This window comes from Gouania willdenowi, chromosome 7, assembly GCF_900634775.1.
Source record: "Gouania willdenowi chromosome 7, fGouWil2.1, whole genome shotgun sequence".
Lineage (NCBI taxonomy): Eukaryota > Metazoa > Chordata > Actinopteri > Blenniiformes > Gobiesocidae > Gouania > Gouania willdenowi.
Window position 1 is genome coordinate 2,052,002 of NC_041050.1, and position 450,000 is coordinate 2,502,001.

General features: G+C 37.4%; 3 protein-coding genes and 1 pseudogene across 7 annotated transcripts; 2 read left to right on the forward strand and 2 right to left on the reverse strand.

Moving 5' to 3' along the window:
- Nucleotides 1–3,585: 3,585 nt before the first annotated feature.
- On the forward strand, nt 3,586–11,090 carry slc48a1a (solute carrier family 48 member 1a). Of its 3 annotated transcripts, none has more exons than XM_028452475.1 (4): nt 3,586–3,978; nt 4,080–4,198; nt 6,363–6,530; nt 8,803–11,090. In XM_028452475.1, exons 1-4 carry the CDS (start codon nt 3,971–3,973, stop codon nt 8,937–8,939), a joined length of 432 nt encoding a protein of 143 aa, XP_028308276.1. In that variant the 5' UTR covers nt 3,586–3,970; the 3' UTR covers nt 8,940–11,090. The 3 variants fall into 3 exon arrangements, with proteins under 3 accessions (XP_028308276.1, XP_028308277.1, XP_028308275.1); XM_028452476.1 differs by having other exon boundaries at nt 3,589–3,978; nt 4,083–4,198; XM_028452474.1 differs by having other exon boundaries at nt 3,596–4,198.
- Nucleotides 11,091–15,966: 4,876 nt separating this feature from the next.
- Nucleotides 15,967–21,968, reverse strand: tmdd1 (transmembrane and death domain 1). 2 transcript variants are annotated; one of them, XM_028453839.1, is made up of 4 exons: nt 21,676–21,968; nt 20,425–20,547; nt 19,004–19,144; nt 15,967–16,137 (listed from the first exon to the last, which is right to left on the reverse strand). In XM_028453839.1, the coding sequence occupies exons 1-4, from the start codon at nt 21,929–21,931 to the stop codon at nt 16,109–16,111; spliced, it is 549 nt and encodes a 182-aa protein (XP_028309640.1). In that variant the 5' UTR covers nt 21,932–21,968; the 3' UTR covers nt 15,967–16,108. The 2 variants fall into 2 exon arrangements, with proteins under 2 accessions (XP_028309640.1, XP_028309639.1); XM_028453838.1 differs by lacking the exon at nt 15,967–16,137 and having other exon boundaries at nt 18,737–19,144.
- A 16,086-nt stretch (nt 21,969–38,054) lies between these two features.
- On the reverse strand, nt 38,055–38,172 carry LOC114467722 (uncharacterized; annotated as a pseudogene).
- A 136,047-nt stretch (nt 38,173–174,219) lies between these two features.
- plxna2 (plexin A2) lies at nt 174,220–434,034 on the forward strand. 2 transcript variants are annotated; one of them, XM_028452432.1, is made up of 32 exons: nt 174,220–174,678; nt 211,178–212,488; nt 224,380–224,562; nt 295,765–295,899; nt 328,996–329,096; nt 339,084–339,207; nt 342,709–342,862; nt 345,254–345,350; nt 348,045–348,159; nt 350,229–350,429; nt 351,556–351,652; nt 353,423–353,622; nt 363,695–363,846; nt 369,460–369,577; nt 373,342–373,478; nt 375,994–376,161; nt 377,763–377,856; nt 386,845–387,084; nt 387,258–387,401; nt 388,417–388,651; nt 390,357–390,499; nt 391,685–391,953; nt 405,525–405,591; nt 405,780–405,926; nt 408,634–408,793; nt 411,518–411,621; nt 420,137–420,236; nt 425,513–425,703; nt 425,788–425,957; nt 426,982–427,194; nt 427,356–427,506; nt 432,353–434,034. In XM_028452432.1, exons 2-32 carry the CDS (start codon nt 211,289–211,291, stop codon nt 432,446–432,448), a joined length of 5,706 nt encoding a protein of 1,901 aa, XP_028308233.1. In that variant the 5' UTR covers nt 174,220–174,678; nt 211,178–211,288; the 3' UTR covers nt 432,449–434,034. The 2 variants fall into 2 exon arrangements, with proteins under 2 accessions (XP_028308233.1, XP_028308234.1); XM_028452433.1 differs by lacking the exon at nt 174,220–174,678 and adding an exon at nt 187,085–187,216.
- Nucleotides 434,035–450,000: the final 15,966 nt, after the last annotated feature.

Genomic DNA, 450,000 nt, shown 5'->3' on the forward strand with positions numbered 1-450,000 from the left:
GTATTTGGAGCGATTTTGTGTTTTTGTTTTGAACGCCAAGCAAAATTAGAGCTTGTCTGGTCTAATTTATGTTTTATTAAACAATTTAAAGTTATAAGTTGTTGATGATGACGTTGTTGTTGGACTATATAGAAAACATGGGCTTTTCAATGATAAAGGCTAAGCTAGCCAATCCAAAACTAGCATGCTAGCTATTTGTTTACAATCAAATTCGTGCCCCATAATACATTTTTCAGCAACTTACAATCATATTTTATTTCTGTATTTTGATGTCATGAAATCTGTTTATCACACAGGAAGTTGCACCCATGACCAGGAAGTAGTGGCTCCAAGAATAAATCACATTTTTTAACAGGAAAACATCACAAATCTGTAAAGTCCATCCCATAATAATGGGATCGAAGTGGGCGTGGCTTTAATAAGAAGCTTCAAATGACTTTAGGAGGAAAATCCTCATTAATAATATGTTTTTTTTGTTGAAAACTCCGTTTGCTGTTAGGAAAATAAATGCTGCCCCCTGCTGGAAGCCACAAAACACTGGGAAAATAAAAATAAAAAATCAAATGTATTTATGACTATGAGGTACACATTTATGTATATTTGTGTTGTCATTTTGTGTTTTTGGAGACGTTTGGTGTATTTTCTGTTGTCTTTTAGGATAGTTTCTGTCATTTGTTCTCATTTTATGTATTTTGACGTCATTTTTGTTGTTCTTTTAAACATTTTATTGTGATTCTGTATGTTTTTGATGTCATTTCACACATTTTTGTTGTCCTTTTGTGTGTTTTTGGAGTAATTTTTGTGCATTTTTGTTGTCGTCTTGTATATTTTATTGTAATTATGCAGATTTTTGCTGTCCTTTTGTGTATTTTTTCATTGTGCATATTTTCTGCTATTATTAAAGTCTTTTTTGTGTGTCTTTTTCTGTATTTATCTGTTTCTATTTGGGTCCTTCAGGAATGGGAGTGGGATTTCCTGCAACACATCTACTACGCCCATGGAATGTAATTGGCCAACACACGCACACACACACACACACACACACACACACACACACACACTTCCTTTCCCGTGTCCAGAGACACTTCTATTGGTTTGACCTTTTGGTCTAAACAGAATAACTCAACACTTATTTTGACTTCTTAGAACAGACAAAGGCACCTGGCTACCCCCCAGGGTCACATGTGGCCCTCAGTCAAATTATTTGTGTCCTCCAAAGCAACATAATACATAAAATTACTCCCAAAAACACACAAATTGGCAGCAAAATCCACAAAGTAAACAAAAACTTCCCAAAATACACAAAACGACTAGTAAAACATAAAATGACAACAAAGAAAGACACAACAACCTCTTAAACAAACAAAATGACGACAAAAAACACACAAAACAACAACACGTTACAGATTACCCCTAGAGACACACAAACTGTCAACAAAATTACAAAAAATGATGACAAAAAGACAGAAAGTGACCCCAAAAAAGCACAAATTGACAACAAAAATGTAGAAAATGACAGAAAAATACACAAAATTAAAACAAAAACAAATAAACTGAGAAACCATCAAAACCAAAAAGACAAAAAATGACCAATCCCCTTTTACCCCCGTGTTAATGCTCTGATTGGATATTATTCTACATGCTGACATAAATGTTGATCATGTGGCCCTTGCTGTGATAGTTTCCCATCTATGCCATAGAATAAAAATAGCCTGATTACATCATTTTGAACAATATTAGCCTGTTTTCTGTTGTTTTTTTGATTACAACATGCCAGATTTAACTTTTTTGTGCAAAATATTGAAAGAAAAGTGAGTTAACGATTTTAATTTTATATATTTTCCCACCAAATGCCCAAATGTTTCCATCCTATAATGATAATATCTATATGTATATATTACCTCCTGTCAGTGTCCGTGGTTCTGCTTCTCAATCCCAGCCTCTGCCTCTCTCATGTGTCCCGAGATGATTCCTGGGAGTTATGGGGAGTGATTTCTGGACTCAGTTTCCTGTATCTCTACCATTGGTCATGAAGCCAGTGCTGCAGGGCACACACAGCACACACACACACACTATACACCACATTAATAGCTCTACAGACTCTGTGTGTGTGAAGCTTCATTATTAACCCATAAAATATGTTTGTCTAATTATCTGCACGTTCAATGCAGAAAAACCTTCCTGTGGGAGATAAATCATCACTTTATGTCTCTACTGTAGAGTCACAGCTAATGTTTTACACTCAATACGTCCTTTGTGTGTGTGTGTGTGTAACTGTTGAGTGTTTGTTGCTGATGAATATCTCATCTTAATCTCATGACTAAAAAGAGTACACAGTCTTTCTGTTCAGGTTTAACACAACAAACCCAGGGAATAAATGAAAATACCCTCCACACTGTAAACACAGAGATAATCAGCTACTCAAACATGAATGTTTATGAGCAGTCAGCGTTTATTCTCACAACAGGGGCCAGAAATATGTGACCAAAGGGCCACATTATTAATATTCATGTTTAGATGAATGACCAATCTGAGCATTAACACACATCTTGCCTTCTATATATTTTTGCTGTGTTTTTTTTTTTGGAGTCATTTCATGTATTTTTGATGTCATTTTGTCTATTTTGTTCATTTTAAACATTTTATTGTGTCTCTGTATGTTTTTGGTGTGATTTCTCACATTTTTGTGATCTTTTTGGGTATTTTTCACTGTCCTTTTGTGTTTTTGGTCATTTTTGTCTCGTTTTATTGTTCTTGTATATTTTTTTGTAATTGTGTCCATTTTTGTTGTTCTTTTGTGATATTTTTGTTGCCATTTTTGATATTTTCTGTCACTGTCTTACTGATTTGTATTTTGGACGTCATTTTATGTATTTTTGATGTTATTTTGTCAGTTTTTGTTGTTCTTCTAAATATTTTTTTGTGGTTTTGTATGTTTTTGGCGTCATTTCACACATTATGTGTTTTTCAGTCATTATTGTGTATTTTTATTGTCACCTTGTCTATTTTATTATAATAATGCAGATCTTTGTTGTCCTTTTGTGTATTTTTTTTTTTACTTCTGTAGTGATTTTGTGCATTTTTGGAGTTACTTTGTAGATGTTTTAATACAGTTATTAAAAATAGTTATAAACAAAATTCTCAAATAAATCTGTTTTTAATTACATAAACCTACAAATAAATTACATTTTCAGAATATTCAAAAATTCAAAATTCAAAATAGAATGATGGCTTCCTCAATAACAGAATTTGACGCTCAAACTTGAGTTATTCTGAAATTGTATAATGGATTTTTGCTCGATTTTGTAGTTTTATATGATTTTAGATTTTAACAATTGAAAAAATGTTGCACTTTGTGCTTTTGTGTATTTTTATATAATCTTGTTTGTGTTTTTGGAGTCGTCTTGTGCATTTTTAATTTTAATTTTGTATGTATTTCTTGTCATTTTGGGGGTTCTTTTATTTTCTTTTTAATGTGTTTCTTGCAGTTTGCTATTTTTTCCACTAGGGGCGCTGTGTCGACTGGAGTGTGGTTGTTTTTCCAAAGATGTTCTAAATAGGAAGATGACCGCTTCAATAACACAATTTAACGCTCAAACTTGAGTTATTTTGGGGTTTTGTAATACATTTTTGGTTGTTTGTAGTTTTATATAATTTGAGATTTTAAAGATGGAAGAAAAACTTCGCCCAAATGTGAGTTTTTGACTTAAAACGTAAGGTTAGAAATACGGTTGAAGTGGCCATCTTGTCTGATACACGATCTTTGTGCAGCATTCGTGATAAACATCTTGTTTTCTTTGGGAGGAAAACCTTCAAATAATCTGCGTTGGTTTTATAAATTACGGCGGATTTGCCGCAGTTGTCGTTTTAACATTACATTTAACTGTTTTTACACCAACAGAAGGTGTTTTTACTTTGTTAAAAGGATTGTTATTGATTCGCCTGGTGTTTTTATGGACATTCTTACATAATGAGGCGGTAAGCTAAAGCTTTAGCGTTAGCCTGCACAGACTGTCAGGTTTTTATTGAATAAACACTCATTTTTTTTAGTCTTGTGTGTTTTTTAAAATGGGATTCAGTAGGATTTATGTTCACATCGGCTATGCCAGTGTTGGAGCAGTTTTCGGGTTCTCAGCTTTACTGGTTTGGAACCTGGCCTTCATACAACCATGGACGGCGGCTATGGGAGGCCTTTCAGGTAAAAACACACTTAAATATATACTTTAATACACAATTATATCTTCTAAAGTCCTCAGAGAACAAACATCATGAATATTTAATCCAAATCTGACCTGTGTACCAAAGTATGCGTTTTTAAACCAAATACTCGTCATTTATCTCATATTTTAGCTTTAAATTAACAATAACTTCACCAATAAATGTCAGAGAGTCTAACACAGGAATTCTTTTAAATACATTGTTGTGATTCTGTATGTTTTTAGTGTCATTTCACATATTTTTGTTTTCATTTTTGTGTATTTTTGTTGTCTTGTATATTTGATTGTAATTACGTAGATTGTCTATTTTTGTTGTTATTTGAAACCTGTTATTGTGATTCTATATGTTTTTGTTGTGTCTATATGTTTGTTTTAGTTTTTTTTAATGTAATTTTTGTTGTTGTCGTGTACATTTTAGAAAGTGGCTATAGATACGTTAAACTTAGGGTTAGGATTTAAATAGAAGGGTTAGCGGGGTAGCTAAAAATAAATAATAGCTAAAATAAAACTGACGGAACTTTTAGGTCACGTGGTGCACCTATCACATGACCTGAACTGGCCAATAAGGGGCGTTTGCGTATGCATAGAGTAGCAGTCATGGCCTACATTTTATTATCTCCCAACACGAAGTGGAAGGGTTAAAGTTAGGGATGTAACGATTCCCTTAACTCCCGATACGATTCGATTCACGATACTGGGTTCACGATACGATTCTCTCACGATTTATTTTACAAAATGGGACTGTAGACAAATGATTACTGAAAAATATTCCTTTCTTTTTTTTGGGAAAAAACCTACAAAAAACTATACTTTTTTCCTTTTATTTTTCATTGTCAAAAGAATCCCTTGATAAACTATTCAAAACAATGCAATTTAACTAAAAATTAATCTTGAATGAAATAAATAAAAGAATAATACAAATGAAGAAGAAGCCTATTAATTTAAATTCTGGTTCTATAGTAAACAATGCAAAACTGCAGAATAGTGTGAACCGTGATACCTATTAATTGATTTTTAACTGCCTTAAGATTAATCGTTACATCCCTAGTTAAAGTGGACAGCTTTTCTCAGAAACTGTTTAAAATAGGATAAGTTAATTCTGTGTGTGGCTTCAGGGTATCAATACCTTAACGGAGTTTGAAACTCACATATTTCCGCCAGCAGATGGCGCTATAACCAGGGTCAGCGCGTTTTGGCCTTTAACTCCCACACCGTATGTTGCATATTCAAAAATGTCATATCCACAAATTCCCTGGATAGCACTGAATCAGCTGAGCTAGGCCACGCCCATTTCCTTTTTGAGTTTTATTGAAGCAGAATCGCGGAAAAAATTTCCAGGTCCTCCTTGAGGTTTTGTCCAATCAGCATGAAACGTGGCACGTAAAGTCTTCAGCTGGACCTCATCCGAAGTTGAGGAAAGAATTTTGTTCAGTCAAAATATGCGCAAATTATTAACGAGTAAAGTTTTCTAGCTAGCTATAAAATGTTGCATATCTTGGTCAAAATAAACAACAACACCAAATCTGAGATCCTTGATTGTCATGTGACTGTGGGGGTTTGAGAAACCCAATTTAAAAATTTCATGGGAACTGAAGCTTGGTAGTTTTGGGAAATATTCCAAAATATAAACTTTTTATGGTAATTATTTATTGGAATTAATCACAAACTTTAAATAATCATATTATCCAAACACAAATATTAGCATCTAATGAAATTTATGTAATAATACAAAAAAAAAAAAAAAAAAAACTAAAATCGTTTGCAAAATGTCTTCAATCTTCAAAGTTAAAAACGCTACATGGGAATTCATGTGATATTTTCAAAGATTGGTGGTTGTTAAATACAGTAGGGTGGGTCCATAACATATTTACAGTAGATATCTAACCCTCTAAAACATTATTTCTGCATGTTCCAGCATTATTTACTGCTCACATTTATAGTTATAGAGTTGATCATGTTTGGTATAAGTAATAAATACTCTCACACACTGGAGAGACAACAAAGACCTGTTTCTGCTTTAAAACTGTGGTGCTCGGCCCTTCTCGTGGTCAGCCAATGAGAGTCATGGGACTCACTAGATCACGGGGTTAATTAGCATTGGTTTATGCCTAAACTGTGTGTGTGTTAATGTGTGTGTGTCGTCAGGTGTGCTGGCCTTCTGGACTCTGGTGACCCACATCATGTACCTCCAGGACTACTGGCGTACGTGGCTCAAAGGTCTGAAGTTCTTCATGGCGGTGGGCGTGTTCTTCTCAGGCGTGGCTGTGACCGCCTTCATCACCTTCCTCACTCTGGCCATCACTCAGAAACAGAGTAAGTCTTCCTCACACACTCATCCTCCTGTGTCCTTATAAAGCAGGGGTGTTAAAAACTCATTTAGGGGCCAAATATGGACCAGTTTGATCATAAATGGCTGCAGATTTTAACAATCATTCAACAATATCTCAGCAAGAAGTGACAGATCCTTAAAGTTCCATATCATGCTATTTTTCACCATCATCTCCATTTGTTCTAAGAACCAAAAAAACATAATATTTGAGGTTTATTTTCCCAAACTCGCCTGTTTTCCAGAGTTTTATCCTCTGAAAAGTCACTTTCTGACCAACTCTACACAAACAGGCTGATTAACGTCCTACTTATGCATATTCATAAGTGGGCGTGTCTATAGACGGGCCACTGACTTCCTCCTCCCCACACGGTGACGTAGGGCCAGAGGACGGCCCGCCCTCCTCCCACCCACTCCGTAGCTGAGCTCATGCTGCTTTATAAACATGAGACAGAGCGTGGGGGCGGGGCGTTCACCGGTACATACATAGACTGTAGAAAATACATACATAGCACTGTGTGAAGGACGCTGAAATGCTCACCTTAGTGGGCGTGTCTGTTTAGATGTCAATCATGGCAGAGAGCTTCCTGGAGGCGTGGCTTCTCCAGCTCAGTGCCACGTCAAATTCCTCATCAAATTGTAGCGAGGTGTTTGTGTTCACCCTGTAGTACGAAAGGAGCAAATCACCCTCTGACTAATGATTGATGGAATCAATAAAAAAACACTTTGATCATGTGTATGAAGTCATAATAACACTTTATCATGTTTAAAGCACAGTTAATTTAGCTTAACACGGGCCCTTTAAATGTCCTTAGATTTTGGACCAAATTGTATTTAATTTGGGGAGATTTTATGGATTAATTTGAGAAAAATTGCAGGATTTTGGAAATTTTTGAAAAATTATTTCAACAACAATAATTACAACTGTATTTTTTGGTAATTTACACAATGATTCATATTTTCTCTGTCATTTTTACTTTCTACCACAGGCTGAATTGGATGCTCTAAAGGGCCGGATTTGGCCCCCGGGCCTTGAGTTGGACACGTTCCCTAAAGGGACAATAATTACGCCCTTTAAGGCGTCAACAATATCCAAGCAATAAGTGACAGATGTCTCTTTAAAATTTCATTGATTTTTGTGACCAATAATGTGAAATAATTTCAGGAAAATTGAGTTCTTTGAACTGTGATAAGAGTGTGGGAAAAAATGCGATATTGTGGAATTTCATTGCTTTTGTGTATTTAGATATTTGAGATATCTACAACTGATTTATTTGGTAATTTGGACAATTATTTGTTTTTTTTTTTTGTCTTTTTAACTTTATCCTGCGTGCTGAATTTGATGATCTAAAGCAGACATGGGCAACTGGCGGTTTGGGGGCCACATTCGGCCCTCGATCTGATTTTATGCAGCCCCCGAAGTAATTGTACAAAATGATAGAAAAATACACAAAACAAAAGCAAGAAGACATTAAAAAACACAAAGAATTACATCATAAATACAGTAAAAGACAAGAGAAAAACACAGGAAATACGACAAAAAAAACAACAACAATAATACACAAAATATAGAAAATTACAGAAAAACAAATTTTAACAAAAAGACAACAACAGAAATACACAAAATTCACTCCAAAAAAAACATATAGCAACAACACAAATACACAATATGACTGCAAAAAACATATATTTTACAGGACAAATACACAAAATGCCTCAACGAGCAAGACAACAACAAACATCCACAGAATAAGAGAAAAACACACAAAATGAGAATAAAAACTTTGTTGTTTCCTGTATTAATGCTCAGATCACTCATTATTCTAAATGCTAACATGAATGGTAAATGGACTTGATTTTATATAGAGCTTTATCACCACTGAAACAGTCTCAAAGCGCTTTACATATCAGCTCATTCACCCAATCACTCTCACATTCACACACCAGTGGGACAGGACTGACATGCAAGGCGCTAGTCGACCACTGGGAGCAACTTAGGGTTCAGTGTCTTGCCCAAGGACACTTCGACACATAGTCAGGTACTGGGATCGAACCCCCAACCTCTCGATCAGAAGACGACCCACTACCACCTGAGCCACGGTCGCCCTGAATGTTGATCATGTGACCCTCTGATCAAACAAACACATTTTTGTGGCCCTGCTGTGATAATATTTGCCGACCTCTGATCTAAAGGGCCTGATTTGGCCCACGGGCCTTAAGTTTGACACCTGTGATAAATTCTCTCTCTCTCTCTCTCAGCGCTGACGGACCCCAGGAGCCTCTACCTGTCGTGTGTGTGGAGTTTCCTCAGCCTTAAATGGTCCTTCCTGTTGTCTTTCTACTCGTTCAGATACCGGCAGGAATTCGCTGACATCAGCATCCTCAGTGATTTCTAACGCGTCAGCGTTCATGGACACGTTGGAGACCGTGAAGGTGTTTCACTCAGACTAAAGTCGTCTCTCACCACATGGACTTTCCCTCGTTGCCCTTAGTTACCGAGCTTTGTAAACTGCGATCTCCTTTTTATGAAAACAAACGAAATCATGTTTCACACAGAAAATCCATCTTTTCTCTCTCTCTCTCTCTCTCTCTCTCTCTCTCTCTCTCTTTTTGTTTATTTAAAATTACTCTCCATTGTCACGTTTTAGAACAATATCACATATTTACACACTTTTTTTTTAAACGGAAAACTTGCGAAGTCTGGAAAATTTTAAGAAAAATGGACAAAAATGTGTCCAATTATACGTGTAATCCAGGGGTTTTCACCTGAAATGTTTAGTAATTATTAAAAAAAGTTATTACCGATTAAAATTAATATTTTAAAAATATTTCCATTATTATTGTTTTTCAAATTAAAATCTTAAACAACTATTTTCTGTACTTTTACTTTTTCAAATATGAATCAGTATAAAGAGTAAAATAAATAAATAAAATACAATATAAAGAGTAAAATAAATAAATAATATACAGTATAGAAATATCTGAGCTGGAGCATTTTATCACTAATGGTCAGAACTTTGTGCTAATGAAAACGGGGTCACGATCCAAAAAAGGGGTTTGGAACCAGCGGTGTAACGTATGGACTAGTGACCGTGTCATCCTGTGATCTGAAGTATGTTTTAATGTGTTGCGATACAAAGACAGCTTTATCTGATGGTGTATTAACTCAGCTGGTGATCAGTTTATCTGGTGACACGTCACAGTAGAAGCTTCTCTAATCACATGACATGCATGAGATTTCATGTAAAACGTGAGGGTCGTTCTCTGGTTAATTTTTTGGGACCAAATCACACATTTTCAACACACAAAACAACAACAACAATACATAAAATGACTCCAAAAACACAGAAAACAACAACCAAAACGCACAAAACAACAGAAAAATGCAACAAAACCGACCAAAATATACCAAAACGTTTCCTTCAAAAAGACACTAAAAGAAAAGAAAATTTGCACAAAAAGACTCCAGAATCACACAAAATAACAAAAACACACAAATTGAGGAATAAATACAATAAAAAAGAAGATTTTTCCTGTGAACCGAGTAGCTAACGTAGCTATAGCGACGTAATCTCAGCGTAACTGTGTTATTTATTTATTTTTGGTAAATCATCTGAAGCATACAGTGTAAAATGTAACATTAATGAACCATATTTAGCATGTTTGCTAACATTTTAACGGCAGTAAAGTCATTTAAATACGACATTTGGGACATTTTGAGATATTTTGAGACATTATTTAATCTTCTGTGACCTGCAGCTTTTTCATTGTGAGAAAAAACCACAAAGATCAACGTGATTCTTTTTTCTTTTTATCTTTTTAAATAATTGGGGGATTAATTTGTGTTTTATGTCTCTGATGTGGAAGAAACGATCCTCAATGTGTTTCTTAGAGCTTTGGTCTAATGTTTGTGTGCAGTAAGTAAGTTTGTTACTATGACAACCTGAAACCAAACTGTCCACGGCTAGGAAGCTAAAATGCTAATGCTATTTTTTAAATTTAGACTTGATTAAACGTGATGAATTGCTTGATTATAATGTGATTACAATCACATTCAAAGCTTCTAGTTAGTGTGGAATAATGCACACTACCTCTTTTATCCTCCAGAGGGAGACAAACTTTCTTTCTTTCCAATATTCTGACATTCCTCTCGTAGAGAAAACAGATTTTGAAGAAGAAAATGCACTTTATGGAGTCGATGCCCTTGTTTTTGCACAAAGAGTCTGAGGAAATGTTTTCTGTCTTGTGTGCGTGTGTGTGTGTGTGTGTTGAGCAAACAGGCTTTGTGTTAGTTTTGTATGTGTTTGGGTTGTGGCTCAGTGTGACCCTCATCACTAAGGTCCTGTACTACAAAGATGGATTCCCTCTCATCGCGTAAACTTCCTGGATTAATTCTGGGATTGAGAAAGTCCAGGATGAATTAATCCAGTGTGGTAGTCCAGGTTCTACACATGTTACACTTGTGTTCCTATGACAGAACAATGAGTGAATGAATAAACCACATCATGTATGATTCAGACTTATTAAAGGACTCATTATGTTATCAAGCAGACGTGTCGTCTCTTCTTTGTTGGTGATTTAGGGAAAATAAATATGACGAAAAAATCTCACCCAAAAAAAAACACAAAATGACAAAAGTACATGAAATGACAAAAACACAGAAAACAAATCCATACATAAGAAACCACAACATACAGTATATATACACAAAACAACACATATACACAAAATAACAAATACACAAAACAACATATACACAAAATAACATATATATACACAAAACAACACATATACACAAAATAACAAATACACAAAACAACACATATACACAAAATAACAAATACACAAAACAACATATATACACAAAATAACAAATACACAAAACAACACATATATATACACAAAACAACATATACACAAAACAACAAATACACAAAATAAATACACAAAACAACATATACACAAAATAACAAATACACAAAACAACATAAATACACAAAACAAAAAATATGGATATTATTCAGATGAATAAATAAATGTGATTATCACAGATTCATAGAACAATAGACCATCATTTTACTGACTTTATGGATGGACCCCAAAAATCTCCCCTTTATCCCTCTTATAGATGGTCCTGTCTCCACATGACTGTTCTTCAATGTTCATGTCTGTGTTCAACCACCTTCAGCTATAGTGGGGGTCCCTGCTCTCTGGAACCTTTATTTTGGGGGTGGTGGCCTGAACATGTTGAGAACCACTGCTTTAAACCACATATTTTACTGTATAAAATTGTGTGTAAATGTGTGATGTTTTCCAAAACCTGCACATGATGCTATATTCAGTGTCATAATATAATGTCTGCTTGATTTAAAATGTATTTTTCCGTCTAAAGTTTTTATTAAAGCATTAAATAGTTTGTTCCTAACTTTTTCAAACTTAATTTTTCCATATTAGCGTTGCCTGGTGATTAAAGCTCATAAAACATCAAAGCTCATCACATTGTGAGTGTGTTCTCACCTCTGGAGTGTTTTAACTGCACATCTGTACAGTTGGATTGTTTCTCAGAGATTGAAACTATGTTGACTGTCACATTAAAACAGCGTTAGTCTGTCAGAGAGATGATCTATGATGTCAGCACGCTGCTTTATAGCCTCCATTTACAGCTACTGCTAAAGTACACACACTACAGTACATGCTAATATTCTGCACAGCTATTAAATGTGAGCTGTTAGTGCTGCTCTTTCTCAGTAGAGTTTATACTTTGTTCATTTAAAACACACTCATTCTGATGTAGTTTAAAGTAAAGCTTGGTAAGAAGACAGAAGTGTCGTCTTTAAAATAGACAGAGTAGGAAATAGTCATCGTTCATATTTCAACATTTAAAAAAGACCATGCATTAATATTTCTAACATATAATTATCACCATATGATCATGAATTAATTATAAAAGTAAAAACAAACAAAATCTGCAGTTAAGATGATTTTTTTTCAATTAAAATTTAAAATTTTCTCAGATAGGAAATAATGATTGTTTGTATTTCAATACTTAAAAACTGTAAAAAATTCTATAAAAGACTATTTATTATATTTTTAACATATGATTATGACCATGAGTTAATTATAAAAGTAAAAATTAACAAAATATACTGTTAATATTTTTTTGTCAATTTAAATTTTACATTATGTATTGTATCAGATAGGAAATATTAATCTGACTCAAAATTAAAGTTTGTTAAAAATTCTATGAAAGACTATTTATTAATATTTCTAACATATTGTTTATGGACGCGGGTTAATTACAAAAGTTAAAAACACTTAAAATCTGGAGTTAAGATCATTTTTTCCAATTTAAAATTAAAAATTTATTCTAAATTCAAATGTTAAATAGTCTTTGATTTGCACTTTTTACTTTACAATAACTAAAAAAAAAACAAAAAAAAAAACAAAAAAAAACAAACAATTACCATTTAGTTAAACTCAAAATCAACCATATCTTTGTGTCTCTTTGTGGCCCCAAAGTAAACGTACAATCTGACTCTTAAGAACACACAAAATGAAAGACAAGTAGACAAAATTACTCATAAAACACACAAAAAAGGAATACACATGCACACAATGATATAAAAATATACAAAACAACAACACAGGACACCCAAAAACACATAAAATGACAACAAAAATCCACAAAATTTCTCCAAAAAACACAAAACACTTCAACAAAAAAACAAATCTATCATTTTTTTTCCAATTAAAATCTACATTTTTAAAATTTTAAATTTGTCTAAGTGTGCGTGCCCCCCAAACTAAACACACAATATGACTCCTAAAACCCCCCAAAAATACTCATAAAACACAAAAAAGGAATAAACGTGCACAGAACGACAGAAAAATATACAAAACAACAACAACCACAGAGGATGTCAAAAACACATGAAATTACAACAGAAACATAGATAAAACCCTTCTTTGTTGTTTCCTGTATTAATGCTCTGATTGGTCATTATTCTAATGCTGACATGAATGTTGATCATGTGACCCTCAGATCAGATAATCACATGTTTGTGGCTTTGTTGTGATAAAAGTTTACAACTTACTGTATGTAGATTTATAATGAAATAATCTCATTAATCTATTCCCAAACTATCTACCTACATTATATCAAGCATTTATTTGATTTATGAGCCTTTATTTGTTGTTAGAAATCAGCCACTTTAAGTCAGGTTATTATATATTATATATATTTTATTAGTGGGTTCTGAAGTACATGTAATGAGCGCATGTGACCACAGGAGGGCACTGTAGCTGTTTCCACAGAAGGAGAAAACGCTTCTATTGTCTGATCAGCAATAAAAACTAAAAAACTTGCCAGGATTGAATTTCCCAGAGGAAAACCATGAAAGACAAAGTTGTGAGAGCAGATTTAAAAAGTTTCACTTTGAAAGTGATGCTGTTTCCTGTCTGTGATACATATATATTCTACTTCCTGTGATCCATAAATATTCTACTTCCTGTGATCTATATATATTCTACTTCCTGTGATCTATATATATTCTACTTCCTGTGATCCATATATATTCTACTTCCTGTGATCTATATATATTCTACTTCCTGTGATCTATATATATTGAGCACAGGGAGAGTGATGGTAGGGTGGGGACTGCAGCACCTCCTGCAGATGAATAAAGATTTTAAAAGGTAGAGCCTTTAGTGACACTGAGCACACCCCAGAGAGAGTCCCAGTCCAGATTCTTTGTTGTGTGTGTGTGTGTGTGTGTGTGTGTGTGTGTGTGTGTGTGTGTGTGTGTGTGTGTGGCTCGTGGGGCCAAGTTTTGTGCGGCCGAAGAATAAACAAAACGACAACAAAATACTCAAAATGATAGAAAATACACCAAAGGACGAGTAAAATATACAAAACGACCCTAGAAACATAAAACATTAGAACAGAAATACACAAAACTACGAAAATACACACAAAACAACTTTCACAAAACAACTAAAACACACAAAATGGAACAAAAAAAAAAAAATTAGTCAAAATTACTATCAAAGTATCAAGGACAACAACAGAAATGCACAAAATGACAGAAGAATACACACAAAGACACAAAACTTACATAACAATGAAAATGACAGGAAATGACAAAAACAAAAATGTACTAAATGACAGTTTGATATCGTCCACATTTCTGAGCTTTGCCAGATATTTTACGCCCCTTTGCAACCCTATTTACATATCCATAACTAAATTATTTTTTAATTTACACAATGATGAATGGTTTCTCAGTTATTTGGACGTTTAAAAGGGCCAATTTTGGCCCCCGGACCCTGAGTTTTACACATGTGGCCTCAGGTCTATCTTTGGTTAATTAAAGATAAATAAATTGTTAATTATTCTGACTTCATGTGACAACCTTAAGTAGGTGGAGTTGTTTTGTGTGTGTCCCTCCCATACATTGGTCTGATTGATCATTGGTCTCAGGTGTGAGGGGGCGGAGCTACATCTATAGATCAGGTGACTTCTCCAGACTGCAGCCACTTGTTGCTTTTTGTGTCTTTATAGGTTGTGTTTGTTATTTATTTGTTATGTTCAATACATGTTGTTTACTAGCGTTGATCCTTTTGTATTTATCGTGAACTTGATCCAGTTGTTACAACAGACAAAGAAATATATGCAACTGAGGTCATTTCAAGGTCATTTATACCAAAAGAATCAGAAATCTTCATAAATATAAACACACCACCTGTTTTTTGTGGTGATTATGTATATATATATATTTCTTCTTGTATTTAATAAACACATGATCTGATCAGTTTGTCTCAGTTGTCATTGATTAGTAGATAAAAATGACTTGGAATGAAGCTACATTTCTCTTTTTCAGTATAGTGAAACTCTTTTTAAATGTAGAATAACTTGTAGCTTAGCATGCTACATTTCTCTGCTTCAGTGTAAACTAGAGTAGCTCATGGTGGTTTTCTATGTCTAGACCTAAACTCTTCAGAAAACAACTAATTGAGAACAATGTTTGATTGGTAACATTTGCCACTGACGGCGAAATAGGTGAAATGGCCACGCCCCTTTTTAAGCAAAGTACTACCAACCGCTATTACTATATCTCCAGAACTGTTGGACCTAGAAGTGAAGAAAATGTGAGCAATATCCACATTATGGGGGGGTATGGTAATCCTATCCTGCTTCAGTGTAGCGAAACTCCTTTTTAACATAGAATAACTTGTAGCTTAGCTTGCTAGCTACCTAGCTTACGACAGCACTAGGTATTGCTATCAGCGTAATACCAGTACAACCTTTGGTCTTCGTCTACTGGCACAACATCAAAGAGTCAGAATGTTAATTAGCTTTAATGTTAACGTTTACCATCTTATAAACACATAAACAAACATGGCCGCCCAGCAGAATGGCCTCAACAATAGAAGTAAGCACTGATGAGTATTAACGATGTCCCGGCAAGAAAAATTCCCCCAAATCCGACGAGCATTCCGACAAAAATGAGCAAAGCTCCGTCCAGAGGGCCCTTCTCGTACGGTGGGGCCGGAACCCACTGCACGATCAGATCCAGCTCACGCCAGTCCAGGTTCCTGACTGACACACACACACACACACACACACACACACACACACACACACACACACACACACACAGACACACACACACACACACACACACACACACACACACGGAGAGTTTTCATTACAGTTATAAGTATTTTAAGTGCCATAAAACACAGTGACTGTACTATATTATATATATATATATGTGCATTCATTTGTTGTTCTTTTGAAAATAGACTCGGTTCATCTTCTGTTGTGCAATTCTTCTTCACAATGTGTTTGGTGAAGCAACACTGCACCCAGCAGGTCATGTATGGCACTGCAGCAAGATAAAGCATAAAGCTGATTTTATCATAAATTTACAACATTAATCTAAAAGTGGCGATTTTTAATAACACGGTTCAGCCTCACAGAGTTAAAGTAAGAAGAAATCAGGGCGGAGCTTCTTTCTTCTTGTAAATATGACTTTACATTTGAGAACATGAATGTTGACCCGTATTCAGGAAGGTTAACTCCTCCTACACCGTTTGTCTGATTTTGACAAATATTCTATCATAAAAGTTCATAAAGTTCCCGAGATTACTTTTATAATTTGAACTTTTTGACTTATTGCATTTTTTAATTCCCATTCATTTCTATTAGAAATTTCAAGCCCTTTATTTCTGGCCGTTCTTCAATCCATTTCAACTAATTTTCAGCTAATGCTAGGTTAGTGCTAATGGTAGGCTAATGCTAATGCCTAGCATTAACATTAACATAATGTTAATGCTAGGTATGAACTAGATATTAACATTATGTTAATACTAATGCTAGGCTAATGCTAATGCTAGGTTAATGCTAATGCTCGGCTAATGCTAAGGTTTGTCTGATGCTAATGCTAGATAAATGCTAATGCCTAGCATTAACATTAACATAATGTTAATGCTAGGTATCAACTAGGTATTAACATTATGTTAATACAAATGCTAGCCTAATGCTAATGCTAGGTTAATGCTAATGCTCGGCTAATGCTAAGGTTTGTCTGATGCTAATGCTAGATAAATGCTATTGAAGGTTAGTGCTAATGCTAGGCTAATGCATGGTTAGTGTTAATGCTAGGCTAATGTTAACATTGGGTTAATGCTAACACTAGGTTAATTTTAATGCGAGGCTAATGTTATTGCTAGGTTAGTGTTAATGCTAGACTAATGCTAAGGTTAGGCTAATGCTAATACTAGGTAAGGGCTAATGAAGGTTAGTGCTAATGCTAGGCTAATGCTATCACTAAGCTAATGCTAGGTTTATGTTAATGCTAGGCTAATGCTAGGTTAGTGTTGATGCTAGGCTAATGCTAATGTTTGGTAAGTGCAAATGAAGGTTAGTGCTAATGCTAATGTTAGGCTAACGTTAATGCTAGGTTAATGCTAACACTACGCTAATGTTAATGCTAGGATAATGTTAACGCTGAGCTAATGCTAATACTAGGTTAATGCTAAAATAAGCTAATACTAATGCTAATATAAATGTATGCTAATGCTAGCTAATATTAACTATTGCTAAGCTAATGCAGTGCATCTTCACTTTTCTTCAGGAAATGCAAATATTCTAGTTGTACATGTTACACAGATAGTGGTTGGCGTGAATCTCCAAACAGTTTATAAATTTAGATTTATTTTTTTCTTTTGCCCCCCATGGCAAGAATCTCAGACTCCGCCTATGCTTCACACTCGTCTCCGAGGACCAACTGCAGCGTTGTCGTCGTGTTTTAACTTGGTCGAAGCCCTCGTGAGACGGAGACAATGGACAGGTGATAATTACATTTTTGAGTCTCCAACCGTCCTGGGAAATATTCTCATATGCTGAGAGAGTTGGCGTTGGAGAGGTAATGAGTTGGAATCTCGCCCAGGGCCAGCGAATCTAATCCGGCATCTCATCTAAACACTTAATAGATTCAGGGTTCAGTGACTCGTCATTCACACGATCTCTGGAGAAATGGGGGAAAAATGTCCTCTTGACATCAAACGTTGGCATTATCTGAGCTTTAAACAGTGGCCACACATTCCTCACCTCTGGCCCACATTAGCAATTTTTATTTTGTGACACATTAAAAAGGCAATTTCCAAACTAAAGAAGCCTCGGCCCACTTAGGAACCATAAAACTCTCGCCCTAAAGTAGGCAGAAAATATCAGCGCCAATAAAGTCACTCAGGCTTTATCATCAGTTTCATGTTTTTATGACTATTTTAATAAGTAATTTCAAATTAAATAATGGAAGCTTTTTTTTTTTAGTAATTTTGTTGTTCCTTTGTGCATTTTGTGTACTTTACTTGTCATTTTATGTATTTTTGCGCATTTCTGTTTGTTTTTGCATATTTTTGTTGTCTGCCCATTTTTTTTCTGTCATTTTGTACATTTCTGTTGCCCGTTTGTGTGTTTTTGGAGTCATTTTTTCATTTTTACTTGTCCTTATGTGTATTGTTTCATCTTTTTGTGCATTTTAAGTGTATTTTTGTTTACTTTCGGCATTTTATTTTGTCTTTTTATGTATTTTTGTTGTCATTCTGCTTTTCTCATTTTGACATTATTTCTGTTGTCCTTTTGTGTGTTTAATTGTCCTAATGTGTATTGCTTTGTATTTTTGTGCATTTGCGTTCTGTTTTATTAAGTCTTTTTGTGTTTTTTGGGTTCATTTTGTACATTTTTGTTGTTCCTTTGTGTATTTTTTGTCTTTATGTTGTCAGTTTGCGCATTTTTGTTGACATCAGTTTCCCGTTCATATAACTATTTTATAAGAAAATTTCTAATGACAAAAGTTAATAATTGAGGCTTTTTTTTTAACGTTATTTCAAATGCCATCTCAAAGGCCGTCTGCAGTACCGCCAGGGTCCACACGAGGGCCACAACCAGCACAACCTTTTCTTTTCTTGATCCTTCGACTCTTGTTGTTGTTTAGTTTAATCGACGGAGCCTTCAAAGAGTCGACGTATTTGACGTAATCTTCGACGTAGCGTTTCAGGTTCAGCGCCTTCTGCTGGTTGATGTTTTTCCCCAATTCTGTGAAGAACAAGAAGAACAGAGTCTGTGACCTGCAAGAGTTCTCTAAAGATTACATTTTATTACACATCACAGACGCAGTTTGACAAGAAAATTTACTCAAACTTAACAAAATTACGTCGAAAAAAAACAAACAAACAAAAAAAACAGACAAAATTACTCGAAAGAGTTACTACAAAAATACACAGAATGACACAAATTTACAAAACGACAACAAAAACAAACAAGAAGACTCCAAAAACACATGAAGTGATGACAAAAATACAGCAACTTACTCCAAAAACACGCAAAACAACAGCATTATTACAAAGAACTACTTGGAAAAAACCTCACGTTATTGAAAACACATTGAACGACAACAAAAAAACACTTTTTTTTCCCCTCGAAAATTTAGAAAACCACAAAACCACACAAACAGAAACACTGAAAAACTAAAGCAAAACGAGATGTGAAAATACAAAATGACTGAAAAAATAGCAAAACAACAACAAAAACACACGGAATGACACAAATTTACAAAACAACAACATAAATACACAAAATTACCAAAAAATATACGAAAACACAATAAACGACATCAAAAAAACCAAAAATTAGCTTGATAAACCACACTAAATGACTCAAATATGTGCAAAACAACAACAAAAATACACAAAATTACTCAGGGTACACAAATAAATAAATACATACAGAGACAGAAAAATATGCAAAACGACAACAAAAACAGAAAAGACTCCGAAAACACATAAAACAAAAATGTACAAAAATACAACAGAAGCACACAAGGCCTTTGTTGTTTCTTGTGTTAATGCTCTCATTGGTCATTATTCTAATGCTGACATAAATGTTGATCATGTGACCCTGTGTCTGCAGTGATGTCACCAGTCTAACCCTCCAGCCTGTTGTGTGAAGCCCCGCCCCTTCCTCTCCTCTCTAGTTTCCCTCTAACGCTAACGATGGAGCAGATGGTTTGTTAGATCATTTACACCTCCTTTCCTTCTCCGTCTCTTTCCATCCAACGTGGAGCCGTGCACGAGGCACCGGACGGCGACACATGGCGGCGTGAGAAATGCCACTTTTCATCTTCCAATTAAAAACAAATCCCAAAGTAATGAGGTGGTGATTATTCACTGTTGTTGTTGTTAGAGGACTGAAATAAACCAGTGGTTTGATCCACTTCCTGTTAGTCATGTGACCTGCTGTGATGACTGACAACTAATTAACGTGTTACACAAAGATACTTTCATGGATATTGAAATAAAAACATTGTAATTTCTCACCAATGGCGACGTCCGTTCTTCCGATGTGATACAAGGCTCGGGAAAGCCTGTCGTAGTAGATCTTTACTCCGTTCTTAAGCAGCCAGTTTGTCAGGTCGTCACGGCAACGCTTCTTCTTCCTGTCTGATAAACATCAAACGCATGTGAGCTGCTCTGTGATTGGACGATTGGATTCAGACGGACCTCGAGCTGGAGTTCATGAGTGTCGTCGTTCTTCTGTGTAAATGTTTCTCATGCTTTCATCACTTTGGTTTCTTTATCACGTAAACACCTACAGTAGGATTGAAAACACATTTTTCTTGTCGTTCTGCGTATTTTTCTGTCATTTCCTGTCGTTTTATGGTTTATTTTGATGTTGTGTGTTTTTATTATGTTTCTGTGTCTTTTTCTCACTGGTTGAATTCATGAGAAGCAGACGAGCCTTGGGCTGGATTTCAGGGACATCGTGTCACTAGTGTCGTCTAAAGGTTCTTTTTTTCAAGTATGACCCTGAAAAAAATATTTGTGAATTTTGGTTCGACATTTGTGCATTTTTTTGTTTTGTTTTTGTTTTGTGTTCATTCTGTGTGGTTTTTTTTTTTTTTTTACATTTATAGTTTTCATTTGGTGTACAGTATTTTTGTGTTCGTTCTGTATATTTTTCTGTCATTTTGTACATTTTCATTGTTCTTATGTGTATTGTATGTCTTTTTTTGTTGTCCTGTGTGTTTTTGGAGCCATTTTGTCTTTTTTTACTTGTCCTTATGTGTATTATTTCATATTTTGTGTATTTTTGTTACTGTTTTGCATTTTATTCTGTCTTTTTGTGTATTTTTGTTGTAATTTTGTGAATTTTTGTCATCCTGTTGTATATTGTTTTTGTCATTTTGTGTATTTTTTTAGTTATTTTGTCATTTTTACTCATCCTTATGTGTATTATTTTATCTTTTTGTGCACTTTTGTCTATTTTTGCTATCGTTCTGAATTTCATTCTGTCTTTTTGGCCTTTTTGTGTGATTTGTTTGAGTCATTTTGTACATCTTGTTGTTCTTATGTGTAGTTTTTGCCTTTTTGTTGTCAATTTGTGCATTTTTTATTTTGTTTTGTGTGATTTAAGAGTCATTTTGTGAATTTATTTTGTTGTTTTGTGTGTTTTAGGAGGTATTTTGTGTATTATTCTGTCATTCTTAGTGGTTTTTGGGTTGTTAGTTGTCAGTTGTCCATGTCTGACTTAAATGAATAAAGTGAATCTCTTTATTATAATGAACTGACCAGTAGCAGATGAGACGTCTCTCTTGGTTCTGTAAACTTTCACATCCAGTGTATTCTTCTCTGCTGAGAGTCGCTCCAGACGTTTAAAGATGTCCTCCTCAGGCTGAGAAAGAGCTGAGAGGAGCTTCTCACACTCTGTAGACGTCAATAACTCCACTAAACGCTCCAGCTGATGGACGCCGATGTCCTCTGACACTGTGTCCTGTGTGGTCACTATATGCAGCTGCAGGGACACCAGAAGCATCCACAGCCTCATCCTGCAGCCCTTGTGTCTCACACAGTACAAACTATAACTGAAACTTCAACCTATAAAATGTAATATCAGTTATGAATCGCCATGGAAACGGCTAAAACCGTTAAACAGTTATGGAACAGTATTTGCGTAAAGACACACTTTTTATTTTATTTTTTATTTACAATGAATCCATTTGATATTTAATAGCAAACTAGTCTTATGTTATGTTATAAAACAGTTATAATCAATAATCAATAACTTAATTGGACAAAGAGACAGTATTAATAGCAACAGTTAAACTTTTTTCTAGACATTATCAGTCCACTGTTCAGGTGTTAATAACCATTAATAACCAACTGTCACTTAGGAAATGTTTGTGTGTTGCCATGACAACAGGTTCTTCTCCATCTTCCAGTTGTGGACCTTAAAAAGAAATGATTAAATCAACAAATCAAATCATAGTCGCTTAATACTGTTGACTAATAAAAATGTGCTTATAGAACTGTTGAATAATAATCCCTTAATTATGCTATGCTATGCTATGCTATGCTATAATATTTTATGCTATGCTATGCTATGCTATGCTATAATATTTCATGCAATGTTATGCTATGTTATAATAATTTATGTTATGCTATATTATAATATTTTATACTATGCTATGCTATGCTATAATATTTCATGCTATGCTATGCTATGCTATGCTATGCTATGCTATGCTATGCTATGCTATGCTATAATATTTTATGTGTATTTATAGTTTATGTGTATATTTATTTTAAAGTGAATGTTGCAGAGTTTTGGCCACTGAAAACTACATGAGGGACCACATTAGGTCCACCTACCTTAGGTTGGAGACTGTTTGAAAGTAAATGTAACACATGCTATGTTAATGGACCGTGTCACAGAAGCAGCAGGATGTGAATGTAGTCGTCGTTACACAGTCGTCGTGTTTGCATTGTTTAGGTATCAGTCGTACACACAGGGTGTTAAACATGTGGTACGCAGAACGCTGACGGCACTGTGTGTGTGAGCCTTTATCTCAAAACTCTCCCCCCTCCGTCTGCTTTGAACTGCTCTGTGTGTGTGTGTGTGTGTGTGTGTGTGTGTTGCTCGCAGCGAAAGCACTTAAACGTTTGACTGTGTTAAGTAACTAAAACACATTTCAGACGCCACTGGGGAGGAAAAAAACAAAACAAAAATCACATTGAAAACCCAGTGAGTGCACGACAGGAAACACATTTATATTCCAGTGAGCGAAGCCTCATCGCCGCCAGCAAAAAATATGTTGGTTGTGTTATGATTGTTTGTGAATTTTAAATCGTGCTCGTCCCCAACCACCAATGGCTCGGTCCAGATGTGGCGTGGAACCGATGACCTTTAGAAGATTTTCAATGGTGGAAGGCAGAGATATAAAAAATGTGTTCTTTGTGTTTGGCGATGCTGGGAGGAAACACATGTTTAATGGTGTTATTATTATTGTGTGGGCTGCAGTGTTTTAAATTGTTAATAAGCCTCATTTGCCAACAGTGAAGGTTGTTTGTGTTGTGTTGTCAGCTTTCTATGTTGGATATTAATGATAAAGCATCACAAGTACAGTTTGAGACTTTTGCCAAGAGGGGCAAAAGAAAAAATAGAATTAAATATATACACATCTCAAGATTTTTTTTCAGCATTTTTTTGTCAATTTTTGCATTTTTAGTGTCATTTTCTGTATTTTTGTTGTTGTTTTTGGTATTTTCCTGTCATTTTGTGTAATTTTGTTAACAGTTTGTGTTTCTTTGGAGCTATTATCTCATGTGTTGTTGTTTTGTGTGTTTAAGAAGTGTTTGTTGTGTCTATTTTTGTTGTCATTTTGTGTATTTTTGGAATTTTTTGTGTGGCTTGTGCAATTAATTTTGGGAGATTTGCTTTGGGGGGGGCTGCAAAAATTAGACTGAGGGCCACATGTGGCCCCCGGGCCTCCAGTTGCCCATGTTTGATACAGACTGTCTGGAGATTCACACCAACCACTGTGTGTAACATATTATACAATAAATATGATTAGTAACATAATTGATAATGTTGACTACAAAAATGTGCGTTGACATGTTGTTTATTGATGTAAATTATTGATAAAATCAGCTTTCTGCTTCATTTTTGCTGCAGTAACATTTATATTGTGAAGACGAATTGTGCAACAGAAGAAGAACCAACCTAAAGTCTCCAAAGTTTGGGAACATTTCACTGAAAACTTCCACTACACACCTGAGCTAGAACAACAAATTAACTCATATATATATATCTTGTACAATCACTATGTTTTATGACACTTACAATATTTGTATAGTATGTACATTATATTAAGAATTGTATTTTTTTTAATGAATTTGGGAAAACTTTTGACCACTGGGTTAAACTCTGTGTATGGAGTGGAAAAAAAATAAAAAATGACCCCAAAGACGAACAACAAACACCTTTTTATTTCAGATTGTCACACAAAGAGTTATTATTATAATGAAGATGTCGTGGAGTCACATCCCCATGTCTCGTACTCTTCATTCCACTGAAATCTGATTAGGAAACACACACAGACTCCGGTGGAATGAAGGATATCACACATGGGATCATCTGTCTGCGTCTGAAATCCATCGTAAAACCAATCAACTCCTGATTCATAATAATAATAATAATAATACATTTTATTTGAAAGCACTTTTCTAGAAACTCAAAGACACTTTACAGGTTAAAGCAACAACAGGGATGAAAACAAATAAATAAAAATCTGAAAAAAATAAAGAACATCAGTAAAAAATAAAAAATAAAATAAATAAAATAAATAAAATGCATCAGTTCTGAATTAAAACCACAACTGTTCACTTCTCTGTGAGGTGGAAAACTGAAACAAATCCAAGGAATTTGCCTCCGATAGAGCACAAGCAAGACCAGGCCTGCCTTGCTCAGAGGCTGCAGGCAGGCGTTCAGGCAGGTCGTCACACGTCGGTCTGAGTTCAACCAGTATTTGGTGATCAAATCCAGAAAAATCACAGAACTTCTAATCAAATCACTACAGTCGTCTTCTTCTCCACTCACCTCCGGGTCCGTTTACGCAGCACAAAAAGTCTGAAAAATGTCCCCACAGCGTGCGAGGACCTGACCAATGATCTGTTCTCGGCGTTCTGAGCTTTTTTCTCCACCTGCCTCAGGTACGAAGCTTTTTAGAGGGCAGCGTCCAGCCAATAGGAGCCAAGCAGCAGCGTGGGACCGCCCACTTCTACGCTAGCACGGAACGGCCACACCCTGCCATGCCATGTGGTGAGGGGTCGAATATAGAAATATCACCAACAACATGTCAGCTTCCATGTTCAGCCAATCAGAGCTCTGGGCTCATTGTTTTTGTGTTTTGACTAAAATGTGACTTTGTTTTAATACAAATGTATGTATATTTCAGGACTCTCTACTTGCTTCATATGATTACTACTAACTGGCAGATGTCTATATTTAGATGTGACAACATGTTTGTTAGCCCTGGCGAAGACCAAACATGTTCACTTTTGTATCATTTGGTCATTAATAAAGGCTTTTTAGAAAATCTTTCCTCATTTTCATTTATTACATTTTGAAGTGCCTGGTTCCACCCCCTTTCCTTTGTTCTATTTCAGTTATATATTCTATAGTTTCAGTCGACTAAAGCAGTGGTTCTCAACCTGTTCAGCCCACGACCCGCCAAAATAAAGGTCCCATAGAGCGGGGACCCCCACTGTAGCTGAAGGTGGTTGAACACAGACATGAACATTGAAGAACAGCCATGTGGAGACAGGACCATCTATAAGGGGGAATAAAGGGGAGAGATTTTTGGGGTCCATCCATAAAGTCAGTAAAATGATGGTCCATTGTTCTATGAATCTGTGATAACCACATTTATTTATTCATCTGAATAATATCCACTGTTATCCAGGAACGTTTATTATTATTATTATAGTCATCTTAAAGATGGAAATACTGGTTTTATTAAACATAAAATGGTTCAAAGTGACCAAAAATGGTGAAAAAGGTGGAGAAATGAGATTTTAAAAACCACAGAAATTGGTTAAAAGTTGCATATTAGAATATGGTAAAGAAAGACAGAAAAAGTGATAAAAAAAGGGTTCAAAGTGTCAATATTGGAACAATTAGTTTAAACTGGCAAATAATGGGCATGAAAAATCATGAATGTGGTTAAATTGGCAAAAAATAATCATGAAATATGGTGAAAAGAGGTTCAAAGTGACAATAATGGGTCAAAATATGTGACAATAGGTGGAAAAGTGGTGGAAAGGGTTTATAAGTGCTGAACATGTGTGAACAGTGGGACAAAACTAGAGAAAATGCATTGAAATTTGATGCAGAAATGGCAGAAATGGGAGTAATGTAGCAAAAATACATTAAAAGGAGCAAAAATTTGGCAAGAAAAAGTGATGAAAATAAGTTAAAATGTAGTAAGTTTGGTGTAGATGCAGAAAAATGGTAAAAATAAGCAAAAATTGGCTCAAATTGTTCCAAAAATATTCTTAGTTTCTTGAAAGTATCTGGTGACCCCCTCCCAGTGTCTCGCAATCACAAATGGGGTCCTAACGTCAATGTTGAGAACCCCTGGACTAAAGACAGCAGGAGCACAGTCAGCTTCTGACTTCCTATTGGTTCACTGTCATGTCCCGCCTTCCACGTAACAAAAGTAGAACAAGTCGTTCTGATTATTATGGTTTAGTTTTTATTAGTTTATATCATTTGAAATAGTTTTCTCTTACATGTATTTATTCTGTATTAGTCACAGTCTCGTTATCGTCACTTTAAAAAATCTAGTTGTTTTCTTTTTTTACAAGAGGCTGAAACTGGAGCGTCGTCCCTTTTTTCTAAAGGATCAAGATGTTGAAAGGCATTCCATGGCCTCACAATGGCAGGTGGAGGTGGGTGGATGGTGGGGGATGGGGGGACACATTCCTGAGCTGCACGTAGATGTTCCTCCTGAGAGCTCCTCACTTCCAGCTCCATCTTCTTTAGCTGTGATTTCATCGACAGGGACACCAATATGTGTGAGTTATGAGCTGCTGGGGCTAATCTTTGGACCAGTGGAAGGTGACAGCTGAGAAATGAGCCTGGAAGAAAGGGGCGGGGCTTAGTGTGTGTCTCACTAAGTACACACCACAGGTTCTCTTTTTATATTTTATATATTGGAGATGACTCTCAGTTTAGAAAGTTCACAGGAACAAACGTTCAAAGCTGGATTCCACAATATATTTCAGTTTTACCACCTCATGGTTCCTGGAGGGCTGCAAGTTGGAAATTAAGGTGACCAAAAAGGGTTCAAAGTGTCAATATTGGTTTAAAAGTGTCAGAACTGGGGGGGGGGGGGGGGGGGGGGGAGTAAGTAGAAACAATTAGTTTAGTTTAAACTGGCAAATAATGACAAATGGTGAATGTGGTTATTGAGACATTGGCAAAAATAATCATAAAATATTGTGAAAAGAGATTAAAAGTGAGAATAATGGGTCAACATATGTGACATTAGGTGGAAAAGTGGTAGAAGGGGTTTATAAGTGCTGAACATGTCCTGAAAGTGGAAAAAATGTGTAGAAAAAGCATTGAAATGTGATGTAGAAGTGTCAGAAATGGGAGAAATGTTGCAAAAATGCATTAAAAGGAGCAAAAATATGGCAAGAAATGTGACGTTAGGTGGAAAAGTGGTGGAGAGGGTTTATAAGTGCTGAAAACGTCTTGATGTCATAGTTTGAGGAAAATTGAAGCTTTTTGCTTGGTTGCTAGCCCCGCTCCTGTTCTAATCACACCACTTACGTCTCCTCCGCTAGCAGACACCACTGGTACGAGGCTCACTGGATGTAGCCAGCGTAGCAATCTGAGGCTTGAGATCCAGAGTCCTCTCATCTAACGACCTATAACTGTTTGATTTGCCTAAATCTAAGATTGACTGGTGGTCGTAAACTATTTTACAGTAACTACGCTGCAGGTTCAATGTGAAATGGTCAGAACTGACTGAGTTATCTGCTAATATTTATCTGTTGCTAACGCAGGCCTCTGCAGCCGACCTCCAAACTTCTATAAGATTTAAGGTCTTCTGCTGTGTATGCACTTGGTGAAATCCAGGTATTGACGATATCAGGATACATAATAGACAGAAGACTCTCCAGGTCGTCATTGATCCAAGACGAGGGAGCGACTCTGCACCACCAATAAACCGTATTTTTTCCAAATATCGTGACCAAGTCCTTGCCTACAGTATGTGCCTTTGCATCTATAACGTATTTTGAGGAGCTTTTCTGTGATTTATCCATCACAGAGTAAACCTCTGTGGTCCTCCAACATGTAGTGTCAACATCTGCTTACCTCCAACATGGCCGCGCATTCGTGGTTACTGCCCAGGAAGTGACGTCAGTGAAAACCTTCTATAGGAGTTTTTCTGTTTGGATTGTTTAGCTTCATATTTTTGATTGTCTCAGTTTCTACTATTTAATAACTTCTCTGTTTGTCTGTCTGAAGATTCCTGTTGGTGGTCGAGTCACATGTGATTTATAGATAAATAAATCACATAAAAGAGTTTATTCCTCTGAGATGACTTCACTGTAGTCATGGTTACACATGAACAAACAGAGTTAGGGCGGTGCTGACACGTTGAATGAGAAGGTGGTGTTTTTTCCTTGGTGATGCGCCTGAAGGCATCACCGTGGCTCTGTTGGAACACGTCACTGAGAGGAATGTGACTTCCAGTGTTCAGGTTTAGAACGTGTCTCTGGGAACCAAACAGACAAAAAACCTCAAGATTATCAGATTTAATCTTTAGTTTTTAGACGTAATTTGTTAAAAACAGATTTAATGGTTCATGTTTGGGGTCAAAAATTCACACATGGCTCCATCTGAAACAGAAGTTTGTGCTTTTCACTCATACTTGTGTTAAAAGTACAATTATTTCAGCCCAAATGAACAAACTAAACAAAAATAAATTACATTTGCAGCAAGAAAACAGCTACAAAAACGTTTTTCAAATTTTCACATTAGAAAACTTAAATTATTTAATTCCATGCTCTATCAAAGATCACATCTAATATTTTTGTTTTAGTCGAGTAACTTTCTTTAACAATGGTTTGACTAACAAATGAAATTAAAAAAATTCACACATTATTTCATCTAAAACAAAAGTTTGTGCATTTCACTCATACTTTTGTTCATTTTGTGTCAAAAGCATAATTTTTTTCACCTCAAACAAACAAAGTAAACAAAATAAATTACATTTACAGCAAAAAACTGTAAAAAGAAATGTCAAATTTTCATGTTGGAAAACTTACAATGTGAGGATTTTTAAGGTCAATATTTCACTGACTTTTAATTGCAAACTCTGTCAAAGATCAGATATAATGTCTACGTTTGAGTTGAGGAGCTACCTTTCTTTAGATATGGTTCAACCAACAAATGAAATAAAAAAGTCGATGTTATATATTTCCTGTTTTAAAGCCTGGAGCAGCTTATGTTCTGTAACATTATATATTCTCATATATATGCATTGTAAACAACATCCCTCATAAATATACAGTATGCTGTGATGATGCATGACGTGCACGTTCCATAAACACAGTGTCCGTCTCTCTGCAGCTCCTGTTTATTCATGTATGAAAAATGAACACTTGTGTCATCAGTCACCTTCACTGTGTGTTTCTGCTTCTGTTCATTCATTCCTCGGAGAAAAAAGCCGTAAATAATGAAACAAAGGAGCTTTATCAAACTTAAAATGACTCTCAGGTGTTTGATATTCATGGCAGTTTGAATAACTTTGTTTGACGCTGTGGATTTGCACCCACACACACTAATGCACGTTAATGCTAAAGCAAATTGACAATGAAGAGTGGCGTCATTTTGCAGCATAAATATTTCATTCTCCATTTGGATGCAGATCTGAGACGTCACGCACAGAATAGGAATGGAGACCCTGAAGGGGAGCGAAATAACAACGCTGTGGGAGATCCTGTGGTGCAACGTGAACCAATCAGAACAAACCCCACAAATAAACTGTTGACTTTTTCTTTTGTATATTTTCTCATTTAATTATCCTTTTGTGTGTTTTTTAGTTCATATTGAGATTTGTTACAGTTCATGGAGTCATTTTCTGTGTTTTTGTTTTGTGTGTTTTTTGGTAGCATTTGTGTTTTTGAAGTCATTTTGTCATCCTTTTATTATACTTTTGTGTGTTTTTGAGTTAAAATGGTAAATTTGTTGTTTAGTTTTCTATTTTTTGTGTGTTTAGAGTCATTTTGTGTTTCGCTACCGTTCTGAGAGTCATTTTCTGTGTTTTTGTTTTGTGTGTTTTTGTTTCTGTTTTTCAATTCAATTTGTGTATTCCTGTTACACACTTGTCTTTTGTGTGTTTCAGATTCATTTTGTCGGCGTTTTTTGTGTTTTTTCGTACCGTTTTGTGTGTTTTTTTGTTTGTGTTTAGTATCATTATGTGTTGTGCAGGAAAATAGACTAAATGAATTCAAAAGTACACAAAATGTCTAAAAACACCAAATAAACCCACACAAACAAAGACAAAAACCTTTCTTCTTTCCTGTATTCATGCTCAAAGTGGCCCTCACATCAGACAATCACATTTTTGTGGCCCCTGCTGTGATAGCCATGGCCCATCACTTCTGTAAAGGATCTTTTAACAAAGCAGTAAAAATAGTTTGTGCAGCAGAAGCAGCAGCAGCCCAGTGAGCGTGTTAAAGCAGGATGATGTGTCACACTATCCTGTGTTTACGCACTTCTCTCACTGACATGCAGCGTGCAGTCATCAGAGGAGGGGCCACTTATTAAAGTGACAACATTTCACATTATGTGACTATGGTTGAAGCTCGGTTCAGTCCAGGTTTAGTGGAGGCCCGTCCTGCAGCGCCACAAACCCGTTCCGTGAATGAGAGGCGTTGGTTACGTGTTGCTTTCAATGAAATCTGGTTCCCAAACATTCCCATCGTAGCGTCTCTGCAGCTTTGTGAGCCAACGAGTCTCAGCTTGTTCCTGTGAGCCTCGACGGCTTCTATTGAAACAGGGACATTCCAGCTGCTGCAGCAGCACATTCATCCTGTTTGGTTCCAATGAGAGTTCATGTGTTTAGTGGGAGGTGATGGGCGGGGTCGGGGCAGGTGTGGCACTCAGGGGTCACCACTCATCCACTGACAAAGCTGAGACAGACACAGGGAAACACCCTTTGATTAGCCAGTCCATTAGTTAGCCCGCTAGCACAAAGGAGCCGCCATGGAGCCGTGGGGTCAGATGACACCCTGTTACTGGAGTCGCTCCCCAACGCTCTAAGGAGAGGCTTTAATATCAAAAATAATCTGAGACAATGAGACATTTGGTGCCATGTGTTGATTTCAGACGTGAGGAAACGCCCAAACTCTCAATAAAGGTTGATCAACTTTCACATATTTATTCATTATTACACTAAACAAAAATATAAACGCAACTTTTTGTTTTTGCTCCCATTTTTCATGAGCTGAACTCAAAGATCTAAAACATTTTCTATAAACACTAAAGACCTGTTTCTCTCAAATATTGTTGTGTGTTAGTGAGCAGAGATAATCCATCCCACCTCACAGGTGTGACATATCAACATGCTGATTATTGCACAGGTGTGCCTCAGGGTGGCCACAATAAAAGGCCACTCTGAAATGTGCAGTGGGGGGCAGAAAACCAGTCAGTATCTGGTGTGACCACCAGTTGCCTCACCAGTGCAACACATCTCCTTAGCATAGAGTTGATCGGGTTGTTGATTATGGCCTGTGGAATGTTGGTCTCCTCTTCTTCAATGGCTGTGTGAAGTTGCTGGATATGAACAGGAAGTGGAACACGCTGTGGTATACACCGATCCAGAACGTCCCAAACATGCTCAATGGGTCACATGTCTGGTGAGTATACTGGCCATTCAACAACTGGGATGTTTTCAGCTTCCAGGAATTGTGTCTGGATTCTTGCAACACGGGGCTGTGCATTATCATGCTGCAACACGGGGCTGTGCATTATCATGCTGCTACCTAGGGCTGTGCATTATCATGCTGCAACACGGGGCTGTGCATTATCATGCTGCAACACGGGGCTGTGCATTATCATGCTGCAACATGAGGTGATGAATGCCACAACAATGGGCTTCAGGATCTGGTCACGGTATCTCTGTGCATTCAAAATGCCATCTATAAAATGCACCTGTGCTGGTTGTCCATAACATACCATAACCCCATCGCCACCATTGGTCACTCCATCCACAATGATGACATCAGCAAACCGCTCACCCACACCACGCCACACACGCTGTCTGCCATCTGCCCTGAACAGTGAAAACCGTGATTCATCCGTGAAGAGAACACCTCTCCAACGTGGCAGACACCATCCAATGTGACCATTTAACCAGTCAAGTCGGTTACGACGATGAACTGCCGTCAGGTCGAGACCCTGATGAGGACGACGAGCATGCAGATGAACTTCCCTGAGACGCTTTCTGACAGTTTGTGCACTGATTCTTTGGTAATGCAAAGCGATTGTTGCAGCAGCTGTCCTGGTGGCTGGTCTCAGACCATCATGGAGGTGGAGGTCCTGGGCTGGTGTGGTTACACGTGGTCTGTGGTTGTGAGGCCGGTTGGATGTACTGCTAAATTCTCTGAAACGCTGTTAGATACGATTTATGGTAGAGATGAACATTCAATTCATGGGCAACAGCTCTGATGAACATTCCTGCAGTCAGCATGCTAATTACTACAGAACTAACGACATCTGTGGCATTGTGCTGTGATTAAACTGAACATTTTTAGAGTGGCCTTTTATTGTGCTGCAATACGGGGCGACCGTGGCTCAGGTGGTAGTGGGTCGTCTTCTGATCGAGAGGTTGGGGGTTCGATCCCAGTACCTGACTATGTGTCGAAGTGTCCTTGGGCAAGACACTGAACCCTAAGTTGCTCCCAGTGGTCGACTAGCGCCTTGCATGGCAGTCCTGTCCCACTAGTGTGTGAATGTGAGAGTGATTGGGTGAATGAGCTGATGTGTAAAGCACTTTGAGACTGTTTCAGTGGTGATAAAGCTCTATATAAAATCAAGTCCATTTACCATTTACCATTGTGGCCAGCCTGAGGCACACCTGTGTAATAATCAGCATGTTGATATGCCACACCTGTGAGGTGGGACGGATAGTCTTTGCTCACTAACACAGATTCAGACACATTTGTGAACATTATTTGAGAGAAATAGATCTTTAGTGTTTATAGAAAATGTTTTAGATCTTTGAGTTCAGCTCATGAAAAACAGGAGCAAAAATAAAAAGTTGTGTTTTTATTTTATTGTAGAAAGTCAGAACACACTTATGGGAACAGGAAGCCTCTCTTATCAACATTGTCAGGAAAGTTTCCTGCATTGCATTGTGGGATGTGGAGTCTCGTAGACCAGGGATGTCAAACCTATTTCAGTTCAGGGGCCAAATACGGACAACTTTGATCTCAAGTGGGCCACAAACTGGAGGTAGAAAAACAACATTCTGTCCCTATAAATACATGTAAAGTAATGGAAGGTACAGACAATATCCAATCATTACATTTCCTTGACTTTGTGACCAATTGTTTTAAATCAAATTTGGGAAAAAATTGTGGAATAATTTTAATGAAAATGGCAGGATTTTGGAAAAGATAAAGATTTGTTTTTCAACATTTTGTGATTAAAAATGACTGCCACCATGTGATAAGTCTACGACAGGGGTTCTCAACCTTGGGGTTGCAAGACACTGGGAGGGGGTGGCCAGATGCCTTCAAGAGACTGAAAATATTTTCTGAAAACTTTGAGCCAATTTTTACAATTTTTCTGCAACTGCACCAAACGTGCCACATTTTAACCTATTTTTAATGTATTTTTGCTACATTTCTCCCATTTCTGACACTTCTCCATCAAATGTCAAAGCCTTTTCTGCACATTTTTTCCACTTTCAAGACATTTTCACCACTTTTCCACCTAATGTCACATATGTTGACCCATTATTGTCACTTTTTACCATATTTAATGATATTTTTTTGCCAATTTAACCACATTCACCATTTGTAATGTCCATTACCCTCCCACCACTGTTCTAATGTGCAACTATTGGACAATTTCTGTGGTTTTTAAAATCCCATTTTTCCACCATTTTTGTTTGATAGTCTGAGAGACGACTCCTGCATCGTTTTATGCTGAGAAATAAATTCACATTCTACTGTTTTGCTCCTTTTGTTTATCTGAATACGACCTCACGGGGAGCTCAGTGAACTTCCATATTTATTTGGAGGCAAAGGTTGGACAACTAAATTATGTATCAGCCTCTAAAGCGCTTCAATCCTCCTCTTCATCGGTGAAGCTCTAAAAATGAAGCGAGGGCAGATGTAAAACAGGCCAATTGTGTCCATTTATGCAGTTAAAGTGCAGCAAACAGCTGCTATTATACAAGTGCATCAAAACAGTGATAAATATTCATCCCGTGGCCTTTTTTCTTTATTCAATTGTTAAAGAGCTCTGAATTAATGGGAAGTTATCTGCTCGGCTCTAAGAACGCTGAGGTTCGCTGACATTTGGGTGAGTTTATTCTGCGCTGGATTCTGCATCGATAAGTAAGCTGTTAAAGGTCTGAAGCTCAGCCACTTTGGCATTTGGAGGCTACGCTCACTATATTTGTGGCTACGCACAATCTCCACCTTCTGCTTTTCTGTCAGGAGGAATTTTCCAGCCTCTGTGGAATGTTGACAGGACGGAGCATGTTTCATGTGCTCACAAGTGTGCGCACGGCCCGACTCACGGGAAAAAAACAAGTTGTGTATCACAAGCAAAGCAATAGTTGTACCATTATTCACATCTAAATAGTATCCACTGTCATCGAGGAAGTGTAGTATTATTTGCGATATAGTATATAGTCATTTTAAAGATGTAAATCCTTGTTTAAATCAGAAATAAAACTGGTTAAAAGTGACCAAAAAATGGTGGAAAAATGTGGTGAAATGGGATTTTAAAAACAACAGAAATTAGTTGAAAGTTGCAAATTAGAGGGAAAAACAGACAGAAAAAGTGGTAAAAAGGGTTAAAAGTGTCAATATTGGAAAAATTTGTTGGAACATTTAGTTTAAACTGGCAAATAATTAGCATGACAAATTGTGAATATGGTTAAATTGGCAAAAATAATCATGAAATATGGTGAAAAAAGGTTTTAGCTTTTAATGTGTAAACCACTCACTCACTCACGTCTTTTCTCTGTCATATTTTCTTCTATCAATGCTCTTGTTTTTATGCTGTAAAGTGTCTTTGAGTGTCTCAAAAAGTGCTTTTAAATAAAATGCATAATTATTTTAAAAGGGACAATAATGGGTCATTATATGTGACATTAGGTGGAAAGGGTTTATAAGTGCTGAACATGAGCAGAAAAGGCATTAAAATGTGACTGAGAAGTGGCAGAAATGGGAGTAATGTAGATTAAAAGGATGACAATAGGTTAAAATATGTGCTGATAATGTTTGGAAGTGCAAAAATGTGTAGATAACACATGAAAAGAAAAATAGTTTATAATATGGCAAGTTTGTTGTAGTTGCAGAAAAAGTGTAAAAATAAGCAGAAATGGGCTCAAATTGTTGGAAAAATGTTTTTAGTCTCTTGAAGGTATTTGGTGGGATTTTAAAAACCACAGAAATTAGTTAAAAGTTGCGAGTGGATAAAGTTTTAATATTGGCATAAATGGGTGGTAACAGTAGGGGGGTTTCTACAGGAATGTGAGCCCCCCCCCATCACTGACACTGGGTAACCTGAGCCTCTCGTCGTCTCCTCTGATCAAACCACGTTAAACTCACTGGATCAGAAACATGAAGCCTTTGTTCAACCTGCTTTGAAATAGAAGGTTATTCAGTTTTCCCGCCTCCAGGGTGGACGACAGTTGGAGGCGTGTGGGTGTGGACCCTCCCTCTGTGTGGACCCTCCCTCTGTGTGGACCCTCCCTCTGTGTGGACCCTCCCTCTGTGTGGACCCTCCCATTATCTGCCCTCATTATTACAGATGGTTATTTATTGACATTTATGTACAGATTCAACCCACAGAAAAGAGAAACAACAACACGCTACAGTCTATAAAGTTATTTAAAAAGTTTTGTTCCCATTTAGACGCTTTCCAGATTAATTAATTTATTTATCATTTTGTTTGTTTCTGTATTATCTTTTGTTTTTATATCAATGTATATATACATTTAACTGGATTGTATTCTAATGAGCTGTAGATTTCATGTAATCTAAAGTGCATTATAAATAAAAATGTATAATTAAAATTACTATATAATTTATGTATTTGTTTATCTATTCTGATTTATTTATTTTTTATTAACCATTTCGTTTTTAATTACATGTACATTTTATTTAATGTTGTGCATTAAAAATCCACAACACAAACGCAAAACACAGTTAAAAATATCACAACAAATTAGCTAAAAAAAAAAAAAAAAATGACAAATAGCAAAACACTTCTACAAATGAACAAATATGGGAACACTTTTACACTTCTATTTGTACAAGTGTTTTGCTATCTGTACTTTTTTTTGTGTAGTTAATTATGTAAAAAAAAAAAAAATGTAATTGTACATTTGCTGATATTTGTAAATGTGTTTTGCATTTCTCAACAAAGCTGCTGACGAAACATCAGCTCATCTTTTACTATTTCACACAAAACACCTTTATCATGTCCCACTGCAGTGTTCTTGTGCTCCATCTAGTGTTAGTGAATAAAAAGAAAAAACTAACTAAAGCTGTGACTAACTGATATTCAACACATGTAATAATGTCTATTTTTTACCTCAAAATGTCAGGAAAATATATAAATGTATATGCAACGTGATGAAAAATTCTATAACAATTAAAAAAAAAAAAAAAAAAAAATCCTGCTCAGCAAATCAACTTAAAAGAAAAGTCAATATATAGTAAATTAATACACATTTTCATTTCTCTTCCAGGATGACTGGAAGAAGCTGGATTACAACTAAATCAGATTATCTCATCGTGCAGCGTCTGCAGCCACTTCTTTATTCACCGTTTATTTCCAATTTCAAAATAAAATCCAATGCGTTTGCAGTTTTGTGGCAGAGAGACTCTGACGGAATGTGATTTGTGTAAATATTGAACGTTACACATTATTTTATACTGAGTTTTTTTTTCTTCATCTTGTGAGAGAGGACGGACACACACACACACACACACACACACACGGTATTATTATATCTCAAACTGAGTTGGCGTTATTGCACTTTTCTGTGTCTTGGGAAATCATTGTGTGGTGGGCTCAGTAAATGATTATTGAGAGCTAATAGTGTATGATGTTTAATATAAAGAAAGGACAGACTAATAGTGTGTGATGTTTAATATAAAGAAAGGACAGACTAATAGTGTGTGATGTTTAATATAAAGAAAGGACAGACTAATAGTGTGTGATGTTTAATATAAAGAAAGGACAGACTAATAGTGTGTGATGTTTAATATAAAGAAAGGACAGACACAATCACTCACTGACCCCCAGGGAATTAATTAAGTGTGAGGCTGAATCTTTATTACCACCTGCACGGCTTTGTGTTGTGTTATTACTGCGTCCTATTCCCACGCTCTGCTCTTGTGTGTGTGTGTGTGTATGTGTGTGTGTGTGAACTGCTCACTGCAGTGTTTACTGAAGCCAATACATCCAACAAATATTGACCTGTGAAAAGTAGCAGGAGCAGCTTTAGCTCGTGTTGGACTCACGCCTCCAGCTCATACACGTTGGGTCTCTGCAACAATCCATCATATAGTCAACATATACGACACTAGGTGGAAAAGTGGTGGAAAGGGTTAATAATAATAATAATAATGCATCAGTTTTATATAGCGCTTTATCATAGACACTCAGTCGCATTACAGAATTAAGGCATTATTCTTTCACTCCACACATAGTGGTGGTAAACTACTATTGTAGCCACAGCTGCCCTGGGGCAGACTGACGGAAGCGAGGCTGCCATAGTGCGCCATCGGCCCCTCCGACCACCACCAACACTCACTCACACACTACATTCATACTAGGCAATGTAGGTGAAGTGCCTTGCCCAAGGGCACAATGACAGATACCACTGGGTGACTGTCCCCCACTGTGGCCCCTAGAATTCTCAGTGGTCTCCCATCCAACTACTAACCAGGCCCAGACCTGCTTAGCTTCCGAGATCTAACGGGATCAGGCAATGACAGGCTGGTATGGCCAGGGTTAATATGTGATGTAATGTCTAGAACAGTGATTCTCAACTGGTGGGTCGGGACCCAAAAGTGGGTGCAAGAAATTATTTAGATTTTTGAAAAACTAAATTTGGTTGGTTGAATTCTAAAAAAAAAAAAAAAAGTGGGTTGCATATTGATGACCGTGGCAATATATGGTCCCAGGGTGAGACAAGTTGAGAACCAGTGGTTTAGAAAGTGAAATAAAGTGCAGAAAAGAAATGTGATGTACTGTAGAAGTGTCAGAAATGGGAGAAATGTAACAAAAATGTATCAAAAGGAGGAAAAATATGGTGATGAAAATAGTTTATGATATGACAAGTTTGGTGTAGTTGCAGAAAAAGGGTAAAAATAAGCAAAAATTGGCTCAAATTGTTTCTTGAAGGCATTTCATGGGATTTAAAAAAAATTGGTTGAAAGTTGCAGGTTATAGTGGACAAAAACAGATGGAAAAAGTGGTAAAAATGGTTCAATATTGGAACAATTAGTTTAAACTGGCAAATAATAGGCATGACAAATAGTGAATGTAGATAAATTGGCAATAATAATCATGAAATATGGTCATAAGAGGTTAAAAGTGACAATAATGTGTCAACATATGTGACATTAGGTGGAAAAAGTGGTGGAAAGGGTTTATATGTGATTAAAATGTGTTGAAAGTGGAAAAATGTGCAGATAATGCATTCATTCATTCATTCATCTTCAAACCTGCTATTTGCTGTTTATCAGGGTCGCGGGGGTCCGGTACCAATTTCTGGCTCTCATTGGGCGGTGGGCGGAGGTACACCCTGGACAGGGCTCCAGTCCATCACAGGGCGACAAAAAGAAAAAGTGATGAAAATAAGTTCAAATGTGATGAGTTTGGTGTAGTTGCAGAAAAATGGTAAAAAAAATAAGCAAAAATGAGCTCAAATTGTTAAAAGAAATATTCTTAGATTTGATGCTTTAAAGCAGTGTTTCTAAAATAGGGGTACGTGTACCCCTAGGAGTACACGATGGCACTACAGGGGGTACGTGAGAGAAAGAGAGAAAGTGTCAGTCTTAGCAGGCGTGAAATGACCGAGAATTATAAAAACTATAGAAATAAATCTATTCAGGAGCCACTAAATCAGTGGTTTTCAACCTTGGGGTCACGACCCCATGTGAAGTTACCTGAAATTTCAAATTAAAATGATGTAATTATTATTTTTATTTTTGTATTTCACTTTGTGAATCCTGTTCAACTAAAATGCAGTAATAAATAAATAAATGAATAAATAAAATAAAATAATTCTGAGCTCAAAAAAATGTCTTTGAGGTCGTCCAGAAATTCTTGATATGATAATGGGGGCATGATCCAAAAAAGGTTGTTTATTTCCACTTATTTACTAAAGTAGATTCATTAAAATGTGGTTTATCACTCATTCATTCCATTATTATGATCTATAGATGTTTTTAAATAGTTTTCTAAGCAAAATGTTGTAGTTGGACAAAGGAGGGACTTGAGCCTAAAACGTATGAGAACCACTGCCAGATTTGGCCAGATTTGGCCCCCAGGCCTCGAGTTTGACACACGTGTCTTAGTGTCTGAACAAAACTTCCTGCTTTAGATTGTTCTGATTAGAACAGTTTACAGCGTCTGAATGACGTGCGTTAATCAGATTAAATCATTTAAACCTGATCGTTCTGAGAAACACTGGCTGTTTCTTCCTCTGGTGACCTTTGACCCAGCCGAGGACACGCCCCTCTGTGTCATCCTCCAGAGCCGGAGGTGTGTGTGCGCTGAACGCTGGACGCCACTGGAGCGTTTGATGATGAAGTTGGAAGGTCAGGTGGAATTGATTGTCCCCTCAGCATTTATCTCCAGGCTAGAGCACGTTTGTTTTGGAAGCATTGGATTATTTCTGAGGCTCTTCTCCCTCGTGTGTCCCCCTTTGTTCTCCCCCGAGGGGTCTACTCTAACCCTGTGGTGGGCGGGGCCTGTTCGGACCTCTCAGGCTGCTCATTAGAAGTCTGGAACCAGGCGAGTTTCACTTCATTTAGCTCAATTAGTTCATGAGATGGAAAAGTCCCCCCCACAATCATTTCCTCTTATGATTCGTTAGTTTGTTAATCATCCATTTAGCTAATAGCTAACAGCTAATAGCCAATAAGAAGCAACGTCATTGGTGGATGCATTCAGACGTGTATCTGTGAGTTTGATGGAGAATGTTTCATTAAAGTCTCCAACGTGACCTGTAGCAGTGATCAGTGTGTGACTCACATGTAGAGTGGAGCCCCGCCCTCTGCAGGGTGTGCCCCGCCCGCGACCGTGTACAGCAGTAGGAGGAAACTGGTGGTCCAAGGGCCACGTGTGGCCCTCAGTATAATTTTGTTTGGCCCCCAAAGTAAACGCACAAAATGACTCCAACAATATAAAACTTTAAAGAAAAATACACAAAATGATCCGAATTAGTCCAAAAACATACAAATATAATCCAAAACCTCCACAAAATTACAGAAAAAAATACAAAACAACAACAAAGACACAAAACAGAATCTACACAAATACATAAAACGATAACAAGAATACACAAAGTTACTCCAAAAAGCAAAAAAACAAAACAAAACAAAAAACAACAAAAACTTACAAAATAAAAAAGAATGATACAAAATGGAGAAATATACAAAATTAATCCAAAAGCATACAATGTTATAAAAAATATACAAAATGAGAACAAAATTACGCCAAATTACATACACACACCAAAATACACATAATGACTACACAAACATACAAAGCAACAACAAAGATACACAAAATGAGTCCAAAACCCCCACAAAATGACAGAAAAACCACAAAACAACAATCAAAACACAAAAAACCTACAAAAACATATAAAACAATAACAAGAATACACAAAATTACTCCAAAAAGCAAAAACAACAAAAACTTACAAAATAAAAAAGAATGATACAAAATGGAGAAATATACAAAATTAATCCAAAAGCATACAATGTTATAAAAAATATACAAAATGAGGACAAAATTATGCCAAATTACATCAAAAACACACAAAACGTCACCAAAATACACATAATGACTACACAAACATATAAAGCAACAACAAAAATACACTAAATTACTCCAAAAACACAAAATGACAACAAAGACGCACAAAAACAAAATAAAACGATAACAATACACAAATAAAAGATAATTATACAAAATGACTCAAAAACTAAACAATATTGTAGAAAAATACACAAAAAAACAACAACAAAAACACACAAAATGAGAACAAAATTACACCAAGGGGTGAAGCTACAAATCGAGATGACCTCTTATCGGGTTAACTTCCAGGATTTAATCAGTGTTGATGCTGGACAACGAACCTCGCTGGCGCTTAATCGCTATGGCAACTAATGCTGAACGACTAACCTGCTCGCATTTTTCAAATGACTACTATTAATGCTTGATGAATCGGGCTGTAATTTGACATGGATGTTCTATGAGCAGATGTCAAGAACCTCTAGGAGACCTTTTTGAAAGGGTGAGGATGGGGGCCCGCCCTCTTTTCTGGTAATTTCTACATTTATCGGAACATAGTCATGGGATATATCGTTTCAAAGACAATTCAACGTAGATTACCATTTTACGCCACGCACACAATTTAATTTGTTTGACTCTGTGAATTTCGCTAAATTATCTGGAATGTGCTATTCGGTGCGGAGACGTTTCGCGGGTCCGACCGTAGTTCATCAGCACTTGTTATTGATCTGCAGCTTCTCATTCACACTAATAAAGATCCTAATCTTTGGGTTCAGGATTATTTTAAATCTAACGCCTCCCAAACTTGCTGTATTACAGTTTACAGTCTATAACCTTCTGCGTGGGGGTGTCGGTATTATCTATTTAAGATTTTATCTTCCTTTAAATCAATTATATTTATCTTGATAACAGATTAAATTGTTTTGCCATCTCTGTGCAAACAGGGATATGCTAATGCTAATGCTAATGCTAAGCGTGTGGAGACGCCCACCTTGACCCATTCCTAATTATTATTCATGTTGACAAACTTTCATCTGTGAGTGAGATGAGCATCAGCATTAGCATCAGCAGTGGCCACATGAATTTATTCATCCAGTTGTTCCCCCGAGAGCCACCGACAGTTATGAAAACATTCCTGCAAAATCATAATAGCAGCAGCATTAGCATTCCAGGCAGCGTGCTGCTATAGCTACCTGCATGAGGATTATAACCAGCACTCACTGTTTCACACGTCACATGGTGTACGGAGGGAAGGTGAGCGAGAGTTCACTGTTTGCGTTTCCCTCAGGACGTGTGTGGAGGAGAGACGCTTAGCGGCAACACGTCCTCATCCAGAGTGGCTCCAATAAAACCTCCATGATGGGAGGAGGTCAGCTGACTACTGTCTGTGTGTCTGTCTGTCTGTCTGTCTGTGTGTCTGTCTGTCTGTCTGTGTCTGTCTGTCTGTCTGTCTGTCTGTCTGTCTGTGTGTCTGTCTGTCTGTCTGTCTGTGTGTCTGTCTGTCTGTCTGTGTCTGTCTGTCTGTCTGTCTGTGTCTGTCTGTCTGTCTGTCTGTCGGTGTCTGTCTGTCTGTGTGTCTGTCTGTCTGTCTGTCAGGGGAAAACAGCTGAATAGTTAAAAACACACGATCCCTGAGGACGTCTGTGTTTCTCACTTATTAATAGAAAAATGCCACCATGACACGTAGGATATATTTACTCACAGAGGAGATGCACCTGAATGCAGCATCAATTTTAAACTTTAATTATGTGTTGGTGCAGAGGTTATTATGTTACATATGGCTACAGGACTTTGTTTCCTATATATACAGTATATTAGTGCCTCATTAAAATAAAAACAAATCTGGGCACAACGAGATCAAAGACGTGATATTTCAAAATCAAAGCTGTAATTTTATGACATTAAAGCTGTAATATTTCTAGAACAAAGTTGCAGTTTTATGACAATAAAGTTCTAGTTTTTTTTTAGTATCAAGTTGTATCTAAATAAAATCATAATTGTATGAGTTTAAAGTCGTAATATTTCTAGAATAAAGTTGTAGTTTTATGAGAATTGACTTGTATTTAAATGAAATCGTAATTTTATTAGATTAAAGTCATAATCTTAATATCTAAATAAAATTGTAATTTTATGAGTTTAAAGTCACAACATTTCCAGAACAAAGTTTTATGAGAATAAAGTCGTAATATTTTGAGAATAAAGATGTAATCTTTTTTCTAATTTATAAAATTAAAGTCACAGTATTTCTAGATTAAAGCTGTCAGATAAATTACTTTTTGGAGCCACATGAAAGGTGGAAATAGCAGCGTCTGACCATCACAAACAAGGACACACTTCTTGTGGTTTTTACAGGAGCTGTCCATGGTGCTGAAAAACATATATATATATATATATATATATATATATATATATATATATATACTATAATGTCATTTATTTAGAATAATGAACAATCTGATCATAATACAGGAAAGAACAACAAGCATTTTGCCATTTTTTGTTGCAGTTTTGTGTATTTTTTTTTTTAGTAATTTTGAGTATTTTTATTGTCATTCTCAGCCTTTATCACAAAGCAGATTGAATATATCAAAGTTTTGTCATTTTGTGTATTTTTTGGACATTTTGAGTATTATTGTTCTTCCTTTGTTTGTTTTAAGTCATTTTGTGTATTTATTTGTTGTCATTCTGGGTCTATACTATATGATGGAGAGATATTCTACTACTGTTGTGCAGCAGCTATAATTCATAAACTCTAATGTAAAAGGAGGATGGATAGAAAAAAATGAATTAAATGACTTAGTTACCGTGACAAAGGAAATATTTGATCTTGGAGTGACTTTGAAACATTTGTTATTTTTCTTTCTCCAGCTACCAATCAGCCCCCCCCCCCCCCCCCCCCCCCCCCCCCCCCCCCCCCCACCCCCCCCCCCCCCCCCCCCCCCCCCACCCTATAGATAGACCTAAGACTTTAATCCGGGCCCAGTGACAGACTCATCCCTGGTCAATAGGGTAAAGAGACGCTCACGCTCGTGTCCGAAGGCTTCCAACGCACATGCTCAGAATGTTAAACTGTGGCTCACCTCAGGTGAAGGGTAACCAAGGTGGGATCGAAGCCCCAACAATCAGGATGCAGCTGATAATGGCACATTTCACTTACCAAAATAAGAGCTCACTCGTTATGACAGTTTTTCTTTTGAATTTTTAGAATTTTAATTTCTGAACTCCTGATATTTATTACCATCATACATTCATTCTGAGTTTAAAGACAGAATTCTGTGAAAAAAGTAAGAATTCTGACTTTAATCTGCTGTGGTATCTGTGTGTAGTGCTGTGGTATCTGTGTGTAGTGCTGTGGTATCTGTGTGTAGTGCTGTGGTATCTGTGTGTAGTGCTGTGGTATCTGTGTGTAGTGCTGTGGTATCTGTGTGTAGTGCTGTGGTATCTGTATGTAGTGCTGTGGTATCTGTATGTAGTGCTGTGGTATCTGTGTGTAGTGCTGTGGTATCTGTGTGTAGTGCTGTGGTATCTGTATGTAGTGCTGTGGTATCTGTATGTAGTGCTGTGGTATCTGTGTGTAGTGCTGTGGTATCTGTATGTAGTGCTGTGGTATCTGTATGTAGTGCTGTGGTATCTGTGTGTAGTGCTGTGGTATCTGTGTGTAGTGCTGTGGTATCTGTGTGTAGTGCTGTGGTATCTGTATGTAGTGCTGTGGTATCTGTGTGTAGTGCTGTGGTATCTGTATGTAGTGCTGTGGTATCTGTATCTAGTGCTGTGGTATCTGTATCTAGTGCTGTGGTATCTGTATCTAGTGCTGTGGTATCTGTATCTAGTGCTGTGGTATCTGTGTGTAGTGCTGTGGTATCTGTGTGTAGTGCTGTGGTATCTGTGTGTAGTGCTGTGGTATCTGTATCTAGTGCTGTGGTATCTGTGTGTAGTGCTGTGGTATCTGTATCTAGTGCTGTGGTATCTGTGTGTAGTGCTGTGGTATCTGTGTGTAGTGCTGTGGTATCTGTATCTAGTGCTGTGGTATCTGTGTGTAGTGCTGTGGTATCTGTGTGTAGTGCTGTGGTATCTGTGTGTAGTGCTGTGGTATCTGTGTGTAGTGCTGTGGTATCTGTGTGTAGTGCTGTGGTATCTGTATCTAGTGCTGTGGTATCTGTGTGTAGTGCTGTGGTATCTGTATGTAGTGCTGTGGTATCTGTATGTAGTGCTGTGGTATCTGTGTGTAGTGCTGTGGTATCTGTGTGTAGTGCTGTGGTATCTGTATCTAGTGCTGTGGTATCTGTGTGTAGTGCTGTGGTATCTGTGTGTAGTGCTGTGGTATCTGTGTGTAGTGCTGTGGTATCTGTGTGTAGTGCTGTGGTATCTGTATCTAGTGCTGTGGTATCTGTGTGTAGTGCTGTGGTATCTGTGTGTAGTGCTGTGGTATCTGCTGTCACCATCCACAGCTTTAAACAGGCGTGTGTGAGAGGATCTGATCTGTCTTTGTTAGAACTTTAACACCTGCCCGTGGTGAAGACTGATCACCTCCATCTACACAGGTTCCTCCAACCGTTCCTTTGCACTTTGTAATTGTCACAAGTGTCACATCAGCGCTTTGTGCCGTGCATATATAGTGATTCCCAGCTTCACTAATGATGTTGGAAGATAGAAAAGAAGGAGATGGATGATGCTCTGGTAAACGTACTCACTTTACCTTTCACTTTAATCTGCATTTACTCTCATAAACTATGAAAAAATACATCATTAGCCACAATAATTAGCCGACAATTACTCCAGGAAAAATACATAAAATGACTCAAAATACATACAAAATTAAAGAAAAATACAGAAAAGCAAATGTGTGTAGTTAAAAACTCTTTGTTCTTTCCTGTAATAATGCTCATTATTCTAAATGCTGACATGAATGTTGATCATGTGACCCTCCAATCAAAGAAAACATTTTTTTCGGCCCCGCTGTGATAATAGTTGCGTACCTCTGCTGTATGGGGACATTTTTAAGTGAACACGGCCTCAGTGAATAACGTGTGTTTAGTGACGTCTGTAAATGGTATTTTCAGGTTTTTTAGAGAACACGACGTTTCTCATCATTTATTCTCGACGCATCGACTCAGTCTTTGTCGACAAATGAACTGTAAGAACAAAGTTTCCAGATTGTCCCTGAGTCTTTTTCTTAAGCTCCGACGGGTTTTTCTGAGGCTGTGCTGTGAATACTGAGAACACACACACACACACACACACACACACACGCTCGTCTCACTGTTCAAACACAAAGCGACGTCCCATTGATTCCTGGTTAACGTTATCAGGATGTCAATAGTCATTATTGCTTACCATGTCTTGATTATCCTCTGAGCTGTAGAATCAATTAGTCATAATTCAATCCCACTGTGCAGGTCAGAGTTCACCTTTAAGATGATTCACTGTAAAGCTTCCTCGTACATTACATCCCAGTGTGAACAGAATGAAAAGGACCTCATTTACTAAATAAAGTCACGCTTTTACCTGTTTCTCCGCGGGGGGGGGGGGGGGGGGGGGGGGAGGTCACACAATGCTAATCACAAGGCTAATAGTGTTGGATACAGTCGTAGCAGAACCACAGCGACCAATACAAATGAGCTGAGCTCAGGCTAAAGGTGCTGATTATTCTGTTTCCTACTGTTTCACACACATTTTACACAGTTTACAGCAATAAAACACCTCAGGGTTTTCACTCCATCAGAATCTATTTTCTATCCTGATAATTACACGATGACGAATAAAAGGAGACACAAACTGTGTAACGTACGCTGTAATGATCACACAGCAGACCTCATTTCTACAGCAGCTTGTGTTTTTATCCTTGGCTGAATTTGATGGAAACCTGTAATATTATGTGGAGTGTTCATGCCAGAGATAATATGAAGTGACGCTGCAGGAAGAAGGTGTTATTTTTACTTTGTATTTATGAAATGCAAAAATAAAAACACATAATTTACTCATTAACGGAATAATCGCTAATTAAAAGAAGTGCTAATCATCAATCATGCTTTATTCATAAAAGGAAACAGTTTTATTTATGCTGCACAATTTAATGAACACATTCAGAATATTGATTACATACGCAACCACTTCATTATTACTGACTCTAGACAAACTGGAGGCTCGTTCTGTGCGAATGCACAAATTCACAGCAAATGAAAAAATGACAACAAAAATACACAAAAAAAGCAGCAAAAACAAAATCACAGAAGCACAAAAACAGCAAAATACACAAAATGACTCTAGAAACACAAACAGAATAACAGAAAAAAGATACAAACGTACACTAAATGTCTCCTAAACCCAACAAATACTAAAAAAAAACACACAAAACATACAGAATAACAGAAAAATATACAAAATGGCAACAAAAATAAAGAAAATTACTTAAAAACAGCACAAATATTCAACATAATAGAAAAAAAACACAAAACAAGAACAAAAATAAACAAAATGACTCCAGAAAGCTTAAAAAACTACAGAAAAATACACAAAAAGAAAATACATTTAATAAAGTGAATAACCAATAAATCAAAAATTGTTTGCTCCAAAATTATACCTAAAAAGTTTAAATTCCTGCTGTAAACTCTTAGAATTGTGACATTTGAAAAACAGATTATGTCTCTATCGATTTAGCTGTTTTAAAGTACTAGGATGGGGCAGAAGAAGCCACTGTGGGGCCCCTGAGTGGCCCCTGATTGGCCCCTGAGTGGCCCCTGAGTGGCCCTTATTCACCTCAACACAATAATGTTGTAGATCCAAAATAGCAGCAGTTTTAACTATTAGTAGTTACTCGTACAATGTGTATTAAATGGTGTAGAAAAGGTTTTTCTTATTTTCTAAAGCTAACATACAGTCCTCTATATCCTCCATTATATTAGCATGCTATATTTATGCTAGCATGCTATATTTACGCTATAGCTGACTCCACTGCATCGTTGGGAGGGAGGAGCCTCAGTCTCAGACCTCCACGTCTGTGGATCACAGTAACTAATTAGATTTCACGGTGTGCTGTTGGAGATGCATTTATCTTTCCCAGTCCATCGCGTGTCCCTGAGCAGCTGGAGGAAAGGAAAGAACGAGACGCCAGCGTACGGACGGTCAGAGCGACGTGCCTCCCATATTAACCGTTCAGAGGTGCATCCCTCCAGGCTGGCTGTGTAAACACTGCTCACCGTCTCTGAATCATGAGACTTTTTCACTCTCTCTCCATTGCAAGACGTTTATCTCAACTTTTTAAAACCTTACTTTGGTGTCCATTAAAAACAGGGAAACGGGACGTAACACGTTCGACGCAAACACCAGATTTTTTTTTACATCTTATAAGATGATCATGTGCTCTGTTCAGAGTGAATTTATCCTGATAATCTGCTCTGAATGGGTCAGGGCAGACAATCATAATTATTGAACTTCTTCATTATTTACAACCAAAACTCCTTAATCCTGGATTTCTAAACTTCATATAAAGAGCCAAGAGAAGCTGCAAATTTACACTGTCTTCTCAAAACACTTTGGATTACAATATGATCAAAGGTGATTATGGATTTATGACCAAATGAAGCAAAAAAAAAAAAAAAGAAAAAAAAAAACTAACAAAAAACTACATACTGCAGCTTTAATATAAATGAAGTAGGAAGGATTAGAAGCAAACCCAACTCCCTGATTGGTTGGAATGTTTTTCAAAGCCAATTGCAAGCCTGCATTAGCTTTATTAGCATGTACAGCTTACTTAGCTTCACTAGTAAAGTGTACTTGTGCACTAGTAAACCAATATTAAGGACAGCGTGAAATCACCGCTAATTTAGCCACAAATGTCACTAAACTTTCAGAACACAAAAACCAAAATAGTAAATATTTACAAACTTTTACACCTTTAATAAATCAGCAGCACAGCAGAAAATAAAAATAGAACATGTGCTTATATTTTATTTGTCAAAACAGCCAAAAAAAAACCAAAATTCGCAAAGTTTTTCCATATTTCCAGCCGAGGCCTGCCTTGTCTTTCATAAACCTAGAGCAGCAGCTCATCTTAGCTTTGAGCTGAGTCTTAATAATGTCTATGTCAGAACTTTAACTTCTCTCTGTCGCTGAGTCCTCCTCATGATGGTTCTCCTCCTGTGTCCTGTCTGTTTCTCCTGCATTAGCATCATCGCTACAGGTGCTGCTACTCGCTATGCTAACTGCTACTAGCTACGCTAACTGCTGCTCTTTTCCGTGATTTCCACAAAAACAACATTTACCTCAGGCTTAGCTTCACTTATTGGTTTAAAAAAGCTTTTTTTAGCCATTTTCTACCGTTTTTTTGCGCAAAATCACACTTCAGATGTAGCGTGGGGGCGTGGCCTGACTTTCCTCTCTCTTCCTTACTCGCGCTCAGTTTTTACATTCAGTTGTGTTGTTCAATGACATTTCCACTCAATCAAAGACACAGCTGTCCATTTAAGCCAAAGGAATGCTGGAAAAAAATAATGAAGAAAATGAGGTGCTATCAAACGCTGTAAGTGTCCGGCCCAAATAAAGTTCTGTTTGTGTGTTCTTTCCATCTCATTGTGTGTACATTACATCTTCTTCTGTCTCAGAGTCAAAGCTTCATCACTGCTGTCAGGCAAAGATGTGGATAAAAAGCAATAAATAAAAGCATCCGTACATCAAAGTTAATAAAGGCCAAAGTCCATTAAAGGGAAAAGAGAAGAAAGTCCTGACCCACTTCCTGTCCGATTATCGTCTAACATCAGGGCCACGGACCAACGCTGCCAACCCATTTCCATCCTGTTCTATGGATCCATCAAACACGCCGCGGTTAGCGCTTCAAACACTTTTTTATGGCTTTGAAAGGAAATGATGAAGAAATGAAAATGCGCTCCACAGGGGTCGTTGAAGGGGCCAATTTCCATCCCGTCCGTGTCTATTTCCTGTGTAGAGAGGAATAACACGCTGCTCTGATGTGGGACGCAGTGACTGGGCTCACTGGGAGGATGGAGGAGATTGCAGGAGTATTAAATTATAGGAGGAGGATGACTTTAGAAAGAGGAAAAGAAAGCTCTTTATTTGGTTTCCACCCCTGGGGTTTGTAATCATAGCCACGGCGAGGCCTTGGATTTCCTCATTAGCATATTCATAAACTCAGTTATTTGTTCACATTTGTCCTTGATAAGCATTTTAAAGTGAATGTAGCACAACATGCACATGTGACGAGACGTTAGCGCACATTATTATTACAGAAAACTCAACGTTTAAACATCTCATTCAAGCTCTACATAGACAATTATCTAATGTCGTACAAGCTCCAAAGTTAACGCACAAAACCTCTTCAACAGTCACACAAAGTGACGACAAAATGTACAAAAGTACAGAACAATACATCACACTTAATGACTGCCAATACACACAATAGACAACAAATAATTCACAAAACGACTCTAAAAAAAACCTTTAAAAATTACAGAGAAATTTACGACTCAAAACGACAACAAAGGAAAAAAAAAAAAACTAAAACAAAACGCACAAAGATTTTTTAAAACAATTCTAAAATAAAACAAAACAAAAGCAAAATGACAAAAACGTCCAAAACTACAGAAAAATACAACAAACATAATTACAGAATGATGATAGAAATATACAAAATGACATCAAAAACAACAATTTTCCAAAAGGACTCTAAAAACTGTAAAATATAAAAGAATGAAAAAAAAAAACGACAATAACCTAAGAAAAAAAATGACTCAAAAAAACACACATAACGACAACAAAGTTAAAAATTATTATAAAATCAAACAAAACAAAAACACAAAATTACCATAAAAAATATATCCACATAATGACAGAAATACACAAAATTACTCCCAAGACAGAAAATGTTCTTCCAAACGACCTGTGAGCCCCTCCCTCCTGCTAAGCAGGGGCGGGGCCAGGTGGAAGCCCCTCCTACTTTTGAGTGCGTACACCTGATTCTCAATGACAGTAACCTGTCACTGTGGGTGAACTGGGAACAATGGCAGAAGTTTAGCAGCTACAGAGGAAATATGGACTGAACTTTAATGTGAAAAACTGTTTTTATGTTTGATGAACATCTCATGGTAAGAACCTCGAAATATAACCACGCGTTTATAGAAACTTGGAAATGGTTTAAAAGGCAACTCAGAAGTACAAGGAATATTTATAGAGTTTGATACTTGTTAAATTTAAAGATTAAAACTATATTTGGTTAATGTGAAATAAAAATAAATACAATAAGTCAAGATAAAATGGTTAAAAATAGTTGGTTAAACAGTAGTTTAGAATCATTTACATTGCTGTAGAATACTGGGGTTAAAGTATAATAATTAGTTAACTTTTTTGTTAAAAATGCATGGTTACAAAGTGTGATCATTATAAATACGTGATTTTTTTTTGTAGAGATACTATACACACATGTTAAATACTGTTAAAATGCAAGTAAAATTCCCAATAATTTGAAAACCTTGTTTGGAAAACTGTACGATAAAATGTAATACTTATAATAATAAGTAATAGCTAGGTTAAAAGGTTGATATTAGTAGAGAGAAGGTCAAGAACAGTATAAAATTAAAATGGACTTGACAGAAAATGACAAAAGAAATTCACAGGAGGACTAAAAAAAAAAAAACAGAAAAATGCAAAACACAAAGCAACAAGAAAAATGCATGAAAACAAAAACAAACAAAAAACCCTGCACGTAATGAAGAAAAATATACAAAATATATAGAAAAACAAAATACATAATGACTCAAAGAAACATAAAAAAAAAATACAACAAAAATGTACTTCAATGACAATAAAAAGCACCGAACCACCTGAAAAACTCACAAAGCTTTTGTTGTTTCCTGTGTTAATGCTCTGATTGGTCATTATTCTAATGCTGACGTGAATGTTGATCATGTGACCCTCAGATCAGACACAATCACATGTCGTGGCCCTTGTTGTGATAGAAGTCACTCGTCTGTGATCTTCTCTGTGACCCACAGGATGAACGTTAAGATGTATTTCATTATTACATCAAAGGCCAAATCTCGCGGTGGCATTAGTTTTTAATAAAGAAAGGATTTCCTCAGACGTCTGCACCTCTGCCTCTCTACGGTGGCGTTAGGATGTCAAGGTCGGATCAAAGGTAAATCCCTTTCACCGCTACGTGCTAAGCTAAGCTAAGGAGCTAATCATTGTGTTGGAAGGCTGCAGTCACTGTTCCAGTAGAAATGTAATGTTTGGATGGTAAATAAATGAATTAATCCCGTCTATTGTCCTTGAGATTTATTCATCCTGCGTCTTCACAGGATTGTAGAAGTTAATTAGGATCAGAGTGAAGGATGGAGCTACTTTAGATGATTCTACGGTGAATAGTCCTTGACGTGATGACTGTGAACCCAACAACACCCTGAAAAAGAAAGAAAAGATGCTGTTTTTCAATAGAAAAACTACTCATTTATATGAAATGATTCATTAGAGCAGATTTAATGGTATAAAAGTGTCATTTTTATGACAAATAACAGCAGCTCTGTGATCAGAGAAGATTCATTCATTATTTATTAATGTCCCTTATTCTAATCCAGGGGTTCTCAACCTTGGGAGGGGGTCAGCAGAGGTATTCAGGAAACTCAGAATATTTTTTTGAATATGAGCCAATTCTTGCCATATTTTTGCTCCTTTTAAATTCTGACACTTTATTACATTTCAATGCTTTTTTGCACATTTTTTTTTGCACGTTCAACACATGTTCAGCACTTATAAACCCTTTCCACCACTTTTCCACCTCATGTCACACATGTTGACCCATTATTGTCACTTTTAACCTCTTTTCACCATATTTCAATATTATTTTTTTTGCCAATTTATCCACATTCACGATTTGTCACACCCATTATTTGTCAGTTTAAATTAATTGTTCCAACATTAACACATTGAACCCTTTTTCTTTAAACCACTTTTTCAGTCAGTTTTTGCCCACTCTAATTTAAACTAATTTCAGTGGTTTTTAAAATCCCATTTCGCCACCTTTTACACCCTTTTTCAACCCATTTTATTAGTGATTAAAACAAGGATTTCCATCTTTAAGATGACAATAATAATAAACTTCCTGGATAACAGTGGATATTTTTTTTTTTGACTTTATGGATGGGCACCCCACAAAAACCAAGTACTTTAATTTATAGGCCGTGTTATTGTAATCACTCATATTATCAAACCTGCAGGAATAACATGCTTTAATTTAAACTTGTTAATTTATTATTACATGTTTCAAGCTGATGTGACCTTTTAAAATGATTACTAGCCTAGAGCTCAAACCACTGCACCAACGCTAACACAGTTAGCTCGCGATGTAGCATCAGGAGTGGTTTGAATGTTACAGCTTTAAAGGACACTTTAATAATACTTAGTGAGTAGCATTAGCTAGTGTCATTATTGTTGTGTCTTTTTAGTCATTTTGCATATTTTTGTTATTTTTTTCTTTTTAATAGTTTTGTGTATACTTGGGGGTTTGGAGTGATTGTGCGTATTCTCTTGTCATTTTGTGTGTTTTTGTTGTCGTCTTGTGTGGTAATATTTTTGTGTGTTTTTGGAGCAATGTCAGTATTTCTGGGGTCATCTGTGTATTTTTGGAGACATTTTTGATTTGAAGTCATTCCGTGGGTTTTTGAAGTGATTGTGTGTATTTTATGTGCTTATGGAGTGCGTCCTGTTTTTATTTATGTGTTTGTGGGTTTTTGTTGAGTTTTTTGTGTATTTTTTGAGTTATTTTGTGTGGTTTTGTTGTCTTGTGTACTTTTAGAATGATTTTGTGTATTATTTTGTCCCTTTTTGGGATCATTGTCTGTGTTTCTGGAGTAATGTAGTGTGCTTTTGTTGTCATTTTGTGTATTTATGGGGTCGTCTGTGTGTTTTTTGGAATCATTTTGTGTGTTTTTGGTGTGGTTGTGTGTATTCTTGTTGTCATTTTGTGTCTTCATGGACTCATTTGTGTGTTTGTTATTGTGTGTATTTATTTAGTCACTGTGTGTTTTTGGAGTTAAGTTGTGTGTTTTTATTGTCATTTTGTGTATTTATGGGGTCGTCTGTGTGTTTTTGGAGATGTTTTGTGTATTTTTTGTTCTCATGCATGCTTTTTAGAATGAGTTGGAGTCATTTTGTTCGTTTTTGCAGTGATTGTGTGTTTTGTTGTCATTTTGTGTATTTATGGAGTCATTTTGTGGTGTATTTCTGTTGTTATTTTGTCGATTTGTTTTGGGTGCCTCTCAAAGCCAGAGAGAGGACTTCACGTGTACACGGACCAACAGTTGGACCAACAGTTGTCCTGGTCTGGTTTAGATACGAGCACCATACTCACAGTACTTCATGTTTCAGTTCCTTTATTAAATCTCCATTTCTCTCCATTACAAATCTCTGATTGGTCCACGGAGGCTAATGTTCATGCGATACATAATATTTCCGTGCACTCCCACAGTCACAGCAGTGATTGAAACAGAGCCTTACAGTAATGACAGATCCAACCTTTAATATTAATAAAAGCTGCTATAATTGCTCATGCCATTAGTGGATGGAGTGCAGATACACATTGTTATTACTCAGTGGAACAGCTCATTAATACATGTTTCTCGCACACCTCCCTCTCACTTTGGGAGGACAAGGCTCGGCTGGTGATGCGGTGTGAGGCGGAAAATGAAAGATGAGTGTGTGTTTCCTGTTATTCAGTATTTAAATCAGAGACACACCTCCCTGGACGTTAAAAACACGCCCCCAGCACAGCGAAGGGAACATTAGACCAGAGAACATCATGAGTAGTGAAGTTCTTTATATTTAAAGGTCAAACAGCTGAGAGGGAAGAGCAGAAGTTCCACAGTTTCTCTCTCTTTGTGTCTGTAACCTTTAACTGACAGAGTCAGTGTGACCTGTGCCAGTTTCAAATGTTTCCATCCTCAACACAAGAGTCAGTGGAGCACAAATATGATATAAAACAAACACTTTAGAGTACATGTAACTGTACTTGTGTTTACTAGTTTACACTTTACTAGTGCTGCAAAGTACAGTACATGTAACTGTACTTGTGTTTACTAGTTTACACTTTACTAGTGCTGCAAAGTACAGTACATGTAACTGTACTTATGTTTACTAGTTTACACTTTACTAGTGCTGCAAAGTACAGTACATGTAACTGTACTTATGTTTACTAGTTTACACTTTACTAGTGCTGCAAAGTACAGTACATGTAACTGTACTTATGTTTACTAGTTTACACTTTACTAGTGCTGCAAAGTACAGTACATGTAACTGTACTTGTGTTTACTAGTTTACACTTTACTAGTGCTGCAAAGTACAGTACATGTAACTGTACTTATGTTTACTAGTTTACACTTTACTAGTGCTGCAAAGTACAGTACATGTAACTGTACTTATGTTTACTAGTTTACACTTTACTAGTGCTGCAAAGTACAGTACATGTAACTGTACTTATGTTTACTAGTTTACACTTTACTAGTGCTGCAAAGTACAGTACATGTAACTGTACTTATGTTTACTAGTTTACACTTTACTAGTGCTGCAAAGTACAGTACATGTAACTGTACTTATGTTTACTAGTTTACTAGTAGATAAAGACCAAGTCAAAAACCTTGGTGTTCTGATTGACTCAGATCTGACATTCAGCATCAGATCAAATCTATCACAAAAACATCTTCTACCACCTAAAGAACATCTCCAGAGTGAAAGGTTTAATGACTCAGAAAGATCAGGAGAAACTGGTCCATGCTTTTATCTCCAGCAGACTGGACTATTGTAATGGTCTTCATCAAACATCTACAGCTGGTTCAGAACGCTGCAGCTCAGGTCTGAACCAGAACAAAGAGGTCAGAACACATTAGTCCAGTTTTAAAGTCTTTACACTGGCTCCCAGTCAGCCTCAGAGGAGACTGTAAAGTTCTGCTGCTGTTTATACATGTGTGAATGGGTTTGGTCCAGAATACATCAGTGAGATGATAGTCAGGTATGAACCCAGCAGGTCTCTCAGATCTATGGACACAGGTCAGATAGTGGAGCCCAGAGCTCACAGTAACCATGGTGATGCTGCTTTTAGTTGTTATGCTGCAAAGAAGTGGAACAAACTGCAGCAGAGCTGAAGTCAGTATCACATGTGAACATTTTTAAATCAAAGTTAAAGGAACTTTTTTTCTCTACTGCATATGATTGAGAGAGAGATTTATGGTCATGTTGTCATGATGATTTTACTGATGATTTTAATTGATTTTACTGGTGATTTTAATTGTTCGTATTGATTTTAAACAATTGAATGTTTTATCATGTAAAGCACATTGAGTTGCCTTGTGTATGAAATGCGCTATACAAATAAATTTGCCTTGCCTTTACACTTTACTAGCGCTGCAAAATAGAGTACATGTAACTGTACTTATGTTTACTAGTAAACACTTTACTAGTGCTGCAAAGTACTAGTTGTTGTTGTTTTTAGATGTTTTGTAACATTTTGTTTTATTTTTTTACGTCTTTATGTACTCATTTTATTAGTTTATTTGTGGTTTTTACTTTTTGGTGTTTTTTTCTAGACATTTTCTGAATTTTTGTTCAAATGTTTTGAGTCTTTGTGACTTTTTTATTTTGTGAGGTTTTTTTTCCCCAGTTTTTGTTTATTTCGTGTGTGTTTTTTGCAGTTTTTGTGTCTTTCTAGTTGTAGTTTTGAGTTTCTTTGTCGTTTTGGAAGTTGTTGTAGTTTAGGGGTTTTTTGTAGACCTATTTCTGAGTAGTTGTTGTCATTTTATGTGTGTTTTTGTTATAAATCCCCGTAATATTTCTGTGTTATCAGAGTCAGTACATTCTGACTAAACTGAAATGTGTCCATGTAGCTGTATCATCTGTGATCCTTCTGGTTTTGACAGCATGTGGCGTCTAGTCCACGAATAAGTGGTGAATTGTATTTGAGACACAAACAGGAGCAGTAGAGGAGGTTTATCACCACCGTGTGAATGGAAAGCAGTTTGTGGTGCTTTTCATTCTCCCTCCTGAGCTCACATATCAGCACTTCTTAAAGGTGACGGTGAAGTGGAGGAGTAATTTTCACTTGTGTTTATTGAGCTTCCTGGGGTCGCTCTGACACTCCAGACGTATTTGCTAGTTAAGCTACGTGTGACCGTAAAAGTCACCGAAACCATGAATTCACTGATAGCTCTGTGTCAGGGTTACAGCTTCTTCTGTCATGTAATAGCTTCACACTCTGGGACTGGAATCATCCAAACATATGCAATAAAATGAAAAATAAGATCAACGCATAATAACGGATGTAAAGTATGATCCACACCAGAGAAATCATCAAAACAAAGAACTGCACCAGCTTCAGTCTAACTTCTTCACCCTTTAGTAACCTCCACCCAGGCATCTCTGTCACTGCTTCCCTCTCATATCCCATAATGTAACATTCCTACAATATATAGCTCTGTTTACAGTTTGGAACCTTTAGAGCCTCCACAGTTATTCATCTACCACCACCTTATTACTGTTATCTGCAATAAGGCAACAATTCCACAGCCATTCTCCAGCATCTAAGTAGACCAGCTGGGAATATGTTTGAGGAGAATGATGTGACTGGGACCCATCACCATCACTCCTTCCCAAATTACTGCCATGCTATAGCGCTCCAGTATAATTACTGTATATGAAATATGCCGCGCAATATCCCGCTCTAAACGAAGGGAGCCTTAAATTGGCCCCTGAAGGAAATCGGAGTTGCACAAATTGTGAAAGTATTTGATGAGCTGATCCAAGTTTTTAAATCAATCTTTTTCCTGCAGTTTTGTTTCCCTCGGTAACAACATTTCTTACATTTCTACCACCGACCCAAGTTTTAATGTAATATATGTTCAAAATTACATCAAAAGTATAAGCAAGTTCTTGTTTTTTTACGTTAACTTCATAGCACGTTTTTCCAGTTTTTCATCCAGAAGTACGGAATCTGATTAGGGACAATTTTGATGGAGAAAATTATTTTTGGTAAAATTAAGAATAAAGTCAAAATTTTACCCAGTGAGCAGCCACAGTGAACATATTTACATGTTTATTTTCAAATGTAACATCGCTCACATCTGTATCGGTTCGTGGGGCTCTGCATTAAACTTTGTGTTACTGAATGTACTTTGTTTGTATTTATAGAACAATAAGTTTTGGCTTTCCCGATCTGACATACGTATCAATAAAAGTAATTTCCTGTCAAAGCCAGAAGTCCCAGAACGTTCTCCTGTGATGTCAGAATAACTAGAAATATCTTAATTCTGTGGCTAAAGTAACATCTGTTGGTGTTTTCACTTGTAGACACTAGTGTTTATGTATGGAAGCAGATTAGGGCCAATTTTGATCAAGAATAAAGTCGAAATGTCGAGATTAAAATTGAAATTGTGATAATAAAGTTGAAATATGATGTTGAGATTAAAATCGAAAATAAAATTAACTCAAAATACAAGATTGTTGTAAAAGTCGAAGGTTTGCTAATAAAGTCAAATCTACGGAAGCTGACGAGGGCCAATTCACCATATATGACAACAAACGGCAGATTGTGGATGTGTATCTATCAATGCGGCAAACTATTCTTCAAAGTATACTTTTTTAGCTCATAAACACGGCGTTGGAATGTCTTTACGGACTTTGAAGAGATATTGAGAAAAACTGAATCTGTTCAGAAGGAAAAAGCAGTGAATAAACAACTACAGTTGTTGGGAGAGAGCGTTGAGTTCAGTGAGTGTGTCTTTGGTTGAATATATAAGTCGGGTTGTACAGCTAATACTAGTGTTGTAGTCGTCGAGAAGGTCTCGTCTCGGACTCAGAAGCATGTTGACTCGGTCTAGTCTCGCACTCAGGCTGCCTGGACTAGGGACCAGCGCTAATTCCTGCTATTTTTAAAGTTTTTTATAATTTGACACACACACACAAGCAGGAGAGAGAGGCGGAGCTAAACATGTCCGCTAACTTGCTGGTTGTGATATTTGGTTTCACGAACCACAAAGAATACATTTATAAAAGCGCAGCAAAGAGGAAACACTCTGTGGTGTGTATGTGACCAGACATGTTATTTTTTGGCAGAAATACTTTTAAACACTTGCTGTACATTCAGCTGACACAAAAACCTTGTTTTCAAATATGTAGAATAATTGTGAATTCATCAGTGGCAGTTTTAATATTTTAGTTAATTTTTTTGCAGGCACCTCTTTTGTCCGTCAAATGTATTAAAAAGAAACTAAAACTAAAGAGAGAATGTTATATAACTGTCGAACCTTGTCATAATTTTATTTATTCATATATTTTTTTTAAATTAAAAAAAATGTTTATGGTCTTGGTCTTGACTCGGTCTCGGCTCCCGAAAGACTTGGTCTTGTCTTGGTCTCGGTGCATTCTGGTCTCGGGTAAGTCTTGGTCTTGAACACAACACAAGTTAATACACAATATGACAACAATAGTGACCACTTTAACGCCAATTCTCCAAAGTAGACATATCTACGCTAGTGTTGTAGAACTCGAGACCGGTCTTGGTCTTGGTCTTGAGTCCAGATTTGAAAGTTCTTGGTCGTGTCTCGGACTTGAAAGCATCTTTACTCGTTCTCCGAGTGCCCGAAAGTGGGAGTTTTTTTGTCAAGACTGGTGAAGACCAGCATTGATTTCTGCTATTCTTCAACTTTGCTAATGTGATAATGAGAAGAACTTCTAAACAATAAATATCTTTGATTCATGTGTTATCTTTTCTTTTGTCTGTCAAATGTATTTTAAATAAGCTAAAACTAAAGAGAGAACGTTCTTCAACTGTTCAACATTGTCATGGTTTTTTAAATGTATTTTTATTGCCTTGGTCTCAGATAATGTCTTGATGGTCTGGAGCACAACACTGATCTACCCTCACAACAACAGAAACAACATTAAAAAACTAGCTAACTCATCTAAAATGGTGAAGTGAAGTTCAACCCTTCGCACTGGGCCGGGTCCGGGGGGGGGGGGGGGGGTAAACTGGGTTGTTCCCACTCCAGCAGGACCAGCTGGAGCAGGGCACCTCCTATGGGAGTGGAGGACTCATTACATCACACGATTATTCATAGCAAACTGCTAATGAATTCCCCATTCTCATCACATCCAATTAGAAAGAAATGGATTCTGTGAAGGGAAACAATGAGATAAAGAAGGAGAAATAATGGGAAATAGGTGAAAATGAGGAGTTGAGAGATATTTAGGATGATTGTGATGAGTTCAACGTTCCCTCTCTAGATGCTCACGCAGGTTTTTCAATTAATGCACGTAATTGATGTTTCCTTGAAAAAAAAAAATGGAGATAAAAAGTCAAATTTGGTGCGAGAGCAAATGATTCAAACATTTTAGTGGTTTAATGAATGTTGTGGTGTGAGGACTAATGAAAGCGTCAAACAACAAGGGTTGTTTGACAATGATAAGCTAGCTATTTAAGTAACAGCAGCTATGCTAACAGAACAGCAGTGGGGTCTGGATGTGTAGTGGGTCAAACACAAGGAGAGACATCCCTCATTAGTCTGTGTGTGGATAGGACTGGACCCCCGGGACCCCCGGGACTGGGACAGGCTCAGGTGCTGGGACGTCCACAGGGACCAACAAACTCTACAATAACGCAATCTGAATAATTAGGGTAGAATTGTAACACAAATAATGATCCCTGAAGTCTCGACGTGGCTAATTCGGTCGGTCCGCGGGGAGTTCATGTCCATGTGGATGTTTTTTTTTCTACTTAAGCCAACATTTAAGCCTCCATTAAGGATTCTGTTCATTATTACAAAGCCTTCTTTGCTCTTCAGTCACGTCAGTGTTTCTAATTTGTGATTTTATTCAGGTCAATAATGTCTGAACTAAGGGGGGAAATCTCAATTTCCAAGCTGGGTCTTGGATGGCCACTGTTCTGCAGGTTTTAGACGTATCATCAAGCAGGTTTGTAGATGAGCCTCTCAGCTGTGTGAGAGGAGTGAACCCCTCTTAAACCCGTTGTTACCCGGGTTTGACCCTCCCTGATGTAGTGTTCAGCAGGTCACAGGAACAAGGTCCTTACTTAGTGCTGGCTGGATTCTTCCTGCGTACATCGCTTTCCTCCAGCAGTTGTTGTTTCCCAAAGCATCACTTCCTAACTAATACATTTGCAACAGTATTAAAACTCTGTATTAATAAGGTGCAAAGAAAAGAAACTCTCATCGTTCGCCACCCCCCATTGCACAAAACAATTTAGTTATTAATTGTAAAACAAAGGTAAAACAGTGACCTTTTCTTTTAAAAAAAAAAATGAAATTGGAATATTCTTCTTTAAATCTCATAAAAATAACTAATGATCAAAAATCATTTTAAAACAATAATACGGCGCAAAGAAAATTTTTTTTATAAAAAAAAACTTTATTGCTGAATCCACCCCCCACCCAGTCATGACTCCCAAAACACACACGACTACAAAAACACACAAACATAAGAGAAACATATATTTACAAAATCAAAAATACAGAAAAATAACTTTAAAAATACATTTAAATACACAGAATGACCACAAAATCATACAAAATTACAGAAAGAATAAAAATATACAAAACGCAATTTAAAATGTCAGAAAAATATACAAAATTTATTTTTGCGGAAACACTTGCTCGTGCCACACCAAAAAAAAAAAAACAAAAACAAAAAACAAACAAACTCCAAAACACACAGAAAAAAACAAAACAAAAAACAGACAAACAAACTAACTTCAAAATACTCAAAAGAAACAGGATTTAAAATCCCGGACAAGCCCCTAACATGCAGGTCCAAACTCACAACTCTAAAAAGAAAATCTCAAAAAAAAAAAAAAACATCCAAAAAAACACACAAAAAAAAGACAAACTCACTCCAAAACAGTCAAAAGAAACAGGATTTAAAATCCCGGACAAGCCCCTAACATGCAGGTCCAAGCTCACAACTCTAACAAACAAAAACCAAAAAAACACTCAAAATAAACTCTAAAAACAAACAAACTCCAAAACAGTCAAAAGATATAGGATTTTAAATCCCGGACAAGCCCCCAAAATGTTACTTTGGTGCAATAGTAAACAGCTGGCCACACCTAATGGAAACTTAAAGGTAGTGCTAACAACACGTAGCTCTAAACTATTCCCAACAGAAGTCACTTTTATCTCCGTCAGAACCAAGTCTGAGTCTTTTCTACGTTTGATTGGTCTGCAGCAGATACATCAACCTGATTTATTAGCTCTTGGACAAAGCTAATGATTGAAATATTTCTACTTTGTAATCAGGAGGTAATTAAAATGTGTTAATGAGTTTTGTGATGCTAATTGAGAGCTGCTGTTTACAGCACGGCTAGCTAGCGCAGCTTCCTACGGCCCATCGCTCCTGAACATCCCATAAATCAGCGTGTCCTGTCAGAGACACTGATAATTACCACAACGATCAGACACTGAAACATTTCTCCAGCATCCTCAAATGTTTTCCTCACTCATCATTTTTAGTCGTGGCTGTCGACTTTTTTTCTCATTCGTGCAGATTAGCGAGTCTGGACGTGACGGAGTGGAGAAAAAAAGCAGAAGAGGAGGAAACTGATTGTTAATTGAAAAATTAGAAAGTCAATTTGAGGCTGGAGATCTAATTAAAATGGATTTGAATGGAGATCTTGTTGTGGACTTGATGGCACTCTCCAGTCAGTAATAATCTCCTCCAGCTTTCTGATGCTGTTTTGTTTCTGAAACACAATCAGCTCCTGGAGCTCACACACAATATCTAACAGATTGATTTGGATTCAATCACACTCGCCTTCCCTGTGCGAGAAAGGAAAATAACTCATTACGTGAAGAGGAAGTCTACAAACACAGACGTACTCACCCCGGGGAGGCTGAAAAAGCATTTTTTAAATTAGCTCTAAAACACACAGGTGGGAATCAAACGTCTAATATAAAGACACGAGGCGTTGATGGAGGAATGAAGATGTCACTCAGGATGAAACGTCTTCAGTTACGCTGTCACACTCACAAACATCTCCACTCACAATATGTCGTTGTTCTTCATGGGAAGGCAAGAGGGAATAATGTTTAATTATGGATAGCTGAGCCCAGGGCTTTACCTGCTGATGTATCGACGTGTGAAGGCCTGGAAACAGCGTGTGTGGCTCCTACAGGAGCTTCATGACAAACAGCGTGAAATATGACCATTCTGCTGGAAAACAGACATTTCTGTATGTACATATGTGAGAGGATTGTGTAGGAACTGCTCTGATAGTATAGAACATAGCTGTACGAAATGTCCAAAACACACAAAAATAACAAAAATACAAAAGATTATACTTTAAAAACATACAAAATGCCCAAATTCTAACAAAAATACACAAAACAACATTAAAATATGCACAATGAAAATAAAAAAATACGCAAAATAACTCCCTCCAAGAAAAACATACAAAACTATGGAAAAATAGACAAAATTACCAATAAAATAAAAACCAAAAATTGAAATAATTGCAAAAAACACATAAAATGGGAGAAAAAAAAAATACACAAAATGACTCCAAAAACACACAAAACGATAACAAAAAATACACAAAAGGATAAACAATACACAATCCTTTAAGAAATATTATCCATAATACAACATTAAAATACACAATTATTTTAAGAATACAAAAAACAAAAAACAAATGAAAACACACAAAATGACATTAGAAATATCAGAAAAAAACAGAAAATAAAATTTGAATACTTAAAATAACTCAAAACGAGAAATAACACAGAATAACATTTGACATGACAACAAAAGCACAAAACGAGAGGTAAAAATGCACAAAATGTCTCCAGAAACACACAAAACAAAAACTAAAATGCACAAAAAGATAACAAATACACAAAATGATTTAAGAATATCAGAAAATACTAAAAATTAAAATGAAAATACACAAAATGACTCCAAAAAAATACAAAAACTACGGGAAAATACACAAAATGACCAATAAAATGAAACAGAAAACGATTTGCAATGACATCAAAAGCGCATAAAATCGGAGAAAAACACACAAAATGTCTCCCAAAACACATAAAACGACAAAAAAAAAAAAAAAAAAAAAAAAAAAATACACAAAACAACAACAAAAAAAAAACATACAAAAATACAATACACAAAATGAGAACCATAATGCATTAAAAAAAGATTGCAAAAATACACCAAATTATTTAAAAAACACATATGGGAACAAAACTATACAAAAATGACTGGAAAATACACAAAACGATCACAAAGAGACTTCAGTGCACGAATTGAATATGTTTATAATATATATAATATATATAATTTACAATGTGCTTATAAAAAGGAATATGTGAGCTAAAGAGAAGCCTTAGACTCATTATGAGTTAAACAGGGATTGTCTGATTCAGTGCGTTAGCTGCTAATTTTAATAGTAAATAAATGCCTAAAATGTGCTCCATATGCCCCTCCCCCTCTGTTTCTGCTCTGTGTGGATGGTCCAGTTGAGTCAACGTGATGGTTGTAGTCTGGATCAGATGTGACTCTTTAATGGACCTCTTATGTTGATGAACTTTTTATAGTCCTTTAAGAAGCCATTAAGCAGTGCACGGTAATAAGAAATGAACAATAGTTTAACCAGCGTCCAAGATTATTCAAGCACTTCATTTAGGGAATGTTTTCAGTTCATTTGGAAATGTTTGGCAGGAAAAGGAGAGAGGAAGGAAATATGACTGGAAATGGACTGGGGTAGATTTGTTTTAATGGGAATTATTCTCTCATCCTGAATGAGAACATGCTCCTAAAAAACTCAAAATGACTCAGGAACTACTCAAGGAAACAACAAAAAGTCACAAAATGACTTCAAAAACATCCATAATTATAGAAAAAAAACACAAAACGGCATCAAAAATGTCTGAAAAATATACAAAACAAAAATACAGAAAAATAATCCAAAAAAACATTTAAAAACTATGAAAAAATAGACAAAATGACCAACAAAATAAAATATAAAAAACCAAAAGACACAATATATCAGAAAAATATACAAAATGAAAATACTCAAAAACCCCCAAAAAACCATACACAAACTATGGAAAAATAGCCAAAATGACGACCTAACTAAAATCATGAAATGAGAAGAAAAAAAATACACAATCACTGCAGAAACACACAAAATGACAAAACAAATACACAAAATGATTTAAAGAAGATCAGAAAATATACAAAATGAGAATAACTGACATCACAAAAGTCACAAAATGACTCCAAAAAAATACGAAGAAAAACAACAACAACAACAACAACAACAACAACAACAACAACAACAACAACAACAACAACAACAACAACAACAACAACAACAACACAACAACAACAACAACAACAACAACAACACAGACTAAAGCTGTTGTTGTTTCCTATGGTAACACTCAGGTTGGTCGTATTCTAAACCTTGATGTGAATATTGATCATGTGACCTTTGGATTGTGGTATTTGTGTTTGTAATAAAAGTTTGAGTATAAATGAGGGAAAGTGAAAGTGGACGTATTGTAAACGCCTCTGTGCTGTAGCGTTGGTGTGGGCTGAAGGTCACGTTGGTGACCTTTGAGCACGGGCACCCTCACTATGAACATTTATAGAGGAGGAGCAGTGAGGAAGAGGAGGAGTGAGGAGGAGGAGCAGTGAGGAAGAGGAGGAGTGAGGAGGAGGAGCAGTGAGGAAGAGGAGTGAGGAGGAGGAGGAGCAGTGAGGAAGAGGAGGAGTGAGGAGGAGGAGCAGTGAGGAAGAGGAGTGAGGAGGAGGAGCAGTGAGGAAGAGGAGGAGTGAAGAGGAGGAGTGAGGAGGGTGGCGGTGCAGTGGTCTCTGGTCCCTGCGGCGCCGTGTGACTCGTCCTGTAGAGACGAGGACGCACTAGTCACTAGTCACTCCCATCTGGTGCACTGGGATCAGGGAGGACTGAGACCAAGACCTGGAGGGAGGGGGGGGGGGGTCACATGTCCCTCTGCATCAGCATGTGCACGGCTTTGATCGTCATGACAACAGGGATCAGCCATTATCTCTGATTTATGGAAATGAAACACAAACTTCAGTTTTCTAACCAAATCCTGTGCCGTTCATCCAAATGACACAAAATAACTGAATGAATGCAGAATATTGGCATTGTGTTTCCTGTCACAGCTTTACTCACAGATGGCTGCACTTATTGTTGGAGGACAGAGCTTTTCTGCTCACTCAGCATTTACCAAATAAATGAATAAAAAGAATGCAAACATTTGTTAGGAGCTATTACTTCTCCTTTCTCTAATCAGTCCATCTTTTCTTGTTTATTTTTGTCATTTTGTGTGTATTTCACTCTCATTTTGTGTGTCTTTCATAATTTTGTGGTTTTTCTGATGTTGTTTGGTATATTTTTCTTTTGTTTTGTGCATTTGTGGAGTCGATGTGTGTATTTTGCTGTCATTTTGTGTGGTGTTCAGCGTGAGTTACCATGGTGATTTAGCTCGGTAAGAATTTAGCCCAGTACAGCACAAAATCCAGCTTCGTAGTACAGCCCCCAAATGATTCCATAAAGACACAAAATAACTAGTTTCAACTGGAAAATACACAAATAAATATTTTCATCCTCACATGGAAAGAAAATATGAAACATAAACATATTACCAGGTTAATGAGGATAGAAAAAGCCTTTTGTTTCTTATGTGGATGAAGTTATAAATGAAGCCAAATGTTTTGAAAGAATCTTATGTGTGATTATTGTGTGCTTTTATTCCCACTGTATGTGAAATATGAAATATAATAATGATCATTGTGTGTGTGATATTATGATTAACAGGTGAATCAGTGAGGCTTCGCTCCAATGACTCCTCATATCATATATTATAGCTAACATCATAGGACATAATTACTCACCTCATAGGATGAGTCCGTGCCCTTCACACAAGAATCCCTCAGAAATCATCATCATCATGTAATTATTACTATTATCATCTCATCACCAAAGGAAGAGTGTGGATTAGACACAGAGATAAAACCAAGTGTGACAGGACATCAGCGTATCATTCATATTAAAGTTCAATATTTATCACTAAGGATCCTCTGATACGCCTGAAAATATCATCATTATCTAGTAATGGACACTTTAATTCATCACATGGAAGGACTTTATCTGCACGCAGAGCAAAAAATACACAAAGATGACATAGAAATACCAAAGTACACAAAAACAACCTCACAAACACACACCATGACTGGAAAATATGTAAACAATGGAACATAACTCCAAAACGACAGCAAAAATACAGTAAACAATCCATAAACAAACAAAGTGACAGAAAAATACACAAATTGATATAAAAATGAGCCCAAAAACACAGAATAAAAGAAAAATACCAAATGGAAAAACAAAAATTACTCTAAAAAAACCAAAATTCCAACAAAAATGAATCCAAAACCACATAAAATACAAATGAGAGGAAATATAGCTTCATAGTTCAGGCTCGCCGCCCTTGAAGTTGTTTTGTGTATTTTGTTGCTGTTTTGTCAGTTTTTGTAGTTATGTTGTTTATTGATGTTGTTTTGTGTTTTTTCATCATTTTATTTGTTTTTTTTGTGTGATTTTTATCTATTTTGTGTTTTTTTTAAGTCGTTCTGAGTATTTTGTCATTTAGCATTTTACGTGTATTTGTTGTCCTCTTTTGTGTTTTTTTGTCAAGTTGTTTATTTTTTTGTCATAATTTATTTTTTGTGTGATTTTAATTTATTTTAGGTTTTTTTTAAATTGTTAAGTGTATTTTTGTAGTTGTTCTGCATTTTTTTTTTTGTCATTTTGCATTTTGTGTTTCTGTTATTTTGTGTAATTGTGTAGTTGTTTTGTGTCTTTTGTTGCTGTTTGTTTTTGTAGTGATTTTGTGCATTTTTGAAAGTACTTTTTAGTCATTTTGGGTATTTATAGTCATTTTGAGAGTCATCTTGTACCGGTTGTTGTTTTGTGTATTTTGTTGCTGTTTTGTTTTCTTTTGATGTCATTTCGTATGATTTTGTAGTAATTATATATTTGTTTTGTAGTCATGTTTGCTGTCATTTTAAGTGTTTTTGTGTGATTTTATTTTATTTTGTGTATTTTTGTTGTCGTTCTGAGCATTTTTGTGTCATTTTGCATTTGTTGCATTTGTAGTTGTTTTGTTTTGTTGCTGTTTTTGTGTTTATTGTTGTCATTTTTGTTGTCATGTTGTTTAATTGTGTTGTTTTGTGTGTTTTTAATAATCATTTTGTTTGTTTTTCTGGTCATGTTGTGTAATATCCTTTCATTTTATTCTTCAATTGTCATTTTGTGCATTTTTGGAGTCATTTTATTGTATAATTGTTATTTTCTGTGTTTTTAGAGCCCTTTTTTTGGTGTCAGATTGTGTTTTTCTTTGTTCCTAAGATAAAACTTTTATTATTTGATTGATATTCTTTGAGATTTAAGGGAATATCTACCTCGTCAACATTCTTATCTTCTTTATATCCTGGTTTTAGTAAAAAAATAACAAAAAAAAAAAAAAAACTGCTGTTTTATTTCAGCTTTAAAGTTTTCATCGTACAAATGTGAGACTTTAAGAATCCAATCATTTTTGTTGGTTCGTGTCACTTTCACACTCACACCTACTGCTTTAAACTTTACAAACTGACATTATCACGTGTTTTTTACTTTGATAAACTCTGACAGTTTTTTATCGTTTCGTTGCACAAATGCATGCGTGACCATTTCTTACTGGTAACTATAAGTGATGACTGTGGTTATTTGAGATTAGTTTTATCAAAGTGAAGGAATGAAATCAAATAAAAACAGGGTCACACATCAATGGAAGGATGAGTGGAATCATGGATGGAATGGTTTTCCCTCGTGTCTCAGACCAAGAATGGAGGGAAAAGCCGTCAGCTTTGGTCAAAATGAAACTTGTCATTTTTAGCCTAAAGCGGCGCCGAGCGCATCAAAGCCAAAGATGTAGGTCTGTGTGGAAGTGTGTGTGACAGAGGGAGGTCAGTCACTTTAATAAAACAGGACAGTTTGGTTAAAGAAAGGGGGAAAAACACGCTGAACAATCATAAAAAAAATCACAGGAGACGAAGGTTATTGATGCTCTTTTTCACTAGAAATGTCATTGTTTATTTATTGAATGATTTCATTACTAATCTTTTCTTTTTATACGACGATGACGAACTAAAGGAGATGATTTGTGATAAAAAAAGGGGGAAATATTTGTTTTTGTCAACAAGACGAAATAAGTAAAAAAACAAAAATACACAAAACTACAAAAAAAAAAAAAAATCAGAAAAATGATTAAAAAATACACAAAATCACTCCAAAACATACCAAATCATAGTAAAATGTCCAAAAGAAAAACACAACAATTAAAAAAAACATCTAAAATGCATACATTTCTTTTTTTCCAGCGGTGAGTATTCGTGCATATCCGTAAGTGTTTGGAATTTGGAGATAAAAACGTTAATTTGATTTTTTTTGTCATAAATTCAGTGAAACGAGTGTTACTTCGGTCAATAATATGAAGTTAAAATGGTTAAAATGGGTTAAATATGAGAGTTACTGGTAGTTGTAAAGTTAGCGTATGAAAACTAAAAATATGGAATTAAAGCTACATTTAAAAGTAGAAATCAGCTCCAGTCTCAGTGTGAGGGTGACTTACTCTGACATCAGTGAAAAAGCAGAAATCTGAAAAAGGGACAGTTTTAGACAAAGGAGGAGACGAGACGATGATGCTGCACTATTTGGTCTCATCGTCTGTGTTTTATTTTAGTCCCAATTTTGTGTTTTTTTAGTCTTTTTGTGTACTTTTGTTGTCATTTTCTGTAATTTTGTATATTTTTCTGAGTAATTTTGTGTTACTGTAGTTTTGTTAATTTTTGTAGCATGTTTGTGTGTTTTCTGTCATTTTCTCTTGTCCTTCACTGTATTTTCCTGCAATGTTGTTATTCTTTGTGTTTTTAATGTATTATTGCTCTTGTTTTGTGTATTTTTCTGGAATTTTGTACATTACTTTGGGGGCCGCATAAAATTAGAGAAACACTGCTCAGACCGATACAGTCACATGTTTGTTGCTCTAATATTACCTGTTGGCCCCTTTAGGCAAAGAGGGGGGGGGGGGGGGGGGTGATGATGTGAATGTTTAGTGACAGCTTCATCCTCCATGAAATACACACACACACACACACACACACACTCAGCAGTAAACAGTAAACATTACCTGTTCGTGTGTGTGTGTGTGTGTGTGTGTGTGTGTGCCTGCGGACAAAACACACTAATGTGTGTTTTCCAGACTGTGAAAAAACCGAATCAGTAAAATGATGTTTTTATTTATTCACTTTCAACAGGACAAACGTACGTGACTCATTTAATTTTCTCCTCTTTTAAATCTGTATTATTAAAACTACAAAGACTAAAAACAGACAGAAGCTGTCCTATGAATCTAGATTACAACTCCCGAGGTTAAACGCGTTGATTCCAGCTTGGCTACGTGCGCGCTCTAGTGACAGAGGAGGGTATTACAGCGTCAGACCAATCACAATCACTGAGAAACATCACAATTGACTAATATTTATTTAAAAATATGAATAATTAAAATCCATAATTCAGACCAAAAAAACACTGTTGCTGCAGTAAAGGCAGGTAGTAATTAATGCAGGAATTAATGAGTGTTAATGATTAAATTAGTGAGATTATAAACAGACACTCTGATCAGTTTCACTTTTATCTTGTCCGTGTCTCTGATGCTGCGTTCATACAGATCAGCCTACATCATAAGGTTGAATATGTTTATATTTATATTATCTACAGGACTGAGGCTCTGCATCACCACAGAATACATTAATTAATTAAGTAATTAATTAATTAATTAATTAATGTATCGGTCTGAAGGCACCAGATACGCAGGCTTTATCAGCTGATTTATTGTATTTGGCAAATGAAAACTGTTCTTGTAGGAGTTCTTATTATTTTTCTTTCACAACTCCTTTGTTCTAAAACTCCTCCTAGATTATTAATGCAGCATGAATGACACGTATGTCATCTCATAGGGACAATGTCAAGGATGTGTAGTTGACCTTTTTTGGATCAAAAATATCAAAGCCAAGGTCGTGTCGACAAAGTGGGACCTTCACGCTGTCAGGACGACAAAACTCAGCCAAAATATAAAAAAAAAAAATACAAATATATATATATATATATATATATATATACTTTTTCCTTAAAACTTGGCCACTGGTACCATTGAACAACATTTCCTTTCAATGTGTGACGTTGACCTTCATTCAAGGTCATATTTAAGGTCAAGGTCAGTCTTCTGTTTTTCCTGCATTATTACTTTCAATTTCATTAGTAAACAGAACAAAACTTGTCAACAAATCCAGATATAGGTTGTCATTTTTGTCAGTTTTTTAGAATTTTAATTGCCAAATACGTATTTGCTTTGCAAGTACAGGTCTTGCCTAGTTTTACTTATTTTACTTTATCACTCCATCAGACAAAAATCTCTATATTTCCTATAGAATGTCATCAGTAAATGAAAGGATAAATATTCTCTCTCCTGTCAGTGTCAAATCAGATCAACACAGAGATGTGTTCACAATGATCCTCCATTTATTGGACAGCTCGTTTTCTAAGAGAACTGATTGGTCAGGAGGCGGGGCTTTAGTACTCTCTCAGATCTTATCCAGAACAAAACCTGGTCCCGACCAGGTTAGCCGTTCAGCCTAAGTTACCATGGTGATTTAGCTCCGTAAGATGTTGGCCAGCTTCGTAGTCCAGCACACACTGATTAAATCCTGGAAGTTAGCGCGATTAGAAGTAATCTAGTTTTGTAGTACAGGCCTTTCTAGCTAAATCCAAATCATTGGATTATAACACTGCAGTATTATGGGAATATAGTTGGCAAACCCAACAATTTTGACTAATTTAATCTTTAAAAAAAATGAGCCAAAGCTTATTTTGTTGTCATTTAATATTGTTGTTCTTTTTGTCATTGCATGTGTTTTTATTTTGTATGTTTTGTTTGTAAACATTTTATGTATTTTTGTTGTCGTTTTGTGTGTTTATCCGAATCATTTATTGTCTCTTTGTGCTTTTCTTAGATTTTTGTTTTGGCTTTTTGTTGTTTGTAGTCATTTTATGAATGTTTGCTGTCCCTGTGTTTTTTTTTTAGTCACTTTGTGTTTTTTTCTGTCATATTTTGTTTTTTTGTTGTCTTCTTGTGTTGTTTTTTTTGTCTTTTTGATCATTTTTGTTCATTTGTCTATAGTTTTTTTTTTCTCATCATTTTGTCTATTTTTGTTTACGGTCTGTATTTTTTGTATTTTATTGTCTAATTTTGCTGTCTTTTTGTCTATATTTGTGGTCTTATTCAGAAGGTGTTATTTTGTATATTGTGTGTTATTTTGTATATTGTTTGTTTGTTTTTGCATGTTTTGAAGTCATTTGTGTTTTTTTAGTTTATATCTTGTCATTTTAGAATCTTTTAATGAAAAATGTTTGTCCTAATTTGTGTTTTCGGAGACATTTTATTTATTTTTCTGTCATTTTGAGTGTTTTTTGGAGTCACTTTGTGCGTCTACTTTGGGGGCTGCACATATTTAGTCTGAGATCCACATGTGGCCCCTGGGGCTCCTGGGGCCACATGGACGAATGAATGACGACGTCCATGGCTTTAAATCTTATTTTCCAAATATTTGCTCAGCACACACGTGTAGTTGTGTGTCCTTGTCTACACACTGTGGTCGTTCTCTTAGGTTTACCAGGAGGAGGAGGAGCCACGGTGTCAGACTTAGGCTCCTCCTCCTCCCCTGCAGGCCTGGCACATGTGTGACACATAATTAATTCATTAATAATGTGAACAGATGTTTCTGGTCCAGTCTGGGCTGATGCCAGGTTTTACTGCCCGTAACCCATTAATGCTCAGTGACACACACACACACACACACACACACACACACACACACACACACACACACACACACACACACACACACACACACACACACACACATCATTTTATGAAACATGTGATGCACTAACAAGGCAACAGTAGCTCACGTCAAACACTTTTCTACAGGATCTTTACTTTAAATTTCTTAATTTGTGACCAATTTGTATTTAATTTAGGGACGTTTTGCGGAATTATTTGAGGAAAAACTTAGTTATTTAAATAATTGGAGATTAAATCATCATGCATTTGGAGGGACTGAGATATCTACAACTGAATTATATGGTGATTTTTCACAATGATTAATACTTTCTCTGTCATTTTTATTTTCTCCCACGGGCTGAATTAGATGCTCCAATTGGCCGGATTTGGCCCCCGGGCCTTAGGTTTGACACGTGTGCACTACAACATAACTTTTATCACAGCTGATGCCACAAAAATGTGATTGTTTGATTTGAGCGTCACATTATCAATATTAATGTCAGGAAATATGTGTTTGATGGGGTTTGTGGTTTTTAAAAGCACTTTGTATGAAAAGCACTATGATTATGAATGTGTATGTTTATTTTGTTTTTAATTCATTTTATTTTGTGTATATTCTCTCATCTTGGTACATTTTTGTTTGTCCTTTTGAATGTTTTTAGGTTTTTTACTTGTATTCTTTTTGCATGTTTATCGTGTCATTTTCTGCATATTTGTTATTTTGTGTATTTTCGTTTTACCTTTGTTTATTATTGTTGCCTTGTGTTTCTATAATTAGTGTTTTTTGTCGTCATTTTGTATATTTTCATTTTACTTTTGTGTATTATATTGTTACCCTTTTCTCTAATATTCTCTGTGTTTTTGGAGTAATTTTGTGTATTCTTTTTTTTAACTTTTGTGTATTATCTTGTCCTTGTGTATTTTTCTACAATTTGTATATTTTTGTTCTTTTGTCTATTTCTGCTTTCAGTTTGTGTATTCTCAATGTGAGGGTATTTGTTGTTTCTTTCACACAAATGAAACCTTTGAGCATCTTTTTCACCTGCTGGTGTCGTCTCACCTGATTGGTTTGTAGCTCTTGTTTTTTTGTCACATCTGTGGATGTTCTCTCCATCATCTCCGAGGGTAACCGTGATGTAGTGGGGGTGGGAGGGTGTGAGGAGGGGCTTTTGTTGGAATGAAAAGAGGAAACAAAGAGGTTTCACAGACTAATTAATCCACCTCGGCGGCGGTTTCCCACTGCTATCCATTAAAGGTTTTATTCAACAAGTCAGTCTCAGTCTGGCCTCCATTGTTGGAATTGATCCATAATATTAACATGATTTTAAATTGATCACTGGAACGCTGTGAAGGGAAGAGCATGTGGTGAGGAATAATGACGACAAAATCTCTGCAAACCAACTCCAGGAATCGCCTCCATTTTTACAAATTGTTCCAAATCAATTGTGTTTTTTTTTTTAGCTTTAGCTTCTGACGGTAATTTTTAGGACCCATTACATGTAAAGTGGCTTGTTCAGGAACCTAAGAACCGCCACACTTTTTAAATGTGTTTTTACAGTCATTTTGGTGTCATTTTGTTCTTTTTTGGTTTTTTGAGTCTTTTGTATGACTGTAATTTTGTGTAATTTTGTAGTCATTTCTGTGTATTTTTGCTCTTTTTGTGTATTTTTCTTTCTTATTATGTGTTCTCATAGTCATTTTTGTTTAATTCTGTTGTCATTTTAGTTTTTGGAGACATTTTTGGAGTAATTTTGTGTATTTTTTTGTTGTTTTTGTGTATTTTTGTTGTCAATTTGTTTTTTGGAGTCATTTTTGACATTTTGTCTTTTTTAAAGTAACTTTTCCAGTCATTTCTGTGTATTTTTGTTGTTTTTTGTGTATTTTTATGTTATGTTTTTATAGTCATTTTTGTGTAATTCTGTTGTCGTTTTAGGAGTAATTTTTGTGTATTTTGTGTATTCATTTTGTGTTTTGCACCACATAAATTGGGGCCCTAACGATTCAATTTTGAGCATTTGAGTTGAGGTTTTGCGTTTTTTAGGTACATTTTTTTTTTTTGTTTGAGTAAATTTCATTTTTGTGTGTGTTTGTTGTTTTTTGTTGTTTTTTTGTGCATTTTCCTTTACTTTTGTGTATGTTTTTCCAGTTATTTTTGTGTGATTCTGTTGCCGTGGAACGGGTCCATAATATAATATTAGCATGATTTTAAATTGATCACTGGAATGCTGGGAAGGGAAGAGCATGTGGTGAGGAATAATGACGACAAAAGCTCTGGAAACCAACTCCAGGAATCGCCTCCATTTTTTACAAATTGTTCCAAATCAATTGTGGTTTTTTCCATCAACTCGGAGCAGCTTGACAGCGTTTTTAGGAGAAAGATTCCCACTGCGTGCATGTGTTGCTGCTGGGACTTATCAGGACCTTCCACATTAAGTGAAGCTCCCTGTGGCCAATGGAGTGATGGGAACCGTCTGTTATGAAATTAAAAAGGACTTCTCCAGCCGTCCCCTGACATCCTGCGCCGTGCCGCGTCTGAAAAACACGCTCTAATATCAGGATTTACTGTGGAATATTTCTCAGTGTAATATTTTACACTCACTTTATCAGAGACGATTACCATAAAAAGGTAATTAGCCAATCACAGAGCAGCAGTTTCATGTATCCGGGCAGACATTTCACAAACATGAAAGGAAACACTTCACGGCCTAAAATGTATTTATTTATTCTTTTAAAAATTTTTTTGTTTGAAACACTGCTTTTAATCATTTTTGGAGTCATTCCATGTAATATATTTTTGTAGTTTTATGTATTTTTCGTCATTTTTGTACATTTTTTCTGTTTATGTGGATTTTTAGAAGCATTTTTGTGAATTTTTATTGTTGCTTTGGTTATTTTGAGTTATTTTTGTATATTTTTCTGTGTTTGTGTATTTTTAGAGGCATTTTTGTGTATTTTTGTTATGGCTTTATTTTTTAGTCATTTTTGTGTATTTTTCTGCTGACATCCCTCACTGCGACGTGTCTCTGCAACATCTGAAATGATGCTCTAATATGTAGAGATGTAACGATTCACTCAACTCCCGATTCGATTCGATTCACGATACTGGGTTCACGATGCGATTCTCTCACGATTTATTTTACAAAATGGGACTGTAGACAAATGATTACTGAAAAATATTCCTTTATTTTTTTTGGGGAAAAAACTTTAAAAAACTGTACTATTTTCCTTTTATTTTTTAATTGTCAAAAGAATCCCTTGATAAACTATTCAAAACAATGCAATTTAACTAAAAATAAATCTTGAATGAAATAAATAAAGGAATAATACAAATGAAGAAGAAGCTTTAAATTCTGGTTCTATAATAAACAATGCAAAACTGCATAATAGTTCTTTTTCTTTTTAAAAGTGCAACTGAAAATGTATTTTGTGCCTTAATAATTGGACTTTAAAAAAAAAAGTAATTTTACTGATTTACGTCAGATATTTGTTTGAACCAGCAGAGGGCGCTGGTAACCCAGCATGCAGCTAATCTAGCAGTGAAGAAGAGATGCTATGCTAGCAGACAGAGCTAATAGAAAAACGTGACTTTTACAGATATTCACGTAATATTACAGATATTCTTTCGGTGCTAAAGGGGCAATGAATCATTTATTAACATGTAACATTAACATATAAGAGTAGAAGGAAGCCAGAAAGAAAATAGTAGCAGATTCCGCCCGCCGGTACACTGCTGGACAAGAGAAGGGATAAATATATAGCGCCCTCTGCTGTTTAAAAAAAGTACTGCGATTCAATTTTCAAAGTATTGATGTCAATCGTGATACTTATGAATCAATTTTTAACTGCCTTACAATTAATCGTTACATACGTACTATCATGTGATTTCAGGGTTTACTGTGGAACACATCTCAATGTAATATTTTACATTCACTTTATTAGATACGACGATTAAACAGCTCGTTACCATAAAAAGGCAATTAGCCAATCACAGAGCAGCAGTTTAATGTAACCGGGCAGACATTTGTCAAATATTTACAGCAGCAAAAAGTTATTGATGAGATGAAACACTTTAGGCTCTATATGATGCACTGAACACTGAAAAACAATGCCAAAAAGGGGCGGGGTGATGGTTTCCAACGTAATACGGACTTTGTGATAGGTCAGAAAGCTGCCAGCTCCAATCAGCAGCATGCCTGCTACCATAATTCCAATCATGTAGATGTCCTCCATGTCTTCCACGGAAAGAATCCACAGACACACAACTCGTGGGAAAACCTTTGTTCCCCTCAACACTGCCTCCTTTTATTCAACCTCTTTCTTCTGACTCTTCTGTTATAAAAACTAGTTCTTTATTAGCTTTCTTTCTGGATGTTTGTACACGTGATCTTTGAATTAAAGGTGACTAAATCAGGCAGTGTTTTACGTAAATGAAAAATGTGACTTTTGAGGACACGTTGTCCTTCAAACACCTTCTACATCACATCCTCCAGTTTTTCAACCTCTCAAACGTCAGAAACTCTGTTTTTTTAGCAGCAGCTGGTGACACGTGGGCCAAAGTCGACTCCTCCAGCTTCACCACTACAGGCCTCATTAAAGCTAATCTACCTCAAAGTGACTGATGGGAAACTGGCTGCTTTTCTCCACCATGAGGAGCAGAGTGTGAACACAGACGGGTTAAATTGCGTTGGACACGATTTTAAATGCAAAGGTTCCCATGGCTCACCTGGTGTGAAGCTGAATGAGGAAAATGTTTGAAAAGTAAAACCTGGCATGTTTGTTTTCTCCTCCTACAATGACTTTGTCATCAATGGCTCATGTTTGCTTTTGTCATTAGCTTTAGCATTAGCTTTAGCATTAGCTTTAGCATTAGCTTTAGCATACTGACGAGGATGTTTGGACCTTTACTTTCAGGAACCTGATGGCTATGGTCGCCACATGAATCAGGCCCCTAAGAAGTACATTTTGACCATTTTTGTAGTCGTTTTGCATTTTTTAGGTAATTTCCTGAGTAATTTTCTGTAATTTTGTGTGTTTTTTGAGTTTCTGTATTTTATGTTTTGGAGTCTTTTTTGTTGTTTTTTCTGTATTTTCCTTTCTTGTTGTGTTTTACAGTCAATTTTGTCCAATTCTGTTGTTTAGTTTTTTGTTTTGTTCTTTGTTGTGTATTTTTACAGACATTTTTGTGTATATTTGTTGTTTTTTTCTATATTTTTCTTTCTTTTAATGTGTTTTACAGTCAATTTTGTCCAATTATGTTGTTATTTAGTTTTTTTGCAGTCGTGTATGTATTTTGTTTTTGTCATTTTATGTATTTCTAGAGGCGTTTTTTGTAATTCTGTTGTCACTTTGGTATTTGGGAGTCATTTTTGTATATTATTCTATCATTTTGTGTATTTTTAGAGGCATTTTTGTGCATGTTTGTTGTCAATATGGTTTTTTGGAGTCATTTTTGTGTGTTTTTGGAGTAATATTTTTGTATTTTTGCTGAAGTTTTGGTTTATTAGAGTCATTTTTGTCTATTTTTCTATTATTTTGTGAGTTTTTGGAGTAATTTTGTTCATTTACTTTGGGGGCAGCGCAAAATTCAACCGAGGGCCGCACGTGGCCCCCGGTCCGCCTGTTGCTGATGTCAGTGCTTGTTCTCAGGGAGGAATTGTTCTCACTAAGTTTCACAAACTGAATGTGATCATTTGAGTGCACGCAGAACTTTCCTGATGTCGTCTTTACTTATTTAAACAACGTGAGGAATCTGAAGCTGTTTGTCAAAGCGCTGCCACTTTGCCTTCGTGTCATTTCCTCTCTTGGGTGTGTCTTTAATAACTCCCAGGAAGAATTTCCAATTAAATTGACATGGCTCAAAAAACTTCAGCGGACAATCTGAGCTGTAACAGAACGAGGATGATGTGTTAGAAGTAAACGTGAATGTGTGGCGCTGGGAAAAACAGCTATTTTCAAGAAATCTAGGATTTAAAACAGCTTCTTTATATTGACTCTGATGATATTTCTACAGACGTACTGGGTGATTTAGTGGTTTTACACTAACTAATAAAATATGTCTGTAAAAGCTGATAATAAAAGGTCAATTAGATTGAGGATGTATTCTTTGTATTAAATATTACTTCCTTATCGTTAAAAAGTGTACACTCGTCACGTTTCCATTTCATACGATACTTTAACTCTTATAGAGTCAAAATTCATGAACACACAAAACATGTACATAATCACACCCAGTGTGATTTGCAAATACAAAACAACATTCACAAACACATTTTGTTTTGCAAATAAGAAAAGTACCTATTAAAACAAAATCAAAAACCATCCATCTATTTTCTGACCCACTTGCTCTTTTTTTCTAGCCTGGTGATAAGCCACACCCATTTCCATTTTTTTTTGTAAGAAAGTAGGTTTGGTAATGTCGCTGTTTCTGCTCAAAAGAAAGCGAGCCAATAGACATTCGGAGCTGCGCTCTGCTCTGTTTTAAAAGACGTGGATATGTTGTTGAAACCACAACAAGACGAGGCTTTAAAACCATTTAAATTGAGGAAATATGTTTGTGCTGTGATTCCAACTGAAAGGTTCAGGTAAAAAAATCCATGCTGGTCTCGTCCGCTCCTCGTTTGATTGGTTATTCTGCACGTGTTTGTCCCGCCTCCAGAATTCAAACACTTGGTGAACGCCTCTAGACTAATCGCCCGTATTAAACATTGAATAATACCTTTTTTCAGGGTCACGGGGGTCTGCTGGGGCCTATCTCCAGCTCTCATTGGGCGTTAGGTTGGGGTGCAACCTGGATATCTTATGTTATACATTAAAAAAAAAAAAAAATCTCCTTCACTTTTAAGTACAAACTTGAATTGCTCACAACATCAAAAAACACAAATTTTCCATCTTGCAGATCCAAACGCAAATCCTAGTAAACTTTACAAGAAATGATCTGTGTTGTGTTTGAAGGATAAATCTTTGTACTTAGACATGTTTCTTCTTATTTGTAAAACATGTTGTATTTGTTTGATAGGTATGTTTCTTATTTGCAAAATGCATTAGTTAGTGATGTCTTTGTGTTTGCAAACCACACTGAGTTTGTTTGTGACTCGTTGGGCGTGAGTACAACATGTTTCTCAGTCTGGACTCAGTGACTCCAGAACAAACTGAATTATTTCATAATTAAATCTTGTTAATTAAACTAAACATCAAAGTTGTGTCTCTCCCAGACTGTGAAGAAGAGCAACATGGTGCAGAGACGTTATTTACAGCCTGTGAGTGCTTGGCGAGGATTTATGACAAACTTTACCTGATTTAACCCTCAGTATTATAAACACACACAGGATTGTTTAGCTTAAAACTTATTACATAAGGCGACAAAAATCATCTGAAGGTGAAAAATCTTCAATTACAAAAAGCAAACAACTCACAGTAATGTCAGACTTTTCACCAAGCCACACATAGTAATGGTTATTAGCTTAACACCGTTCACACACAAGCTAATGGGAAACCAAGCCTGGTATTAGTGGGAGTTTATAATTAGAAGGTCCAACAATGAAATTACTTTTCACGCCACAGAGAACATTGTAAAGCATCTGATGATTCACGTTTGGTTCACTAGTGCAGGGGTTCTCAACCTGGGGTTAGGACCCCATTTGGGGTCGCCAGACACTGTGAGGTGATCGCCAGATGCCTTCAACAAATTATGAATATTTTCAGAAAAATTTAAGCACGTTTTTGCTTATTTTTACCATTTTTCTGCAACTACACAAAACTCACCATATTTTCACCTATTTTTATCACTTTTTCTTGCCATGTTTTTGCTCCTTTTAATGTATATTTTGCTACATTTGACCCATTTCTGACAGTTCTTCATCACATTTTAATGCCTTTTCTGCACATTTTTTCAAATTTTGAACACATTTTCAGCACTTATAAACCTTTTCTACCACTTTTCCACCTAATGTCACATTTGTTAATCCATTATTGTCACTTTTAACCTCTTTTCACCATATTTCATGCTTATTTTTTGCCAATTGAACCACATTCACGATTTGCTTGACCATTATTTGCCTGTTTCAACTAATTCTTCCTACTTTTTGGATTACATTACCTGAACTACTTTTTCTGTCCATTTTTTGCCCACTTTTTTGTCATTATTTGTACAATAGATTTTTGTGTGTTGTTGTGAAGTAATTTTGTGTGTTTTCATTGTTGTTTTGTTTGTTCACAAGTCATTTTGTTTGGTTTGTTGTAATTTTTGTGTGTTTGGGAGGTTTTTTTGTTGTATTTTTGGAGTCATTTTGGCTGTTTTTTTTTTTTTTCTGGGTGTTTTTTGTGTTACTGGAGTTCAGTGGATTCGAACCTGCTTCCTTTACTGTGGATTGGTTATTGTTGGTATTATTATCATGTTTCTGGTCATTGTGGTTATTTTTAATGTAAATAAGTGTGTTTGTGAGTCATTTTGTGTGTTTTTGGAGACATATTCTGGATTATTGTTGCCATTTTGTTTTGTTTTAAAGTCGTTTTGTGTATTTTTGGAGTCAGTGTATTTTTGTTTATATTGTGTGTATTTCTGTTGTATTTTTGGAGTAATTTTGCGTATAATGCATTTATATGGGTGTTTGGAGTCATTTTGTGTGTTTGCAAGTCATTTTGTTTGGTTGTGAGTAATTTTGTGTATTTTTATTGTCATTTTGTGAAATTTTCAAAACATTTTTGGGATTATAATTTTCACTTTTATTGTCATTTTCCCCCATTTTTGGTCACTTTTAGCCCATTTTATTTACTATTAAAAGAAGGATTTACATCGTTAAAGATGACTGATGATGAATAGATCATCATTTTGCTGACTCTACACAGCATATGAAGCTACGTGCTAACCGCTAACGCTCAGACGAGTAAGGCGAGTGTGTGGGTGAGATGTTGGGGTCCATGTGTCTTGTGAGAGTTTCTTTGAAGGTTGTTTCTCTCTCTCTGAGTCATTAATATTTGAGTGAGTGTAATAGCGTGATGGGCCTGGAGCCCAGGGACTGTGTTTGGCTCCATGATGACATTAAAGATGATTATTAGCTCTCATGTGAGAGGAACAAGTCTGTGTCTACACAACACAGCTTTGATATTGGTTCTGTTCTAAGACTTAAACGAGAGCAAACGGGGTCTTTTACCTCATCACAGGCCGTGACAGTAGAATAACACCCCCGCCCCCCGACGCTAAACAACTCCTATCAAAGCCTGAATAAAGGATTTCACCAGAGCTTTATTACTCGTGCCATAACCGTTCAGAGGAGACACGAGTGTGGTGAAATGATCTGAGCAGCGTGAAATGACTCAGCAAACGCACACAACCAGGCAATTGTTCTCCATGTTTCCTGTTTCTAATAATGTGAGGATGTGAATAATCAGAACGATTGAAGAGGAAAAACAGGGATGGAATAGCTTTATGTGTCAATTCAGAGGTGGTAATAATAATAATAACTAGGCAAGACCTGTGTTCACACAGCGAATATGTATTTGGCAATTGAAAATTGAAAAAATTGGCAAAAATGACAACCTGTATCTGGATTTGTTGGCAAGTTTGTTCTTTTTACTAATTAAATTGAAAGTAATAGTGCAGGTAAAACAGAAGACTGACCTTGACCTTAAGTATGACCTTCCTTTCACATTGAAAGGAAATGTTGTTCAATGGTACCAGGTTGAGCGCTTTATCTCAATTTGTGGCCAAGTTGTAGTGAAAACAGAATTTTTTTTTTTTGGTTTTGGCTGAGCTTTGTTGAGGTCTCACTTTGTTCACTTTTCTGAGGAGTTCTTGACTTTAAATGTGACCTTGAGCAAAGGTCAAGGTCACACATAGAAAGGAAATGTTGTTCAATGGTACCAGTGGCCAAGTTGTAGGGAAAAAGGTATACATATATCGGTAACACTTTTAGGGAACACCTATTAACCATGAATTAGTTGCTTATTAGCATGCAAATTAGTAACATTATGACTCTTAATTAGTCATTATTAAGTACTTATTAATGCCTTATTCTGCATGGCCTTATTATACAACCAGTACACTATTAACAAAGAGTTTTCCCTCAATAACCTCTGAATTATTACTTATTAGTAGTAGGTAAGGAAGTTGTTGGAGATGAATTATGAGCTCAACATGCTTGGGTTAGGGTTAAAGTTAACCCTAAACCTAATCCTAGACTGCCATTAAGTATATACTGTGTTTCATTCCAGCAGCTGTTGAGAGCAGAGCTGCTCCTAAAGCTGCAGGGAGGGTTCCCAGAGCCGGACACCATGTGGTAGCACTGGGGCCGTTTACCTCCAGCGCTCCCTGCGGTCGTCATGGAGGCCAACGTGTCCCAGTGAGGCTCTGGGTCCTCTTTAACATTATTGTCAGCTGGAGCGTGAACCACTTCCTGTCCCTGTCAGAACCCTGAAGGCAACGTCTCCAACTCAACCCAAAGCCCACATCGCTGTAGATTTCTGCTCAACCAGAAGAAAAGTTCTGCCTCCATGACTGTGACAATATCAGACTGATCTATTAAAGCAAAAACAATTTATTCATCACAACTTATTAGTGGGTTAGTGTTTATATTTCTGTAGCTCATTGGTTTAAATTTATTTTAGTAGATTTCAGATCTTTTTTTTGTGCGTCTGTTTGTAGGTTTGTTCCCATTTGTGTATTGCACCCCAATAAAGTCTTACAGAAATAATGAAAATATGACAAAAAACAACCAAACTTCAACACTTCTCTTTGTCCAAACAGGATGTAGTCGAGTTATAGTCGAGACGAGGAGGAAACGACAAGAAAAGACTCTGGAAGTGTTTGTTTTGAGGGTCACATTATCAACATTCACGTCAGTATTTAGAATAATAAAAGAGAAACAATAGATTGTTTGTGTATTTTTGTGGTCGTATTGTATTTCTGGAGCCATATTTGTGTATTTCTGTTGTCATTTTAGATATTTTTGTTGTCCATGTGTATCTCTCTGTAACTAATTCAATGTTTTTTGAGTCATTCTGTGTATTTTTGTTGTAATTTTGTTCATTTCTATGTTGTTTCGTTCTTTTTTCTTCTTACGTTTCCATCCATCCATCCATCCATCCATCCATCCATCCATCCATCTTCTTCCGCTTTTATCTGGGGCTGGGTTGGGGAGGCAGCAGTCTCAGCAGAGATGCCCAGACCTCCTGATCCACGCACATCTTCTCCAGCTGTTCTGGGGGACCCCGAGGCGACACCAGGCCAGCTCAGAGACATAGTCCCTCCAGCGTGTCCTTCCACGAGGCCTCTTCCCAATAGGACCTGCCTGAAACACCTCCCGAGGGAGGCGACCAGGAGGCATCCGAAACAGATGCCCGAGCCACCTCAGCTGACTCCTTTCAACGTGAAGGAGCATGACTCTACTCCGAGCTCCTCCCGGGTGACTGAGCTTCTCACCCTATCATGAAGGGTGCTCCCAGCCAACCTGCGAAGGAAGCTCATTTCGGCCGCCTGTATCCGCGATCTTGTCCTTTCGGTCATTACCCAAATCTCATGACCATAGGTGAGGGCAGGAACGTAGATCAATCGATAACTTGAGAGACTCAGCTCCCTCTTCACCACAACAGTTCGATACAGCGACCGCAGCACTGCGGACGCCGCACCGATCCGTCTATCGATCTCACGCTCCAACCGTTCCTCACTTGTGAACACGACCCCAAGATACTTGAACTCCTCCACTTGAGGGAAGGACTCTCCACCGACCCAGAGAGGGGAAACCACCTTTTCCCGGTGAAGAACCATGACCTTAGATTTGGAGGTGCTGATCCTCATCCCGGCTGCTTCACACTCGGCTGCAAACCGCCCCAGTGCACGCTGAAGGTCCTGATATGATGAAGCCAACAGAACAACATCATCTGCAAACAGCAGAGATAAAATCCTGAGGTTCCCAAATCGGACCCCCTCCGGTCCCTGGCTGCACCTAGAAATTCTGTCCATAAAAGTAATGAACAGAACCGGTGACAAAGGGCAGCCCTGGTGGAGACCAACATGCACTGGAAACAGGTCTGACTTACTGCCGGCAATGTGAACCAGGCTCCTGCTGCGGTCATACAGGGAACGGACAGTCCTTAGCATAGGGCCCCGTACCCCATACTCCTGGAGCACCTCCCACAGGGCACCACGAGGGACACGGTCAAACACCTTCTCCAGATCCCAGATTCCATGTATTTTTGTTGTAATTTTGTTCATCTTTATGTTATTTTGGTGTATTTCTGTTGTCATTTTATACATCTGTGTGGTCCTGTCTGTTTTACTGTAATTTTATACATTTTTTTTTTTGTCATTCTGTGTATTTTTGTTGAAATTGTGTTAATTTCTATCTTATTTGTGTGTATTTCATTTATTAAATTTCAAATTCTCTGCTATTTTTGTGTATGTTGAATTGTCTTGTTCTTCGAATTCTTTGAATTTCTTTTCTAATTTTGGGTATTTTTGTTGTTTTTTATATGTTTGTTCTATATTTTTATTTTTTTTTGTGTATTTTTGTTGTCATTTCATACATTTGTGTTGTTTTATATATGCTTGCGTTATTTGTTGTTGTCCTTTAGTGATTACTTCTGTAATTTTATATGTTTGGAGTCATTTCATGTGTGTTCTTTGGGGGCCTGTCATTCATAACTGGTTTAGATAGATGCTTCCTGGTCCAAACAGCTGGAATTATCTTGGCTGACAATGCATAAGAGTGGACTGACGGTCCATATGTCTATGGTTTCATATCCACTCTGGGGGGCATTAGCAGCTGCTGGAGCGTCTCAAAGACCAGGTGAAACCAACAGGAGGAGATGCCAGAGAATCTTATCCTAAGCAGACAAGGCTCTTTAACGTTGGCTTGGAATCAAATCCAGATCCTTCACATCTGTTAAAGAAGACTGACACGTGTACATGCAGATGTTCATTCTCCATCTCTGGCTATGTTTTGCCTTTATGCCATTTGGCAAGACAATTCTTATATTACGAGTCCTTCTTGGGCTGCAAGAAGAAAGAAAATATCAAATCAGAAGATATTCCAGGTGTCAGCATCTGGTGAAACTGGGACAACAAACACTGACAGTAAATGAAAACTCGAGAGATGGTTGACATTTACTTTTATGCCAATATCCGATATAGTCCAAAATTAAATGTCCAATTTCTGATATTAACCAATAGGCTTCCCCCAAACAGCTGGAAGAACTCCACAATAAACAAGGTTTTAACATGAAACTATACAAATACAGAATAAAACAACCTTTCAATACTGTGCAACAAGATAGATAACTAGTCCGTTAGCTTAGCAGTTAGCCTTAGCTTGTTAAATATGTACAAAATAGGGAACAACAGTCTCTATTTGCATGTAAAATGATTGAAACACTTCGTAAACACTATCAATCAACTGAAAACTATTCATTCTAACGTACTACTGATACTAACGTACTACTGATACTAACGTACTACTCACTACTTATACTAACAAACTACTCATACTAACGTACTACTTATACTAACATACTACTCATACTAACGTACTACTCACTACTTATACTAACGTACTACTTATACTAACGTACTACTCACTACTTATACTAACGTACTACTTATACTAACGTACTATTCATTCTAACGTACTACTCACTACTTATACTAACGTACTACTTATACTAACGTACTACTTATACTAACATACTACTCATACTAACGTACTACTCACTACTTATACTAACGTACTACTTATACTAACGTACTACTCACTACTTATACTAACGTACTACTCATACTAACGTACTACTTATACTAACATACTACTCATACTAACGTACTACTCACTACTTATACTAACGTACTACTTATACTAACGTACTACTTATACTAACATACTACTCATACTAACGTACTATTCATTCTAATGTACTACTCATACTAACGTACTACTCATACTAACGTACTACTCATTCTAACGTACTACTCAAACTAACGTACTATTCATTCGAACGTACTACTCATACTAACGTACTACTTATACTAACGTACTACTCATACTAACGTACTACTCACTACTTATACTAACAAACTACTCATACTAATGTACTACTTATACTAACATACTACTCATACTAACGTACTACTCACTACTTATACTAACAAACTACTCATACTAACGTACTACTTATACTAACATACTACTCATACTAACGTACTATTCATTCTAACGTACTACTCATACTAACGTACTACTCAAACTAACGTACTATTCATTCGAACGTACTACTCATACTAACGTACTACTTATACTAACGTACTACTCATACTAACGTACTACTCACTACTTATACTAACATACTACTCATACTAACGTACTACTTATACTAACATACTACTCATACTAACGTACTATTCATTCTAACGTACTACTCATACTAACGTACGACTCACTACTTATCCTAACGTACTACTTATACTAACATACTACTCATACTAACGTACTACTCACTACTTATACTAACGTACTACTTATACTAACATACTACTCATACTAACGTACTATTCATTCTAACGTACTACTCATACTAACGTACTACTCAAACTAACGTACTATTCATTCGAACGTACTACTCATACTAACGTACTACTTATACTAACGTACTACTCATACTAACGTACTACTCACTACTTATACTAACATACTACTCATACTAACGTACTACTTATACTAACATACTACTCATACTAACGTACTATTCATTCTAACGTACTACTCATACTAACGTACGACTCACTACTTATACTAACATACTACTCATACTAACGTACTACTTATACTAACATACTACTCATACTAACGTACTACTCATACTAACGTACTACTTATACTAACGTACTACTCATACTAACGCATTAAATAACTATGTAGTGCGTTCACATTAGATAGTATGAAAAGATTGAATATGTGAGAAATACCAGGATGTATACTGTATGGTGACATTTTTTATGCACGGTGCAAGTTTGCACGGTGGACACACTAGTCATACTCAACCGTCCCATGATGCATTGCGAGCAGAATGTAAATTTGCTCTGGGACCAGCTTCAAGCTAAAACTCAAACATCCTCTTTTCAAAATAAAAGCATCTCTTCCTGTCTTCCATTAGTTTTTTAACTCTTTTGCAAATATGACTCTTGTTTTGAAGTCAACAGGAAGTTTAGTTAGTAGCACAATGGAGGGTCTCCGAAATTGTGTGAAATGTGTGAATTAAATGAGTTTACGTGAGTTTTATGGATCAAATGAGCACATGTTGATATTCTATTGGTCACTTGGGAAACTTGGAGGTATACTTCAGTGAGAACACTCATCATCCTAATCATACATATAGTATATAGTAGACACAGTGCTAACAAGTGGTGGGAAACAACATTGTTTGGGTTCTTCATACTATCTACTACAAACATTGTTTGGTACAGAGTACCAAACCATGTTCTTTCCCACCAATAGTTAGCACTGTAACACCATAAACAAAGAAAATTCGATGTAAAATCAGGTACCGATCAGTCGATGTTGACGTCTGATTTATGGTACAAATACAATCCGTCTATGCAACGAGGAGAACACTGTTAGCATTCACTGCAGGGGGTCATAATATATAATACATATAATGCTAATCAGGAGAGCACAGGTGGTTAAAAAGTCAAGTTGTGCCATTGGTTGGACATATTGGTTCAGACGTTGCTCCACAAGACACAGAAATGAGTGAAAGTTGGGGTGAGTATGATGTTAGTTCAATATGTTACTTTGTTTTTCTGAGCCACAGGATGATAAGTCTGTGTGTGTGTGTGTGTGTGTGTGTGTGTGTGTGTGTGTCTGGCAGGCGTTGTTGCCATGTTGGACAGGGACTAAGTAACAGTTCCACAGATCTAGGCATTAAAGTAATGTTCTGGGATCAGGGGCCAGCGCCTCACAGGCTGTCTTCCTGCCTGAGGGCGATAATCAGCCGGCACCCACCATGGCAGTGACTCAGCGCTGGCACCCACCATGGCACAGAAACCAAACACCTGCACAAGTCCCGTTCCAGGCTCCAGGAAACATACATTTCCTCCCTTCATCTGGCAACCCCTCCTGTGGTTGATTAGTGTGATCATCAGTGGGGGGTCCTGGTGGTGGGATTAACGCCACGCTTGGTCGATGAAAAGAAGCAGGAATGAGATAAATTTGACTTCCACTTTCAACATTTTAGTTTGAAGTTTAGCTGCTGAAAAAGAAAAGATCCAATAAATAAAACCTCTAATGAGGAAGGAAACGACGATACTGCAACACAACATTATTATATACTAAAGCTGACACATTTTATTGAGAATATTCTGCTGCACCGACTGGTTTCAGAGCTGATTATCGAGACAAATAGTGCGTTCACATTGACGGACCATAGAGCATTTAAAATGCTCTAGGGCAGTGATTCTCAACTGGTGGGTCTGGACCCAAAAGTGGGTCGTGATTCTGTACTGGATTGGTCAACGACAGCTGGTCAAAAGCAAATAAATACTTAATGTCTCTCATGTTGGGAAAATATATAGATTATACATGCTAGTTCAACAACTATTTTTGGTTGGTTGAATTCTATAAAAAAGTGGGTTGCGATTTAATGACCGTAGCAAAATATGGGTTCCAGGTTGAGACCAGTTGAGAACTCCTGGTCTAGGATCAGTTTGCTCTGACAGTTCTCCTCGTTTGGTCGGTGTGAACACAAACAGGAGAGTTCTAGAGCGATTGTTTCTGCTGGTCTCAGAGCGTTTCCAATCAAAGTCTGGAGCGATTAGGAGCGCCATGAACACAATCGTGCTCAGCGCCTACTAAAAACAAAAAGTATTGGACATCACGTAGAGCGCACGGCATTGTGGGTGATCATGAAGAACCAGGGCTTTAAAACCACCAAAATCAGGACAACTTGTTGCTGCTCCATTGTTGAATGTTGGAAAAGAACAAACAAAGAAGTTTGTGAACACTCTTTGATTTAATCAGAAATAAAATGGGTTAAAAGTGACTAAAAACATTGGAAAAGGTGGTGAAATAAAAACCACAGAAATTGGTTAAAAGTAGCATAGTAGAGTGGCCAAAAACAGACAAAAAAAGTGGAAAAAAGGGTTCAAAGTGTCAATATTGGCCCAAGTGGGGCTGTGGTTGGAATTGGAATAAAAGTAGGAACAATTAGTTGAAATTGGCAAACAATGGGCATGACAAATCATGAATGTGGTTAAATTGGTAAAAATAATCATGAAATATGGTGAAAAGAGGTTTAAAGTGACATTAATGGGTCAATATATGTGACATTAGGTGGAAAAGTGGTGGAAATGGTTTATAAGTGCTGAAATGTGAAGAAAATGCATTGAAATTTGATGGAGAAGTGTCAGAAATGTAGCAAAAATGCATAAAAAGGAGAAAAAATATGGCAAGAAAAAATTGGAAAATATGGAAAGTTTGGTGTAGTTGCAGAAAAAGGGTAAAAATAAGCAAAAATGCGTACAAATTGTTCATAAAATATTCTTAGTTTCTTGAAGGCATCTGGTGACCCCCTCCCAATGTAGAGAACCCCTGATCCATGGGATAATCTTATAAAACATAAGATAATCTGGTGTTTGGCGTCCTTGGTCAGAAACGAGGAAAATTGGGACTTTAACATCTTGATTATCTTTATGTTTAAGGCAACATAAACAGTATAATTTATAGTGACAAAGTAATGTGTATATACTAATATATCTTCATATGACGAATGTAACCCAGCCGTAATGTTATCTTTTGTTATTGAAACATTTGATTTCCATCACTTTTGTCTCTAAAATACCTTAAAGTGAGCGTTTCATCACCTGCTGTTTGATGGAATGTGATTTAGTTCTTATTTCCTGTCATAAATACATCCAGACGTGCTGGAAGTTTCCTCTCCTCAGACGTCTTTGTGTCTCCTTCATTTAATCTGCTTTGCGTCGCTGCCACATCATTGGGTCAGAGGAGGAAATATTAAGAGGAAATAAGAGGAATGGATTTGTTGTCGCGCTGCCATCTTCTTTAAGCGCTCTGACACGGAGACGGAGGTTAAGGAGAATTCTGCTGTGCCTACTTTTATTATTAGCAGAGATTTGGGGGGAAGTCAGTTCAACCAATGGCCCCGGGAAAGTTTTTCACGTGAAAAAAGTGACTTTGTGTCCAAAGTCAGTGAGTCTATGTGAGTCACTGTCACTCTTTAGTGACTTATAGTCTACACTTGTCTGGAAACGGTAATTACCGCTGTAGAGGAAAAGGTCAGAGGACGGCTTTGAAATGTGACCCAGGTCTGTGGCCCCGATGACATGTTGTCATGCATTTATCAGCCATCAAATGAGGATGAAATGAGGATGAAATGAGGATGGAGCGAGTTGACACGCTGACATTTATTAAGCAAGGCCAGAGCAGCTCAAAGACTTTATAGCCTCACTGAGATGATTTCATGTTGAATTGTGGTCGTTCTGAAGAAAGGAACAACACGCTTCTGTTCAAAGGTCAGGCTGTAAGTCCAGGTCGTGGCCTTTTCAAATACATACACTACAAACATCTACACCTGATTAGGTCCAAACAGACCAAAGAAGTGCTTTGATGTCCTTTGTTCATGTAAAAAACATGAAATAAATAAATAAATAGAAAATGTGGTTTTAATGATGTTTGCACAAATAATCAGAGGTGGGAACAAGTCACTGCTTCTCATGTTTCAGGTAATTCCACATTGTTCTCCATCTTCTGTCCTTTGTGAGCTTGACTTTAATTAGCTATGTCTGTAATTGATTATAAAGTCAACAGATAACAATCAGAAAACGTCGCGTTCTTTTAAAGAAATAATTAAAGTTGAACAGAATAAGCCTTTTTATTTTCTGCACGAAGGAATTTTAATTTGGGTGTTTAATTTACCTTATGGTTGATAACAGAACTGTCAAACGTGTGATGAAAAGCACGATATGTATCTTAATTAGTCACTTTTGGGATTTAGGCCAGATTGTTGGTTCAGCACAGTAACGGAGCCACGCCCACTCATTATTTTCAGGTAAAAACAGATGCTGTAGATAACCTCGACCTCCTTATCCACGGTTTTAATTAGTCTCGCCTTTTTTTTTTTCTTCCTGATTTCAAAACCTGTTCATTGGGTTTGTCTTATTCACTGAGTGGGAGTGGTCTATTCTCTGGGTTTGAATCGTGGAGGTAAAGTGTATGATTTTATTTCCCCCTCAGCAGTTTGGTCTTTACCTCATCCATCTCACTTAGACACACACATTCCTGCTACATAAACACATCAGCTTTATTACAGCGGCCAACACAATGAAGCTAAATTTATCTTTATTTTGCTATCGCGGAATAAAAAAAGCAGCTGGACACGACGTGGAGGCTCGTCTGTTCGCTAATCTTTTACGCAGACTAAAGCAACTGGAAAAAATGATGTAAACAACACATTTTTAAAGGTTACATTTAGTTTGTTTTGGTATTCATGAGCTCTGCTAACATTAGTGCGTGAACAGTTTTATTTGAGCAGACATTGGTAACACATGGCCCTCAATCATATTTTTTTGTGGCCCAAAAAGTATTTGCACAAAATGATTCCAAAAACACATAAAATGACAAAATATTACACAAATGACTACAAAAATAACAGAAAAATACTAGTGCTGGGACGTTATAGCGTTAATTGTCATTAATCAATTACAGAAATATAACAGAAATATAACCAAAATACATATATATAATTACAACAAAAACAATAAAAAATGAGAAAAAAACACAAAATGAAGGACGAATATACTACATCATACCAAGAACACACAAACAAAACAGATGATGATGAACAAAATAACAAAAGAATACAAGGGCTGGGACCTTATCCTGTTTATTAGTCACATAAAAGTAACGCACTAATACACAAACAATGCAACTGCTTTTTTTCTTTGCACTTTGATAAAATCATCATTCGTTCTCCAGCCAACGGACACCGAGTCCAGGATTATACCAGTGTGAAAGCAACCTGACACACACGAAAAAGAAAAGAAAAATATACTAAAAGATACCAAGAACACACAAAACAAAAAATATACAAAATGACAACAAAAACAATAAAAAAACAAGAGAAAACACACATAATGGCAGTAAAACTTACAAAACCAAAAATAAAACACACAAAATGAAAGAAGAATATTCTAAATCATACCAAGAACACACAAAAAACACAAAGACAAGAACAAAAACACACAAAACATGAGAAAAATTTACAAAATAAAACCAGAAACACACAAAACAAGAACAAAGACACAAAAGTGGAGAAAATTTACAAAATAAAACCAGAAACACACAAAATGATAGACAACAGATGTGGAACAGCTGAGCAACTCACATAATATGCTGTGAATTATGGAAGACATGCATTAAATTTCTGTTAATTTAACCCCGACACCTGTGCATTAAAGCACACGTTACGTCTTTAACTTATTGTCTATTATCTCTATTATAGATCCTCTATTATATTGTCTAATTATCTACGTCATGTACTAGAAAAAAAAATGTAATTGAGCCATTTAGATTAGTTTAATTACTTAAATACTGTAATGAAAGTGTTTGTGGATAAAAAAAAACAACTTAATTTTCTTTCTCTCTCTCTGTGTGTGTATATGGACAATCAAACAAGTATTGATTTATAAGATGATACCTGAGGGTAACTGATAGCAATGATGAGGCGATCCCTGAGTCATATAAAGTCTGATAATATGTTTGTAGTCATTGAAACGTGTTTGAAACAAAGGATGAATCAATGAGGATGGATTAGTCAAAGTGCTGCAGCTCACGCTTTGGGAAACGTAATGAATAATACGTCCATCCTCTAATCTAAGGATGGTTTAAAGGAGGAAGAGGAGAAATGTTTTTAGTCATATCTGTGAAGCAGTGATGGAGATGTTTAACTGTTTAACAATAACTTATCGTTTCCTCGTGCATCCTTTCCCTCCACACCTTTATTTGTGTTTTACAGGCTTCACATGTTCACCTTTAGGTGTTTTTCTTCCTCAGGTGATCGACTCACACAGTCTAACCTCTGTTTGTGTCACATGTTTGCCACATTTATTTATTTATTTATCTATCTATCTATCTATCTATCTATCTATCTATCTATCTATCTATCTATCTATCTATCTATCTATCTATCTATCTATCTATCTATCTATCTATCTATCTATCTATCTATCTATCTATCTATTTATTTATTTATTTATTTATTTATTTATTTATCTGAGTAATATTCACTGGTATCCAGGTAATTTAGTATTATTTGGGCCATAGTACATAGTCATCTTAAAGATGTAAATTGTTGTTTTAATCAGAAATAAATGGGGTTGAAAATGACCAAAAATGGTGGAAAATGTGGTGAAATGGGATTTTAAAAAACCCACAAAAATTGGTTAAAATGGCAGAAATGGGGTAATGTACTTTAAATAGTAGGAACAATTACTTTAAACTGGCAAATAATGGGCAGGACAATTCATAAATGTGGTTAAATTGTCCAAAAATAAGCATGAAATATGATGAAAAGAGGTTAAAAGTGACAATAATAGGTTAACATATGTGATATTAGGTGGAAAAGTGGTGGAAAGGTTATAAGTGCTGAAATGTCCGATAAAGAGGGTGTAAAACGTGTAAAGTAACAAGAATAACAATGCAACGTGGATGTTGACCAACATGTTTTACAGTAACTATTGGTTTTAGGTTATCTGAAAAGTATTCTAGCTAATTTTGTAATAAAGTACAGTAATTAATAATGGTTAACAAGCTATTCTTCAGGAAATAGCAAAACATTTAAAATAAATAAATAACATGTATTTACTAATTTAAACTAACAAATACAACTCTTTGTAATTATTTTATGTAATTTCAGTGTGTAACGTTGCAGGAGTTAAGACTTATTAATGCTGTACCTGAAGGTGGTTGAACACAAACATGGATAATGTAAATTAAAAAGTAGTAAAAATTAGTTTAAACTGGCAAATAATGGGCATGACAAATAGTGAATGTGGTTAAGTTGGTAAAAATAATCATGAAATATGGTGAAAAGAGGTTAAAAGTGACAATAATGAGTCAATATGTAACATTAGGTGGAAAAGTGGTGGAAATGGTTTATAAGTGCTGAACGTGTTGAAAAATGTGCATTAAAATGAAGTGTCAGAAATGGTAGAAATGTAGCAAAAATTTAAAAGGAGCAAAAATATGGCAAGAAAAAGTGATGAAAAAGGTTAAAATATGGTGAGTTTGGTGGAGTTGTAGAAAAAGGGTAAAAAAAGGCAAAAACTGACTCAAATTGTTGAGATTTTTTCTTATCTACTGTATGTTGAGTATTATTCTACATTTTCCTCCACACGTGCATCATCTGTATCTGATCTGTGAACTGTTCACGTCCTGAATGAAGGTTATTACGCATGTTAAAGAAGGCGATGGCACAATATGTTCTCGTCCTGTTTTAAAAACGCCCAGAGCTTCATTACACACTAGTCCAATAGTTGAATTATTAAACTCTCCCTTCTGCAGAAATGACTCCATATTAGCTCAATAAATGTATCATGGATTGACATTTATACATGAAAGCAATCAATAAACATTGAAATGGTGAATTTCTCAGTAATTCTGACTTGTGATCTCTTCCTCTTCCTCTTCCTCTTCCTCTTCCTCTTCCTCCTGTGGATGTGTCTAATGTCCTCTGACAGTACAACAGGAGGTTTGCTCCCTTTGCTTCACTCGTCAGCTGTGATTAGCGTGAGTGTGTGTGGATGGAGGCGACGCTGCAGGCATCACACACACTTTACTGTATTTATACGTATTTAATGGAAGGGAAAGAAAAAAACAAGTGAAGTTCTAGAAAACGAGTTTGAAAAGGTGCAAGTGATGGATTTTTCTTTTTAATTGAGGTTTTCAGTTCACGTTACAGTTAGTTTAATCCATATTTATTGGTTGCTTAATAATAGAATCCTGGTTTTAGTGAAATAAACTCATTTTTGCAGCTCTCGTCTTCTCATGATTTCCATGAAATTGGAAGTTAATATAATTTTAAAGCTGAAACAATCCAACGATCAATGTGTGAGAGTGAGTTCTACCAAATGATCCACAGTCCACTGTTTGCTGTGTTTAGCATCACATTTACGCTAAGTTTCTCTCGTGGACTGATTGGTTTGGATACGCTTTTAGTGTTGTGCCCAAGATCGCAGTGTCTAAGACCAATAACCCCAATAAATCCAATTAAAACCAATTTCATTTTCTAAAAAATAATATTTCAAGTTCATTTCAGTCATTTATTACTGTCAATTAGGGCTGGGCGGTATATGGGTTTATACCAAATACCGGTATATATTTTCGTTATGGCTTTCTGATATAACGCCGTACCAGTTTCAGAACTCTACGCTGCGCCACGTTTCAGACCGGACCCTTTTCAACGTTGCACTTCTAAATAAGAAGCTAAACAGTAGCGCTCTGGTGTTAGCTACGGTGTAAATCATACGTGTAAATGGATAAAAAAGACACAATTGAAAGCTCTGAAGCTGCATGTGAGCATGTGTCTGCGTGCGCATGCCTCTGCTACAGGAGAACAACACTCACGGACATGGAGGCACGGTTAGCTTAGCATGTCGGCAGTTTGGCAGTAAACACAAAAAAACAGAGCAAAGCATCGCATCGTGGTGGAGCTGCAAACTAAACGCTACCTTATTCACCATAAGAAACCACGCTAATAAAGCTAATGCTAAAGCTAAGCTAGGACAGCAAAGAGCCATTGGGCTGCTGTTGCAAACTTGTATGACTACTAGTGTGGAATTATTCTACAATATTCACTCATTATGACAATAAAATAGACCATAATAAGTCAATCTACTGCAGTAATTCCTCTCTTTTATCTTTATCTTTATTTTTCTTTATCCTCTATCCTTTATTTATCCCATATCTTTATATTTATCATTATTATTATTATTGCTGCTGGCTTGTGTTTTTGTTCTACGCACCGACTACCATTTTTTTTTAACTGTACTGATTCTGATTCTGATTCTCAACCTGTAGAGAATGTTGTGAACACCTGATCATGCATGAAATAAAAAAATATATATCGTAAAACCGTTAGAATTTAGAAAAATACCATTTTTGATCATACCGCCCAGTCCTACTGTCAATACACGATCACTGTCAATATACAATACTCTTTTTTCTGTATATATATATATATATATATATATATATATATATATATATATATATATATATATATATATATATATATATATATATATATATATATATATATATATATATATAATATTGGACCAGGACACCTCTAGTTTTAACTAATATTTTAGTAAGAATATGTAATTGATACTGTATGTAAAGACTAATAATTAAATTTTAAAAAATTGCCTTGATAATGGACAAAAAACTATCTATGCTATGCTAACTAGCTACTCAATACTCACTATTCCTTTATATGCAAAATTAAAAACCTGTCAGGAGATGAAATTTGTCCTAAAAAACTTGCCACAGATTGCACTCGATATACGTTTCTATAGAAGGGGGCGTGGCCAACAGTGACATCACAAACCACCGTTCTCAGCCTACAGCAACATTTAATTGTAATAGCAGGGTTTCAACCCATAGAGGGCAGTCACTCTGACTGTTTGAAAACAAAATACACCAAATTAAAACACTTTGGCTGTTTACGGAAGAGGATCAGGACGATTTTGATGGAGAAAATTATATTAAGTTGAAATTTTGAAAAATGAACTCAAAATACAATATTAAGGTAAAGTGAAACCTACAGAAGCTGACAAGGGCCAATTCTCCATATCCTCCAACAGTTTCCATCCAAACTGGCCCTAATGTGTTTCCGTAGCTCCTCAATAGCCACAGACGGACTGAATGCTCCACCTCTTCATAAAAACACTAGTTTTTGGCATTTTCTCTTCACAGTCCTTAAAGACAATACAACACTGTGTTTATCAAATAAAAGAGAAATAATCTTTGTTATTAAATATATTTTTAAGTATAGTTTAACACATTAATCAATACACTGGCCCTAGTTTACTCTTTAGTAAAGAACATTTGGTGTTTTTTTTTTTTTTTTAGATTGTTAAAAATGCATTAATGAGAATGTATTATTGTTTTATAATGTTTTATTGTGTTATTCCATCCCTTTGTTTGATTGCTGCACTGTCCCAGTCACACCTGATCCTAACAGGAAGAGGCGTGGCCTATTTAAGCGTCCACTTCTGGCCCCGGGACCCCTAACAAATCTTTTTTTGTATTTCTGCCCCTACATTGAGCTCTCCATCTCCATGAGTGAGTGCAGCGTAGTTTGGAGCAGACACCGTGAAATGGGCCTGGTTCTGGATCACAGAGCAGACCACTGAGCCCACCCTCACCCCCCCTCCCCCTTAGCCCCCCCATAGCCCCGCTACCTATAGCTGCTCCATTTACCACGGCCCATTAGCAGCCGCGCGCTGCTCACGCCGTTCATTCATCCTGCTGCTGACCACACTAATGTTCCAGGTACTCAGCTACACTACGCTCGCTAGCAGCTAGCTGCAGCGCTAACAGCCCCCACGGCTCTACGGGCTGGTAATGACTCCGGCCCAGGCTGGACGTGGAGGATTGATCGTTTTGATTAGATAGTGTGTCTGAGGGAATGTGGCGCTAAGGCTTATTGATTTGTTCAGTGCTGTATCAATAATGACACCAAACACACACACACACACACACACACACACACACACACACACACACACACACACACACACACACTGCTCCCTCCAAAGGATGAAATATTTATGAAGTTCTGACTATTGTCTTCCAATCTCTAAAGAAAAGGAAAGTAGATCATATCATATCAACGAGTGGGAATCAGTCATTGTTTAAACTGAGATAAGCCGTGTTCTGATTGGTCGTTGGCATGTGTGTCACAGCGTGTGATAAAGTAAAGGCCAGCATTTCTTGTCATCTCTGTGATTTATTACCAGGCTAACGGCTACCGCCACCGTCTCCTCAGGCCGTGGCGTGCAGCCCGCGTCACGTCCACAAACTGAACAATATTGGCCCGCTTCGCTTTGTTGACACTGTTTGACACTTGAATCAGTCTGTGGACGCAGCAGATAGGCCGACGCCCTTTAGAGGTCAGGGGTTAACGTGGGAAAATATTAAAAAAGGTCTGAGGAAAGTGGAATTGTGCTTCACCTTTGAGGGTCTCAAATCCCTGAGATACTCAAACCAGTCCCAGAATCAAAGCTCCTGTCTGAACTCTGATGGTCACTCTGAGATCAAACCTGGTCACTAGAATGAAGAACCATCACCTTTGTTCTTTACGGTTCCAGGACAAAGTCATTTTTAGTCACGGTCATTGCGAGAACAAGAAACTGAAAGTTCTGGAAATGAAAGAAACAACTACAGCAGCTCTAGTGACAAGAGGAGGAGAAGAAGCTTTGAGCTGTTATAGATAATATGTGTTATCAAAGGTGTAATGGAGAAGACAAGTGAACCAATGGGACCACATCTTGCAATGATCCGACACTTTTGGCCTTCTTCTGTCCTGTAACAGAATAGATGTGAGCCAAAGTTGGCCCTCATCTGATGATGCAAATGTGGGTTCGTTTTCTTGAAATCCATTTGGTGCAGTTTGGTCAAATTATGGCAAGTTAGCGTAGACTAATCTGTGAGCCAGATATAAGGTACAGTATCTATTTGGTCTGTCCTTGGATGACATCTGGCACATACATGTCAAGTTTTGGATTTGAAAATAAGGGAAATTTTCTAGCGCCCACTACGAGTCGTCCCACCCCCCCAACCAAGCTCCAGTATCTCTTATATTTTAATATAGATGTACAATAAATCTAAAATACTCATTTATCAACCACTTACTAAATAGAATGAAGTGATTATAATCTGATAGGTCGACCTTTATTAACATTAAAATGCTGTAAATATTCCTACTAGGGCTGGTGATATGAACCAAAACTCATATCTCAATATTTTTTCTCTAAATGGTGATAAATGATATAAATCTAGATAATTTTATTAAATAAACCATTAGACCAATAGACCAGAAAAACAATTTTGGGTTAAAATTGTTGATACAAAATGTTTCACAGGGACATTTATTAATAAACAGCTGATCAATATGTGACACTCATTAATCATCTAACTGAGCTTTACATGTTGTTCTGAGAAGTAAAAGCAGCGACTCATAAAACTAATATTTTGTTTCATATGATATATTAAATATTATAGTTTTCTATATCATCAAAATAGAAAACTCGATACATTTTGAATCTCGATATATCTCCCAGCCCTAATTCCTAAATTATAAAACAGCCTAAATAAAAACATAAATGTGTATATGAAGCACATGTGTTTATTTAATATACGTACAGTTTATATACAAGTCAACACGTTGTATATTTACTGTTAATTTCACGTTGCTTGTCTTTAAGTTAGACATTAACATTTTATTTTATTATATATTTTATTATAATCTCATATGGTTCTCTGATATTCACTAATGACTTATTAAACACATTTATTACAGACTTTACATTATTTAACACTTTATAAACAGTGTATATTTGTGGAGCTTGTGATTGGATGATTTTTCATGGTGACTTACGTGTTTCTTCTGCTGTGGTAGACGTTAAAATATCAGTTATTAATCTAACAGAACATGTAACTGTGTCACATCCTGATGGTCTTTATGAAGATAAACTCTATGTTATATTTTATAACGTATTTACACCAGTTCTTAGTTTTTATCACCAGAACGTCTTCATTCATCATCTCTGTTCTGAGTTGTTTCTGGGTTTGTTGCTGATGTCAGCACTAATCTCATGAGAACTGTCACTCAGGTCATTTCAGGTGGAAGTTCTCGTGAGGCTAGTGACAGCGTTCAGTTTAATAAGACATATTTTAATTATTATTACATTAAAATACGGGATATTTACGGGAAAATACTAATACGGGAAGATGGCGAGAAAGAGGGGTAAAATACGGGAGTTTCCCAGTTAAAACGGGATACTTGATAGGTATGATCTGGTATTGGGATGGGTTGGTTGTGACCAGGTTTTGCCATCATTCCAATGCGGTATGTGGACCGGATGAACATGCCAGGTGTGGGTCCACTGGGCCAGCTATGGACCAGAAGTATTTTGTAATCTGGGCTGCACTTAATTATGCTAGTCCAACAATCTGGATTTTAAGAATCAAAATTGACCTGTATTTCCAGTGTGACTGTTGCCTTAAACCAGGGTTCAAATGTCAGTTATGTTATGATCAGAAACACAATCACAAACCTTGAATAATGGTGAAACCATAACACTTGACACATGAACTTGATCAAGATTGAACATTCTAGCAGTTGGAAAGACAAATTATGACTTTGGATGAAACCCTTTGTATTCATGGTTTTGTGTGTTGTTTGTGAGGTTTTTAACATTTCCTCTGCTACGAAGCTCTGGTTTTGTCTGAAGGTTACTTTCCATGGTTCTAGAACATTTGCGGCTGCTTGTAGAACTCAAAGATAAGAAAACCAACTGGCATCACATTGAGATCCTGAGTAAAACGTACGTAGAAGCCAGATGTACGTTGTGTCCTGCATTGTTTCTTTCCTTTGTAGTTTAACAGATAATTCACTTTTCTGTTTAAAAAAAATATGTAGAAAATATGAAGACGTGAACTTGTTAGCATCGCTCGCTTTAAAGCGTCCCATTGGTGTTTCATCATCGTCCCATAAACCAGAACCTATCACACGCTTCCTAATTACCCTTTGAATTATTAAGCCTCGTATAAAGATTGTAGAGACATTGTACACATTATCACCTCTAGTCCTTGCTCCTTTAATTTACATCCACTTTGGGAAAATGAAAAAGTTCCATTTAACATCACGTAACGGGAGTTTTAAACCACATCAAATGCTTGGTTGGTGTCCTTTGTAATAATGTGTCTTATTCATGCAGTCATAAAAGCAACGGTTGCATTATTGTGTTTCTCCTTCACCTTTAAAGACGTTCACAGAGCGGCAGAGAGCACCAGTTATTAGATTGAGACATTTAAAAAATGAAAAAAAGCTTTATTCTAATAATTGAATTTATTGAATTCTTTAGCGAGCTTTGACTCAATAAATGTCAGGATTTTTGTGCTTTTTAATAACTTGTCTGAACCTCTGATGAATGAAGCAATTAAAGATTCCTGAAAACCTTTCAACAAAGTTTCCCAACATGTGCATAGATGTGTCAGTGACCAGTAGATAGAGATTAGCATCAGAAATGTTATATATTACTATCCCCAATTCATTTAAACATCACCAAATACAACAAAGTCATCTCATGGCATCTATTAGATAAATATTAGTTACGTTTTAATGAAAACGCTCCCCCAACATATACACGCAAACTGACAGAAACAAGCAGCAAAAGTACACAAAACGACGACAAAAACACACAAAAATAAAATAAACATATAAGACGAAAGCAAAAATACATACAAATGACTCCAAAAATATACAAAATTACATAAAAATGCACAAAAAACTCCCAGAAACATAGATAATTTTAGAAAAATGCGTAAGGATAATAAAAAAGAAATACAAAATGAGAATGAAAATACACATATTCTTTAAAACACACACAAAACAACTGAAAAATATTAAAAACGATATACATTAAAAAAAAAAGCAGATAATGAAAAACGATAATGAAATTCTTTAAAAACACATAAAATAACAAAATGTACAAAAATTGAAGAAAACAACAATGAAAATACACAAAATATCTCCAAAAAAACAAACAATATTACAAAACTACACAAATTGACAATGGAAATACACAAAATTGTTTAAAAACACACATGAAATGAGAGAAAAATGTGCAAAATGACTTCACAGTGAAATAGAGTCAATGTTTTGTACTATTTGTGTTTTTCTCAGTATTTTATTAGTAGGACGTTACTCCTGCCTGCTGACTTCCTCTCTGGGTTTGGGTTTTTATTCTTCACATTAGTTGTAGTCCTTAGTAAATAATGTTTATTTCTAGAACCTTTCACAGGTCACAAAGTGCTTTATTCACACACCACTGGGACGGAGCTGCCATGCACGGCACTGGTCAACCAACTTGGGGTTCAGTGTCCTGACCACATGTTGAAGGTCATGGTCGTGTCCTGGTCACTGGCTGGACTCTGGATTTCTCCATCTAGACCAGTAGACCATTATTGATCTGCTACCATTAATGTGATTATAAGGAGAAACATTGTGACCTGTTCCTGATTAATTCATGTTGTAGTTCAACTTCCAGCGTTAGCATCTAGTGTTAGCATTAGCTCACTGATTGGAAATGTTATGTCAGATACCAGCAAACACTGGGACATCAGTCCATCACACACGTGCACACTCTTCTATTAAATCTCACAGTGTAATGTAATAAGAAAACCCTATAAAGAGACTTTCTGAAATCAGGATTTAATGTATTTCTCTAAAAACTCATTAAACTAATGGTCCTCAAACTTTTTCTGCTGCAGTCTCTGATGTATGAACCAGTGTTTATCTCAGAACTAATAGATGTTATATTTCTGCTTATTGTTGTTCCCACTATAAATATTCTGTTAACCTATAAAACCTTTTTTACTGTTTTTTTCTCGTTTCTAAACGAGAGAAAGAACTCATGGGATCATGTCATTAACCACACGTCTGTCTTTGTGGGATTCACTAATTACGAAAATGTGCAAAATTCCATAAAAAACGCACAAAATAACAAAAAATATTCAAAATGACAACGAAAATACACAATAGACAAAAAAGAACTTACAATGTTACAAAAATTACACATGATGACTACCTAAATATGAAAAATAACAGGAAAACATGCAAAACAACAATGAAAGCATGCAATATTACAAAATGACAAAATGAATAACTGGAAAATATACAAAACAATAATAAAAATACACAAAATTCTATAAAAACACCCAAAATAACAGAAAAATATACCTGACGACTACAATACTTGAAGGAAATTATTCAAAACAACAATAAAAATACACAAAATGTTTCCAAAAAATGTACATTACAAAATGACACAAATTGACTATCAAAATAAAACAAAAATACATCAAATGAGGGAAAAACATTTAAAATCCCTTCAACCTACAAAACCTGCTGAAATCAGGATTTAATGTATTTCTCTAAAAACTCATTAAACTAATGATCCTCAAACTTTTTCTGCTGCAGTCTCTGATGTATGAACCAGTGTTTATCTCAGAACTAATAGATGTTATATTTCTGCTCATTGTTGTTCCCACTGTAAAGCTTATGTTAACCTCAGTCTATAAAACCTTTTTTACTGTTTTTCCTCCTTTCTAAACTCATGAGATCACGTCATTAACCACACGTCTGTGGTTGTGTTATCGCCAGTTTGTGGGATGTAAGTTGTTGAAAACGTTCTAAAGTAGAACTCCGACCGACTCCTTCCTGCTGTAAGTTGTGCAGAATTTACCCGTTGGTGGTGCCTACAGTACACACAGTATAACACTACTGTTACACTTTGTACACACACACACACACACACTGTACACTGTATAACAGTAGGAGAGTAAAAGAATGAGCTGGAGCTCCGGCTGTTTTCCTCAGATTGTGTTTAGATTGGACAATTCTTTAGCGTAATGGTTTCTGTCGAGTGGGGCGTCTTTTGGTAAATGACTCCATGAGACCCCCCCCCCCCCCCAAGTAGAGCTAGTGGCTCTTAATGCTAATTAAAGGGGAATTAAAGGGGATTAATTCATCATAAAACAATGGTGCTTCAGCTGAACAGCACCACTTGAACACAAAGAAGAGAAAGAGGAGATGAATCTGCTGCACGTATAGAAACATCCACTGCATTATGATAATGCTCACATTCATATAATAACGCTCATACTCCTATAATAACGCTAACACTCACCAGCTGCTGCTGCTTTAGTGATGCTTTCATCACTGTTTCACATTCCATCATAATTACTGCCTGAGGTCTGCATAAATGATATTAATTTATTAATATTTGAGCATGATTTCATTTCATTTGGATAATTTTGATTTTCTCCCCAACGTGATTTTCAGTTTAACAAAGAAAAACATAATGTGTGAAATTCAATCAGGATGAATGAGATTAGATGGCTTTTATTTAACCTCTGAGTTTTAACACCAACACAACTTTGTTTTGTCTTAAACATTAGGTGAAATATATATACATTTATATACAAAAAAAATTATTGTGGCATATTTTGCAAATAATAAACACACCTATCAAACATCTGCAAGGTGGAAAATTAGTGTCAATAGTCAAGTGACAGTTTTAAAGTGTTGTAATATTGAGTGGTTTTTTTTTTTTTTTTTTTTTTTTTGTAATTAAAGATATGTTTCTTTATTTTTGCATTTATTTGTATTTGCACACCGTTCTGGATTTTCTTGTGAATCTGTGGCGTGAGTAAAACATGTTTGTAGATGATTTAACGCCACATTTCTTCTGCACACCTGAGTGTAATCAGCACACACATCCTGACCAGGTGTGGCCCCGCCCACTACTAACACCACCTACTGAGGAGTTTCTGCTGCTTTCTGTGGACCTCTGACTCGTTTTGAATAAGGTGAGGCCTGGTTTCTGTCTGTGGTGCTGCAGTGACTCATCACTTGGTTTGTGGGATTGTTTATAGTTTTTAGCTTCAATCCTGCTTTTTTTCATGTTAAATGTATAGAGGATCATTTTTCTAAAGTTTAAAAAAAAAAAAAAAAACACTCTCGGCACATGCGCAAAACTCTACCTGCTCAAGAGGGAACGCGAGGGAGCGTGCACGAGCCAAGATTTCCTCGTGCACAGCTCTGTTTACAAGTTGGAGTCGGCATCGCTTTTCCCATTATATCAGACAGTAAGTAAAAAATTCATTTTCAAAGGACCCGGTGCGCCTCGAGCACAATCACGAGCAAAAATATAGAAATATATCATCAGAATGATTGACAACTTGGAGATCCAATAGTTAAGATGATCCACCCGGAAGTTGAAGCCAAAATAACATTGTCCACAATACCTTTAATTTAACCTTGTTTCTGTCTGGAAACATAGTAAAAGCACCTTAAGATATATTTCTGGACATAAATTTGTTGCAATCCATCCTTGTGGCACTTACTATAGCTAAAAATATATATATATATATATATATATATGTAAAAAAACAATATTAGTGAATTGCAAATATACAAAAATCCTTAAACATCAACCAATGCAAAATCTCTTCATTTCCATGGAAAAGACGTCGACTTTCAGAAAAAATTAAATAACCTGCTTTGAGGAACGTTTGATTCCTTTTTTAATGCATTAAGTCTTAATTTGTAGCAGGTTAATAGACCAGTATATGTTTTTAACGTTTATTTGGATAAAGTCAGAAATAATCAGCAAACCAAGTGAAAACGAGCTGTTTTTGTTGAGTTTCCTACGTTGGCCTCATCTGGACAGTGTTCCATCAGGGGCTTTAAAGTAACTTCTTTTTTGGTGCTGACTCTGCGTACTGTATGCCAGCCGTGTCTCCCTAGTGCCCCTCCCACCCCCACCCCCCCACCCCCACCCAAACAGCCACTCGTATAATTCTGCTGCTGACAACTCCCAGAGACATCTCTGTAATTTAAGGCCTAATCCCCTTTTCCTGGGAGCGGTATAAAATCTATATTGCAACTATAAACAATCCAGTGTTCCCTGAGCACCTCACTATTCTCCTTTTTTATGTATGCACAAAGATATTATGGGAGATATGCGATGGCAAGCACTTCTGTTGGCTGAAAGGAAGGCTGCGTAGCAATAAAAGTGGAATGAGTCTGTGCCCCTGGTAGTCCTGACGGAGCCACTTTTCATCCTATTTTTAGTTTCACACACGAGTCTATTTTCCTGCTTATGAACATTGTTTTTCATTGTTGTATTTGTAGCTCACAGGGGTTTAAATGTGTTTAACAACAGCAACATCATTTAAATCTCTCCTTTTTAAGGATATTTCAGAAGTTCTGACTATTATGTAAACCAATCATATTTTAGAACAAGGGTGCAAAGCATTAAACATGCATTTATTACTAGTTTTATTGTCAAAATCCTCCTGGAGCAACACATTAAAGCTGCAGGATGATATTTTTCTATCAGATAAAGATGGTTCTCAACCTTGGGGTTGCGTTACACTGGTAGGGGGTCACCAGATGCCTTCAAGAAACGAAGAATAGTTTTGAACAATTTGAGCCCATTTTTGCTTATTTTTCTGCAACTACACCAAACTTACCATATTTTAACCTATTTTCATGCCTTTTTTTTTTAACAAATTATTGCACCTTTTAAAGCATTTCTGCTACATTAATCACATTTCAATGCTTTTTCTGCAAATGTCTTCCACTTTCAAGATATTTTTGGCACTTATAAATACTTTCCACCACTTCTCCACCTAATGTCACATATATTGACCCATTATTGTCACTTTTAACCTCTTTTTACCATATTTCATGCTTGTTTTGCCAATTTTTTTGCCAATTTAACCAATATTGACATTTTGAACCCTTTTTAACACTTTCTGTCTCTTTTTGGCCACTCTAATTTTCAACTTTGAAACAATTTCTGTTTTTAAAATCCAATTTTACCATCTTTTCCACCTTTTTTGGTCACTTTTAACCCATTTTATTTCAGATTTAACCTCTTTTTACCATATTTCATGCTTATTTTTGCCAGTTTAACCACATTCACCATTTGTCATGCCCATTATTTGCCAGTTTAAACTAATTGTTCCTACTTTTCGAATTACTCCCCCCATTTCTGCAACATTTAAGCCAATATTGACACTTTTAACCCTTTTTGCAACTTTTATTTTCCATTTTTGCCCACTCGAATTTGCAAATTTTAACCAATTTCTGTGTTTTTGTTGGGTGTAAGTTGAGAAATGCATGAAACAGATGAATGTCCTGATGCTCGCTGCATTCATTCAAACCATCAGATTGTGAAAAATCCTTCATCACGAGAAGAGCACCACAGATGAAGAATTCACCACAACATTTCTCTAATGGCCACATTTGTTGTTTCACTTTGTGTGTGTTCGCGTGTGTACAAAGTGTGTATCTTGGAAAGCGGTGGAGAATGTTGACTTCTAGACAGGTGACAGCTGGTTTATAATCACCAACTCAGCAAAGTTCAGAGAGGCCAACACACACACACACACGCACACACACACACACACACACACACATATATATTACTCCACTGGGAGACAGGAAATAGAAAATCCTCCCAAACGCCACATCCTCTCGCTCTGGGTAATGGATAATAGTGCAGATTTTTTGACGTTTTCCACTGGTGCCGCGTGCACTCCATCAATTGGTTATCACCATCAGCACAACAACGTGTCCCCAGTGTGAATAATTCTGCATACGAGCGAGTGGAAATAATGGCTGAATGAACCCTTGTAAAGCGGATGCCATTTGTCAGCGTACAGGTAGCGCCATGACCCGGCGTGATGGATGAAACGTAGCGTGAGCCGAGTGGAGGGAAGTGGCGGCGTGTGCTAATGATACGGTCACATGTACAAAGTGGAGCTCAGATGTGATTAAGGCGATGGTATGATGGCGGGTGTCGGTGGCGTGCGTAATGACTAATGCAATGAGATGTGATTGGAGGAGACACTGGTGTCAGGATGAAGTGGGAGAACGCCCGGAGCCGCTGCTCGCTGCAGACGCACAGATAGATGCATAATTAGCCTCACAGCCTAACAATAGCCCACTGAATAACACTGCTTATGACATTCTGTCTGGCCAATGATGAAGAGCTGGAAAAGCAATGAGTGTAATTATTTTCCTTTCCATATTCACAAAAGCAGCTTCCATTCCTAGACAGACATTTATATTCCATAAAATGGACTAATATTGTTCTACTTTCAAACATTAAAAGCAATGCTTTTTGCTGTTCAGCAATTTTCAAGAGGATGGTATTTGTTATTGTCAGCAAAATGATGGTCCATTGTTCTATGAATCTATGATAAACACATTTATTTATTCATCTGAATAATATCCACTGTTATCCAGGAACGTTTATTATTATTATAGTCATCTTAAAGATGGAAATCCTGGTTAAAATCAGAAATAAAATGCGTCAAAAGTGACTAAAAATGCTGGAAAAGGTGGTAAAATGTGATTTTAAAAACCACAAAAATTGGTTAAAAAATGGTTCAAAGTGTCAATAATGTCTTAAAAGTAGCAGAAATTGGTGCTGGTATTGCAATTTAAACAGTAAGAACAATTAGTTTAAACTGGCAAATCATGGGCATGACAAATGATGAACGTGGTTAAATTGGCTAAAATGAGCATGGTGAAAAAAGGTTAGATTAGAAATAAAATAGGTTCAAAGTGACCAAAAATGATGGAAAAGGTGGTGAAATGGGATTTAAAAAAAAAAACACAGAAATAGGTTAAAAGTTGAAAATTATAGTGGGCAAAAACAAACAGACAATGTGGTTAAAAAAATGTTTTGAAAATGAAAAAATGTGCAGAAAAGACATTTGATGGCGAAGTGGCAGAAATAGGAATAATGTAGCAAAAATACATTTAAAAGGAGCAAAAATGTGGCAAGAAGAAGTGATGAAAATAGGTTAAAATATGGTGAGTTTGGTGTAGTTGCAGAAAAAAGGTAAAAAATAAGCAAAAATGGGCTAAAGTTGTCCAGAAAATATTCTTAAAATCTTGAAGGTATCTGGTGACCCTCTCCCAGTGTCCATGGGTTCCTCGCCACAAGGTTGAGAACCCCTGAACTAAGTGATTGTAATATGAATCCAATTCAGGAGACTGTACTGTATGTTCTACTGTAAATCCTGAACACAAACCTGCAAATAAGATCTTTTAAATGACTTTCCACTGCTCAGTGAAGGAGAGCAAAGTGTTATTATTATTATTGTGTTTTAATGTCATCCTAGCTGATTCTCAGCTCATTGTTTCCATACTTACATTCTGATGTGTCTGATTCTCAGTTCATGACGTGAATCCTTGATGTTTACGGCTTTACTTCATGGCACACTTTAGCTAAAGCTGCCACGCTATGATCCAGGCCTTTGGACTAAAGGCGTCTGTTTGATGAATTAAAGGCAGAGACGAAGTGGCATTTCATGACTGCAGTTCATCAGAGGTCATTGCGTGAAACTGGTGGCTTGCACGCTTGTTGCTGGTATTGTAAAGTGGTCCGTTGGAACTTCATCTGAGACGCTATGAGAGGCTTTAAGGTGAAATGTCAGGGATGACGTGGATTTTTCTAGAGAATAATCACATTTATAAGATAAAATAAACCCTCATAGACTTCATAAATAATGGCACTTACTGTATTTACCAGGCCACCACAATCACTTCCGTAACATGTATGTAAGATTAGAGACACTACTGTTTGTGAACCAACATCTGCTTTATTATACACATTGATAATTAGCATGATATAATTTTAACCAACCAACCAAGCACTGTATGTGACGGCTACAAACTTTGATTGGTGGGATGTTTTATCTATCTACGTTTTGTCTATCCTGTGAGGTTTTTTGTGTTCTTGTATTTTTATTCTTTCCAACTATGTTTCAAATAACCAACTGACCAACCAACACACTGATGAAAAAACACACCAACCAACCGACCAACAACCAACCAACCGGCACACTAACCAGTCAACCAAGCCACCAGCCAACACATTAACCAATAAACAAACCCATTGACCAATACATTCACCCAGTGGTTTTCCAACTTTTTGTGTTGCGCCCCCCTTTGTTCAAGAGATTTTCACCCACCCCCCCAAAGCAAAGTTGGTAAAAAAAAACATATTCTTTATTTAAAAAGGTAAAAACTGTGATTATTCTTTTTCAAAACTTCTAAAAACATGCAATCATATTTTAGAATGGTGATAGTAAAGTTCTTTGAGTGCAAAGAAAAAAAAAAAAATATTCATGCTCGATGGTAACCAATTAACCAACCAAACGCCAACCAACCAACACCTTGATGAGTCGACACAGCAGAAAACCAATAAACCAACCAATCCACCGACCAACAGCTCAACAACATTACACAGCATAAAACCAACCAACCAACCAACCAACTAGCAATAACAATAACCAACGCACTAACCAACCAACCAACTGACAGACCCACCAAACAATGCATTAACCAACAACTGACGATAACAAAATGTTGTCTTTATTGGTAAAGGTAAAAACTGTAACCGTTCTTTTACAAAATGTATCAAAATGCAAAATCACATAATTATTGCAGTGCAAAGAAATGTTTTTCTATTTTTCATGCTCGATGCTAACCAACCAACACACCGGCCAACCCGATCATATATTTTAGAACGGTGAAAATAAAGTCCTTTTATTTCATGCTCAATGTTAATCAAATAACCAACCGATGCGCACACTAACCCAATCATGCCATTAAATACACTAACAAACCAAAACGTCAACCGACCAACACCTTGACGACTAAAGACAGCAACCAACCGACCAACCAACCGACCAACAAACCGACCAACAAACCGACCAACAAACCAACCAACCAACCAACCAACCAACCAACCAACCAACCAACCAACCAACACACAAACCAACAAAACGACCAACCAGGCAAGCCACCACCTCTCAGATCAAACTCTGGTACAATGCATCAAAAAGCAACACTTATAATCAATCAATCAATCAGTGTGAGCTAAACTGCTTCACAGTAAATAACACAATAAATTAGTTTGGACATAATAGAATTCTGATTTTATTTGGATTTGAATCATTCTACAGATCATGAGTCTATTAAACCCTAACTGGTGTTTCATATTAAACTCTTTATTCTGGGAAGAGTTAAGTGTGAAACAGTGACCCTGTGGCGGTTGGTTGGTTGAGTGGTTGGTTGAGTGGTTGGTTGAGTAGTTGGTCTATACTGTTAGACTCAGTGTGTCTTTATTGCCCTATACTCTGAGTTATTAAACTTCTCTAATCTGGATTTTGATTTGTAGGTCAATGGTTTGCTGATGAGCTTCGGGGCTTTGACCCTCTCTGCTCTAGGCCTGACTGACACGTGTCACATGTTGGACCCTGAGGAGGCTGGTGTTAAATGACAGCTGTGGCTCCCATCAGGGACCAGCCTGAGCAGGATGAAGGTATTTCAGACTCACTGTAATAGGCTCCGCCTCAACGCTCTCACAGATAACAGATCTCCTGTTGACTCCCCCACACCTCACACACTAGATATTACCTCAGAGTCAAACATAATTACACAGAGGTGTCCGCTCCATCTGCTGCGGATCATTAAACCTCGGGCTGCGTTTAACATTCACACTGTAAAGTAAGAAAAGCAATGGGTTTCTGGGAATGTTGTTGAGGAGATGAGAGTCATCAGATGGATCTCAGCACAATGTGCAACAAATAAAAACCGCCCACGCTCAACGGAAGCAATAACGCTGAAAGCTGCCTGAGACACTTCGTGCCCACAACAGCTCGACGTTCAGTGGAAACTTAGTATGCAAGTCAGACTGAAGCTTTTCACCTTGTTTAGTTTTAGTTTTTCTTCCATTAGCGTCTCAAAAAAGACTTGTTTAAAACATCATGCTAAATATTAAGCTAAAATATGAAGCTAACTGATGGCCACGATATCATAATTCATGAACAGAAGACTTTCACAAACATTTAGTCGGTATTTGTTTGTTGCGATAAAACAAGGCAAATGTCCAAATTTGTAACAAAGTGAGTGACAAAGTTACAAATGAAAAATGTTCTTAAAGGGAGCCTCCATTGTTTTTGCAAATGTGGCCTAAAATGTACTTATTAGTAGATCTTTTGTCATGTTGTTGATGTAATGATGATTTTACTGATGATTTTAATTGATTTTACTGATGATTTTAATTGATTTTACTGATGATTTTAATTGTTCTTATTGATTTAAATGTTCTTATTGATTTTAAACAATTGAATGTTTTATCATGTAAAGCACATTGAGTTGCCTTGAGTATGAAATGCGCTATATAAATAAATTTGCCTTGCCTTGCCTTGCCTATGTCTAACAAAACATATTATTTTGCACCATATTTTGTTTATTACCTTTTAAAAATGGGACTACTGTACAGTTTTACAGCCTGTGTTCCTCCATTTTGAAATCATGTGATTGATGATGTCACACGGCCCCACTGCCTGTGAACGTCCCATTGTTTTCTATTGGAGTGAAACATTCAGCCTGATTTATAGATCATTTAGCAGCTTTTTCTGTCAAAATAACAACTTGTGCTGCTTTTAGTTGCTCTAAACAATCACAAAAAGTTAAACATGTCGATATAATCCTCTTTTGTTTATCGAAAGAGAATAAAAACTGTTGAAGAACCCCCACCCAACATGACTTATATTCTCAGGATTTGTGTATCTTCAACAGTCCGTGATTTACTCTCTAACTTCAGCCACCAGAGCGTGTCAGCACACTGTTTAAGTAAAGGTCCCTGAGGAGAGCTATTCTTCTCTGCTTCACTGTCTACTTTGAAATCTCAGAGTTGGAACTATTGCCCCCTGCGGTCACAGATTTTTTTTTTTCAAGTCACGTCTGTTTTGATCCAATTTCTGTAAACAAAAGAGGTTTACATCGGCATCTTTAACGTTTCCTGATTATTTAGAGCAACTAAAAGCAGCACAAGTTGACATTTTGACTGAAAAAGCTACTAAATGATCTAAGAATCAGGCTGAATGTTTCACTCCAATAGAAAACAATGAGATGTTTACAGGCAGTGGGGCTGTGTGACATCATCAATCACGTGATTTCAAGATGGAAGAACACAGGCTGTAAAACTGTAAAGTAGTCCTGTTTTTAAAAGGTAATAAATAAATATGGTGCATAATAATGTGTTTTGTTGTTACATAGATTTAATTATAAGCACATTTCAAAGGGTTTAAGCCACATTTGTAAAAGCATCCCTTTAAAATTGTTAATTAAAAGTAAAATAAATCAATAAAAAGTCTTAGCTAACTGAGAATATTGCTGTTCAATAAAAGGAACCACAACAACAATCTCAATAAGTTACAATGATCACACAGTGAACGTAAACGCGTTTAACGTGTTTTGCACCAAAACTTTGAAAAACAGCCAAAAGTTGTTGCTTTTCATAGTTGTTTAGGAAAACTGTGATGAAATATCAACAATATTCTTTCTTTCTTTCTAAAGCCATTACCGCCCCCTCTGGACAGAAAATGTAACTTCAGGATATGTCGATCTTTGTGGCTTTTTTTGTCCGTGTTGGCAATAACTTTTCAAAGTTTTGGTAATTGTCCTATGACGTGATATCACGCAGCAAATACATGATTGAAGTTTAGTTCCTGTGCAGAGGAGGTGACATTTTAAACTTTGGGGTTTTTGTGTTAAACAATCTAACTAGTCAAGGATGGCTCGTAGAATGACTTTTGGACGGTGACGGCTACACGGCTTCTCTCTGCTACGCTACCACCTTCCTGCTTCTTATCACTTGGCAGATTCTTGCTGGTGTCAAATCAATGTCAAATTTAAATGTTAATAGAATCCTAAATTATTCATGTTGTAGTTTAGCTGGTTTGACCTATTCCCTGCTGCAAAATGACTCTCACTCATAAATACATGGTGCAGAATTTAAGGGTCTCTCCTAGTCTGAGGTAGGTGTGTGTGTGTGTGTGTGTGTGTGTGTGTGTGTGTGTGTGTGTGTGTGTGTGTGTGACACTGGTCTACGAGTCTGAAGCTAGGAAGGATTTCACTGTGATTTCTTCTTCCTCTGCCAACATGACTCTGAGCTACATGTGTTATTTCATCAGATCAATACATGGATCGATAAAACAAAGATAATTTGTTTGAAAAAAAGATGTAAAAAGTTTGTTTTCATATCCACGGTAAACACTTTTTTTTTTTTTTTTTTTTAATGACACATTGCATTGTGGGATGTTAGTCATATAGACAAATAGAAGTGTTTTTCCTTAATTCTTACTGTGGTATCTTGTGTTTCCTCACCAGACAACGATGACAGTGACTGGCTTGACTCCATTTTTGTCCTAGTTTGTTCCCAGTATTCCCAGTGATATTTCCTCACTCTGCCATACATTTTGGCCCTATTTGGATCTTTTTGTGTAAATGCCAAAATAAGCATCTTCTTTCAGTGTAAAAAAACTCCAGAAATGTGTTGGGAAGTCACTGTGGGTAAACACAATAAATCATCGTAAGAATGAAGTAAAAACACTTCCATGGGACTCCATATCCCACAATGCAATGCAAGAAGTGTTTACAATCCAGATGAAATCAAACGTATCAACAGCAAATAATCTTTGATTTATTGATCGATGAGGCCAACGCTATTCGCTTTATCTGAACATTTGTTTTGTTTTGTTTTCAGCAGCTTTAAAATCAGCGCTAAGTTAAAAACTGGACACACATCCTCTAAAAGACTAAAATTGTTCAGAACCGAGTGAATCGTTTGATAACATGAGAGTCACGGTGGGACATTAAATTAAAAATAACATAACTTCCTTTAAACTTGTAGATAACAACTTATTGAATGTATTTTCATACCTAAAAGCATGAAATATATATTTTTGATATATTGGTCATTTGGAATTCAGTTCTGCCACTAGTTTTGGTTGTTGTGATGTTGGAGGTGAACAGTTTAATGATACTTTCTTTTTTGGGAGTTGGTGTTTCTTTAATTTCTTAGAGAATGCTTCAAGATCTGATTTCATGCGTCCCCCATGAACATAAACAGAAAATCTACTGAACACCAAACATAAAACCCTTATAATATATTTAAATATTGATTATTCAAACTTTGATATAAAGATCCCAAAATGAGACTTTTTGTGCACAGTGTTGATCTTATGGTCGTCCAAACGCGTTTAGCCATAATGACCACTGCAGATGTTTTCCAGGTGTTTGATGATTGCACATAATGACCTGGTTAGAAGCCAAACACTATTAAACTGTCTCTTTTTGTCCGTTTAAGAACAATGTAACAGAGCCATAGAACACAAAACGATCATGTGATTAAAGGGCCGTTTATTAAAGACACGACCATTAAAGTCCCACGCTTTGCCAGGAGCTGGAACACAGCTAGACATTAGACATTATCGGAGAGGAAATGAGGACTAAAAACATCTGTCGTAGTGACGTCAGATGAAGCGACTCGGCCTTGTGTCACGTTTCATCCACTCAGAGGAAAACAAGTAATGACGAGCTCCAAATCTCCTCTTTTCCAGATATTAGCATTTATTTGGATTGACGATCAGGATCATTTTTTAGAAATAAATAAAAATTTTGATCTGATCCAGTTTAAATTTGGTTAGATCGTTCAATGACAAACCGAGATATGAATTTTTTGAAATTGCATCAAGTTAAAATTGTAAAATTGTTTAGAATAGAATATTTTTGGCTTATTTTTTTTACCTTTTTTCTACAAGTACAAGCTGCAATATGGTGAGTACAAACTCACCATAGTTTAACCTATTTTCATCACTTTTTCTTGCCATATTTTTGCTCCTTTTAATGTATTTTTGCTACATTACTCCCATTTCTGACACTTCTACATCACATTTCAATGCTTTTTCTGCACATTTTCTTCACTTCCAACACATGTTCAGCACTTATAAACCCTTTCTACCACTTTTACACCTAATGTCACATATGTTGACCCATTATTGTCACTTTTAATCACTTTTCACCACAATTCATACTTATTTTTGCCAATTTAACCACATTCACAATTTGTCATGCCTATCATTTGAACTAATTGTTCCAACTTTTTCATTTAATTAATTACCAATGCAACATTGAGCACTCAAATTACATAAAATAATTACAGTTTTTATTTATTAGTTTAAATGAGTAAATACATGTTATTTATTTATTTACTTAAAATGTTTTGTTACTTCCTGAAGAATAACTTGTTAACATTACTAATTACTGTACTTTATTACAAAATTAGCTAGATTACTTTACAGATAACCTAAAACCAATAGTTACTTTTTTTGTACTTATAAACCATATTTCATGCAAATTTCGCCAACTTAACCAAATTCATAATTTCTCATGCGAGTATCATTTGCCAGTTTAAACAATTTTTTCCAATATTAACACTTTAAGCCCTTTTTTTTTTTTTTTACATTTTTTACCACTTTTTCCATCTATTTTTGTCCACTCTAATTTAAAACATTTAAACAATCTTTGTGGTTTTTAAAATCCCATTTCACCACCTTTTCCACCATTTTTGGTCACTTTGAACCCATTTTATTTCTGATTAAAACCAGGATTTCAATATTTAAGATGACTATAATAATAATAGTAAATGTTCCTGGATAACAGTTCAGATGAATAAATAAATGTGGTTATCACAGATTCAACCATCATTTTACTGACTTTATGGATGGACCCCAAAAATCTCTCCCCTTTATTCCCCCTTATAGATGATTTATATAAATACAAATATTAATAGTTGTTTTTTTGTTCTCGTCTCAGGGAATGTAAAGCCCTGTGGTTATGTACTAACACTTAAACCCCCCTCCATACGCTCCTAAATTGATGTTTTCTCCTTCATTGAGGGCGCTGAGCTGATGTCCCACAGATTTGGAATTAATAAAATATGAAGGACATTAATATTCTGGGCGTTCACATGTTGCCGCATGTTGCCGTCATTGCAGAGGGACTGACGAAAGCCCCCCCTTCCCCGACTCACCCCGAGTGTCAATCACGCAGCTCTGTGAAGGACAGAAAGGTCTTGTTTCCTGTTCAGGAGACGTTTAGAAACATGTACGCACACACTACACACACTGACTCTAAGCTTACATTTAAATAAACGATAAATCGCCAATGGAGGACAAACAGATACAATAAGCTTTGACCTCTTCTTATTCAAAATAATGATATTTTTTATTGGAACGAACATGGCACAGTCTTCTTACTCGTAGGTTTTGTCCAGTGCCGTGGCTGGAGGTGCAGGTTTGCCTGGAGGTGCAGGTTTGTCTGGCAGTCTTTAAGCAACCACAGATAAGAGAGAATAATTAATTTATCAGAGCAGGCCAGGCTTTAATCCCTGGTGTCCTGCTGATAAGGAAAGGTTTCTTCTCCCCTGATCCCTGGGACGATAGAGGCTCTTTTCCACACCGCTTTCCCGTTAATAAGCCTGTCAAAGAGGCACAGCACTCCCGCGCAGGTTATCTCTCCACCGCACATTCCCATCTACGTCCCTGACAGTCGACAGCTAGCAGGTCGCCCAGGCCTTTGAAACACAGAGGACGGCGTCTCTCTGAGGCGGCCCTGTCATTTAAACCAGCCGATTCAAACATGTGGTCCATGGACGGAACAGGACAGAAGAAGAACAACAATGGCCGATGGACTTCCTGTATAGCCTCTAAAAGCTGAGCGTTAATCACTTTCTTTTAACGTTTTTTAATAGACTGTTCTGTCCTTTATTCTCATTCTCAGCTTCAGTGACAGTGAACAAAGGCTCTGATACATGACTTCAATCAGGTTCATTCACTCTCCGACAATCCCTCAATCTAAGTGGGTTACACCGGTGGTTCTCAACCTTTTCAAAACAAAGGTCCCAGAAACCGGTAACCCCCACTGTAGCTGAAGGTGGTTGAACATAGACTTGAATATTGAAGAACAATCATGTGGAGTATACAGTCATCTTAAAGATTCTTGTTTTAATCAAAAATTACATTGGTTGAAAGTGACCAAAAATGGTGGAAACGGTGGTGAAATGGAATTTTAAAAACCACAGAAATTGGTTAAAGTTGCAAAAACTGAGAGAAAAGGGCATACAAATTGTGAATGTGGTTAACTTGGCAAAAAATTAAGCACGAAAGATGGTGGGTTGGTCTGGGATTGGTTACCCCCGGTCAGTCGAGTTATTCAAACTACGGCAAGCCGCGAGGACCAAAGTTCATTATCATGAAAAAAAAATAAATAGAGTACTGAATAGGGAAATATAAGCGTGAGAAATGTCAAATGTGGTGTGAGAATGGGTCACATTGCGTGATTGTCACACTCAAAGGGTGACGCTTGGCAGCTTTGTATAAGTGTCACAAATGGGAGTAATGTAGCAAAAATGCATTAAAAGGAACAAAAATATGGCAAGAAAAAGTGATGAAAATAAATATGGTGAGTTTGGTGTAGTTGCAAAAAGGGGTAAAAATAAGCAAAAATGGACTCCAAAACAAACCAGACAGTAAACAGAATAAAGCTTAAAGACACAAAAAAACACTAAATGTAAAGTAATCAAAAAATGAATCAAAAAACGCAAAATGCAAGAACATACAAGATGACTTCAAAAATACAGAAAGTTAAAACCAAATTATTCAAAAGAAAAGACACTAAATGACAAGAAAAATAATCAAAAAACACAAAATTACTCAAAAAATACAGAAAATGACTCTCGAAACAGACAAAATTATGGAAAAATACACAAAATGAAAACTGAAACAATCAAAATTACTCCCAAAACACACATGACCCCAAAAATAACAGAAAAATTCACATAAACACACAAAAAAAGAACAAATTACATGAAATGGCTACAAAAGTGCACATGACTCCAAAACACACTCAAACCCTTTATTGTTTCTTGTGTTAATGCTCAGATTGTTCATTATTCTAACTGCTGACATGAATATTGATCATGTGACCCTCAGATCAGATACAATCACATTTCTTTGTCCTTCCTGTGATAAACATTGTCCATCTCTGCTTTAGATTTGGTCTTTAATTCTTAAATAGTCGAAACAAGGTTTTTATTTTCCCTTCATTTCTGAATATTCTAAGCGGGTAAAGATAAGTATGAGTTTAAATATTTAAGCATTATTAATCTTAACAATGGTAGCAGCTCATTTAGTCATTACTGTGCAGCTGACAGCATAGCTACGTATCAGGAAAGCTGCACAATGTCTGCAAATTAGCTCTGTGTGTGTGTGTGTGTGTGTGTCTCAGAGTGCGCGCATCTCTGTGTGTGTGTGTGCGCGTTCCTTCATCGTTTACACTATAGCCTCACCTATTCCGCAGGCTGCATACATTAACATATTTTAGGTGGCACGTTAAAAAAAAAAACCCACAAAAAAGTGGCAGAAATCGACTTTGCTCATTTTTTTAATCCGTGTACTGTTCGTTCTTTGGTTATTCTGTCTTCAAATCAAAATAACAATTAAACGGTGTGGTTATTTTGTTTTACTGACTTAAAACCTACACAGAATTACAGAAAAATAAAAAAAACAGAGAAGCAGCCTTTTTTCAATCTTAAATCTTGTTCTGTTTGTGTGATATTTGGATATTTAAGGGAAAGTTGGACGAGAGCTTCATGTTTTAATCTCACCACACAGAGGGGACACACAGGGGGGCGGACTTTTACTCCTGGACAAAAAAGGGGCAACGCATAAGTCACATTACTGATGAACTGGTGGATTGAAACGTCAGTAATACAGAAATAGATTAAAACTAAAAAATGCATGCTACGAATAGGATGCATAGGATATGTGATTAGAGGAACCAGAGGTGGTGTAATGACGCTACTGGTGCTCCTCGTTGTGATGAACTTCCGTGTGTGTAGACTGCTGCGTTAGTGGCTAGCACTATTAAAACTTGCAAAATCAACATTTTAATGCCCTCAAAAAAGCTGTAATTGTTTTTGCAAAAGTGTGAAATGGTAGAAGTTCTAACATCCATTGTTCCTCAGGAGTCAGTCACCAGATTATCTGGATACTCTTTCGACCGTAACACCATAAAACAAAACATAAACGTGAGCAGCTTTTTATGAGCTAAAACATCCACAGACTGAATGAAAACATGAGCAGAACTAGAAAACTGATGAAATAAATCCTAAACACTTCTATTGTGTGAGAAGACCTGGTCCAGGACCTCGGGAGAGAAACCAGGTCTAGCGCGCTTCAGTTATCGCTGTAATTCCCTGTAAATATCCAAATATCTCACAAACAGAACAGGATTAACAGAAAAACGTTGCTTATCTGGGTTTCGATTTTTCTGTATTTCTGTTTTGGTTTTAAGTCAGTAAAACAAAATAACCGCAGCGTTTATTTGTTATTTTGATTTGGTTTTAAAACAGAATAACCAAAGAACGAAGGGTACGCAGATAAATTTTCAACATTTGTTCCTTAAAAAAGGAGAATTTTGTGGCTAATTCAGAAGCTTTCTATCACCTCTGAAACTCTGTTTTTCTTTTTCTTCTTCTTTCCTTTCAAGCAGTCGACCAATCAAGTCAAGGTCATTCGTGAGTGATTCACTTCCTCTGTCTGTGTCCATCTGTCCGTCTCGTGGCTAGAACTGCAGCTTTTTCCATGTGTGCGCTCCACCCTGAGAGGAAACAGAAAACATTTATCCGATTCTTCTCCTTATCTCTGTCACTGCTCTAATCTCCTTCCTGTGAGCTGCAGGAGTGCAGGCACGAGGGCCCGTCATTGTCCGGGGATGTGAACCCGCAACCTTTTCAATTTCACCCCCCTGCGCTTCAAAGCCCTTCCGCCTGGACGGTCGCACGCCCTGGACAAAGGTGCCGTTTGCTTTTCATTTCCTCCGTGATAAGAAGGAGAGGCTTGTATATTGTAATGCTCGCTCACCTTTTTGACATCAGCAAAATTGAGGTTGAGACGGAAAGATCAATACAAATTAAAAGTAAATACAAAAAAAAGGCAGTGAAGGAGAGACATGTTGGAAAACTCTTTTTCTGCTCCAGGCCACAGCAGATGAAACAGAAAAATCTTTGTTTCACTGGCCTAAAACCTCACAAAACACATTATTCATTTTATTAACTTTTAAACATGGGACTATTTTACAGTTTTAGAGCCTGTGTTGATGATGTCACACGGCCCCACTGCCTGTAAACATCCCATAGTTTTCTATTGTAGTGAAGCTTTCATCCTGATTTTTACATCATTTAGTAGATGTTTCAGTCAAAATAACAACTTGAGCTGCTTTTATTTGCTCTAAATAACAAAAAGTTAAAGATGTGAATGTAAACCTCTTTTTCTTTTTTTTTTTTTACAGAAAGAAGATAAAAACAGATGTGACAAAATAAATCTGAGCGCAGGGGGTGTCAGTTTCAGCTTTGCAGTTTCGTAGTAGACAGCAGAGAAGAAGAGCTCTCCCCCTTAAACAGTGCACTGACACGCTCTGGTGGCTGAAATTAGCAAGTAAATCACGGACTGTTGAACAACTCCCACCCAAAAGGAATTCACAGTCTGTGATTTACTCGCTAACTTTAGCCACCGCAGCGTGTCAGCGCACTGTTTAAGGGAGCGTAAAGGTCCCTTAGGAGAGCTCTTCTTCTCTGCATCATTGTCTATTACCAAACCACAGAGTTGGAACCGTCACCACCTGCGGTCACAGATTTTTAGATCAATTTTTATCCTCTTTCTGAAAACGAAAGCGGTTTACATCGACATCTTTAACTTTTCCTTTTTTTAGAGCGGGAGTGTCAAATTCATTTTAGTTCAGGAGCCAAATACGGAGCAGTGGGCCGCAAATTTTAGGTGGGAAAATAAGTAATTGAATTATTAGTCATTATGGGCTAGATGAATAATAAAATACGTACGTCACCGATAATATCGATATAAGTGAAATATATCAGTCCCTGCAGGATTTTAACTTACATTTTTTTTGATTTTGTGGCAAATGTATTTATTTAGTTTAATTGAATTGTCTTAGTTTGGAGATATCTACAACTGAATTAGTTATTTTGCTTTCTGTTTGGGCTGAATTGAATGCTCTAAAGGTCCGTCTTTGGCCTTGAGTTTAACAAGTGTTGTAGAGAAACAAAAATCTGCTAAATGAAGGCTGAATAAACTCCAATAGAAATCTAGGGATCTTATCTCGGGAAAAGCTCAACCAGGGACAGGAGTTGAAAATTAGCATTAGTTATACACTATGTATCAGTTGCATTTTATATGTTTGTCTGCATTGACCCTGTCAAATAAATAAATAAATAAATAAAACAATGGGATGTTTACAGGCAGTGGGGCCGTGTGACATCATCAATCACATGATTTCAAGATGGAGGAACACAGGCTCTAAAACTGTAAAGTAGTCCCAATTTGGTGCAAAATAATGTGTTTTGTTTGACATAAATTTAATAATAAGAATATTTCAAAGGTTTTAGGTGACATTTGTAAAAAGAGGGAGGATCTCTCTAAAGTAATAAACATGAATGATGAATTTTAATGTTTACAGGCTGTTTATTTGAACAAAGTTCCATCTTTTCCTGCTGTGTTCAATGTGCTTCAGACACTGTGTTTTTACACACTCCTGTGCAATGAGCCGACTGCTGCAGTTAGCGCCTCCACTTCTTGATTTATCGCCACGTACTTTCTCTTCTACTTTCCAGCTGGACGTTCCACTCCGAGCTTGTTTCCTGCTCTGGCGTCTTCTCCGCACTCTTTGGCTGCGTTCGTTGATGCCTCTAATGTGATATTTTGTCATTTATAGCGGCAATATCTACAGAACATTAGGCAGATTACATCTGGCTGCCAACATGTTCCAGTGTGTGAGCACAGCACCTTGCGGCGCGGCAGGTGGCCTCGTATCCATCAAACACGTGCAGCGTGGGGACGGGTCGGTAGAAGCAGGAAAATGGAGGCCGCGCTGTAATTGTGTTTGCTCTGTTTCTCTAACTGTGACGTATTAGCATTGGAAACGTCAAGTTCAAACAATCCAGTCAAAACGCCAGCTCACTTTAATGCTGCTGGAAGCAATTATCATTTTTTTAATCAGATAAAAACATATTTTTTCTTATTTGCTCGGGGAAAAAATATGTAAACGGTACAAATTGATGCTTTAAAGTTTGTTTTCATCTCCACTGTAAACATAGATTTGATCAATTTTGCGGCTGTAAAAATGTGTGCAAACGTCACTGCAGGCGCTGATGAACGGTCCAAACCACACACAATCATGCATGCATCATAGCGCGCACAATGCATTTAGCGCGTGAATCTCTGAATATGTAATGTGGGCAGATCAGCTGTGGGGCGCAAAATACTGGGAGGATTTCTTAAGTGGAAACAGAAATTTACAGCTTGAGGTTCGTGTTTGAGCTTCAGACTGATTTAAACGTTGCTGCAGTAACTCAGATCAATGTTATCAATAAATCAATAGGACGGTTCCAGGTTTTTTGGGCAGATATGAGCAATGTGACGGAACTGACAGAGTAGCCTTCATTAAATTAGGAAAAAATGACATTCTGGTTTTAAGAAACAGCCCTTTCTAACCCTAACCCTTTCAATAATGTTTGTCAAACTCATATTAGTTCATAGGAAATACGGAGCAGATTTTTGGCAGTAAAATGAATCATTTAATCTTTATTGTGCTTTAGTTTAGTCTAGTTTAGTTTTCCACATATAAATAAATGATAAATTATGTACGGCACCAATAATATCAAAGCAATAAGCGACAGATATCAGTCCCTGCAGGATCTTCACCTTCAACTTTTTAGATATTGTGGGAAATGTTTGGTAATTTAGGGAAATTTTGTGGAATAATTTGAAGAAAATTGCTAGATTTGGGAAGAATTGAAAATTATTTTAACAATTTGAGATTAAGAATGTCTGCCATCATGTGATATAAGGATGGGGGAAATGTGAGCTCTGCTAATGTTGTGGAGTTTCATTGATTCTGTGTTAATTTGCAGATACTGTATCTACAACTGTGTGTTTGCTGTCGGACTGAATACTCTAAAGCAGAGATTCTGAACTTGTGGGTCGGGACCCAAAAGTGGTACTGGTACAAATAAAAACTAATGTCTCTCATGTTGGACTTGAAAAAAACTTTTCTTTTGACAGGCTTGCTGTAAAATGCATGTTGCACAGAAAATATATAGATTTATGTTTTAAACAGCTATTTAAAAAAATAAATACGTGGTTAACACGTTGGTTGAATTCTTGAAAAAAAAGTGGGTCACAATTGAATGACCATGGCAAAATGTGGGTTGAGAACCCCTGCTCTAAAGGGCCAGATTTGGTCCCCGCGCCTTGAGTTTGACATGTGTTCTCGGCAATGCCAGTGCTGTGACATAGTAGTTTTTGTACAGTAGTTTTCAGATGGTTTGGTTTTGTCCTTTTGTGTATTAGCATAAGCGTGTGTTAGCATGTTCATTTAGCAGCTAACTAAACGTGCTAACGATAGACTTTTGCTCTGCTTTGTTGACATTAGCAGACATTAGCTTAGCTTTTAGCTCATTAGCTTTCTTAGTGTGACCGACGTCCTGATTTACCTGGGACGGTCCCAGTTTTCAGAGTTACGTCCCGTGTCTCGGTCAATTTCCCTCAAATCATTGATTTGTGGCGTTTTTTCACAAACTCAGTCCCGTTTGTCCCGTTTATTAAGAAATAGACGTGTGTTGCCCTGAAAGCAGCAGCAGCACATTTCGCTTAAAAACGTGAACTCTGTGGACTGTGAGCTGTCGATCACAACTGTTGCCATAGTAATGCTTGCAATATAAACCAATGAAAAAGCTCAAAAGTCTTCTACGCGTTTGCAACTCAATGCTGATTGGTTGATGACATTGACATTACTCGTTCGCTTCCGCTGATGTTTTTTCCTTCAACATGCCCAAAAAGAAAAACACATTTTTCACACGCATTTTAGCATTGAAGCTAGCCACGGACTATTTCTCAGGAAATGTCTTCACGCGGCCATATTTAGTGCACGGCATAAAGCAATTCCACAAACATTCCCAGAGGTCATCTGAAGAAGCAGAAGTAATATTTGCCTAAATGTTCACCACTCGGCTCACTTTCACTTTCACGCCTCCTGCAAATAACATGCACACGCAGTCGCTGACGAGCATCCGGGGAGATGCATTGGCATTTCACTTGTTATTGCTTCTGTGTGTTGGGGTGGGGGTGGGGGGTGGGGTGGGGTGGGGGGGAGTTGCATCAGTGCAAATTACAAACAAACACAGGGGGAGACGCAGGAGGGAAAGTGTGGACGTATTATGTTTGGACTTATGGGCCAGTGATTCAGTGTGGGTCAGGTCAGTGAGCTGTGCCACTGCCACATCCCTGCCACTCAATAACACGTCTAATGACATGTGGGGTGGGGGGGTGGCTGTGAGGGGCCCTCAGCTGCCACCTCCAGATAAACTGCATTTGGAAAAATTCAATCTCACGTTCATGAATGCCCCAGAGTCCCGATAAATTATTGAGGTTTTTTACACCGCAGTAAAGTAGAGGAGGAAACTCATAGATGGGGAGTTAATGTCAGTGCATTTATGAGGAAGTTGGGGGGGGGGGGGGGGGGGGGTCGGGTAGTAACTGTAAGTCTCACGTCTTATTTGCTGAACCATCGATCGCACCTCAGAGGTGACGCAGAGCAGTGGTTCTCAACATTTTCAGCCAGCGACCCCCAAATAAAGGTTCCAGAGACCATCAGCAAAATGAGGGTCTATTGTTCTATGAATCTGTGATAACCACATTTATTTATTCATCTGAATAATATCCACTGTTATCCAGGAACGTTTATTTTCACCATAGTATAAAATCACCTTAAAGATGGAAATCCTTGTTTTGATCAGACATAAAATGGTTTAAAAGTGACCAAAAATGGTGGTAAAAGTGTTGAAATGGGATTTTAAAAACCACAAAAATTGGTTAAAAGTTGCAAATTAGAGTGGATAAAAACAGACTGAAACCTTTTTAATACTTTTTCAGGGTCACTATTGGACCAATTAGTCTAAACTGGCAAATAATGGCCATGACAAATTGTGAACGTGGTTAAACTGGCAAATATAATCATGAATATGGTGAAAAGAGGTTAAAAGTGACAATAATGGGTCAACATATGTGACATTAGGTGGAAAAGTGGTGGAAAGGGTTTATAAGTGCTGAAAAAGTCTAAAAAGAGGAAAACATTTGCAGAAAAGGCATTGAAATATGATGAAGTGTCAGAAATGTAACAAAACTCAAACTTTTCAGCCCGCGACCCCCAAATTACCGGTGCCCGAGTTATGTTGAGTATATAATCATCTTAAAGATGTAAATCTTTTTTTTTAAACTGTAATAAAATTGGTTAAAAGTGACCAAAAATGGTGTTGAAATGAAATAAAAAACAATAATTGGTTAAAAGTTGCAAATCAGAGTTGCAGAACGGACAGAAAAAGTGGTAAAACTTGCAAATGTGGTTAAATAAGCATGAAACATGTTTAAAAAAAAAAACATATGCAACATTAGGTTCAAAAGTCGTGGAAAGGGTTAATAAAAGGCAAAAAATGTGCAGAAAAGGCATTAAAATTTGATGTAGAAGTGTCAGAAATGGGAATAATGTAGGACAAATACATTAAAAGGAGCAAAAATATGGCACGAAAAAGTGACAAAATAGGTTAAAATATGGTGAGTTTGGTGTAGTTGCAGAAAAAGGGTAAAAATAAGCAGAAATGGGCTGAAATTGTTCAGAAAATATTATTAGTTTCTTGAAGGCGTCTGGGGACCCCCTCCCAGTGTCTCGCGACCCCAAATATAAACATTAAAGGAAACATAATTCCTCCTGTTTCTACATCAGACTGACATTTAAAACGTGGTCTCCGTGGCTTCTTCAGAACGACATGCAGAGGTAAATATTGAACACAAGGAAATCGAAGTCGCTCTGTTTGAGCTCTTTGTTATTAAAAAACAGAATCAAACAAAGCCACCGATGCATCCACGATGCAGAGCCTTTAGTGGTTGGATGACATGTGAAGGTGACCTTCGCCCCCACCCACATTTCTGATGCGTCCATCCTGTCCTGTCTCAGTCAATAAGCCATTTAATCTCAGTGCTCAGCCCAGTCGATGTCGTGTTCCGGGGCTTATTCCAGACGAGATGAGGGTTCTGCTCAGACCAGATAAACTGTTCATTTCCTCGAGCCCCTTTTGTCTTCTTCACAGGAAACTGTTTCTTTTTCTTTTTTTTTGTCTTTAACGAGCTTCTTTAATCCTTCACAGGAAACACAGTTTGCCTTTTGGCATGACAAGTATGCACCAGATTAAAGGATTACGCACATTTTTGTGTATTCATGTACTAATTTATGAACACAAGCCATTCAAAGAATCCCCCAGTGATGAATAATGAGACGTGATGTATGTGTCAGTGTTCCACTGAGCCGTGTGCTTATAGGACAATGGAATCAAACGCTTTTATTGTTACAGTACGTCAAGGCAGGGCAAAGACACACTGATGTGAAATCAATCTCCTCAATAATGGATCAATGTGCCTCCAGCATAGTGTAAGATGTAATATTAAATCATCTATTTTTAAACGTATTAAACCAGCGGTGGGGGCCACAAAACTGAGTTATGTTATTATTTCTGTTGTTTTGTGTATTTGATACGTTTATGTTGGCCACCAGTTGCCATGTCAGCTCAAACACACATACACACACACACACACACACACACACACACACACACACACACAAATTATTGCCTAACAATATTTGACACAAGAAGTAACATTTTTTTTTTTTCAATTTAAACATAATACAATAAAATATTATTTCCATCAAAGCATTAATATCGTGTCGTCATTTTGTTTGGGTTTTCTTGGCGTTTTGTTAAATTTTTTAGACATTTTGTGTTTTTGAGTTAATTTTGTCTATTTTCTTGTCAATATGGCAAATTTTCATTGCCTTTATGGGTTTTTTTTTTTTTGTCATTATGCCTGTTTTTGTTTCATTGCTGTCAATTTTTGTGTTATTTTTTATCATTTTTGTGGAATTTTGTTCAGATTTTGTGTTTTTGAAGTCATTTTGTATATAAAAACAAAAATAATAGCAACAATAATAAAAAAAAATTAAAACCACTTCTCAAGAGACTCAAAGACACTTTATAGGTTAAAAACAACAACAGAAAATACAGTGATTAAAATAAAAATGTGTTTATTGTGTTTAAGTGGTTGTTTAGTGTCTTTGTTATCATTTTGTGTACTTTTGTTGACATTCTGTGTATTTTTCTGTCGTTTTCTGTGTTTCTGGAGTTCTGTGTGTTATGTTGGGCGTCAAACAACTTCCAACTGAATGAAATTACAATTTTGTTTTGGGGGCCGCACAAAATTAGACTGAGGGCCACCAGTTGCCTATGTCTGTATTAAACCATTGTTTTGGAATAAAGGTATTAGATACTTTAACTACGGAGTAAAATATTAATAATATATCGTTATATTTTGTTGTTTTTAGCTCATTTCTTGTTTTCATTGATTCAGTCAGATACCAACATCCATTTAAATTGAAAAAACATTGCTTCTCGTGTCAAATATTTTGTGATTATTTAGATTAATTGATTACGTCTCTAATTAATTAGATTTTTTTCATTTATTTATTGCGACCCAAAACTAGTTTTAAGCAATTGTTGGGACAAAAAAAAAATGTGAGTTACACACGTATTGCATGAAATAAATAGTGATTAGGACAACAAACTAGAGCAGAATCCTTATGTTAGACGGTGAAAGTCACTTTCAAAGTGACTGACTGTGCAAACGTCTACATAAATGCTCTGAAGTTTAAACGATGTCAAGCAAAACTCGCATTTTTTTTTCAACCAGAAATAGAGTTTCACGGCTGAGCGATCAGGTCAAAAGCAGCTTTTGTTGGAAACAATCGGCGCTAGGGAGGGTTGGTGGGTGGGTTGGATGCATGGTGGGATGGAGGGATGGTGGGCAGACAAAGTACAGAGGGACGCCTCCCGGGCTCCTCGGGATCTGGCCACAGAACATCTTGGTAAATGCGGACGGACAGATGAGTCTCGCCTCAGAGCTCTGCCTCCCAAGGGCGGGGTGACATTTTCTATGGACAGTAAGGGACTGTAGACACACAGGAAATGCCACCCCCTCCTCCCCAATGCTCTGCAGCTACTCAGCCACGTGTCCTATACCTCCACCATCTCTCTGTCCTAAAAAGGTGGTGAAATGGGATTTTAAAAACCACAGAAATTGGTTAAAAGTCAATATATGTGACATTAGGTGGAAAAGTGGTGGAAATGGTTTATAAGTGCTGAACATGTCTTAAAAAGTGGAAAAAATGTGCAGAAAAGTCATTGAAATGTGATGTAGAAGTGAAAGAAATAGGAATAATGAAAAAGTGATGAAAATAAGTTAAAATATGGAAAGTTTGGTGTAGTTGCAGAAAAAAGTTTTAAAAAAAAAATAATTCTTGGAGGCATCTGGCGACCCCCTCCCAGTGTCTCACGACCCCAAGGTTGAGAACCACTCGGCTGGAACCAATGCTTCTCTTCCTGGAGTCCACACCAATGCAGTTGTGTTATTATTACAGTACACAATTACATATAACACATCACACAACAAAGCAACACAAACAACTAAACAAAAACAAAGTTCATACAGTCGGACATACAGTACATACAGGTTGTTTAGTGATATACATTTACAATATATTAATATACATTTACAATGATGTTAAATTGATTATTGTTTAAATAAAACCCTTGACTGTTGAGTTGCAGAAATGTTTCTAATAAAAGCAAGTAATTAGGGTGTGGGATACATATGTATGTGTATATACGTATATATGCATGTGTGTATCCATAAAATGAAGAGTCCGTCCTTAAGACTGCTCTACTGTAAAGTGCCTTGAGATACCATTGGTTATGATTTGGCGCTATACAAATAAAGATTGATTGATTGATTGATTGATTAGGAAAAAGTCTATTCTTTACCTCTTATTATTGTACCCTCTACAGTTACCACCATGCACTTTAATCATATTGGAACATAAACGTTGACATGTCTCTCAGGGTTGGAGATGTTTAGACTATTAAAATATCGACTATAAACACTCACTGGCAGTGGCACAACTATCCGTGTCCAGGCTGCAGAAACATCCTGAGAACAGGATGTAGTTTGTGCTCTACAGATGGTACACGCACCTCTGAGCGCATCCTGTCTTGGCATTGAGTTCCTGCATCCTGGGACATCGCAAGTCTAGAAAGTAGTCATGTTCAAGCCCAGAATCAGTGTCTGAGGAAAGGTTTAGTGTTAGACAAACTGGCCCAAGGGGTTTGACGATATTTTAATCCAAAGGCAGAATTTTAGGGTTTCTTAAATCTTCAAAGGTACCTCAATATAGAACTCTGAACTGAAAACTTGGGTCTTGGTGTTGATGTGTTTGTATATTGATAAACCGTGTGAGGACGCATTGCAGCGGACAGGAGGCTCCAGGCTTTCTGAGAGGAGTTTATTATGGATTTCATTTAGGTTTGCTTTACAATTACACACACTTTGTGTTTGGACTTGGCTGCAGCATCTCAGGTTCACCCTCCTAGAGCTTTATTAGGGCCGACAAAAGAAGACCTGGCTCGAGAGAACACGGTCTGTACCCGTCAAACTCATTTCAACCAGACACTATTCACATCTGTGAGCGCACATGTCGAACGATCCGATGCAAGTTTGTTTATCAACTCAGCTTCAGTCAAATGTCAGTCAGCTTTTTAGTCAATCCTACTTCATGTAAAGCATTGAATATACTTTTCTCTCGAGCCACAAACTAAAAAAAAACCAGACAAATGTAGGATAAATAACTTTTAAAGACAAATCAAAAAGTATTTACAATTTGTACAGTGTGCAGATATAAATATGTTATGCAGAGGTTTACTACTGCTGTAACACATTAGCTCAGAGAGCTGCTGTCTACATACTCTATCTGACAGCACACAGCTCCACAACGTGCTAATCTAAACACATCCTCTGACCGTTCATTTACCGCGCAGTGTCCGAGCCTGACCCGAGCTCGTAGTATAACGATCGGAATCGAGCTAGAACCCAACCTGGCCCTCTGGTTCAGGCAAAGAATGGAAGCTCTTCACTCTTATCTTTTAACAATACTATATCTTTATATCTACAACTTAAATCAAAAATGATAATGTTGATTCTCATAGATTAGTTGAATCAACTCTTCCTTCAAGTCCAGTTTAATCAACTAAACCAGAACCAATGAGGCAATCGTTATGCTTTTAAAAATGATCAATATTCTAAACATAAAGACATGCTATAAAAAATGAACCAACTCCATCTTCCAGAGCTGCGTCTCCACATGTTTCTGCTGCTTAAAGTGCCGTCATCCATTTGAGCCAGACGGCACATCTGTCATTGTGGAAGGGGACGGGGGGGGGACGTTTGTGACAGATGAGTCCTTTTCTCTCTCAGCGGGGTGGGGGTGGGGGGGTGGATGCTCTCTGGGGTGCACAGCATTTCTGCACATCCAAGCATCGCCAATCACGCACAGCACCTTGATTGACTGGCGCGCTAACGCGTAGCGAAGTCTGCGAACGGCACAAGCACAGCAACACAAAGGCTGCGGGGCGGGCGGCCACGTAGTCGACACGCAGACGCGCGTGGACACAGAGCAAATCGCTCCACATTAGGCACTCGTCTTCCACTGGTCTATAGCAAACAGTGGGAGTCGCTGATATCCATAGATAATCTCATTAGGATGTGTCACTGAGTCGAGGACAGGCTGAGGGAAGATGAGACGACCATTTATTACAAACAGAGCCTCTTCAGTTGCTTTATTTATTGGTCTCTAATGATAATATAGTCATAATATATTCAATCAAAGGTTGGAGGGTTTGTGGACGATGGAAGTGGATTTGGGCCAAATTGTTGGAGAAAATAATTTTGGGCAAATCAAGAATACAGTGGAAATGTTGGAATCTGGCAACATCCAGATTGATGTGTAGCCCCTCCCTCTAACTCCAGTTCTCCACATGGATCTGGGTCTGTGTCTGGCGAATCCTTTCGGAACCAGGGAGGCACATGAACGGAATTCTTGAAGCTGATTGGGCGAAGCACCTGTCCACCATGATTTGATTAAGCCAATCAAAGCAAAGGGCGACCGTGGCTCAGGTGGTAGAGGGTCGTCTTCTGATCGAGAGGTTGGGGGTTCGATCCCAGTACCTGACTATGTGTCGAAGTGTCCTTGGGCAAGACACTGAACCCTAAGTTGCTCCCAGTGGTCGACTAGTGCCTTGCATGGCAGTCCTGTCCCACTGGTGTGTGAATGTGAGAGTGATTGGGTGAATGAGCTGATATGTAAAGTGCTTTGAGACTGTTTCAGTGGTGATAAAGCTCTATATAAATCAAGTCCATTTACCATTTTGACCAATCACATGGTAACAAATGATGATTGGTCATCAGCATGCGCCACAGAGACGCTGGTGAAAACTTTCTTTTGGGATAGTAATGCTGCGGTCATTATGTCGTTGAGTGACTTTTGCCGTTTTTGCAACACGAGTATGTGAGTTAAGGGCACGTTAACCATCCTCCTGCGACACTTTTCTATTTTGATTCGGAGCTATGCTAATAGTGGTAGCCCAGCTAGTTCCTCTACCCGCAACTGTGCATGTGCCAGTTTTGCTTCAGCGCTTCTGCCTTCGTCACGCCTGGATATCCCGCCCTAAACCACAACGCTGTCTGATGATTGGTTCCAACCGGTTCGGTTCGGTGTCGAAAGGCAAAGGTAGGAACAGAAACAAGATGGATGAACACCAGGAGAATCCATCTTACAGGCAAGGTTAGAAATTTTGAAAATGAACTCAAAATACAATATTGTGATAAAAGTCTAAGGTTTGCTAATAAAGTCACAGCAAACCTCGTTTATTGTAAAGTTCGTACAACTGTTTGTCTGGACGACAGGACGATAAGACACATTTTCCATCACTGATGATACATTTTCTAAGTTTATTTGTAGAAAGCAGTGGGTGTCACATTGAAAGTAGGACTAAGCTGTTATTTCCATTAACATACAATAGCGTTTATGGCCATAAAGATGGAGACTGTTATTGTATGTGGTGAATTGGCCCTAGTCAGCTTCTGTAGATTTGTGTTAATTAACAAATCTTCAACTTTTATCCCAATATTGTATTCATTTTTTAATCTCCTCTTTTTGACTTCAATCTTGACATTGTATTTCGACTTTATTCACAAAATTTCAACATTTCAAGATTGAAGTCGAAATGTCGAGATTTCAACTTTAATCTCAACATTTCGACTTTATTTTTAGAATAAAAATAAATACAATTACAGCAAAATTACGCAAATTATTGGAAAGGTACACAAAAGAACGTCAAAAGTACACAACGGGATAGAATAGTATTGAAAAGGAAAACAATAATACTGTATTATGTATTGTATTATAAGTTCATTTTTGAAGTTTCAACTTTAATCTCGACATTTTCACTTTATGCTTGATTTGCCCAGAATTATTTTCCCCATCAAAATTGGCCGTAATCCTGTTCCGTAGTTCAAGGTCAGACACAATCAAGGGTCAAGTTGCTTTCTTGTTTTTGGCGAATCAGGTGAAGTGTTTTTGTTGGGATCAGGTCTACAGACGGACTCATAGTGACAGAAAGGATCTGCTGTAAGTTCACAACAGGACTGTGTGACTCTCTGCTTTGATTGCTTTATTTTTTCTACGTTGAGTTTCACTGTTGGAGGCCAATAGTCGGACAAAGACGAGAGTTCCCCCAGCAGGACTCTGATTGGCCGGGGAGACTATGGAAGGACCTGCTGTTTGTTTAGGAGCAGGAAGCCATGTGATGAAGTGCTAATGGCTTAATTGGTGCGAGTGGCAACGGACGGTACCTGACGAGAGGCATTAATCAGAGCTGGTTGAAAAGGCTGCAGGCTCCAGTGTCACGCTGCGCCCTTTAGCTGCCTCGCGCTAGCTTACAACCAATCAAAACACACAGTGACACCCTCACAGCTGTGTCTGTCACACTCGGCCACTCAACCACGAGGACGCGGAGATAATTAGAATCTGCTCATGGCCACATTTGCATGAAAGGCACACATGTTGCACAGACGTAAGAACACAAAATACTATCAATCGTCAATCTTTTGCTCCTCTGAGACCGCTCTCACATCGCTGTTGTTTTTGAGAGTATCTTCTAAACCAGTGGTTCTCAACCTTTTTCAGCCTGTGACACAGTCATGTGGAGACAGGACCATCTATAAGGGGGAATAAAGGGGAGAGATTTTTGGGGTCCATCCATAAAGTCAGTAAAATGATGGTCCATTGGTCTATGAATCTGTGATAACCACATTTATTTATTCATCTGAATAATATCCACTGTTATCCAGGAACGTTTATTATTAATATTATAGTCATCTTAAAGATGGAAATCCTGGGTTTAATCAGAAATGAAATGGGTTAAAAGTGAGCAAAAATGGTGGAAAATGTGGTAAAATGGGATTTTAAAAACCACAGAAATTGGATAAAAGTTGCAAATTTGAGTGGATAAAAATGAACTGAAAAAAGGCTTCCAAGTGTTCATATTGGAACACAGTTTAAACTGGCAAATAATGTGCATGATAAATCATTATTGTGGTTAAATTGGCCAAAATAAGCATGAAATATGGTAAAAAGATGGCGACAATAATGGGTCAATATGTGTGATATTAGGTGGAAAAGTGGTGGAAAGAGTTTATAAGTGCTGAACATGTCCTGAAAGTGGAAAAAAATGTGCAGAAAAGGCGTTGAAATATGATGGAGAAGTGTCAGAAATGGGAGTAATGTAGCAAAAATACATTAAAAGGAGCAAAAATATGGCAAGAAAAAGTGATGAAAATATGTTAAAATATGACAAGTTTGGTGCAGTTGCAAAAAAAGGGTGAAAATAATAAAAAATGGACTGAAATTGTTCAATTCGTCCCTCCAGAGACAAAACCCTCCAAAACCACACCAGTACAGAGAAGTACTCACAGATACACACACACACACACACACACACACACACACACACACACACACACACAGAGAGGAGCGTGATGCCTTCAGGGTTCAGGGCAGCCCATTAGAGGGCGGCCATTGTGTTTGAAAGTGAAAAATGCTCTTTTCTCCACTCGGTCTTTCAGTGTGTTTTCCTCCATCTTGTCCAGGTCACTTCACCTAATGGAGTGAAATGAAGGCCCTGGGGCCACGAGTTGTCCTCTGGACACAAAAATCCATGTTTCAGAACAAAAACTGTCCCTGTTTCTAGATGTTTCTGCCCCAGGCTTTACATGGAGCGATGTCACTTAACTGCCTCCCACGTTGCTCATTTCTCAGCCTATTCATGGGTGTAGCATTAAAGTAAGACTCACATTTTATGTTTGTGTCACTGGGCTTGAATACGCAACGTAACACATCGTTAGTGATTTCACATTGTTGCTTGAACCTCACTTTTATTATTATTATCATTATTGTTATTATTATTATTATTATTATTATCCAACTACATTGATCGGTGCTCAGCAAGTTTTTCAATTTTCAATATTTGAGAGTCATGAAATAACCCAAAGTTGGGGTCCAAAATAAAAATCAAGTCGCCGCATAAAGAAAAATTGTTTCACATTCCGATAATTCTTTATATTATGAATTAAAACAGATCTGATTTTTTCTTACATTCCCACGTGCAGTTAGGGGCCAATAAAAGTTGCAAAAAAAGCATTATTTTGGTTTTCCAGAGTGTGTCACCCAAGAACCAATGCACATACGTGACATCATCAATCATTAGTTATGTGAACAGTCTATGTTCATAGCTCTAAGCTGATCAAATTACAGGGAGCTGAGACATATGCTAAGTAGTTTACTGAAGACCCAAACATGTTCCAGACCCAATTCCTCACTATCTTTTTTCCAATTTAGAGGAGCTGTCATGTCCACCAGATAGGATGTATAGCAGATACATTTCTGTATTCTGAGAGAGTAGGTGGAGCTGTATTATCATACCATATTACAGTTTCCCATGTGCTGGAGTTCCTGAGATATTGGAAGCTGAAAATTGAATAATGCGCAAAAATCAAATGGTTCAACAATTGTTAAAATTTCAAATTTTTTTGGGACCAAAGTGCACGGGATGTCCTGTAATGTTGTTGAAATGACATAGAATGACCCATGATGTTTTACACATGGGAACTGCTGAAAGACTGAAAGGATATTATAGTGATTCAGAGGGGGGAAAACATGGCTTCCGTCCAGTTTTCTTGCCAGATTAGACCTGGACGAGCCTCGCTCGGGAGATGAAGTGCTGATTTTTGAAAATAATAAATATTTGATTATTTTAAAACTTTATTCTTTATCCTTTGTGGCCCAGTGCCAAACAGTCTGCGGACCAGTGGTTGGAGACCACTGTTTCAATGAACCCATGATGGCTTCAATCACACTAGTATCTCCTCTATATGTTACTGTCCTGCCTTTTTTCCCTTTGAAAGGTTTCTTAAGGACAAATTTGGAGTTAAATAAACTTCTTTACCAGCTTTTATTTTGTTGACTCCATTCAGTTTTTGAGCCCAATAAGCAAATTTAGTCTCGAGCCTCCTACAAATATAAAACAAAAACCCAAAAACAAAACAAAGCGACACCGCAGTGAACGCTCGCCGCCACCTACGTGTCCAATCCCACACGCAGCTTTCCATCAAACGGTGCGTGTTACTGTACGTGGCCGTGGTTTTCTTCAACTGTCCGCCCACCAAAACTCATCGTGTTAATTGTCTCTTCTGTTGATGAGAAATTCAATAAAAGTGACAGGAACCACTTTGAATCGATTCTGAATGGATGCCAAAGCCTGGGTGTTTACAATCATGACAGCTCTGTGTGTGTGTGTGTGTGTGTGTGTGTGTGTGTGTGTGTGTGTGTGTGTGTGTGTGTGTGTGTGTGTGTGTGTGTGTGTGTGTGTGTGTGTGTGTGAGGGCGGGCATCTCTAATAAGTGAAGTTTTTATTTTAAACCCCACCCCCCGTCCTACATAACCTTGCTGCTAGTGCATTGCAGATGTGTCTCTTCACATTTGGGCGGATTTGTTCAATTGCTCATACAGCATGAATTCCATCACAAGGCTGAAAAATGGGGAAAGTAAAACGAGAGGGCATCAAGTTGTTTCTCTTCACATGACTGCACTCCCCTCATTGCTCTGTTACTGCACGTCTCTGCACCTTAACCTGGGAATCATCAAACACTGGATTTTTATGTTTGTTTTTTTGGGTCTTTGTGACCTTGACTTTTCTATGGAAGACTGTTTCTGCCACTGAAAATGTAAAATATCCATGGAAAGTCATAATTATGAGTTAGCAAAGTTGTAGTTATGATAGTCATAGTAATGAGACAGAAAGTCATGATTATGGAATACTTAAACACATTTACAGCAGCGCGTTAATGTGATGAGTAGTTCAGAATCAGAATCAGAATCAACTTTATTGACCAAGAATGTATGTTATAACACGAGGAATTTGACTTGGTGAACTGTGCTCTCTCTAATAGTGTAAACATTAAATAATAACAATCAACTAGAAAAAATCATAATAAATTTAAACATAAATATAAACAGTGGTTAGACTAGAATGTGCAAAACTAAATAAAATAACAAGATGATAATAATAATAATAATAATAATAATAATAATAATAATAATAATAATAATAATAATAATAATAATATAAAAATAAAAATAAAAAATAAAAAATAAAAAATAAAAAATAAAAAATAAAAATAATAATAAGATAATAGTGCAGTAGTGTATTGATGAGTAGTGCAGGAGAACATTTAAATTAAATTAAATATTATGTACATGAACATTCTCAGTGACAGGTTGATCCAGGGTTGTTATGTTTGGTTCCAGGTTATTTCACAGAACCAGGTCTGACACTCTTTGACTGTTTAGTGTTGATCACAGTGACAGCCTGGGGGAAGAAACTGTTTTTATGGCGGGTTGTTTTGGCGTACAGTGATCTGTAGCGTCTGCCGGAGGGGAGGAGTTTAAACAGATTGTGCGCAGGGTGGGAGGGGTCTGCAGTGATGCTACCTGCCCATTTCCTGACCCTGGACAGGTATAAGTATAGGTATAGGTATAGTTGATAATTATAACTTTACTAACTCATATTTATGACTTTCTTTATCTGGTGGTGATTTTTTTTAGTGGTGAAAACAGACTTTCATACTTTTCCAACATTTATTGCCCTCAATAGTCTTTTTCTATTCAATGAAGCCAAACAAAGCTTTGTGAGCTTCTGAGATAATACACTTGTTCTTTTAGTCAGATCTTTATTTTTTGCTTTGCGCTGCTCTTTTATTGTAAATCAACATTGATCCATAGTGTCAGAACAAGTGTGTCTCACACAACAATCAAGTTAGAGCCGAGCTTTGCAGACATTTCCTCTCCATCTACGGCTACATTGATTTTTATTAAACCAGCCTCTTCTCGAGCTACTCTGCACTTTAAAACTTTATCCTCTCCTAAAGTCCATTATTACCATCTCAGCGTCTAAAAACCTTCTGCCTTTAGGGGGGAAAAAAAAAACATGTTTCTGAAAAACCCAACCATTACCGCTGCTCTCTGATGCTGATTTGTGTTTATTCTGAAACACTGTGAGGCTTTTACAGGTTAGAATTCTTCTTGTTTTCTAACTATAAAATAAGGAGGAGGATTGCTGCGTATCTTATATCTTTTTCTCCACATTATGCTTTATTGTCTATTCTTAGTTCCCTCCTCATCTTTCCTGATCTCCATAAATAGTGGGCTCTGTGCTAACAGTGCGCTGCACAGCGGGGGGCTAATGTAGAAGAAGAACTTGTCGCCCAGGGAGGCCGATGCCTTAAGCCTCTGGGAGTTATTCATATCCTCCACTTCCTGCTGTGTCACACACATTCATACTAGCGTTAGCCGCCAGTATTTAAGTGCAGCACTTCATCTGTGACACATAACGTCTCCAAATGCTTTTCTCAGTAAAGAAAAATGTGAATTCTACAGAGCGCAATTTCACGTTAACATTCACTGACGGACACACAGCTCCGCCCCCTGGCCTAGTGTTGTAGAACTCGAGACCAGATTTTAAAGGTCTTGGTCTCACTCGGTCTCGGACTGCCTGACCAGTGGCTTTTCTAGGTTTCTGAAACATTGCACATGCACATTTTTTTTATAGTGCTTTATCTATATAAACAAAATATACAGTTTATCATACCTCCCCTCCCTGAGGAGCAGTGGGCAGCAATGGTGTAGCACCCAGGGAGCAGTTCCATTTTTAGTATCCGTTATATCACCTTGTATCGCCTTTGACTTGATCTGACGCGTTTGTGACGCAGCGGTTGGACAAAACAAATGATTATCACTTTAAATGCACGATTCCTGTACTTAATAGAGATGAGGAGGAGAAGAAAGGGACAGTTTGACACTCCGGTGTTTGAAGCAGATGAATTACTCCACTGCTGCTACTGCTGCTGCTACTGCGATAAACACAATCACAATCACCGTTTAAATATCCATGTGTTTTACAGTAATGTGCAGTTTTTTGACTGAAATCAATAACAGTGTCTGGAAAGTAAAAATAAAATAGCTTTGTGATCACTGATTTGCATCGTTCTTTCGAGACATGAAGTCAGCGTCTACAGACACGCCTACTCACAAATATGCATAAGTAGGCTCCGAAACAGCCCGTTTTTAGAACTGCTCAGAAAGTCACTTTTCAGAGGCTAAAACTCTGGAGGACAGACGGGAAAATAAACCTCAAAATACAATGTTGTTTGGTTTCTTAGAACAAATGGAGATGGGTGAAAAATAGCATAATACTAGACCTTTAATGTATTTTTGCTACATTATTGCCTTTTCTGTTATGGAGGAAAGGATTGTAGCCAGCCACTGGGGTGCACGCGTGCAGCCACATACAAGCACATCGCTCGTCTCTCCTGCTGCCATTTACCACTTTTTCTGTCTGTTTTTGTCCACTCTAAATTGCAACTTTTAATCAATTCCTGTGGTTTTTAAAATCCCATTTCACCACCTTTTGCACCATTTTTGCTCACTTTTAACCTATTTTACAGTATTTCCAATTAAAACAAAGTTTTCCATCTTTAAGATGACAATAATAATAATAATCTTCCTGGATAACAGTGGATATTATTAAGATGAAAATTCCCCCTTATAGATGGTCCTGTCTCCACATGACTGTTCTTCAATGTTCATGTCTGTGTTCAACCACCTTCAGCTACAGTGGGGGTCCCCGCCCTCTGAGACCTTTATTTTGGAGGGTCGAGGCCTGAAAAGGTTGAGAAGCACTGGTGTATAGTACGTTAGTGTGACATTTCCAACACAGCATATGCATTTATTTATGTTTTTGTCATTATACCATTTACTCTAACGTACCACGTCATGTCCGTGTGAAAATCCTGTGAACGTACTGGGATTAGCACAAGGAGATTATCACTGATCAGTGTCGGAGGATTCATAGCCAAAGGTGTTCAGTGTTTTTATTCCTCTGAGACGAACACAAATCATGTCAAATTAGTCTAAAAAAATCCTGCTAGCGTTGGGACTCTGGAGGTTGATTTCATTCTGAATATATATTGACTGATGTATGAATTGTGGCGGTATAAGATCGCAATTTACGCTGCTGCGTAGTGTGGAACCTTTGGCTCTCACCAGGGAAATACATCTCGTTGTTGCTTTTGGATAAATAAATAAATTCAATTACAGTCCAGGCGTTGAATAACTCTGCTCCGCTTTGCCTTTTTCCAAAGTGATTAATGTTGCATCGAGGGACCAGCAGAGGCTTATTGACATTAGAGAAACTATGGTCCCAGCGTCTGAGACGTATCCGTCGATGGAAGCGTCACGTCCACGTCCTGGAGGATGGATGGAGGGGAAAATGGTAAGTTTCTAATTTCTCTGGGCTTTATTGAGGTGTCGGATTACACACCTGCTGTGGGGGCTCCCACTCCCCCGTGGCCTTTCACACCTCACCTTTCCGTCTCAATCGGAGCAGATGATTGCCTGCTACCTGCCTCCATCATGCTGTAATTACACACACTTCCATTAAAATCACACATGCCTGGAAGGTCTGAGAGAGAACGAAAGCTCACACTGAGGCCCCGTTAGCTTGGTAGCATGCACTTAGCATCAGGCTACATGACAAAATGATATCAGGACTCTTTAATTAACATTCTGTAGCAGACTTTTAAAAATTGAATTACAGTACTTTACAGTTTTATAGCCTGTGTTCCTCCATCTTGAAATCATGTGATTGATGATGTCACATGGCCCCACTGCCTGTAAACATCCCATTGTTTTCTATTGGAGTGAAACATTCAGACTGATTTTTTTATATAATTTAACAACTTTTTCAGTCAAAATGACAACTTTTGGTTGCTCTAAATAATCAGGAAAAGTTAAAGATGTCAAAGTAAAGGTCCCTCAGGAGAGCTCTTCTTCTCTGCTTCATTGTCTACTATGAAACTGCAGAGTTGGAACTGTCGCCCCCTGCGGTCACGACTGTTTTTATCCTCTTTCGGTGAACAAAAGAGTGTTACACAGACATCTGGACATCATTTTCTATGTTTTGCTTTCATTTTGCATATTTTACTCTTATTTTGTGGTTTTTGTTGTTGTGTGTTTTGAGGTAATATGTTTCATGTGTTTTTAAACTTTTTGTCTTGCTTTTGTTGTTGTTTTGTATATTTTTCAAGTCACAAATCGTGTTCGAATCGTTACACCCCTAGTTTTTTTCTGTGTTTGTTGATGAAATTTGAAAACAAAGCTACATCCGTTTACGTTGACGTGGTCTTTTGTGGGTGTGTGATGAATCGTCTGAATGATCCCACGTTGTGTCCACCAATAACAGCTCCATCCTCTCCCAGGTTTGGTTCCTCGCTTCTTTCTGTTGTTTGTTCTGTGAGTTGAACAAAGGAGCTCCTGCTGATTGTCAAACCTCGGCCCAGTCGTCTAAACATGGCTGGTGCTGCGCTGCCATCTGTTTTGACAAAGAAACTTGAAACACAAGCCTCTGCTTAATGAGTGGAACATAAAACTGTACACATCAGCATAGTGGTTGTGCTGCCATACTCCACTCAACTCTTCCAGTTGTTTCTTCCACACAGATGGTACACATAATGTAGTGTGGAACTTTGAAAACTTGGTTTCTGTGATTGATGCGTTTTTTAAAACTAAAAATCTATTTGTGTGAACAAAAGTTATCTTTTTTTTCATCTGTTTAAAGTTATTTTTGCACAGGTAAAGCTAGATAATGAATCTATCAATGAAATGCATAGTATTTAGTTTAAATTAAAGATAATCTTCAACATAGGTTCATCTTATTGATTTAAATTTGATACTTTTACAGATTTTTATTCCTAATGCTCCAGTTTTTATTACAATCATTTTAATTTTTGAAATGTTCTGAATTCAGCCGGAAATCCATCAAAATACACTTGACATGTTTTGTTCTTCTTCTCCATCTTTTCCCGTGTTAAACGGCAGTTGGCGTTCAGCACTTTGATGCGTTACTGCCACCGCTGGTGGAAACTAGAAACACAGCTCTTTAATCCACACATAACGCTTGTGACTTTGTGACGTAATTTGTATTTTTATTTATAGGTGGGTTACTAAATAGTCAACTTAAGATAAACTTGTGACACGATATTAAGAATTTCCCAATAATGGTCTTAATGCCGTGGCTCTAACTGTTGACTAACACCTGAGAGGGAACATTTTATTGTTTTCACTCCATGATCCGTCTCAATCTCTGCTTAGGAGAGGCTTTAGTGTCAGATGTGTTGGAATATGGCTGTTTCATGCAAACTTTGGTCCGTTTCCAGACGAGCACACGCTGATCGCAGTGTTTGCTTGCTCGCTGTTTTAGCCGGGTTGTTTTTATCAGTGCATCACTACATATAACCGACTTTTGAGTCGACAGAGCATCCACTTTCTCAACGCTGTCCTCCATCTTGTGAATACTGCAGCACATAAGCTGCTACGGCCAGCAAGACGATCAAATTTAATCGCGTCCCTTTGCATTCTCGATACTTTTTTCACTTGATATGATTTCGCCCATATTTGAGTTTTATATTGCAGTTTTTTATTTTGCGAAATTTTGTTACATTCCTAATTATTTATCATGTCAGGTTTCTGTCCACACAAATCAAATCTACAAATGCAACAGTGATTTACGTGTGCATTCATCAATCTTGTAACCACTTTGAATCAATTTCTATTAAAAATATGCTTAAAAAATTCCCATCAGAGCATCAGACTCTGCAGAATAAAAACATTTTCTGATCTTCAGTGATTCTTAATCACTTCCTTGTTGGTAAATGTGAAATCACAGGAAAAACTAAATGTATGGAACATTCCACAGTCACACCGTGGGGTGGAAATGTGATGCCTCTGTGTTTTTTTTTCTTTTCCTGCTTTTGGTGCCAGTAATTGACTTTTGGTGTTGGCTCTATCACATTCCTGCAGGATATAAAGGACCAGTCCACCTGTGCATGCTGTAATGAGCTTTTTGATTAAGAATGAGAATCTGCTGGAGGGGAAGAAAAAGTCTTTTGATTGTCATTTCACTCTGGCCACATCGTTCCACCTCCGTGCACGTGCACAAAGCAGTGATCGAGCTGCAGAAACATCTGTGTGTGTGTGTGTGTGTGCATGCGTGCGTGCGTGCGTGCGTGTGTGCGTGTGTGTGTGTGTTTTAAAGATGGCGCCGTGGCAGCTACTAATCTTTCTTAGTCTTACTTGGTTCGTTTAGTTTAACACTTAATTTAAGTCTGATGCAGAGGTTGTTAAAACAGCAGGAGAACGAGGGGGTGTGTTCTCACATGGTGGTGAACCCACTCATTTGGTCGCACCTCAGCCTTGTTATGTCGCCCCCCCGCCTCTTCCTGTTCTGCTCCTGTTGTACGTTGGGCCTGTGTGCAGAGTTCATTACTCTCCTCCTCGCTTCATTACAGACTAAAGATGGGCTGCCATCACCGCTGACAGCTGAGCATTAGTGCCCCCTCCCACCCCCGACCGCACTCCTTCATCACAGGAGCAGGACACCCTTAGCAAACATGCTGGTGTCATGTGGCACAGACGTCTTTCCACGTCTTCCATTTGTTTGATGGAGTTCTTTTAGTGCACGACCCCCCAACAAAGTGGTTAAAGCCAAAATAAGCAGGAGGGTCTGAATGGAATAAAGGGACGAGAGAATAGGTTGTAGTTGGTTCTCAAACATAAAAACTAAAGGTTCCAGAGAGCGGGGACCCCCACTGTAGCTGAAGATGGTTGAACACAGACATGAACATTGAAGAACAGTCATGTGGAGACAGGACCATCTATAAGGGGGAATAAAGGGGAGAGATTTTTGGGGTCCATCCATAAAGTCAGTAAAATGATGGTCCATTGTTCTATGAATCTGTGATAACCACATTTATTTATTCATCTGAATAATATCCACTGTTATCAGGAACGTTTATTTTTATTATTATAGTCATCTTCAAGATGGAAATACTGGTTTTAATCAGAAATAAAATGGGTTCAAAGTGACTAAAAATGTTGGAAAAGGTGGTGAAATGGGATTTAAAAAACCACAGAAATTGATCAAAAGTTGCACATTAAAGTGGACAAAAACAGAAAAAAAAGTGGTAAAAAAGGGTTCAAAGTGTCAAAATTGTAACAATTAGTTTAAACTGGCAAATAATGTGCATGATAAATCGTGAATGTGGTTCAATTGGGAAAAAAATAAGCATGAAATATGATGAAAACAGGTTAAAAGTGACAATAATGGGTCAACATATGTGACATGATGTGGAAAAGTGGTAGAAAGGGTTTATAAGTGTAGAGAATGTCTTGAAAGTGGAAAAAATGAGCAGAAAAGTGATGGAGAAGTGTCAGAAATGGGAGTAATGTAGCAAAAATGCATTTAAAGGAGCAACAATATGGCAAGAAAAAGTTATGAAAATAGGTTAAAATATGGCAAGTTTGGTGTAATTGTAGAAAAAGAAGCCAAAAAATGGGCTTAAATTGTTTAGAAAATCCTCTTAGTTTCTTGAAGGCATCTGGCGACCCCCTCCCAGTGTCTCGTGACTCCAAAGTTGAGAACCTCTGATGAATAGCTGTTTCCATTACAGTTATTTTGCACGTGTAACTGTTTCCATTGAGATTTAACGATACATTTTGATATGGAAAAGTCTGAAAAACGTCCTCATGAAAGTGTAAAAACCTTTTAGCAAAATTTGAGCTTTTTCAAATTTCCATAACCAGTTAATGTTACGCTATTTGCATTTTAAACATTTCCAAGGGTAATGAAAACACAGGCACACGAACACTTGTGGCTCACTGAGAAGGAATAAAAGCAATATTTCTTAGGTTTCGACAAATGGAAACACAGCTAATGATTGATTGGCTGATACATTATCAATCCCACAATGGGGAAATATGTCTTTCTACATAACAGTTGATAATTTGAGTCAGACGATGCTATCTGTAGCAGCGCTTCTAGCCCCGCCCACATCCTCTACCACAGACTGTCCACTACAATCATTTATCTACTGACTTTGTCACTCATGGATTTATTCATTTTGGCTCTGAACCCTGTCTGAGTGTCCAGTGTGGATTGGAGACAGAAGCTGGGTTTCCATTACAGATTTTTGCAAAATAAAAGCAATATAATTGTGCTTTGAAGGTGTTTCCATTGAAGGTTGTTGTGGAGCTTGGTAACTCTGGTAAAATCTCATCCCATGAAACTTCTCTGCAGGAAGACGGACGTTCCAAACCTTCTTAGAACACTCTGCATTGCTTTGTTGTTTCACGTGTAATGTGGCACTAATAATTATTAAGTCTCACGCTAAGAAAAGTCTGGGTATGCTCTTCTGTCCACACGTACCGCACCATGTTTTCTCAGAGAGAAGTGGTCATGTGACCAGATGTATTTGTGGAACAAGTGCTTCATAGCTCTTTTGCGACACATTTCAATATGGAAACAAAATTCCTCCTCATGAAAGCGTAAAAACTCTTTAGCGATATTTGAGTGTTTTTTTTTTTGCATTTTCAATGGTGAGCGAAACACAGCTACTGCCTGCTCGGAGCATGTAGCGACGAGCACTGTCTATGCTAGCTGTATGTGCTAGCCTCAACATGTTTAGATGCTAGCTGAGGCTAGAAGAGCTCCACTCATCCAAAAACTCTTTCTCTAACAATTTGCACACAACTGGGCTTTTGTTTTCCATCCGATGTTTGTATTTAAACTACAACAAATTAACACCCACGAAGCCCATATCGACTTCTCCTCTGGTTCTCCTGTTTCTTGTGTTGTGTGCATCAGTATTATGGGTATACCAGGAACTCGTGAAACTGCGCTGTTTAAAGTGCAAAAAAAAAAAAAAAAGCTATTAACGGTATGAGTTTTTTTTTGTGCAATATTTTTCTGTAATTGATTAATCGCATCTAACGCGCTGAAATATGTACATGTCCTAAAATATCGGTTAATATCAGAAATCAAAAAATAAGTGTTAAACAACATTAGGTATGGTGAAAAAACTAATATGGAACATTCCTAGTTGTATGGTGATGAGGTTGCTTTCCAGCTCAGCCCTGGGGGGCTCTGGGGGGTGGGGGGGGTGGTGGGGGCTCTGGCTGGACCTCCACTGATGACGTGCTGGGGTTGCGTGTGGAGATAATCATCCTCCATTCAGATGGCGATGGGGCAGCATTGTGTTTGCTGAATCCTTAGCACCCCATCACATGTATGCAAACACTGATAGATGACATGCCTGGCGGGGGTCGTAGTGACGGGGGGTGGAGGTGTGTGTGTGTGGGGGGGGTGTAGATGATGCATAGTTGCTGATTGAATTACAGCTTTCAGGCAGAGATTTTCTTTTGAGTTACGTGGTGAGTCACAGGAGCGTTCTATCATGTTGAAAGGTATTTATAATCAGGATGAACGGAGCGGAGCAGCTCAGAAGGGTGTCGGGCAGTCGTGGTGAAGGATTGCATGTGCTCAGAGAGAAGTGGACGAGGACTGCACTTGAAAATGCAAAAATCATCGATGGATGGGGATGATTTCAATGTCTTTATGAAGTAAAACGGCTTTGGTTTTTACTCCGACTCGTGCAACGTGATGATGTTATCTCTGTGTGTGTGTGTGTGTGTGTGTATGTGTGTGTGTGTGTGTGCGCGTGTGTGCGTGCGTTCCTCTCTGACTGCTGATGGAGTGCATGCACATCCTTGGTCATTTCTTCCTTCGATGCACTAACATCCTCCAATTAAAGCAGAGAACCTTGTGATTACACACTTTCACCATGTTGCACCGCCTCTGTGAGCGATGATCTCACACCCTACTGGTCTTCAAACCAACAACACGAAAAACATGTCAAAGCAGGGGGTGTCAGTCTCATTTTGGTTCAGGGGCCAAATAAGGACCAGTTTGAGCGTAAGTGGGCCTCAGATTTTAGGTGGAAAAAGAGGAAATTTAACATTAAAGGTTTGCACTTCCACGTATAATTTATATATAAATTATAAAGTTTATCACTCCCTGCAGGGTGTTCACTTAAATTTTGTGGAATATTTTGAAGAAAATTTGCCAAATTATTTCAACAATTTGAGATTAAAAATGACGTGTGATATAAGAAGTGGAAAATTGAGCTCTGCAAATATTGTGGATTTAAATAAAAAAATAAAATATTTGGAGGGGTTGTGATATCTACAGCTAAATTAGCTGTTAATTTACAGATTATTTCATGTTTTTTTTCTACAATTTTTACTTTCTCAAGCGGGCTGAATTTGATGCCCTATAAAGCAGTGAGTTTCAACTGCTGGGTCGGGACCCAAAAGTAATTTTCTGCATTTTTGTTGTCAATTTGTGCGTTATTGAGGCTTTTTGTTGATGTTTTCTGTATTTTCCTGTCATTTTGTGTAATTTGTCAATGTGTGTCAAACTAACAAAGACACAAAGACACACAAACTGTGTGTCTTTGGAGCTATTCTGCAACATGTTGTTGTCATTTTATGTTTTACGAGTCATTTTGCTGCTGATTTGTGTGTGTTATTTAGTTATTTTATATTTTGTTGGGCTTCATATTTCTTCCAACTTCTTAATTTACAATTTTTGCGGATTTGATTTGCGGGCCTCAAACAAATTGACTGAGGGCCACATTTGGCCTCCAGGCTGCAAGTTGCCTATGTCTTTTGTAAACACGTAATTCCGCTTTAAGTTAATTCTGGTCTGTTATTACATCTTTCAAGGTGTTTTCTGCTTTTGTGTTTTTCTTTTATTTTCTTTCTTTCTGATTTGTGTCCGATCAGCAGACGCCTCTGAGGAAGACTGACTACTACTACTATTACTAAGGTAGTACGTCGGTATCGACAAAGACGTCATTGTGGCGCTATTTTTTTTTTCTTCAGATATCTTCAGTTGACGGTCAAAACATGTCAGGAAATAAAAGTATATTTCCTGCCTAGACCAAGGCACTCTGTACTATCTACTACAAACTCAATCTACTGTATACTATACTGTAAGTATGATTAGGATCATTTCCCAAGATGCATTTGGAACCTCCAGCGTTAAAAACCTTGTTCACACTGAGGCTAAATATCTCTGTTGATTCTCCATGTCAGGAAATAAAAGTATATTTCCTGAAAAAAGTTGTCTGAATAAATGAAACCATAATATATTATGTCAAAAAGAAGACAAAGTCAGAGGTGGTAAAAGTATAAATACTTGAATAAGAAATTATCTTGGCCAAAGTATCTGCTACTGAATGTACATAAGGTAAAACATTTAAAAGTAAAACAAATGTCCCTTCGATAATGAGACAGGGTTTTAAAACCAGCAAATTCCATATGTATATATATTTATATATATACATTGATTTAACTTTTTAAGAACTTGTAGAAAACTGATACATGGAAATAAATAAAATATGTTACACTTTATGAACAGCTGGAGAATTTAGCACTCATTATAGATAATATTTGTAAATAAAATGTTTCAAGCTCCTCCTCCAGCTTTGCGGTTATTGGTTTGCGCCTTGTTACGCTGTGACGTCATCTTCAAAGGTCGTAAAAGTAACACGCTCATTTCTTAAATGTAAGGGTTACAAAGTACAGATATTTGTTAAAAAATAGCAAGGAGTAAAAATAAAGACATACTCCAGTAAAGTACAGATGCCAAAAAAACTACTACAGTACAGAAACAAAGTATTTGTATTTGGTTATTTGTCACCTCTGGACAAAATGAACTTGTTGGATTTATCATCAACAGGAAGTTGGACTAACTCTGATACGTTTCACATATTTTTGGGGATGTTTTTAGTCCTGCGTCTCCTCCTGGTGAGAGAAAACCAGACGTGTGCATAATCTCCACATGAAAAGACATTTGCGGCAGCGTTTTTTGGCCCGGCTGCATAATCAGTGGGTACTTGACCTTGACTGGTTCCATTGATGCAGAGGGTGAAAGCGTCATCCTCTCTCTGCCAGCTGTGCTCAGAATGGAAACCTTGGCTTTGTAGAGGTCAAGTGTTCTTCACAAGTGTTTAAAGTTGTCTCTGAGGAGGAAGAGGAGGAGGAAGAGGAGGAGGAAGAGGAGGCTTACTCTAACACAACACTATCAGTCTCTCCAGACTAGACATAGTTATCAGTCACAAAGAAGGTACATCCTTATGGTTTATTTAGTAGTATTGTCCTGAAGACCACGCTGCCTCGACCAAGGCACTCTGTACTATCTACTACAAACTCAATCTACTGTATACAATAAGTATGATTAGGATCATTTCCCAAGATGCATTTGGAACCTCCAGCGTTAAAAACCTTGTTCACACTGAGGCTAAATATCTCTGTTCATTCTCCACCTTTACTTTGAAAGTTCTGAAAACATTTGAAGTGAGAAAGTATCCAAGTAGAATCATACTATCTAGTGTGAACACACTATATACTCATACAGTACATTCTAATTTTTGAAGTTTAACTTTTAGTATGAGTAGTACGTTAGGAGGACATTTTCAAAATGGCCGCCAGACAAGGGATCGAGTCAACACTGAGAAAAATCTGTTTTTAAAACCATGACAAGGTTGAACAAATAAAAATCATTTTCTCTCTTTAATTTATTTAATTTTAATGAATTTTCTTTTAAATACATTTGACAGACAAAAAACAAAGAAACTGCAACGCTTTCAAAGCGTAACAATAAACTAAATCCTTGTGTGTATTTAAAAGACACTGATTAGTCCAGATGTTTTTTAAATCAGATGTGTATTATTCAGGTGGACGAGGCCTAAAGTAAGAGTTCAGATAGAAATAAAACAAACTATCTGCTGGTCTCTACTGGTGTCTGGGACCAAGCCCTTCAAAATGTGGAGACCAATGTTTTAGTACGACAACACTAATATTTACATGTAAGTCACGTATTTAATAAAGTCATGAGCACACAGATCTCAAACCTCCTCCAAGATCCAAATCTCCTTTATTATCCAGATATTGTCACTTATGTGGATCAATGATCCTGATCACCATGATCATTCACTTTTTAAAGGCTTGAAAGATATTTATATCCCTATTAATAACCATACAGTAGGACACAATGTATGGACACCAATCTTTTTTTTTTAGGAAAATTGCAATGAAATCCAAAATCCAGATTCGATCGAGATGAAACTCAATGGAAATGATAATTGAGGAACTAAACTGGAGTCAAATTTGATAAACTGAGAAATTAATTTTTTCACTTTCAACAATAGTGAGAAATTGGTATTTTTTGATATTTGAAACTGATCCAGAATTAGAATATTGATCCGTCTATCTTTGGTTGACATTTTGTCAAAATCTGTTAAAAATGTTTGACGTAATCCTGCAAACAAACAAACAAACAAACAAAGGTTGGTGAAAATTGTCAAAGATTTCCAGCGTTATCTTTAGTTTATTTTTCATTATGTCTCCATAAGCAAACAAACTCTGACATTCCAGCTCTATAATCTCTCCTCTATCTCTCACAGTTCTTTATAGACTTCTACTTTAAAATAATTTCTGTCCTTGTGTGATCCGCCTTTTCTCCAAACAACATTAAGTCGTGTCTTGTTCGTCCAATCAGACGAGAGTTGTATCAGCCTTTTAGAAGATTTTGGACCCAGTCTGAATTTGAGAAGCTCATCAAGTAAAAGCACTTACCCTTGGACCACCCTTTGGACCCCACAGCCCTGGAGAGGTGTCTGCTCTGACTCTGTTTAGAAGGATATATCGTGTAATTGCTGCTTCTTGTTTGCAGAGCTGCTGAGCCTAATCAAATAAAGCCTTGGTAAATGAATGGTCCTGAGTGTGTGGCGTCTATCGGAGGTGAAATGAGTTGGAAAAGCTGCTGTCAGAGGTTGAAGAAGAGGCGGTGGCGCAGGAATGGAAATGGATTGTAGTCGTGGTTAGATGTGACTGGTGATAACGGACCGGCCGTTCTTTGTGTGAGCGCACACGCTGATGTGCGGTTAGCGGAGGCGCTCATCCCCTCAGTCGATATGTGAGTCCTGGACCGTGAAGGTCACAAAGGTTAGCAGAGGTTAGCAGAGGTTAGCAGAGGTTAGCAGGGGTTAGCTGCTTGAGTGAACACACACTGTGTCAAAAGATAAGATGGTTAAACCTTAAATTTGGGGTTTGAATGAACAACGTTTGGTTTGTTTGTTGGGAATTCCATGTGTCCATTTTATTATTCGAGCACTCCTTAACAAGCGAAAAGAAAAGTAAAATAAACAAATCAAAAACAGACTCAGACATGTATGAGTTGAATGCAAGTGATAAAAGTTGAAAATGTTCTCAAATAGAAATGTTCGATATTAGCTTTTTGCTGATATTTTGCGAAATTTTTAATTTCCGATACTATCGATATGTGACGCACCAACAATTTCTCATGGCCTGTCACATTTGTTATGTAGTTTGTACTTGAGGGGCAGATCGATTAATGTAGCTAGCGAGTTAGCTTTAGCTTAGCGGTTAGCCCGTGAGCTAGCTTAAAATGTACAAAATGGGGAACGACGATCGATATCGGTGTGTGAAATGACTGAAACACTTCATAAACACTGTCTACACCTGAAAACAGTTACAGACATTACTTTAACGTGACATTTCTCTAAAAGGTATGACTGCGTTGCAGGAATATGTTATGGTACTTCTTCCTGTTTTGACAGGAAATGACTCGTATTGAAAGGTCAGGTCAAAAAACCCAAACAATGTTCTTTCCCACCACTAGTTAGTAAGAATATAATATAACACAATATACATATCAAAGGTTCACCAAATAAAATCAAGGACACACGGATCCCGACACAGCAGCACGTTTTAGTACGTTGGGAAATGAAAAGCTACAATATTTGAATCACACACAGGCCAAATAAATTGGTGCCGTTCTGAAAAAGGCTGTTAATGAATTGAAAGTCCAAAGTATAAAGGCCCGAGGACTAAAGATAAAGAAACTTTTATGTTACAGAAATGAGTACTCCTTCTAAAGCCACGCCCCTAAAGCCACGCCCCTCACTCACATCCATGAGCGCCATTGCTCCATTAGTGGATCTCAGCTCATTGCTTGTATCGTCTCATGTCTCATTCAGCGCTAAGTAAACACTAAACTTTAACATTAAACATGTCCAAAATCATGACTAAAAACTCTGTTTTAACTCTGTCACCGGTGACACGCTTTGAGTGTTGGCTCGTGCATGCAAGGGGTCGAGAATGAGCAGGGAGACGGGATCGGTTAATAAAAGACGTACCGTCTTTTTTCATTTGTCAAAGTTTTTACAGATTTACAGCTTAATTTCTGTCAGGACATAAAGACAATTTCAACCAAAAACTTAAAAAGTATATCTGGAGAAAATTACCTACCCTACCTTTAAGTGAGGAATGATTTACAAAGAATTCTTTTGTTCAGTTAACTTTCTGAAATCTGGGTTCTTCCATCCTGAAGGACGAAGTCACAACCACAATCCACGTTTTAAGGAGTCCCAATGCGATGTGTTCCCACGTTATTGTCAGGGCGGTAAAATCTTCAAATACTGCATTGCACCGTTGTTAATTCCCTTTGGTCACTGTTGGAAAAAAAACCTCATAAAATTAAATCAGCATAAAGCAAGATCAGGATTTAATTTATGTATTTATTTTTCAAAAACACTTTATAGACTTTTTTCAGTTCACAGAACACAAAACAATCGCAGCCAACCACACCCACAATGTCAACAAGAAAGATATACATAAATGAGTACATTTAAAAAAGAATAAATGTATTTCTGAAAAATTATACGAATAAATAATTATAAAGGAAATGCATATTTAAATAAATAAAATTACATATTTTTTTCAATAGATAAAATACACATCCTCACATAGGTGTAAACTCACATATATGCTTACAATCTAAAAGGAAAAATCAGAATTTTTAACAGCTCAGTCCGTCTGTATAATCCATCGTCTAATATCATGTTTCTTATTTTTAAAAGTGTGTCTGGGTTGTTTCTTTACTTCACACTGAGAGATAAATACTGATCTACAGCCTCAGGCTACAGAGAAGCCGTAACTCCGTATATTCTAATACACTACAGGAAAAATCTAAATCCTCTTTAAATTGGTATTTGTTGCCTACAGAAAACTGATACTAATGTTTCATTCTTGCCTGAAGCCAATGTTACTGATTTTTGGCAAATATTTTAGGATCTGTTAAAAGTCAGTGAATTAAATGCATCAGGCACATGTTTTTGTTTTTTTTACCTTGTTTTGCTGTTCATAAAGTTCAGACAAAATGCTCCTATTAGTCCAGACAGACACACTGAGAGGTAATTGCACTAATGGAGGAAAATGGGCCGACGTTTTAAAGGATTGATAAAGTGGGTTTGGATTCAGAACAAACCAACAAAAAAAACAAAAAAAAGGGGGAAGTCAAGGTCACAGGAAGCAGAGCGGTGTGACAGACAAATGGCCGACTCCCTCTACCACGGACACGTTCACAGTAACAAAAACACCTTCATGCTTTCACACTCCACTGTGCACCGTTGTTTACCTGCAGAGGGAATTCACTCCAACCTTGAAACCACTCAACCACATTATTATTCTGACAGATTTTTCAAAATAAAGCAAAGAGAAATAGAATTTATTATTCCTTATTTTGTAGTCTGGAATGTTAGAAAAGACCAACTGACCCATCTATGATTAACCAGTGAGTTACAGACATTTTAACTTTCAGCAAATTACAAAAAAAAAAGGTAAAAAAAATACAAATCTGATATCAGCAAAAAAAAAAAAAAAAAAAGGTAGTGTAACATTATATCGACTTACATTTAAAATCTGATATTTCTATTTATTAATTTACTATTTATTTGGCACAGTTTAAAATATAATGAAACACAACAATAATAACAATTTTGGATGGACATGAATAGAAATCAATAAACTTTAAAGTATTGATGATTCCAGCCACTGAAAATATTCAGCCGAAAATGGCCCAAAAGGGCATTCAGTCCGACTTTCTGCCAGTGGGAAGTCATTGCAGCAGATTAGTGGCATCTGTGGAACTTCCCAAACTGCGTTGGAAGTCTGGATGGACGCGTAACCATAAAAGCACTGCCACGTGCAGGGCCTGAGCATGGTCTACAACTACCGCCATTCAAGGGCCAAACGGGTGTTAGAGAACACGCTCAGCATCATGGCTGCGAGGTGAAGAGTTCTTGGGAGACCAATAGATTTCCTGCCCGAGAAAGCGGTGGACGTAGTAAACGCCTGTGTGATCCTACACAACTACCTCACCTATACAGATGAGACCAGACCCCCAGAGAGCAGATACACCCCACCACAGACAGTTCAGGGTCAGTGCAGCGTGGCGAGTGGAGACAAGTGGTGGCCAGTGACTTCAACCTCGTTTAATCTGTGGACCCTGCACGGATGACCAGAGTCCGTTCCACCAGAGCTCCTCCTCTGGGGGGTCGTAATGACCTGATGACTTTCTTTCAGTCACCACAAGGAGGTGGTGTGACAAGGCAACACACACACACACACACACACACACACACACACACACACACACACACACACACACACACACACACACACACACACACACACACACACACACAGCTGATGGGTAAAGTACATCAGGCTTCTTTTTTATGTTGTCATGACTACTTGTTGAGTTAAATTGGACCAATGTTTTTTGTACTACTTTGTCAGTGCTAATTACATTTCATATGCATACACTTGTTAAAACCAAATTCAGGGGAAAAAACATTACAAAACCAGATTAAAGGCATTAGTTTAACTTTAAAAACAAGCAATGCGTTATGTTATTAATATTACAGGATATTTGGACACTATTCACTGAATCACAATCACTCACAATGGCAGAAAGTGTAGCTTTTCAAATAAGGCAAATATAATTTAAAACACAACAAAAACTCCCCCCAAATATTCAGAAACTATTTATTTAAAAGGATGAGACATAAAATAAACTTTTGATCACTGCATGCCATAAATACACACAATGTATCTTCTCACAGCATATGTTTTTACAATAGGTGTATGGTGTATATAGGTGTATATGTTTGGACAGATTAATGTATAGTAGAATGCATAAATTGTGAAATGATATATATCAATGAATAATGTCTCCTTTTATAGTATAAAAGGTGTATATAAGAAGATTAATGTATTGAAATAAGTATAGTTCTAAATATTACAAGGGGTATACGTTTCTAATGTAGGATTTTGTAACTATTTATTCTTTGTTTTAAGTTTAGGTTTTCTCTTTGTGGTAAATATATTGTATTATATATAAATATATGTTTGAAATAAAAATACTTAAAATCAAAACGCTGTGAGAGTTTGGAAACTAAACTAAAAAGCATTAAAGCACAAATGTTGGTACAAGATTAGCTCTACAGATAAAATGCACTGTAACATTTTTTTAGCGCTTTATCACTTTCAGCTCCTACGATTGTGTCCTGTGTAGGAATTAAACGTTGAAACAACACACACATGCACTTTATTTACATATTAAAACCTCACTCTAAAACTACGGTCTATTGTCCATGAGAAGTTCCAGGATTTTGTTCATCATATCGTCTCGCCGGTCTGGGGGGTATTTCCTCAACAGGTTCTCAATTGTTTGCCAAAACGAGCACGTTCATCGTTCCCAAAGAAGATTTTTTTTTCCTGACAATCTCGCCGGCGCTGCTCCAGGTCTGCTGTTTTTAATCCACCTCTGCTTCTTCCTCTTTTTCCGTCCAAGCCACGAGAGTTTCACGGGAGGTTGTGGTGTTGCTGGTGGATCTGGAGCCGATAAATCCGGAGTAGAACACCAGGAGGGCTCAGAGGATGTCGGTGTGGAGGCCAAGTCGCTCCCTGACGCCGTCTGCTTTAATGAAACAAACAGTGGGAGCAGTGAGAACACAGATGTGAACACAAACTGTAGGTTAACAGAAAACGCGTACCTTTTGGCCGCAATTGGAATCAGTTTCACTGTGTTTTACGTGTTGGCATAGCCACGCCAATGAAAAGTACAATGGCGACACTTCCTGGCCGCCTGCATCGCCGCTTTTTGTGGCAAGTTTCTTTTCCATTCGGACAAATTTGTCATGTAGGTTCTTCCACCTTTTTAAACACTGCGCCACATCCAGCCCCGTGTTCTGTGATGTTTTTTTTATCAGGAGTTGTGGGCCATCTTCATACCTTTGTAATGGGGAGATGAAGGATTGTAGAGTTGATCGTACTTTCTGACCTCCTCCATCAAATTCTCTTTGAAATCTACCTGCTCCTTTGTCGATACGTCCTATCGCTCTACGAAGACTTTAAAAATGGCGGTGTCCAGGCACAAAAGACAAATAGCGGAAATTAGGTTTTAAGTTGACCAATCACAGCCCGAGCTGGATTTTTGGGAGGCGTATGTAAGGTTACGGAGAGGGGGTCTGTGTCTCTGTACGTCTAGGGTCGGTAGAACCATATATCAGGCTTTATGTGCGTTATTCAACCTTTGAAAGACGTTCCTTTTTTTCACCCTGCAGACGGGGCGGGGGCCCGTGGTAGAGAGAGAGTGATTGTGCTATAAATGAATTAGAAAAGTCAATCTCCTAAAACAAGATAATGGTCAGTTGCTAAAAAAAAAAGAGAGGCGGTCCACTCTTTTAGCCTAATTGCACAAACAATTATGTTCATTTGGAGCCTCGCAGCTAATGCATGGCCTGTTTGTTCTTTAGTAAAAGTCTTTGCTAATTCCATCTGACGGGTTAATTCATTAAGTAAACTGCTGCGCTCTGATGGACCATCCTTGATACGTTAGTGGCCAACTGTACAAATATCATCTGTTCTCCTTGGTTGGACGCTTGGATAAAGAGCGAGGCCACACGCAGGTTTTGGATTCGCCTCTGGCTCTGCTCGGCCCAGCTGTTCACATCTGTGTACGAGCAGAACGTTGCCAGGCAACCTTAACAGTATCCTCCACTGTCTAAAACCTTTGTATTTATATTTTCACCATAGTTTATTGTCATCTTAAAGATGTAAATCATTGCTTTAATAAAAACCACAGAACTTGGTTAAACATTTCAAATTAAAGTGGGCAAAAACAGACAGAAAAAGTGGTCAAAAGGGTTTCAAGTGTCGATATTGGCTTAAAAGAGGCAGAAATGGGATAATGTAATTTAAAAAGTAGGAAAACATTTTGTGTGTTTGTTTGTTATTTTTGTGTATTTTTGTTTTGCCATTTAGTGTTTTTGGAGAATTTCTGTTTACTTTTGTTGTCTTTTTCAAATTTTTTTTTAATTATTTGTATTTTTTGTTCATTTGTGTATTTTTAATGCGTGAGAAATTATTTTGTAAAAATATGCTGCCATTTTTTGTACTTTTTCTCTCTTTGTGTATTTTGTTCTACTTTTGGGAGTCGTTTTGTGTGTTTACTTTGGGGGCCGCAAAAGATGATTTTCACCCGCGTTAAATTTTAAAGTCAGCTATTGGGACACGAGTACATTTTTAATAATATTTTTTATGGATGATGAGAACCTTGAGCTCCGTAGGGAGACATTTAAAAGTGCTTCAGAGTTATTTCAGCTCTGAATTATTCATGATTGAGAGATTAAACTATGAATTAGTGTTATTTGATTTTTAAGGCAAAGCCAAAAGGAGACGCTCACATGAGTTAGCAGGTGTTACTCATGGACTTATGCTTATTCAAAACAAATATGAAGCTAATGACAGAAACTGTGACATTTATGGTAAAAATCCAACCTAATTATTGATGATGAATGAGAACCAGATGACCACACACTGACCACCATCCTAGTTAATGTTGGGGAGTCCAGTTTTTGTCCGTCTTTCAGAGGTGACAGAGGAGGCGAATAAGCAAGAAAATAAAAATAAATAAAAAAGTGGGGCAGAGAGAGGGAAGTCAACCAAAGCTGCGTTGCCAGGTTGGGTTTGGAGTGTCTGAAGGAGGCAATGTAGGTAGATTTTTGCGAGTTTTTAAGTGGAATTACCAGCTTTATCTGGCAACACAGTGCAGACTGCAGCTTTATGGATTAAATTTTTTGATTCCCATTGTTCAATACATTTGGTAATGTAGCGTTCGGCTAGTCACTTTAAAGTGCTAAATCAGCGCTTTGGCTATACGTACTTAAGCTAACACCAGATACCTCTAGTAAATGTATATTATTACAAATAAGCAAGTTTGTTAAAATGTTATTTTGAGGGATTTGAGAGATATTTTGAAACATATAGAGGTTGACAAATTGAGATTGCGTTTCCATTACTTTTAGAAATGCGCAAACTCTAAATATTGCAATAAAAACTGGTAATAGAAAAAAATACTCAAATATCGCTAATGAGTTTTTTCATGAGGAGGTTTTGTAAACTGTAATAGAAACACAGCTACTAAGGATAATAACTCATATTATTTACACTGCCTTTATTTCCTCCAAAAGTTGTTCAAAGTGTTTACATTTCTGGTGTTTTCACAAACTGAAAGTAGCGGCGAAACAATGGTGGATGTTGATTTTTTAAGTTCCATTGAAACGCTCGAATACAGACAAAAATTATTGCCTTATCACAAAAATTACAATAAACAAACAAGAACAAAATGTCAAATGAATGAGGCAAAGAAACTTCAGAAATCAGGTTAAAGAATGAAATAAAAACACTTATTAAAGATGACAGATTATTTTCTAATTCAGCACCATCTTCACATCGTTCTACGAGACTACCAATCCCACACAAGTCACATGACTATTAGTCAACAAACCCAATGTTTGTGATGGAGTCGAGCAAAAATATGCGAGCGGCAACTTAAACTTTGTGTAAATTCTGAAGGAAATATTGATTTATTGATCCATGAGGCTTTCACTACCGTGTATTTATCTGTGTTATAAAATGTTCCCAGAAGTTTTAAAGTTGATGGGAAACTCTGAGGATAGAAGTCCTTCAACAGTCCATGATTTACTCGCTAACTTCAGCCACCACAGCGTGTCAGCACACTGTTTTATTGGAAGTAAAGGTCCCTTCGGAGAGCTAATCTTCTCTGCTTCATTGTCCACTATGAAACTGCAGAGTTTTTTTTTTCAGGTCACAACTGTTTTTATCCTCTTACGGTAAAAAAAAGAGGTTTACATCTGCATCTTTAACTGTTCCTGATTATTTAGAGCAGGAGCGTCAAACTCAGTTTAGTTCAGGAGCCAAAAATAAAATAGTTTGATTCTAAGTAGGCCACAGATTTTAGGTGAAAATAGTCATTTCAACAATAACTTCCCCAAGTTTCTACATCAACGTGTAAATGATACATTAAGTATGTAAGGCACCAACAATATCCATCATATCTCTTTTAAATGTCATTCATTTTGTGACAAGTTTTTTATTTCATTTTGGGAAATTATGAGAAATAATTTCAGGAATTTTTAGTCCTTTGAACAATTTGAGATTTAAAATGATTGCAGTCGTGGAAAAATTGCAATCCTCCACATATTGTGTTTATTTACAATGGCTGTGATATCTACAACTGGATTATGTGGTAATGTACACAATAATTCATGTTTCTTCTATGTATTTTCACTTTCTCTTGCGAGCAGAACTGGATGCTCTAAAGAGCCGGAATTGGCCCCTGGACCTCAAGTTTGACACACGTGATTCAGAGAAACCAAAAGTTGTCATTTTGACTAAAAAAAAGCTGCTAAATGAGTAAGTAAGTGTATTTTTTATTTTTATTAAGCGCTTTTTGCAGATAAAAATCACAAAGTGCTGTACAGAATAGAGGAGAAATTAAAACAGGAGCAACATCAAAAAAAGGATAATAAAAGTTAAAATCCATTTAACCAAAAGCTTTCAAATGTTTCCTAAAAATCTGCTAAATGATCTAAAAAATCTGCTAAATGATCTAAAAATTTGTTAAATGATCTAAAAATCTACTAAATGATCTAAAAATTTGTTAAATGATCTAAAAATCTACTAAATGATCTAAAAATCAGGCTGAATGTTTCACTTCAATAGAAATCAATGGGATGTTTACAGGCAGTGGGGCCGTGTGACATCATCAATCATGTGATTTCAAGATGGAGGAACACAGGCTCTAAAACTGTAAAGTAGTCCTGTTTTTAAAAATTTATATAGTTAATAATAATGATGTGTTTTGTTAGACACAATAATAAAAATAATGCATCAATTTTATGTAGCGCTTTTTGGACACTTAAAGTTGCTTTACAGACATAAGGGATTATTCTTTCACTCCACACTTAGTGGTGGTAAACTACTATTGTAGCCACAGCTGCCCTGGGGCAGACTGACGGAGGCGGGGTTTTAGGCTAGATTTGTAGAAACAGTTTAGGATCCCTTTAAGATTCTCTCCCATCTGGTTTCTGTCACACTTAGTCGAGTCCTGAAAAATGTTCTACTTTTTGGCATGATGAAAATGGCCGCCCTAATCCCACGTGAGCCGTTTAGTGTTCTATACACACACACACACACACACCGTGCCGTGCTCATGGCTTCTAATGAAGCCGTGAGGTTTTGGATGTTGGCATTTTCCCTGTGACATCCCCAATCCCCCATTTACATTTCATATCTGCCCTGAGCACGAGTTAGGGTCCCACCTGAAAGGGCAGCATGGATTAAGACGTCTTTGCGATGCCATGATAGCTCACGGACAGGCGAGCCCACCTAAATCCCCGTCTGACGTGGAGCAGATCTGGAGCTGGCTCTATATAAGCTCCAATCACCTTCTCCCGGCCTCACACGCCCAGATCAAGCATGGATGATGTGTACCGGGGGATGTAATTGCTTTGTCCTTTATCTAGCCTTTTCCTTCAGCTCACGCTTCACTTTGGGAAACCAAATTAAATTAAGTGACGAGGAAGGCACGCATGGCCTTGAATGTTGAGCGAAGTGTCAGCGCCCCCAAATTGGGTCAATAAACGACTACGTTCGTCCCACGTTCCTACACATCATATATGGAGTCATTCTATGACATTTCAACAAATGGTCCATGCACTTCAGTCTCAAAAAAATTCTGAATTTTTTTTACCAGTTGTTCCATAATTATTCAACAGGCACACTGTACATTTTTAGTTTGATCAGATTAATACTTTTTGAGATATGGTGAATTTATTGAGGGGGGTATCAGTCAATTTTCATGTGTCCTTATTTTTCTTCCATTTTCAGCTTCTAACATCTCAGGATCTACATAGGAAACTTAAATGTGGTATATTAATACAGCTCCACCTCTCAGAATATACAAAATGATCTGCTATGCATCCTATCTGGTGGACATGTCAGCCCCTCAAAATTGGAAAAAAGTTTGTAAGAGTTTTGGGATCAAACATTTTAGAGTTCAGAATAAAAATGAACAAATTGCATTCAGTAAACTAGAAAGAGTAACTTTTTTAAGATAAATTAAAACAGAGATCAGATTGTTTCTTACGTCTCCACGCACAGTTATGGGCCAATGAAAAATCCAAAAAAAAGTATTTTTGTAGATTTCCACAGCGTGTCACTCAAGAACCAATGCATATCTGTGACTAATCATTAATTATGTGAACAGTCTATGTTCATAGCTCTAAGCTGATGAAATTACTGAGACATATGCTAAGTAGTTTACTGAAGACCCAAACATGTTCCAGACCCAAACACACACTGACTTTTTTCCAACTTTGAGGAGCTGACATGTCCACCAGATATGATGTATAGTAGATAATTTTATATATTCTGAGAGAGTAGGTGGAGCTGTATGAATATACCACATGACAGTTTCATATGTTATGTAGTTATTGAGATATTGGAAGATGAAAATGGAAGAAAAATAAGGACGACAAACACATCCTCACTAAATTGGCCATTTCTCAAAAAGTATATATTAATCTGATCAAACTAAAAATGTACAGTGTGACTATTAAATAATCACGGAACAATTGGTGATCCTCTTCTGAAAACGTTGTTCTAAACAAAGCGACCAACACCATGGATCCATCAAGAACGTGACCATGGGACCAAGCAAAACGAGCCTCTAAATGAAAAAAAAAATGGTTTCCAAGGGATTAGATGTCATTCCTGGATATATGACTTTCATAAATGTGCAAAAACATGCTCACTATGGTTAATTGAGTCAACTATTGTTATCAATTTGGTATTTTTACGAGGCAGAACTTCTCTGAAATCACACAAGATTCCGTAGCTCAATATTTGACACGTCCGTCAGCTTTAGATACACTTGGTAAACATTTAGCCACTCATCTTTTGACAAAATATATCATGAGAATACATGATATTAATCCAAAACATTGTTGTGATCGTTTAGTTTATATAGATCATCTTGGCTCTGCAATAAAGATGAATATTTTCATTATGAAACATGTTTGAGCCTGAAACCCCAATATTTTTTTTCCAGTTTTGAGAGGCTGACATGTCCACCATGACAGAATGTATAGCAGAATGTTTTATATATTCTGTGAGAGTAGATGGAGCTGTATTATTATACCACGTTTCAGTTTCCTATGTGGTGCAGTTTCTGAGATATTGGAAGGTGAAAATGGAAGAAAAAACACAAAACCTGACTAAATTGGCCATATCAAAAAGTATTCATCCAATCTACAATGTGCCTCTTGAATAATCAGGGAAAATGTGTTGAAATGACATGAAATGACTCATATTTGGTGTTTTAGTAGACGCACAAAGTTGTTTCCTGTAAACTCCCAAAGCCGAGCCATATTTCCATAATCTCAGGCTGATAACAGAACAGTAGAGAGATGAGGAGATTCCATCTTGTTCTGATAAAGTGTTTGTCTCGCACTCGTGAGTCACTTAATGTGTCTCATTGTTGCAGAACAGATCCAATCTTCCATCACAGTGAACGATGGAGATCTCCAACGTTCCTTGTTAGCATTCAAACCCATCTCAAGAGTCTCAAGTCTTTTTCGCTTCATCTCATTTCCATTTGTAAATGGGAGCAGAATTAAAAACATACAGAGGAGATTACAGCGTTAAACAATCTGGTTCTGCTTAACGGGGACTCCTCTGATTCGGTCCAGTGGCACTGGAGAAGAACGCAAATGAGAAGTGATTGAGATGCACAAACTGCTCTCAGTGCTAAACAGAGACACTTCTTTATAATAGGAGGTCATTCCTGGTGGACTGTGGAAACGTGTCTAATTAAAACAAAATGTTTTTTATCAAGAGCGAGGGCGAAATGAGCCGTCGCCACGGAATAATGGTGCCACGCGTTTCCTGAGATTAAAGTTCTGATATGCATATTTTTATATTATCTATATGAAACTGGGGACAATCATTTTTTATCAGATAAAAACACACTTTAGGCCTCATAGATAAATAAATCAAGGACTATTTGCTCGTAAAAAAGGTGTAAAAGATGGAAATTGTTGCTTGAAACTAGATTTTAAACTCCGCTTATAGATCGTTTGCACTGACGTCACAAATTTCCCATGATCCTCTCTGATTCACTAGACAACTTTTTTTTTACAACGCAGCTGTAACCGTTGAGAGCAGCGCAAAGTGGGAGTTACCGTATTTTTTGGACTATAAGGCGCACTTAAAATCCTTTAATTTTCTCAAAAATTGACAGTGCGTCTTTTAATTAGGTGTTCGTTATGTATGAAATTAATATGTCAAAATGTTTTAACACAACTTTTGTAAACTATGAAGCTGCACTGCTTGATGGATTTTTGGCACTTTAGGGCTACCGTAGTCAGGCGCCTTGTGGAGTGATAGATACCTGTCCTGTGCTTCAACATACTGAACTGAAAAAGTGAGAATTGTTCTGTATTTTATGTGTTTAACCTGAACAATGTTGATAGTTATTGTTAATGAGTTGAATAAAGTTTGACTCAGACTATTTTCTTTTGCTTAATGCTTCTTAATAATAATAATATTTATAATAATAATAATAATAACAAACCGGTGCGCCTTATGTATGAAAATAGACACAGTCAGACCCATTCATTGATAGTGCACCTTATAATCTGGTGCGCCTTATAGTCCGAAAAATACGGTATGTGCCCAGTTGTGGGGTGTTCTAACAATTCTGCTCACAACAAGGTTTAGTTTTTTACTTTATTTACTGTTAAACAACGTGAAGAACCAGAAATCCAAGGATTAACTCGCAGACGTCAAAGACAGTGGCTCGCGAACCTGCACAGAACGGACATCAAAGCTACCAGATACAAATACACAATGAAGAGCATTTTGTGAAGGGTACGTTTATTATATTACGACCCTGACTTAAGTGTTTTTAAAATAACACGATCTTCCACTTCCTACTACCGGGCCTGTCAGCGTATGTGTGCGTGCCAGATACATGCCGACATTGTCCTCCATTTTGAACAAATTGCTGTAGGGGTCAACCCCACCGTACTCCTATCATACTGTGATACCGAGCTTAATCTGGAATATTTAATCCTTGATAAATTCTGGAAAAATGACATGAATTCGTCATTAAAGATGTGTTGTTATGCAGCTGCATACATAAGAGATGGTGGATCCAAGCGAATTGGAGAGGATCATGGGATATGTGACATCAGTTGCAAACCACCTATCTACAATGTTAGAGAAGTTTGGTGCATTGCATTGTGGGATGTGAAGTCCTGTAGACCAGGTGTTCGAAATCTTGGGGTGCGGTCCCTATTTAGGATTGCGAGACACTGAAAGGGGAGTCGCCAGATCACTTCAAGAAACTAACAATATTTTTGGAGCAATTTCAGCCAATTTTTTTTTTTACAATTTTTTTGCAACGACACCAAACGCACCATATTTTAACCTATTTTTATCACTTGTTTTTGCTCCTTTTAATGTATTTTTGCTACATTACTCCAATTTCTGCCAATTCTTTATCACATTTTAATGCCTGTGACGGAGCGGCGCCGTCACTAACCGAGCAGCAGCGCACGCACACACACACACGTTCTCTTTCTCCTCCGTATTTCTCCTCACATCATCATTTAACTAATCTCCTTCTTCCCCAACTGTTGCTAGAGTCAGCCAGGGGTGAACACTTGACTGTTCTCGGCTTCACCTGCTGCACAAACATTCACACACACACACACACACACGGAAACTCTTACCGGTCACATGACGTCTCTGAGCAGCTGACGGACAAAACGGGGCGGAGTTAACTAAGGGATTATGTAAGGCAGTAGCGCAGGGTGGGAGATCATGTGATCAGGGGTTATTTTGTCTTAATTGTTTTTACATTTATATGGGGATTAATTTAGGATGTGATTTGAAAAATGCATTTGTTTATTAGAAAATCAGTTATCATTTGAAAAGGATGTGAATATATTCCTTAATAATTGTTTTTGGTTTAATTGAAACCACACCCATGGGAGGGGCTAACCTGTTAAAAGCTGCATAGAGGGCAGTCTTTCTCTGGAGGTGCATGTGGAACAATGTACCTGGACATTTCTGAAAGCCTCTCAGCTGGAAGTAGAGCTGGGACCAGGTTGTGTTTTTTTTTTTTTCTCTTGATGTAAATATTTGTGTTCCACTGTAAATATTGAGCACGGCACCATTTTTGGAAACATAAATGAAAGTCGACTTGCCATATGGATGGTCGTGGTTCTTCTTTTTGAACGAAAATCGAACCCTGCCACAAAGCCTTTTCTGATTTATTTTTTGTTTCCACTTTCCAGACATGTTCTGCACTTATAAACCCTTTCCACCACTTTTCTACCCAATGTCACATATGTTGACCCATTATTGTCACTTTTAACCTATTTTCACCCCATTTCATGATTATTTTTGCTAATTTAACCACATTCACTATTTATCATGCCCATTATTTGCCAGTTTCAACTAATTGTTCCAATATTAACACCGTTTTTACCACTTTCTCTCTTTTTGGTCACTTTGAAACCATTTTATTTGTGATTAAAACAATAATTTCCATCTTTAAGATGACTATAATAAAAATGAACGTTCCTGGATAACAGTGGATATTATTCAGATGAATAAATAAATGTGGTTATCACAGATTCATAAAACAATAGACCATCATTTTACTGACTTTAAGGATGGACCCCAAAAATCTCTCCCCTTTATTTGCCCTTATAGATGGTCCTGTCTCCACATGACTGTTCTTCAATGTTCATGTCTGTGTTCACCTTCAGCTACAGTGGGGGTCCCGGTCTTTATTTTGGGGGTCACGGGCTGAAAAGGTTGTAGAACCACTGGCTTAGAGAGCAAGGTGGAACAATAACAGCGATATCGCACTAAATACAAAGTACGTTGTCATACTTCAAGTAGGATGACGCCACAGGAAATAGCGATGAACACATATTTGTAATCTAAGAAACGGAGCTCCGCCCCTCTGCTGGCTGCTCCACAGTTCTGCTGTTCCTGTCCCCACGTGTTATATGTGATTGTCTTTTCATGTTTCTTGGTCAGGATGGAACTGAAACTGAATTTCTCCTCGGGGATTAATAAAGTATAATCAATCGATCAATCAATCAAAGAGTAGACATCTTTTGTCTGCCTTCTAATAAAAAGTTCCCCATTCTGACAATCAATGAATGTCACTTCTGCCCCCTATCTACTCTATGTGAGGTGGGCTTTTCATGGAAGAGACAGATTCAGAGCTAGTGTTTGTCTTTCTTCATCATCTACAAATACATCAGCTTTTAGTTCAACTAAACAGGACCAGGTTCATTCAAACTAGATTTGTATTAAGTATCCGAACACATACGTTTTCCTTTGTTTTTGGTGGAGTACCTTGGACAATATGTGCCATGGTGGCGAAAAGCTTAGGAAACACTGGTGTAGGCCTCAAAGATCAATAAATCAAGGAACAAATGGAAAAAATGGAAATTGTTGCTCAAAACTAGATTTTAAACTCCACCGTAAACACACTGTTATTGACAATGTTGGTATAGTTTGGTGCATTGCATTGTGGGATGTGGAGTCCTGTAGATGGATGCATAGAAGTGTTTTTCCTTCATTCTTACTGTGATTTCGTGTGTTTGCCCCAAAAACTTTGCCAAAGTCACTTCCTAATACATTTCTTAGGTTTTTAGTGAAATTTTCAGCAAAAATTGTGGATTTTTATTTTGATTCGTAGACGGAAACATTTGAATTCGGTCAAAATAAATGTCGAGTGTGGTGATGGAAGGGCTGCATTTTTTTGTCCTTAGAGAAGTGTCCTAGATTCATCTTTACTGGAATAACAATAGTAGCCACTCTACTCTGAGCTCCTCACCCTGTACTGCAGAGAAAAGTCTTCGTCTTGTTTCCATACCGATTATAACGAAGCATCTCCATCCACCAGATTAGTGAGGAAACACATCAGAGTTGTACGTCCTCTCCTGTGATCGCATCTCTGTGGAAATTAATTGGTTTTAATTTTGTTTTCCTCGCTGACAAATTCTGACAAGCTTAAGAAAATCCTCCACTGAAAGACAACTGAGCCTCAGTGTGTGTGTGTGTGTGTGTGTACGCACGGTTTATTCTCAAAAGAGCTTCACAAACGCTTGTTTCTGCTCAAAGAAGGAAGAGAAAACATTAGAAAAGCTGTTGAAAACGCAGCGACTGCTGAGAGACAAACACTCAGACACGTTAGAAGATCCATTCATGCATGTTTTGTTCTGTCTTTGACAAACTTCCTGTTATAAATGTTTCTAACATCATCATCAGAACCACATGGTGGCTGTAAGTAAACTGTATAACAGATCCTGGTAAATCATTCAATTGTTTATAATAGAAATTAAGGGTGTAAGAAAAAATCATTTCGATGATATATTGCAATATTTCACCCTGCGATTATTGTATCGATCCAAAAAATGTCCAAATTGATTTTTTTACTCATGTTTTAAATGTAAAAACCATTAAATTGTGCAAACATATGCATAGCACATGAAGTTCTTATCACCAGGTGTCAGTGAACGCACCATCAGACCTTGTTAAACTACTTCACAAGTTGATTGCACTTTATTTTCATAAAACATACTGGGAACGTTTATAGAAGTATGTGGTTACTTTTATAGAACTTATCAGAATCTGTTGTAGAAGCAAAAGTTTAACTTTTTTGAAAAATGTAATTGTACAGTGTGAAACCCATTCCACTTGTTTTATAAATTGCTGCTTGAATTACAGTTAGTTTCCATTTACTTGTTCTCACAAGTTTTTAAAAAAATGAAATACATTTTATTTCATGCCATTGTTTTACTTATAAAGGTGAATTTTGTAATTATTAATATTGCAATAAAGGATGTTTATCATATTGTTTAGTATTGGGGTATATTGGGATATGTTATATCGTGACATGCAAATTGTGAATCATATTGTTTCATCTACACCAAACTTGCCATATTTTAACCTATTTTAATCACTTTTTCTTGCCATATTTTTGCTTCTTTTAATGTATTTTTTGCTACATTTCTCCCATTTCTGACACTTCACCAAATTTCAATGCTTTTTCTGCACATTTTTTCCATTTTCCAGACATGTTCAGCACTTATAAACCCTTTCCACCACTTTTACACCTGATGTCACATATGTTGACCCATTATTATCACTTTTAACTTCTATTCATATTTCATGCTTATTTTGCCAATTTAACCATATTCACCATTTGGAATGTCCATTATTTGCCAGTTTAATTTGCCAATTTTTACCAATTTCTGTGGTTTTTAAAATCCCATTTCACCACCTTTTCCAACATTTTTGGTCACTTTGAACCCATTTTATTTTTGATTAAAACAAAAATTTCCATCTTTAAGATGACTATATCGTTTGGCCCAAATAATACTAAACTTCTCCACATGGCTGTTTTTCATGGGGTCCCTGGTCTATGAAACCTTTATTTTGGGGGTTGGTAAAGGTTGAAAACCACTCCTTTAGGATATTCTTTAAAGTATACTTTTGTTAAACCAGGCCTATTGGCCTTAAATTGAAAGAAATTGAGTAAATAATTGTGTTCTATGCGTTGATCTTAACATGTGGCCTTTGAAAAACATTGTGCACATGGGGGTCAGTGGTCTGTTTTGTTCCCCTAAATGTTTTGCAGTATTTGTTTTTTTCCTCCGTTGGCATCATCGCTCACATGGCTGAGAGAAGAAAGGAAAACGGACAGTGAGTGAAGTCGACAGGTTGCCACGTTCCCTCGTGATATCTTCAAATATGGCCGGTGGGAGAGGCCGAATTAAAGGCATCACAGGCGATGCCTTTGAAAGCTTCCAGCTTAGTATGAAATCACTGCGTGTGAGCGCTTTGATCAGCACATGCTCAGCCCTGCAGACGACCACATACCCCCCCAGCCCCCCTCACCGCCCCCCCAACCCACTCTCACACCTGATTGCTGCATGATTGGATCACTGAGCTGCTCCAGCTACACTTTAGCTCAAATTACTCGTCTGCATCTCTCATCACGTCTGCCGTGCGTACACTCACAGAGCTAGTAATAGCAGCGTTAGCATCAGATGTGACTATCAGACACTTATTAACCTCCTCACCCACTGTTACCTTTCTCACTTCACCTCAGTCTGTTAAAGGGATCCTTCACTGTTTTTTTTTTTTTTTTTTTTTTTTTTTTTTTACAAATGTGGTCTAAAATCTTTAAAATGTACTTATTAGTATATCTATGCCTAACAAAAAACATTATTATGCACCATATGTGTTTTATTAACTTTTAAAAATAGGACTACTTTACAGTTTTAGAGCCTGTGTTCCTCCATCTTGAAATCACATGATTGATGATGTCACACGGCCCCACTGCCTGTAAACATCCCATTGTTTTCTATAAGTGTGACACATTCAGCCTGATTTTTAGATCATTTAGTAGCTTTTGTTTGCTCTAAATAATCAGGAAAAGTTAAAGATGGTGATGTAAACAGGATAAAAACAGTTATGACCTGAAAAAAAAAAAGTTGACAGTTCCAACTCTGAGGTTTGATAGTAAACATTGAAGCAGAGAAGAAAAGCTCTCCTAAGGGACCTTTACTCTCCCTTAAACAGTGCGCTGACACGCTCTGGTGGCTAAAGTTAGTGAGTAATCACGGACTGTTGAAGACACACAAACCCTGAGGATAGAAGTCCTTATGGGTGGGAATCCTTCAACTGTCTGTGATTTACTCACTAACTTCATCCACCAGAACGTGTCAGCGCACTGTTTAACAGCGTAAAGAGAGTAGAAAGCAATAAAAACACTGAAATGTACATATTGCACTGTAACATTATTTACAGTTCCACAATCATTCCGATTTTTTACAGTGCACTTGGACAATACTATCTGCAAACATTTCACTCACAAACACGTGGAACAGAAATATTTGACATCTGAGCGACGAGCCTCCGTCAGTGGATATTCGTCCTAAAGTGAAACATGACGGATATATTTTCCATTTTAAAACCAAGCTCCGCCTCATAAATGTTCACATCGATCATATTTCTTCACTCAAAGTGGGGCAAATCTCTCCCAGACACTTTTGTCTGAGCTTCCCTCTCGCTATGAATTGAGTTATGTTCCTATCAAACGTTCCAAACGGGGCCGTGAGAAATGGATCGAACGACTGTGTATTTGATTACCGTTGCAGCCGCCCAGGGTTGACTAAGATCCATTTGAGAGGCCGTGTGCTGGAATCCCAATATGGAGCCCCTCCAGCTATTGACCCTGTCTTTAAGTGGGCGTGTGCTCTAAGTGTACTTACACTGGCTCTTCAACATCTTCTTCCTTCTGGCAGTTTGGCGATACTTTGGATGACAGACGCTGGCCTCCTTCATTATTGATGCATCGTCGAATGTGAACAGTGGGAACAAACTCACAAACCGACTCATAGAGGTCAGACTAGTGTTAGAATGACGTCGTTGTTTAACATGCTGCATTTAAAGATATATAAATGTGTTTTCTATTGGAAAATATTCAAAGGAATGTTTGTCGCTACTCAACAATGACTGCGTTCATCTGAAAAACAAAAACAAAACCATCTCAGACCAGAAATGAATGGGCAATGGGCCACAAAAACAAAGACACAAAATGACTCCAAAAACACAGACAGACATTACAAAACAACTCAAAATATCAAAAAATACCAAAAATGCCTCTACAAATAGTTGAAACAACAAAAACACAATATGAATCCAGAAAATTACTCAAAAAAATACACAAAATTACTCAAAAAATACTCGAAAGGAGAGCAAAAATACACACATGAATCAAGACAATGCAGTACAACAGCAAAAAACATAAAGTAACTCCAAAAATACACCAACAGAGAACAAAAATACATTAAACAACAAAAAATACACTGTGACAACCAAAATACACAACGTGAATACACACAATACATAACGACAACATAAAGACACAAAATTACTCCAAAAACACACAGAAAATAATATAAAGTGACACAAAATACACAAAAGCAGAACAAAATACACTCCAGAAATACAAAACCACAGTTAAAAAAAATTACTCGAAATGACAAGCAACATTAAAAATATGATTCCAGACACAAAACAACAGTAAAAATCTACAAAATGACATGAAGAATACACAAAATTATTCCAAAAACACACAGAAAATACTGTAAAGTGACACAAAAGGACAACAAAATACATAAAACAACAAAATTACACAATGTGAAAAGTCCAGAAATACAAAAAAACACAAAATGACAAAATTTTCATGTCATTTTGTGTATTGTTCCAAAAAATACATGAAACAACAATGAAAACAAATGTTGAAAACCAAAATAAACAATGTGAATCCAGACAAAGAAGAATTACAGAAAAATAAACCAAAGAAAAACAAACGGACCTAATGACAGAAGAATAGATGGAAACCTGTGTTAAAATTCTGATCGGTCATTATTCTAAACGTTAACATGAATGTTGATCATGTGACCCTCAGAATGTTGATCATGTGACCCTCAGAATGTTGATCATGTGACCCTCAGATCACATTCAAAAACGGTTTTTCTGTTGTCTAGACAAAGATTGTTCATGACTTCCTTTGGTTGTTCACGTTTACTTCTGCTCACATTCCTCACGTGCAGCAGCACATTTAAACACTTTAAACGCCAATTAAAGTTGTTTTCCATAACACTAACTGTAAAATACAGTGTCGTAATAGAGTGACTAATAACAGAAGGAAAAAGTGTTTATCTGATAGTAATCTCAGAGTCATTCAGGGGCATTCCACTATTTACAGTCAGACACAAATGAACTCATTTTAAACTAAAAAAAACAAAAGATGGAAACCCAGTGGTGTGACATGAGGCTGGTGAAAAAGAGCTAAAATATAAAAAATAGACTATGACTATGAATAAGATGATGACAGAGTGAGACAGATCAGATCAGAGGTAGTTACAGTAACCACTGTGGCCTATAGATGGCAGTGTTTGTTCTCACAGGAACATTATGTGTGTGTGTGAGTCTGAGGCGTCACTATTGAGTCTAAGAAACATGGAAAAATGAGACATTCTTTAGGATGAGAAAATACCATTAATACCAACTGGAGATGACGATGATGTACAAGGTTTGGCAGTAAATGTGGGAAAATAATTCATTTATTTTAAATGGTTTGAAAAGCAAAATTATATATATATATGAAATCAGATGATTGATTTTGAGTCACATTAATCATCAAGTTGTGTAGAAATATGTCAGAATATTAAGAAAAATCAGTTTTTTTTAATATTCTAAAATGTGTGAATAATGTGTAATTTGGGCGGAAACGGTTTACACTGTAAAGAGTGTGAGCCCGTGTGTGTGAGTGCGCGCGCGCGCGTGAGTAAAGGGGGGGCTGGGTTTAAACACCGTGTGTGCGCGTGCGCCAGCAGCGGAACGAGCGTCCGCGCAAATATGGAGCTGCTGTGTGTGCACGCGCGTCCCACAGACTGTCGGTGAGCGAGACGCTGCGGGTGCGTGCGTGTGACAGTGTGCGTGTGTGACACAGTGTGTGAGACACACACACACACACACACACACACCGGGGGACGATGAACAGCAGCAGCAGCAGCAGCAGCACCGTAGCAGCCCCGGGGCTGCACTGAAGGAATGAGCCCGTGCACGGAGACAAGTTTACGCGCAGAATGATGATGATGATGATGAAGATGATGATGATGAAGATGAAGACGAAGTCTGGTTGAATGAATGACTGCACGCGCGGATCTGTGAAAGAAGAAGAAGTGTTGCGTGTGAATTTGTTTTTTGGAGCCTTTTATTCTGTTGGATGTGAGACGTTCAGGGACCAGGACCAGGACCAGGACCAGGATCAGGGACTATAGGACCAGGACCAGGAGATCCAGGGACGGGGTGAGTGAAGCGCTCTGTCAGCCCCAGCCTCCGTGCGCAGTGCGCGGCTTGAACACAGTCCAAAGCTCCGGTGTCTCCATGAATGAATGAATGAGACATGAATATTAATCCACTCACATCCATGATCTATAATCCATGATCAATTCATTCATTGTTTCCTTATTAATGCTTTCATTGACTGACAACCTGTTTCACTCACTCACACTAACCATCAGCTTAAATTCATTCCTTTTCACTGAGAATTAAACAATTTCACACGTGAAAATATCAAAATTTCACATAAAAAACCCGATTTTGAGTTTTTTCTATTTTTTTTTTTTTTTTTTTTTAATAACTGCTGCCACTGCCTTTAATCAGGTTAGATTCCTCCTTTTTTCCGCTCAAGAAAATACTCATAATAAAACAATTTGACATGTTTATAATGTCATTTAGTGTTTTTAAAATCCACTGTCTAATGGACGCAGTTTGGGTTTTCTCTCTTTTTTATTAAATCTATCATGAAAACCCCAGAGTTTTTGTGTTTTTTTTGATAATCACTTCCACTGATTTCAATCATCTACTGCACTGTGTCAAACTCATGGCCCGGGGGCCAAATCTGGCCCTTTGGAGCATCCAGTTCGGCCCGCAGGAGAAAGTAAAAAATGACAGAGAAATCATGAATCATTGTGTAAATGAAACTCAACAGTATTTGCAGAGGCTCACAGCTTTTCTCCCGGTGCTTATATATCATGATTGCAGTCATTTTTTAATGTTGAAAAAGTCAGATTGTTTACACTATCCTTCAATTTTCCTCAAATTATGACATGATATTTTTCTTAACTAAATGGAAATTGGTCACAAAAACTAGGAAATGTAAAGTTGGGATTGATATATGTCACTTTTTGCTTGGATATTGTCAGTTTCTTACATATTTTGTGTTTTATGTCTACGTAGAAGTGCAAACGAGGGCAGGATAATGTTGAAATTACGCGTTTGGCCCCTGAACTAAAATGAGTTTGACCCCCCCCCCCCCCGATCGCTAGGATCTCACATCCATCTAAAGAAGCTGCGTGTCGAGTTCAGCAGATGCATCTTCATTCCCTGTCACACTGTCACGTTGTCCAAACGCCGGCAGCGGCTGCAGAACAACATGAATGTTGAATTAAGTAGAAAATAACATCACATTTGCATGAAAATACCTGACATTTGTCATGTCTGATGGATCTAAACCTTCTCCTTTTTTATTTTTCCCCCATAATTGTTGTAATATCATCAGAAGTCTGAGTCTAAAGCAAACAGCAGATGGAAATGTGAACAAACCAGAAATCAGCGTTGGTCTGATTATTTTCACCTAATTACGTCCAATCTAATGAAGAACAAGCAGACCTTCATTGATCTGCTGCCATTCGTCCATCCATCCATCCATCCATCCATCCATCCATCCGTCCATCCATCCGTCCATCCATCCATCCATCCATCCATCCATCCATCCGTCCGTCCGTCCGTCCATCCACGAGGTCTATTCCTTTTATACTTTTGATTTTTAATGGATTTTATTTCACATATTCTTTATTATTCATGCTTCCTTTGAAGGCTCATTCTTATCAGATAATTGCTGTGAAAACATACATTTCTGCTGCAGCCGACGCTCGCCGAGCTGCACAATCACTTCAATCTTCTCCAGTAATTGTGAGCGTACGTTAAGAATTCTGCTCAATGAATCACTTTGATGCCTTTGAAGAAACTCTTCAGAGTTCTCCAACATCACACGTTGGTCCGATCGATGAGGTTAACCTCGCTGACAGAAACGTGGTTAACGTTGGACTGGAGTCGTTGGGATGTTGATCTAATCACTAACGCACACATGGTTCTGTCCATGTGGAGGTAGAGGTCTAACGTTGTTGTTCCAAAGCAGGGGTGTCAAACTCATTTTAGTTCAGGGGTCAAATACGTACAAAATGAGTCATTTCAACATTAGTTTACACTTCTACATAGACATAAAATACAAAATAGGTAAGAAATTGACAATATCAGGGCAAAAAGTGACAGATATTAGTCCCAACAGGATCTTTTGTGGCCAATTTTTATTTAATTACGGGAAATATTATGTCATAACTTGAGGCAAATTGAAGGTTTGTGTAAAAATTTTGTCTTTTTTCAACAGTTTAACATTAAAAACGACTGCAATCATGAGATATAAGCACTGGGGAAACTGTGAAACCTGCAAATATTGTTGACTTTTCATTTTTACTTTCTCCCGCGGCCCAAATTTGATGCTCCAAAAAGCTGGATTTGGCCCCCGGGCCATAAGTTTGACATGTGCACTAATGCGTTCCCATGCCTGTTACTATCCACTCATGTCGAGCTTGTTTTCTAGTAAAACTCTGTGGGAAACCTTTAAAACGCCTGTATCAAACTGATGGGCCAGGGGCCAAATCCGACCCTTTAGAGCATCCAATTCGGCCCGCAGGAGAAAGTCAAAATGAAACTCAACAATATTTGCAGGTGCTCATAGTTTTCCCGGTGCTTATATCACACGATTGTAGTATTTTTTTTTTACGTTAAACTGTTGAAAAAAGTCAAAGTTCTTACATTTTCCTCAATTTATGAGATAATATTTCACTTAATTAAAAAGGAATTGGTCCAAAATCTGGGAAATTTAAAGTGAATATCATGTTGGGACTGTTATCTGTCACTTATTGTTTGGATGTTGTCGGTTTCTTACATATTTAGTATTTTATGTATACGTAGAAGTGTAAACTAAGACACAATAATGTTGAAATTACTCATTTTCCTGCATAAAATCTGTGACCCATTTGAAATCAAACTTGTCCATATTTGTCCCCTGAACTAAAATGAGTTTGACGCCCTGCTTTAGAGCTACTTTAAGCTAGCACGAGGCTACTTCAGGTGACTGAGCAACGTCTTTCCTCGCCTCATGTTTGTGAGCGAGCGGCGTGTCTGTGTCTGTGTGAGAGTGCTTTAGTGTTGTTTAAATTAGTCACCGCTGCTCTTTCCTCCTGCGCCGTGTACTCTACCCCGCCCCCCCCTTAGATGCAGCCAAACCCAGACTTGCTGCGACGTCACTTCTTGAGAGATTTTGACAAGTAGCTCCAAACGCAGGCCATTGCCCTGACCTATTTCATAATGAGGGAATGCTGTCGTTGTGCTCAACGGCTGTACATTGCATTGTGACCCCCCCCCATCTACACCGCTACCCCTCAACTGTCCTCTGTTTCCACTCGTATGAACACAAAGATGCAAACATACAGATAGTGATGCTTCTGTGAGTTCAATGTGCTTAAAAGAAGTGGCTCACAAGCTTTTTCAGCCCCCGACCCCCAAAATAAAGGTTCTAGAGACCGGGGACCCCCACTGTACCTGAAGGTGGTTGAACACAAACATGAATCTTATTTATTCACTGTTATCCAGGAAGTTATTTTGCGCCATAGTACAGTATATATAGTCATCTTAAAGATGCAAATGCTAGTTTTAATCAGAAATAAATTTGACATAAAGTGACCAATAATGGTGGAAAAGGTGGTGAAATGGGAATTTAAAAACCACAGAAAATGAATGGGCAGAAAAAGTGGTAAAAAGTTTTGGAACTGGAAATATTGGGACAATTAGTTTAAACTGGCCAATAATGGGCATGACAAATTGTGAATGTGGTTAAATTAAGCATGAAATATGGTGAAAAGAGGTTAAAAGAGACAAAAAATGTAGGGAAAGGTGGTGAAATGGGATTTAAAAACAAACAGAAATTGGTTAAAAGTTGGAATTTAGTGGCAAAAAAAAAAAAAAAAAAAAAACAGAAAAAGTGGTAAAAAGGGTTCAAAAGTGTCAATATTGGTTTAAAAGTGGAAGAAATGGGTTAATTTAATTTAAAAAGTAGGAAAAATTAGTTTAAACTGGCAAATAATGGACATGACAAATCGTGAATGAGGTTAAATGGTAAAAAAAAAATAAACATGAAATATGGGGAAAAGAGGTAAAAGTGACAATAATGTGACAATAGGTGGAGAAATGGTGGAAAGTGTTTATAAGTGCTGAACATGTGTTGAAAGTGGAAAAATGTGCAGAAAAGACATTGAAATGTGATGGTGAACTGACAGAAATGGGAGAAATGTAGCAAAAATACATTAAAAGGAGCAAAAATATGGCAAGAAAAAGTGATGAAAATAGGTTAAAATATGGTGAGTTTGGGGTAGTTGCAGAAAAACGGTAAAAATATGCAAAACTGGCCTCAAAATTTTCTGAAAATATTCCTCGTTTCTTCAAATTCGTTCCTTACACTGAGATTGAGAACCCCTGTTTTAAGTAGAGATCCTTCCCTTCATAACTGTACAAATAGTGAGTGTTTGCTTTAATGCAGTTGTCCCTGCACCCCCCCCCCACCCCCCCCCCCCCCCACTCTGAGCTGTTTATCTAAACCCTTCAACTGTCCAGCTGTCACAACACAGATCTCAATCTCCTTGACCCACACGCTCCACTCACTCAGCCTTGTTATGCACACGTTTGTGTCTGCGATCCATTTTTACCAAGCACAGTGTGTGTGTGTGTGTGTGTGTGTGTGTGTGTGTGTGTGTGTGTGTGTGTGTGTGTGCGTGTGCGTGCGTGCGTGCGTGCGTGCGTGCGTGTGTGTGTGTGTGTGCGTGCGTGCGTGCGTGCGTGCGTGCGTGCGTGCGTGCGTGCGTGTGTGTGTGTGTGTGTGTGCGTGTGTGTGTGTGCGTGTGTGCGCGGCGTAGATCTGGATCAGTGGTGACAGTGATCAAGTGGAGTGCAGCCAGGGAGAACATTCAGTCTGAGGAGGCTTTGGCTCCAGTGGAAAAGCAGAAGATCACAGAGTAGGCGACGCCTCCTTTCCTTCTTCCTCCTCCTCCTCCTCTTCCTCCTCCTGTGCTCGCCGTCTCCTCTCTGGATATTAATCGTAAACATTGTCGTTTTTCCAAAGCTGTTTCTGATGCTTTGAGCGTTGAAGGTGATTTCTCTAGGTGGTGATTATTATCTCATTTATTTAAGCAGCTGCTGCTGTGGAATCAGGAGCAAAGGAAGGAACTGAGGAGTTTGGTTTTCGATGATGTCAGATTACACTAAAAACAGGGAAACAGAGTTTGGGAAAGTTTGAGCAGAAAGAAAGCAAAGAAAATGAGATTTTTCAAACATGTTTCATAATGTAAACACATGCAGTACCTCAGTCAAATACAAACTGCTTTCATTAAACCACATTTGGTAAAGACAGATGACTTAATAACTCCATATTCCTCTTTCAAAAGTTTCTAAATTCCATTTCAGGGTTTCAGCATTTCCTTTTTAAAAACAAAAACAAAAAAAAAAAAACACTTTCTCTAAGTTCAAGATAATTACAGACAAAAATAATCCTAAACATTGTAACTACTTGTATTTTTTCTCACAGGACCAAGTGCAAAGGAACGATGTGAGACTCTAGTCTTAGTGTTTGCAGATCAATGTATGATCAGGGTTGAAAAGCTGAATCTTTGTAGTGAACCAGGACTTATCCCTCGTCCCTGATAAGTCCTGCTCTGAGAGACTGTGTAATACACAAAGTCAGCAAAACTCACCATGAACACAACAGATTTAAAAGGATTCAGTTGAATTGATTCACTGACGGTGTCTTAAACGTCATTTACCGATGGAAAGAGTCAGAACTCACAACGGTTCAGTTATAGAACCCAGCTAGTTTATTATTATATGCACCATAGTATATAGTCATGTTAAATATGTGAATCCTTGTTTTAATCAGGAATAAAATGGGTTAAAAGTCACCAAAAATGGTGGAAAAGGTGGTGAAATGGGATTTTAAAAACCACAAAAATTAGTTAAAATTTGCAAATTAGAGTGGGCAAAAATGGACAAAAATGTGGTGAAAAAAAAGGGTTCAAAGTATCAATATTGGCTTAAAATTGGCATGAAAAGTAGGAACAGTTAGTTTAAACCAAATTCATGAATGTGGTTTAAATAGGCAAAAAATAAGCATGAAATATGGTGAAAAGATGTTAAAAGTGACAATAATGGGTCAACATGTGGTGGAAAGGGTTTTGACGTCTGATGACCCCCTCCTGACCCCAAGGTTGAGAACCCCTGAGCTAGATGAGTCAATGAACCAGATCAATCTAGTGATAAAATAAATCCACTAAAGGAATCAAACGTCGCTGTGCGTGTTATTCAATCTGTTGTCAGACTTTAGAAACCACCGTGTGTCGCTCTCATCATCCTGAGTAGTCGTACGTGCGTCGCCTTCAGTGACTTATTGAGTCGTTGAGGCCGTTTTGAATTGATGACTATAGGACGCTACGATGTTAAGTAGCTGCTTGCCCAGTACCACCAACACATACTGTAGCACAGAAATCAATGGTGATCACGTCACGCAGCTCAGACTGAGGAGTGGAGGTTTCTTTCCTGAGGTTCATGTGGGGAAATTAAATGTTCTAGTTTTAAAGGGATCCTTCACTGTTTTTACAAATTTTGCCTAAAAACTTTCAAATGTACTTATTAGTAGATCTGTGTCTAACAAAAGACATTATTTTGCACCATATTCATTTAATTAATTTTTAAAATGGGACTACTTTACAGTTTTAGAGCCTGTAAACATCCCATTGTTTTCTATAGATCTATGTTCTGTAGATCATTTGGCAGCTTTTTCAGTCAACCTCTTGTTTACAGAAATTGAACAAAAAACAGTTGTGACCGAAAAAATAATCTATGACCACGGGGGCGACAGTCCCAACTCTGCGGTTTGGTTGTAGACAATGAAGCAGAGAAGAAGAGCTCTCCTAAGGGACCTACACTCTCCCTTAAACAGTGCGCTGACATGCTCTGATGGCTGAAGTTAGAGAGTAATCATCACGGACTGTTGAAGACACACAAACCCTGAGCATAAAAGTCCTTTTGGGTGGGAGTTATTCAACAGTCCTTTTGGAGAGCTCTTCTTCTCTGCTTCATTGTCTACTACCAAACCACAGAGTTGAACTGTCGCCCCCTGCGGTCACAGATTATTTTCATTATTTATTCTCTTTCTGGTAACAAAAGAGGGTTATATTGTCATCTTTAACTTTTCCTGGTGTTTAATCGCACGTTTCCATTGGTGATATCAGCGCTACACGGCTCCGCACTCCTCGCTTTCGGGACCGGATACTGTTTTTCTGGAGCGTTTCCACTGAGCACCAACCTGACACGCCAAACTGCCAGACTCCACAGATTGCACTTTTTTGCTGCCATCCTCACAAGATCGCCACCAAAAATCAACGGTGGCCAAACGCTTCCTCTGAACCAATCAGTGTCTGCTTTGAGCCTACGTCACATTTTCAGACCAGAGCTGCTTTTTTTGGAACCTCAACAATTAGGAAGTACCAGGTACCACGGAGGAGATACTTTCTAGTAGAGCCGATACCTTCAGGGGAAACATGCCTTTAAAGCAACCAAAAATCACACAAAGTTTAATCTAAAAATAATCTAAAAATCAGGCTGAACGTTTCACTCCAATAATAAACAATTGCGATGTTTACAGGCACTAAAACTGTAAAGTAGTACCATTTTTAAAAGTTAATAAAACAAATATGGTGCAAAATAACAGATTCAAATATTTTAGGCCCTATTTGTAAAAACGGCGTACAGTAGGTCCCTTTAGGTTTGACGAGCACAGCCTGTGTCCACTGCTCTCCAGTTAATCCCAGTAACATTTGTCCCTCCTCCTGGTGTAACTGTGTCCAGTCCTGATCTGTCTCTCTTTCTATTGATGGTGTCACGTTAGCAATGATTCCAGCTACGCTACGCTACAGTCCCTAAAAAGCCTGGCAGCTTGTTGAAACAAAGCCTTTTTGTAGGGCCGCAAAATCCAACAGATGGGGAATGGGACAGTAAATGAAAGTGTGGAGATGGAGGATAAAGGCATTTAGTGGAGCCTAACTCTCTCTCTAACGCTGTGTGGTTGACATGCAGCTCAGAGCGCCACCTCACCCACCCTCGCCCACCCTCACCCACCCTCGCCCACCCTCACCCAGCCTCTCCTGGGCTTTGGAAGTCTTTATTAAGATGTTAATAGAACTGCCTTCATGACACATTTCCACGGGACCCCCCACCCTACCCCCTCCCCGCTGCTACATGCATCATCACCACTGCTTGGGCATTCAGCTCCATCTCCACACTCCCCTGCCCAGCCTCTGCTTATCTGATCCCTGCTGTCACAAGCCAGTTTATATTTACTACGTGTAAAAAAATGATGTGATGCCACTGATAAGAAGAGTTGGAATTGTGTCGCACGGAGTCGAGGAAGTCGCGAGTCAGGCTGTTTGTTTTGTCAAGATCTTCACACCCGTTCAAAGTCAGGCTGTCACCTCTACCAGTCAGTGTTTGGAATATGTTTTACTGCTCAGAGCTCTGGAGCTCATTTTCACAACGACATGTAGGGGTGTAAGGATACACTCAACCAATGATTCTATTCACATATATATACTGTATATATATGGGATATAGTGATACACTTTAATCCTTTCAATTTGAATACATGTCAAATACAGATTATTTTTGTTTAAATTTTCAAGTATATTTTAACTAAACTTTTTTCTTCTTACAAACTTTTTGAACTGTTTGAACTCATAAGCCAAAAAACCTGCACGTTTCTTAATTTATCATCATGAAAACTTAAAAAAAAAAAAAAAAATGTGTATATATATATACTGTATATATATATATATATATATATATATATATATATATATATATACTGTATATATATATATATATATATATATATATATATATATATATATATATACTGTATATATATATTTTTTTTTTAAGTTTTCATGATGATGCTGAAAAAAGGGTAAAAATAAGCAAAAACGGGCTCATATTGTTATATTTTTAGTTTCTTCAAGGCATCTGACGACCGTATCCTAATATGTTGGAAAAAATAAGCATAAAATATAATGAAAAGAGGTTAAAAGTGACAATAATGGGTCAGCATATGTGACATTAGGTGTAAAAGTGGTGGAAAGGGTTTATAAATGCTGAAAATGTCTGGAAAGTGGAAAAAATCTGCAAGAAAAGGCATTGAAATGTGATGGAGAAGCAAAAATGCATTAAAAAGTGATGAAAACAGGTTAAAATATGGAAAGTTTGATGTCGTTGCAGAAAAAGGGTAAAAATAAGCAAAAATGGGCTGAAATTGTTCAAAAATTATTCTCAGTTTCTTGAAGGTCATACTGTGCTGTATCGATTTTATCCTTTCATTGCTAACTAGACGTCTTTGCCCTCAATGGTCACGGCGAGATTCGTTCACTGTTTCCAAATCAAACAGAAGCAGCAACAAAGAGCGAGTCCAGATAAATGCTCCAGCTTTAGCTTCTCTTTTCTCTCTGTTCACATCCACTTGAATATAAGTCACTGTAGTTGGCTTCCATTAATAATCAATTAGCTGGTGTCGCAGGAGGAAATGCGTTTTTGTTTGTTGGAAACTCGACAAAAAGTGAGCAAAAAAAAGGCAGTGGGAGAGTAGAGAGTGGGGGGAGGAGGGGGTTTGTAGTCCGATGCCAGGGGGCAGCTGTCAGGAACAGATGACAGTGTGCGTGTGTGTGTGTGTGTGTGTGTGTGCTTGGCTGACTGTGTTTGTGTTCACTTCTTTAATGTCCCTTTGTGCGTCTGCGGGGCACATGTGGTGTTTGTGTGAGTCCAGAGTCCAGTGCGGCGGGTGATGCCCACACTGCCCCCTGGTGCTGAGGCTTCCGCTGTCGTCATGACGACTATAAGAGAAAAACACACAAACACAGCTTTTATAATTGGATCATTTGCCACGGGGTAGAAAAGCAGCCAAAATAACACAAGGAGGTGCTTTCAACTCCAAAGGATTTATTATTGTCATTACCTCTGGGCTCTTTTCAAGCATTGCATAATATTGTTGGAACTTCCACTGGAGTCTGTGTAGACATACGGGATGTAGAATCCTCTTCTATTTACACCATCACGTCTCTCTCTGGGTTTTATTGTGTAGAAATGATCTCCTGTGAGATTGCCATCCCTGGGCTCCAGGCCTCAGTGACATGTAAATACCTGCACTCTTCCCCAGTCACTTTCTATTTTCCATTGGACCCACGTGGGCGGAAAGCTTCTCACAGTGAGAGGCGGGAGCCTTGACTCGTCTTCAGCCTTCAGCAAAAGAGAAAATATGAAACAAGGCCTTTCCAAAAGTGTTTCAGAGAACGAAACAAACAGAAAAACTCTGTTAAAAACATGATGGTCGTTAATTAAACTTTACAAAGTGGATTTAAACATTCACAGCAAGAGTCTGATCCAGCCTGCAGCATAACATTAAAAAGGGCTCATGTTATTGTAACAATAAAGAATTATTTATTTATTCATTTTCTGTTAAAAAAAAATTAGATTTTTTTGTTTTCTTTTCAAGGACAAGATTTTCAGAATAAATGTCTTATTTCTGATGTTATGCTAATGTGAAATGGGAGATTCTGACAAAACTCCATTTCAGGATTTATCCATTTCCTGCATCACGTCATACTTTTCAGTTTAGTTTCTGTTTCATCAACTTTCCTTGTTTAGACGACTTTACTGGTGAGTGAAATTCCCGTAAATGAAACAAACGTGATAAAACAAAAGTCAACTACGACAAAGGTTATGAGGAACAGCGACCTTTGACGAACGAGTGCGTGCGCCTTTGAAACTCGGAGAAGCCACTCGCATTAGTTATTCTTCGGCGCCGTCATCTTTGTTTTGGTCGGACGACGCATCGGCGCGCACATTTTGCGTTATTTTTTGCGTCAACGTCATTGATTACGTCGACGCGTTGTCTAGATTATTTTACTGGCAATTAAACATCCCCACAATGCAACAAACGTGATTAAAATGGGATAATAGTCAACGTTCTTTGCAAAGTGGATTTAAACATTTACCACAAGAGTCTGATCCAGCCTGCAGCATAACATTAAAAAAGGGCTGCAATTATTGTAAAAATAAAGAAGCCATATTTTTTTCTTTGTTTATTAATTTTCTGTTAAAACAAATTGAGTTTTTTGTTATTTTATTTTGGAGGACAAGATTTTCGGAATAAATGTCTCATTTCTGAAGTTATGCAGCGACAAAGTAGGTGGTACTTTTATAGTTTCGAGAAGCATCAAATTCAATTTCTGAAATTCTGGAAAAAATCAGGGATTACCCATTTCCTGTGTCACGTTCTACTTTTCTGTTTTCTTTCTGTTTCATCATCTTTCCCTGTTTAGACGACTTTACTGGTGAGTGAAATTCCCGTAAATGAAACGTGATAAAGTGAGACAAAAGTCAACTACGGCAAAGGTTATGAGGAACAGCGACCTTTGACGAACGAGTGTGTGCGCCTTTGAAAATCGGAGAAGCCACTCGCATTAGTTATTCTTCGGCGCCGTCATCTTTGTTTTGGTCGGACGATGCATCGGCGCGCACATTTTGCTTTGATTTATTTTTTGCGTCAACATCATCGATGACGTCGACGCGTTGTCCCGGCCCTACTTTCAGCCAAGACACATAGCAAGAGATTTTAAACAGGGTTATAGGCGGGTTTGGACATATTTGTCTCATACTTTCTATACATTATCACCAGTTTTTTGATGAAAAATAGAATGTAAATGCGTGATATTGTCAGCAAACATGCATATGAGGTCTTTTTGTGTCATGTTGGGGCTCACAAAGAGTTTTCTGGTGCTTGTTTCCATCTGTCATTAGTTGCTAGGCGGGGGTGAACAAATGAGCATGTTGAAGAAGCCAACAAACATGTTTCTGCACACGGAGAACATGCAAACTGTTGGGGAATCCTGACTGTTTTTAAACGTTGTAGATCCAGACATGCTACACCCATTCCAACGCGATCCATCCCTGAACCGTAACGTTTCTCTGATGCCTGAACACACACTTTTCTTTTTTCTGTGCATTGACTTCCTCTGTTTGCTACATTCTCCATGCTAACGCTAGCTAGCTTAAATCTCCAGGACATTCTTTGAACGCTCGCTCCAAACTGAAATTGTGTGAAATTGCCTGAATGTTTCTGCCAGATTTTGGAGTTCATCTCTTTAAACTCTAATTGTGCTGCAGGTGATTGAGTGTGCGTTGTGTGATGGAACCATCGCTCTACTGGGATAGCGCTAATGTTTATGCATGAACACCTGACTCAGGCCCAGCGGGAACAAAGAGATAAAAAGGTGCTTTGAAACGATTGGCAGCAACAATGGCTTTAGTTGCTTTTTATTGTGTGTGTTGCTTGGGGTAAAATTGATAAAAACAAAGTATTTATATTTCTTCTTCTTCTTGTCTTTATGAAGTAAAGTCAACTTCCTCCCTATTGTGAATCCCACTGTGTTGTATTGATATTATTGAGAAGAAAAGAGGAAGTTGGGTTGTTGTTTCACCACTTTCACTTCCTGGTGGCCTTTTGTTATCAAAGGAAAACAGCAGCGAAGCAGCAGGAGCTCTTCCTCACAGACCTGGAACTGTTTCTGTCATATTCAGAAGCAATGATGGGTTTTTCAGGCTTTTCACAAAGACTTTTTAAAAAGCAGAAGTAAGTGAGATTCGTCGTGCATTAAAATGCACAATCAAACACCGCCACGTTTCTCCACGGAAGCATCGTTTCGAGCTGGACGGTCCGACCTTGGTCTGTACAGGATTTGTGTTGTGTTGTTGTGTTGTGTTGTGTTGTGTTGTTGTGTTGTGTTGTGTTGTGTTGTGTTGTGTTGTGTTGTGTTGTGTTGTGTTGTGTTGTGTTGTGTTGTGTTGTGAAGGAGAATTCACGACTGCACTGAAACATTGGCCTGCATGAGGGAGGCAAAAATAGCAACGTAGTGAGAAGAGGAAGTGAAGAGCTTTGGTTTGGACATGAAAAGATATCAAAGTGCAACAGTTTTAGAAATCTACGCTATAAGAGTTTTTTATCATTTTTATGTAAGTTAGTTTAGGCACTTACATTTAGCTAAGCTATATTCATGCTTTTCTGGATTTTTTCTACAACAAATGTGTTTTTGTATTAAAATAAAAACATCACTTATTCCAGAGAAATATAAACTGAACAGTGTAAAATATTTATAATATCTGTGGATATCATGAAATAAACAGAACAACTGATGAAGATGATGAATTTAGTCTGAAATAGTTTTTCTACATAACAGTTGATAAGTTGGGTCAGACGATGCTATCTGTAGCAGTGCTTCTAGCCCCGCCCACATCCTCTACCACAGAGTGGTCGACTGTCACTACAATCATTTATCACTGACTTTGTTCATTTGTCACTCATGGATTTATTATTGGTTCTGAACCCTGTCTGAGTGTCAGTGTGGATTGGAGACACTGTCTGCTCCACTAGAACCATTGTCCCTGCTAGCTGCTACATGTTAGCATTGATGTGCTAGCTGCTACATGTTAGCATTGAGGTGTTAGCTGCTACATGTTAGCATTGAGGTGTTAGCTGCTACATGTTTGCATTGAGGTGCTAGCTGCTACATGTTAGCATTGAGGTGTTAGCTGCTACATGTTAGCATTGAGGTGTTAGCTGCTACATGTTTGCATTGAGGTGCTAGCTGCTACATGTTAGCATTGAGGTGCTAGCTGCTGCATGTTAGCATTGAGGTGTTAGCTGCTACATGTTAGCATTGAGGTGCTAGCTGCTACATGTTAGCATTGAGGTGTTAGCTGCTACATGTTAGCATTGAGGTGTTAGCTGCTACAGTACATGTTAGCATTGAGGTGCTAGCTGCTACATGTTAGCATTGAGGTGCTAGTTGCTACATGTTAGCATTGAGGTGCTAGCTGCTACGTGTTAGCATTGAGGTATTAGCTGCTACATGTTTAGCATTGAGGTGTTAGCTGCTACATGTTAGCATTGAGGTGCTAGCTGCTACATGTTAGCATTGAGGTGCTAGCTGCTACATGTTAGCATTGAGGTATTAGCTAATACATGTTTAATATGGAGGTGCTTGCTGCTCCAATGTTAGCATTGAGGTGTTAGCTGCTACATGTTTAGCTTTGAGGTGCTAGCTGCTACAATGTTAGCATTGAGGTGCTAGCTGCTTACATGTTTGTGGTCTGTGCATCAGTATTATGGGTATACTGAAACTCCTGTTTGCAGTGGAAAAAAAGAAAAAAGAGATTAATGGTGTTATTTTTTTAGTGCATTATTTTTCTGTAATTAATGAATTGCAAAGTCCCAGCCCTGGTTACAAACCCTTTGTATCACTTCATCTGTGTTTTTAGCACATTTACAGTGTGCCACTCATGCTTCGCTTTCACACACTAACGTAAGAAAGGAAATAGGTTTGAAACGAGGCCGTGCTCGACATATTTCCACTCATTGACTGAATGAACACGTAGACTCAACACGTCTTCTCATTGTAAATGTTTGAGGGAATCCTTGTGTGCAGACGCTAGACGTTGACAGGCGTGATGAAGGACACCTTGGCTTTGTTTGCTCTGCCAAGGCTGCAGCCATCGTGGTTCGTGTCGTACAAAGCATCAGGAGCTTCAATGGATTAAAGTCTGAAAGGCAGCAATGCAGCTTGTCTAGATCCTAGAGGCACTCAACATGTACAGTAGCTCAGAGCAAGGTAAACAACCCCACCTGCCTTTGTAGTACACCCCCCCCCGCAGCTCTACGCAGCCAATCAGAGAGGGGGACACAGAAAACAGAATAAGTGCAAAAATAAGGCCTGTAACCTTCTGTTACAGGTTATTACAAGACACTACAAATATGTTTTGAAGAATTTGAACCTATTTTTGCTTATTTTCACCCTTTTTCTGCAACTACATCAAACTTACGATATTTTAACCTGTTTTCATCACTTTTTCTTGCCATATTTTGCTCATTTTAATGCATTTTTGCTACATTACTCCCATTTCTGACACTTTTCTGCATATTTTATCCACTTTAAAGACATTTTCGGTTTTTATAAACCCTTTCCACCATTTTTACCACCTAATATGTCACCCATTTTCACTTTTAACCTCGTTTCACTATACTTCATGCTTATTTTTGCCAAAAGTCCAGAGGAAACAAACACAGCTAAGACATAGAAGAAAAAAATGAATTTGCAAAAAAATACACAAAATATTGCAGATAAGCACCGTACAGTAACCGAGCTAAGTTACCTATTTTCAAAAAGTAATACATTAGCATACTTATTTCCGCTATCTAAACGCGCTACTTTGTTTTTTTTTTATTCTAAGGGTTTTTTTTAAGGATTAACGGGTGAAAAATCATCTTTATTGTCATACAAACGCACAATTTGTTCTGATTTTAACCCCTCCCTGACCCTCGGCTACAAGCATTACTTCCTTAACCAATTTTAATTGAATTGAATTTATTTAATAGACTTTTTAATTTTTCTGATTAACTCTAAAGCGTTGGATTGCTCACCCACTAATAGGAAACATGGCTGATGTTGGTTAGCGTTAGCTCACTGATGATGTCTTGCTGTGTGATGATGATGATGATGATGATGGGAATGTAAGGAAGAGCTGACATTCAGAGATCATGTTCTGAACTGAGGAAAACATCTTCATCCATATGGAAACATGGTTTATCCATATTTGTGTAAATTCCACAGCTCATACATGTAAAGGATAGCGTTAGCTCGTTAGCTCCTTTCTCTTGTGAGCTAATACAAAGTATCCGGTGGCTTCATAAAAAGGCCGACGCCACAGTCTGCTGAAGCCAGCATTCCCAGCCTCTGCTGCCAAAGAGCGGAAGAAACAAGGAGGTCTAGGATTGTTACTGGTGATACTGAGTCAGACAGGAAGAACCGAGGAAACTGGAAGGGAGGGACGGAACAGGAAGCCAAAGTGTTTTCACAGAGGTGAAGGGAGCTGTACCACACATTGGTTCAGTGTTGGATAAATAAAGCAGAAGCTCTGGGAAAAGCTGAAAAACCCAGACTGAGGTGGTGATGTGCTTAGAGCTGTGGTTCTAAAAGGTTCTAGAGAGCGGGGACCCCAAAATAAAGGTCCCAGAGAGCGGGGCCCCGCCAAAATAAAGGTTCCAGAGAGCGGGGACCCCCACTGTAGCTGAAGGTGGTTGAACACAGACATGAACATTGAAGAACAGTCATGTGGAGACAGGACCATCTATTAGGGGGAATAAAGGGGAGAGATTTTTGGGGTCCATCCATAAAGTCAGTAAAATGATGGTCCATTGTTCTATGAATCTGTGATAACCACATTTATTTATTCATCTGAATAATATCCACTGTTATCCAGGAACGTTTATTATTATTATTATAGTCATCTTCAATCCTTGTTTTAATCAGAAATAAAATGGTGGAAAAGGTGGTGAAATGGGATTTTAAAAACCACAGAAATTGGTCAGAAGTTGCAAATTAGAGTGGATAAAAACAGACAGAAATAAGTGGTAAAAATGGTTCAAAGTGTTGATATTGGCTTAAAAGTGGCAGAAATGGGAGGACTAATTTACAAAGTAGGAACAATTAGTCATATTTCTGCAACAGGAAAAAGGCTTTAAAAGGTTGAAACTGTCTCTCGAAAGTAGACTCTTTCACGCATTGCATTGTGGGATGTGGAGACTAAAAATGGTGAAAAAGGTGGTGAGATGGGATTTTAAAAACCACTGAAATTGGTTAAGAGTTGCACATTAGAGAGGGCAAAAACGTACAGAAAATGTGATAAAAAGGGTTCAAAGTGTCAATATTGACTTAAAAGTGGCAGAAGTGGGTAAAGGGGGGTGTAATGTAATTTAAAAAGTAGGAACAATTAGTTAAAACTGGCAAATAATGGGCATGAGAAATCCTGAATGTGGTAAAATTGGCAAAAATAAGCATGAAATATAGTGAACATGTCTTGGAAGTGGAAAAAAATGTGCAGAAAAAGCATTGAATTGAGAAAAAGTGATGAAAATAGGTTAAAATATGGTGAGTTTGGTGTAGTTGCAGAAAAAAGGGTAAAAATGGACTCAAATTGTTCAGAAAATATTCTCCCATTCACTCCTAGTTAGTTTTACCAGACGTTAACCACAGTGAAACAACCTAATTAGCCACTGCAGCTGCTCCTGTTTCTGCTGCTGATGAAATGCTTTCCCACTTCCCTTGGTTTCATTCTGGAGGGCTGCAAACCATTGATTTTGATGGTTTTCCCTGTTATTGTAGTGTTTTTCTGGTTCTACGTTTTCATGGCGCGGTGATTTAAATGCAGCAGCAGCAGCAGCAGAGATGGAGGCTCGTCTGTTTGACTAACGCAGCTTAAACTAAAGAACCCCCATCCCCTCTTTATTTGTCTTCATCTCCTCCAACACTGGTAACAGGAAACCGTCTGGCTGCCCACTGGCGTGTTGAACTTTAGGTTTCATTTTCATCCTGTGCCTTGCTCGCAGCATACTAATCATAGAGGGATGTGAGTGTAACCTTGCCGCTAAGGCTTTGGACCAACGTGGCCACGTTTAAATCACTCATTGCTTTCTGCACTTCATCGTCTCCGTGTGTGACCAACGGGAAAAACAACAAAAAAAGTGAATACAAGGTGAAAGACTTTAGCTGAGGTCGCGTGGGACGGGCTTTAGTCTCTCATGTTTTTAACTTTTTAATGCACTTTGATTCTGAGTGTATTTTTGGTGATTACACTCGTCTTTCTTTTATTTCTTTGAGCTGTGGGTTTTTGTCCCACTGGGGCTTCTGTTCTGATAACAAAGACACAGATGCTAATTTTAATCATGTTACAAGCAAAGATTAGGCTTTGATCAAACTTAAAGCCAAAAAAAAAAAAACCATTGTCATTATTATTTCAGCTTGTTTCGTGTTCGCTTTGCATGATTTTAAAGCTTCTGGAGACAGTTTTTATTTAAATGTTATTTTGTTTATCAGATAAAGACAGAGTGTAGCCCTCATTTATCAATAATCTAAAGATAATTTGCTTTAAAAAGATGTAAAAAAGTGAAAGTGCTGCTCGAAAGTTTGTTTTCTTTCTCTGATTGACATTGTCGTAAATGTTTCCGCATTGCATTGTGGGATGTGGAGTCCGTTAGAACAGCCTTTTCCAAAGCGACCCCTACTGGTCGGTTTTGGGAAAATATATTTTTCAAAATAATAATTTGAAAATGACATTTATATTTTTGAATCAGAAGTGACTCCAAAACTATATAATATCACTTTGTGTTTGTGAAAAGGTTGATTGTTGCGTCACCGCCTCGTAGCTACACAGGTGTGCATTTTACAATTTTTTGTCAAAATGCAAAACGCGTTCAACTGAAGTTGGATCGGTGGCACAACAGGAAGTGATTTCATTAACGCTAAATCGCAAGAAAGCGATTCGCTGACTCAGAAATGTGAAACGCGGCATGATTACGTAAAGTCCAGCACTAAAGAGAATAGAACATACTATTGGGACTACGTTAAATTTGGGTTCTTTTGGCCTGACAATGAGAAGAAACCCTAATACACACTGTGTTTTGAGCTATGAATCGTTAGCAAGCGTGGCTATGAAACCCTCTGATTTCAAATGAAATTTTGAGACAATGCCGTTTGTTGCTGTAGTGAACAGATGTATTGGTTTTGGATTGTTGTCGAGTTTGGTCGTCCGGGAGTTTTTTTTTCTAGGCCAACTTGTTCTTGGTCTGAAAAAGTTTATGAAACACTGCCGATTGAAGTTTTTTTTTATAAAAAAAAAAACGTAATTCTTACTGTGATTTTGTGTTTACTTCTTAACACATTTCTGGTGTTTTCACTAAACGTTGTAGCAAAACCATGGCAGAAGTTTATTTTGGTGGTAAGGTGATATCACTGGGAATACCTGGAATAAACCAGAACAAAAATGGAGTCACGCCAATCACTGTCCTCCTTGTCTGGAGAAAAAACACAAGAAATCAAATCACAGTAAGAATGAAGTGAAAACACTGCTATGCATTTGTCTACGTAGGACTCCACATCCCACAATGCAATGCACCAAACTTTTACGAAATTGTAAGGAAGTGTTTAACCTAGCATGGTTTAAAGCCTAGGTTCCCAAAGGGGGGTATGGGTACCCCCAGGGGTACGCAAATTTTCATAGGGGGTACGTGACATATGTAACATTGGAAACTAGAATATAAATAGAACAGTTAATGTTAATGCTTGGCTAATGTTAATGCTTGGTTAATGTTAATGCTTGGTTAACGTTAATGCTTGGTTAATGCTTGGTTAACGTTAATGCCGGGTTAAAGTTAAGGTTAGGTTAATGCTAGGTTATTGCTATTGCTAAGCTAATGCTAGGTTAATCCTAATACTAGGCTAATGATAATGCTAGGTTAAAGCTAATACTCGGTCAATATTAATGCTAGACTTATGCTAATAGTAATGATGATGCTAGGTTAATGCTTTTGCTAGGTTATTCCTATTGCTAGGCTAATGACGTGTTAATGCTAATGCTAGGTTATTGCTATTGCGAGGCTGATGCTAGGTTAATGCTAATGTTAGGCTAATGCTATTGTTAGGATATTGCTAGGTTATTGTTATTGTTAGGCTAATGCTAGGTTAATGCTATTGCTAGGCTAATGAGAATGCTAGGTTAAAGCTAATACCAGGTCAATGTTAATGCTAGGCTAATGGCAATGCTATGCTAATGTTAATGATGATGCTAGGTTATTGCTAATGGTAATGCTAGATAATGCTAATGCTAGCCAATGCCAATGATAAGCTAATGCAGTGTGACGCGGGCCAGCATCTGCATATTATTATTATTATTATTATTATTATTATTATTATTATTATTATTATTATTATTATTATTATTATTATTATTATATATTATTCCTCAGCAGGATAGGTAAATTCACTGTAGGGCTACATTGTGTATGACATTATGTGTTTATGTGTGCAGGAGTAGGGGGTACATGGCTTGAGGTTTAAGGGGTATGGGACTGAGAACAGTCTGGGAACCACTGGTTTAAAGCATCTAGTGACTGTGAGGTCTAAAGCTGTTCTCTGGGTGACTGAATGAAGACGTAGCTGATGATAAAACGCTGACAGGCCACGTATGAACGATGCTCTCCAGCGTCTGACTCCCTCCTTTGTCTTTGTGACAGTCTCAGAAACCTGTGGCCTGTGAAAATGAGCGTGGAGCACTGGAGCTCATGTAGCTTTTCATAAATAATGCCCTGACAGTTCCACGTGTTACCACCAGTTTAAGGCAGAAACCTCAGGTCTGATGGTAGTGGAAGGAGAACAGATAATAGTCTGTCATGTGTAATGTTGTCAGTGTGTATCATTGAGCTGTTTAGTTCCATTCTGTGAATCTGTTACCCTTTGATCTCCTGCTCATATACTCTGTGTTCTACTCTATGGAGGCAGATGATTATGTTCCTGTGTCTATTTGACAGTAAACATAATGCACATTGTCAATGCTCTCAGTCATTGTGTTTATTTTTGGGTTTTGGGACTATTTTTTTTTTTGTATTTGTACTTGACAATTGAAAATGGTCAAATATACTGTTCTCGTAGGAGTTCTTGTTATTATGTTTCTTCCACAACTCCTTTGTCTTGGAACTCCTCCGAGGCCAGGGGTGGCCAATCCTGGTCCTCAAGAGCCACTATCCAGCATGTTTTAGATGTTTCCCTCTTCCAACACCCCTGATTGAAATGACCAGGATTGTTATCAGGCTTCTGCAGAGCTTGATGATGAGTTAATGAAGGAAACATCTAAAACATGCTGGATAGTGACTCTTGAGGACCAGGATTGGGCCCCCCTGTCCTCGGCTATTAATGCAGCACTCTCATAGGGACAATGTCAAGGATGTGCAGTCAACCTTTTTTGGAACCAAAAGGTCAAGGTCGAGTCAAGTGTCAAAAACGCCAAATTTCCATATCTCTATGAATATTTATCGTACAAGTGTGATGCTTATATTTATGAAAAGCTCATCTCAAGTGGAGTATTTTATTTAGTGGGATCAAAGCTGTACGACCTACCAGTAAAAAGATCGGTAGGAGTCAAAGTTCATGACGTCAAAGGAACAACATTTCCTTTCAATGTGTGACCTTGACCAAAAACAGGCCAAAACAAAAAAAATATTTTTTTTTCCCTATAAAATGGCCACACATTGTGACACAGTGCTCAGACTGGTACCATTGAACAACATTTCCTTTCAATGTGTGACCTTGACCAAAAACAGGAAGACGAAGCTCAGCCAAAACAAACAAATATTTTTTTTTCCCTATAAAATGGCCACACATTGAGATACAGTGCTCAGACTGGTACCATTGAACAACATTTCCTTTCAATGTGTGACCTTGACCTTCGCTCAAGGTCATATTTAAGGTCAAGGTCAGTCTTTTTTTTTTCCTGCATTATTACTTTCAATTTCATGAGTAAAAACAACAAAATTGTCCATTTTTAGTTGCCAAACACGTGTTCACCTTGTGAATGCAGGTCTTGTGTAGTTTTCTTTGTTTTTGTTGTCATTTTGTTTAGTTCCATCCTGGCTCCATGTCACTTTGTCTCTGGGAAACAGTTTGTTTCTCCATAATTCATGCCTTTCAGTTTCAGTTATGTAATGTTGCTAAACCAAAAGTATTAAATATTTGAAGAGCCGCTGCACACCTCGTTCATAAAGTTATTGATCTTTTGCCTCCTACTGACCCCCAACGCACGCCTGCATCACATCTTATCAGGTTGTGAGAGCATGAGAAAGGAAGACGTAAAGGTATTTTGTCTTTTCTGTTGGAGAACCATCATCTAGTTTACCTGGTACACATAATGGTGAGTGTGAACTTCAGATGTCCACCTCATGAGGGACATGGGAGTGACAGGGGAAACATATATTTATTGTTTTATGTTTTTGTTGTTGATTGCTGTGTTTTTGGTCTCAATTTTTGTATTTCCTGTAATTTTATGTGTTTTTATTGTTGTTGACTGTGTTTTTAAAGTATTTTTTTGTATTTTTCTGTTGGTTTGTTGGTTTTTGATGTTATTTGCTTTGTTTTTAAAGTCATTTTGTGTGTTTTTGTTGTTTGCTGTGTTTTTGGAGTAATTTAATATATTTTTCTGTCATTTTGTGTATTTTTTAATCATGTTTTGCTGTGTCTTTAAAGTTTTTTTTGTAATTTTCTGTCATTTTGTTTGTTTTTTGTTGTTTACTGTTTTTAAAATAATTTTTTGTATTTTTCTGTAATTTTATGTGTTTTTATTGTTGTTTGCTGTTTTTAAACTATTTTCTTTGTATTTTTCTGATGGTTTGTTGGTTTTTGATGTTGTTTGCTTTGTTTTTAAAGTCATTTTGTGTGTTTTTGTTGTGTGTTGTGTTTTTGGAATCACTTTGTATATTTTTCTGTTGTTTTGTATGTTTTTATTGGTGTTTGCTGTGAGTGCGCGTGTGCATGTGTGTGTGGGAATGGTAAACTGGGAGAGTTTGAGGTTGTTTTTTAGCTACAGGTCATATTTTGTACATAAACAGACAGGCTGATGCTTTTCTGCACGGCTGAACTCAGACACCACCGTCAGTAATTTGCCGTGTGGTGGTTATTGTGTTTTCTATTTGCTGCTCCTGCCTGTCATCCAAAGGGAGAATTGGTCAGAGTAACTTCCCACAGACTTGATTTTGTGGTGCTTCATCACATTTGATGAAATTAGAGCGGGTCCTTGTAGCAGACTGAGTGTGTGATAATGCATGTGTAACTGTGTCTCTGCAGGGAGCGCCAGAAAACACACTTAAATGCTCCTCAGACGCTAGCGCGGGCGCTACGGCTAATGATCTATTAATGTTCACGCCACGGGTTTCCACATTAGGTTACCTGGTCACACAGTTTGTTTCTGCAGAAGGTTCAATTTCAGTCTCTGATTGAGATCACAGAAGAAGAAAAGACAAGTTCCAGATGCATCTTGGGAAACTTGGAAGTATACTTCAGTGGGAACGCAGAAGTTGATTACACTTTATTTTCATAAAACATACTGGGAACAGGTTTTTAAAAGAACCTAACAGAATCAGTCTAGGGGTGTCCCGATTCGATATTGATATTCAGATATCGGATTTTATCGGACTGCATCTAAAATCTCCGATATATATGATATTATATTTATTCAGTTGTAGAATACTGTAGATATTATGTTGAAAGTTAAAATGATGTAACCAACTGATTAATAATAAATGGGTCAGTTTTTCTCATCCCTACTGTTGCTGACTATTTTCTAACATTCCACACTACAAAATAAGTAATAAAAGTATGTATGATTCATGCTGATATTGTATCGGATCGGTATCGGTATTGGCCGATATCCAAGGCTGCAATCTTGGAAGTGAAAAAGTTGTATCGGGACATCCCTAGAATCAAAATCTGTTGTAGAAGCAAAAAATGTAATTTGACAGTTTGATAAACATACCACTTGTTTTTTTTTTATATATTTGTACTTGAATTATAGTTAGCTACCATTTACTTGTTCTAACAAGTTTAATAAAATAAAATAAATTGTATTTCATACCATTTTTCTACTTGTAAAGGTGAAATTTGTAGCTATTGATATCGTGATTTATATCATATTGTTTAGTATCGGGATATGTCGTCTCATGAAATGCAAATCATGTATTGTAGATTCATTGCAATGCACAGCCCTATGGTGTATACTATTGAGTTTGTAGTGTATAGTACTAGGGATCGACCAAGATGGGTTTTTAGGGCCGATGCTGGTACCGATTTGCCAATGAGCCGATATTTGGAGCCGATGCTTCTTTTGCTCCCCCGGTTTACATCATAAAAATTACACAATGTTGATAACAAATGGTACAAGTCTCAATTTTTATAAAAGGAACATTTATTGAAATTAAGAAAGGTGAGGTAAAACGACGCCAAGTAAAAAAATGTTTAACAAATATTTTAGAAAAGGTGTTGTAGAACAAGTAAAAAATATTTCTGCTCTCTGTAAATAATACCGATCGGTGAACGCAGCAGCCCGCATCGGCCGATGCCGATACACGTAAAGAACGCAAAAATCAGCCGACAATCTCACCTGTCCGATGTATTGGTCTATCACTATATAATATATTAGTGTGTAGGGACGTAACGATTAATCGTAAGGCAGTTAAAATTGATTCATAGATATCACGGTTCATATCGATTTTCTGAAAATTTAATCGCAGTACTTTTTTTAAACATATCTACATATATTTATCCTTCTCTTGTCCAAATGCTGAGGCGGCGGGTGGAATCTGCTTCTACTCTCTTTCTGGCCGCCTTCTACTCTTAAACATGTTCATAAATGATTCCTTTACCCCTTTAGCACCGAAAGAATATCTGTAATATTACGTGAATATCTGTAAAAGTCACGTTTTTCTATTAGCTATGTCTGCTAGCATAGCATCTCTTCCTCACTGCACAGAAGTTCTGTATCCCAACCAACTACTGGATTACCAGCGCCCTCTGCTGGCCCAAACAAATATCTGATGTAAATACAATGCAGACTTTTTTTTTTAAAGTCAAATTGTTAAGGCACAAAATACATTTTCAGTTGCACTTTTAAAAAGAACTATTCTGCAGTTTTGCATTGTTTACTATAGAACCAGAATTTAAATGAATAGGCTTCTTCTTCATTTGTATTATTTCTTTATTTATTTCATTCAAGATTTATTTTTAGTGAAATTGCATTGTTTTGAATAGTTTATCAAGGGTTACTTTTGACAATGAAAAATAAAAGGAAAATAATACAGTATTTTATAGTTTTTTTCCCCCCAAAAAATAAAGGAATATTTTTCAGTCATCATTTGTCTACAGTCCCATTTTGTAAAATAAATCGTGAGAGAATCGCATCGTGAACCCAGTATCGTGAATCGAATGCTAGTTTCAGGACAATATTACACATTTCAATGCTATTTTTTGTTGTAAATCAAGTGGTCGGATGTTAAGCGAATGTGGCAAAAAGTTTCACAATGTTGAATGATTCAGAAATGTGGGCCAGACATATTTACGGATAATTGATGTGATCATTGGTCGCCCAGTAGTAGCAGCAGCAGCTGATCAGTGGATGTTAGAAGTGTTTTATTAAAGGAGGAGAGGTTGTAGTTTCCCTTCCTTCGACTGTCGGCTACAGCAGTGTGTGTGATTATAGAGCTGCTGGTCGTATCATACACTCCGTAGATAAAACAGGAGCAGGAAAATGGAAGGATTACTGTGAGTGACGGGGTTTTCCTCCCTCCACAAACCAGTTATATAAGCCGTCCAGATTGTGGCCAGTGAAACAGTGTCTGATAGTTAAAAGGAAACATGAGCCAGTGTTTGATTATAACGTCTATTATTAGATCAGCTGTGGATACAACACTGGACACGCTGGAAAATGACTTTATTACACTTTTACACATTTCATCTGAACAGAAATACTTTTATTTTACGCTCCTTAGCTACTGTTTAATACGTCTGTGGGCAGTACTAATACATAGAATAAACTTTATGCAATTATTCTCCAAAAGTTGGGTTGATACAAATTTTTACACATATCTTCATATCTTATCTTAATTAACATTTAACACGCACGCACACGCACACACACCTTTCCTTCGTGTGTGTCCCACAGAAGCACAACAACAATAAAATGCACAAAATGATGACAAATTAGCACAAAAAACAACAAAATTACACAAAATATCAAGAAAAACATATTAAAGAACAACAAAAATACACACGACGACAAATTGACAAACATAAACTAATAAACGCACAAAAAGTAACAAAAAAATACACAAAATGACGACAAATTCACATAAGATCACTAAATACACACAAATAACAGAAATACACAAAACAACAAAAATATATATGAAAAACGACAACAAAATGTGCAAAAAAACCACATTATTACGACCAAACTCAATTCACTCATGACACTTTTAAAACTGGTATCAAATTAAAGCTGTATTAATATTAACAATATTTTCTTAGTGTGTGTGTGTGTGTGTGTGTGTGTGTGTGTATATATACGTGTGTGAGGTGAGGGTCTGATCCCATACTCTCTCCTGGTATCTCTCACTTTGTTTCCTGGTCCATGGAGGATTCTGGCTCCAAACCTCTTTACGATGTAGATTTATGGAAATGTGTGGTGTGAGAAATGTGTTCTCACAGGATGACAGACAGAAATGATGAGCTACGCACATTCATCCTCCAGCTTTAATAGGCAGGACTACGGTACACGGAGGACTGAAAAAAAGGACTAACGATAACACTGTAATCTCTCCCTGAGGATGTTAGCGCTTTTTGTGCTAACGTTATAGCACAGACATGGGCAACTAACGGCCCAGGGGCCACATGCGGCCCTTGGTCTAATTCTGTGCGGCCCCCAAGACAAATCCACCCAAAATTGTTATTCAAGAAATTGAAAGCAACATGAAGTCCAACATACACAAAATAACTCCAAAAACATGCAAAACAACAGCAAAATGTACAGAATGTCAACAAAAATACTCAGAGTAACAACAACACCAAAAAGATGACAAAAATACACTAAAGAGACTCATAATAATACACATCAGACACAAAACCACTACCTATGCTCACAAAACAACAACACATACAAAATGACACCAAAGAAACACACAATGCTAACAATTAAATCACAATCAGAATTCCTTTATTAATCCCAGGGAGAAAAAACCATAAATAAAAGAATAAGAACGTTAACAAAGACAAAAGAAAGAATAAACAATAAATACGTGTATAATTAAGTAAAAGACTGTTAAAAATATGGATCAGAAACACACACATTACAGTAGTAGAACATAAAGTAGGATAGATAATACTAATAATAATAATACAATTATATGCCAATATAATATTCAGATATTTACAACAATCATTCTATGAGGTTATAGTGATGATTTATACAGTCTGATCGTCACAGGCAGGAATGATTTCCTGTGGCGTTCTGTGGAGCACTGTGGTTGGATCAGCCTGGTGCTGAAGGTTCTAAAGGTTCTGAAGGTGCTGAAGGTTCTTCTGTGACTGACCATCACATCATATAGTGGGTGGGACTTATTGACCAAGATGGATTTCACTTTGGACAGGCTCCTCCTCTCTGTCACCACAGTCAGAGAGTCCAGTTTAATAGTGGATGAGTCATTTACACAAAATGACAGAAAACAAAAACCCAAAATGACAAAAACATTGAAAAAATCCAAAAAATCACAAATTGGCAATCAAAATGCAAACATAACACACTAGAAATGACAAAAACACATATAATGACTCATAGAATACACAAAATGCCAGCATGACTCCAACAAATCTGATCTCTGTTTTAATTTATAGTATAAAAGTTACTTTGTCTTGGGATAGAAAACTATTTTTATTTATGTGACTTCTTTATTTTTATTTTGGACCCAAACTTTGTGTTATTTCACCACTCACTGACATTTAATGGATGAAAATGAGCTTTAACTGAAGGATTTCCACTCAAATGACAGCGTCATTGGCACACACACACACACACACACACACACACACACACACACACACACACACACACACACACACACACACACACACACACACACACACACACACACACTTGTCCATTTTTAATGAATAGCTAGTGTGACAAAGCACTGTGGCTCAGTGGGACGAGCTGTTTGTGTGAGTGACGCTTAAATAGAAGAATTCCCGTGGATGATGAATCCTCACTGAGACCCTGGCCATCGTTCCACAAATAGTGTAAAAAAAATAAATAAAATAACTCAAACTATCAACGACTGTCAATGCGTACGTGCACTAACGGAGCAGAGGATTGTTTAAAAAATCCTTTTATGCTTCTTTGTCGCTTCTTTAAACTGATGCTGCGTTCAAGACAAATCAGAAAACGTGCTTTAATAGACCACCTGGTGTCGGTAAGGGCGGGAAAAAAACAATTACCCCGTCTTCTTTCAGAATTATTTAGTCTGACGTCACGAACAATAACAGTCGGTGCTAAAACATGGATTAATAACATTTTTATTGTTCAAAACATGACAGAATAGAACACAATAATCACTACTTATTTATATCATGGAACATGGTAACGCTGGCTGTATTTCTGTTATTTCTTTTAAATCTGAATTGATGTTTTAATGATTTTTAAGATGCTTTGTTGAATATTTTTGTGCCCTTTGTCATGTTTTAATCAGACGGCATTCAAAGTAAACACACAAACTGACTCCAACGGATAACAAAGCTATACATGATGACAAAAAACAGAACAAAAATACACAAAATGACAACAGACATGCACAGAATTACAGAAAGATACACAAAACAACATGAAACAACATAAATAATACAAATAATTTCTCCAAAAATGCCAAAAAGAACAACAAAAACCCACAAAAAGTAGAAAAAATATACATAATGACAGAAAAATACACAAAAATATTTCAGAAACACACAGAAATACAATAAAAACACACAAAACTCTGTATTAATGCTCAGATTGGTCATTATTTTTGATAATGTGACCTTTAGATCAGATATAATCACGTCTTTTACATTTTACTATTCTGAATAATCACAGTTTTAGTCACACAAACATATTCCTTTATTTTAATAATGATTCAGCCATGCTGTGCCATGTTTTAATGCCTTACATCAGACGTCCTGCAAAGAAAAATACACAAAATGATAGAAAGATACACAAAACAACAATGAAACGACATCAATAATACAGAAAATGACTCAAAAAATGCAAAAAAAAACACAACAAAAACTCACCAAAAGTAGAAAAAATACATTTAATTACAGGAAAATACACAAAATTATGTATAAAAATGCAATAAAAACACACAAAACACTGTATTAATGCTCAGATTGGTCATTATTGTAAATATAGAGATAAATGTTGATAATGTGACCTTTAGATCAGATACAATCACGTTTGTGGTAGCGCTGCACAATTATGGCCAATATGATATTCACGATTATTTTGATCAATATTGTAATCACGATTATAATCACAATTATTGATCATATTAGGGAAAAATCTGTGTTCTTGCACTTCTTTTAAACAGTGTGTGTGCAGTTTACAGTAGAAAATTAAGCTTTAAAATTGAATTATAATTTAAATTTAAATTAACCTAATAATGTAAAATGTACCAAAGGCTAACTGAATAAACACTGTTGTTTTTAAATGTAAATATTACAGGTTAATTTAATCGTGGTACCCAAAATCGTGATCACAATTAAAATGTGATGAATTGTTCAGCCCTAGTTTGTGGTGATAAAAGTTGCTCATCTCTGCTTTTTAAATGCTTTTTATCTAAAATATGAAACATTTATGTTTTGGGCTGAAAACAAATCAACTAATTGTAAATATTGACAGTTTTAATCACACAAACATTATCTTTACTGTAAATATGATTCAACCATGTTTTTGAGACATTTTGACGCGTTTGAAGACTGACTGTCAGAAATTGAGATTTACGAGTTGTCTTGAACGCATCGTAAGCTTTTTAACAATGCAGCCAAATTTGCTTAATCTCCTAAATTCATATTTACCACAGTTGTATTGTGACGGATAAAAAACATACAGTAAATCCGTTTACAGAGCTAAATCCATTGTGGTTGGATATATAAAAAAAAAATAAAAGGATGATGGAGATTGTGATTTTATGCCTCGGATTAATGCGTTATTCTCTGAATGATTAATGTGAAGCGTGAAATCTATCTGCATGGCTTTAGTAAAAGTGAGACGCTACAATGTAAATCAACAAAACAACTGCAATAAATATCAACAAATTAGTCCACGGAGAGAAAAGAGAGAAGATAGAGGAGAGGAATGCTTTAACTATTCTCCTGCTTCTCTTTTTTACCTGCTGAGCTTTTTTTTGTGTGGCTATTTGCGTGATAAAAATAGAAACGTTAATCTTCCCTAAAGGGAGTTCCTCCTCTATAGGAGGGGAAATAAAAAGCTGCAGAGGTTAGTCTATTAGTCTTGTCTTTTTTTTCTGCTGCAGAGATAATGAGAGGACGCACTGGCATCTGCAGATTATATATTTATATTCCTTTGTCTCCATAGGAAACGTTTTCCTCTGTTCCACTGCCAGCTCCAAAAACCAGCCAAATCGCTCTCTATCCATCCATCCATCCATCCATCCATCATCCATCCATCCATCCACACAAACCCTCCCCATGACTGCAGGGTCTCCTGTTTTACATTTCAAATTTCACAAAAATTTAGTTTGAGGGTAAAACCGTTCCCGTATTAATTCAGTTTTATCAGCTTTGCCTGATTTGGTAAAGCTACTGACTTAATAAACATCACAAAATCATGCTCGAAATGCCTAAAAATGATTTTTAAGTGTAAGTATAGCCTAAAGCCACTTTATTTCTGCTGAATACATACAGTATATGATTAGGTATGAAGTAATGTACGGTAGATAATTGACAAATCCACCAAAAAGTGTAATTCAAGAAATTGAGAGTAACATGAAGTCCAACATAATACACAAAATAACTCTAAAAAACACACAAAAAAACAGCAAAATGCTCAGAAAGTCAACAAAAATACACAAAGCAACAACAAAAAGAAAAAAAAAAAATTCCAAAAATACACAAAAAGACTCATAATACACACAAAATGACAACACATACTAAGACACTAAATAAACACATAACACGAACAATTACGCAAAAATCCAAAAAGGCACAGATTGACAATAAACATGTAAACATAACAAACACAGATATGACTCATAAAATACACACAATGCCAGCAGAAATTCCCAAAATGACAGAAAAATACACAAAATGACTAAAAACTTAATAATACTGGATCATTCCTTGTCATTTTAACATATTTTCAACTGTACGTTTTTAGTTTGATTGGATCAATACTTTTTGAGATATGGACAATTTAGTGAGGGGGGTGTGGCCTTTTTTTTCTTCCATTTTCCAGCTTCCAATATCTCAGGAACTCCATCACATAGGAAACTGTAATATGGTATAATAATACAGCTTTTATATCTTTATTTGGAAATATTTTTGTATATTCTGAGAAAATGGGTGGAGCTGTATTATTATGCCACATTTCAGTTTCCTCTGTGATGTAGTTCCTGAGATATTGGAAGCTGAAAGTGGAGATGTTTTTCCTTCAAAATAAATTAATATACTGTACATCCATCATTTTATGGAACATTGGTAAAAATATCAGATTTTTTTTTTCCAGACTGAAGTGCATGGATGTCCTGAACATTTGTTGAAATGACATGGATTGATGGGAGAATATTCATGAACTTATGTAGACTATGAGTGTCTGTACCAGTGGTCTGCAACCTGTGGCTCTGGAGCCTCATGTGGCTCCTTGACTCTTGTGCAATGGCTCCCTATAGTTTGACACACCCACAAAAATCATAACTGAACTAATTTTCAACCTAAAAATAAATCACATTGTGCATTTTAAATAACTGGTGAGATCACTAAACCAACAAAAAAATACTATTCTGGAGGAAAATATAGATTTTAGTTGTAGTAGTGAGGAAACATTCATTTAACTACCAATGCTTGATATTAGGCAAGAACTTAGCAATTAGCATGTATGTGGTGACAGACATGATTGTGTGTTGTCAAGTTCATTTTTTGTGGCCCTTTTTTGTAGTACATTAATTAAAAAAATACTGTTAATAGCATTTGAAATAGCTTTAACTATGTATAGAATTTATTACACTGTGTGTCTTCATTGAGAAGGTATTTTTTTTGGCTCCGGATGAGCCAAAATGGCTCCTTTGAGAGTTTGCAGACCACTCTATATAAAGTGTTTTACACCTCTTTCCCATATTAATTTCAAACTCCAACAAAGCAAAGTCCTCTCACATGTCTGTGTCTGTGAGCAGGACTCCTTCTCGTTGCATTTATATGTTAATTCTCTCGCTGTATTTCTCACTTTGAACTCTGGGAACATATGTGTTCTATTCTTTTTCAACAGTGGCTGTAAGCTGTATTTATATATATGTATATATAGTGCAAAAGAAGCCCATGTCGAGTGCAACAAAAGAGGGTGGACATAAACTCAGGTTAAACAAAGGCTTTATTCAACGTGTCGCAGACGGTAATATGAAGGGATAACCTTTATGTGGAAGCTTTTATTTACAGCGCTCAGTCAATCTTTTCCTTTCTTTGCCTCAGCAGCTGTTGCCTTCAAACAGACGAGTGTTGCATATATTTCCCCCTCACGAAGGGAAGAAGAGATGGATGGAAGTCAGTGTTGTGTACACACACACACACACACACACACACACACAGATAAATTAGAGCTGGGCAGGGCTGGGTGTGCAGTGAAAAAGGCTGAAAGGCTGGTGAAAAAAAGCCAACTCAGCAGGATGCTGATTATACCAAAGGATCCACTTTGCACATCCAGCATGGAGAAACCCAAACAAAGACGCACGGCAGCATGCGGCCAGCTGAACGCTTTTATAGCCACACTATGCTAATAGCGCAGTAGCTAACACCTACAAACAGCTCCACTGGGGCCTGAGGACCTGCTTTAATGGGAACCATCGATCAATACATTTCCTCAGGGTCAGCGTTTGGTCAACTTTACTGTTACTGGATTTGGAAACTCAAACACTAATAAATAGTTTGTTTACTCACTAGTGCTGGGGCTTGATTAAAGCAAATATTCGAATTATTACAAAGTTATGGATCTTGTAATTAATTAATCTCAATTATTCTAAATTAATCACATAAAAATATTTGACACGAGAAGCAACATTTTTTCCAATTTAAATGTGTTTTGGTAAATGACAATAAATGAGCTTAAACAACTAGTTTTTATTATTTCCATCATTGAGTGCTAACATAATGTGTTAATGAATAAAGATTATTATCATTGCATTGTTCACAAAGCACTAACGTAAATTTAAGTAAGCTATATTTATAATACGTTAAACACTCCCTCCGCGGGCATTTTTTGTGATTGTTGAGGGTTGAAACGCCTGATTTCACGCGCCATTTCTCCAAAAGTTGAGGTAAAAAGTTGCGATTTTATTTCAGCCCTAAAACATACTTTACTCACAATTAAGTTAATTGTTTCTACCAATTATAAATACATATTGACCAGACATGTTTTTGAAAAAATATGCTTTATTGTTGGAAAGCAAACACCAACACAATTTTGCAAAAAATGCAAATATTTATTTATTTTTTTTAGCTTTTACACTGAACATACCTTGAATGTAAAAGATGCAACAGTTTTTAATAAAAATGGTCATCAAAAGTGCAATTCAGTAAACAACATAGAACGTAAGGAATCTTAAAGTGCATAATATGAACCTGTGATGAAGACATTTCTTTAGGCATAGAACATAAAATACAAAGCATTAACGTACATACTGTATGTAATGATATTGTAATAATTTGTTCTAACACATGGGGTTGTGCACTGGCTTTCATTCTCTTGACATGCTTTGTAGAAGCAGAATATTTGTCCATAGACGACTTTCGCTTTTGCTTGATGATAACATCTCATTTTGAACAAAAAAAGCTGATTTTTTTTATCTATGTATACATCTCTATGGAGCAAAGCCCATAGTACATCCTCTGCTACTTCCGTAGCAACTACAAGCGCTAACATGCCAAAAATAACGATGAGCGGCTGCATATTTGTTTTTTTTTTTCAGCGAAGTTGCGGGAAAGTTGCAGCCTTGTGGAAAAATTGCATTGCCGCACTGATTTTGTGGAGTTTGCTTGATTTTGCATTAATAGTTGCGATCACAACATCGCGAAAACCTGGAGGGACTGGTTAAAGTTTAATTTATTCAGGAAATTTCATCTATTGACACGTTTCGACTGCCAACTGTCAGTCTTCCTCAGAGGTGATTTCTTTAATGTATCCCATCAAATCAAATTTTAAAAACTGCGCAATTTTTTTTTTGTGCGTTATTTTTCTGTAATTAATTCCCAACCATATTTTTTTATTTCATTCTTACTTTGTGATTTATTTTGTCAAAGTTAAAACTCAACACATTTCTGGTGTTTCCAATGAAAAATACGACTAAACAATGGAGGATGTTTACACGGAAAGATCGAAATTTGGCCAAAATGTATTGTTAACGAACTAAAATTAACTAAAATGAACACCAACAAAACTTCCTCTGGTTCTCCTGTTTCTTATGTTGTGGTCTGTGCATCAGTATTATGGGTATAACTGCTTCACGCTGTATGGAGTGCAAAAAAAAGTGCCATTAATTCATTGCAATCATTGCGTTAAAGTCCCAGCCCTAATACTCACATTAATGCTCTAATATCTATTCTGTCCTCCATCGTTTGTTTGTTAGTTCAAGGAGCTGTCGTTGCTTTCACCTTTGATTCCCTTTCCCCCCTCCCTCATGGAAATGGAAATGTATCGCGTGACAAACGAAGCGGGGCCCTTCCTGACGTGTCGAAGCCCAAGGCGTCCCTTTCTCCCTCCCCAGGCACACCTCCTCTGGCTCCACACTAATTACTCTTGTTGGATCGCTACGCCTAATCATCCCAGAGTTTTAGGATGCGTCGCCATTCTCTTCTTCACTTGTTAGTCCGTCGCACTGTTACGTTCTGAGAGAGTACACTGATAACACACACACACACACACCTGAATCTTTTCAGTTGATTGATTTACTGTTGGCGATGAATCCCTTTATGATCTGATCATGTCGGCGGATGAATATGATGGAAGGATAAAAAGAAGAGCCATGTTTTTCAGAAAATATTAATAATCCTGATCCTGTGATAGGGACTGTGTTTATGTGTGTGTGTGTGTGCGTGTGTGTGTGTGTCTACTTGTTCTCAGTGTGTGTTAGTAATGAGATCCAGGCTTTTCTTTTCCAATGGATGAGATAATTACCTCCTTGGGATAAATTCCACATGGCCACAAGTTGCAGAAACATCACACGAATGCAGATAAATTCATATACATTGTTACTAAAATAAAGCAGCTCTCTGCAATAATAATAATAATAATAATAATAATACATGTTCAAGAATACTTTCCCTCCAATCGTCTGGGTCTTCCACATATTCTATGGAATAAATATATGTTTTCGAGTGTGGCTCGTGGTAGAGGTGGTCTTCTGATCCAGAGGTTGAGGGTTTGATCTCAGGCTATACCTGTCTGAACCCTAAGTTGCTCCCAGTGGTTGACGAGCACCTTGTATGACAGCTCAGTCCCACTGGTGTGTGAATGAGTGAATGAGCTGATCTTGTACAGGGACTGGGACTACTTCAGTGTGGGGATAAAGCCCTTTATAAATCAAGTCCATTCACCATTTCTTCGGTTTGTTAATCCCTGTGTCAGCCTTGGAGTTGATGTACCCCCCACCATGCTTTGCACCTGGTGTACGCAGGTACAGGCTTAAAGGTCCAGTATTAGACTATTTTTCACTCATCTCCATTTGTTCTAAGTACCCCAACAACATACTATTTCAGCTTTAATTTCCCAAACTTGCTTGTTTTCTGGAGTTTTAGCCTCTGAAAAGTCACTTTCAGACCGCTCCTAAAAACAAGCATGCATATGCATGAGTGGGCGTGAACTCACAGCATGTGTGTTTATCGCAGCAGCAGTAAATCAATAACAGTCGTTTGACTTCAGAAACAGTCCATTTAAGATGATAGTCCATTGTTTTGTCCAACCGCTGCGTCGCATTGGCTCATAAACATGTCAGATTGCCCCAAGGCGGTATAACGGCTACTAAAAATGGAACTGATTGTAACTGCTCGCTCTGTGTCGCAGGGAACGAAAGTCTCAACTATCAGCTGAGTCAGCTTTTTCCAATACTCACATTAGCTGCTGCGCCGCTTTCTCATCCGCACCTTTTCTGGTCACATAAATAGTCAATTTAAGACGATAGTCCATTGTTTTGAGCAACTGTTAGTATGTTTTCTAACAACTTTTCTTATGTAAACAGGGCTAACGGTACAATAATGTTCAATTTTTTGCAGAAGGAAAGTGTTCCAACTTTACGTACAATAAGGATAGTGACGCAACTTTACGTACAATAATAGTGATGCAACTTTACGTACAATAAGGATAGTGACGCAACTTTACGTACAATAAGGATAGTGACGCAACTTTACGTACAATAATAGTGATGCAACTTTACGTACAATAAGGATAGTGATGCAACTTTACGTACAATAAGGATAGTGACGCAACTTTACGTACAATAAGGATAGTGATGCAACTTTACGTACAATAAGGATAGTGATGCAACTTTACGTACAATAAGGATAGTGATGCAACTTTACGTACAATAAGGATAGTGATGCAACTTTACGTACAATAAGGATAGTGACGCAACTTTACGTACAATAAGGATAGTGATGCAATTTTACGTTCAATAAGGATAGTGACGCAACTTTACGTACAATAAGGAAAGTGGCACAACTTTATGTACAATAAGGAATGTTACACAACTTTACATACAATGAGGAAAGTGACTCAACTTTACCTACTCTTATGAAAGTGACGTAACTGTATGTACAGTAACGACATTGATGCAACTTAACGTACAATAAGGAAAGTGAAGCAATGCATTGTTCAAAGTCCAATGATAACTAACATTTCTGTTTTTGTGTTTTTACAGAAACATGTGAGAAGAATTGAAGGGTTTGAGCTTCACTTTGGCCTTCAGCAACAAAAAGGCAATTTCTCCTTCTTCCCGCTGTCGTCCAGTTTCCTCTCAAAGTCCTAAACCATGGAGAGCCTGCAGCCCATGTGCAAAACTGTGTCCTACAACTTTAAACTGAGAACAATGACTGTTCTGCTCGGCTTGTGGTTGTTGGCAGAATCTGCCTCTAGCAATGGTCCGACATTCACTAGTTTCCACCCTGAACGTCGGGACTGGGTTTTCAACCACCTCACGGTTCACCAAACCACAGGGTCTTTGTATATCGGAGCGGTCAATAGGGTCTATAAACTGTCAGGAAACCTGACCCTTCTGGTGTCCCACGACACTGGCCCAGAGGATGACAACAAGGCGTGCTATCCTCCGCTGATCGTCCAGCCCTGCTCGGAACCCCTCGTTTCTACAAATAACGTCAACAAGCTCCTCCTCGTTGATTATTCTCAGAATCGGTTGCTAGCCTGTGGGAGCCTCTACCAGGGTGTTTGTAAGCTCCTCAGACTGGATGACCTCTTCATCTTAGTGGAACCCTCCCACAAAAAGGAGCACTACCTCTCCAGTGTCAACCAGACCGGGACTATGTATGGGATCATTGTGCCTTCCCAGGGCCAGGATGGTACGTTGTTCATCGGCACTGCGGTTGATGGCAAACAGGATTACTTTCCGACCATTTCCAGTCGAAAACTTCCCCGGGACCCGGAGTCTTCCGCTATGCTCGACTACGAGCTGCACACAGACTTTGTGTCGTCTCTCATCAAGATTCCGTCGGACACACTGGCACTTGTCTCTCATTTTGACATCTACTACGTTTACGGTTTTGCCAGTGGAAGCTTTGTTTACTTCCTGACGGTTCAGCCGGAGACACCAGAAAACAGCATGTCATCAAGCGGATCCAGCAGCGATCTCTTCTACACCTCTCGCATTGTCCGCCTGTGCAAAGATGACCGCAAGTTTCACTCCTACGTCTCCCTGCCGGTGGGATGTGTGAAGAACGGCATCGAGTACCGGCTGCTGCAGGCGGCGTATCTCGGAAAGCCCGGACGGGTTCTGGCCATGTCTCTAAACATCACCGCCCAGGACGATGTGCTTTTTACCATCTTCTCCAAAGGCCAAAAGCAGTTCCATCGTCCTCCAGATGACTCGGCGCTCTGCGTCTTCACCATCAAAGACATCAACGCGAGGATTAAGGAGCGTCTACAGTCCTGTTACCAAGGAGAAGGACACCTGGAACTCAACTGGCTGCTCGGGAAGGACGTGCCTTGCACCAAAGCGGTGAGTCATGTTGTCATGTGCAATGATGACCTGGCCAAGTGGCAGAAGATATGAAACACAAGATGAAGGAGTACCTTAAAGCTCTCAGGGTTGAGCTCAATTACATTTACAGTTTAAATTATACATGTTCAATTACGATTACAACTTTAATTCCAATTATTGTTTTTCCCCTGAAAGTCAATTATAATTACATTCTCAATTACTAAAGTTCAAATTAATAATAACAATTACTGAGAAAAATAAGCCTCGTTATCCATGAAAATATTGGTATTAATATTTTTGATGTGGGTTTCTGAGCTTTTTTCTGTCACTCAATTTAATCTTTTTAAATGGTAAAATTATCCTTAAGACAAACTTGATATGAAATATATTATAATAATTTTTAAATAAGTATGTGTAAGCCATGTTTTATGTTTAATTTGATTGTAATTGACAGTTTTATAGAGATTTTTATGCCAATTTCAAAAAGTAAATTATCTGAACTCAATCACATTTCAATTACATCATAATTGTTATTAATTATCAAGTACGTGATTACAACTATAACTGACCCAACCCTGGCTCTTGCCCCCGATAACTTTATTAGATAAAATCATTGATCTCATTGATCAATTAATGTAAAGTGGTTAGGAATCATTTCTTTTGTCTGGGTTAGTGTTAGCTGATTATGTGGGTTTTGTTATGTATTTATTTATTTTTACTGGTTTATTTAACAGGGATCGTGAACATTAATATCAATACTGAAAATATACCAGAATTGGACAAAAGCCTATTTTTCATCTGCAGTACCTGGACAGAATGTTCAATGGTCACCCTAAAATAATTCCAATTGCACAAATTACAGGAAATACACCATCAAATATACAGTGAAAACATGCAACTACATAATAACATATAACACTTATTTACATAAAAAACAACAACATGTATTAAGTTGATAAAGTTTATTCGATTGAAAAAGTATCCCAGAAAAATAACGTTGACCCTACAAACGTGAACCAATTCTCTGATGGATTGGTTCAAGAATCTTCTTATGTGTTCTAGTCTCGTATTGACAAAAACAACACTTCATTGTCAACCTTTTTTCATTTTTTCTTTAAAAAAATAAATTAAAAACTGGTCCATTTCTCACAAAGTAATTAAAAATCAATTAATTTTTTATTATCTAGAATCATATATTCTTGTAAAACATATAAGGAAATATATTGAATGAATTCATTATCATTTAAAAAGTTGCCGTTTTGCTTTACAATAATGGCCTCTTTTATCAAATAACTGGTGACAAATTGGTTTGTCGCTAAGATATCAGACAAACAACATTTTTTCACGTTAGTTTAATGAATCGTAGCCGAGGATGAGTTATTCTTCCTGGAAGACACGCAGTGACAACATTTTAAATGAGCACATTTCAAACAAAACACTTCACTTGAAGTGTAAAGAAGCAAAAAATGGAGACGATGATGCATAAAGAAGGATGATTCAAGTCTCTGAGCGTTCCATACGGGCACGGATCACACAGATGTTTGTTTCCTAATCACCACAATGCTAAGCTGGCTATCCATTACATGTCACCAAACACAGCAAGCTCCTTCATTTTCTCTTTTTTTACCATATATTTGAACACACAGTGGGTTCATATCTCAATCCCTCAGCGTCTTTTGTTGCTAAGCCCCAGGCATTTAAATAGATCTCTCCTGTTAACGTCAGTCAATTCCTCATTAGCACAATGTCAGAGGTCATTATCAGGGTGGGGGGAGAGAGACATGATTTCAATCACGACAGTACACTCTGAGCCCTACTGACGTTGTGAGATAAGATGTTGGGATGATATGATGGCATCAAACTAAGGAGCTCAAATTAGAACGTTTATTTCGCTTTGCCAGAAGAATCCCAAACCGTATCCGTGAGCGTTGAGGTTCGACAGCTTACCTACAAAACTGAACTGCCCACTCCTCCGTTCTATAAACACGTGCATGTTTTGCTCTCCGTGTTACATACCGAGCATGTTGCTTTTGTGTTTAGCTAGCAGGGAGAGTGAAGGGTGCTAAAAGCAGCGTTGGTGCTTGGTGAGCATCCAAAAACCACCGTATGATGAGGATTATACAGGTAGATCGCAATAGATAAAGCCGATACAAACATTAGCATTGAGATTAGGGGTGGGAACCTCACGATACGATACGCGATACGAAGCTCACGATAACAATTATCTCACGATATGACGATACTGCGATTATCGATATAATGGACAGAAATCAATGTACGATAATTTATGACATAAGAAAAAAAAATTGAGTGAAAAAATACAATTTTTATTTTATTTCTCTGAAAGACAATAAAATAAAAAAATGTGTCATGAACAGTGACACTATTTTGGTGCAACATTTCTATAAATAAGTGTCAACATACCAATGTACACAAATAACTATCTCCAATAGTGCTTTATGTAAACAATAAATAGGGTCTTTCTCACCAGTGACACCATTATATTGGTTCCTTCAACAAACAGGGATAAAATTTCTGTGAAGACGCATCTGCACATTTTAGTGAAAAAGCAGAAAACATTTTGAAAAAAAATAAAAAAATAAAAAAAAAAAAATTCAAAAAAATTAAAAAAAAATCATTACTTAGCGGAAGCATATCGATAATCGATCGTGTGGTAAAATATCGGGATATATCGCCGTATCGAGACATCGTCACACTCCTAATTGAGATACTGTATGTTCACCATGCTAATTAGTGATGCACCAAAATTTGGGCCACCAAAATTTTTCTGCCATAAATGACCCACAAGTTCATTTTTGGTTTTCGACCAAAACACTTGTCTCAGCGAAAAAAGCAGCCCGTAATGGAATGTTTTGATGGCGCGGTTTGCTCTTGCACACTAACTTCTCCTTGGACTCACAGAGCGTCTGTATTTTTATTCATCTGAGCACTAAAGTCTTTTCTGAGCAGTTTTACAGAGCAGTGAGTGTGTTTTATGTATTGGTGTCACTTAGACACTGTAATTACGTGTAGGCCTCTGTTTACTCTTACCGTTAGCATGGCTGTGCATTGATAGCATCTGGTTTCAGAGTCTGTGAGCGCACGTTTCTCAGAGACCTTCTATCACGACTGTATGGGGTTCGTGTCATAAAGATCATTACTTGGATGGGATTAGAATTAAACACACACACAAGAAATGATCCACATCGCAATCGACGTCTCCAAGAACATGTTTGGATAATAAATAAAGAACTTCACTGTACTTTGTGTTTAATAAGATAACGTGTTTTATTTGACTCTCTTTCAGCAGCTCAGTCACTTATAGCTCTGGACAATATTATTTAATATATGAGTGGGTTCAAGTTTAACATTATTTTTTTTATTTTCTATTGTGCTGTGTTGGAAATAAATATTTTCATTTTTTAATAAATATATTCTTTGAAGCATTAATATTAATTTATGTAATTTAATTTTTTTAATTTTAGTGAAGTTAGTACCCATTTATATCTATAAATGCAATGACACTAATAATTTGCATAATATTTAATTTGGCATTTGGCCTTGGTTTTCATTTCAGTGCATCCGTAATGCTAATGCTAAAGCTGTCTGACTGCCCTCAGGCCAACATTGCATTCCAGGTCCTTTTCAAATAAAGATGTGTCTGTCTGAGGTATTTTTAGAGTCGACATGTCTGAGAACCTTCAGGTCTGAGGTGAGCTGAGGTTAGAATAATACACAACCGTTGTTTTTTTACCTCGATTTACATCAAACTTGGTTTTTTATCACATTATTCATATCACGGTATAGATATTATAGCTTGATTTTCAGTGGTTCTCAACCTTTTCAGGCCGCTACACCCAAAACAAAGGTCCTAGAGAGCGGGGACGCCCACCCTAGCTGAAGGTGGCCAGGACCATCTATAAGGGGGAATAAAGGGGAGAGATTTTTGGGGTCCATCCATAAAGTCAGTAAAATGATGGTCCATTGTTCAATGAATCTCTGATAACCACATTTATTTATTCATCTGAATAATATCCACTGTTATCCATGAATGTTTATTATTATTATAGTCATCTTAAAGATGGAAATCCTTGTTTTAATCACTAATAAAATGGGGTAAAAGTGACAAAATAAGCATGAAATATGGAGAAAGAGGTTAAAAGTGACAATAATGGCTCAACATTTGAGACATTAGGTGGAAAAGTGGTGGAAAGGGTTTATAAGTGCAGGAAAAGCTTTGGGTTAGCATTGATGGAGAAGTGTCAGGAATGGGAGTAATGTAACAAAAATGCATTAAAAAGAGTCAAAATAAGGCAAGAAAAAGTGATGAAAATAGGTTAAAATATAGGAAGTTTGATGTAGTTGCAAAAAAATGGTAAAAATGAACAAAAACTCGCTCAAATTTGTTCAACGAATATTTATTGGTTTCTTGAAGGCATCTAGCGACCCCCTCCCAGTGTCTTGTGGCCCTAAATGGCATCCTGATACCAATGTTGAGAACCACTGTGCCAGACATTTGGATGGCCAGAACACCCCCAGTTCTCCTTCTTGAAGATATTGGTGAACACATGTCAGTCAGTCAGAGAGCTGAGGCTGGGAGTGGAAGGGCTGGGGGGGGGGGGATTGGGGAGGATTTAGACATGGCATCCAATCCTAGATTTATTACTGTGCCGTCCAGCCTCTGCCATCTGGAGATTCACACCATCTCTGTTCTCAATCCCAGGGAGCAGAGCCATGATTGAATTCTTTCAGTGTCAAAGTGTTTCTCCTCTCCCTCTGACACCGTCTCCACGTCTCACTTTTTCCTCGTGCCATGTGAGCTAATTAAACACTCGTGAGAATTAGGAGGAGTTGGTATTGGTAACACGCTCCTAGGGCCTTTTACATCTAGGTTATCATGCTTACACATTCCACAGCGTCTGTAGTCTTGGTTAACGACAGACCTTAAAGAAACAACTGTCTTCTGAACATAGATTACATAAGATTCATTCTTTTTAACGCTGAGGAATTCAGTCACATTTTTCTTTTTCTGGCATTGGGTCAATGTGGGATGAAGGTGCATCACATGGACGGTTCATCACACTATCAGGCCACAAACTCTGTCTTCTTTCAAACTATCATACAAACAAGTTCATTATAAAGTTATTTTACAATAAAAAGATACAAAGTTCTACTGTCAGCAGTAGGTTCTCCGTTATTCTGTGATTGCGTAAAATAGACTGAGTTCATGTTCTCCATTTAATCCATCTATTTATTAAAAATCAGGCTCCAACATGACACAGAAATAAGTCACCTGCATGTTTTTGGGACAATAACATGCATTTATAGGCCATTTCCCATAAATAAAGTGGTGGTTGAATGTCTAGAAAGTGTCACAAAAGCTGCATTTGCTTATTGTTAACCTAACATTAGTTTAGCATTAACTTAGTTTCAGCCTATCATTATTGTAGCATTGTCATTAACCAAGCATTAACATTACCATTAACATTAGCCAAGCATTAGCATTAGCTAAGCATTAAATTAGCATTATCCTAGCATTAACATTAAATTAGCATCAACATTAGCATTAGCATTACCATTAGCACTAGCTAAACATTAACTTAGCATTGGCTTACATTAGCCTCAGCCTACAATTAACTATTAGCCTAGCAAAAACATTAGCATTAGCATTAGCTAAGCATTAAACTAGCATTATCTTAGTATTATCCTAGCATCAACTTTAGCTTAGCATCAGCCTAGCAATAGCCTAGCATTAACCTATCACTGGATTGGTATTAGGTTAAATTAACCCAACATTAATGCTACCATTAGCACCAGCTAAACATTAACTTGGCATCAACCTAGCATTAGCATATCATTAGCATTGTCTTAACACTAGAGTAGCATTAGCTTAGAATTAGCATATCATTAGCTTAGCATTAACCTAGCATTAGCCTAGCACTGGATTAGCATTAGCTTAGCATTAATTTAGCATTAACCTAGCATTAATACTAGCCTAGCATTTGCCTAGCCAATGAAATGGGTGAAAGGAATCTGAAACAAAGTTTTTTTTAACTTTTTTAAACAGCTAAAGAAAGGGTTAAAATGATAAAAATGGCTGAAACGTTGTTGATAAAGTTGTATGAAGTTGAAGCTTCCTCTAATAATAAAGGTCACAGATAACAATAATTCCACGTTTTATCTCTGGACTCTTCTAAAAGAGAACTTCCATTGGTTCTGCTTTGAGAACATTTAAAACCAGCCTCTAACTTTTATATAAATATAAACTCATTGAAAAAGATCTGCAGATTAACATTTTCTCCAACACGTCCCCAGAGCGTAGCATGCTGTGCTATTTTGGGTGAAAGGAATAAAAGGAAATGCCATGAAGTAAAGGGCCATGACCATATGAGCTGAAGCGATTATTCTCCCTCAGCTTTATTGCTTTTTCTCTGCTCTCCAAAGTCGGGCTAGAGATTCCTCTGCTAGCGCGTCACGGAGCGCTGAGCTGCGTCTCCACAGCAGGAAGTGTCAGGATCCGTCGTCTGAGGAGACAAACAGAGTCAGAGGCAGGTGAGAGATTGACTGTGTGACAGAAAGAAACTAATGAGTCGAGGTCAGACAAAGAACACCAGATAGAGAGAAGCATGGGAGGCTGGGGTGGCCATCTTGATTCACTCCTCATGGCACATTGAGGCCACAGCCAATCAGACGGTGTCAGATGACCTCATTCACAACATGCTAATGGTTCTTCTTCTTCTACGTCTTTGTCTTCGTCTACGTCTTCTTCTACGTCTTCTTCTTCTTCTACGTTCTTCTTCGTCCTTCTTCTGCGTCTTCTTCTTCTTCTACGTCCTTCTTCTTCTTCTTCTTCTTCTTCTTCTTCTACGTTCTTCTTCTACATCCTTCTTCTACGTCTTTCTTCTTCTTCTTCTTCTTCTTCTTCTTCTAAGTTCTTCTTCTTCTTCTATGTTCTTCTGCTTCTTCCTCCTCTTCTTCTTCTTCTTGTTCTTGTTCTTCTTCTTGTTCTTCTTCTTCTTTTTTTTTCTACGTTCTTCTTCTTCTTTTTCTTTTTCTTTTTCTACGTTCTTCTTCTTCTTTTACGTCCTCCTTCTTCTCCCCTAACTTTGGAAGTTATTGTTCATAATTATTCAAAAGACACTCTGCAAATAGTTTGATCAGTTTAATACTTTTTCAGCTCTGGACAACGATTTTTGCTCGTTCTTATTTTCTTGTTCATCTTCCAATATCTCAGGAACTCCATCACATAGAAAAGGTAAATGTGGTATAGTAATATAGCTCCACCTACTCTCAGAATATACAAAAAGATCTGCTATACATTAGGGTTGTCACGATACTAGAATTTCAAACTCGATACCAATACAAAAAAAAAAAAAAAAAAACTTGATACTCGATACCATTTTCGATACCACGGGGCAAAAACGACAGAACATTTAGAAGCATAATTTCCTTTAATAAAGTTGAGAATACAAACTTAAATTAAGTCAAATCTCGTGCAACGTTTAACAACATTTGTAAGAAACTAAAACTATTACACTTTTTGAGAAAGCATAACATAATTTAGCAGCACCTATAAACAATAAAAACTTGTATAACTTTTTTAAGAACATAGTGCAAAACAAATACTCACTATTAAACATTTTTAAGAACAATGTGCCAAATTTAAAAACAACTGTTCTGATCATACTAAAAGTATTTAAATACTCAAGTACTTAACTACACACTTTTTGGTATCGATACTTTATTCATTATCAAGTTTTTTTGACAACACTACTATACATTCTACTGTATCTGGTGGACATAACACCTCCTCAAAATTGGAAAAAAGTTTGTCAAGGTCTCGGGCTCGAGTAAGTTGAGGTCCAAAATAAAAATGAAGAAGTTGAATAAAGAAAAAACGTTTTATATCCTAAGAAAGAGTAACTTTTATACTATAAATTAAAACATTTCTTACATTCCCACATGCAGTTATGGGCCAATGAAAATCTGTCAGATTTCCAGAGCGTGTCAACGTTTTCAAAGTGGGGTTTCCATAACATTTCAACTAATGGCCCTGAAATGTTTGCCAGTTGTTCCTTAATAACTGAATAAACACTCAGTTTGATCAGATGAACACGTTTTGAAATATGCACAATTTAGTGAGAGGTGTATGTGTAATTATTTGTCTTCCATTTTCATCTTCCAATATCTCAGGAACTCCAGCACATTGGAAAGGTAAATATGGTATATTAATACATCTCCACCTACTCTCTCAGAATATATAAAAAGATCTGCTATACATCATATCTGGTGGACATGTCAGCTTCTCACAACTTGAACAAAGTGAGTGTGTGTTTGGGTCTGGAACATGTTTGGGTCTTCAGTAAACTACTTAGCATATGTCTCAGCTCCCTGTAATGTGATCAGCTTAGAGCTATGAACATAGACTGTTCACATCACTAATGATTAGTCACAGATATGCATTGTTTCTAGGGTGACACGCTCTGTAAATATGAAAAAATACTTTAGTAACACATTTTCATTGGACAATAACTACATGTAGAAATATAAGAAAAAAAAAAAAAAAAAAAAAAAAAAAAAAAAATATATATATATATATTGGAATATAAAACAAAATGTCTTTATGTGACTTGGTCATTTTTCTTTTGAACTCCAATATGTTTGAACCCAAAACCCTAACAAACTTTTTTCCAACTTTGAGGCGCTGACATGTCCACCAGATAGGATGTATAGCAGATATATTTATATATTCTGAGACAGTAGGTGGAGCTGTATTAATATACCATATTACAGTTTCCTATGTGATGTAGTTCCTGAGATATTAGAAGCTGAAAATGGAAAGACGCTCACAAATCGACATAAACTCCCCTCACTAAATTGACCATATCTCAACAAAGTATTCATCTGATCAAACTAAAAATTGACAGTGTGTCTATTGAATAATCATAGACCTATTAGAACAAACTAGAGTGTTTTGAGACCAAAATGCTTGGAATGACTTGCTTTTTATTTCGAGCAGATAAGCTTGTATTTTAGATTGTTCGCAGTAAAACCAAACGATAACAATCCTCGTGTGTCTTCTCAAGGCCGCGTATCTTTATCTTTCAGTATCGCATGTCGATCACATGCTTTGTTTGCCATTTGCTAGTAGTTGTCATGGTTGTAGCTGAGGTGTGATGATAAGTTAATGAACCTTGGTGAGAGCAAGGTGGAGCGCGCTCAAGTGTAGCCGATAACACTCTGCCAGGCGTAAAAGAGAGACAAACGTTTGTCTGGCGTGCTGCAGACTCACTCATTCCACAACGACCTCTTTTTTTTAATAGGCTCACCTCTCTCCTCCTCTCATTTCCATCTCACATGTTCTCCGACACCGCTTGTATTTCCACTACATTAGATGGAAACTCTATTCAGGTCACCTTCAACTTCTTCTACTTCTTATTGAACTGCTTCATATTATTGCTCCAGACGATGAGTTTTGCCTCCAGTCCAGCTGCAAACTTCCAAACTTTTAGATTATTATCGAAACTTTACTTTGGGATGAATCCGTCAAAGTCTGTGACCTTAAGATGATTCTGAATTTATTCTAATTTCGTCTAAAATCCTCTCACCAGCTTTTTCATTTTTAATTCATGAATACCACTGCTCTTTAACTTATAACTCTGTATTACAAACACATTGTTGAAATTTTGCCTTCGGACTCTGAAAAATTCCAAACAAAATTAAACATTTATGATAAACTGTATGAAATATTCAAAAGGCTTTGCCGCAACAGAAAGAAGCAGTTGATTCTGTTGTGTTAAGGAGAAACACGTTCATTGTTGTTGAACAAATTATGACTGTAATTCCATGGCTGATTTAAAGACCTTGATTAATCTAACTCGTGTTTTTTTACTGTGGGATGAAGGCAACGGAAATGTGTTTATAAAGCACATTTCTTTACATTTAGATTAAAAAGTGCAACAGAAAACATTGAACACATTAAATAATAAAGTGATTAAAAGTCTGCCTCTCAGTCCTAATTAGTTGAGAAAAAGAGAGTTTTTAACTTGAATTTAAGGACTTCAGAAATGCAGCATAACAACTAAAAGCTGCTTCACCATGTTTGCTGTAAACTCTGGGCTCCACTATCTGGCCTGATACTGATTTCATTTTTTTTCTCATTGTTTTTTACCCATTCCGTCCCAATCGTTGCTTATTCTTGGTCGTAACTGTCCGTCGTTAGCTTTACTTTCTCCTGTAGTTGCAGCATAACATACAAAAATGTTGTCAGAAAAGTTTGGTGCATTGTATTGTGGGATGTGGAGTTTTAAAGACCAGGGGTTCTCAAATGGTGGTACGCAACAGCACTCGGGAGAGGGAGAGAGATTGGAAAATTAACAAATGAAAGCATTACATACTGTATATGTGTTTTATAATGTTGATTTTTAGTTAAAAACAATAATCATAATAATGATGTTAGAAATGATTTTGATTAGAACTGAAAATACAAAGGTCAGTCTTGGTTCCAAACCAGGAGAGAAATTACTGGAAATGATCGAAACTATAGAAATAAATCTATTCATGAGGCTCTAAATACGGTTTCATTCCATTTATTTACAAAATAAAATATTTTTAAATGTGTTATCACTCTTTCATTCCATCATTTTGCTCCATAGTTGTTTTTTCCTAGTATTCTGAGCAAAATGTTGCCGTTGGACAAAGATGGTACTTGGATTGAGAAATAAGAGAAAGGAGGTACTTTGAGAACCAGTGCTTTAGACGGATGCTTAGAAGTGCTTTTACTGTGATTTCTTGTTTCTTCTCCAGATGATGAGGACCTTGATTTTGTTCTAGTTTGTTCTGAGTATTCCCTGTGATATCTCCTCACTCCATCAGACTTTTCATTTCAGCCGGATTCAGATTTTTCCTTTTAAACCACAAAATCAACATCCTCTATTCTTCCACCACGACTTTCAGTCCAGAAATGTGTGGGAAAGTCACCTTTGGCAGAGTTATTTGGGGGTTACACAATAAATTACAGTAAGAATGAAATTAATACACTTCTATGCATCCGTCTACAGCAGGGGTGTCAAACTAATTTTGGTTCAGGGGCCAAATATGGAGCAGTTTAGCTTAAATAGGGCGCAGATTTTAGGCACAAAAAAAGGAATTTGATTTATTTTGTTCTCTCGTTTGCACTTCCACATATGTATATGTATATGTATATGTATATGTAAATGTATATGTATATGTATATGTAAATGTACATGTATGAGTACGACACTGATAATATCAAAACAATAGGTGACACATATCAGTCCCTGCAGGATCTTCACTTAACAATTTTTTAGATTTTGTGATATAATTTGATGAAAAATTGCTTATTGTTATTTTAACAATTTCAGATTAAAAAGCACTTCCATCATGTGATATAAATATGGAGGAAACTTAGCCCTACAAATATTGTGGAGTTTCATTGAATTTTTGTAACATTTTGGAGATATCGATCTGAGATATCTACAGTGAAATTAGTTTGTAATTTACACAATGATTCACGGTTTCTCTGACTTTTTTATTTTCTTGTGCGGGCCGAATTGAATGCTCTAAAGGGCCAGATTTGGCCCCCGGGCCTTGAGTTTGACACTTGAGGTCAACAGGACTTCATGCAATGCTTGGAACTTTTCCGACAAAGTCGATAAGAGAATTTTTACGTTGGAGAAAACAAGACAAAGTGGCAATTTCAACCTTCTATGATCTTTGACGTATTGATCTATGAGGCCTTCACTGTGTTTTTATCTGATGATTGGGTTCCATGGAGGTGATGTGGGTGTTATTGTCAGCTGATGTTAACCACGCACACGTTGACGTGGTCGGATCCGATACTTCTGTGGTGGGACTAACTAACTTCTCTGTTTCCCTTGTTTTTCCAGCCCGTTCCCATCGACGACTCCTTCTGTGGTCTGGACATCAACCAGCCTCTGGGCGGCTCTGAGCTGGTGACAGGCCACACCCTCTACACAGAGACCAGGGACCGAATGACGTCCGTCACCTCGTACGTCTACAACGGCTACTGTGTGGCGTTCGTTGGCACCAAGAGTGGACGTCTGAAGAAGGTACGTTTGGTGGCCATTTGGGTTCTTTGAATATGAAATATTCTTCTATCATGGGTGAAATGCTCTCCTTAATATTCCATGTGTGTTGTTTAAGTGTGTGGGAGGTGAAGCCAGCGACTGCACTCGTGCTCCTTTCTGGTTTTCTTGCCGTGTTGTTACGGTGTTGAATCACCGGCTCTGACCTATTATTTTTAATGGGCACCTTTCCGCTCGTGTCCCTGTGAGAGCAAAGAAACCTGCTGAGGGTTAAGGGCCCCCAGACACTTAATAATGATAGATTTCACGCCACAGCCGCTGGAAACCAGGCATTACCTGAGCTGACTCGCACACAGATTGGATTTGGAAGTTGTTGTGGACGAGGCCGAGGGTTGAGGAGCGTGAGCTGTCAATCATCGAAACCTACAGTATGTGGGGGAAATAAACAGGAAGCAGCAGCTACACCGAACACAAATGAGTTGAATTCATGGTATAAATGATTGCAGATGAAATTAGACTTCATGAGCTCGTCTGGCTCGAGTCGTGACATTTTAATAAGTGTGGAAGGTCTGGGATGCTCACCTGGGGGTTCTGTTCTCACCAGGCCAGACGATAAGTGACAGCGGAGGAGGAGGAGGAGGAGGAAGAGGAGTGTGTCACACACTCACACCGTCCTAATTGGTCCTTTGTTTTTCACTGCACAATTTCTGAAGTCATTTTCCTTCCTTTTTGTTTGGTGTCGAGAAAAACCATTAATTACGTCAAAAGCTGAACTATTGACAAAGCAGAGCAAAGCAAAGTTTTCAACTAAAAATGTATTGTAATGTTTATCAGGAAACTTTTAAGCATTGTATCGTAATTTGCGAAAAATCAAAGATTTTGTAAGAATTTTGAGTTTTTCCCAAATGTTTAACATTAACCATGACTGCAATCATACAATATAAGCACCGGGAAAACTGCAAATATGGTTTTGTTTCATTTACTCAATGATTCATGTTTTCTCTGTTGTTTTCTGTGGAGTCGAGCGCAAAAAATGAACAACTCAACCATTAATTAGATGAAAAGCTGAAATATTTACAAAGCAGGCTTCAAAAGGCAACTTTTGTCAGTTTGATCTCAAGTTGGCCACAGATTTTATGCAGAAAAACGAGTAATTTCAACATTATTGTTTCCCAGTTTGCAATTTTACGGAGACGTAAAATACAAAATATGTAAAAAACCGACCAAATCAAGGCGATAAGTGACAGATATCAGTCCCAACAGGGTCTTCACTTTAAATTTACTAGATTAAGGGAAATATTATGTCATAGTTTGAGGAAAATGTAAGGATTTTGTAAGATTTTTGAGTTTTTTCAACTGTTAAACATTAAAAGTGACTGTTATCAACCTTCAGTCTTTACCTGTTCACGTGTCAAAGTGTCTGACTCTGAACTCCTAATAGTAGATTAGCATTTAGCACCTAGCACTGAAGCTCCGTCACATTAGTGTGTGAACGTGAGTGTTAATGGGTGAAAGTGGTTGATCGTGTGAAGCACTTTAGGAATAATAATTAATGCTTATTAACAAAGTAGATAGAAAAGAACACAGGGAATAACGGTTCTCACGTCTTTTCCCAATTTAACTTTAACTACTGACATTCTCTTTCTCTCCATCCAAAAATCAAGCTAAACATGCTTAATATGAATAAGTCCAGTTAAATATTTTAAATCATTGTTAATATGCTTTGGAAGTCAAAACCGAAGCTCAAATCTCGTGAGATCAAGAGCTAAGGAGCGGACTTTGTGTAATGTCGTAGCATGAGATTTTGTTACATTTGTTTACCTTTCAGTCACTAGCCACACACGTCACCACCCGTTTAATTAGAGAAAATGTAGGTGAGGGTATTTTATCTGTGTTTTGAAGATATTTTGCTTTCAGGAAGTTAAAGTTGTGTGGTTTTCGTCCATTATCCACATACAGAAGCAGAAATGTTATTTTACTTTCTGCATTTTAAACCTTTTACACAATATTTCTTATTGGTCGGTCTATTGATGAATCACACTCGGCAATCGTCTAGTCAAGCCTTGGTTCATGACGTGTCACCCTCTGAGAAAACACACAGAGAGCATTTTTAAATACTGTTTATTATCCTCTATTTGCTGTTTTTACGCCATCAATTTCAGTTCCTGCTTCCGTTTCTATTCTGTGCGTAATTGAGGAAGTTAAGGGTGCATTCACATACTAGAGCTGACATAGGCAACTGGCGGCTCAGGGGCCACATTCGGCCCTCGGTCTAATTTTATGTGGCCCCCAAAGTAAATGTACAAAATGACAGAAAAATATACAAACAAGTCTAAGAATACATTAAAAACAGGAAAATACAGGAAAGAAAAGAGAAAAACAAAAAATACTCCAAAAACAAAACTACTACCCAAATGAGCAAAACAACAATATTAATACACAAAATTACTCAGAAAAATATACAAAATTACAGAAAATGACAACAACACTACACCAAAAAACAAGAAAAACATGAGAAATGTCTCCGCAAACCCACAGTACAGACAAACAAGACAAAACGACAACAAAAGTCTTCAAAAATTACTCCAAAAAAATGCTAAATGACAGCACAAATACACAATATAACTAAAAAAATATATATATTTTACAGAAAAAACACACAAAAGGACAAGAAAATGCCTCATAATGAGCAAGTTTTGTTCTTTCCTGTATTAATGTTGATCATGTGACTCGTAGATCAAACAAACCCATTTTTGTGGCTGTGATAAAAGTTGCCTCCCTTTGTCCTAGAGTGTTTAAAACGCTCTAGGATTCGTTTGCTCCTCGTTTGGTCGGCTTGAACGCAAACAAAGTCTAGAGTGAATCAAACAGGAGAATTCTAGATCGATTGTTTCTGTCTGTCTCGGAGCGTTTCCAACTAAGTCTAGAGTGATTCAGAGCGCCACGAACACAACCGCTCTCAGACATCATAATAACACTATAATACAGACTGTAAGTTGGCAAGTTCAGGCCAGTGAAAAGCATCCTAACATTGCTTCTTTTAACACATCCTGGATATTAATAATATCTGTATTATTAATATCCAGTGTTTATTGATACGTTCACGTCCTCTCAGGTTACCGTAGGTCAGTCTGAGTCGAGCAGTGCAACACAAATGATTTCCGTGTGTTATTTTGGTGTTAGTCCATCCATTATTAAATCAATCCACCAATCAGGCTGTGGGGACGAACATATTTATTTAATGTCGTCTCTGTTTGAGCTGTTAATAATTCAGGTTTCTCTGTGAATCAGTGGGATTAGATGAGACACAAATCAAGTGTTTTCCTCCTCGTTGTTGTTGTTGTGTTTCCTGTTTCCTTCCTCCCTCGCTGCCTTGACCGTAACCACAGTAACCACAGTAACGCTAACACAGGCCACAGGATTAAAGGAGAAGCACATGAGGTGACCCACAGTTCTCCCATGTTGTATGTGATTGTCTTCTCATGTTTCTTTGGACTGGATGTGATTTTTTATCTGTGAAAAGCACCTTATAAATACAATTTATTTACTTCCTTACCAGTGCAGGGGTCTGCAACCTGTGGCTCTGGAGCCTCATGTGGCTCTTTGATTCTATTGCAATGGCTCCCTATAGCTTTAAAACAATATTTAAATACAGAATTATGTTCTTACAGACGGTATTTATGATTAATGACATACATAGCTTCCTTACATGACACTTGGAAATGCGCAAAATCTAAATACCTGGTCACATGACCACTTCTCTCTGAGTAAACATGACGCGATACGTGTAGAGAGAAGAGGAGACCGGGATTGCGTTATTACTGCAACATTAGACGTGAAACAACAAAGGAATGCAGAGTTTTATAAGGAGGTTTTGAGCGTCCGACTTCCTCTGGGATGAGATTTCTCGGTAATTGCGAGGCTCCTCCCCAAAATGGCCTTAAATGAAAACACGTTCAAAGCGCTATTATACTTTGTCGACATTTAGACATATTGCTTTTATTTTGTGAAAATCTGTAAAGGAAACCCAGCTACTGACACATAATAAAGTCAAACCTAAAAAATAAATCACATTCTGCAATAACTGCCACATTTCTATACTTCACTTCCTGTAACATCTACAGACCAACTTTCCTTCAGCCTGTCAATAACCTTAAGTGTTAAATCCCTGGGAAGAACTAAACTAACAAAAAGAATATTCTGCATAAAATAAAGACTGTAATTGTGTCATTTCTGACTTAATGCTTGATATGTGGCAAGAAATGAGCAAATAGCTTGTGTTGACGAACATGATCATGTGCTTTTTTGTAGCCCTACAAGTAAATAAACTACATCTTGTTTAGATTACATTATCTGATATAATTGTAACTATGTATATTATTTCATACACTGTGTTGTCTTCATTGAGAAGGTTTTTATTTTTGGCTCTAGAAGGATTTGAATCCAGGTGAGATGAGGCAAAATGGTTCCTTTGAGAGTAAAGGTTGCAGACGCTGGTTTAGTGAGTAATGTTAGCGTCTGATAGCTTATTGTTAGCGCTCATCATTCCCTCTTTGTAAACTGACACCGTCATATTCACTCTAAAGTTGAGTGACAGGTGGACTGGTGTGTTTTGCATCTCCTGCTGCCAAAGCTAAATATTCCTGTTTCTCTTTGAATCCAATTTGTTTGAACTGAACTATGTGAGTAATCCACACGCCGGGACTGATGGGTAAAAATAAACATTTGCATGTAAGTACAATGTTGGATTTGCATGGAAGCACACAGTGACGTACAGTGAGGTACAAATTTATAAACCCAATGGAAGAATGCATTTCTTTTTAAAACCTCTTTTTATATTTGTAAATATGGAGCAGTTATTTTACTGTACTTTTGCTGTTATTCTTTTTTGTTCTGCAATTACAAAAATATTTCATTGCACATATAGTTTGTTTTTGCACTGAAATTGTCAGCACATGCTGTCGATGGTCAACACTGCATGAGCTTGTTGACATTTATAACCCTCTCGCCCTATGACCCCCCCCACGGTTGCACATGTGTGAAAAGGCTTATATCCACATTCATCTCCAATAGTTCCTCTTTTCTATATTTGGGACGTTTCCTAACAGGTGGGGGTTGATAAAAGGCTGGATGTAGTTGACACCTTGTCGCCATGTGGTGGTGATATGTCTCAGTGTGTGAAATATTCATTGTTTACTGTGGAAAGCGAGGCCCATCCCTGGGGGGTCTGCAGTCAGGTGGAGGTGGAGGATGACCTGATGAGGCCTCGCTGCAGCTCAGCGCTGAGGTGACAGGATTTGACGCTTTGCTGGTGATACAGTTCTGTACCTTCACCGCTTCCATGCAATCGGGAGAGGCAGACAGATGGAAGCATTGGGCTGGGGGTGGGGTGGGTGGGGGGGAGAACCTGAGCCATAATGAGGAGAAAAACAAGACAACAGGAGCAGGAACAGACAGCGATGGAAGGAGAAAGTGGTGAAAGGTGGATCCAGTATCGCCAAAGAAACCACGGCTGCACCGCCGCTTGTAATTGGATTGGCACTCTTCCTAAAGAACCCCCCCCCCCCCCACATCCCTCCATTTACCACATCACTATTTACCCCCCCTGCTATCCAGACCTGCTCCTGTATACGCTGCTGTTCCAGTGCATAGTAAAGCATGAGGGATGGCGTTGGCGGATATCGCTGCCTGTGGCTGAGGCTTTGTTAGGGATTGATTGAGGAAGAGGAGTTAAGAGGGTGGTGTGGTGGGGAAGGGGGGGGGATCAGACACTAAGGTGAGCAGAAAGCATACAGTATATACATATAGAGAGAGTATGATAGACTGTATTCATGTCTCAGAGTGGAAACTGTGACGTTGGATCATCTTAAATCTGTATTTTCTGGAGATGAAAGCTTTTCACTGTCAGCACGGACCACATCAACAGTGGGGGGGGGGGGGGGGGGGGGGGGGGTGGAGGGGGGGGGGGGGAGGGGGGGGGGGGGGGGGGGGTTGAATGAGTTCTCTTAGCGTTGTGAGGCCATGGACTCGGTGGTTGATGCCCGTGGAGGCTGTGATTGATGGCGGCAAGCAGAAGATGTTCAGCGCAGCAGAAAAACTGCAGTCGATACTTCAGACCTGCAGGAACTTTTTACAGCCACCATGAATCTAGATATTTAACTACAGCAAAAGCACATCGTGACATTATCTTTGGGGGATTTTTCTTTTCTCGATGAAAAAACTGTGAATGCTTTTTAAAAACATACAGACAAAGGCTTAAGTTTGTCACTGGTGCTCAGACTCTGATTCCCAGGCCTGTGGTGGGATTTGACCAGTGGTAACTGGTAACTGTGTGACTGGCAGCTAGGAAGACGAGACACATGCACATTTTGATGGTAAAAGGTAATTATTTACCAAAAATACCCAGGAAACCTCCCCATGTCCCAGTTTGTCATTTAAAAAGTAAAAACAATTAGTTCAAACTGGCAAATAATGGCCGTGACAAATCATTCATGTGGTTAAATTGGCAAAAATAATCATGAAATATGGTGAAAAGAGATTAAATAATGGGTCAACATATGTGACATTAGGTGGAAAAGTGGTGGAAAGGGTTTATTAGTGCTGAACATGTCTGTAAAGTGTAAAAAATGTGCAGAAAAAGAATTAAAATGTGATAATGGGAGAAATGTAGCAAAAATGTATTAAAATGTGCAAAAGTATGGCAAGAAAAAGTGATAAAAATAGGTTGAAATATGGTGAGTTTGGTGTAGTTGTAGAAAAAGCGTAAAAATAAGCAAAAATAGGCTGAAAATATTCTTTGTTTCTTGAAGGCACCTGGTGAGTCCTGGTCTAGATGACTTCACATCCCACAATGCAAAGCACCAAATTCAAATTCAACCTTTTACATCTTTGTTTTTGGAGTAAATAATCTTGGATTTATTGATCTATGATGCCTATACTATGACTTGATCTTCTTGGGAAGGTTTTATTTTGAAAAACAACCTGGTGTTTAAGAAGCTTCATAAAGTATCACAATGAATTCATTGACATTTTATTTGAGTTGTTGGTTCGTTCCCATCAGAGAAATGGGATTGGTGTGAAATAAACTGGTGTCCTGAGGAGGGTTTAGGTGAGTTTTGAAAAGCCTCGTCCTTTAATCAGGATGACAGTAAACATTGTCCGTCCAGGAACCAAACGAGCTCCAAAGCCTTTGGGAACAAACGGACAGTTTGACAACGATGACCAACATAGTTTTAAAATAGTCTATAAAAAGTTCAAGTGAATTTAAAAGCTTTCCTCTCATGTACGATAGTCTTTGAAAGCGTTTGTTCAACCTCGGTTAATTAACCTTTCGTGTTCATGGCACAGTGAGTAATTAACCGTTGGTTTGATGTTGATGTGCTTTAATGTGAAAGGGTGGTTCAGGTGTTTACCAGGACAGAGGTCTGGAGCGTTGGCTAAAGGCTAATGTGGCGTTAGCTTCACATGGCGTGTGCTGTGTCTCAGCAGGGTGGCGTGTGTGTGGACACACGGTGAAGTGTGGCTGTGGGAAGCAGCTGATTGGACGACGCGAGATGATGAAGAGTTGAAAGGTTCTTTAATCCATGCAGCTGCTCCCCCCCCTTACCTCAGATGATTCACCTGTGGATGGTCCATGACTCGGCCTTTTGTCTGCATGTGTTGCTCATTTCAGGCTCTGATACTGGAGCAGATGATTCTTTTAAAGAGGAAAATGACACAGTGGGAGATAAACAACTCTGTCAACGCATCATTTAACAACTATCTACATTATTGTCTTCTTGTTTCATGCTGTGGGCGGTGGTACTTCCTACCCACAATGCCATGCGTTTTATTTTGCATTTAGTCTACTTCCTATGTTTGTGATCTGACTGTAAAAGATAGAGTTTGTTTGTAACTGAGCCAGAAGCTTAGTTTAAACCCAGTCTCATGTACCGTGTATCCATTCCGTCATATCACGAGGACTCCTTACCTTAGTTTATTTTATATACAGTATTATATACTGTATTTGTGTCACCAGACTCGTCTAAACCCTTTCTGGAGTCTGGTCCAGCTTTAACCTCAGATTTAAGCCTTTTATTCATTGATTTTTGACGTTTTAGATTTCATTAGACTTCACACTTTGATGTGTTTTTAAAAGAATCATCCACTGTTTTCACAAGTTTGGCCCAAAATCTTTAAAATGTACTTATTAGTAGATCTATGCCTAACAAAACACATTATTATGCACAATATTTGTTTTATTGCCTTTTAAAAAACTTTACAGTTTTAGAGCCTGTGTTCCTCCAAACTTGAAATCATGTGATTGATGATGTCACACGGCCCCACTGCCTGTAAACATCCCATTGTTTTCTATTGGAGTGAAACATTCAGCTTGATTTTTAGATCATTTAGTAGATTTTAGATCATTTGGAATAATAAATGGTAAATGGACTTGATTTTATATAGAGCTTTATCACCACTGAAACGGTCTCAAAGCGCTTTACATATCAGCTCATTCACCCAATCACTCTCACATTCACACACCAGTGGGACAGGACTGCCATGCATCGAACCCCCAACCTCTCGATCAGAAGACGACCCACTACCACCTGAGCCACGGTTGTCAGTTTTTTCAGTCAAAACGGCAACTTGTGCTGCTTTTGGTTGCTCTAAATAATCAGAAAAAGATGTCGATATAAACCTCTTTTGTTTACAAAAAGAGGAAAAAAACAATTGTGACCTGAAAAAAGTCGGTGACCACATTGAGTGACAGTTCCAACTCTGAGATTTGGTAGTAGACAATGAAGCAGAGAAGAAGAGCTTTCCTCAGGGACCTTTACTCCCCCTTAAACAGTGCGCTGACACGCTCTGGTGGCTGAAGTTAGAGAGTAAATCACAGACTGTTGAAGGACTCTCACCCTAAAGCTCTTCTATCCTCAGGGTTTGTGTGTCTTCAACTGTCCGTTGAAGGTCATTGATGAGGAAAATATCTGTGTGCATGTAAAACTGTGTTCTATGTCATGAGAGATTCACATGACAAATGTTTTCATGTACCCGCCTGAGATGCGTACCCTAAGGATACATGTACCCCTGGTTGAGAACCACTGCTTTACAGGAGAAATCAAGAAAAAGCCTCCCATGTGTCTATTATTACTGTTAACAATGTAATCTAATATTCACACCAATAATTTAATATGTATCTGATCAGTTTTTGGGCGCTAACAAGGCTAATGTCCCTAGCAACAGCTGAGGCCCATAGCAACGGCTAATTGGAAGTATGTGCCGTTCCCCAGGGACAGAAATTACTGTGCAAACATAACAGTGGGGTGCTGTCACCTGCATCTGCTAACACACTCACACACACACACACACACACACACACACACACACACACACACACACACACACACACACACACACACACACATACACACACACACACACGCACGCACACACGCACACACGCATACACGTTGACAGGCACAAAGGCCCAGTTTTCACTCGACCAGCAACTTATTTCATTCTCTTTTCTTAAAGATTGCACCAAACAACCTAAACACGTTGCAAATGAAGCATTTTATTGACTTTATTTCTATTGTTCCCGAGTCCTATTCATTACCCTTGAGGACACATAAAAGAAATGCAATTATTGGTTGGCACAATAGTGAAAATGGCTACAAGGTGAATGTCTTTCCAATCAGTCACAAGTTGTTATTTCTCACTAAATGCCTTTTTATATAATTGTCAGTCTGTGCGGTGCTCGGCTCTAATAAATCCTAGACAGGCTTAATAATAGTATTTCATTGTTAAAGTGTCATTTATTTTGCGTCTGCTGCTGACAACTTGATACACGTTTGTAAATAAAGTAACATTTCAGTGGAAGAATAAGACTTATGAAGACGTCTTGATAAATCAGCATCTACTTGCACATCGTAGCCCACAGAGGTGGTACAACATCTCACAACACAACTGTCACAATGAGGCAATCGTACAATCTTTATCTGGAAAGCTGTAAGGAAAGGAGAAGTGTTGGGGGGTTGTTATCTGGACTCAGGAGGACACGGTTGGTAGTTCACAGATAAACCGTTGAGTTTTCTTTAATCCCTGAGAGATAAGATGACCCGTTTATAGACGACGCACAGATACAGTAGCAGTTAGCTTCGTCAACACAATTAGAACTGAAACAAATTGTCCACTAATGACAATGCTCCTGCTCCTACTGTGTCCCAGTTCAAAGGTTTGATTTTAACACAATATTTACTTTATTTCATGCATAAATAATACTTAGAACACTTGTCAAAGTCAATGCCCAGGGGCCAAGTCCAACCCTTTAAACCGGTGCGTCTCAATCTCTTCAACCCAGAATGAGGGATTTAACAACAATTAGTTTAAACTGGCAAATAATAGGGCATGAAAAATCATGAATGTGTTTAAATTGGCAAAAATAAGCATGAAATATAGTGAAAAGAGGTTAAAAGTGATAATAATGGGTCAACATATGTGACATTAGGTGGAAAAGTGGTGGAAATGTGTTGAAAGAGGAAAATTTGAGCAGAAAAGGCATTGAAAGTTGATGGAGAAATGTCAGAAATAGGAGTAATTAAGCAAAAATGCAATAAAAGGAGCAAAAATATGACAAGAAAAAGTGATGAAAATGGATTAAATTATGGTGAGTTTGGTGAAGTTGCAGAAAAAGGGTAAAAAATTGGCAAGAATGGGCTCAAATTGTTGAAAAAATATTCTTATTTTCTTGAAGGCATCTGGTGACCTCCTCTCATATGGGGTCCTGAAACCAAGGTTGAGAACCACTGCTTTAGAGCATCAAATTCGGCCCGCTTGAGAAAAAACATGAAACATTTTGTAAATGACCAACTAATTCAGTTGTAAACCTCAGATCCTTCAGATACAAACATTCAGTTCAAATCCACAACATTTGCAGAGCTCAGTTTTCAGTTCTTGTGTCACATGACGACAGTTACAGTTATGTTTAATCTCAAATTGTTGAAAGAACTCTCAACTATAGTCGCTGAAGTCAACACACATTTAGTCTCAAGGTTGATTCATTTACTGTCGCTTGCAAAATTTAAGAAAACAGAAATAAAGGATCATCTAATCTTCAAGCTAACATTTGCTGTTAGCGTTTGCTCGTCCACAAACTGTAGCATTTTAACAGAAAACATTTTCTAGTGTTAAAATCTCAGTTTTTAACCATTGTTTGTATTAAAAAAAGACATTTCACAAGCTGAGGTTTGATTGTAACTACATTTTCACGTATAACTTCACTTTCTTTGGGTTTAATTGCTCGTATCGAACTGTTTACCTGGTTAGTATCTAGCTTGTTGGTTGGCTGAAGTCTTCTGGGAGCCCCGCCTCCACTCGACCTGTCTCTGCCTGGTTTCTGACCTCGTGTCTGCAGAGGCAGACTGGTCCTTTACTGGTCCTTTAATGGTTCCTATAAACACACGCCTCTCTCTCTCTGCCAGACCTAAACACTTCACCGTTAAAAGGCCAGAAACTTCTTCATCTCAGCTTTATATCAGCTTCTTCTTCTTCTTCTTCTTCTTCTTGTTCTTCTTCTTGTTCTTCTTCTTCTTCCTCCTCTTCTTCTTCTTCTTCTTCTTCTTCTTCTTCTTCTTCTTCTTCTTCTTCTTCTTCTTCTTCTTCTTCTTCTTCTTCTTCTTCTTCTTCTTCTTCCTCTTCTTCTTCTTCTTCTTCTCTCTAAGCCTTTCTGACTCACTCTCCTTCTGTCCGTCAGCACATCTCCATCATCACCTTTTTTCTTTTTGTGTTGTTGACTTAAAGTGTCTCAGTCACTCAGACTGCTCACCTCTTCTCTCATTTTCACCTTTTTATTTCTTTTTGGTACAAACACACTCGTCCACCATGCATCGGTTTTCTATTTCCTTCTTCACATCAAAGTGACCTCTGCTCCATTTCATTTCTCTAATTGAATGCTCTTTTATCTTTCATCATCTCCCACGCACTTCAGTCTCAGAATATTTGGAATTTTATACCACTCGTGATTATTCAATAGTCACACTGTAAATTTTATGAAATAACCCAATTGGGGCCCAAAATAAAAATGAAGAAGTTGCATAAAGAAAAAAGAAAGAATAACCTTTATACTACAAATTAAAACAGAGATCAGAGTTTTTCTTACGTTCCCACATGCAGTTAAAGAATAAATGACTATGAGACACAGAGGAAAGCTACAATGGCCTCATGTAAAGGATTTTCAATATTCACGAGTGGTGAAAGTTTGAGTCCAAAATAAAAATAAAGACGTAGCATAAAGAAAAAATATTTTATATCCCAACAATGAGTAACCTTTATACTGTAAATGAAAACATCAGATTTTTTCTTACATTGTCAATGTAAATAGTAAAAAAAAAAGCTTGTCACCCTAGAACCAATGCATATCTGTGACTAATCATTAGTGATGTGAACAGTCTATGTTCATAGCTCTAAGCTGATCAACTTACAGAGAGCTGAGACATATGCTAAGTAGTTTTACTGAAGACCCAAACATGTTCCAGACCCAAACACACTCGTTTTTTCCCAACTTTGAGGAGCTGTCATGTCCACCAGATAGAAAGTATAATTGATATTTTTATATATTCTGAGAGAGTTGGTGAAGCTGTATTAATATACCATATTACAGTTTCCTATGTGATGTAGTTCCTGAGATATTAGAAGCTGAAAATGGGAAAATAAGGACGGGTGATGAAAATTGCCTCATACCCCCCTCACAAAATTGACCATATCTCAAAAAGTATTCATCCAATCAAACTGAAATTTTACAGTGTAACTATTGATTAATTAAGGAAATATTGGTAAAAATGTTTTGATGACCCAATGCCTTAAACACAAGTGCAGAATTTCCAGATCTTTAACATGTGGGGAACACGTAGACTGATTTTAGGCTCACGTGTTGCTGACTTTGGAGTAACGACCCTGAAGTTTTCTCATTTCTGTCTCCGTCTCAGAAAAATCCCAGTTTTATTTATGTCTGAGAGAAAACACTTGATTTCGTTCATTGGATTTGTTGCTGGCAGCGCCTTTTATTCTTCTGGGAAACAAATGACTGTGTCAAGTGAGCTTCGTTATTGGACTGAACTTAGGAACCAGATTAATTAACCTATTGTTGATTAGAGCCTGTAATCAGCCCAGGCTCCCTGTTGGAAAAGAAACAACAAAAGCAGATCTTCCCTGATTGGGATACAAACGATGGTAATGGAAGTTTTATTTATTTCCTCTTTGCATGTTTTCCTTTTTCCAAACTGTCTCAATGACATCTTGGAGTGAGAGTCCAAAGGTTTTTACTTAAGTGTGAGTAATTTTAATGACTTAGGATTTGAAAGTGACGCTGCTAACAAGCGATTAAAGCTGTACAGTAGAACTTTATTTACGTCCCTATTCTGATTAATGCTCATGGGTTTTGATTCATAACTGACTTTTGTGGCATGGAGGACTGCTTTTTCAATCATGGAGGAGCTCAAAGTAGAGCTTGTACTCCACACTGAGCAGAGCTAGTCCTGTATGTACGGTGCATTGTGGTACACCATATTTTTCATTGGAAAAACGGGCGATTAAATCTCTAGAAAGTGCGACAAAATGGATGAATATGCGCAAATCCGCCCATAATCCCGTTCAAAATCTCACCCTACGTGTTAAGGATGAGGTAGTGATCATGTTATCCTGTGGTTGAAACACAGAGTTTGTGTTTCATGTGTTCAGATTATTATGATTGGTGATCAGTTTACCTGGTGACACGTCATAGAATAAATACATTTGTTTGATTGCATAATTGTGACATCACCAGCCGAAAAGAGAGGGAACAGGGGAGAAGGAGTTAGGGTGAGACAACGACAAAGGGTGGGTAAGAGTCAATTATTTTGGTTGTGCTGAAAGTGTAATGTGATGCTAGAATTGTGCATATTGTGTTGTGGGCTGTAATCTATTGAAATATCACATTTAAATGGGATTTTCCCAGTTAAACAGGTAGCTGAGGGTTAGCGGTGTGGCTAACGTCGCTCATGCAATGTAATATAATCTTTGTAAATCATCTGAAGCATATAAAATATAATATTAATAACTAATTCAATTAATTAAACCTATTTTTATTTCGTAGGACTGCAACAAACATTCGTGGCTTGAAATTTTGCCAAATAAAGAAAACAGCAATTATAAAATATAAAATTCAAATGTTCACAAAATAAAACCAAGTATTAAGGTTTTAAAGGAGCAGGAGCACATGCATTTAGTGAAGGCGGAGCTACGTTGTTAAAGACTTTTAATATCATCATAATCTACGTTGTTGGACTTTTTAATGCTTTTAATCCATATGTCTTATTTTATTATATTATTATTATTGTGTATCTCACATATTAAAGCACATTTATCCAGTGTTATATGATAAATCATGTAGAACAGGGTCGTTTAGTTCAGGGGACGAATACGGAGCAGTTTGATCTTCAATGGGCCACAGATTTTAAGCTGGAAAACGAGTCATTTCAACATTTTTGTGCCCTAGTTTACACTTCCACGTATGCATATGTATCTGATAATATTAAAGCAATAAGTGACAGATTTCAGTCCCTGCAGGATCTATGCATTTTTTTGATTTTGTGCCCAATTTCCTTGCAATTTGGGGGAAATGTTGTGAAGTCATTTGAAATTCAGAGACTGTGTGAGCCCTGCAAATATTGTGGAATTTGATTGAATTTGTGTTTAATTTTAGAGATATTTAGCTGGGATATTTACAACTGAATTCGTTGGTCATTTAAACAATGATTCACGGTTTTTCTGTCATTTTAACTTTCTCGTGCGGGCCGAATTGGATGCTCTAAAGGGCCGGATTTGGCCCCCGGGCCTTGAGTTTGACACTTGTGATGTAGAACATCAACATTTGACCAACTTTTCTCTCCACACATTTTAGTTACAGGGGATGATGAACATTTGAAGGTGCTTTTTTGATTTATTTTGGCAGCTTTTCAAACTTTAATGTTACAGGAATGAGAAATGATGATAATAATAATAAAAACATAAATAATAATTGGTACATTTATTTTCATTCTTTCATGGTGAAGCTCACACTTTTGCAAAAACAGACATTTCTTACACATTTGTTACTCTTCATTGGGATTTTTTGTTTTATTTTTTACATATGGGAGTATTTTGTATCATGAGTTGACTATTTTGTTTCACCGCTAGTATTTAGCATAAAACTTTTTGTCTGTGTGGGTTTTACTGCGGTGTGTCATCCCCCAAACATGTGGATGTGGTTGATGAAGACTTTTCCTCTTATATAACTGTAGTATTACCAGAAACCCACACACGAAATAACATTTATGTGCATTAGGAATAGAAACGTTGGCACAATCCAACGTAGGAGTGTGTGTGTGTGTGTGTGGCCTCCCACTTTATCAATATTCCTGTTTAGTCTGCAGCCAATTTAGAATATTTTAAACTCATAGAAAGTCTTTATCAGGAGCTGCTGTTATTGATCTGTTTCTGTAGAAACTGTACGAGAAAAGAACAGATGAACTTGAGCAGCCACTCGTTGACTTCTGTCCTCCAGTCGACAGCTGGTACATGGAGTTTGTCTCGCTTCGACCTCAGTGGAGAACATGGGGAGGGGGGGAGGGAATAAACATCTATAGGACCGAATTTAGAAAATATAGACGAGCGGCAAACATCTGTCAGAGTGGACGTCTGGCTCCGTGCCAGAGTTCATTGATTAGCTTTACAAAGCACTGGAATGGGCCAGATAACTGTGATTAGCTAATTCATTACTGCTGTCTGTTGGAGTGCTCAGAAATGAGATAAAAAGGATGAATAGGGAGGGGGGAGGGGTCAGGGAGGGGGAGGGGGGGGGGGGGGCAGAAAGAAACTACGAGCAGTGGCTCTACAACGGAACATCTTTAGAAGTCCAAAATGAATCCTCCATCATATGGTGTTGTCTTGTTATTATTTGTTTACCACCACTTTATTTAGATTAGGTGCAATTTCATGACATTTGGCAGGACGTATAGTTTGGTGAAAAATGTTCTGTGTAGTTTGTTGATGCAATTGTCGGACTCGTTAGCGCCACCTAGTGTTTGTAACTCTCCACTGCTTTCAACTAGCTTGATGGCGTTCAGTAGGTATATGCAGTGGATTGTGACGAGCAAAAATGTAATTTGGACCTATGACCTAAATTCAACAGGAAGTTTGCAGTTTTGAATTTAGCGGACCAAATTTGGCACTTTTTCTCAACCTTGATCTTTCTATTTAGTCATTGGCCATGTTTACATTTGAGCTTTAATTCCTCTTTAATTCAGAATAAAAAGTTAAATCCTCTTTAAACTCACCTTGTAAACACTTAATTCCAAATGGAAATTTTAATACTGAATTAAACTTAAATCCAAATTAGGTGGCTGCTTTATTTTGTAATAATTTCTCTTTGTTATTAATATTGTAGTATGTTGTTCTTCCGTCATCGTTAACTCCTCCTACACCGTTTGTCCCATTTAGAAAATTAAGCTATCAAAACGCTAGGCTAATGTTAGGCTAATGCTAATGTTAGTGCTAAGCTAATGCTAATGCTAGGTTCGTGCTAATGCTTGGCTAATGTCATTGCTAGGCTATTGCTAATGCTAGGTTGATGCTATTGTTAAGCTAATGTTAACGCTTGGCTAATGTTAATGTTAATGCTAAGCTAATGCTAGGTTAGTCCTAATTCTAGGTTAATGTTATTGCTAATGCTATAGGCTAATGTTATTTCTAAGCCATTACCAATGCTAGTTAATGCTAATGTTACGCTAAAGTTAGTGATATGCTAATGCTAATGTTAATGCTAGACTAATGCTAATGCTAAGCTAATGCATTGCGACGTGGGCCAGCACTTGTATCCAATTAATTCTGCTACAAATTAAGTGGTATTTGGCTTCAAAATAATTCCAGTCGTTCTTGCGCATGCTCGTACTGTCGCAATGACGCGACATATGTTAATGTCGAGCTGCTGCTTCAAAACTACAATCAAAATAAAAGTGAAAACAGTTTTTATTACGTGGTCTTCTATGTTGTGGCCAAAAAGAAAAGGTTTGTTATAGTGTTTTTTCCGATAGACGTTCACGTTTGCTCCCTGTCCAATCAGAACGCTTCCCAATCCCCAGACCTAAAACGGAATTGAATAAAGCCGAATAAACCTGTTTTCTATGTAAACAAGAAGCAGAACACTTTAATCCAGAATAATATAATTCGGATTAATTAATTTCAAATTAAAAAACGTCATATAACCATTTTTTTTTTTTAATTCTCTTTATTTGATATGAACATCACAATTACATTGGTTACCCAGATGTATTGTTTTGAGTGTGTTAGCATATGTGCTAATTTACAACACCTGTTTGCAGGAGCCTTTTAAAAAGGTTAAAAGTAACAGAAATAATAAGAAAGTAATGAGGAAATATGCACTGCACAAAATATTACAAAAAGTAAAGCAATATACAAAGTTAAATACAGTCATTAGTCACAGGGCAGAGGCAACATGGACAAGCGAGAAACCAACTATTAATGTTGTTTTGATTTTAGCCATTTTTTGAGTCCATTGTTGAAAGCTTTGTCACTAGTTTCTAATTTTAGATGCGTGGGTACAAAGTTCCATAGTTTAATGGCGTGCATTATGATGCAGATGTGTGGCGTTCCTAGTTTTTTCTTCACTTGTTCACTTTTTAAACACGACTCTGGCTTTGATGATAAACCAAAGTGTTGTTTATGTCGAGACAAAACGAGTGTGACAGCGACTAATGTCTCTGTCTGATGGTGAGACAGCTTTACTGCTCTGGTGTCGGCTGCTTCATGTGCTAGCATTAGCATTAGCGGCTAACATCAGCTGCCTTTGAGTCTCTATGATCATCACAGCTTTTACAACAAGTCTTTAACTGGGATCATTTCTTTGATATTCGTCTCTAGATACTGTATCTGCTTATTATTCTAACGGATTGTTTGCCAACAGTCTGCCCACTGTCAGTCTTTTTCGGAGGCATCTACTGATCGCTTTTTAAATTTCCTGAAAAAAGTTGTCTGAATAAATGAAAACGTAACATATTATTAAAAAAAAGAAGTAATAATAAACTTAAAAAAAGTTAAGGATGAAATGTGACTAAAATTAAGCTAAAAATTCTTCTTAAAATGAATGAATTTGAACCTGATTGGACTTTAAAGTCAGATCAAGCGCTCACATGTTTGGGTTTCTCAAAGGTTGGTCCAACTATTATTGGATTTTCTTCCTTTCTCTGCAGAATTAAAAGTAAATAAAACATTTATAGCTAACGAAGGAGGAACTGGGTTCACATCACAAGCTCCATCGGCTTTCTTTAAGATTTCACGTTAAGTAAAATAATCTTTCATTATTCATGACTTCAGAAAAGGCTAAATATTGGTCTTTGATGAAATTAGATCTGTTTACACTCCGTCCTGTCACAGCCGTAGACTCTCTGAGCTGGATAAAAAAGATCAAGGAGGAAAAATCTCAGCAAAAAGATAAACAAACCCATTACGTTTCCCCACAATAACCTGCGTTTACCTTTAAACATTGGCCAAAAACACAATGTCACACTCTTAAAATCCCATTTCACACATCACAAAGACTTGATTGACATAGTGACGGATAGAAGCACGAGTGGCCACATTCACCATGTATGTTGGAAATATAGGGAAGAGGAAAGAGTGCAGTCCGTGACAGTGTGTAATTTGAGTGTAGTATTGGTGGACGGATGGCAGAACAGATTGCACATAATGGGAATAAGAAAAAAACACAGTGTGTGGCTCTAAAAAAGCTGAGGTCCCAAGAAAATTGCAAGGGCATATGTGATTTTTTTTTTTTTTAAATCACCTGCTTCTACCTGGAAAATCACTGCAGTCTGACGGAAAAGCACGAACAAGGTCATGGTATCAAAGAACGGAGTGAGAGCCAGAGGCAGGTCAGCTGTTATTCATTAAAGCCCTAATGGTTAGAGGTTGGGAAAACATTATTAGGGCCCCCAGGTAACCTGACTAAAGGACGGGGGTCAGGGCCACAGCCAGGGGTGAGACATCCACATGCTCAGTGACACAAACACAACGTGTCGGATCAGATTATCAGTCAAGGCGCGATAATCTGTTGGAATCACAGCAGTGAATGGCCTTTATTTATTTACTTTAAAGCACAGTTTATGGTTTCTCTGGGGAATTACAAACCACTGCCAGTCACCATTGGTGCTTTTAGTTTGGCTGATGTTGGAAGCAGATGTTTGCAAAGCAGGGTGTGTGAGCAGTTGATGGTGCATATGTATTGAGTCTATAATTAAACTATAATAAAACTCCCGTTTCCCGTAGTTGCAGAAAATGGATGGAAAGAAGGAAAATATCAGAAAAATGCCTCAAATGAACATTTTGGGACAATATCACACATTTACACACTATTTTTCACCAGAAAACTTCTAGAAAATGTGACAAACGTTCAAAATCCTGCACTCCCTGTTATGGTTAGACTAGTGACCATGTTATCATGTGACTAAAAATGATTGTAGAGCCTCATGTGAACTGTGTTTTTAATGCAATGGTTCACATTATTATGACTGCATTCTAATATGATGTAATGAAATACAACGGAAAAAGTGCGTAAACCAGTGTTTTTCAACGTTGGGGTTGCGAGCCCATGTGGGGTCGCCTGGAATGTCTTATTTACTAATAATTCCTGATTAAATACATACACACACATATATATATATATATATATATATTAATAGTTTCAATTATGATTCCTTTTGAAATTAAAACACAACCCTTAAATAGTTCTAAACGTTGTCACGTTCTCAAATATCAATCTCGTTTATTTAAAATGCTGAAGAAAACAAGGAGAAAAAATTACAGTATAAAAATATACATTTGTTTCACAGTATAACAAACACGATCAAAAAATAATTATAGAAAAAAAATATTTCGTGTTGTCAGAAATTTGAGGTTACGATCCAAAAAAAATCAGGGAAGTTTTGAAAGGTAAAATCAAAGGCCTTATAGTCACTACATTAATGCATCATCTGTTCACACACACATGCTGTCAGTGCAGTGGCTTTAAGGCGTGTGAACATTGTAAATGTGTTCTTTGGTGTGGTGAACACTGAAGGTTCTACACACTTATCTGTATGTGGGAGAAAAAAACGCCTTGATCATACATTCAGGAGACACTTCGTATTTTGCAGGCTTTCAAGAGTGTTTCATCACACACGCACGCACGCACGCACGCACGCACGCACACACACACACACACACACACACACACACACACACACACACACACACACACACACACACACACACACACAGGGGAAGGGAATGGGGGGCTTTGCCTTCAAACTGATCAGGAAATGCAAAAATACTTGTCATGACTTTTTTCTCTCGTCGCTAATAAGTCGACACGTGGATGGAGTTGCCGTATCGTAGGGGCCAGGGGGCGTGGGGGCGTGGCTTTTAAGGAGAGGTGTGGCGGTCGGATCAGATGACTGTGTGTTGCTCGCAGGGGTCGGCGGTTGTAAGGCGATAGGACGGTGTTTGGGTTCCACCACGCTGTGAGGGCTGCCTTTTTTAAATAAGACACTTGAACAAAGTGCGGCTGATCAGATTAGCGTGGCTGATCAGGTTTCCCAGCAGGTCGTTGGCTCCGACTGTCTGGAATTGTTTTGAAAAACAAGGGGATAGAATCAGAGGGGATAATAGGTGGGACACACTTTGGTTCTGCAGTCTTTACTTTGATACGTTTGTTCTACTTTTCAAAGGCTAAGTTTTTTATTTCTGACGGCAGTGACTTATGGGACTTATATGAACCAATGGTAGCATTGTCGTTCCAACGCACATATGTCAAACTCAAGAACCTGGGGTCAAAACAGCCCTTTAAAGCAGAGGTTCTCAGATGCTTTTAAGAAACTAAGAATATTTTCTGAACAATTTGAGCCCATTTTTGCTTATTTTTACTATTTTTCTACAACTACAACCATATTTTGTTCCTACATTACTTCTATTTCTGACACTTCATGAAATTTCAATGCCTTTTCTTCACATTTTGCCACTTTCAAGACATTTTCAACACTTAAAAACCCTTTCTACCACTTTTCCACCTAATGTTGCATATGTTGATCCATCATTGTCACTTTATTCCCCCTCATAGATGTCCCTGTCTCCACATGACTGTTCTTCCATGTTCATGTCTGTGTTAAGGTAGAGTGGGGATCCTCTGTCCCTGGGACCTTTATTTTGGCGGTCATGGGCTGAAAATGTTGAGAACCACTATTTTAAACCATCTAATTAATTTGTCCTGCAGGAAAAGTAACAACGACAGAGAAAAGATGAATTATTGGGTAAATTACTAATCATTCCATTGTAGATACAGTATCTCTGCCCCCAAACTCTCAAATTCAAGCTCATTTTACAATATTTGTAGGGCTTAGTGTTTTCCTTCCCATGATTGTATCACATGATAGCAGTCATTTTTAAAGTCAAATTGAACTCACATTTCTTACCCTCCAAGTCCTGCAAAAAAAAGGTCAGAAAATCGAGGAAATTTAGAGATATTTAGAGATAATTTAAGTTTATTAAGGATGTTGTTGGTGTCTTGCATATAATTTCTAGGTGAACTAAAATGAGTTTGACACCCCCGTTCTGAGCTGTATTGTTATGTCAGTTATAATAAGAAGTGAATTGGCCACTGATGAGTCCTCTCTTCAGAAACCAGCGAGTGCAGAAACAACAGCAGATGTGAGAAGAAGCTCTGCTATCACAACAAAGGCACAGCTTTAGCTTGATTTCCTATTCTCACTCTTTCCTTTTGTCCTTTTGTTTCCGACTCTGGTTCTGCTGTGCAAATGCTTTTTTTTCTCTCCTCTTGCTTTTGAGGTTACGCTGCGTTTTGTCTCTGTTTGTCCAAAGTGGTGTTTTTCAAACACCGGCTCCTTTGCTACTGTCTGCCCTTCTCGCTTTGAAATTTCTCATTCTCCACAGCTTCTGAGCCGTGATCCATCCAGGGCCTGAACCACAATCCCTTATAAGGCCAATGGAAGCCTCCATCTGGACTCTTATTTCCTTATCAGATCCACACTAACAGAAAAGGCTTTTTACGGGATCTAACCCTGGAATGTCAGTCTGCTCTGCCATCGCCTGTGCCACAAACCTCATCACGCTCTCTGCTCCCAAACCTCCCCCCGTTTCCTCCAATATTTAACCTGAACTCATCTTTTTTATCCTCTATTTTCTTTCCTTTCAGCTTCCATTTCCACATTTTTACCACAAACACGTAAACCACCTTCACACTTTTCTTGTCTAGTTGTTGCAAATTCACCTTTGGGGACTTAAATTTATCAGATGGCTTCTCGCTTTTAAAGTTCATAGCTTATACTGCAGCGGAGCCACAATCTACTAAACCACCGACCAAAACCACATCTGAGAGAAACGTAGTAAAGACATTTAATACGACTACACAGCAACCCTTTGCAAGCTTAGTTTACACTAAATGCTTACACACTTTGGTCGTTATTAGAGTTAAATCCATGTTGAATATTTGCCTGATCTTCGTTACAATTTGTTACCACGGGCTTTCCCCCCGTCCTGCCCACATTTAATGTGAAAAGTGTGAATTCCCCGTGTTTGCGTGTGGTTTGGTTTGTTTTCTCAGGGAGTTTCTGGTTAACGCTTTTTTTTTTTAAAAAAGTGTCCCTAAAACCTTTAAAATGTAGTTATTAGTAGATCTATGCCTAACAGTACACATCTAATTCTAATAACTTTTAAAAATAGGACTACTTTACAGTTTTAGAGCCTGTGTTGCCTGTAAACATCCCATTGTTTTCTATTGGAGTGAAACATTCAGCCTGATTTTTAGATCATTTAGAAGATTTTTCAGTTAAAATGAAAACTTGTGCTGCTTTTGGTTGCTCTAAATATTCAGAAAAAGTTAAAGATGTCGATGTAAACCGCTTTTGTTTACAGAAAGAGGATAAAAAAACAGTTCAGTCGGGATCACTTTAGTCAAATAGCTTTATTTAGCATGCATTTTAGATTTGGCGGTAAGGCTCTGTTCTGGGACCTCTCAGCTGCGTGGAAAGCCCAAAACTCCAATTCGCTTTTCCATGAGCTACATGGAGAGGCATAAGCAGAGAGAGCGGTCAGCAGGACCCCGGAACAGAAGCACAGATCTTTAGATGGCAACAAAAGACAGTGTTTAATTAGACAGAAAAGGAGGAGCTGGGGTGGGAGTGGGTTGCAGACGAAGCGTGCAGAAGTAGGCGTGTTGCCGTGGTTTAAATGCGGCGCTGAGACCAACTCTAACCAATGGGAAGCCTAGAACATGATCAGCTGGATGATTATCTGATTAGGGGATGGATGCTGTCAGTTGTTAACAGCTACTGACAGATGAAGGGGCTGGACTAGCTTGACCTCCGTGCCTGCCTGAACTTACGAGATGCTCAATTTGTGACCCAAAATTATCTGTGACCGCAGGGGGCGACAGTTCCAACTCTGTGGTTTCATAGTAAAGCAGAGAAGAAGTGCTCTCCTAAGTTGCCATAACTCCCCCTTAAACAGTGCGCTGACATGCTCTGGTGGCTGAAGTTAGTGAGTAAATCACGAACTGTTGAAGACTCACAGTCCTTTGGGTGGGAGTACTTCAACAGCATTATTTTTTTGGGTCACAACTTTTGGTAAACAAAAGATGTTTACATCGACATCTTTAACTTTTCTTGACCATTGAGAGCAGGGGTGTCAAACTCATTTTAGTTCAGGGGCCAAATGTGGACCAGTTTCCTCAAATGGGCTGTAGATTTAAAGTAAAATTTTTTTCACTTCAAAGATTTTTGACTTTTTTTTTTATACCAATTTCTGTAAATTTTTGAGGAATTTTGTGGAATTGTTTGTGAGAAATTGTGATATTTGTGGAAAAATTGAGAGTTAATTCCACAATTTGCAAATAAAAATGAGTGCCTTAATGTGATATAAACAAAGGAAAAATGCAAACCCCTTAAAAATTGTGGAGTTGTTGAATTGGACATATCTACAACTAGATTATTTTGGTAATTTACACAATAATTCATGTCATTTTTATTTTCTCCTGCGGGCCAAATTTGGCCACCGGGCCTTGAGTTTGACACATGTGTTTTAGAGCAACCAAAAGCAGCACAAGTTGTCATTTTGACTAAAAAAGTTGCTGCGAATTGATCTAGAAATTAGGCTGAATGTTTCACACCAATAGAAAACAATGGGATGTTTACAGGGCTGTGTGACATCATCAGTCATGTGATTTTAAGATGGAGGAACACATGCTCTAAAACTGTAAAATAGTCCCATTTTTAAAAGTTAACAGAGCACATATGGTGCATAATAATATATACTGTTAGGCATAGATCTACTAATAAGTACATTTAGAAGGTTTTAGGCTACATTTGTAAAAACAGATCCCTTAAAGCGTGAATCTCATCCATGACGTAATTTTTTGGCTATTGTCTGTTTTCTCATCCTTTTTTAAATCTCCACTTCGACTTCCTTTGTTCCTGCTCGTACGCACCGGGGTCTGACACAGAGGAAAAGGGTCGTAGGGATGAGAAGCATCTCATGCAGCCTGTAATACTCGTCTCCTCTGGGGCCTCCATAGCTCATTAACCTGCGTTAAGTTTCCACATGGCTCTATTAAAGTGAGACACCTCACTCCCATGAGTCCAGAGGGAACAGACAGGTCCTGTCTTTTTATTTTCATTCATCATCCTTGATGCACGTTCATTATATGGAGGAGACAAACATGTGAGACTGCCTGGCCTTTGTACTTCTTCTTCTATTGTGGGTTGATTCCTCATACTGTAATGTGACATGTTTGCTACACATCGGAATAATAACATCCCTATTATACACAAGTGGCTTCCCTTTCTAACACTTTAAAGGAGCGTTGAATGTAAACAATAGAAGTGGAGCCACGCTGCTGCTCCGTTCAGGCAGAACAAGACCAAGCCTCTGGTACTCTGACATTCCTCCATTAGCCCAGTTCCTCAGAGTCTCAGTCTGCGTTTCAGGTTACATGATGAAATGTATCCTAGAAGTAACTGCCAGTAAAAACCCAGTTTTATTTTGGTCATGCAGCCAAAATCTGTGTTCTGGTTTGTATGGATTACTCTGAGTAATTATAGTGAAGTAGTTTTACACACAAAGGTAGGGATGGAAGGATATCCTAAATCGGCTTAAAATTAATGCAAATATTAGGGGTTTAAAATCAATACCAGGGTTTTCACCAGGAATTTTTCACAGAATAGGGGGCGTGGCTCGCGAGCGAGCGCTGCTAAAGCGCTATTTAAGGGCCAAAATTAGTGAAGTACAGCTATGTTACTGCCTTACTTTTAGGGGTGTGCCATCTAAGGGACCTCACGATTCGATTACGATTCAGGGCGTTACGATTCGATTAATCCACAATTATTACGATATTAACTGGGGATGTAACGATTCACTCAACTCCCGATACGATTCGATTCACGATACTGGGTTCACGATACAATTCTCTCACGATTTATTTTACAAAATGGGAATGTAGACAAATATTCCTTTATTATTTTGGGGGAAAAAAATATGAAAATACTGTACTATTTTCCTTTTCTATTTAATTGTCAAAAGAATCCCTTGATAAACTATTCAAAACAATGCAATTTAACTAAAAATAAATCTTGAATGAAATAAATAAAGGAATAATACAAATGAAGAAGAAGCCTATTAATTTAAATTCTGGTTCTATAGTAAACAATGCACAACTAAATAATAGTTATTTTTCATTTTTAAAGTGCAACTGAAAATGTATTTTGTGCCTTAACAATTGGACTTTAAAAAAAAAAAAACAGTCTGCACTGTATTTACGTCAGATATTTGTCACCTAATCCAACAGTAATCATAATACAAAATACATAAATATATATAATAATAACTAAGATATTAGCTTGTTCAGCTATTTCAATCTGATCTAACTTAAAAGCTTTTTCAAACAAAACTTAAATGAGCAGCATAAATCACACTGTGCACAATCAAAGCAGCTTTAACGAAACCTACAATATCAGCTCTCATAACACTTGTGGAATTTGGGTTTTTAAATAAAAAATGTGGATGGATAAAAGAACAATGAATTATTAATGCTAGGGACTGTAAGTGCTGAGATGAATGTGCAGCTGTAAGAAAAGGAGCTGGTGGTCAGGCCGTGGTATGTTTGAGGCTCCACACACAGCGGAGTCCGGACTGTCCGCACTCCTCAGAGCTTAAATACGTGGAGGGTTATTACGGTTACGTAAGCAGAGAATGCATTGCACACAGGCAGCATCGGGGGCAGCATCAGGGCTGCAGGGGTCCTTAGGTAAAGACGGGAGCGTCCAATCCAATCGCCTGTATTAAATAGGTGCAGCTGATGAATGTGTTTCTGGGTTATTCAGATTAAAAATCAGATTAAAACAACCTGTGGACACCTTGAAGTCTCTTTTGTGTCCAAGTGTACAACAATTATTACGACGGTACCGATTAAGAAAGGAAAAAAAAACAGAAAATCCCCCCTATGTTGCTGAAAACTGAACGTAGGGGGCGCCATCGCTCCGTACAGGAGAAAAATTACAGCGTCTGGGGGGCTACGCTCAACAGCGCTGGCGAGAACCCTGTAGATAGATAATAATAATAATGCATCAATTTTATATAGCGCTTTCTCATAGACACTCAAAGTCGCTTTACAGAATTAAGGCATTATTCTTTCACTCCACAGATAGCTCTTATTGTCATTGTATAAGACAAGTCATACAACTAAATTGTAGTAAGTAAGTAACATTTATTTGTATAGCACCTTTCACAGACAAAAAAGCCACAAAGTACATCAAACACAGCTTAAAATCAAAAAGGTACGCACACTATAAAAGGCCAAAATAGCTATTTAAAGGTTGAACAAATAAATGAGTCTTTAGTTGAACAGTGTTCCAACATAAAAAAATAAATAAAAAAAACTCAATAAAATCTTGATAAATTAAAAGAATAAAACATATTAAATAAAAAAAAATTCTGTACAATCTGTATTTTGATTAATCAGGTTTTTCATCTCCAAAATATAATTTCTATGTATTCAAATTGAAGTGAGTTACGTGGATCCGTGTATCATTCATTCATTTGTTTTTCATTATGTAACAAAAACAATCATTATTTAATGTTTGTTTCCAAAACCAAAATGAAAAACAGAAAACACCTTGTTTTTCAAATTCAAACAAAAAATGGAAAACGAACACCTTTATTCGTTTTCTCCATCACCGATTGGCCAAAGTACGTGACCTGGAAGTGAAGCGTTACACACTTTAGCTCTGGAACAGTCAGGAGTCTCTAAGTCCTCAGAAATGTCCGTGAGGAGGTTCTGTGCACAACACCAGCTAAAGCCAAAAGGACACGTTTCTGATGCACAGTTGGAAGCAGCGATCTTGTCGTGCCGAACATAGCTGTTAGCATAGCCGTTAGCGTCGGATGAGAGTACACTTCTGGGTCACGTACTTTGGCAATTTGGTAAATAAACGAATAAAGGTGTTCGTTTTCCATTTTTTGTTTTCTGTACCGAAGCGTTTTTAATTTTTTAATTTTGGTTTTAGAAACAAATCAAGTAATGAGTGTTTTTTTTTCATTTTTCATGTTTTTGTTCCATAATGAAAAACAAATGAACGAATGGTCCACAGATTAAAGTGAATCATTACATCCTGATATTTGATTTAGAGAAATCAAATAAAATATTGTGAATCAAATGGTTGGTTGAGTGTATCCTTACACCCCCTACTGCCTGCTTAGCATAATTGCTACGTATGAAATAAATGCAACCAACAGATTTAGGTTTATTAAACAAATAAATGTAAAAAAACCCAGATCCGTTTAGTTTAGAGATGATTTTATTTCTGTGAAAAAGCTTTTTTCTGAGCATCTTGTGATCGTGTCTTTCTGACTCTAACGCTAAAGGTCGTAAATGTCACACTCCAGTGTTTTCCACCACAATGACCTCATTGTTTCTGTCCGTCCTCCTGTGTTTGCGTGACGTTCACTAACCCGTGACCGTCTCATGATTCCTTTCACCTTGTTTCACTTCCTTCCTTCTTTTCCGTTGCTGATCCCATTCTCCATTACAGAGAAGGACTTCATTATCGTTCCCATTAAATGCTTCAGAAATCTAAATTAATAGTTTTTTTAACAGTTCTTGAGGTGGAACTTGGTTTGTTGGACTCAGAGGTGTATTTAAAGAAGAGCTGAGGGCTCATTTCATAACAGGGAATACTCGTCTGAAGACCTTGGAGATTTGAGAGTGCAGGAGAGGACTCTCTTTACTGTGAGAGCCAGATTTATATTGTCCACTTAGTGTTAGGACGTTAGAGTATAGTATGCAGTATGCACAAAATGAGTGTTCATATTCATGTCTTTATTATCCAAAAGCGCATTAAACACTGATATAGTTTTCAACCCACATGGATTCATATTTCTAACAGTTTTTATATTTATGATGTTATTTTGGTCAGAAAGGGAAACTTTTTTCACTCAAGACGGTTTCTGTTGAACAAAAAACTGAAAATCAACCAAACAGCCTTTGCATTATGACCAACTAGCAAACTGTATTAAATTAAAATAAAATTTGAACTCATTGATTAGCATCACTTTAAGTTTTAATCAAATTAATGATGCTGCTTTACATGATTTTAAGCTAATAGCCTTTTCCTGTTCAGGGTGATGCTAGGTGGTTCTACACCCTGTACAGGACAGACACAGACGCACTGACAACCACTGACAGTCCCATTCACTCCTACAGACAATGTAGTGCACAAGTGTCAAACTCAAGGCCCGGGGGCCAAATCTGGCCCTTTAGACTATCTAATTCGGCCCACGGCAGAAAGTTAAAAAGACAGAAGAAACAATAATTAATGTCTAAATTACCAAATAATTCAGTTGTATATTGCGCTTCGAGATTACTTTTGTTGTAATTTGAGTGAAGGTCAAGATCATTGAACATTGAAAGGAAATGTTGTTCAATGGTACCAGTCTGAACACTGTATCTCAATTTGTGGCCAAGTTACAGGAAAAAAATATATTACTTTTTGTTTTTGTGACGTCATGAACTTCTGACCCCTACCGATCTTTTTACTGGTAGGTCGTACAGCTTCGGTCCAATGAAATAAAATACTCCACTTGAGATGAACTTTTCATAAATGTAAACATCAAACTTGTACGATAAATATTGGTAGAGATATGGAAAATTTTGGTTTTTGACCCTTGACGCGACCTTGACCTTGACATTTTGTCCCCAAGAAAGGTTAACTCCACATCCTTGACATTGTCATTAGTGCTGCATTAATAGTCGAGGAGGAGTTCCACGACAAAGAACTCAGAGAACAGTGTATTTGGCAATTTTCAATAGCTAAACACAAATAGTGTAGTGTGCAGTGAAGAAGGCTGATGAAGATTGGTGATCCATTAACAGGCAGTTAAAGTTTAACGTCAATGCTAAATATATAAAGAGAGAGAGTTTTAACTGTAGCAGATCATAAACATCTGTAAGTCTGAGTCGATACTGTCCATCGTCTATAACCACTAATGCTGACTTCACTTTGCATTTCATCTGAAACCTTAAACACACACTGGTTTAGGTCCTTGTTCACTCCACAGTAAACTCACTAAGATCCAATTTGGAAATCCAATCCCACTACAATGAATTAGTGGAGGTCAAACTGACTGGCCAAGCAGCTAACAAGCCAGCCAGCAGAAGTGCACACCTGAGTGGAAAGCAGCCAGAAAAGCTCTTTACTCATTACACTTTGTGTCGATGGAAAGAAGATTAAAAACGACTAAAGGATGTGTCTCCCTTCTTTCCTCAATGTGATCCACTTAAGCTCTAAATGTAATGCATGTTATATAACAGGGCTGTACGGCTGTGTATGTACACACACACACACACACACTGTGCTGGTATTTAACTTCAGTACAGTAAGTGCTGATGCAAGCGTTTTATGGTCCTGTCCAGGTTATAGCCTGTAGCGGCAGCAGCCAAGGCGTCGCCAGGGGAGGAATGACATTTACCGCCGCCGTAACTAGCTCATTAGCCTTAGCTTAGCTAGCGTCACGGTCCTCAGAACCACAGGAATGCTCCTGGAAAACGGCCCATGTACTTCAGTCTCAAAACATTCAGAATTTTTTACCAATTGTTCTGTGATTATTCAATAGTCACATTGTACATTTTTAGTTTGATCTGATGAAAACTTTTTGAGATATGGACAATTTAGTGAGAGGGGTATGGGGATTTTAGCTGTCCTTATTTGTTTTTTTATGTCTGTAACTCCATCACATAGAAAGGTAAATATGGTATAGTAATAAGCTCCACCCACTCTCTCAGAATATAGAAATAGATCTGCTATACATCATATCTGGTGGACATGTCAGCTCCTCTAAATAGTCACAAAGTCAGTGTGTGTTTGGGTCTGGAACATGTTTGGGTCTTCAGTAAACTACTTAGCATATGTCTCAGCTCCCTGTAATGTGATCAGCTTAGAGCTATGAACATAGACTGTTCACATCACTAATGATTAGTCACATATATGCATTGTTTCTAGGGTGACACGCTCTGGAAATCTGAAAAAATACTTTTTTATTAAAACTTTTTTCATTGGCCCATGACTGTATGTGGAAATGTAAGAAAACAAATCTTATCTCTGTTTTGCTTTATAGTATAAATGTTATTCTTTCTTGGAATACAAACATTTTTTTTTTCTTTTTGCAACTTCTTCAATTTTATTTTGAACTAAAAATAAATGACACAAAATGACTTCAAAAACACACAACGCAGAAAAAATTACACACATTTACTTAAATAAAACCCATAAGACGACTGGAAATGTACAGAAAAATAAATAAAACCACAAAATAAATGGCTCCAAAATGCCAGACAAAAAATTATGCATGAAAACAGAAACTGAAAATGTCTAAAAAAAAAACCAAAAAAACCAAAAACAAAACCCATAAGAAGACTTGAAACATACATAAAATAACAGAAAAACTAATGAAACAACAACAATATTACTTAAACAATATGCATGGACAATAAAATTACGCAAAATGACTCCAAAAACACACAAAACAGAAAACCCCCCAAAAAAACGAAACAAGAAAAAAAAAAAAAAAACATGAGGACTATAAATATACACAAAACAGACAAAAAGGGTAAAAAAAAAACAAAAAACAGAATGATACACAAAATGGATTGACGGACACACCAACCCATGCATGTTTTAATTTATAGTATAAAAATTACTCTTTCTTGGAATATAAAAGTTTTTTATACAAATTCTTCATTTTTATTCTGGACCCAAACTTTGGATTATTTCACCACTGGTGGATATTTAAAATCCTTTACATGAGGCTCTGTGTCTATTTATTATTAGTTTTTCACTATTTTTTTAGACCAAAGTGTGTGTGAGAAATCAAACGATGAGTCATTAGATCAGAGGTACGCAACTATTATCACAGCGGGGCCACAAAGTGTGTTTGTTTGATCAGAGGGTCACATGATCAACATTCATGTCAGCATTAGAATAATGAGGGATTTGAGCATTAATACAGGAAAAAACAAAAAGAGTTTTCATAGTAATTTTGTGTGTTTGTTGTTGTCTTGCTCATTGTGAGGTATTTTGTGTACTTCTGTTGTCCTTTTGTGTATTTTTCCTGTAAAATATATGTTTTTTGGAGTCATATTGTGTATTTGTGCTGTCATTTTGCATTTTTTTGGAGTACATTTTGTGTGTTTCTGTTGTTGTTTTGCTTGTTTGTTGGTACTGTGGGTTTGTGGAGTCATTTTTATGTTTTTCTTGTCTTTTGGTGTACCTTTGTTATATTTTTCTGACTAATTTTGGGTATTACTGTTGTCATTTTGTTCATTTTTGTTGTGTTTTTGGATTATTTTCTGTGTTTTTCTCTTGTCTTTTACTCAATTTGCCTGCCATGTTGAAATGTTTAGTATTTTTTAATGTATTCTTGCTCTTGTTTTGTGTTTTTTTTCTGTCATTTTGTACATTTACTTTGGGGACCGCATACATTTCGACCGAGGGCCGAATGTGGCCCCCGGGCCGCCAGTTGCCTATGTGTGCTTTAGATGATTGCAGATCATTGTGAAGTCTTTGTGTTATTGAGGCGACGCACTCACCTTCCACAGGCTCATCTTTTAATCAAGTCTGATCCAGAGACTGATTTATCCCATTGTTCAGAGGCTATTGAAATACACACACACACACACACACACACGCACACACACACACACACACACACACACACACACACACACACACACACACACACACACACACACACACACACACACACACACACACACACTCCCAGCTTCATTATCCCACTTCTTTGCTTGATTGGAAGGGTGTTTTTTTCTTCTTCTGTGGTTTTAAATGTTTGAAAAAGAGCTCACAACACTCTCCTATTTCTCCCGTTAGCAGTCTGACCTTTTCCTGCTCTTCATTAGTGAGACTGACAGCAGAACGAAAAGTACCGGCTATGAAATAATAATAAACTTTAATTATCAACATTTGACCAAATAAACAGCAGAACCCTGTTAGTCAACATAAGGCGACTAGAAAAATACAGAAAAACCAGCCGAAAAAATAAATAAAACGACAAATGAAATGGTACGAAACAGACAACAAAAAGGCTCAAAAAAATGACACGTGATGCCACAAAACAGAAAAGAATACACAAAATTACTTTAAAAAAGACAACATAAGACAACTAGAAATATACAGAAAAAAAAACTGAAAAATCATTAAATCGAGAAAATAAATGGCTCCAAAATGCAAGACGACAACAAAATTACAGAAAATGATTGCAAAAACAATCAAAACAAAAAAAAAAATACATGCAAAATTGTTAAAAAAAAACATGAGGACTATGACTATACACAAAACAGACAATAGAGTGTTTCAAAAAGACGAAACAATAACATAATTACACGCAATGACTCCAAAAACACACACAAAAAAAGAAAATATACAATTAAATAATTAAAAAACAACAACATATCACATGAGGACTATAAATATACACAAAACAGTCAAAAACATGCCTCAAAAAAGCAAAACACGAACAAAATTACACGGAATGACTCAAAAAACACACAAAATCGTAAACAACACACTAAAGTACTTTGAAAAAAATATGAGACGACTGGAAATATACAGAAAAAAATAAACAAAACACAAACTAAATTACACAAAATGATTCCAAAAGTCCAAAAACACACAAAACAGAATAAAAACATACAAAATAGTTTAAACAAAAAACAATGACGACTATAAATATACACAAAACAACAACAAAATGGCTTCAAAAGACAAAAAAACTCAACAAAATTACAAGAAATGACTCCAAAAGCACACAAAACACATTCGTGTGTGTGTGTGTGTATACAGTGGCTTCACACACCCACCTACAGAGGAGTGTGTGTTTAGCTCAGGCCTAGACACATCCTCTGACTCTTTGTTCTGTTTTTTTTTTTTTTTTCTTTTATTTATGAGGAAAAGACAGAAAAAACCACAATTTAGTTTAAAGTTACACTTTAGCTCCAGGCTCGTCCTCATCGTTTCTTTAATTCTTGGCTGTTTCCATTGTTTTCCTCCTCCAACGATGATGACATCATATCCTGTGTTGACAGTAATAATCTACAGAGTAAATGCTAGACTGTCTCTGACTCATAATGACTTATGTTCAGAGTTGTGGCCCCGGGGCCTCAGCGTGTCTGCACTGTTCACAGGTATCAGAAGGCATTACAGGTTCCCACAAGCAGTGGATTATACAGTACATACTCAGCACATACCCATGCAGCTACTGACTGTAAACACACTAATGTTCACGTCAACATCAGGCACCAGAGATACTGGGAAACAGAAACACTTCAAACACTGTTACGTTTGGTTCATGGGGAAATGCAAGATGTTAATGGTTTTAGGACGGACAAAATGACTCCAAAAACACAGAAAAAAATACAAAATAGTTTGTTTTTAAAAACAACAAACAAAAAACAAAACATAAGAGTACTACAAATATACAGAAACATATACAAAATAGTTTGTTTTTTTAAAAAAGGGGGAAAAACATGAGGACTACAAATATACACAAAATAGATTAAAAAATGGATAAAATGACAACAAAATGACCCCAAAACACACAAAACTGTTTTTTTTTTACATATAAATATACACAAAACAGAAAAACAAAAAAAGGATAAAATGTCTCCAAAAATAACAACAAAATTTCACACTCAATGACTCAAAAAACACACAAAGCAAAACAAAAACACAAGGACTATAAATATACACAAAACAGAAAGAAAAAATAGTTAAAATAAAAAGACAGAAAACATCCAAATTACACAAAATTACTTTAAAAAAAACAACCAATAAGATACAGAAGAAAACAGAAAAATAAATAAAAACCACAAAATAAATGGCTGCAAAATGCAAGACAAGAAAATTATACAAAATGACTCACAAAACACACAAAACCAAAACAAAAAAGACACAAAATTTCTCAAAAAAAAAAAACCTCCATAAGACGACCTGAAACACAGGAAATAATGAAAACAAAATCAATGAAAATATACATAGACAATAAAATTACACAACATGAACGCACAAAGAAAACACATGTATAAAGCAAAAAAAATATACAAAATGACACAAATGTAGAAAACGCTGACATAAACAGACTAAACCCTTTGTTTTTCCCTGTGTTACTGTTCAGATTGAACATTATTCTAAATACTGATATAAATATTTATTATTTCACCTTTGGATCTGATACAATCACGTTTGTGTCCCTCACTTTTTATCTTTTCTGGTTGTAAAACATCATGTGTGCAATGTAGAGGTTCTCAGTCGTGCGTCAAGGACAAAGAACCGTGTGTTTTTAAAGCTGAGCTGGTTTTAGAACCAAAGTGAGAGTCTGTTTGTGTCTAAAACTCCTCTTCACCAACGTTCTCAAGTGTTGGTTCAGACGCTCTGTGAGCTGTGGCCCAATCACACAAATACGCTGTGTCATTATATTCCCACTAGTGCCACTTTACAGCTTTTTTCTAACAGTCTTTCAGGTAAAAAGCCAAACACACTCACTGACCACTGTGTTTTTCTCTCCGTCTGCCATCATTAGAACAGCGTCTCATCTCAGACGGCTCCACTAAACCGTCTCCTCCCCCCCGGTAGATGTGTCTACGAGTAATATCAGTGTGTTCACTTAATGATAGCCTTCTATGGACTTCTACTGACTGTGTGTGTGTGTGTGTGTGTGTGTCCTGTGGCCTCATGTGATGAAGAGGTTTCTAGCAGCTTTGTTTTGGGGCCCCTCTGAATGTTTTCGGGGCCTTGACGGTGGTGTATGAGATCGTTCCGTCACACATCTCTCAGACCCCTGGTAGACCTCCCACAGATGTGTCTCTCATCTGTCAACAGGCCGTGGCAGACTGACATTAACACACGTACACGTACCCCCCCCACCCTAAATGTGTCCCATATGGAACGATTACACAGTCCTACAATCACCCCACTGTACCGTAGACGAGCCCTCAGGACGTGTACCTGATGTTTTTATCACATCACTTCATTACTTTCACATTTGCAGACGTGTGAGGGAGTGAATTCCTGAAAATTCTCATTTTCAGACCAACTTTTGGAGTTCAGATTAAAGGTTGTACGTTCTAGGTACTAATACACATCTGACATACCTTTGTTCTTGAGGAATGTTCCAGAACTGATGTTGACAATTTTTATTTTTATTTATTTATTCAGTTTATTTCCGACATGGCTACATTTTTTTTTTTTTTTTTTTTTTTTGTACATGCCGAAAAAGGAGACGAGAGAAGCAGTTTGCTGCATTCTAAAAATGCTTTCTAATCATAACATTCCATCAGTAGATGCGTTTCCATGACTCTAGGAAATGCACAAAATCTAAATAACGCAATAAAAACTAACAACATAAAAGCCTGAATTTAGAAAAAAAAACTCAAATATCGTTAAAAGGTTTTTACGCTTTCATGAGGAAGAATTTCAGATGTTTCCATAAATAAATGTATTGTTATAGCTCAAGATAAATTCTTTGTACACAATTACACATCACGTGACGTGACGTACCTGGTCACATGACCACTTCTCTCTGAGAAGACATGGTGCGGTACGTGTGGACAGAAGAGGAGACCCAGACATTTCTTATTTTTAGACTTAATATTTATTAATACCCCATTAGACGTGAAACAACAAAGGAATGTACTAGGAGTGTTCTAAGGAGGTTTGGAGCTTCCGTCTTCCTATAGAGAAGTTACCAGGCTCCTCCCCCAAAACAACCTTCAATGGAAACACGTTCAAAGAGACGTTAGACTTTGGCTTTTAATATGCGAAAAACTGTAACAGAAACATAACGGACTAAAAACTATTGTTGTGCTCAAGACCAAAGTGTCTGAGACCAAGACAAGACAATAAATACCAGGATGTGTTCTATGTGGGGACATTTTTAAGTCCCATGATGCATTGTGAGTAGACTGTAAAATGGTCCTGGAACCAATTTCAAGCTACAAATCAAACATCCCCTTTTCACAATAAAATTATCTTTCATTGTCTTCCATTGATTTTTTTAACGCTTTTGTAAATAGTGCTCTTATTTTGAAGTTAACAGGAAGTTTAGACAGTAGTACAATGGAGGTTTTATTTTTTAGAAAACCATGACATGGTTGATCTGTTAAAGATCATTTTCTCTTTGGTTTTAGTTTGTTTTAGACACATTTGACAAAAAAAGAAAGAAAAGTTGTTTACAACGATATCAAAGCAAAATGTGTAAAAAGCCACTGATCTGTTAAGTCCATAATTATTTTAAATATCTGAAAACAATATTTTTACATGTCTGGTGAATGTACAGTAAGTGTTTAGAAGAGATTTATGACTGGAAAAAATATGGATGATGGTCCCAGTTTTTACAGGTGTTTGACACATAAGGAAATGAGTGAGCCAATGGGAAACGTTAATTAATCAGAAACAGTTCAACTGTAAATAACATTAAACGCCATCAAAATACAAAAAACACTTCAGACTCAGCACCTTTTGAGCAGCGTTGTGTCACTGAGTCACAACATCCTGAAGGTTACAGTCATTACGGGGCAGATTAACGCAGGAATTCAATATATTTGTACCTTTACCAAGTTCTTCTCCTTATTATCACATAAATAAAGATTAAAAAAACAGTCAGTGCTGGTCTTGATGGAAAATCTAGGCATTCCATCACCGAGACAACACAAAGAGCTTTAAAATATGGTTTCAACGCCACTAAAAACTGTACTTCATCATGTTCAAGCTATTGTGGCTACATCTGCTCTGCTACGTTAGCAAGCTACACACTTTAAGGTCGTACGTCGGCCTGTTTTTGTCCCGATGTTGTCCCTTCCCGACCAAAGATATAACAATAAAACAGTGAAGTACTGGAACCGTAAAGTAAATTGAGTTTAAGAGATGATTCTTTATTTAAGTCTTTTCTTTATGACATCAAATAAAACACGCTTCCAACCTGCATCCAAATGTTCTACCGAAGGGCATTTATTTTCTTATCCACACTTCCACGCATGAAACAAACTGATAATCTTTCTGTGTGAGATCACAAAGCAGATTAATGAGTAATTAGTGCATTCTTACACGTTAGCTTGCTTTATTACATCTTTAGGCTTCATTAAGCATTGTTGTGTCCTCTAAACCCGTCACTGTACGAAGAGGAAAGAGTACAGAACTGAAATCTTTATCTAGAAAACCACACACACACACACACACAGAGTAAAGCCTAATATGCAGTGATACACACATTTGAACCATAAAGCACATTTTTGTTCCCTAGCATGAATGACATATAATTATTCTTCCTGAGGGTCTCTAGAGGAGAGCTTTAATGGCTGTTTGGAAGATGTCAGACGTAAATACTAATGCTATTGATTGTGGAGCGGCAGTAGCAGCTTTGCCTCATTAAAAGACTTCTGATTGATCTGATCAGCCACTGATAGAAGTGATCCAAGGCTTTGACTGTGTTGTAGTGCAGCATATTTCAAGAGAATCAATCACTTTGGTTTAAAAGCATGATATTTTGCACAGATACTCTCTAAGGGCCACTGATTTGGAAAAAGATGTTTACCACTCAAACATTCAATATGGCGGCCATTTTTTAAGATGATATTCGGTGGTTATTATATAACCAAAAAATACTTGGATCTGCGCTAGCTAGAGGCGAAACGCTCAATCGCCTCAAAAAACTTGGGAAAAATCCCCCGAGTCCGAATATGTGGTTTGTTTTTGGCTAGAGGCTGAATTGCGTCCACAGGAGGCTGCGGAAGTTTGGTGTTTTCCTGCACCAGGGGTAACCTCGGTCAATGGGAGAAATCAGTATCAAAGTCGCTCCTTTTTGCTCATACTCCTCTGAGGTTCCCGAAAACCAAACTTACACGACCACGGGTGGACCAGACCTTTCCACTGACACCTTGTTTGACCAGATACGAGCATTTTTGGATTTTTCCCGTTTTTTTTTTTAGGCGATGTTTCGCCTCTAGCGGGCGCAGTCCTGACTCTACCAGGAGGGGATGCACGTATTCGGACTCGGGAGAACCAGACCTTTCCACTAACACCTTGGTTGGCCTGATTCGAGTATTTTTTGGTTATATAATAACCATTGAATAGCAATGGCGGCACTCTTGAAAAATGTCCGTCATATTGAATTTTTGAGTTGCCACCACCTTTTTGCAAAATAGTGGTCCTTAGAGAGTGTCTGTGCCAAATGTCATGTTTTTATACCAAAGTTTTTAATAATCTGCTGCACTAATGTAAATGTTCCATTAACGTACTATCTACTACAAACTCAATGAGTATGTACTGTTGTTCCCACTGAAGTACTTCCAAGTTTCCCAAGATGCATTTGGAACCTACGACAACAACCTGACACGGACTGAGGCTAAATATCTCTGTTGATTCTCCACCTTTACTTTGAAAGTTCTGAAAACATTTGAAGTGAGAAAGTGACCAAGTAGAATATCAACATGTGCTCATTTCATCCATAAAACTCACGTAAACACATGTTTTTCCTACATTTTGGAGATTCCATATTGTCTGCCATTTACTACGTGACGTAACTTCAAAACAAAAGTTGTAATAAAAAATTAATGGAAGACAAGAAGATATCTTTTTATTTCTGAAAATAGGTGCTTTTCAGCGCTTTTTAGCTTGAAGCTGGTCCTAGGACCATTTTACATTCCTCTCCCACTGCATCATGGGACGGTAGAGTATGACTAGTGTGTCCACCGTGCATACTTAAAAAATGTCCCTATATAGTATACATCCTGGTATTTCCCATATAACTCAATCTATTCATACTATCTAATGTGAATGGTAGGTATGAGAATTACGTTAGTATGAGTAGTAGTTAGTATGAGTAGTATGATTAGTACGTTTGTATGAGTAGTACGTTGGTATGAGTAGTATGTTAGTATGATAGTATGATTAGTACGTTAGTATGAGTAGTACGTTAGTCGTTAGTATGACATTTACAACATGGCCATTGACCGTAGACGAGGGTTTTTACTCAACTTAACTTTATTCATATTCTCCTTTAATGCGACTACAGCTGACACACAGTGTTGTACACTAGATGAAAACAACAGCAGAACAAGAATATAATTGACGTAAATATTAAGCACAACAGTGAATAATGACCAATCATAGAACATCAGAACAAAAGCAGAGACTTTTACCTCTGGGTTAAACGTCAAGGATTAAACATGAAGTTTACAGGAGTTCTACGTCTACGAGGAGGCGGGGCTTCACTAGATTTGGGTCTGTGATTGTCTAACGAGCTTCTGGCTGCAGGCGGGACATCAGATGGGGTCTTTCCCTAACCCCCCCCCCCCCCTCTCCTCAATCAGTGATGGGGGGATGACTCTGAGGTTGGGAGCAGACGGACGTGCATGGGCGGTTAGTTCCGCCCCACAGAGGCCTTCGTTATCCGGCCCTCATTGGGGATTATTGTGATTGAATTATGGAGGGGTTCTCTTCTCAGTGAGCTGGGGGCCGGACGCACACACGGCACATATACGGCACGCCTTCCTGCAGCTACTCATGTGTGACCCTCGTTAGCATCCTCTCCATGCGGGACCCCATCCCAGACTTCCCTGATTGTGCTCCAGGATCATCGTTTCAGTCTGAATGTGGGGCCATTATTGTAACAGAACTATTTCAGTTCTCAATACAGTCCGTGTGTCTGAACCTTGATCCGTTCATTTGGCAGAATGAGCAAAACGATGAAAGAATTTCATAAGTAAAAGAACCAGAAAGCCCCACTGGACAGATGAGCAGTGCCTGCAGTTGGAACTTTAGAGGAAATTAAATGGGTATTTAGTGTGAATCTGTGTCTGGGGTTCATGGAATAAAGAGAAGAGACAGACTGGGAGCGCATTGCCCACAGATCAGTGTGTCAGCATCGGTACGAGCTGTAGGACGTCAGGGCCTGAAACCAGTGAACATCCAGTGGAAATAATATCCATTCTTCCTCTTCTTCTGCGTTGGCTAACCATGTGTCTTATTAATAAGTTACATAATTTAGTTAGTTAACTCATATATGTAACATGTATGAATTATAACTTTAGTCTACGACAGGGTTTCTCAACATTTGGGGTCACGTGACACTGCCTTCAAGAAACTAAGAATATTTTTGAACAATTTGCAGCCCATTTTTGTTTTTTTTTTACCCTTTTTCTGCAACTACAGAAAAAGTTCCAACTTTGATTTAAAAATTCTTACTTTAAATACGACTTTAATCTAAAAAATTCAGACTATTCCAGTAAAATTATGACTTTATTCTAAAAATTGTATCTAACTTTAATCTAATGAAATTCTGACTTTATTTGTGAAATATTGTGACTTTAGTCTAACAAAATTACAACTTTAATATAATAAAATTGCAACCTTATTCTAATAAATATATTACATTATATGAAAAATAATATACATTATATGAAAAATAATATACATTATATGAAAAATAATATACAACAATGTATGAAAAATAATATAACTTTAATCTAATGAAATTCTGACTTTATTTGTGAAATATTGTGACTTTAGTCTAACAAAATTACAACTTTAATATAATAAAATTGCGACCTTATTCTAATAAATATATTACATTATATGAAAAATAATATACATTATATGAAAAATAATATACAACAATATATGAAAAATAATATACAACAATATATGAAAAATAATATAACTTTAATCGAATAAAATTGACTTCATCTGTGCAATATTATGACCTTAATTTTAAAAAATAGGACTTCATTCTAATAAAATTATGACTCGATTCTCAAAATTTTACGACTTCAATCTCAAAATATTACAGCTTTAATTTAATAAAATTATGACTTTATTCTCAAAATATTTCATCTTTAATCTCATAGTATTCTGATTTTGTTTTATTTTAATCTGGTCCTAATACGACGTGTTACGTTCAGATGCCAGAGGAGGAATTCTCCATTTATAGTCGTTAACCTTCTGTCAGACATGAAGCAAACATTCAGCAATTATTGTTTCCATGAAGCTGGTCATATGGTGGGGGCTCAGAGTTCACCGGGGGGGGGGGGGTCTGTCTGTTTACCCTGGTCCATCTCTGTCATTGCCCTCAGGATTCTGCATTCCTCACACCCCCAGCCCCACCCCCACCGTCGTCTGGCCTCAGCACACCTCACATGTGTTCAGTGGAGGGAGGGGCATGGACCAGAGACACCCCAGAGACCCAGAACCATTTATGCATGTATAAATACACACACACACTGTCATGCCTTTGTAAGGACCTGAGATTATAATCCCTCCCCATAGAGGATTACAGTAGGTGATCCAGGCTTTGCTGATGTCTGGAAACACACACACACACACGTACACACTGTATTAAATGTCATCACGTCATACACGGCCAGACGTGGGATTGAATTTCTTGTGTAGATGTTCAGCCGATTATTGCGATGTAATATCATTAAAGATACACTGTGACACACGGTTAAATCTGAGGGATTAACGTCGTCTCCCACGGTGCAAATACATTGTGATACGTTGATGTTTACTGATGAACTAACAACAGCCCCCGTTACACACGAGATGGTTCATAAAGGGATTAGGTGACCTTTGACCCCGCCCCCTCACACCTGCATGAATGAGGGAACATTTGACATCTACAGCTGTGCATTAACTCTGGAATTACACATAAACACAACATCTGTCCTTAAATAAATCAATGAATCAATGATCATTTACAAAAAAAAAGAGGTAAAAATATCTACTCTAAAGTTTGTTTTGGTCTCCACTGTAAACATGTACTCACTTATTTACATTGTTGGAAAAGTTGTCTTCAAGAAACTATGATTATTTTTTTTTTTTAAATTGAACCAAATTTTGCTAATTTTTTATCCTTTTTCAGCAACTACACTAAGCTTTCCATATTTTAACATATTTTTTTGCTATTATTTTGCTCCTTTTAATGTATTTTTGGTACATTATTCCCATTTCTGACATTTCTACATCACATTTCAATGTCTTTTCTGCACATTTTTTTCTTTTTCTGCACTTTCAATATATTTCCACCACTTTCCCACCCATGTTGACCCTATTATTGTCACTTTTATCATCTTTTCACCATATTTCATGGCTTTTCTTTTCCAATTTAACCACATTCACAATTTCTTTTGCCCATTATTTGCCAGTTTTAACTAACTGTTATCCTACTTTTTAAATTTCATTACCTCCTCAACTGTCCCCCCAGTTCTGCCACTTTTAAGCCATTTTATTTCTGATTAAAACAACATCTTTAAGATGACTATATACTATGGTGAAAATAATAAACTTCTTGGATAACAGTGGTTGTTCAAATCAATAATTAAATCTCTGGTACCTTTTTTTACGGGGGGGGGGGGGGGGGGGATCTTTTCACCATATTTAATGATTATTTTTCCTAATTTAACCACATTCACATTCATGCCCATTATTTGCCAGTTTAAACATTTTTTCCCAACATTTTTAAATTCCATTACCCACAATTTGCGACTTTTATCTAATTTCTGTGGTTCTTAAAATCCCATTTCACCACCTTTTCTACCATTTTTTGGTCTTTACATCCCACAATGCAATGCGTGAAAAAGAGTGCAATTCGAGTGACAGTTTACACCTTTTAAATCACCTTTTTTCCCGTTGCAGAAATGTGACTTTAAAAATGGCGTAATTCTCCTCACACACTCGTTCCACACACTGTCCTCTCCCGTTGTGATTGTTGTGTTGCTAGTAATGAGCAACGCTGTCGTTGATCCACTTTGTGCATCACCTTAAAGCCCTCCGCAGTTTGTTTTACGTCATGTGGTCCAACCACAACAGCGTGGAACACTTTTTCTTCCCTTTCACATGTGCATTAAAAGTCCTTCTGCTTGTAGCTCATTTTAAACGTCTGTCTGACCTTTGTGTCTTTGTGTGTCCAAAAGGGGGGGGGGGGAGGTGAATTACACTGTCTGTCCTGTCCACGATGGGGAAAATACCTCCCCGGGTGAGCCAAAAACCGTTAACCACCCTCCTCCTCGTACTTCCTTCTCGCATATGGACACAGTTATTTAGATTCTTGTTTTAGACGAACAAAGACGGCAGCAGTTGGAAAGGCAGGAGAATGGGGGGGTAGAGGGGGGGGGCTGTCAAAGCATTATATCACTGTGCTATGAAATCTTCCCACAAGGCCTCTATTCTAACTACACACACACACACACCACAACCTCCTGGAAAACAATTTTAGGGGTTTATGTTCGACCAAACATTTATGTGGTTTTCACAGCAAGAACAAGAGAAACAGACAGAAAGACAGACGTGTCGGGAGAAGGAAAAGGAAAAGAAAGAAAGAGTAAAGTTGTGTTTTTCCAGTAACAGTTGGAAAGCCCACTTCACTTGTGGGATAACAGGAAACCAGAGAGTTATGGAGGAATCTGAATGAGGAGGGGAGCCAAACATGGAGCCGTCTGTCTGGAGTCTGTGGTCAGAACTACGTAAAAAAAAACAAAAAAAGTGGTCAGAGTATTGTTCAATGGCACTGATGTGTCATACTCATGTCGAAGTACTGGTACTTGATTCAAATTGTACTAAAAAGTAAAAAGTTACTATACTTTCACCCCCACATGTTTATTTTTGGTAATAAATCTTTCTACGGTTCCCTACATGAATATCTCATCAGAGGTGGAAGTAATAGATTACAAGTATTCATGTTACTGTAATTGAGTTGCTTTTATGTGTACTATATTATTTCTAAATCATTGATTTTACTTGTATTTAAGTACGTTTTTAAAAAGAAGGAAAGTCATTTGTTACATTTCTACACGCAGTTAACAGTTAAACCCAGTAAATTATATATTTTTGTTCTGGAATGATCAACAGATATTGTGAAACTAGAAAAAATGAAATGACCAGACGACAATCAAATATATCACAGCAGATTAGAGTTAATGCACTGCACCAAAAACACCTTTAAAAGGTCATTGGTGTTATTATGGTTATTTTTTCATAGAACTGTACATTTTGACAAACCTTTTTATTTTATACAGATGTCTTTGTGGAAAATAAATGTGTCTGATTTAATCTCTTCCTTTTTAAGTTTTTACATGAGATGTTTAGTGTATGTAAGGGAACCGTACCAAGATTTATTACCAACAATAAACATAGGGTGAAAGTAACTATAGTAACTTTTACTCTGACTATTATTTAATTGAGCTACTTTTTACTTGTTACTTGAGTATTTTAGTATTTTAATTTTAATGTAGTAACAGTACTTGTACTTAAATAGAAACTCTTTACACGTCTGTTCAAATACAATTAATAATAATCATGACGTTCACTTCTGCAGTTCTGTAACTTAACTAAAAGTCCAAATCTGAATTACTGTAAATCCACTGTTGAACGTACATTAAAGCTGATATCTGGAGTTTCTGAGGAACATCTGGATGTCCCGCCCTAAACAGCTCCACTTCCTCCCTCTGCCTCTGCCAATCTACCAGAAGCCACGCCTCTACTTTTCACAGAACATAACAAGGTGGCATTGGGTCACATTGATATATGTCTATGGGTCAGGTACAGTAAGAGCCATAATCATATTTACCTGTTTGCTGTTGTGACGTGCGGCCTTGTTTCCACATTCACAGAAACAGGAAGTGGAAGCCTATTGGCTGGGCGCAGTTAGCAATGGTTTCCATGTGTATAGGGGTCTATAGGATGAAGGAGGGACTTATAAACATTAATGTATATGAATGACCACCAGCAGTAAAAGACTAGTTTGGGATTTTTTCACATTTCAAAATAATTATACATAAACATATTTCTCAGAAACTCCAGATATCAGCTTTAATGAACGGTAGCAGACATACAGTACTTTTCTTTGGGAATGATCTCATCCTAAATGTGACTGAGTGGAGAAAGAACAGGAATGAGAGAGAAGTATAACACGCTTCCTTTTTATTTATTTATTTATTTATTTATATTTAACGCTGCTTTTTGGCACATTTTTGGGGTTTTTTTCTTGTCTTTTTGAAGTAACAGACCCTTCACGTCCCCCCGCTGCTAACGCTAGACGTTACCTCACAACAGTGGATTTGTACAGAGGAAGTGGCTAATAAAAATAATCCCTCAGGTAATTTATGGACATGAATCAGTCAAAAGTTACAGACGGAGAAAACTATTGGAGATGTTTGAGGAGAACTGTCACAACCTGTTCACTTTCACTATCACTGTAGCTCAGGGCCATGATGTGTGTGTGTACGCGTGTGTGTGTGTATACGTGTGTGTGTGTGTGCGTGTGTGTGTGTGTGTGTGTGTGTGTGTGTCTTCAGACTACAATAAAAGCTGTTGCTTAGATTCCTCGCTGAATAAAGAATAGGAGTGTAACAAAATAGTTAATTATGAAATAGTATACTGTATATGGCTCACGATACAAAATACTCACAATACGATATAAAAAAAAGAAAACAATTCCCAATGAAGAGTAACAAATGTGTAAGAAATCTTTGTTGATTTGACTGCAGACGTGTGAGACGGTGTGTGGGAGTGTTTAGCAAGAATGAAAACAGTTGAACCAATATAATCTGTGTTGTGTACCCTTCGTTCTTTGGTTGTTACGTTTTGAAAACAACACCAAAATAACAAATAAACAGTGGTTATTTAGTTTTACAGTTCGCCCCCGTCTGTGGGTCCCTTCTGTGTGGTGAGGTTAAAACATGGAGCTCTCATCCATAGTTTTGCTGTAAATATCCAAATGTCACACAAACAGAGCAAGAACTGAAAAACACTGCTTTTAGATTTTTCTGTATTTCTGTTTTGGTTTTAAAGTCAGTAAAACTGGAAAAAAAAAAGATAAATTAAGAAAATAAATAAATGCAGGTTAGATGTGATAAAGTCAAATACACGGTGTGAATGAGCTGTGGATGTCTGAGCTCCATCTTTCCTCCATTATTCCTCCTTCTTCTTCTTCCTCCTCCTCATCTTCCTCCTCATCTTCCTCCTCGTCTTCCTCCTCGTCTTCCTCTGCATATGGATGAGAGGATGAATCTGAGCAGTGACGGAGGTGTTTTATCGACCTGGTGAATCCATGAGGATGGAATACTAATATCCTTAATAGAATGAACGTGGTTGTGTCTCGTAGCTTCTATGACTTTAATGTTGTTTTTCCATCTCTTTGCATCTTAATGAATGTCATTTCTATAGAAATATATGGTATGTCTTAATGTTTCCTTTGTCCTTGACCATTTAGCAGTGTGTGTGTGTGTGTGTGTGTGTGTGTGTGTGTTTATGGTCCTGAGGCAGCCAGTGTGTGTTTCAATGAAAGGATGACATTTAAAGCAGTGTATTTAGTGCCACTTAATTAGCATATAGTCCACTGGCTGCTTCCATTCCTCCTCCTGGTGAGAAGAGAAGCGTTTAATGCTGATGCACGGTTGGGTTTTTAAGGAGCTTTAGTCAAGGTTCATGGACTGTTCTTTAAATCTGGGGTTCTCAACCTTGGCATCAGGATCCCATTTGGGGTTGCAAGACACTTGGAGGAGGTCGCTAGATGCCTTCACGGAATTAATAATGTTTTCTAGAACAATTTGAGATAATTTTTTGCTTATTTTTACCCTTTTTTGCAAATACACTAAACTTGCCATATTTGAACCTATTTTCTTTTTTTTTGCTCCTGTTTATTGTATCTTTGCTACTTTACTCCTGTTTCTGACACTTCTACATCAAAATACAATGGCTCTACTGCACATTTTTTCTACCTTCAATACATTCTTTTCCACCTAATGTCACATATGTTGACCCATTATTGTCACTTTTAACCTCTTTTCACCATATTTTAGGTTCATTTTTGCTAATTTAACCACATTCATGCCCTTTATTTGCCAGTTTAAACTAATTGTTCCAATATTGACACTTTTGTACATTTTTGGCCTCTGAAATTTGCGACTTTTAACACATTTCCATGGTTTTTTTAAATCTCATTTCACCACCTTTTCCACCGTTTCTTTGTCACTTTTAAACTCCTTTTGCCACATTTTATCTTTTATTTTTATCTTTATCTTTGCAAGTTTAAACACTTTCATGATTTTTCATGCCCATTATTTGCCAGTTTAAACTATTTTTCCCAACATTTTGAAATTCTATTCCCCACAATCTGCAACTTTTAACCAATTTCTGTGGTTTTCAAAATCCCATTTCACCACCTTCTCCACCATTTTTGTCATTTTAACCCATTTTCTTTCTGATTAAAACAAGGATTTATATCTTTAAGATGACTATAATAATAATAAACTTTCTAGATAACAGTGGATATTCTTCAGATGAATAAATAAATAAACGTGGTTATCACAGATTCACAGAACAATGAACCTTTCCTTTCCCTCGTCAAACCATGACCTTTTTGCACACGCAGCATTTTTGCTGCGCTTCCACCTCAGGGCGTGTTTGAGTTGTGTGTGTGTGAGGACGGGGGAGTGTGTGTGTGTGTGTGTGTGTGTACTGTGTGGGTGTGTTTTGTGTCACTAACACATGTTTTTACAGATTGGTATCTGTGATCGTCCCTCAGTGTGCAGGAGAAAGCCCGTTGCTGCTTTGCATGCTCACACACACACACGCACGCACGCACGCACGCACGCACGCACACACGCACACACACACACACACACACACACAGTGCTGCAGTGTAGTTTGTTTAACCCTACTATTATTCTTGGGGTAAATTTGACCCCTTTAATGTTTTATATTAAAAAAAATAATAGTAAAGTAGTTTTTTGCTTCATATTTCATGACATTTCCTAATTCAATAGATACAATTAATAAAACATACAATTATAATTATATTTTTTCATAAAAGTTTCATTGTTATTTTATTTATTTAAATAAATTCCACTCTTTGTTTTGAATTTGTAGATCAAGCTTTAGGGAACCAATGTTGGAGACACAGTTAGGTGTTTGAGAGCCTGCTGTTGCACAAATTAAATAGCATATGAAATTATGGAGAGGGTACTTATGACATGAAGGGGGTACACGGGACAAAAGAGATTGGGAACCACTTCTCTAGGAAAAAGGTTTACTCTCAATATGGTTTTGGAACAGCTCTTTCACAGTGAAAGTGACGTAGAGGTGAATGTGTCTGAAACTTTATAGTAAATTAGCTCCAACATGTTGCAAAAAGGAGATAAAAATAAGCTTGTTGAGGATAATAGGACGGTTAAATATTTCCACGTCTGATCACGTGTTTTGACGTTTTTATATGGTATAAAAATTGTGCGCTGAATCTGCTGAGCACACATGAATCCGACTCATTCTTGGCGGCGTTATTTTATTAACAAACTGGTGAATTATGGCTTGTTTGTTGCTTTTCTTTTTCCGCCTCACAACAAACACAGGCTGAGAGTCATTAGATTGTTTTATGCGTGAGCAGCGTTACACATGCTCGCTTGAACATTCATCACACAGTGAAACTATGAATGTCTTCTGACTTCAGGCTCATTTGGGTTATTTATGTAGGCCAAGGCCATTTTATTAGCATATACATCTATGACAGGCGTCGCCCTCGGAGAAATGTCTGCGATCCTATTGGTTGGATGATTAGATGTAGTAGACACAAACAAAAACAAGTTTATAATTAAAGTGGTTTTACATGATTAAAGCCTCTACAGTGGAGCCAAAGTCAAAAACTACTTATAGTTTATGTTACATTGTAATAAGATAAAACGTCCACTGATAACCATCGGGTTTTCAAGGGTTTATGTTGCTACGTTTTATTTAAAACATTTAACATTTAAAATTACATTTAAAATTACATATCTATGGATTTTATTCAGCAATCGGCAGCACTTTCACGCTAAACATCCGACATCCACTGGATCTCCATATTACGTCTGAAATAGGTTGACATCTGAACATCACAACCATCTTGAGTCACTAAGTACAGTATATATCCAGTTGTATTTCAGTAACATTTATAAATAATAATGTTTTCTTTTCAAGAATGAATGTAAATGTTGAGTCAGGTTAATTCAACAAAACAACAAAATCATCATAATTAGATGTGAACGTTACAATAATACCCCAAAATAATGGTGTTGTACGCTCTAACAGTGCAAAACAGTTGTTAAAATGTGTTTTTAATGCTGTATTTTGTCATAATAATTGAGACCATTGATTTTGTAACTTTTAATTATGATGTCGTTGAAAATGATTTATATTTGGTTTTGTTTCACAATGTTGTCAAACTTAGATTGTACCAATGTAAATTGACCATATGCTGTGATTTTTTTTTTTTTGTCTTTTTGGGACATTCAGAAGATGTCGTGAAAACTCTGCCCCCTCCAGAGATGTCTTCTCAACGTCTCACCAACTCGTAATTTCAACGCAGGCTTTGTTCAGTGGGTTAAATTAGACTTTAGAATTAGAATTTGACTTCTGAACCTGTAAACGTGGAGCAGGTGTTTGTAGATGTTTGTAGAAACTTAGCAAGATTCAATGAAACTTTGTTTTTTCGGTGAGATTACGGTGGGAACCAGATCCAACGCTGAGCACGCTCTGATTGGCTGAGTCAGTCATAGTGCAGGAAAAGGAAATATGACTTTTATCCTGGAGCAACTTGTGTGATTTTTGTACATTTCTCCTAATTTTCCTCAAACATTCCGGTTCCCAAGATACTTAGACTTACGGAGGAAGAAGATATATTTCTACGTCAACATCTAATCCTTCTTACTAGAGCACATGTTGTAAATATATAAAACATAATATACAAATGCAATGACATTCCCCAATATTAACAGGGCTCACATTTTCCCCACACTTATATCACATCAAGAAAGTCTTTTTTAATCTCAAATTGTTAAAAGAACTTCAGATTCTGCAGTTTTCCTTAAATTATTCCATAAAATCTCTGCAAATTACATAAAAATTTGCCACAAATTAAAAATGAATAAATAAATGCAAAGTGAAGATCCTGCAGGGACTGATTTGTGTCACTTATTGATTATCAGTGCTGTAAATATTCTATAATTTATTTATACATAGAAGTGCAAACTAGAGCACAGTAATGATTAAATTACTCAAAAGTAAGATAAATTGCTCCATATTTGGCGCCTGAATTCCTGCACTAATGTATTATTTTGCCAATTGAATTCTTATTACAAACAAACAAATTATGATTAAGTCGCCATATCAGTTGTAGATTTCACAATTCTTCCTTTTTTTAAAAAAAATAATCCTACATTATTCTCTCAAATAATCCTGAAGAACTCCTGCAAATTGCGTTTTGTGAGAGAAGTTGATGCAAATTCAAGAGATTGTGAAGTCGAGATCCAGAATAGACTTATATCTGCCACTTATTCTTTTACATTTAAGATTTATTTATTTTATCAAATGAAAACTTTGGCAAAGTTCATTGAATTTATTGAAATAATATAATTTTTTCTCCGATCACCTCTGGCGTTGGGTAAAGGTTTCTGTCCAGGCTTTTATTTTGTAAAACCAAACTGTTTGATCTGTAATTGATCGGCTATTGGTTCTAAAACATTGAGCCTTATTGAGAACACACTGTATCTCTAATGTTTCCAATGGATGGAGCTTCTTAGTTGATCTTCATTTCAATCGTGACATATCAGCCTCAGCTTCTCAACACGCGGCCACACGCTGTCAGTTGATTTCCTGCTGATATTGTGCCTATGGGGGGGAGCCGTTACCATGGTAACCCATGTCCAGCTCAGGGGCTTTGGCCTGATTTTCATTGGGAGCGTTTTGAATGGGGTCAGACAGACGGCCCCGCCCCCTCGCTCTTCATCAGTAGCATCGCTATGTGGGTGAATAGCACTGATTGGATAGGCCCCGCCCCCTCTTACTTTGTTCCTGCTGGTCAATAAAAGGTCAAAGGTTCTCAATGTGGTGTCCACACCACCTCCGTACGCTCCTCATACAAAGGAATGTCCGAGTATCCAAGGGTTACTGGGAAATTAGTAGGCATGAGGTCAAAGGTCATTGTGTGTGTGTGGTTTGGGATTTTACATCGACTTTAAAGAAATGGACAGTTTTATTTCAACATTTGGTCTTTTTTCCTTTTGCAAAAAGGAAACATCAATAGCAATCAAAAGAAATCAATATTTATCCTATTAGAACTGACTTTAACTCAATAATACTCAACGTGAAAAATACCCAATGCAACAACTCAATGTTGTCTTATCATGGTTTTTGCTTCAACGGTTGAAACATGGGCTCCTTAGATAAGACAGGATAAGAGAAAATAAGATTGGATAAGACAAGATAAAGCAGGTTAAGATAAGTTAAGATCCAACTAGACAAGACAAGAAAAGACAAGATTCAAAAGGATAAAATAAGATGAGATCCAACAAGAAATGACGATAACCGATAAGACAAGAAAATACAGACTAAGGATAAGATAATTCAAGAAGAGACAAGACAAGATCCAACTAGACAAGATTGGATAAGACACGGTAAGACAAGATAACATCAGACAAGATAAGATGATATCCCACAAGATAAGATCTGACAAGATGATATCGGATAAGACAAGAAAAGCTAGACTAAGACAAGGCTGGAGGGGACAAGATAATTCAAGACAGACAAGACAAGATTCAACTATACAAGGCCACACATGATCAGATAAGACAAGTAAGACAAGACAAGACAAGATAAGATGAGACAAGATTCAACTGGATAAGAAAAGATAAGGCAAGATCCAAAATAATAAAAACAGATAAGATTCAACAAGAAAAGATAATATCCGAAAAGAAGAGGCAAGACAAGAGAAGATAGACTAAGACAAGGAAAGAGAGGATAAGATCATTCTAGACACACAAGACAAGCTCCAATTAGACAAGACCATACAAGGTCCGATAAAACAAGTAAGACAAGACGGGGTCCAACTACACAAGATAATATCCAACAAGATAAGATTTGACAAGACAATATTCGATTAGACAAGAAAAGACTAAGACAAGGCAGGATATATGATATTCAAGACAGACGAGACAAGATCCAACTGGACAAGACCACACAACGTCCAATAAGACAAGCAAGACATGATAAAGAAAGACAACACAAGGCAAGATAAGACGGGACAAGATTCAACTAGACAAGATGAGATTTGACAAGAAAAGATAATATCCAATACGACAAAGCAGAAAAGTATGTGTTAATGAACACAATTGTAGCAATATTGATTAAACAAAGTTTCTATTTGATTTAGATCCAAAACTGCAAAAATGAAGTTAAAATGAAACATGAATCATGTATACGACATATGAATAAAACTCTTTGGTCTCATCTGATAATGCAGCATCAAAAACAGTTTGTTTCTATGGCAACACTGAATCAAGGGAAGTTTGAACAATAAAGGTTTCACGGAAAATGACAAGTTAAAGTAAATGAAGCAGTATTTAAAGAAAACCAGAACATGTATTAAATCAGAAGATTTAAATGTGTAACCTATAGTTTTGTAAAGGTTTATTTGGCCTCATAATGTCTCACTTGTGTATCCATTGTATGTCTGTCACATACTAAACACCTAAAGTACTATATATCATATATATCATCTCCCACACCATGGAATGTATGGATGAATGACTTTATGTTTCACAGGTATCATCGTCTCACTGAGGAGCTTTTTTTAAACTCTAAACAGCTGCGTGGATCCTGTAATTTCCTTCTATCTCACTGCTCTCCGTCAGCCTTGGCCCACGTTTAAATCTTACAAATTATCAGAACAAATTGCAGGTTTTTTTTCTTGCCTAAAACATACTTTTCTGCTTTAAATCTGTGTGATTTACTTTGAATTTAACTAAAAGCAGCACCTGAGATGTAGCCTGTGTGGCATCCCTGTGATCACCTGCTTGTAACCATTAATAGTCGTGTGTTGCGTTTGTAATAAGAGGAGGTGTTTGCTTTTCATCTTACCTTTGTGTTCACATTAAACAGGCGTAGTTCCTCTTTTTTCTCTTAGCGTTCTATTAAAACAGTCTATTTCCAGACATGGGCAACCTATGGCCCAAAATGACTCAAGAAACATGCAAAATGACTCAAAACACACATACACAATGACTGGAAAACACACAAAATGACTGAAAAACACACATGGCCAAAAAAACCCACAAAATTACAAAAAAAAAAAAATACTGAAAAATACATAAAACACCAACACACAAAATGACTAAAAACATACAAAATGACTGAAAAATACAGAAAACAACAGCAGAAAAACACAAAATGACTAAAAACATACAAAACGACTAAAAAAATACAAAATGACTAAAACAAACACACAAAATGACTAAAAACATACAATCTGACTACGAAAAACACATTAATTTACTGAAAAATACACAAAATAACAGCTCAAACACACAAAACAACAAAAAAAAATCCCAAAATGACTGAAAAATACACAAAACAACAGCAAAAACACACAAAATGACTGAAAAATATACAAAACCACAGCATAAACAAAATATCAAAATTAATTCCCAAAACACGAGTTGATTACTAATATAAACATGAAAAAATATGCAACAAAAATGCACAAATTGACTCCAAAAACATTAGAAATCAAACACAGAATGGGAGAAAAATTACTCCAAAAACAACTTTAAATATAAGTGGAAACATCCATCAGACGTATGAAGGGCTGAGGCGTGTAATGTAATAATGAAATGTTTGTTTAATAATCAAAAAGTGAAGAATGTGGTTGTGGTTAGTGAACAGGAAGTGAATGAACATAAAGAACTTTAGAGGATCACAGGCTGGTTGAACCACGGACCACAGATTAGGAACCGTCAGCTCTGACACCAGGACACCCAGAGAGAGAAACATTATTTAAACCAATGTGCGGTAAAGATAAAAAAAAAAAAAAAACTTCTTTCTTCACTTAATCTGATCCCACCACCAAAGCAGAACTTCTTGCCTTGTCAGCACTTTTCCTTGTTATTTAGTTTTCTCTCTCTCCACTAGGACTGGGACACTTCTCTCCTCCTCCCCCACTGACCCGTGAGTCTGGTTCTGTGGAGCTAAGCACAAAAAGCACCTCCCACCACATCCCCTTGTTTTGGCTCCCTGAACCCCGTTGGCCGGCGTCCACGAGCAGCACGCGGCTCTCTGCTCTAATGTGGAGCTAAATATAGGCTTCACATTTCACTGCCGTGCTTAATGTGTGTGTCTGCGCTGATTAGGGTTCAGGCCTGATCTCATTCCACCACTAACCTCTAATACACGCTGCGCTCGCTGGGTTTCCATTTGGAAAGTGCTGATATAGTTGTGTTTAGGGGACGTGACGGAGAGAAATGGCAGCGGAATTAAATTTGATAAGTGTTGGTTAGAGATCTACAGCGATCAGACGTTTTAATGATTGTTTATGAGTCTCATTAATAGAAAATTTGTTTTTGATATTCAACAACAACACTGTAAAACCAGATACGTTCATTTAACTTACTTGAAACTGATTACATCATTTTTTTTTTTTTTTTTTTTTTTTTGTCATATTAAACCTTTAAGGCAAACATAGGCAACTGTTGGCGGCCCTCGGGCCCCCAAAGTAAATGTACAAAATGAGAGAAAAATACAGAATTACAACATTGTAGGAAAATACAGTAAAAGACAAGAGAAAAAAACAGAAAATACTCCAAAAATGAACAAAACGACGGCAGTATTACACAAAATGACAACAAAAGTACACAAATAGATATGGAAAATGTTGTTGTTTTTTCTTGTCGTGTCCTTGACCTTGACCTTGACATTTTGGCTCCAAAAAAGGTCGACTGCACATTCTTGACATTGTGCCTATGAGATGACATACATGTCATTAGTGCTGCATTATTATCCTAGGAAGAGTTCCATGACTAAAGAAAAATAATAATAACTCCTATGAGAACAATGTACCAACATAGGATAATAGTACAAAATATACGACTGTAGGACTGACATAAATGAGAAAAAAAAATAAAATAAAATAAAACAACAATGGCATAAAAAACACAACAAATGTGCAAATGAAGTCTGGTGACAGTTATTCTGTCTGATGAGAACAAAGGATCGCCTGAAGTGCGTTAGAACTAAAGTTCCTCCATTAGTGTTCCTGCTGTCTACGTGTTTAGGTACTTTAAGGTTCCACCGTATAGACCGGGTCAGGAAAAGTTCACGTAAAGCATCAACGTCTTGCTCACTTTTGTTCTTTTCTTCACACTTTATTATTTTCCTCCACAATAACAACCTCCATCCATTTTCTCCTGCTGGCCTTTCCTTCTTCCTGCCCCGTCCTCAGCGTGGCCCCCAGCCTCAGTCTGACACACAGTGAATAATAACGCCTGCTAACTGGAGCCACATGAAGGCTTGTGTGGTACAATATGAAGAGGAACAAAACAAGCCGATCGTAGTCGTCTCACACGTGTTTTTCTCGCCACGTTTCTGACTGCGTGCGTCGCCGCTGACGCCGCGATTCTTCATCCTGATGCCAGTGATGGATTAGGTGCGTTATTGAGACGGAGCGAGGGTCAGTGTTTCTGCTCAGTGTGCACGGAAAGAAAAGAAAGAGCTGAATAACTTCACCTGAACACACGGAATGGATTTCAAACTAAGATTCATAACTGGAGCTTTTCTTTTGCTTGTCTTGTAAAACATAAAAGTCGATGATGAATATTGGACCTGTTGGTGTGACTCACGCTACCCGTCCAGTCCACTCACTGTGAAACACACACTGCTTAAAGAAAACTGACTTCATCCACTGTCCTGTGACCAGTTAGCACACCTAGCACCTGCTTTAGCGCCTTCATGTCCAATAAAAGACCTCAACTCAAAACTGTCCACATTATTTATATAACAACCAAAGGTTCACTTCCAAAAGTTATTTTTGAGAGAGATACATTATGCCTTAACAACACTGAAAAGGATGAGTATATATAACTCAGACATAGGCAACAGGCGGCCCGGGGGGCCACATTCGGCCTCGGTCTATTTTCATGCGGCCCCTAAAGTAAATGTGCAAAATGATAAGAATACATACACAAATAATTACAACATTGCAGGAAAATACAGTGAAAAACAAAAGAAAAACACAGAAAATACTGCAAAAACACACAAAACGACAACAGTAATACACAAAATTCTAGAAAATGACAACAAAACTACACAAAAAGACAAGAAAAACATGAAAAATAACACATTTTTGTGGCCCCGCTGTGATAAAAGTTGCCTACTTCTGGCTTAAATGTTGAAATAAAACAACGCAGCAACATAAACCAGTTTAAAAAGCTTTTCTAAATCATATATCAATAATAAGTGTAAGAAAGAACCTAGGATAGCAATAATATATAGTATGTATATAATGGTATAAAATATATTCATACTTAATAAACATAATCAAAGGTATATATTGTGATGAAGTCTAGTATTAAATTAAATTGCCATTTTATATTTTGTTTTTATTTTATTATTTAAAATTAAATTGATGAAATGTGTGTCGTAGTATACATTAAAAAGTAAAATTTTAATATCATGTATATGTCAGGTATATGCATGTGTATGTAAATATATTTATGTATAATATGTGTGTACGTATATGTATTAGGGCTGGGTGATATGAACCAAAACTCATAGATCGATATTTTTTCTCAAAATGGCGATATATGATATAAATCTTGATCATTTTAATTCAATAAAGTCTATTCAGAAAGATGTCACACAGACACATTTATAATTCAAAATACTCACCAGTATAGCATGAAAAACACAAATTTACAAATGTCATCCAAGGCTTTTCCTTCATCTATCAACTTTGTGTTACACGTTTTCTTTCCAGATAGAAAACAAGACGATTGACGGACAGCGTTTGTCAGAAAAAGCGCGTTCTTTACACAAAATAGTTGCTTACGAGGCAGAACCTGACGTGGTTTTAAGCAGCCGTGCTGTCACACACTAGCCTCTCAAATCATGGACACGGACAAGCTCGGCTGCGTTTAAGACTCCGTCAGCAGTCTGTCACCGTCATCCAGCCCAAGGTACGGAGCGGCGCCATCTGCTCATCAAACCCAAGGCCGTTTACAGACGCCGTGGGGGGGCGGGGCCATCACTTTAGCATGTTATACCTTGTTTCAGGTGTCAGAGATGTCGGCGTCATAAAACACAGTTTACAAACCTTAATCCAGTATTTTACTATTCCAGGACAGAAGTGTAGGTAGAAAACCTTCAGTTGGGATTGAATCCACTAATGTTGACGCAGGTGTTGAAGTGGAGGGTTAGAATCCACTCTGCCACGTAAAAACCCTCTCATAGACTTGTTTTGGTGTTGGCAGGCTGCACACACACACACACACACACACACACACACACACACACACACACACACACACACACACATGTGTCCAGTTTGAGAACTCCCAACCTCCCTCAAGGTCGAGGCTAGAAAATGGTTTTCTACTCAAATCCAAAAAGAAAACAGGACTAAGGTAATGGTTCACAGCTGAGCCATAAATGGGAGACATTCATTCAAAATAAGAGTCTGAACACTAAGAAAACTGTTGGAAATGGTTTAAATAAGCAAACAAAGTAAGTGATCCCTCTGCGAGTTTCATTTTATTCTCTTTCAGCAAAACATTTTTTGAATATTCTGATTTTTTTCAAGCTACACTCCATGCTGTGTTATTTGCTTTCCCTGATTTGACGTGATTACTGACATGTGGCCCAATATATTTAATGAGGATTTGTTTTGTTTTTTGTTTTCATTAAGGGTCCCCATTAGCATTAGCTGGTACCTTAGTAACCAGTTATTACCCAGCGAGTAACAGCAATAAAATACAAATACAGAACAGACAATGACATCAACTATAATGTGTAAAAAAATAGACAGAAAAAGTGGTAAAAAGGGTTCAAAGTGTCAGTATTGGCTTAAAAATGGCAGAAAAAGTAGGAACGTTCAGTTTAAACGGATAAATAATGAGCATGACAAATCTTGAATGAGGTTAAATTGGCAAAAAAAAAATAGGTAAAAAGTGACAATAATGGGTCAACATTAGCAACATTAGGTGAGAAAAGTGGTGGAAAAAGTGTCAAAAATGTCTTGAAAGTGGAAAATATGTGCAGAAAAGGCATTTAAATGTGATGATGTGGGAGTAACGTAACAAAATGCATTGAAAGGAGCAAAAATATGCCTTGAAAAAGTGATGAAAATACATTGAAATATGGTAAGTTTAGTGTAGTTACAAAAAAAGGGTAAAAATAAGGCTGAAATCTAACATTACACTGAGAAGTTTGACGTTCTTCACTTGTTCAATGAAAACCTTATTCAACTATAAATCCAACTTTGGGCTACAAGGGAACCTATGTCTTCAACCTATTAAAATGCTTTTTGTTTTTTGGAGTGTTGAGGACTAACTTATTATAAGAAATCCAATCGTGTAAAACTTGCAGTTCCTTATTACGGACATCATTTAATTCCCTACATGAAGGCGTTGCATTTATTAGTTTAACGAGTAAGAAATATGTTCAAATTGCGCCAAATCTGGTGAGATTAACTGTGACAACGAAGGTCTCGCAGGATTTTGTAGCGTGAGATTTTGCACGAGATTTGAAATATTTGTCTGTTTCTCTCATCCAAACACAAAAATGCTAAAGTTGCATAATGTAGGTGAGGGCTTATTAATGTTACGGGAAGTATTTTCCATAATTTCTGTTTTATTTTCCGTGAACATTGCAATCAACGTGACACAGAAATATAAAACGCACTTACTGCTACTGTATGTCTCAAACTCTGCTCAGAAAACATTTCTAGACAAGCACGTGCACTGACCGCAGCGTTTTGCTCGCGTCATCCCAACATCCTGTTTCAGTTGACGACTTTCGGTGAGAGACCGAAAATTTTCAGCCGAAAATGACCCAAAAGTGCATTTTCGGTTTTTGGCGGCCTAATTTTTGGTCCATAACCAGATATTACTGACAAACTAAACATCCTACAATGAGGCCAAATATATTTAATGGGGATTTATCTAGTTGAACAAGCAAAAAATACACTGAAATTGCACTAAATCTCATGATTTTGACTTTGATGAATCGGTCCCGCGAGACTTTGTAGTTTGAGATTTTTGTCTGTTTCTTTCATCAAAACACAAAAATATGCTAAAGTGAAACATGAAGATGAAGGTCTATATCTATTACAGGAAGTAATTTCCATGACTTCCGTTCCATTTTCCATGAACATCGCAAACGACGTGATACATAAACATAAAACGCACTTACTGCTCTGTCTCAAACTCTGCTCAGAAAACACTTTGTCCGTGAACAAGTCGCCCCGTTTCTAGACACTGACTGCGCTTTTTATTTGCATCATCCCAACATCCTGTTTCGGTCGACGACTTTCGGTGAGAGACCGAAAATATTTGGCCAATACACTCAGATGGCACCAAATCTCATGAGATTGACTGATTAATCGATGCCGTGAGACAGATTTAGTACGAGATTGGACATGTCTGTCTGTTTCTCTCATCTAAACACATTCACCACCTGTTTAATGGGGATAAATATGGTAAAGTAGCATCATGTGTAGGTGAGGGTATATTTCATGTCATATCTGTTTCTGTTACGGGAAGTAATTTCAATGATTTCCATTTCGTTTTCCGTGAACATCGGAGGTCCTTCTAAACATGGACTCTAAAGGAAAACCATAGTTTTAGATTTTTCCACATGGGTTTAGATTCCCTCTGAGCATCAGCACACACACACACACACACACACACACACACACACACACACACACACACACACACGCACACACACACACACACACACACACACACACACACACACACACACACACACACACACACACACTCAGATTTATTCAGCACATTTCATTTAAACTGAATTGCTTCTCACAGGCTCTCACAGTTGGGGGTTCCAGTGTCTGGCAAAGTGTTCAAAACCACAAAGACCCTGAGAGAGCGGAGTGGGCGGAGCCGTGGAGGGAGAATGAGGTGGTTGGACGTGGAGTTTGGTCGATCTTCAAACGATTTTTTTTTTCTGGGATCCTTACACGGCCTGATCAAACCGGCCCATTGGCACCGACCTGGGTCACCCCGTTAGGAGGGCTCTGATGGTCCTGCCATGGTTACCCCGCTGCCAAGCCCATGCTTCAACAATCCTTTTACGTTACTGTACAAAGTACACAAGTGATTTGTCCAATGTATACACACCTAAAGATGAATTTTGAGTAATTTGTGAATTATCCAGGCTAGTCTTTCTTCTTCCAGAGCTGTTTTGCTTTGGTTTAAGTTGATCGAACGCATTTTACGACCCGTGGCAGTTTTAGGGCCAACAAACGATCAAATGAACACAATAAAAAATGACATCTGTGGATCTATACTTGAGTTCTGTACATGAGTTGGAGCCACATCAAGCTTTAATCGTTTGTTTCTTGGCACACACCATGCAGCGATTTATAAAAGAAGCACCAGTAGAGGCTGGAATTATTATTTTTTATGTAATACACAGAGCAAGCAAAGCTCCACTGTGAGCTTTAAAGAAGCCTGTGGATCCTTTTATTATTGTTATTATTCATCTAGAAAGGCTTTAGTTTGTCTTTGTACTGAAGGGATAATGATGCCTTTGCTATTGTTTCTCTGTTACTGAGTAGAAAGAACAATGGAGAGAAATAATCAGATTCAGACTGTTTTAAATGTCACACTAACGTACCATCGACTACAAACCCAATGAGTATATACTGTCCTCTGTATACTATAAATATGATTAGGATGATGAGCGTTCCCACTGAAGTGTGCTTTCAAGTTTCCCAAGATGCATTTGGAACCTACAAGGACAACAACCTTGTTCACACTGATGCTAAATATCTCTGTTTATTCTCCACCTTTACTTTGAAAGTTCTGAAAACATTTGAAGTGAGAAAGTGACCAAGTAGAATATCAACATGTGCTCATTTCATCCATAAAACTCACTTAAACACATTATAGTCACACATTTTCAGAAACTTCATTGTGCTACGAATTAAACTTCCTGTTAACTTCAAAACAAGAGCCCTATTTACAAAAGAGTTACAAAACGAATGGAAGACAAGGAGAGATGTTTTTTATGAGTAGTATATTAGTATGAGTTCTTCTTCTTCTTCTTCTTCTTCTTCTTCTTCTTCTTCTTCTTCTTCTTCTTCTTCTTCTTCTTCTTCTTCTTCTTCTTCTTCTTCTTCTTCTTCTTCTTCTTCTTCTTCTTCTTCTTCTTCTTCTTCTTCTTCTTCTTCTTCTTCATTCTACAGCGGTTGGAAACCAAGGATCATTACCGCCCACAAAGATCCACCATGTCAACAAAGATTCAGTTTTCTTCTTTTCAAACTGCCCGTTTTTTCTTTAAAAATATGATGTCAGACCTTTGGAGCCTCAGGGATACATGTTGGCTGTTTCCCAACGCTGGCATTCATCTTCACCTTTACCCTTTGTTGCTTTGCTGGGTTCCAGCTCTCAGACACTGGTGATGGAGGGAGAATATCTAATGGCTCTGGTGCTGAAATGGAGAACGGTGTTAGACCAGGTCACACCAAAGGACAGCTCTCTGGGGGCGTCCAGGGCTCGTTTGATTGGACGGGATGTCTGAAAATAGATGCTGTGATGGTGTGTGAGTGGCTGGAGGGAGTGAATCAACCTGTTTACGCATCAACAATGTAGGGTGTAAAGGGCCAAAGGTGGGATGGGTTTAAGCACTGGAGAGAGAGCTAGCTGAATGCTAACGTAACGCAGCCCAAAGGGAAATGGACATTTTAGAGTTATTGTCTAATACCTTGAATAGTTAGAACTGTTGGGACACTCTTTGTTCATTTAGATGTCACTATAGCACTATCCTTATAGTAGAACCAATGGTGACTTTCAGTCATTCGGTGCCCAAGGCAGGAGTGGACTTTACTTTAGTTTGCAACAAAAATCTTAAAACCAAAGAACGCAGTGTGCAAACAACACAATAGAACTATATAGAATAGAACAAGAATTACTAAATATCTTAATAATAAAAAAGGCAATGTAATGAGGGAGGTAAAATAATTAAAAGAAATGTCAGTTTGGGGGTGCTAACCCTATCCCCAACCCTTTTTAGGTTCACAAATTGTTTTATCATAATTTTATTTGAAGTTAATGTTTGTAAGAAATAACAATTCATTATTTTATTTACTTTTTTTTTTTAAAGCTATAGGGAGCCATTGCAAAAGAGTCAAAGAGCCACATGAGGCTCCAGATCCCTCCACCCAACCCAAAATGTGCCAACATAGCTCCAAAAGTGTCGTAATTTAGCGAATGGCACATAAAGACATCCTTCATGACACCTGAGTCATGCTAATGACAGCGTAATGTCAGCTTTATGTATAAAACATCAAGTGTTACTGGATTTTTATACTTCAAGACCTCTTCAGTTTTTGATGCTACTTTTATATTGTATTTTAGAAAATGTAGAGGCAGGTCACCGATTCCCTTCTTCATAGTAAAGTGGACACGTCTGCTCTGCTGGTAGATAGTTGGGAATGGTGTTAAACACAAATGGAAGTGTGACTGAATTATTTTTAATCCATTAGACTTCATTGGTTTTCCCATTTGTCACCCTGAGGCCAACCCTCCTCTTAAAGTACTTCACAAGTACCAAACCCACTTCACACAAATCCTGGCTGCCTCACAGTGTCGCGGGTGTGTGTGTGTGTGTGTGTGTGTGTGTGTGTGTGTACGTGTGAACGTGACACTTTTTTTTTTTTTTTTTTACCAGATATACAGCTATTATAGAAGCGCGGTGCTGGATAATGTGAGAAGCAACAGATGTGGGTGTGTGTTTGTGTTTGTGTGCACACTGTGGGATGGTGAGAAGGGTTTAAATGCCACAACTGTTCAGTCTTTCTTTCTTTTTACGAGTTTAAAAAAAAAAAAAAAGCAACCAGCAACAGAAGGTGGAGGAACAGGAACAAACGTCTTAATCAGCTCCACACTATGTGAACAGGGAGGATTTCTGCAACCTTTATTTAATCCCAGCAGCTTGTGTGAACTTCTTCCCACATTTTGCAACATCTCGAAAACTGGGAAAATAATGACACTCAGCAATATTTGAAGCTACGCCCAAAAACGTGCCTGGATGTGTTCTTTTTTTTCTGTGTCAGCAGGAGGACAATTTGTTCTCTGTCTGCACCTTTGTCTGTTATAACGTGACTAAAGTCATGATGCATTCAATAAGTACTTCAATAGTTAACAAATCTGTCTTTTTACATTATTTATTTCAACGTGCGTAACTTAGTTTAACACAGCTATGAGGGGGATTATTTTTGGTCCATAGTTGACCAATTAAAGTGGTAGTTTTTCACTTTTTTGTTAGATTTTTTTTTTTTTCAATTGTTGCCTAAAACCTTTAAAATATACTTATTATTATTATTATTATTATTATTATTATTATTATTATTATTATTATTATTATTATTATTATTATTATTAATATTAATATAGGTTTGGGTTCCGTCCATCCGTCCAAGTTAAAGTGGACAGCTTTTCTCAGAAATTGTTTAAGATAGGATAACTAAATTCGATGTGTGGCTTCAGGGTATCAATACCTTGCTGGAGTTCGAAAATGAGAAGCACGCATTATTTTTTCTGGAGTTAAAGCCCTTGTTCCGTTTTTTTTTTTACTTTGGTGAGTTTGTGTGTTTTGACCTACCACTGTTGCCATAGTAGTCGGTAGTCGCCATCTTGAAAGCCCATGGTCTACTGGTCTCTACTAACTAAATTATTGTATTTTCGGCTTGAAAAAACATATGTTTGTGAGTATGTTTACGTGTACTGTTTAATAACACTCCTTAGATTGTGTTTGTGATAGTTAAGCATAAATGGTGTGTTATATAAATCACTGCCGATCGCGGTAAATGTTAGCATTAGCATATACATGGGTTTTCCCATAGACGTTAGCATGAAGCGAGCGGACTTTTTGTGTAGTGGTATTTTTTATCCCCCGCCACAAATTGTGGAAGGGAATATAGGATTGAGCTCCGTCTGAGTTAAAGGGGACGGCTTTTCTCATAAACTGTTTAAGATAGGATAACCACATTTGGTGTGTGGCTTTAGGGTATCAATACCTTGATAGAGTTCGAAGATGAGAAGCGCACAATTATTTTTTCCAGAGTTATTGCCTTTGTTCTTTTTTTTTTTTTTTTTTTTTTTTGACGGGGGATGTTGATGACAGTTTTTTGTTAGATTGATTTCTAACACACATTATTTTGCACCATATTCATTTTAATAACTTTTAAAAATGGGACTACTTTACAGTTCTAGAGCCTGTGTTCCTCCATCTTGAAATCATGTGACTGATGATGTCACATGGCCCCACTGCCTGTAAACATCCCATTGTTTTCTATTAGAGTGAAACATTTAGCCTGATTTTTAGATCATTTAGTAGATTTTTAGATCATTTAGTAGATTTTTAAATCATTTAGTAGCTTTTGGTTGCTCAAAATAATCAGGAAAAGTTAAAGATGTCGATGTAAACCTCTTTTGTTTACCAAAAGACAATAAAAACAATTGTGACCTGAAAAAAATATGTAACTGCTGGGGGTGACAGTTCTACCTCTGCGGTTTGGTAGTAGACAATGAGGCAGAGAAGAAGAGCTCTCCTAAGGGGAGCGTTTGTATCTGTATGCGCTTTCGTTTCGTTTTGTGTTGCGTTGTGGGGTTCATCATTTTCTGTTGTGTTGATTGACCCAACTTCAAATGACACTTTTCCCTGTTTCAACATCTTTACTAGATATTAAACTTCCTGAAATCATACCAAACATTCTAAATATTGTTAATAGAGTCAACTACTGTTATTAATTTGTATTGTAATTATTTAATGCTTCAGATAATTTATGTAAACAGGATGTTATGCTAAAATCACATAAGATTAAGTTGAAAGGGCAACGTTAGCCACACTGCTAACCCTTAGCAACAGCCGTATGATTGTAGATGTTTCTGCCGTGACATGTCACCAGATAAACTGGTGACCAGTTGAACTAATACACCAACAGCTTTATCTGCCCTTGTACCAGAGCCTTGTCAGATTTGTACGTAGTCATAATAATCTGAACCGCTTGTTCATCACAACACATTAAAACACACTTCAGATATGATAACACGATCACTAGACGAACCATAACACACAGTGGAAGGTTTTTCACGGGATTATCGGTGGAATTGTACAGATTTGTTCTAGAAATTATAATTCACATTGTTGTCTCATTAAATGTTAGAACCTAGTTTAATCTGAACACATTTTTTTATGGCGGTGGCTTTCTGTACGGTTGTCATATCAATATACCGTACACAGCGCCTTTCATTGGCCAGTTTAGGTCATGTGACTAAGACTAAACCTAATACTAACCCTAAAAATTGTTGCGATATAGGGTTATAACCTAACCCTAACCCTTAGATGCTACGTACGTGTACTTTGGTAAACGTACCAGTAGCAGTGGGGGGTGTCAAAGACAAACCATCTATTAATGGGATACATTTTGTGTTTTTTTATGTGAGCTTTTAGGGCCACCGTACAAATGTGAGTAATGTAAATCTCAGATTAATTAGAATAAAAGAAGATGTGGCTAAAAAACCAAAAACTTTGATCAGGGCATTTTGGTCTTAACGTATATACAGTAACCCTTGTGTTAGTGTTTGTGTGTGAGGGATTTCAATGAAAGCTTTTGTCTCGGAAACACTTATACACTCTTGTGTGTGTGTGTGCGTGTGTGTGCGTGCGTGTGTGTGCGTGTGTGTTCCTGGACAGTGGTGAGAGACTTTGTGATTGAGATGAACTGCAGCATAGGGCAGGAAGGTCGGGTGATCTTATGATCCGTGGTGGTAGGACACGTATCACAGCACGACATACGCTCCTACGGGGACTGCACACACACACACACACACACACACACTGACACAGCAGTAGCGGAACATCGTTGGTCTGGTCCTACGCCCACATGTTTTATGGCTGAACGTCCTCCTAGCCAAGGTTTCCCTCCCCACTGATGAAGACTGGCACGGCCCCCACATCCTGTCTTTCTCCTCCTACATATGGTTTTCACATATGTCCCGTCTTCACTGTTTGGATTAGCCTGCCAAGGTCAAATGTAGGTCAGCGGTGGAAACTCTGAGCTCCTTTACTTCTCTAACTCTGAAGCTTTGAAGGCAAAGCTCGGGGGGGCTTTTCTGTGAAATTGTATCACGTTTCTCCTTCTTGACCCTCCAGCAGTTGGTCACGCATTCATATCCACTCACACACACACACACACTATGGCATGTTTGCCGTATTCCCTTTTGTCTCCAGTCGATGTGTTTTTGACAGAAGTTTGACCTTGATTTTACCCTCTGTGTTCAGAGGGAGGGGGGACGCTCTTTGTCGCTGTCACGTTCTGAATGGATGGATAAATGTTTGGGTGGTGGGAGGCGGGCGGGAATGGACGGATGATAGAGACGTCTGAGGGTCTGAGGCCAGCACCAGAAAAAAATCACACACCCGAGGTCATCAAACAATACTTTTGGCAAGAAGAAACAATTATTGCATGAATATAGTTCATAATGAACATGTCATGTTTTTGATAAAATGGGAAAAAAAAAAAAATCCAAAATTTGGAATAAACTGGGATGACCTTAAATATTACTCTGTTGTGTATATTGACGATGTTATGGACCATTTTGTGCAAAATTGATTGTAAAGTTGCAATATTTTTGACTGTTATTTTGTCACTTTTTGTCATCTGACGGCCAAAATAGATTTCAAAGTGACTGAAATAGTTTTATTGAAATATTGGTATTTTAATAGTCTGATGTGCGGTACCCAAAGTAAACACACAAAATATCAGAAAAAACATACAATATGAAAAATACAGAAAAATACACAAAATGACTCACAAAACACAAAAGATCACTGGAAAAATACATAAAATGACACAAATAAAACACACAATATGACTGCATAAATACACAAAATGACTCTAAAAAGAAGACGTAAGAAATTTATTCTTGTGGTCGCTGGAATTCTAATTTTCAGTTAATTTTCATTTTTTCGATTTTGTTAAAAAATTAGGGGGAAATGTCAGTTATGGAATTATATTCACTCAATAATTGTTTCTTCTTGTCAAAAGTATTGTTTTATGAGTTTGGGGGAAATAACTGGGATTATTTTAAGACCTTTATACAGTATAATACTCTGCTGTGTGTATTGATGATGTTATGGACAATTTTGCACAAAATTATTCCCAAAGTAAAAATATTTTTGATCATTTTTTTGTCACTTTCTGTCATCTGATGGTTAAAATAGATTTAATTGTTTTGTTGATGAAGTGTTTCATCATTGTCAACATTTTAGTTCTAGATATGACACAAACCAGTGGTTTATACTGTATATATAATACAGACCTGTTTGAACCACAGAAAACAATGCATTTTAACAATCATACAGTATATCCTACTTTGCACTTCCACGATTAAATTATATGAAAAGTGTGTGAGACACAGACAATATCCAAGCAATAAGTTACATATCACCTAAATGTACTTGATTTTGTGATTCATTTTTTTTTATTTTGGGAAAACCTCAACAATTTGCTTTTAAAAACAACTGCCATCATGTGATATGAATTTGTGATTCCTAAGCAATTATTGTAAAGTTTATTTGAATTTGTGTATTTTGAGGTACTGCGATATTTACAATCAAATTAGTTGATCATTTACATTTTACATAATGATTGATTTCTTCTGCAGGCCAAATTGGATGCTCTAAAGGGCCGGAATTGGCCCCCAGGCCATTCATTTGACACGTTACGTAAACAAATGCTTTGACGTAAATTTATTTGACAATTATGTGTTTTTCGATAAATTGCAAAAACCGTCACCAGGGTACATCACTAACACTCCTGTCACCAATTCCAGCGACCACAAGAATAATGTTCTCACTTCTTATATATTATGATTAAATCTCAGATGTCTTTGTTTTACCAAAGGGAAAACAAACACAACTACCACATTTTTGCTTATTTTTGCCCTTTTTCTGCAACTACACCAAACTTTCCATATTTTAACCTATTTTCATCACTTTTTCTTGTCATATTTTTGCTCCTTTTAATGTATTTTTGTTACATTACTCCCATTTCTGACACTTTTTCATCATAATTCAATGAGTTTTCTGCACATTTTTCCGACTTTCAAGTTATTTTCAGCACTTATAAACACTTTCCACCACTTTTTCACCCAATGTCACATATGTTGACCCATTATTGTCACTTTAAACCTCTTTTCACCATATTTCATGCTTATTTTTGCCAATTTAACCACATTCACCATTTGTCATGCCCCTTATTTGTTTAAACTAATTGTTCTAATATTGACACTTTTTACTACTTTTTTTGTCCACTCTAATTTGCAACTTTTTATCAATTTCTGTGGTTTTTAAAATCCCATTTCACCACCTTTTCCACCATTTTTAGTCACTTTGAACCCATTTTATTTGTGATTTAAACAAAGATTTCCATCTTTAAGATGACTATAATAATAATAATAATAAACGTTCCTGGATAACAGTGGATATTATTCAGATGAATAAATAAATGTGGTTATCACAGATTCATAAAACAATGGACCATCATTTTACTGACTTTATGGATGGACCCCAAAAATCTCTCCCCTTTATTCCCCCTTATAGATGGTCCTGTCTCCACATGACTGTTCTTCAATGTTCATGTCTGTGTTCAACCACCTTCAGCTACTGTAGGGGTCCCTGCTCTCTGGAAGCTTTATTTTGGGGGTCCCTGCTCTCTGGAACCATTATTTTGGGGTCCCTGCTCTCTGGAAGCTTTATTTTGGGGGTCCCTGCTCTCTGGAACCATTATTTTGGGGTCCCTGTTCAATGGAACCTTTATTTTGGGGTCCCTGCTCAATGGAACCTTTATTTTGGGGGTTCCTGCTCTCTGGAACCTTTATTTTGGGGGTCCCTGCTCAATGGAACCTTTATTTTGGGGGTTCCTGCTCTCTGGAACCTTTATTTTGGGGGTTCCTGCTCTCTGGAACCTTTATTTTGGGGGTCCCTGCTCAATGGAACCTTTATTTTGGGGTCCCTGCTCTCTGGAACCATTATTTTGGGGTCCCTGCTCAATGGAACCTTTATTTTGGGGATCGCGGCCTAAAAAGATTGAGAACCGCTGCGTGAACTTATCAGGTTTTAGGGTGAAACGAGAGAATAGTGATGTGTGCCAGCGTCCCACGCTCACGTCATTGAAACATCTGAGATTGATTAATGAGGAGAATACAGAGCTAACCATGGCGGTGTCATGGTTCGTCTCAGTCAGTGAGATACTTTAGTCTACTGCTGTATTGTATTTGGTAGTTTTGGCCTGGAGTTCAAAGCTGAGGGAATAAATCATTCATCAGCAGAACCAGGAAGGAAAACAGTGCTTGGGTTTCACTGACCATCAGACCAGCTTTCTGAGCCGTTTCTCTAAAGTTTGACCCCCGTCCATGAAACCCTGCACCACTTTATCATACAGTCAATCACCTGTTTACTGTCCAGACATCTAGAAACTGGTTGTGTAACGAGTACTGATATGAATTAAACTGGGCTTTAAGCCTTTACTTGTCATGTATATACAGTATGTTGTTACACATATATATTGAAATTTGTCCTCTGCAATTTAACTCATATCCTACTCAAGTAGAAATGCTGTTACTAGTTACTCCCCCCCCCCCCCCCCACGTTTATTTTTGGTAATAAATCTTGCCACAGTTCCCTTGAATACATTAAACCTATCATGTATAAACCTAAAAAGGAAGAAACTAAATCTTCCACAAGTTAATTTATTTTCCACAAAAGCGTCTGTATAAAATCTGTGTGTTTTGCGATTAAAGTTTTGTATTTTTGATGTTATATTGTGTTTTTTGAGTCATATTTGTGTATTCTTGTTGTTATTTTGTATATTTTTCAGTCATTTTGTGTGAATTTATTGTTTTATGTTTATTGTGAGTCAATGAGTGGGTTTTTGCAGTACTTTTGGTTGTTTTTGGAGCCATATTTTGTTTTTGTTTTTGTTTTTCTGTCAATTTGTATATTTTTAGTGATTTTTTGTGTTTTGTGAGTCATTTTGTGTATTTTTGCAGTTCCTTGTGTATTTTCCTATCATTTTGTGCATTTCTACGGTCATTTTGTATGATTTTCTGTTCTATTGTGATATTTTAGCATTTTGTGAGTCACTTTGTGTATTTTTGTTATTTTTTTCAGTTCTTTGTGTATTTTTCTGTCATATTGTGTATTTATGCAGTCATATTGTATGGTTTTCTGTAATTCTGTAGAGCTCTTTTGTGTTTTGTGAGTCATTTTGTGTGTTTTTGAAGTTTTTTGTTTATTTTTCTGTTATTTTGTGTATTTCTTTGTCATCTTTGTCTGTGTGTTCTCATTTATCTTTGTGTGTTTACTTTAGGTTCTGTGTAAAATCTGCACGTGTGTACAGTAAACATCTCACTTATGAACTTACAAATAATCACAAAATAATCATTTACTCAGTAACGGTTGGGTGTAGAAATGTAACGGATTATTTTTGTTATTCCAGATCCGTGCAGATGGACCTCCTCATGGTGGCGTCCAGTACGAGACAATACCTGTGATAAAGGACAGCAGCCCCGTCCTCAGAGACATGGCTTTTTCTCTGGACCGCAATTACCTCTACGTGATGTCTGAGAGACAGGTAGGTGGTGTTTGCATATGTAAAACGTGTGTAAATGTGTGTGTGTCACCTCTCGCTCTCCTAATCCACCTCCTACTGGTGACTATTAATAACCTGATGGCTCAGCGGGAGAGACACTACGATAGAGGTTGATAATGAATGAGGGCAGGGACAAAGAAAGGAAATAAAAGGAAGGATGACGGAAGAAAGTGGCAGAAGAATAGAACAGAAGCAGAAAAAAAAACTAAGGAAAGAATCAGCTCATGAGAAGAAATGGAACATTTTTTTTTTATTTATGACTGACTCTGCAAAAAGAATGGGAATTCCGTTCGTCGTCTCTTTCTCCAACATTACCTGCAGCCATCTGTGAGTAAAGCTGTGACAGTTTCCTGTCCAACAGGCAGAAGAAATAAACAGTCTAATTTTGATAGATGCAGAAAATTACACAAAAAAATGACATAAATACACAAAAGATCACTACAGAAATACACAAAATGACAGAAAAACATAAAATATGACTGCATAAATACACAAAAAACTGCAAAAATACACAAAATGACTCTAAAAACAAACAAAAAAAATGCAAAAACCCACTCATTGACTCAAAATAAACAGAAAACAACAAATGCACACAAAGTGACAGAAGAATATACAAAACTACAACAATAATACACAAATATAACAACAAAAATACAAAACTTTAATCACAAAACACACAGGACAAGTACAGAAACACACAAAATGACAGAAAAATATACTAAATAACAATACAAAATAGAAAGAACAAAACAAAAATACACACAAAATGAAAGAAAAGTAGCCAAAATGACACGTAGTGGCTCCTGTAGTCAGATAGAATATCATGTGTATCTTTTTTTACTTTCTTTAGCTCATAACCAACACGACCTGCTGTGTAAATGATTCTTTTTATTCCAGACACTCAAACCAAAGCAAACATAAGGAGTGACAGGTCTGTTAGTTCACCTGCTGTTTGAATTTATAAAAAGCAACAACTTTATTTTTAAACAAGCAACACTTTTCAGATTCAGGATCAGCGTCTGCACTACAGTGAAAACACAGAAACATTTACTGTTGAAATGCTTTACTGGTTATTAAACTTCCTGCAATCACACCAAACATGTTGAATAGAATACGGTTAATACATTTAACAACTGTTATTCATTTTACACAAAATAACTACAGATTGCTACAGAAATGCACAAAATGACAGAAAAACATAAAATATGACTGTATAAATACTCAAAATTACATACAAAACACAAAAATACATAAAATACCAGAAAAACAGACATTATGACTGCAGAAATACTGCAGAATGGGTTAAAAAACTACACAAGTAGTGGGTCGTCTTCTGATCGAGAGGTTGGGGGTTCGATCCCAGTACCTGACTATGTGTCGAAGTGTCCTTGGGCAAGACACTGAACCCTAAGTTGTTCCCAGTGGTCGACTAGCGCCTTGCATGGCAGTCCTGTCCCACTGGTGTGTGAATGTGAGAGTGATTGGGTGAATGAGACTGTTACAGTGGTGATAAAGCTCTATATAAATCATGTCCATTTACCATTTACAAAAAAAAAACGCAAAATGACTCACAAAACACAAAAGATCACAATAATGACAAAATGACTCCAAAAACAAACAAAAGAACTGCAAAAAATCTACTTATTGACTCAAAAAAAAACAAAAAAATGCACAAAACAACAACAAAAATGCACAAATATGACTCCATGAACACAATATAACAACAAAAATATGTAAGGCAGTAGCTACACACACACAAAGATACACCGTACTGCACACACACACACACACACATTTTATGAATCAGACGTAAATGCTCACTCAGCTGAGCTTCAGAAGGAGGTCAAAGGTTAATGTGACATCAATGTTTTCATCAGAGCGACTTCTCCTCGTACCTCCAGGAAATCCGACCCAAATTGGACGACACGCTCGATTAAAGATGAACTAATTAGTGTGAAACGGTCAGAGGTCGACGTCTCTGATGATCTCACATGTGACTTATTTTATTAACGTGTGCAGCGATACTTGTCTGTGTGTGAGTCATAATGACAGAACAAAGGCTATTGTCTGTTGTGTGTGTGTTGATGGAGGCTTTTCGGCTACATTTGTTATGGTTTTCTACTTTTTTTGCAGTTTTTTTTTTGTATTTTTCTGTCATTATTTTTATTTTTGTTTTTGTTTTGTTTATTTTGTCATTTTTTTGCATTTCTGTTGTCGTTTATTGTGTTATTTGTGTTTGTCTCTGTAGGTTTTTAGAGTCATTTTGTGTTTTCTTGAATCCTTGTATGTATTTTGTAAAATATTTAGAATTCTTTTGGGTATTTTGTGCTTTTTTGTTGTCGTTCATTGTCTTATTTGTCATCTTATGTATTTTAGTTGTTGTTTTTTTCCAGTTCTTTTCTAGATTTTTCTATTATTAAGTGTAATTTTGTTTTTGTTTTGTGCATTCTTCCATCATTTTGTTCAATTTCCTGTCATTTTGTACATTTTTGTTGTCACTTTTTTGTCTTTTTTAGAGACATTTGTGTTTTTTTTTCTTGTCATTTTATGTATTTTGTTATTGTTTTGTGAGTTTCTGGAGTCATCTTGTGTATTTTGTGGTTGTTTGTAAAATTGTTGAAGTTATTTTGTGTGTTTTTCTGTTATTTTCTGCATTTCTGTTGTTATTTATTATGTTTTCTTAGTTTTTTTGCAGTCCTTTTGTGTATGTTTCTGTTATTAAGTGTATTTTTATTGTCATCTTGTGTATTCTCCTGTCATTTTGTTTATTTTCTTGTTATTTTGTGCATTTTTTTTTTTTGTCTTTTTAGAGACATTTTTTGTATTTTTTTCTCATTTCATGTATTTTATTGTCGTTTTGTAAGTTTTTTTTAAACATTTTGTGTATTCTATTTTCCGTTTTAAGTATTTTCAGAATCAACTTATGTATTTTGTTGTTGTTTGTAAAATTGTTGGACTGCTTTTGTATATTTTGTGTTTTAGTAGTCGTTTTGTGTACTTTTTGTTAAGTCATTTTATGTGTTCTAAATGTTTTGCATATCTTTAAACTCATTTCCTGTCATTTTTTGTTTATTTTTCTGTAATTGTTTGCATTTTTTTAATTTATTTTTTTATTGTGATATCTATGTCATTTTGTGTATTTTTGTTGGTCTTTGTGTGTATTTTGTCATTTTGTCTGTTTTTGTTGTTTTACATATGTTTAGAATGTGTGTTTTTTCGCTTTGTGTGTTTCACTTGTGGTTTTGTGTATTCTAGGAATCATTTCATTTTATTTTGTGTATTTGTTTTGAAGGCCACATGTGGCAGCAGTTCCACACATCTGTCCGTACCGAGATGTCGCGCTGACTCTGGAAGGCAAACTTTACTCCATCCAACATTCCCTTACACAACTGTCTTTATTCCACTTCCTGTCTGAGTCACACTCACTGCGTTCTGTTGAGTTGATTTGTTCCTATTTTCACACGCACACACACACACTCGCTCACCTTGAAGCATGTCTAATGGCTCTTTGGTTTCACCGTTCCATCCATGACGCGTCGCCTATGTTCAACACTGTTTTTGTTTTTCGGCTTTAATGACGATAACGTTCACCATATTAATGATGTGGTGGGATGAGATCGGCCCAACGTGACGCAGCGCTGTGGAACTGATGAAAAAACCCCGGCTCACTGACTTTCTCGTGTGTGTGTGCGTATGTGTGTGTTTGTGTGTGTGTGTGTGTGTGTGTGCGCGCTCCCACAGCCTCCTCCAAGGTGCTACATCATTACTGACATTCTTGAAACACGTAACGGGGCAGGCTCTCAGCTTGTGATTTATCCATAGGAAGCTCCACGTGTGTAATATGGCACTTCTATTAAAACTCTCTCTCTCACACACACACACACGTACACACGTACACGTACGCACACACACATGCTGAGCTCATGATTTCTGTGTTCAACTCATGCAACCTTACAGAAAGAAGGTCATTGGCGCTTCATCCAAGGCTTCTGAGCGCAGGCTTGTTCTAGTTTCCTCCAATAGGAGAAGGAGTAGGATGTAGTGTGTGTGTGTGTGTGTGTGTGTGTGTGTGCGTGCGCGCGTGTGTGTGTGGAATGGATTTGGATTCTGGCCATGGTACTCCTCCTCAAGACACTTCTCACTGCTCATGTTTGAGTCATGCTCCATGTGCATGTATACTGTATGTACTGTACATCCCTCTGTGTTAAACTGATCGTACAGTTTTTCTACTTCCTGTCTTTTCCACAAATGACCCGAGTAGAAAAAAGGTTGAAACAGAAATAGAGCAAAAATCTTTTTCTGCAACATTGAAATGTTTCATTCACTTTCAGCAAACACCTTTTAATTTGTCGCCCCAATGCATGTTTTTTTTTTCTCGTATATTGACTCCCATCGTCCCGAGTTTAAAGCATTTCTTGCACAAAATACACCATCTTCAGCCATGTGGAAATATATTTAATTGGACGACCAAATATTGTGTTTACATTTTCCCATGAGGTCCATGTGAAGTGACCCAGGGTGACCATACGTCAGGTTTTACCCACACGTGTCCGTTTGTCACGTCTTATTCAGGGATATTTTACAAAATCAATAATGACATTGTCCAGGTTTCCCAGCGACCCTGAACGCATCCGAGGGAACACGTTAATATAAAATACCGTAAGTTCGGTAATATTTGAAACTCCACCAGTTTCTGAAACCTAAGGAGTTACTGTTGTCATTACAGTCATTTTACTGTCACGTGACATAATCATTAAAAAATCATCACACACGAGGAAAACGGAAAGAGAGACTAAAGTATAAGAGAGAGAGTGATTAAAATAGACCAAATAATGTATTTAATTGAAAAGTGTACATTTATTGATTATTCAATGTTCTGTAATGGCACATTCAGATGTACATAGACAAGATATGGTGGACGCGCTTCTAGGAGCGTCGAGAGATCCTGCTGTACGTCTGTACGGTGTCTCCTGTGCGGCGCGTGAACAGCTTTTGACGTGCGTCTGGCGCCTCCGACACTAGAGTTGAGATTCTTGAACTTTTGGGGCATCACAGTGGACACACACAGAGTCACACCTAAATACATCTGACCTGAAACACAACAATGTTCTCCACCACGTCACAGTCACTGGGTGAAATATGAACGTAACTGATCACAACAATATCATCCATTATATGAACACCACCGGCAACAGAGAAGCCCCTCAATGAGCACAAACGTCCAACTCGTGGCGCGCGGCACAGTTTGGACGCCAGAAACGCGTTTGGCGTGAACGTAGTATGAGCTTTAAGTTTTTTGTTATAGTTTTAATTTCTAGGAGATGTTTCTCATTGTTTCAATGTGTGAGAGATTTTATGAAGGTTTGATGAGATTTTTAAGGCACAAATTGATCCAATGCATAATAAAGGTGATTGACTGGAGTCACCACTGGTGATTTCAGATTTTTTTTCACGTCTTTCAATTGACAATAACAACTTATTGATCAGAACATGATCACCCTAAATGAGCTTTAGCCTGCGCTGACGCCACATCTCTGTTCTGCTGCTAGTTTTTGTTGTTACTGCTTTTATCATTTAACGTCTGATTATTTTAATGCTAATTTTTTTACATGAATGAATCCAACGCGTTCTAAGACTTTCTAAGGCTCTGCAGGAACCCTGTGATCATACACGAGGAAGAAAACCAATGTTTCCAAACTCTAATCACAATTTTGAGACCCTTTGACAATCTTTCAGGCAACAAGCAGGAATTAGCGTAGCATCGTTAGCATCCCAGCTGTGATTCCTCTGTGTGTTGCTGGAAAGCTGCCAATCTTTGAACTGAAACCACGACATAAACTGTTTTGGTGAGATTATTTTGACTTTCTCTTACTTAGCGTGTTTGGGTTTTTCCACGGATCTCCTGATCCACTTACAGAGATGGTCTGAACAACTTGTCCTTGGATTTAAAAGCTTAGAAAAGAGGAAAATGGGAAAGCTGGAGTGTCTCCAACACGAAACCTCTCAGGATTGACATTAGTCTGTAATGTTCTGTGAGATAAAGCTGTAAACCAGGGTCACTGATGATAAAGGACCAGGATCTATTTTAACTAGATAAACTAATCTGATCATCAAATCCTACAACTCGGAATGTTTTGTTAAAGCGACTGGAGATGGTTTTTTGTTTTGTTTTTCATCAGACAAAGACACAGATACACTACAAACTCAATGACTACATACTACTATACTACACTGGAAATCACTTTATTATCAAATCAAGACTTCAATAATCATGTCAAACTCATTTTAGTTCAGGGGCCAAATACAGACCAGTTTAATCTCAAGTGGGCCACAGGCAGTAAAATCAGCAATTATATTTTTATGGTGCCCTAGTTTATACTTATAATATTAATATTATTTAAGGTACGCAAAGCACCAGCAATATCCAAACAATAAGTGACAGATATCAGTTCCTTTGCTGAAATTTTGGGGGAATATTTTTAGGAAAATAGTAGGATTTTGGAAAAATCGAGTATTTACAACAATATAAATTTTAAAAATGGCTGCCATCATGTGATGTAGGCATGGGAAAAAAAATACAGTTTCATTGAATTTGTGTATTTGGAGGAACTGAGATATCTACAACTGAATTGGTTGGTGATTTTCACGAGTCATTTTTTATTTTCTCCTGCCGGCCAAATTGGGAGCTTTAAAGGGCCAGATTTGGCCCCCTGGCCTTGTGTTTGACACATGTGCAGTAGACGGATCTGTGTTTTTTCTCCAAACAAGGACGACAGTGATTGGTTTGACTCCATTTTTGTTCTGACCTCACTCCTCCAGACATTTAATCTGGGGGAAAACAGAATAAGGTAAAATCACTTCTATGAGGACTCCACATCCCACAATGCAATGTACCAAATCTGGAGTGTTTACAGTGGAGATCAAAACAAACTTTTACACCTTTTATAGCTTTATTCTGAGCATATGACCTTGTATTTATTGATCTATGAAGCTTTACGATGACTTTATCTGATAAAAGATGAGTTTTAAGTCAAGCGTCACATGACACTGGTTACATTAAATAACACTTATACACTGGAACACAGTAGTTTATACTATATGTTTATCATTGGTTTTTGACCTTGCTTCATCCCCCATGACTAAAGCTTCTCTCACTCTTTTCTGGCTTTTTGTGATCATTTATTTGCCTTTTTTTTCCTATCAAATCTCACATATGAAAGTCTCAGGACAACAAAAACACCATAAGCAGTCCCAGGCAGGGGACGGACATTCCTGCATCACGGACGTGGACTTTTAAAAGGAGTCCCGGGGCAGTATTTATTTGTTTTGTCACGGCGTTATCTTTCCAAAGCAGCATTCCAACATAAATGGTGACAACCTCTCCAAAGCGTGGCATGGGGTCCTACGAGGCCCAGATTATCAGCGTTTCTATGAGCTCTTTTAATTTCCTTTGTGCTGCACTGGGCTGTTATGGCCCTTGGCTCTCGACAGCGGGGACAAACCATCATCCTGCACACAATTGAGAATCAGCGAGTGCATTATTGCCGTGGCTTTGGTCAACGGCCAGTGGAACGATGTATTATTCATGGGGAACAATCAAGATTTAACATCTGAAAGCGTTTTCAAGTGATACCTGTGGTGTGCTCTTAATTCTGCCTGAAAAGGTTTGTGAAAACATCAAAATCAAAGAAAAAAAGCCAAATAATAATAGCTGACTTTTATGGCGTCATCATTAAATGTGAAGAAAAGACGCAGGTGTTTGACTTTGTAACTCAGCTCATTTGTGTTTGTAATGTTTTATGGACGTGGCACACAGCGGTATTTAACAGACTTCTGTAGTTTCAGTCAAATAGTGGCTCATACCAGTGGTTCTCAAATGGGGGTACCCCTAGGGGTACGCGATGGCACTACAGGGGGTACTTGAGAGATAGAAAAGAAAATTAACAAATTAAAGTTTAAAAAATATGGGGTTTTATGTTTATTTTTAGTTAGAAATTATAATTATACTAAATATTACCAGCAACTCACAAAGCGACAACTAAAACACACAAAATAAGAGAAAAATATACTGAATAATAAAAATAATTGACAAACAACAACAAAAGTACACAAAATAACACCAAAAAACACAGAAAAATTACAACAAAACACACTAAACGACAACAGACTCACCATATGAGAAAAAATACACAAGATCACTACAAAATACACTAAAAGAAACAAACGACACCAAAAACACACACACTGAGAGAGAATAATTTAAATAATCCCAACAACGCACAAAAACAACAACAAAAACACACAAAATAAGAGAAAAATATATTGAATAATAAAAAGAACAGACAAACAACAATGAAATGACACTAAAAAACACAAAAGAACGACCATAAAAACATACAAAATAAGATAAAAAATATGCTGAATAATAAAAAAACAGACAAACAACAATGAAATGCATGAAATGACACTAAAAAACACAAAAGAACGACCATAAAAACATACAAAATAAGATAAAAAATATGCTGAATAATAAAAAAAACAGACAAACAACAATGAAATATACAAGATGACACAAAAAACACAGAAAATGACAACAACACTTAAAATAAGAGACAAAATTACTGCCTAATGAAAAAGTACAAATGACAAAATACAAAAAAAAATAACAGAAACATACAAAACAATATAAGAAACTAACAAACACCACCAATAACACACATACTGAGATAAAAATAGACTGAATAATAGAAAGAACAGACGAACATCAATAAAATGCACAAAATGATCTTGATTAAAACATGAACTGAAAATATAAAAGTCAGCCTTACATCAGGAGGGAGAATATTGTAAATACTAAAAACTATAGAAATAAATAGTTTCATTTACTTATTTACAAAATGATATTCTTTATAATGTGTGTTATCACTCATTCATTCCATCATTATGATCTATAGTTGTTTTAGGGGGTACTTACATTCAAAAATAAGAGAAAGGGGGTGCAATAATGATGAACGACCCACTCAGAGATACTGAGGCGTGTTATAAAACAGAGGTTTCTATGGCCGTTTCCTTCTAGAGGCGCTGAGCCATGAGTCCCTGTCACTCTCCAGTACACGCTCAGCTCTTTAGCAAACATTAAACCGAGCTCGCTGCCTACTGCATGAGCTGATATCTCATCGGTGCTCGTCTGTGAAATTTAAAATCCATGCATGAATTCTTCTCTTTGTTATTTTGGTTTTATATCTTAAACATCTTGTGTATAAACCTTCCATGTCCCTCCCACACCTCTTGAGTTTTCTTTGTTCCATTCGCTCCATCCCATAGAACCCATGGTCTACCTATAGCCACGGTAAATGAGTTCAGTGCTCATCCAGACTGGAGGAAATAGGATTCACTCACACATGTCCAGACTAAGACCCACTGACACCATAACTGTGCTGGTATTTCCTGTGCTAATGGGCATCGACCACACATAGTCTATACTGCTGGGTGGTCACAGAACACAGACCTACTGTAGAGTCTAGAGATCACCTAGATCAGGGGTGTCAAACTCATTTTAGTTCAGGGGCCAAATACGGAGCAGTGGGCCACAGATTTTAGGCGTAAAAATGAGTGATTTAATAATTATTGTGCTGTAGTTTACACTTAAAATTTTAAATATGTAAGAATCAAAGCAATAAGTGACAGATATTAGTGCCAACAGGATCTTCACTTTAAATTTCCCAGATTTTTTGACTGATTTCAGTTTAATTAAAAGGAAATATTATGTCATAATTTAAGGAAAATTGGAGGATTTTGAAAGAATTTTGTGTTTTTTCAACTGTTTAACATTAAAAATTAATGAAAAACTGTGAAAACCCCTGAAAATACTGTTGAGTTGAATTTCCAATATGTCAGGAACTCCAGCACATATAAAGGTAAATGTGGTATATTGTTACAGCTCCACCTACTCTCTCAGAACATATAAAAATATCTGCTATACATCCTGTCTGGTGGACATGTCAGCTCCTCAGAATTAGAAAGAAATAGTTTGTTGGGGTTTTGGGTCGTCAGTAAACATACAGAAATATTAAAAACATGAATTCATAGACATCCAAATACGTGTAAAATTATTAATCTTGTAGAAACGTTAAAAACTATCACATTTAAAACACCAAATTTGAAGGTCACATATCATGCTATTTTTCACCATCACCTCCATTTGTTCTAAGAACCACAAAAACATAATATTTCAGGTTTATTTTCCCAAACTCGCCTGTTTTCCAGAGTTTTATCCTCTGAAAAGTTACTTTCTGACCAACTCTACACAAACAGGCTGATTTACGTCCTACTTATGCATATTCATGAGTGGGCGTGTCTATAGGCGGGACACTGACTTCCTCCTCCCCACATGGTGACGTAGGGTCATGCTGCTTTATAAACATGAGACAGAGCGTGGGGGCGGGGCTTTCACCGGTACATACATAGACTGTAGAAAATACATACATAGCACTGTGTGAAAGACGCTGAAATGCTCACCTTCGTGGGCGTGTCTGTTTATATGTCAATCACGGCAGAGGGCTTCCTGGAGGCGTGGCTTCTGCAGCTCAGTGCCGCGTCAAATTTGTCATCAAAGTGGGAACGCGTCATCAAATTGTAGCGATTGAGGGAATCAATGAAAAAAACACTTTGATCATGTGTATGAAGTCATAATAACACTTTATCATGTTTAAACCACAGAAAAGTTAACTTAGCTTAACACGGGCCCTTTAAATACAGTGTGTATAATTCATAAAAGTGCTGATAGTGCTTGTTATCACACCATGTTTTGGCAACACATCACACATTTTAATGTTTTCTGTAGAGAAATCTGACAAATTTCTTAGTGGTTATTTCACCACTTGACAGTATTGAATATCCTTGACATGAGGTCATTGTAGTTGGCTCTGTGTCTAATAATTAGTTTTTCACTAGTAACATAAAACATATAATAATCATTCCATCAGAAAAACATTTATTTTTGAAAACATAATATTTATAATTAACTAATGAATACGGTAGCTTCTCTATAGCTTCAAACCTGAAAATGTGTTGCAATGACCCAAAATAAACATTTATAAAAGTGAATAGAGATATGATGCTACATGGAATTAGGATAAACCCACTAATAGTGAACATTAACTGGTGTTAGACCATCAGGAGACGGGTTAGCTTTAGATGTATTGTTGCTGTCGTATCTTGAGGCCTGGAGCCAGAAATAAAAGCAAAAGAAATCAGGCCGAGTCTTTAAAGTATGATATGATATCAAATTAAAACATAGAGTTCAAAGCTCTGCTTTGCATTTTACTTTGGAAAACTCTCTGGACTGCGAGAAAGCTGATAATGAAGTGAAGTGCTTGAATTATATGGCACTAAAAGGCCAGTTGCAGAGATACTTAACCATGAATGGATTTGTATCGTTAAAGAACTCTCGACTGAATAGATTTAGATAATCACCAGCTCTTCTTTGTCTCACGATGTTTCCAATCTTTAAAAACTGATCATGGTTGGCATCTCTACGTCTGACCCCTCCCTCTTTTGTTAGTCACTCTGGGAACATCCTAAACAAGTGTTGCCTTTTCAGTGGTTGACCTTTACCGGGCCCCGGGGCCGTACTGGGGCCGTCCGGTTACGTCACTGTGAGAAAGTGAACCTTGGGTTTGACCGATGACCCTCATCTGTGCCACTCACACTGATCTGCCAATCAGAGACACGCACACAAAGAGTCCCAGTGAGTCGCTGGCCTGACCTTTACTAACGTTTGGCCAAAACCAGTGGAAGCTTCCAGAAGTGAAGAAATCAGTGGCGTTCCTACTGGTATCCCACGTCGTATCAAGGCTTTTTTTCCATTTGGCGTGAGCTTAAATCTCACCCCCAACGGCTGCGTATCTGCAAAGGAGCTGATACGTTTCCATTAAAGTCAGCTGGTACAGTGCCCGTTGGAAGTATGTATTCATACAGTATAGTGGGAGGAGCTTAAGTAGCGTTGTCAATTATGGCCAAATGAGTATGTGTTTGAAGGTTGGATCTACAAAGAGGTGTGGGTGCAAAGTAAAAGTGTGTGTGTGATTTATCTGGTTTAATTCTATGGGACACGTACATGATAAATGTTTGTTTTTTTTACTCATTTTTATATTTTTTGTTTGGTGTATTTTTCTGTAATGTATGTTTTTTAGAGTCATTACGTGTATTTTTGTATCTGTCTGATGTGTTTTGTGCATTTTTTGTATAATTATTGTTTTTTGTTGCCATAGTAGTGTGAACACACACACACACACACATGCATAACTTTGCTTTTAGATGCTTTTATTATTGGAGCTTTTTGGGGTGTTATATCAACACGAAGGCGGATTAGGGCCAATTTTGATGGAGAAAATAGTTTTGGGCAAATCAACAATAAAGTTCAAATTTAATGTTGAGAATAAAGTTGAAATTTTGAAAATAGACCCAAAATACATTATCGTGATAAACCTTGATGGTTTTGCTCTTAAAATCAATTCACCATTTACAACAACAGTGTCCATCCAAACTGGTCCTAATGTGTCTTTAAAGTCGTTAAAGGGCCCAATGTTAATTTAAATGAACTTTTCTGTGCTTTAAACATGATAAAGTGTTATTATGACTTCATACACATGATCAAAGTGTTTTTTTTCGTCGATTCCCTCAATCGCTACAATTTGATGACACGTTCCCACTTTGATGACGAATTTGACGCGGCACTGAGCTGGAGAAGCCACGCCTCCAGGAAGCTCTCTGCTGTGATTGACATGTAAACAGACACGCCCACGAAGGTGAGCATTTCAGCGTCCTTCACACAGTGCTATGTATGTATTTTCTACAGTCTATGTATGTACCGGTGAAAGCCCCGCCCCCACGCTCTGTCTCGTGTTTATAAAGCAGCATGGCCCTACGTCACCGTGTGGGGAGGAGGAAGTCAGTGTCCCGCCTATAGACACGCCCACTCATGAATATGCATAAGTAGGACGTAAATCAGCCTGTTTGTGTAGAGTTGGTCAGAAAGTAACTTTTCAGAGGATAAAACTCTGGAAAACAGGCGAGTTTGGGAAAATAAACCTCAAATATTATGTTTTGATAAATAATATTTTTGTTATTAAACCAAACGTTGAAGTATAGTTTAACACATTCATTGATAAATGGCCACGATGTGATGTTTTTTGGAGAAAAGTTGACTTTATTAGCAAACCTTCAACTTTAATCACAATATTGTATTTTGAGTTTATTTTTTAAATTTCATCTTTGTTCTTGTCTTTTTAAATTTAATTATATTTCAACTTTAATCTGGACATTTTGACTTTATTCTCGATTTGCCCAAAATTATTTTCTCCATCAAAATTGGCCCTAATCCACTTCCGTAATATCGAGGATTAAACCCTAAAAATATAATATTTTCTCTAATGCAGAGTTGTTGTCATGCGTGAGAAGCAACAATCCACTCTTTACTCTAAACTAATGGACCCGTCATGGAAAAACAGGAAGTTCTGGGGCGTCTTTCAATGTTCAACATGTGGCGTCCTGTCATCAATCAGTCACACCAGCTCTGCCTCCTCATGTTTATGTTCGTCTCTAAAGTTCAGTGTAAGTACGTAAATATACGTCTTTTCACTCCCAGGTTGTGAGTTTAATAGAAAAGATGCAGAAACTCGGGGCTTGTTTGTCTTTTTTCCGTCAGCTTTACTAGTTATTGACACCTGGACAAATTATAATAAATGTTCCTGTCAATATCCTCGTCTGCTGTTATGGATGATGCTATTAAGCTTTTTCCTTCTTAGAAAATACATGTAGCCTCCTGCTTTGTCAGGATCTCTTAATGTGGGGGAGGGGCTTTGATCTTTGAGCAGGAGGTTTGTATCCTAGCAAAGTATTTGCTTCTCACTTTAGCCGCAGGTCACATGTTGTGTTGTCTTGCTAGCTTAGCTTCAGCTTGTTTTTCATGTGTCATACTGTACATCAGCTTTATTTATTCACTCTTTTGGTTTTTTAAGCCGGGCTATGGGTGTCACGGTCTGAGTTTACCCCGTACTGAGATCGATTATGAGCATGTATGTGCATGCGCACTACCGGGAAAGGAATTTTTGCTAGTTCCGCTGTGGTGAGATTGAAAATTAAATTTAAAAGCAATGTGTTTGTATAAAAAAATGTGTGTTTTTTTTTTTTTTATTACACGTATTCTGTTTGGATAAAAATAAAGCACATGTTGGAATACACTTTTTAAGAATTTATTCTTCCTTTCACTAATTTGTCATGACAATCTCAGTATGAGAATCTGAGTGACAGTGGCCACGGTTTAATGATGTTTTTTAATTTGGAATTAGTTATTCCAAATTAAATCATTTGGAATTAAAGTGTTCTGCTCCGTGTTTACATGGAAATAGTAATTCTCAAACTGAGGTTTACATGGAAAACCAGTTTATTCTGCTTTATTTAATACGGCTTTAGGTCGGGGGGCTGGGAAGGCTCTGATTGGACAGGGGGAGAATGTGACATGTCACATCTATCAGGAAAAACACACAACAAACCTTTTATTGTCGGCTGTAACACAGAACACCACACATGATTGTAGTTTTGATGCAGCAGCTCAACAATAACACACGGTTTCAGTTTGGACCGCGGAGCATAAGCGCGATAGGAACTAATCACTGGTAAAAAGCCCAGTAAACCTCTGGAAAACAATCACCAGTAATAAATATCATCTCCCTGGTGATATTACAGCCTGTGAATGCAGTACGGGGACGCATTACTCCGCCTCCGGGTCCTAGTGCCTGCCGTCCGGTGAAGCCTCTTCCATTTACTGAGGTCCGTGTGTGTTTAATAAGTCTGTGTGTGTCCGTGTGAAAGTCTGCATGTTTATGCCTCTGCCCATCGACTCTTTTCATTACATCCATGTTTTTTAAGGCTCGTATTAAATAGTCTCCGCTGTAGTCCGAGCCGCCGCCATCTTGGATTATGTCGTCACCAACAAGTCGCGCATGTGCAAAACGATCTGAATTAACTTAAAGCGGCTTTAACCAAGTGAAGTGTTTACAAGAAAGAGGAATTATCTAATTCAGAATTAAAAATGAAATAAACCAGCCACCGAATTCGAAATTGACTTTAATATAATTATGTGTTTACAAGGTCAGGTTAAAGAGGAATTAAAGCTCCCACGTAAACGTGGCCATTCTCAGTCTACAACTTGAGTAAGTAATAGTGTCTCATGCAGCAATCTCAATATGAAAAAGAGTCATTTATTTTTTTAAAACATGATTACAATATACATTGCAATAAATAACAGTTAACCTAATGTAACTTTACAACAATACGCTGCTCCAACAACGGTCCATGCTCTGTTTTTCTTATTCTCTGATCACTTTAGCTATAAACATATTTTTCTTTGATTTTTATTTAATGAATTGAATTTGAAATAATGACATTAAAGTCCTTGAACGCTCTATTGTGAGGCTCGTACAGGAAGCTACATTGGCTTTCTGTTGACACACATGTCCAGTGGTGTGTGTGTGTGTGTTGTTGTACACCGTGGGGTCACGGGTTGTTTGAAGTTCAGAGGGTCAGCGAGCGTCTTCATCAAACTGAAGGAGGTCAGTGGGGGGGGTCGCTATGAACGCTGCTACGTTGAATTATGTTTTCCTTTGGTCCATCTGCTCCACGACCTCCATCAGCGATGAGAACTATGAGTTCCTCCAGCGCTCAGCGATGCTCCAGCGATGCTCCACGTGTCCAAATGTTACCTCACTAAAGGCGGCTCATTTGCATAAATCCCTCCACGAGCTTTTGTTAATTGACTTAATCCAGGATTAAGTGTTAATCAGGTTTTTTTTTTGCCCTGGAACCATCGGCCAATCCTAGCCTCATTATTTGATAGCAGCACATGTCCTGCTAGTCCCTGTCAAACTGTTAATTAATACACAACCTTTACCTTTCATTCATTCATTCATTCATTCATTCATTTGACCTTTAAATCAGGAAGATTTTTAAAACTGACCAAAGGAGAATAGACATAACCCAGTGATGGATTTGGTTTTTCAGTGTAATATTTAGTTAATATTTAGTTAATATAGCAAGAAACGGCATCGGAGCAAATTGGTGGGGCCCCAACAAATACACAAATGACAAAAAAACACACAAAATGTAGAAAAAAATGATCTTACCCACAGATGTGGTACATTTCTGTAAAAAATAAAACTCAACCAGGCACTTTGAAAAGGTTCTGATGCTAGGAGACGATGTAATGAAGCGTGTGGGTTACTACATCCAATAACCCAACATTTTGACTTATCCTCTCGTAACTTCGGCATCCTGGAGCTTGGACTACGAAATAAAAGCGAGAAATAAAAATGGCGAATTGCTCGAAGTGTTGGACCTGGAGTCGATGTCCTAATTTGGCAGTTCCGCTGCAAATACTGTGATGTAATAGTTCAAAAAACCTAATAGCGAATAGAAAAATCAAAACAGATTGAAAAATATGACCAAAACAGAATATAAAGATATCTACGGAGCACCTGAAGAGTCTAATTTGAACTTTTCTGTACTTCTAAACACTCTAAATATACAACAAAATGCATTTAAGGGCTAAAAAAGTGGATTTAGCATGATATGTCTCCTTTAAAAGACATGCAAGACAGAAAAATAGAAAACAATGACTCTTAACAACTCACAAATGCATAAAATGACAGGGAAATAGAAAAAAAAAACTTTATTAATGTACACAAACAAATACAAGAAACACAAAATCACAGAAAGACACGCAAAATGACTGAATACACAAAACAACAATGAAAATACATAAATGACTCCTAGAATACACAAAAGCACAGTTAAAATACACAAAACAGCTTAAAAAACACAAAAAGATAACAACAGAAATGTACAAAATGACTTTAAAAACATACAAAATAACTATAAAACACAGAATGACTCCAAGAGGACACAAAAAACACAAAAAAGTAAGAAACTACACAGAATGACTTCAAAATAACAACAGAAATCCACGAAATGACAGTTTGCTACACAGAAAAACTAAAAATAACAAACAATAGCAACACAAGTCCTGTCGATCTCTATTAAACTGTTAATTAATACACAATCTTTACCTTTCATTCATTCACTCATTCATCTATTCATGTATTTGACCTTTGACCTTTGCTTCAGGTGAAAAGGATTTGATAAAATGCAAAACGTTCAGGTGTTTTATTTGTGTGAATATAAGTGTAATATTTAGTTAATATAGCAAGAAACGGCATCGGAGCAATTTATTGGGGCCGCAAACAAATACACAAATGACAACAAAAGACACAAAAAGGAGAAATAAAACCACACAATTACAGCAAAAGGCAAATAAAGTACAACAAAAGAACACAAAATAACAGCAATGAAAAAAAAAGACAACAAAGATACAAAATTTCAACAAAAAGACACAAAATACCAACAAAAAACATATCAAATATCAATAAAAAGACACAACTGACTTTGATAACCCACAAAACCACAGAAAGCAGCAATCAAAACACCAAAAATTACTTTTAAAACACACACTCAAGTCAGAAAAATAGAGAACAATGACACCAATAACTCATAAATAGACAACAAATGCATAAAATTACAGGAAAATAGGCAAAATCACTTTATAAATGTACACAAACAAATACACAGAAACACAAAATCACAGAAAAAGATGTGAAAAATGACAGAATACACAAAACAACAATGAAAATGCATAAATGACTCAAAGAATACACAAAGAAACAGGTAAAATACACAAAATAACTTCAAAACACAAGAAAAACAACAACAGAAATACACACAATTACTACAATAAACACTAAATCACATAAAATGGCTCCATGAGTACACAAGACGACAGTAAAAACACAAAATTATTCCAAAAAAACACAAAAAACAAATAAAATGCACTGAACAACTTCTAAAACACAAAAAATAACAACAGAAAAGCACAAAATGACAGTTTGCTACACAAAAAAAAACTTTAGAAAATTACAAATTATCTAAAACACACAAAATTACTATAAAAAAACACTAAATCATTCAAAAAAATACACAAAGCAACAAAAAAAACCCACTGAGCCTTTGTTCTTTCCTGTATTAATGCTCAGATTAGTCATTATTATAAAATATTCTCCATGAATGCTAAAATATCTGAGAAATAAAAGATGTGACATCACAATAACTGGCCTCATTATGTCTGCCTTCTCTATGTCGCCTTTCAAAGCATTATTATTATTATAATGGTTACTTTCTGAATATGTGACCAATCAACAGTGGTTTTCCTCAGTAATTCAGTGTATAATTAAAGCAGTGACGGTGTGTCTGTCTGTCTGTCTCCTCGCTGTGCAGAATTCTCCTGACATTTATTGTGAAACTAATGGCACTGATTCCGTCCCCATAATTGTGGGCTTTAATTGCAATAATTATTTACAAGCCTAATTAGAGCCGAGCGAGTGTCAGGGAGAGAAAAGAAAGAGAGAAAGGGCTTTGTGAGGAGTGTCTGCTTTCTGCAGTGTTTTTCAACCCTGGGGTCGTGACCCCATGTGGGGTCGCCTGACATGTCTACTAATTACTGATTAAATATATATATATTGCTCATGTTATCACTTGCGTCCCAAAGTCTAATTTTGTGTGGCTCTCAGAGTAAAAGAACAGAATGACAACAAAGATCCACTAAATTACTAAATTACAGAAAAATACACAAATATATAAAATGTGAACAAAAATACACAAAATTAACCAATAGTTGCACAACAGTAAAAAAAAAAAATAATAGAGAAATGTATGAAATGTATCAACATGCTCAACTTTCAGCATCGAGTAGTTTTATTTGCATGAATATAGTGTAAAATATAGCAAGAAACGGCATCGAAAGCAGTGGCCCTTAGTTTAATTTAGTTGGGGCCCAAAAAAAAATATATGAAAAATGACAAGAAATTTAAACACAACATGTTAACAAAAACACTTGATATGTCAACAAAAAACCACAAAATGACGGCGTTAAGAAAAAAGACGACAGTCATAAAATAACAACAAAAACATGAAGTGTTGACAAAATTACAGCAATAAGAAAAAAAGACGACAAAGTCAAAAATCAACAACAAAAAGACGGAACATCTTGGTGTGGGCGGGGCTCTGCTGAAGGTGTTTGTTCAGAGGAGGTCCTGATCCCAGCGTGGAGGGAGGTTCAGGTTCTCTTTGTGGTTCCACAGTGAATGTGGAACCACTAACAGCTGATATACTGTATGTATCAATGAAGTCAGGTGAGACAAATCAGCTATCTAAACTTGAGGCCTGTCTAAAGGACATTAGGGCCTGGATGGACCAAAATTTTCTTCTTCTCAACTCAGACAAGACTGAGGTCATTGTACTGGGCCCGCGACACCTTAGAGAAACCTATGCTAGCCTAACTGCCCTAGATGGCATTACTCTGGCACAAAGCACAACTGTTAGAAACCTTGGGGTTCTATTTGATCAGGACTTATCCTTCAACTCTCACATAAAACAAACTTCAAGAACTGCCTTCTTTCATCTCCGTAACATTGCTAAAATCAGATCTATCCTGTCTCAGGGCGACGCCGAAAAACTAGTCCATGCTTTTGTTACCTCTAGACTGGATTATTGTAATTCTCTTTTAGCAGGCTGCCCGAGCAAGTCGCTTAAGACACTTCAGCTGGTTCAAAATGCTGCAGCACGTGTACTGACTAAAACTAGGAGAAGAGATCACATTACTCCTGTATTAGCCTCTCTGCATTGGCTTCCCATAAAATATAGAATAGAATTCAAGATTCTTCTTCTCACTTATAAAGCCCTAAATGGACAGGCACCAGTCTATCTCAAGGAGCTTGTAGTGCCATACAATCCCCCCAGAACACTACGCTCTCAAAATGCTGGACTACTCGTTGTTCCATTCATCTCTAAAAGTAGTATAGGAGGAAGAGCTTTCAGTTATCAGGCCCCACTTCTCTGGAACCATCTACCAACCACGGTTCGGGGGGCAGACACCCTCTCTACCTTTAAGGTTAGGCTCAAAACATTCCTCTTTGATAAAGCTTTTAGTTAGGAACCAGCTCATAGCTCATAATTAAGATGCAATAGGCATAGACTGCCGGGGGGGGGGGTCTGGCATGCTCGGTTGGAGAGAGGTTGGAGAGGGCGTTAAGAGAGAGGTCATTTAGGTTAGAGAGGGACCGGAGAGGGTCCCATTCCTCTCTCAAACACTCCCTCTATGTCTGCTTCTTCCCTTGTGTGTTTGCTCCTGTACTCCTTCTGGCTTTTGTCTTGCAGGTCCGTGGGATCCTCAGTGTGGAGTTACAGAGTCTCAACAACTCTGTCTCCACCCTTTCCTCTGCACACACCCAACACAGCATAACGTGGATGGCTGTTCATCATAGGAATGGGATCCACACAAGGTTCCTGCTGCTTAACAGAAGGTTTTCCTTGCCGCCATGATGAATTCATGTTGGGTGTGGGATACATATGTATGTGTATTTACGTATATATGCATATGTGTGTATCCATAAAATGAAGAGTCCGTCCTTAAGACTGCTCTACTGTAAAGTGTCTTGAGATACCATTGGTTATGATTTGGCGCTATACAAATAAAGATTGATTGATTGATAAAGATTGATATACTGTAGCGTGATATACCGTACCGTGTGTCACTGAGTGCGTTTGTCGCTGTGTGTTTCTTTCATTGTTCGGCCACACTTTGGCACATGCTCAGGAGCTCCTTTGTGTCCATGTGTGTATTTCACAGTGCAGTGTGTGTGTGTATTTCACAGTGCAGTGTGTGTGTGTGTGTGTGTGTGTGTATTTCACAGTGCAGTGTGTGTGTGTGTGTGTGTATTCCACAGTGCAGTGTGGTCACACTGACAGGGCTGTAATATGCAGCTCTTTGTCTGCTCGTCATCATCAGGCTAAACGATCCACAGAAACACAAACCTGCTTTATTTCTTTATTTTATTTCTAATTCCTCCCACTACTCCTCACTCTGTGCCCCGCTCTTCGTCACGCCCTCGTCTAGAAGCTCCATAACACTCTTCATTTGATAAACGACATTTTTCCCCTGAATAAATGTGTGACCACAGGGGGCGACAGTTCCATTTCTGCTGTTTGGTGGACGGCATGAAGAAGAGAAGAAGATCCATTAAACCAAACCTTCAACCATTTCTGACAGAAACACTGGTTCTTTACAGCAGACAGATTTTACTTGGGTCAGCATTAATGAGCAGCAGTGCATCCTGGTTGTTTGTATTTACAGCACAGGGTTCTTCTTCTCTTCTTCATAACATCTATGAAACAGCAGAGTTGAAAATGTCGCCCCCTGTGGTCAAAGATTTTTTCGGCTCATGGATTTTGTTTATCAAATGTCGGTAAACAAAAGAGGTTTTTAAGTGATTTTTAGATCAACCCAAACAAAGCAGCACAATTTGTTATTTTGACTGAAAAAGCTGCTAAATGACCCTGAATGCTTCACCTCCTATAGAACTCAATGGACTGAAAGGGGAGATTTATACGTCATCAATGATCAGACTCTCCAACGGTAAACTAGTCCCATTTTTAAAAGTTAATGAAACAAATATGGTGGATCCCTTTAAGAGGCATATGTACAGTATGTATGCTAATTTATTTAGCCGCTGCATTCATTCCAACAGCAACAAGGAAACAGTTTTAATTTTGCTGCACGGAGCTGGAGTCTGAGACACATTATGTTGATTTTTCCTGCATTTGCTGCAAACAAAGACACACCAGTGAAGATCACTTTCTGCTCTCGTCTCTTCGCTCTCACTCTGTGCTCGTGATCGTGGCGCATATTTTAAAAATGAAAGATAGAAATCTTTTTAGAAAAGCGCTCAGACGTTTTCTTTGGTATTTCTACGCTGCCTGATGTAAGATATTGACACAGTTTTGGGGCTTTTTAGAAGATTCACCACCAACTTGTGATAAAAATACATGTTTTTTTTTAATGTGAAACTAAAAATCAACAAGTGCTAATACGCATCAACATCTTCTAACAGTGATGATACAGTTTTTAACGACCTATTAACATGAAATTAAATCAAAATGTATTAAATTAAATTAAGTTAAAATGCACCATCACAGAAAATTGTCGTTGTCGTTGCTCATTCAACAAGTAACACAAGAAAGGAATATGTAAAAAAAAAAAAAAAAAAAAAAGTACAACAAAGACACACAATGTCAACAAAAATAATTAAAATGTCATCAAAAGAACACAAAATAACAGAAAAAAAGACAACAAAGTCACAAAGTAACAACAAAAAGACACCAATTATCAACAAAGACTCAAAATGTCAACAAAAAGGTGCAAAACAAGAACTACACACTGAAAACGACACACAATTTTAATAAAAAAGACACAAATGACTTTAATAACCCACAGAACCACAGAAAACACCAAAAATGACTTTTAAAACACACACGCAAGACAGAAAAATAAAAACAATGACTCCAATAACTCACAAATTCATAAAATAACAGGAAAATAGGCAAAATTATTTTTGTAATTGTAAATAAACATCTACAAGAAACACAAAACAACATGAAAATACATAAATGACTAGAAGAATATACAAAGAAACTGGTAAGATACACAAAATAACTTTAAAAACACAAGAAAAACAACAACAGAAATAAACAACATTACTACATTAAACACTAAATTATTCTATATATGTTTAAAAACAACTAAAACACGTAAAATGGCTCCAAAATGACTGTAAAAACACACTTGTGCTTAAAATACATGTTTTTTTTTAACATCATCATAACAGTGATATTACAGTTTATAAAGACTTAATAACATAAAATTAAATTAAATTGGAATAAATATGAGTCAGAAGTAACTTTTTATCCAAAATACTAATGTAAGTGAAATGAATCTCTGATACTGTAGTACAGGTGAATTGTCTATGAATTAATTATGGACATAAACAAACAAGTAAACAACATTAAATGTCAAATATATTCTTATTTTATTTGAATAAAGTCCAACCAATTAATAGGATGTTAACGTTTCAATAATCAATATGTTTTCAATAAAAATAAATACATATTAGGTTTGTTTGCTTTGTTTTTATACATTGAAATAATACAATATTAATATAAAAACTGATGTGTTCTGGTTAAATAAGCAGTGGTTGAAAGTTTTAACTTGAGGGCAAAGGCTGAATCGATACAATCAATTACCTTTAAAAAGCATTTTATATTGATTAGTGTTATCAGGAAGAGCACAGATCGATTGATTTGGATCCTAGGAATATAAATGGATTCATTGATCTAAACGTTTAACTCTTATACAGTATATTACATGTGTTTGAGGCTAAAAGTTGATATAAATGACTCCAAAGACATATCTGAGATTAATTAGTCTCAACCTTTTCTTATTCAGCTTCAGGGTGACCGTCTAAAGAGCTCTCCTCTGATTGGCTCGTGTATCACTATATGTAAACAAGCTGTTTGTGATGTTAGCAGCAGGTTTACCACTATTACCGTCTTTATGAATGAATGAAGAGTCACAGTAACGTACGCTCACCTCCTGTTCCTCTAATCCATCCATGCACACGTGCACACGCACACGTGCACACGCAGCAGCAGACACTGAGAGCCCACCTTTCATTAGCATGTGCATCATGTTCACAGAGAGAGAGAGAGACGCAGAGACAAAGGGAGCAGACACACACACACACACACACACACGCATGTACATGTGCATTCTGCTACACACACAAACATGCACTTGATAGGCTCCTCCCCCCAAAGAAACCTTGAGACGAACACTGTAGAGTCCCTCTGTGCATCAGAATACATTTCTGTCTCCTTCGCCTCCTTCAAATCAATACGAGGCTCAACAGACAGACAGACAGACAGACAGACAGACAGACAGACAGACAGACAGACAGACAGACAGACAGACAGCTGTAAGTGTGACACACACACACACACACACACACACACGCCCATTGATGTGTGATGGCCTCCTCTTCCTTCCTTATTAACTCCTCAAGCGTACATGCCTTATTACTGACAGACACACACACACACACACACACACACACACACACACACACACACACACACGGATTCAACATTTCTCATGCCTATTATTTGCCAGTTTAAACTATTAGTTGCAATATTGAAACGTTGAACCCTTTTTATTACTTTTTTTTGTTCGTTTTTGTCCGCTCTAATTTGCAACTTTTAACCATTTCCACCATTTTGAGTCATTTTTAACGCATTTTATTTGTAATTAAAAGCAGGATTTCCATCTTTAAGATGACTATAATAATAATAAACTTCCTGGATAACAGTGGATATTATTCAGATGAATAAATAAATGTGGTTATCACAGATTCATAGAACAATAGACCATCATTTTGCTGACTTTATGGATGGACCCCAAAAATCTTTGAATATTCATTGTTTTAAAGTGATAAAAACACACATTTGTAGGTTTTAGAAACACTATTATTGATCTCCTCTGATGTGAGCATTACTTTTAATACATTGGCTCAGTGTAAAAACATCAGCTTTAGGTTTCAGCGCACGCCTCGTGCACTGATGGAAGTGTGTCTATAACAGGGTTTGTCTCCTTTTTGTTGTGTTGTTTTCTTTTATGGTGGACAGGAGAACTGAAAGGTGGAGTCGGGGGTGTCTGTGTCAGTTAAGGGGTGGGGGGGGGGCAATGCTAGAAATAATGGAGCAAAGAAATCGACCAGTGAGGAGGATGAAAAGTCCACGCGGTCAATAAAGCTGGAGCTGTGTAAATTATGTATGGCTCCAGTCCTGTTTTGGGCTGAAAGTGGGCGGGTTTGGGGGGGGGGGGAATCTGCAGGGGTACCTGATCACTGGGGGCCTCACTACTTAGAAAAACACTTTTAAAAAACTTTAAAGTTGGAGTTTTTACCCCCACTAAGGAGGTCATATTTTTAATCAAAGGTAGATTTTAGTTCATAGAAGATTCCAGTACATTGTGCAGGGTATTCAGATCAATAAACTGATTCTAGATCAGATTCAAAAATCCCTTCTCATCATCGTTGGCTAAATTTTAAAGAAAATTCATGTTGGTGTTTTGTTATTATTACAGGTCACATTGTGTAGTTTTTTTTTTTTATTATTATTATTATTGCCGTTTTGCGCACTTTATTTTCATTGTGTGTAAGTTTGTTCTCATTTTATATATGTTTGTTGTTTTGTATATATTACTCATTTTGTGTGTGTATCTTGTTGTTTTGTGTGTTTTTCAAGTAATTTTGTGTATGTTTTTTGTTGTCTTTATGTTTTTTTTCACCATTTTCTGTACTTTTGTTGCCGTTTTCCGCAATTTATTTTCTTCTTGTGCAATTTATTTATTTTTTTTTATTTATTTATTTTTTTTTTGTGTAAGTCTGTTCTCATCCTGTGTGTTTTTGTTGTTTTGTACGTATTATTACTCATTTTATGTGTGTTTCTGGCCATTTTGTGCTTGTTACTTATTTTCATTTTTGTAGTTTTTAAAAAATCATCTTGTCATCTTGTGTATTTTTGGAGTCATTTTGATTGTTTTAGTTGCCATTATGTGCGCGTACTTTGGGGCCGAACTAAATAATCGTCTGACGGCCACGTGTGGCCCCCGCGACACAGACTGAGTGTTAAAAACTTTCATTTCAACTCTTTGTTTCTGCAGATGAAAACAAGTCCTTATAAAAATGCACACGTTCGTTTCCTCTTTCTCTAAGTCAGTCACTGTGAAGTGGACTGACTTAGAGTCAGTAACATAAAATACAGTAACATAAAATACAAATACACAAAAGCTGTCGACCTTCAGCCGAGCGCTGCTACACAACGACACCACCTCTACCACCGACTTCCCCCTATTTCCATACAATCCATCCTGTATTATTACTGTTGACACTTCTTTAATAAATGTTACACGGCGAGGGGAAGGAAAAATCAATTTAGTGCGCCTGAACACACAACTTGTTTTCTCTCCGATGACTTGTAGAGACGCACTCTGACATCTGGAACAGAGAGAGAAACACATGCTAAAAGCAGCTCCTTTCACAGGAAACTGGAGCTGCAGAGAAGCTGCAACACGGTGTCCGCGGGGAATAAAGCCTGTAGTAGTTTTAACGTAGCGTTTTTATGTGCGCAACATGTTGCTGTGAGTAATTACTAAACACATTTCCTCCTGGAATGTGGGTTTGTAAGCCTCCACTAAAGCCTCCTCCAGCTGTTGTGGCATCGATGCTGGTTCAGAACCACAAGCCCCGCCCACTTCAGCGTGACCCTGTTTTGTCCTCAGGAACCACTGCGATGAATAATTTTTATTATGTAAATGTTGTTTTTCCATTGGAATTCTGCTCCACGTGGGCGTAAGTTTACACGCTGAAGTTTACAGGTTCCTGTGAAATACACAAAGGAAAAAAAAACACAAAAATGCAACAAAAATAACACAGAAATATATAAAATGTGAACAGAAACACACAAAATTACCCAAAAGTTGCACAAGACAACTAGAACTACACACAAATAACACAATGTAAGAATTGACAACACAAATACACAAAATTCCTCAAAGAAATATAGTATATACTGTATATATATATATATATATATATATATATATATATATATATATAAGCAATGTGGGCCACAGTCTCATTTTGTGTGGCCCCCAAAGTAAACAAGCAAAATTATTTAAAAAACACAAAAAAATATAAAATAACAAAAGAAATCTAAATTGTGAACAGAAATACACAAAATTAACCAAAAGCTGCACAAGACGACTAAAAATACACACAAATAATGGAGAAATGTACGAATGGACAACAAAAATATGCAAAATACCTCATAGAAACAAATTCATTATGAACACAATGATTAAAAGAAACTCACAAAAAAAATAAAAAATAAAAACCAAAAATAACAGACGTTTACAAAATGACAACAAAATACACTAAATGACTCAAAAAACGTAAAATTACAGAAGAATACAGAAAAGGACAACAAACATCCACAAAAATGACACAAAATAAATCTAATATGTGAATAGAAACACAAAATGACCCAAAAGTTGCAAAAGACGATTCAAAATACACAATTTTTTTTAGTGCATATTTCTCAAGAATTAATCACAATTAACATGATAATGTCACAGAACTCGTTTTTACTTCATTTCTACTGTGATTTCTTGTTTGTCCAAAAAATGTTTCATGTTTAGCATTGAGGTGCTAGCTGCTACATGTTTAGCATTGAGGTGCTAGCTGCTACATGTTTAGCATTAAGGTACTAGCTGCTACATATTTAGCACTGAGGTCTTATGGGTATACCTGGAACTTCTGAATTGATAAAGGTGTTTGGAGCGCAACAAAAAAAACTAAACAAAAGGCGATTAACTGCGTTATTTTTCTGTAAATAATTAATCACAATGAACGCGTTGAAGTCACAGCCCTAGTGACAATATTCTATTTTGACTGGAATCTTACGCCCTGTTCCCATTCCTGAATCCTTAAACAGTCCAAATTGAACGTTTCGGGTTAATTTGAGTCTCTTATTGACTGACAACGTGTCCAAAATGTGTGTCCTGGTTGATAGGAACCTCTGATACTAATCTGAAGGATCGACCATGTGGAGATTGAACGTTAGCGCGTTGAAGGGAAATGGTCTCAGACGTCGGTGCGTAGGAAGGTAGAAACGTGAGAAACCTGGTGTGACTGTGGGAGAGAGACTTACACGTTTATTTAGGTTTTCATTCATTCAGCGCCAAGGGTTTGCTCTGCTTTTGTGCCGCTGTCAGCAAAGCTGCACAAATACACACATTTATGTGCAGACACAATTGAAACACACACACACACACACACACACACACACACACACACTGTTGGTTTTCCCTTTGCTGGAATGGCTATTGTGCTCATGATCGATGTGCCTCATTCCAGTGACGTGGTAGCCGTGCTAGCGCTCATTAAAAATGGAGAGGGTGCAGGGATGTGTGTGTGTGTGTGTCCGTGTGTGTGTGTGTGTGTTTATAAGGAGGTGTCGGTGGCAGGAAGTCCCAGAGGTGCCAGCTGTTTACAGAGGTTTCCAGGGTTTGAGGGAGTGGTAATGGAGGTGGTGGACGTGAGGCTGATCCTGAGGTCAGATCCTATTGGCTGTTGCCCGGGCAACCGCTTCCTCTTCATTTCTGAAGATGGAGGGATGTTGGGTTTCTTGAGGCACTTACTTCTAACGCAGAGACGCCGTCCTCAACATTGAGCCGTCATCCTTTTACTCTCCTTCTTCTTCCTTTCTCTCATCCCTTTGTGCCCCCTTTGTGCCCCCACCCATCAGGCACCACAGGTTATCTAAACAACTGTTGAGTAGCTGATGCTTACAGGTGGTCGAGGGATTGAGTCCCAAAATGTTTTTAATGTTTTTGCTTTTATAAGATAATGCTCAACTCTTCTTTAAATGTTCAGTCATAGCTGCAAATATTCCCGACAAAATTAATCATCTCTAATGTTACAGAACAAAAGAAGAGTTATTTAAGGGGTTTTTAAGTAAATGTGGTCTAAAATCTTTGAAATGAATCTATTAGTAGATCTTTACACCATATTCATTTTATTAACTTTTGAAAATGGAACTAGTTTACAGTTTTAGAGCCTGTGTTCCTCCATCTTGAAATCATGTGATTGATGATGTCACACGGCCCCACTGCCTGTAAACATCCCATTGTTTTCTATTGGAGTGAAACATTCAGCCTGATTTTTACATCATTTAGTAGTTTTTTCAGTCAAAATAACAACTTTTGCTGCTTTTTGTCGCTCTAAATAATCAGGGAAAGTTTAAGATGTCGATGTAAACCTCTTTTGAAAAAGGATGCTGTCCCTTAAACAGTGTGCTGATGCGCTCTGGTGTCTGAAGTTAGCGAGTAAATCATACTGTTGAAGGACTTCCACTCAGATGGATTCCTATTCTCAGGGTTTATGTGTCTTCAATCATTTTAAGATCATTTAACAGCTTTTTCAGTCAAAATGACAACAGGCGATGAAATTTTCAACTCTGTGGTTTCGTAGGAGACAATGAAGCAGAGAAGAAGAGCTTTCCTAAGGGACCTTTACTCTCCCTTAAACAGTACCCGGCCCTCGCTCTGATGGCTGAAGTTAGAGAGACTCACAAACACTGAGAATAGAATTCCTTTTGGGTTTTATTATTTTTTTGTAAACAAAAAAGGTTTAAATCGACATCTTTAACTTTTCCTGATCATTTATAGCAACTAAAAGCAGCACAAGTTGTCATTTTGACAGAAAAAGCTGCTCAATGATCTGATAAACAGGCTGCATGTTTCATTCTAATCAAGACCATTTCACTGTAACGTCAAACAATAGCTTAGCATTAGTAGCATTGCTGCTTCAGTATTGTAAACTGATACCAACTCAATGTTTTAATCCTCAGCTGTTGGTCTGTTATACAGTTGCTTTGGTGCTTGGATACCCCCCCCCCGACCCCTAGCTGACGACCTGCTGCTGAGTGCAAAACATAAGGCAGTGAAAGTTCACGTGCAAACTTTCTTTGTGTTTAGCTACGACCTGTGATCCCCACTGATGGTGTGTGCTGCATGTGTACGTATCACTTCTAAACGTCTGCTCATGTGGTCAAACAGCTGAGATTCAGCATTTAAAATAATGACCAACCTGTGCATCAACACAAGAAAAGGAAACATTCCTGATTTCTTGTTGTTTTGTCCCTTTTTTGAAGCTAGTTTTTTGTGCTGTTTTGCTAGTTTGTATTTGATAATATAAACCTAATTCCTTTCATTGTATTTTTCTTTAATATTGCATACTTTTGGTGTCATTTTGTGTATTATTTATTTCATTTTATGTGTTTTTGGTGTCGTTTTGTGTATTATTTCTGTCATTTTAATGTGTTTTTGGAGTCATGTTGTGTATTTTTACTGTTGCTTTGTGTTCACGTGCACACTTTTTTTGTGTTCACGTGCACACTTTTTTTGTGTTCAGCAACAAACTGCACATCCATGCTAACGTGCACATTCACAGTTGGAGAAGGGGCTTCATTGTGCAGACCTGCTGTGTTGAGTGACTGTAGCGTGTGCTGGGCAACAGCTGCCGTGATCCCACCCCCCATCACCCCTCCATCACCTCCACTGCTGGCCCACGCTGACCCCTCCCCCAACACCCCCCCACTGCTGATCCAAGCATCAAACGCTCTCACACACAAACACACAAACTGCTTCAGTCCAATTCTTCTTCTTCACCTCCTGCTTTTTATTTCCAGCTCACTTTATTTTGGGGGGTGTTTTTTAGTGGTCGCTCCTCCAGCTGACAGCATAATGTCTGCAGACGAGTCTCCCTGGAGCTTCACTCCACTCGTTCACAGCACGCACAGCACACACACACACACATACACACACACACACACACACACACACACACACACACAGACAGCTGCCGTCTGTCTCCACACTGTAACCCTTTCATTCGGCCGAGCTGCTGTGAAAGTTACACTGTGGACTCTCAGCAGCCTCGTGCACGTCGGGAAGGATCTGAAACAGGCTGACGCACACGCGCACACACACACACACATGCACAGTTTGCTGAGCCAAGGCTGGTTGCTGGTGGGCTTGTTTGTCATCAGTTACAGCTTCTGCTGCTGATGTGACCTCAGTGTGCAGCTCATTACAGGAAGACACCTGTTTGTCCTGGAGCAAGACAACGTGCGCGTGAAACACACACGTGCACACACGCAAACACAGTATGTGGGGATGACAGGGGTTAATCTAACAGCAGCGTGTGTGGAGCAGATTAACAGACAGGTGGACACAGACAATACAAAGACAAATATCTACATGAACGGATTCTACTGCACACTGTGTAGCTTCAGCTGCTCACTTCATAAAACCAATTTATTTGTGTTTCACACACTTTAAAAGTGTATTTTACCACTTTATATAGACACAGATTATTAAACAGGATTCTGAAAACTAAAAATTGCAATTAACACGATAAAGTCCCGGCCCTAAAAATTAGGGCCGGGACTTTCTTGTGTTAATTACAATTAATTAATTACAGAAAAATAACACACTAAAATAAATAACACAGTTAATTGCTTTTTTTTATCATTCCAAACAGCGCTGAACCTTTCTCATTTCACGAGTTCCCGTATACCATAATACTGAGAAACAGCAGAAGTTGAACTAGAGGAGAAGTCGTTGCTGTGCTACGTCGGCATTAATTTTAGTTTAAATAAAAAAACTGGATGGAAAACTAACCTGTTGTGGGAACATTGTGCAAGAAAGAGTTTGTGGATCAGTGGAGCTCTGCTAGCCTCAGCTAGCACCTCCATGCTAAACATGTAGCAGCTAGCCCCTCAATGTTAAACATGTAGCAGCTAGCACCTCAATGCTAAACACATAGCAGCTAGCACCTCAATGTTAAACGTGTTGCAGTTAGCACCTCAATGCTAAACATGTAGCAGCTAGCACTTCAGTGCTAAACACATAGCAGCTAGCACCTCAATGCTAAACATGTAGCAGCTAGCACTTCAATGCTAAACATGTAGCAGCTAGCACCTCAATGTTAAACACATAGCAGCTAGCACCTCAATGCTAAACGTGTTGCAGTTAGCACCTCAATGCTAAACATGTAGCAGTTGCACCTCAGACAAGTAAGTGTGTGTGTGTGTGTGTGTGTGTGTGTGTGTCTGTGTCTGTGTCTGTGTCTGTGTGTGCGTGTGTGTGTGTGTGGCGCTCCACGTGCTTCTTTCTATCAGCACTATGTAAATTTCCAACTGTGTGTTTGTTTAAGTACGTCAGTCACAGAAGATCTTACATGAGGAACAAGGATGTTTGTTCTTTACGCAAACAACAGTGTGCGTGCACGTGTGTGTGTGTGTGTGTGCGTGTGCGTGTGCGTGTGTGTGAGTTCTTCCTCAAAATCAACTCGTTTTACTTTAAAACACCAATTTTACACTCCATTGACTTGCATTTTTACAGCAATTTCCAATCCATGTGCTCGGCTCTTATCTAATAAAAGTGAGTCCAACTCTCCTCAGAGAACAACTCACCACTCAGTTTTTAATCAAGTTGGACCTCGGACAAATAAAATGAGCGTCTGTTATTTCTGGTTGGAGTGAAGGTGTGTTTGTGTTCAGACAATAAACACCGATTGATGGAAGGAGGAAGTAAAGCAACTGGTCCCAGCCATTCACAGCTGTGTGTGTGTGTGTGTGTGTGTGTGTGTGTGTGTGTGTGTGTGTGTGTGTGTGTGTGTGTGTGTGTGTGTGTGTGTGTGTGTGTGTGTGTGTGTGTGTGTGTGTGTGTGTGTGTGTGTGTGTGTGTGTGTGTGTGTGTGTGTGATGGAGATGACAGTCATACGAGCAGTTGGTGTTGCACAAGTTATTGTGGAGAAAAAGAGGCTCAAACTCCGAACACAAGACTCTTTTATTCTGTTGACTTTACGCCTAATGACAGCCGCCCTGTGAAGGATAAGAAGGTATAGAAGAGAAGATTAACAGAGTCTTTAATGTCCACATGTGGCCCTCAAAGGTAGAATGACTCCAATATCACACAAAATGACACAAAAACACACAAACAACAAAAACTTACAAATTGTGTGAAAAATACACTTAATTATACCAAGAATACACAAAATGAAGCGACAACAAAAACACAAAATGACAATAAAAACATAATAAATTGTGAATAATCTCCTAAACAATATCAAGAACACATGAAACAAGACAAATGAAAAATAAGAACACACAAAATGAAAAAAAACCAAAACAAAACTACAACAAATACACACAATGTGAGGAAAAAATGACTAAATGATACAAAGATAGAACATTTTGGTTTTAGAATGTAACTGGTAGTTCCTCTGTAATGATCATTACTCTAATAAGCTGTTCAATCACTGATTATTTCATCATTAGAAATGTGTGAGCTGCTTTGTAATTTATATATTTCCACCATGTTTACAGTGTGTGCTTTTTAAAGCCTGCTGCAGCTTCTTCCTGTGTGTGTGTGTGTGTGTGTGTGTGCAGGTCACTCAGGTTCCCATCGAGTCGTGTGAACAGTACGAGACGTGTGGAGAGTGTCTGAGCTCTGGAGATCCTCACTGTGGATGGTGTGTGCTGCATAATGTGTAAGTATCACCTATACTGTACGTCTGCTCATCTGAACAAAGTGCTGGAAACAAACAAAGGCTTCAGCCTGATTTCTTCTTGTTTTTTTACCTTTTTATGTCACTCTGTTTGATTTTGGAGTCATTTTATGTATTTTTGTCATTTTGTGAATTTCTTCTGTCATTTTGTGTATTTTTTTATGTTATTTTTGTAGTTTTCTGTGTCTTTGGAGTAATTATGTGTATGTCTTCTGTTATTTTGTGTATTTTTTCTGTTATTTTGTGTGTTTTTGGAGTCATTTTGTATATCTTTCCTCTTATTTTGTGTAGTTTTCTGCCATTTTGTGTATTTTTTTGTTATTTTGTGTATTTTTTTGTTATTTTGTGTAGTTTTCTGTTATTATGTGAAGTTCTCTGTCATTTTGGGTGTTTTTGGAGTCATTTTGGGTGTTTTTGGAGTCATTTTGGGCCTATGTTTCGAATCTACATAATTATATCCTGGATTAATCTCCGTTAGCTTCACCTAACCAAACATTCCCTGTCAGAGAGAAGCTGTCCTACAAAGGTTGACAACAACACGCTGAGCTAAGCGTGTTGATTTCAGTCTGGCTAACCGGCGCGCTCTAGTGACGGAGGTAGATATTACAGCGAATGAACTGTAGAATGTCCCAAATGAGGAATAATTCTTTAAAAATACACCACAGAATACATTCATGAATTCATTAATTTATCAGTGTGAAAGCGACCCATGCACACAAGCTTTATCAGCTGACTTATTTTATTGATTTTATTTGATCAGTCCATCAGTCTACCGAGTCAAATTGTGTATAACATACATTACTGGGTCAATAAAGTTGTTTCTGATTCTGATTCTGATAAATCTCAATGTTTCCTAAAGGATGTCATTGATGTCTAAATATTCTCTATCATCAGCTGTCAGATCAGATCCACACAGAGACGGGTTCACACATCACCTTTTATTGGACAGCTCGCTTTCTAAGAGATCTGATTGGTCAGGAGGTGGGACTTTAGCACTCCCTCAGATCCTAGCCAGAGAAAAACTTGCTCGTGAGCAGGCTAGTCGTTCAGCCTAAGTTACCATGGTGATTTAGCTCCGTAAGAAGTTAGCATGCTCCGTAGTCCAGCACACACTGATTAAATCCTGGAATTTAGTGCGATAACAAGTAATCCAGATTTGTAACATAACCCCATTGTGTATTTTGTGTAGTTTTCTGTCATCTTGTTTGTTTTTGGGTTGATTGTGTACACAAACTTAAACCGTCTGTCGCCCATGCCTTTCTACACAGTGCAGTATTTCTTTTTGTTCTCTACATTTACACAGTGTGTATTTAAAGTTGACTGTTTGGCTGCAGTGTTTACATTCCCTATGAAAGAAAAGCATGGGAAACATGAGTGACACCTACTGGTGATGAGCTGTACTGCAACAGAAACTAGACAGGAGGAGAATGAGACATTATTAGGCAGAAAGTGCTTCTTTTTTTAACTTTACGTATTGAGGGTTGAGTCGTTGACGGCTATATCTGTGTGTAAACGCGACAGTATTTAGATGAGTGTATGGAGAGTGTGTACTTGACTGAAGATGATTACAAAAAAAACAGCTCAGAGACCTTTGTGCTCTATCTTCATCTCTACAATTTGAGTAAAGCTATTCTGTCACATGCCTGAGCTTTTTCCCTGCTTGTCTTTTATGTGCCACTTATTAAACCCACCCCACCCACCCACCCCTCACTGCAGTGTCTGTTAAGGTATAGCTCTGTATTTGTGTGTGTGTCGGAGCACCACTGCAATCATCATTATTGCAATGGCGGCTGCTGTAAAGTGCACTTAAAGTAATTTACATCACTCCAAAGCTGGGACAGGACAAATAATTGCCTAGTGACAGGGAGTTTAGCATGCGCTAGCAGAGGAGTGGGAGGGGCCACAACCGCCATGCCGTCACGCAGGGATCGTTTACCACAACACAAGCCTGCACGCCGCCATGCTAATCACATGCTAGTGTGTGTGTGTGTGTGTGTGTGTGTGTGTGTAGGTGTGTGGGTATTAAAGGGTGAACAGGTTCAGGTGATAATGCATCCTCATGCTAACGTAGCGCCGTGCTAAAGTCCTTCTCAGGACCTGTTCTCCATCACGGCCTTGCAGGGAGGGGGCGGGGCCTATGTCCGCACAGAATCCCTCACTGAAGGGAAAGTTTGTTCTTTGACGGCTGCACATGTTGCTGTAAATCAATGGGACCCTGAAGTCTGAAATAAAATGCTTTTACATCCTGATTTAAATGAGCTGAGAACAGTTGGAAGAACTTAGATTTTATGTCTCATACTTTACTTATTTCCCTTTCATACGGAAGAGAATTAGCGCCAAATTTGATGTAGAAAATAATTGTAGGCAAATCAAGATTAAAGTTGAAAAGACGAGGTTAAAGTCAAAATTTCGGAAATGAACTCAAAATACAATATTGTGATAAAAGTCAAAGGTCTGCTAATAAAGTAAAATTTAGGGAAGCAGAACAATTGGTAAAAAAGGTTCAAAGTGTCAATATTGGAACTTCTAGTTGGAACAATTCGCTTAAATTGACAAACAATTTGCATGACAAATTGTAAATGTGGTTAAATTGGCAAAAATAAGCATGAAATATGGTGAAAAGAGGTTTAAAAGTGACAATAATGGGTCAACATATGTGACATTAGGTGAAAAAGTGGTGGAAAGGGAGGAAAATGTGCAGAGAAGGCATTCAAATAGTCGCAAAATAAGGGTAAAAATTAGCAAAAATTGGCTCAAATTGTTAAAAAAGAAATTCTTAGTTCCTTGAAGGATTCTGGCCACCCTCTCCCAGTGTCTCTCGACCCTAAATGGGGTCCTGACCCCAAGGTAGAGAACACTGTTCTAATATATGAAAGAGCTGTTTTTTTTATCACACCTGTCTAAAGTGTTTTCATTAATGAAATAGAAATATCTCTGTGACACAGACTAAACCCTCACTTACATTTTTTGGGACCATATCACACATTTTAATGGTATTTTTCAAATTTCTTACAAATTTCTCGCAAAATATTCCAGCGAGATTTTAGCGTAACCCTCTCAGCTTCTATAAGTCGGGTGAAGCAAATAAATATGAAATTACCCAACGCAACATCAAAAAAAAAAAACAATGACTCCAAAAACACACAAAATGATTATTAAAAACATACCAGATTACGGAAACACACACAAAATAATTGAAAAATATACTAAACAACAATAAAAATACACAAAATGACAATAAGTTCCCCAACACAACATCAAACACACAAACATTGATTAAAAAAACACACAAAATGACTATTAAAAACCTATCATATTATAGAAACACACACAAATACTAAATTAATTCAAAATATACTAAACAACAACAAAAATACACAAAATGATAAGAAAGTACCCAACACAACATCAAAAACACAAAAAATGACTAATAAAAACATACTAAATTACAGAAAGACTCACAAAATGACTATAAAACATACAAAATTAACTGATAAATATAATGACAATAAGTTACCCAACACAACATCAAAAACACAAACATGGATAAAAAAACACGCAAAACAACTATTAAAAACCTACTATATTATAGAAACACACACAAATACTAAATTATTTCAAAATATACTAAACAACAACAAAAATACACAAAATAATAAGAAAGTACCCAACACAACATCAAAAACACTACTATTAAAAACATAGTAAATTACAGAAACACTCAGAAAATGACTATTAAAAACATACAAAATGAACTGATAAATATAGTAAACACCAACAAAGATACATAAAATGGTAGTAAATGACCCAACACAACATAGAACAAATAGTAAATGCTACAGTATCATCCACAGCTCAGTGGTTTGCATTAAAGCTGTTGTATGTGGATGTAACACAACCAGAAATAACAGGAAGTATCATTTTGGTCCAGAAGCAGCTGCAGCTCCCGTCGCTCACGCTGTAAATAAAGTTGTTTCTATCTGACGCTCACAGCTGTCATCACCACTGCCTCTTCCAGCCTCTGCTAAAGCAGCTAGCCACAGATAATTTAGTTACATTCCTTTTCCTTCTCCCATGTTTACACCTCCCTCATCCCCACAGCTACGCCACGTCTCTCCTCTGATAAGCCGCTCTCTCTCGTCCTCGCCACATCAACGTTCTCCACACTATTCTTCTTCTTCTTCTCTCTGTTTGTGCATGCACGCCTGTTGGAGCGCTGCATTGTGAGCTGGCTAATTAGAAACATGGAGGGACATTGGTTTGCTTTAGATGACGCTGTAGAGGAAATAGTCTGTAGTGTGAAGCCCTTTAATTAGCAGCAGCTGCTCCAGTGTTGGATGCTGTGCACGGTTTGGTTTGGAGCTCCTCCTCCTCATCATCATCACCATCATCACCATCATCATCACCATCATCATATTCAGCTCTTCACTCACAGTTTTTGTAAATGACTCGTTCAGCTTCTGTCTGCTCACGGTCCAAAAACACAGTCATCAAAAAATCTTTGAAATGTACTTATTAGTAAAACTGTGTCTAACAAAACACAATATTTTGCACCATATTTATTTTAATTAACTTTTAAAAATGGGACTACTTTACAGTTGTAGAGCCTGTGTTCCTCCAAATCACATGATTGATGATGTCACACGGCCCCACTACCTCTAAACATCCCATTGTTTTCTATTGGAGTGAAACATTCAGGCTGATTTTTACATCATTTAGCAGCTTTTTACATCATTTAGCAGCTTTTTCAGTCAAAAAAACAACTTGTGCTGCTTTTGGTTTCTCTAAATAATCAGGAAACGTTAAAGATGTCGATATAAACCTCTTTTATTTACAGAAAGAGGATAAAAAAACAGTTGTGACCCGAAAAATAATCTGTGACCACGGGGATGACAACTCCAGCTCAGCGGTTTAGTAGTAGACAATGAAGCAGAGAAGAAGAGCTCTTTCTAAGGGACCTTTACTCTCCCCTCAAACAGTGCGCTGACATGCTCTGGTGGCTATAGTTAGCGAGTAAATCACGAACTGTTGAAGACACACAAACCTTGAGAATAGAAGAACCTTTGGGTGGGAGTCCTTCAAAAGTTCCTGATTTATTCGCTAATTTCAGCAACCAGAGCATGTCAGCACACTGTTTAAACTAGGGTAAAGGTCCCTTAGGAGAGCTCTTCTTCTCTGTTTCATTGTCTACTACCAAACATGGCCTCGTGATTTCAAGATGGAGGACCACAGGCTCTAAAACTGTAAAGTGTCGTAAAAACGGTGGAGGATCCCTTTAAAGACATTCCTGTTTTCACTCACTCCTATTGGTCCAAAGTAGAACCATCATAATTATCCATGTATCACTTCCAAGGTCGACAATTATTATATTTTCTGTTTCCATGTCGACTCGTGTGTTATAAGAACAACCATAAAACCTCCTGGTAATTAGCCGAGTGGCTAGGATAATTAGCCTAGCTGTGGCTGCATGGGGGCCATTGTGATATGTTTGGTGTAATGGCCGAATTATTAACAGCAGCCCATGGTTTGCAGGCAGTGGAAAGCCATATCCATCTTCCCAATTGCGCCTAATGAGATATTGATTGCAAACATGCAGGTCCATCAACATGACTAGAGCGCACAGAGCTAGTACGAGTTAGCTGCGTGCTAAAATACTGCACTGCTAGGTTCAGTGTGTAGACGGAGAACATAAAAACAAAGTATCGACCCATGAGATACACATACTGGTGTGTGTGTGTTTATCACTGGTTTCCATCTCTGCTCAAACAGTAAACATTGGTTTTCAAAGCTTTAGGTGAACAAATCAGAAAATGTGATCAATTATTTACAATATACTTTGCACGTGTGTCAAACTCTAGGCCCAGGGGCCAAATCTGGCCCTTTAGAGCATCAAATTTGCCCGCTCGATAATGTAGAAATGACAGAAAAACTGTAAACATTTTGTAAATTACCAACTAATTCAGTTCAAATACAAAAATTCTATTAAAATGGTAAATGGACTTGATTTATATAGCGCCTTATAACCACACTGTAACAGTCTCAAAGCGCTTTACATATCAGCTCATTCACCCAATCACTCTCACATTCACACACCAGTGGGACAGGACTGCCATGCAAGGCACTAGTCGACCACTGGGAGCAACTTAGGGTTCAGTGTCTTGCCCAAGGACACTTCGACACATAGTCAGGTACTGGGATCGAACCCCCAACCTCTCGATCAGAAGACGACCCACTACCACCTGAGCCACGGTCGCCCACAATCCACAATATTTGCAAAGCTCAGCTTTACACTTCTTATATCACATGACTTCAGTCATTTTCAGACTGCAAATAAAGTGAAGGGTGAAGAACCCAGAGTACCCTAATGATTTAAATGGCACAACATAAAGTGAAACATAAAGAACCCTGGCTGATCATAGATCAATAATGTTGCATTGATTGAGTTCTGCAGTCTCTGGCTGTGTTTTCCTCCTCTGAATCACTATAATGTCCTCTCCTGCTGTCTCCTGTAGCGTACAGCGATGTGTAGCCGGTCCAGTTGATGCTCAACAGAAGTCATAATAAAAGCCAAAAGTAGCTCCAACACATCATCACGTTAATAATGTAATAATGGTTTAGAAAACCATATATTTTGCTCTATGAGGTATGATTTTAAATTAGTGGTGGGACATCGATATATATATATATAAACTGTACTTTTTATTTAAGTTATTGCAGTTTTTTGTCAGTAATTCAGTATTTCTGTATTATCGTGTATCATCTCATCTACAAACTGCTCCATGTGTTCAGAATGAATGGGAGGATGAGAGTAATAGGAGCCCATCGTGGTTATTATCGGCTCACACATGGATAATGACCATCGCCTGACGCCATGGCAACCAGGCTCAGCCCTCACCTTAGCTTTAGCTTTGATTCAAACACGTATCAGTGCTTGTGACTCACATCAGAAGAATGAATAACAAAGTGACGCCTCAGAGCACAGCAGCTAATAACGCTAACAGCTAATAACGCTAACAGCTAATAACGCTAACAGCTAATAACGCTAACAGCTAATAACACTAACAGCTAATAACACTAACACTAATTTGCAAATTTTAACCAATTTTTGCAGTTTTAAAAACCCAATTTCACCACCTTTTTTAATAAATTTTGTCCCTTTTTTGGCCCATTTAATTTCTGATTAAAACCAGGATTTCCATCTTTAAGATGACTATAATAATAATAATAATAATAATAATAATAATAATAATAATAATAATAATAAACATTCCTGGATAACAGTGGATATTATTCAGATGAATAAATATATCTGTTTATCACAGATTCATAGAACAATAGATCATCATTTTACTGACTTTATGGATGGACCCCAAAAATCTCTCCCCTTAATGTGTGTGTGTGTGTGTGTGTGTGTGTGTGTGTGTGTGTGTGTGTGTGTGTGTGTGTGTGTGTGTGTGTGTGTGTGTGTGTGTGTGTGTGTGTGTGTGTGTGTGTGTATGTGTTTGTGTACACAGAGCGTTAGTGTTCTTTTTTGTGCGAATTCACTCGATACACATTGAACTTCTGACAACATAATTACAAATGGACGAAGATGTAGCTCGGATTGTGTGTGTGTGTGTGTGTGTGTGTGTGTGTGTGTGTGTGTGTGTGTGTGTGTGTGTGTGTGTGTGTGTGTGTGTGTGTGTGTGTCGTGTTTAGAGACATGATGCTGTCTTGAGCACCTACACCACACACACACACACACACACACACACACACACACACACACACACACACACACACACACACACAAAGTGAGCAGTCAAAGGAAAGTAGGTGCAGACACATCAGCACCATGGACAGCGTCTGACCCGTTGGCGTCCAATTAGAGGCGCTGTGACCAAGCAGCCTGTTAGCGGGTCCTGTAGACGTCTGAGAAGGCTGAGGACACGCTGGATAATGGGATGGAAGGAGGCCGTGGTTTTAATAAGAGGCAGAGGTGTGTTAATGAGGAGGGTTGCTGTTTCATCTTCTCTCTGACCATTATTATCTCTGATGAGGAACCACCTGGTCATTTGCACCGAACTCGTCTCCAAAGTCTTGCAGTAATTGAGGAACACGTCGGGGTGTGTAGACGTTTAATCACACGGCGGTGGCTGGACCGTTTGTTTCAGCGCGAGACCTCCATCGCTCACTGCACGAGCTTTATACAAACACACGTGCCAGAGGTTTGAAATTATGAATGAAAGCATCTCAAAATAGATGGAAAAACATATATTTACATCACTAAAAATGTCCCACATATAAAAAGATATTACATGTGTTTAAGAGGGGAAAAGTTGACATAAATGACTCCAAAAGACATGAATTTGTAGCAAACAAAGTCATATTGTTCAGCTTTAGCACAAGTTACTTATTTTAAAGTTGAATTGCTTTTGTCTTTTATTTCTGAGGTTTGATTTGAATTCTGTGCAGTTGATCTTAAAAAGTTTGTGAATCTTAAACTTTCTGAGCTGACAATGGACAAATAATTCTAGAATGTGCAACATAGATTGAGATGATAGAGTCCTGCAGTTATTGTGAATTTTCCTCCTCTGAATCACTATAATATCTTCACCTGCTTTCTCCTGTTGCCTGTCTTAATACAATATGAGTCGATGCTGAACAGAAGTCATAATAAAAGCCCCAGAGACGCCAAAACTAGCTCCATTACATCCTCATGTTGATAATGTAATAATGTTATAATAATTATTCATTTTTATGCTCTTATTGTGACTTATCTCTGTAAGTAAAAGTTCAGTTTTAAAAACTAATAATAGGAATTTTATATACAGTACTTTTGATATTGTTTATTTTTTTTATAAACTACACTTTTGGATTAATTTAATCGTCACTCATTTTACTTTCACTTTGACAAGTTTTTTATTTTAAAGTTTAGACGTTTTTGTCATTTATTTCTTGATTTTGATTTGAATTTATGGCTTTAGTGCAGTTTATTTTTACCAGTTTGTGAATTTTGAACTTTCACATATGTACAGTATATGCTTCTAGATGTTAAAGCTGCTGGAGGCATTTATTTTATTTTAGTCATAGATAAAGTCATAGTGTTGGCATCAGATCAATAAACTAAAGATCATCTGTTTGAATAAAGATGTGGAAGTTTGAAATTATTGCTTGATAGTTTGTTTTCATCTTCATCATAAACACTCTCTTATTGACGTTGTTGGAACAGTTTGGTGCATTGCATCATGGGATGTGGAATCCCATAAACCAGGGATTCTCAATGTTGGGGTCAGGACCTCATTTTGGGTCGCAAGACACTGGGAGGCGGCCGCCAGATGCCGTCAAGAAACAAAAAATTTTCAGAACAATTTGAACAATTTATTTTTACTTTTTCTTGCCATATTTGTGCTCCTTTTAATGCATTTTTGCTATGTTACTCACATTTCTGACACTTCTCCATCACATTTCACTGCACATTTTTCTCACTTTCAAGACATTTTCGCCATTTATGAAGCTTTTTTACCAAGTTTCCATCTAATGTCACATATGTTGACCCTTTATTGTCACTTTTATCCTCTTTTCACCATATTTCATGCTTATTTTTGCCAATTTAACCACATTTACGATTTATCATGGACATTAATTGCTAGTTTAAATTAATTGTTCCTACTTTTTAAATTACATTTTGCCCCCCCCCCCCCCCCCCCCCCCCCCCCTTCTATTTCTGCCAGTTTTAAACCAACACTGAACCATTTTTACCACTTTTTCTGTTCGTTTTCAGCCACTCTTTTGCAACTTGTGTCACGTACTTATAACATATTATATATGTATTATTAATGTGTGTTGCATAGTACAGATGTAAAAAGTCCTTGTTTTTATTTGAGCAGCTGAGACTGTTTTTCCTTATTTTGAACATTTCTGTGACTAATCAAAAGACGGTAAATCTCTGTCTCCACCTGATGTTTTTCTCTTTCTGTTTTTCTGCAGATGCTCTCAGAGGGATCGGTGTGAACGGGCAGACGAGCCCTATCGCTTCGCCGCCTCTCTCCACCAGTGTGTGACGGCCACCGTGTTCCCAGACAGCATCGCCGTGTCGGAGCCCAGCGTTTCTGTAAGTTTTCAACCACAAACTAAACGCACTTTCAACAAAAAAACTTGGGGAACATGAGATCCCGCCCACGTGTTCTCTGCCCACGCACCCGGGATGGAGAATTTTAAACGATCGCAGCTCGCTTCACCTCGTCTTGATTGCACCGATGCATAAACATTAGATGGGAAAGTTCATAAGAGCTCAGTGTGGGCGTTACAGCATGCAAATACTCAGCAGTTCCCAAGATTTTAATGCATGTGCCAAGGCTCACTTGCATTTGTGTGTTTGTGTGTGTGTGTGCGTGTGTGCGTGTGTGTGTGTGTGTGTGGGAGTTAAAGTTGTCCGAGTGCAGCCAAGAACCGATCAGTGTTTTCACACAGACTTCATGTGAACAGGAAAGATCAGCTGTGAGGGAAACATTCTCTCACACACACACACACACACACACACACCATCATAGGCTCTAAATATCCAATAATATACAGTACGTAATGGATCCAAACCCTGGAAATGTCAGGTTTTACAGATGTTGCCTCGTTTACTGAATCCATAATGGTTTTCTGCAGTGCTTTATGAGGTGTACACTTTTATGCTTTCCTCCAAGATTTGCTGCTTTATTGATTTTCAAACGTACAAGACAGAATCTGCTTATTTGTATTATGTGCAGCTTTTTTTTGGCAATTACATTACAACTTATTTTAATGGCACAGCACAAAGTTGGAAAAAAAATGTGTAATATATTGGTCAAAAATAAGACTAAAAATGATTGGAATCAGTTTTGACCGACATATTACAGTTGCACGCTTGTTCCCAAACTTGTGGAAAATTTGGCACAGTTGTGGCAAAGTGGGCCTTTTTTTTTACAAAAACGTGTATATTCGGCCTATTGTTGATTAATATCACAAAACTTGTCCATACATTAGTACAATTATTGTGGCCTTTGTAGCCTTCCCTAATGAGAATTGGCTTTATTTGTGATGTAAATCTCTGTTTTTTTTTGGGCGGACTACAAATGTCAGTATTTAAAACATAATTTATTGTCTGTTGGTATCATATATTTCCAAAATTTCACACCAACTATAACCACTAAGGGCCCTACCATGTAGGTCATGTAGAAGCTTTGGAAAAATGTTATTTGTTGTGATTCTCTGAGAAAAGTGGTTGGGGCTTAACAGGTTAAAGCTGCTGGAGACCTTTTTTCATGCAATAAAGACATAGATAAATAAAAAACAAAGATCATTTGCTCAAAAAAATTAATGTATATAAAAAAAATTATAGTTTGGAGCGTGTCAGAAAATGCACTCTGTGAACAAACCGAGTCAAGGTGATGAAATGATCAGCTCCAGGACTGAACTGGTGTAAATGAACCCTTAAATATATACATATATATATATATATATATATATATATATATATATATATGTAAGTATAAAATAATCTATTGTGTGTTTAACCCGAACCCTGTCTAATGTCTAAAATGTTTTAAAGCGTTGCTACTGTTCCTCTCTGTGCTAACAGCAGTTAGCAACATGCTAGCTGTTGTCCCGAGTTGATCCACACCATCAACGGGGTCACATCATGAAGCCATTTGTGAACAAATTCACACACATGTGCCAAACTCTGTGGGGGCCGATGGCCGTCTCCATGGCAACCCAGGCTTCTGGTGTTTGTGCACTCATTATGGGATGGATCAAATAACCTCCAGTAGAAAGTCTGACACCAGTGAGATGATGCCTGACAATCACTGTGTGCGTGTGTGTGTGTGTGTGTGTGTGTGTGTGTGTGTGTGTGTGTGTGTGTGTGTGTGTGTGTGTGTGTGTGTGTGTGTGTGTGTGTGTGTGTGTGTGTGTGTCAAAGGAAGACGAGGGTTAATTAACAAGAGAGGCTACTTGGGGGAATTTTGCGTTTAACAAAAGACTTTGATTGCTGCGATTGCTGTAATCAAGGATCTCTACGACAACTCAGAAGTGAAGCAACAAACAAGCAGAGAGTAAAACAGGAGGGAGGGAGAGACGAGAGGTTCTTCTTCAGTGGTGGAGTCGTAGCTATGGCTAACGAGGGAGGCAGCGATGGTGGCGTTTCATGAAAGTTCCACAGTTTAGCTGCTCGTCTGCCTCGCCCCGTCCCCGTCGCCCCACGGCGTTTAGTGAGAGGCAGATAAAACAAAGACAAACTTCAAATGGTGTCGCCCAAAAATAACAGCTAATGGAACAAGGCTTTCAAATGCCACGCTGATAATTATCCCCACTGCCTCTTACTTGGCTAGAGAGCGAGATCTTACACACACACACACACACACACACACACACACACACACACATTTATTTATAGAAGCAGCAGCTGAATACTTCAGTTCCTTTGTCACTGTTCTCTGGAGAATCACTTCAAACGCCTTCATGTGCCTCGTGCGTGTGCGTGCAACGCTTTAAACACATGCTCCGCACATTAAAGTGTGTGTGTGTGTTTTGACTTCTTGTAACTGTCTTCATCAATAGGCCGTGTGTAAAGAGGAGGAACAAACACGACTTATTCTCCGTTTGATTATTCTATGTCTGAAGCTTTTAATCTGTGATGATTCTGCAACATTCCCCATGGGATCATCTAACACAGGGGTTCTCAACCTGCATGTTGGGTCGCGAGACACTGGGAGGGGGCCGCCATATGTCTTTAAGAAACTAAAAGTTTTTTTTAACAAATTTGAGCCCATTTTTTAACCCTTTTTCTGCAACTACACCAAACTTACCATATTTTTTACCCATTTTCATCACTTTTTCTTGCCATATTTTTGCTCTTTTTAATGCACTGCCACTTCTTTATCAAATTCCAATGGCTTTTCTGCTATTTTATTTTCCATTTTTAAGACATTTCCAGCACTTATAAACCCTTTCCAGCACTTTTCCACTTAATGTCACATAGATTGACCCATTATTGTGACGTTTAACCTGTTTTTAACCATATTTCATGCTTATTTTAGCCAATTTACCCACATTTACTGCAACAAAAAACAATGTGATGTTTAAAGGCAGTGGGGTCATGCAACATCATCAATCACGTGATTTCAAGATGGCGAAACACAGGCTCTAAAACTGTAAAGAAGTCTCATTTCTAAAAGCTGATAAAATGAATATGGTGCAAAATAACACATTTTTGCTCTTTTTATTGCCTCATCACATTTTAATGCCTCTTCTGCACATTTTTTCCACTTTCAATACATGTTCAGCACTTATAAACCCTTTCCACCACTTTTCCACCTAATGTCACATATGTTGACCCATTATTGTCACTTTTAACCTCTTTTCACCATATTTAACGATTTTTTTTGCCGATTTAACCTCATTCACGTTTTGTCATGCGCATTATTTGCCAGTTTAAGCTAATTGTTCCTACTATTAAAATTAGCAAATGTTCCTGGATAACAGTGGATATGATTCAGATAAATAAACAAATGTGGTTATCACAGATTCATAGAACAATGGAACATAATTTTGCTGACTTTATGGATGCTCTCTAACCCACGTGCAGCTGCTGGTGAAGGTGAGCGATGTTCCGGACCTTTCTTTGGGCATCACCTGCTCCTTTGGGAACCTGACGGAGGTGGAAGGGCAGGTCAATGGAAACCAGATCGTCTGTGTGTCGCCCGCTGCCAAGGATGTCCCCCTCATCCCCACAGACCAAGGTACACACACACACACACACACACACACACACACTGATGTGTCACCTTCTCATACAGTCCACTGCGGTCGTTATTAATGAGCAAAGGAACATCGGACACTTGGAAATGAGTCTTTTCTTATCCCTTAGCAACACTGGTAAATTGCATGTGTGTCAAACGCAAGGCCTGTGTGTGTGTGTGTGTGTGTGTGTGCGTGTAAGGGCAGTGGTTCCTAAACTTTTTCAGTTGCGCCCCCATTTGAATAGTGAAAAACTCTCATGCCCCCCTATCGTGACAAAATGTAAAAGTAAAAATAAGGGTAAAACAACAAAAAAAAAATATACAAATTTGGAGTATTTAATTACAAATAGCAATAATTAACCTCTTTATTATAAAGTACAAAAAAAAAAAAACCTCTCAGGTACCCTAATTGTGACAAAAAGGGTAAAAAAGTACGAGCTTTTTTGTAAAACAAAATTTGGACTGTTCTCCTTCAAATCTTATAAAAACAAATAGTAATAACTAATAATTCGAGAACAGTTATAAAGCTCTTTATTAATAAAGTCTCCATCGCAATAACATATTTTTTTAAATTAAATTAAGATGGAAAGTTAAACTGTGACTTTTTTTGAAAAAAAAATTAAATAAATAAAAAAGGAATACTCTTCAAATATCATAAAAGTTACTATTGATAACTAATAATTTTCAAACAGTAATGAAGCTCTTTTCTAATGAAGTGCAAAGAAGACAAAAAAATGCCTCCTAAGGGGCCTTAATTCTCCCTTAAACAGTACACGGCTGATGCTCTGATGGCTGAAGTTAAGTGAGTCCCTTTGGAGAGCTCTTCTTCTCTGCTTCATTGTTTACTACCAAACCGTGTCAGTGAAATTCAATCTAAAGGTTTATCAATCACGTCGTGAGAGGATGATGCAGGAACCAGGTTGTGTATGTCGTACGTTACAGAGCTACGTCACTCAGGAGTAAACATGTGCTAATTGTGCTTCTATATTATTCATAACAATCTTTTTTTATCTTTATGTATAAAACAAACATGTGGCAGTGGTTGTGCCATCTGTTGTTGAACATTGAATCCCTCACAGGGTGGCCAAAACTAAGCCTGTGAATAATGGATGACGTGTAGATAGTGAGGCTTGGGTAAATGACAGCCCTGTTTGCCCACAGCTCTCAGGGGAACACCCATCCCAGTGTCCCCCCCCCCCCCCCCCCCCCCAGGTAAATGTCAGCCAATCACACCCCCTCTCATCCATCCTGCATCCGACCTCGCCACTATCCTCCTCCGTTTCTCGTCCCCAGAGGAAGACTTTCTATCTGTTGACGTGATGATGAGTGCAGGACAGAAATGAAGAAAATAGATGAAAAATGTGAGCATTAATGTGTAGATGGAAAAATATACACGAGAAACATTTTAAACATGAAACTAAAGAAACTAAGAATATTTTCTGAACAATTTGAGCCAATTTTTGCTTATTTTTACCTTCCTAGCTTAGCGCTAATCACGTACCCTAGACACAAGGTATTTTATTTAACCTGGAGGTAATTATTGGGGCATAGCAGCAGATGAGACGACCACTTAAGGCTAAAAAAGCTAACGCTAACACTACTGTAGGGGTTCTCAACCTTGGGGTCGAGCCCATTTTTTCCTTTTTTTTCCCCCAAACTCACCATATTTTAACCTAATTTCATCACTTTTTCTTGTCACATTTTTGCTACATTACTCCCATTTCTGACACTTCAATCGCATTTCAAAGCCTTTTCTGCACATTTTTTCCCACTTTCAAGACATGTTCAGCACTTATAAACCTTTTCCACCTAATGTCACATATCCTGAGCCATTATTGTCACTTTTAACCTCTTTTCACCATATTTCATGTTTATTTTTGGTCAATTTAACCACATTCACTGTGTGTCATGCCCATTATTTGCCAGTTTAAACTAATTGTTCCTATATTTACAGTTTTTAAAAACCCATTTCACCACCTTTATCCCCTTTTATTTCTGATTAAAACAAGGATATACATCTTTAAGGTATATACTATGGCGCAAATTAATAAGATAATTCCTGGATAACAGTGGATATTATTCAGATGAATAAATAAATGTGGTTATCACAGATTCATAGAACAATGGATCATCATTTTACTGACTTTATGGATGGACCCCAAAAATCTCTCCCCTTTATTCCCCCTTATAGATGGTCCTGTCTCCACATGACTGTTCTTCAGTGTTCATGTCTGTGTTTAACAGTGGGGGTCCCTGGTGTCTGAAACCTTTATTTTGGTGATTGTGGGCTGAAAAGGTTGAGAACCACTGATCTAAAGGGCCAGTTTGAACCATTGCTTACATTGGTTTAGTTACTGTTTAACATGATTTCTCTTGTTGTGTGTATTTCAGATTGGTCAGGTGTTGAGCTGAGGTTGAACTCTAAGGAAACAGGTCAGATGCTCATCAGCACTGAGGTGAAGTTCTACAACTGCAGCGTCCACCAGCTGTGAGTCTGACGTCTTTATTCTTTTCCTAAAAATAAAAGAAGCGCTGCAGCCTGAAACCTTTGGATCAATACTCTCAGAATTAGTTACTGTTTGTTCTCCTCTTACCTTAAAATAGCCCCTGTTAAAACCAATGCAACCCGATCACCGGCTGCTCCCTGATAACAGGACGTTTCAACAGGTCCTTCGCACGCCCTGTAGCGTGACGTGTTTATAGAAGAGCAGCCATCCAAGGCGGGTGCAGAAATCCAACCCTGTCATGTTGCGCTCTCCTCTGCCAAATAAAAACTGGCACTTTTATGCATCACTTTGCGTGGCACTGTCTTTTCTTCTTCTCTCGTTTTGTCGGCTGCTGTCTGACGAGCAGGCAACGCAATTACCAAGTTACCCATGAGCCCCGTTAATCAGCAGTGACAAACTTACTCACGCTTCCACACTGGAGCTGAAAGAGAAGGAGACTCACACTCAGAGAAGCTCTGCACTGTTCTTCTCAGTGACACAGATGCTAACTGAAGTGATGCTAACTGAAGAGATGCTAACTGCAGAGATGCTAACTGCAGAGATGCTAACTGAAGATATGCTAACTGAAGATATGCTAACTGCAGATATGCGAACTGAAGATATGCTAACTGCAGATATGCGAACTGAAGATATGCTAACTCCAAAGATGCTAACTGTAGAGATGCTAACTGTAGAGATGCTAACTCCAGAGATGCTAACTCTAGAGATGTTTACTCCAGAGATGCTATCTGTAGATATGCTAACTGTAAAGATGCTATTTCCAGACATGCTGTCTGTAGAGATGCTAACTGAAGAGATGCTAACTCCAGAGATGCTAACTGTAGAGATGCTAACTCCAGAGATGCTAACTCTAGAGATGTTTACTCCAGAGATGCTATCTGTAGATATGCTAACTGTAAAGATGCTATTTCCAGACATTCTGTCTGTAGAGATGCTAACTGAAGAGATGCTAACTCCAGAGATGTTAACTCCAGAGATGTTAACTGCAGATATGCTAACTGTAGAGATGCTAACTGCAGAGCTGCTAACTGTAGAGATGCTAACTCAAGAGATGCTAACTGTAGGGATGCTAACTTCATAGATGCTAACTGCAGAGATGCTAACTCCAGAGACGTTAACTGCAGATATGCTAACTGTAGAGATGCTATCTATAGATATGCTAACTGCAGAGATGTTATTTCCAGAGGTGCTAACTGTAGAGATGCTAACTGTAGAGATGCTAACTGTAGAGATGCTAACTCCAGAGATGCTAACTGTAGAGATGCTAACTCCAGAGATGCTAACTCCAGAGATGCTAACTGCAGAGATGCTAACTCCTCCCACTCTATGGCTCACACGTTCAAACGTCTGCACTTAAATTCGTCCTATATTCTAATAACCGTGAGCTCGTTAAAGATCTTCTCACAGTTTGGCGCTCATGCATATTTCACAATAGGAAAAGTTTAATTCAAACTTTAATATTACAACAAAACATTTACTTTGAAATGCTGTGACTAATAATTAATTATTTACATGAAAAACACATTTGATGGAACCCATACATATAATCTTTATTTTTTTTTTTACTTTTCAAGCATGTTGAATGTATTTGTTAACTTCTACTATTATGATTTGGTTTATTATTATTAATATTATTATTTTGGGTTATTTCTTTTTTCCTCACATGTTTGAAATAAAATAATTATATCATTTTGGTATTCATTTATTTATTTTCATTTTGGTATTCATTTGTCTTATTTTTTCATTTTGTTGTTCAATTTAATTTAGTTTTTTATTCTTTTTTTTATATTTTGTTATGATCCTACTCCTTTTCTAACATGTTGAATTTGTGTTTATTATTATTATTTTATTTTTTTAATTCTGGAAGAAATAAATATATCATTCACTTGTGTATTTATTTTTTAGATTAAAATCTGTAGAGTCTGTATCAGATCAGTAGACCATGAACATGCTTTCATATCAAACAGCGTCCACACACACCGTGCACACACGTGCACACACACACGGTGCACACACACACAGTTTACACACATGGTGCACACACACACGTGCACACACAATGCACACACACACAGTGCACACACACACAGTTTACACACATGGTGCACACACACACGTGCACACACAGCACGCACACACAATGCACACACACACCGTGCACACACACACAGTTTACACACATGGTGCACACACACACCATGCACACACACCGTGCACACACAATGCACACACACGTGCACACACACACCGTGCACACACAGCGTGCACACACAATGCACACACACGTGCACACACAGTGTGCACTGGCAGCAGCCCAACAACAATGCAGAGCTGATGGTAATTACAGGATCAAGCTGCGTCTGTGTCGTCTCCGTCCTCATTATTCCACGTCCAGGCCTTCAGTCTGTCTCTGTCTCTTTCCCTCCCACGACTCTGATTATTGGGAATAATTCTCCAGCTTCCCAATCATACTTGACGTGCACTTATAACGAGCGTCGTATCATGATAATGTCTGATCATGATAATGATAATATATGCGATAGAGAAATGAACCCAGCAGGTATTTAAATTCTGAGCCAGAAACAAAGTCACACGACAGCAGGTGAACCTTCGGGGATCTGAACTCATTTCCTCTGTGTGTGTGTGTGTGTGCGTGTCCGTGTGTGTCCGTGCAGGTGCCTGTCGTGTGTGAACAGCGCCTTCCGCTGCCACTGGTGCAAATACCGCAACCTGTGTACCCACGACCCCTCCAGCTGCTCCTTCCAGGAGGGACGAGTCAACGGCTCTGAGGTAAGTAGAGGAGGAGGAAGAGGAAGGTAGAGGAGGTGGAGGTAGAGAGCTACCACACCAATAGGAGGAGCCAACACCCCCCCTATGGTGAACATTTGAAGACATCCTCAGCTCTCAGAATGAGGTGTCAGGAAACCTCCATCAGATGAAACTGCCTCAGGCTTCAAAATAAAAGTCATCAGACTAGACGGCTCAAATACAACCGCCTCAGGCCGTAAAACACGATATAACGTATTTGAAAAACGAGAAATAGACATGACGTTATCAACATGTGCTGCTTCGGATACGAGAGGAAGTTGAAAGCTTTTTTACTTTTTTATTTTTAAAGGTTAAGATGCATCAATGTTTCATTTAACTATATATTTATTAATCAAACAACACATTGATATATCTTAAATTTAAAAAAATATATAAAAGGAAAAAACAGCATTTCAACTTACTTCGTCATGTGTATTTCCGGTTCCTTCAAAATAAAACACCATGTTGTGTTTCCCATCCTGAGGCCGTTGAGCCTGATTACTTTTATTTTGAAGCCTGAGGTCGTTTCATCTGATAAATGACAGAGGTTTTCCTGACACTCTGACAACTGAGGATGTCCTAAAATGTACCCGCCCCTAATGCCATCCCCACCTCTCTGATTGGCTGCCTGTCCCTCCGCCTGTTTCCTGCTCTGTGTTCCAGCTCTGTTTCAGCCTCAAGGCTCGTCTTCACAAAGACAGACATCTGATCCCTTCCCTAGTTTGCTTTCTTCTTCTCTGTGATGGCAATTAACGCTCTGTTATCTCCTGACTTTTATTGAGCTCAGTGAGAGTTACAGTGGCACACCATCACTATGACCACATCAGTCCACATCAGTCCTGTGAAAGCCTCACATGGTGCTGTGTTACATTGGATTCTGTGCTCACATTTAAAGGGTATCTCTCGTGGAAATGTATCAAACAAAAAATGTGTTTAATGTATCACCAGTAAACAAAATATTATCTCATACCGAATGTAAAAACTCAGTTACTGTTTCATAGCTGATGTATTTATCTCATTTTCATTTCATTTGAGACAAATTAATGTAAACCAGCATGTTCTGTAGTTCTATAATTGTTAAAAATGTGTAAATGATTAATCTAAATGTAAAAGTAAAAAAATAAATGCTGAATCTAAATGTAAAAGTTAATAATTAATGCTAAATGTATATGTAAAAATTAAAAATAATTGTCAAATCTAAATGTAAAAGTGAAAAATAAATGCAAAATCTAAATGTAAATGTTAAAAATAAATGCTAAATCTAAATGTAAAAAAGTGAAAAATAAATGCAAAATCTAAATGTAAAAATAAAAAAATAAATGTAAAATCAAATTGTAAAAAAGTAAAAAATAAATGCTAAATGTAAAAGCCAAAAATTAATGCTAACTCTAAATGTAAAAGTAAAAAATAAATATTAACTCTAAATGTAAAAAAGTAAAAAAAATAAACGCTAAATCTAAATGTAAAAGTAAAAAAAAAAAATGCTAAATCTAAATGTAAAAGTAAAAAATACATGCCAAATCTAATGTAAAAAAGTAAAAAATAAATGCTAAATGTAAAAGTAAAAAAATAATTGCTAAATCTAAATGTAAAAAAGTAAAAAAAAAAAAAAAAAGCTAAATCTAAATGTAAAAGTAAAAAAATATATGTTAACTCTAAATGTAAAAGTAAAAAATAAATGTTAAATCTAAATGTAAAAGTTAAAAACAAATGCTAAATGTAAATGTTAAACTGGTGGCCAAGTGTAAAGCTAAATGTTTATAAATTATACAATGTGGGCAGTTTAGCACCTGTCCAAAATGGCGGCTTTCCATAGTTTATGCCAGAAGGTATAAAATCCTTCTAAAAAGTTTTATTTTTTTTAAATAAAAAGGTGCACATATTTTGTTTATTAGTAATACATTAAACACATGTTATGTACATGTTCACTACAGGTACCTTTGAACAAAACACTGTTTGTATAGAGAATGTCTCCAGCTGCAGATAAAAACACAACATGAAACGTCGTCATCATCGACCACCCTCTGACGTCTTCTTCCCCGTCCCTGCAGGACTGCCCCCAGCTGGTGCGTTCGGAGCAGATCCTGATCCCAGCGGGGGAGGTGAAGCCCATCACTCTGAAGGCTAAGAACCTTCCTCAGCCCCAGTCAGGACAGAGAGGATACGAGTGTGTCCTCCACATCCAGGGGGTCAGCCACCGCGTCACCGCCCTGCGCTTCAACAGCTCCAGCGTGCAGTGCCAGAACAGCTCGGTACGACCAAAAAACACGTTTCTGCTTATCAGGGTTGGGGTAAATTATAATTGTAATTGAGTTGATTGTAATTGCCATGAAAATTCTATAAAAATTGTCATTTCTAATTTAACGCTAAACTGGATAGCCATGTTACAGTTCTACGTACAGTTCTATGCATATGTAATTAACCGTTATTAAAATATATTTTATATTAAGCTTTCTCATATTTTAATATAATACAATAATTTAAATTTAATTTCGAGCGATATACTGACACAAAAAAGTCTCAGACGTCCACATCAAAAATATTAAAAACCTATATTTCCATTTATTAGGAAGCCTATCAATAGATAGGAAATAAATAAGATGATAGATATTTGTTTTTAGTGTATTTTACAGGTGATTTACGACCCGTTAGCATTAGAGATGCTAACAGAAAGCTAACACAAGAGGAAGGTTAACTTTTATTAGGTTATTTATTCCAGGCTTTAGTTTGTTTCACTGTGTTACAAATATAGATTGTGATTTTTTTCATACTGCGTTTTGTTTTTAGCTACATTCATACAGTATTTGAGAAAGTGAAAGTGTAAAATAGTTGTTTAAGATTGTGTGCTTTTAATTTGAAAAAGAATACTATTTTGTAATCTGTATTTTTTTCATTTTTATCAATTATTATACATTTCAGGCCACCCCACATGGGGTCACGACCCCAAGGTTGAAAACCCCCTGGGTTAAACCATGTAGCACTGATGCATTTTTGTCTTATTTGAGGTGAAAATGCTGCGGCATGACTGAGATTTTACACACATTTCTCTGCGCACCACGTGTTCACTGATGCTTTTTTAAAGTAAAAAATGAGTCTGAGAGGTGGTTAAGGACAGCTTTTCTACACCTAAATAAAAAAGGAAACATGTCTGCGCCCAGCTGTCCTATTTCTTTCAGCTTTTCATTTTGCTGATGCTCAGATGTTGAGATGATGTAAGCTTTGGGTAACACCGCCAGGGACTCCAGTTCCCACGCCCACTGTTCAATCCTTCCTCTTCTTCTTCTTCTTCTTTTTTTCTGTCCCATTTCCACCCTCATCATCATCATCATCATCATCATCATCATCATCTCTGCCTCCATCGTCATCCTGCGCCTCCAGTATCTGTACGAAGGAATGAAAATCAGCGAGCTTCCCGTGGATTTCTCCGTCGTGTGGAATGGAAACTTCATCATCGATAACCCAGAAAATATCCAAGGTAGGAACGTAATGACTGTTGTTATTTGCATGTTTTAGCAAATAAAAAAGCTATGTTAGAAAGAAATTATTATATATTTTTTTTAGGCATATGTGACTTTTTTAATGTAAAAATGAGGACGTGACTTATATAGTGGAGAAACGTATCCGTTTATTCTTTAGGCCAGTCGGCAGTGCTTTATAGTTAGTAAAACTGTGATTTGCTAATCACTTTGAAGTATGAATCACTTTGTGTCGAAGTGAAAGTGAAATTAATGCAGTCACTGACATTGTAAATAGTTAGCGTAGCAGGCTAGCAGTAGCCTATAGAGCAGAGGTACACAACTATTATCACAGCAGGGCCACAAAAATGTGTTTGTTTGATCAGAGGGTCACATGATCAATATTCATGTCAGCATTCAGAATAATGAGCGATCTGAGCATTAATACAGGAAAAAACAGAGTTTTTATTGTAATTCTGTGTTTTTCTCTCATTCTGTGGATGTTTGTTGTTGTCTTGCTCGTTGTGAAGCATTTTGTGTATTTCTGTTGTCCTTTTGTGTATTTTTCCTGTAAAATATATGTTTTTTGGAGTCATATTGTGTATTTGTGCTGTCATTTTGCATTTTTTGGAGTGTTTTTTTGTCTTTTGGTGTACTTTTGTTGTCATTTTCTGTAATTTTGTTTCTTACTGTTGTTGTTTTGTTCATTTTTGTAGTAGTTTTGTGTGTTTTTGGAGTATTTTCTGTGCTTTCATTGTCCTTTACTGTATTTTCCTACAATGTTGTAATTGTGCTTTTTAATGTATTCTTGCTCTTGTTTTGTGTATTTTTCTGTCATTTTGTACATTTCCTTTGGAAATAAAAGTAGGCCAAGAGCCACAAGTGGCCCCCGTGCCACCAGTTGCCTATATTTGCTGTACAGTATAAAAGCAATATTTTGACAAATCATTATGTCATGGTTAAGTTGGAAAAAGTAAGCATGAAATATGATGAAAAGAGGTTAAAAGTGACAATAATGGGTCAACATTTGTGACATTAGGTGGAAAAGTGGTGGAAAGGGTTTATAAGTGCTGAAAATGCATAGAAATTTGATGTAGAAGTGTCACAAATGGGAGTAATGTAGCAAAAATGCATTGACAGGAGCAAAAATATGCCAAAAAAAGTGATGAAAAATAGGTTAAAATATAGAAAGTTTGGTGTAGTTGCAGAAAAAAGGTAAGAATAAGCAAAAATGGACTGAAATTGTTAAAAAAAATATATATTCTTAGTTTCTTGAAGGCATCTGGCGACCCCTTCCCAGTGTCTCATGACCACAAGGTTGAGAACCCATGATTTAAGGTACACCCTGGACAAGTCTCCAGTCCCGCACAGTGCTAATAATATAGACGACCAGAAATCAATATCTTAACATAGAGCGACTCTAATAATGTTTGACATTCTCAAAGTTTACACCATTTCAAAAAAAGTATGCATCAAAATCACTTTAATATAATTTTAATATAAATATGTGAAGAAGACAAAAATAACTTGCTGGAATTGTTATGCAGAAGTCAAAGACACATCAAAGCGACCAGCAGATGCCTCTGAAGAAAACTGGCAGTTGACAATCGAAATATGTCAGGAGATCAAAGTAAATATCCTGAAAAAGAGTTGTTTGAATAAATGAAACCTGAACATATTATTAAAAAAGAAGACAAAATGAACTTCTTGGAATTATGTTGAAATAGTTTTTATTCTGTTATAGTTTATTTTATTTGTTTTATTGATATATGCTCCTCCTCCTGCCACAGTGCATCTGTATAAATGTGCGGCTCAGCGCGACAGCTGTGGCATGTGTCTGAAGGCCGACAGGAAGTTCCAGTGCGGCTGGTGCAGCGGCGAGGGGCGGTGCACGCTGCGCCACCACTGCCCCCCCATCAACCCTTACACCACCCGCTGGCTCCACCTGTCCACCAAGAACGTCAAGTGCACCAACCCTCGCATCACGGAGGTCAGTAGCTACCAACGCTAGCTCTCTGTTCTCCAATGCACGGCAGGAAGTTAACGCACGTTCACCTGTTTCTGGAGAGTTTTTCCTGTTCCATTTTTTACCAAAACTCAAACTGAAAGTAGAGAGAGCCATGAGTCAGGGAGGCTGATTTGCATCAAGTAGCAATGCATGACAAGTAGCTCTTCTACTCCGTTGTGTTTTCGTCCCAGAATGAATCAGCATAAACCGGGTCCCCCATGGGTCCCTTTCCCTCCGACTGCTCGCACATACTGTATTTGAATTTTCGCTGCCTTTTAGTCGTCGTGTATTTTTTTGTAATTGGAAGAAGAAGATGTGCACCTTGCCTGGTTCTGTGATTTCTCCACCTTTAGGAATTATTTAAGGGCAAGAAGACGGATAAGTTAAAAACTGCCTTTATTTGCTGTAGGGTGCAAAACATTTAGCATTTCTCTATCCTAGTCATAGATCTTATTCTGGATCGACTTACTTCTTAAAGGGATCCTCTACTGTTTTTACAAATGTAGCATAAAACCTTTGAAATGTACTTATTAGTAGATCTATGTCTAACAAAACACACTATTATGCACCACATTTGTTTTATTAACTTTTAAATATGGGTCAACTTTACACTTTTAGAGCCTCTGTTCCTCCATTTTGAAATCACATGACTGATGATGTCACACGGCCCCACTGCCTGTAATCATCCCATTGTTTTCTATTGGAGTGAAACATTCAGCCTGATTTTTAGAACATTTAGCAGCTTTTGCTGCTTTTGGTTGCTGTAAATAATCAGGAAAAGTTAAGGATGTCTATGTAAACCTCTTTTGTTTACCGAAAAAGAATACTCTCCCTTAAACAGTGCGCTGACGCGCTCTGGTGTCTGAAGTTAGCGAGTAAATCACAGACTGTTGAAGGACTCCCAACTAAATAGATTTTTATTCCCATGGTTTGTGTCTTCAACTGACTAACTTCAGCCACCAGAGCATGTCAACGCACTGTTTAAGGAAGAGTAAAGGTCCCTTAGGAAAGCTCTTCTTCTCTGCTTTATCATCTATTACTAAACCACAGAGTTGGATCTGTCGCCCCCCGTGGTCACATTTTTTTTCACTCACAACTGTTTTTTTGTTCAGTCACACACCAGTTAAAGGAGAGTAAAGGTGCTTTAGAAGAGCTCTTCTTCTCTGCTGTATTGTCACTGTTTTAACTATTTCTGTAAACAAAAGAGGTTTACATTGACATTTTTAACTTTTCCTGATAATTTAGAGCAAACGAAAGCAGCACAAGTTGTCATTTTGACTGAAAAAACTAAATGATTTAAAAAAAAAAAAAAAGGTTGAATGTTTCACTCCAATAGAAACTAATGGGATGTTTACAGGCAGTAGGGCCGTGTGACATCATCAGTCATGTGATTTCAAGATGGAGGAACACAGGCTCAAAAACTGTAAAAAGTTAACAAAACAAATGTGGTGCAAATAATGTTTTGTTAGCCATAGATCTATTAACATGTACATTTCAAAGACTTTAGGCCACATTTGTAAAAACAGTGGAGATACAGTTTTATTTTGTAGTTAAATAACCTGTAATTTTCAACAACACCAATGATTGCTCCTCACGTCCACCAATGAGAAGCCACCATCTCTTCTCTGATCCCATTAGCCACCGAGTCGTGACCAGGAAGATTCTTATTTGTTTAACCTGAATCTTTGCTGGTTCAGGCCATGTTTTTGTCTCGCTGCGGGTGGTTTAACTGTCACTAAAGAATCATTCAGAGGGGACCAGATGTTTAATTAGGTAACCCAGCAGTGCATTGTGGTTAACCCAGCGGACCTCTACACCACTGTTTTGATTAATTTCATCCAGCGTGTATTTACATCTAGCCATAGCAAATGAAAAACAACAACCTGGTAATTGATTTGTTTGATTGTTCAGTTGTTTTTAACCCCTGCTGTTTTTCCCTGTTGGTGCACGTCTATGTTTATATGTCTGACTCACTCTGAAGAAGAATTTTACTCTTCAGCCTTTGGATTTTTCATTGTTGAGTGCATATTTGTGCATGACGACAATCTACCTGAGTCAACTTATACTAAGGACCCTTTATCATGCTAATGAGCAGCCACACAAGAGGTTTTTTAAGGATAATCAATTCCACATTATCAATCCTACTCATTCTACTTGATGTCAATTGTAGTATATAGTGCGTTTACCTTAGATAGTATAGAAAGATTGAGTATGCAAGAAATACCAGGATGCAGACTATATGGTGACACTTTTTAAGTATGCACGGTGGGCACACTAGTCATACTCAACCGTCCCATGATGCATTGCGAGCAGAATGTGAAATGGTCCTGGGACCAGCTTCAAGCTACAAATCAAACATTCCCTTTTCAAAATAAAAGCATCTCCTCTTGTCTTCCATTAGTTTTCTAACAGTTTTGTAAATAGGGCTCTTATTTTGAAGTTAACAGGAAGTTTCGTCAGTAGCACAATGGAGGGTCTCTGAAAACATCAGAAAATTAGTTTCATGGATCAAATGACACATGTTGATATTATACCTCAGAGGTGTCAAACTTATTTTAGTTCAGGGGCCAAATACAGAGCAGTTTGATCTCAAGTGGGATGCAGATTTTATGCGGGAGAATTAGTAATTCTGACGATATTGTACCCTAATTTGCACTTCTACGTATACATAAAATACAAAATATGTAAGAAACTGACAATATCCAAGCAATAAGTGACAGATTTCAGCGCCAACAGGATCTTCACTTTAAATTTCCTACATTTTTTGATCAATTTCTATTAAAATAAAGTAAATGTTATGTAATAATTTGAGGGAAATGAAAGTAAGAATAAGAATTTTGAATTTTTCAACTCTTTAACATTAAAAAGCACCTGGAGAACTGTGAGCACCTATAAATATTGTTGTTTCATTTACACATTGATTCATGTTTTCTTTGTCATTTTTACTTTCTCCTGCGGGCCGAATTGGATGCTCCCAAAGGACCGGATATGGCCCCCGGCCATAAGTTTGACACATGTTTTTCTATTTGGTCACTTTCTCACTTATAACGCTTTCAGAACTTTCTAAGGTGGAGATTCAACAGAGATATTTAGCCTCAGTGTGATTCAGGTTTTTTTCCCAAATTTTGCGCTTACGGCCATTTTTAAAGTCCGACTTCTCGATTACAACTGGTTTCATAAGAGGCAGAAAAGGTGTAAAAACATGTTGAAACTGAAAGAAACATGTGGAAACTTTGTATGTAGAATTTATTTATCCACTTTATTCTATGAATAATCTAAAAAAATGCTGCACTGTTGCAGAAGAACCAATGATGAATGAGGGATGATTGAAAGTTAGACTGAGGTGAACAAAGAGAATAAAATATATTACCACAAGGTGAGTTTGGGGAACTTTCTGAACTCAGCCGCGTTTTGTTTTATTTTGTTTTATTTCTGTGCTTCAGGTAGCAAAACCTCGCTGTACTTGTACTAAGTAAAATAAAATGTCATTCATTTCTTTATTTCCTCCAGCTTGTCTGGAGTGAAGTCTACCTCTGTCTGTCTGTGCCCCCCCCACTTCGTCTGCTGATGATTACAGTTCCTTTAAGAAGCAGACATCCCCCCAGTGGGCAGAATTTATTAATAATTTGGTTTTGATTGTATGCACCAAAAGCCCCAATCACGAGCTGATTTGTATACATACTAGCACATTAGTAGATGTGCCTACCATAAGATATTCCTGTTGAATAATTAATGTTTCTATTAAGTTCCACGGTGCCTCCCACCACGGGCCATTAATATTGAAGAGATGTAAGCCCCTGCTAACAGCAAAGGGAACAACATCAAATGAAGCTGGGAGTTGGATTGGAGGATTAAAAGCATCTTCTCTATAGGCTTTGGCTTCTTTACGAGCTTAAAGACGAACCCCCGCCTCCCACTGACGCTACAGATAAACTTCATTTCCCCTTAAAGAGAAAATAAATGCATTTACAATCATATTTTTTCAATCCATTTGCCACATTATGTACGCAAGCGCGTTGTTAACATCATAAATTGCTGGTTCCTCATTCCTTTCAAGATTGCAGATAAAATATTTAACCCAATAACCTTATTAACTACCCACCAATAGATGGATCAGAATAATATCCACTGTTATCCAGGAACTTTATTATTATTTGTGCCATAGTTTAAGTCATCTTAAAGACGTGAATCCAAATTTTAATCAGAAATAAAATGGGTTAAAAATGACCGAAAATGGTGGAAAATGTGGTGAAGTTGGATTAAAAAACATGGAAATTGGTCAAAAGTTGCAAATTAGAGTGGGCAAAAACAAACAGAAAAGTGATAAAAAGGTTTGAAAGTGTCAATATTGGCTTAAAAGTGGCAGAAATGGGAAGAGGGCAATTGAAAAAGTATAATTAATTAGTTTAAACTGGAAAATATTGAGTACAACAAATTGCTAATGTGGTTAAATTGGCAAAAATAAGCTTGAAATATGGTAAAAAGAGGTTAAAAGTGACAATAATGGGTCAACATATGTAACATTAGGTGTAAAGGGTTTAAAAGTGCTGAAAATGTGTTGCAAGTGGAAAAAATGTGCATAAAATGTATTGAAATTTGATGAAGAAGTGTCAGAAATGGGAGTAATGTAACAAAAATGCATTAAAAGGAGCAAAAATATGGCAAGAAAAAGGGATGAAAACAGGTTAAAATATGGCAAGTTTGGCGTAGCTGCAGAAAAAGCGTAAAAATATCTGGCGACCCCCTTTCAGAGACTTGTATTCCCAAGGTTGAGATCCCCTGCAGTAGTGTTAGCGTTAGCTTTTTCAGCCTTAAGTGGTTGTCTCATCTGCTGCTATGCCCCAGTAATTACCCCCAGGTTTAATAAAATACCTTGTGTCTAGGTTAAGTGATTAGCGCTAAGCTAAGAGCAAATTTTAATGATAATATTTGAAATCTTAAAACAAAAACCCCAAAAAGTTTTCAATATGGCCTCAAGCACCAAAGATGAAACTGCTACATAAATGATACGCTAGTGCAGCTTCATTTTTTAGTTAATTAGATTTCTAGCTTTGTATTTGGCATGAGATTTACATCTACTAATCTTTCCTTCTGGTTACTTGTACGTTGTGCAACATTATTGTTTTTGTGTAAAATCCAGTGTAGAAGAAAAAGAAAAAAATGGAATTGCTCATTTTCTTGTTAATGTGATCAAATCAGAGATATTCAAAGGACTACAGCCAAGACATTTGTTAATTATTTGAGAGTTTAGCACAGTTTAAATGTGTCCATTTTTGTACGTCTTTATTTTTCTCCCATTTTCATCTTCTAATATCTCAGGAACTACATCACATACTGTAATGTGGTATATTAATACAGCTCCACCTACTGCTATACATTCTATCTGGTGGACATGACAGCTCCTCTAAATTGGACAAAAGCTTGTTTGTGTTTGGATCTGGAACATTGTTTACTATTGTCATTAGCCCATAATTGCATGTGGGAATGTAAGAACATTTTAATTTGTAGCATAAAGCGTACTCTATATTTGGATATAAAACCATTTTTCTTCATACAACTTATTAATTTTCATTTTGAACCCCAACTTTGGGGTACGGCATTTGGCCAATTTAGTGAGGGGGGGGTGTGTCCTTGTTTTTCTTCTATTTTCCGCTTCCAATATCTCAGGAACTACATGACATAGGAAACTGTAATGTGGTATATTAATACAGCTCCACCTACTCTCTCAGAATATACAAAATATCTGCTATTATATCTTATCTGGTGGACATGACAGCTCCATGAAAGTTGGAAAAAAGTTTTTGGGGATTTGGGTCTGGAACATGTTTGGGTCTTCAGTAAACTACTTAGCATATGTCTCAGCTCCCTGTAATGTGATCAGCTTAGAGCTATGAACATAGACTGTTCACATCACTAATGGTTAGTCACAGATATGCATTGGTTCTTGGGTGACACGCTCTGGAAATCTGGAAAAAAATACTTATTTTTTTACTTTTTTCAATGACCCATAACTGCTTGTGGGAATGTAAGAAAAAATCTGAACTTTGTTTTAATTTTTAGTATAAATATTACTTTTTCTTGTGATATAAAACCATTTTTGGTGAAATAACCCAAAGTTGGGGTCTAGAATAAAACCGAAGAAGTGGCATTAAGAAAAATTGCTTGAAAATCAACACATACCCCCCCTCACTAAATTGTCCATGTCTCAAAAAGTGTTTATCTGATCAAACTAAAAATGTACAGTGTGATTATTGAACAATAACAGAACAATTGGTAAAAATGGCAGTAGTTCTTTAAACTGTGTGTGTGGAATGTCTGGAAATTTTGTTGAAATACAAGGAATGACTCAATGTGACGTGATAGAATTAGTGCAAAGACACAGACATTAGCTGCAAGCTTATATTAAAGTATTTGAAATCTAAGAACTTGAGTTCTGTTGTTTGCTAGTTGTAACAAAACTCTTTCGAGCCTTTATTAAGACTGAGCGGCAGTAAAAGATAACGGCCTGGACTGGACAATAAAAAGTGCTGATGTTGTGTTTTTGGGTGATGGCGATGATAAATATTACATTGCTGCTGAATTGTGAGAGAAGGAATCCTTAGGGCTCAGTCAGACGCTGTAGTCACTTAGAGTGACATCCCAGGCTTGCGTCGCCGGAAGGCAGGAAGGGAAAGGCTCTGGATGAGTTCAGTCTTCCATTGCATCAGCACATCCTTCTATCTCCACCTTTTTCCTTTTCCTTCAGCTGAATGTGTCTGCAGCACACTGACAGCTGCATCTCTCCACATACACTATAGTACGCTCAAAATAAATGATCATCCTCTCTGAGGAGATGTTTTTCCCTTTTCTCACCATTCAAAATCTTTGGGATTAAAATGTGTCTTCTTTCAATTTAGGTCACCCTATCCCTCTTTTAGTCCTTCATTTTGTGCTGTTTGCTAAATCCCGTCGACTGTCTGAGGGAATAGTGGCCAGGGCTCTGATCTTGGATTATACTCAGAGTGGGTGCACACATACATATAGTGGCTGTTTGTTGGGAATTACTCACGTATTGACAGTGTGGCTGACAATACCAGACGAGCACCAGCTCGGCCCCTAAAGGGATTACAGGGAGAGCGTGGCACCACGGCCTTGGCTCTGATACTGTAAGCATGGCAAGGTGGGCTTGTTTTCTACTATAATGACATTTCCTCTACATTCAGAAACTTTGTTTATCAAGATAATCAAGCGAGCAGGAAGATGTGCCTCCCGTCCTGAGGGAGATGAGATCATGGAAGACATAAAGAAAGGAAGATGGTAGAAAACAGGAGGAAATAGTTGCAAAAGTACAAGTCGTCCAGTTTTCAGGGACATGGTGTGGGTAAGAAAGGCTGGAATATGATCCCCCCATGAACGGAAAACACATAGAAATGTCCAAACATATCCAGGGATAGCTTTCCAAAGGGATTATGGTCTGATGAGATTACTGGGTTTTACTAAATGGAAGCAAGGAAGATCATTTTGGGCTAAAAATGTATTCCTTAACATTTTCCTTAACAAGTTCTTACAAGACCGCGTTCTTCAGAGCTCTCTTAAAGGACCTTTATTCCCCCTTAAACAGTGCACGGCCGATGCTCTAGTTAGTGGCTGAAGTCAGCAATCAGAGCATGTCTGCACACAGTTTAAGGGACAGTAAAGGTCATTTGGGAGAGCTCTTCTTCTCCGCTTCATTGTCTACTGCCAAACCACAGAGTTGGAACTGTTGCCAGCTGCGGCCATCAATTTTTTGTTTTTGTTCTCTTTCTGTAAACAAAAGAGGTTCACATCAGCATATTTAACTGTTCCTGGTTTTTAAGAGCCAACAAAAGCAGCACAAGTTGTTATTTTGACTGAAAAATCTGCCAAATCATCTAAAAATCAGGCTGAATGTTTCACTCCAATAGAAAACAATGGGATGTTTACAGGCAGTGGGGCCGTGTGACATCATCAATCATGTGATTTCAAGATGGAGCAACACAGGCTCTAAAACTGTATTTATAAAAGTTAATAAAACAAATATGGTGCATAATAATGTGTTTTGTTAGACATAGATCTACTAATAAGTACATTTCAAAGGTTTTAGGCCACATGTGTAAAAACAGTGGAGGATCCCTTTACCTCTGTTGATTTACTGCTCCACACACACACAATATGGCGTCTACATATACAATGTCTATGTGTTGATCAAGGAAGCAAACCTGTTATTTTATTGGTTAATCATGTTTGCGTAATGGCTGAGTGTTGATACTTAATTAATTTCTATTACATTGCTAGTGGAAAGATACCGATAACGTGCTGATAATATTTTGCATCACTAATAAAAAGTTAACTTCTTACTATCAAACGTGTATGATACTTGTGCAAACAGCTCCTTTTGGTTCTCTCAGGTCATAGCTCTGTGTTGTTCCAAAGTAAAACCTGTTCAAGTCTTTTAGTCCACGTAACGACCACATCGCTGATGCCTCATTGTCTTTGAAACGGTTGTTCTCCCCGTGATCCTGATGAATCTGGTGAATCAAAGCCGTGTCAGCTGGTTTTCATGCACACATTGGTTCCTTTGTCTATGATTATGAAGGCTTTTGTCAGACGTAAACGATAGAATCCGGAGGTTCCCGAGGCTTTTAGGAATGCCCATCCCTAACAGCGCTGTTGTCACCGTCAGACAGGCAGATGTTAACGTTCCTCTGTTTCTAACTCCGTGTTTCCATGTATTCCCCAGTCTGTTGGATCTTTTTTCTCGGAGCTTGAAGTTTTTTCACTCCCGTTTCTGATTCTGAAAGTCCTCTTTCCTCTCCCAGTCCTGTACTCTACTCTGCTTATGTAACCGTCACTAAGTCTACTCCAATAGCTGCTGCCATAGCCTGACATGGATATATTTAGCCATTATGTTCCCCCCCCATCCCAGGACCCTGCATGCCCAAGCAGTGCTAAAAGATTCATGTATTCAGACCCCTCAGGCGGTGCAGTGACACACTTTCTTTACATCCAGAGCAATTAATGTCCATTCAATCTAGATTACAATGCCAGGGTCCCACAGGGAAGCCGCAGTGGCCCCCAGTGAGTGTCGATGGGGGACTGGGGTGGCTTTTCCAGCACCTCTGAAACAGTGGCTGGCACTTGGTGGTGCAGCTCAGTGAGCGTGTGTCCCCCCCCCCCCCCACAGCCCTTCTGTAATAGCATATTGATTGTTTGCTCTGCACCAGCAGGTTCCCACAACAAAGCGACAGTTCTCTCCTCCCTTCTGCCCCCTTCTTTTCCTTCTTCTTCATCTTCTTCTTCACTTCGACTTCACATTGACCATTTGCCAAACTGTGCAGTGCACGCCCCCTCGGTGTCCCTCTGCACACACTCCTGTAACCTCCGCACCGTGCTCTCCATTCCTGTGGAAGACTCCGTGCCACCTTTTGCCAGGGTCATGCTGGGCGGCCATATTGCATTTTAGAGTTGGGGGTCTGCAGTGGGCATTAGTATGGCCTCTACATTCACTATATATGGCAGCTGCGCTACATTCTCAGCGGGAAAAAAACTATTACATTTATTATTGCAAAAAGTTGGTGAAATGTCAGCAATATGTGTATATTAGGACCTAAAGCTGCTGGAGACGACATTTTTTAATCAGATAAAAACAAAGTGTGGGCCTCATTTTCCGTTCGAAAGTTTGTTTTCATTTAAGCAAAAACACACATAACAACCACGTAAACAACTCATACAAAATGACTCCAAAGATACATAAAATGAACAAAAATTATGCAAAATGACAAGAAAACATAAAAATAATGATAAAAAAAAACACAAAATTATGAGAAATATGTCTCCAAAAGACAGAAAAATACATAAAATAACAAATTGAACATATTAACAAACGTCTATATGCAACAAAATCACGCAAAAGGACTCATAAAGCAGAAAATATTACAACAAAAACAAGTTGTATACAAAAGGACTCCAAAACCACACAAAATGACAGAAAATGATAGAAAAATACAAGAATACACCAATACTAATTACTCATGTTCACTTTTCTAACTCTTTGCAGGTGACACCGGTGGCCGGACCCCCTGAGGGAGGCACACGAGTCACCATCTCCGGCACTAACCTCGGTCTGGCCTTCTCTGACATGGTGGGAAACGTGGAAGTGGCAGGTGTGAGGTGCACTCCTGTGGAGGACGGATACATCATCGCTGAACAGTGAGTCACCAATGGGGCCGACTATGCTCTGGGGCTACTTTCACACCGGTTTAGTCCTGGACTGGGTCTGAATGGGTGGAGGACAGCTGATCATTTCATGGGTTTAGGTTCAGAGAACAACTTCTGATCTGCTCTAAACTGCCTCTTGTGCAGTTCTATGAGCTAACCACTTACTGTAACCACTTACTGTAACCAGTTCTATGAGCTAACCACTTACTGTAACCACTTACTGTAACCAGTTCCATGAGCGAACCACTTACTGTAACCACTTACTGTAACCAGTTCTATGAGCTAACCACTTACTGTAACCACTTACTGTAACCAGTTCTATGAGCTAACCACTTACTGTAACCACTTACTGTAACCAGTTCCATGAGCTAACCACTTACTGTAACCACTTACTGTAACCAGTTCCATGAGCTAACCACTTACTGTAACCACTTACTGTAACCAGTTCTATGAGCTAACCACTTACTGTAACCACTTACTGTAACCAGTTCCATGAGCGAACCACTTACTGTAACCACTTACTGTAACCAGTTCTATGAGCGTTGCTGTAGTAGAGACTTCTCTAGACAGAGAAACAGAAACCTGAAGAAGAGGTTCTAATCTATGGTAGCGCTGTAGAGTTTGTTCTTTACCAACATTCAACGATGGAGCAGCAACAGTTTGTTGTGTTTTTGGTGGTTTTAAAGCTCTGGTTTGCACTGCTGTCAGCTTTCCTGATCACCCACAATGCCGTGCACTCTGCGTTATCGCTGATACTTCATGTGTTTGATCCAATCCTAATCATTCTAGACATAGATTGGAAATGCTCTGAGACCGACAGAAACAATCACTGTCAAATGTTCCTTTTCGATCCGCTCTAGACTTTTTTTGCGTGTTCACATCGACCAAACGAGGAGGAATATCAGATCAAACAAATCCTAGAGCGTTTTAAACACTCTAGGATCCGTCGGTATGAATGCACCTGAATCAATTTCCCCCGGGATTAATAAAGGAATTCTGATTCTGATTGAATCAATCAGAAAGGTTTAGAACTCAGTTCTTCCAGACATTTGGTCGTGTTGGTCAACATGGGTGTCAAACTCATTTTGGTTCAATGGCCAAATACGAACCAGTTTGATCTGAAGTGGGCCGCAGGTTTTAGGCGCGAAAACGAACAATTTCAACATTAATGTGACCTAGTTATAAATTCAACGTATGGAAGACATCAACCATATCTAAACAATAAGTGACAGATACTTAAATGTCCTTTGATTTATTTATTTTTTGACCAATTTGTATTTAATTTGGGGAGATTTTGTGAAATAATTTGAGAAAAACTGCATTAATTTTTGCAAAAAATTGGAGTTCTTTCAACAACAACTGAAGTATTTGGAAATATACACAATGATTCATGTTTTTGTTGCCATTTTCACATTCTCCAAATGCTCTCAAGGGCCAGATTTGGCCCCCAGGCCTTGAGTTTGACACTTGTGACATAGGACAATGATTCCCTGAGCAGCTGATTATGCTGCTTTGTACACAGGACACTTGTCCAGCCACATGCTAATAGCCACGCAGCAAAGTGTGGTCGGCATTAGTGATGAGTAGAAGAAGCGCATGAAAACGAAACCGTCGTCGAAGCCAAAAACTACGAAGAAAATTGTGATTTTTCACATCGGCTTCATTTGAATAAAAATCAGGTAATATTGCACAAAAGTGTCGAGCAATCACTGATGTAATTACACGTCGGCATTATGTTTTATGATCCCTCCTATGGAGCAATAAAAAACACAAGTTATCATAACTCATAATAATACGAAGCCTGATGCCTGAGGTGTTGATGAATTATTAATAATAGCAGTTTTTGTGCAATGTGACAAGAAAAGCATTTTTCCATCTTCTCCATTTGAATGAATCCTGGATGAGTTCCACGCGGTACCCACCCCCACCCCCCCACCCCCCCACCCAGGAAACAACAATCCCATAACATCTGTGTGTGTTTACGTGTGTTTACTTCACTAATTGTCCCAGTGCTGTGAACGCATCACAGCGAGGCCGGTCCTGGTCGCCCTAAACTAATGAAACGTGTGTGTGTGTGTGTGTGTGTGTGTGTGTGTGTGTGTGTGTGTGTGTGTGTGTGTGTGTGTGTGTGTGTGTGTGTGTGTGTGTGTGTGTGTGTGTGTGTGTGTGTGTGTGTGTGTGTGTGTGTGTGTGTGTGTAGATACAGAAAGTCTCATGGTTTGCAGACCACCTCACGTAACGCAAGCCTCACATAAAATGGAAACGTCTACACACACACACACACACGCGCGCACACGCACACGCACACACACACACACACGCACACACACACACGTGACGTTCATTCATAATAGATAAATGTGTATATGAAGATGTTTGGATTGGATTGAGGTGGATTTCCTTCGGGCGTTTTAAATCTCACTGGTGGAGAAAATACACTTTGGTATTAAAAAAACATGACATGCATTAAACTAAGGCACATAATATATATATCATTACGCTGACACTACAGTGAATTAAAACCTTCATAAAATGATTAAATAAACGAAAGCACATCGCTCGATAAATATTCTAAAGGTCCAGAGATAATTGTGCACACACTTGCACCCTTGAACCCATGCATACTATCACTGCTGTGTGTTTCTGAGGAGTCTCTTATGCCCTAAGCAGCAGGAACTGTGTCTAACATACTTTCAGGCTGATAAATATAAGAACATTACAAACGTCACTCGTGTAGTATTATATAAAACACTATATCTGCATGTTGAAGGGGAAACGGCTTTATATATATATATATATATATTTATATATATATATATTTTCTCCATACACCAGACGTTGCTCTAATTTTAAGGGGCGCCCAAAACAAATCGTCCAAAGATTTGACTTCAAAATACACAAAATAACTCCCATCACACACAGAATGATAAGTAGTAGAACAAAGTATACAAGCAACAAAATCCCACAAAATGATTCATCAAACAGACAAAATTACAACTAAGACACACATAACAACCACGTAAACAACTCTTATACAAAATGACTCCATATAGACACAATATGGCCAGAAAATCATGCACAAGAACACACACAAATCATGATTAAAAAAAAATACACAAAAACAACTCCAAACACACACGAAATGACAAAATAAAATGCACAACATGTCAACAAATATCAACACAAGCAACAAAATCACACAAAGATACACAAAATGACTCATAAAGCAGACAAAATCACAAACTACACACACACAACAATCTAAACTGCACGTAAACAAAATGACTCCAAAGACACACAAAATTATGCAAAATGAGGAAAATACAAGAACACAAAAATAACGATTAAAAAGACAGTAAAACTACCCCAAAACACAGAAAAATACACTAAATGACTCCAAAAACACACAAAACAACAACAAAACCACACAAAAAGGCAACAAACACCAAACTTTGAGTTTTTCCTACGTCTATGATCTGATTGGTCGTTTTTAGGGGCCACAATCTGTTGTTTAACTTTCTCAGACTGTCCAACACAAACCATACATAGATTTTTGATTTATCAAAAATATTGAGCCTACAGTGGATTCAAATGTTTGACGTAAACGCTAATATAAACATATACAAATGCATTTTGTTTTCTTAAATGACAACATTTTTGAGTCACTGTAGATAATCAGAATTATTAACTTTCCTCTCGTGTGAGCAATTGGAGTCGAGTTTAGTTTTTCACTTATGGAATCATTAAATCATTGTTCAAAAATAAATGACCAACTTCTCCATGCTGTCTAGATGTATATCTTCATTTTTTTTTTATTCATGTATATATGTTTTCCCTTAATTACTGAATTTTTGATGTCCGTTTGAAATGTGCCTTTAAACGCTAGCGGCTGCTGTCTTGTTGTGCCTAAACTTGCCTGGCCCTGACCTTTGCTGCGCAGCCGCTATAATTCTAAACGCTGACGTGAATGTTAATGGCGTGGCGTGTGTGGCCCTGCTGTGCGCCGTGCATGTCGTGCACTATGTAGCGACTGTGCTACTCTGTGACTGCATTTCACGCCCTGTAAAGGCCATCTGTAATTAACATTCACCACGTCGTCGCTGGGCTTTAGGAGACCATTTGTCAGCCGTGCACGGATCTGACAGCACTTTAATTCATTTTGGGACAGTCTGGGGAATTCATTTATGTGGCATATATAAAGAAATGAGTGAGCAGGATTAAAAAAAGGAACCCATAACCTCTTTGGTCCAACTTTTAAAGGAGTGGAAGGAGTTTTGGTCATGATGTTGTTAGCTTTGCGCCGCGGGTGCCGTTAGCTCCAGGCTCGTTATGACTGAGCGTGTCCCCGTCTGACACCAGCTGCTAGTTCTGAGTCAAGAGGCGTCATGTGATGGACTGGACCATAAAGAAAGAAAAGAAAACAGATTTATGCCTTTTCTGTTGCTGTCTGCTTTAAAGAAAACGCCTCTTTTGTCAATATTTCACAGATAAAATCGATCGACTGCTTTTTCTTGTGGAGTCAGCATTAGTAGGACGTCATTTTAAAAGAAAATAAGCATTTTTTTGCCGTTTGGATAGAAAAACTGTGAAAACTCAGTCATGTGTTCGCCACAGATTGGTGATGGTTTTTCATGGACTCAAATAACACCAACAATCAATAGATGCTTTTATTTGTCACATGCAGCGCTGCAGGGTGACACCTGATCACATGCTACGATAACACGTCATTGATCCTTTACATTAAGACGTGTCGGTCGAAGCTTTAGTCTGTGTCATATAGAAACTGTGTCATATAGAAACTCTTTTTTCAGGAGGGAAAGTCCATCATTTCACAAGATTTCATAGCGAGATTTTGCAAAAGATTTGATATTTTCTGTTTCCCTGCTGCTAAGCGTTTGATGATCCGTTTACATGTGCAGTAATATCAGGATATTTTCTCTTTTGACCATTTCAGGAAAGTAATTCTGTCCCATTATCCGTAATTGTGGAAAATCAAAGGCTTGAGATCCCTCGTTGTCATTGACGATCAAAGCTAAGCTAGTATTGTAGCCTCATGGACCGACAAGTTGGATTTGTCAAAATGAAAAAGGAGTGAATTTACACTTTTATCACAGCGGGGGCCATTGTGTGTATTTTTGTTGTTTTGTATATTATTTTTACATTGTTTTTGTGTATTTTTGTTTTTATTTTTTGTATTTTTGTTTTATTTTCTATATTTCTGTTGTTGTTTTGTGAACTTTTCTGTTATATTGGTTTGTTTTTGGGTCACTTTGTTTATTTTTGCTATAGTTTAGTGTATTTTTGTCATTCTGTGTATTTCGGTTGGTGTAGTGTTATATATATATATATATATATATATATATATATATATATAGTAGTAATTTTTTATTTCCGTTGTTTCTGTGTATTTTTTGTGTACTTTTGTTGTTGTTTTTTGTATTTTTCGGTATTTTTGTTGTATTTTTATTTTTATCTTGTGTGTTTTTTGGGTCACTTTGTGTTTTTTTGCGATAGTTTTGTGTATTTTGTGTTTTAATTTTGTATATTTCTGTATATTTATAAGATGAATAGATTCTGATGGATGTATTTTTTTTACTTTTGTAGGATTGTGTGTGAGATGGATTCCACTTCCAGGGACAACAGACCTGGTCCAGTCCAGCTGTGTGTGGGCGAGTGTCGACCAGAACTGAGGGCGCGCTCATCACATCACTACACGTTTGTGGTACGCTCGCAGATTATTATTATTATTATTATTATTATTATTATTATTATTATTATTATTATTATTATTATTATTATTATTATTATTATTTCTCTTCTTTCACTTTTACAGAGACTCCTACTCTGATATAAATCTTTTTGCACTTTAAAAAATATCAGGGTAACCTCCCAGAAAGATCGGGGCGTGACCCCGTGACCTTCTAGCTGTGAACTGAGATACTGACACAATTACTTTTTATTTTTCTCTTCAGTGTTTAACAGTCGATCTTATTATTATATGAGTGGAATAACATTTAAAGGTGGGATGTGATTGGACGGTTTAGTAGAGGATGTCGACACAGATCGACGAATAAACAAGCTGCTAAAAATAAGAGAGGATAATTATCTCCTCTCTGTTCCACGCCCTCGCTAGCACGTTCCCTTCTCTCTGTCATCATCTGCTCCCGTCCCGTCTCCAAACCCATAATCAGTGAAGCACTTTCACACCTTCTCAATTAGCACTTAGCATTACTATCACTATTAACAGCACTCGCTAATTATACTGATGCTTACTGCCTACCTGAGCTAGCTAACACTGGAAGCTAGCACTGCAAGATAACGCTGTAAGCTAGCGTTGGAAGCTAGCGCTGGAAGCTAATGCTGTAAGCTAACGCTGGAAGCTAGCGCTGGAAGCTAGCGCTGGGCCTCACACTGATGCTTTAATGAGTTAATGTGTGTTTAGAGTAAAAATGAGAAGCTCGAGAGTTTTACCAACATTGAAAAATCTATTCCAGGGCGTCAAACTCATTTTAGGCCAATTACGGACCAGTCTGAGGTTAAGTGGGCCATAGATTTTAGCTGGAAAAAAGAGCAAATTCAACATTATTGTGCCCTGGTTTGCACTTTCACGTATGAATGATAGCGTATGTGCAGGATCTTCGCTTAATTTTCCCTGATTTTGGGGAATTTGGGGACATTTCATAGAATAATTTGAGGAGAATTTGCCAGATTTTGTAGAAATCTAAAGTTCTTTCAACAGTTTGAGATTAAAAATAACTTTCGGGCCGAATTTGATGCGCCAAAGGGCCGGATTTGGCCCCCGGGCCTTGAGTTTGATCTATTCACTCCACATGACATTTGTAGGTAAATACGGGTCAGATAAGAGGTGAACATGTTTATTGCAGTGGTTTTCCAACTTTTTCTGCTGTGCCCTCCCATTATATTTAATATTTAAGTTCCAACTGGTTTCTTTGCTACTTTATTTATGTGGATTCAGTGACGATGTTATTGCTTCAGACAGGCGTCAAATCTGGAAGAAATCTTTGTGATGGAACAGTCGACAGATGTTAAAACTAGCAGTAAAACAGATGGATAGAAAAAGGGAGAAAAGTAGGTAATGTCAGAAAGATTCTGGAAACATCTAAATACATTTAGGAGTACAGTACAGTACATGGGAGCTGTATTATGTTTTTGTGTGTTTCTGCACTTTAAAGCTACTAGAGATGATCATTTTTTTCATCTGTATATTTTTATTAGTGTCAAAGATCATTTGCTCAAAAAAAAGATGTTAAGGGTTGAAATTTTTGCTCAAAAGTTTGTTTTTATTTCATCTAAAACACACATAACCACGTACCAAAGGCCTCCAAAGATGCACAAAAAATACAAGAACACACTCAAATAATGATAAAAATACACAAAATGATGAGAAAAATGTCCCCAAAAGTGAGAAAAATACATAAAATAACTCCAAGAACACACAGAATGATTTTGGAAAAATGTTTACTGCATTGCATTGTGGGATGTGGAGTCGTGTATGGATGCATAGAAGTGTTTTTACTTAGACTCCATTTTTGCCATGATATCAACCTACTCCATCAGACATTTACATTTCTAAAATAAACATCCTCCATATTTTTTGCTGCAACTTTCAGTGAAAACAGCAGAAATCAAAATCACAGTAAGAATGAAGTAAAAACACATACATCTATGGGACTCCACATCCCACAATGCAATGCACCAAACCTTTCCCTCAATGTTAATCATCTTTCATTAAATAAAGGATACGTACAGTTAGGGCTGGGCGATATTAACCAAAATGGCGATATACGATATACTGTAAATCTTGATGTTTTTAATTCAAATTAAGTTTGACCAGAAAAACAATTCTGGGTCAAATTTGCTGATGAAAAATGCCACACAGACACATTTAATGACAAACAGCTGATCAATATGATCCACATTTGGGGTCAATAGATGCCTTCAAGAATAATTTGTGAACAATTTGAGCCCATTTTTGCTTATTTTTTACCATTTTTCTGCAACTACACCAAACTTGCCATATTTTAACCTATTTTCATCACTTTTTCATTCCATAATTTTGATGCTTTTAATGCATTTTTACAACATTACTCCCATTTCTGTCACTTCTACATCACATTTCAATGACTTTTCTGCATTTTTTTCCACTTTCAATACATGTTCAGCACTTGTAAATCTTTTCCACCACTTTTCCACCTAATGTCACATATTTTGACCCATTATTGTCACTTTTAACCTCTTATCACCATATTTCATGATTATTTCCTCCCCATTTCAACCACTTTTAAGCCAATATTGACACTTTGAAACCTTATTACAACATTTTCTGTCCGTTTTTATCCACGTATCTAATTTGCAACTTTTAACCAATTTCTGTGGTTTTTAAAATCCCATTTCACCACCTTTTCCACCATTTTTGGCCACTTTTAACTCATTTTATCTCTGATTTAAACAAGGATTTACATCTATAAGATAACTATACTGTAAACTATGGAGCAAATAATACTAAACTTCCTGTACAACAGTGGGCATTATTCAGATGAATAAATAAATGTGGTTATCACAGATTCATAGAACAACCGTCATTTATAAACCTTTTCCACCATTTTTTTTACCTAATCTCACATATGTTGACTCATTATTGTCACTTTTAACCTATTTTCACCATATTTCAAACATATTTTTGCCAATTTAACCACATTCAAGGTTTGTCATTCCCATCATTGGCCAGTTTTTAACTTTTAATCGATTTTAGCAACTCCTAGAGCAAGTATTTTAAAACAAAATAAGCTAAATATATATATATATATATATATATATATATATATATATATATATATATATCGATATAGGCGATATTGTAATTTTCTATATCCCTAAAAATGAAATTGTGATATATCGCCCAGCCCTACCTACAGTACAGAAAAGTGGAAGTCTACCTACCAAAATAAAAGTCTGTGCTGCAGGTTTTGTTGGTTTTCCGTGAGACGATGTCTTACCTGTGACCACACGAGCCGACGGCTACATTTGAAGCGTCTGTAAATAAATAAATAGAGCCGTACAGGTCCTTTTTTTCCTTTGTGCTCCACTGTGTTTCTGCACAATTGCATCTGTGTTTGTTCTCCGTAGTGTGGACATGCTGTCTACTTGGTTATCTGCCCATCTGTCTGTGTGAAGGCTGTAAACACTAATTATTTTCAGACTGTCTTTAAAAGGCTTTACTCTGACACAACCCGGCGAGGCACAACATGCCGTCGGAGGCTCTCTGAGGGGCTCCTAAGAGCTTCTTTTCTTCCTTCCACTCCACCACTACCACCAGGGTCTGCACGGCAAAATATGGATGACTGTAATTTGCAGGAGATGCACAATAATGTGTTAAAGCTTTAAAGCACTTCCACGGGGAGGCCTCGGCATCCATCTTTTAGTGCATCTTTATGTTCTCATGATCCATCTTTTTCCTTCCGTCAGACTCCCACCATCGTGGCCCTGTCTCCCAGCAGAGGACCAGAGTCTGGAGGAACCAAAGTCACCATCATGGGGGAGAACCTGGGGGCCGGCAGCAGCGTCAACGTCCAGTTTGGAAACCAGACGTGCGAGTTCTTCGGGTGAGTTTCTTCTCTCACAACGTTAAACCTGCAACAATATGTGTTTATAGTAGACTTCATATCATAAAGTGTCTTTGTTTTCCCAGTGAAACTTCTATTTATGCCAGGTTGATGTGAATTCTGATACTTTACAGACTTTTAAACATTTCTGTATGCAATACATACACATTGTAAATGGTGATTGATTGCAAAGAGGTATGAGTAAAACACTAAAAGACTCAGAGAAAAAATAAATCAGTGGTGGAAATGTTCATAAAACACTGTAAAAAGACTTTTTAGAGCAGTTTTAGACCTTGGGCAATAAACTATGGAGAGCCGCCATTTTGGTCGGGATGTGACGCACGCTCGTTGATTCCATCTACTGTTTCTGAACAATGGTGGAGTGTAAAGCCAATGGTTGCTATAACAACAAGAGAAAAACCCCACAGAAACATTTCTTTTGCATCTCTAAACCAATAACAATACTAAGTCAGAGTTATCCAGATGTTAGCTCCATTATATCGGTACAGGATACACACTTAATACGTTTACGGTGATATGTGAGGACCGCTTCAAGCTGAGCTGCTATGAGAGGGATGTGTGGGCTAAGCTAATGGGCTAAGCTAATGGGCTAGGCTAATGGGCCACGAATCATAAGTTACGTCTGTAACCGATAGAATTCCCTCACAGAGAGTCTTTGAACGCAGCTTGTAAACGTACTTGTTCAGAGCACTACTATGTTTCTGCTTACATGGCAGGGGGGTGTCATGGCACTAACCACACCCCCACCACATTGTTCCCTCCTTTTTCCTTGTGGCTAAATGATGAACTGGTACCTGTTGGTTAGGACTCCATCCATGAACAGATATCCTTTCACGCAGCTTTAATCTCAGTTTTTAATCATGTGCGTGCGCTTCCAACACCTAACTACTACTCAGCCATGGCTCGTTTCTGCTGCTAACAGCTACAACTACACTTACCACAATGTAAACACACCTGTTACGGCTTTACCTCCCACAATTCAACATTTCTTTAAAGGGAGAGGCCAGGCCGATCAACAAACGTGTGTCATATCCTCACCAAAATGGCGTCTCTCTATATTTAATAGTGTAAAATCGTTCTAAAAAGTCCTTTTAATGTGTTTTTTCTTTAAATATTCACTAATTGAACAAGCTGCTAAATGTTGTTTTTTTTAATACACTTTTCTCTTTAATATTCCTGAGATTTGGCCTTAAAGGGATTAAATCTCTCTTCTGCTGAAACCTGTTGTAACATCAAACCTTAAAATCATTTCTGAGGTTTATTTTTCATCTGTTTCTATGAGTTTCATTCAGTCTGTTTCGTGCTCTGTTTTTACCTTCCTATTTAAAGCTCTTCCAAAGTACTTTTGCAGTGTTGTTGTAAGGTTGGGAAGTCAAGCTAATGTAAATGACTAATGGGTGTAATTACTGCATTTTGTGCTTCTCTGGTGTAATCCTGCATTAGAGCAGAAATAGATCTAGTTCCACTACAAACTCTCCTCTGGTAATGAATGGAAGGGCAGCTGCTTCTCAGTGTCCAGAGAGTTGAGAATTTATCGAACGGATGATTAGAAACTGAACCAGCAGAGAAAACATGTTTTTCTCCTCATGCAAAAAGTTATTTCAGGATTGGTTAAATATCTGAAACTGAGCTTTTATCACAGCAGGCGCCATGAGTCACATGATCAATATTCATGTGAACATTTAGAATAATGACTAATCTGAGCATTAATACAGGAAATAACTTTTTTGTGGTTATTTGTGTTTTTGGAGTCCATGTGTTTAATTCGTTGTCATGTGATGTCTTTCTTTGTCAATTTTTGTATTTTTGTCGTAATTTAATTTGTTTTACAGTCTATTTATGTGTATTAAACTATCTAATTGTGTATTTTAATGTCATTTTGTGTGTTAGGAGTGAATTTGTGTGTATTTGTTATTGTTTAGTTTGTTTTAGAGTCGTTTTGTGTATTTTTGTTGCCATTTTTTGTGTATTTTTTGTAGTTTAGTTTTGTAGTTTCATTTGTGTATTTATCTCATCGCTTTGTGTGCTTTTGGAGTCATTTTGTGTATTATTGTTGACGTTTTTTGTATCCTCTGAGGGATTTGGGGGTATTTTTGTTGTTTTTGTATGTTTTTTGGTTCATTTTGTGTCATTTTATTGTTCATTTGAGTTTGTTATTTTGTGTTTTTAAAGTCCATTTTTGTATTTGTCTCATTGTTTTGTGTGCGTTTTGTATTTTTGCTGATTTTTGTATTTTTGGAGTCATTTTGTTTAATTTCATTGTTTATTTGAGTATTTTTCTATCATTTTTGTGTTTTTATGAGTATATTTGTGCAACTTTCTCATATTTTTGTGTGCTTTTGTGTAATTTTGTTGGTGTTCTTTGGTCGTTTCTGTTTTGACGACCACCAGCTCTAAACTTATATAATCCCGTCCAATGTTTGAATTTTCTTTGACTCTCTCAGACACTGATGCTGACTCAGCTTGTTTATTGGTAACTCTCTTTGACTCGTAGACGGACCATGACGGAGATCGTGTGCTACTCTGCTCCGTCTCTATCCGGTGTCGGTCCGGTTCAGATCAGCGTGAGCGTCGATCGCGCCCAGATCCACGAGAGCTTGACCTTTAACTACATCGAGGACCCGACCGTCCAACGCATCGAGCCCGACTGGAGCATCGCCAGGTAGTGGATCTGCATCCCCATCATCTCCATCAGTCACAGAACATCCATGAATCAAGGCATCACATTCAATTACTGCTCAGTTTACTTCTAATTAATCCAGATCTGATTAAAACAAACAGACTGGAGACGACAGTGATGAGAGTGAGATCCTCCAATGGAAAGCAGTGTTGATCCATCTGTTGAAAGACACACACACACACACACACACACACGCACACACACTCTGTGCTGCTAATTAAAAAGGAGGAGAGCGATGGAGATGAAAAAAGCATCTTAGCAGAACAATGTGCTATCGGAGGTGTGAGTCCACAGCAGATGGCGTGGGCTCAGAAAAGGCGTAAATTGGTATCCGGCAGCAAACGCACAGCAGCACCGACGAGAGAACAGAAGAGGCAGAGCTGCTGCACGCCAACTACGTTTACTTTGTATCAAAAACAAACAAACGACAGGAAGCAGTGTAAAATCTACCTGGGATTAGAGCTCAGAGGGAAGGGGGCGGAGCCAGGATTTTAAACGGCGTGGATTCATTTTAGTTAGTTTATTTTTGACATCATTACATAATGGATGAAGTAGCTGCTAATTCAGATAAAGATTAGGATATGAGGAATATATCTTTGTTTTTATGTTCCTGCATTACACCAAATTTGCCATATTTCAATCTATTTTATTCATATTTTTGCTCTTTTTAATGCATTTTTGCTGCTTTACTCCCGTTTCTGACACTTCTCCATCACATTCCAATGAATTTTCTGCATATTTTTTCCACTTTCAAGACATTTTCTACACTTATAAACCCTTTCCATCATTTTTCTCCCTAATGTCACGTGTGTTGACCCATTATCGTCACTTTTAACCTCTTTTCACTATAAGTTATGCTTATTTTGCCAATTTAACCACATTCACGATTTGTCATGATCAGTATTTTCCAGTTTAAACTAATTGTTCCTACTTTTTAAATTATTCCCCACCATTTCTGCCACTTTTTAGCCAACATTGACCCTTTTTACCACTTTTTAGGTCCATTTTTGGTCACTAATTTGCAACTTTTAATCTTAAAATCCCATTTTTTTCCACTGTTTTTGGTCACTTTTAATCCATTTTATTTTCTGAATATATCAAGGATTTACATCTTTGAGGTGATCATATACTGTACTATAGTGCAAATATTATTAGTAAACTTTCTGAATAACTGGATATTATTCAGATAAATAAATAAATGTGGTTAGCACAGGTTCATAGAACAATGGAACATCATTTTGCTGACTTTATGGCTGTATTTTGGGGGTTGCGGGCTGAAAAAGTTGAGAACCACTGTTCTATATTGTGTAGCATTCTTTAATTATTTTTTTAATCTCCAACCGCATTCAATTCACTGCTTGGCACACTTTTCACTTGAAATAAAAAATGAAATGCTGCTGCTCCTAAAGCTAGAAACACATCCAGGCAGTTTTCCAAGTGATTACTTTTTCACAAACACTTTAATTAAGGACGTTTCCAATGGTAATACTTATTGAAACAATGTGGGTCAGGAGTAAATGGATGTATTGAAAGTGATTAGTCAAAAGGAGGAAACTAAATGTGTCTTGTCTCTCTCTTTTCAGTGGCCACACCCCTCTGATGGTGACGGGAAACAACCTGGACGCGGTCCAGGAGCCCAGGATCAGGGTGAAATACGCCGGACGGGAATCGGTCAATGTAAGAAGGACTTGTTGTTTGTATCGGCCGCTGAGCGTAGCCACACATGCTTTTCACGCTCACAGTGGAATAAAACAGAGTGGAGGCACGACACATTAAAAGCTACACCAGCGCAGTAAATGATGACTAGTCTGAGCAGAAAACAGGTCGTTCCTAAAGCTCTTTAAGTGTCTGTAACTGAGTCAAAGCCAGTGGTGAATGATGGAGTCTGAACTGAGAGGTAGAGTCTGGTTTGAATCAGCAGGGAGGGAGAAGGTTGCAGATGTATATATTTTGTTCATATTGTGTACTTTAGTGTATGTTTTTGGGGTAACTGGGGATATATTTGCTGTCATTTTGTGTACTTGACGCTCATTTTGTGTATTTTTGTTGTCCTTTTTTGTGTGTTTCCGAAGTCATTTTGTAGTTTTTCTTGCTGATATTGTGTATTTTTGTGCATTTTTTAAGTAATTTTGGGTATTTCTGTCAGCATTTAGTATACTTTTTGCTCATTCTATGTATTTTTGAAGTCATTCTGTACATGTTTTTCTCATTTTGTGTTTGTTTTGTGTGTTTTGGGAAAAATGTGGGGTATTTCTGTTGTCATTTCATATACACTATGCTCATTTTGTATATTTGTTGGGGTTTTGGGAGCCTATTTGTGTGTTTCTGTTATAGTTTTGTGTGTTTTTGGAGTAATTTGGGGAATATTTTTTGTTTTTTTCTTTTGCTTTATGTTTTATGTTTTCATTTTTTGTGTTTTTGATATTGTTTGTGTGTTTTTGATGTCAATTTTGCCCATATTGTGCACTTTTGTTTGTTTTGTGCGATTTTGGAGTATTTGGGGGACTCTTCTTGTTATTTTCTTTGCTTTATGTTCATTTTGTGTATTTTTATTGTCATTTTGTGTGTTTTTTAGGTAATTTTGTACAGTTTTTTGCTCATATTGTCTACTTTTGTGTTTGTATAGTGTGTTTTTTGTGTAATTTAGGCTTTTTTTTCTTTGTTTGTTTTTTTTTAATATATACTTTAAGCTCATTTTGTTTAGTCTGAGCAGAAAACAAGTCGTTTCTAAAGCATCTGTAACTGAATGAAAGCCAGTCACAACTGAGAGGTAGAGTTAGCAGCTCCTCAGGTTTCACCTCTGTGTTTAAATTTATAAACTTATGCTGTAATGAAGTGTGATTTGGGTGAATCAGCAGGGAGGGAGGATGTTGTAGGTGTTCACCATCCTCCTAATGGCTCCAATGGAAGATTAAGTGCAGTCAGAAGTCCACGCTCAGCATAAAGAGCCTTTTTATAATCAAAGTCTTGGTTTTTTTGCAGGAAATCGTTAGCAATTGCATTTGAACCCATGTCCTGGGGGGTCTTTGTTTAATTAAGATGATGAGATTTCCTCTCTCAGGGTCTGAGCTGAGGTGGGAAGGGCAGACAAAAGGACTTAAGGGGGCATGATGGGTAAAAAAAAAGGCAATTAGATCAGCTTTGGAAAGGAAATTACAGCAGTTGTGGACATCAGCAATTTGCTCAAGGCTTTTTCCACAGACGTTTCTGGCTATATGCAGACGATGCAGATGCAGAGGGTCCCTCGAACCACCAGGGGGCCCCAAAGCAGAGTTCTAACAGAGCCGTAGATAAAAAATATACTCGACTTAAGCGGGTACACGCAGAAGGAGAGCACTTATAGTTCATAAGTCTAAAAACTCCAAAATCACGTGCGCAATCTAGAACCAATCCAGATGTTTGAGAAACCAACCTGACATAATTAAGTCTAATTTCCTAAAGGTCGACAATGACATTTTAGAAATGTTTCCAATGATGACAGACATTTTGGAAACTGATCAGTTTATTGATCTGGATCCCCTGCAAAACGTTGTAAAAATCCATTAAATACTTTCAATTCAGCCTAGTTTTGCTAACAGACGAACAAACAAACAAACTAACTAACAAACAAACAAACAAACAAACAAACAAACAAACAAATAAACAAACAAACAAACTAACTAACAAACAAACAAACTAACAACTCCTTGGTGGAAGTATTTTTAGATTTTCTTCCTTCCACACCAAGGATGGCAAACACCAGATTATCATTTATTATTATTATTTGATAATCTGGAAATGTCCTTATTAGTAGATCTATGCTTAACAAAACATTTTATTTTGCACCACATTTGTTTTATTAACTTTTAGAAATGGGACAACTTTACAGTTTTAGAGCCTTTGTTCCGCCAACTTTGAAATCACATGATTGATGATGTCACATGGCCCCATTTTGGTCAAAATGACAACTTGTGCTGCTTTTGGTTGCTCTAAATAATCAGGAAAAGTTCAAGTTGTTGATGTAACCCTGTTTTATTTACCAAAAGAGGATAAAAATAGGTGTGACCCAAAAAGAGAAGAAGAGCTCTCCTTAAACAGCGCGCTGACACGCTCTGGTGGCTGGAGTTAAACGAGTAATCACGGACAGTAAACAACTTCATTTCTCAGGGTTTGTGCATCTTTTGAAAAAGCTTCTAAATGATGTAAAAATCAGGCTGAATGTGAATTCAAGATGGAGGAACACAGGCTCTAAAACTGTAAAATAGTCCCATTTTTAAAAGGTAATAAAATGAATACGGTGCATAATAATGTGTTTTCTTCAACATAGATCTTCTAATAAGTACATTTAAAAGGTTTAGACCACATTTGTAAAAACAGTGGAGGATCCTTTAACATGGACTACTGTACATAAGAGGAGGAGGATGTAGAGAAAAGTCAGATAAATTATGATCATTTCCTGTTCTCTGGTATCCTGTAGGTGTGCACACAAGGAACTGGTTGATGACTTAGTTTGACTAGTAGTTACCAGAACTGCCAGGAAGCTGTTCAGATACATGCATATGTTCTATATGCTGTTTGATGGTTTTATGGGTTAGTTTACATTTATTATGTTTTGTTCTGGAAAAAAATGCATTTTACCCAATTTGGAAAAACCAAGGAATCCCCTTCATTGTAATCCACTTCTACATTCCACATGTCATGTAAACGGATGCAGGCGTGATGTCAGCAGCGTAGAAAACACGCAGGATGGCACGTTATGGAAAGTTCTTCACACATCACGTCCTACTATGCACTATAGGAAGCTTCTTCTCATGAATCTTTTACCGACTTTCACAATAGCATCATCGGTGTGAGCGTAAACACAAACATGGAGAACATGGATCTCTGCCATCCTCCTCCTCTTCCTCGCTGCCTACAGAACGTTTCCAACCTCTTATCTCTGGAATAGGATCTAAAATTAGCTCCACTTGTCAGTCCAGCTTAGAAAAACGCTCCCTGAAAACAAATTAAAAGCCAACCCTGGGGTTTAGTGCTAAAGTGTTCTTCTGTGTTAGAGTAGCTTCTTTTAGTCAAAGGAACATTTAGAAAAGTAGTCAAGTACAGATTTTGTTCACATTCTTCAGGCTTCCATCTGTCTCATCCGTGGAGGTCTGAGTTCTTTAGGGTCTCAGCGCTAAGTGTCACATGTCACATCTTCAGCCCCTGCCTCATTTATTCCACACATGGCACTTCAGCTTTAGCAGAAAATGAATTCCTGCTAAATGCTAAGGTTACAATTACCCATCCCTCATCTCCGCCTTATCACCCTTTTTCTGTCACACCACCACCGCCTATAGCAACGAGAGGGGCTGTCCATCAACGAGCCTTCAAATGATCACCTGTCTCTCACTAAATTGCTTCTCTTCATTTCCTCCCTAGTGTCACCTGCACACATTCACTAAGAAACCAGACCAGACCAGGCTGAGATACAGAAAGTGTTCATTCCTGATAATAAATGCACAATTAAAACATTTATAGCGATCTTCATTAAAGCCTTATTTTTAATATTAAGAACATTTTCCAAACCTAAAATTATTTCATCTGCCAGATGCATAGGCTAATTGTTTTGGCTGTTTTAGGTGTAATTTGGGGTATTTTTGTTGTCATATTGTATATTTAATGCTCATGTGTGTTTTTATGGGTTTTCTGAGTCCTTTTGTGTATTTATTTTGTCTTTTTTTTTGTTTTTGGAGTCATTTTGTGTGTTTTTGTTGTCCTTTGTTGTCCTTTTGTGTGTTTTTGAAGTATTTTTGTAAATGTTTTGCTCATTTTGTGTACTTCTGTGTTTGTTTTGTGTGTTTTGGGAGTAATTTGGGGTATTTTTATTTGTATTTTGTTTGCTTTATGTACATTTTGTGTATTTTTGTGTGTTTTGGGAGTCATTTGGGGTATTTATTTTGTCATTTTCTACACTTAATGCTCATTTTGTGTATTTTTGTAAGTTTTCTGAGTCAATTTGTGTATTTATTTTGTCTTTTTTATTTTTGGAGTCGTTTTGTGTATTTTTATTTTCTTTTTGTATTTTTTTAAAGGAATTTTGTAAATTTCTTGCTCATTTTGTGTACTTCTGTGTTTGTTTTGGGAGACATTTGGGGTATTTTTTATTATTAATTTGTTTTCTTTATGCACATTTTGTGTGTTTTGGGAGTAATTTTGGGTATTTGTATTGTTATTTTGCATACTTTATGCTCATGTAGTGTATTTTCGTGGGTTTTGGGGGTGATTTTTGTCTTTTTTGTTTACGTTTTGTAGTCGTCTGGGGGGTATTTCATCAAGTCCAGCTCAGGGTTAAGTCCAGGTTTAACCTGACAGACCGGCTCTGTTAAGTCAGGTTCTAACTTGAACGGCGGTTTCATTAACGAGAAAACACCTTGTTGGTTACCATAGTAACACAGTCCTTGGGTCAAACCTGCTCCCGACCAGGTTTAAGCAGCAGGCTTGGCTTAATCTACTGACTCACTCTCATGAAACCATGTCATCATTTTAAAAGAAGTCATTTCGTGATGCTTTAAAACACCGAACAAAGATCTACAAAAGGAAAAGGAGTAAAAAAGACTTCTGTTATACTTTAAAAAAATGCTTTAATACAGTATTTTAAAAGGAAATTAAACAGAATTTCATATGATTTTAAATCGAAATGGCAAAAGATTGTTGTGATCATGTGATCGGTGGTTTTCTGTGATACATTGACTAAATAACACCATCTTTAACCTTTTACTACTTTCAAAATGTTCAAACCACAGAAACTTTTTGTTCTTTTTTTTAACGTGTCTGTCTTTTATTCTCACTGCTCAGTAACAGATGATGTCACATCCTGTTGGTCTCAGCATTGCTTTCTATTGGCTGTTTAATTAGATTAAAAGCTGCAGCACATGCACCCTCACATCTCTAATCATTAAATCTGTGATCGATCGTGTGGGTCTAATGAATAGGTGCCCTTAATCTAAACACTGTCTGCTGATTGGCTGAGCTGGGGAGCTCCAAGATGAGAAGAGTTTGATGGAATGGGAAAAGGGGGCGTGGTCACAGATGGCTTTAAACCAGGTTTAAATCGTAGGCCTGGCTTTACTAAGAATGTGTTGATGAAATAAGAAACACTGGCTATATACCGCTCCAGCTCGCGCCGCTGCAGGTACAAATCCATGGTCACGTGAAGCATCGGTGCGTCCCTCGACTCAGGAGGTGGGACTTGGGGGTGGGCTCTCCAATAATTGGCTCTGGTGGACAATGATTGCAGAATTTGTAAAGCATTTATGAATAATTTATTAATGGTATCATTGCAATCCAAACAAATCTGACGTTGCACACCCTTGAACCAAGCAGCAGCCATGTTGAAAGTCTCATTTGAGGAACACACTGACACACACACAGACAGACAGACAGACACAGACAGACAGAGGTTCCTTGCTTTTATAGAGAGATAAACAGGTAAAAGAAACGGAATGGACGATGAACCATGGTAAAAAATGGTAAATCAAAGTTTGGAGTAGAAACTTCTGTGCTAACTAAATACCACACGGTTCATAGACGATGGATCTAAGTTGAACAGGAGGAATAGAAGAAACTAAGTTAAAAGCAGTCAAACGTTAGCCTCAGTGTGACCTCTGACCCCAACAACTATTCATATTCTTCCTCAGCACATCCCCGCAGCCTTCCTCTCTCTCTCTCTCTCTGCTCGCCAAAGAACTTTGAATGATTGAGTGGGCTGTGTCCGCTCACTAGATCATGGTAATGTATTCAGCCAAAGGGGCTGCAGTGTTACTGCCTTAAAACACCGCAGCAGCTCCATCCAATAGTGGAATAAGAAGACAGATGAGGCCGACTTTCCAATTATTTTCTCTTTCTGTTGACCCCATTTCACTTTATCAATGCTGTACAACGTGTAGCTTGGTCTGCCTCGTGGCCTCAGGAAGTAGATGTTCTTTCTTGGATTCTTTTTTTTTGGATATGTTGGAAACTTAAAGTCAAAATGAATATAACTATTTTAGAAAAAGCTTACAATGACACAAAATAAAGGCTTGTTACTCCACCCTGAGCAGAAAACACTTCATCAAATCCCACAATGCAATGTTTATCCATTGCTATATTTGCACGTTACACTGCCGCATGATAGCAGCACAGAAGTGGATTTATTTAATAATAATAAAAAAGAGAGAGAGGGAGTGGACAGGAAGAAGTGAGGAGAGTCTTTGAAGAACTCCCACCGTGTTCGTTCCTGGTGAGCAGATGGTTGTCACTGAGCTCGCGTTGACTTGCTAATGTCTCGCTGTGCCAACGTGGCAGCGAAAGGACGAAGGACTGAAGCATCTGGCCGTGTGTGTGTGTGTGTGTGTAAAAACACACCTTTCCAAAAAGCAAGAGAGCAGAGCAGATGATACTTAAAAAAGTATCTCAAGCTTTAATATGCACTTAAAACATTCATACATTCACCAATGACCTGTACTCAACAGTGTGGGATCAAAAAATATAAATATTATATTATAATAACTTATTGTCCTGCAAAGAAGTGACGTTGTGTTATGTTGCATATATTTATATTTCTTTTGATAGCAGGAGGAAATTAGTGATTTCTAAGAAAACAAATGTTGCACTGTTGACATCAAAGATGGATTTTCTAGTTGTGCAGGGTGTTGTCTCCGTTTATGAACAAAGATTACAATGAGAAAATGATGTATAATGGAATAATATGGGGTGTCCATGGCAATTTACCTGTTTCCGTTTATCTAAATCAGACTCACAGCCCAGGGCCCACATGTGGCACTAGATCTAATAAACACCAAATATTGACAAAACAAAAACAAAACTACACAAAATGACAACAACACTGTTAAAATGACAGAAAAATACACAAAATCACATCAAAAATATACAAATGACAACCAAAAAACACACAAAATTAATAAAGTTTACTCCAAGGACACAAAAAACCCCACATAAAATGACAAAGTACACACGATTACACGTAATGATTCAGAATACAACCAAAATCACAACAAAAAATAAAGAAAACCCCAAAATGACCATAACAACACACAAAATGACACAAATGTACAAGATGACAACAAGATTACTTAATGACAAAAAAAACAAAGATATCCACAACCGAAACACCAAAAATGACAAAAAAATACAACAAAGAACAAAAAAAAACATAAAATGACAGAATAGTTTACAAACCCTACAGCAAAAATACAGGAAACTACAACAAAATGAGTCTGAACAGCGAGAACATGCACACACTGTGGTGTACATGACATACATTTACAGATCTAATTACATCTGATGGTAACAAAATGTAAATAAGTGAAAGTGAAATCCATCCCACAAACACTTCAGTAGTTGGTCAGGAGGCTTTTTTCTTCTTCTTCTACTACTTTTGCAATTACACAACCCTCCCAGCACCACGCTGGCTCAATCCAATACACGCGGCCGACGCAAAATGAGTTTGCATTGATCGGCCCGGCTTACAGTGAGCGGCAGACAACAGGTAGGAGGCGTGGTGCTGGCCTGAATTCACCACTTTTTATGATGTTTACTTCTAATTAAGTTTCTTCCCTGGAGAGCGAGCTGCAGGGATTGAGAGGAGATAAAAAAAAAGAAAAGAAAAAGCTTTGCTGAGCACGGAGCTGTGCAGCAATCAATCATTCCTTCATCTCAGTGGGTCGAGCTAAGGAGAAGGAATAAAAGAACCATAGCTCAGGTTCTACCTGAGGACACGGATACAGCTGAGCCTCCTTTCTGTGTGGTTCTTATCTATCACTGTTTTAATGGAGACCAAAGCACGGAGATGGATTTACTGGCAGAAAACAAACCCTTTACTGGTGCAGAATGTTCTTTCACCTCTAGACAAGAAGCTGTTTATTATGTGTTGTTCCTGAGATAGAACCTGTTCAGTCTATAGATCCTGCCGTACACCAAACATCTAATGTGACAATTCTACTGTTCAGGCCCATTTGTGAGTGGCCAGGGCCTCGTAGGTAACGTCTCACATGTCGTACTCGGTAACGTACGTCTGCTGGTGGCCAGATTGGGTCTTTTTGGTGCATCTGTTGGTTCCAGCCTCATTAAAGAGGCCGTATTATAAAAAAAACACTTTATAATGGTTTTTGCTCCAGTGATATTCATTCCTTTAGCTTCATTCTGAGGGCCATAGATGAAAAAGTTCTGTTTCCTCTCTCCCTTGTTGTTCCACATTTTGTAAAACGTGAGCTCCAAATGGGCCAGTTGGATTTTTCTCACTTTGTGACGTCACATCACAGAAACTCCTCCTCCTGACAATCCTGGCTCCTCCTACCCAGTATAAGAATGTGAGCTCCTCCCTCTCAAACTACTTCACAGCTAAAACAAACACTGCAGTTTAATATAGAATATTTATTGTACTTTATTTTCATATATACTGTATAAAGCTACATACTGTATATGAAATGTGTTCTCTGCTTTTAACCCCTCCCTGAGGGCCACACTCACCAGTCACAGAGGGAGTAGTATGGGTCACCTATAGATTTCAGGTTGGGGTGCACTGATCTCAAACTATTTCACCTTAATAATAAGAAAATAGTGGCTTTAATAAAGTCAAGACGGGGGCTTAAATTCTTATTGTTCTTAATGTTGTGGTGTATGTGTGTGTGTGTGTGTGTGTTTTCTTAGGTGTGTAAAGTGTTGAACACCACCTGTATGAGCTGCCTGGCCCCCTCCCTGATGACCGAGTACCACCCAGCCCTGGACACGGTGAAACACGCGGACGAGTTTGGTTTTATCTTCAACAACGTCCAGGCTCTGCTGGTCTACAACAACACCAACCTGCTCTACTACCCCAACCCTTACTTTGAGCCCCTCAGCACCACCGGGGTCCTGGAGCAGAAGCCGGGGTCGCCCATCATTCTCAAGGTACCCCCCCCCCATGTGATTGGTGTGTCCCCTGAGGCTCATTCTGGTTTGATCGCAGCATGAGTTCCTATTTGGTAGCAGGTGTAGGCCAGCCGTAGTAGATGATTGGTTCATCTTTAATAACGTCTACATTTCAAGCCCTGAGTTTTTAATGCCTTGCTTGATGTCCACAGGGCAGAAACCTGGTGCCCCCAACCTCCGGAGGGGTGAAGCTTAACTACACCGTTCTGATCGGTGAGACCCCCTGTTCAGTCACTGTGTCTGAGAGCCAGCTGCTGTGTGAGCCCCCCAACCTCACGGGACAATACAAAGTCATGGTGAGTGCTCAGCATTTATATACCCAGCCCCCCCCCCCCACACACACACCCACACACCAGCAGTATTTACTATTTATCCACTCAATAGAAAGGACTTATCAATATTATTATGCAGTAAAGTTGTACACTTATGTTTTCTGGTATTGGCCCTTCATTGATTGCTATAAATCACTGAATTAACAGTGAACATTTTAAATGGACACAAACCATAGTTGGACGTTTTATTTACTTTATCTTTTTTCTCACAGCAGATTTGTTTCTTTATTTACAATTTCAAATTTTATTCTTTACAAATATATTTTTTTAGGTATTTTTTATTTGGTTTTTGTATTCTTTATTTTTTATTATTTCTTAGTTGTTTAAGTTTCCTCTTTCTCAATTGCATTTTATTTATAATTTTACCTTTCATAGGTTTTATCTATGATTTTTTTTTATTTATGTATTTATTTTTATTAAATAAAAAAAAAATATATATATATATATATATAAAATAATGTAAAAAAAATGAACATTAATTTATTATTTATTTGCCATTAACATCTCCTGTTTTTTTTCCATTCCCTTCATATTTGTTTTATTTACAGGTTTTTATTTATTAATTAATAATTAACTAACCCATTAATTAATTAAATACCTTATTATACGATTCAATATTATTTATGTATTTGCTGTTCCTTCTGTTTTTTATTATGTATTTTTAATGTTTTTATTTAATTTTTTAACAATGCAGCATATATAATATTGTCGTTGTTGGTTTTATTAATTATTAATTCAATATTATTTATGTATTAATTTGCTGTTCCTTCTGGAGTTTTTTACTGAATACATTTTCAGTGCTTTTATTTATTTTTTCCAACAATGGTTAAAGATTGTCTTTATGTTTATCACATGATAACACAAAGTAAACTAATAATCACAAACAGTCGTCATATATAGAGTGTTTGGCTAATATTTCACCTAAATGGAACAAAAACTTTTCGTCATGACTGATACCAGTTCTCCTGCCATGTGCCAGGTTCAAGTCGGGGGTCTCCACGTGTCCCCGGGGGCCGTCCACATCATGTCCGACAGCCTGCTGACGCTCCCGGCCATCGTCAGCATCGCGGCGGGCGGAGGCCTCCTGCTCATCATCGTCATCCTCGTCCTCATCGCCTACAAGAGGAAGTCTCGGGAAAACGACCTGACGCTGAAGCGTCTGCAGATGCAAATGGACAACCTGGAGTCACGGGTGGCGCTGGAGTGCAAAGAAGGTCAGTGTGGACGTCTGGTGCAGCCTGCAGCCATTACGGCTCTACATGAATCATACACACTGCTGTGACTCATTCTGTAGTTAGAAAAGGCTCGATCATGTGATTTTACTCAAACAAAGAACAATAATCAGAAACAGTAGGTATGAGAATAAACTCACCCATGTGTTATTAACCAATGGGATACAGACGTTTCAAACTTAAACAGAAGAATATAATAAATAAATTAATAACTAACTAATTAAAATAACCTAAATAAATCCATTAAAAACAATATACATTATATCAGAGATTTTAGATGCAGGATGCTAATTAGTTTTTGTTATATCGAGCTATTATTCAATATCAATATCAGATCGGGACACCCTTCATTGACCCAAAAGGACTTCTATCCTCAAAGCTTGTGTGTCTTTAACAGTCTGTGATTTACTCACTAACTTCAGCCACCAGAGCGTGTCAGCGCACTGTTTCAGGAAGAGTAAAGGTCCCTTAGGAGAGCTCTTCTTCTCTGCTTCATTGTCTACTACCAAACCGTAGAGTTGGTACTGTCGCCCCCTGCGGTCACCATGCACACTCAAAAAATTGTGTCAAACTCAAGGCCTGGGGGCCAAATCTGGCCCTTTAGATCATTCAATTTTGGCCCGGAAGTTGTAACTATCGTTGTCCCGACAATAGCCACAGATTTGAGGATTTTTAAAGCGTTGATCTTGCAGGGACTGATATCGGTTACTTATTGTCAAGGTTTTTTACACTGTACACATCAGTTATACGTGGAAGTGAAAACTAAGGCACATTAGTGTAAAAAGTTTGTTTTATTTCTAACTAATCTCCTTCCCACTTGACCTCAAACTGCACTGAATTTGGCCCCGGAGCAAAAAATGAGTTTGATACCCCTTCCATATAGTATACTGTACATGTACATCTGGGTATTTCTGGCGTATGAAGTCTTTTCATACTCTCTAAAGACACTTTACATTTTAAAAACAAAAACAGCAAGTACAGGAATTAAAACAAAAAAATATAAATCAGAAAAAAGAAAGAACATCAGTAAAGAAAAGGCAGGAATTGTTATTGTCGACGGAATCTATGCTGAACACTCTTAAAATGTTGCTTTTTTGCCACTAATGCATTCATTATTCAGTTGTTTTAACCAATCACGAAGATGGAAAGATGTAGATTTATTCCACAGAGAGTCGGAAATGACCAGCGCTCATTATGCAGCTTTTAAAGCGTGTTTAGTAAAGAATGGTGAGTGACAGACGGATGCAAACAGGCTGTCTGACAGAGTGGGCCGACAGGGGGAATTATACGACCCCCCCCCGGGAACAGAGAGCCATGTTTAAACCATGAGCCACTCTCCCCTGCAGGCTGGATTTAGACAGATAGATAGTTACCTGCACTCCCACCACTTCCACATGTCGCTGTGTAAAGCCTGGAGTTTTTAGAGACGGGTGTTAGAGGACTGCTGCTGCTCCTCTGATAGGCCACAGATGGGGGGGGAGCCCCCCGAGAGCAGAGCCAGGGGCCTGAACCAGAGACGGACAGGATGGAGCCAATTAAACAGTTTTCACCTGCAGCCAGAGAGAGAGAGATGTTTGTTCAGGAGGAGAAGTTAGTTTTTCTGACATGAAGACTTCATCTGTGCTATCGTAAACACAACCATTCTAAGCTGATTCCACTGTGACACGTGATGGTTTTCCTCTCGTAGCCTTCGCTGAGCTGCAGACGGACATCAATGAGCTGACTAGTGACCTGGACAGAGCCGGGATCCCCCACCTGGACTACAGGACGTACGCCATGAGGGTCCTCTTCCCAGGCATTGAGGACCATCCCGTCCTCAGAGAACTGGAGGTAAATAAATAAATAAATAACTGAGGGAAACAAACAAGCCTGGAAAATAAAACATCACAGAAGTCATGAAGAAGTCGTACCTGAATACATTTAGAAAGGACGACTAAAGCCAGACAAAGGTGTAACATACTGTACCTCACACACTATATTTTATATTCCCATGGGACAATAAAACTTTATTGGATGTAATTACTGATAAAATAATCATTCCAAAGATGCATCATGAATTTAAATCTGGAATTTTCTCTGCTTCAGAAGGAATTCTCATGAGGTTTTACAGTCATTAGCTTTAGCTCATTTATCAACCAAATTAGAGCACAGTTGGTCATAAAACAGGACCAATACGAGGTCAAACAAACACTGGCAAGAAAAGAAAGACATTTTTTGTATTATTCCTGTGATTACTGTGAGTTTGTCCCTGTGGGCCACCGTACAAAGGTTTGTTTAATACTTTATTTTCACACTCACTCACATTTTGTTGTTGTGCTCCACAAATCCACACACTCACATTATCGTAGACGAGGTCAGACCACACGTGAAACCTGATCGTGGGCGTAACCATCACGTCACAATTGATAAATACCGAAACTTGGGTGATTTTGGTCGAACGCACACGTCTTACGCTGAGATCTGAACATACGGACGCTTGATAAATGATGGCCAGTGTGTTTAACTCTGCAAAACACTTAAAACACTCACTTCACCCGTAAGATTTGGTGAAAAAGTGTGATATTCTGTTTCATATTGCCATCAGTTTTATTATGTGTTATGTTTATTATGCGTCTCTTTCTGATAGTTTGATCCTTTGGGAAGAAGAAGAGAGCTGTGTTCTCCATTCTGTGAAGTAATACATTATTTACACAGGGATTATTTTTTGGGTATTTTATATGCACTGAATCGATATTTGTACATTTATAGGTACAGTGTAGTATAAGAATATCATCTGCACATGCCTTTTTCACTCACCAGTGGCTCCAGTATGAGGGGTAATGAACTGAGTAGTTCCCTGACTTTGGGTGTGTTTTCTTGGGTTTAATATAGACAGTTTGAGGCCGTTTGTACCCCTACCTGGATACAGGTCAGTGCTTGACTCGTTGGTGTAAAGCACATGTGATCCATGTCTCTTTGAGGTAAACATCTCTGAAATAAAGACACTTCCTGACTTACGTTCCGTTGCATTTCCAGGTGTCGGGTAACGGCCAGCAGAGTGTGGAGAAAGCTTTGAAGTTGTTTGGCCAACTCATCAACAACAAAGTGTTCCTCCTCACCTTCATCCGCACTCTGGAGATGCAGCGCTCCTTCTCCATGAGGGACCGCGGGAACGTGGCGTCGCTCATCATGACGGCGCTGCAGGGGCGTCTGGAGTACGCCACGGACGTCCTCAAACAGCTTCTGTCCGACCTCATCGACCGCAACCTGGAGAGCAAGAATCACCCCAAACTACTGCTGCGCCGGTAACGCCGCACTCTGTTTTACTTTACCTTGGAAAACATGTGCTCACGGAACATGGAATACACTTCCTGAAATATTATGTATTTAAACAAAATCAAGCGGAAATGGCAAAGTGACACAGAATTCACCCTAATATACATGATTTTCTGACAATTACACAAAATTCTTCCTTTTAAATAGGAAACAAAATCTTGTGATACATCGAAAGTCACCTTCTGAAATGGAAATAGTTAAAAACACACTTATTTTGAGATAATAACACAAATTTCCACAATATATTTCCCCGAAAAACTATTGAAAAAACTGTAAAACAAGTGGAGAAACCAGACGGACATGTCAAATGTTATGCAAAATCTTTGACTTTGTAATCTTGTGTAATTTTAAAACCTAATATTCAGAATGAATTCCAATAATTAACCCCATCTGACATGTGTAGCTTATTTTCAGGACGTTTAACAACCAGTAATGACATCAAATGTAACAAAAACACAAATAGGTAATATTAAAAAAAAGTTTCACCTCACCTCATCCAATAGGCTTCTTCAGTCCTATAGCTCAGGGGTTCTCAACATTGGGAGGGGGTTACCACATGCCTTTAAGAAACTAAGAATATTTTCTTAAAAATTTGAGCTCATTTTTGCTTATTCTCAACCTTTTTCTGCAACTACAGCAAACTTTCCATATTTTAACCTATTTTCGTCACTTTTTCTTGCCATATTTTTGCTCCTTTTAATGTATTTTTGCTACATTACTAACTTTTCTGCACATTTTTCCACTTTTCAGCACTTATAAACCCTTTCCACCACTTTTCCACCTAATGTTGACCCATTATTATCATTTTTAACCTTTTTTAACCATATTTCATGTTATTTGTTGCCAATTTAACCACATTTACGATTTGTCATGCCCATTATTTGTCAGTTTAAACTAATTTAACCTACTTTTAAAATGAAATGACCCCCCATTTCTGCCACTTTTAAGCCGATATTGACACTTTGAACCTTTTTTACAACTATTTCTGTCCGTTTTTTGGCCACTCTAATTTTCATCTTTTAACCAATTTCTGTGGTTTTTAAAATTCCATTTCACAGTGTAGGAATAGCATTATATTAGAAAGGCAGAAATGTCAGGAACATCTTTCAATATATCGTAACTTCACCGTCGCCTGATTATTCAACCACTGCAGAAGTTATGAGTTTTGTGTCAGACCTTTTCTATTGATCCACACACAAGTAATGTCCTTAAAGTGAAACTTTAGATTGAAGCTGTGATAACCTTTAAGTGTGTCTTTCAATATTAATTTTCCATTGATTCCTGGGCCTCGTTCATCTTGGTGATAGATTGTGGGCTGTGTAATAATAATATAATATTCCTGATACTTACAGATAGATAGATGGAGGACTGTGTGTTCCTTTGGATGGATGAGTGTCTCTCTGCTGTGTTCATCACACACACACACACACTCAGTTATGGTTGTTTTCATCTGTTCTGCACATGTACAACCTGGACGTGGAGAACGTGACGGTTAAATTCTATTTATTCTCGTGATAATAGTTTTGATTACGGTGGGGCTTTTCTTTGTCAAATATTGTGCGTACGTTCCACAAAAACCTCATTTTGTGGATTTGTATTTTTGTATTTTTTGCTTTTAGTTTTAGAATCTGAAAGAAAAATATTTGTTATTGATCCCTGGGGGAAATTACTTTAAGACATTATAACAAGGTGAAAAGAAAGAAACACCAACAAAAGATATACACTTAATTGAAGGTAAAACTAAGACCAAGACAATGGATATATATAACAAAAATATTAGATATGGAATAATACAAGTGCAAATACACATGAAAATATACAAATATACACATGTAATACATATAAGTAAATATAATAGCAATATACAAAAATATTTTGGGACCACACATATTTAGTTTGAGGGCCTCGTGTGGCCCCTGGGCCACCTGTTGCTTTACCGCTACTGCCCTGTAGCTCCACACAGTCTCCTCTATACAGCCTAATGTGGCTGAAGCTATAGTTGTCCTCCTCAGCTCGTCCCTAACATGTCTCCATGTTTAATTCCATATCAGTGCTGGATGTCAGGGAGGTGCTTTGATGCCCCCCGACACACACACACACACACACACACACACACACACACACACACACACACACACACACCAGTCAGTCTTCAGGGCATTCCTCCGCCTACATGGGTAGGAAATAAATCCTTGTTGCCAAGCAACTTTTGACTTTTTTCTTTATTCCAAAAAACAAGAATTTAGGTTCTTATTATCAGCCACAAATATCAGATGCCTTCAAGAAACTATTTCTGCAACTACATCAAACTTTCCATATTTTTCATGACTTTTTCTTGCCATGTTTTTGCTCCTTTTAATGCATTTTTTGCTACATTACTGACATTGGTGAAACTTTTTAAAAATAAAATTCCAATTTATGCACATTTTTTTTTTCCACTTTCAAGACATTTGTCATTGCTCATGCTTTATTTATTTATTTATTTATTTATTTTGCCAATTTAACCTCATTCACAATTTGTCATGCCCATTATTTACCACTACTAATGCCAAACTAATTGTTCATTTTCTGCCAATTTTAAGCCAATATTGACACTTTGAAGCCCCCCCCCCCCCCATGTTTTTTTTTTTTTTATCACTTTTTCCGTTCATTTTTTGGCCACTTTATTTTGCAACGTTTAACCTCTTTCTATGGTTTTTATTTCATCACCTTTTCCACCATTTTGGGTCATTTTTAACCCATTTTATTTCTGATTAAAACCAGGATCTTTAAGATGACTATAATAATAATAATAATAATAATAATAATAAACGTTCCTGGATAACAGTGGATATTATTCAGATGAATAAATAAATGTGGTTATCACAGATTCATAGAACAATGGATCATCATTTTACTGACTTTATGGATGGACCCCAAAAATATTTCCCCTTTACTCCCCCTTATAGATGGTCCTGTCTCCACATGACTGTTCTGTAAAGCAACAAGGAAAGCCATGTTCATCACAGTACCAGTAGTGACCAGTCCAAACGTCCTTTAAATAAAACATCAGTGAGCAAACAGCTGCAGTAAATATGAACCAACCCTCCTCCGTCTCTCCTTTATATTTCAGAGGGTTGAAAGTGCATCCAGAGACACGGTCGGGTTGATGCAAAGTGCTTTTCAGCTGTCATGAAATACTTCTCTGTGGGTGAAAACATGTCCACGTACGTACGCTCACCTCCTCCACTTTTGGAGAAAGTTCTGCTCCTGCAGGCATTAGCGAGGGAAACAAAAACGCCCATTTGGTTTGCGCTCGCCTTCGTTTCCCCGTGTTTCAGAGTCTCTGGTGACAGTAATCAAACTTTAATGTTCTGTCCTCCGTGTTGTTTATTAAAGGATGTGGTGATGTGCTCAGTCTGAACGTATCTGTGCCTTCAAAACCAAAGGGAAAGTTAGCGCGGCGGTTCATCTTTGAGTAATTCCCCAGCTCCCAGGCTGCCTGTGGCACTGAGCCCCAAACCTGTTTGTTACTCTGAGTGTAAAGCTTTAAAGGAGATCACACACCCATTATTTTATTTTTAATCATTTCTTCTCGGTGCATTAGTTCATGGTGGAAAAGAAAGAAAGATAATTGGCTTGTTTTCCAAAGAGAGTGTTGGAGCGCAGGTCTGATTAGAAAACGAAGCAGACGATTGATTGATTGATAATGTGGGCTTTTGTCTGGAGAGTGTTTTTAGAATCATTCAGTCATTCTGGGATTTCTTAGTAGATACGAGCTCATGTCAATAGTAGCAATACAGACGTGTAAGTGTACTTGTACTGTATAATACATGCTTTGATATCAGATTTGATTTACCAAAGAGGAAGTTTGTGGAAGAACAATGTCTGCTGTAACGGTTAATTTTAGCAATAATTTGTTGTTACGAATTCAGTTCAGGGATGATATTAGTTCATTTAGAACGGTTTGATCCGAAACGATTCAGTGACTTTTTTAAAAATGATAATAATAATAATGTGTACAATATGAATGAAATAAATCCCTGGATGCTGGACAGTGCAGGTGAACTTTCATAGAGTCCAGTTGTTTCTTGTAAGAGAATCAGGAAGAGAAATCTTTGGCTCACTTTGATTAAACTGATGAACTGATCTGCTTTCAACCCCTGAACTAAAATGGCCCTGCTTTAGGATTAGTTTCAAATAAAAGACCAGCGGTAAAATATGAATACAATTGTGCTGTGTTTCATTATTATTCCAGCAGCCTTATATGTTTTACCAATCAGGGACCTTTGGAAGAATAGATACAGATTTGACAGTAGCTATGTTTCCATTACAAATGTGCAAAATCCAGGTAATTCAATTAAAACTGAATCGAAAACACCTGAATTTCCCCCCAAAAAACACTCAAATATCACTAGAAAGCTTTTACGCTTTCATGAGGAGGTTTTTCAGACGTTTCAATATTGAAATGTATCACAAAAGCACAAAAACACTTTTCACACAATTACACGTATGTACCTGGTCACATGACCAATTTTCTCTGAGTAAACATAGCGCCGTACGTGTTAGTATTAGACTTAATAATTATTAGACGTGAAACAACAAAGGAACGCAGAGTGTTCTAAGGAGGTTTGGAACGTCCGTCTTCCTGCAGAGAAATCTCACAGAACGAGAAATTTTAGAAATATTGCTTTTATTTTGCAAAAAACTGTAACGGAACTATTGTAACTGCACATTATGTGAGAAATTGCAGTCGAATGTCTCTGAAACCAAACTCATCACTTGCACTATTTTTACCTTCACTACGATAACAGAACTGTGTTAGTATTTAAAGCACCTTACGTCAGTATGCTCCGCCCACATTGTGCCGTTAACGGTCGTTCGAACAGAACCTTTGCACTTCTGGAATAAAAACAGGAGAAATACAATGTACTGCCTTAAATACAATATTGCAAAAACTTTGTATCGTATACGTTCCCCATCGGCTACATGTGTAAAACCAGCAGGTTGTTGGTTTCATGTTCAGCAGCTGAATATACTCTTACTTTGAAGGAACAATCGGACACTTTTGCCCTCAGGCTGCAAACCAAAGACCTGCATTTTCATCCTTTTCGCTTTCCAGAAACTGCAAAATCTGCAATAGTTCATATTTCTCTCGTGACTGAGACGTCAAATTTGTCTTTGAGAACAAACCCATGATGTCCTGGTGTTTGTGTAAGGTCTCGTGAGTCATAGCATCTACTAGCAGCAATAGAACTTGAGAACTTCAACAGTCACTGAGTAGTATTGATGAAAAGAAGAGTTAATTACATGTATGACTTCCTCTTCTGCTGATTCTGTGATTTTAAGTGTTTACCTCAGTGTAAACTTAAATCTATGATTGTTTTCCCGTTTGATGATTTGCTAAATACTCATTAATAATGTGCTGATGCCGATGAGACGTCAGCGTTTCTCGCTGCTGTCGCTACGTGCTGAGATGTGACAGGTGCATCCGCTGACAGTGATTGGACGACACATCGCGCTCCAATCACATTAGCTTAAATAGTGAGTTTTGAGCAGCGTGACATCCCTGTTGTTTCCATCTGTTGTTGACTGTTTGTTGGAGGGAGTATGGAAGAATAGTGTGTGTGGCCACGTTTACATGGTAGCTTTAATTCCTCTTGAACCTGACCTTGTACACACATAATTCCTAATGCTAATTTAATTTCGAATTAGGTGGCTGGTTTATTCCGTTTTTAATTCTGAATTCAATAATTCCTCTTTCTTGTAAACAGTTAACAACACTTAAAGCCGCTTTAAGATAATTTGGGTTGTTTTGCGTATGTGCGACTTGTGGCGATGACGTGTTTGGTGACGACATAATCCAACATGGCCGCCCGGAATTGAGTCGACATAATAATAATAAGAGCCTTAAAAGACACGGATCTATTGAAAAGAGTGGATGGACAGACATTAAGACAGACACATGGACTCATTAAACACACAGAGATCAGCAAACGAAGCCGGCTTCACTGGACGCGTGGTTTTTTTTTAAGTTAAGGCACAAAAATATATTTTCAGTTGCACTTTTAAAAAGAAAAAGAACTATTATGCAGTGTTGCATTGTTTACTATAGAACCAGCATTTAAATTAATAGGCTTCTTCTTCATTTGTATTATTCCTTTATTTATTTCATTCAAGATATAATTTTAGTTAAATTGCATTGTTTTGACAATGAAAAATAAAAGGAAAATAGTACAGTATTTTCTAATAATTTTCAGTCATCATTTGTTTACAGTCCCATTTTGTAAAATAAATGGTGAGAGAATCGTATCGTGAACACAGTATCATGAATCGAATCGTATCGGGAGTTGAGTGAATCGTTACATCCCTATCCAGAACTAAAGCAGAATTACCTCAGTTTGAGAATTACCATTTCCATGTAAACACAAAGCAGAACACTTTAATTCTGAATGATTTAATTCAGAATAACTAATTCTGAATTAAAAAACATCATGTAACCGTGGCCAGTGACTTGATGTAACGTAAGGAAGTTAAAGAGTAAAGAAATGAGACGTTCTAGACATAGATTCAGGATGAGATAACTTTTCTTCATTCTTGTGTTGGTTTGATATTTTTTTAGGACCTTTCTTCTTCTTTGAACTAAAACGTGAAGACTCGCTGTAACTTTCTTGCACAATTGACCAATCATCAGATCCCTGTCATTATCCAGCTCTTCATCAGGCTTTTCTTGTTGTCATGCAGTCGACTAAATGCACATTCCCGGGAGAATTATCACGACTGAAGTGGGAGACAATGGTGTTAAAGATGAATGTGTTCCTCTCTCAGTGGGAGAGTGGAGTGTGACTTGTGTTATCGAGCGCTAGTGGCTAGTTTTCAAAAACATCAGTTAAAGTGTTTGTGTTCTAACTTCTCATCCAAGAGGCTTCTTCAGCTCAGAACCTGAGTGGTTTGGAGTCTGGCATTAAACTGTGGAGGTGATGATTACGTACTGGACTCTAACTCAGAGGACGACTGAGAACCTTCACAGATGTTTGTAAGGGGGCCATCACACCAGTTTAGTCGTGGATTCAGTCTGAATGGTTGGAGGACAGCTTTGGTTTGGCTCTGTTTACGTTCAGAGAACAACATCTGATCTGCTCCAAACAGCCTCTGGTGCAGTTCCATCAGCTAACCCAATGAGGGGCCGTTACTAGAGTAGAGACTTCTCGAGGAAGTCTTTTGGCCCCCCTGCCGAGGATGTGTCCAAATATTCCCTCCTATCTCCTTTCCTATCCACTTTTCCTAAACCCCGGAAGTGTTTAAGTGGCGGCCGTGATAAGGAGCGTTCCAATTCTCTTTAAGCTAAGGAAAGGAGGCTCAATGCTTCCTTTATAACTTCCTTTATCCTAGGAAACACTGATGCATCCTTTACCAAAGGGGAACACATAATGCTGACCCACAATTCCTTGCGGCGACAATATTTAAAGGGACCCGCTCATCAGAGTGTTCAAGGAAACTCATGAAAACTGAAAACAGACACAACAGACATTTTTAGTCGCATTATGTTTTATTCAACGTATTTCATTCACCTAGGAATGCTTTGTGTGGTTATACATGTGTATGTTTACAATGTTATATTTATGCCTATATCTGGCATAAATGTGACTATTTCATAAAATCCTACTTATTTTGGATGAATGTGTGGAAGGTGAGTGTGAGCAACCATTAGCTCCTCGTATCCTGGTAGCCTCTTCTCCTTTGATTTACATTCAAACCTTGTGATATTTGACTTTTTATCAGCGGTTAGAGACACAGGGGAAAGTGTCGTCACTAACCTTTGCCGCCGTTTTTCAGTGTTTCTCAAATGGGGGTACGTGTATCCCTAGGGGTACGCGATGGCACTACAGGGGGTACTTGAGAGAGAAATTTAACAAATGAAAGCACTGAAATATCAGGTTTTATCATGTTTATTTTTAGTTAAAATGATAATCATATTAAATATTACCAGTAACTCACAACACGACAACAAAAACGCAAAAAAATAAGAGAAAAATATACTAAATAAAAAAGAACATATTTACACATACATATATTTACACCAAAAACACATATACTGAGAGAGAAAAATACTTACTATTACCAGCAACACACAAAACAACAACAAAGACACTCTAAATTAGATAAAAATACACAAGATCACTTCAAAATACACAAAAATAACAGAGAAACATACAAAACCACATAAGAAACAACCAAAAACACACACACTGAGAGAACATTATTTAAATAATACCAACAACACACAAAAACAACAACAAATACACACAATATAAGAGAAAAATATACTGACACTAGTCTTTGGAGGTGATTGACTTTCTTTGGTTGTTTAAATATCGCTGTGACGTTAACAAAGTTTAGAGCCGTTCGACTTCCATTAAAGCATCTTTTTGTCCAACGTCCTCCTTCTCCTGATCTCCTCAGGTCTCTCTAAAGCCTTCCCTTTCTTCTTCTTTATAATGTTCTTTTAATGGAATCACAGAACATTACTTCCATCACCTTGAGACTTTTCAATCTTAGATTTTTTTTATTTTTTTTATTCTCCTCAGCGTTTTTTCGTAATGAGATTTCCGCCCATGCAGAGCCGCCGAGTGCAGCATTGTTAGCAGAGCGAGTATTGTGTTTGGCATTAGTTTCATTGAAAGACATTCCACTGGCTGCTAATACACCCCCCCTCGTCCCCCCCGTCCCTCCCTGGCTGCCATTAGCAGACCAGAGACGTGTGCCTTTACGTGGGATAATGAAATTCTGATGTTCATTAATGAAACTCAATTAATGGAAGGATAGAAGTGGAGGAAGATGAGGAGGAGGAGGACAGGAAGGAATGGAAAAAGAAGGAGAACAAAGTGCTTCTCTACCCCCACTACTGACATTCAAGAAGAGAGATATTAGCAGGTTCAGCCCCCGCTGCAAAGGCTTTATTTGCCTTCCATCTTTGGGACTTGCTGAGCTTATTAAAATGCTTAATAGGTTCCATTAACTTCTAACGCAAGGGAGCTCCATGCAAACCGGGGGGGGGGGGGGTTTGGGCTGCTGTTCCACAATATATTTATTTACATTTTTCTGCATTAAAAACTATGCTGGATCTCACAGTTTTTTGACGTTTCACTGTAAAGCTTTGGAGCTCCCTAATATTAGACGTATGACTCCCATCACAAATGTTATTTGTTCTCAACTGAAACTCCCCAAAAAAAAGGTCCCAGAGACCAGGAAATGATGGTCCATTGTTCTGTGAATCTGTGATAACCACGTTTATTTATTCATCTGAATAATACCCACTGTTATCCAGGAACGTTTATTAGTAAATGTGCCATAGTATACAATCATCTTCAAGATGTAAATCCTTGTTTTAATCAGAAACAAAATGGGTTAAAAATGACCAAATATGGTGGAAAAGGTGGAAATGAAGAGAAAAAGTATTAAAAAGAGTTCAAAGTGTCAATAGTGGAACAATTAGTTTAACATGGTCACAAATTAAGATTTTTATTCTTCATTTTTACTTTTATTTTGTCAAATTTTTAAATCAAAGTCAGAAATATAATTATAGTTCGAATTTACTGACATACGCATTCTGACTTTATTCTAAGTTAAAAAAAAAAAAAACATTTTTTTTTTTTTCTTTAAATTTAAAAACATTAAATAGAATTATTTTTGTCACAAAATATGGGCATGACAGATAGTGATGTGGTTAAATTGGTAAAAATAATCATGAAATATGGTGAAAAGGTGTTAAAAGGGACAATAATGGGTCAACATTAGGTGGAAAAGTGATGGAAAGTGTTTATAAGTGCTGAACATGTCTGGAAAGTTGGAAAAAATGTGCAGAAAAGTCATTGAAATGTGATGAAGTGGCAGAAATGGGAGAAATATATCAAAAATGTATGTAAAGGAGCCAAAATGTGACAAGAAAAAGTGATGAACATACGTTAAAAGTTTGGTGTAGTTGCAGAAAATGGTAAAAATAAGCAAAAATGGCTCAAATTGTTCCAATAAATATTGCTAGTTTCTTAAAGGGATCTGATGCAGTCGTGTGCACTTTTTCAGTTCGCACTCTTTGGGTGATGTTTAAACCAAGTGAATAATCTACATGCCTACCCCCCCCCCCCCCCCCCTCCCCCGTTGGCACATCACACTTGAAATATGCTGTCACCAGCTCTCCAACCCCTCACCGAGCTGCCAACCCACTGACCAGCACTGGTTCATCACAGAACAGCCTCCGGGCGTTGGAGACAACATCACAACTCAAAGCAAACTCTAACTTCTGCTCTGCTGCCCCACAGATAACACAGTTTTATATCCACACAAACATGCAATCATGTTTACATTAGTTCTCATTTTATCTGTATTTGTCGTCATTTTGTGTTGTTTTGGTGTCATTTTCTGTTTTTGCCGTATTTTTTTTTCTTTTTTTCTCTCCTTTTATGTGTATTTGTTGTTGTTTTTGTGTGTTTTTACTTAAATTTTCTATTATTTTCTCATTTTGTGTGTTTTTCTTTCATTTTGTGTGTATTTGTTATCATTTATGTGTATTAGTTGTCATTTTCTTTGTGTTTGTTGTCGTTTTGTGTTTTTGCTGTATATTTTTATTTTTTCTCTCATTTTATGTGTATTTGTTATCATTGTATGTCCATTTGTTGTCCTTTTGTATGTTTTTACTGTAGATTTTTACAGTTTTTCTTTTCATTTTGTGTGTGTTTGTTGTCGTTTTGTGTGTTTTTGCTGCATTTGTTTTTCAGTTTTTCTCTCATTTTGTAAATATTTGTTGTCCTTTTGTGTGTTTTTGTTGTCATTTTGTGTTTCTATCCTAACACTGGTGCATGTTTTATATTAGTTAGGTATGTAGTTCACAACTGTATCCCATAGGGGGCGCACAGCACTGAGTTGCCCGACTTTTCTCGCACATTTTCTGTTTTTTTTTTTTTTTTCAAATACATATTTTTTGTGACTAAAATGCTAATCCTGTCAACTTTTTCCAGCTCCAACAATCCTTTCAGCTTTGTTCTCAGACTCTTACCTACAAACCCTCGAACACGACGCCCCACAATTGTCTCTATAATAGTCATAATCTCTTTTCACGCCCATTCACCGGCTGAATGGCTATAATCATAGTGAACACAGAAGCCTTCCAGGCTGTCTTTAATACCTGGCTGCTTTGATTCCTGTTTATCCCCCAGTTTAGCACAGCGCGCTGTATACGGCCCCGCCACCATATCCGCCACAGTAATCACTGTCATTTCCTGCACTATTAAAAAGGGTCATTTTAGTTGTGTGTGCGTGTGTGTGTGTGTGTGCAATGCTTTTGTGCAGGTTGTCACAGCCCAGCAACAGGAAGTAATTTAAAATGTCCATCATTGATACACAGAAATGTGAATTAAAATGCATGTTTTAATGCATTTTAATTCATGAATTAAATGCGTTTGTTGAGTAAATGTTAGCTGGGAATGTAAAAAAGAGTTTTAAATGCAAAATATCAACATCATATATACATTGTCCCCTCCCCCAAGATTGTGCTTTGATCAAAAATGTGATTGTCTGATCCAAAGGCCACATTACGAGATTTCATGTCAGCATTTAGAGTTTAACCAATTTGAATTATTAATATACATAAATAATATCTACATATACATTTTTGTGTACTTTTGTTATTTTTTGTGTGTTTTTGTTGTCCTTTTGTGTGTTTTTACTGTCATTTTTTGTGTTTTTTCTCTCATGTTATGTCTGTCTGTTCTAGTTTTGTGTGTATTTGTTGACATAAAGTATATTTTATTTTCATTTTGTGTGTTTTTACTGTGATTTTTTTTTGTGTTTTTTTTTCTCATTTTGTGTGTTTTCGGTGTCATTTTGTGTGTTTGTTGTCGTTTTGTGTGTAATCGTTGTCAGATTGTGTTTAGTGTCGTTTTATATGTTTTTACTGTAATTTTTGGGGTTTTTCTCTCATTTTGTGTTTGTTGTTTTGTGTTTTTACCATATTTTTTGTGGTTTTTTCTTATGTAGTGTGTATTTGTTGTCATTTTGTGTTTGTTGTTGTTTTGTGTGTTTTTACTGTCATTTTTTTCTGTTTTCTCTCATTTTGTGTATAATCGTCATATTGTGTGTTTAGTATCATTTTAAATGTTTTTACTGTAATTTTCGTGTTTTTCTTTAATTTTGTGTGTATTTGTTGTTTGTTTTTGTGTCATTTTGTATTTTTTTTTTCATTTTGTGTGTTTTTACCATATTTTTTGTGGTTTTTTTCTTATTTAGTGTGTATGTGTTGTCATTTTGAGTGTTTTTGATGTCATTTAGTATCTCTTCCTCTCATTTTGTGTGTTTTTGTCTTGGTTCACAAAGTTTTTCTGTTATTTGTGTGTGTTTTTACAGTCATTTTATCCATGTCTGCACTGCTCAACCTTAGACTACAAACATAAACCTGATGGGCCAATATATGAATATACTGGAAAACCCAATACCGATGTAAGATATTATATTTTATGGCAAATATGAACTGATAATATCAGCCAGTTCTTGTTTCAGTGTAGAATGCAGTAGCTCTGGGTAGAAACATAAAGAGATATTATATATATTAGTGTTATTTGTTTATTCAGCTGTGGGATAGAAAGAAATGAGCAGAATATGAAAAAAAAAATAATGAGCCTATTGTGTGTTTGTGTGTCCGCACAGTGCAAAGCCTTTCATCTACACACACGCACGCACGCACGCACACACACATGCACGCACACACACCTGCCTGTTTCATTATTTATCACGTTTTTCCATCTAACTCCTGTTCTCTAAGCGCTGTGATCCATCATGGCACCTAATGAGGCAAAGATCTGACGTGTGTGTGTGTGTCAAACAATGAAGGAGGTGGACACACACTCATCTTTTGTGCTGGCGACCATCAGGAGGTCATCGCACACTTGTGTTTTTTTTTTCATGCCCAATCAAGTCCATCAGCAGAGCTGTAGCTGCACAGCTGATTGACTGGGAGGAGTGTGTGTGTCAGTGTGAGTGTGTGTGTGTTGGCAGTGATCAGGCGTTACCTGGCTGTGACAGCGCTCGTCTCCACAGCTGAGGGCTGTCACAGATGCTGAGGTAACCGCTGCATTCAGCAATAACTGAATAATCAAACACACACACACACACACACACACACACACACACGTGCCGTAACCACAGAACTATTGCAGAACTAAAAGCAGGATGTCAAGAAACCTCCACAAAGTGTTCTCCATGACCTCATGAATATTAGACGAACTTCTGCGTCATGTCAAGAAAAAAAAAATAAACGGCTGGTCCTACTAAGCAGAAGAAGTCGCGCCGTCCTAACGCCACTCCTCTGAAGACCTACTCATTCTATCTCTCCTGCATACGCCTCTCTGCCGGTATTCTTCTTCTCGTTTCTTCTTTTTCTTCTTCTTCTTCTTCTTCTTCTTCTTCTTCTTCTTCTTCTTCTTCTTCTTTCTTCTCTCTTCTTTCTCTTCTTCTTCTTCTTCTTCTTCTTCTTCTTCTTCTTCTTCTTCTTCTTATTTTCTCTTCTCAGAAATGAGTCTGTGGCAGAGCAGATGCTCACCAACTGGTTTGCATTTCTTCTGCACAAATTCCTCAAGGTCAGTGTTTTAATCACGTGCATTATTAATCACACACTTTATTTTTTTTATTTTCAGCATACTAATGATGCTCTAATGAAGCTCATTAATTACTGTTGGTTACTTCTTTAAAACATATTACATTATTTGCCTGTACTGGGATTAATCAATGTTTGTGCACATGTGTGTGTGTGTGTGTGTGTATGCAGGAGTGTGCTGGTGAGCCTCTGTTCATGCTGTATTGCGCCATCAAGCAGCAAATGGAAAAAGGACCCATCGACTCCATCACGGGAGAGGCCCGTTACTCCCTGAGCGAGGACAAGCTCATACGACAGCAGATCGAGTATAAAACCCTGGTATGTCGCACAACGCCGTCCTACAACGCCACCGCACACTGGAGACACAAGCATGAGCTCAGCTAACGCTAAAACAGCGAGGGATGCATAAGCACACAGAACTGATTGTTTCTGATCACCTTACGCCACGCGGTGAACGCACAAAATGACTCCAACACACACAATAATACACAAAATGACTCCAACACACAATAATACACAAAATGACTCCAACACACAATAATACACAAAATGAATCCAACACACACAATAATACACAAAATGACTCCAACACACACAATAATACACAAAATGACTCCAACACACACAATAATACACAAAATGACTCCAACACACACAATAATACACAAAATGACTCCAACACACACAATAATACACAAAATGACTCCAACACACACAATAATACACAAAATGACTCCAACACACACAATAATACACAAAATGAGTCCAACACACACAATAATACACAAAATGAGTCCAACACACACAATAATACACAAATTGAGAGCACACAGAGTGCGCAAACCTTCACCAAGCTCCAAAATCGCGATGAAATCTGCCATCAGGACTCCAAAAAACCCACAAAAGAACAAAAACTACACACTATAAGAGAAAAATACACAAAATGACAACAAAAAAATACACAACAGTGACTCTAAAAACAAAATGTGTTTTTGAATCCATGTACATGTGGATTTGTTGGTTTTTTTCTTAAAAATGTTATATTTTGATAAATACTACGAGATGACTATTGCTGTAATTTGCGCTATATAAATAAAGTTGAATGAATTAGTGCCAAAAAACATTCACAAAGAACAAAACAACACACTATGAGAGAAAAATATACAAAATGAAAACAAAAATCAACAAAACTACTCCCAAAACACACAAGACTAACACACAATCCCACAAAATGACTTCAAAAAGCTCACAAAGGAACAAAATAACCACACCATAAGAGAAAAATATACAAAATGACAACAACAATATACAAAAGTGACTCTAAAAACACATTACGACAACTAAAACACACAAAATTACTCCCAAAACACACAAAACAACACGCTAATAGAGAAAAAGATCCAAAATGAGAAGAAAATACACAAAAGTGACTCCACACACACCTTGTGACAACAAAAATGCCCAAAACGCCTCCGAAAACACACAAAACTTACACAGAAACCCACAAAATGACTCCAAATATCCCACGAAAGAACAAAAAAACACTATTAGAGATAAGAATATACAAAATGACAAGTAAATACACAAAATGACTCCAGAAAACACACAAAAGAATTAAAAAAAACAAACTATGAAAGAAATATATTCAAAATGACAAGAAAAAGACATAAAAGTGACTCCAAAAAGCCATGAAAGAACAAAAAACAACACACTGAGAGAAGAACACACAGAAACCCTTTAATGTTTCCTGTGTTCTTCTGACATTGGTCCTTATTCTAAACACTGACATGAACGTTGATCATGTGACCCTCGCTGTGATAGAAGTTGTCCAATTCTTTCTTCCACTGCGGGAAGAAAATGATCCACTGAACCACAGGCTTCAGTGTTGGTCCAACATGAAGGTGGGGACACACACACACACAGAACAAAGCGTTCACAGGAGCAGCGTGCGCTATGACAGCGCTCTGATTGCTCGGGCTGAATATTTGGCTCATTACGTGTGAACGCCCCATGCAGCTGAGCTGAAATTGGTGTCCCACCGAAGGTGTGAAATTAGATTTCAGGAGGCCAGCGAGAGCGGAAATGGTTTCTGGAGCTCTCGCCGTGCTCTGAGGAAACTCTAATGAGGACAAAACCTGGAGCTGGACCGGACCTCAGACGGTGTAGGACCCCCCAGGAGATACCACCCAATCAGGTCTGGACTGGCACTTTCTATCCAGACCAGTCCACTACATTATCAGACACACCATGTAGAAGCTGTTATTAAGTCAGTGATGCTCATTATTTTATGTCTTCATTTTAATTAATATTACCCCAGAAAACCTTCAAACCTGAAACTTTTTAACCCCTTTTTATTTTTTTCTTTGGCGTATTTGTAACTTCCTTTTTCCCATTTTTGCTCTTTTTCAAAAATACATTTTTAAGGCTTTACCTTCTTTTGCCAATAAATCCCCCTTTTTTCCTATTTTTTGATACTTTTATCCAATTTTTTCTGGCCACTTTTCATCCAAATAAGCTGACATTTGCCCAATAAATACCACTTGTTTCCTTTTTTTGGTCACACTTGTCTGCTTTTGGCCCATTTTAGTCACTTTACACTCTTTTCTTGCCGCATTTTTGCCACTTTCAGACCATTTTTGTCCTTTCTTTGATTTTTTTTTGGCCACTTTTCATCCAAATGAGCTAACTTTTACCACCACTTGTTTCCTTTTAACTCTACATTTTGCCTCTTTTTCACTATTGATTGCCACATTTTGCCCGTTAAATATTCCCTTTGCCATTACCCACCATCTGGTTCCTCTTTATTTGCCTATTTTTGTCCCATTTTAGTCACTTTACACTCTTTCTTGCCACGTTTTTCCACTTTTGGACTATTCTGGGCCACTTGTTACCATGTCTACCTCCACTCACTCCTCGATGGGCACCGGCCCACAGGGTCGATGACCTATATGCCAGATGATGGCCAGTCCACCCCTGCCCCTTACCCTTCCCCTAACTCTAGTCTTCTTCTCTGTTCTAAATCCAGATCCTGAACTGTGTGAATCCAGACAACGAGAACAGTCCAGAGATCCCAGTGAAGGTGTTGAACTGTGACACCATCACACAAGTCAAGGAGAAAATACTGGACGCTGTTTACAAGAACATGCCCTACTCTCAGAGGCCCCGCGCTGTGGACATGGACCTGGGTATGACACACACACACACACAGATGCAGCGGCGTGTGGCCAAGCTCTTCACACCCACAGATTGCCAGTGAGGGGACACCTCAGCCATGTGTACAGATTATTAGTGTGATAAAAGCTGTGTGTGTGTGTGTGTGTGTGTGTGTGTGTGTGTGTGTGTAACAGTCTGACTGACAGTGTGAGACGCTTCCCTCCATCTGCCTGTTTTTATCAGTTTGGGAGACAAAAAAGGTTTAGACGGTCCCTGTTAACACTGGTTAGATGAGTCACACATGGTTTCATCTTTTCTTATTCTTTACTTTCTTTAAGATATGTCTACTATAGACTATTGAGAATAAAACAAACACACAAAATGCTTCAACTAAACATAGAAAAAGACAACAATAATACATAAAATAATCCATGTATAGGAAGGTTGTGTTGGTTTTTGTTGTTACGTTTCAGGTTTTGAGTATGAAAAAGATTAATTTAATCTGACTGCAAAATAAATCTACCTATGACTACAAATAAGGGAATCTGAACCTAAAAATACACAATATCACAGCAAAAATAATCAATGTACAGACAGCTTGTGTTGGTTTGCTTGTTACGTTTTGTGTTTTGAGTGTGAATATGATTCATTTCATCAGACAAATCTACCTATGGGTACAAATAAAGTCATCTGGACCTGAACCTTTAAATGCTAGAAAAATACACAATATAACAACAGAAATACACAAAATGACAGAAAAATACACAATATGACAACAGAAATACACAAAATGACAACAGATATACACAAAATGACAGAAAAATACACAATATGACAACAGAAATACACAAAATGACAACAGAAATACACAAAATGACAACAGAAATACACAAAATGACAACAGAAATACACAATATAACAACAGAAATACACAAAATGACAGAAAAATACACAATATGACAACAGAAATACACAAAATGACAACAGAAATACACAAAATGACAATAGATATACACAAAATGATAGAAAAATACACAATATAACAACAGAAATACACAAAATGATAGAAAAATACACAATATAACAACAGAAATACACAAAATGACAGAAAAATACACAATATAACAACAGAAATACACAAAATGACAACAGAAATACACAAAATGATAGAAAAATACACAATATGACAACATAACTACACAAAATGACAGAAAGATACACAATATGAACACAGAAATATACATAATGACACAAAATCATATAAAAAAATAACCATAAAATACACAATATGACCATATGATATATAATACACAAAACAACAACAAAATAGCCCAAAAATACACAACGTAACAGTTTAAAATAAAAACACACAAGAAGACTACAAAAACAAAGACAAATACACAAACTTTTCCTGCATTGATGCTCAGATTGGTCATTATTATAAATAAATAGCTGATCATGTGACTCACATTTTTGTAAAGATTTGCATTTGGACAACAATGACAAAAAAGTTTAAATTAGTTTTGAAAAGTTTGCACTTCTGCAAGCGTGGCCTGTTTGGAATCAGTCCAAATTATATCGTATCATATTATTTTCTGACCTTTTATTTCTGCTACACGCAGCTTTTAGTGTTTTTGGCGTCAATTTCAGACTCTGTGTGACGTTCTAATGTTTGTATTGATTTTTCTGTTGCACTTTTTAATCATGTAAAACTCATTGAATCTCTCTTTGTATCAAATACGTTTTTTAAACCTCATCTGCTTCCCAGTCTGTAAAATCCTATCCTGTAACAATTATAGAAACACACACACATGAATGATCTGACATGCATCCTAATCAGACATTACACACCAGTGACTATATACGACATGTGAACGCAGGCTGAATGAACGCTTTAATTGTTGCTGCTTGTGTCTGTGACGCAGCGGTTGGGCCGGGGGGGGGGGGGGGGGGGGGGGGGGGAATGACTTCCTTTGTGGATCCAGGTAGTAGCAGCAGCAGCTCTATGGTCATCAAATGATAATATGAGCAGTGACAGGAAAGAGGAGGGAGATGTCAGGCGGCGTGCTGGGAGTGATCGCTGATGTTTTTCTTGTTCAATGGGTTTCATCACTTTGTGCCACATAATAAAAACCTCCAGGAATCATCGACCCAACACCAACATCCACAGGATGAGAAGGAACAGACTCAGAGGGTCGGCTTCTGATAAAAAACAATATTACACCAAATACATGGAAGTTATAATTCTGATTCAGAATGCGTTATATATCCCACTGGGGCAATTCACTTTCAAAAGGCAGGTCCCACACTTTGCTCCTTTAGGGAGTTAAGGGTTGAGGGTTTAGGGCGGAGAAAAGGATTGCAGCCAGCCGCTGGAGGGCGCGTGCGTGCAGCCTCTTACAGGCGCCTCGCACACCCCTACACACAATGTATCCTAATTAATAATTAAACATCCTACGTTCTGTTCTGCTTCTGTGTATGAGGAGGGATGTATACAGTATAAATACGGACCTACAGTATGCAATTATATACACAATAAATCCAATTAAGCTAAACATTTCTGAATTTTTTGAGACTCAAGTCCTGAAAACTTTTTGGAATGACATGGAATAACCCATAAAATATTGTGCAAAAAAGTGCTTCATTGTTTATTTTTATTACCAGTTGAGTTCATTTCTACTGAAATATTTAAGATGAAATGTTTAAAGTATAGATAATTCCTCTGGTAAAAATAGATGTGTTTGTGTCGTTGTCAGAGTGGCGTCAGGGTCGAATGGCTCGTGTGGTTCTACAGGACGAGGACATCACCACCAAGATAGAAAATGACTGGAAGAGACTCAACACACTATTACACTACCAGGTAAAGTGACACTCACACTGCTTTGATGAGCTCAAAATCATCCCATGGTTGCCATGGTGGCGTAGACTTCCTGTTTCCTTGTTCAGCTGATTGGGTTAGGGCTGTACATTGCCATGAATCTGACGATATGATTCACGGTTTGCATGTCACGATACGATATATCCCAATACTAAACAACAATGTACTACAGTAAATGGTATAAAATACAATTTATTCATTTATTTTTAATTATCAAAAACAAGTTTATCAAACTGTCAAATTACATTTTTCAAAAAGGTTTAGCTTCTCCATCAGATTCTGATTCTTCTGTTAAATTATTGAATTATTTTAAAAAAAACAAGTAACCACATCATCTATAAATGTTCCCAGTATGTTTTTATAAAAATAAAGTGTAATCAACTTTGCAGCTGAAATGCATTGAGGAGAGAGGCAGTTTAACAAGGTCTGATGGTGCGTTCACTGACCGATGGTGCGTTCACTGACCGAGAGTTTACGTCAGACATAGGCAAAGTATGTACAGAAATGGACAGAAAAATACACAAAACTAGAGCAAGAAAACATTAAAAAATACAAAAAATTTCAACATTGTACGAAAATTCTGTAAAATACAAGAGAAAAACACAGAAAAATATACAAAGTTACAGATAACAAAAGTACACAAAAACAAGAAAAACACAAAAAAATGGCTTTGCAAACCCACAATAAGCAAAACGATAACAGAAATAAACAAATTAATTATACTCAAAAAAACACAAAATGGCAACACAAATACGACTCCAAAAAATGTGACCCTCTGATCAAACAAACACATTTTTGTGGCCCCGCTGTGATAAAAGTTGTCTACGTGCTCTGCATAGCTTAGCGATATTATTTATTTATTTCTTTTGGTAAAAAACATGATTAAAAAAATAAATATTTGGGATCGATACGATCATTGTGCGGTGAATAATTGCGATATGTCTCAGAATCAATTTTTTTCTTACACCCTTAGTGTGGAACTGTATAAAATGGATGATAGTGGCGTTCAACTGCTGCGCCCATGGTCATTTTCAAAGTCCGAATTTCATATCACCTCATCTTTAGATATTACATGTGTTTAGGCCTAAAAGTTCATATAAATCACTGCAAAAGACATTTCTGACAAGTTTTATTACTCATCTAAAGTTCATTCATGCCACTTTTATTAAACCTTAAGCTTCACCTTTTTTAAAACCTGGAAACTCCTTTCTCCTCTTCTTCTTCTTCTTCTGCCGTGGCTTTTATTATGGAAATGATACGGCGTACCTGTACATGATGTTTCCTGCTCTTGACTTTAAGGCAGGCAATTATTCAGCGCCTCATTTGCATTCCCGTGTCTGTTTTAATCCCAGTGACTGGGGGTGGAATAAAGGAGCGTTAAAACTGTACAGGTGGAAGGAGAGAGAGGAACTCTGCTGGAGACATGAAGCTGCTCCCGTCAGCAGGAAATCACCTCCTCCCCTGTTTCCTCTCTCTGTAGCTAATGACTTCAATGCTTTGCAACAATTAGCCCCGCTGCGACTCTAGAAAACGTCCTCGGACTGCTTTGTAAGAAACACAGGATTTCTGCATTTTTCAACACAATGGAAGGCTGTTGGAACTGTAAATAATGAAGAGAAGTGGATGAAAGAGGCTGAGGAGGAGATGCCAGGAGGAAACAATGAAGTGGAAAGGATGAATAGAAAAGAAACAATCGTGCAGGTCATGAATCTTTAGCGTAGCTCGCTCTCATTAATCAATCAGGAGGAGCATCTGCTCTCGCTTTGGGAGCACAGGCTGAAAGTGAAAGTGGGGATGGAACCAAACAAGGACAAGGGGGCAAAAAAAAGCATATATAGCTTCACTGTGGGGGGGTGAAGGGGGTCGATCTGAACTCCTGCTGCCATATTACCATCAGCAGAATAAATAAAGCAGCAGATGCAGGAGTCGTTAATAAAAAAGGACACATCAGCGTCCTTCCTCCTTACTTTTCTGTCCTCTACTGTAGGTCTCCTGACTTACCTCACAGAACTCCTCCATCCCTAGTTCTAGTTGTTTGTTCTCTCTCTTAACTAACATTCTTAACCCTACTGGCTATTTATTGGTAATGCACCCAACATTTTTGGGTTGTTTTGTTGAAAAACCAAAAGTGCCCCTTTTTTGGGGCACTTTTCAAAGCCTGGAATCGATTCTACTCTCCTTTTATTATTCAATGTTTAATACAGGGGATTAGTCTGGAAGTGCTCACCAGGCGTTTTAGTTCTAGGGACGCTGAGGGGGGCGGGACAAACACGCACAGAGCAACCAATCAAACGTAGAGCGGACTTGTCGACATTTTGCTTGTAGTACGGTACAGACTTACAGTTTTGAAGCCTCTTCATATCCAGGTGTTTTAAAATAAAGCAGTGTGAACGTGTTCTCCGTGGCGGGCGCCATGTTTGTTTTAACACTGCTTGGTATAGGAGATTCCACGTTCATTCTGTACGGCTCTGATTGGCTCGGTTTTTTTCTAACCGAGGTAGTGAGCAGAAACGGCGGCATTACCACACCCACTTTATTACAGTAAGGAAATGGGTGTGGCTTATTGCCAGGCTACCATTTTTGGCCCGAAACACTTATGTTCTACGAAACAACCCGTCTGAAACAGGATGTAGTGATGACACGTCAACACATCTGAACATTAATGCCTCTTCTAAGCAGAGGTTGAGACGGAGCGAAAAGAATGAAAAGTTTGATTTATGATTCTGTGTCATGTCGGCGCTTTTATTATGTGTAGCACTTTGCTTCAAAGCCTCAACATAATCCAAACTACACACCAGAATTATAATTTCATCTTTAGAAACTGTCGGCGCACGTTTCACTTGATCTGCGTTAGAAAGATCTTTACTTGAATGTGGGAATAAAGTATCCACGCTGCAATGTATTCATTGGTAGACGGAGATCAGAGACTGACAGGAACAGACTTCACTTTAATAAAGCAGAGAATATATATTTATTTTTTTATTGATTTATTCTTTGAAGCATTAATATTAATTAATGCATTTGAAATGTCTTGATGTTAGTGAGATTAGTGCACATTCAGAGCCATAAATACAATGCTACTAATATTTATCATTTATTTTGGTGTTTAGGTTTTCGGCCTTGGTTTTTTTCTCATTTTGGGTTCCATCCCTACTATTTATTATCTACCATAGAAACCCTGCAGCGTTCTGTGTGGGTGACGTGTATACAGGGTCGTACGAGGGTCGGTTTGTTCCCAGGCTTTCTGCAGAGATGCATGAGGACACCTTTCTACAGATTCAGTGTCTTAAAATGGTGAGAGATCCAAAAGCTGCACGACTGCAGCCCTCCAGAACTGAGTTTGTTAGATAATATAATATCAGAACACACACCTCAGCAGCCTCTGTTTACATGAACACCTAATCTGTGACGTACGTCTGGATAATGGATTCCTTCACGTTTGCAATCAGGAGCGTCTTAATCTGTGTTTTCTTTACTTCTTCCTGCAGAATGAAAAGCAAACAAGCATCGTGACACGCTCAGTTATGAGCACAACACACACACACACACACACACACACACACACACACTCACTGAACACAGATAAACAGGAGATAGAAAGGTTCAGGTGAAAAGTTTGGAGCTGATTCTGATCTTTTCTTCTCCGTCAAAGTCTTTTATCAAACCTCCTTTTTTCTTCTTTCCATCCCAGTGACGTACCAGTGTGAACTGGGCAGGAATCCTTAAAATCATTTCCTGTATAATGGGAAATCAGACTGAATCCACTAACTTTGTGAAGATGGTGAAACTTTAATGGAAATGCAGAGACCATCAGTCACTTTTTTAATTTGTCACATTAACGTTCAACTGGTTTTCACTATCCTCCTTTATAGCTCAGTGTAATGAACACATACTGGTGGAGGTAAGCTACATATGTAGCCTATGTTCCTAAACATTAACTGGCAAAGTGTGAAATTAAGTGTGTCCTAAATATTTTAAATTTCTGTGGAAAATCACATGAAAGCTTTCAACGAAGTAGCTTTTTGACTTCACATCGTTCATCGTGGACGAGAAAGTGATCTGAGAGTCACATGATCAATTATTTATGTCAGTATTAGAATAATTACCAATCTGGGCTTTAACACAGGAAGTGGTGGCCTAGTGGTTAAGGACGCTGGGCTTGTAATCAGAGGGTTGCCGGTTCAAGCCTCACTGGGGCCGTCACTGTGGGATGTTGAGCAAGTCCCTTAACCCCGAACTGCTCCCCAGGCGCCGCAAAATGGCTGCCGACTGCTCCTCAGGGATGGGTTAAGTGCAGAAGACAAATTCCAATAATGTACTAACATTACATGGCCAATTAAAGGCGAAAGCCCGATTTAATCTTTAATCTTTAATCTTTGTTTGTTTTGTTGTCATTTTGTGTTTTTTTCCTTTGTTTTGGTGGTTTTTGTTGTTGTTTTAGTCTTTTTGAGTTTATGTTGTACATTTGTTTTCATTTTGTGGTTTTTTTGTTGTTATTTTCTGTTTTGTGTGTTTTTCTCTAATTTTGTGTTTTTTGTTGTTGTTTTGTGATTACTATTTTTTTTACTGTCATTTGTATTTTTACGCATTTTGTAAGAGTTTTTTGGAGTTATTTTGTATATTTTGTTGTCTGTTTATTAATTAATTATTTTGTATATATTTTTTAAGTCACTGTGTGCAATTACTTTGAGGGCAGCACAAAATTGGCCAACTTACCCCCCCAATGTGGGCAACCAGTTGCCCAAGTCTGCTGTGCAGGATAAATATGTACAAATGACGAGACAAGACATGAGTTAGTGACTTAATTCGTGACCTTTGCTTTGTTATATTTGGCAATTGAAAATTGCTTTCTTCCGCAATTTGCTAGACTATTAATGTAGCACTAAGTGTCATCTCACAATGTCAAGGATGTGCAGTCGACCTTTTTTGGAGCCAAAATGTCAAAGTCAAAGTCAAGTGTCAACAACCAAAATTTTCCATATCTTTATGAATATTTATTGTACAAGTTTGATGTTTACATTTATGAAAAGCTCATCTCAAGTGGATTATTTTATTTCGTTGGACCAAAGCAGTACGACTTACCAGTAAAAAGATCCATAGGGGTCAAAGTTCATGATGTCACAAAAATGCCACAAATTGAGATCCTGGAGACTGGTACCATTGAACAACAACATTTCCTTTCAATGTGTGACCTTGACCTTTGCTCAAGGTCATATTTAAGGTCAAGATCAGTCTTCTGTTTTTCCTGCTTTATTATTTTCAATTAATTTTTTTCAAATTACCAAATACGTATTCACGTTGCGAATACAGGTTCTGCCCAGTTTTATGTTTTTTAAAAAACAGTGTTTCATCTGCTCGGAACGAGATGATACTGATATCTATGCTCAAACCCTCGATGGCCATCAAAGCAGGACCAGGTCCAGGACCAGGTCCAGGACCAGGACCAGGACCAGGTCCAGGACCAGGTCCAGGACCAGGACCAGGTCCTGGACCAGGACCAGGTTCAGGTCCAGGTCCAGGACCAGAGCAGTGCAGTGTGCAGAGAGAGGATGAGCGTGAACACTGGGCACGCTCTAATGGAAGGTCTTATCACACCTGCTCACTATCGCCTCTCACTGGATTAACCCTGAAGGCTAAATCTGCTGCTCGCCTTCAATCATGTTCTACTATCACTAGAACCATCTCTGCTCCTGATTCTGTCAGCCATGAAAAAAGAGACGACGATGATGTAGAGAGAGAAGTTGTTTCCATTACAGCAGGGCTTCTCAAATGGGGGTACATGTACCCCGAGGGGTACACGATGGGGGTACTACATTAAAAATATGGGGTTTTATAATGTATAATTTTAATTCAAAATGATAATTATACTAAGTATTTCCAGAAACTCAATAAACGCCAATAAATACAGACAAAATAAGAGGAAAATATACTGAATATAAAAAAAACAGACAAATAATGACAAAATACACAAAATTACACCAAAAACACACACACTAAAAGAGAAAAATACTTACTATTACCAGCAACACACAAAATGACAACAAAGACACATGTGTCTAAAATACACAAAATCACTACAAAATACACAAAAATAACAGAAAAACATACAAAATGAGATAAGAAACAACCACATTAAAGATATTTGAATGTTATTTTTTAATTCAAGTTTTTCCATTACCAGTGTTTATTGCGATATTTATATTTTGTGCATTTCCAAGGCTTAGTCATCATATGTAGAAAGAAGGAAAAGAAATCATAGAAAAACTTGTTTTGTCATTTTCAGTTATTTGTTGTTAAAGTTTGTTTTCAATTTGTATATTTTCTTCTCTCTTATTTTTGAAATTTAGTGTTTTTTAAGTCATTTACGTGTGTTTGTCATAATTTTGTGTTTTTCCCTTGTTTTGGGTTTCTTCTTGTCGTTTTGTGTGTGTTTTTTTTAAGTCACTTTGTGTAATTTACTGTCATTTTGGGGGGGTTTGTTCTTGTTTTATCATTTTGAGTCATGTTTTACATTTGTTTTTAAGTATAACACAGCTAGAGAGAGAGAGTTATCACATATGGAGAGAAGGAAAAGATTTTTTTTTATTTCTCATCAGCAGAAAAATGAAGACGGTGGAAGAGAAAGAAAGAAAATTGTGAAATGTCAGAGCAGGAAGAATAAAACCAGGTCAAATATATTTTCAGGTGGAGGTCAACCACCATTTTTTTTATTCTCTGAAGATTCCGTCAGATCTCATTGTGGGATTGGAGTGTCTCCTGAGTGAGTCCACATGGTGATTCCAGCTAATGGAAAACCTGTGGCGATGGAGAAAGGATGAGAGGACGGCGTATGTCTCTCAACAACAACATGAACACTCTAGATGTTGGAAAGTCTTGTTCTTCAAACATAGACGAGAAAACATCAGATTCCTGAGCTTTTGTTACATTGGTGTTGTTGGTTCTGAGGCTGAAAGTCTTCCTCGGGGGGAAGCTGAACTCATCATGTTTGTTAAGCCTTTCAATGAAGAAACGCCACTTTATTAGTCGTTTCCACACTGAGATCTTTCTAATCCAGGACGTAATTATAGCTCCTGTAAGAACTCACTAATAATAATACGTGAGGTGAACTGATGCACTGTTTGGAATCCTTTATTGTTTCTTTAATTAGCGTGAGGCCCAGAGGAAGAACAGAAAACATCCTTGTACTCGTCTATAATTCATGACACATCTTTTACGTCCTCCCATTTGTCTGGTTTATCTCCATCGTTACACCTCAAAGACCTTTAACGTGATCCAGTTTCTGTCTTTATTACAGACTCCTTCCCTTCCCTCACTGATGCTAACGTTTACCTCGTGTCCAATAAGGATCCAGATAACAATGACCTTTGTGTTAGAGCGCTACGCAGAACAGCAGGGGATGCGTTCATATGCGTTCCAATGGGATCGTCTTTACAGTGGAGAAAACAAACAAAACAAACTTTTGCGCAGCACATTCCATCTTTTGCATCTTTTTTTCAATCAAGTGATCAATGAGCCCTACACAAAGGCCCTCATTGATCAACCGTTCATACGTTCAGATCTCAGCGTACCACGTGCGTTCAACCAAATTCAATCAAGATTCGGTATTTAACAATTGTGACGTAAGTGTACGCTACGATCAGATTCGTGTACGATAGTGTGGTTCAGAGACTGAAAATAAAGCATTAAACAAACCTCAGCTATCATTTAAGCATAAACAGACACATATTCAGAAAAGATCTGAACTGATTATTAAAATGAATTAAACAAAATAAAATGAATTAAAAAAAAAAACATGCTTTATTGCTAATACCACTTTTTTGGTTTTCCTTTCACGGAGAACTGTAAAACCCCACTTGTGAACTCTACACCAACACAGGACACGCTGCTATGCTCTGTGTTGTAGAATGGGATCTATACTGAGGAAATAGGAGCTCATTCATGCTTTTGAATGTAAATAATTCCTGCATTAATCAGTATTAATGTGATAAATTATAGGTGAAATTGGGTGAAGGCATAATAAACACAGACAAGGGTTTCGTTAATTTCTTTTGATGTGATATTTATTGCCTAAAGCGTGAGGACTGAGGTTGACATAATCGTCATATTTTCGTGTCTCTCCAGGATCTCTGCCGTGTAGTTGTTCTCAGCGCACACAGGGGGGCAGACGTCACCTGTTCAGCAGCTGATCCTTCACAGAATGTTTAGATAATCTCTTTTAATTCCAGTTTTCACACGTTCAGAAAGCACATCTTTGTTTTGCTCCACCTCCGACTTTTTTTTCATCTTGGAAAAGCTTCCTTTCTTGTTTGACCTCAGTGGGCGGGGCCTCCGAAACAGGAGTGCGTAACAAGCTAATGCCGATCAAATTCAGTCACCGCATTTATCAACACGTGATCATTTGTTCGCTAGGATTGGTCGGATACAAATGTTTCATTAATTACACGTTAGCTTTGTTACTGTTTGTATGTGTAAGAAGTTCTGTTTGTTCCTCTAACAGGTGTCTGATCGCTGTGTGGTGGCTCTGGTTCCTAAACAAACTTCCTCATACAACATCCCAACCTCAGCCAGTATATCACGCTCCTCCATCAGCAGATATGGTGAGTCCGCCCCTCATTACATCATCAGGCTCTCAGTAAGGGTGTTTCCTCAGCGCCAAAGGTCAGAGGTCAAGTCCAGTCCTGGAGTCCTATTCAACATCTCATTTTTCTCTCCTTTGGTGTACTTAGTTTTCACTTTGCATATTTTGAGCCATTTTGTGTGTTTTTGAAGTCATTTCATGTATTTTTCTTGTTGTTTTGTGTGTTCTTGTAGTATTTTTGCATGTTTTTGTTGTCATTTTCTGTACCTTTGTTGTTCATTTGTTTATTTTTGTGTCTTTTCATGTATTTTTTCATTGAATGTATTTGTTGTTGTCTGAGTTTTTACTGTTGTTTTGTGTATTTCTGTTCTGTGGATTTTTTTGTCCTTTCATGTAATGTTCTTGTGGTTTTGTGTGTTTTGGAGTAATTTTTGTATTTTTATGGTTTTGTGTATATGTTTGGCGTCATTTTGTGTATTTCTGGTGCTGTTTTGTGTGTTCTTGGAGTAATTTTGTGTATTTTTTTTGTAATTTTCTCTATATGTCATGTTGATTTGTTTATTTATATTTTTTACTGTTGTTTTGTGTAGTTTTGGAGTGATTCTGTGTGTTGTTCTTGTCCTTTGTATGAACTCTTGCCATTTTTTGTCTTGTGTTGTCATTTTGTGTATTTTTATTGTTTTGTGTGTAACTGGCATCATTTTGTGTATATTTTTGCTGTTGTTTTGTGTTTTTTTTTGTCTTTGGTTTTTGTATTCTTGGTGTTTTCTGGTTCATTTTTGTGTAATTTTTCAGTTTTTTTGTTGTTGCTGTTTTGTGCATTTGCAGAGCGGTGTAACGACACAGTCATTAGATTATAGGGAGACATCTAAAACATGCAGGACAGGAGCTCTCCAGGACTGGACTCAGGCTGTTGCACTTCAACTGTGCAAAGCTACGGCTAAATAATGTACATTTTATCTATGTGTATCATACATTAAATATGCATATATTAGAATATTCAGCAGTTAATCTAAATGACACAACATGAACCCAGATTTACGACGTGCACACCTCTGCGCACGTCGCTCACATCTGTGATTCACTCAGTTTCTGCTCCAGCGTTTGCAGACTTTGAGCTGATGCCAGAAGCACTGCACCATCAGACAACTTGTGATGGCTAATTATTCTGTGTGAATGATGCTTAAAAAAACCCTGTAAATGAAGTGTGCACATTATCAAGGTTGTGAATATAAAACCTTTTATAGAACAGTGGAGACACATTAGAAATGATTTTAAATCTAAGTGCTGATCGATATTTAGCCTTCCACATTGGCTCGCACTTCTCTGATTGTGTTTTACTTTGACAAAAATAAATGCTAAAAACTTAGCTGCAACCTCTTTGCACTACATACATAAATGCATGAATATACAGTAATTGAACTGAAAGCAAAAATTACAATCTACAGGCGTTTTTTGCTCGTTTTTATGACTGCGTTATAGATCAATTAATCTTTATTGATGGAGCATGTTTCATAAGGAAAAGATGCAACACTAAGTGATTCACACCAGAAAGATTCAACCATTTTAAAAAACAATTATGTGAAATTTCAACAATTTTGTGCCCTAATGGTTAAATGAAATGGAATAAAGATTTGTTGCAGCCTTGAGTTTCAAATGTTTGATAAAGGTTTACTTTCCAAACTGTTCACACATGCAAATTATTGCTCAACACTTGTTAATAATTACAGTTTTTACATACAATTTTAAACCTTTTATATTTATATTTTTATCACGGTAGGGGCCACAAACATCTAATTGTCTGTTCTGAGGGCCAAAATGTGTCAGCAATTACCGTAAAATGATGATGACTCTCAGCATTAATATAAGTAAATTTATTAGTTATTCTGTGTGTTATTGTTGACCTTTTGTTGTCATTTTGTTGTTGTAGTTTTTGTGTATTTTTCTGTCATTTTGTGTGTTTTTGTTGTTGTCCTTGTTTTTTATAATCATTTTGTCTAATTGAAAGTCATTTTTTGTATTATTCAGTCATTTAATATGTTTATCATTTTGTGTATTTTTGTTATTGTTTTGCGTCTTGTTCTTCATTGTATATTTTTGTTGTTGTTTTGGGTGTTTTTGAAGTCATTTTGTCTCATTTAAAGCCATTTTCTGTATTATTCTGTCATTTAATCTGCGTTTCTATCATTTTGTTTTGGTTTTGTTATGTTTTCCTGTCATTTTGTGTTGTTTTATTTTGTGTTTTTTGGAGTCATTTTTCTCTATTTTTAAGTCATTTTGTCGATTTCTGATGTATTTTGTGTATTATTCTGTCTTTTAATGTGTGTTTCTATCATTTTGTGTGTTTTTGTTGTTTTGTGTGTTTTTTGGAGCCATTTTGTGCATTTGTTTTTCATTGTACAGTATGCGTGTCTCTGTCATTTCTGTGTGTTTTTGTTGTCGTTTTTTGTGTCTTTTGAGTCCTGTGTGTATTTTTGGGGCATCACAACATTATCCAACCAAAGATGAGACGATGATCGATAATGAAAACCATGGATGAAATCAAACTTGTGTAATTGAGATGCTCAGAGTATCAGAGTTATTTATTCTACTGCTACATGTCATGTGGGAGCTGCTAAATGTCGTTGCACACGTGCAGCCTCTGAAACTCAGAAAGCGGCGTCGTTCCCAGCCTCAGCTCGACGGTCATCAATCATGGGTTGGCACAGCAGGCAGGGCAGCTGCTCCTCGGCACCTGCTGATGGATTCAAACCAACTCCACGTTCAACATTTAGCATCTTGACTCAATTTACAGCAGCAGCAGCAGCAGGAGCAGCAGCAGCAGCTTCATAAAAACACTGGTCTGCTGCTGGGCTGTGACTGCACAGTTAAAAACAGTGACTGGATTAGGATGGGATTTAGGATCTGTGTCTGGCCCTCTATCCTCCCCGTCCCCCGTGACCTCTCCTGAGGGCCAGGTCAGTCTTATTTGGAGGATATCAGTGGCTTTATCAGCGGGGAAAGCTTTGTTGTACTCAGCTTTTGAAGCCCAGGTGAGCGAGATCATCGGATCCTGGATCTCTGGAGAAAGCAGCTGTCAGAGGGAGACGCCATGAGGCTAATTAGGAGTAAGTCAACCAGGACGGATTCCAGTTAGTAATACACAGCAGAGCCCAGGGTGATGGAGAAATAACGGACAGGCTGACAAATGTGGGATTGTTTGAAGTATTGACAAATACAAAGTTTCAGAGAAGAGAAGAGTGAAGTTTAGGATTGATTCATGTCAAACGCTGATGAAGACAGAGAGAAAATCTACAGTAGATCAAAAATATGTGTTGGCAGCTCTTTTTTTAATCAATAGTCTAGGCCAGGGGTTTCCATTCTGTCAGATTGACAAAATGACAGAAAAACACACAAAACAACAACAAAAACACACAAAATGACAGACAGAGATTTAAATGAACTTTTTAGATCAGCAGCCAACATGACTAGTAGATTCTTAAAGTTACCAGACAAACACATGTTACACCAGACCATTTTATTTCCAATAAAAATAAACTATATTATGAGCCACAGAATAGATTTAAGCATTCATGTTTCTTTAAATAGGTTTTATTTTAGTTGATTGCAGAAATACATTAAAATGGTAAAAATATAAACATTTCATTTAAAATCAATGTTGTTACAATGTCTAAAAGGTGCAAAATGGAACTTTGGGTTTGTCAGAAAAGTGAAAGTTTGTCTTCTCTGATACCAAACTATTACAATCACGCTAACGTTAGCACGTAGCCAATTGTTGCATGACACGTCACGACGTAGTGTTCATGGGAAATGTAGGACAAGTACAACCAGCAGTGTTGCCAGATAGACTAATACACAAAATGACTTGAAAATAGACAAAATGACTCCCAAAAATACGAAACAAAAACACATAAAATGAGAAGAATACACAAAACAATAATAAAAAAAAACACCAAATGACAGAAAAATACACAAAAACCACAAATTTTCAAAAGGAAATCACAAAATGACAACAAAACTACGCAAAACATCAAAAATAACACACAAATACTTATAAAACACACAAAACGTTTTTGTTTTTGCCCTGTATTAATGCTCAGATTCATTATTATTTTAATTGCTGACATACAGTATTTTAGCCCTCGGATCAGACAGTTGTGGCCCCTACCGTGATAAAAGCTGCCATCAAAATGTTTAAAATAAAAATACTCTTTATGTAAGAACTGAGTATGTAATGTTATGTAAGTATTGAGCAATGATTTGCATGCGTGCACAGTTTGATTTGCTGGTGCTTGTAAACCTTTATCAATTTATTCTAAAACCAAACTGCTAAAAACATTTGAAACTCATTTTTATTTTACCATGAGCTCTTAAAAATGTTGAAATTCCACATAATTTTTTTTTTAAATGGTTGAATTTTTCTGCTTTGTGTTTTAACTGCTTTATTTTTACTCTTCTAAAATATGTGATTACATAAGTCTGAATCTGTGAATATCTGCCAACTTTACCAAAACAGTGTTACGGTCCAAATAGTATCCAGATAATCTGGTGACTGAGTGGAGTTTTGCTCCCAGTCATGAAAAGAAGCAACTCATAAGTCACATTAATGATGAATTGAAATGTTCTTAATACATAAATAAATCAAAACCAAAACAATGAATAATACGTAAAACATGCTGATGATATGTGGAACCAGAGGTGGTGTAATGAATCTACTGGTGCTCCTCATTTTTTGTGATCAAATTCCGTATGTGTTGACGGCTGCTGTTAGCTGTATTTATAACGTGCAAAATAAACATTTTTACTGCCCTCAGATAAACTGTAATTGTTTTTGCATAAGTGTCCCATGGTAGAAGTTCTAACATCTATTGTTCCTCACAGTCTATAGTCACTAGTTTATCTAGATACTATTTGGAAAGACTGAATGAAAACATGGACCAGAAAACTGATGAAATAAAACAGTCCTATTGTGTGAGGAGACCTGGTCCAGGACCTGGGGAGGGAAACCAGGTGCTGTGGGCTTCAGTTCTTGCTCTAATTACCCTGTAAATATCCAAATATCTCACAAACAGAACACCATTTATGATTTTTCTGTATTTCTCTTTCGATTTTAAATAAGTAAAAGAAAATAACTGCACTCTTTATTTGTTATTTTGATTTGGTTTTAAAATCACAGAATGAAGGGTATTTGATATATATGTATTTTTAAAAACAATATTTCAGTCGTGGTAGGCGACCCACAGTTGTTGATCCGACCTGACTATAACGTCTACTTCTCTGTGTTTTTTGTGACAGACTCTTCGTTCCGCTACACTGGGAGCCCCGACAGCCTCCGCTCACGAGCCCCCATGATCACCCCCGACCTAGAGAGCGGAGTTAAAGTCTGGCATCTGGTTAAAAACCATGAGCACGGAGACCAGAAGGAGGGAGACCGTGGTAGCAAAATGGTTTCTGAAATCTATCTAACCCGGCTGCTCGCTACCAAGGTACATAAATAAATAAATATATTTACGTTCAAAGGAATGAGAAACACATGGGCTCACTTTGGTCGTCACGTTCCTTTCTTTCAGGGAACGCTACAGAAGTTTGTGGACGACCTGTTTGAGACGCTGTTCTCAACGGTCCATCGAGGGAGCAGCCTTCCGCTCGCCATCAAATACATGTTCGACTTTCTAGACGAGCAGGCCGACAAACACGGCATCCACGACACGGACGTACGGCACACGTGGAAAAGCAACTGGTACGTGTCTCCGAAACTTTGTGTTCTCCTCTAATCTATGGAGGGAGATTAGAGGATCTTTGTTAGTCAATCAAAAATAAACATTTTAAAAGAAAAAACGTTTTCAAATGCAAAAAAAAAAAAATCAGACCCAAATAATTGCATTTCAACACTTGATTGAAAATGGTTTTTTTTATTGCAATGTTTAATTTTTTTGATTGAATAATAAAGACACATATATGGTACTCATAATATGGTCCAAATTTAAAAAGAAAAATAACTTTAATCAAAATCACTTTCATTAAAAAAAAAATGTAAAAAAATTTCAATCACAGAAAAAAAAGTGGTCAAATGCAATTATTTGGGTCTGAATTTTTAAGTTTTTTGCAGTTGACCAAGTTTTTTTTTGATTGAAAAGTTTTTTTGCAGTCAAATAACTTAATTTTTACTGTTCTAAACTATGTGATTGCATATTTTATGTTATTTTTATGAGTTTTATGAGTCACGATCTTAATCATAATGTGTAGGAGCTGAAAAGTATTTGGGGGCGTGTCCGTGTCAATGCGCGAGTAATGAACTGTTTTTTGTTTGTCTTTTGTTTTGTTTTTTTAAATAAACCACAACAAAATAAATTCTATATCATCACCGTTTTGGCCATTTTAAGATTTTATGCCTTGAAATCAAAATTTCAAAATAATTGAAAAAGAACAAAAAAAATATTTTAAATACATACAAATATGTAATTACAAGGATTTAATAAAAAATATTGTGGCCAAAAAATAATTTATTATTTTGGTACTGGGACCCCCATTGTCAGAAAAAAAGTGGTCAAATGCAATTATTTGGGTTTGAAGTATTTTTTTTTTTTTTTTGCATTTGAACAAGTTTTTTTATTTGATTGAATATTAAGTTTTGATTGAAGAACTTTATTTTTGATTGGAAAGGTTTTTTTTTGATTGAAGCGTTTTTTTTTAAATATAATAATGACATAAATCTCCGTCCATTCTAATCCTCTTCCTCCTCCTCTTCCTCACCTCTGCTCCAGCCTTCCGTTGCGTTTCTGGGTGAACGTGATCAAGAACCCTCAGTTTGTGTTCGACATCCATAAAAGCAGCATCACAGACGCGTGTTTGTCTGTCGTCGCTCAAACATTCATGGATTCCTGCTCCACTTCAGAACACCGCCTGGGAAAAGACTCCCCGTCCAATAAGCTGCTCTACGCTAAAGATATTCCCAATTACAAGAGCTGGGTAGAAAGGTAGGATTTGTCTCCGTCTCTCAGAGAAAAGCGCTTCATAATTCCTTCATTTAAATTGTAAAATCCTTTCAAAGGACGACTCTGAGTCTACAGCCACCCACTGTGACTAACAGTGATCATATGGCTCAGAATGTTCCTCACGGTGCACGTTTGATCCTCAGGTACTACGCTGACATCAACCGACTTCCCGCCATCAGCGACCAGGACATGAACGCCTACTTAGCAGAACAGGCTCGGCTCCACTACGCAGAGTTCAACATGCTCAGCGCTCTCAACGAGATTTACTCCTACGTCAGCAAATACAGCGAGGAGGTCGGTAACGTGTCTGTGTCTGTGTGTCTGTGTGTCTGTGTGTCTGTGTGTCTGTGTCTGTGTCTGTGTCTGTGTGTGTCTGTGTGTCTGTGTGTCTGTGTCTGTGTGTGTGTGTCTGTGTGTCTGTGTGTGTGTGTGTGTCTGTCTGTGTCTGTGTGTCTGTGTGTGTGTGTCTGTGTGTGTGTGTGTGTCTGTGTGTGTGTGTGTGTGTGTGTGTGTGTGTGTGTGTCTGTGTGTGTGTGTGTGTCTGTGTCTGTGTGTCTGTGTGTCTGTGTCTGTGTGTGTGTGTGTGTGTGTGTGTGTCTGTGTGTGTGTGTGTGTCTGTGTCTGTGTGTCTGTGTGTGTGTGTCTGTGTGTGTCTGTGTCTGTGTGTGTGTGTCTGTGTGTGTGTGTTGTTTCACTTTGAAATGAAAACTTCAACAATCTGACTGTTTTCTTCTTGATTCTATTTTTTTTAATCAGACCCCAACATGTCATGGAAATACCTCACATGCATATTTTATACACTTTCACACTGTTTTTCACCAAAAACCTGGAAACTGATTGAACGTCTAGAAAGTGAGACAAACAAACATTTGGGAAATTTTGAAACTAAATTTCAGACCAACTTTTGCAACTCATCACAAACTAGTGATGAGTGAGTGCTGCTAATTGTGCTGCTAATTGTTATTTTTTTACCTTTTTTTGCAACTACACCAAACTTGCTGTATTTCAACCAATTTAGATCTCTTTTTCTTGCCATATTTTTTGTTCCTTTAAATGCATTTTTGCTACAAAATTGGCAAAAATAAGCATGAAATATGGTGAAAAGAGGTTAAAAGTGACAATAATGAGTCAACATGTGTGACATTAGGTGGGAAAGTGGTGGAAAGGGTTTATAAGCACTGAACATATCTTGAAAGTGGAAAAAATGTGCAGAAAAGTAATTGAAATGTGATGTGGAAGTGTCAGAAATAGGAATAATGTAGCAAAAATACATCAAAAGGAAGAAAAAGCAAGAAAAAGTGGTGAAAATAGGTTCAAATATAGCAAGTTTGGTGTAGTCTGGCATCTGGCGACCCCCTCCCAGTGTCTCGCCACCCCAAATGGGGTCCTGACCCCAAGGTTGAGAACCCCTGATATAGAGTATCACATCTTTAGGAAGCATTAAAAATATCCTAATTTCTTCAAATCAGTGTTTTTACACAGATGAAATAAAATGTGTTCCACATTGTTAAAAACTATAATTACTAATTAAAATAATAGTAAAGTGTTAATTTTTAATAAGGCATGTTAGCTAACAGAGTTAGCCACTAACAAATGTCATATCAAAGGTATGAAAAGCACGTGTTTTCTAACGTGTACATACATGTACATGTGCACGTCGTGCCCCTGTTGATCCCACCTAGTCCTGACTGATGAAGGTCAGTGAGGTCAGCTCAGATTTATCAGTGGTCTTCATCATTGGTCTTCATCAGTGGTCATCATCAGTAGTCTTCATCAGTGGTCTTCATTAGTAGTCTTCATCATAGGTCTTCATCAGTGGTCTTCGTCATTGGTCTTCATCATTGGTCTTCATCAGTGGTCTTCATCAGTGGTCTTCATCATTGGTCTTCATCATAGGTCTTCATCATTGGTCTTCATCAGTGGTCTTCATCATTGGTCTTCATCAGTGGTCTTCATCAGTGGTCTTCATCAGTGGTCTTCATTAGTGGTCTTCATCAGTGGTCTTCATCAGTAGTCTTCATCATAGGTCTTCATCATTGGTCTTCATCAGTGGTCTTCATCATTGGTCTTCATCAGTGGTCTTCATCAGTGGTCTTCATCAGTAGTCTTCATCAGTAGTCTTCATCATTGGTCTTTATCAGTGGTCTTCATCAGTGGTCTTTATCATTGGTCTTCATCAGTGGCCTTTATCATTGGTCTTCATCATTGGTCTTCATCAGTGGTCTTTATCAGTGGTCTTCATCAGTAGTCTTCATCATTGGTCTTCATCATTGGTCTTCATCATTGGTCTTCATCAGTGGTCTTTATCATTGGTCTTCATCAGTAGTCTTCATCATTGGTCTTCATCATTGGTCTTCATCAGTGGTCTTTATCATTGGTCTTCATCAGTGGTCTTTATCAGTGGTCTTCATCAGTGGTCTTCATCAGTGGTCTTTATCAAAGCTACAGAGCGCCATGGCTGTAACAAGGCAGTGTTTGATCTGTGAGGAAGAAATCTCAGTAATGCTGTTGTGTGCGATTACATATGAAGTGCACACACACACACACACACACACACACACACACACACACACACACACACACACACACACACACACACACACACAGCCTAAAACAAGGGGGGAATAAACAGAACAAAGGGAGCTGGAAGAAAAGCATTTATGGAGATATTTTTCCTCTAATGTCAGATCTTTTTCTCTCTGAGGCTTCGTCTGACCTTTTATGTGCTTAGAATGACCTATTTTACTGTCGTGAGGAGTGAATATTCAAATCCACACCAAAAGGACGTTGCGTTTTGTACAAGGTATGAAGTATTCAATAGATTTTAAATAAAACATTGTGAGGCTCTATCTCTTGAGACGTTTATTTATGTCTACATTTATAGAAACAACACGTTGTAATGAAAGCCTCGTAAATTAATAAATCAAAGATCATTGGCTTGAAAAAAGCTGTAAATTGTTTAAATTAAAACTTGAAATTCTGTGTTGATCTCTACTGTAAAAACTATTATTTAATTTGTCAACAAACACAAAAAAAGTTTCCTGCATTGAATTGTGGGATGTGGAGTCCCGTGAACAGATTTTAAAGAAGTTTTTGTTTTACATCATTCCTACGGTTGTTTTTTGTGTTTCTTCTCCAAACAAGGAACTCAGTGATTGGCTTGACTCCATTTTTTTCTATTCTGTTCACAGTTTTCTCTGTGACTTTGTGTAAAACCCCAAAATAAACATCCACCATAGTTTTGTCACAACTTTCAGTGAAAACAGCAGAAATGTGTTGGGAAGTCACTTCAACTCATCCGTCTATGGGACTTCACATCCCACAATGCAATGCGCCAAACAAAGTGTTTACAGTGGAGATTAAAACAAACTTTAATCTTTTACATGTATTTTTCCCAACAAATGAACTTTATGATTTTGATGTGTGAGGTCTTCATTTTGTCTTTATCTGGTAATAATATTATCGTCTCCAGCAGCTTTAAATCTGCGTCATAGTTTAGTTAAGATTTCCTCCTCCATTTTTATTCCTTAGTCATCTCTGATTAGACATAGCACTGCATCCATGTGTCGTCTCCTCACAGGGAATAAGCCATGAAAGCAGCTGCCATATTCCAGTCAGAGGCCTCACTTTGAGATAATGAAGGCATCGCTCACATTTTGCCGTGTCTCCACTTTGCACCTGAAAGGCTTATGCAACGTATATTGATGTCACGGTGACACAGACTCATCCTGACAGGGCAGACAGTAGATGAGAGAGCAGGAGGAGGCTGTCTGCCAGCTTTGTGAACCCACCTGAACAAATGTCAAGCTTAAAAGATGAGCCTCGGAGGGTGGAATAAGAAAAAAAGGCTAATGTGCAAATATTTCTCAGGGGTTTGAAAGGCGTCAGTGATGGAACAGTTTTTCTCTCATCTCAGGACTATATTTCAATGCAATCTCAACTCCATACAGAAATCAATCTCTTCATTCATGTTCCATCCCGTCACTAGTGAGGATGCACCGATCGATCCTTCATTTTGGGCGATCGAACGATACTTGCATATGAAACCGATCTTTTTTACCTCTACAAAAGTCTGAAAGTCTGCCACTGTCCCCTTCTGCTGTGAGATGACTGACAGGACCCGCCCACCAGGTCGCGTGCGCATGCGTCTGCTACACAACGACAGTCACTCGAGGCACAGTCAACCTCGCATGTCGACAGTTGAGCAGAATTACACACAAAAAGAGCAAAGGATTTTAATTTGTCATTTGTGTAACGCAGAAATAAGTCATGGTGGAGCTGCAAACACAACGTTGTAACTAACCTCATTTAAGAAGTCACAAACACTGCTGAGTATCAGCATTTGAAGCTAGAAATAAAGCTAATGCAGAAGCTACCAGAAGCATAGAGCCAGTCAGTGGGCCGCTGCTCATTAAACCTGACACTAATGCAGGGTCAATCTTGGGGTTGCGAGACACTGGGAAAAGGTCACCAGATTCTTTTTTGGAACAATTTGAGCCAATTTTTTGCTTATTTTTACCCTTTTTCTGCAACTACACCAAACTTTCCATATTTTAACCTATTTTCATCACTATTTTTTGCCATATTTTTGCTCCTTTTAATGTATTTTTGTTACATTACTCACATTTCAATGCATTTTCTGCACTTTTTTTTTTAACTTTTAGGACATGTTCAGCACTTAAAAACCCTTTCCACCACTTTTCCACCTAATTATTGTCACTTTTAACCTCTTTTCACCATATTTCATGATTATTTTTTGCCAATTTAACCACATTCACGACTTGGCATGCCCAATAATTGCCAGTTTAAACTAACTGTTCCTACTTTTTAAATTACTCCCGTCATTTCTGCCACTTCTAAGCCGATATTGACACTTTGAACCCTTTTTACCACTTATTCTGTGTGTTTTTGCCCACTCTAATTTACAACTTTTAACCAATTTCTGTGGTTTTTAAAATCCCATTTCACCACCTATTTATATTTTAAGATGACTATGTCGTATGAAGCATAATTACATAAATGTGGTTATCACAGATTCATAGAACAATGGAACATCATGTGTATGCTGGTGCAGTCACAAAGCAGAGCAGCCTTTTAGAGCTTGAGATGTATCTTCATGAGTTAACTTTGTCCCCCACAGATCATCTCAGCGTTAGAGCAGGACGAGCAGGCGAGGAAGCAGAGGCTCGCCTACAAAGTAGAAACACTCATCGCCGCCATGTCGTTGGAGAGCTGAGAGCGACCACGCCTGAGGGGGAGAGAGAACATGCAAAGAGCCTCCGACGCCGCTTCTGGGAACTATTACCACCAGTTTGTTTTGCATCAAGTACCTCTGTTTGTGGAAGCTGCAACCACAAACCAAACCTGGGACCTCTACACACACACACACACACACGCTTCAGTTTGTCCTCCCACCTCCTTCTATGACGGTTCCAGCCATGGATCCACGGACTGAGAAGGCGGTTCTGCAGCTGGGCTCGTAACGGCAAACTAAACGGACCTCGGAATAGACGACAGCAGAACGTGGCTTGTATTTATTTTGTCCTCTTTTCTTTTCTTTTTTCCTCCAAATGACGATTTCTCTGTCTGACAGGAAATAATTGTGCACCGTACGAGCCACGAGTGTCATGTTGAGAACTCCCGTTAATCTGTGAGAGCAAACGAAGAAACAGATTTTTCTCAACCACTCAAGTCCACACCCATATCTGAGGCGAGAAGAGGCTGATTTACGCTTTTATTTTTGTACTCTGACTCTCAGATTTCAGCTGCACTTCAAATTATATTGGAGAGTGTTGTACAGAGAGTGAAACTCAGCATCACGAGCGACCCTTTTCTCCCACTCCCTCTTCAGCTCTATATTTAAACACAACGTGTACAGGTGACCCGCCCCCCCCGGTGTGGAGGTTACGGTTGAGCCAGCATGCTTGCACCCGGACTGAGAAAAGTAGAGCGTATTTAGACGACGACTTCAGATCAGCATAATTCTGGTGTCAACGGCTTTCCTTAGCAGTTAGCTTCGTTAGCTCATCGCCGTATGTACCGTTTGGATTCTTGCCAATCAGTGTTTGTGAATGTAAAAAATGTCTCCCTTTCTTTTATTCAGTGTCTGAGTTTTGCTACAAAAGTTGAGCTCAGTTGAGTACAGCGCTAACGTGTGTTTAGCACATGTGCTAACGTTAGCCTCTTGGTTTCCCACACGCCGACTGTTTTCAAGGTTCTGTCTTTTAATTTCTATCAAGTGCCAACGAATCACGTCTGCTTTAGTTCGACCTTCACACGGATGATACGATGATACGACCAAGTGCCAAAAGTTCTTGTTGTCGAAGTTTTTTTGTTTTTGTTTTTTTTTCCACTCGTGTCAAAAATCGGTTTATGCTTTACAGTGGAGGCGAAATGCTTGAAAAATGGACCTTCAGTGAGAGAGAATGGAGAGTTTTTAACAAAAGGTACGAACAGGAAACAGATTCAAACACTATAAGTAGCTTTGCAAGAAATGTTTTTTCTTTTCGAGCCAATAGCGTGCCTCTTTCACTCCAAGACACGCTATTGGATATCAGAGCTTGCCAGTTGGCGTACTCTGGTTTTGGTTGTATTTTCCAAACACAGGGGTTCTCAACCTTGGAGTCAGCACCCTATTTTGGGTCGTCAGATACTGGGAAGGGGTCCCCACATGTCTTCAAGAAACAGAATAATTTCTGAACATTTTGAGCTCATTTTTGCTTATTTTTTTTTACCCTTTTTCTGCATCTACACCAAACTCATCATATTTTAACCTATTTTATATTTTTATATTTGCTCATTTTAATGCATTTTTGCTATATTACTCCCATTTCTGACCATCAAATTTCAATACCTTTTCTGCACATTTTTCTCACTTTCAAAACATTTTCAGCACTTTTAAACCCTTTCCACCACTGTTTCACCTATTTTCAAAATATCTCATGCTTATTTCTGTCAACATAACCACATTCACAAACTTATTTGTTCCTACTTTTTCAGTTACAATACCCCAACCCCTTCTCCCAATTTATGCTACTTTTAAGCCACTTTGAACCCTATTTACCACTATTTCTGTCCGTTTTTGGGCACTCTAATTTGCAACTTTTAACCAATTTCTGTGGTTTTGAAAATCCCATTTCACAAAAATAATGATAAACCTCCTGGATAACAATGGATGTTTTTCAGATAAATAAGTAAATGTGGTTATCACAGATTCATGAAACAATGGACCATTATTGCTGACTTCATTGATGGACCCCAAACAGCTCTCCCCTTGCACCTTTATTTTGGAGGTCGCGGGCCAAAAAAGGTTGAGAACCACTGTCCTAACAAACAGTTTCACTAATGCCTGCAGACATATCATATTTTTTTTACTGTATTCAGGCTACTGCTAGCCTGCTAAGCTAACTGTCAATGAGGCTATAACTGGCGTTCCCAGTTAAGTGAGAAGTCACTATGCTTTCACTTTCAAACAAGTTATTTCTCATTTTGACTGAAAAAACCTTGGATAGGTCGCTCTGCCGTACAAGTCACTTCCTGAAATTTAGATAAATAAGTCACGACTTGTACTCTGGTAAATATGGTATTTGTTACAAAGCTTCCAGAGTTCTTCAGCTGGATGACAGCAAACTTTGTGTCCGATCTCTGGACACTGGGTGCGTTATTTTTCTTCCAAGTTGAATATTTGCTTGTTGTTTACATCCAGTACTTGAAAACGGGGTAGAATATTAACGGTTTGTACAGTATACTACAAATAGTGTGTATTGACAGCATGCTCGAGGTGGAAGGTGCTTCTTTTTTCTCTGTGGCCTTAGGTACACACCTGCTTCATTTCAGTCCTCCGCTCTCAGTGCATCAGTGCTTTTTTCTAGCGTTACAGATACCCGTGCACGCTGAGAACTGTCTTAGCGAGATGAATCAAAAGGAAAAGTGAAGAGGATACAGCCGTCTGACTCAGAGCAGACGCGTCTGAGCCGTTTGAATAGCGCGATGAAGAAATGGGGAGCAGTGAAGAGAGAGAGAGAGAGAGAGAGAAGCCCTTTAGCTCCAGGTTCCTGCTCCAGCTTTGAAGCTGTTTTTTGATCTCAGTCGTGTGTGCTCAGTGTGATCAGGAGACGGATAAAAATCAAACCTTAAAGGCAAGGAGAAACGTAGGCTGAGGTCACCATGTGTCTGGCCAGTAGGGGTAGAAGTGAGAAAGACTGTTGTGTTTAAAGGGTTAGTCTTATAGAAACACACTCCTTCAAAAAATATAGACCCTTTTCATCTAAATGTATAAAATATATATGAAAATCATCAATATGACCAAGGCCAGGGCTTATTTCTTACATTAACATTTTTTGGGGGTTATTTTCAATCATTTAAAACTCTGATGTTAACCTAAAGGGAGTGAATATCTTGCTGAAAGAATCCTATTTTAATTCGAATTTCATTTTCAAGCAATCTCTGATACAATTTAGAGCAAATGTTTTAAAGTCAAGACCCAGGGGCCAAATCCAACCTTTCAGAGCATCCAATTCGGCCCACAGAAGACAGTAAAAATTATAGAGAAAACATGAATTATTGCGTAAATTACCAAATAATTAAATTGTAGATATCTCAAATCCACAGTATATTTATGGGCTTGAAGTTTTTCAATGCTTATATCACATAAATGCAGTCGTTTTTGTATGCAAATTATGGAAAAAAAATCTACATTTAAAATAAATGAATACATATTGCAATTTCTCAGAAATAATACCACTAAAAATTGGATACAAAATCAAGAATTTTTGATGTGAAGATCCTGCAGGGACTGACATTATATATATATATATATATATATATATATATATATATATATATAACATGAAACATTCTATGTGTTTAATATCTCTTTGTCATTTTATTCTCTAAATTTAGTCAAACAAAATTAACAATAACTTTGCTTTATTCCACATTATTGCAAGTTTCAATCATTTAAAGTTCTGGTTTTGTCGTATTATTTTGGTTTCCTAAAGTCATCCTTTGCATTTTGACCTAATAGTGAGAAAAGTGTAAAACATGAAATATAAATACTTAAAGACCTTGAAAGTGCTTTGAATTACTTAAGCTAATCCGTCTTTTGCAGAAACTTGGGGTTCAGTTTCTCCCCCAAAGACACGTTGGCACACAGTGCTCCCATATACACACTAAAGATAACAAAACATGGTCTATATTCTATTTCCTCTCTCAAATTCAGGAGCTTCCATGCATTTCTTTGGCTAATTCACTCGTTCTATTTTCAGTCCTTAACCCTGATTGTACGATTTCACCACCATAGGTTCTCTTTCATTTGATTCGTCTTCCCAATTTCAGCAAGTAGAGTTGTATCCTCCTCGTACCTCACGTTGCTTGAATGAAATTATGCATTTCTCTTTCCTAGCAGGACCTCAATGCCTCTTTCTTTCTTTCTTTCTTTCTTTCTTTCTTTCTTTCTTTCTTTCTTTCTTTCTTTCTCCAGTGGTAAACGTTTATTTACGAGCAGCTCTTGAAAACCTTCCACTTTACTTTCTCTCTGAACAGTAAACAGTGTTTACCAAAGTAAAGTTTGAGGCCAATTGTCTTTTTCTTATTTTTTTATTGACTGATCTTTGAAACAGCACCTTATATATGGAGGTATTTGTGTCTTCATTAATCAGTAAAAAAGAAAAAAACATTTTCAATCAAAGAAAAAATTTTCAAATGCAAAAAAAAAATATTTGAGATCCTTTTTTTTTCTTCTTTGATGGATATTTGTATTTGATTGAAATCATCTTATCTTTTTTTTTGCATTTGAGCCATATTTTGATTGGTACATTTGTGTTTTTATTATTAAAAAAAGAAGAAAAACATTTCAATTTAAAAAAAAAAAAACGAACCGTTTCTATTAAAGAAAATCAGTGTTTGAATGCAAAAAAAAGATTGAGCCCCAAATGGAAAATATTTATTTTTGATTTAAGTGATTTTTTTTTTTTAAATTGAAACTATTTTTTTTGATTGAATAATAAAGACACAAATATACCTTCATACTTATACACCCCATTGTCAGTGATGTGATATCAGTTACCCAATTATTTGTAAAGCTATATATTTTACTACACACCCCAGATGAAGAAGTATGACGTCCCTCATTAAATTAGATTATTATAATAGTACTTTAATAGTACTTTTTACTGTTATTAATGAAAAAAATGTAATTGCATATCCAATGTTAAAAGGTAGCTCCTGGATATGAATCCGGACAAGCCCCCAAATACTGACTTATAAATAATAGATGTTGATTAGTGGAACAAATAAGGTTTCGAAGGGTTTATTTATACCTTTGATATATATATATATATATATATATGACCTTAAGGTTCTGCTGTTCATATTTGGGCTTTTTGTCCAAGAATTGAATTGAACATGTTTTTCAGTGACTTCGATCCGTCCTCTAAAGGTCGTCAGTAAAAACCGTAAAGCTGAACTAAAAAAAACATAAATCAACTGCAACATTAGCGTCCCAGTAGCGCCCCCTATGGGAGTAGGTGTGTACTGCATTGTAAAGATAGGAATCTCACTGTAATTTGATATTTATGTTTTCAGTTACTTTTATTTTGTGTGTTGTTTGTGTGAGAGTTTTGCATGCGTTTAGTTTTGCCTGGTAAACCATATCGATCCGCGCCATTATCAATTGCTCCCTTTGTCTTAAATCACAGTAACGAGCACTTTTAAAAGAAAAAATCATTTAAAAAAACACACAAATGACAAGAAAGATATAAAATGAAAGAATAATGTAAAAAATGACAACCAAACAACTCCAAAAAACATAGAAAATGACAATAAAAATAAACAAAATGGGAACAAAATTACAAAATTACTCCAAGGGCCTGTACTATGAAGCTGGATACGTATATCCTGGATGTCTTTCACCTAACCAAACATCAACATTCAGTTCTTTTATGTTGTGTCGTTTGTGTGAGAGTTTTGTATGCGTTTAATTTTGCCAGGTAAACCATATTGATCCGTGCCATTATCAATCTCTCCCTTTGTCTTAAATAAATCACAATAACAAGCACTTTTTTTTTTAAAAGAGATTCCCCTCCACCCCCCTTTTGCTTGTTTCTATGCTGCATATGCCTTTTGGGGCTGTTTTTATTTCCATTTCACCGGAAACGTTGATTTACTCCTTTTATGTGTGACGTGACGAACACTTTCCGATGAGGCTGGTGATAAAAGTGAAAACTCTTTGTGCATTTTTTGTAGCTCTCTGTGAAATGTGACGCCCGAAGAGATAGTGCTGGGTTTTTGTTTTTTTTTGACAGGCATGTCATTGTCAATTCATCCCTGAAAACAAAAACAAAGCTTTTTCATTAGCGTTTATTTGGCTAGCTTTAGGGGGAGAAGGTGAAATCCGATCAGATTGTGTCACTGACGTCAAAACGAGTATCTATCCACTCACTGTAAACAAACCCTTGGTAGACACTGGAGTTGTGTAAAATAGTAACTTACCAGCGATGTTGATGATTATGCTGATGACGATAATAATAATAATAATAATAATAATAATAATGGCTGTCTGTTCTTCTTGTTTTATAAAAAAAGTGTTGTGAAAACTGTAAGAAACTTAAAATATTTAAAAAAGGGTTGTTGTTTTTTTATTTGCTTCAGTTTTGTTATGATAATATAATATTATTGTGTACCTATTGTAAATATGAAACACCTATTTTGCAAGCCAAGGATTCACTTTGTACTGTTGTTATATATAAATAAACTTTGCTGGGTTAAAAATGACAGAAAAAAAAAAACTCTTTGTTTATTCAAATCCAAGCTTAATGTTCACAACTTCACGCTTTTTCACACGCACACACACACACGCAAAATGATTCTAAAAACAATATAAACACACAAAACAGTAAAACACACACGAGGGCAACGAAGATACACAAAACAACTCAAATAACACACAAGAAAACAAAAAAAAAAACAGATAAAATGAGAGAATTTTAAACACAACTAAAAAACAAAAACAAAACAAAACCTAGCCTTGTTCAAAAACACCCAAAGTGTTCAACAAAAACACAAAAGCACCTAAATCTAAGTCATCACGTATAACAAAGATTCATTAGAGCTGCATTGTTGTTGATTGTGTAATTCTGATTAAATGTCACACAATGTTTTCAATAACTATATTTCCCATAATTCATTAGAAAACAGAAAATATGGACTCCGGTCCAATAGATGGCGCTAATGCTAATGCACTTTAAAGCTGTTTATTAGCTGCAGTGAAGAAGAGAAATAAAAAAAAAGTAAACATTCAGTAATTAATGATGCTAGTGATTGAAATTGATTATAAATGTGAACGGTTTAGCACAGGTTAGCACAGGTTAGCACACTAGTTCAGTAGTTTTCCTCTTCAATGCAAAACTACCTGTCGTCTGCTAAGTAGGGGGCGGGGCCAGGTGGAAGCCCCTCCCACTGGTGAGTGCTATTCTTAATGACACTAACGTGTCATTGTGGGTGAACTGGGAGCAATGGCAGAGCTAGCTTAGCAGCTGCAGAGGTAATAGTTATTTCCCTTGGATGTGGATGAACATGTGATGGTGAGAACCTTTAAATAAAACCACAGGTTTATTATAAACTTCTGTTGCTTGGTTAATAGGTAAGTTAAAATGTGATCGTTAAAATGTAACTAAATACCAATAGTTTATTTATTAATGATTAAGATTGGAAAAGCAAAACTTTGTTTTGAAGAAAAAAATGTTACCAACCTATTAAAACATTCAGAAAGTTGCTAGATTAATGCTATTGTTTAATGCTAATTTAGTGTTAATGCTATTGTTTGGCTAATGCTAATTTAGTGTTAATGCTAGGTTAATGCTATTGTTTGGTTAATGCAAGTTTAGTGTTAATGCTAGGTTAATGCTAATTAAGTGCTAATGCTGGGTTAATGCTATTGCTAGGTTTATGCTATTGTTTGGTTAATGCAAATTTAGTGTTAATGCTAGGTTAATGTGAATGCTAATGCTGGGTTAATGCTGTTGTTTGGCTAATGCTAATTTAGTTTTAATGCTATTGTTAGGTTTGCTATTGTTTGGCTAATGCTAATTTAGTGGCAATGTTAATGTTTGGTTAATGCTATTGTTTGGCTAATGTTAATTTAGTGTTTGATGCTATTGTTAGGTTTATGCTATTGTTTGGCTAATGCTAGGTTAATGCTAATGCTAGGTTAATGCTAATGTTAGGCTAATGCTAGGTTTATGCTGTTGTTTGGCTAATGCTAATTTAGTGTTAATGTTTGGTTAATGCTAATGCTAGGTTAATGGTATGTTTGGTTAATGTTAATTTAGTACTAATGCTAGGATAATGCTATTGATTTGTTTATGCTGTTGTTTGGTTAATGCTAATTTAGTGTTAATGTTAATGCTATTGTTTGGTTAATGCTAATTTAGTGCTAGTTCTAGGTTAATGCTATTGTTTGTTAATGCTACTTTAGTGCTAATTCTAGGTTAATGCTATTGTTTGGTTAATGCTAATTTAGTGCTAGTTCTAGGTTAATGCTATTGTTTGGTTAATGCTAATTTAGTGCTAGTTCTCGGTTAATGCTATTGTTTGGTTAATGCTAATTTAGTGTTAATGTTAGGTTAATGTTAATGCTATTGTTTGGTTAATGCTAACTTAGTGATAATAAAATGCAGTGTGAATAGGGCCAGCACCTGCATCCTAGAGGTTTCTGTATCTTACAATGGTTCCCAAACTGGGGTACGTGTACCCCTAGTGGTACTGAAACACCTTTCAGGAGGTACACAGAAACAGTTCAGTTTATTTTCTAAAATCATGTATTTTTTTTTCTCATTCATCATAAAATAAATTGAGGCACAACTATTTGAAATACACCAAAAGATGAAATTCAAATTTAAAATAAGCAAAACAGAACAAAAATATATGTTTTAAAAAAGTCTACATTCAAGATTAATCTTGGATGGGACACAGAAAGAGTTTAGATGATCCTGTAGACACAAATAAATAATGTATAACGAACTAAAGGGATATATGAGGCAACAAAGCTGTTCTATGTCAAAATGTTAATGTGTTTCTTTTTTTTCTGAAAGATGGCAACTCTACCTCACTTGCATTTTCTTCAGGAAATGGAAGTATTGTAGTTGTCCTTGTACTGTGCATTTTCCTTTTGAGGTTTTTCCCCTAAAGACGGGCAGACACTGCGATGTTTTGTTTGTTTTTTTTCAACTGACTGACGAGTCCTGACTGCTCACACTGTACGTCCATACACCACACATCGGAGTCTTGTTTCTGCAAATGCAACGTACAAATTAGAAGAAGAAGAACTCTGAAGGGTCGCTATTAAAACCGAAGAAGAACCCAGAAGTGGGGAGACACTCGCAAATCTCAGGAAAAAGAGATTTAAAAAAGAAAAGGCGGTGATGTGATGGACCAGGAATTGGCTGGACAGACGTGGGAAGTATGGTTTGTTAATTTTATAGCGGTCCTACGGCATGCACTGTAGCTGCTCCCACTCAACGTTCTTGAAGCCAAAATACAGCACTTAGGGGTGCTGCCATCTTGTAAATTTGGCGTCATTTGTTGCCAGAGTCTGCGCAGTAGGATCTGACGTGAGGAGACCTGGTAGCACGCCCCGCCCATTTAGCGTGTACTGCCCTAATGAGTTACACAGCCCAGCTACGCCACAAACTTAAGTATCTCTCCCTCTGGAAATTCTACCAACGTCTTGTTCTGATGATCAGATCATAGAGGGTAGTGCTTGTACTAATAGCTCAAAAAGACAAAAAAAACTCAACGTAAAAGTTTCATGGCATCTCGGCTTTCCTTCACAATATAACTGCATATGCTATTCACAAAGAGAGCTACGCAAGACATATTTAAAACAAACTTCACAGAAAAATGAGCATTTGAACACAATTTTTCTTACGACCATGCGATTGCTGATCAGGAGCTGGTCGTGAGGTGTTAATCCCTTCCCATGACCCCATGCATACGAGACCGTGCATACGAGACCGTGCATACGAGACCGTGCATACTAGACCGTGCGTACGAGACCGTGCGCACGAGACCGTGCGCACGAGACACAATTTAGTCGTGACTCGGGCTGATCCCAAAAATTGACGCACAAGAGAAAAAAACAGCTAAAAATGGGCCAAAACTGAGTGTATGCCTGTCTTTAGATGATGTACATACCTACAAACAATACTTATCAATAAAATGAAAGAAGTACTTAAAGGTCTGGTTCTTTGAGTGAAATCCAATTAATACATCCAGTGAAATTATTTTCAAGTCAAGAACGACACAAAATGAGGATCGACTTGACACAGTCTCTCCTTCCACAGCAGCAGCATGCAGCACTTCCTGGATGTTCCATCATAACTTCCATAGTGTTCTTCCTCCTCTCAGATAATGTGGTTTGCACCACTCTGTAGACGTGCTAACATCCACCTCTCATTTCCCCCTCAGATTCCGTCCCTTGGCTTGGACATTCTGCTGAACGCTGGCTCATTTCTCCTAATGTCAGACTGTTGGTTCAGCTCTTGTGGAATCACATTAGGCTGGTAATGGAGGTGTGGGTGAGTGTGTTTAGTGAATGAAATGTCCTGAGGTAAGTGAAGCCACTGCAGATGACCACTGAGGCTTTGGCTAACACGCTTTAGATCCACTTCTCTTTTATTAGGGCCAGTGAAAGAAGTAGATGAATGTTTAAAGAGAGGAAGGAGGAGAGTCTGACCCTCTGTTACATATTGTTACTGTCTCCTCCATTTGCCCAATGTGACTTTGTACAGATGGAGTTTTAGGGATTTTTGTATATTTAATAATCTAATGTGTGATTTTAATAGTTATTTGGTGTGTTTTTGTTGTCTTTTTGTATATTTTTTGTCATTTGTTGTCCTAATGCGTGAATTTACGAATCCTTTTGTGTTTTTTTTTGCAATCTTTTTTGTGCATTTCAGAGTCATTTTGCGTGTTTTTGCTGTCTTTTGTATATACAGTACTTTGTCATTTGGTGCGTTTTGGTTGTCCTAATGTATACTTTTATTGTCATTTTGTTTGTTTTTGCTGTCGTGTTTTTTTCTGTCATTTGGTGTTTTTGTTGTTTTTTTTTTTTTTTTTTTTATAGATTTCTTGTCATCAAATGGGTTTTGTAGTCCTAATTTGTGTTTTTAGAGTCATTTTGGGTGTTTTTGCTGCCTTTTTCTATATTTTTTGTCATTTGGTGTGTTTTTGTTGTCCTTTTCAATGTTTTTCACTGTCAGATGTGTGTTTTTCTGTTTTTGGTTCGTTTTTCTGCCCTTGTGTGTACCTACCATGTCCTTTGACTGCTCCTCATTGAGGCCATACAAACATTTAAACTCAGCATTATCTATAAAGCAGAGGTTCATTATCTTTGTCCGCACAGGTGTCATTATGCCTTTAATACGTCATATTCAAACTAATCATGGCATTTAAAACCTGAACAAACTCCACTGGTCAATTGTCATCTGCAATTCTATTCAGTAAAATGTAGTATATCTAGAGACCCTTGGCCTTAAATCCCATCTTCTCATTTTCCTCCGGGGAAGGTTCTAATCCCTGCTGCTTCTAATCCTGTACTGCTGAGACCAATTCAAATCCAAGCGGGACTTATAGCCTGTAATGCTTTTATGAGTAGTTGCATAAAGCTGACGTCGCTCTCGTTCTGGGGAGGATTCTCAGCTGGGATTACAAGGCAAATTCAGAAATAATTAATGTCAGCTGCAGAAAGATGATGTTTCACTCACTTTTAAACGTTGTTTCTACTGTTGTTTCAGGATTAGGATTTTACACATTGTTGTTGTGATTTTAACATCTTTGCCTCATTTTTAGATATTATTATTTAAAGTAGAATACTGGAAAGTCAGCAAAATGATGGTCCATTGTTCTGACTCTGCGATGACCACATTTATATATTTATCTGAATAATATCCACTCTTATCCAGGAAGTTTATTATTATTTGCTCCATAGTATATAGTCATGTAATCAGAAATAAAATGGGTTAAAAGTGGCCAAAAATGGTGGAAAAGTTTGAGAAATGGGATTTTAAAAACCACAGAAATTGGTTAAAAGTGGTAACTAGAGCAGTCAAAAACGAACGGAAAAAGTAGTAAAAAAAGTGTCAATATTGGCCTAAAAGTGGCAGAAATAGGGTCATGTAGGAATAATTAGTTTAAACTGGCCAATAAAGGGCATGAGAAATAGCAAAAGTGGTTAAATTGGCAAAAATAAGCATGAAGCATAATGAAAAGAGGTTAAAAGTGACAATAATGGGTCAACATAGTGGCTTTAGGTGGTAAAGTGGCAGAAAGGGTTTATAAGTGGTGAGAATGTCTTGAAAGTGGAAACAATTTACAGAAAAGGCATTGAAATGTGACAGAGAAGTGTCAGAAATAGGAGAAATGTAGCAAAAATACATTAAAAGGAGCAAGAAAAAGTGATGAAAATAGGTTAAAATATGGCAAGTTTGGTGTAGTTGCAGAAAAAGGGTAAAAATAAACAAAAATGGGCTCATATTGTTAAAAATAAAATTCTTATTTTCTTGAAGGCATCTGACGACCCCCTTCCAGTGTCTCGTGACCCCAAATAGGGTCCATACCCCAAGGTTGAGAACACTTGTTGGATGTTACGACAACATAAGTAAGTAATCTCTGATTGACTAAAATCTTCAAAATGGTGACAAACACATAAAAATGAATGTTTTTGATGCTAAAAGTTGATATAAATGACTCCAAAGACCCAAATGAATCATTAAACCAAGTTTAATGATTCATCTTTAAAGTGATGATCTAAAATGTGTTTGTGCTTTAATAGAGCGTGAGGATTGCAGGGCTACAGTTTGTATAGTTGCTGGTCTGAGGGAAAACATTGTGAATCCTGGTGTTCTCTGGTTGTATAAATAGAAATGCGTCCCGCTGCTGGAGCACATCATTCCCATCATGCTTTGCAGCCCATCTCACCTGCTGCCACTCTCATTAACGCTCCTCAGCAAAACACACGTCTGCCATGTCTGCGTGCAGCGTGCGCTCTCCGTGATCCCCGGGTCAGGCACTTCACACTGAGCCACGTGTTGTTCTATTTGCTTTGGTTGTGTTAGCGTGAACGTTAACAGCAGATCAGTGAGTGCACGCAGATGAAGAAAAGAGGTGGAATTACGCAAAGATGTTCAGAAGAAGAAGCTCCACAGACTTTAATTAGGTGTTTCACTCATGCGTACAGAAAGGGAAACTTTTCCAGTGACATGTGCTGACAACTCGTTCTCCTGTTTCTCCTACAGTGGAGTGTCCCTTTATTTTTTTTAAGCCTTGGTGTCTTTTTTTCTGGACGCGGGTCCTCGCTCCACCAGATGATAATGAGACTCTCACAGAGACTCTGACATCCTCATATTTTTAGCATCGCAGAGCAAAGTCAGAGAGGTAGTTGGTTGGCTTTGATACGACCTGGTGCCCCCTGGTCACCATGTCAGGGCCCCATTTGGGGTCACGAGACACTGGAAGGAGTTCGCCAGATGCCTTCAAGAAAATAAGAATATTTTTTTAATCAATTTTGGCTTATTTTTACCCTTTTTTCTGCAACTACACCAAACTTTCCATATTTTAACCTATTTTCATCACTTTTTCTTGCCATATTTTTGCTCCTTTTAATGCGTTTTTGCTACATTTCTCTCATTTCTGCTTCTTCATTAAATTTCAATGCCTTTTCTGCTCAGTTTTTCCACTTACAAGTCATTTTCTGCACTTACAAGCCCTTTCCACCACTTTTTCACCTAATGTCAGACATTATTGTCACTTTTGACCTCTTTTCACCATATTTCATGCTTATTTTTTGCCAATTTAGCCACATTAATGATTTGTCATGCTCAACACTTTGTCAGTTTAAACTAAGTGTTCCTACTTTTCCTAACCCCACCCCCAAATGTCTCCCCATCTTTACAATTTTTATGTCAATTTTTACTACTTTTTCTGTCCGTTTTTGGCCACTCTAATTTGCAACTTTTAACTAATTTCTGTGTTTTTTTTTTTAGAATCCCATTTCACCACCTTTCCCACCGTCTTTAAGATGACTACAAAAAATACTAAACTTCCTGTATAACAGTAGATATTATTCAGATAAATAAATAAACAGATTCTTAGAACAATGGACCATCTTTGCTGACTTTATGTTCAGTGTTCAACCACCTTCAGCTACAGCAACTGTGCTGCCAAAAAGTGAGTGTGCCAGCTTTTTTTTTTTTTTTTTAGTATACAAAAGACATAGAACATTAAAATACACACATTCATGCAGGAGTGAGGTAGTGTTATGAATATGAAGTCATGGAACAAACACAATTGGAGTTGTTTTATATTTTTTGTGTATGTGTGTGTGTGTGTGTGTGTGTACACGCCTACGTGCTCACACACACACTCTTGCAGATTTTATGCAAAGGGTGCAGATGAGAAGCCAAATTTCCCTCCTGGAACCCTCGTTTGCATATGCAGATGTTAATTACCTTTGGAGCTTGTACGGGCCAATCGGGAGACAGCTCCAACAGCTTGCGCACCCCCACTCCCACCCACACACACATACACACAGGTCACCGTTTCCACGGTTACTCCCCATGCTGATAATAAAGATAATCACCTCTGATTTCCTTCATGGCTCATTTTCTGGCGCTCGCCGCTCTAAGGCCGATGTCTGATTTTCCGTGGCGAGCTCTTATCGGAGCCGCAGGTGGGCGTGGGCTTGGGTTGGGGGGGGCTGGGTTTCAAGTCGATGAAGCACCTGGCACACGCTCACCAGAGGGGGCACGGATCTGTCATTCACGGCCTGAGATGTGGTGGGGTAATGAGTGCGAGCTCATCCATCCGGTGTGGTGTAATTGTACTTGGAATAACAGCGTGGAGGAGAGCAGGGTCGCATCAGATGAGATCTCAACATGGTTGTTATCACACAGACTGACAGGGCCGCTCATGGGGTCACAATGGAAATAGGTTTTCAAATGAGATTTAGGAATGTCTACTGTCGGTATCAGCACTCAATGGTGCTTTCAGTACTTTTGTGTGTGTAAAATATTTTTTGTATAGTGTCATTTCATGTCATTTCAACAAATGGCCCATGCACTTCGGTCCCCAAAAATTGTTCCTTAGTTATTCAATTGGCACACTGTAAATTTTTAATTTGATCGTATGAACACTTTTTGACACATGGCCAATTTAGTGAGGAGGATATGTGCCGATTTTTGAAGTTTTCTCGCATCCTTATTTTTTTTTTTTTCATTTTTAGCTTCCAATATCTCAATAACTACATCACATAGGAAACTGTAATTTTGTATAGTAATAAGCTCCACCTACTCTCTCAGAATATATAAAAATATCTACTATACATCATATCTGGTGGACATGTCAGCTCCTCAATTTTGGGAAAAAGTGAGTGTGTGTTTGGGTCTGGAACATATTTGGGTCTTCAGCAAACTACTTAACATATGTCTCAGCTCCCTGTAATTTGATCTGCTTAGAGCTATGAACATAGACTGTTCACATCACTAATGATTTGTCACAGATATACATTGGTTCTTGTGTGACAGACTCTTGAAATCCAAAAAAAAAAAACGTGTAAGAAAAATAAAAAATATCTGTTTTAATTTATAATATAAAGGTTACTTTTTCTTTGGATATAAGACAATTTTTCTTTATAACTTCATTTTCATTTTGGACTCCAACTTTGGGTTATTTCAGAATGCTGAAAATACTTTAAATGAGATCATTGTAGCTTGGCTTTGTCTCATCATAATTTATTGTTTATTTTTCACTAGTAACATTAAAAAACATACTGTAACTATTGCATCACAAAACATTTATTTTTGAAAACCCAATATAATGAACGCATTTCTCATGTTCTACATTTTTTCTTGTTTTGGAGTGTTTTTCCTTCAAAATTCTGTAATACAGTACATATCCATCATCATGGATCATCAACTGATTCTAAATGCCTCTCGGCCACACGTCTCAAACCTTTGGCCCGGGGGCCAAATTCTGCCTTTTGGAGCATCACATTCTGCCCACTCTAGAAAGTGAAAATGATGAAACACTTATCGTAAAGTACCAACTAATTCAGTTGTACTTTAGATATCTCACCCCTTCAAATACAAAAAAATGCATTAAAATCCACGATATTGGCAGAGTTCAGTTTTCCACTTCTGAAATAATTCCACGAAATTTCCCCAAATTCCCAAAGACCAGGGAAAGTTAAGTGAAGATCTTCCAGGGGCTGATATACTCGCATACTGTATCATCTATATATAATTTATATGTAGAAGTGCAAACCAGGGCACATTAATATAGAATTTGCTCTTTTTCCCACCTGAAATCTATGGCCCACATAAGCTCCAACTGGTCCATATTTGGCCCCTGAGCTAAAAAGAGTTTGCCACCCCTGCTCTAGGCACATTTCTCGGAGAGAAGTTCATGTAACAAAGCCGTTTGATACACGTTGAACCACCTGTTGTAAAGCAAAAGTCAGTATTTGGGCCCACGTGTCCCTCCTGACCATCTGTTGTGGCTCAGCTGTAGAACGTTGAAATGAACGAGCTCTTACTAAACACCTTATTGTGCGACTGTAGACCCAGGCCATCTGTTACAGACTCATAGACCTTCAAACATGCAGCTCACTGTCTCCCTCCTCTCATGCTCCCTTGAATCTATTGTCCGGACCAAAGAGACGTGCCTTGGATACAAAGGCCTTGCTTTCGGCTCACTTCCTTGAGAATTATTTAAGGCTTCGGAGGTTCTGTGGAATGAATATTTGATGTGGAAGACCTGAGTGTCTGAGCAACACTTCAGAGAACGACTGGGGGTGAGGTCTGCAGCTCCTGCGCTTCACAGCAGGGCCAACACACGTGCACAGGCCTCAGCTGCTCATCAGCATGCTGAAAATCAACCAGATGTTCTCTGGTGGGTTGGAGAATCAAGTCTGGAGGCTTTAATGTCGTCCTTGTCTTCACCCTTGGCTTCTTTGTTCCCTTTGAAAAGGATTCCCCAACACTCTCCATAAATTTGTATATTAATAACCCACGTGGTAAGATCCACCCCCTTTTGGTTTTACAATGCAATAGATAAAAATTAAAAAATCAAACATCCTACTTTTACCACTAGAGGGCAACATTGAGCTTTTCCTATGGAGGAAGAGATGAAATCCAAACTATGGTCTCATAGTGCCCTCTAGTGTTCACTACAGGAAGTCACACACTGGTCACATTTCTCATACAGTGAATAGAATTAGCATATTTGTCAAATATATGACCACCAATGAGTCAGTTATTGTAGTTCATTGTCCACATATAATATTATTTAAACTGTTCCAGACCAGTTACAATCAAGGCATGAAAACCTATAGAAATAATGACAATGGGTCAATTTGTTCCACTGTTTTAATGCAAATAAGTTTGTTCACTTATTGAACTAACGCAGTAACATTTTATTATATGTATGTATTACACAGATCTACAAAGTATGGAAACCCGTTAAGCATATATTTTTAATAAATATTAAGCTTTACTAGTGCTTAATTCTGGTTTAGTTCACAAGTAGACTTTGCTAGTGACGTAAAAACTGTCCCTAGTAGCACAAGTGAAGCCAAAAGTGTCACTAGTTAGCATCATATGCTAATAAGGGAGCAGGGAACGGGAAAACACAGGCTTGCCATTGACTTTTGAAAGTATTCCAACCAATCAAAGAGCTGGATTTGGTTATAATACCTCTTACTTCATTTGCTTTGATTTTTTTTTTTTTTTTTTT

What these genes read in the sequence shown, in the direction of transcription:
- slc48a1a (XM_028452474.1), top strand. Translation starts at nt 4,069, where the DNA reads ATGGGATTCAGTAGGATTTATGTTCACATCGGCTATGCCAGTGTTGGA. An exon ending in GGCTATGGGAGGCCTTTCAG is followed by an intron (nt 4,199 to 6,362) that starts GTAAAAACACAC and finishes GTGTGTCGTCAG; the next exon opens with GTGTGCTGGCCTTCTGGACT. An exon ending in GGCCATCACTCAGAAACAGA is followed by an intron (nt 6,531 to 8,802) that starts GTAAGTCTTCCT and finishes TCTCTCTCTCAG; the next exon opens with CGCTGACGGACCCCAGGAGC.
- plxna2 (XM_028452432.1), top strand. Translation starts at nt 211,289, where the DNA reads ATGGAGAGCCTGCAGCCCATGTGCAAAACTGTGTCCTACAACTTTAAA. An exon ending in TAACCCAGAAAATATCCAAG is followed by an intron (nt 351,653 to 353,422) that starts GTAGGAACGTAA and finishes CTCCTGCCACAG; the next exon opens with TGCATCTGTATAAATGTGCG. An exon ending in TTCTGCACAAATTCCTCAAG is followed by an intron (nt 405,592 to 405,779) that starts GTCAGTGTTTTA and finishes GTGTGTATGCAG; the next exon opens with GAGTGTGCTGGTGAGCCTCT.
- tmdd1 (XM_028453838.1), bottom strand. Translation starts at nt 21,931, where the DNA reads ATGAGGCTGTGGATGCTTCTGGTGTCCCTGCAGCTGCATATAGTGACC. An exon ending in AGACGTCTCATCTGCTACTG is followed by an intron (nt 20,548 to 21,675) that starts GTCAGTTCATTA and finishes GATGTTTATCAG; the next exon opens with ACAGGAAGAAGAAGCGTTGC. An exon ending in AAGAACGGACGTCGCCATTG is followed by an intron (nt 19,145 to 20,424) that starts GTGAGAAATTAC and finishes TGTTCTTCACAG; the next exon opens with AATTGGGGAAAAACATCAAC.